This window comes from Eptesicus fuscus, chromosome 17, assembly GCF_027574615.1.
Source record: "Eptesicus fuscus isolate TK198812 chromosome 17, DD_ASM_mEF_20220401, whole genome shotgun sequence".
Lineage (NCBI taxonomy): Eukaryota > Metazoa > Chordata > Mammalia > Chiroptera > Vespertilionidae > Eptesicus > Eptesicus fuscus.
This window is the reverse complement of record NC_072489.1, coordinates 52,793,735-53,313,829: the sequence shown is the minus strand read 5'-3', so window position 1 is coordinate 53,313,829 and position 520,095 is coordinate 52,793,735. Positions and strand designations below refer to the sequence as shown.

Here is a 520,095-nt window from a genome sequence, read left to right as displayed (position 1 = left end):
GTAAATTACGAATGGCCGAGGCATGGTCCCCGCAGAAGGGCCGATCTGCACTGACCTTGAGGCGTTTGGAGAGAGGAGGCGAATCGAGGTGCAACAGGAGGACACCTGCGTGGGTGACGATCACACAGTCCGAGGATGTCCCTTACCGATCCGGATAGGAACCGTGTCCTAACCAAAGAGCCAGAGGTCCTTCAATTAGATGGCAGTGTCTCTGGGGGAAGCAAGCCTGAACTAATACCTGGGTAACAGAGAAAATAATGTCTTTTTAGAGATTCTAAAGGAGTAAAACAGCTGGGAGTTGGGTTGGACACCCTAAGAAGCTAAGTTCTTCTCTTCTTCCTCAGACGGGCTTCTCATGTATAGATCGGACACGTCCTGAGTTCGACACGGCTTTTATTCTCACGTGACCATTTGTTGGAAGCCTGTTGTCTGGAATTCTTCAGGAGGGCCGTGCCTCCAGGACCCGTTCTCACTGCAGAGGCCTTAAATCTGTGGGTTTCGCCACCGCCTCCGACCCCGGGGTGTATTTAGTGGGACATTTCATTTCATTTCACAAGGATAGTGCGTGAAGGTATTGGCTGCCTCAGTTCCCTTTCATATTGATTGATGCCCCCTACCCTACCCTTACCCTTGTCACGTATTGCCTGAATATGTAGCACGGTCCCTTCCCATCCATTCTTCATCCTCGTCCCTCTAAATGTAGTCGGACCCAACTGCTTCTTGTTCCAGCAGAGGCCTTGTTTCCAGGTAGACCCTGGCCTTTTGAAGGTGGAGACGCCTTTCTTAGGGGCCAGGAGATCTGAAGATGATGCTAACCCCCGAGTAGGAATTTTGTCCATTCAACACGCCCCTGAGCTCCCTCTTAGCGCAGTCTCACCTGCCGCGTCCTCTGCAGGCCTCCCTTTGTTGCCCGCTGCTCTCTGATGAGCTCCCCTTGCCTCCCCGAGACGGCTGGGGTGTTCAGCAGGATGCGCCACCTGCACTTCTGATGGCTCTGAGACCCAGCCCGGAGGAGTGGGGCCGGCCCACAGACGCTGCTTTAATCAGCTGCCTGCGGAGAACCGCAGCCTGCTCGCACTCATCGAGGCCTCAGCCCCCTGAGGCCTCCAGCTCATTTGACCAGCGCAGCTGCGACTTCGCCGTGTGCCTCTGGCAGGTGCCCACATCCGCCTCTTGTCCCACTGCCACGGGGAGTTTATTCTTGCTCCAGGGCAGCCGCCAAGCTTGGCACTGGCCTCCATCGAAGGTTTGCTCTCATGTTCTCCTCTTCGTCCCAGGCTGGGCTTTCTTACCAGTCCCCGTGGTTTGTTCTGTGGAAAGTGCCAAGAGACTGGCCAGAGACCATCCGCCCCTTCCTTTGTTTTCGCTGAGCCTCAGCGGGCTGGGAGCGTGGCCAGGTGGGGCTGTCAGTGAACTGTCCCAGCCGTCAGGTCCCAGCCACGGCGCAGGGGACAACGGGAGACGCCAGCCTGCTGTAGCCAAGGAAAGCAAACCCTCGGCAGTGCCCACTCACCATTGCAGAACCTTGAACGAGCAGTGACCCCTGGTGCCCGTCAAACGTGACGTCGTAAGGTTCAAGTAGGATGAAGAATTGGAACAACCGATGGATGCCCTGCGTATGGCAACCCCGGGGCTGTTACCCGTAGGTAAAGGGCTGTCCTCCTGTCACTGCGCTGGGCAGGGTGTCTGTCGCAGGGACAGCTGCAGGCCAGTGCTGCAGGCCTGCTCGGCACAGTGGCACGTGAGCTCCCTCTGTCCCAGACGCTGCGGAGCGGCGGGATGCAGCATCTTCTTCGGCGTGCAAAGCGTGCTTGATCTGGAGTTTGTTTTGTTTTATTTCGTAGCTTTAGCTAAAATGTGGGGTTGGGGGGAGGGGGAGAATGGAAATGATAGCACCAAATCCCAGAAACGCCCTGCCTTAGTTGGCCAAGGCCTACGGCAATCAGATATTTCTGCTGCGCTCTTTTGGATTTAGAAATAGCTGATCGTCCTCCGAGGGTTGAAGAAACCGCTTCGGAAACTTGAAATCCAGGGCCTTATCGTTCTCCTAATTATCTATCTTTTCTTTTCTCCTCTCCTTGTCCCCCGAGGGAGGAGGGGAAACACTTTTCATCACAGAGTTGGCTTTAAAGAGTTTTCTCATCTCCTGCGCCTTATCCCTTGATATTGAAATTATTTTCTCCTGTTTAATCCGAGCCCTGCTGAGAAGCTGGGTGAGATTCGGGATGCGGACCTTTTCCCCGTGCAGTCTTTGGGCTGGCGCTGGATTTGTACTCTCCACCGGAGGGTACGTCTCGGCTCCTGTTCTTTCTGTTTCCTGCAAGTGTAACGATGGAGGTGGAATACCAAAAGGATTCTGGGTTCTAGGGTCGTTTTAGGATTCTGTCCTGGGAGAGGGGTTCCTCCGAGCCGGGGGGAGGGGGAGAAGGGGCCCAGATGAGCGGCTTTCCTTCCGCTCTCCACTTGATAGTGTGCTGCCTGCGTCTTTGCCTTTGAGGCACATACATGTATCCCACGGGCCGGTGTATCTGCTTTCCCGAGGAAGGAGCCCGAGGTCCCCCTGGGGTCCCTCCCACGCGGCCTCCTCCCACAGCTGTGTGCAACGCGCTTCCTCGCCCACACCCACGGGGACCCTCCACGTGTCAGAAGTACGAGTTTTGCCCTTGGACTTGGGAAGTGGTTTTGTGATGTTTGACTTTCCTGTTCGCATTTGCTCAAGCACTACTGACTGTACACGTACGTCGTCCCTCAGCCAGCCCCCCACCCTCGAGTATCCTAATAAACGTTTTCTTTTTTTTTTAGAAAAACAAAAATGGTTGTTGATGTATCTTTTTTGGGGGGGGTATTGTAATTCATTGGGAAATGAGCTTGAAACCTACAAACATATAGAGATCCCCAGTGTCAGGAGAGCGGGTCTGCCCAACAGAGGAGTTACATGATCAAGGACTGGGTGTGGCTGACACAGGTGCTTTTAGAGAATCTCTGCTGCAGGTGTGTGTGGGGGGGGTGTGGGGGGTTGGTCCTGTGCACTGCAGGCTACTTAGCAGCACCCCTGGTCTCTGCCCACTAGATCCAGTAGCACCGCCCCAACCCCCACTAGATCCAGTAGCACCGCCCCAACCCCCACTAGATCCAGTAGCACCGCCCAACCCCCACCAGATCCAGTAGCACTGCCCCAACCCCCACTAGATCCAGTAGCACCGCCCAACCCCCACTAGATCCAGTAGCACCGCCCAACCCCCACTAGATCCAGTAGCACCGCCCAACCCCCACAAGCCTGTCAAACTCGTTTAAGGCATGCAGCCCACCGGCCTCGAGTTTGATACGCTTGCTAGGACATTGACAAACCCCCTGGGAGGGGGAGGCATCAAATCCGCTGGTTGAGAGCCACTGATTTAGACACAACCGAATAGCCCACATGCCGTGTTCTAATGAGAAGACAGGCAGGTGCGTCTCCCAGTCCCGTGTGGACGGCATTGCGTGTATGGACTCTCAGATAGTATTCCAATGAGAGGACAAGACGTCGGGTGGTCGTTAGTTGCCCTCATTTCCAACATAGAGCTCAGCGCCTGGCAGAGAACAAGCACCTGACACCGCATGGGCTGGATTCATTCGCTAGAACATCATGGTTGTGGGGCTCAAAGCACGACTCCCCCACCTCCCTGGGGAGGTGAGCATCTCGGACCCCTTATCACCATCCGGCAAAACACTGACGCCCAGACGCAGGGAGTAATGGCACCTGCACCTCGCGTCCCCTCGCTACCCGAGGCCTCGCCCTTGCAGGTCCTGCGGGACCCGCTTCGTTTTAGTGATTTCTCATCCGACGGGGGCCCCCTCCTCCCTGGCTCCCGGGCCCTGCTTTCCAACGACCAAGTGTAGAATGGTTTCCGCCGACGCCACAGTGTAGAGAAAACCTTCGTGAGCACTGGATCTGGGCCTGGGGTGTTAGACACATACATAGCAAAGCCCCAGACCCCGCATCTCACCAGTCAGGGGTTCTCAGGCAGCCTGCGCAGAGATCCCCAACTTGGCTCACAGAGAAACCGACCCCAGGTGGCAGCACCCCGGAGCGGCCGGCCCCGGGGAAAGGACGGGACACTGACATCTCCCCGGAACCACCAGTCACGCCTCAGAGGCAGCAGCGCTCTGGGGACCCGTTTCCTCCCACGGCCCCTCCGTATCCTAACCATCTGACTGCAACCAAGTCCCCGGCACGCAGGTGATAGAGATGTTAGGAGCGGGAGCAAGAAGCGACTAATAAAACCCTGAGAGAAATGCCTAGAAAGTGAATAAAAACTCTGACAGAAACAAGATGCAAGACTGCCTGTGCTTGGTGATCTAAATAAAGCATAAACGACAACAGTGATGGGGAAGATATGGGCAGGAGGATCCATAAAAGTTACGTAAACGGGCAGTGCTGGCTGCCCTGATGGGTTTTATCCTCAGGAAGGTCTCTCCCATCCTGGCTGGTAGACAATAAACCGTGTCTCAATAACACGGTGAATACTTAGCTTGAGAAGACTTTGAGTGCCTGTATAAATAGGTCCCATCTTTTTTTAGAACACTGTTTGACAATGTGTGTTATACTTTAAAATCCGCATCCCCTTTGAGCCAACAACTCCACTGCAGGATTTCTCCTGCGTTCCTACACAGCGTGCCAAGATCCATGCCAAAGGCTTTTCATTGCAGAATAGCCCGTGATAAATCGCGAAATACCTGAAACTGCATGTCCATCGGCAGTGAACTGTTTGAAGAACTCGTGGTGCATGGAGACGAGGGGATATCAAAGGTCCTATAAAAAAAAAAAAAGTAGACTTATGGTCACTGAAATTGAAAGTGGTATGTGGTAAAGTAAAAAGAAGATACAGGACAATGAAGTATATGGTCCTGGTTGTGTACATTTAAAAGTATAGAGGGGAGAGAGAAAAAGAGGGGGGGGGGAAGATGACAGATGATTATATATAGATGATGATATAGAAGGGTGATAGATGGTAGAAGGTAGACAGATGATAGAGAGATGATGATATAATAGATACATGATAGAGGGATAATGGGTGGATTGATAAATTGATTATGGATGGATGGATAGATGATAGAAGGTAGACTGATGATGATATAATAGATAGTTGATAGAGGGAGGATGGATGGATTGATAGATAAATTGATGATGATGGATGGATGGGATAGATAGAAAGGTAGATAGATGATAGTGGGATATTCCCTAGATAAGCAGTTTTTATTACATTTGTATATTCTTTTTCCCCATTGATTTTTAAGGAATAAAATGTAAAGGAAGGCGAGCTGTGCACAACTGCTGGCACCTCAGGTCTGGCCCTGCTCTTTGGAGGAGCAGGCAGAGGGGCCTGGCCCGGAGCACGCCAAGTGCCATTCCCTCTGCATGCCCAGGGCCCCACGGACCTCCGTGGAGAGAAATGGCCACGATGTAGGGAAGAGGCACCTTACGGAGGCACCTGTGTATGCTGTGTGCCTAGGAGGGTTTTTAAGTAACTTCTCCCTCTGTGGTTGGTGACACACGGGGCCCACCCAGGCCAAGGGGAGCGCTTCCGGTGGCAGGAATGTCAGGATTAGCCCTGTGGACAGCACCCTCAGAGGAATCGTGATAATAACAGCCACTGAGTATTGGGAGCTCCCTACGCGCTCCCAGCACCAGGACGGATGGGCTCCATGCCCATGACCTCATTCAGTCCTCACAACAACCCCAAGATGGAAACGATCTAATTTTGCAATGAAGAGACGGAGGCTCAGAGAGGGCAAGTGACGCAAAGCCACACAGCGAAGGAAGGCAAAATGAGAGTTGAATTCAGTGTCCTGATACCAGTTCCTATAGGAGCTGTTCTCTGCCCTCCAGCCTTGGGGGAGGCGGGGAGACCCGGGCTTCTGAGCAGAAAAGCTCACAGGTCCACCCCACATCCTCACATGCCCACTTCATTCCCCTCCGCCCACACTGGGGGCCCTGTCATGTCCGCAGCCCAAGCTAACGGACTGCGGCACACGCTTGCTTTCAAAAGAGAATGACCTCCCTTGCCTTAAGGAAAAGGACAGATTTAAAGAGAAACATGACAAGCCATCTGAGTGCCAGGACTGCCCCCCTGAGAGTCACCCTTCCCTTCCTGTCACACATCCCCGACATGAAACCAGTGAAAGGAGCTGCAACATACACAGTGAACACCAAGGAACGCCGGCCTGTGTTTCTGAGTGACAGAGCCTCCTAGACCCCCACGCATTCATCTGGGTGGGAGAGGGTGAGGTCTTCCAATGCCCGCCACGTCCCTCCCAACCACACGCTAAATTCTTTTGGACAGACTTCAGCCCTGATGACGCGTCTGCCCGTTTCCCCAGCCAAGTGGACGTCAGAGACCGGCACTGATCAAAAAGAGCCATTTCTGCGTCTACTCACATCCCGTCACGTAATTGTCATTGGATAGCAGTTCATTAACAGCCCGTTCCCTTAATTTGTTGTGAAGACTTAAAAGGCTTTCAAATCGAGTCAAACTGAAAACTGGTTTGCTTGGCTTTTACGATGATTGAAATGATGTGCATTGTAAAAAAACCTTATGTTCAACACTCGGCCTTATTAATTTCACTTGACTTCATGACTTAAGGTCAAATACGTTCATCAAAGCCGCCCTCATTAGCCGTTTCCTTTTCTGTTAAGCGATTATGATCACTTGCCATTAATGAGTCGTGAAGTTTTAATAATTTTTTGCTGGTGTGAAATTGCAAAACAGTAATTATGACACATACTATATGGATGGCTCGTTCCACAATGTAAATTTGGCCTAATGTTGGGAAAAATACAAATGAACATTAAGTAATTAATTCGTTGCCTCCATGGAACCAAAATAAGCCTTCACAGAGCAGGCAAATGGATAAAAAATGAAGAGCCTTTCGTTGTTATTACTGAACTGATAAATAGTGGGACACTGGCATTCAGAAAGACCCGGTCCTCCCAAAATAACATCTTGACTAGAGCTGAAGGAGTAAGAACTTGGCTATAATTTTTGGGGTTGAAGTTAATATTTCTGGCATGGGCTGATTGTATGATGTCAGCATGGGGAAGGAGGAGGCTGTTGAGATTAAATGTTGATGCAGAGAGATTGATGGGAATGGGACCAAAGATTTACTGCCTCTCAGCCTGGAGAGGGTTCCTGCGAGGGCAGAGCCAAAGGCAAGGATTCAACACCCACTCCGGGCTCTCTGCAGGGAACCCCTAGAATATTACGTTGAATTGTAGATTCCTGGGCTCTGCCCCCAGGAATGTTTATTCAGTAGGTCTGAAATGGGGTCTAGGCCTCTGGATACACTCAGGATTATTCTGAAATAGGTGGTCTCCAGCCCACATTTTGAGAAATAACGATTTGGAAGCCCTAAGTCACAATTCTGTGAAGCTATGTAGGAGTCAGAATTCTCACTGAGCAAATACTTATGTGTCAGGCCCTATATCAGGCACTGGATTGTAAATTTTCTAGATTGCTTACAATTGAAGAAGGAACGTATGGTGTGTACATAAACAAGTAGATTGTCATCTAAGACTTCCTGCAAACTTATGTCTGCACAGAGCTGAGTATTTTATAGGCACAATCAGATGTGGACTCACTAAAATCCCATTTTACAGATGAGAAAACTGAGAGACAAAGAGATTAAGTGACTTGCTCAAGGCCACACTGCCAGAAGTGGGCTCTATTGGGCAGGCACTAGGCAGTGACTGGACACATTGAGGCACGGGAAGAACACAGCCAGAGGGTAACGAAGATTCCTCTGGTGACGGGGCATGCAGCAGGTGCTGGGGCAGAGCCAGGTGAGCCCCTTAGGAGACAGTGTAACTGTCCCAGGCAGTGGCTTTCATAGAGCCCTGGAGGCTTTGGTGTGAGTCCCAAGGTCAATGCTGAGGTGGGAGGTTATGCGGGATTCTTCACCCTGGGCCCTCCCACTCCCCATTCTCATTACATATCAACTATTGGAGAATGCTGTCGTGTAACACAATGTTTGAAAACCCCTGCCTGGGGCAAGCAAGGAAAGAGGCAGTAGATGCAAGTGTAAGTTCAGAGACGCTTCCGGAAAGGGACCAGGCAGAAGTGGGGGCGGGGGGCGGGGGGTGAGGTTGCATCCGGATGGCAGGCCCAGGTGTTTAACCTGCCCGCCAAGAGTGCTGGTGAGAAAACCCACCCAGAAGCCAGGAGACAAGTTGGGAGGTAGGACACTTGATATTCACTGTGGAATCACCCGTGGCCAGTGATTCTTCCAGAAGGCAATTCGCCAACCAGTTCCTGAGTGAGGCTGAGAAGCACCCCAGTGGCAGTCCCGGGGGTCCCTACTGTTGCCCTGCCCACGTGGTAGAAAAGGCTCAGGGAGTTCAGCACCACCATCAGCATCTCCGCGACCCGCAGGCAGCAGCCAGCACATGCCAGGCCCTGGCGGAGCCTGCAGGTATCAGCTCCTCTACTCGGCACAGCCCACAGGGAAGACATTGTGACTACTCCCTCCACTTCACAGGCGAGGCTAATATGTGCATCTCCCTCCTCAGTGAGCGTGTTGGGGAGTGAGATTCCTCCCTACCTGTGCCCACAGAATGCGATCTGGACCATGGGAAGCTAGAGCAGCATTAGTTACACAACGTAAACTGGACAGATGGGGCCTGCCAGTTACGCTAATTAACAGCCCAGCTGGGCCATTCAGGAACTTCTCAAAGCTCACCCCAGGCTGGGGTCACCCCTGCTGCAAGGAGAGACAGGCTGTCTAAACACAAGAATAGATGAAGAGTATCCAGAGATCAGAAGTCCAGGAAAGGGATACAAAATCAGGCCGGAAATGGGCAAAGCATTTCCTGTTACCCATCCAATACCTCCTGACACTGATCTCTTGCCTAACAAAGCCTCCCTTCCCCTTAACCAGCGCACACATCAACTGACGCCATGCGTCTTCCACGGATTTCCTGTCGAGCTCTTCACTAGCAAGTCTCGGACCTAACAACCAGGCCACAGGGACCCTGCCCCTCAGACGCAAATGAATGGGCAACTACTGGCCACATCTGGAAATATTTGAAGATCAAAATGTATGCATCAGAATAAAATAAGAAACCATGGGCCAATATTGACATAACTAAATGAATAGATTGAAAGTTTGATGAGGAATAGCGTGTTACATAGTCTCAAAAATGCTCCCCATGAAATATTTATTCATTACAAAGGGTGGGAAATTAGCTTGACATAAACCACCTTCATCTAAGAGTGAAAGTTACCATCAGAAATGGAATGAATCAACACAATGCCACCTGATGGGAAGAATAGGAGGAACTCCCTGTCACTTCTGTGAAGTACCTGCCTAAGTTGCATAGCTCAAATCTAATCATGAGGGAACAGCAGACAAACCCAAATGGAGACACGTTCTACAAAACGTCTGACTTGTAATTTTCAGAAGTGTCATGTTCACACGAGTTTAGGAACCTCTAAGGAAAAAGACACTGAAAGACAGGATAGCAAAATGCAACATGTGATCCTGAACTGGATCAGATGGTAGGTGACACGCCCACAATAACTTTCTGATTTTGATGGTTGTGTTGTGGAAATATGGCCAGATGTTTGAATGTGTAGGAAATATATATTTTTAAAAAGTATCAGGAGTAATGAGGTATCACATGAACAACTTACTCTCAAGGATGTTAGGATAAAAAGTTATTTATAGGGTGCTTATCAAAATTTGGGTAGGTTTGAGACTGTTGCACAAAACGTTTGAAAATCGCTGGTGTAGCAGAATGAATGGGCTGCATATCAAGGTCTTGAATATATAAAAGGAGGTGACCATCTCCATTCAGTGGTGACCAACAATGAGCTTGTAGACAGAGCCAAGATTTTCCTTAGAACACACCCAAAAAGATCTTCTGTTACAAGTATGGGCCAATGCCTAAAAGTCGAATCATATAGCATACCTGTAATAATTTTATCTCAGGACACTTTTACAACAGGAAAACTAAACACCTACCTCATCCATAAACACACACCATTGAAAGACCCACGGGGTGCAGTGCCAATGGTCCCACCCACAGGAGCCAGTTGCCAAAGTCAATGCCAAGGGGAGTGAGCAAGGGTTGCTGCTGAGGTGGTTCATTAGCTCCACAGCGATAATCAGTTTTGATTCCGGCAATAATTAAACAGCAAGGCCAGTTGTTCATGAGATTAATTAGATGAGATCATCCGGATGGATTAATCCAGGTAAGTCCCGAGGACAGGGAGCAGTGCGGAGTAAACACCACTGCTGTCATCGGCCTGCTCATTATGTTCATTATGGTTGTTGTGCCTGGCTATTCCCAGTCAGTAACAGCAAACTATTTCCCTGGCTTATTTTTCTAGTTTTTATTGCAGGTGGGCTCATTCACAAGTGGCATTCAATCACCAAGGAATGAGTTAAAAAGGTGAAGATGCCAGAAATGGTTTCTTGATGCTGGAAGTTCTTAACCATTTGTGCTGAGACAGTGCCTTGCTCAGCAGACTCCCAGTGCATGGTCGGGGCGAGCCCCAGGGACCCAGGACTACATTAAGTTCACACATGTAATTGCCTCCAGCCAGAGAGGGTCAACGGCAACGGAAAGGTCTGTGAAGACAGCCATGGAACAGTGTTCCTGGTGTAAGCTCTCCATCTGCAAGTCCTATAAAACCCCAACCCAAGAAACTCCAGCTCGCTGTGTATGGTGGATGAAACAGGTATAGTTTGAAGTGGCATACCCAATAAACTAATTGATGTGTAACTAGAAAAAGCAAAATAAAAAGCAACTCAATATTCGTTGCCGGGTAAGAGAACAAACGAGGTACCTCAACCAACTTTCCCATTAAAAAATAGCTTAAAAAGCTGGGCAAAAATCGTAATCACCTTCTGAAGGGCATTGACAACCTGGCAAGGAAATAAGGCGCATGAAGGCAGAAAATAAAGTGGAGGGATGAGCCCAAGAGGCAAGCAGAAAACGGAACAGTTTTCTCGCTGGGGGCACGTGCAGAGCCAGGGATAGTGAGCTGAGGTCTTCCCAGCCTCACAGGGCACCAACGACCAAGTACAGGGTCCCTCTGGCAGGAAGGGGGGTTGAATAAGAGACCCTGACTAATAAAACTAGGATCCCGTGAGCTGGACTTTTAGTGTAAAGGTGAGTTATGAACAACTCCACTCCCCTCTAACCACCAATGAACTACGGGAAGCGTTACCTCTCTTGAACCTTGGAACAGAGGGGGAAAGAGGCCTGAGAACCGACATCCACAAGCTGGCCCTCACGCAGGTTTGCAGGAGAAATGTTGGGGCCTGGAGGAGTCTGAAAATTCTCAGCAATGGAAGTGGCCCTAGATTAGCAGGGATCCAGCAGACACCAAATCACATCATCCCTGGAGAGACCGAAATTCCCCACAGAGAGAATTTCAAAGAAAACGAGCAACTTTTTTGCTGAGCACACAAGGAAATGAGGGACCATAAGTAAGAACCGGCAAAAACCAAAAACCGGTAACAATGCCTTCGGATCCTGAAATTATCAGAGACAAAAAAAAAAAAAGAAAAAAGATGATTATGTTTATAGAAATAAAAGACCAGTTTGAATATAAGCAGAGATATGGAAAATATAAAAAAATAAACAAGAAGATAAAACTAAAAAGAGAAGTAGTGAAGAAATTATCCAAATTATCCAGAAATAAACAAGGCTTGGAATGCATGAACGAGGCATTATGCAAACAGGGAGAGTGGTTAGAAAGGTGTACTATATGTCTAAGTCAGGGTCATTCCCAGCCAGGGGCAGTTTTGCCCTCAGGGGACATTTTTGGCCGTCACAACTGGCAAAAGGAGGGAATATATGCTCCCGGCCTGTATATATTCCCTGGGCAGAGGCCAGGGATGCTGCTAAAAATTTTACAGTGTTTTGCAGAGCCTTGCCCAGTAAAGAACTGTGGTGATAGTGCTGAGACTGCAAAATCCGGGTCCAAATTAAGCTCGTGAATTAGAATATAGAGGAAATGGGGCAAAATATTTGAAGAAATAAAATAAATCGATTTCTATGAATCATATATAATATATATATACATATATATATATAAAACTTTAATACACTAAAAAGAAAAAATAAATATTTTAAAAGCCAGAGTGCAGAGTAGACTGAAGAGCTTATACACAATAGAAATGTATTTCTCACAGCTCTGGGGGTGGATATGAGATCAGCGTGGCGGCATGGTCAGGTAAGGATCCTATTCTGGGTTTCAGACTTCCAGTTGTACCCTGGAAGGGGAAAGCAAGCTCTCTGGGGTCAGTTATAAGCACCCCCCACAGCCCCCACCTCCTAGGACCATCCCATTGGACATTAGGTGAACTGAGTTGTGGGGAGAGGAGCACAAACATGCAGACCACAGCACATATGAAGAAGTTTTTTAAAGAGACAAGCCAGAGAGAAGAAACAGACCACCTTCAAAAACTGATAGCTAATTCCTCAGCAGCAAAAATGGAAACTAGAAGACAAGAAAATGCTATCTTCAATGTGCCAAGGGGAAAATTACTGTCAACCTAGAATTTTATCCTTAGTGAATATGTCTTTCAAGAACAAAAGGAAAGTCACTTTCACTGGATGGTGAACATTTGTGTTGTTTCTATTTTCTAGTGATTATGTACAATGCTGCTATGAATACTCGTGTACAAGTTTTTATGTGAGTGTATATTTTCATTTCTCTTGGGCTTATACCTAGCAGTGGAATTGTTGAATCCTACAGTAAGTCTGTACTTAACATTTCAGGAATGTTCAGGCTTCTTTCCAAGGTGCCTGCTACATTCCGCCGGCAATGGATGAGGATTCCAATTTCTCCACATCTTGGACAACACTTACTATTGCCTGTCCTCTTTATTGGAGCCATCCTAGTGGGTTTGAAGTATCTCATTGTGGTTTTGATTTGCATTTCCATGATGGCTACCTGAGGAGCATTTTTAAAAGTACTGATTTCCTATCTGTACCCTGACTAATTAAATCAGACTATCTGGTTATGGTGCTCAAGAAATCAGTATTTTTTTGCCGAAACCAGTTTGGCTCAGTGGATAGAGCATCAGCCTGCAGACTGAAAGGTCCCAGGTTCGATTCTGGTCAAGGGCATGTACCTTGGTTGCAGGCACATCCCCAGTAGGGGGTGTGCAGGAGGCAGCTGATTGATGTTTCTCTATCATCGATGTTTCTAACTCTCTATCCCTCTCTCTTCCTCTCTGTAAAAAATCAATAAAATATATTTTTTTAAAAGAAATCAGTATTTTTTTAAAACTCCCTAGGTACTTCCCATGTGGTTCACATTTGAAAATTCGATGGGTCTTGTATTACTTAGCATTCTCCAGAGTAACATAACCAATAGAAGATATATACAGATAGAGAGATACAGAGATAGCTATATAGCTAGCTAGCTAGCTTAGAGATATAGACATAGATATAGAAATAACCATATAGCTATCTATCTATCTATCTATCTATCTATCTATCTGTCTTAATTCTAAAGAATTGGCTCACACCATCGTCGATGCCTAGTAAATCCAACATCTGCAGAGTAAGGCCAGCAAACTGGAGGCTCAGGGAAGAGTTGCAGATCCAAAGCCTGCTGGCAGAATTCCTTTTTTGGGGACCCATCTGTATGAAGGCCTTCAGCTGATTGGATGAGACCCACAAACATTATGGAAGGCAACCTGCTTTCCTCAAAGTCCACCGATATAAACGTTCATCTCCTCCACTCAGCATCACAGACACATTTAGAATAATACCTGACCAAATACCTGAGTACCAAGGCCTCGCCAAGTTGTCTCAAAAACTTAACCACCATAGGTCTCCCTTTGTTATTTAGCAACACTGACCAACCACCGGCTAGGAACTGCCCCGGGCACTGGGAATACAGAAACGAAAACACAGCCCCTGCCCTAAGGAAGGTCCCAGTGTAAAATGGGGACACGAACAATGCCTGTCTCGTAGGGAGATCATGAAGGACAAATAGGAAAAGTGCATGTATGGCCACCAGCGTCATGCCTGGTACCAGTGGGCGCCCAGAGCAGCCTCTATCTATACATTAAGACCCAAAGAACAGCAGTACCTACCATGTAGCATTTTTCTACATGAGAAGAGTCTTATTTCCAGAGCAATTTCATACATACAGCCACTGCCACCGCTGTCCCCTGGTGCAGCGTAAGAAACTAAGAAACCCTCGCCCCGGAGAGATTTACTGCCACCAAAATATATTGCCCCGCCGGCCAGGAAAGCCGCAGTGCCTGCTGTGCCCATTGGTGGCCCGCTGCCCGCAGCCACACACCCCAATCTAGGCAGGATTATTAAAGCATAAATCCCCATCTCTTGTCTCCCTCTCATTGGGCCGAAGCCTCGCCATGTTCATTAGCAGGAAATGTGAGGTTATATAATCTAATTTTTATAACTCTCCACGGAGAGTGCGGGTCATACATTAGGCTGAGATTTCAACCTTTAAAGAGAAAGGGAATGTCATTTTTATTAAAAAGGACCACAAAGCATAATGAGAATTATTACTCCAAATAGGCAAAATAACCCAGAATCCACAGAAAGGAATGTTTATAATTCTCCCTAATACTCGGGTCTCTGAAGCAGGAGCGCACATTAAGCTGCTCCAGGGCACTTGCCAGGCTGCCCAAATGGCTCCTGGGCTGGGGCACAGACTGGGGAGGCCCCCCAGGCCCCATCTGCACTCCCTGTCTGGGCGCATGGGGCTCTGAACGGAAGTGGACAGACTTTGTGGCTGCTCTGGCTCCCCTGACCCTGGAAGACATGGGTGGGCATCAACGAACACTCAGCATGAGGAGCCTGAATAAGTCATGAGAGGTGGACAGGCCACGGTGACCGCTCCAGATATGCGAGTCCAGATTCTAGCCGGTCCCTCCTGCCCCCAGCTCCCCTCTCAGGCCCCTGTGAGCTGCGGAGCGGGTGGCAGTGACCCCAGGATGAAAGTTTGTTAGGGTCAGAAGTGACCCATTAGCCAAGGATGCTGAGGCACCAGCACAAGTCACCAGCATTTGGTCTGTCCACCCAGAGGTCTAAGGGACCCCAGAGTAGTTTTGATGGCACATTAACTGTGCACAGAAGTGGCAAGTCCACCAGCGGTCAGGGTGTTCTTGACCTACACAGTTTCAAGAGATTCAAGAAAACACTTAACAAAAGCCTTTACCTGGGAAGGGAATACAGATGGCCGGTTTCCCTGGCAATCCCTGCCTCCTGGGCCTGCGTGTCGGGTGCAGGTCCCACCTCGTTAGGCTGTAAGCAATCCCACCTGGGCTGCTTCCCTGTCCCCTGCGGGCTTGGAGTGGGGACTCATGAGCCCAAGTCTGGCTATCCCTCCATCGGGCCATTGCCCTAGCCTCCCCTCAGTTTCCTGCCCACCCATCTTTGAAGGTGTCCTACTCTTTCCCGGGATGCCCCCTCCCCACCTGCTTCCTCCTCTCACTTCCCTGCAGTGCTGCCTGCGGGGCGAGGCTTTGGTGTGCCCACGGCTTTGCCTCCGTGGCCAGATGATGCACTGTGGAGGGCAACCACTCAGCACCCAGAACGGTGCCCAGTGCCATTGAGCGGGTCAGCCACCCTTTGAAGGTTGATTCTATCAGTTGCCCAAATGGGAAGTGAGGAAACAAGCCCAGCTCTTTAAAATTCATGTCCCCACGTGACCAATTATGCTGGCGACAGTAACAACCTGTCTCCGCCACAGCTCAGGGAGACGTTCAAGGCCTGAAGAGGAGGAAAAGGGACAGAAGTATGAGGGCATCAGGCCCATCCCAGAGCCCACCCCCAGCCCCTGGCTCTCATAACACAGGGTCGCTCGGGAGGAAGTCCTGCCTCAGCTAATCTGAGTCTTTCTTGCTGCAGTTGAAGACAATTTCCTGGGCAGCGTGATGCGCTTTTCATCAAGGACACATGGGTGGCAATTATCTTCGAGAGTGGCTATTACGGGCAGGCTTAGCCGATGACAGCCTTTTAAGTTTTCAGAAGTGTGTGTCTTTATTCCGTGCCATATGGACTTCCTGCCCTGTTGTTCTGCATATTTAAAACCGTGTCTCCTCGCTTATCTATTTGAAATACATTTAATCCATTGGAATGGCCAGGACATCAAGTAAAACCAGACATTCAGCTCTGATCAATACCCCACCAAGGAAGTGCTTAAGCAAAGACGACTTGCGTATCAACCTCACAGCAGATCTGACCAGGGCAGGGCTCTCTCTGGAACCTTCCAGACCCTCCCTCCTCTAACTCCCTCAAGTCCCAAACTCCAGAGATGACGGATGAATCACAGAAGCAGGTGTTTCTTCTAACCAGGCTATTCTAACTTGGAAGGTATATTTCCTGAAGACATGATGTACCATTTTACCAATGTTCATAGTCAGGCGGTCCTACCTTTGAAAGTGTGTTTCCTTAAAACATGATGGGCGATTTTAAATAATATACTCTCATAGGCAATTTTAAAAAGTCGCCCACAGAGAACGAGGTAGCTGGGATTTTGGTAGCTACTTTCCCACACAAAGAACAGGCCCTGATCCCGGCCTCTGTAGAAATAAATATTAATGGAGAGTCTGGTGGTAAGCAAAACCTCATGTTTATCTTCGCAAAATACTACTATCCACAGTGAAACCAAGCGTTAGAAGAGTTCGGTGCTTTACCACAGGTCTGGACGGAGGACTAGAACTTGAATGAGGAGTGTCCCCCGGACCCCTCATTGAGTAGAGGCGACGTGCGTCCTGTCTGGGTGGTCTGCTTTGGAATGACGTTAACTTTCCATAACACGTGCTTATGGGAACTCCCTCCCTTCCTATCATCCTCCAGGTCTCATTAGTGCTCAGTGTGAATCACATACTCGAGTTTTCAAACATCCTTTGGAGGCAGGACAGACAGGCAACTCTCCGCTGGTCTGTAACAAATCTCTGTTTGAAAGTCCCAACAAGGACGGTGTTGACATTTCAAACAAGTTTTGGGGGGTTCACCAAGGCAGCCTCCTAGTTTCTAGATGTCACCCTCGCTAGGCTCCCAGGGCAAGGTGCTGCCCCACAAGTACCAGAGGCCCTGCAGGGAAGACGGCATCATTGGCCCCCGAGTCAGGAAAGGTCTACCGAAGGTCACGGGAAAAGCACAGGAGTTGTTCTGGTGATGAGGCGGGGGTGGGCAGTGCCTTTTGGACTCAGTTCTGGGACTTGTTGGTCACAGACTGTTTCCTGAATGAAGAGCTGGGAACACATTTAATGGCAGCTACGGGAAGGAGGGCCCATTTAGTTCCCTAATGGCTTCATGGAACAAAATGCCCAAGGACCAGTGGCTGAAAGAAAGCCAATCCTGGGCAGGAAACCGCTGAGACCCTCCAAGGGGACGGGAGCAAGGACGGAAAGTGGTTATTTTCCTAATGGAGCAAGAAAGTATTTTTCATCCCGTTACGCTGGTTTGAACAAAAATCCTAATTGTTTTTCAGAAATCAGAGGATTCACTGGTCTCTTGGGAGTCACCATTGCCAAGTCTCAGTGCTGAACAAATGGCGTTGGTACTTGTCCGTTCAATAGATATGTGTTTAATTTTAGTGACAACTTATAAAAAAAATATGTATATTGTCTAGATTTTTCTTCAAATTTTTCAAGACGTGTCCTCTCTTTTGGGTGAGCAGCCAATCAAAAGATATTGAATCAAAAATGTACTTCAAACCCCCTTGATAAACTAAGTGCATATCATTTCTGTCAAGCTTCTAATAGCCAAGTCTATCTGTTAATGCAAATAGAAACCATATTAAAATCAAAATCATTTTATACTAAAATATTCCATTATCCCTCTCAGCCTCCACCCCTTTCACTCTGTTGTCTTTATTATCAGCAGCACAAGAAGATCTAAGATGAGACAGCAAGAAATCCTGGCTCCAGAGAGTCAGTTGCACTCCCAAGCACAAGAATTGATCATCTTCTCTTCCTATTCACGCTGTTCAAAGTCATATTGCTCTTTCTAATTTTAACAGCAAAACTCAGCTTGGAAAGAATGAGTTTGTGCCTATTTTCACAATATGTTAACCATTCCAACAGCGAGGAGTCAACAGCTACAACATACATCATCATCATCATCAAGACTGCATTAAGGGGAGAGAATTATGAATGGAAATATATATTATTTGTGTCTAATGGCAGCTCCGGATGATGAGAATAGGACCTCGCTCATGAAAACACATGTTTGGTAATTGAGATCTCATTTTGAAGATTAATTGTTCGGCGACAGCTGCCTGAGACACACTCTCTCATCACTGACAGAAAATGTCTCTTCTGCATCTATCCTTCGGAGTCCTTGGCTCTGGGCTGTCAGGAGAGCGAAACCAAAGGGACTGGGGGCCACAGTTTTGCAGGGGCCTTTGGTCATGGTTCCGCCTCACATGGAACATTCCTTCCTTAGGAACTCACTGTCCCACCAGAACCTCAGGGCTGTGTCCCCGCAACGGGTACTGTGTATTCCAAGGGTGGTGGACAAGACCACATGTCAGATTCCATTTTAATTTCTAGGAGTTACTTTCTTGTGTTACTATAAGTACAATTAGCACATCCAAATGTAATTTTAGAGGTAGGATTACTTAGAGTGAGGCAAAGTAATAACAGTCAGCATATTTAGATCCATGTGAAGAATTAGCAATAAGTAAATCATAGAACAGGTATTACTTACACATGGAAGCAGACATGAAGGGGGTTTGAAAAGGACTGAGGTTTGGAAACCACAGCTATGAAACACTGTCTCCCTCTAAACAGACAAAACACAGGTCTTGACTCCTTTCCAGGGAGAGAGAGGGGGCTGGGAGGGCAGGAGGGTGTTCATATTCCACGTGTCCTACTCAAATTGAATTCAGATTCACCGATGGTCTCTTCTGGGCTTAAAAACACACAAGTTACCGTTCCAAGGGTTGTCAACATGTGGGCCTCAAAATTACAATCCAGAGTTTGATTTTGGCACAGAATGGGGAAAAGCAGAAGCTAGAGAATGCGTGTGTCTTTGAATTCTATGCCTGTAAAGTCTCCTAAGTCCAGAGTCTCTCGACCATGAAAATACTGGGACCTGCAGCAGCGACAACATCTGATCTGTATAGAGGCAGGTGCTGTCCTCAGTCCTTGACCTGAATTAACTCATTCCAGATTGTTATTCCCATTTTAAAGATGCAAAAACCGAGACATGTAGAATGAACCACTTGTATCTGGAAGAACTAGGATTTGAACCCAGGTCCAGTTCTCTTAACTCTTACAAATCTTAAACCGCCTCAAACTCAATGTCCTCCAAGTGCTCTGAAATGGGGAAATTCACCAGGAGGCCCAAGACCCAGCAGCCTGAGTCAGAAACATGGAGGCTGTTGAGCATCCTTTCTTCAAGCAATTGTCTGTCCCTCTCCTGAAGGCTCTGGCCCAGGCTGGTTAGCCATTTTCAAGAAAAGAGTGAAGGTGCTGTCAATAAAAAGGGTGATGCATCCAAGACACTAATAGGTCATTGTGTTCTTTGTTTTTATTTAAATTTCTGGTAAGTAAAAAATTTAATGTCAGTGGCAGCATGATAAAAAAGACTGACCACCATGTCTCCACTTGATCAGGAAAACGAAACACCTTCAGTCTTTTGTGAGTTGGTTTTTGTTTTTTGTTTTTTCAACTTGATCTTCTCCCCCCAGGCTCCATCATTTCACGATCAGATATACCTTTTGAGAAAACATGATTGAAGAGAGTCTACACATCATTTCTCAGCTTTCCTTGGCTTTTCCCTAAGAGAGCACCTGTTAGGATGCACAGAGGTGATTTTTCAAATCTACTGTCAAATTGGCTATGAAAACGACTCTTCTTTTCAAGGTCAAATTAGTCTTGGAAGAATATTGGGACCACTGAAGGAAAATTATGGGTAGGCAACCTACTGATAGGCAATAGAAAAATAACTCCAATGTCTCCTAGAGTTATGAGAATTAATCAAATGCTAAACTTGGATAATGAGAAAAATCGGAGCTGTGTGAAGAGAAACACCCACTATTGGAGATGGGCGGAAGGGCGGGCTCCGAGTTAGTTCTGCTTTGGCACTGAGGCTGGTTAGTGCCAAGTTTCTGATATGCACTTGGGGAAGCTGCTAAGCCAAAGGCCTGTGTGTGTTTTCAGGCTATAATAAACCCCGTTTAGTTAGGTTGCAGGGAACACACTGTGCTTACCATAGGAACAAGACAGAAAGCCGTTACAATGAAACACTGCAAGCTCTCTTCTCTTTCCCCTGGTTTGAACAAAGGCATGAAAGGAACACTTAAAAAAAAAGTTAAGCTGTCTGTGTAGTCAAAACAGCCTAGGAGAGAACTCCTCAGAACCAGTCAGCTCAAAATTCATCTCACTCTTGGCATGGGCATTCACTCCCGTTTTCTTCCTTCTCTTTCATTCTCTCTGTGTCAGATAGGGACCAATCAAGGACAAACCCAGAACCACACCCTCATCAGACCCCATGCTGAACACTCAAAATCTAGCAGTGAACAAAAGAGGCAAACTCTGTTAAACCAAGGGGTTTACAGTCTCATGAAAGATGACAAACAGACCAAAGAAGCAAATACTATGTTCAGTGGTTAGTGAGCAAGAAGAACAAAGCAGAATGGGAGTGGTGCTATTTCATGCAAAGTGCTCAGGGAAGGCTCCTCTGATGAGGGACACTGAGCAGAGATCTGAAGGAAGCAAGGGAGGAAGTCCTGCCGATTATCGAGAGCAGAGGATTCAGACAGTGGGAACAGTGAGGACCAGACTCCTGAGCAGGTGTGTTCTTAGAGGAACGTCAGGGAAGGATGCGGAGGTCAGGGGAGGTGGGGCAGTGGGATTCCAATGACCCAGTCACACGCTCAGCACCCATGCTGAGCTGTGAGGCTGGGGAGAAACACAGAGAAGCAATCCCCGCCTACAAGGACATACGATCCCATTGGTGACTCAGGATACAGAAACCTGGCAGAATTACTTGAGGTGAAGAAAGAATAAGTACAACACAAGCTATCAAGGGAAATGCATAGGAGTCAGGAGAGATCCCTGTGGCCTGGGAGCATCTGAGAAGAAGCATCATAGGAAGAAGGGGAAATACTCCTTGACCTTGAAGAGTGGCAGGATGCAGGTAGAGAAAAGGGGGGAAGGTTTATTAAGCACACAGCACCGTGCCTGGCATACAGGAGACACCCAGTGAATGTGGGTTGCACACAATGAATGCAGTAATCAACAAAGAGGAAAGCAGTGGGAGATAAAACAGGAAAGCGAATCGGGTCATACTTTAAAGAGAGCCGAGTGCCCCCTATGGCATTCCGTAGAGAAATGGGGCATCTCTGTGCACTTCAACCTTAAGAATAATTATTAACATACAGTGCAAACTGCAATTTTATTTTTCACACGTTGTATAGGTTGCTAGAGCTAAAAAGGTATCTTGCACATGAGTTTACATTTTTTCTTTCAGAGGCTTTGGTAAGACGGGTCATAAAAGCTTGTGATCAAGTTGCACTTTCCACAAAGAGCTAGGAGGCCAGGCAGAACCCAGATCCTGTGAAGGAGAAACTCAGAAATCCATACATAACTGCTACAGTCACCCCAGATCCTTGCTAATGTCAGGGATGCATGCCAGTGTAGCGTTCAAGTGCTGATGGACTCAATTCTTGGGAAATGTCTGCGGTATTTGAACATGATCCCTTATTGCACCCAAGCACTTGAAGGAGACTAGTAAATTACATCACACTGGTTGGCGGGGAACTCTCTTTTCCTTGTGGACAAAGTCTCAGGGTGGGTGAGCTGTTCCATTTTCCCAACCAGAACCAGGGCAGCACATGAACTTCAGAAATGGGCTATCCACAGTCAACTGTCGAGAGAACTGGTTTTGATGTAAAATTGCAATTTGGACTGAAGACCAATATTTTGCATGCCATCCTATCTAATAAAAGAGTAATATGCAAATTGACTGTCACCCCAACACACAAGATGGCTGCCCCCATGTGGTCAAAGATGGCTGCCCCCATGTGTACACAAGATGGTTGCCACAAGATGGCCAGCAGAGGAGGGCAGTTGTGGGCGATCAGGCCAGCAGCGGGGGCAGTTGGGAGGGACCAGACCTGCAAGGGAGGGCAGTTGAGGGAGACCGGGCCTGCAGGGAAGGGCAGTTGGGAGGAACCCAGGCCTGCAGGGGAGGGCAGTTAGGGGCAATCAAGAAGGCAGTCCTGGATTGTGAGAAGGATCCCAGATTGGAGAGGGTGCAGGCTGGGCTGAGGGACACACACCACCACCCCCCCACCCCCCACCCCCCACCACCCCCACTCCCACCCCATGCATGAATTTTGTGCACCGGGCCTCTAGTATTAAATAAAACATCACATAAAGCTCAGAAGCAGGAGGAGAGGGAAGGGGGACGCAGTTTGAAAAAACTGAGCAGAGTCACAGATGCCAGACCAACCCGAAACAGAAGCTAACTTCCCAAGACACTGCATTATGGGCCGATTGCTTCTAAAACGGAACGCATAAACCCGGGGAATTGCACCATCAGAGAGCTCAGAAGTGTTTTAGGAAAAAGTGATTTGTTTATTTGATCAACAGAATTTTCTAATGGCAGCATCTGCGTTGCAGGAGGCAATTCACAATCAACATTGCTTGGCACTGGTGCTGAATTTATTTAAAAAAAATTTTTTTAAATCAGCTACTCCTTTGTCAACTTCTGAGAAAACAAGGCCAAGATTCAGAATGTCAAGCTCGTGAGGTGGGGGTGATGATGGCACCCTAAGGAGAGAAAGGCAGAGAGTACGGAACACTAGCTCTCGCCTGTGCCTTTCCTTCCCTCTCTACCCCTTGGCCCCTCCTGCCCTGCTCACCACACCCACGGCTTTGGAAACAAGGGAGATGAGACTCAGACCTTATTTCTACAGCCTTTTCACCTAAGATATGGGCACCGCGTTCACCTGTTCTGCCCCTGCCCCACCAATGGTGGTATGCCACCTAGAAGTCAAGTTCTTAACAGCTTATAGAAAGCTCGCCTGCCTGCCTGGAAAACATTAAACAACTCCTATTTCTTTAAAAAGCACACAAAGGCCAATAAGGAGTGCCCCCTCTACCTCCTTAGACAATGACTCACACCCCAAACCCAGGAGAGACAAGTTTGATGAATTTTCAGGAGATTCTGGTGGTTCCATCCATGGGGGTGGGAATGAGTGTGTGTCCTGCCCTCTGGCGAGGACATGACCTTCTCAGGTCCAGGGAGGGGAGGAAAGCTGAGCCCATCTTCCTGGTGGCTGCCTGATTAAAACTTTTTCATCTCCCACCGTTCCCTTTCTTCCTCGTTGTCCGGTGACCTTTTTTACTGGATGGTGAAGAAAGAGGCTCGTTGCCTTAAACTTATGATCTATTGCCTCGATTCAGGATTCTATTTACTCAAAAACATATCTATTGCCCAGAACCTCTGGCAATAGGTTGGAAAGAACAGATGGGAAAAATATGACTCTTATCAGCTGAAATGCTGGGTTTAAAAAATAGCCCAAAGCATTATCTAGCAGAGAATATCAGACATCATACGCAATGTGTTGTATCTCCAGGGAAAAGGTCACGAGCGTGAGAAGGCAGCCAGGTACGGGGCTGCAGTGTTTTCCAAGGACGCTGGTAAGACCCAAATACTGAGGGCACCAAACTGAAGGCAAAGATCTTCCCAGAATATGGGTAAACCCTGATTTCCCAATTCTTCTCTCCTTGAGACAGTCATCCATTTACATATTTGCTTTGATGAATTATAATAATGGCTCCGAAGGGTATAAGAGTGCTTGCAACATGTATTTACAGAAGACTCGTTTATTCATCAGATAACCTCCAGGGGAAAGGGCTGACTGGTGGTGTGTAAATCCACATGTGAGCAGCATCTTTCTCGTCCCTCTTTAATGAAAAATAAACACGCGTTCCCACTGCGGACATGTGGACTCAGCGGTCCCAGGTCGGGAGATGCAACCTGAAAAGTCCAGCCCGTCCTGAGACTGTCTGCTGGGGAGCGGAACACTGGAGGCGTGTCCTTCTCCAGTCGCTTCTGCTGAACTTCTAGTGACACCTCCACCCCCCACCCCAAGAGGCAAGCAATGGTCAGGATCATCATAACATCGGGGTCTGAGGGAATTGGGATCTTCAGGGGCGGTTGGTGAGGAAATGAAACCAAAATCAAAACTCCTGGAGGTTGTCCAGTCTCTTTAACATCCGCCCTGACAAGCACGTCTCCAGCTCTGAGATGCTGTGAAAACAGGGCTTCCTGGTAGCTATCGCTGCCTTTTGGGGGGATTATAGAGTTAGAGAAAAACTTACTGAGGTTTTCATTTTTCCCTGAATCAAGATTTGGCAAAGAACCAGGGAAGGACTTTTTCCAACACTCTTCCAATCCTAGAAGACTATATTTACCATTTTTTAAAAAAACTTGCTGGCCAACTGGCCAAATGCACATGCTACCATAGGCTAGGGCTGCCTTTCGGAAAAATGATAGACGGTGACAGAGCATCTGTTGTTCCCCCAGCTCCCCCCGCCCCCTCCTGAGAATATGAGTCCCTGAGACTAAAAGGACAATGTACTTACTGTCACTGAACCGCACATTTCAAAATGGTTAAAACAGTCCATTTTATATGTATTTTATCACAATTAGAAGAGGAAAAATAATATTGTTATAGGATGCTCCCTATAATGTTGTGTGTAATAGGAAAAGACGAGCAACAGCCTAAGTGGCTGTGAATGTGGGGCTGGTACGAATAGCACATTTAAGAAGATGCAGCCATTAAACATAACTAGATGGCTCTCTGTGCATTGACAGATAATGATCTCCAAACCTTATCTGTAAAATAAAGAATAAAGTGAAACAGTGGATGCTCCCAACTGTGTAGATACAAAGGAGGGCGGATGACAGGCACGCACTCAGATACGCAGAGTTGCATCTGGACACAGCACTTCTGGAAGGAAACAGAAGGAACTGGATCCGCCAGTTACCTCTGGGAAGGGTAACTTTGAGTCACTGAATTTCTACCGTGAGCACGCACAGCCTTTTCATTTAAAAAAAAAGTTAATTAAGACAAACAAGTTGACACCTACACGCTAGATGTCATCCTTTCTCAGCTTCCACTTCACACTTAGCTCCTCCCTCTAGTCCAAGCACTTCAAACTCCGATGGGCCGCATGCCTTGTTTAAATAAACGAGGCGTGTGGGCCATGAGTTTGACATGCTTGCTCTAGTCATTTCCCCAGCTGGCCCCTCACCGGCTTCCTCCTGGCAGCCCAGTGGAGAGCAGAGAGGTTCCCAAAAAAGCCTCCGCTCAGAGCTGCCGCCTCCCCTAGTGACAGGTTTTCTCTTCTTCCTCTTACTGATAAGGCTCCTGAAGTGGTGGTGATGGCTGCTGTCTCCAATTTCTCGACTGTCAATCATGGCTCCGTCTTCTGCAGTCTGGATCCTGCGCTCTTGCTCCCCTGCGGTGCCTGTCTCTCCCAGGCCCTGGACGCTGCTGCTGCCTTCTCCCAAACTCAAAGATTTTACTCAGGGCTCCTGTTCCTCACTGACTTCTTGGCAACATTCAGTCACGACACGCCTCCCTGTTTCGGAAATTCTATCGTGTTCTCTCACTGGGCCAATTCTACCTTCTTCTCTCATTGAGTCTGTCAGCTGTTTGGGTTTTGAGCAGCATTATCACCATACCCTCAGCATCAGCAGGATACGGCTGTGTATACAGCAGGTGCTCAGGAAAGATGTGCTGAAGGAACCATGCCCTGTCCCCTCTCCTGCTGTTGCACTTGCTCCCTTTCTTCTGCAGAACAGCCCTACCTGTAGATGCCCCTCAATGCTCAGGCTCTGCCTTCCTTCCCTTCTCAATGTCAACACAGCCACGCACCTTTCCCCACGCAGTCACTGATGTGTGGGCCCCATATGTTGTTCCCTCTCCTACTCCAACTCCGGTGCTTCATAGAAGCCATGGCTTGGATGGCTTCTCGTCAATTCGGAGGAAGAGCCTATCTGAACTTACCGGCCCCTCCAAGCCAGCAACCTCTCCATTTTCCAGGAATTTTTGATTGTTAATTCTCACTTAGGCCTCTGTCTAGACTAAACGTTACCGTGTAGTTGGAAGCTGTGAGGATTAGGCAATTGTGGCGTATTGTGTGCAAAGAGGTAAAGTGTAGTATATGACAGTGGTCGGCAAACTCATTCGTCAACAGAGCGGCAAACCGCGGCTCGCGAGCCTCATGTGGCCCGCGAGCCGCCGTTTGCCGACCACTGGTCTAGTCAATAAGCCTGACCTGCTCTGCCTGGAAATGCTGCTGCCTCTTCCTCACCCACCTCACCCTCCTCCTGCTCCCCTGGTTCCAGGCTCAGCCCCTCAGACCTCTGCCCTTCCCAGACCGCCGACGGCCTCCCTGTCTCCCCTCTCTTGCCCCACCAGTACCCCCTTCACAGGTCCATCAGATTATTTTAAAAACTCTTTTCAACCACAACTGAAAATCAAGCAACTAACTTTAAAATGGTTACTTTTATGTTATGTGAATTTCACTTCAATTAAAAAATGTCAATGACTAAACTGGTTGTAACGTCTTACAGGTTCCCTCATTCATTAATGAGGAAAATACAATCTTTCACATGTATTCATAAAAATGTAAGCTATTTCACCCCAGGTAATCTGCTTAGACATCATCAAGGTTCTCCAAGGCCCTCATGAAAAAGCCCATGTTCTTCAGCGTGGCATTCAACAACCTGAGATTGTCCACCAGAACTTTCTGTAGTGAAATGTTCTATAACTTACTGTCCAACACGGTAGCCACTAGACACACATGACTGCTGAGCTCTTGTAATGTGACCACAGCAACCAATGAATGGAAATTTTAATTTACTAACTTTTAGACTGAAGTTTAAATAGCCACATAGGACTACTGACTACCATAATGGACACCATCCTAGACAATCTGATGGACCCTGGCCTTTCCTCCTATTTCTCCTCCTTGTCTTCAGCACAAGCCCTCTTTTCCAGCCAAACTGACCTCTTTAGAATGGGTTACGTCACGGAAGATCTTCATTCTCTCCTTGTCCCTTTCCTCTGATCACCCTTCCCGCCCCCTCTACCTATCAAAGCCTACCCATCCCTCCAGGTCCAATCCTTGTCCCCCTCTCTCCCAGAAATGTTACTGAAAGTCCACTCAACTGTGCTTTCCCCTTGCTCGTTCCCAGAAGCCTTCCCCTGCCACGCTCACTCTGGCGCTCAATGCAACTGGTTCTTAAAGAACGGGCGTCCTCTGGTTTTGTCTAGACTCCCACCCTAGATTGTGAATGCTGGATCAAGAACACGTTGTACCATTCCCGTGCCCCCTCCTGCAGCTCCCCCAATGCCTTAGCCATCACCAGAGTTTGGTTTCAGTCTAGCTGCACACTGAGCAGATGACAACAATGAGCCCACATGCTCACTCTTCCATTCACACTGACCGCTGCGAAGTGCATATGAACATGAAACATTAAGAGAAGACCCCCCCCCCCGAGCTTCCATATCCAGGAGAAAAATGTCAAACAGTGTCACACGTGGTCGTCGTATTTTTGTCCAATGAGAGATCTCCTTTTCAGTTTCACTCCCTAACGTTAACATGGCTTACTGATTGAGGCATTGAGCAGCATGTACGGGAAAATGCAACCTGAAAGGACTCAGGTCAAACTGGGCAAGAAGCCACGAGAGTGAGCAGCGTGCTTGGGGTAATGAGAAAAGTAGGTGCAGCTTTGGGGTGGGGATCTTTTGGAGGAAAACACGGTCTCTAGGGCAATGGAGTTGGTAAGTATGTGCCTAAAGTTGGGTGAGTGCAAAAGCAGAGAAGGAGAGAAAGATGCTTAGCACGACGTAGTGAAAGCCGAGGGCCAGGTAGAAAAACAAGAAGACTCAGAGAGACTCTGAGAGCGAGGACCATGCTTGGAAAGCCATTATCAGTCTTTATCATGAAATCTCTCCCCCTTTAGCCATTTTTTATCAAAAGATTTACTAATTCTTCAGAGAGAAAGAACTAGAAATGAATCAGAACCTCACTAAGTACCAATAATAATAAGAGTAGCAAGATGGAGAAAGAAGACGAGGAGGAAGAGGAGAAACATGAAGAATATCAGTTGGAGTGAATATTGTAGCTGCTGATGAATTGCACATAGTTTTCCCTCCGCACTGCGGTCTCAGTTGCTCTCAGCGCATTAGCTGGCTGTCTCTGTGCAGTCCCCAGTGAAAGAGCACTTGGATGTGCTGTTACAGATAAGTATCTGAACTGAGCGAACCCTGCCTGGCTTTGTAGTCGAAATTATAGTGCCCAGAGCAGATAAAAGCATGGAAGCAGTCAATTCCCCTACAGAACTGTCTTAACAAAGCTCGTCTCTCGGGGGATAAGCGTAACTCAAAGGCTTGGAAGCGAGTGTCCCGGAGTGCATCAGATCAGTCCTACAGTCAGAGATGTGGGGAAAGGGCACAACCGTCCCCACCTTGTACAACTGCTCTGGAGATTAGAGAACACACGAGTAACTGCTTGGCGCAGAGTAAAAGCTTCATCAACGGTGGAGATAATAACAGTGAAGATTACAGGGACTTGGCAAAGGAGTGACAAGGGTCTTGGTGGCCCTTAATCATTTGTTTATACTCATTCCATGTGGAAGTAATGCTTTGAATACATTGAATTAGATAAAATATATTATTAGAAATCATTCCACCGATTTCTTCACATTTTTGATGTCGCTACTGAACCATGTATCATTTCACGTGTGGCTCACCTTACTTCTCAACTGGACAGCTCTGACGTGGGCCTTCCCCTGACTCTGCACTCATCCATGCCAGGAGGGGATTGAAGATCCGGCTCAGGTGTCACAGCCCACAGCCCTCCCCTGGGATCGCCCAGGAACGCACTGCCCGGATGACAGGTCCCAGGCGAGGGACATAATCAGAGGCGCCTCCAAGGCAGCCTCCGGGGCACAGGGCCTGGCTGACGGCAGCACCCAGGACCGGAGAGGAGCTGGGGCAGGGCAGCCTCCGGTTCAAACCCAGAGAATCCACATGCTGCTTGTATGAACTTTGCCTCCAAAGGAGTTCTGGGAAATTAACAGGGGAAATAAAAACTCAATTTGCAAAAAAATAATAAAAAGTGGCAAATGAAACTAAATTGGGAAAAAAAAACACTAAACACCCAAAACTTCTCGGGGCTGTGGAACACCACAAGAGAATTCTCGAAAGCATATTATTTTCGTTTCAGGGGTGCACGGACAGATTGATTTGGTGATACGGGGCCCCGAAGGCTATTTTCTCGGCTCCGGCAGAAGTTAACCACCTCGGAATGGCGCGGTCTTTAGCTCTGCAGCTGACAGGCAGCGCGCGGGGAAAAGCAAGATAAATGAATGAACAGACCGGATCGGAGCCCCTGGCGGTCCGCACGGCTCCATCCCCGGGGCCCCGGTTAGCACCTCGGCCAGTGTAGGAACCGCACATCGTTCCCAGCGAGGACAGCAGCCAGAGCTCAGTGACGTGGAACCTGCTCTCCGCAGCCCCACAATCGGCAGGAAGGTTGTAATTGGATTTGTAGCCAGGCCGACAAGAGGGGGGCCTTCTTTTTCATCTTCTCCTATGAGGTATTTCCAGCTCCCAGGCCCCACCCCCCCAAGCACACACCCTCAGTTCTCACTCGCCTTGGCTCGGGCGGAAAGCAAAGCACAATCGTTTATGGGCGATCCTCACCACGAGGCCCGGCGCACGGCACACCCATGAACATTGGTCCTGGCAGGGAAAAGGGAAAGCTCATTTCTTTGGTGACACTCGTACAACCCCTCTGGGTTTGGGTGTTTGAGACAAGCCACAAGCTCCGTCTTCACAGGCTGCTTCGGCCCTGTCTTTGCTTGAAATAAAGGGGTCCTTGCAAACATGTCTAGAAATCGCTCCGATTCCAGGAGGCCCTCTGGTTCTCTCCCCTGCCCCTGCCCAGCCTCCCTGGGTAAATTACTAATTTCCCAGAAGATCCCAAACCCCAGGGATAGAAATTGTCCTTCCAGCCTGTCCTGACATGTGCACAGCCCTGTGGAAAGAGCACGGGGTGTGTTTGAACCTCACAAACACTCTGATAGCGGAGCAGGTGTTATGATGACCTTTGTAGCACCTCTGAACTCTGACTCCAGTGCTCTGGTCTCTGCTCCAGCACAGACAAGGCCTTTTTTGAACTGGATTTGGGGCATCAGATGTGACAAAGGATGTCTGTGTACATTTTCATGTGAAGCTTTGCAAACATGAAATCACATTGAATTACACACAGAATAAGCTTCATTGAAAAGAGTAAGAATGACCAAAAGTCAGGGCTGTCCTCTACTATCCAGACTATGTGACGGTGCAGTGTGCCACAGAGCACCAAACCACCACCTGCCCAGCCAGCAGCACCACGGAGGGGTCAGGTGATCTCATATTTGGTGGGTGAAGTTGTTAAAAGGTGGCCCTCCCATCCCAGGTCAAGGTAACCGTTTCCAGAGGCTCAGAGGAACTCAGATCCTTGGGAAGGGGACTTCAGAAGGCCATCCGAGCAGCCACCCCTTTGGACCAGATCCCTAGCCTTCCCTGCTCTATCCCCTTCTCCCCTTCCTTCTCAAGGTGCAGGTTAAAGAGAAGGTACAGGGTGCTCAGGGTGGTCAGTCCTCCCTCTGACAAGGTCAACAGCTTGAGAGATGCTTGAATAGAAAATTTTGACTAGTCCTGAGCAGAGTTCTGTCCAGTCCAGTGATGGCGAACCTATGACACGCGTGTCAGCACTGACACGCGTAGCCATTTCTGATGACACGCAGCCACTGAGGCGGCCGCATGCCAAGGATGAAACATTTGTGAAATAATGTTTTTTCCTCAAAGTGACACACTACCCAAGTTATGCTCAGTTTTTTGGCAAAGTTTGACACACCAAGCTCAAAAGGTTGCCCATCACTGGTCCAGTCACTACCTCAGTGGCCTCAAGAGCTCAGCAAAAGGTACAAGCTTGACCCTGATGGTAACCGGGTTCCTGGGAGCTTCCTGCTTGGAGTCCAATCACTTTTGCAGACAATGTTGTGTTTTGAGCAAGGGCAGACCTCGAGTGACTGGAGGATGACTTGAGTTGCCTGGAATGTCACCCCATGTCCTGGGGGGGGCATTGGAGGGGGGCACAGCAGCTGTTCAGTGACATTGTAGAACCCTACAAATGGATTTCCTAAAATACCTCATTTGTTTCGCCACCCTAAAGCTCAAAATATCCCATGGTCTACCACAAAAATTCTTCAGAATATCTGAATTCCTTTTTCAAACAGCTTCATGTAAAATCCCAATACATGATGGGATTGGGCCCTGAAGCCCTGGTCTTGTGCTATGTCCCTCCAAATTTTTCCTCCTTTTAGTTTTTGAGGCTAAACTCCTATTAGGGGCGCTAGGTGAACAAGAGATGCCATGGCACCCTCCATCATCTTGTCCAAAAGCAGCCCTCCCTCTACATTAGTGTCCAGGGCTGCTGTTGGCAAGGACCACAAACTAAGTGGCTTAACCCTTTGCACTCACTTGCTTTTTTCTCGATTCCTTTATTCTAATGCTAACCGTGTCGAGTCACACTCGACATCCGAGTGCAAAAGGTTAAACCACAGGCATTTATTCTCTCAGTTCTGAGGCTGGAGGTCACAGACCCTGATGTCACAGGGTCACGCTCCCTCTGAACAGCTAGAGAGGGATCTGGTCCAGGCCTCTCTCCCAGCTTCTGGTAGTTCCTTGGCTATTGTGGTGACATCATTTTCACATGGCATTTTCCCTGTGTGCATGTGTCTATCTCTGTGTCCATAACTTCCTTTCTTATAAGGACACCAGTCATACTGGATTAGAGCCCACCCCCATGACCTCATTTTAACTCGATCACCTCTATAAAGATGCTAGGTCAGTGATGGCGAACCTATGACACGCGTGTCAGCATTGACACGCGTAGCCATTTCTGATGACACGCGGCCGCATGCCGAGGATGAAACATTTGCCGCTCCTGAGGATGAAACATTTGCGAAATAATGTTTTTTCCTCAAAGTGACACACTACCCGAGTTATGCTCAGTTTTTTGGTGAAGTTTGACACACCAAGCTCAAAAGGTTGCCCATCACTGTGCTAGGTCCAAAATAGGTCACATTCTGAATTACAGTAGCTTAGGAATCCAACATCCTTTTTTTGTTGTCAGTCCCACCCTTTCCATAGATTTTTTTAGAGAGAGTGGAAGGGAGAGAGGAGGGAGGGAGAAAGAGAAACATCGATGTGAGAGAGACACATTGATTGGTTGCCTTCCACAAGCACCCCAACCTGTCCGGGGACTGAACCTGCAACCCAAGTACGTGCCCTTGACCGGATTCAGACTTGAGACCCTTCCTTGCATGGGCTGATGCTCTAACCACTGAGCATTTGGGCCAGGGCTCCAACATCCTTTTTAAGAGACATAATTCAACCCAGAGTATGTACTCAGAAGTCACTTTGCTTCTGTCCCCCAACCTCTGCGACAATGCCCCTCCCACCAAACTCTGCCAACACCCCTTTTACTCCCACAACTTTGGTTTGCATCTCAAGTGTCTCTCTTTCAGAAGAGGGTCTTCACACTTCCACAATAAAAGACCTAGGTCAGTGGTCGGCAAACTGCGGCTCGCGAGCCACTGCGGCTCTTTGGCCCCTTGAGTGTGGCTCTTCCACAAAATACCACGTGCAGGCGCACACGTACAGTGCGATTGAAACTTCGTGGCCCATGCGCAGAAGTCGGTTTTCGGCTCTCAAAAGAAATTTCAGTCGTTGTACTGTTGATATTTGGCTCTGTTGACTAATGAGTTTGCCGACCACTGGCCTAGGTGGGTGTTTTTCCCAAAACTAAGAATCTAGTTCCCCAAAGGAGTTTTGACATCCCCACTTCTCACAAGACAAGTTCGGTTTTGAAAAGGCAGGCTGGGTTTCTTGGTCGCTTTTTAGCTTTCGCCCCAATGAGATTTCAACAACGTGAGGGTCTCCCTTTCTGCTGAGGTACTCTGCGACACTGATATAAACTGATTTCCCAAGTCCAAGTGATAAACCTTCGTGACTACAATGAAGTCAGTCCATGAGAATAAAGAGGCGGTTTGACGAACATAAAGCTTTGAAATCTGGGTTTATGGAAGAAAGGGCACTCTCCCATCAGCCTCCACGTGCAATTTATTTCTGTATTTGGTTTAAGTTGCATCAAGTGGAGAAAAATCTCGATTCATATCAGGAAAGCTGATACCATTTACAGCTTAATAGCACATGTTGCAATCTCAGAACAGGGTTCAATTAAACAGCTGTGGCCAGAGTTTTATTCAGAGGATTGATGGGCCAGCACAAGCTAACCTCCTGGAGGTCCACAATGTGTTAAAATTTAGCGTAAACCCAATTTGCATGTGCCGATGTAATTGTGTTACTGTTTAAACTATGTAATTTGGAGAATTAAATTTAAATTATTTAAAGAGCTGCTGGAGCGCCCCTGTAGTGCCCTGGGGTTCTCTGGAAGAATATAATTAGAAAAATCTCCAATTTCAGCCCGGTCCAAGTTCACCTGCATTGCACCCTCCCCTTTAACCTCACCCGCCTTGCTCCCCCAATGGGCCCTGGCAGCTTCAGGTGGGCTGACTGCTGGGGGCGCCTGGGTAAGCCTTGTTCAGGTGTTTTGTTTATGCTGCTCTCCTGTCTGGAATCGCAACTCTCCCCTGACTTCTGAGTCCTGCCAATTCCTCAGGTTCAAGACCCTCCACTCACCGTCGCTTGCTGGGTGTGAGGCACATGTGCTGGAAACGGCCCTGTCCAGCGTGGCTATAAGGACAGCGAGCGGACCACAGGCCCAGCTGTGCCCAGAGGCGGGAGCAGGGGGCACAGGTGGGAGCAGGCATCCCCGTGCAGCGAGGTTGCAGCTGCAAGGACGGAGGCACAACACCTGCAGGATCGAGGAGGAGCAAGGACCTAATTCAGAGCTCCCCAGTACCCCGATTTCTGTTGTCCTCAAACTTCCGGTGGCTGCCAGTGTTTCTCTTCACTGTTCATAAACTTGTTCACAGATTTTAGCTCTGTTTTCTCCACCCTCATCCCCCAATTTCTTTAGGGGCGGAGCCTCAAACACCTCCGCATGCCTCTCAGTGCCAAGCATAAGGATAGGCTCCTAAGGGTTTAGAAAGTGCACGTGTTGCTGATTAACACGATGAACAAGAAGATACCATATGTGTGGGTGGAGCCAGAGGAGGGGGCTGTTGTAGGCAGGAAAGTGTGGGGGAGGGGAGCCCCCAAACCTCACAGTATTTCCCAGGTCACACTGGCCCTCGCAGCTTGGCATCCTCTAGGGACAGATCTGGCTGTGCTTTTAGCGCTGGCTCCAGTGACAACAGTGTGGCCTGTTCTGACAGCATTCCTTCTCTCACGGTCCCTTGAATGCAAAAGTGAGGTTTTGCACCCTCACAACAGATGGGGCCGGCCAGCCTAGATTCGGCTGTGTGCTGGTCGATGCTTAACAAAAACCCTGATCGAGAGCACTTGCCAATTCCTGTGGTGTAAAAACTCCCACCGTGGTTAACTTCAAGCTACCCACATGACTTCACTGAACAGGGCGTGGGGAAGAGATGGTCACCATCGGCCAGTGCGAGCACAGCCCTGCCCACCCAGAGTCAGCGTTTCTTGCAAGGGCTCGCATTCAAGGAAGGCTTTTCCACTTAAACAGGACGTCCGGTCTTTGGTTAATTTCAACCGCAGTCGAAATAGAATACAGAAGAGCTTATTCACAGTGCACAACAGAGACAGCCTAATGCCTCCCTTCCTTCTGACTGTCTGTAACGGGCTTACGGATGAGACAGATCAAAGGCGCGAACAAGATGCTATGTTTTGCAAGACTCGCTGAAGGTCCTGGCCCCTGAGTGTCCCATTACATTTGAATTCCAGAAGCAAAGGCCCTTTTAAGATCCTAAACCATGCAGACCAGACTGTGGAGCATGGAGCTTGTGAAAAATGCACATCTTAGTCCCATCCCACCTCCACCCTCAGATTCCAACCCAAAAGAGTGCCAGTGAGGCCCATGAATGAGCACTCAAGTTTAAGAACCAGTTCTCTCCAGAAAGACTTTGGGAGAGCGGCCAGATCATTCATGCAACAACCGGTACAGGCCAGTGCTGGGCAAACAGTGACAAACAGATCAGACGGAGAATTTAAGATTTAACGGGGAAAAGCTGTATTAAACCCAGCTGGTTTCCCCTTTCCCACTCACCACCCCACATCCCGACTCTACCCCTCACCCCACCTACTCTTACTGCAAGGATCCTTCCTCCCCAGGGGGCAGCTTGATCTGCCGTATCAAGGGCCCTTGGAGGGCTGAATGTGGCTCACGTGGCTCATGGGCGCCGAGTCCTAGTCGAGGGGGGACTGCATAGGGTGTGCTGTGGGGACTGGAGAGGCAAGGAACCTCGGGCTCCAGATTCCCCGCCATTTGCAGAGTCACCCGCCTTGGAAAGGGCTAGGCCTCTGTCAACATGCCCGTCCATTAGGGAAGAGACTTCTCAGAAAGCCCCTGCCCAACCACGGTCCCTTGGCGTCCTACCTGCCACGAGGTCAGCGCAGCTGCTGCGTTGGCCTCAGCGTGCTCCCTTTGCAGGATCACGAGCCCCCACTCCCTGGGAGTCGCTCACTGGGCTGAAAGGAACTCAAATGCACTGGGATCGCCCGGCTGCCCTCTCGAGCCTAATGCGCGAAAGCTGCGTGTCCGTGGCAGTTGTGGCTTTGACTGATGAGCCAGTGCCAGGAGCGCCGATTAAAAGTGCGATGGTTATTCCAACTTCTCTTTGCACCCCCGGCCTCCCTCAGCATGGGTTTTGAAGCGCAGACAGCAGACATTGTTCTGTGCCCACATGCCCTCCTCAGAAACCCTGTCCTGCAGCGAGAGGGGAAGTCCAGAGAGCGGCGGGCCCTGCATTGAGAGCCCAGCTGTCGGAGGCCTCCTCGGACAGGCACCACGGGGCAAGCGCTCCTAATTTGTCTCTGTCTTCCCCGCCGCACGCTCCCAAACTCCTGAATGGGACTCTTTGCTCGCCTCCTGTAATCAATCTCTCGCTGGCCGCGAGGAAACCCCAGCTGGCAACAATGCAGCGTGTGTATCTGCAGGCAGCAGACACCACACCTATTGGAAGTGCGTGCACCAAGTTCATTTTCCCACCGGGGACGCCCTGGGCTTTCTGAGAGGGGACAGCTGGGCGAGCCAACGAGGGCGCCTGGGCCCGGCAGCTGGGCCCCCGGGGTCAGTGCCCGGGGCCGGGGACTGCACGCCCAATGCCCCTCCAGGGAGCATCAGCCTCCTTGGCATGTGTCTGTGGCTGGGGGTGGGGGGTGGGGGAGGGTGGGGAGGGGAGGGCAGCTTTCACTCAGTCAGGTGACCAGGAGCCCCTACTGCTGTGTATTGGCAGCCAAGTCCCTGATTCTCAGGCCCGCAGGGGGCCCAAGGGTTTGCGTTCCTAACAGCTTCCCAGGTGATGCCCGTGATGCTGGCCCGGGACTCCACTGTGGAAGCAGCTGGAAGGCAGCACGCCTTCCCTGCGCACTGTGGGCCTCACACCTGCTCCCCCTTCGCCTCGAACCCGCCTCCACTCCCACGTGCCCTCTGACCCAGCCCTGGCTAACATTCCACCAGCTTGCCTGAGTCTCCATCTAGACCAGCTGCCTGCTCCAGGTGCTCCTAGAGCCCCCCACGTCTCCCTGTCACATGATGCAGCGATGCCTTTACTGTCACCTCGTCTTCCCGCTGGACCGGCAGATCCCGGGACAGGCCCTGTCTGGCTCGCTCCCGGCACGGAGCGCACAGTCACTGCACAAATGACGTCTAATTCCTCAACGTTCCAGCGGTCACAGCAGCTTCCCCTGAGCTTCCCATCATTCTCTGAACTGAATGATGATGATGTGGGCGTTTAAGATGCCTGCACATGAGACCAGTCTCCTGAGACCATCCCTTCCTCCTTCCGCGTTAGACTTGGGCAAAAGGTACATGGAATCGGGGACGGGGTTTAGGGCAGTAACCTCCGCTCTTTGCATCTTGTCCCCCGAATGCACACATCCCGAGGCCAGGCTGCGTGGCGAGCTCTCAGCGGAGGCGCCTCTGTCATTTCTCACCTTCAGGGCAGCCCTGCTCCCAGCCGGTGCAGCTGCCAGGCCTCAAGATGAACGGCCTAGGTTCCGCCTTGATGGATAACTGCCCCCAACAAACCGGCGCCTGATCTACAGCGATCTCCTCTAGGAAACGTAACCACCGGTGACAGATGACGAAAGTGAGCCGCCCCTCGCTGCCACAGACACCAGCTCTGAAGGCGCTTCGTGTGGCGGATGGGAAGTCAGCCACCACCGAGATACAGAGGGGACAGACGCCCGGTCCAAGCAGTGAGGTAAGAACACTGTGCGTTTGGGAGATGTGGCAGGCCTCAGGGATTGCTTTCAGTCACTTTTCCAATTACCAGTGAGAGACACGGGATAGGTGCTAGTATTCCCATTTCCCCAGGGGTAAACTGAGGCTGGAAGGGGACCCTGGGGCAGAGCCAGGGCCATGGCCTGTCGTCTGATATCCCATCGGTGCCCGTTATACCCACTAAGGGGGCAGTGGGGTGGGGAGAACACGGTCATTTCTTTTCCTACAAAGCAGTCAAGGAAAGGCTGGCTGCACACACGCTTTATTCTTGGGGGTGATTCCTGGGAGAGAAACATCATGGCAAAGCTCTTGGTTGGAGCTGGGAATTAAAAAGAAAGGTTTTTTTTGTCATCATCACAGGTCCCCTGCCTGCCACCCAGCAAGCCCAAGGTGGCAGGCGGGTGCTCTCTGCCACATGCCTTTGACGTGGCAAACACCTCGCACCGAGGCTCTATTCCTCATGGAAGGGGCCCCGCCGACGTGGCGCATGCCTTCTCCAAGTGCAATGCCGCGTGCGTGCTTCACCGGACAAAGCTGGGGTCCATGTAGCAGCCTCGGGCCGATTCAGCCGAAAAGCAATTCATTAGCTGCCACAGCACTGATTACACTTGAAGGGCCATGGGCCCCGACCACAGGGTAAAGCCTGCTGGACGTCCCATTCCCGACCCCCCCTTCATCTCCCCCCCCCCCCCCCCCCCCCCCCCCCCCCCCCCGCATTGGCTGAGGCACCGCTAAGCGTCCACAGCTCCCCTAATGACCAAGGCTGCCCGCTGTTTGTTTAGGAGCATTTGCAACATAAAAGCACTCGAAAATGCAGTCAGTGGGCCCACAAGCCAGGTCCCCTGGCGGCCATTTGCTGGACACACACTCTGGATTTTTCTACCACGTCAAGGGGCACGAGGAGGAAAGCAGAGCTGAAAGGTCAAAGAGGCCAGAGTTATTAAAGCAAGGGCTGGGGAGGCTCCAAGTTTGAACAGTAGCCTCCAATCAGATGGGGGGGGGGGGGGGAGTCATGAATTTTTCATCAAGAAAACAGCTCAGCATGGAAGAGGAAACAATTACTCATAAAGCCCACATGTTTTAAATGCCTGACCTCTCGTCCCATTGGAGAGAGATTCCAAATGGCTAATGGCTCCAGGGTGATTAACTTGGGCTAGATTAATTCTGTGTTATAAATAGATCAAATCCACACAGTTGAGAGGTTACAAAATTATTTGTTCCTGCAGGCCGGAGGGACTCGGTGGTGGAGTCTCAACCCAGGAACCAAGAGGTCACTGGGACCATTCCACGTCCAGGCACATGTCCAGGTTTGGGGCTCCCCGGTAGGAGGCGTACAGGAGACAGCCGATCAATGTTTCTATGTCTCTCTATCCCTCTCCCTTCCTTTCTCTAAAAAAATCAATAAAAACATATTCTTTAAAAACCCACAACATTGTCCGTTCCCACCAGTGTATTTTCTTTTCTTTTTTTTTATTTTTATATATTTTATTGATTTTTTACAGAGAGGAAGGGAGAGGGATAGAGAGTTAGAAACATCGATGAGAGAGAAACATCGATCAGCTGCCTCCTGCACACCCCCTACCGGGGATGTGCCCGCAACCAAGGTACATGCCCTTGACCGGAATCGAACCTGGGACCCTTGAGTCCGCAGGCCAACGCTCTATCCACTGAGCCAAACCGGTTTCGGCCCCACCAGTGTATTTTCATAAGCAGCAGAAATATCACAATGAGGCTAAGGAAGAAGACAACGCCCTGTATTTGATTCCACAACTGTCTCCCGAGCACCAATCACGTGTTGTGAGGAAGTGCTTCCCCTGGGAAGAAACAAGCTCTCAGGGTTTACAGTTTCGGGGAGAAGACCCTGACCGAGCCTCTGGGAGGTGAGGGGTCCTGACGGTCATCATTTGCACCAGTTGGTCTCCACCCAGGGACATACGTAAAAACACACAGCCACCCCTGGCAGCCCATCAAATCTGAGGTCCGGACCAGGCATGTGCGATGTGAAATGTTCCCCAGGCGATTCCACCTGACAGCGATCTGGTCTCCTTCTTCCACTGTGCGATGTGCAAATGGAGACCCAGATGGCAGAAGGGGCATAACCAAGGTAAAGTACGGTAGCACCACCGCTGGGACGCAGGTTTCATAGCTTCCAACTCGCCCGCCAACACTCTTTCTCCTCCGCCTTCTGACCACTCACCAGCACAAGGCAGACCATGACGCCCACAGGGCTGGGCCCTGGCCTGGTGATAGACAGACGGGGATCAAGTTCCCAACTGGGAAAGCTTCCTGGCAGAGGTGGGATCTGAGCTGGGCCTTGACCCCTGGGTAATAACAAGGCTGTTCTTACTAAGTACACCTGCCCTTCCAGGCCCAGGCCCTCCCACCTCCCTGCCAGCACCTCTGCTGATGGCTGCCCTTCCCTTCCTGCTCTGATGAGAAAGGCTTATCTTTTCATATAAAAACGGCTGGAAATCAAGAAGAAAAAGCACCACCACTCAACTGGAAAGTGGACAAAACACATGGCCACCCGTTCACACAAAGAGAAATAACAGCGAGCTGTACGCCAATAACGAGATGCTCAGCCTCATACATGAAAGACACGGCTCCTCTGTGCACTTCATCTTCCCTGCATTTGTGTCGCAGCAACAGGGACTGGGCCCTGCCAAGGTGACCCCAGGACAGAATTGGGGGCCATAGACACCTCTGATGGCCTGCTGTCCCCACGGCTGTTGCTCATGGCATTGGAGTCCTTACACACGGAGCCTGGGAGAGCCTCACGCACAGGGTTGTATCCTCTTTCTTCTTCCATTCACCCGCAATGTTCTAAACCACTTTGGAAACGCTAGGACTGTTAACCAGAGAGAGAGGACACAAGCCCCCCCCAGGATCGGGGCTGCCAAAGCCAGAGCCATGGTGCAGGTGCTGGGCTCCTGAGGGCAGAAAGAATCTGGGGACAGAGTCAGCTTAAAAAAAAAAAAAGTCAAGAAAAAGTCCGAGTCAAGTAAAAACTGCATTTGTTAGGAGAGTTCCTGGGGAAAGAAAAGAGTCTTCACAGGAATAAACATGATTTTTTATTAAAACTCAAAACTTGCCAAGTGTGCGGAGCTCGCCATCTGATCAGCGTCCCCGGGGAATTTGAAAATCTGGGGGAAAGAATGCACCGAGGAAAAAGTGCCGCGTCAGGGAAACTGGCAGAGAGGCAGCCCAGGCCCCGGAGGCCGGTCATTACCGATGCAGGAGACGGAAGGTGTCAGGGATCAGAATGTCATCTGGAAGCTCCGGGGGAAAAACCCGGGCAGAGAGATGGTGAGGGGCTCCTTTACTGAACATGCCCCCACCCTCCTGCCTCCCCTGGGAGCTCAGCTGTGCCATGGCTGCTTCCCCAGGGGGCAGGGCCAGGGGAGGGTGGGCAGCACAGAGGCCCACAATAAAGCCCTACCCGTGTCTAGGAGCTCGCTGTCCCCAAGGGCCCTCTCAGCTGGGACCAGACTCTATCGCTGCTCCTCACTTAGTAATCCTCAGTGAGCCCGTTTTCTTGTCTGTTAAAAGGCTTCATGGGAATTGTTTGCTGGGCAGATGGAAAGAGAAAATGTGCAGGTCCCTGGCCCAACACCTGCATATTCCCAGAATTCAGTGTCTATCCATCCATTCATCCATCCACCCATCCAGCTACCAACCCATCCATCAATCTATCCACACATCCATCCATCCATCCATGCATGCATGCATCCACCCATCCATCCATCAATCTATCCATGCATCCATCCATGCATGCATGCATCCATCTATCAATCTATCCCTGCATCCATTCATTGTCCATAACTTAACCAGCTTTATGTTCCTCACAGAACCCTGGTATGTGTCTTACGTATAGAGTTGCCAAATAAAAATTTTAACAAACCTGGTACACATCTCTCCCTTCCAAAAGACAACCAGAAGACTTAGGCAATAGGTATAGTTGCTTCAAGCATTGCAATTCTGCCCAATTCTTCTCCAGCTGCAACCTGTCTGTGTGCCTGGGACAGCTGTCAGTGGGTGTCATAGGAACATTAAATGTTATTTGACGAGTGCAGCCTGAGCTTCGGCGTCCAAGCCCTGTGAGTTGCCCTGACGTAGGCAATGTGATTTGCTACCTCACCCGGAAGTCTAGAGCCCAAATCCTCAGCCCATACCACAGGCCACCTATAAAGTCCTGAAAGTGCTCAGGTCTCAGGGTTGGGGTGGGGTCCCCCCTCTCTCCCTGTAGTACCTACTTAACTCATTCTTAACAATTACACCCAGTAGCTGGGTTTCCAACAAAGAGAGGGTGAAATGGGTCACGTCATAAATGGATCAGAACTCTTTTGAGGAGCATCTCCAAATCTCAGTTTGCAAAATACCAAATACTTAATTTGGGGGGAAAGAGAGGGATACTGATTAGGCTCCAATTGTTTTTAAGAAAATTAATCTTACACATAGTGACCAAAAACAGCCACCCTTATACATGGCGACGCAGACATTGAAAATTGTATTGTGCTGCTTGCTTTTATTGACATAGTGTAGGCCCCTCCAAGGCTCCGGGGTCCCCCTGAAGCCCTAATCCCTGTCCCCCAACAGCCTTCCTGAGACTTGGACCCCCTTCCCCATGGTGACCAGGCCTGAGCCCCACCACACCCAGCTCTAGGGCATCAGCTCTTTTGGCTTCTACAGGTCCACGTGCTGAGAGTTGACTTCCAGAAGGGCCTTTTGAAAGCCCTTGAGCTCAGATGCACTCAAGCGCGCTTCCGACTCAGGGTCTAGAAATCCTCTCCCAGGGAGCACTTCAAAACGGGCACGATTTGGGCGAGTGTGACGTCCACTCTCACAGGCCTCCCTCCTCACTGGCAGCCGCCGAAAGCAGATTCTGCTGCCTCCGAGAGGCCTCCTGTGGGCTTTCTTTCAGGCTCCAAGTTCTCCCATGGCCGCCGAGATCCTCCGAAAGAACTGGAAGGCATCGCCCTGAAGCCCCACCCCCCACCCCTCCGAGTTTGCCAAACCCTGGGAGAGCAGGGAGGCTGTTCAGAGGGGGCAGGGAAGCCAGCAACCAGGAGACAAGGGCCAGGGTCGGTTTGGTGGAAATGGAAAAAGGTGTGACCACTCTGGGCAAGTGTTTGCCAGATGCATATTAAGTTAAACATACACTGACCACATGACTCAGGAACCCCACTCCTAGGTAGTTAGCCCCCCAAATAATAACGTCTGTGTACACAAAAACTTGATCACAAGTGATGATAGCAGCTGTAATCCGCCACATTCACCCCAAACAACCCCAATACTCTCAATAGGGAACGATACAAGCTGTGGTCCACCCACACCATGGAGTGCTGTGCAGCCACACCCAGGAAGGGACTCGATGCCCAACATCATGAATGACTCCCAGAGGCACTTGCTCAATGGAAGAGACAGACTCAGAACGCTACATACTGTTATGACCCCTCTTCTAGGCGGTTCTGGAAAAGGCAAAACTAGAAGGACAGAAAACAGGTCCGTGTTTGCTAAGAAAGAGGTGGGAAGGGCATCAGTGAATTTTTGGGGGTGATGCAACTGTTCTTTACCTTAATGGTGGTGGTGGATGCAGGATTGTATGTTTTTGTCAACACTCAGAGAATGTACAAAGGAATGAACTTTAGCAAGTAGGTTATGTCAGAAAAATGGAAAAGTTATGGGAAGGTACCCCTACTATAAAGAAAAACGAAGCAGGGTAAGGGGAGAGTGCACGATGGGGGTGCACTTTAGACGGTGATAAGAAGGCGTGGGAAGTGACATCTGAGCAGAGATCTAATGTGGGAAATGGGGTGTGCCAATCTCCAGGGGGGGGCTTTTCAGGCCAAGGGACACAGGGCAGAGGCCTAGGGCGATGCTGCCCAGGGTTTCAGGAGCAGTTGGCTGGAGAGTGAGAGGGGGCAGCAGCCTTAAATCCCAGGAAGCACTTTAGAGTCGATACTCAGCCATCATCAGAATAAGGGAGATGCTGGGAAGGGCACAGAGAAGCAGGCTGCCTAGAGGGCCTGTTACTCAGAGGTGCTTGAGGGTCGGGAGGGATAATTAGCTGCTCCTTTGCAAGGGGTCCCAGGGAGGAGCCAGAATCCTGGGAGGACCCGGGCGAGGGACAGTTATTCAGAAGCAGACTTGGACAAATGGTCCATTTGCAGGATAACCTCTAGGGCGCCTCTTCCCATAGCTGCATGGGGTGTGCTGTGAGCTCATTAGTCAATGCTCATGTCACTGGTCTTTAATAATTGAGTATTTCCCCATCTTTTGTGCATATTATATATGTGTTTAAATCCACCGAATGCCATACTTCACTGCCCTGCGACAGCCCGTTCTATTAAGTCTGTTCTCAGCAGAAACCATGAGCAATCCTACAACTTGCCGTCCATCAACCCCACTGAGTTCCAACAGGTGACACAGGCGCAGTGGGTGAGGGCAGCTCCAAGGACAGTTTCTTTACCCACCCCCCAGCACCAGGGACCGTGCCACCCCGAATCCAGGGGAAGGGAGAGAGCGAGCCCACGCAGCGCTGTACATAGAAGCAACACCTGTTTGCAGTTTTGCTAAAGCTGGGATAAGGGGGTTTCTTTCATGGAGGATAAAAGACTAAAAATCAATGATGGGGTTGTCTGAAGGCTCCCGTTTCATCTTCTCTCAAGAAAGAAAAACACACACAGGAATCAGTTATTCCCATCTTTCTCTGTCAGATTTAGTTCAAAGATGTCACTTGCGTTGGCAGTCAAGTGGTCTAGGCTATTTATTTGAAGGAAACTTGAAAATCCATTTGCTTATTGACCGAGTTAAGCAGGTGTAGGTAACCCTGTTTACTCGGAAGAAAAAGAGGTCTTGTATTATGTGAAAGAAACTTCACACGAGCTAACGAGAGTTCTGATAACATAAAAAGAAAGTTAGTTGTTCGGGTGGAATAACAAAAGTGCGGTCTTAATGCCTTAGTAATTTCAGAAAGACAAACAGAAAATTATGTGAAAACGATGGTCAACAGACAGGGGGAATCTTTCTCATAAAACTCAGAAGTGGAGAGAAATGTGCCCTAGTGCCTGGAACTGGGGTGGAGATGCGGAAGCACGAGAGAGATCATTCCGAATTTTTCATGTTGGACGCCCGCAGACACGAATTCCCCGGAGGAAACTGAAGAGGAATTGGAGACTCAGCCACAAAGACGGAGAGTGAACTGTTGGTCTGTGTGGAGGAGGAAGTGGCTGGAGGGAATCCTGGGAGTCTTAGGGAAGGATCAGTGTTTTAGACAACCCTGGGTTTTCTGTTGTTGCTTAAAAAAACTTTCGGAAAACGAGCTACACGTGGACAAAGTTGCAAGTCAGTTCCTTTGAGATGGAACAAAGAATCTTATAAACAAACCTTTGTAGCTTTTAATGGCAGTCACCCTCTCTTGGAAGAAAACCATTTCAAAAGCTCCTCTCTAATCTTGCTTTCTCTTCTACCGCTGGCCACCCAGAGTGTTCTGGGGGGACTCCCTGTTGGGCCTCAGATGGTGGCCAGTCGATGTGGCCACCATGTCAGGGAGTGGGACGTGCACAGGGATTACAACCCAGAGGGCCATCAGGACAAGCCTGAAGTGACAAGCCACTGCTGGGCTACTGACCAAGCAAGACCCCAGATCCTCATGAGAAGCCTTCAAATACATCCGGACCCCGACCACTCTTCACCATTCAGACTGCTTCCATCCTGGTCCCAGCAGCACTCGTATCTCCCAGATTGTCCCCTAAGCCTTCTCACTGGTTTCTTTGTGTCCACCCTTGTCATCTTTGAGCCTGTTCCTTACACAGCAAACCAGAGTGGCTCCCTTAAAATATAAGTCAGAACCAAAGCTGACGGTGAACCCCTTATCACTTCAAAATGTGTACATAGGTTCCCCAGAGGACATGGATGACAATGCTCAGAGCTGCACTATTCAGAAGGGCCTGAGAGAGCCCACTAGCTCCAGCATGGATACGCACATTAGGGTCCATGCACACAATGATAGCAAGGAGAATGAACCATCTGCAGCCATTTGCACAGCACAGATGAAGCTCACACCTATAGTGTTGAACAGAAGCCAGACACGGGAGAGGATATACCTCGTCACACACTCAGATGGAGCGCAGAGACAGGCCAGCGACGTCTGTAGAGGTAGAAGGCAAGAAAGACATTACCCTTGGGTGAAGTCAAAGCAGCAACAGGAAGAAGGCACAGGACAGCTCTGGAGATGCCGCAATGTGGTTCTCCACCTAGTTCTGGTTTCAGACATCACCTTGAGAACTCCATCAAGCTGTACCCTTCGGATGTCTGTATGTGTACATATTTCAATAGAGCGTAAAACCTTTGCCGACCAACATTTTCACATACTTCTCTGCGGCTGCTCGTATGCAATGGGCGTGGAATATTTGGTGCAAATTTTGAGCACTGTGGACGTGTGTATGTGAAACAATTACTTTTTAAATTTGAGTGGTTTGGGTTTGTAAAGGAAAATGGATACTAATAGTACAATGTATTTTCACTGTATATATTTGGTGTACATGTGTGCGCATGCCCTCCTCATCCACCCCGTGGTCTTAGTCTAAAGAGGAACGAAGGCTGCACCTCTCTCCTCTATAGATTCCCCCCGTCTCCCGTGTACGCATCCGGCAGGGCCCCTCTCCCTGGCGGAGGATGGCCGAGGGCAGGAACCTATGGGCTAAAGATTCCGTTGAGCCTATGGAGGTCTAGGCCTTGGGCCACAGAACTGAATGTGACTGTATTCTATTTATTTTTGTATTTCACTTGGTCCTTCTTTCTCTGGAGACCAGGAGCCAAGGTCTGCTTTTCCTAAAGATCTGTTTTATTCGGGGAGGTGCGCCAAGATGGTGCAAACAAAGGAATTTCAATGCCCAAGTTCAAAACACAAAACTAAAACAGTAACCACCCAGTCACGTCCCCTACCAGCCTTCTCCACTGTGAGTTTGTGCCACAAGGCCCAGCGATGAGCCCAGGGGGCGGGCCCTTTCCAAACAAAGGAGCAGGACGGGGATGAGACTGGAGAAGATGGCTCCCACCAGCGGTGGGATGAGTGACGCGAGGGCCCAGCGTCATTAGCACCATTAAGCCGTGCATGGCGTTTAGGAGCAGACTTCAGGGCTGCGAGCTCATTTCTGAGAAAAAGCTGTGCTTGCAAGATTGTGACAGCTCCTTCCCCCTCCTTCCCAGCAGCGAAAACAATGATTCTTCACATTAGTCGGCCTCACTACAGACCCTCATCCATCTCCATCCAAATGGCCTGAGATGAACACTGTCCAAAGAGCGCCTCTAAAAGCCTCCCTCAGCACAAACGTGCCAACGCCAGGAGCGGCTCCTTCTTCCTGCCCGAGGTCAAGGCCCCGTGTCTGCAGAATTACAGCCTCCCCCCGCCCCCAGGCCTGAGCTGTGGCCTCTGCCCACTCGCCTGCTGGCCCTGCTTTGCATGAGACCTTCCTGTCCCCTCTCAGCCTTTTCCAGATCCAGTTCATACCCCTTCACGGCGGCTAATGACCACCCTTTATTCGTTTCGGGGGCACGTTTGGTCTCCTCAGAGCTTCTGCTTTTGACCTTTCTCGGTCTTCAGCGTCTTGTCAAATGGTTTTGGTGGAGAAAAGTGCAATTTGCCGGGCTCGCTATAGAATAAAATCTGGGAAGCATGTATGAAGTTGGTTTTCTAATTGTGCTTCTTCTTTTTCCCTACCTTATGAGCTGCTGAATTCAAGTCAAGCACACGTGTGTGTGTGTGTGTGTGTGTGTGTGTGTGTGTGTGTATGATCTCAGGCTCCCCTTCCCTTCATCCTCATGCTCTTTCTGCTGCTGGGGGCAAGAGGATGATGGTGATGGAGGACCTGCAACTATGATGGGCAGGTGGTCGTGTCTCTAGGCTTCCTAGGGTCTAATGTATTATCATAACCCAAACAGGATCTCATTTTGACGATATTTGAATATCTTGTAAAAATTTAATCTAAAATTGCATCTGTAAGCTAGATTAAAATAATGAAAAGGTAACATTGTTCATTTAAACCAATAATGACAGGGATGGTAAGATAGATGTATTAGCTTCCTGTGGCTGCTGTAAGAAATTACCCTAAAACGAGTGGCCTAAAATAACAGAACTGTTTTGGGTTTGTTTGGGTTTTTTTACAGCTTGGGAGGCCAAAAGTTCAAAATAAGTCTTACTGGGTGAAATCAAGTCTCTGGCAGGACTGGTTCCTTCTTCCGGTTTCTGGTGGCAAATGGCATTGCTTAGCTTGTAGCCCCACCCCTCAATCTTTGCTTCTGTTGTCACGTTGCCATCTCTCGTTCTGAAGCCAAACCTCCCTCTGCTTTATCCCCATAAGGACATTTATGATTACCTTTAAGCCCCATATCTGCAAAGTCTCTTTTGCTACATATGTCCAAGTGTCTGGGATTAGGACATGGGTATCTTGGGGGTGGGGTGGTGGTCATTATGTAGCCTGCCACAATGGGGAACACTTTCAGCCTAGATCCTGCTCAGGAAGTGGTCCTTCCTGCCCAAGGGGGTGGATAGCACATGTGCCTTTGCCTCAGCGCTCAGGGAGAATCTGGACATGATCCGAGGGCCAGCAGACGAGGGAGAGAGCGGCAGGGCCATTCCGTGAACCTGAACCATTCTCTGGGGAAGCATATAACAGGACCAGCCAGCATTTTTCTTTCTTTCTTTCTTTTTTTTTTTTTTGCAGAGCATTTTGGAGGAAAAGCAATAGTCACCAAAACAAGTGATAATCCCAATATAGGTACAAAAGAACAAGAAGATTTTGGTAGACACCGATGGTTGCCTACCCCAAAGCCATGCCCTACTGTCTTGCTAGCATAATCCTGATTTTTCCCAAATTGCAACACGCCCTGCCCCAGGGGAAGAATCCTTAAAGCTGCAGTGTCTCAATTTCATGTCCACCTGAACACCAGGGAGCCCTTGTTAAATGCAGGTTTAGGTTCCGTAGGTCTGGGCTGCAATTCTAACACAGAACCAGGTGATGTGGATGCTCTCTTCCTTGGTTCACACCTAAGCCAATCACGGTAATCACTTGCCCCGTACCAGCACTTGGTCCAGGGTAAGCCTGTGACTCAGTCCTAGCCAATAGGAGCTAAGAGAAGATGTGATGAAGGGCGGGGTTGGCTTCTGAAGATTTTCCTTCCTGATGAAAGACAAGAGAATTCTAAACGAGAGCACAACATGGCCACCTTCTCTCCCTCCCTGCTTTGCACAATGTCATGGGAGGAGGTGAGGCCCTGGCTGGGGCAGCATCTTGTGACCAAGATGGACACAGTGAGGAGAAAGCCCCCCCACGGAGGATGGGGAGGAGGGAAACACCTTTGAGCCTCAAAACCCCAGGACTCTCACTGCCAGGTTTTCTTGTTAAGTGAAATATAAATTCCATGTGGTTTAATCCACCGTGAGGCTGTCTATTATTTATAGCTCAATACCCTGGAGTTCTAGGAGAGAATTTTAATGCTTCTCATAGCAACTTGTAATGTGATTTGACTTGATGCAAACCTAGAGCACCCGGGCTAATGTCATGCTTTGTTCTTCCAGAGCTCAGAATCCGGGGAAGAGCTGGGGAAGTGACAGAGCAAGACAGAATCCAACAGAGATCTGTTTGTCTGACATAAAACAGACAGGATCCTCGGGAAGACCCAACAAAATAGGAACAAGGCACAGAGAATGGGAGTCCAGACACACCCTTCAGAAGGTGACTAAGGACCCACCAGTTCTCCATAGTGGGGGGCACCTTTAAAAGACTATCTGAACCCCACTCACGGCACCTTATTGTTGTTACTATATGGTAACAGAGCCTATAGTTCTCATTCCTGAGCTTGTAACAGAGTCTCAAGGATCCTTTCATCATCTTCATTAAGTCACAAACTCAGAATGCCCTTCCAGTATGATACCTGAGTTGGTGAAATCCTACCTGAAATAATTAGGATTCTGATACTGGCATTGAACTGCTAAACCATTTAAGTCTCATTTCCTCTCTTACCTAACAGATTGGAAAGCCCTCCTAGTAGATGTTTCGCGCATGTCCTTTTCGGCATGCTTATTTCAGCCTGGGCACACACACCTCCTGCCCACTTTCCAGATCACACGGATGCTCCCTCCGCTCCCTGCATCACCTCAGTCAGCCACAGGATTAATTAATCCTGACTGGAACTTAAGCTACTTGAAAGAAAATCCCAGGCAAATAGACACAAATACCTATTTTTCTTGCTGAATTGTTTGTTTGAATTCCTTCATTGATCTCAGACTTAATTAGGCAATATCTTAGAAGTACACAAGCAGCTGCGATTTTATTTCAAAGCATATCTGAAAGACTGAGATTTCAAAGTCCCGAGTGGCTTCAGGAACATGATGAATCTTCTGGAGGCAAAAGGGGAGAAAGAAGGAAGGAAGGAAGGAAGGAAGGAAGGAAGGAAGGAAGGAAGGAAAAGGAAGGAAGGAAGGGAGGGAGGGAGGGAGGAAAGGGAGGGAGGAAAGGGAAGGAGGGAGGGAGGAAAGGGAGGGAGGGAGGGAGGGAGGGGAGGGAGGGGAGGGAGGAAAGGGAGGAAAGGGAGGAAAGGGAGGAAAGGGAGGAAAGGGAGGAAGGGAGGAAGGGAGGAAGGGAGGAAGGGAGGAAGGGAGGAAGGAAGGAAGAAGGGAGGGAGGGAGGAAGAGAAAATAAATTCCTTTAGTTAGTTGCTATAGAATTCAAAATACATCAGACATTGAAAGAGACAGCCTTGGGACAGTTGGTCATGCGGATTCTAGATGCTATACCGACTATCCTTTTAAGAACTAAATCTTTTTTAAAAAATATATTTTTATTGATTTCAGAGAGGGAGAGGGAGAGCAAGATAGAAGCATTAATGAGAGAGAATCATTGACCAGCTGCCTCATGCACGCCCCCTACTGGGGGTCGAGCCTGAAACGCAGGTATGTGCCCTGACTGGGAATCTAACCATGACCTCCTGATTCATAGGTCTCAAAGGAGCCACACCAGCCAGACAATAACTAAATCTTTAGGAAGGCACCACCTTTTTTGGGATATGATGAAAGTGTGCCCGCAGCACTGATTAGCTACATACCTTTTAATCTAGAAGGTTTCTCATTTGTCTGACAACTCCCCTCCTATTTCTGAGTCAGCACCCTTACCGAGAGGGGCTTGCATCTCAGAGCTGTCATTCCTATCAAACACAATGCCCTCAGGGTTCATGCTCATCATTAAAGGGGGAAAAAAACTTGTTAGAGTATTAGCCAGGCCCAGAGCTGCGCCGTTAAATTAATGTTAGAGATGTATCTAGGTCAGACATCGGCATATAAACACACTAGCTGGTTACCTAGTGTTCGCATGCCTCTAAGTGGTTAGGAGATGGAGAATTACCATTTATTTTGGCCCCAGATGGAAAATAATGACTTCTCTTCAACATAATCATGAAATCATTGTGCTGTTTCTCCTGAAAGTTGGCTGTCTCAAAAATATATCCAGTCATCTTTTTTAGGAGACTAAGGGACACTAATATTCCTGTCTGTTAACCAGCAGCTCTGTATATAGAGTCTTTTGATGCCCCCAAATTTATGAATTACATCTCATTTTTATCTTCTGAGTCAAAGAATGTATTTCCTAAATTCCCTCTCCAGGCAATGAAGGTTGTTGGACACACAGCTGAAACGGTGAAGTCACAATACACTCTCTTGTGGGTAGAAATGAAGCTTCACTAAAAAAAGAAGAATTTAGTATTTTGGTGATGGTGAATGAAGACTATTTGATGTATGATTCAAAGGATCCCTGTTAGAAAAGATAAAGAAGATGCGCGAGGAGGCTGCAAACCCATTTCTGTCAGGACTCTATCGTGCCAGGCCAAAGCAGAGAGTCTAAAATCACAGAAGGGAAACTTTCACCTTGCCAATGCCACCTTGTCAATGACGATTTGTGTGCCATTTTAAGAGCACGTATTTCTTGGGAAGCTGGACTAACCGGATGGGTTCCAGAACACACTTCTCAGAGCTGATTTCATAAGATTCTAAGGCACCACAACCCAGGGACACACGACCGCATTGCCAACCAGTCAGAGTTCAGAGCCGGTCTTTCCTGAGATGGCCCTTCACTAGACAGATGAGGAATCTGAGGAAGACAAGTCAGCTAGTCCCGTGAACACACTTTAACTGAAAAGTGCTGTGTCTCCATTCCTGTTGTTGTGGGATCTGTGTAAAGAAAGGACTCCAAGCATAGACAGCATTTTTGACAGCAACATCAGAGTTCTCTGAAGTAAGTTGAATGCCTCTCATAGCAACTTGTAATGAGATTTGACCCGATGCAAACCTACAGCACCTGTGACAACCCGTGCTCTCTTCTCTGTGAGTTTAGAATCGCTAAGCAATGGTGCAGGACGGAATCCAGCAGAGAGGGGGTCGCTCAGTCAGGGTGCAGGGAGAGCAGAGGAGGGTGGTGTGCTGGACTTGATCCAAATTAAGTAGTGACCTGGGACAGTGAGTCACTGCAAGGGCCCTGGCCACTGATGACTTCTGCACCGAGCTTTCACGATCATCCCAACTCCAGTCTCAGGATTTGTAAATCCCAACTCCAGTCTCAGGATTTATAAATCCCAACTCTAGTCTCAGGATTTGTAAATCCCCGACAAGATGATCACATCAAGATGTAACTCATAATTGCAAAGCCACTTTTGATTAGATCACCAGCACTTTTATGACCCAACCATAGGACATGACTAGGTCTGAAGCCAGCCCCTGGCCTCCCACAATGATTGTGTGATTGACGAGGCTGACTCCTGGGCACCGTGGGTCAAGGGCATCTGAAGGTCTGAGACTGCCTGGAGCTGGGCAGAGGTGGAGCTCCTTTTCTCTACCTGGGAGAACCATGCTCATTCCAGAAGATGAGACTGCTCATCGGAAAAGGGAAAATGTCCCTTCTATTAAAAATATTTCCGGCATTAGAAAGTATGGTAAGGGAATGATGGAGTTTCTGACATCATTTTTTCCTGCCGTTGTCTGAAGGTTGTGTGTTAATCTCCGGCAGGTTTGGGGGGAGGAAGAGGAGTTGCATGCTGTGGTTGAGTCTTTCCCAAAACTGCCTCGTGGGCTTAGGCAGGTGAAAGCTCTAAGCCCTAGTTTTCTTACCTGTAAACCAGGGCTTCCAATATGCCCCTCCTATTGGTCGTAGGAAGATTAAATCACACGCATACTGCCTAGAGCACAGGTGCCATGAACTATCTGGACGTTCAGAAGACACATTTCAAAACAGGATCATCTTTAAGCACTTGACTCCTTGGCTACCAATTAATTTTAAGGACAAATGTAAACGCAACTGAACAACCATGCATACGTATTCAGGAGAACCGAATCCCCTCCCCCATCCCTAAACTGCCTTATGATATTGGAATCAGAAAAAAACCCCAATTGACAGAATGGAAGCAGGAATACTTGAACTCATCACACTACGCGCAATAATCACGCAGCTGAGAGGCACACTGGGCCAATTCATGGCCCACTAATGCAGTTATGCCGCCCGTCAGGGGAAGTTGAGGGCCAAGGTCAGCCTGTGCAGTGCGTGGGCACTTGCCCCAGGTGGAGGCTGGAGGGCTTCCCTCTGAGGTTCTGTTTAGGCGATTTTGGTGCCACTATGAAGAACAGCTCTAAGGAAAAAGAACTGGGCTCTAACGTAGACTTCCCCACGCTTGTTTGTTGAATTAACTGGCGTCTTACTGGAAACACAGATGTCAGACAGAGCGCCCAGATCATGCTTATTCTGAGCAGGGCTAGGAAACTTCATCCTGGTCTAGTGTTGTGTTTTTTTTTTAATCCTCACCCAAGGGTATTTTTTCGATTGATCTTTAGAGAGAGAGAGTGGGAGGGAGGAGGGGAGAGAGAGGAGGAGAGGGGAGAGAGAGAGAGAGAGGGGGAGAGAGAGATGTGAGAGAGAGAGAGACAGAGAGAGAGAGAGAGAGAGATGTAAGAGAGACACATCGACTGGTTGCCTCCCACACAAACCCTCCTGGGGCCAGGGACGGAACCTGCAACTGAGGTAGGTGCCCTTGACCCGGAATCGAATCCACAACCCTTCTACCCATGGACGGACGCTTTAACTGCTGAGCAAATGGCCAGGGCATGTTCCAGTCTTTCACAAGCCAGTTTGGCTTCGGCCGTTGCCCATTAGCCCGGGTATGCTACATCGTCATTTCCATTCAAACATTTGTTTTCAAATGTCCCTCATTCCTGCAAAGCCCGCTAGGCCGCAGTGGTCGGCAAACTCATTAGTCAACAGAGCCAAATATCAACAGGACAACGATTGAAATGTCTTTTGAGAGCCAAATTTTTTAAACTTAAACTTCTTCTAACGCCACTTCTTCAAAACAGACTGGCCCAGGCCGTGGTATTTTGTGGAAGAGCCACACTCAAGGGGCCAAAGAGCCGCAGTTTGCCGACCACGGCGCTAGGGGATCTCGATGAATAAAAACACAGGCACAGGTGTCATCCCCCTGCCCAAGTCCACCCCTCAGTGCCCGCCCAACTGGGCCAGCGACTCACCCAAAGGCCGCTGCGGGACACCCAGGCTCGCCTACTGTCGGGCCGAGTGGACCTGCGATCAATCAACACACTGGAACACACGCAGGACGCGGAGCCATTGCCCAGCGCTGCGTTCGAGCCGTGGCTCGCCTCGTTCTGACTGATTTATTCCTCACCGAAGTTCTGGAAGCCGGGCCGCCAGCCCCGCCCAGCATCCTCTGAGCACGTGCTGGCAATGAAAGCCTCACGCCCCATCCCGGATTCGCCCAATCAGGCGCCCCAGGAGGAGCCCGGGAGCTGGGTTAACAAGCTCTCCAGGTGGCTGTGATCGGCTCGCAAGTTCCAGAGCCCCTGGATGAAAAACAAAGCGTGTTTCCCGCTCCCAGTGAACCCATACATAGTTACCTCCCAGGCGCCGAGATGTTTCTGTCTTCAGCGAGAGGGAGGAAGAAACCTCAGCCCACCTCACTGGCACATGACGGACGCTCCTGCAAAGCAGTCTTGGCGTGAAGTCGTCAGAACGAGAGGATCGGAACCTGATCATTGGGAAAGAAAGGCAGCGTTGTCATTTAACGACTGTGTGTATTAATCTCCATGAGGCGTAGTCAAGCTGGTTAAGTCTTCGTCTTCTTCTTTTTTTTTTTTTTTTACACAAGTTAGGGCCTAATCGCACTGTAACGCTCTTCAAGGTACCCCTGCTGTATAGCCTGTGTTTCCATGTACATAATGCAATGTGACTTAGCAGCTCAAATTATGAACAGCCAGCCTCTCAGGACACTCACCCAAGGGGTGAACAGAATGTTTTACACCTCATGCTCCTTTATAACAAACCCTCCATTCTTCGTTTGCTACATATATGTAAATATACTCTTACACACACACGTTCTATCTTTACGAGTGTCTATGTAAATAAGGGTATTAGATGTCCGCATAAATACATGAGAGAGAGAGAGAGAGAGAGAGAGAGAGAGAGAGAGAGAGAGAGAGAGAGATGGAGGTTGTATCTAAGTAGGCTTTCAGTGGAGTTCATTATACAGTCACACAAATATAGAAAGGAAAATCATCTTGTATGATACAATGTACTCTAATAATCCTCACATTGGTTTATAAAACCCCACAGAACATTCTTAAATGAGCAGGACTTGGAAGTGCATGACGGATGCGTCCCTCAGAGCATTTAAATCTCTTCCACTTGATTAAAAATTCCTGGTTCCTCTTCACTGAATTGTTTGGAGTTTTTGAGCAGCCTCTGCCCTGATTAAAACAAATTAGCATCAAAGATCCCCTGTTGAATGAGAAATCATTAATTGAGAAACATGCAATGCTCCTTAATTACCTTTCGAACAGCGAGAGAACAAACAAGCCGAGGTTCCAGAGGGGCCGCCTGCTCTGCACTGTGGACTCACGGCGTGGAGCTGCTGGAACGGAACTCGGGCTGCAAACACTATGAGGGACTATCCGTGCAAGCTTCAGTAAACACACCATACATGGTTTATCTAAGAGAAAAAGCGCTCCACGATAGATAGCATGTCTATCTCCCCAGCATGATAACAGGGAGAGAGAGGGGTTTTCGTTTATGATTTTGTTGAGAGCTTTAGAAATGTCTTACCTATGCCAATATTGATCAAGCTGTTCCTTTTAACACCAATGTTAATGTTTTGTGTAAAATACTTCACTTGGGTAATAACCTGATAAAATTTCACATGCCTAGGTACAGCTGAGTAACGTTATCATTTAACAGTGGGACAGAAACCACCAGTGTTACACTTCACAAATTCAGCCACAAATGGAAATTCAGATCATGATACAGCACCTTAGTCACTCTTTCTTTATATACCGAGACAATCGTTAGGAGAGCTTCTGCAGGTCAGTGAGATAGGATGCATCCCTCTGCCTGTGAAATCTAGAGAACACCGAAGACGGGAATATCTTTAGGAAACCAAATTGTTAGAGGTGTCATGACAATCCCGAGAATATTACCGAAGGCGGATACGCAGCGCTACGTGGACAGCCTTCTGATCGCACCAGTGGTAGCAGCTGGTACTTCTCAGGAGCATCCTGAAAGGAAGGGAGCAGTGCTCTCATTTTCTTCTGCACAAGGTAAATAAAACATGGCGAGGCTCAGTCTCTCATTGGAGGACAGAATCTGGGTTTATTCTAGTTTTCCCAGGTCTCCACTTTAACCACTAGACCATGTGTTCTTTTCTCTAAAAATTGATTTTAGAGAGATAAAGGGAGAGAGAGCAAGGAGAGAAACATTGATTTGTTGTTCCACTTACTTATGCATTTGTTGGTTCATTCTTGGCTGTGCCCTGATTGGTGTATCATGATGATGCTCTAACCCAGTGGTCAGCAAACTGCGGCTCACTAGCCACATGCGGCTCGTGAGCCACGGTTTGCCGCTCTGTTGACTAATGAGTTTGCCGACGACTGCCTTAGGGAAAAACACTTAAAAAACATTTTAATAATCTACTAATATCTTAACTCTGAAGTCAAAACTTCTTGGTAAGGGTAATGCCTTACAGCAGTGGTCGGTAAACTCATTAGTCAACAGAGCGGCAAACCGTGGCTTGCGAGCCGCATGTGGCTCGAGAGCCGCAGTTTGCTGACCACTGCTCTAACCAACTGAGCTACCTGGCCAGGGCTAGGTCATGTGTTCTTTTAAATAATTTCAGAATTGATTCAACTACCTCTCTGTCCTTGAATAGTTTTGGTTCACTGTCTAGTTTATAGACTGGTTCATATAACACAAAACCCCAAACGTCCCAAATGCTACCATTTCGGACTGATATTAATGTGGTTGAGACCTTATTTTGGAAAACTGTATTTAATTTTTAGTGACATGAGTAACTTGTTTTAAGTAGAATAAACTCTATACCAACAGTCATAGTAGACTTCAAACTTAAAAAAATAAATCCTCACCTGAAGATATATTTATTGATTTTAGAGAAAGGAAGGAAGAGATGGAGAGTGAGAGAGAAACATTGATCAGTTGCCTCAACTAGGGATTGAACCTGCAACCTACTGTACTTTCTGGCGTATAAGACGACTGGGCGTATAAGATTTTCCTGGGTTAAAAAGTCCTTTATATGCCGGGAAATACGGTATATTGGACTATATTGATGGGATTAGATGTAATGGATTAGATATATTGGACTACTGTATTTTCCGGCATATAAGACAACTTTTTAACCCAGGAAAATCTTATACGCCCAGTCGTCTTATACGCCGGAAAATACGGTAGGTATGCCCTAACCAGGAATTGAATCTGAAACCTTTTTGGTATATGGGATGATGCTCCAACCAACAGAACCACCCAGCCAGGCTAGACTTTAAACTTTTGTAGACATTATTAATCGTTACACTTACCTTATATTCCACTACGACGGTAAACCTGACATTGCCATAATCTTTGCAAATATTGTAAATAATCCCTTACAGACTACATTGTGAGGGCAATTATCAAGATTACATGAAGAATATCTACACAGAGTAATCTGCACCAAAGAAAGGAGAACGGCTATCATTAATGCAGTATGGAAGGATATAAGCATGGTTATAATATTTTGAAACACAATAAGTTGTTGTTGTTTTTTCTCCCAGAGGCATCTGCTTTCTTTGGATATTGACCTTAGGACAAAGTAATTCTTAATTCATGAGTGCACAAAACCTAAGTGGTTCATACGTACTATCAGAAGAAGAATTACTGATAAAAAGTCTGCCACATAACCATCTTCTGGATATTGTGTAGAAGGAATGTCGTGTCACTAACGCACTGTGTGTTTTGTATAACAGCACAAACAAGACACCCTTCTATGTCCTTACAACTTCTCGCTTGTGAAGCTCAGCACAGACCCTGCCTCCTGAGATGCAGAAGGACGCTCCGTGGTAGTTTCCCTTCCAGAAGGCCGACTCCCTTATTGGCCAACACCGACTGCGTGTTTGCATTGGGGTCCACTTGGAGCCGTCACTTCAGAATCAGCCAGGAGCGGACGTTGGGTACTCAGCCTTTTTCCTCTTCCAACTAGTTCATCCCACATAGATGTCCACGAGACCATATTCCTTTCTCCTCACAGGGTAACGAGCTTCCAATAAGTTCTGCCTCTCAGCAGGGCATCGTCTTGGTAAGTAGCATGCTCTGTTTGCCATTATCTATTTGTGCTGCAGGGTGATTCATTTTGGGTGGAAATCAAATTGTTTTCAGCGGAGCTAGTGTTTTTATTGGTGACCTTCCAGCCGGCCTGCCTGCTAAGTGCCATCGTATTTCAGTCACGCTGACCTGCAGGAAAAGATCCCTGCTGCCAACGTGCATGGTCACCAGGGAACGGGGATGTGCAAGACCTGTTTTATGTTATGTATTTATTTTCAAAGCGCTGGAGCAGGGATGAGAGCGCTGGCCTGCTGCAGGGATGAAATGAGCTGACCAGTCTGTGAAGGGCCAGGGGAGACGCATGATGATGGGAAGGAACATCCAACACAGTCTGTTCGTATTTGCTGCAAAATTACCATGGGAAGCTGAGGAAGATAACATCTGAAATACGTAACAGACACTGTAAAGATCCTGAAAAGCACATGTCATCGGGGTCTATTGCAACTGAATTCTTTGGGAACTTGGACACATGCATGCACTTTCGTGTTACCAACACCATTTCAAGGGGAAATTGGGGCTTGTGATTCCTTGAATTTAACCTTGAACCTTTTCAAAGTAAAAGGAGAAAACATTCAACTCTGATATGTTTCCCATTTCAACAAGAGAAACTCGTCACAACACGTAGGTGAGACAGGTGATCATTTTCACCCCCGGTTACTTAAAAATGATTTCGACAACTGGCCCAAGGCATTAGAAAACATTGGCATTTGAGTTCACATTGAGACTCCGGTGTGTCCCCAGATAGGACTTATTTGAAGGTAACTTGTACTTCACTTGAAAGCACAAAATGTAAGGTATCTTTTGGTAAAGGGGCTATAGAAGCACATAGAACTGTTACAAGAATTTGCTCACTAATGCTGTTTTCCTAGGTGGATTGCTGGCCCAGTAGCTCTTACCTGGCCGTGAACACAGCTGGTTTAAAGCTAATGATTAAATAGCTATCTTGCCTGTGTGAAAATTTCACCTGTGCCAAGTATAAACGTTGTCAAACCTTCGGATGGTGAGTAGAATACAGCGTCTCTGCAGTGGTCTGAGCGCTTGGTTTCTTGTTCGGTTCGGACTGCTCCACAACCAGTCCTTGCACGGGGCAGGGTTATTTCAACAAAGGATGGGACCCCTGGTAGCAGACTTGGTCAGAATTGGGGATGGGGTGCAATGTATACTAGTAAAAGCTCAACCAAAATGACAAAGTACTCTCATACTTGGAATGCAAAATAATAATAGTCGCTGTGTGCATGAGTAGGGCAGGAGAAAGTAAAGCTCAACAAAACCTTGGCTGCTCTGGCCTATGCCAGGTACTAAGTAGGAACCCCATGAGACTTTGGAGAGGGAGTTGTATGTTCATCAGAAAAAGCTGTGGGTCAGAGCTGAAAGCATGCCTGCCCCTCACTTCGGCCACTCCCAAGCGACTTCTATGAAGAAACCTCTGCAGGGCAGAGAAAAATCAGTTTTGAGCTAAAATCTTCAAATCTCCGAATAGCCACTAATTCACCATCAAAATGCTGAAGGGGTCCAGTCTGGAAGGCTCAGTGGTTGAGCACTGACCCATGAACCAGGAGGTCACAGTTCGATTCCCGGTCAGGGCACATGCCTAGGTTGTGAACTTGATCCCCAGTCGGGGGCGTGCAGGAGGCAGCCGATCAATGATTCTCATCATTGATGTTTCTCTCTTTCTCTCTCCCTTCATCTCTCTTAAATAAAAATATATATTAAATTTAAAAAAGCTGAAAGGAATGTGTATATTGCTCAGGTGGTCAGAGAAACTGCTGCTTTTGTTGTTGTTTGTTTTTCATTTTTAAATGTATTTTTTATTGTTGATGGTTTTACAGATACCTTGTAAGTGAAAGGGGCTCTGAGATTCAACTCTAAGCTCTCTCTCCTTCGGGCACATGCTCACCTGGGCCCCTCCCAAAGCATCTTTTTCTTTTCTGAAGCTTCTGGAAGATGCCAGCTACGTTGGGAGTGTCTCAGGGCTGAGTGAGCCTCTTGGTGCCCCCTCTTCCCTGGCCTGACCTCTGGGAGGTGAGATGGAGGGCGCCTGGGAGGAGATGCCCGTTCCATCCTCTAGTCTAAGCACGGGCAGGGCCAGCCTCAGGTTTGGGCCTCGGGTTAGGAGGCAGAGAGCCGCCTGAGGCCCGAGGCCAATCAGGGTCCCATGCACTCGGGCCTTCCAGGCAGAGAGAAGCGCTGGGTTCCCCGGGGCCGCTCCTTCTCAATGACTCCAGAGAAGACCGGGCAGAGCAGTGGCTCTGACAGGAGGCTGCGACGCAGGTGGCAGCATGGGTCTCATTCCAAAGCATGCAAAGAACAAGCAGACTGTTCTAGAACATTCCTCAGCTCTGCCACAGCTGCACCAGTCCCAGAAAGGGGACTTTTATGCAAACACAAAACACAGGGTTGGAGCAGAGACCTGCAGCAGTAGCTGGTGTCTGCCCCTCAGGCTTTGAGAATTTCTTCCATCCCAGGACCATCCAAGTGATGGGCACCCTGTGCCAAGAGTCACGTAGGAAAAGCCAACGGAAATCAGGTGAAGAGGGAAAGAGAGACAATAATAACACAAATTGTACAACCAAGTCTTAGAAGGTGGGCCGAGGAGGGAGGGCTTTACCAGGTGTTGAGTGCTTTTTCCTGTATGATCTTGGAAAGGTGAAAACAAAACAAAACAAAACTGCACTTGGCAGTGGGGGTTGGGAGATCCAGTTTTTATTCCAGTAATTAAGCTCCTGATCAATAGCACACGGTATCATAAAATTCGCTTTTGAAAGCAGGTTTGAACTTTACACAGTCTGTTATAACACTGGCATGCACTCCTGTATACATGTACACTGATATGGTTCTAATTCTTAATTTAAAAAATTTGAGAAAACTGAAATGTGAAACGTACACTCTAATGAAGACACTGCTGTAACACCAACCAGATGGCTTCTATTCCTTGGAAAGATATTTAAAGCCTTTTGAAAGAGAGTGATAACTTCATTACTCAGAGAAATTCTTCTAACTGTTAAGAAGAGCAGCCTTTTGGCCCAGGGCAGCGTTTCCCGAGTTTGACTAATCGTCAGGATCCCCGAGGTGATTATTAAGCATATTAATCTCCAGGGTCCAAGCCAGTCCTCCGGGATCTTAATCGCTAGAGAAAACGTAAGCATCTGCACCCACCCAGGCAGTTCTTATGATCGAATTCCACTCTAGTAAAATGGAAGTTCATTTTTTAAAAAAATGTATGTGGGTAGAAGTGATTCATTTGACCAGTTTTAATTTTTAAAACCTTACATATAACATACTTTTCAAATCACATAGTCAATAAAAATAAAAAGATGTACCATGTATGACAACCCAATGTAAGGATTGATCTGGTTTTGCCTAATTTGAAAGTGAAAGTGCCAACTGATGTTCCTGTCTGTCATCAGGGGTAATTTTAAAAATACTTTATTAAAACAGTATATATTTAGAAAGAGTCAAATCCTCTATTGACCCAAATATCAAAGTAGTCGTTGAGAAATCTCTGTACCTTAGAAATACTATAAGAACGTACTCAAGATTTTCATGACGTCTTCATTTGCCAAAACCTACCTGGCTTTTCTCTCTGGAGAAAAGTCGGATTAAAAATAAATAAAGAGATGGATTTATAAAACAATGGGTAGAACAAGAGTGGCCTGGTGGCCCCAAGATTGTCCAGGGCAGCTGCACTGCATCGCTGTGGGAGCTTTGTGTCTACTTTCTCCCAGGCTCATCCCTCCCTTCACTGGTGAAGAGTCTCACTCATCTAGGGGAAATGATGAACAACAGAGACTGATGAACAAGAACAGACCCAGAGATAAGGAAGCATAGATCAGACTGTCGAACCTCAGAGGGAAGGTAGGGGAGGGTGGGGATAAGGGGGAGAGATCAACCAAAGGACTTGTGTGCATGCCTATGAGCCTAACCAGTGGTCATGGACAACAGGGGGGTGGGGGCATGTGTGGGGAGGGGTTTGGGATGGGAATGGGGCGGATGAGGACAAATATGTGATACCTTAATCAATAAAGAAATTAAAAAAAAAAGAGTCTGACGCTTCAAAGGGTAAACCTTGCCCAGCACCACCCAGCTCAAAGCGGGTCCAACATCCGTTCCCAGGCCCATCCCCCAGCCTGCACTCTAAGTGACCTGCAGTGACAACAGCCATAGTCACAGTCTTACTGGAACCAAAGAAAATGCGATGTTGGGGAGTACAGTAAGTATCGATTACTCATCGGAATACATCCTGTTTCAAGTTTTCCTAGTGAACATGGTACAATAGTATATGGCATACATTTTCCTTCTATGTGTATCCCTAGAATAAATTTTAATTTATAAGCAATTACAAAAATCCCAATCCTCTTAATATGTATTCAATCAATCTGCAAACATGTGCGATCTTTCAATAAGAATTCTCTATTATGTCCAAATAGTGTCTCCTGGTTAATTTTTAAAACTCCATTACCCTTAATCCAAGATTTTCATTCCCGGAAGAGCAATACATCCTAAAATCTAAAGGTTTTTTTCAAAGTCATTCTAAATGGATATATACAGAATTCCTTTAAAATACATTTTTAAGAGAACCAGTCCTTTACTTGCTAACTTCTTGACGTTTCTGCATACTTGTGGTTTGCTTAAAAATAAAAAAGGCAGCATACAAAAGTATAATTGTTGCAATGTGGGGGGGAAGAGGGGGAAAATAAAAGTACACATTCACAGTGATTATCCCTAAGGTGTTTTCAATCCACGGCACCTGAGGGTGAAGCATTTTATTGTCAGTAAAAAGCTTTGATAAGTTGAGAAGATATTGCATAATTAGTCAGGAAGTTAGCAATATTTGGCCCAGAAAGGTATAGTATAACTTTAACATTGCATTGTGTCCCATAATTCTCTAAAGTTCATATTTCCATATTTTAGGAACCTGCTGGGATTCGAGCTGAATGAAGCTTGACAATTCTTTCACAGTAACACTATTTGCTTAGGCTCTCAAAAGATATAGCTGATAGAGATTTCGCATACAACTGTTTTTGTTACATAAGCTTTCTCTCATGACAACTGTTAGAAAATTACACAAATTGGGCAATCATTTTATTTCTAAATGATTTATATTTTTGTAATCAGCAGTTTTGTCAATTTATTTTTCCAGGAGAAAAAATGAATACTTAAAGGGTCCAAAAAGAAGCTAATAAAAGTGTTTGATTGTTTTTAAGAGACATTTACAAACTTTGCTCACTTTTTTTGAGAGAGAAAATATCCCAGGGAGATAAAAACCAGCTCCACTCCCTCCCCTCAAAAGAAAAACCCCACAGGGCATAGATAAAATTTCTCTAAGAATCAGTCTTATTCTTAACTCATGGAAAACAGCAAAATATCATGCCAACGTAAGGAATATATACCATAACTCAGAAATGCCTAATTATTAAAACAATGACATAGTCATGGTTAGATGTAACCTAGCAATCTTATATACGATGCAACTACATAGTGTATGATCATTCCTGATATATATTACATTCGATCCTCACCAAATTAAGCTGACTATGTATAAATGGCATTATGAAATCAACATTTTCTATCACACTAGTGTCCTGTTCCGCTACTGCACAACCATAGCATGCAAGCAACTAGGCATGAGCTGTAAACAGTGAAGTATCATTACCTTCCAGAAACCCAAAGAATATGGAAAGTACATATGTGGTTCTAAACATCAGTGATATTTAAATGACTTTCAGATTGAACAAAACCATAGCATATAAAGCAGTTTTGGATATCTCTCAGTGTTCTCTACAAATACGTTGTAGTCACCCTGACGTTAGGAACTACAATTCCCAACAAGATCTGTAATGCCACTGACCCCTTGTGAACTGTGGTCAAAGCTGGGTCACACAGGAGCCTACGTTCCAATGTGAAAGCTGTTTTACATTATCTTTCCTTTCTGCCATAATTCAGGGGTTTGGGCCACTAAGAAGAGGCTGAATGGGGGCAATACTGAACTTCCTTATCACACGGGAGACTTTCGCTCAGGACACCAATGTGTCCGTGTTGGAAATGAGAAATCTGTAGATGCGCGCCAGCTAAATGCTTGTCCCGGCTTGTGTTCTCGGTGAGATGGTTGGCAGGAAGGAACCTGGGTCAGATTATAACCTGGGAGGTGTCGCTCTAAAATGCTTTCCATCACATTTGGAAGGGTAGATAAAATCTAGCAGCTAGCAGACGAAGGTCAAAGGAAGATGATCTATTCTTTTAAAAATGCAGATGGATCATGTGGGTTTGATCCCATGGTGCCCGGGCTATTAAGAAGTTACCATGTGAGGGCAGAAGCTGGCACACTGCAAAATCACGATTTCAGCTCTCTTCGGGTTCGTGGTGTTGGAGGCTGTGCTGGGAGGGAGGGGAAAACTGATTGCTGGCCAGGCTTCTCCATGCTCTATCGGTTCTCATAATGAGTTAGGCAGTTGGCATGGACCACAGGAAGGTCCTCTTCGCTCAGAATCCTAATAAACCTCCTGTGAAGTTGCACCTACCATCCATCCAAATGGACTCATTTGAGTCTGCATTTCAGTTAGGTGGGAAATAGTCACATTCTCAATCTGACTTTGGGCATGAAACCATTGTGTGAAATATTTAAATGCATTGCCTACATCCTACTAAATCAAAATCTCGCATTTACATGTACAGTGAGATAAAAACAGCATTTAAAGCTGTTGCAATTTGTTCATTTCCCGTTCATATACAAGCGATTTAAGTTTGCTTATGAGGCAAAAACTGTACAATTCTCATCATTCAGGCATTATAAAATGTCTTTCTTTAATGTCTTGGGATATAAACAGTTTGGTTTATACGAATTACATATTTTTCATCTGCATTAAGAAACAATATACATAGTTTTTTTTCCAGAGAAATTTAAAGTTATCTAGGATAAGCCTAAGAGAGTCATAAAAAATGACTTTTTCATCCATGACCTTCAATACTGTTACTTCTAGAAAACTCGTGAACATTCTTTGGCCACTTGGGTCATTGCCCACTTGGAGGGAACTGTACTTGGGTCCTGGGACCATGAAGAGTTTTGTCTCCAGACAACTTGAGGCCATAGGGGAGCCATTTACAAGGTGAAACAGCACAGCGGATCCGGGAGGACTCCCCGTTTCTCAGACGCAAGTTCCTTGGCGCGTTGAGAGGTGGTGTTTCCGATTCCGCACGCCCGACGTCTTGTCTTTACTCTCCGAAGGCTTCTGTTGTGAAATATCTACTAGAGCACTGGCGATTGCGAGGCCTGGAAGACAAGGAAAAGGCCTTTAAATGTTTGCTTAGATCTTTCTAGAAAGGCGACAGTGGTGGCGTAGCACGTTATTTTTATTGTTTTACATTCAGGCATTGGAAGTTATCAAGCAGTTTACCCTCTATTTACAAAGTTCCTTCACTTGGTCAAGGAACTTAAACACATGGAGAAGGACAAGGATTAACACCGAGATAACTGGCTCTGACGTCAGACCATCAAATTCAGTACGTGACACGATACCACAGTGAGTAGTGGGTGAGACCCACAACTTAGTTTCTACGCCTGCACACAGGTCTGCTTTGGATGTACAAGGAATTTCCAGTGTTACTAGGGTTTCTTTTGTGTGTGGAACAGAGGTCATTGCCTTACAAATTCTTTTTAAAATTTTAGAGCAGTTGTAGGTTTACATAAAAATTGAACCAATATTGATACAGGATTGTTATCTAAAGTCCATAGTTTGTTTACTTAAGGGTCCATGCTTTGCGTTGAACAGCTCTATGGGTTTTGACAAATGCATAATATCATGTGCTCACCACTATAGTATCAGAGGGAAGAGTTTCCCTGCCCTGATAATCCCCTATACTTTACTAATACATTCCTCCCCTTGTCCTATGCCTATGTCTCTACAGTTTTGCCTTTTCTAGAATGTCATGTAATTGAAACAGTAAAATATAAGCCTTTACAGATTGCCTTATTCCACTTAGAAATATGCCTTTAAGTTCCATCATATCTTTTTTTGGCTCAATGGCTCATTTCTTTTTATCCCTGAGTAACATTCCATTGTATAGATGGACCACGGTTTGTTTATCCATTGAAGGGCATGATGGCTGCTTCCAATTTTGGGCAATTATGAATAAAGCTACCATAAACATCCACATGCAAGTTTTTGTGTGAAACAAAGTTTTCAATTCACAAATCCCTAGGCGCGAGATCCTCAAGGCACATGGTCAGCCTATGTTTCAGTTTTAAGAGAAACTGCCAAACTGTCTTTCAAAGTGGCTGTGCCATTTTGCATTCCTACCAGCAATGAATGTTGCTCCACATCTCTGTCAGCATTTGCTGTTGTCAGTGTTTTGGACTTTAGCCATCCTAACAGGTATGTAGCTGTAGTTCATGGCTGTTTTAGTCTGTAATTCCCCAGTAACATTATGTTGCAAACTTTTCATATGCTTTTTTGTTATAAATATGTATCTCTTCTTTGGTGAGGTATCAGATTTTTTGCCCATTTTTAATGAGGCCGTTTGCTTTCTTATTGTTGTTTTAAGAGATTTCTTTTATATTTTGGGTATCAGTCCTTTACCAGATATGTGTTTTGTGGCTTATTTTTCATTATTTAAAACTGGTTTTAAGAAGAAGAAAGAAAGCCAAAGATGTGTTATGCACAGGTGGATATGGAAGAAAGATGACCCATAGAAATTTAGCTGATAAATATTTTAAATATAAGAAAAGGACCTTGAGTATTATCAGCAGAATTTCAGCACCAAAGTGATCTCTAGCTCTCATGGGCAATAAAACAATAATGTTGAGTTAAACTGTGTTGTCCATTGATTGACAGGAATGTTTGGTAAGATGTTCAAGGACAGGAAAGAATTTCCTAAATTTGTAAAAGCAATGGCTCAAACAGATAGCCTGGTTTATCATGGGGCTCCCTCTAATTCTTGAGTAAAGCATAATGTACCAAATCACCATACTAAACCAAGAGACAAGACTGCCTTCTGCAAGGTCTTGGAGACTTGATTCTGGATCGAGCTGAACCAATCCCTGATCCCTCACAGACATATTTTCAATGCGCTGCTATTAGAAGGCTTCGCTTTTGGATCTTAGCCTATGTAACGTGTCATTAAACCATTTTATTCCTCTGGGGCAATGTATTCTAAGCTGGTTTATAGGGGAACCAGCAAGGTCAGGTGAAATATATGTGGATTTATATGATTACCCAAGTACATGTATTTTTTTTTTTTTAAGGAAAAAGGAGCCTCAAGTGCGTTTGAAAACAGAAGAGAAGGTATTTATGGAGAAGGAGAAATTGATGGTGTTAGATGGAAGGGGTCAAAAAATTACAGCTATCCCAGCTAAGCTAATAATCTCACATATTTACCTCTAAGAGATGCTGTTAAATAACATACTCTTTCAGGATAGTAAATATTTCTTCGAAATTATTTAGAGATAATACAAGATCAGAGTCAAATTTTAAATAAAAAATCTCTTGTTTGACCTTTGGAAAGCACATATGAACTTCTTGAATGTCCCCCACAGATGTTTTAACCCCTTACTCAGCAACAGGAAATACTGATTTTGTTATTTCTTTAAGGGAGGGAGCCGAGCTGAAGCACATTATTGAAGGGAAAGCCACAGACGATGGCTGTGCTAACCCAAAGTTCAGTTCAGGCAGACCTCCAGTTCCCTCAGATCTCCCATCATAGTTCTGTCATAATTTACAACCTCCTATCATTCCACTCCTGGCACCATCTTATCCAGAGACAGCCAAATATGACAAATAATATGGATATATCTCCTTTAATGTGGACAGAGACCACTTACACTAATTTCAATGATCACAGCATCCAAATATGAGATCATGTTGTTCATTAAACTATCGCATGACCTAGTCCGAAGGAGCTCTGAAAACAAATACTTTCCCATTTCCATGTGGCTGCTGAGGCCGTCCCCCTTACGGGAGGTACAGTGCCAACTGAGAAGTAAACAGCTGGAGGTGCCAAAACAGGAGATTTTATACTAATCTGAAACTGTCACTGTATCTTTGTATTATGGAGTATATGAAGTCGAAAGCCTAATTAAAGCAGCGTCTCTCACACCATATCCTGGGTTTACTAATGATTCGTAAGCTTGGAAACATATTCGGTTGAAAATAAATCATTTCAGTTCTTAATTTACAAATAAAATTGCAAATCGTGCTTACTTTTAATTTGACAGCTTTTTGTCCTTTCCTCTGAAAATGGAAAATCAACTGCATTTTTAGATCCTGTGTGAATGGCCATAGGAATGTAGGAAGCCTCGCATTCCTCCCCAGTGATACTCGAGTGTCTACCAACCGACTCACAGAGGATACTCAGAGGGCTACCTGCCCAGGTCTAATCTTCTTGATGGGCCGAGTGAGGTTTTCATTCAGATTTGAGCTTGTGCCCGTCACTGCCCCACACAGCTTGTGGCACACCGTGAGTGATTCTGCTTTATAAATCCCGGGAGATTATTCATAAGTAACACAATAATCACAATAAGCTGTGTGTGGGTGCGCCTAAGTGTCAAACTGTTGGGTGCAAGATTTGTATTACTATGCTTGCATTTCTTCATATTTTAGTACTTGGGGAACTTTAAACAACCACCACCACCACCCACAAATTGCTAGGTCCTCTTCCTCCTACGAGAGGGCCTAGACACAAGAGTAAACAAGAGAGATAAGGCCCCTGGACACCTAATGATCTAGGGTGTGGAAGACTCTTCAAAAAAGAAAGAAAAATTAAAGCAATTTCTACCCTTTCCTTTCCCTTCAGCATACTTTATTGTAGGGCATCTGAGTTTCTTAATTGTTAAAAAGAAAAACCAAGTCAGTGGCTCTTTCAAAACGATAATAATACCTGGCATTCCCCCAATGTGATATTTATATGATGGTGAGAGGCTGAATAGACACACAGGTGATGAGGTGATGGCCAGAACCCTGGTCCAAGCTGCAGCAACCCGCCTTGGAAACCAACCCCCTATCTACAAACCTGCCACGGAAGACTTGTAGCAAGTCAGTCTGCTATCTTACCTAATAATAGACAAACATGTAAACTGACCGTACCTCTGCTATGCCCACAGCCAATCAGAGTGAGTATGCAAATTAGAAGGCCAAAGATGGTAGCTGCCCAGCTGCTCAAGGCGCGGAGTGGCCAGGTGGGGCAGGACGCCTGCTATGAGAGGGAGGACGGAGGCGAAGGGATCTACAGGAGCGGAGTGCCACAGCAAAGACAAGATTGCAGACTCTGGAGTCTGCAGTGAAGACGAAGACGACAGACTCTGGCCGGAGTGAAGGCCTGGGTCCTGGGTGCCGGAGGAAAACCGGTGCTGGAAGCCAAGGGAAGGAAGGCCTATTGCACGAATCTCTTCGTGCAACGGGTCTCTAGTCTCCAATAATTGCGAAGTCAAATGATTAGCCCTGTAGCCATGGGCCCCAAATACCCGGGACTTGATTAATAACTGACAGCTTTGTGAGTTTTGTCCCTGCTTCTACCTTAGGACCAATCAGAGAAGAGAAAATATGCTCCCCTAACAACCACACAGGATGCCCTGCTTCTCATTAGCCTGCCTCCTGCTTCCCCAGGCCAGCAGCCTGGGCACACTTGGGCCTTACCCTTCTCCCCTTCTCAAGAGTTCCCACACACTCGCCTCTCTTTAAGTCTCTGCCAAAACACAAGCAAGCCATGGCTGACTCCCTGGTTATACATAGCAAGTTCGGAATAGCCAGCCTTTGCTAGTTATTTGGTTTGCTTTCACACTGATGATGAAGAGATAAACATAGCTTGAGATTAAAAAAAATATGCGTCCATAAAATAAAAGCAACTTAATAATAAGTTCTCTGTACTGCTGTCCGAGGCAAAAGCTTTCTCTTGGTTTACATTTCCGGTGAGCAGTTATCTGGTGATGACCCCACAGTCCCCACACCATAGGAGGAAGTCCCTCCTCCCCCCTGGAAGGATGCTGCATGCCTAGTGGCTCATGCTGGCGCCGTTAGAGTCCCATTAAAACCAGGCCACTCCAGAGGATCCTTTTTTCAAAACGTCACACAAATCATCTGGTGAAATCCACTTATTGTGTTCTCTAGGCCTAGCACAGTTCCTTGTTATCGAAGCAATACAATTAAGTGGGGGAACAATTCATTATTTCAGACTGGTGGGCTAAAGGAATTTCATTTACCATGTCAAGATGATGCACAGAAGCTGCGGGCTAGCAGAATCTATATCAAAATATCCCCGCAGACGCAATAAAAATGTTGGGGGGTTAAATATGTATTGTAAGTTTTACCTTTTTGCACCTGTCGTTCTTGAACATCAGACACTACGGCATTTAGGTTATTTAAATCTGAATTATAAACCTCATAAGGAAGCAAGTACCCTCTTCTGTGTCCTGTTCCTTTTCCCATGGCCCCCTGGCCACTGGCACTTGCTCATGTGGAACCCCACGGTGGGCTGCTCGGGGTTACCCAGGGCAGGGCCGCTGGGAAGGAGGAGGGCTCCTCCGGGGACATGTGGGTTTCCTTTGGACCGTGGGCACAATTTAGTCATCACTGGTTTGGATGCTAAGAGCTACCATAGATAATTTTGTAAATAAGTAGAAGTTGCACCCAAATCAGGTTTTTACCCAGAACCTTAGAAAAAAGAACAACACACCACAATATTTTTTCCTAAAATTTCAGAACTTTGTTTCTCAATAACCACGTGTAGACATGCCCAAAAGAAAATGCAATGAAAATGTCTAACAGCTAAATATTTGGATGGCAAATATACATTTTTAAACCACTAAATTTGCAATGAAAATTTAGAAAAACTCTAGTTTTTTCCTAATGGAAGTAGAATGATCTTAGTAGACTCTGGCAGTAACAATCTAATCATAAAATTACCGATGTGTGTGTTTTCTTACAATTATACAGAACAATTAATAAGCACAGCCATAAAACACGGCACATCCAATGAAACTGCCTGAAAGAACACTATCACTGTATATACAAACACAGCGCTTCCATTTTACATTTGCACGAAGCCTCAGAAAAGTCATTCATTTTGGCATGCTCTCCCCCCGCCCCTCTGTCTGTGGAAGAGCAGGCACCACTATATATTTTAATTTTCCAGGAAAACAGCTTCATTAGGCGTGAAAGGTTAATTGCAGGTTTAAGTGGAGCTCAGGGAACGGTGCGGGGTGTGCGGTGAATTGCACAGTCTGCTTCAGGAAGACTTGAATGAGTGTTGTAGGCGGTTTCCCCCACTGAAATGCTTTACGACCTCATTTACTATCTGTCTTCTTTTACGGCTTGTATTTGTAGTTCTTCTAAACCTTTAATGGCTACAGTTTTATTTCACTGTAATCAGATTTAAATGGAAATCCCATGCTGAGACGTTTAAATGTTTTCCCTCTGATTGTATACAGCTACATACTAGTACTACCAATCAGGGTCTCGGCGATCCTTCCCCGGATGAAGAAAGTGACTTTGGGAAACTTTGATGTTCCACAGACTCTATCTATTGTGCTGACTTAATTGAACATTCAGTGTGGCCACCCTTGCCAATATGCAACTGGGGCCGGATGCATAATTAGAAAATATGCATTTCCATTTTAATTTATCTGCTGGAAGGCCAGCACAACTGAAGTCATTATTAGGCAAAACTCCAAAGGTTACATTGTTGAACAAAAATTGAAATACTTTAAGTGCTGAAGACACAGGAATGACAAATGGACTAGTCACATTTGTCTGAGACTAAAGAAATATTTCTCTTCACCTACTAAAAACCAATGACAACTACACATGCCGATGTTTAAATACAAATGATAATTGTATTCTGGTTATAAATTTGTGTTTGGCCTTTAACACATATTATTTTAAAATTTCACTTAAAGACACACTGTACCTGTACTCGAAAATGTAGTCCTACTCCAGCAGCACAGATGCCACTTTCTATAACACTGCCAAGTCCTCCCTAAATTTCACATGAACTGTTTCCTCATTGGTTAGAATGTGCTGAAGAAATAAGGACCACTACTGTCTCAAGTCATTGTTTAATGCAAATCTTCATGGCTTTCAACAGGTAAAGCTTCTTTTAGATCTTATCAATTCTACTGTTAATCAAGTACTAGGAAGTTTTATTTTGAAAAATTTGTGATTTTTTTTTGGAGCCACAAACATTACAGGAATCAACATTGTAGCTACCTTTCATAATTGTTAAATAAATTTCCGAATTATATTTCCTTTTTCTAAGCCAACTGGGAATATATTTTCTAGTATTTTCTTTCTTTAATTAAAAAATCTGATATATGATAATCCCTTAATTTATGCCTTAATAATCCTTAATTTAACTGAAGCACTTACTGCTCATTGAAGACAATGAACTATAGCAATTTTGCAATAAAAGGAATGATTTATTTTTATTACTTAGGGACATTGTACTTTAGCATTTCTAGTAGTAAAATGTCATTGGTTGCTTTAAATTAGATGAGATTATATGTGAAAGTATTTTGTAAAATGTATTTATAATATATTATACAAGGTTAATCATTCTATTATAAAACAATCAGTTACTACTACTAATAATATGAAATCACAATAAAATCACAAATGTCCAGAAAACTCCAAAGTCCTAAGGATAAAAATTTTTTTGTGGAGCAAATCACTTCATTCAACTATTATTTCTCAAGTGCTTATTATATACATGCTGGGCACTGCTCTGATCCTTCAGGATTTAGCAGTGAGTAAGACAGAGAAGACATAAAAGATTCTGCTCTTCATGGAGCTTATGTTAGAGTGGATCAAGCTCATGTTCCTTTGACAAAGTTATTGTGATGATTAAATGGAAAGGGCTTAGAAATGTGCCTCCACATAAGAGCTCAAAAATGTCCATCATCTGACACAAAACTATATAGAGAGCACCTTGAAGATGCCACTAAAAAAACTACTAGAACTTATAAATGAAACAATAGAGTAGCAGGATACAAAATTAACATTCAGAAATTGGTTGCATTTTTATGTACCAATGATGAACTATCAGAAAGAGAAATTAAGAAAACAATCCCATTTATAATTGTGTCAAAAAATACCTTCTTACACAATGTAAAAGAATAAACTCAAAATGGATTAAAGACTTAAATGGAAGACTCAAAACTCAAAGACTTAAATGGAAAACTCAAAAATTCTAGAAAAATTTATAGGCATTAAACTCTCTGGCATTTCTTTAGTAATATTTTTGTCTAATATATCTCCTTGGGCAAGAGAAACAAACAAAAAAAATAAGCAAATTTATTCAATATCCTTTAGTAGCATTCATTCAGTCAGTCATTCATTCAAAACTTAGTATGACTACTAATTGTGTGAAATGCCAAATAAAGGACAAAATTTGACAGAAACATGGAGTCACTGACAGCATCAATTTAGACCAACATTGTCAGTGAGGTGTTACGTCCTCAATCCAGAATTATTTTAATGCCTTGGGTAATAAAATTGAGAACTTGCTCCTGAAGATATAAATGACTTGTGAGTGTTGCCTATTCATTAAAAAAATCTGAAAATACTTGGAATTGATTATGGAGAAATAGAAGAATGACAACATTAAACAAAGCATTGTTTATATTGGTATTGCTTGTGTTATTGGTAATACTACTACTAATAAACTTGTACACATTTTTAGAGTTAAAAATGCTTTCACATTCATATCTAGGTTGTTCCTTAAGACTGTTCTGTTGGAAGTGGGTCAGAAAGTTATTTTTATACCTGCTTTGCAGATGGCCTAAAGGAGGCACCGAGTGATTAAATGACTAGTTCAGTCTCACAGACCTGGCGGTAGTGGTAGGATCCGAACTTAGGACTCCAGATCCCTTGACTTGCACTCTATTCACTTTAGAGCCATTAGAAGGAAACTGCTGCTTTAGTACAAATGCCTAGCACATGATTTTGAGTCAAAGAAAAAGAAAAACAAAAACTGGCAGGGGTGTGAAATCAGTTATGGTCAAAGCTATTAATTAATGCTGACGGTAATCCTATCTAATAAAAGAGTAATATGCAAATTAACCACCACTCCACTACACCCACAAACCACACCCACCAGCCAATCAGGAGCGATTATGCAAATTAACCCAACCAAGATGGCTGCAGCCACTGAGCGAGCAGGAGGGAGGCTTGGGTTTCCCAGGCAATGGAGGAAGCCAAGCTTTCCGCCTGCCCTTGCTGGCCTAGGCCTCCACTCAAGGCTACAAAGTTTCAATTACAGAAGATAAATAAATTCCAACAGAAATGGCGGCAGCCACGGAGCTGGAAAGAGTGGGAGGCTAGGGTTTCCCAGGCAACGGAGGAAGCCAAGCTTTCCACCTGCCCTTGCCGGCCTAGGCCTCCACTCAAGGCTACAAAGTTTCAATTATAGAAGATAAATAAATTACAACAGAAATGGTGGCAGCCACAGAGCTGGAAAGAGCAAGAGGCTAGGGTTGCCCCCAGCAATGGAGGAAGCCAAGCTTTCCACACACCCAGGCCTCCACTCAAGGCTACAAAGTTTCAATTATAGAAGATACATAAACACCAACAGAAATGGCTGCTGCCATGGAGCAATCAGAAGGCTACAAAGTTTCAATTGTAGAAGATAAATAAACCCCAGATACCAGGGCATCCGCTTGGGTCGCCAGGGGGCATGGCCAGCCTGCAAACCACCACAGGCCCCTCGCCCAGGTCGCTCCACGCCCCAAGGGAACCCCCACCCTGATCCGGGACATCCTTCAGGTCAAACCAGCCGGCCCCCACCCGTGCACCAGGCCTCTATCCTATCTAATAAAAGAGTAATATGCAGATTGACCATCACTCCAACACACAAGATTGCTGCCGTCATGTGGTCAAAGATCCTGCCCTCATGTGGATACAAGATGGCCACCACAAGATGGCCAGGAGGGGAGGGAAGGGCAGTTTGGGGGGACCCAGGCCTGCAGTGGAGAGCAGTTGGGGGGGAACCAGGCTTGCAGGGGAGGGCAGTTAGGGGTGACCAGGCCTGCAGGGGAGGGCAGTTATGGGAAAACAGGCTGGCAGGGGAGCAGTTAGGCATCAATCAGGCTGGCAGGGGAGTGGTTAGGGGGTGATCAGGCTGGCAGGCAGAAGCGGTTAGGGGCAATCAGGAAGGCAGGCAGGCAAGCAGTTGGGAGCCAGCAGTCCTGGATTATGGGATTGGGCCTAAACGGGCAGTCGGACATCCCTCGAGGGGTCCCAGATTGGAGAGGGTGCAGGCTGGGCTGAGGGTCACCTCCCCCCACCCCCTGCATGAATTTCGTGCACCGGGCCTCTAGTAAAGTTATAATTCTATAAAAAACAACTATTGTGTTAACATTCAGTGAATGCTTTCTGAATGCCAGGCACTGCCCTAAGTACTCTGATGCATGTTTTATCCATGTATGCCATAGAAGGAAGTGGGTGACAACACAGGTTATATCCATAAACATGTATAGAGGGCACACTGCAGGCTGAGTGGTTAACATTGGTTGCTCTCAGAGAGTCATTACTAAATAGCATTACACCAGGGCAAGAAGGCAAGAGCTCCTAGGTTTGCTAACATTAGCACAGAGACAAAGTCTATGAAGTAGGCACAAGGCATGAAAGAAAGACAGTCTGGCTGGTGTGGCTCAGTGGTTGAGCGTCGACCTATGAACCAGGAGGTCATGGTTTGATTCCTGGTCAGGGCACATGCCTAGGTTGTGGGCTTGATCCTCAGTGCGGGGGCGTGAAAGAAGCAGCCAATCAATGATATTCTCTCTCATCATTGATGTTTCTCTCTCTCTCTCTCTCTCTCGCTCTCCCTCTCTGAAACCAATAAAAAAATACATACACAGAGATCTCAGAGGTGAGATCTCTGAGATGGGTGTGCAGGTCAAAACTTCCTGATGGAGATGATCTCTGAGCTGATGCTGAAAGATGAGAATAAACTCGTCAGATGAAGAACTCTGGCATGAGGGATGTGGTGTCATGAGGGGAGGGGTCAAATCCTGGGCGGAGATCCAGCAGTATCTGCCACTGGAGTGGACCAGGCCACCCTGGTAGAAAGAATAGAGTAAGAAGGAGAGAAGATCAAGGAGAGGACTGATAATGGAGGAGGGGAGCCCGTGAGGAGACATGAACATCCAGAGATGTATGAGAAAGCCAGGACGGGGATTCTCCACAGACTTTATAAGAAGACCAGTCAGTGGCTACTTACAACCCGTGCATCCTATTTTTGTTTGCAACAAATAGTCCCCAAATTCCATGACAACTGTAAGCCAGTCAAGTGTGTGGTTTCCAAGCTTTTCTTGATCTGAAATCCAGAACATCCCTTGAGAGAATTCTCTTGGAAGGAAGTAGGAGTAGGTGGCTGCTAAGTTCACTTCTGGCTACAAAGGTATGACTTCAGCAAGGTGGCAGCGAGGACCACACTGAATGTTAGAAGACAAGCTATCAACTAACAAAATGAATTTTAGTATTGTCCAAGGTGTTGTTTCTGCTCCCCTACGTTCATAGCCACTCAATATTTTAAATAATTTTAACATTAAAGAATTTGAAAATACACAGCTTATCTCTGCAAAGTCAAATTATTACTTTTACAAACTCCAATAGCAATATAAATTTATGCCTTTTATATAAAAGTCTCAGATCACAGGAAAAGTTAGATAAAATTATGCAAATCCTCACTTGTAGCCATTTAGAGAAAATGGAAGACAAAAATGCTACCCAGAATCATGACTTTTCCATTAATGTTATTATAAATTGCTTAGACCTTCCCAAAAGTTATTACAGATAACTTAATGGCCAAAGGCATTTTAACAAAAGCAGATGTGTCTGCAGCCAAACTGATCCCTGATAAATTTCCTTTGCTGAAGGTAAAGGCTGTATATTTGGACAGTGTATTTCTCAGAACAGACTTCAAACCATTCCTCTGACGTTTGCTAAGTGATCCCGGGCTCCAGATAGTACACATTCTCCCCAGTAATTCATAACGGGGACTTTCAAGAAGGATTGTGTTTAAATGACCTCCTTTAATCTAACAGGATAGTACAAAAGCAGCTTTCATTCTCTGAAGCAATTTTGAGAATCTGACTGAGCATGTCCCATAAATGCTAACCTTTCTGAGTGCAAAAAGTATCATTTTACCCCACTTTGCCTTTGGGAACAATCACATGGCCTCTGAGCTACTGTAAATTGAGAAGTGTCACAGAGTCAGCACTAGAAGGAACCTTTACACTCTGCGGGCGGGTGAACCATGGAGGGAGCTGACTTGAGAGATCTGGAACTTTCTGATGTTACACCCAGCGGGATAAACACGGCCCTGAATTCACTCCACATTGTCTCCAGTCACAGAGAGAATTCTCACAGGTTGGTTCCACACCCCCTGACTACAGTTCCTAAGTGATGTGCCCAGTGTGCTTTTACAGGAACAGGTTCCTCATCGGGTGGCAATGAAGAGGGTTAAGAGATGGATGGAAGGAGATGGAAATTCCTATTAGCACGTGTCATTACAGAAGGCCTACCAGAGAGAATCAGAATGTCATTTGGGGGAGAGGGACGACTTTGCCCACTTTATTAGGCATACTCACTTTGGATGTTATCTACCTACTTTCAGTAAGTGCCTTAGCTGGCAGAAAGATGAAAAAAACTTGCTTTCAGGTCAATAAAGGAAATCTCTTCTGATCAATGGTAGATTAGAGCAGGATCTTCTGAACCATGTGGACTCAGCTGCATTCTCTAAAGGGTTTTCAAATTAGTCTACTCTGAGGTCTGGGCAAGGGGCCAGCTCACCACCCAGATGCCGCAGACTTTCAGCCCAATGGTCAATGAGTTCCCATAACTAGAGAATTTATTTATTTAGAAAATAAACGACATTTTAGAGGCATTATATTGAACAAAGTAGAGAAGTATATATAGCAGGAGTATGGTATTGTCAAGGTTTTTAAAAAGTATATATATTTCATCAAATTTGGTTTCATATCCTTCTACTTCAAATCCTTAATTATTAAAGTTGGAGAAATGAAGATTATAATTTTTATTTGCAAAGGTATTTGGGACTTTCCCTAAACAATGTCAAAGAGGATCTTGAAAGGCAAATTGATAAATGGCTGATTTATCATGGACAAGGTATGTTGAGTCTCCCCTCCTTTTTTTGGCAAAAGAATACCTTTTTACAAGTGTTTTTGACAAATTGGGATCATGATAATCAGAACAAAAGCAAATTCTCTATGAATAATTGCAGATTTTAAGTAATTATATTGCATCCCATTTCATTTTCTGGAGTTGCAAACAGCCAACCAGTTGTTTTATTTCTTTGGTCAAGTATGAATTAAGCGAAGAGAATGGACAAGTAAGTAAAAACACTGATCTGCAGCTAATGAGCCACAAGGCCAAAGGACTACCCACTTTTTGCTAAAGAACTAGAATAATTGCAATAATGGAAGGTCAGCGTACAAAGAAACAGATCCTAACACTCATGACTAGCTAGCTCCTGTCTAGTAGCAATCACTCTTTGTTGCACAGTCCCAGCACCCTTTGCAGATTACAAACCATGTTCTCTAAAATACATTGCATGAGCTGCCTGCGATATATGGCTGTCTTGGTCCAGAACAACTTGCATGGCCTGAACTGGCCCAGGTGAAGCAAGAGCTAAGCCACTTAGATATAAGATTGAATTTTACTTCAAATAAAACCATCAATGAAATTGTAGCTTGCTGACTTGCTTGAACTGTGCAGATCAGCCTCCAGTTACGGTGCCTTCATGGTGTGACTAGATCGTGTCCTGTAGTTTATGGTCCAACATAAGAGGTGTCATACTCAGACTCTATTCAGATGTGTAATCAAACATGGCAGAAGCAACTTAGGGGCAAACCTCTAATAAATCTCTAGAATTACTGTGGGGTGAAATAAAATGTTTAGTAATTTTAACAAATCTGGGGAAAGGCCAATTTCGAAGAGGAAAACAAGGCATCTGATGCCACATGAAGATAATTTTAAAACATGAAGAATGGCATTAAAGCCTGAATTGGACATAGCTACTCAACCACAGTCACATCCCCTGAGTCCAAGTACAGGAGGAAATATTTCCTAAACTCCCCCAAATGGCCAATATTATAACATGTAAGAATCTATACCATATTCTAGGAAAGGATTTCAGTGGCCCCCAAACTTCAAAAGGTGCTTCCTTCACAGGTTAATATTTAAGCTTTCTCAAACATCTATGTTGGTTTGATATTTGAAAAGAAAGGTGAACTGAAGAGAGAAAATATGTATTTTTTTATACACAAAAGCAATCTGTTCAACTTTCCGTCTTTAACATCTTGACATGTGTTTTGTTCTCCTATTTCTCAAAATTAGCTTTACTATAAAAGTTCATATTAATTATCCCATAATGTAGGCTAATCACTGCTGACATTTTGAAAGAAGACATTAAGGAAGCCAAGATAAAAACGAAAATGTGGGTGAAAAATGTTACATATGTTCCTCATTACAGCCTGCAGTGCTTGCTTCTCCGTGAGCTCATTTTCTCTTAAAGCAAAACCCAACAGTGTTGGCTATTGGAGGCAAGACCAACTATCTGGCCCTCTGACTTACTCAAGCACGGATCCTTCAACTTGGCACTTCTCTAGTTCTTAGATGGTGAGCCAACACGATGTTGGATGTATTTCAGTTTTAATTTCATTGTTTTATTAATTCTTATGACTTTCAGTATGACATCAAAAAGATGGAATTAGTATAAAAGATTTACACGTTAGCTTTCTCGTTCTCAATTTAAATGATTAGTCTTAGAATTAAGTGAGCAGTAAATCTAATCTGGCACCACCTTTTACGTTTCATGAACAATGCAAGCATTAATATTAAAAAATCACGTATTTTAATTGTACAAAAATTCCTAAAACCCAGTATGAAATACATGTAGTCAAATTTAGCTTCTATAAATGTTTTCCTTTTAAAAATATGAGCAAAATTAGCCCCTATAGTTTGTTTCTTTAGTCAATATAAAAAGTCAATAAATTCAATAAAAAAATAAAGTTTACCACATAAAAAGTCAAACTTTCTCCTTGATGAACTGAGTGAAAAACCAAACAGAGCCCTGGCTGGTTTTCTCCGTGGTTAGAGCATCGGCCTGCAGACTGAAGGGCCATGGGTTCGATTCCTGTCCAAGGACAGGTAGCTTGGTTGCAGGCTCAATCCCCTGCCCTGCTCCCGCTGTCTCTCCCTCTCCCTTCTACTCTGTCTAAAAATCAATAGAAAAAAATATCCTTGGGTGAGGACTAACAACAACAACAAAAAAAGAAAACCAAGCAGAAATGCAATTAAAATGCAAAAAGCAAGAGAAAATACTGATTTTGATTCTCTCATGTTCTCCAGGATAAGTATTCTATAAAATGGGGCTTACAGACAGTTATGGCAAAGAACACGATTCAGTGAGTTTGCCAAGCCTTTGTTTCTTACAATCCCATTGAAGTGAACTGAGGTCATCTTAAAAATATAAGAGAATCAAGCTCCTTGGACACATTTCTAATATCTTATTAATAAAAGATACTTTCCACACACATAAATATGTACCTATATTCATGGGGTAGTAGACTAAGTCCTAAGGACCAATAAGCTGTATAATATTCTATTGAATTTATACTGGTGCTCTTTGTATAATCAGTATGAACATGAGCAAAATACTTCCTTATTTAAATAAAAACTGTTTTACTTCCAGTTGCAATGAAAATATTCAAACAAAGCAAGAGACAGTGATTATCAAAACCTAAACCTGGGGCCCATGGTTTGAGATCATTATAATCAATAGACAATTTTCTTCTCAGGGATACAGAGGACCAGATACTTATGGAGGAACTTTTCCTAGTTTCACACAAGGCAATTAATACAGGCTTCACTCTAGAACATTACATTTTAATGACTTTCTCTGTTCAAGTTACATGAATTTTATGTAAGGCAAAGCTTCTGAAGTCTGGGGTTTTCTTTCTGCCCGTGTTATTAACATTTGTATTTGAATATAGTTCCTTTCATTAACATTAAATCAGTTAGCTCTCATTTATAAAAAAGGACTGCGAAGTTTTACCACAATAGTTTGCAAAGCTTTAATTGGCATTCATGAAAAAAAAACCACAATAAATTAATTTGCTACTTGGAAAGAATTTGACAAATGCATTAATCATGAAGAAACTACATTCAGTTTCCTTTACCCGTCCTCACAAAGCTAGATGTAAGATAAGAGACTGTGTTAACATTCTGGAAGCAGAATGAGATGTGATGATAATAATGGGGATATTCTTAGAACCCGAGAATTTGAGCTGCAAGGAATCTCAGAAAGTCCCTGGTTTAACAAATGGGGACAGAGCCATTCCCCCTCCCAAACTGTCCGCGGAGCAGGGCAGTGAGGAGGGATTTAATTTTTCATTTTCTCCTTTCGAAACCACCGCAAAAGTTAGAATTAATCCAGGATTGACTAATTGGCATTTAAATGACTTCGGTTCCTCCCAAACCAAGCCACCTCTCATCCCTGAGGTCTTGAGAGTACAGTTTGAGCCCAGAGATGCTGCTGAATTATAACATGAAACATTTATTGCAGAATTTTGATGTTTTAAAAGAAAATGGCATGAACACAGCACTAAAACTGTTCCCAACACCTACACTGTGCACTGATTCTTCTGACAAGTCAATGAAATACTGTCAGATACATTTACAGGCTGGGATCACTGTGAAAAGGTTTGGATGGAAGAACATTCAACAGCAAGGCACTGTATTGTAAATATTTCTCCAATTTGGCTATTTGTCTTTTTACTTTGTTTTGTTTTTTTTCTCAGCATTTTTTCTTTTAGAGGCAGTTCAAGTCACAGATCAGCTGTATGATTCCTATGCCACATGACTTTGTTGCTTCCTTTTTATGTAAATGTTGGTATTACTAAGAAAATACATTAGCAATTACCAAAAGCAATAGTAATCACAGTATTCTCTGCAAATGGTCACACTTTAGTAGTCACTTTTGAGTGAAATGTTATTCTAATTTTTGACCCACTACGTACATATTACAGTATATACACATTCCTGTGTATGTAGCATATGTCATATGTATGTAGTGAATATGATACACATATGTTCATTACTGGGTTACATAAAGGTGTTGAAATAATAATATAAATCATGGGGCCACTTCATTAGAGCCATGTCAGCATTATTTGAAACATTTCAATCCTTAACTAAAGGCTTTGACAAGAAAACACTGTGAGAGCATACAGAACGATCTTAACAAAAAATCCAAGAGCTTTTCGTGATTCACACCTGCTGAATCACAAAAATAATCCGTACCCCGCCTTTACTGCAGGGTAAAGAAGTGCTCATATCTTAACGTGAAGACAATAACCCATGTGCCCACTTACTACACATGGATTGTATTTTCCTTGTGCTGAAATTCTAAATTATTTTTAATACACTTGACCTTTGTTTCTGTAGAAATGAACTTAACTTCTTCTCTTAACCCCTGACTCTTTTCTCTCTGTTATTCTTTATGTGAAAGGTTGCCTTATTTCTTATTTACTTATTAAATTTTTAAAAATCTGCTCTTATAGTACCACATATGCTAGCATGAAAAAGGGAAATTTTTACTAGCGATAATCTTTACTGACTATTGAGAAAGAATGTTATGCTGGATATATATATATTGCATTATCTATATATATGGGCTATTTATTTTATTTAAGTATACATAATTTTTATGGTTTATTTATCTTCAGGAAATTTTACAAAAATTGTATTTTCACTAAGTGATCAGAGACAACTCTTCATTGTGTGGTTTTTAAAATTAAAACATACAAATCCTAGTTGACAAATTGTAGTGTCCCTCTAAAAGATAAGGCATAAAATAAAAATAATTTCTCCAGCTCCGGCAATGCCAAATGGCCTTTGAATAGCCACAGGACTTTTTCACTTCAAGTAAATTAGAGCTGACATATGTGGTGAGCAGGCGGGGCTGGGCAATGAGGCCGGCGGCAGCCTCCATCAGCTGAGCAGAGCCTTGGACCTGCTACTGCAGGTGAGTCAAAACCAGTGAGTGCTAAAGAAGCATTTTCACCCATAGGTTTGAAACGTAGGCATTTTTGGTTAACCCTGAATGATCCACAATATTAATTTAATCTTTTTATTTGACAATATCTGAAAATGTAGAGTTATAAAAATGTTATTATATGTACAATCATTCCATTTCAAAATGATGGGACTCACCGGTATTTCACACTGACAAGGCACTCTAGAAAGCCAGCTACTGTATGAAGGGATGGTGAGCCCCGTTATGTTTCCCCGGGTACTGATAAGAGGTCTGGGTACATGGCACCACCTGAGCTATCCCCTTGAGTCAAACCTGAGACAGCTACAGTTGGAAGGTCAATGATGGATGTCATCATCAAACTGCAATCCAGTAAAAATCTGGAGACGCAGAGGTCGGAAGTATAGGAGAATGTAAGAACCATAATATCAAAAGATGTTGTAACGCTAACCTCCTTTTTAAAAGTTGACATATACAATATCCTTTTTATATTTTAATACATATTAGGTCATATATGAACTTTTGAGACAAAAATTACAGCAATCTACACCCACTCCTTTTAGACTACATGTAATTACGTTTTATCTTCTTTTTGTCATTCATTCTTCCTCTGCCTCTTTTTAAACCACCCCTCTAGTTCCTGGCTTCCTCCACTTCAAGAAGCAGGCTGCATGATGGCTGGTATCTGACGTTCTTGATGAAATAATTGCATTATCTAACCGATCTTCCAGTCTTCAGGGATGTCTTTTGTGAAACCAAAAAAAAATGTCTACTGAAATTTGCCTAATGCTATCTTATTCTCTGAGCAACTTTGACGGTCATATCATTATTGAGGCAATCTCACATGGTTTCAATAGCCACTGCTATCACTGTGCTATTCTTCACCTCAATTTGGTTCATAGATCATTTATATTTAAATATCTCCTATATATACACCAGTTGTAGAAAGAAGTACTGATATTTTGATCATTCTTAACACCTTCATTTTTTTCTCGTAAAATGTTTCTTTTTGTCATTTTAGTGCCAATATCTATAAAACATTGGATTTGTATGACTTCATTTGATGTATACGGACTAGAAAAGCTCCCTGTTTTATTAATGTTCCCATCTCGGGTCATGAAGGTGTTTCTGCTTTAAAAGCACAATGGCAATAAATCCAGATGTTGGTGAAACAATGCAAGGTCACTTTAAGGGATGGCTTAAATCCATTTCATGGACTTCGGGGCAGCTCTGCCCCTCCAAAGAGTTCTCCTTGGGGGTTCCTACCAAATGAGTCTCATGCCAGATGAAGCGGGCTGAGATCTTGTGCCCCTCTTCCACTGCGGGCCTCTGTAATGCAGGGAAACAATCAGGGTACACCCCGCAGGTCATGGTCGGGTGTCTCAGAATTATAGTCTCAATATTACTCTCGCCCATGATCCAGCTTTCGCCCTTTCTTTGGAGGTGCGGTGATAACTTTGGCTTTGGCTGGCCCGAGTGCCATGATGGCTGAGGAGAGGTCAGAGCACAGCTCCGCCCGCGTGCTAGAGTCAGCAGGAGCTTCCGTCCACTTGTGAGCACAGAAGACAGCGTGCACCAGAACACACCAACCCTCACCACGTACAGCCACGCCCCTGTGTTCTCGTGGAGAGGAGGGAGCGAGGGTGGCGCCTAGGAGACTGTGGGAGAAGTGTAGATCCCACATTCATCGCTTTACTGTAGCTCTGGTCTAACCTTTTGGAGAGCAGGGGTGAGAGTACACTCTGCATCAGAAATGTAACTGAAAATGTTATTTCCCATTGGATAGACTGGAGGTCCCTCAGCTTGCCGCAATGTGCTCCTTTCCAGCTCATCACAGACGGAAGCTACGTCTCTTTACTGTTATGCTAAGTGATACCTTATTTATCACTGGGTTTCCTCTTGTTATTTTTAAGCATGACTGTTGTTAGGTTTCAGAATCAAACTGGCTTCCTACCTAGCACACCTGGGAAGAATAACTACGCACTGCTCATTACTGGATGCATCAAAATTTGCCCTACTACTTCCTACTACTTACCGTAACGTGTGTCATTATCACACACCCACAGTGGGCAGGCACTATGCGGGACGCTTCAATATATTAGCTCTAACCCTTCCAAAAACCTGCAAGGTGTTTGTTATTAGCTTATCTTCCAGATGACAACATGTAATCCTAAAAGAGGTAATAAGATACGAACTGACAGTAATTATGGTAGAAGCAGGATTTGAATCCAGCTCTGTCTGTCACTCCACTCGACCACACTGCCTCTCAACACACATGCGATGACCAATCGAGAGTAAAGGTTTTCAACTCTACAAGACTTACTGCGCCCCTCTGAAATATTTTGTTGTGTTGCTTATTAACTGAAAAAAATTCACAAAACATAGAAAATACACAAATAATTTTCACTAGAGCAATATGGCGTTCTAACTGTAAAATGCAGGATACAGAAAGGGGAAGTAACTTTAACCTAATGTGTATTTCAATACGTAATGCTCGCATATGGCTGTATCACAAGGAGTCAGGCACTTTCACCTACTTGTACAATCACCAAGCATCAAGGATCCCTGTGTCCTGCCTAGTGACTGCCTTTCTGATGGCCCCAATCGTCACGCAAACCCAGAACGTCCTGCAAATTTATGAAAAATCTTAGGGGGAAGTGTTGGCCCCACTGAGAACCACTGTTGTAAAGTGCTCTCTTGGCTAAGATGTGAAGAATTGCAAAGGTGAAGCAAAGCTTAGTGTGCCTTTTCAAAGCCTATCCAAAAGTGAGGAATTCTCACCGAATTCTTTGTGTGGCTTTTTTACTTCAGCACGGCACCATACTCGGGTAGGTCACTGTATTAGGTATCCATACTATGACAAATTATACCCAATCTCAGATGCCAACAATAAAAAATAACAAGCATTTTTAGTCTCACAGTTTCTTTAAGTCAAAACTTGGAAGCCACTTAGCTGAGCGGTTCTGGCTCGGGGTCTTTCATGAGATGGCAACTAAGATGCTGGCCATGGCGACAGTCACCTGCTGGCCTGACCAGGCCTGAGGATCCGCATTGGAGCTCATTCAGTGGCTATTGGCAAGAGGGCTCCGTTCCTCACCACGTGGGCCTCTCCGGAGCGAGTGTCCTCGTCCCGGCATCTGGCTTTGCTCGGATCAGAGCAAGTGATCGGAGGGGGAGCGTGAGAAGCTGAAGTCTTTGGTAACCTGGCATCGACAGGCGCACACGGAGGCTCCTGCCTTATTCTCTTTATTAGAAGCGAGCCAGAGTCCAGCCCACTTTGACTGGGAGGAGAATTAGGCCCCACTTTTGGAGGGAGGAGTATCGGAGAACTTGTGGACATTTTAAAACGACCACAGTCATCAAAGTCGGGAACAAGCTCTCCCTATGTGGAACATGAAAGAGGTAGAGAATGCATAGGGTTCCTAGGAATCTAATATAACATGGGCGGGGAGTGGTGGAAATAGTGTGAGAAAAAGGGCTGTCCGTGGGTCTAGGTTTGAAAGTTAGGAAGGATGAGATTCGAGATGAGAAGGGAATACTGGGGAAAACAAAGAGGTGAGCAGACTCTTAAGGCGACTATAAGGTTCATTTTTTATATTCTCTTTCTCTCTCTCTACACACACACACACAGAGTGGGACAAAAGTAGGTTTACAGTTGTGAGTACATGAAACAGAGTTTATTTATAGTTATTTTATTATTTTCCATATGAACTGTAAACCTACTTTGCCCCACCCTGTGTGTATATATCTATATCTATCTATATCTATATCTATATCTATATCTATATCTATATCTATATTTGTATCTATCATCCACAGCACAGAACTCTAATACTTCTGTCATCATTTGATCTGAAGAAAAACATAAAATTTACTGTGATTCCTAAGTGTTTGAACTTTTGGATGACAGACTTAGCAGGAAATCATTAGACATGTGGAAAGCTTCCAATGTGCCTTCGGTACCGATCACTGCAGAAGCGGGAGCTGAGATCCTAACGCGCAGAGCTGTGCAAGAAAACATTCTCCATCCGCCGCACTTCCTCTGGGCTGAGTGAACCCATCATTTCTTATTAAGTACGTTCTGTGTAGCATTTCAGCCAGCTTTCCAATTTAGCTAACCTTCAGGTTCTCTGGTTTACTATTTACTCGTGCTCCCAAGTAGAATTGGAATACCTCATTTGCATGAACACAATCTGTTGATCCCTTATCGTTTGAAGAGCTGCAGCAAAAACTCAGGGCGATGCTGAATGCCAGCTGGAGAGGTGGGCCTCCTGGGAGTGGTTCCTCTTCCCACAGGTCATCGCTGTGAAATTTTACTGGTGGTTAAGGGCCAATCCTTTCAGCCATTTACAGTAAAGTTCTTATGTTTGCTAATTATCTGGAAATATCTGATCCACTCATAATGTGAAAGAATTCACAGATTTCCACTTGATCACAGGTATAAGACCATATTTCCCAAGGCCCATATTTCCTTTGTCTATCCAAATTCTCTTCATTTTTCCCTCAAGTCCCCGCCTAAGACCTGATTTCTCCAGCAAGCTCTTCTTTTTTTAATCCTCACCTGAGGATATTCTTTCCATCAATTTCCAGACAGAGTGGAAGGGAGGGCGGAGGGGGAGAGACAGAGAAAAACATCGATGTGAGAGAGACATATCGGTGTGCAGACCAACGCTCCAACCGCTGATCAAAATTGGCCAGAAGATTAAAGAGGATCTTCAAAACTCCTAACCCCCACTATACTTCTGTAGAAAAACTCATTGGTTAATTTAAAAGTCTAATTATTTCCTAAAATTGACTGAAACAAAGGCTTAAAAATTATTTAAACTTTTTCTGAGAGTTTCTTAACCCTATATTCACATGGAAGGTAGCTAACATTATTTGTTGATCTAATAACCACTTGGAGGGCATGGAGAAAACGCTAGAAAGGAGGTTGCTGTGAACGAAGACACTTATCACTCCAATCTCAGAATATTTATTTTAGAGCAGGCAAAAAAAATTTTTTTAAGGATTTTAAAAATGATAATATTTTTTACTTCTGGGACCTATTACTATTAACAATGATAAGAAATAGGATTTCATATAAGAAATCAATTAACCAAAGAATATTTGTTTGTAATAATTAGAATAGTGATTCTTGTTTCCTGCATTTATTTTGTTGCTACTTGTTTACACAGAAAATATCAGGTGCATAAGCACTGAGCTGACCTGAACTATTAATAATCAAGCCCTGAAGACAATTTCCATGCAAGCTTTATTATGAACAAAGTATGGACATCATACATATTTGGTGAGCTGTTTCACAGGTCTTTGTTCCTTATGAAATGGCATTTGAGAAAGATAAATGAGTTTTTCCTTTGAAATATTAATCACATAAGGACTTTTTACTCCATGAAAAGTCTATAATATCTGTATATATCAAAGCCTAAGCGACCGGCCGGCCGGTAGCTATGACACACACTGACCACCAGGGAGCAGATGCTCAACGCAGGAGCAGAAACCACAGTCATGGAAACATGGAACAGACTGATGAATCTCAGAGAGAAGCGGGGAGGGGAGAGGGTGGGAAGGGATTAATCAAAGATCTTATATGCATACTAGAGGCCTGGTGCATGGATTTGTGCACTGGTGGGGTCCCTTGGACTGGCCTGTGCCCTCTTGCAATCCGGGACTCCTCGGGGGATGTCAGAGTGCCGGTTTCAGCCCTATCCCCACAGGCCAGGCCGAGGGACCCCACCGGTGCACAAATCCGTGCACTGGGCCTCTAGTATTTCAATAACCCTCTGAACACAAAACAAATCAGAAACCAGAAAACCACTGCATAATGAGCAGGTTTTTCGCATACTTCCTCATATCTAGTCTGCACAATTGCTCTAGAAGGTAGACAGTATAGCCTCACCTTACAGGGGAAGAAACTTGGCCTTCCAGAGACAGCCCCAGTCTCCAATTTAGCTTCTGACCTTGAAGGCAGAATCCAAACTCATCTCAAAGCTCCTATGATATTCCCTTTACCATGCAGCAAGAAGACAGCTTTTTCTGTGTCTCCATGAATGGGGTGGACTGTGAGACCTGCAGGGCTGTGAACGGCAGCCTTCTTCCTTTGTTTTGCAAAAGTGAAAATTCTGAGCTTGATCTGTGTGCTACACCTACAGACAACCACTGACGGAGACCGATCCTGAGACTGGTCCTCCAAAGCATTACAAATACCAGACAAAAGCATCCTCCTGGCCACTGCAGCATGCACTGGGTGCATCTCCAAGTGCGGCAGAAATAACTTGCTCTGGGTCACAGAAAGGGCTCCCAGCAAAAAGAAGACCCTGAGCTCCCGGGGCCACAATGTGTCCAGCATCGAGGAGTCCCTCAGACCTGGGGCAGCTCGGGAGCTGCAGGGTCTGGCAGGCCACACCATCTGGATCGCCCGCCCCCAACCCTCACAGTTGTTTTCAGAGAAGACTTTTGTGAATTTTAATGCACGTGGAATTACAGAATGGAAATCAGTAGAAAATAGATTTGCTTTACAGATTTTACCAGGCAGCCAAATGCTGTAACGCCTGGCCCATAAGGTGAGGCAGAGCCGGAATCACAGTGCCGCGCTCACTGTCTGTGCGAATGCAGTGGCTTTAAATGTCATACTTACAACCTTTGCACTATGTTGGTACATGACCGATGGACAGAAACTATTTCAAACAAAAGGTCTCTGAGGGCCGTGGCTGGATCGACCTTACTGGCCGTGTGGACCACCGGTCAGAGCCCCACCGGCATTCTCAGAATTCACAATGATATCTGGGGTTGGTAATTACGATTAGGTGATAGTTAAATCTGAAACAATTCAGCAGTAAAATGGAGATGGAACTGTGAGGTCATTGCCTTCCGGCAGTCACAAACCAATTACTGGTGCGTGAGTATGACACCGAGATTTTAGGGAAGGAGACTGCCCTTTAAAACGGTCCACTCCAAAGGGAAAGCCTTCCGGACCAGCCAGCAAAAAGGAGCTGACTCAGTAATGTGCCTGCAAACACTTGAAAACCGTACCTTCAGTGATGCTCTGCTTTGAACAGATAATGGGCACAACCCTTCCCTCCCCGAGTCTGTAACTCCCACGGAAATCAATGAGAACTGCATATTCAAAAGGACAGGAGAACAAAGTTGCAGGTTGAATTAATGGGATAAAGGACTGCAGATCTCTCGAAGCTTGTGCAATTAAATTGTGGCCTCACACAACCCTCCAGGGTCACCAGCAATTTGCTGGCCTAGGAAAGCCAGCTGACTTCGTTTTCTGAGGTGTCACAGTTTATAGAATGCATTTTCTTAGACGTCCTCACGTGATCCTTCTCAGCTCAAAATCCGCCTCCTCACTCTAATCTCTTTAGAGCCTGATACCTTGGACTCTGGGGTTTCATTCACATGCCCTTCTCACCAGCTAACATCGTCAATCGATCAATTGGGAAAAAATCTCCATTTAAAAGTGATGCAGAGTAAGCATCTAGGACTATCTTCTTTTGCTATAAAAATCTTTGTCTGTGAGTCATTTACATACATGTTAATTACCTGCTGTCTTTCCCAACTAGAAGGAGAACTTCAGCCGGCAAGAACTTGGTCTTGTTTATCGTTATATCCTTAGCACTTGACCTGGTTGTAATTGTTTTTAGTCACCAAAACACTCCCAAGCATATTTGATTAGATATTCACAAAGCCACAAGAACAATATTTGTCCTTAAACACTGCAAACATATAAAACGCAATATTCGCATTTAAACAGTTCTCCACGGAAGGGAAAGGAGGTATTTAGTAACCGCCTACGAATGCTAGTTTCTCTATGAATATATTTTCTCAATGAATTCTCGCAATAGTGGGGGGCGATGTGGTATTTTCATATTTATGTTACAAATATGGAAATAGAGGCTTTGGGAAATTAACTTTCCCATGCACACAGAGCTAGGAAGGGGCAGGGCTGAGGTTTGAATCCTCTTCTGACTCCAGCGCCCATGCTTTCATCTCCCTTTATCTCACGGAGTCGTAATATTCAAAATAAGGAGAGGAAACACATTTATAAAACGGAAAGGGGTCCCCACCAGTCAGCTGTGAGAAAGGGTGCTGATTCCATGGGCATCAATGAAGAGAATCACCTAGTAGGTGTACAGGTGAGCTGAAGAGTGTACAAGAAGAGCGATTATATTCTTCCAAGATTTTAGGTGAATTCTGACATTTGATAACTTGATATTGCCCCAGGTCATTAGATATTCTTTGCATTATTATAACACATAATTGATAATCTATGTACATTTTTATTCATCTAAATTTCCAGTTTCCTACTACTATAAATAATGTTGGATTGACCATCTCTGCTTCTCATTACTTGACAAAATTCTTGACTCTTTCCGTCAAGTACTAGATTTCTAATCATGAAATAATTAAGTGCAAGAATTTGAACTCTTTTGAAACGCTTGATACCCAGTCACAATTTATTTCATAGGGACTTACTTTGCACCTCTACCAGCAGTATTTAAAACATGCTTGTTTCATCATATACACATATATGTTTTATTTTGACAGGTGAGGATCGTTGTTTTAATATCTATTTTGTTGACTACTAGTTAGACTATAGGCTGAATATTTTTTAATGGTCATTAGCCTGTTTATCAATTGCTTCTTTGTGCATCTTGTCCCTTTTTGTATTGCTCTAAGATTTTCCTTATTTGTATTAGCTCCCTTATAATAAAAAAAATCTGTTTTATCGTATTTGCTGAAAATATTCCCCTAGATTCCTCCCCCTCACCCCCCACCCTTGCTTTAGCTGCCACTTGATGTCTTCGTTATGGATAGAGACCTCTAAGACTGGAGGGCCCCTGTCTTCTGTAGTTCTTCCAACCCAGTTCTTCCTGACACCCAATGGATGGGAAGCTATTGAAGTCAGAGGCCTGAGATTAAATCATTTAATAGTCTCATGTTAGCACATGGTGTGGTGGTAAGAAAAACAGGACATGCAGGAAGCACACCATACGGAGCTCTATTAAGGTATGCAGACATAGGAAATGAATCACAACGCAGGACTTCCCAGGCTCCAAACTTTCCAACTGAGCATGGCACAAGTTCCTGAAATAATAGGCAGCTCAAGTGAGGAGGAAGCGAGGGGACACAGGTGGTGCATGGGAGGAGCAAGGCAGCAGCACCGGAGGGGAGAAACCACAGCTGATCCATCTGCATCTCCCCGGTGTGTTACTAGTGCCCAGCACATACCATCTGTCTGCTGAGGGTGTGCTGGAGAAACGGTTGATGGAGAACCACACACTTCTCTCCTGCCTGCCACCCATTGGCTCTGTTACTTTAGACAAGTCAAGTGCCCTTGTTGGACCTCAATCTCGCCATCTATAAAATGGGTATTGCACAGGGTTGCAATCCAGTGAGAAAATGAATATAAAAACAACTTGGAAAGTATAAAGCAAAACGGAAACATAACTCCTGCATTTTCAAGGAGGTTTTGATGTAGATATTTAGTATCTTGAAGGAAAAATTCAGTGGCAAGCAGAAGCAGCAGCCATGATTTTTCTCAGGTGATTAGTCTGGTTTCTTTTCATTCTCCCACCCCCATCCACCCCCCTGCCCCATGATATGCATTTAAATGTCCCTAAAAAGCAGGCCCTGTAGTCATTTAACGTGACTTCTGTGTTGGCCGCCAGCATCGCCTGCTGAACAAAATGTTTTGATGAAAAGACTGCAGGAAGGTTCCGTTATACATACACACACACAGGGGTTGGCAATCACTGTGTTCTTTTCCATAGGAACAACTGTAAACCTACTTTTGCCCACCTCTGCACAGTCTGCATAATACATTAAAGGGGCAGGTGTACAATATTAATGGATGACCTTTCCTTGCTGTGTGTGTTAGGCCCTGCTGGTCATTAGGAAGCGCTTCACAGAAGTGATGCTGAGTGCTGACAATGGGCAGGAACTGCCTGGAGTGCAAGTGGGGAGGCTGAGAGGGCGGCCAGTTACTGGAACAGCACGTACGAAGGTCTCGAGATGAGAAAGGGCATGGCAAGGGTCTTAGACAGCTTCTCTGAGAGGCACAGATGGGTGTTGGGGAAAAAACAACCTGTCAAAAGCCCGTTCACCCAGAACAATCAACTTGAGCACCCTTAACACAGCTCTTAAAAAGTAAAAGAGGTCCGTGTAAAGGGCATAAGGGCAAAGACTGAAGCTGAGAATGTAGTACGTACAACCTCTTTCCTCTGTTCTCACAGCCCTGACCCCCCGACAGAATATTCGCCTGGTGTAGGCATTCCTCCCCCAGAGGAAAGTGATTTGGGGAGGAAGCCAATGGTCCATCCTGAGTTGTCCTGGGGGGGGGGGGGGGGGTTGCTTTTCACCACGTGATTGGTGCTGAGGCATCAGGTGAATAAGAAGAGGTGCCCTTTAGGAATACCAAGCCTTGCCCAGAGCTGAGACTTCTAGTCTCCATCCCACTCTCTCCCCCCAAATCAAGTCGCAACATCCCAAGTAGAAGCTTACTCTTAATGCCCACTGAGTGAAGTAGGAAATCAGTTATTCTTGGCTCTCCCATCTACTTTATTTAGGACAAGATATGGTTCAATAATTCTTCTGAACAGGAACCACCGACTAGTACAAGTTATCTCTGATTAGCTGTACCTTCTAATCTGAAACATACCCTTTATCTGAATTTAAACACATCCACTATATTTCTTCTCTTTTTCCAACGCAAGATAACCATCATAATATTTTAGAAAGTCTCTAATAATAGTTGACACCAGCTCCCCCATTTTCCTATTTATTGAAACACACACACACTGAGAGAGAAATCTAGGTCATCTCCTCTCTTTGGCGTGTTTGGGTCCTGGGGAGCAGATGAGTTCACTGGAGGGTCCTGTGCAGTGGAAGCGATGGCGGATGAAGCTGGAAAGCGAGGGAGGGTTCCGATTTCAAGAGCCACTCTGACGAGGAGTTTGCCCTTTACCTTGTAGCCTTCGACTTAGGCAGCCTTGATGGCTGGCTGGTTTAGAAATCAGATGTGTTTTAATAAAAGACAAAAACGAAACACTGGTTCCTGAGGGCAGTATGCAGTAGAAAAGCTACTGCTCTTCACATTTTATATATAGAACCCGAGGCACAAAGAGAGGAAGGGGATGCTGGGGGGGTCATCGCTAAGTGGCACCCGACTCTGGCAGTTTTATGGCACTGTTGCCTTTGACATCTTTTCATTTTTTCTCTCTCGCTTTTTTTGGGGGGCATTTATTATCTTCCAATTACAGTTTACTTTCGATATTATTTTGTACTGATTTCATGGGTACAGCATAGTGGTCAGACAATCATGTACTTTACAAAGTGTTCCCCCTGATATTTCCAGCACCCACCTGCATGGTACATAGTTATTACAGTATCATTTACTATATTCCCTATGCTGTTCTTTACATCCCTGTGACTATTTTATAACTATGAATATGTACTTCTTAATCCCTTTACCCTTTTCACCCAAATTGGAGAAGGAGGAATAATCCCAAGAGTTGTATGATAATATTTAGGAAAAATACTATTGCTTTGTAAACACTGGTTACTTATGAAGCTCATCAGTAAGACAGGGCATGGTTCTTCTTTGTCTCCTTCATGCGGCTGCCCGGGGGCAGAGAAGTGGGCATCTCGCTGGTAGTTGGTCAGCATGGAAATGAAGTGTGTGACAAGGCCACTTGAAGACCTGCGCAGACCCCTCTATGTGTCATACCAAACACTGTAAAATGTAGCCACATGAAATATACACTGAGTGGCCAGATTATTATGATCTCTGAACGCATAATAATCTGGCCATTCAGTGTATATCCTATGTAATAAAAGGCTAATATGCAAATTGTCCCCTAGACCAGGAGTTTGACCAGCAGGCAGGCCGGCCAACCACCCATGTCCCTTTCCCCTGGCCAGGCTGGCCGGACCCCACCCATGCACGAAATCATGCACCAGGCCTCTAATATATATATACACACACACACACACACACACACACACACACACACACTGAGTGGCCAGATTATTATGCGTTCAGAGATCATAATAATCTGGCCACTCAGTGTAACTGTCATTATAAAATATGTAAAAATATTTAAAATAATTTTTATTTTAAATATTTTTACTATAAGTATGATATAATATTTGGTTGGTTATAATTATCCTGCACAGTTAGAAATTCTAATAAAATGAGCCAATTAAACCTATGAGTGTTTGCAAGTGTATTGAAATATTTGATCAATACTAAATCTAACGACTGAAGTTGGCATGATACTACATTTTGTAGCTATTTCTTAAGTTTTAATTTTTTAGAATAAAATTTTTGAATCAGTCCTTAAACATTTCCATGGGCCCCGGACCCTGTGCTCACAGTGCTGCGGATGAAATGGTTCTGTATGTATCAATACCACATCTACACTGACTGAGCTCAACTCTGTGGATGCTTCTTTCTAATGTATGCATTCCAAGCGGGAAGAGTTAAGGTTGCTATGGAAACCACAACACAAAGCCTAGCACTGAATTACTATGAATTCAATCAGCTTTCTACTGCAACTCCCTTTTTGTGATTCAACCACATTTTCTTTCTTGTTCTATTTATTTTTTTAAACATTTTATTCGATCATCATTTTCATTAGTGGGAGGCGGCACAGTGCAAGGACCAAGAGAACGGACCTCCAGGTCAGGCAGCCGTGGGCTCTGTGCTGGCTCTCGTGCTGACTTAGTGTGTGACTGACCAGGTCACTGCCTCTCTCGATGGCCCAGCTCCTACTTCTGTGAAATGGGAGTCTTGACAGTAGCTACCTCAGAGGATTACGAGGATGGAGTGGGTTAATATTTACAAAGAACGTACTTATAACAGAGACTGGTACCTATGTTTTATGTATGTGTTTCCTGAATTTTTTTAAAAAAAGTTATTTATTCAGAACTTCCTGAGCTCAGCTATATGGCCCCCATAGTGAAGATGAAGACTAAGACACAACTCTGGTCCCAAAGGCACGGAAATTCTAGCGGGAGGCACGTGCTGGAAAGGAGGTATAAACAAAGTAATCAAAACTTAGGAAAAGTACTGAATTATAATAATGAAAACTGCTTTACCCAGTTATAATGGAAATTAATTAAACTATCTTAACATACTGAAAATGGAATTAATCAAAACATTTATTAAGTGCCTCTCTGGTTGCCTGCCGGTCCATGGGGACTGCTCTGTGGAAGGCATTTAAGAACGAGGGAAACAGGAGAGAGCCTACGTGGTGGGTGCAGGGGCGTTTCAGATTTGCAGCAATCTTTCGTTTGTACAATCATCCCCTTTTACCTGAGACTGACCTGAGTCTCATATACGTTAAGTGAGAAAATAACCTGAGTCCAGATAAAATCTCCGGCTCTAGGCCAATGTGACCAGTGCGGAACCAGTGGTTTTCTAACTTTATTAGCAGGAACCTAGCTTTGAAAAATCATAGGTTGTCAAATGCAACATTTCATTAGTTGTTTACACCTGTTTTATTACAGGTGAAACAGTAAACATTTACTTGTCAGAAAGTCGACCGATGAAAATAATGTGGCTATTGTGAAGAACATGAACATGTGAGATCAGAGGTGAGTGAGAGCCCCAGTGCCCGAGGATGGCCCCAGAGCCTGTTTAGTTCTGTTTTTCTTTCTGTGACCTAGTGTTTAGGAAATCCTGCCTCATATGATTGTCAGTTATAACAGACTAGAGGCCTGTTGCATGAAGATTTGTGTAAGAATAGGCCTTCCTTGCCCTGGCTTCATTCTCGGCCGCCCGGGAGCCTGCAAGTCCTCGCTCCTGGCGGAGCGCCGCTCCTGTAGCTCCCTCCACCACCCGCCCCCCCCCTCATAGCAGGTGTCCAGCCCCGCCCGGCCACTTCATGCCTGCATATGAAAATTAACCCACCATCTTTGTTGGGTTAATTTGCATACTCACTTCTGATTGGCTGGTGGGCATTGTGGAGGTACAGTCAATTTGCATTTCTCTTTTATTAGTGTAGATTTTTATCAGGTCACCTTGTAAAGAAGGTGATATGGAAGATTGAATGACATGAATAGGAATTAAATGCCCTTTTCTTATTATTATTTATCAAGCCCCTGCTGTGTGCGGGCGCGGGATGCCTGGGATTCTGCAGTGCCCATGATGGACGTGGTCCTTAGCCTCAAGATAAGTGCTTTCAAAGGAGAACATTTACTGGAGTGAACCCTTACACAGGTGCACTTCCCACCACAGGTATACATGCTTCGGGTCTAATGAACCTCTCCTGGAGAGAGTCTCCCAGTTGGTTTATACTCATAGGTCATGGGTTCCAGGCGTTAGGCATAGACTGTGGCATCCCCGTCACTCACTCCCCACTGAATCTCCGCTATGGTTTTGGTAACCTTGGGTACCGGGATAATGACTTTAGGGGCTGGGGACTAGTGTCTCTTCTAGCTTGGGTAAGTGTGAGGCCAGGGTTGTAATTACCTTGAGGCTCCTATAGCTGTTTGGACTTGTTCAAAATTAGCCTGCAATTTATGAAGCACTGAAGGAACTAAATCCATCCCAATGATGGACAGACCCGGATAGAGCTGCTCCAGAAACCCTAACTTCCCAGGTACTAAGAGCCCACTAGTTGGTGCTGAGCAACCAACATAAGTAACTGGAGAGCATGAACTTTGAACTTGAAAAAACAGTTGAATTTTAGGGCAAGAGAACCTGACTGTACACTTAGTTTCCTTTGGGCTTTAATTTCTAAAGTGATTAAATATCTGGACTTCGATCTCTCTCCAGGAATTGGAAAATGGCAGGGGTTTATATTCAAGCACAGGGCATGTTCCTGTTGGCAGTCTATTATCAAAGTACCTCAACGGCGTTTGATCTCCACAACCTGTTATGCGCACTAGCAGGGATGTGCTGTATATAATTTGGAATGGGGAACAGGAAATGGAATTCCAGCCCTGGCTGCAGCAATTGGCTTGGAGCCAATTTAGTTGATGTATGATTTTCATCAATTTCAGTGCTTTGGGTGAGGGGGGGGGAGGTGATCTACAATGCCCATCAGTGATCTCTTGATGGTGCCCAAAGGAGCAGCAGTGGGCACTGGGAGAACTGCCAGCAGGAACGGAACTATCCTGTCTGCTGACGTCTTCCTCTGAGGGCAACAGCCACACTGCCAGTGGGAAGACAGACAGCTGGGTATGGCGCCCCAGGTTTACTCTGGGGCTCTACTGGCTTATTGGGGCGGTCTCCCTAACAAACCTGGCACTGTGGAAAGACACATATGAGAGTGACTCCTTTTGGGGATGAACCTTGCTCACAACATCTACCCCATCATCCCTCCTCCTGGCCTTTCACTGGTGCCAGCCGTGCATCCCGGACCGAGGCTCTGCTCACTTATTCAGCTTCCCGCGGGCATCCTTCCCGAGCAGATCCCCCAGTAAAACCCTTGCCCTCTGACCTCGCCTGGGCATCAGCCTCTCAGAGGTCTTGAACTAACACCCTGAGAAGTGTCAGAGGCAGTAACAGCATTTCCAACCTGTAAAGTTAAAATTCAATGCTTACGGGACCTCCTTATTGCCATTTCCACTTCCCCAAGACCAGATTCCTTTGGATACTTTATTTTTTTTTAAACCTCACTCGAGAGAATGGAAGGGAGGGAGAGAGACAGAGAAACATCGATGTGAGAGGGACACACTGACTGGATGCCTTCCACATGTGCCAGGACTGGGGCCAGGGGTCAAACCTGAAACTGAGCCATGCGCCCTTGACCAGGAATCTAACCGGAGACCCTTCAGTCTGTGGACCGAGGCTATAACCACCGAGCCAAACCGGCTAGGGCTCCTTTGGATACTTGGCGCAAACCATTTCACAAAACCAAGTATGGAAGGAAACACACACAGCCGGGTTTTGCTAGAAGGAGAAAATAAGGATGATTCTTTAGGAATTCTGACCAGAGCACATCAAGTTTGAACTGGGTCCTAGGACAAAAGAGAGGATATGGAAGGGAGAAATAGAGGACAGGGATACAGTCACATTTTGAGCTAAAAAAGGAACTCTGGCTAAAGGAGCTGAATCTCTCTTGGCTGCAAAGAAAGTTGCAGGCAGTGCTGTGAAGCAGGGAATTTGTCATCGTTGAGAAAGGAAGCAATTAAAGTAGGAACCACCTCAGAAACGTTTTCTAGGTCAGTATGAATAGTAACAACATCCCAGAGATCGCACGAGGCAGCCCTGGGAGGGAGAGACGGGAGGCGGAAAACGATGCAGGCCTGCGCCCGCTTTCTGGGGTCAGTGGAAGTCCAGGCCCGGGAAACGGACCTCAGCCTGAGAGAGAGCCAGGAGAGGCTGTCACTCACAAGACTGCCCGGATCTCTGAAGCACGTTTTCAAAGGCTGAGATCGAATTTGCACTTAACATCCAGGGGGTGCAAAACGAATGTGTCAATATTTTTAAAGAAAAGATGACAATGGAGAGCTAGTCACACTTTAATTTAACTGCCAAGCAATTCACCCAAAAAATGAAATGATGCAAGAGGAGCTTCCCCAATGTGGGCCGGGCGACGTTAGTCTAAAATGTAAACCCTTCCTCAGGCACACAGGAGGACTCTAAGTAACAAAATAAAGCGAGGAACGGAGTGGATCCAGAGACACGGGGGCATGGAACAGAGTGCGGAATCTCGGAGGGAAGGTGGAGGGTGGGTGGATGGGAGGGAATCAACCAAAGACCTTGTATGCATAGATGCATAACCCATGGACACAGACAGTAGGGTGGTGAGGGCCTGGGGAGGGTCAATGGGGGGGGGGGGGTAGAGGGGGGCATATGTAATACTTTCAACAATAAAGAATTATTAAATAAATAAATAAATAAATGAATAAATAAATACATGAAAGTAAGAGTCACAGGAGGGCTGAGAGGAGCTGAGCTCCAGATGCTGCGCTGAGAAGTCAGAGCCGACTGTGATGGATTTCAGACAGGATGTGTCAAAAGATGAGCGTGACCCGGACAGCCCGTCTCCCTGGAAAACCACGCTTCTCCGCGCAGAGTTCTCCAGGTACCTGATTTCCGCTGGCACCTCTGCCTCCAAGGCAGGCCTCACGGGGCTCCACGTCAGCGCACACCTGTCAAATCCCCGCTGCCTCTCAGGCCCGCACCCCCCTCCTGTTCGCCGTGTCATTTGTGTTAAGATAACAAATTCTCGGCCGGTGGATTTGCGAAGGGAGCAACTGCCTCAACATTGTTCGCCGGTTTTCTTTAATAGACAAACAGGCCGGAAGCGCAGAGGGAAAAGGCATCTGTGACCTGCGCTGCGAGCGGGCTTTCTGTGCAGGTTCTCGGAGCAAACCACGGGCACGCTCCCTCCAGCTGCTGTTCCTCTTCGCTTTCTAACAGGATGGCCCCCCTCACCCCCGTGCCAGCGTTTCCCTCCCATTAATATTAATGGAAGTCACTCTGGTGTATCCAGGGGAGAGTAGACCCTTTGTCTTTTTAATTAGTTCTATAAAACAATAAACCAGTGCACTGTGCGAGTTCTATCTAGAAATACATTTTGGCCATCCACACTATGCTGCTTTAAAAAAAAGATTTTATTAAAGAAAAAAGAAGAAGATAATGTGCAGCTTCCTGGTTGGACACTAGCTAGGCACCAAATACATAAAAAAGCACATCAAGATTAGAGGGATAATAGGTGATTTTGTTCTTTGGGAAGATGATGGGACTACGTGTCTGCAGAGCACGGGGCAGAATATAAAGTACAAAGTGCCTGTTAAGGCGAAGCAATTGCAACCGCAATTTAATGGGGGACAAGAAAGCAATTAACAGTGTGTAAAGGCACTGATGCGCAGGATAGACCTCGAGATTAGAATCTTATTAAAACAAAGGCTGGTACAACTTGATTATAATGAGTTAAGTTGAAAGATCTCCAAAACAATCTCAGCGTGCAGACGTGGAAAAGAAAACATAATTTGCCCTATTATTATACTCGGGGCCCCATTAGCTGCTGGCAGTGTTGGGTTCTTTCACAGATCAATACCTCTGAGGACTGGCCAGGATGCAATTCTGCAGGTCTGGGTTGAGGGGTTGAGAGGCATTCTAACACAACCATCTAGTAAAAAATGAGAGTTTAGCCCGGCCAGTGTGGCTCAATGGTTGAGCATCTACCTATGAGCCAGGAGGTCATGGTTCGATTCCTAGTCAGGACACATGCCCGGGTTGCAAACTCGATCTTCAGTGTGGGGAGTGCAGGAGGCAGCTGATCAATGATTTTCTCTCATCATTGTTGTTTCTATCTCTCTCTCCCTCTCTGAAACCAATAAAAATATATAAAGAAATGATAGTTCAAAGCATGATGATTTTTAACACTGATCTTAGAACAGGCAAGCTTTTTTTTTTTTTTTTAATTCTTTTGCTCTCTGGCCTTTTCATAATAATATCCTAAGACGGTGTTGCAGGTCAGAGTAAAGATATGAGGTTTGAGATGAACCGAGCTATAATCTTCTGACACTTCCCTGGCTGATTCAATATTTTAAGATAAATATCATACAAGGAACAGTGAGAGATGAGGCAAAGGGCACCAGATTAGATAATAAAGAAAGACCAGCCTAAAACTCTGCAATCAATTAACAATTACCATTTGGGTTTGTCAACCCCTCCAAGGTGGTAGAAAAGTTCTTCTTGAGTAGGTTCTTAATAACAAGTGAAATAATTTTTCACTCAAATAGGTACCATCTTTTTAATTAAAATAGACTTGAATGAGGCTCAATTTTTCCATCAATTTTAAAGACTAATTTTATATTTTACAAGCCATTTAATAAACTCCATATTTATATTTTATAAACCGAAATGTATTTGCTTCTAGAATTAGTGGGATTATTTCATGTGTCTATGTTAGGTAAACTGTTGTGTTAAATAAAGAAAAAGAGATAGGGTTTGTTTTTTTCCCCATAAGAACTTTAGATAGTAGGACCAAAATATCAATTAATTAACTCTTATGAGGATTTTAATACATTTATGAATTTACAGTCACACTGTTAGGGTAGAGCAGTCACAATCATGCCATTATTTTATACTGGCAAACTTCCCAATCCTTGCCAATCTGGTGGGTTTAGCTCCTTATAGCTCTAATTTGCATTTCATTGATTGCTAGTGAAATTGAGCTTTATTCATATGTTTATTGACCATTAATATTTCATCTGTGAAGTGACTGATACATCTTTTGCCCCTTTTACATTGTATTGTTGTTATTTTTGTTATTTACTAGTAGTTATCCTTTATATGTTCTGGATGATCATCCTTTACTTAATATAGCTGAGGTAGTACAAAGCGGTTAAAAGAACAGACTTTGGCGCCAGTCTGCTGGGGTTCAAATCCCAGCTCTGCCACTTACTGTGTGGACTTGAGCAAGTTTCCTAACCTCCCTGAGCCTCAGGGCTACCTATTAAAACGGTGATGACCACACTGCGTGGTCTCACAGGGCGGCTGTGAAAATGAAGTACATAAACATATATAAAGTACTGAGGACAGTATCTAACACACAGTAAGCACTCAAAAATTGCTAAATATTATTACTTGCCAGTCGCAGGTTTGAAAAATATCTCCTGTTAAAAAAGAAGGAAGTCTCTTGATGAACACAAGTTCTCCGATGTTGTTCAATTAATCAATTTTTTTCATGGTTTGAGCTTTATGTTAAGGAAATTCTTCCCTTCTGCAAAGACATTATAATCTTTTGTAGACGTGTTCTAAATGTTTAATATTACCTTTATATTAAAATTTTAAACCATGTGGTATTCATTTTGAGTTATTATGTGAGGTAGGGGTCCAATTTCTTTCTTTTTTTATTTTTATAGGCAACCAATTTTCTAACACCATTTATCGGAAACTCCATTCGTTTCCAGCTAGTCTACCTGCCAACTTAGCTATGAATCAGGTTTCTGGAGCGGTGTTGACTCTCAACGCTGTTTTTTATTGCTTTATATACCTGTACTGTGCCAATGCCACTTCGTCAAGCTTTAGAATAAATCTTGAAATCCTGATAAGCAAATTCCTGCCCTTTGACTTTCTTCTGAAGTGCCTTGGCTCTAGAATCAAGTTTTGATGGGAAGATAGATATTTATTATTTTGAGGAGAAATTCTCCCAATGGAATTATTTTATAATGCTCAATGCGGCTCTTGAACTTCTTTCCACCATCAAGCAAGAAAAAATATTAATTCTTTTCTTTATATAAAGATGATTTGTTGTAGAAAATAAAAAATACAGGAGAAATACAAAAGTAAAAATTGTCCTAATTTCTATATCTCAAGACAATCACCATCAACAATTTTTGTATAGCTTTCAGACCTTTTTAAAATAGATATGCTTATCAGAAGGTATATTAATAAATTTTATATAAAGAGGTTAATTTATACATTCATGTTTTAGTGCTTGCTTTCTTTTCACTCAGTAACACATTGTAGAAGTCGCTTCATGTCAAGGAGAACTGTCATAATTTTCACTAGTGTTTGTCCTCGTCAGCTTTGCTGCAATGACAACCCAACAGTTTAGTGCCTTATAACTACAAATATTTATTTCTTGTGGACATGACATGTCTGGGGTTGGGGGTCATCTGCTAGGCTCTGTGTCACATGTTGTCTCAGTCCAGGATTCGGGCAGCCCCTACTTAGGGCAGAGGCAGAAGGGAAGGTGGGGTGGATGGACATGGTGTGGTCACCCCTGCTCACATTGGTTTGGCCAAAGTGAGACACATGGCTGAGCCCGACATTAGCAGGGGTAGGGCAGCCCACTGCGTCCGCAGGAGGCGCTCTCGGCGCTCAGCAGAGGGTGGGGTATATACTCCTCTTCCAGGGAAGGGAAAGCACATGTAGGGGTAATTAACAGTCTACCACAATGACGGCCGTACATACTCCGTTGCATAAACCAGATGGAGCGAATTGGTGTTCTGAAGTCAAATTTCACATGTCTATATAATACACATGGTGTTTTCTTTTAAAATTAGGTTTCAAATCCGACGTCCAGCTTCTCTTCCAGAAAAATTGGAAACTCTGGCAGCCTGGCTCAGCATTACCTCATGGCAACAAATAGTTGCAGCTGAGAGTGGCTGTCCCCTTGGGAAAGAAAATGCTCTCCAGTTCTCTATAGTCCCCATCACTCCCTATTGTCTCACACCTGACCCACTCCCCTTATTCACGATGGTCATGACAGTCCTAGGCATTTAAGTTTTTATATCTGCCCAGACCTCCTACTGATTAACATTTAGGATATTTCTAACTTTTCATTATTATATAAAAGTAGGAGCCCAGTGCGCGACTCGAAATCGAGTGGCGCTGCCCACCCTCGAGTTGCCCATCCAGCCCTGCCTCACTCCCCGGGCCCCACAGCAACCACGGCCGCTGCCAGTCCGGCCCTGCCTCCCTCTCCGGCCCTTGAAGCAGCCACAGCTGCTGCTGACCAGGCCCTCCCCCAGCGCAGGCGTGTGGAGGCCCCGGCTGCTCCGCCCCCGACGCTGCGCGCACAACCTCCTCCTGTCCAGTTGACCCATTACGGTGTCCCAGTTAATTAGCATATTTCTCTATTACATATATATATATGTATATATATATGTATATGTATATATATATATATACACATATATATAAATAATATACATAGATGCTGAAATAAACAGCCTTAAATCTACCTTTGAATATTTGTTCAAATATCGTTAATTCCAAAGAGACTGATACAGCACATTGCACATTTTGACGAATACTGTCACACCATCTCTCCAACAATGCATGAGCAGGTCCCCTTCTTCAAACAATGGCGACACTGGATATTATAAAGTTGTTTCTCTTCTGCTTATATAATTGGTCATAAATGATCATTTATTACAGTCACAAGTTGCATTTTTTTAATCATTAGCAAAGTTGAATATATTTCCACATTCTTATCCGCCATTCCTGTTTCTTTCTTTGTAGGTATGTCAGCTGCTTGTTCACTTCCTTTGTCTAGCTTCCAATTGGCACATTTAATTTTATAAATTAATTAATCGGGACTCAATATGTTAGAAATATTGAAGCTGTGATAAATGTCCTAAAGTTTGGCAGTGTTTTAGTCTTTCACTGTGACTTTGGTTCTGAAATGTATGTGTCAGTATTGCAATCACAGCCATTAGAATTTTTCTTTGTGGGTCTTCCCAATTAAACTTTTGTAAAAAATACTTACTAATATTTTAATATTTTTACATCAGTCTCCATATAGTATGTTATTTTATCCATCTGAAACTTATTTTAATGTAAGGAATAATATTCAAATTTCTATTTATTTGAACAGTACTAGCCCACTGCCTCAATATTATTAAAAAATCATTCTTCCTTTACTTATTTGATATTCTTTATTATTGTACTAAATTACAATATATATGTGCCTATTTGTGTATTATTTCATTCATTTGTGTGTTTAGTCTATGCCCCACATTGTTATAATTTCTATAGCTTTATGTTTTAATATCTAAAATTATTCTTTTTTCCATTATTCTTTTCATTATTATTTTTTCACACTTTACTAGATATTTTTATACCTTTATTATTTTAAATAAACTGTATAACCATTTTGTCAAGGTTATCTTTTCACTGTGCTTTCTTTGTTAGGTTTTGTGTTATATTTATACTTGCTCTAGAAAAAATTGACTTATTTCACTATGCTTTGAAATAGTTTAATTAGCACTGGAATTCCTTATTTCTTGCAAGTTTAAGACAATTTGCCTAAAAAACCATGTAGATCAAGCATGTCAAACTTGTGGCCGAGGCATGTGGCCCGCCAGCTTCGAGTTTGACATGCTTGATGTAGATCCTAGCTTTTGAAATAGCTTTCTAAAGTTATTTTCTGATTATTGGTTAATTTAAACTTTCCAACTTGTGGGTCATGATTTTGTTATTTCAAAGTACATAAAGGCAGAACAATAATCGCAAAGTACATATTCTACATTAGGAAGACAACACACCACTGGATTCATTCACAATGGGCAATTTGGCCTTAACTGGGGAATCTGCTGGGAAAGCATTAGTGGAATGGATTAGGGAAATACGGTTTGATGATGAAGATGATGACAGTGACAGTCACAATAACATAGAGAAATCTGGCTGGGCTCCTACATGCTTCACATTTTCCCTTTTTGGTTTATGGCATCTCATCCCCATAGCTGATCGGAAGGCCATCCTTTCTGCCTTCAACTCTTGCTCTTTCCTCTGGTCACATCTCCGCTCCCTATTTGATCCACCTGGCAACTTCCTTGCATCCTTCTAGACCCAAGTCAAGCACCAGCTTCCCTGGGAGGGCCGCTATGGTGTCTCTGCTGCACATCACCCTTGGATACAATCAGGTGTTCTCTCTGCTTTTTGCCCATGGCCCTTTGTGGGCATCTCAATCAGGAGTTCTTTCCAGACCTTGTACTTACTTGTCTAAATGGCTGCCTCCTTTGTAGGACATTAACATCTTGGAGCACAAGGTCTGGGTATTATTCACCTTATTTGCCTGGTATTTAGTAGTGTTTGGGATATAGCAGATGCTCACTAAGTGTTTACTGAATGCACACAACAGGGGTGGTGGCTTTCTTGAAGGTGGGGTGGCAGAGGCAGACAGATCTTTCACTGGGCATTTCTCAGAAGAAGGAATCATAGGCAACAGTGGGCAGGAAGTGATCATAAGCTCTTGGTGGAGCATCCCAGAGCTGGAAATGATGAGAACAGCAGGATGAGCATGAACCCTGTGCAAATCTTAAACTTTAAATGATCATTTATTACAGCCACAAGTTGCAGAAGTGAGACACATGGCTAAGCCCGACATTAGCAGGGGGTAGGGCAGTCCTCTCTCAGCGCACAGCAGAGGATGGGATATATACTCAAAGCAGGGTGGTGGCTTTCTTGAAGGAACCACGACAGTGTCCTTCAGGAACTTAGTGCTCCTGGGAAAAAATGTGAAATAACAAGAAGTAGCCATTTTCAAAAGCTGGTGTGAGAAAAAAAAATTCATTTGTGCGAAAGTTACAAAGGTAAAAATGCTCCTTTCATTTGTTGTGTGTTGTTGTTTTTTTTTTCAAAATGATTTTTGGAGGAACCAAGAGAACATTAACAAAATAACAGCAATTTAAAATAAGAAGAGCTTTTGATGAAATTGTTTTAATTACAGAGCCATTTTGGTGTGCTTCAGTTTTGATCATTATTCTGGATCTCACACACACTGCAATTTGAGTTTTACTTAAGACAAGTAAACTAGAGTTACCACACACAGCTTGTGAGGGAAACCACAGTTACAGCCGAGCGGTTAGCAGCCATCTAATTGACTTGGAGGTACAGTAATTAACTACTGGGGGATACACAGAAAGCTCCTTTTGTAGATTCCAAGTGTTTCTACACAAGCCCCTCATGTTATTTCAGTCTGCCAGAAGCAAAACCATTATGGCTGCCTTTGTCTAAGCAGAAGGAGGAAGATATTCATGGATTTTAAAAGAAACGCTGCTGCCACTCTCACTGTCCAGGAATGCTGTGTGGTGGCATCACAGACACCACATGATTTTGCTGTTAACCTAAGCAAACAGGATAAAAATTTATTTTATAAAAACTTACTATTTTGTGTAACTAATCCTCGAGGGTATTTTTTTCATTAATGTTTAGAGAGATTGGGAGGGAGGGAGTGGGGAGAGGGAGAGAGAGAGAAATCAATGTGAGAGTGACACATTGATTGGTTGCCATGCACAAGTCCAGACCGGGCCGGGGATCAAACCTGCAACCCAGGTACATGCCCTTGACCGGGAATCCAACCCATGACCCTTCGATGCATGGGCCGAAGCTCCAACCATTGAGTCACACTGGCCAGGTCTAAGAACATATTCTTGATCATTATAACAATGCAAGAAGTATCTGGTTAGGTAGCTACTTCGTAAACCATTTTTCCTTGGGATTTTTTGGAGATTGCCAGAACATTTCTATTATGACTCCAGTATCTTGCAGAGGCCTGGTGAATGCCTGTAATTTTTGAGAAGGAATGAAATTCCCTTGGGCGCCACAACCTTACACACATTGCACCTGTTTGTAGCCAATTTTAAAGCTCTCAGATTTCTGTGGAGGTGAGACTAACATATTGCTTACTGGATAAGTAGTGACAAGGCCAGCAAGTTCCTGAACAAAGCTCAATGTGACTTCCCAAAGAACAGCAAAATTAAGGAAAAACCACACAATGCCCAAGTTCTGTTCCTGTCGTTCATTTCATGGCCTATAAAGCAGAGAAATCTAACCATCATCTCGGCTCCATTCCTCCGACCAGTTGATGGACAGTGGGCCGTCAACAATGCCCTCCGGTGCGTCTTCCATCAAAGGTCATGCTAACTAGCACCATTGGTTCTGCATCTGTTATGTTCCAGGCGCTGGGCTTTATATGTAGCACAGGAGTCGGCTCAGGGCTTTCTTGCCCCGGATGCCTTGTTGAAATGCCTCTATATTCCTCTTGCTTCTTTTCTCATCCTGTGGAGTAGAAAGTCCTTCCCAAATTGTTGTTTATTCTTCGAGATGGTGTTACAGGGTCTTTTGAATTTCCTTAAAGTCTGGCTTCCTTGAGAAGTTTTCCTGTGTCATGTTGACCCAGACATAAGACAAATATCCTTATTCCATTCTCACTATAATATACTGGAGGCCCGATGCACAAAATTCATGCAAGAGTAGGCCTTCCTTCCCCCGGCTGCGGCACCGGCTTCCCTCTGGCACCTGGGACCCGGGCTTCCCTCGCAGCCCTGGCTTCGTCGGGGTGGACGTCCGATCTAATTAGCATATTATCCTTTTATTATTATAGATATCCGTACTGCGCATTTGTGAGCCCAGTGGACATTAGAAAAGTTATTTTTGGAGGGGGTTCCTGGGGAAGGAGCCACATTTCATACCAGGCCAGGTGTCTGTCCCATTTGCTGGCCTCCCACTGCCCCCGGGCATCCCTGCTGCCCGCCCCTGCCACCTGAATCTCCCCTGGGAGCAGCCAGATCTGAGCTCTCAATGCCCGGCAACTGATCAGTGCCCAGCCTGCTCCCAAAGGGCTTACGCTCGTCCATCCACATGCTCGGCAGAACATGAAGTCCTGCAGTTGGGCAGGACTCGACCTTCTCAGAAGGAAGCTGAGATACAGAGAAGAAAAAATTCTGCTCCATAATCTGCATTTAGCTTTGTCAACCTACCAATCTTTTGAATTACGTGTCATTACTTTGATTTTATAGAAGGAGTTACATACATTGTTCAAAGCCAGAGCTTTGCTCCTGCTCTGCACCATACTCGTCAATAAAGTCCTTCCCAGCTCCAGACGGTCATCTTCTCTGAACTTCTCCCTCACCACGTCGCCTGGCTGTTGAATGAGCCTCATAATCACGGTCTCCATGTCCTACACCCCTCTCCCTCCATCTCATGCGTATTCAGCTCTGCTCTCACTCACGTAATGAAGCCCTAACCTGCACAGTTGGCAGTGGCTTCTGAGAGGACAAATCCATGGACTGTTCACATTCTTTCTTCTCCTGTTCTTGGGGACTTGGACACAATTGAGTGTACTCTCCTTGAAGCTCCTTCCTCCCTAGGCTTTCATGACACACATGTCCAAATACAAGTCAACAGAATTGTCATCTTTTTTTTTTTTAAATTGATTTCAGATTGGAAGGGAGAGGGAGAGAGAGACAGAAATATCACTGATGAGAGAGAATCATTGATCAGCTGCCTCCTGCATGCCCCCTACTGGGGATCAAGCCTGCAACCTGGGCACGTGAACTGAACCTGGGATCCTTCAGTCCACAGGCCGCTGCTCTATCCACTGAGCCAAACTGGCTAGGGCAATTCAACAGCATTTAAAAAAAGTAACTTGTCTTAACAGCTTCTAAAACATCTATTTTAACAGAAACCATTTCTGAGCTAACTTTTTACCAGTTTATGAAATATTTAATTAGATCACTTACCTGTAATACAGTACAAATATAATTAGGGTTACCATTACAAACACAGGGGCATAAACAGGATGTGAAACAACGCGATCCCGTTTTCCCCAGTCGTCTGAATTCCCTCTCTCTAACTACTCTGTGATCCTGAAAGATTCCCTCAGCGTCCTAACTCCTCGGGTAATACTCTGTGCTACGACTTATTCAGGTGGGCGGCTTGAGGGGCTCCAGGTCCTCCGTATCTCCACCTGCTTCCTCCCCAAATAAACACAAAGTGGAGTTTAAATGATATCCTTGCTATTCCTGCTTTCAAAGAACTCATCGTCTGACAAGATATATATAATCAGCATGAAACATTGCTAACCTCAAATCCACTATTCTTATTATGAAGGCAACCAGAAAAGCGGTATCACTTTGCGTGATTCTGTGCCACACAGAAGTTTGTAAGATTTACTGTACATGTTGAAAGTACTGGTGGCTGAACAGGGCAAAAAATGTCTTACCAGTTATAGAAATTAAATCACAAGGAGAAATTACGTAATTGTTAGACTACGCTTTTGGAAACTGTGAATCCCCCCTTACTGGGTAAGTGGTCCCTTCCACAAAATTTGACCGTATTCTTTCGACAGTGAATAATAACTGGCTGCGTTTGTACTGTCTGGCCCGTTTCTGAAACAAAAGCCATCAAATTTTGCTTTTTAAAAACTACCATTGCAATGTCTTGAAATTTCAGAAAAATCCTTCTGAGAGACTAAACCAGGTACATACAGCAGAAGAAAAAAAACAAAACAAAAAAAAAACCATTTGACAGCGTTTCAGTAGACTCAGTAGACTTTTCCCTCTTCACATGCATGAGTCTTACTGCATGAGATTTTACTGTCATCCACAAAAGGATGGAGTTCCTGTTTTTTCTTACCTTGAATCTATCATTCAATAAATGTGTACCACACATCTGAACTACTGAGCTGAATTCATAATGCCCTATTTAAGCGATAGAATATTTAGAATATATAAATTATCATCAATGCAGCAAACACTGTAAGTTTTATTAAGGAAAAAAATATTTTACTAGCTTACCTGATCAAGTCAAATAAATCTCAGCCAGATAACCTAATTGTCAAAATAAAAGAAAACTAAAGCTATCGTTTTTTTGGTGATGATTGGAAGTTTCTGCCCAGTTTGAGGGGAAAATCTGGAACTAGGTGATCTTATAGGGTTTGGAGAAGATGCGTTTAGAAACAGAAGAAATTGAGGACTCAAAGTCTAATGAATGGGTCCAAGGATAGAGGAGATCCATGATAACTCGCCTTGACACTCAGTCATAGGCTCCAAACCTGGCATAATTCTAATCTGATACACTGTCCACATGACGTTTTTGCATGAAAAGAACTCATTTATTTGCAAACTCTATATTTCAAAATAGAAAAAGACACAACCAACAGGCCCAGTCCCAAGTCTGTCCTTGGATGAAGATCACGGGCGTGGGGAATTTATAGATAATGGGCCATCCCACTTCCCCTGGACTCCCAGAACACTGCCTCTTACTCTCTGCATCTTGACCGCAATTCCTCCTTCCCTAAATGGCCTCACTCCCAATGTTCTTTTTTGGCCACCCATGTGTTTCAAATGGTAGTGTATGCTGCTTCACATATTATAAGCTTTCACTTGCCATTAAGAGCATATTTTAAACATAAGATGAACATATAATGTTTTGTTTTTTTATTCTTACCTAGAGAAGATAAAATATATTTTTCAAAAATTTCCATTAATGCTGCGGGCTGGAGGTGTCGCCGCATGCTCACACACCCTGATTTGCATCTTTAGAGACAAATAAGAGTTCCTTTGGCTTTCATGAGTCCCCAGTCTGCATCAGCAGTAAAAGGTAACATTTGAGAGAAACCAGCCTGACCGCCTCCAGCTGGATGGCCATCACTCTAATCTCCAAACCGAACATTCTTCTCATCAGAAACCTCCCTCAACACTCATTTGGCACAGAGGCAAACAGGCCATTGAGCAACCCTGTAAAGCTAAGGTGTCAGCGACTAAAAGGTACCATTAATCAGGTAAAATATGTCTGCAAATGAGTCGGCATCATTATGGGGCAGTATTTCTTAGCACCTAAAGTTTACTGGCTCCTTCTCCGAACCTGACAGTGTCCTTCAGGAACTATCAAACATATCATAACCCACACGATTAAAGGAGATAGAAAGTGTACCTTTCTCTAAATAATCTTTTCCTACAGCAGGTAAACTTAGTGCTCCTGGGAAAAAATGTGAAATAACAAGAAGTAGCCATTTTCAAAAGCTGATGTGAGAAAAAAAAAAAAAATCTTATGTTGCAGGCGCTCTGAGCCACATACAGGGCCGTTCTACAGCACCGTCACTGCACATTTTTACCAAGAGATGATGCAAATGGGCAATGGATGAGAGTGGTAGGGAAAGATTCATTCCACCAAGCGCTCCATCAGATGTCTTTGTGTTCAATAAATAACTTTAAGAATGAACAGCATTCGAGTGATGAAGAATGGGATCCTTCAGCTTCCCAGTCTGTGCTCATTAGGTTCCACATTCAAACACCATCCAGGCCACCGCCCCACTCCGTGTGCTTTCCTGGCCAACCTCCCCCTCCCCACCAGCGAGGCGGGCGCAGAGACAGCCCGCAAAGGGCTCCTGGGGCCTCTCCGGCTTTCCTGTGATGAGCATCTTCACAACCTCGTGTTTGGACTGTACACACAGCTAAGTGTAAAACCAAAGGCGAGTCTGATTTATGCGAACATAGATGAGTGTATATACCAAAGACAGAGGACAAGGGACTTTGTGGCTATTGTCTCAGCTGGACTCCCTACCCACCTCGCCAATAGTAACCAAAACAGCATTAACCAATAGTGAGAGTACCACCTGGGCTTTCGAGTGTGTAACGTTAATGAAGGACTGAGGCCTGGATGCTTTGGAATTTGCCTACAGTCTTGGCAGGATTCCACTAGTAATCCCTCAGAGTCTGTTCTCCAAGTTAGGTCATGGGGATTACAATGGGTAGATTAATTACACTACTTAAATGTGCTCATTCTCAGGGTTGATACGTATTCAGATGTTTCATAAACTCTGAAGTGGGACATGGTGGTTTTAGAGTCAGACAGACCTGAGCCCACCCTCTGAGGCTGTGTGAATTCTGTGGTCTACACCACACCTGATCTCTGAGGTGAGAATCACTGTTCCACGGAATTGTTGAAAGAATTCCCGTGTGGCAGTATGCTTTAAACACATTTGCACACTATCCAGTGCATAGACATTTTCCTGAAATTTCTCATTAACATTCCAGCATAGGAAGCTACAACATCACAACAACAACAACAACAAAAGGCTTTTTTTTGAGGGAGGAGAGGGGCTCAGAATGTTGGCCAGGTCAGTAACACTGCCCAAATGTGTGTCACCAACAGGAATGGGTTATGGGAGAAATGCCGTCGGCTGGTTCTATTCTGTACCTGCCTTTCTGTTTGTTTTGTCTCCTCTCTGTTTTTTATCTTCTGAAGCCTTCGCTTATTCATTCAGCAACTTGTATTTGTTAGCAAACACGTGACAGGTCAAACACCTCCGTATTCTGTAAAGATGACTCAGACCTACATCTGGTCCTCTTTCAGGAGTTTGTGGCTCGGTAACGATGACTAGTTTTCACTCAGATCTGGTTCCGTGCACCTTCCTGGGCAGACGGGGAGACTATACTCCACTGGCCCATTCATTTGGGAAGGGACTGATTACTAGTTACATAGAAGTGCCATGACATTGCTGGGCTAGGACATTACTACATTGTGAGGCGCCTCCATGCCCTGTGGCACCCCTGTAAGCTTCATGCTAAGCGTGATAAGAGAAGGCAGCTGAAATCCTGATTCACTGAATAAAGGAAGGATGGATGAAGTCCCTGCTTCAGTCAGCCCATTGGACTAGGTGTGAGAGAAATTCAGTTTTTTAAAAATGTATTTTTTTATTGATTTCAGAGAGGAAGGGAGAGGGAGAGAGAAACATCAATGATGAGAGAGAATCATTGATCAGCTGCCTCCTGCACACTCCACTCTGGGGATCGAGCCCGCAACCCGGGCATGTGCCCTGACCGGGAATCGAACCATGATCTCCTGGTTCATAGGTCAACGCTCAGCCAGTGAACAATGCCAGCTGGGAGAGAAATTCAACTTTTGTTTACCTTTTCCACAACTAGTCATTTCTTCCACCAATTAATACACAGAGAGAAAAACAGCATAGTAATTACTATACAAGATACTGAGTATATATGAAAATCTGAAGAGGATTTCAGTTGTGAAGTCCACATGTAGGAGATGTCATTATGGGTCAATCTTGAAAGATAGTTATTATTTAGCTATGTGACAATGCGGGAGGAAGGAATTCCATATGGTAGAACTACTCATAAACAGAGAGAAAGAGAGAGAGAGAGAGAGAGAGAGAGAGAGAGAGAGAGAGAGAGAGAGAGAGAAGAACCTATAGGACATTGCCTATTATCTTCCAGGCCGAGCGAGGTTACAAAGTGGGGGAAAACATGCATAGTCCCTGTCCTAATGGAGCTTGCCATCTCATGGAGAAGTCAGACATTAATCAAAGAATCACACACACACAAAAATGAATGTTGAGTTACAACTGTGACAAACACGCAGGAGAATTAAGTGATATAATATGAGATCATAGAACAAGAGAAATCCATCTAATTAGGGAGGCCAAAGGAGGATCTCTGAGGAAGAAATGACTGACCTGAGATCTGAGAACAGGCGTTAACTGGACAAGTTGCAGTGGCAGTGAGAGAACAAGGTGAGAGAGGACTAGGACCTTAGAGAACGAGGCAAGGACAAATCTGGAGAGGCAGGAGGGACAGACCTCATATGAGTGCATTACAGATGCTCATCTTTATCATGAGAGCAATGGGAAGTCATTGGGATGTTTTCAGCAAGACGGTGATAAGATCCAATGTGTGTGTCCAAAGGATTACTCTTTTCCACAATTTACTACAGAAAATAAACTGGATTGGGTAAAGGTTGAAGCAGGTGAACCAACTGAGAAGATATTGCAAAATGTCCAGGTAATAGATAATAGTAGCTTATACAAGATGGCGGTAGGGGAGAGGGAAATGGGGAGAATAGAAGGGATGTGAGAGATGGTGAACTTGGTGATAAATTAGACATGAGGGTGAAGATAGAGGAAGGTTTCTGATTTGCATGACAGAGAAAATGGCATGCCATTGGGAGGAGAAAACTAGCTATGGAAAAAAAAACCTCTAAGTTCCTTTTTTTTTTTTAAATCCTCACCTTAGGACATTTTCCCAGTGATTTTTAGAGAGTGGAAGAGAGAGGGTAAGACAGAGAAATATCGATGTGAGAGAAACACATCGATTGGTTGCCTCCTGCACGAGCCCTGACCAGGGCCTGGGTAGGGGAGGAGCCTGCAACTAAGGTGCATGCCCTTGACCTTAACCAGAATTGAACCCGGGACCCTTCGGTCCGCAGGCCGATGCTCTATCCACTGAGCCAAACTGGCTAGGGCCTAAGTTCTGTTTTGAAATGCCTTTGAGACAGCCAAGAGGAAATAGCAGGGAAGCAGTTCTACCTCTGGTCTGGTTCTTAGAAAGGCACGTCTCTAACGGGATAAGCCCACAAATCATCTGGACAGCATGTCAAAATGCAGGTTCTGAGTCAGTAGGTCTGAGGGTGGAGTCTGTGATTCTGCATTTTTAACATGTTCGCAGGTGGTGCCAATACTGCTGATCAACAGACCACACTTCAAGTAGCAGGGGTTTGGAGGACAAGTCTGGTTGCAGCTAGAATGTATGAGAAACTATAACTATGGATCTACCGTTGGGCTTGGGTAGTGATGCTTAGAGAAAGCACAGTGATAAGAGAGGAGGGTCTAGAGCAGAGCTCTAAGAAACATTGAGTTTTAATGGCTGAACAGAGGTATGTAAGCCGGCAAAGAAAGCAGAAAAGGGACAGAGAGAAAGGAGGGAAGCCAGGAGAATATTACACAAGCGAAGTCAAGGCAGGAGCCTATTTGAAGAAAGAGGGAGAAGGACCATTTTGCTGTGTGATGGCGCCAGAAGGTAGGACTGGGTGGGCTGATGAATGAGTAGATGGGGCGGAGATGAAGTCACTGCACAGAGAAAATTCTTCAGAGAAGCTTGATGTGAAATAGATAAGAGATGAAGCAGTAGTGGGAGGTGCATGGGGGAAGGGTGTCTAGATTTGTTGTTTTCAATGGTAGATCCTTAAGCAAATGCTCTGTTCTTTGAGTTTCAGCTTAATCATCACTTTCCTGTGGGTCCTTCCCTGACTTCCCAGCAGACTGAGGCACTCCTTTCCTTCTGCCGCCACCGCACACTGTGTACTGCTCATCACACGATAATCATACTCCAGAGCAGTGGTTCTCAAAGTACGGTCCGAGGAACCTACGGGTCCTTGAGGCGCTTTTAAGGGGGTCACGAGGTCAAAACCATTTTCATAATGCTAGGACATTATTTACCAAAATAATACTAAGAAATTGTACTTTGTTGTGTAGCTATTTGTACCGATGGTGAAAATGACATGTTGAGTAAAACTGCTGGAGTTGAAGCCCGAATCAAGACTGTGGTACCAGCCTGTGTTAGCGGTCAGGTGTTCCTCATCTGCTACATAATCACGGTGAAAAGTAATACTAATTTCACTTAAGAATGTGCTACTCATCGAATCTGGACCGTGGTGCACACGTCATTTTAATATTCTGTGCCAGGAAAAGGAAAGCATGCGCACAGCACTGGTGCTGTGGACTGAGCCACGGTGGTGTCTCAAGAAAGGGGCTTCTGTGCTCTCCGGCTGAGCATGTTTTGGGGGGACGTCATTTTTATCTTACACGAATGACTGACAAATTTTGGTTATTCCGCTGCGGATATATGGAAGACATCTCCTGAAAAATGAAGAAATGCCTGTCACTTTAAGGAAAACAATTGGCAGTGTGTGTGGCCAATGGTAAAATAGAAGCTTTACAGTGAAAAAGAAGCTTTATGGCCTTTGAAGAATTTATCTCCTTTCTAACACAGTAAATATCTATAAATATAATCCATGAGACAAAAGCTCTTTGTGGGCCTCCCTCCTTTTGAAAAGGGAAAACAGTCTTTGGTGACCAGCTGTCTTCCTTCCAGTGGGTGGGCTCCTCTAGGGCAGACACCGAATCCTCCCGTCTTGGAGGCTCCAGTGGCAGGCGTGACGGCTGTCCGTGGTACGCACTCAGTACGTATTTCCCAAACTTTAAAATGAATGGGCCTCTGTGGCAAATCTTACAAACGAAGGAGAAACTAAAGGGAGAAAACATAACTTGGAGGATCTGTATTCACATTTGACAAAAAACATCAAAAGCCTTAGAATGTTTTCAACATTCATCAGTAATTTCATGTCTAGGAAATTTCCCTAAGGAAGTAATCTATTCTGAGGATATGCATGACGATGGAGCTGGGAGAGCAGTGCAACCCAAAGTGGGACAATGTATGGCTCCACCCTCAAAGGAAACTTCTTACAGACCACCCTCCCCAGGTCAACTTACGCTATTTTTAACGTTACTTAAATGTGTGAAAATATGAAATTACATAGTAACTCTTGATGGTGATAGTTCCTGCACAACTATACAACCTAAATAAATGTAAAACAAATCTACAAATTAAATACAATATTTACAAACAAATAAAATTCAAATCAGCAGCATTAATTTAGGGTGACTGCTTATCTTCATTTGAAGCTGGATTACTGCTTGCTATGTCACTATGGTATGAACTTCTTGAGTGTTTTTTTGAGTCTGACATATCTATGCTACTACCATGTGATGACTCCATTCTGCCACCACTTGTCTCTATTTGAACTTCCATTTGTCTTGCACACGATGAAGTCTCTTGCTTCCACTTGGTGGAGCTAAGTCTACCATCACTGTCCTATTAAGTTGACCTCTGCCCTTTGTCATCAGTCCACAATAACAAAGATGACCCGCAATGGCTCCAGTACACTGTGAATATGGATGCAAACTCAGACACTGAAATTGCTACAAGGTACTCATTTAGAACGGATGATCTAGAATATGCTTTCATGAAGACACAGCATTTAAAAATTCTCTTAGTCGGACCTCACACAGTGAAGACTAAAATAATAATTATTAATGGTGAAAAACTGTAAGTAATTTAAATATCCATTAAAATAGTTAAATAATTTAGAGACTATCAATCTTGCGGAGTACTATGAAGTCAGGGGAAATATGATGAGAAATAATACTTCATCAGACTGTTCACAATACACTGCTTAAATACGAGGTTGCAATGTTTTATGTATCTAGCGAGAGATTCATCTGGAAGAATCTGGAAACATAGACAACAAAAAGTTGGCACTGTTATGGTATTATAAGTGATTTCTATTTTCTTCTGGGGGTTTTTCAATATTTTGCAAACATTTTACAATGAATATATATTTGCATTATGATAAAATGAAAACATTGTTTTAAAAAGAATTCTTAAACAAAGCATCTGACACAAAACTACTAGGCTTAATGGCTTAGGGACAGGTCATGTTTAGTAAGACAACTTCTAAGTACTTGTTATCTGATAAAGACCCAGAAAAAAAGGTGAGACCTGCCAGCGCCGCTCCTCCTGAGTGCTGAGATGACCCACAGTGGACATGTTTCTGACAGTGTCATCATCTTCCCACCTCCAAGGAGCTAACAGAATTACTTTGAATTCTCGTCATGCTCCACAATCTCCCTCAGAACAATGGAACTTACAATGAGACATGATTCTTCGGCTCTGTTTACTTTATTTTTTTGGATAAGGCACAACTTTTGCATAAGCGCTCTCTACTTATACAGTCACTGTTCGTCACTTAATTATATAGTTAAGCCATGGATTACAATAGCAAATGCACAAAGATGTAATTATAGGATAAGTACCTGGTAATTTCTATTCTCTGAAGTGAAGACTGAATGTTAATTAGCTTTAAGCATATTACAGTAGGTGCAATTATCAGGTAATCTTTGGGAATGTGTGCTTTTTGGATCAGCAGTTATTAAGTAAATCCCATGTAGTTATGAGGAATGTCATAAACAGCTGCAGACCTTTGTGCCTGGGTAAGGGCAAGAATTAGAGAAGTTAATTCCACTGTCACCTCATTGGTATTACAATATTCCCACTGCTCCCTTGTAATCGGTCCCATGCTCAATTATTCACTGTCCTCAGCTCCCTGGGAAAGCTGGAGACGCTGTCCATGGGATGCGTATCTAAGTACGAATGCCTGGTCCATCTAACGGAACCCCTCTTACACAGGGTTTGCATTTAAATGGGAAATCATAATAAAGGGTCCAGGTGGCAACAGTTTTTGCTCCACAAGCTGCAGCATCGACTCAGGAATTCAAAGGCAGAAGCCCAACAGATTAACGGTCCCCATAATATTATCTCTGCAACATGCAATTTGTTCTCAACGATAATTAGATATTTAGAGAGCGACATAATTAGGAAGAAGCGGCTTAATGCTTTCTGTTGCTGTTGTTTGCTGAGAATCTCCTGACAGCCGGCTCCTCTCTGGGAGTGACAGGATTCAGATCCTGGAATCTGCAGGAGCCGGCTACGCTGAGAAATGGCTCCCACACTCTGCCTGGTGGAATGAAATCATCCCAAATCCAAACCTCTCTGTGGCTGATTGGTGTACCCTTTCTCCCACCCTTGAGAACACACCAGAATTCTGTGTATACATGCTTCCTAAGCATGGATTAACTAAACCAGGCGTCCTCAAACTATGGCCCGCGGGCCACATGCGGGTGTTTTTGCCGTTTTGTTTTTTTTACTTCAAAATAAGATATGTGCAGTGTGCATAGGGATTTGTTCATAGTTTTTTTTAAAACTATAGTCCAGCCCTCCAACGGTCTGAGGGACAGTGAACTGGCCCCCTGTTTAAAAAGTTTGAGGACCCCTGAACTAAACATATATGGGGCCAGATGTAAAGAGAAACGAGGTAAAAACCCATTTCAAATCCTTTTTGGAATGGTGATGGCTAAATGGCCAAGTCAAGGTAAGATCCACACGGAGATTGCTATTTCCTTTTGTCTGTTTGTGACGGCCCTTCCCTTTCCCCAAAGCTCCAGTATTGCTGCTATTGGAGCTCATATCTACATGCATAGTTTTCCCTGAAATTGTATTGACCGTCAACCACCAGGCCGGATCCTATGAGCAGAGGGGACACGAAGTTACTGAGAAATGTAATTTCCTGTCCACCTAAATGCCACACCATGGGCTGAGGATGGAAGACACAGACACACTGACGTGGGCCACTTCCAGCAGGTCAGAGAGCCTTCCCATTACAACTGTTCTCTTCCTTAGAGTATTTTTATGCTGAAAACCCCACATTCTTATCCTTTCTCATTCCCACCACTGGAACCTTCCAATCCTTCAATCAAACAATGGGGAGTAAGGAGGTAAGTTTTTCTACAAGTATAGGCCTTGGTGCTGCAGAGCCACGAAGCTACGTGCAGGACTCCTGTCCACAGTGTCGGGCGCACTGGTATTAATGGAGCAGAACGAACACAGCACACGCATTGTGCAGCGGAGAGCAGAGCCTCTTGAAACTTAGGGCCAGAAAAAATGCGGGGCAGGACCTTCTTAGTCTCCGTATAAATGAAGCACATCTCCTGTCCCTCCTGCGCAAAAGAAAGCTGCCTGCAGAGTATTTGCCCCGCCCCAGATTAATCTACCGGGCTGGAGACAGATGGATCTGATCGTCTGATACTCTGCAAGTCTGGGTCCCTTCGGCAGATTCCAAGCATTTGGCTAAGGTGTGTGTGTGTGTGTGTGTGTGTGTGTGTGTGTGTGTGTGTGTGTGTTTAGGTTGCTTATAAGTTATTTGTATCTATTTCATTCTTATAATTATAGTTTCTCACAGTTATCTGTTTTCTGGGAGATGCATCTTCCTAGTGGCATCCTCTCCTGCCCAAACCATAGTGATGAAGAAATTGTGTCTCCATGGCAGAGAGTCCACTGGGGAACATTAGGTGGGTGGAATGAAGTTGCGTGTTGTTGGGGAGTGGTCAGTGTGCTGAGGCTGGCCCGCAGGCTCTGAAACAGGGTTAGCCAGGCCGGTGTCCCGCAGAGCAGAGGCCCATGGTCTCCTGCCATCACTCTGCACAGGAGGGTGGTTTTCACACGAGCTCCACAGAGCCCTGAGGGGGTTTGCCTGGAGGGCAGTGGGAAGGCCAGGGCAGGTTCCTGGCCCTGTCCCGTTCTCCCAGAGCTGCTCCACTTGTATCTGTTGGGATTCCTCCAAAAGTTTCATTTGCAGAAAAGGCACTGAGGGACCACTGGACTACTCTCTGCCCGGGGCTAGCGTCCCAAAGGATGGAGTGTGTGTTTATTTCACCAGTGCTGGGGAAACACAGCCTAGCACAGCGCTTAGGATTTTGCTCGTACTCAGGAAATATTTTTGAATAAGTGTATAAAATAGGGAGGTATACTTGTTATGGGAAAAATATTGCCAAATCCTTAGAGGGATTAAACCAACATAACATTTCTAGAGCTATGTCATGGGCTGAAATATTTCTAGTTCATTGTATTGATTTTATTTACTGTTTATATTTACTAGGATTGAAATATTCTCAAGCACTGTTTTCAATCCCAAAGTCCAAAAATCAATTCATAGGGGAAATATCTGAATACCAGCATACCTTACCAACTAGCTGCCACTATCCTATTCTTGACCCAACTGTTTATTCAGATAGAAACTATATCTGGATTGGGATTGCACTCCCATATTCCGGAGAAAGAGCTGGCAAAAGAGCTAAAGGGGGATTTCAGGAATTCCCGGCAGACAGCATTGTTTAAGCAAATCATAGTCTTCCCACTACGATTTCCCGAATGGTCTCCTAGGGTCTGACCAATCCCAGGGACAGCTAATAGTAAGTCCACTCAGGCAGTTTCATTTCTAGCCACAGGTATTACAGATCTTTACTGCAGGCTACATTCTGAGAAGGAGCAAGCTCTCCATTCACATTAATAGCAAATAAAATGACTCCCATTCGGCCTAAAGTGAAGAACAATGCAAGCAGCATTCTAGCTTCAGTCAGATGCAGCCCTTCTCAATTTTGTTCTCAGGCTTCTAAGAAAGACGGAAGAGCATTCTGTGGGAATAGCAGCTCAAAGCAGCCCTATTCCAATATACAAGTTACTCGTTTTAGTTTGTAATTGCTTAGAAAGCACAAAAGTTGTATGGTTCTTGGCTTGGAGCCATAAGGCAGAAAATTTACTGTACTGAGCTTCTAATTGTCTGCGAGGCTTTTTAAAGGGAAAATCATTCTGGATAAATTGCTTAGCTGAAATGTTAGAAATGTTTTAAAAAGGAAAAAAAAAAGTTTTCTTTCCCAAACTGTCAGAAGAGTTCTTTAATTAAAACATGGTAGGCTTAGAACTAAGAGAATATTCAGAGTAAGAGATTAGAATTCAGTTTACGAACCACTTACAAACACAAATTACCCCCAGATGCTTTCAAATTATTATTTAATATATACTGTCTTGGCAATTAATTAATTATGCTGATCACTGTCAAATCTCTGTAAATATACAGCAATCATTCATTCATCTCACCTTAACTGAGCATGCACTGAATTCTGTGTGTGAGTAAATTTACATACTAATTCCTTCCTCCTCCCCCAATCTGGTGATTTCACTTCCCAGTGAAACACAATTAAAAATGGAGAAAAAGCTGGAAAGTAAAAGTTGATTGTAAAGTGCATGCATTTTACCAGGCATGTAGATATTTTCATGTTGTTACCCCACTAAATATAAATCAAACAGAAGAGTGAGGACAGAGTATACATTGACAAGCACTGAATTAAGCATGGTATGGACCTTAACTTGTTTGAGCCTTAACTATTCCTAAGAGACAGGTAGCACTATCCCTCTTTTACAAAATGAAAAACAAGCCGAGAAAGGTTGAGTGTCTTCCCGGATAACACACTGAGGAAGTGGCAGCAAATCTGACATTAAACCACACTGCCCTTTCCGTTCTGTCCTGGGTGGAGGAATATGAGGACCTCACAGGTAGTGGCTCATCAGCTTATACTTACACTTGTCTCATTTTCACTGTGTATCCAAGATTCATAGTATTTGGTTTCCTAATTTGTCTTTCAATGTTCCTATGACTGAAGGCCGCCTTAAGCCAAGGCCCAAGTCTTTAATGGCTGCTTTTATCCAAGCCCTGGATTCAGGGATCGAGCTCTCTGTAAGTAAACTCAAGTTTCTTGAAGACTGGATCTCAACCCACGCTGCCACAGACCTGCAATGCCAACAGCTAGCCCCCCGGCCCCTGCAAATCATGGCCTCGCTTCTGCCCTGACATCTCCTTTCAGTCTCTGGCTAATCCTGGCTGTTCTTCCAAGTTTCCCCGTAACATCTTTTACTCAGCAAGACCACCTTTGACCTTCAAATCTAAATGAGAAACCCTCATACCTTTCTGTATTTTCCTTCACTATAGTTACCACAATTTGTAATTAGGCACATACCAGTGTGATTACTTGTTTGATGCCTGTCTGCTACACACCTAGTCAGTGTTCACACCTAGTACTAAAGTGTTCACAGCACACAAATGAAACTATCCATGCAAAGCCCTCAGCCCATAATAGGTGCTCAATACACGTTCACAGTGTTATTTCAGAAATGCATTAACTCTACTTAGATCCTTGTATCTTTATCCTCCTCCCATGTTCCACTTTTTCTTAGGGACTGATACCTTGGTTTAGAGGGATTTCTTTTTGAGTCACTTTCCAAACTGTTCTTATAAAATACTGGTCCTGAACTTATTCCTCCATCTGTCTCTTAGAATAACCTAACCCCAAAGTGCTATTGGACGGGGTAGACCCTCTCCCTCTCCAAACTGGGTAATGACAGTAAATTTCAAATGTATGGATGTTTTACTTATATAGATTACCTAATTTTTAATGATATCTTGCTTATGAAGATCTTTAGGGTAATTTCAACAGCTCACTAAATTTATTCAACTGGTAAAGAGCTCTTAAATCTACTTACATTAAGAACTTTGCTATTAACATAAAAATCTTTTCAGTGAGTTCACTGGTAGAGACATACAATGCTGAAATGCACAAAAGATAAATGATTTATTAGTCAATTTAATTCAATTTTGTCAGCAAGTCCTATCAATTCCTACTTTGTAATAACTTTTGAATTCATCAGATACAGTCTGTTTCTGCCATTCTCTGGACCCTCACCTGCTTGGATTACTGTAATTTGTTTTCATGACCGGCCTTCCACATCGGGTCTTAATCTTTTATAAGGGAGCTTACGTACTGCAGCACAGTTCATGTCCTTATAACCCTGCATTTGAAGTTGGTCAGTCCTGCTCAACAATTCATAAAGGTTTCCCAATCCCCACCAGACCAAAACCAAATGCATCTTGGGAGTGAGGGCTCCCTACCATCTCGCATCTGCCTTAGCAACTGCCCACTTTCAAATCCCTCCAATTCCCGACTCCTCTTTCCTCATGAATCCCTCTACTTGCATTGATCTTCTTCTGCAATATTGTTGGCCCAAGTTTTGCTTGTCACTTGAAAATCCTCAAGTTCTACTGACTCCATGTAAATTTTAGTGTATTAGTCTGATAGGGCTTCCATAACAAAATATCACAGACTGAGTGGCTTAAACAACAGAACACAGTTCTAGAGACTGGAAGTCCAAGATCAAGGTGTTGGCAGGTTTGGCTTCTCCTGAGGCTTCTCCCCCTGGCTCTCAGATGGCTGCCTCCTCTCTGTGTCCACACATGGTCTATTTTTCTGTGAGCACAACCCTATGGTGTCTCTTCCTCCTCTTATAAGGACATCATTCCTATAGATTTAGGGTAGTTTGTCGACCACTGATTTAGGGTAACATTAATTACCTCTTTAAAGGCCCTATCTCCAAATGCTATCACATTGGGGTTCAGGGCTGCAACATCTGAATTTGAGGGAACACAATTCAGACAATAACATTTAATGCTATTTTTCATCTCTCATTTTTTATCTTTTATAGAAATAAAAGTATCATACATTTATTTATTGTCTGCCTGAGGAGGTTATAGTCTCCTTCAGAAAGTATCTAAATTTTCTTTTCTATTCCTGAAGTTTGTGCATAATTAATATTCATTTCTTTTATTCAATGGTACCCAGTACTTGAGAAATGGACTCTCAAGAAGCACCAGTAGAGATAAACAACATCGTCACTTCCCGATTTAGTAACGGAGGGCAACCTAAAACAAGGCAGGGACCTGGTGCTACCTGCTTCGATTAGTACTGGTCAGTGAGAGAATGGACACTTCAATGGAGAGGTAAGGCAATCAGAGGGGTAATCTGCAAGCTCGAAGAAGTCAGCCCAGCAAGTACAAGGCACCTGTGGCCTTGAACTCTGGATTCTAAGGAAGCCATAGGGTAAAGTCAAGATGTGGAGGGAATGTCACTGACAGGTAGAAAAGGGACAGATCCTCTCCAGCAGGCCGTCAGAGATATGGCAACCGCATCTTCCCTAACTGAGAAGCCCCAGCGCTGTGTAGGAGAGATAGGAGACAAGAAGATGAAGGAGAGGAGAGTGGTCGTACTAGTCCTGGGCATTGCTGTCTCATTCTGGTTCTTTCAGACCTACTGTCCCCAGCAATTCCCACTCCATCCAAGGAAGCTTGCTTTTAGCCATTCCAGAAGTTATTTGTATCTGTGTTAACAACCTCAACTGATCAATCAATGGAATTACTAGAAACCTTCTTAAGGAATTCTCAATGTCATTTTTCCTACCTGAACACTAACATGAATGAAGTTATTAAGCAAAATGCTGTGACATAGTCCATAAGTATTCTGAAATTAGTTGTCTTTGAATGAATGAAAGAAAAGTTGCCAGTATATTTCCCTCTGCCATTTTTATTGGAAGTCAAATATTTACCAAATTCTATCCACAGAGTAGAATCCACACAAAAGCTTGGGAGCAACAAAGCATTTCACCTTCTGGCCCGAAGGACCCTCACTCCTCCCTTTTCCCAACTAAAAATTACCTTATGGCATAGAATTTCAGACCTGAGCAAGTTAGGGAAGAATTTTATGGGTCGACTAGAGTGGTCAAGAGAGAAAGGCCACAGCTCTTAAAAGTCATAAAGTATCTGACCTCTTGTACTGAACAAGAGCTTTTCCAGTGCAACTCAAATTCACCTCCTGGATGAGTTTCGGAGTATGAAATCCTCCCAGGAGACTCTGCTGCCTCATATTTGCTACTCGGGGGTCTATGCCCTGGTTCTTGGTCATCTCTGTCTTGGCAATGGCTTCTCTCATGGTGGCATCACTAGTGACCCACAGACCAGCTTCTCTGTCCAGGGACAGACAAGCTGTAGAAGTTCACAGACAAGGAAACGGGAAGACAGACAAAGGGCTATCTTTCTGAAACCAGCCATATCCAGCACGTAGGTCTCCACGGATTATGCTCCGCTGCTGCCCAGCTATTGCCTGCCCTCTCAGAGCACTCGTCTTACAATGAGGGGAGAACACTGTGAGATGGGATGGGAAGGATCTCCTTACATGGCCAATAAATAGCGTGGACAGCGAGATTTTAAAGAAGAGCAGCTATGCTGTAATCCTCAAACATTTCCCAGAAAATGTAGGCTTCCCAGAATTCTGGCCTGTTTTACATAAACAAATCAAGGCAATGTTTTACTCACGGAGCCTTCATTATTTCTCTGGCAAATGCTAGAAAAATTGGCAAACCGACGCAGCTGCCTGATTTACGGCTGCTCTTTCTCTGGAGCCCCCGAAGTCAGTACATAACAGTTTCCCCAGGAAACTGCACATATTCACTTGATTTCAATTAGTTTTCTCCACACAGGCCACTGCCTCTTCAGCCAGCTCAGAAAACATGACTTGTAGTGTTTAAGCTGCTTGACTTAGGAGATAAGCACTGAACTCCTACCTGGTTATTCCCCAGGAAGATTGGATCCTTTGTGTCTTATCAGTTTACCTGCTGGTATTTACTTAACACTACTTGTGATGAGCTCTCACTTTTTTTTTGGTCTATTTGACTTGATAAAGTTTATCTTTATCTTCTGATTAACACAATTCTACCTTTGTGACCTGGAGTCAAACATTTTTTATTTTTTTTAATGGGCCAGTCTAATACAACCCTGGGAACTGAACAGTACCCACTCTTGGATAAGACTTTTAAGCTGGCACAGTCCCTATTAGGCTTTTGAACTTTTAACAAGAGAAAGCACTGACAATCTTTCTGTCAACATTTTCCTGCACCGCAAATTGCTCATGCATTAGAAATTCTCTAGAAATGACATAAAAAGGCTATGAAGCAAATGTATTCTTGTAGTGCAGGTCTGCAAGGCAGCGTAATTTCAGAACACACCACATACGCTGAAAAGATGGCAGATGCAAGAATTGGATTTAACCTAGATGATAACCCAATTTTCTCCCTAGTGCTGTAACTCAATAACTCTTTAATGGCCTCTTAGATAAACAGATGGATGTCATCAGAAGGCACGGGATGATAAATCTGATTGGTGTCTGAATAATTTGCACTGCTTTATCCCCAAAACAAGCAGCAGGAGAAAAATGGGAGAACCCACCCTTAAGCCCCAGCATGGGAGTTTAAATTATTTGATTAGAGACAGTTGTATTTTCCCAGTGGCATAATACTGAAAACAACCAGAATGGCCAAGTCCAGGAAGTGCAATCTATCTTTTTAATTAGGGCTCTTCTTTTGAAGATTTATACTGCGTAGTTTGGCTGTGCTTATTCTCATTTAGTTGACTCAGTTTATTTTCATACAGATTTCCAAATACTCAATTAAAGCTCTTTGGAAGATCATGACTTTCAATTATCCATGATGGCCCAGAGTTTATAGACCCTCAAGTCCATGCTGGCTTTCTGCTGGTGAAGCAGTTCCTGATTCTTTGACTAGTTCCTTTACTTGAATGCTTTTTCATTTAGCTCACTAGCTCACTGGGAGCATTCAGTAGAATTAGATTTCAAATGGTTCAATGTTGGAAGTCCAATGAGGACATGAAGAATCTGACTAAGCTTTTCCAGGGTTGCAACTGTCAAATTCTACACCCACCCTGATAATCTCACGCTGATGAATCTGGAAGAAAAGGTATGGCTGAAAACAATAACAACCAAACATTCTGAAAGGAAATATGCCTTTGGTTGTCATTGCCACTGTGACATATGGACTGTGAGATTACCCGAAAGTTCTGTGGTTTTTCAGTATTAACTTAGGAAATCCTTTGCCTTAGACAGGACAGAGGGCTAGATTTTAAAAAATGTCTGTTGATAAAGTATATTTTTTCTTTCATATTAGAGGGAAGATAATCAGATGGGATGGTAATGCTGATGGGTTTTGTCTCTAGTATAAGATACTGCTTTTAAATATTTCTGAGAGATGTAAAAGTTTACTAAGCATAAAAAAAAACTTTCAGAACCAGAATATTCTGGAGAATCTAGTTGGATAAGGTTTCCAATTATACACAGAGTCCAAACACTTGCTTTAAAGTATTTTTATTGCTTGACAGTAGTTCATCTATTGTAGTTAATTCTTACTTGAAATAATAAATGTAGGAGATTCTTATGTAGCACTTACTATGGGCCTGAGAACTAACCAATAAGGTCCTAGCACTTTACATGCATTAACCCATTTACTCGTCACAACAGTTCTAAAGGGAAAAAGCTATTATTGTCCTCAATTTATAGGTGAGAAATCTAAAGCACAGGTATATTGAGTAAGTGGTCCGAGAGCACACAGCTATTAAGTGGCCGAGCTGGGGATTAAGATCAGGCAGCCTGGCTCCAGAGCCTATGCTCTTAGCCATTTCCATGTTTTACTGCCTTTCATAAAGGCTTGATTGATGTACATACTCAGGATATTATCAGCAATCAAGTAGAGACGGATTGGTTAAGGCCCCACTTTACATGGGGATAATAATCTCTGCTTCGAAACCTGGTTACTCAGTCATGCATGTTGGGGGGCTCAGGGTGCAGTCCATCAGGAACAATCCAAGGGAAGGGGACCCCCAAAGCTTCTAGGATGCAGGTGGGGGTAACTAATACAGTGCACACTATCAAATGCACAAGGCGTATTCGGTGAGCTTTCGTTCCAGCTTCTTCCTATGCTAACGGGTGGCCTTGTGTTAGCTTCAGGTTCCGTCCACCACACGCTTCCTCGCTTCGTCCTCCTGAGGCTTCTGGTCTGCTGACTGTGGGGCCTGTCACTAGTGAACTGCCATGAACCCCTCGATTGTGGGATCTCACTGTTTCCCTCTGTCCCGTGGCATTTTCACTAGGGAGGGGATGTGCCTGTAATTTATTACAGCGGTTTTGATGACATTCAAAATGCCTCAGTTGGCTAAATATAAATTGGTAAAATTTTCCTGAAAAGCAACTTAACAATATGTATTGGGAAAAAAAAAGTTCATAACTACCAGTTTCAGGAGGAGTATTATATCCTAAGGAAGTAGTCAGAGATGTGGGAAGAAATTTTACATAAGAATCTTCCTCACAGCATTATTTACAACACACACACGCACACACGAAGAAGAAGCCTTGAAACAACATAAATAACCAAGAAGAGGAGCCCAATTAAGAAGTTTATGATACACCCATAAAATGCAATATTATGCAGTCATTAAAATTATGTTTCTGGAGAATTTTTAATGACACAGAAATACTCATTACATAACATTCAGTTAAAAAGCAGAATACAGAACTTCCTGAAAAATGATGTCCTCTAAGTAAAAAGAAAGAATCTAAATGTGTCCAAGTCCTGAGAGGACCCCTGCCTTTTGCTGGTTATCTCTGAGTTGCAAGGTTTTGGTTTCTCTTTTCCAAACTTTCTAAAATGAGAAGGCCATCCAATAGAACATAATCAGAAAACCATCCAATGAAACGTACATTCCCATGCGCCCCGGGAGGAAGAGCTGGCAGATGCGGGGTGGGGGGGTGGGGTGTGGTGGTGGTGGTGGTGGGAGGCGGGTGAAGTGGGCAGAAGAGAAAGACCTCAATCCCCCACCCCTTCCGCCACCCCCTTAGGCTCAGCATCTGTGTGTGTGGGGGGGAGTATTCACAGGTGCACGCACATGTACAAGCACCTGGTGACCAACCTCACGGAGCTCTTTCCCACCAAATACTGGGGATTCCTGGCTACTGCAAATATAAACAGAGTCAAATCATCTCAATGCATATTTCTAAGCAAGTGGAGGGATTGAGCAAAAAAAAAAAAGAGAGAAAACTCAGCAATCACCACACTGATTGCTGAGGGGAGCGGGTGAAAGAAGGTGGAGGAGGGTGTAGAGGGGATACATGGTGACGGATGGAGACTTGACTTGGGGTGGTGAACACACAATACAGTGAACAGATGATGTGCTGTAGAACTGTGCACCTGAAACCTGTATAATTTCCTTAACCAGTGTCACCCCAATAAATGTAATGAAAAGGAAAAAAGAAATGAAGAAAGAAGTCAATCACAGAGTAGCCACATTTTAAATACCAAGGGAATTAAGATCTGGTGAGACTCTGTGAGCTCTCACTCTGTGGATATATTTAAACATATGAGCTACACAAGAAGGGGGACTGGGCAAGATGGACTCTAACCGTCTGATCCTGTTATGCTAGTGACACTGAGATTGGAAGAGAGGAAAGGGGAGTTCAGGGAGTGAGAGCCTACCAGGAACCCCGAGCAGCGCTGCAGCTTCCGGTAAGCAGGCTTTGACCTTGTGTCTACCACCCCTTTGCTCCTGAAGATGGTGCAAATGAACGGAAGCTGCCGTTGACTCTATGGCATTAGAGAGCGGCTAAGGCTGAAGCAGTGAGCTGCTTGCAATTCCTAGTTGTGTTATCAAGATGGTATTAAAGGCAACAGTGACAACAGGGAATTCTGTTGTTCTGAGACAATGTAACAGTGGAGTTTCCTTTCATAAAACAGCTAACATTTGCAACTAGAATTTTGGTAATCCTTACATTACCAGTTTAACCCTAACGCCATTTATAAAAGACAAATATGTGTTTGTTTTTTTATTTTTATAAGTTTTTTTTTTTTTTTTAACTGTGTGGTAATTGAGGGATTTCGGAAAGGTAGTTAAATTAATCTCTGTGGTCAGAATTCAGAGTTACTATGGGAAAGGTTTGGATTTATTTTTTCATTAGCATTTTATGGATTGGACCAATTAGTCCGAGCAAGCCTGAAATTCCCAGAACTTTCTAAAGCTGGCATCCTAAGCTGCTGGGGACACACATGACGTGAATTTACCAATTACAGACCCAGGCGGATGTGGGTCGGCAGCAGCGAGGCCTTGGATTTGGATCTGAAGTGTTTTGGGACAAAATATAAAATAAGGTTTGATCTCTGAATCGTTCTTTCAAATCCCTCTTTCTTTTTTCCCCCCAAATCATAAAATAGAGCAAATTAAATGTAAGCTTCACATATTTCATGTAAGTGCTTTTTTCGCCTCCTAAGTTTTCTGTGCTATACTTAATACTTCTGCCAGGGAAACTTTAAAGTAGACGGATTACAGGCATACACTGTAGAGTCAGAAAAAAACTGGATTGAAATCCTGATTCTTTGCTATTAGCTCTATAAACTATTGGCAAGTTTTTGAACCTCAATTTTCTTAACTTGTAAAATACAAATAGTAGTATCTAACTTAGAGGATTATTATAAGATTAAATGAGAAAATATATTAAAGCAATTAATATAGCAACTCACTCATAGCAAATACCCAATAAGTGGTAGGTTTTTTTGGTTTGTTTGGGTGTGTGTGTGTGTGTGTGTTCGCTCATTTTAGACATGTTGAATATATTTTGTAAGTTGAGAAAAATCCATAATAGAAATGACATTTGCATCATGGCTCCCCCACAATAATTGTTCAGTAGATGTTCATTTCAACATAATTTAAGGATATTTTTAAGCTTCTTAGTCTCATCATGATCTCGAAATGCTTAAAATTTTTCAAAATTACCACCACAAATATGGCAATACTTTGTAAGTGCAAACCATTCAGTAAATGTATGTTGCATTTTAAGTTCAACACTTTCTGCTTTACCCATCAAAAGATAGAAGGCAGAATTGGGGAAAAAACCCACAAAACACTTAAAACTTAATATTTTAAGAAAAAGGTGTTCTAATGAGCAAAATAAAGAAAAATATGTAGTTCAAGAGTCAAGGGAAAGATTCAAGAGTCTCCCGCGGGGCATCCGTAAGATTTACTCCTTTTCAACGTCCCTATAAGGTGGGCGAGCGGCCTGGCAGAGGGGGCCGCCGAGACTCGGGCAATAAGGCAGCTCAGCACACGGACCACGAGACTTACTTCTAACACCAGCTCTACAACTTGCTGGCTCTCAAATCCTTGCTAGTAAAACATTTTTGGCAAGTAAAATGACCTTCTTGAAGCTTGGATTTTTTAAAGCTGTGAGACAGCGACAATTTCCCTCATGGGTCGTAGTAAGAAAATTAAGTGGTTTAATACACATATATTAGCGCCTGGAATAGCGGCTGTCCCGGCAGGTGCTTAGGAAATTATGGCTCTCCCTAACGCTGGTATTTGGTTATGCTACGTTACAAATTGAAGTCTTAATTATATGGTAACATAGCACATAATAATGGCTAGAGAGATCTTTACCCAATAAGGAGCTTATTTGGGGATGGCCTGACTTAAATATTAAACTATGTGGAGCATAGAAGATTTGCTTTGGGAATTCTGAGGAAGAGCTTCAAAGACTGCGACAGCCATCTATATTTATATATATAAAAGCCTAAGCGACCATTATGACCGAATGGCCGGAATGACTGATTGCTGTGACGTGCCCTGACCACAGCAATGCGGGAGCTGCCCCCTGGTGGTCAGTGCGCTCCCACCGCAGGAACGCCATTCAGCCAGAAGCCTCCTCCCTCCACAGCAGTGCTACCGAGCAGCAGAGGCAGGCCCAGAGGGGCCGGGATGAGCGGCGGCAGAGCTGCGCCTGGCCCTGGCTGGGTCTCCTCCCCGGCCACCTGCCGCTCTGGCACTGCTACATCCCTTGGGGGGATGTCTGACTGCCGGTTTTGGCCTGATCCCCTTTATCGGGCCTCTAGTTTCCTATGAAAAAAAGAGAGCCTGAACCTATAGGTGAACTTTTGGAATATGGCCCATTTGCAGAAGAAGCCTGAGAAATACTTTTCCTAAACTTTTCACTTTGAAATAAATTTAGACTTGCAGAAAAGTTACAAAGGAGTACAGAGTTCTCACTGCCCTTTGTCCAGCTTCCCCCAATGATAGCACTTCACATCGTCATGGTGTCACCGTCAAAAAAAAGGACTGAGCATTGATAGAACACTGCTGAGAAATCTACAGGCATTACTTGAATTTCAGCAGTTTTCCTGCTACTGTTTTCTTTCTGGTCCAGGATTTATGTGGGGATGTCACTGCATGTAGATGTCCCTAGTCTCCAATCGGTGTGAATTCCTCCAATCGGTCTTTCTCGTCTTTCATGATCTTGACACTTTGGAAGAGTTCCGGTCCGTTTGTTTTGTAGACGGCCCTCAGTTTGGATTTGCCTGAGCTCTTGTTATTGGTCACATTGGTGTTATGCATTTTGCAGGAACAGCCTAGAAGTGACGTTTTGGTCTTTGTAGTGCAACATATCAGGGGGTATATGATTTCTATATGTCTTAATACTGGTGATATGAACTTTGATCATTTGGGTAAGGTCACATCTGCCACACTTTCCTACTGTAAAATTACGTTTCCCTTTGTAGCTAATAAATGTCTGTGGGAAGATGCTTTGAGGCTATGAAATTGTGCTGTTTTACAGTATACCGTCTTCCATGACTTTTAGATTCCATCAACGGTTCTTGCCTGATAATTACAAATGTGCTGTTTGTCTCATGGTGATGTTCCTCTTTCTGTTATTCTTGTTTGTTCATTAACTAGAATTACACTGTGAGGGAGAGCTGCCCCTTCTCTCCCATTTATTTATTTCTTCAATTATATATCTACTAGAGGCCTGATGCACGAAATTCGTGCAAGGGGTTCAGCCCTCGCAGCCCCTCGTAGCCCCAGCTGGTCCTTGCAGCCCTGGCTTCATCCGGACGATCGTTCTGCTGCTCGGTCTAATTAGCATATTAGCTCTTTATTATATAGGATGTTAGTATTGCACATTCATGTTTTCTTCAACTTATAATCCAATAATATACTTATTTCATTGTTCAGGGTGTCCCAGCTTTGGCAACTGGGTGCTCCTTCAGCTGGGCTCCTGTGTCTTTTCAACATGTTGTAATTTTTTGAACCATAAGATGTCCCAGACTCAACTTGCATTTCCCCTTCCTACCTTTGGTGTCAACCACTTCTCCAAAAAGCCTGGTTCCTTCTACTGGAGAAAGGTGTTAGGAACCAAGTGATGGGCGCTGAGTGTGCTCATTGCTGTGGAGGTGTTACTGCTTCCAGCTCCTCTCAGTGGAAACAGCTAAGGAACACATATCCATATACGAACCCACATACACACCTGTGTTTCTATATGCATCTCCCTGTATGTGATTGAGTTCATACTAATCCCTCTAATTGCAATCCAATGTCACAGAATTCATTCCACCCTTCTCACTTTCCTCAACTGTATCCTTTTATTTCTCTGACAGCCAGAAACCAAGATTTCATGATCTACAATGTATTTGCTTCTTTGTTCAATCCCGGCATAGACATAGTGTCAGAACTGCTAACCCATACCCTTGTTTCCTGAAGAAACAAATGTACCAACTATACAGTACAATGTTTGCATATGGTCCTTTTTGCTGTTAGCTTTAGTCAAAATATTATATTCCAAAGTAACTTAGGTTGCTGTTTTCTTCCTGTATCCCCACAGTGTAGCCATGTTGTTATTTGTAATACATTTAGCTTCATTTTTTATGGTTTCTATAACACTTTGGGTTCCCTACATCCTGATTTTATGTATTTACTTATCGGGTACGTGAAACACTATAATGTTTCTAAGAGTCAGAGGTATACAAAAAGGTAGACTCAGTGTCTCTCCTTCCTCACCCTACCAGTCCCTCTATTATTCCTCTTTTATACTGAATTATACTGAATTTCTATTCCACTTCCTGTACGTAACGAATATCATTAGTTTTTGCTTTATCTTCTGGTAACCTTTTACAAAATTGAGTAGATTTCAGTATGCTTTCCTTATTTCTTACATGAAGGACAGCACATTCTGGGTCAGCGGTTTTTAAGAATTATTAAAACTTGCAATACCCGACTATTTAGTCAGGGGCACTGACCTCTTTTCCTTACATTGAAAAATTTAAAAAATGACAGCCTACACAACAATAGCTGTCCGGTGTGAATGAATCAAAATTATACCTATTTTTTTTTGTCAGATAGGCAAATATATATATGTTTTGGTATGCTGCAGAATTTTAGTACTTAGTTTATGTGAGCCATGAGATGAAAAAGGTTGAAAATTGCTGCTCTAGATACTCCTTTGCACTTGACGTTTATCACTTAATATATCCTGGAAATAATTTCAGAACAGTTCACAGAGACGCTCATTCTATTTTTTCTTTTTATTTTTTACACATGTACTCTACTCCACTGTGGGTGCCATAAATTATTTTACTACTTCTCTATATATGGTCATTTACACTGTTTCCAATATGATGTGATTACAAACAATGCTGAAATGAATAACCAATGCCTACAGATTTTCATATTGCTGGAGGCAGCTTTTAGAATATATTCCTAGAAGTGGGAGTGCTAGGTCACAAGACTGCAAGTGCAGTTTTCTCAGATAATGCCGAGTTCCCCTCCAAGAGGGCTGAACCAGTTTGCATTCTCACCAGCAACGTGCTGTCCTCCTTTTAATTTTCACCAGCATAATAGGTGAAGAAATGGTATGTTTCACCAACATAATAGGTGAAGAAATGGTAGGTGAGAAGTGATATCTCAGTAATGTTTTAATTTGCATTTCTTAGACATACTTTTAATGCAGATGGAAAATGAAAATTGAGGGGAAGTTCATATGGGCAGCGAGGAGCTTCACAAAGAACTAAAATGGAACTTAGGAGGATCCTGACAAGACAGTAAGTCAGCGAAGAAGCTGGGAAAGGATGCTGCTGCTGACGGGTTGGGGAGAGTGAAAAGCATTAATACAAAGACTAGAAAGTGACCCATCGGACATATAAAGGGAACCAGAATGTAATCTGTAATGCACTGAGCTTAAAGGATTGACTTGTTTTTACATGCAAGAAAAAAGGCTAATAACAAATGATGCTAAAAATAGAAAGACTCGAGGTGTTTGAAAAATCTCAGCCTTAAAGAACAGCGGTGATCTGAAAACCTGCAACAAAGGACACAGAAGCCAGATAACGAAGCAAGAACCAGAGGAGGCTGTGAATGGGGTGGTCCAAACAGCAGAAGCAGCGTCTTGTCACTCACACCCAGGCCACCCAGACACGTGCAGGGACTCTGATCTGGCTTAAAGCACCGAGAATACAGAAAAACCTCTGAAGCATTCATTTTTAAGAATAGGAAAAAGGATGGTCTTAGAAAGAATCAGACAATGATCTTATGAATGACCAAACAATCAAAGAGAGATTTTTATATATGAAAAACAAAACAAAAACCCCAAAGAAATCTTTTAAACATAGAAAAAAAGCACATACTGCAAAATGACTAACGTGACCTAGGTCTCTAGGGTGGGGCTGAAACAACAGCCTTTGTTACTAGTGAGAGATTCATTGTTTTAACCACAGTATGGTTTTTTATTCTATTTCCTAAGCCACATTTTAGGCCAGACATCAAGAAGGCTTTTTACTATTTACTTATTTTAAAATATATTTTTATTGATTTCTAGAGAGAGAGGAGGGTGAGAGGTAGAAACATAGATGAGAGAGAGAAAGTCATCGATTGGCTGCCTCCTGCATGGCTCCCACTGGGGATCAAGCTCAAAACCCAGGCATGTGCCCTGACCGAGAATCAAACTAGTGACCTCTTGGTTCCTGGGTCAACGCTCAACCGCTGAGTCATCCCAGCCAGGCAGGCGATCTACTATTTAAACCTGAGAACCATCTATAATTAATCTATAGTCAGGTACACATAACAAATAACTGGACAAAATGGGGTCAAAATGATTAATTTACAGCCAGCTTAAGAATTGGACTCTGGGAAGTTAGCGCCAATAAAGACAGGTGACCAAGAGAAGGCAAATAGATTGAGTTTCTATTATATTCTAGGCACCACTTCTCCTGGGAGATATAACGACAAATAAGGGGACCGTTCCTAATGTGAGCCTGTCCGTGGAGAACAGAGAGGGCACTAAATATTTTATAATAGTAAATAAAAAACCCAAGCAGTGGACTGAGGATGGGTAGAGATGGGGACAAGTGTCAGAGAGGAAGTGACCCTTGAATTAGCAAGTCTATTGGTGAAAAGAAGGAGGTATGGGTGCTGGGTGTGGGAGGGAGGACGGTCCAAGCAGAGGAACTAGCCCCTGCAAAGGGACAGAGGTGTGGGGTATTCATAACAAGGGGTCTTTTCAAAGGCACTTAGGAACCTAGCGGAGTGAGGCATTTAATATCTCCTCAAAGTCACCATCTTTGCAGATGACAGGCATGGGGCATGAGAAGGGGTTTAGAAGGATAGGATGAAACTCCAAAAATGACCTGAAGACACCAGAGAAACAAATGTCTTCCCTTTTTTGTGCAAGAAAAAAAATGGGCAGAATGGCAGAGAAGGTCAGGAAGGGACAGAGAAATCCTATTGAAGGGTGAATGGGAAAGCAGGCAGCAGAGCGGGGCAGTCAGTTCTAACAGAGAGGCCAAGCACCGAGAAAGCAACCCGGGAGGGCCCCTCGGTTCTCGGTCCCAGCACTGGCTGCCACGTGAGCTCCGAGAACTCAGGCTCCTCACTGTCAGACAAAGGGCAGAACTACCCCAGAGTCCCTTTCCACCCGGGTTCTGGAGCCAGCGATACTCGGGAAGGTTGAAGAGCAGCATCAGAGTCACACGGTGACCCAAGCTGGTAGATCCAGGCTCTCCCCAAGGACGGAAGGGCTGGGAGCACTGGACTGAACTTGAACTACAGGCTGGGAGGTGATTTCAAAACCGCCTTCTCGCCCAGCAGGTGTGGCTCAGTGGTTGAGCGTCAACCTATGAACCAGGAGGTCCCGGCTCGATTCCTGGTCAGGGCACATGCCTGGTTGTGGGCTCGATCCCCAGTGGGGGGCGTGCAGGAGGCAGCCAATCCATGATTCTCTCTCATCACTGATGTTTCTCCCTCTCTCCCTCTTCATTCCTCTCTCTGAAATCAATAAAAGTATATATTTTAAAAACAAACAAACAAAAACCGCCGTCTGCCACCGGACAGGTTACCCCAAGGAGCACAGTCAGGCTCCTATTGTTCTCTGTTTCTGGAGAGATGAGAAGAAGAAGAAAGAAAATGGGATCCAATTGCAGTGAAGACTGTTCAACAGCAGAAGGAATTAGTCCCGGAAGTTATGGGCCTGCCTTTTGGGAAAGTCTCTGGACGGGGCACCAGCTGTGGCTGCCAGCAGCTGGCTGAGCCAGATGTCATTTTGTGCCCTTCCTACCTGCGTGTTTCTGCAGTTGCACAATGGAATGCACACACAGAGTGAAACGGAATGATCCCATTTATACACTTTATGTATCTATTAATATGGACAGCGGTTTCCTTTCCACTCCGCTAGGGAAGTTTTGAATACAAATGGGCCTCGGCCTCTTCCCATTACAGCTCTGCATTCAGAGCTAATTGCCACACAGGACACTCAAGGAGTCATTTGTCATTGGGATGGGGAGCAAGGGGGCGGTGGGCGGCACAGTCTGCTATTGATTTCATGATCCCGGCCTGGCTCGGGGAATAAAGGGGCCTGAACGTATGGACACTGCGGCCAGACTTCTAGGTTCCGCTCAGATTATGTCAGACAGCAGGTTCCCGGGGCAAGAACCCATTTATGCCTCCCAGGCTCCTGACCGATGATCCCAGGGACCAGGCAGCACCCCCAAACCACCTCCTTGGAGTCCTGAGGACCAATCTAGTCTCCTGGCTCTTAAGGAAGCGGATGAGCTGCCCTTACGTTGTGACGGGGCTTTATTCTGTGTGTCAACTCTGAACTCGCTGCCCATTGGCTAGGCAGGTTGGCCCCACTGACTCGAGTCATGTTTATTTGCAAAGAAAAAGGCGGACGAAAGGGGGTGGGTAAATTACTCACTTTCAGAGGGCGGTTAAATCTTTCCCTAAAAGCCCTTAAGGAAAGGCCATTCTGGCTTTAGGAGTTACCATGGTTATATCCGCTGTTGCCTTGATTTGTAAGTGAGAATTACAACACTACCCCTGGGCTTGGTCCTCACCGGGCCTTTCAACATGATCTCAGCATCTGTGGAATCTAAGGAGCCAAACGAATTGACCACAAAATAAGACCGGAAGCACGGAGGCACGGGACAGACTGGCATACCTCTGTGTGTGTGTGTGTGTGTGTGTGTGTGTGTGTGTATGTGTGTGTGTGTGTGTGTCACATGCATAGCCTATAACATGGGCAGCAGGGTGGTAAATACCTGGGGAGGTGGGTAGGGACTGGGAGGAGGGAAATAGAGCGGGGAAGGAGGGGTAATGGGAGACATCTGTAATATGTCAACAATAAAAAATAAATAAAATAAAATAATGTAAAAAAAAAAAAGAATGAAGTCATATTCAAACTCAAAAATACCTTTTAGGTACTTTACAGTAAATGGAGGGTCTGAGATTAAGTCAGCTAATCAGTAAAACGGAGAATTTTTATTCAAACTTGAATCCACGCCCTCTGGATTTGCCCAAGGACCACTGCCCTGTGAAGTGGTCCCAAGAAAAATGTTGATGTGAGAAGAAGGAAGTCCTGGGGCCCTTGACCTGCATTTCCTTAACATTTCCGTCTATTTGCTGGGAAGAGGAAATATTTTCTCAAGTTTCCTTCCTTTTTTGGATCTAGGGGTTTAGCTCCTTCTGCCTGTGATTTCTGGGCCCCAGTGGCAGAGTGTGCAGCCCTGCCTTCTGGTAAAAAGAGGATCGTTACTATTGTCTTTCTCTGACTAGCTTTTGCAACGGGGCAGCATAAACTCGTTGCATAACAGGTCCAGGCCTTGGTTCTGGTCCCTGATCAGGTAGGAGCGCATGCGCCTCGGACAAGTCTCTCCCATCCCTGGCTCCCTAGGTTTCTCTTTTGCAAACATGCGGGATAGAACTAGATGATTCCGAAGGCCGCTTCTAAAGCATCAAAACGTCTCAAGTTCTCTGACATCCTGGATTACCCGTCCATCCTTGTTAAATGCAGGAGGTAGGCTTCTGCTAAATTCCTCTAAACCCATCTAAAGCAGGCCTGTTTAATTCACGACCAATTAAAAGGAAAATGTCTTCCTAATTGGCAATGTTATACACAGACCTTGGAGGCAGCTATGGTAAGAATTCCTGAGGCGGGGGGTGGGGGGTGGGGGGGGGGGGCGGGGGTGGAGGGATTTAGCCTGTGCATTTTAGCCAGACCTACACAATCCTTAGTTTGCTGCTTCAAAGGCAGCTTGCTTATTCCAAACAAATCTTGCTTTTCCCCTTTGGCTTTGTAAGTTGATTTGTGGAGGTGCTTACTTTTTCCTATTTTTCTCTTTGGCCACAGTAATTATTTACCAGTCATTTCTAGAAATACCTGAAAGGGTGGCAGGTGGGAGAAGGAAAAGAAAAGAAAAATGTGTTGGCCGTGCTCCCGTGCGCGTGGCCTCATTTCTCACGCCCGCAAGTTCTGTTTATGTGAGGGTCTCTGGCTGCTCGGCCTGGAAAGGATGCGAGTGCAGTTTGGAGTGTTTCACTCACTCTGCGGCATGTTAATTAGTCGTGTGGTTCACTATTCTTCAAGTTTCTTACCCATTTTTGTCTTTGTTTTCTTTACAGGGCAGTCAATGCCCCTCAATGAACAATGGCACCGAGACAAAATTTTAAATCTCAAATGGGAGGATACTGGCCATGTCACTTTACAGTGACCCTGGTCCGTAAAAGGAAAAGCTTGTGTTGTCCCAAGAAGCTCAGGGCTAGTGGTCTTTAACCATAATAATAATAAAAAAATCCTCCCTCCTCCCACACCCTCCCCCCCCCCCCAAAAAAAAAAAAGAGAGGAAGAGTTGGAAAGAGCCCTATGGTATGAGATTTTTCCGGTTTTAAATTCTGGTGCCATTGCTTATTTACTGTGTGGCTGTGTGTGGAAGTTATAAGTAACTCCATGGGTTCATTTTCCTCATTCGGGAAAGAGAAGTGAGAAGTGAGAGAGGGGTAAAGAGCACAGACTACATTCACAATGAATGGCACAAATTGATGGTAACAAAAACAGCAATTGGCACTTTTTTTTGCCAGATGTATTTTGTGAGTTTATCTGTCCTGAGCATAACTAATACGTGGACATTTGTGTCATCTTTCTTTGATGTTCTGATTTTCCATGAACCTTAAATCTGAGTTTCAATAGATATTTTTCACCAAAGGCACAGTACTGGGCTTGATTGTAGTCCCTAAGATATGTAGCTTGAATCCTACCTGAATGATCAAAACATAATGTCCAATTTATATGGAAGAAACGGGAAGGGCTTCCTGGAAGAGGACGTGGCATTTGAATGGGGCTTTGCAAACAGGCAGCTGAGAGGGAGAGGGTGGTTCACGTACAAGGAACCAGTGAGTACGCAGACCACACATGTATGCTCATGGAATCACAGGAAAAAAACATATGTGTGGAACTACAGGCTTAACAGCAATCATAAAGAGGACTAAATTCTATCCAGCCATCTTCCTTATTTTACAGAAAAGGAAAGTGAGGACCTGGGAGGTTAAAATAACTGCCCAAGGGCTCCAACAAGCTTGCCAGTGGAGCTGTGCAGGGAGGCAGGGATCACCAAGGACCCTGTGGGTGCTAAGCCTGCAGGAAGGGGGAGGAGAGGTCAGGGAGGACCTCACGCCCCAGAGGAGATGTCTGGTTTTACTTCAACAGGCAATGCAGAGTCAGCAGAGGCTTAGGAGGAAGGGAGAGAGAGCATTGTGCTTGTCTGTGGCAGAAGCCCAGGTCAGAGGCAACCCGTGCCTGAACAAAGGAAGGGAGGGAGCAAGGATATCAAAAGGATGAGCCATCTGCTGCGGGGGTGAGACCTCTGAGCTTGGTGATTCCTTGGGTGGAAAAGGGGAGACAGAGAAGAAGGAAAGCCAACGCCAAGGTTTCAAGCTTGAGCCACTCGGGAATGGACTTTTCACTATGAAAACAGGGAAGGCAGGGAGGAGAGCTGGTCTGGGGGGCAGGCATGGTAAGAGGGGAGAGGGGGAAGGAAGAGTGACTTCCCTCCTAAAGAAGAGCAGACCCGTTCCATATGATTTCACTTTTATAAGGAATCTAAAGAGAAATATAAATGAACGAAACAGAAACAGCTGCATGGATACAGGTCTGTGCTCTGCATGATGGTGGCTAGAGGCGAAGGGGTTGGGCGACCTGGTGAAAACCATAAAGGGACTGAGCAGTCCAGTGCGGTAGTCACACAACAGTCATGGGATGGAGAGCACAGCACAGGGAATATAGTCAATAATATGATAATAACCATGTATGGGGCCAGGTGGGTACTGGAAATAGCAGGGGGAACACTTAGTAAAGAATATGATGGTTTAACCACTCTGTTGCACACTTGAAATGAACACAAAATAATATTGACTGTACACGGTAATTGAAACAAACAAACAAACAAACAAACAAACAAAAAAAAACACAAAGAGTAACAAATCCCGATTGAGATGCTATTGCTCCACAGGTGAGAGGTGCTGGCGGGAGCACGGAGTCGGGTGTTACCTGCTGAGAAGTCCCCTGAGGGAGCATGACGTAGGACAGGGCAGGCTCCTAAAGGGAGAAGGTGGAGCAGGAGGAGGCACTGGCCAAGGACCACGCCTCGGGGCCGCCTCCTGTAGGGAAGGCAGATGAACAGACCAGGGACAGAGGCGAGGTGCTCGGTATCCATTATCTCCAAGTATATTTATCCATTACCTCTATGTACCTGAGGTAGATTAAGGCATGGGGCAGCAGAAGAGGGGAAGTTTCCAGAAGGTGAGGAGGCAAGATGGGGACTATTCCCAGTCAAACACCACAGATGTGATGGGAAAGGAGAACAGGGGGAAAGGGCCTTTTAATGACTGTGTGTCCCTTTGTTGTTACGTAGAAAGCTACTCTGCTTAGCCATTGTACTTCAGCTTCCTGTCACCTCCCTCATGGCAAGGTCTACTCTGCCCAGAGCACTTAAACAATCTGTAATGATGGGTTTATTTGCATGATTACTTGCGGCATGTTTATCTCCACAAAGGCTGTAACTGGACCAGGGAAGGAACTCGGTTTTGTTCCTTCCTGTAGACCCAGTGCCTGGCCGTGTAGCAGACACTCCTAAATACTTCTTCAATGAATAAAGGTAGCAAATGAAGATTCATAGCAGCTGTGTTTTGGAGAGAGGGTAAAATAGTTTCCTACTGTTGATTTTAGGGCCCTTTTAATCAGGCACATATATTTTGGGGACACAGAGTCATACTGAACAATAAGCTCAGACAGTAGTTCTTATCTCTGCGGTTCCCTGGGCTCTCCGGCTAACTTAGCACTTTATTTTGCCAGGAAGTGCCCCCTTTTCCTTGCTTCTTTGTGAAGACACTTACGGGTTTGAGGGTAAAAGGTAACCAACCGCCCTGCCAGATCTTAATAATGAAGTTCTGATAGCATTTAGTGGGTTCATTTCTGATTCTAGCCACTTCTGACAGGAGAGTGCGAAGAGCAGATCAACAGGTGTGTGTCCACAGGTGCGGAGAGGCGGTGGCAGAGTGTGGAAGGAAACCAACCCAGACTCTCCCATGGCTTCTGAAAAACGTGCATTAGCTCTACCATGTGGCTGCAGAGGAAAGAGGACTGACTGCTGAGAGCCTGCGGACCAGAGCCTGTTCCCAGCCCGGCTCCGACTCACCAGGACCTCCTGCCTCTCACAGGCCCTGTAAGCTTCCTTCTTCTCACTCCACAAATGGGGGCGCTATGAACTATATACATCTTTTAAACATGCTGAGAAGACTGGGAACAAGTCTTCATTCATAAAATGATGAAGTTTTTTTTAAAATTTAAGGAGTGGTGCTAATTATGTTTCATCACTAACAAGCAGTGTAGGGGAATATCGTTTCTTAGCTGGGCCTCAGCGGCTGGAAAGATAAGTTAAGGTACCTCTTAGCAACAAGTGATTTGCTCTTCTTACCCCAACCTGGTGTGGCTTGGCATGAAATGTACAATAAGGTTGGCGTGAAATGCATCCTGGGAATCTAACCCAATGGCATCATTTTACACGTGAGAAAACAGGACCCAGAGACTAATGGGCTGGCCCAGGGTCACACCATTGGTGGGTGCCAGAGCTGGATCCAGGTATCAAGTCTGCAGCTCACACACCAGCATAAGTCATTTCTCTATAACAGCATGCCCTCCACTGCTGTTAACACACACTGCGCCACAGTCTCATTAGCGGATGTGAAGTTGGCACGTACATTATTTGCATTTCCCAAAACTTCTGGGGTTTAATCGCCAGGAAAGATAAATCTATCCCTCTTGCCTCCTTAAACCCAAATGCTTAGCAGAATCCTTCAAGTCCTTCCTCTTTGATTCTGCATAGAGAGGTTTTTCAGGAATAAGGGCCATCTGGAGTAGCCCTGTATCTTTATCCAGAGAAGCACAGTGATGAGGGAGAGTCTCATGGGCTGAGCACCGGGTGGCCCTGGGTTCGAATTCTGGTTCGTTCACTCACTAGCTGTATTGGCCCCAAACAAGTCACTTAATCTCACGTGAGTTTCAGTTCTATTTTTTAATCTGTAAAACTGGGATAATAATACTTACTTTGCAGAGTCATTTAGAAGGTTAAACCAATGCATGTATATAAAGTGCCTCTCTGTGTACATGTATATAAAGCATATAATACATGTATATAAAGCTGATGTATATGAAGCAAATAAGGTATATAAAGTATATAATGAATGTATATAAAGCTCAGAATTTCTAGTTCTCTTTCTCCAAACTACTTTTCATTTAATTAAACCAAAGTTCTCTTTTTGTCATCATTACCCATGACACTATGGGTAGACTATAATTTTGAACATTATACAACATTTCTAGATTTTTCAAAAAAAAAAAAAAAAATCTGGTCATCCAGCCCAAACTTCTCAGCCTAGAGAACAAAATTGTCAAAACCTCAGGCTTCCTAGCAGCCTTCTTCCTTGGCACTGTTTGAGTCAATCACGCATGAGGCAAAATTCCATTTTTAGCTGAAGCACATCACTCCTGATCGGCAGTGGACACGCGGGCCACTGAAAAAAAGTTAATCTGCATCCTACTAGTGAGAACCCATCAACCATGAAATCCATAATCCTTCATCACAAACTGACAGCCATCATTACCCTTTTCAACGGATGCTTTTAAAGAGGCCTGTTTAGTTTGTCCACTTTTCATCTCAATGTGATTCTAAAACTCGAGGGGACCTTGCTGTTTAAGGTGAGTGGGGACGTGCTGGGTTGTTTAGTGTCACGCGACAGAGTGACTTGATGTGCCCTGTTCTCATGGGGATGTCAGTTTTTCAGCCACGTGGAGGTCAGAAGAGAAAGTGACCGCACAGTGTACACATGTCAACATCAGAAATCCCACATTAACCCGAGAGAGCCGCGGGGTTGGCAGTGGTTGCTTACAGAAAGCCCAGGAATGATGGGGTGAGGAGCAGGGAACCTGAGCAGCCCAGCACCAGGAATGCCGAATATCAACAGTACAACGACTGAAATTTCTTTTGAGAGCCAAATTTTTTAAACTGAAACTTCTTCTAATGCTACATTTTCAAAATAGACTTGCCCAGGCCGTGGTATTTTGTGGAAGAGCCACACTCAAGGGGCCAAAGAGCCGCATGTGGCTTGTGAGCCGCAGTTTGCCGACCACAGCCCTAGAGGGAGAACTGCTCACAAACACCTACATGCATAACACTGAAGACAACCAACAGAGATTAGTGCCTGGGGTGATCTGAAGGGCGAATCTGCAGTTTCTCTTTTGACCTCTGCGAAGACGAGAGCCATGGAAGGGACCTCACACATGTTAGACAGACACCACAGGGCTGTGTCGGATGATTACTCAGCAATACTTACTGCTGGTGGAAGAGAATGAAGTCCAAAGACAATGCCATCTTTTAAATTTTTAAAAATGTCCTCGCTGCTACGGAACAGAGATGAGCAAAATCGCCACTGGAATGTTTTGGACTCACTAATCTGCTAGTGGGGAGACTGAGTTTCTGGGAGACCAGCTGCTCACATAGGCTTCCGCATCCTCCATACCCACAGACTCCTCCTTCTCTTGAGTGATTTCGTTCACGGGGATGAGGAGTGTGCATTATGAACAGCAGCACTCGACATGTAGGAAGCTGCATTTCGAAAGAGAGCCTGATGACAAATGTTGAGATTGTGCAAAGTACTGCAGGAGGACCTTTAATCTAATAATTAATGCTGATTAATTACTGAATAGATATGCTAACATTTGGAGATGGAAATGGCCCAGGAGCCAGGAGAAGACTCCTGGTGCTCTGTCCTTCACGGTGGGGGTGGGGTGAGGTGGGGGTCCGCAGTCTATTCGTAAAGCGCCCCCAAACCTCCTCCCCCTGCACCAGCACTGGAGGAGGCTCTTCAGAACACAGGGCTCCTAGGAGAGCGATGTGGGAAACTGACTGAATGCTAGTCCATTTGCTCACTGTTGTTCACTGAGGCTCAGAGATGGGCCTGGGTGCTACAGGTCCCGTCCCCAGGTCTCCTCTCATCACCATCAAAAGCATTCCGGAGCTGCTTTCTATGTACAGGGCCCTCTGATCAGCACAGGCTCACAGATGGTAAGTTTTAATTGGCTGTGCTCACACCAAATATCTGAATGAAGAGGGGAAAAATAAGTCAGTTTGTAAACTGGTGTCAGAATTTGCCTTGTTTAGGGAAAACTTAGATGTGAACAATAGAAAATGTCTCTTTTAGATACTGTCTTTTTTACCCAATAAAGTTAAGATTTTTAATTTTTTTTACTGTTTCCCACACCTTACTATAAAACATTTCAAACATAAACCAAGGGGAAAGAATTCCCACCACCTAGATTCTACCATTAACATTTACTTTACTTGTTTTGTGCCATCTGTCCATCTACCCATCCTACTATCCATCCATCAATATATGTTCTTGGTGTATTCCTAAGTAGACTCCAGATAGCAGTTAATAATATATTTTGAAAAAGTAAAATCAAAGAATCTTCCTACTCCTATAAGGATAGCTAGAAAATAAGTTCATTAGTTTTTTTAAAACAATAAACAAGCTCATTCTGAATTGTGCACATAGATATTCAACACAGTTCCATCTGCAGGCACTGTGAAAAGCATGGTACGTTAGCTCAAGGTTTTATCTGCTTGTATCCACCCTGTGGGCATTTTCAGCACTCTTCCGAATGTTTGGCTTTGTGAAGACATGGCTGTGGATTATAGAGAAACAAGCTTTCTGCTATAAACCATACGGAAAAATTAACCCATTGTTAACAGGAAGCATTTTTTGTTGTTCAACTTCATAATCTAGTATTTCTCAATTATTCCTCAAGTGTAGAAATATGAAGATGTCTATGCTTCGATTCCTTATTTATAAAGTGAGTTTTATAACACAGCCTTGTCATGAGGATTAAATGTGAGAAACAGGAAACCACTTTGCAAAGCCCTATCTAAGGCTTATGCACACTAAGCCAGCATTATCACCAGCAATCATGATGCATCCGTACTAAAACACAGCTGAGGTAATGGGCCACAGTGCCACTCGGCTCTTTCAGATCCGTCACAAAGATTTCAAAGGGTAAAGGGACAGAGTATTGGCAGATGCCTTCGCTCTGCCCATCGGTACGTCATCTTGTCAAGGACCTAGAAGAACATTGGTGTCTATCACATTGACTTGTTTTCATTAGTGAAGTGTTTGCTCTGGAAACCGGCCCAGCCTTAAAACAATACTTCCATTAGCTGGGCACAGTTCCTATAATTATCCATCTTCTCTGACCAGGGCCCAACTATCCTACTTATGCATCCCTTTCACGTTGGTGGCTCTAAAAGGAGAGGAGGCATTCACTCAGTGTCTGAGAAGGTGCAGCTACAAATGAACTTTGGGTAGAAATTCCTGCATCGTAAATGACAAGTGTACCCTAAATGACGAGTGTAAAAGTAATGGAAAAGATCTATCCCCGTATGGGAAAAATTCTGTTACAAGAGTATCTTACGTTTATCAGGTAAAAAGTAGCTTCTGTTTTTGTGTCTGGTTGGACACAAATCAAGAAGGTGAGGAGCAAGGTCAAGAAAAGATAAAATACGCTAGCGAGGGAATCGAGAGAAGATAAAATACATGGGGAGGCGGGTTCATCATCAATTCCTGTTATTGAAAACCTGCCAGAGCTCGGGCGCTTTATTTTACGCTTAAGGAGGAACTGAACAGAAAGATGGATTGGAAATTACCCTTGCCCTCAAAAAGCATCCATGTCAAGAAGAGGTTTGTAGAGAAGACAATTGGGAGAAAGAAAAATTAGGAATTGTAAGCAAATGGAATAGGATATGTGATAAGAGAGAAATAAGCATGGTTTGTTATTTACTTAAAGTTATCCTTAACACTGAACATGTCTGCAGTATGGACATCACCACAGCAATGGGAAGGCCTCTAAAAGGTTACATGTGGTAGGTTACCCCACAATTCAAGGTACACTTTTCATGTGGAAAAAGGAGAATCAGAGGAAATGGTTGTCTATGCCTGGGGTTCCCTGGCCCAGGAACCCCACCTGACTGGTGCTGACACAAGAACATACTTTTTTTTTTTTTTTTTTAATCCTCACCTGAGGACCTGCTAGAGAGAGGAATGGGGAGAGAGGAATATTGTGAGAGAGAAACATCACTGATAGGATCAGTTGCCCCAACTGGGGATCAAACCTGCAATCAAACCTGCAATCAAAACGGCAACCTTTCGGTGCACAGACGATGCTCACCAGCTGAGCCACTGGGCTGGGCAAGAACGAACCTCAATAATACCGATATGGCTGCATCAAGCAATCATCCTCGGATGCTGCTAAAACATTCCAACATGCATGCAGGTTCGCTAATTTGGTTCCGTATTTATAAAACAAACTTCTAGTTATAATTTAGCATCTTTTAAGATGCACATCCCAGGAAAAAAGAAACTGACCCCAAGGGTCAAGAACTTGTTTGCCCTGCTAGTGAAATTTCTCACTGTAATTACAACAACCAAAAAATTTTGGAGGGAGGGGGTGAGCACACATATGTGTGTATATTATATATAAACAGACGCACATTCAACATATATTTCTAAGAGAAACAATAAAAAATCTGAACTTACAGCAATGCAGATATCTAGATATTTGGGTAGAAGTTTGCAGCCAAATAAAATTTTACCATACTCTAAATTAGAACCATGTAAAAGTGTTTATGGCGCTGTTTGGTAGTTTTGTTTATTGTTTCTGTTCAGTCAATGTGTTTTTGCTTAACTGCTGACGGCTCATCATTCATCTTACCTGACTGCCCAGGGGGAGGGGCACCTGATGATCCTCGCGGCAGACAGAGAAACACAGTCAGGACAGCAGCTCTGTTCCCAGCACACGGCTCAATGGCTATGGGCTTCGGGGCCCCCTGAAAAAGAAAACTCATTTTCAATTCGCGGAAATGACACGATACCGCTATTTTACTTTTCTCCTGTCTGTGCTTCTGTCAGCTAAACTGCACATTCCCGGTGCTTGGGGACACACCACGTAAAAGTTTTAAATAGTTTAATTAAATATTTTATTGTAGTAATATTTTTTGTAGTGGTGGCCATTAACATTTAAAAGACATTTTTCTTGGGGACTTACATATTGGTACATATTTTTGCAAAGTATTCTTTGCTTTCTTCTATTTTTGGCCTTATTTTCTTTAATACTTTTTTTTTTTTTAAGTTTTAGGTTCAATTTAGCAGAATTGAGAGGAGGTGCAGAGATTTTCTCAATACCTACCGCCCCCATGCATTCACAGACTCCCAGACATCAACATCCCCACCAGAGGGATACTGTTCCAAGTGAAGAGCCTGCACTGATACCTCCCAACCACCCGGGTGCGTGGTTTCCATTAGGGTTCACTCTCGGTGGTTTGGACAGATGTATATGACACCTATCCACCATCACAGCACCATGCAGAGGAGTGTGACTGCCCTAAACATCCTCTGTGCTCCCCCTGTGCAGCCCACCCCCTCGCTCCGCCCTGGGAACTACTGATCTTTTCACTGTCTCCAGAGTTTTGATATCTTTTTAGTTTAGAAATGGTGGTTTTGGCTATTACCCTAAAAAAACTGCAGGTGTGAGATGGGTGACATATCAAAGCAACATCTATGCCACATTAAGTAGAAGAAAACATACCACTGCTTTAATTATTACAACAAATGCTTAGTTTTTTTCACTGACGGCATCTGAACTTTTCAGAGGACTTACGGACAGGTGTAGTCATTCGGCGAGAATGTTTTAGAATACTACCATTTCCAGAAAGTTGAATGAGGCATTAAAATAAAATATGTCCCCTTTCATGTAAAACTTAAGACTGAAATTTCTGGTGACAATGGTTTTATGTGGTTATAAAGAATTTCTCCTTCACAGCCACAGAAATCTCATGTTTGAAAATTATCCCCACGCACATCCATTTTGGGAGTTTTCAATAGAAAGGTGAAAGTGGCCATTGTGCTAGAAGGAAAGGGCATAACAATCTTCACAGAAAGTGCTGGAAGCCATGCTGCAATACCTGTATCACGTTACATGATTTATGGTTCTACACTTTAAAGCTTACATTTATTTTAACAGATTTACTTTTGAAAATGTTAAGTCAAAATCAGCATAAGTACATAGACATTCTCCCATGATGTAAATATTTAGAGAATAGGCTTGTCCTAGTCCAAGGCTAGAAGAAAAAATACTACGACTTGTTTGAGCCATATTTCAAGTCTACTGAAATTTATTCTAATTTAATAAATGCAAAGTATATTTGAAGGTCAATTGGTTAAAATATACTAAGAGAAAATAAAATAAATTCAGGCTTCAATGATGGTGATATATTAGCAATACTAAAGTCCTTTTTAATATCCCTAAGGAATAACCTATCATTTCTACCATTAGGCAAGGTTTTCTTTGCTCTTTTGTTTGTAAGCTCTTAATACGATAGCTGGCAGTATCCAAAATATCCAGTCATGTTAAAATAGTGGATTATGAAAATTAGGCAGCTTTTCGGATTACAGTGAAATAAAACAAAAAAGCCAAAGCAAAGTTGAGAGTGGTTTTTGGTTTAGGGGATTTAGCCAAACAAGAAACCATTTGAGAGCACATGGGTGGATACTGTTGTCAGGCGACTTCTGCTGTTCCTAAGGTTTGAAACATTAAATGCTAATGCCCAAAACACTAACTGAAGGGGAAAAGTGGTAAAAACACAACAAAAACCCTGTAAATTTCAGGTGGAAAATGACTTAATTACTTAACACTTCAAACTTCTGAGACGCAGTGACAGATAAAGACTGCGGTGAAATACCTTGACTGTGCAAAAGAAATTATGCTTGCATAGAAGTCACTTCTGTAAAAATCTTCCTAAAAGAATGCTCTCCCCCTCTTAATTCTATGGCTATTGTGCAGAAAACTTCAGAAATGTCTTTTATATTGATAAGCCATACAAAAGGAGATTATCATTCTATTTAAAAATCAAATTGGCTTACAACCTTGTCTATTTTTGGCTATAAAATTTTTATAAAAGGATAATAGCAAAATATGAATTATTCATTATATTGAAAATATTAGTGACTAGCACAGCTCTTTGACACTTCTGGCAGGAATTCACATAATTAAGAGAATTATTTCCAAAGACTCTGGGACAAAGCCCACTTTCAATAAAGATTTTTAAATAAAAACGAAAAAAAACAACAACTTTATGCCATTTGAATTTTGCAACATAAAATAGCAAAACCCCATGAATGATACTGCTGATACCTTGAGGTTTGTCAGTTGTTCCATGATAAATACATAAGCATGAATCAAAATCATTCCACAATGACATAACGTGTTTACTGAAGTGTGCAATTTATCATGCCTTTTCCATGGCTGCCTTTGAAAGAGATAAGGCCTGGGTTTGCCCACAGCACTTAGCAACTGTGATTTCCTTTTAGGCATCTTCTTATTTGTTGTACCGAAAGAAGCTGGAGTGCGGCCGTGCCAGGAAACATCACTGACAGTTATGTAATTAGCAGTCATTGTTTATAAAGCGGGCAGCACTTTTACAAAAGACCTGTTTTGTTCACTCTTAGTGTTTTTAAAATGATTGCACTCATATTTCCAAGTTGTTGTGTTGGGTGGGTAACAATTCTATGTTAACCCCTTTCCAATTTTCAGCTAGTAGAGACAAGCAAGTTACCAGAGAAGCTTCTGGAATCCTGAGGATTTGCAATTCTTGAAATTCACAATGTTCTCTAAGTGAAGCCGCCATTTGATCTGTCCTGGGCAACTGCTGTTCTGAGAAGCACGGGATGTTTGGAAGAGACCAGTGGGCAAAGCTGGCTGCTGGCTTTTTCTTCCCCACTGGCTCTCTCAAAAAGGGAGTGAGTGAGTGAGAGGCTCACTTTGAGCAATCACACTGATGTTCACCACTGGAAACGCTAAGTGCAGCAGCTGAGCACCTAACAATGATCTGACGTCCTTGGAGCAGCAGGGTTTAGTCCAACGCTGTAGGACTCGAAGATAAAAAGTTGTTACTTCCTTTCTCAAAGAACTTCTAGTAGTTCCAAAGCAGGGCTTGCAAACTCAAATTCCTTCCAGGCCCAGGTGAGCAGCTCAACAACAGCTAGCGTTTAGTAAGTGCTTGCGTTATGCCTTGTGCTATGCTGTGTGCTTAGGTGGGTTGAATCCTACCCATTATGCAGGGACTACTGTCATTCTACAAATGATGCAATTCGAGCACAAAGATTTACATAACTGAGGTTGCAGACCTACTAGGTGACCAACCCAGAATTTGGAACAGTGAAGTCTATCTTCTGAGCTTGTGTGCTTAATTACTATGTAACTGTCTACAGTGCGAAAGAAAACTATCCTGGATGATTATCTTAACTCACAGATAAGACAATCAAAGCTGACAGGGACTACAGTGAACCAGAAAGTTTTCTTTAAAGACATCAAATCTCTCTCTCATGGGCTGAGGGCTGCCACTTTGTCATCTCTGTAAAATGGAGTCCAAAATGACATTTCAGGGCTGCCAGGCTCCTGTGTCTACGCACTCATCAAACCTCATCTTTTATTCTGCACAAGCTCCATGTTTTAGTCAATGTAAGTGCTCACTGTTTAACAACTGTGCCCAGGCTTCCAGAAGGTGCCTTCTTCACTCATCATATCCCTACTGTGTAAGAGGTCCTCCCTGTAGGTCTTTCACTTTTGTAAAGTTATACACCCCCAGAGCCAACTCATCCAAACAGCCTTCCCTGGTCTGAGGGATTTAGTCACTCCCTCTAAAGTTCTTTCACTGTACATTTATGGACCACTTCATGTTCTATCCTGAATGACCCATGGGTAAAGGCCCTGTCTTCCCACGGGGACATACTGAGGGCAGGTCCAGTTTCTCATTCACCTCTATCGACCCTGTGCTCACTTTCCGCCTTTGAGGTGCCCAAGCATGTTGCATGTGCTGCCTTTTGTGAACCTATGTCTCCCCATCGTTTACTGTAGGTGTTGATGTCCATGTTATAGGTCACTGTTAGATTCCTGCTCCTCCAAGGACGGTATGGTGTTGGAGTCTTCTTTGCTTTTCCTATGGCATCTACTAGAGTGCACTTTGCAGCTGGTAAATGAATATGTGAATAAAAGAATAAGTTTATTTGTCACATGGTGAGATAGCTGGTAGGCATGATTCAATTTTATCCAAACTATGCACTGTAGGGAGCGGCTCTAGAGTTAAGCCTCGGACTGACCTGTGGCAGAGCCACAAACAAGTCCCAGCTTAGAGGACAGAGCCCTTTTAGCATAATTAAGCTTGACCTCATGGCCGCCCCCTAGATCCTTCCTAGGCAGCTAATTGGCTGTGGGAGGTGCAGCAAGTGCTGCCAAAACAAGTGAAACTCACAAGAACATTGTAACTATGTTGACCACTACCTTGTTTTTCTCTGACTATAAAATAAAGCCTCAGCTTGCTGGCTGGATCCTTCTCTGTGGCCTCATCCAGGCACAGGAGATCCACCTAGCCCCAGCTATATTCTCTTTGTCTGTCTTTTCTTTAATCCTTCACCGCCCCTCCGCAGGCGCACTGAACCCTTAGCTGTGCTGGCATGGCACAATGCACATTAAAGGGATAATAAAATACTGAAAACATTAGCTAACACATTATTAGCTAAAAAACTGGCTAACATCTATTGAGTAGTTACTAGGTTCCAAGTACTGTGCTAAGTATTTTACATGCATTATTGTGTCATTTTCTGTTTTATACAGATGAAGAAACTGAAATTAAGAGATGTCAGACAATATCATCAGGGTAATACAGGTACTAAGGTGCAGATCCAGGACTGGATCTTAGATCTGTATGATTCTAACATCCTGGTTCTTAACCACTAAGCAATACCACCAAAAAGCATAGCTTAAGAAGACAAGGATTCTCTCTTTCTCTCAGCTTGGCAAGTAATAGTAGGAACCAACTTAAGATATCAATTATGAAAATTATATACAAATATCTGCCCATTTCTGACCAGGATTCAGAACACTTGAGTTCTAGGGCCAGTTCTGCTCCCATTTGGTTGTATGATCTTGAGTGTGTTACTAAGTCAATTTCCCCAACTGGAAAATGAACAAGTAGGTTGGATGATTTTTAAGTCCCTTGAACATTCTGTGACTATGATTTATGGACAACTTTCAGAATGTGTGAGATACTAATATCTAATACTTTGCTTAAGTAGTGAAACTTGCAATCCTTAGTCATTTTTTTCCTGTCCAGGTACTTTAAATGACACATCTAATTTTTAAAGCACATTAATATACCATATGATGAATACATCACATAAGACTAAACGGCCACCATCGCATGCCAAAAAGGCAATTAGAAAATTGAATCAAGGAATTAAGGATTAATGTGGATATGTTATACCTGTCAGCAGTAATAAGTATTTTGACAAGAACAGAATAAAGTCTGACAGTATGCACAAATACTAATCTGATATATGAGTGAAATATTAAAAATGCAAACAACTGCACATTAATCACTCTAACATTTCCCTACTAAAACATTTCAATGCTATTCTTATCAAAACCTATCTATAAATAAGAATGAGCCTTTTTCAACAGCTTGCACCACTTGGTATTTGCAGTTTAATGAATGTTTATATTGATATGAAATTTAGTTTTTAGTCACATTAGCAAAATGGAATTAATTTACTGAGCATTGAATTAAGTCAGCCCGATGGGTTGGCTCACAGCTAATCAAGTGTGCTGATTCCTTAGGGTTGGTTTCACCCAAGATTCCAGATCTCAAAAACAGATTCTGATTTTGGTTTAGACTTTGGAAAAAAATTAAAATCATATTCTTTCCTTATTTACCGTGTGCTTTTCATGAAACGATAAAGGGAAAAATACATGAGCTGGCTTTACTTGCAATGGAGAAGAATTCATATCAACAAAAGAAATTAAGCTGATGGACACTCTCAAGACCAGGGTTAAATGCATTAGAAGCAAATTCAAAGAGAATAAAGTATTGCATGTGGGAACAGGAAAAGGAATGAAACATGATATTCACAGGATCAGTGTGCTGCTTCTGAGGTTCCCATTGTAAATGTAATGTCATAGCGTAACAGATCTTTCTTCTTTGTTGATGCCTCAGATTCAATCTCTGTTCAAAATCTCTCACTACACACACGCATGTGCGTACGCACACGCACACACACACACACTCGTATACACACCAATTTAAGGTTTGTATCTATAGTATAATGTCTAGCTGAAGTGGATGTTGCTATAATTTTAATTATGTGGCACTGACTCAGGGAGGCTGGATTGTGATAGCTGGAGTTTTACTACCTATTTTTTTCACAGGTATTTAGGTCCTGGAAAATGATATTGTCTTTTTGAGATATATAATCATGTTTTGCCCTGAGTTGGCCAATAAATCTGAATGTTAATAGGAGGTGACTTTGAACAGATTATCTTTAAAAGTTGTTTCCTAATAGCATTTTTCAAAAAATTGAAAGAGATGATCTATAAAATAATTGCCATAACTAGATTTTTAACAACCTATACGTTTCTCAATAGCAGAGTGCAAAAAGCAACAGAACCACTATACATTAATTTGAAAATTCGGGGGGGGGGGGGTTAGAGAGCAACCAAAGGATTTGAAAACACTGCTAAGTGTGAGAGAAAAATATGCCTGCCAAGTCAGCGGACTTTCCACACTGTGTAAGCCCAGTCCTCTGCTCTTTATTCAGGCCGTCCCTTCTGCCTGGACTACCTGCCAACACCCCCGTTTCTGCAAGATCAGGCTGAACACTCACTCACTGCCTGCAAGAAGCCCTCCGGGTCATCCTGGGCCACTCCAGGGCCTCCTCTCTCTGCTCCACCTCAATCATCAGGAGCAGCTCCTTTTTCCTCCCATGACTTCCGGGAGGAAGTGCAATGTACTAGTTAAGAGAACAACCTCGAGCAACCACTGCCTGGTTCAAGGTTTGCTTTCTCATCCATCCGAGTGTGACCCTGGGCAGATCACCTAACCTATCTGTGTCTCAGGTTTCTCATCTGCAAAACACAACTAACCATACCTTCCACGTATGTGGTGTTGTTATGAGGATTAAAGGAGTTAATAGAAATATATGCTGTTTCTGAGATTCCAAAGGTAGTCCAATTGTAAACTTAATTTTCATATCATATCAAATATCTGTAAAAGAGTATATATTTATATGTATGAAGTGCGACATACAATACTTGTTGTCAGTTATCATCAATATGCCACTTTGTCCAATTCCCTTGGCTTTAGAGCTTGTTTATCCATCTGAAGAATATATTCAACTCAAAAGCAAGCTATTTGAGGGCAGGGACTAATTTTTAAAATCTCTGTTAATGGTTTGAAATGCATTAAGAAATTCAGCTTCCAGGAAAGAATGTTTTGAAGGCTTACGGGGTGGGGGAAATCTGCTCTGAATGCTAAACTCCACATGTGCCCCATCACCCCTCCCGCTGAGTATCTGCCCATTTCCCCTTTCCTGTTCCTTGCTTTGTCAGGGGTCTGACTTGACTTTGAGTACTATGTACCACACAGAGTAAGCTTTCCCCGCACCTAACTCATGGGTACATGGGTATTTGTTTTTCTTTTCCAACTTGTACACAAGATAAATCTCTAAATGTTGAGGCAAAAAGGTTTAAATGGAAGCTCAATGTATAGCAGAGAGATATACACAAGCAGAAAAGGTAGAAAATCAAGATCTTGAGATTTATTCCCGAGGTTGGTCCATTCCAAAATACATTATTATATGTCATTAATGCAAAATGTGACCTTACAAGGCAGCTGATAGATCAATCCCATTTGAAAGGTAAATGAGCCAGGCCTTCTGCTGGCGAAGGGGGCAGAGTGCTCCCAGGGCACAGTGCCTGCCCTGGTGCAGCTTCCTTCAGGGAAGTCTGACTGCAACGTGAGGAAGTCACAGTTCAATGTGCTCAGTGATGCGCAGCGCCATGGGGCTGGGAGTGGAGGGGGCAGGGGAGGTCCCAACAGCTCTCCTGGGGAAGGGCTTTACTCTGCAGAGGATGCCTGGGAGTTCACCAGGACAATGGGGAAGGTTGGAGATTTCTGGCCGAAGGGAAAGCATGAAGGAAGAGCGGTGAAGGCACATGGCTATTGGGAAACTGGCTGGAAGTTCGTTGTGGACAGAGCCTAGGAAGTGCTCAGGAGGCAGGGATGAGAAGAGGCCACAGTGGCAGCCTGGGGCCCTCCAGGAAACCCAGGTCCCTCATCAGCTCCTTTGCACTCTTCCTGGCCATTGCTGGGACTGTCACTACCTGTGAGAAAGGCATGCTCAGTTGCTCAGATGCTCAGGCAGAACCTGACGAGTGCAGAGCACAGGGGGCCCTGAGCAACCATCATCAAGATGGTGCAAATCACCCCACAGGCACACCAGCCAACCTTTCTCTATCAGGAACTCGGTGCTCTTTCATTATTAAACTGTTGGTCAAAGCTGTTACACCGAGCGAACATTAAATTAACACATTTATTTCTGAAACTTCAATCATAAAACTAAATCAAGGAGCACTGTAAAAAGTGACCGTCAGCAGAAAGAATAAAAGTGCAGATATGGCAATATTCTTAATGAGGAATCAAATGTTAAGAGAGCCAGCACAGTAAATGGCTTTCTACTAAGATTATTATACCAATCACAGCCTGTTATAAGTCACAAAAGCATGGACAAACGCTGAATGAAAGAGCTGATTTGACTTGTGACAAACACATGTATGAAATTATGTACGATGCAGTGAAATCTGCCTGGATCTCTTAGAGATTGAGTCACTCTGGACAACAGAGCTTTCCCAGAAAGCAGAACATTAACCCTATGAAGGACTAAGATGTTGCAATTTTAGGATATTTTAAGATTAATGTGAATTCTCTTAAATATCAATTTCTCTGCTTCTTAACCAGACTATAACATATTAAACATAATTTAACATCGCCTTAATGTCCCACTATCACCATTGTGAATATCAGTTTTCACGGTATGCTGAAGACACATGGAGTTGTAAATGTATGTTTGAATATTACAGCTGTAGTGCTAGGGATTTCTTTTCTTTCTTCCTTTCTTGTTTTCTCTGAAGTCACCAACGCCTGCTTGCTTTCAGCATGTTTATCTTTTTATATAAAAACAACTTAAAGATTTGCACCCACCAGTAGACAATACAATGGCATTTCTGTAAAACCCAAAGGTTGAAGTCACCTTCCTCTCAAGGGCTTTTCTCATCCTCCCCGATATCTTCTTCCCTGTTGCTATCTCTGTTGTGTGACCCATCAGCATCACCCAAAGGACTGCCTGATTTCTCCATCACCAAATCCATGGACACAGACATCTTTTTTATTTATTTACTAGAGGCCCAGTGCACTAATATGTGCATGGGTGGAGTCTGGCCAGCCCTCCCCAATCTGGGCCAATCAGGCTGGGCTGGCCAGGGAGAGGGGCTTCGAGCAGTTGGCTGCCCTGCCCCTAATTGGGGTGGGGGAGCCCAATCAGGGGCCAGGCCGGCTGGGGGCAGGGCCGCAGGAGGTTGGCCGGCTGGCCCTGCCCCCTGGTTGAGCTAGGGGTTGAACTCCCAGTCCAACTCCTGGTTGAGGGAACAATTTGCATATTAGCCTTTTATTATATACAATTTTAAAAAATTTATTTTAGAGAGAGGAGAAAGAGAGAGTGAGAAAGAAAGAAAGAGAGAAAGAGAGAGAGAAGCATAGATGTGAGAGAGAAACATCAATTGATGGGCCACCTCCTACATGCACCTGGACAGGGATCAAACCCTCAACCTAACAAGGAATCAAACCAGCAACCTCTCAGTGCAAAGGATGATGTCCAATCCCACACCTTGCAGGGCCCGCAGACATCTTCTTGACCATTCATAACAGTCTTCCTATGTCCCTTTAAGTTTGTAAGCACAGTAACCTTTCCAATGCTAAGAATTTTTGACAATCATGTTTGAGAGTATTCTTATTATAAAATCCAGAAATATTTCATCATGCCCAAGTGACTTCACTGAATGTGAAGCAGACTTGGGTTCAAATCTGATGGGGTGTTGGGCAAATTATTTAGCTTTTCCATGTCTCACCTTCTTCGTATGGGAAATAGAGTTTATAACACCAACCTGGCAAGTTTACCTGAGGATCATAAAGAATAATATATGGATAAGGCATTGAACATAGTACCTGGCAAGAAGTAGGTATCAAAACTAATTGTATATCAGCTACTTTATCTGGTTCCACTTTATCTTTCTCTTCCCCTTAGTTTGGTGATTAGTGGCAGGGCAGTAAGAGAGGTTTAATGTCCTGATCTTTTCCTATCTTTCATTCCCTGGGACTTGGTTCCAATGTATGGGGCCAGTATTCCAGTGTCTGTGCATGCAAGTTGGAACCAAGGTCAAGTCTGTAGAGAAGATGAAGTTGATGGATACAAGTGGTGGAAGGTGCAGGGTGAAAATCCATTAGAAAAGATAAATATTCTACTGAAAACCTTCTGCTTCTACAGCGAAAAGAAAACTATCTTATGGATGGACATGCTTAGAAAAGGTTCCTAAGTGTGCTGTTTTGTTTCTCTGTGTAACTGGGAAGACTCTTTTTCCAGTACCCCATTCGCCATTACTGACTAGATTAAAATTTCCTTAATTTTATAATCAAGAGAATTAAGGGGGGGTGGGGGGAATAAGAGGAAAGAGGACAGTAGGCAGAGGATGCTTTTAGCAGGACAACGGGACCTCATGCAGCCATCCCACCGTCTCTCCCAGACTCCTGGGATCCAGAGAGCAGACTTGCTGCCCCACCCATGTCCTGAGACATGGGGGCTCCCTGAGACCAAACTAATCATAGACCCCAATTTCCTTTGGCCCTTTCCGCAAATGATTTGGTTGTGTTAACTCAACCACCTCCTCAGAGCTTGGTTTAGGAAGTGAAGTTTGCCCGCCGGCGTGGCTCAGTGGTTGAGCATCGGCCTATGAACCAGGAGATCACTGTTCGATTCCAGGTCAGAGTGCATGCCTGGGTTTCAGGCTCGATCCCCAGTAGGGTGTGAGCAGGAGGCAGCCAATCAATGATTCTCTCTCATCACTGATGTTTCTATCTCTCTATCCCTCTCATTTCTTCTCTGAAATCAATAAAAATATATTTTAAAAAAGAAAGGGAAGTATGTAAAAGTAAAATACTCCTCCAAACCGGGTTCTTCCCCAAACCTCCTTTTGCAGTCTGACTAAAAGCTAACGGCCAGAGTCTGTGTACTGGTCCTGCCCCTGGTTTTCCTCAGGCTGCTTTCCGACTCCCTCTGCCTCTACTAATCATGGAATCATTGGGGCCTTGGAGGAGCCTGGGGTCAATGGGTATGGCCTGCTGCACACATCTGGCTCCGTCAATGGGTGTGGCCTGCTGCACACATCTGGCTCACTGTGTTGTCTCTAAAAAAGGGCAGTAGAGCCCTAGCTGATTTGGCTCAATGGATAGAGCGTCGTCCTGTGGACTAAAGGGTCCCAGGTTTGATTCCGGCCAATGGCAAGTGCCCAGGTTGTGGGCTGGATCCCCAGTGTGGGGCATGCAGGAGGCAGCCGATCAGTGATTCTCTCTCATCAATGATGTTTCTGTGTGCATCTCTCTCTCCCTCTCCCTTCCTCTCTGAAATCAATAAAAATATATTTAAAAAAATAAAAAGGGCGGTAGGATAATTAAAGGAGACACAGCATAACTCCAAGTGCCAACAAGGGAACAAATCTGGTTGTTTCCTCACTTGGTCTCTGGTGGGTTGAACAGTAGCCCCTGAAAGTTCATGCCCTCCCACAATACAACTGTGTTTGGAAACAGGGCATGTGCAGATGTAACTGGTTGAGACCACGTCAAACCTGATGAGGGTGACCCTTGTGTCCTATAGAGGTGACATGTAGGAGAAAGCTCCACATGGAGACAGACGCAGAGACTGCAGCAATTCAACCACAAGCCAAGTAATGCCAAGGTCTGTTGACAGCCGCCGGAGCTGGGAGAAAATCGTGGAACAAACTCCCCCCACCCCCCACAGGCCCTCCTGCAGGAGCCAGCCCCGGCAGCACCTGCAGTGCAGACTTCTGGCCTCCAGGATGGCGAGAAGATAAATCTCTGTTGTTTTAAGCCACCAAGTTTGTGGTAATTTGTTACGGCGGCCCTAGGAAACAAATCGAGTCTCCCCCATCACAATGTGACCCTGAGAGAATGGCCGGAGAGGATGGATCGGCTGCCATCTTCCTCTGTTCTTCTGGAAATGATCGGGAAGCATAATACAGAACCTGTGACTAATACCAACCCCTCAGGGCATTTACCCTATTTTGGGGTCATTCAAACTACTTCCCTTTGAAAAATAAGCCACATATCACATAGCGTGGCAAATGTCAATGGGAAAATTCACTTAGTTATGGGAGTTTCGTGATCGCCATAAAATTGATGACACTCATAAAACGGGGACTAGTCATCATAACAGCGCCTTAGAATACAGACGAAGTGTATGTTGTAGTCAGGTTTCCTAGGAAACAGGTTCTGAGACTCCAAGCTCTGTGTGCAGGCTCAGGGGAAGCAGCCTCGGGAAGAACGTCTGTGGGGTGGGCAGAGAGAGAGGGTAATCTGTGCTGCAGCTACGCAGAGGCCTCTGCCTGAGAGGGTGGTCCTTCAGAGCTGTGTCAAAGTGAGGCCAAAGGCCACGCCTGGGAACGTCCCAGCGCACGGAGGCTGTCCCCAGAGAGGTGGCATCGCACTGGGGGAGGCAGCTTCCCTCCGCAGAGGGAATTCCTGCACAGGGACTCAGCTGTGAGCTGTGAACATGAGAGGCTCAGTCCTGAAGGGGGATCTGGATAGCATATCCCAGCGCCACCTCAATATTTGTAATTCTAACAGAAAGAAGTCCTTGTTAGCCAAGAAAGCGACTTTGGCCAGATGCACACACACTGTTCTGGTTCCGATAAGGTCATCAGATATTTACACCTGTTTCCCATTGTATACAGCTGCCGCGGTCGCCATCACTAATCTTTCCATAAGATGCTGGCTCTTCTGGACCACGACTTCCCTCTTTCATTTTCCTACCCTGGCTGGCAACTCGGATGGTGACTTTACTCCTCAAAACAGGGCAAAAGGTATGGCCTCAGTGCTCACTTCATGGCCTGGTCCACAGTCTGAAGAAGTGAGTAAGCACTGCTTACCCTTCACACTTACGTTGCAAATGAGTCAAAGCATCTTGTTTTCCGTGAAGTCAGGAGGTTTCCTGAGAAAGAAAGCCTCCCTTGGGCAGAGGGAGCAGCTGGACTAAAAAGCAGTTACGGACACTGTGCTAAGTATCATTATAAGCTCCAAGCATTCGCACACATTTTGAACCCAGAACATGATAAAGTCACATTCTGTTGTAAAATCAACTGCTACAAGCGAACTAAACCCTTTGGAGTGGTATGTTTCTTTCGATGTCAAGTCTTGAAGATTAAGAAGAGGCAAGAATATACATAGCAGGGTAGAATTCATAGCCTTGAGGATGGAGACCTGATAGAAGGTACTAGAATGAGGGATAAATGAACAAAACTGTAGTAATACAATGTCCACTGGAGAGAAAACGAGGGTGATGCTTTGCCACTACCAGTGATGGCGAACCTATGACATGCGTGTCTGCACTGACACGCGTAGCCATTTCTGGTGACACGCGGCCGCATGCCGAGGATGAAACATTTGCTGCTCCTGAGGATGAAACATTTGCGACTAGAGTCTTGGAGTTAGTTTTTTCCTCCAAGTGACACACTACCCGAGTTATGCTCAGTTTTTTGGCGAAGTTTGACACACCAAGCTCAAAAGGTTGCCCATCACTGCTACACATTCCTACTCACACCAGCTCCATGTCTGCTGGCAATCTCATTCTGCTCAAAGCTAGTCAGGCTGATCATATTACCTAACTTAACAGTTGACAGTTTCATTTCTCAGGCTAAGAAATACAGAAGCAGGTATTCTGGTCTGGTTCTCACCTGCAGAGAACGGAACAGGAATGTGCGAAGAACTTTCAAGTGCATGACCATGCTCTTTCCGAATGTATAATGCCGGGCAAAGTAACTCATTCATCCTGCAGACACTTCCTAAGCAAGTGCTTGGAGTAATGCTGTTTCAGTCACGAGGCATAAAGCAGTGATCAAGGCAGATAGGACCTTTCCCTTCATAGAGGGAAAAGGATGATTAAAAACCAATTAAATAGGCAACATAACATCCAGGAAGAATGTGACAAGCAGTAGACTAGAGCAGGTTAAGAGGACCCGGGCGATGAGGAGTGCTGTCTTTGTGTTGGGCGCGGGGGGATTTAAGCATGGCCTGAGTGCAGGGGGAACCACATTTCCTGGCCCAAGTTTCTTCATCAGAAAAAGGACATAATCACAGTGACTCACAGGGTTTTGCAGTGAGTAAACTGGGTAACTTATGTAAAGTACTTGGTATGTTACATGGCACAGGGCGAGTGTTCAGAAAATGGCAGCCATATTATTATTTAGCCTTTCTCTCTTTCTTAATTAAACAAACCTTTAGCTTGCCTGCTTATTAGAATTGAACACCATAAATTCTTAGTTTGCTATGTCAATTTCCTTTTTTTTCTTCTTTCTTACATGTCCTGAAGAATAAAAAAAACATACACCACCTCACTAAAATGAAATACTGTGTCATGAAAATACTTGTGATGGTCATTTTCCATTTAGAAGGGAATTACCTTGCTACTTAACTGCATCTCCCACCCATAGATCTTTGTACGTTGAAACTATAATTCATGTTATTGTCAGAGCTGGGGCAGGGGCAGCCAAGGGTCGGTCGTCAGGTGAGAGGCAGAGATGAAACATCATGAAGGGGTGGACAGGAAGCAAACAAGGACAGCGCCAGTAAAGGGAGGTAGAGGATGGATGAAGTCAGCTGGAGGCTTAAAGGTGAAATAATAATAAACATGTTTCGAGTAGCTATGTTTCCCTAGCCTGAGCAGGGTTAAGTGGGAGAGTCAAGACTTGAACCCAGGCCTTTCCCCCTCTCCATACCAGCATCAGAGCTTACAAGATGCCCCACGAGACAGCCAGACACATGGCCATTCAAAGTCCAAGGCTCCGAATGCAGAGATTCTATGAGATTCGAAGGAATGAGACCAGAAGGAAAAGCATGTCCAGTCAGGAGGACATGTAGAGAGAACCTCCAAACAGCTTTCCTGTCCCTCTCTCAGCACTGCCCTCTGATGCCTGTGAGAGGAGCCAATGGTCCCGCCTGGGCTGGTGGGAGCAGGAGGTGACAGGCAGCTCCTTACCAAGACCAGGCTCGCAGGGCAGAAGCCATCAGCACCAACTGATTGGGAAAAGCCTCTATCCTTACCTGTCTACTCTGGCTCCCAAAGAGCTCTCTACCCAGACTGGTTTCATTTTCAAAAGGAGTGTGCCCCCTTTCCACAGAACCTATACTTCTTAAAAACAGAACTATAAACCAATTTCTCCAATTCCAGCAACCACAAGCCTTTGGATTTTCAGTGACTTGAACTTCTGCTCCTTTACCCCATAGAAGGGGAGTGAGAACCTATCACTGTCTGTAAATAAGTGCGTATTTTCCGAGGTCACCTCGGAGGACTATGTGAGTAACACGGCATTCCTATTTGTCGGGGAATGTGATCGTGATTGCTTTTCTCGCTGTTGGCTGGCCGGTGGTTAGCGCCCTTGTTGACTGCAGGTAGTGCAGTACCTTAAAGTGCTTCCTCCCTCCGTGATGACAACCTCAATGGACTTTCTTTTTAGCACCTCCCAGTTGACAACATTCTTTAAAATATCACTTTTTAAAAAAAATCTCACGTGACCCTTACAGGTACCCTGTGGGGGAGACAGAAGGAGTGTTTACTTTCCAAGACATTGCAATTGACAACCTTGGGCTCTGAGAGCTGAGTCTTGAGGCCACACCGTTGCTGTGTTTTGTTGGCAGGTGCTAAGTGCAAACGCAAGCACCATCTCCCGCTCCTCCTCACACAGACACGCACCTTGCCAACTGGCTCGCTCTCCCGTGCCCACTCCCCCCTCACCCCAGAGTCCTTCTATTGGGGGGATTTTCTGATGAAATCACATGGTCTCAGGGCTTTATCATGCCCATCCATTTGTACGCATCTGTGAGATCCTTCGTCCTGTTTACTCAAGAACAGTGACAAACCTGTTGACGAAAACTCTAGAGCTCAAGCTCTCGCTCCTCTAACAATTGTGCACACATCTGATGTAAGATTGAGAAGTTGAAGGGAGATGTGGAAAAGGAAAGAGGAGGAGAGAACCACAAAAAACAGCACCCTTTGTCTTTCACACTCTCCTGCCCCCGCCCCCCCCCCCCAGGTACAAACAGTTAATAATGCCACTTAGGGAAACATCCCAGAGGTTACTGAACCACAGCAAGAAAAACGGGGGGGGGGGGGGGGGGGGGGCGGGAGGGGAATCAGCAAACCTCAACAACAAACCAACCTGGGTGCGTTTCTTCGTGAACAAGGGGGAGGTTGGAGATTTTGCCCAGAAAAATGGCTTTTCTTGATATTTTTCATAAAATACGCATGTGGGAAGCTCAGGAAGGAATGTGGGAGGAGAAAAGGGAGTAGCAGACAGCAGTGCCTGTGGCTAAACGTTAGCTCCCAGTCCTGGGATAAGAAGGCAAATCCTGAACGGAGTCTCAGTTTTCCATCTGTGCAGTTTCATACAAATGAGAGAAAAGTCACTCAGGCCCTAGGACCGATGGGCAGAAATTAGCTCACATCTGGAGGGCTGTCAAGAAGCCGTCTTAGCACGACCAGCCAAAGGCATCTAGTGTTCCATGAAAAATGGCCAGGAAGCTTTGGCCGAGGTTCCCCAGGGGGAAAAGTTCAATTGTGGAAGCCTCTTCATAGGTTTCCACCAGCCCTCGGTTCCACCTGAAACCATCGGTCTAAAATGGTCCCACTTCTGTGCCTTTTATTTGGAAAGCAATTGAGTTTCAGATACTGTGGTATTTTTCTGACAGAGGGTCTGCATCTATCTCACTTGAATGTTAGGAACGTGTGAACACAAACCCAATTTGAACGACCGTCATCACAATTCATCCCACTCAAGCAGATGGTCAGACTAAACCTCCAAAGCTGATTGCTGCAAAGTCTTGGTAACAAGACAGCCATTCAATAAATGTTTATTGAGCATAGCCAAAGTGCAAGATACTGTGGCCAGGCCAGATTTCTTATTACTCAGATGCTGCTTTTTATAATGAAGAGGTTGGTCTTGCTGAATTCTTAATGAAGGGATGCTTCAACTCAACCGCTTCCAATAACCCAACAAATGAACAAGAATTGATTCTGGTTTTGACTCTATCTCTATATATTCTTAGGTCATTTGGCCAGATGAGTGAGGTTTTGCTAACAACCTTTTGTTTGTTCACTTGTATATCCACATAACAAATTTTACCCAGAACCTCCAATGCCCCAGGCACTGCCCACGTGCAGCGATGGCTGCAGGCTTCAGCGGTCGTAGGGTAGGAGAATTTGGTAGTAACAAAGGATTATCCTGTTGCAGGTCTACTGATTAGTGACAGCAACGAATACTTACTGCGTTGGCTCTAGAACAGGGTCAGTCTTCCTAGGAAGTGTTGGCTCTAGAACAGGGTCAGTCCCTCCATGAAGGGTTTCACACAGTATAGACCAAGGTGAGTTCCTATCATGTAACTAAAGTTATGGAGCATTTGTCATGTAAAGTCTGGGAAAAGTGGGGCTAAAGTGGCATCACTGTGTGTTGGTAAAAGCCCAAGGAATTATTTCCGGGTGATTTATGTGACAAGAGGCTGAACCGGGAAGAGTACATCTTCGAGGGCCATCTAGTGTTGACTTTTCTCCTGCTTGAGAGCTTAGGGAGTCCCCTAACTGGAAAGGAAAAAACAAAAACAATAAACCTCTCCCTGAAGTGGATTCCTGTGGCATAAGCTATAGGGTCTCCAGAAAGGTTATCCCTTTTTGGCTTAATAGACTCAGCCAGCCCAGGAGGGGAGGACGTGATATATACCAGGGCACCGTGCTGCTCAGCTTCTTGCAAACAGCAGTACTTCACATTTTTTTTGAAAAAAAAGAAAAGTTAAAAAGGAAGCTTACTGAACTCCCCTGAAGAAAACACTGTAAAAGTGGAAATCAACATAAACTTGCCATATAACACAGCAGAAGCCTTCCTAAAATTCCTCCCCATCCACATATGTGTCTCAGCAGCAACAATCTCTCTTTATGTTCTTCCTGACTAGAGCCCCACCCAGACTGGGGCTGCTCCCCTTCCATTCTGCCCCACCTGTCCTCCTCTGGACACCTCTGATGACCTCAACTTTGGCTGACATCCCTCCCACCCCAGACTAGGGATATATGTAGGGCTAGAGACCCACCTGCTGAAGTGATAGAGACCCATCTGGCTGTTGGGCTAGAGACCCACCTGCTGAAGTGATAGAGACCCATCTGGCTGTAGGGCTAGAGACCCACCTGGCTATAGGGATAGAGACCCACCTGGCTGTAGGGCTAGAGACTCACCTGATATAGAGATAGAGACCCATCTGGCTGTAGGGCTAGAGACCCACCTGGCTGTAGGGATAGAGACCCACCTGGCTGTAGGGCTAGAGGCTCACCTGATAGAGAGATAGAGACCTACCTGGTTGTAGGGTTAGAGATCCACCTGCTGAAGTGATAGAGATCCATCTGGCTGTAGGGCTAGAGACCTACCTGATGTAGAGCTAGAGACCTACCTGACTATAGGGCTAGAGATCCACCTGGCTATAGGGATAGAGACCCACCTGGCTATAGGGCTAGAGACCCACCTGGCTGTAGGGGTAGACACCCGCCTGGCTGTAGGTCTGCTCTTTCTGGGCATTTTCCCCTCAGATGCTCTGTGGCACGTCACTCCTACATTCCACACAGCTTACAAATCACCCTCTACTGCTCCTGGTCCTCATGATAGTTATGGAGGAAGATTCTACAGACAGGAAGACTGATGAAAAGGGGATGCAAAAGAATGCCCATCTGCAGAGGGTAGAACTCTTCATCTTTAATCCGAGGACCTCTCTCCAACAGATCCGTCCACACATTAGGAATGTGGAGAGGGCTGGTAGTGTAACATTACATTTTAAAACCAGGACTTCAGTAACCCTCTTTGCACTGTATTGGAAAACTCCTAGATGTGCCTACACAGGCTGGTGAGTATAGACAACCTTCAGTACTCGGCTAGACTGTGGTGAAACCTGCCAGCCATTTAACAGATGGCTGTGAAGGTCAGACAAGCAAATAGCTCCCCCCACTGCCCGCCAGTAGACCGGTGAAAGAGTAATAAAACGTAGGGAGGTAAATATAAGGCCTTGTCCAGAGGATACAGGAATCATGCTATGAGTCAGAGTGAGCAGCAAACACTGGAACGGTGGTTACCTGGCTATTCAAACCCTTCACTGCCACTGAAGTGTCCTTTAGAGTAAAATGATAGACAAGCCATGAAGGAGCTCTGCTTTATTTCCCTGATTTCCACCTTCCCGGGTGCCTCTCTACACAGCCTTCTAGCTGCCCCGTCTGCATCCCGAGCCTCTGGCCAGGCTTGCTGTTGCTTGAAGCATCCGCTCCATTCACACGGGTGGGGCCTTTGCCAAGGTCTCTGCCCTCCACGCCTGGGGCTGCTGCAGTTCTCTGGCTCTACTTCTCCGGGCGCCGGGCAGCCCCATGGGAACATTCCTTCGCTGTGATGTCACTGTGACCACTGCGTCAGGCCAGCCCGAGTCTCATGTCTGACCACCTGTGTGCTCACTGAATCCAGGGCAGCTCCCTGGTGTCAGCATCTGACAACTGTCTTGGCTCTTCTGTCACCTCTTACCCAAGCCAACATGTGGCACTGGGAAGCCATTCTGTCGACAAATGAGCTCGCAGCCTTCCCTGACTTCCCATCTCTCCCAGCAGCGGTCTGGTCCAGCTGTTAGCTAGGATGTTGTCAGAGTTCGTGGGTCCAGACGAAAAGTGAAATCCACACCATGTTGTGCAATGTGTTCATGATGCCTTCATTCCTTTGGATGATCGTCAACATGAACGTCTACCAATACCCTCCTCTGACCTCGGAGGGCTTCAGATGGATGCCATGGGATGTAGGAAACAGAGTTGGAGACAGCGCAAGGCCTGCCAATTCTTGGCTAAATTGCACCGTGTGTGCTTAGCTACCACATTAATTGTAGGCACTAATCAAGCATACCTAAAAATTGAAAATCCCAGAGCACAGGCCAACATCATGGGTTTCCCATGCTGGAACAGTCTGCGGGTGTGGCCTATACCATTGGTAGCCTGAGCTGCAATGCTTTGGCCTGTGCGCCATGGGCTTAGTTGTGTTCAGTTGTTTTCAAAAAGCAGTGAGTTGGAGGCATGCTGTCAGGTTCCCAAACGCCGGGGTCCCTCCGAGGTGAGCACGCTGTTTTGTGGAGCTCTGACCTCAGGCATGTTAATGTTCGATCACAGAGCACAGGACTGAGGCAGCTGTGATGCTCAGCCCCACGCAGGTCCACAAGTTAATCTCTTTGGTAAAGGGTAGCTCCTTGCTGCCTGATACTCGAATAGAGGATGGCAGTGCCCAGCAACTCAAGAGAAATTCAGGAAGAAACAGGTTTGAAAAAAAATATATAGGATAGTCTATTGGTAGATCCATTTCTGAAAAGGCAGTGGGGATGAAATCCTGGCCAGCATTACCACCTCGTGTCCACATACACTATGTGCTATTTACAGCGCTCCTTCATTCAGCAAACTGGTGGAGCGCCATTTATGTGGACACTGGGCGCTGAGCTCACCCATGGAGGAGTCACAGTGAGAAAGTATCCATGGAAAGAGTCGTGATGCGACGAAGTACGGGCTATGTGAGCTCACAAAGCATGACTGACTGTTCAAGGACTAATGGAGAGAGACAGAAATACGAGAAAAAACAGTACCTTAAAGGTATAAAGGAAAGGGCTTGAATGTGGTAGAATGTTGTGAAAACGATGACAAAGGGGTGAATTCAGGAGCTTCACTTGGACACATTTTGTTAGTTCTGAGGGAGACAGAAGAGTCAAGAAAACCTCTGCATTTACTCAGCACGTATTTTGAATGCCCACCCTTACCAAGAACTCGAGACACAGACCTGGTCAGCAAAGTTCTGTCTTCCTGGAAAACAGGAGTGACTGTATTCTAGGGAGCCAGTGACGCCCGTAACTACAGAGAAGAGTAGAGGCGGAGGGGGAAGCAAAGTTTAAAGAAGAGACATGAAAGCCAATGAGTTCCATTTGGAACATGCTGAGTTTGAGGTGCCAAGGGGACCGGTGGAGATTTCTAGCAAACTGCTGGCTCATGGGTTTACAGATCAAGAGAACGGACATCACAGGCACATGGAAGGTGGTGGAAGTCTGATGGGAATGAGATTGCCGACAGAGCAAAAAGAGGGCCTCAGAAGGAAGCCCGAGGAAGAGTAACGGCTGACATAACGGAGGAGCATCCAGCAGAAGAGGGTGTGACCGGGAGGGCTGAGAAGGTAGATAAAATCTGGACTCAATGAAGGCATGGAGCTGAAGGGACGAATTTTGTTTTCTGTAATTCCTGTTTTCTTTGAACTCTTCACTGAATAATAAGCACTACATGGGCAATGACCATGGCCATCCTGCTCGCCTTGTCTTCCCAATAACTCACATGGCACCTGGCACCTGGGTGGCACTTTATGTTTTTGAGTGACTTAATAGAGGAGTGACCAGCAGAATGACATGCCACAGACAAGTGAAATAAGACAAGGACTGGGTTTGGCCATCTGGAGATTTCTGGTAGTGTGCGGAAAGAACAATGACAGCGGCTGATTGAAAGAAACATAATATCCAGGCTTTAACACTGGAAGTATAAAAAACTCTCACGAAGAACATGGCAAGAGTTTCTAGACAGTAACCCATTTTTTTAAACAACAATTTCTTTAAAATGGAGTTGCAATATATTAATTACTTGTTGATTGCCAGACAGATGTGAAAATATACAGGATAAAACAGTTATAATAAAAGCATAAAAACAAAACAAAAGAATAAAACACTAGGGCATCCATCCATCAACATCCAACACCGTATCATTTTAAAATCCTGAGGCAAATAAGCTTCAATTGTTTTTCTTAACCTGAAACTAGTTTAGAAACGAGCAGTCCAGCCTTGCGCACAGTGTGTCTTCATGGACCAAGTGGACGCCTAGTTACCTCCAGCTTCAGCAGCTCACATCTGGCTCTTATCCACAGAAACAAAAACTAATGAGTAAAGGATTGGCTGATTATTAAAAAAATGAATCAAGTGAATCTTGGACTTTAGTGTGGACTTAAGAAAAATTGTTTCTAAACAAGCACTTAGAAGCCCTTGGAAAGCAATAAAATGAAAGGCAATTTGCACAGACTAATGGAGCAGCGAAAGGAGGAGGGAGTGGGGAAGGTGGACTGTGTGATGGAGGAAAAGTTTGGTTTGGAAATTTTGTTGTAAAACAGTCTCACCCCATGATAAATCACTGGCTAACGACAGCTAGAATTTTCTGTTGGAGCCATAACTTCACGTTTGTGTGACTGAACATTAAAATAGAAAAATATACAACATAAAATCAAAGCCATATACTGAAGTGTTGTATTTTGGGAAGAAGCCTATTTTACAGGGCTAAATATCTCTCAATTAAAAAGCAAAACAAAACAAAAACACTATTTATGGGTAATTTAGCTCAGACATTTAGTGCTAAGTGCTAATTCAGCTCATGAAACATCTTGACAGTTTTTCTTTTTCTTTTCTTTTCCTTCTTGTATAAGAGGTAGTTTTATTTTCCTAGTTAAACAGAACAATTAAAAGAGGCAAAACTAAGATTAATAAGGTTTACCTCAACATAATCACTCAGACATTTATCAATGCATACAAATGTGGGTCACTGTTCATTCAAATCCTTCGATCATATATGTACATATCTATTTTTATTAGATTGAAATAACACTAAGGTCAAAGTTCTGTCTCATTCACTTTTGCCTGAGCCCTATATTTTATATTTAGTGCCCAATAAATATTGATTTAATAAACTGGATACAATTTAAAAAATGTTGACCTTTCAGGTGCTTGAACCCCTAGACAATTTAGTCTCATGAAATCCACACTAGGACTCTAAATCATGCTTATTATTATCTCTTAAATAATCTCATGATATTTTCCCAATTGAACAATTAATAGTCTAGGATTATCATATTTACTCCCCAACTGAAGGAGCATAAAAACCTTATGTTCTTGGTTATTTAAATTAGACCAGGGGCGGAGCTTAAAGAAGATGTCCTTGGAGACCCTCTGTGTTCCCAGGGCTCTAGCCCAGAATTTGCACAAGCAGAGATGAGACTGGGAGCACGGGGATTCTGCAGGGGCAGGAGGATGACACACAGTACCTGAAAACGGACTGTAAACTATTTACTTCCAATCTGGCCTGGGATTAGTATTAGAGAATCAATTTCCTCACACATTAACCAATAGTGCCATAGGAAAAGGAAAAGTTAGGTAAATAAAAGAAAAAGAGAGTAGATTTCAGGTGCTCTCATCACATACACACAGTTATCATTGTGTGTATGTGATGAGAGCACCTGAAATCTACTCTCTTAGCCAATTCCCAGTATTCAATACAGTGCTATTAACTATAGGCATCATGCCACACGTTACCTCTTTAGACTTACTCATCCTACATAACTGCCAACTTTGTAGCCTTGACCATCACTCCCCATTTTCTCTACCTCCCACTCATAGTAACCACCATTCTACTCTCTGCTTCTATGATGTGACTTTTTTAGATTCCAAATAAAAACCCTTAGAATGTGTACCTCTAGTAGATGCTCACGGAACATTTGTTGAATGAATGAATGACTTCTAATGATTTGATTCTTAAGCCACTGTGATGTTCAACTGGCTTACCCATTGTTTAGCCTCACTCATCTGAGGCAACAGCCCAAAGAACGTAGTGACACGATGTAGCCAAGGCTCCCTTGCAGAAGAAGAGGCGGAGGGGGAAGCAAAGTTTATGACCACAGGCAAGTAGAGCTAGAGGTGAAGTGATCAACATTTGTGTTCACTGAATTTTAGTGGCACGAATGTTTCTTATTTTCTACAGTCACATTGAAGAGGGACTTCTTTTTGCTTAAAATGATCTTGGGTTAGCCTCAAGACTGTAATTCACCGAACATGTCTCTGGAGAGTGTTTCCAGAGAACATAATTAGTCCCCTACTGTATGCTCATGTGAAGTAGAACATACTAAAGGTTCATGGTGTCAGCTTGGGACATACTATTTATTCTCCTCTTACCATGCACTTTGGGATTGAAACATGATGTTTAAAATTATTTTTAAAAAATATTTTTATTGATTATAGAGAGGAAGGGAGAGGGGGAGAGATAGAAACATCAGTGATGAGAGAGAATCTTCGATCAGCTGCCTCCTTTACACCCCCACTGGGGATCGAGCCTGAAACCCGGGCATGTGCCCCTAACCGGAACAGAACCTGGGACCCCTCAGTCCACAGTCCGACGCTCTAACCACTAAGCCAAACCAGCCAGGGCTAAAAAAATTTTTTTAATTGATTTTTTAGAGGGAGAGAGGAAGAGAAACACCGATGTGAGAGCAGAACATGGATCGGCAGAACATCTCCCCGCAGGGGATCGAGCCTGCAGCCCAGGCATGTGCTCTGACCTGGAATAGAACCAGCAACCTTTCAATGCACGAGACAACCAACTGAGCCACACAGGCCAGAGCAGAAATATGGTTTTCTTAGAAATTGTTAAGGCAGGTATTCACTGATAAGATAAAATGTACATCTACTTAGAGTTCTACCACTTTCTCACTTTCTAGCCTTTCTGACATAGATGTAGGTCCAGAGGCCTCTCCCACGCTGCCACCTTCTCTCGGCACGCATGTCAACTGATGGTGACCCATTTGTGTTGTGTTAATCCTGCCTGATGAGGAGACAAAAAGTAAAAGAAAAAAATCTCTACTCTGAAGTCATCCTCCACTTAAAGAACATCTACGACTGTTAACCTAAAAAATAACTCCTAAGTCCAGAATATTCTAACACACACACACACACACACACACACACACACACACACACACACACACACACCAATGAATGTTTTGGATCCGGGGTGGTGTAATTCAATAAGCAGCCTCACTTTTCAGTATTCAAAATAAAATTCAAGTACATAAGCAGAGTCATTTTATTGCTCTCAAATAACAAACCTGTATTTTTCTACTATGCTGGTTCTCACAATATAGGGGGCGTTCGGCCCCCAGTCTCAGCTGTGAGCCGTTATGCTCTTCACTTTGCAGGGCGAACAGCGTCAGCCTGGAGGAAGGGCGGTAAAGGACTATGGATTTCCCACGACCCTGGGGAAACCGAGGGGCTCATTTTTCGGTGCCTGCTTATTTGTTTGCTGGTTTGTTCAGTGGCTCCCACCTAGTCACACCGCAGTTACGTAGGCAGGCAATTCAGAAAATGTTCTCTACAGATTTTCTTCCAACCCAATTATGTGAGCTGCAATTAATATGTGTACCATCATTTCCCATTTGAAAAGTTTTCCCCCCACATCGTTATGGAATTGACAGAGCACATTAATTCTGGGAGGTAGATACTGCCATCTTGCTTTTAATGGATGGAGAAACTGAGGCTTGATAACTCGCCTCAGGTTGTGCATCTGGTAGACGTAAGAGCTGGGGCGCACACCCAGGTCTCATGACTAATTCATGTGAGCTTTCTGACCAAGCTGGACAGAAGGCAGCACTGTGAGGATGAGCGCTGAGACTCTCTGGCCACACCAGAGCGCGGCCTCCCCTTCCTCCCGTCTTACTCTCTTGGCTCAAACCCTTCCTGAGACCTGCGGGTTAAGGCTCTGCCGTAACTTCAAGGGCATGTTAAAGACACTGTACAGCCCTAGCCGGTTTGGCTCAGTGGATAGAGCATCGGCCTGTGGACTGAAGGGTCCCGGGTTCAACTCCGGTCAAGGGCACATGCTTGGGTTGCCGGCTTGATCCCCAGTGGGGGGTGGGGGTGTGTGTGTGTGTGTGTGTATGCAGGAGGCAGCTGATCAATGATTGATCTCTCATCATTGATGTTTCTATCTCTCTCTCTCTCTCTCCCTTCCTCTCAGAAATCAATAAAAATATATTTTAAAAAAAGAACACTGTACACATCACACTGACGGAAGAAAACAATGTCTGCCTAGTCCATTAGCCAATCGCTCTTAACAGCTGGGTCTTAATTTGGCTGGTAGCTCAGTATCACATGTGTCTGTACATCTGGAATGCTTCCTGCAAATTAAAAACTTATTTTAAAAATTAAACTCTATATTTTGAATTTAATAAGATCCATTAGATAAATTAAAATAATTAAAATGAACACAGACTCTCCAGACAACGACAAGTTCTGAAAAATCTCTTTGGAAATAATTTCGTGGTAAGATATATATTTGGGGGAGGTCCGTTACCATTGCTGACCAAACCAACATCATGATATTTCCCACAATATGGCTGATACTATGATGATTCAAGTGTACTCCCTAAATTAAGGTATAACAATATTTAGAATGCTGAATTAGATCATTCATTCAGTTACTTGATCTTACATTTATGTGATGTTCAGAGAATGAACCAGATTTTTACCTATATAGTAAGGTTTTGTTTAATAGAATATAATTTTCTCTTCCTTCTATAAAACAAAATATAACTGTAGCTTCCTACCAAGGTAATAAAAATGAGATTCTCTATTAAGAGTCAAATGAAAAAAATAAAAAACTCGCATAAGATTCTCCTTTTCAGATTGCACTTGGTTGTCAAAGAATATTATTTTGTAGGTACAAAATGTTCTAAAAATGTCTGATTAAAGTTAATTAAGGAAGTAAGAAAAATATACTTGAAAATGTCTGCTACAATTATGTTTTCTATAAATAGATAAACCACATTTCTCGTCAATACCTATTACCGTAATTTGTCTTGTAAGGGTTTTTTAAAAACAACATACTGTTCTTTAGACATCTATCTATTATTTAGTAGCATTTTACAATTGTTCTATCTTGACGTATTAATGCTGATGAAGTTTGTTGTGGAAATTTTAAAAATCAATTTTAGAAAAGGTTATTTAAATGCTCTGTGATAATCTAATACAAAAAGAATGCTGTTTCACAGGAGTACCAAGTGCAACCAGCAGCTATCCTATTGCAAGAGCATACATCAGATTTTGGTAGTCCGCCAGTAATATAATTCCAGCCACTGTGAGTGAAAAACATCAGCACTGGCTTTTTAACAAGTCCACTTCAGTTTTTAAAAGTATACACATACTTTTCGGTTTGTTAAAAACAAAAATCATCTGAAAGAGAGCCTTCCTTTGGGCCTCGTTCTCTGAAACACAATGAAACAAAATGCCTAACTACACTGTAATTAAACAAACCACCTGTGAGGAAAGGACATGCTCGCAGGGAGGTAAGGGAACTCTCTCATTAGTTTAATTGAGATGATCTCAAGCAGCATGGGCCAAAGAACTCAGAGAGGCCCTCAGAGCTTGCGGGAGTGTGACAGCCTGGCAGATGCTCATGGTGATCTTGCTGGGGGGTTCTCCTTTTTAAGAGAAAAACCTCCTCAGTCACCCTCGAACACCCTCCTCCTATAGAGAGCTTAGATTAAAAACTCAGTGCTAATGGGTCAAACTCTCGAGTATGTGAAATAAAGTTAGGAAGAGGCACTTACCCCAGACTTGAAATATAAGAAAAACTTATCAGAGGAATACAATCTTTACTGCAATTGGAAAGATGAGTAAGAATTACTTGAGGTTGAGAAACAGGGGAAGGCTGGGCCGGGTGAACCAGGCAAAGAGAATTGCACGTGGAAGTATCTGGAGATTGGAAATGCAGCCCACTTGAAAGAATTGGAATAAGCTTATAACGGCCACATATAAAGAGAAAAGAAATGTTGTGAAATATATGTGAGCTACAGAAGTAGGACAAGACACTAACAAGGACCTTGTAAACAAATAATAAGATCACAGATTTCAGCTCAATCATATTGATAATTATATTAGATACCAGAGGCCTGGTGCATGAAAATTCATGCACTCAGGGGGGTCCCTCAGCCCAGCCTGCTCCCTCTCGCAGTCCGGGATCCCTTCTCTCTGCCAGCTTAGGCCCACCCAGAGCGGATATCGGGCCTAAGCTGGCAGTTAGACATCCCTCTGGCAGCCCAGGAGCCCTTGGGGGATGTCTGAAGCTGCAGTAGGACATCCTTAATGCTGCCGAGGAGGAGGGAGAGGCTCCCTCCACTGCCACTCGCAGCCATCAGCCCGGCTTGTGGCTGAGTGGAGCTCCCCTGTGGAAGCGCATTGACCACCAGGTGGCAGGTCCTGCATTGAACGTCTGCCCCCTGGTGGTCAGTGTGCATCATAGTGACTGGTCATTCCTGATCATTCTGCCTTTAGGGTCAATTTGCCTATTACCCTTTTATTATATAGGATTATAGTACACTATGTACAAACACCAAATCAGCACTAGAACCATATATACTTCGAGATGCTACCCAATGTGGGAATGTCTTCTACAGAATCCCTGAGGTCCTATATCTAGATATCGGTCTGCCAGTATCTATATTTAATAGAGGCTCCTTTCTCCCTATGAGAAAGAGCATAAGGTTAAGAACTGGGAGAGTTCCAGGTTCCAGCCTTCACTCTAACTGCGGGGCTGGGTTGATATTGGAGAATTGTGTAATGTCCATCATACTGTAAAAAACCCTAGATTCACAATGAAGTAAAATGGTGTGATTTCCAGCTCTTTCCTAACTCCAAGAGATGCTGGGAACTCAATTTGTTTATGTTGCTACGTCTGTTAGAAAATCTTATGAATTTATTACTTTAGGAATAATAAAATATATTCTAAATATCAGAAATTATATTCTATGATAAGTGTTCTAAATATACGAAATAAAAGGTACAATTCTTGGGAGAAACCAAGATGGCAGCATAAGGTAAACATCTATACTGCTGCCTTGCACAACAATTTTAAGACTGCAACTGGAAGACAGAGCGGACATCGTCCAGAACCACTGGAAAGCTGGCTGAGTGGAAATTCTACAACTAGAAGGAAAGAGAAAAGGACACTGAGACCCAGGAGTTGTGGAGGTGCGGAGACCCGTGCATGCGGAAAGGGCGGGCGGCTGAATACTCGGTTGACTTACTCGCGGCGTGCGGAGAGGGCAGGCAGCAAACACACGGCTAGCTTTCTCATTCGGGAGGAAAACAAAACCTCCTGATTGCACTGAAATCCAGCTCCGGGTGAGACTTTCGGTACCAAACTCATTAGGGGAGAAACTGGACAGTCTGGCAGCAGGCAAAACTCGAGAGCAGCCTTCTCTCAGAGGTGCGTGCAGCCATTGCCGCGGGGCACTGAGACACAGGGCCCTCTTAGGGCGGGGCTGACGGGAAACCAAGGCTGTCTGCTCCACCCTGAGACTCCGCCCCATCCAAGCTGAGCACAGAAGCCCTCCCAGCGGAGACACTGCTAATCCTCAGAGCCAATTGGCCTGGAGGTCAACTCCACCCAGTGATACCAACAACAATCAAGGCTTAACTACAAGACTGCACACACAGCCCACAAAGGGGTGCACAAAGAGTGTCTACCACAGGTAACTGGGGAGGCTGAGCTACTGGGCCCTGCTAGGACACCTAGCACACAAAGCAACTCCATCAACTCAGGGAAGCAGCTAAAATGCGGAGACAAAGAGGCAGGCCACAATTGAAGGAAATGGAGGAAAGCAAAAGACTGGATATAGAGTTCAAAACCACGGTTATAAGTTTTTCAAGGATTTCCAAGAAAAGGCCGATAAATTTAACGAGACCCTCAAGGATATGAAAAAAGATCAACTAGAAATTAAGCATACACTGACTGAAATAAAAAATACTATACAGAGACCTAAAAGCAGACTAGAGGATCGCAAGAATCAAGTCAAAGATTTGGAATACCAAGAAGCAAAAAACACTCCTTTGGAAAAGAAAAAAGAAAAAAAAAATCCAAAAAGTTGAAGATAGTGAAAGAAGCCTCTGGGACAACTTCAAGCATACCAGAATTATGGGAGTCCCAGAAGAAGAGAGAAAGCAAGATACTGAAAACCTATTTGAAGAAATAGTGACAGAAAACTTCCTCCACCTGGTGAAAGAAATAGACTTACAAGTCCAGGAAACACACAGAACCCCAAACAAAAGGAACCCAAGGAGGACCACACCAAGACACATCATAATTAAAATTCCAAGAGCAAAAGACAAAGAGAGAATATTAAAAGCAGCAAGAGAAAAACAGTTAGTTACCTACAAGGAAGCACCCATATGATTGTCAGCTGATTTCTCAACAGAAACTATGCAGGCCAGATGGGAATGGCAAGAAATATTCAAAGTGATGAATAGCAAGAAACTACAACCAAGATTACTCTACCCAGCAAAGCTATCATTCAGAATTGAAGGTCAGATAAAGAGCTTCACAGATAAGAAAAAGCTAAAGGAGTTCATCACCGCCAAACCAGAATTATATGAAATGCTGAAAGGTATTCTTTAATTACCTAAAAAAGAAGAGGAAGAAGAAGAAAAAGATAAAGATAAAAGTTATGAACAACAAATACGTATCTATCAACAAGTGAACCTAAAAACCAAGGGAATAAAAAATCTGATGAACAGTATTAACTGGTGAATATAGTAGAATCAGGGGCATAGAAAGGGAGTGGACTGACAATTCTCAGGAGAAAAGGGGAGTGGGGGGAGCGGGAAGAGACTGAACAAAAAGCGTACACCCATGGATGAGGACAGTGCGGGGGTGGGGTGTAAGGGCAGAGAGAGGGGTAGAAACCTGCTGGAGGGGACCTATGGGGGAAAAAAAGAGGAATAATAATTGTAATAATCTGAACAATAAAGATTTATTAAATAAATAAATAAAAATAAAAGGTACAATTCTCAAATTGGATTAAAAAAAAAACAAACAAGACCTAATTATAGCTGTCCACAAGAAACTCATTTTAAATATAAACACACAGTTAGGTTAAAGTAAAATAATAAAAAATATATTCTGTGCCCTGGCTGGGTGGCAAAGTTGGTTGGAGCATTGTCCCATGCACCAAAAGGTTGCGGGTTCAATACCCCATCAGGGCATATACCTGGGAGGTTGTGTGTTCAATCCCGGTTTGGCTGCATAATGGAGGCAACTGACTGATTGTTCTCTCTCTCTCTCTCTCTCTCTCTCTGTCTCTCTCTCTCTCCCCCTTCCTCCCTCACTCCCTCCCTCCCTCCCTCCCTGTCTAAAAAAAACCAAGCAAACATATCTTCAGGTGAGGATTAAGAAGAAAGATATTCCATGCAAACAATAATTAGAAGAAAGATGAAGTGGCTACATTTATAGTGGAGAGAGTAGATCTCAGACCAAAAATATATATATATTACCAGAAAAAGGGAATGATTAATGTGTGACACCATAAAGGTTCACCTCATCAAAATGACATGACAATTCTAAATGGGTAATGCTTAGTAACAGAGCTTCAAAATACACAAAGCAAAACCTGATAGAGATAAGACCACAACTATAATTGAATATTTTAATACTTCTCTTCAGTAGGAATATAGGACTAAGGACAGACCAGTAAGAATGAAGAACTGAGGATGGAGAAGACTTCAATGATATTATCAATAAAAATGAACTACTTGACAATTCTAGACCTCCACACTAGAGCAGATATACACTCTATTCAAGTGTATATGGACCACCAACCAAGATAGGTCATATTCATATTCAGAGCCATAAAAGATACCACAAAAAATTTTTAAAAATAAAAATCACACAAAATTATTCTCTGACAACAACAGAATTAAACAACAACAGAATTAAATCAAAGAAAGCACATGAATATGTTGGAAAAAATCCCCAAATACTTGAAACTTAAACAACATACTCTAAAATAACTCAAGGGTCAAAAGGGAATTCACCAGAAAATTTAGAAAATGTTCTAAATTGAATGAAAATGAAAATGCAACATAACAAAATCTGTGCAATGTAGCTCAAGGAGTATTTGAAGGAAAATTTATACCTTCAAATACCTTTAGGAAGAAATCAGAAAGGTTTCAAATCAATGATCCAAGCTTTCCGCTTAAAACATTAGAAAAGAGGTATTAAATTAAGCTGAAACAGATAAATAGAAATGTTAGACAAATATCAATGACATGCAAAACAGAAAATAAATCCATAAAACCAAAAGCTGTTTCCTGGTAAACAAAAATTTTGATAAATTTGCAGCAAGGCTAACCAAGAAAAAGAGATGTAACATTATGAATGAAAGAGAAGATATCACTGTAAATTCTACAGGCATTTAAAAAAAATAGGGAACATTAAAAAGATAATAAGGGGATTACCAATAAATTTGACAACTTAGATACAATGAAAAATTCCTAAACCCCCAAAACTACCAAAATTTACTCAAGAAGAATTATGTAACCTGAACATCCTTTTATCTATGTAAGACTTAGTAAAAAACTATCCACCCCTGCCACCACCCTCCTTTCCCCCCGCCGCCACTCAAACAACCCAGGGACCAAACCAATTAATTGGTAATTTCTAGCAAACATTTGAGAATGATAAAAAAACAATTATGTACATATTCTTCCAGAAACTTTCAGGAGGGGACATGTCCCCACCCACTTTATAGCCAGCATTACTCTGATGCCCAAATTGCACAAAGACATGACAAAAAATAAGAATTATAGATCAGCCTACCAAATTAATATAGAGACAAAAACAGAACAAAACACTTTTTAAAAATAGCAATTTGAATTCAGCCATATATGAAAAAGATAATGTCATGACTGAGGTTAATCCCCAATTGTCAATGTCAGTTTAACATTGGAAAATCAACCAACTTAATTTACCATAACCACAAACTAAAAAGTTAAACCATGAGATTATCCAATGCAGAAAAATATTGTCAAAGGTCAGCATCCCACCTGACAAAAATTCTTAGCAAACTAAGAATAGAAGGAAAGTTCTTAAATCTGATAAAGAACATTTTGGAAAAACCTATATTTAACATCATACTTAATGACAAAAGACTGAATATATTCCTCCTAAGATCTAAATAAAGCAAAGATACTGGCTTTCAACATTTCAGTTCTATGGTGTATTCAAAGTCCTAGCCAATGCAATAAGGTAAGGAAAAGAAGTTATACAGATGAGGAAAAAATAAGTAAACTTCTTTATTTGCAGATGACTTGACTTTCTACATAAAAAATCCTAAGGACTTTGCAAAAAATGTATTAAACTCAATAAGTTGAGTTTAGCAAGATCACAAGATAAAAGGTCAATATACAAAATTAATCTTATTTTTAGTATACAATGGCTACATACAATTGGAAATTGAAATGAAAAAAGCACCATTTACAATAGCATTAAAAATGAAATAAGTACAAATTTAACAAAATATTTCAATACAAAGCATTGCTGAGAGGTTAAAATAAGCCTAAATAAATGAAGACATAGTATCATGTTTATAAGTTAGAAGACACAAACTGTTAACATGTGAACTTTCCCCACAGATAATTCAATTAAAAAAGTTGATTCTAAAATTCACATGGAAATGCAAAAGACCTAAAATAGCCAAAACAAATTTGAAAAAGTACAAATTATGGGATTCACACTACCTTCTTGAAGATTTACTATAAAGCCATAATAATCAAGAATTTATGGGACTGGCATAAGGATAGATATATCTATATCCATATATATAAAAGCCTAAGTGATTGAACGACCGAAAGACCGTTTGACAGGCCGCTATGATGAGCACTGACCACCAGGGGTCAGACACTCAATGCAGGAGCTGCCCCCAAAGCGGGAGCGCTGCTCAGCTGACTGACAGGCACAAGATGCTGGGCTCACAGCTGGTGAACACCACTGTGGCGGCGCGAGCCTCTCCCCCCTTCACGGCCGTGGCAGCAGGCCCAGTGGGGCCGGGATGAGTAGAAGCCGTGTGGCGCCTGGCCCCAGCTCCTCCCTGTCTGCCTGCCACTTTGCGCCCTACTACATCCCTCAGGGGATGTTCGACTGCCGGTTTCGGCCCGATCCCCGCAGGCCCTGAAATTGGCTATCTAACATCCCCCAGGGGTCCCCGATTGCGAGAGGGTGTAGGTCAGGTTGAGGGACCCAACTGGTGCACAAATCCATGCACCGGGCCTCTAGTGTATCAATAAAGCAGAATAGAGTGAATCAATAAACTATATATAGTCAATTGATCTGAAACAAAGCAGCCCATATAATTCAATGGGGGCAAAGAATGTGCTGGGACAATTAGGTTACCTATATGAACAAAAAGAACTTGACCCTTACTTCACACAATATTAAGCAAAAACCAAAATAATACCCAACAAAACAAAATCTCAATAGAGCCTGAAATGTAAGAGCTAAAGCATAATACTTCTAGAAAGTAAAAAGCATGATTCATAAAAGAAAAAAACCCCAATAAATTGAACATCATCAAAATGAAAAACGTCTGTTCTTCAAAAGATACTCATAAGGAAAGGAAAAGGCAAGTACAGACTGAGAGGCAATATTTGCCAAACACATCCTATTTAATAAAAGGCTAATATGCAAATTGTCCCCTTGGAAGTTTGACCAACCAGGAGTTTGACCACTTGCTATGACGTGCCCTGACCACTAGGAGGTGGTAAGGAATAAAGGAAGGCCCCAGCCAGCAGCTGGGGGAAGAAAGGCCTAGACTGGCCCTGATCACCAGGCCTAGGGACCCTACCCATGCACAAATTTCATGCACCAGGCCTCTGGTATATAATAAAGAACTATATCCAAAGTATGTTTTTAAAAATCTTATAATCCTGCAACTTAATAGCAAGACAAACAACCCAACTGAAATTGGTTAAAAAAATAGAACTCTACCAACACAGTTATACAAAAGGCCAAAAAGCAAATGGAAAAATGCTCGACATCGCAGTCATAAGAAAATGCAAAATCAAACCACAACAAGATACCAAATAGAATGGCTACAATTAAGTGTTGAAATGTAGACCAACTGAACTTCCATAGATTGCCGGTGGGAATGTACAGCAGTTGTCTCTTTGGAAATGGTTTGGTAGTGTCTCATTAAGTTAAACACATGCAGTCTATGGTCCAGTACCACCCCAGGTGTTTATTTAGTTAAGAGAAATGAAAAAGTGTCCACAAAAAAGAGCTACCCATAAAGTTCATAACAGCTTTTCCCCCAGTAGCTTCAAACTGAAAACAAAGTCCATAACCTGATGAATAAATTACAGAATGCTTATACTAAGGGATCCTATTTATTCACAATAAAAAGAAAACTTTTCTTCCTAGCTCTGGTTTAAATGTGCTACAATGGAAAACAAATCATTTTGAAAACATTGCTAATGTAATTTTTACCATGATACCAACAAGTTAGCAACATTTTCCAGCTAATGTCTTTCTCAAGTGTAGTCCATTTAAACTAGTGCTTGGAAGGAAAAACCAAGCTGATGAACACACTGGCATATAAATTGTAGTCATTTTTATTAACATCTGCTTCAGTCTCTCATTATTATTACTTAATAAAAAGTAATTGCTTAATAATTCATACAGCAATGATAAACAATACAACACTAGATGATAAAAGGTACTATTCCTTCAACCTTCCCCACCCAGGAAAAAACAACAACACTCAAAACTAGGGTGCCTATAATGTAAGATAACCCTTTAATTAACTTGGGAAATTAAAAGCAACTTTTATAAGGCAATCCTGGTAACAAGACATGCTCAGACAAGCACATAAGCACACAATAACAAAGAACAAGAAGCTATTTCAGGTTGTCACTGAATAGGCATTTATATGCAGTGCAAACGAAGCCCAAACTAAAATTTGTTAATGCTATTAACTAGATAAACAATACAGTCAAAGCAGTATAGCCCTTAATTCTACATTTTAGTATGTCTTTATTCAAATTGCAATACATATTGATTGTGCAATGAGCATACTCGTAACTGTGAAAAGGCAACCAGCCACACTCTGAGAAGCCTGCCGCCCTTACCTGAGTGGCTGAGTTGCAGATCTAAATGCTAGTAATTAAAGGGCCCAGCTGCTGTGTTTCTTTGTATATCCTGGTCAATTGGCAATAGTCTTCAAAATATTTTTTTCAAGATTTTCTGGAATCTCAGCAAAAGGAATCTTTTTACTAAAAAAAAAAAATTACCAGACACTTGGAATTCAGTGTCCATGACATGGACTTAAAAGTATGTATGCACATAATAAACAAATCTATACTAATAAAAGGGTAATATGCTAATTAGACCGATGTTTTCCAGACAAAGCCATGGTGGCAGGGCCAAGGCAAAGGCGGTTAGGAGCAATAAGGCCGGCAGGGGAGAGCAGTTAGGGGGATCAGGCCAGCAGGTAGGTGAGCAGTTAGGAGTCAGCGGTCCCAGATTGTGAGAGGGATCCCAGATTGGAAAGAGTGCAGACCAGGCAGAGGGACTCCCCTCCCGTGCACAAATTTTGTGCACCGGGCCTCTAGTATACATATATATGTATGCACAACTTCGTGTGCCCCTTGGATTCCCAGATGAAACTCTTAAAAAGTAGGCAAATTCATGCTGACTCAGAAAAACAAAACAAAATTGGGAGTATTTAAAAAACTTAATTTTTTTTCTGAAGATTTGGCTCCAGTGCTTATAGAAGAGACAGCTAAATTAAAGATGTTTTAAAAATTTTTAATATTAAAGGAAAAAACCCCAAATGCTAAGAATAGTCAATTGTAGCACTTACTATGTACCAGATACTATACATATGAACTCATTTAATCCTCAGAGCAACCTGATATGACAGATGTTATTATGATCCCCATTTTAGACATAAAGAGAGAAATACGGAATTAAATTGTCCAAATTCCCACGGCTCGGAAGTGGCAGAATCAGAATTCAAACTCAGACAACCTATTTCTAGAATATACTTTCTTAACTATTAAGTGATACTGCGTAGCAAAATGTTTTATCGTAATCATTTAATGAAGTAATGCCTTTTATATTAACGGTGGTCACTTTTGGGGATGGCATAGCTTCTTGGTCAAATTTGCCTGAAGAATTAGGAAACTTCATAGAATTTTTAAAAACCTGTGCAGCTTTAATTTATTCTGATGAATTTTAGTGACTTGCAACTGTAGCGTGTATTTATTCTCGCTGGCCACCCCCACCTCTCTCATTTTATTAATTTCCTACAGGAAATTGCGAGTTAATAGAAAAAGCAGCCTGGAACTGCCTCACATCCCATAGTTATTAATTAAAGCGAAGTCTGGTTCAGTAACTGTGGATACTAAAAATATAGAGTCAAACAAAGCTGACTGCCTCTTGAAATGAAATTTCAACTTCAGTAGTCTGTCTAAAAAATTTATGCATTAAAACCCACATCTCCCCTTAAAGAAATTCTCCACAAAATGTTTAGTGAACAAAGACACTCAGTATTGTCTGACCGTTTCTCCGCAAGACTTCAGAAGGGAAAGGAATCCGAGAAACACTGGAATCAATTACTCAAGTTTAAATACGTGTGTTTTTTTTAAAGGCAGTTAGTCACATCATTCTACTATATTGCCATCTACAGGCTATTACCCACAATCAATAAAGCAAGAAACTGTACAAATGATCTTATTAATTTTATATAATAGTTAGTAAACTTTAAAAGACCGTACTATAAAACTTTTAAATGTCTCAAGTGGTTTTAGATCACACTGGATAACTTATCATGTGATGTGGCATAACGTGATAGGTAAGTGGATCTCATGCTGAGAAAATGCACATAGTTTCTGAATGTGAACATCCGTTCCGCTGCAGAGTTTTCTTGTATGATAGGAGGTTATTATTGGGATGGCTTTTAGAGTCTGGGTCTGTACAAGTCCCTAACTGACTAACATGCTAGCTTTGTCTTGAAGCCACAGGCAGACTGCGCACCCCATCCCCCGCCGCCCGCCTCCCCACCCTGCAACTGCTGGAGGAACCAGGACCCTGTCTAGTTCAATTGCTTTTTAGTTCTGTCATGTTACTTAGAACTGAATTCCCTGAAAATCTCCCAACCCACCTCCCGAAAGGCAGAGGCAGGTGGGCGATGCTGCCTTGGAGTGAAATACATGGAAAAAAGGGTGAGTAGTGAATGTCTGACTTAGCACAGCTAAAACGTGAGTTGTAGGTAGTTCTGGATGATCTAACCATTGTTGTATGTATTTATAAAATTTATAGAATCGTAAATTGAGGGAGAGAGAGGGACCTGTTGAAGCAACTCTTAAGGTGTAAAGCAGGTGTCCTCAAACTACGGCCCGCGGGCCACATGCGGGTGTTTTTGCCGTTTTGCTTTTTTACTTCAAAATAAGATATGTGCAGTGTGCATAGGAATTTGTTCATAGTTTTTTTTAAACTATAGTCCGGCCCTCCAACGGTCTGAGGGACAGTGAACTGGCCCCCTGTTTAAAAGTTTGAGGACCCCTGGTAAAGAGAGGAAAGAGGCACGGCCCTGTTCAAAAACCGCAGCATCTTGAAACCAACACAGTTCGCTCTCACAGGAGAGTGAAGAACCAAGAACAACGTAGGAGGTGGTTTCTGGGATTGGCAATTCCTAGATATGGAACAGGATGGATCAATAGGATTGTCGGTTAGGCTGACTGCATTGCTGGGCTGAGCATCCTTTTCTCCCATTTCCATGGAGATGGAGAATGGCTGGGTGTGGAGCCTGTACCCCCTGGAAAAGTCCCTCCTAGATGTTCACAGATTTCCCTCGAGGTGTACTCTACTGACCTCCATCTCTCCCACCAACAAAGCACGTATGACACATACACAGAACTTGAACACTTTTAAAAAAGATTTAACCTATACTTTACTAGATTGACCTATAAATAAACCTACAGTTACCCTAACCTTCTTTAAAATAAACTGAGATACGTTCCCAAGATGTTGTAGAAAATAAATCCTTTGCATAGCGACTATTTTCAAGTTGACTCCCCTGTAATTTCAATGTTTCCCACTTGGAGGATGTGTGGGAGGGAGGAAACCTACCTCTACTATGTAATATCACAACCCACTCAAAGAGCTTGGGGCTTTCATTTCAAGATTTCTGTGCTTTTGTTGTTTGTCTGTAGGTCCCAGGGAGACAGACATTAGTCACAGGGACATCAAACAATTGAGTGTGAGGGCAGAGCACCTTGGGAGGAGCAGACAAACCGATTCAGCCCTGGACACCTTTCAGCCGCTCTGTGTCTTGGACAAGCTGTTTAACCTCTCTGACTTCAATTTTTGCTCCTGCCTCAAGTAAGGGTGGCAGTGGTTCCTGTAAGAATTTAAAAAGATAATGATGTGACATGCCATGCTGGTCACTTCAGGCTCCCACAGCAGAATACCATAGCTGGAGGGGCGACAGGGGGGAGGGGGTTTGACTACAGACAGACATTGCTCCCAGTCCTGGAGGTTGGGATCCCGGTGCCAGCGGGTCAGCCTCTGGATGGGGGCCCTCTTTCACGTTTGCAGAAGGTGGGGTTCTCCCTGCATCTTCACGTGGTGGAGAGAAGTCATTGGTCTCATGTCTCTTCTTTTAGGGACACTAATCCCACTCACTCCACCCTTAAGACCTAATTACCTCCCAAAGGTCCTTCCTTCAAATATCATCACATTGGGGATTAGGGCTATGGCATATGAACTGAGGGGGAGGGACCCAGCCATTCACACACACTCCCCACAGTCCCTGGCACACGGTAAAAATGGATTAAGTGTCAGCCACAGGAACTGCCACATTCACTTAAAATGCGCATCAATTATTAATGATCAAAAATGTATTTCATAGTTCGTAACATTGCATTATAATTATACTTCTTGTCAAGGCCACGGCCCTAAGTGCCAAGGAGATGTCCCTAACTGGAGAAAAATGCAAGATGTCAAACTGGAATCAGTGGGTGTGTACAGACTGAGGCACACCCGTCCTGCCCTCACCCCATCCTGATCTCGCTCTGGGGAGGGTCTATTCAGATGTTAGCAATATGGTTACCATTTCCATAAAAGGAGAAAAATTACCTGGAGAATGGTCCATACAGAGAATCTCATGAGGATTAATCTGTAGTAAAGATTGTGCTTAATCGGAAAGGTACAGAAAAAGCTCATTCATTTATAATGGAAAATTACATGACAGTAAAAAATTATGCCCAGTAAAGCCCCTGCCATCTTTCTCGTGGAAAGTGTACACCAGGGGAAACTAAAAATAGAGTGAGAGTCTATTTGTTCTCATGAACAGTTTTATCTGCAAGGTCCCATAATATCATAAATGTCGTCTCTGTGAAAATGTCATCTGTGCTCATGTTTCAGCAATGGGTTAATTCTTTCCTTAATAACTATGGGTAGAGTCACGTGCTCGCAATATATTACATCCTTCAGGAAAAAGATGATGCACCATTTAAAAATATTAACATATAAATTTCATTGTAAGAGGATTAGGTCCAAAGTAATCCTGCCAAATTAATTTAGGTAAGTATACTAGGTAAATAAATCAGCATCCTTTTACTTTTAGAAAGCACTCTAAGCAATTTCAAGTCATTAAAAATACTTTTAGCTGCCACGTTTTGCCTTTTAGTGCAGTCTTAATGGTTACATGACAGCATTTCTGCTCCTCGCTGGATGGCTTTTAGGCCCTGAGAGCAGCATTTTAGAAAACTACAAGGAAAACTAAAATCAGGAGTCATTTTTGAACAAGTCTTCTAAATCTGTTCAATCAGAAATGACATCAATGTTGTCAGCTCTTATAAATTCTAATTCCATACATTCTTCTTTTTTTTTTTTTTTTTTGCCAAACCTTCAGTGAGAGGTGAACCCTGCCTAAAAGGGTAGAAAGAACAGGCAATGCATTCCAAAGGAGTAAGGAGTCCCTTGGTAGCCTTTGGGAAAAGTTTTACCTAGTTGCTGATTTATGGACTAGTCTTCTAGGCTTATGACTTAATTTCTCTTAAGTCTACAAATGTCTCACACAGATGAATGTCAGTACGTTTCATATCTATTTAGATTAAAAGCCAAGTCCCAAAAGGCAAGAGACAGTCAATTATTTTCATTTTATACGGTTACTATGAAATATTGCTGTTTTTAAAATGTACTTGCGGAGAATAAGAATTGTTCACCAACATATTCTAAAGTGACTTTCAGGTGTCTGAATACCAGTGAGAAAATAATTTAATCTCAAAATGTAACTTCAAATGATTTCTATTTATAATGATTTGGGTTTTTTTTCCCCACTGTTTTCTCTGACAGACATGATTAATTCTTTTTTCAATTCCTGTGCTAACTATTATAAGCTTTTGGCAGTTAGAACACCTTTTTTTTCCACAGAAATTTATGATGCTTCCAGAGTCTACAGGATAAAAATAAGAGGTTGCTCTTTCCTGGGAAAAATTAGACCTCTAGTTTAACTTCATAATCCTGAGAAAAAATAGTGAATATGACTCCCTTAAAATATCAACAAACGAGGCTTTGAAAGCCTGCTGTTGCTTTCCATCACGAGGGAGACACTTTTAATAGTCACTCAGAGGAGGGAGGGCAAAGACGGGATATTTAAGGCTTTTTTTAGAGGGAGTTCAAGGTGGAGGTTCTGGCTTAAGACAGATCTTTCATTAGATGAGGGCTTGGTTGGGAATGGCTGAGGATTAACTTATAACAATTTAGGAGTGGTGGACAGGCAAGGTGAGGATTTCCAAGTGCATTTTGGAGGCTCCGAAGCCATCTATTGAAAGTTGAGTAGTTTAATAGTCCTTTAATGGATTTGCAAAACGTCCCAGAATGAAATAAGAAAGTTATTTGCAATTTTGAGCTTCCTGGGTAAGAGTTTTTTGAAATAGTAAAGATCATGTTGAAGAAAACAGTAGAGCAGTAGAATCACGGTAAGGAAGAAAACTGTAAAGTCATGTTAATGTAGACACTAGAGCAGTCGTTCCCAACCTTTTTTTGGCCAGGCCCCACCTAAGCATCTCTAAAATCCTGATGCCCCCTCTGCCTGTGACATATAATTCTTATTCAAAAAGTGAACTCCTATTAACGTGGAGGAAGTTTAAAAGGCCATTAACTCGGTCTAAACAAGCTTCCAAAGAACATGGCCTCCATGAAAGGGAAAAATAAAAGAACAAAAGGACAGTTGAAGTCCTGAGGAAGAAATCACTAAGAAATTGTTTAAAAAAATAGTAATATGAAGTGTTATGAAAAAATAGCAAATAAAGTTTCAAAACATATAATAGAGAGCTGAAATGCATAAATATATCACAATATATACTTTTATACTGTACATGAGGCCCCTAGAACCATAATAAATGCAAAAAATTCACTGTTAATAACTCATTCTCGAATTACTCCCCTTAAAAATCAAATTAACCCCCTGTGGGGCGTGTACCCCACGTTGGGAACCACTGCACTAGACTGTGTTAGTGTAGACCATTTTGGTTCTTACCCAATAGCATCCACAAATTAAATAATTGAGAGTTTAAAAAGTGAATGATAGCTAACCACATAATTTGCATTTCAGAGAGTAATATTCCAACACCCTTAAACAAATAAAGGACAGAATGGCTTATTAAACACAATTAGAAACATAATAACCCACTAAAACTTCAGAACCTTCTGCACCAAAATTGTATTTCTCTATTCCTTTTACTGATATTCACTCTCCTCCTTATTTGTTTCCTCTGTGGGGAAGTGCCCTAGGCTACCTTAAGGTTTTCCGAGTGGTTGTAGAGATTGTACATCCTAGACTCTAGGACCTAGAGTACTTACAATTCCTCAAGTTTGAAGCGGGCAATCATTTCAAATCAGACAAGACAGAGTGGGAACAAGCTACCATCGCCAGAGGTCGGAGCTACACCCTAATGGAAAATACCTGGCATTAAAGCAGGAGAAAGGGCTGGCCTTTCCCAGAGATAAGGACCAGACCTGGACTACATGGATGGGCAAGTTCAGGTGCAAACAGTCTGCCATCTCCATCAAGAGCTGCAGAATGAGGAGGGGAGCCTGCCTCTTAGGTGAGCCAAAGGCCTTTCATGTGCATTTTTAAAAGGAATAAAAAGTCACTGTCTTAGCCCACTCAGCTGCCATGACAGAAAGACCACAGATTAGGTGGCTTACACACCATGCAGTTGTTTCTCACAGTCCTAAAGGCTGGGACAGCTGAGATCAGGGTGCCTACAGGGTAAGACAGGCTCTTTCCCTGGCTTGCAGGAGGCCGCCTTCTTGCTGGGTCCTGACACGGGTGGGTGGGGGGAGAGGCTCCCTGACCTCTGGTCTCTTCGTGAACAGCATTAATCCCATCAATGAGAACTCAGGCTTACATTTGATTCTTACTCAAGTCTGCCACTTACTTAGATCTAAAATCTTGGGCCAGGGACTTTTCTGTTCTTAGCATCAGATTCTTTACCAACAGCATAGAAATATCAGTATCTACTACCTTACAGGGCACTCTAAGGATTAGGGATAAAGCATGTAATCTGCCTGATAGTATCTGGTATATAGTAAGATCTTAGAAAATGATATAATAGAACCTTGCCATAATACAATCAATGGTGTCGACTCAAGACTGAATGTCCCTCCACCACCCCTAGTTCATATGTTAAATCTCAATGCCCATTGTGTTAGGAGGTGGGGCCTTTGAGAGGTGATTAGTTCATGAGGGTGAAGCCCTCCTAAATGGGATTAGTGCCTTTGTGAAAGAAATCCAGAGAGCTCTCCAGTCCCCTAGAAGAGACCATAGAAGACAGGGAAAAGTGTTATAGCTTAGTAAGAATGAATGAATGAACAAATTTCCCAGGAATGATGCAAAGAAATACAAGTTTGTTCCTGGGATAACAAGAACTAAAAGGCAACAAGGCCTGATATTTCAGAATAAAGCCTCATTTTTTTTGTTTCTGTTATGTAATACTTTATTCCAAACATAATTTATCTTCATTGTATTATGATTCTTGCATTAACTATAATTTTTAGCATATATAGAGCTAATCCACTTATCTGTATTATGCAAATGCAGGAGGTAAGACCTCATTCTGATCACCTACAATTTTTGTTCCTAATAAAAATAAAAGCTGTGTATCTAACATTGCTGTTATTAATTTGAACTGATTTATTTTTAAATCATAAAGTTATCAGCAAATTGTATAGAGGAGGCTCAGCCCCTGTGAAAAAACACAAATCCATTTTGTTTTGCTCTTCCAGAAATACCCTCTTTGGAGGACAACTGGCAAAACTATTAAAGATTTACCTTCCTCTCTGCCATAAGGCTCAGAAGACTTTACCCAGATCATTGATAACAGAGAATGCCTGGAATTACATAAGTTCTGGGCTTCCAACTTGGATAAGGTTAATTAAACAAGCATTTATTGAGTTCCTTTCCTACCTCTATGTGTCAGATACTTTGTTAAGAGCTGAGAATTAAAAGATATAAAAAAACGTGGCTCCTTCTCCCACATGTCAAGTTAAAATATAGAAGCATGGAACAGACTGATGAATTTCAGAGGGAAGGCAGGGGATGAGGGTAGGAGGGGAGTGATTAACTGGGGAACTTATATGCATATATGCATAACCCATGGACACAAACAATAAAGTGGTGAAGGCCTGGGAGGGGCAGGTTTGGGGTGAAGGAGGTCAATGGGGAAAAAAACCCCACAAACAAACAAAGGGGACATCTGTAATACTTTAAAAAGTACACACACACACACACACACACACACACACACACACACACACACACTATAGGCCCGGTGCATGAAATTCGTGCATTGGGGGGTGGGGGTGTCCCTCAGCTCAGCCTGCACCCTCTCCAATCTGGAACCCCTCGAGGGATGTCCGACTGGGATCGGGCCTAAACAGGCAGTCGGACATCCCTCTCACAATCCAGGACTGCTGGCTCCCAACTGCTCGCCTGCCTGCCTTCCTGATTACCCCTAACTGCTTCTGCCTGCCAGCCTGATCACCCCCTAACCACCCCTCTGCCAGCCTGATTGATGCCTAACTGCTCCCCTGCCAGCCTGTTTGCCCCTAACTGCCCTCCCCTGCAGGCCTGGTCCCCCGCAACTGCTCTCCCCTGCAGGCCTGGGCCCCCCCCCCAACTGCCCTTCCCTGCAGGCCCAGTCGCCCCCAACTTCCCTCCTCTGCCAGCCAGCCTGGTCACCCCTAACTGCCCTCCCCCACAGGCTTGATCGCACCCAACTGCCCTCCCCTGCAGGCCATCTTGTGGTGGCCATCTTGTGTCCATATGGGGGCAGGATCTTTGACCACATGGGTGCAGCCATCTTGTGTGTTGGAGTGATGGTCAATTTGCATATTGCTCTTTTATTAGATAGGATGATAGAGGCCTGGTGCACAGGTGGGGGCAAGCTGGTTTGCCCTGAAGGGTGTCCCGGATCAGGGTGGGGGTTCCCTTGGGGTGTGGGGTGGCCTGGGCGAGGGGCCTATGGTAGTTTGCAGGCCGGCCACGCCCCCTGGCGACCCAAGCGGAGGCCCTGGTATCTGGGGTTTATTTATCTTCTATAATTGAAACTTTGTAGCCTTGAGTAGAGCCAAGCCTCCTGCTCGCTCGGTGGCCGCAGCCATTTTTGTTGGGATTTATGTATATTCTATAATTGAAACTTTGTAGCCTTAAGTGGAGGCCTGGGCCGGCCAGGGTGTGTGGAAAGCTTGGCTTCCTCCATTGCTGGGGGCAACCCTAGCCTCCTGCTCTTTCCAGCTCTGTGGCTGCTGCCATTTCTGTTTGGGTTTATGTATCTTCTATCATTGAAACTTTGTAGCCTTGAGTGGAGGCCTAGGCCGGCAAGGGCAGGCGGAAAGCTTGGCTTCCTCCATTGCCGGGGAAACCCAAGCCTCCTACTCGCTCCATGGCCACAGCCATCTTGGTTGCGTTAATTTGCATACTCGCTCCTGATTGGCTGATGGGTGTGACTTGTGGGTGTAGCAGAGTGATGGTTAATTTGCATATTATTCTTTTATTAGATAGGATATATATATATATAAAATTATCTTATCTCCTCTCCCTTGCTATTATGTGGGGCAGAGCAAGGGGAGGTGTCCAAACCAGGGGAGAAGGGAAGCACAGTGTGCCAGGACAGGGTATGAGAAGTCCCAGTGGAAGGAGGGGTCCTCTGTACCCAGAGTGCTGGTATGGCATCAGCACTCAGTGGGGTGAAGAGCATCCACATGTAAGCATGGCCTGGGACAGAACATCCACATGTGAGCATGGCCTGGGACAGAGCTGTCTCAAACAGAGTGACAAGGTCACAGTCACAGAGAGGCAGCCTAACCTGGGGAGTCACAGCCCCAGCAGCGGGGGAGGACACTGCCAAGTGCGGTGGCTCAGAGCCTCCTTGGAATGAGAAGCATATCCTGAGGGTGGGATGAGAAGAGGGGCAACTCCATGGAGGGACTGGAAGTTGGAGCCTGGAGCACAGCACAGAGAGAGGGAGTCCAGATGGAGGTGTGGTCTGGATTTCGTGTGAGAGTCTTAGCAGGTGAGGGGCATCCCGGTGGGGTTGCTGGAGACTGAGAGAGGGAAAAGGGTTTCTGCACTGGGGGGATGACAGCTAAGAGAGGAGACCGATGCATAAAAGTAAATATAGTAGAAATAACGGAAACCAGGTTTACCATCTGATTAAGGAAAGGAGTTATTAATATGGAAAGAGAAACGAATCCTGCAATACTGAATTGGAATTACAGCTATTGGTATGAATCTCATGGTTTCCAATAGAGTATTATCAATAGAAAAATTAACTTACATGTAAATGTGTATATACATACAAATATCTTCTAGTTCTTTCTACAGAGAGGCCTGGGAGCAGCACCACCTCAATAGCAAGAGCACACCTTGACTTCTACTTACCATTCTCCACCCAAAGGACTTCTGGGAGCAACGACCGAGCTGAGAAAGAACACGAGGAGACTAGAACATCTTATTGTGCTAGAAAGCAAGGAAGTACTCAAAGAATGTGGAGACATCACAAGGACACAGAAGTCACCTTAAAGAGGTTCTCAATGCCCATATTTTAGGCAGTTTGAGTTTCAAAATATTAATAGCAATGGGTTATTATTCACTGAATAAAATAGGAAACTGTTATATAAATAAGTCAGTAATAAACTGAAAGTTTGATGGTGAGTGTGAAGTTTTTGTAGTTTCAAAGTACCTTCTATGAGATACTTATTAATTATAAAAAGAAAATGAAGTAAACTTTATATTGGAGACACCCTGCAGGTACCATCTTAACCAGATGACTGAAAGTGACCATCATCAGTAAGGGGACAAATTGAAATTGTGCACATCCTGGTACGAGGTAGTATCGGATCACGTCTGTAACATTGCTGCTAAAGATTCCAATGCTGAATGTGACCATGAGGAAAGTGGGAAAATCCCAACTGAGGGACATTCTAAAGTCCATTCTAAAATAATTCCTCAAAAGTGTCAAGTTGGTAAAAGTCGTGGGAAAGACAGGAATGGCTGCAGCCTGAGGAGGACTAAATGCAATGCATGGTTCTACTCTGGACTCTTTGGCTATCATTTTGCTATAAATGATTGAGACAACTGGTGAAACTTAAATGAGGTCTAAGGATTAGATGGCAGTAATAGACTGATGTTAATTTCTCTATTTTGATGGCTCTATTGTAGTTAAGCAGGAGACTATTCTTATTTGCAGGAACTATGCACTGATGTACTAGTATGTATTGGGAGACAAGGGTTTCTCGTGGAAATGGTACTCTAAAACAGTACTAGAAAAAAATTTTGACCTGTACGCTTTCTGTAAGTTATATTATTATTTTTTAAAGGGTCATGTGTTGCTAGGGCTGAGCTTTCTTGCACATTCCGAATAGACCAGACACTGTTCCCAAATCCAAGTGGTCACCTTCTTCACAACTGCCTCATTAACTGATTGATAATAGTCTAGCTAGTCAACATCGCTCAAAGCCAACATTATAATCAATTTCATTATGGCTTTTTATCTTCCATCAATAAAGCATTTTTTTCCCCAAATAGCTTTATTGAAATACAATTCACATACCATAAAATCCACCCATTTAAAATGTATGTGCATAGTTCAGAGGTTTTTAGTATATTCAAAGTTGTGAAAACATCATTACAATCTGATTTTAGGACACTTCTATCACTTCCCCCCAAAATACCATACCCTTTAGCAGTCATTCTTCATTTCCATCCTTACTAATTTTATTTTTAAAACTTACTTCATTTTCTACAGATATAGGGAGTGCTGGCACATAGTAGGTTGTCAATAAATTATGAAAAAATGAATTGCCAACTGATTGATAGAACAGCTGTTTATGACTGGCATCTTTTTGCTTGCTTCCCACCTGCTACTTTCTATATTTTCATAAAAAAATAGTGACTTGCAAGCACTCTGTTCTAAAATAAAGACGTTTTCAGCTTATTGAAAATTAGTTTATAAAATCCATGGTAGTTGTATTATCTTTATTGTGGTCTCACAGAATGTGGATGATGAGCTGCTATTGTGTCAATATGTTTTGGAAAGGGCTGAGGTCACTTTAACATAGATAATAACAATCAGCATTGTTGAACTCACCACCTTTGCCACATTAGCAACCTACCATTAACTTTTATGATGGTAGACTAAATAAAATTCTTCAAATGCAGGACAACTATTACATGATTGAGCTGGCGACAAACACAAAAGAAGATACTTCCTCCATCGTAACCTTATGACAAAAAAGTACTAGGAGCACAGGTTATGCATAACCATACAATTACTTTTTTATAATCTATATTTTATTTTCATTGAAGGCTGTCAACAAGATCTTTTTCACAGGCAATTCAATGCAGAACTCTCAAAAATGGTCAAGTTATTATTTTGTGGGCATGGTGGAAAAAACATTTCAGCCTCCAATTTAAAGTAGCTTCTCAAAATTTTACTACTTATATGGATATAATCAGTTATATGACGGTATTCTTCCAAACACTACTTATTTTTAAATGTTTGGCAGGAATGAATCTCAAAGAAATGGACTAATTAGCCACAGAAAATAGGTACGATTTTTAGAAAGAATAATTTTGGTATAAATACATTTCTGAAACTGAAAATTGATTCTTCAATTATAGTATTTGAAGTGTGGTGCTTTTTGTGTGTGTTTTAGCCTATTTAAACTTCGGTTTATTAAACAGAGGCTATTATAATCGCAGCCATCACTTCAAATCCTGTTATTTGAGGAAATAAATGCAAAAATATTGAAGTTAATAAGAAGGAAAAGTAAATAAAAATTACATTTTTTTCATATAGAACTTTCCTTTTTTATTTTATTTTTTCCATTCCCAACAGAGTGCCTCGACTATGTATGAATATGCTGTTAAACCACAGCTTTTGTTTCTGGTAAAATGCTGCCAATGTGCAGAGAAGGAAGAACACTGATAAAAGCTACTACAAGGGGAGTTAGTTTAGATATATACTATTACACTAACTGCTTGGAGAGGTAAAGTTGCAATACTCTCAATAGAAAATTTAGGTGCTTCATCTAATCGATGTTGGCAGTGTAGTGATTGCTGAATCTAAGAATTCATTTCAAAGGCCAGTGACACAGTGATTGCAGCTATTGTAGGACTCAAATTATGGTTGAATGATACATCTAATTCTACCAACATAAAAAGAAAATGAGCGCTGTTCTCTGGACAGCATACTGTACAAAAGAAAGGCGGACACTGTTCCACTGAAAACTCTGCAGAAGAGAATAATAGTAACTTCAACCACATGAGGACGAAGGACACTTGCAAACAGGCAGAGGTCCCAATGATGATGAAGTCTCATTTGCATAACCTCTGATTACACATTTTGATTGTGTGTGAAATGATTGGGAATTATCAAAACAAAATGGGATCATCTGTGAAGCAGTGTGCTTGCCGGACTCTGGAATATATTGAAATGAAAATTGTGGCTTGTCCATGTGTAACCCTGAGCAAAGCAAAATCACTTTCAAGATTGGACCGGAGAATAAAGAGAATTTGGCTGTCAAGACCAGCCTGAGCTTTCCAGCTACTACAATCGGTAACAACTATCAGAAACTCTATAACCACTTAAGTTTGTTTCAGGAATGAAAAGAAGAAAATTAAGAAATTACCTGCCATTTTCCCCAATAAGTTCTTTGGATTTTGAGGGGTGAATTATTTTCACTAAAATTAGATCGCCTTGCCTGGCCATTATGGTTCAGTGGTTGAGCGTTGACCCATGAACCAGGAGGTCAAAGTTTGATTCCTGGTCAAGGCACAAGCCCAGGTTGTGGGCTCGATCCCCAGTAGGAGGTGTGCAGGAGGCAGCCTATAGATTATTCTCTCTCATCATTGATGTTTCCATCTCTCTCTCCCTCTCCCTACCTCTCTCTGAAATAAAAATATATTTAAACATTAGGCTATCTTGGTCAGTTGATTTTGACCTAAGTAAAAAATGAAGATTGTCCTCTTAAGGAGATTGGGAAAGAATCTGAACATCTAGGTAGGGTAACTATCAGAGGTTGAAATAAATGCAAAACTAGGGGATAAAATTGGGTGGATGGGGGAGTTTGGGGATGAAACAGATATAGTTGAGATAGCTGGTGAAAGAAGAGGCAAGTTGGTTAAGCTAAGAATGGATTTCAGAAATTCACCAGTACAAAAAAAATGCCAGGTATCTTGGTCTCTTATTTTAACTACCAGAGGCCAGTGCACGAAATTCGTACAGGGGGGGAGGGGGGGGGGGCGAGGGGGTGTCCCTCAGTCCGGCCTGCACCCTCTCGCAATCTGGGACCTTTCGGGGCATGTCTGACTGCCGGTTTAGGCCCAATCCCATGAATCGCAATCCAGGACAGCTGGCCCCTAACTGCTTGCCTGCCTGCCTGATTGCCCCTAACCACTTGCCTGCCTGCCTGATTACCCCTAACTGCTCCCTGGGGGGGGGGGCCAGCTGGGGTGAGGGGCCATGGTCGTTCTGGTCTCTGGTCGTTCTGGTCATTCCACCGTTTTGGTCGCTGGGCTTTTATTATATAGGATAATAAGTAAATTATGTATTATTATTATTAGTGTATGCATACATAGTTGTTAAAACATAAAGAAATGTAATTAAAACAAAGAAATGTAAGGCAATGATTAGCAAAAAGTCAAGATAGTGGTTACCTCTGATAAGAACACATGGGGAGTTTCTCATTCCTTAATCTGGTTAGTGCTAATACAGGTGTTTGTTTATCCAGGTGTTTGCTTTAAACTGTACATACATGTTTTATGCACTCTCCTGGATGAATGATTTCTTTCACAAATAAAATGAGATGCACATGTAAGATGATGACAGGTACTATAAAGAAAAGTAATGCAGGAAGGGTGTATGCGGACACGGGTAGAGGAAATACTATGTTAAATGGGCAGACTTGGCATAGACTCACTGCAAAGGTGAGTTTTGAGCAAATACTCGAAGCAGGCGAAGGAGTGAGCTACGCGGAACTCTGGGAAGAAAAGATTTCCAGGAAGAGGAAACTGGAAGTAAATGACCCTGAAGCAGGACAATGTCCTAAATTAGTTTTCTTAAAGTGATGGTGGCTACTAGTAGTCACCTGACACCGAGTCGGAGCTTCACTGCTGGTTTCCACTTCTTTGGGCTGCTTGTTGCAAGTCAAATAAATTGCACTTGGTTGGGAGGTGGTGGCCTAAGAGGGACCATGTCCAGCTGAAAACCCCCTAACATTTACTTCTTTAAGTACTAATGGCCTTTCTACATGAAGTATGAAATATACGTGAGGTGAGAACCTGAGAGTAAAGAAAATAGGTGCCTTTCATTTTTTTCTACTTTAAACTTACTAAAATAAATTAGTAGAAGATAAGAGAAAGAGAATATAGCTAAAAAAGTAAATGAAATACTACCTTTAGCATGGAATTTCTAAAAACAGATCCAGGCTAGGTCTCTCTAACACCAACATATTCCGTTAAAATAAAATACAAAATAGTCAAGTTACAAGTTTTTACACCTAAATGAGGTTGAGTATTTCATTTTCCCTCCCTCTTTTCCACCCTCATCCAGTTTGAATAATGCACCTCTGGTTGAATATGTTTAATTGAGCTACTATTTTGCCACTGTTTAAGAACAGTTAGCTGAAATACAATGGTGGAAGGAGTGCCTGCAGAGGCCTGGAAATCAGGAGGAAAAATTCAGCACACGGGCCTTTTAAATCTGGAAGGTTGCCGACTGTATAGGGTCAGACCCTTCCTGTGGCAGCTTTGGGAAATGGAAATGGGACTGGTGGGTAGAAGTTACAAAGAGAAAGTCAATTCAAAGTAAGGATGCTCCTTCACATGATAAGAGGATTTTTTGGGGAAGCTAACAAGGCTGCTTTGAGAGTCACTGAATTCACTGTTAGGTAGAGACTGGGTAGTTGCCATCTTAAACCACACCTTCTGTGTCTTAAAATCCATTTGGAAAGTACACAAGTGTACACACTTACAGGAGAAATGTTTTGGAAGAAATGAAAGGAAAGCAACTCTTTCATGGAATGAAAATGCCTTTTCCCTCTGGGTAGCAGGACTGTTTACACCACCTTGTCTGCTTCTTCTTTATCTGTTGGGTAATGAATGCCCTTAATCCTCCCCCTGTATTATCCTCCCCTCATTGCTAATTAAAAAAATAACCCCTTAGTTGTGTATTTATTTTGGACACAGTCTCCTGGATTTTCATCTTCAGCTGTGCTTCATTTGCATTTGTTTTGACTTTTACTTCCAGGTAAATGTTTTCCATAGCCTGGACATTTCCCCCTGCTGCCAAGGCAGGAGGTCCTGACTCATGTAAATGAGTGGGACTGGCAAAAGAAATGATGGAAAAACACAGGGGAGGGCAAAGAGATTTAAAAATAGGGGGCAATGACAAAGATATTTTTCTTCCAGCTAAATCATTCACTCTCCTGGCATACTTGTTCTATTTTATGGAAACTTTGACCTTAGCCTCCTTAGCATTTCCAGGCAACTTGAACCCTTTCAGCGGTAATACCTGCTGTGGGCGGAGCTCCCAGGCTATTATCACCAGCACAGCAAGCACCTTGTAATTTGTGCCGCTCACACTGCTCTGAAATGTGACAGGAGAGGGACTGATTCAGGTCTTTTCATTTCTCTTGACAGACTTAATATTTTCAGGTATTTAGAAGAACAATCTTCTCAACACTTTTATTTTCTTGTTACCCGAGAGCTAAATTGTTTGACTCGCTGTCAGATAAAACCAGTTTTCCTATTTCTCCCCCTGCACATTTACATGGAGTCACTAGTTTAAGAGTAGGGAACAAAGGACACAGTCAGAAGCCTCATCGGGGCATACAATCTGCAGGGATCTCAACAATGAAGCCAGCTCACCTGCTAAAGGTGAATCCTCGGAAACAGGAGACTGAGGGCCGGTTACCCCAAGAGCTGGTCAGGTACAGTTGAGAAGCAACCGAAGACAAAGGGATGTTCTCCCAGGACCCCTTAGTTTACAACATGTGAAAAGGGGGTGCAAGGGGGTGCTGGCAGCACACAGCATCAACAATTGCTACTGCAGAAAGAATTTCACAATGTATTAGTTCCAGAAATGGAAGACCTTTGGAAGATGCCAGTGGTCCTGACTTGGATATACGTTCAAGTCCAAGTTTTTTGGCAGGTTAATTGTTGGCAACAGGGAGACTGCCCCAAGTGCAGCCCTCGGCCAGAGGCAGAAAGGCTGTTCTGACAGCCCCCTCAGTGCAGGTAGGTCTAGTTCGTGGTTTGTTTTACTGCCTCTCATTATGAGGCGGCCAGATGCATTAAGTCTCCTATCACTTTCCAGAGACTGGTTTTCTGCCCAGCAGACACTGCTACCATTTTTGTGGGTACAATTTTCACTTCTGTAATTAGTCGTGGGCATTACTAATTGCATTTGTAATTACCTGCTTGAGGATGCCAATAATCTCCGTGCCCCCACACAAGCATATGCCATTGGCTAATTAGACCTTCAAGTAGGCAACTAGAAATATAATTAGCCATTGGAGAGAACAATTAGTTGTGCCATCAATTTTGCACCCATAAAGGAAGCTTTGGTTTAATTTGTAATTTGTAATGTGAAATAAAAACTGAACTTGAGGCTTTAGAAAGACCTATGACTGTCTCCATAGAAGGAAATATGAACTATACCAGTCCGGTGGGGAGAGAAGATGTCACTGAATTAGTCTCCCAGTTTAAGAAACAATTCTGAATGGAAGTTCAGGGTTAGTTTTGATAACCAGGTCAATGGGGAGAGCTGTCACTGAAAACTCAGATCAAGTGCTGACATAGAACTGAAAAACAATTATTATAAACTAGTGACCCAGTGCACGGATTTGTGCACATTGAAAGAAAATTAATTAAAAGGTGGCCAGCGGGGCAGGACTGGGCTCAAGGAGCTGGACACGCCCTGAAGCCAACCTTCCGCAGCCCTTCCCCAGTGTCTGTGGAGTGAGCGGGTCCCTCAGGCAGGTCAGGTCCCTGGGCCTGGCCTGCGGGGATCAGCTGAAACTGGTTCTCCAACATCCCCTGAACGGTCCCGGAGTGGGAGAGGGCACTCTGCAAAGTTGCTGTTGTACAGGGGGTGGAGTGCAAATGCAAGTGTGCAGTAAACCAGATTTGGGGCAACAGTGCCCCAGCAACAACTTAACCCATGGCCAAAGGTGGAATCACACAGCCCGTGAGGAATCGTGCTCTCTCCTCTCTGGTTTCGGGGTGTGTCACCTGAGAACCGCCACTGCCAAGTCACTGCAGCTTGGCAGCTCCTGTGTTGAGCGTCTGCCCCCTGGTTGTCAGTGAACGTCATAGCGACTGGTCAGACGGTAGGAGGGACACTTAGCATATTAGCTTTTTATATATATAGATATTCAATAACTTATGTGTTTGGTAGGTGTATCTCATATCATCCATAGGAAAATGTTATATGCTTGTATTAGTTTCCTAGAGCTGCTGTAACAAACTGACTGCTTAAAACAACAGAATAATCTTCTCTTATGGTTTTCAAGGGCGGAACTTCCAAATCAGTTTCACTGGCTCCAAATCAAGGTGTTGGCAGGGCTGCATTCCCTCTGGAGACTTGAGGGGAGAATGTGCCATTTCTCAGCTTGCATCTGCATTACTCCAATCTCCCTCTCTGTGGCCACATTGATTTTCCTCTTCAGTTGTTAAGTCTCCCTCCTGCTCTCTCTCTTCTAAAGACACTGGTGATTGCATTTAGGCATCACCCAGATAACCCAGATAATCTCCCATCTCTAGATCCTTAACTTAGTCACATGTGCAAAGGCCCCTTTTCCACATAAGGAAACATTCCCAGGTTCAGGGATTAGAACGGGAATTAATTTTTATCTTTTGGCAGGTGGGAGCGTGTTAGCCCATAACAATAGCTAAATAAAATAGGGGTTTTGAGCATGTGTCATCAAGAACCTTAAGGAACATCACTCCAACTTTAACTAGTATGAGGTGGAATTTCTAAATATAATATCCCTGGTACATGGATTGCTATGAGATAAGACAAATAAAATCTAACAAGTGTATTGGTGAGAGAAGAGGCTTTCCTAAAACAACAACAAGAAAGTACTGCTCCATAGGTTTCAAATGATAAAATGGATATATATTTTCTAGGAGCCCAGCAGTAAAACATAATATTCTTGGAAGTAGCTGCATCGTGTGAAAATAAGTAAAGCTCTGAGCATCCGTGCTTAGGAGCCTGTGTGGGTAAAGCTCAGCTACACATTGATGCTGCAAATCTCTACTCTCAAGAGCTTAGAAAGTACAATGAATTTACAGTCTTAGATATCTTTTTTTTCTTAAAGAATGACCTTCAATTACAAACAAGGTACGAGACTATTGAATATACAGATGCTTTCAAAATTACTAGCAGTTTACACATTGACTTTACCATCGATTGATATGTTAAAGCAACACATCCCAGGCGGGGTAACCATGGTAGAGTATGTATTAAATATCAATTGAGAGAATCAGTTAAAGAACCCTTGATATTTTCAACTGGAGCAAGTAATTAACTATGAACAAAAACAAAGATTGTTACTGAAACACAGTCAGTAGCAGGTGGACATGTTTCATCCAATGAACTAAAAACAATGCTTTCCTGTTCGTGACCTCACCTTGGCCATTTTCCCACCTCCAGATAAACTTAATGTTCCTCTTTCTCAAAATATTGCCATCAGTCTGTCAGTTTAAAGATTTAACGTTTAAGAAACACAGTTTGAAAAGATAGGGGATTGGAATGCAGACAGTAGGTGAAATGAATAAATTGTCACTAATTCTGTTAGTACTGTCAACCAAAAGAGAGGATGAAGGGGAATCAGGGATCTAAAAGAAACTGTTCTGGGTTGAATAGTGTCCCTCCAAAATTCATGTCCATCTAGAACCTCAGAACGTGACCTTATTTGGGAAGAGGGTTTTGCAAATATAATCAGGTAAGAGAAGGTTCTCCTGAATTAGGGTGGACCCTAAATCCAATGACTGGTGTCCTTCTAAGGAGATAAGGAGACACACAGGGAAGAAGTTCATGTGATGACAAAGGCCGAGATGGAAAGGATGCAGCTACAAATCAAGAAATGCTGAGGACTGCCAGAGCCATCGGAAGCCAGGAGAGGGGCAAGGAAGGATTCTTCCCTAGAGCCTTCAGAGGGAGCCTGGCCCTGGGACACTTGGATTGCGGACTTCTGGCCTCCAGAACAGGAAGAAAATACATTTACCAGTATTTTGGATTAAGCCACCCAGTCTCTGGTCATTTGTTATGGCAGCCCTGGGAAACCAACACAAGTTCTGGTCCTGGGAAGCCGTGCTGCTATGACATACATATGAACATCTGCAAGTGAATTTGGTGTTGTGTAATGAGCGGAGCTGCAAGAATTTGATGTACATGATAGAAAAAAAAAACAGATTTTCTTGAAAAGACTGAAGGTAGATAGATGGACATTAAAGGTGATGGTAGTAAGAGCTCAGAAAGAAGTGTGGGGAGCAATGGAGAGAAGTCCCATTGTCTTAGAGAATACCTTATATTGTCGTAACAGAACACTGTGAAATACGAACGTTAAAGTGTTTCTGGTGAGGTCTCCCATGAAAAGGAGGAACATGTGCTTGGCAACCGGATAAAAGGCCAGCCTGGTTATCAGGTGGCAGAAAACTGAGGTGAACTGAGTTCTACCGTTGGGCAAAAGGTAGAACGTGTAACTGATAAACTTGGATAATGAACAAGTGGAGGTTTCCAAGCAAAGAATGGAAGGTATGGTCTGGTTTCTCCTTGCTGCTTATCAGACAATGTGAGAGGAAAGAGATTACTTGAGGCACAAACTGTAATAAACAAAAAGAAATCAGCACTTGATAATCTGGAAAATTCGCAGCCTACCTGAATGCTGCAAAAGATGAGAAAGCATGTTCTGGAGAGAACAACAAGATTGCAAATAAACCGTATTTTACTGAGGAAATCAGGGGAGTGACTTACGAATTCAACCAATCTTGGCAGAAGCTAGCAACAGAGCTCAGGTTCATCTGTGGAGACCCTCTGGTGTGATGGCATGAACTCCCCTGCATTGCAAGGGAGACCCACAAGATTTTTGAGAATTTTATATCAAAGGAAACACTGCCTGCGGAAACAAAGGGACAGAGATGGGATACAATAAAGAAAGAATGACTCTGAGGGCTCAGCCACAGGTGTTGAGGCCCGAGAGGATGACCACAGGTACAGAAGACAGAGCTTTGAGCCAAAGAGGACTATTCTGAGGCCTTTAAATCTAATAGAAGTTGCTCTGATGGGTTTCACACTTGTTTAGACCAGTAAGCCATTTGTTCCTTCCATTTTCTCCCTTTTGAAATGGGAATGTCTACCCTATGTCTGTCCCTCCACTGTATTTTGGAATTAGATAACTTGTTTTCTAATTTCACAGGTCCACAGATAGGGACAAAATTTTCCCAATTCCAAATTGTCTTAACTTCCTAACTTTTTTAAGGAAGTGATGTTCTAATGTAGTCAATCTAAACTATTTTCTGATCTTTAAATTTATTTAAGTATAAAAAATTAAGTTGTAGTGATAGAGTTCAGGGGGGAGGAGTAAAAATCAATTCAAAATCTCTCTTATTGAATTATTTTTCAAAATCTCTATGGTATTTAGCTTTCAAGCATCAATGATCTCAACTGTAATATTGCTGGGACCTGAAAAGGAGGCAATTCAAGGTGGAGATTTCTGGCAGGTGCCTCTAACTGTACATGTTCTGAGAATTGTTTGGCTTCAGATCCCTATGCTTTAGAGACCAGATACGTGGGTGATATTGTAGATACTCAGTTATACATATCATAGTCGTGAAAGCTAGATGCATTCCGCTGGCCTTAGTTGCCACCTCTAAGCAAATGAGACCCCAATCGAGATCTCTACCTTAACTCTTCAGCAGAGCTACACCCACTCTCGCATTTCTAAGGTGGGTTATTATCACTGGATCATCCCACCAGTAACTCTTAGTTACCATGTACAAAACTGAACTCATTCTTACATCTGCTCTTCGACCTTCCTAATTTCTATTTCTAGTCAAAGCCCTCTCCAACTCACAGGTGTTAAGCTTAAACCTAAGAGACTTTCCACTCCCATGCAGTGGCAGCAAAGGTGGGGGCAAGTAGGAGCAATCTTCCAGTTGTGCGTGCAAGCAAATCTGTAGAGATTTTAAGAGCAATGATAACGCTGACTAAAAACTGGTCGGCTTTTTCTTACCAGCATTTATTGGCAATTCTAAACAATGTCAATATCCCACTGCATTCACTTGGGTACACTCTGCTGTCCCCATGCTCTTGACATTAAATTAGCTGCAAGGTCATGTCCTTTTATCCACTTCTCCATGCCCCTGGTCCAGACTTTTATTGCCTCCTGATCATTTTGCACCTGGCTTTTCTTTCTCCAATCCATCCTACACAGGCTACCAGATTAAAAACCAATAACAAAAAGTTCTGTACAGTACATGCCCTTCCCCAGCTCATAATCCTTTAATGGCTTCTATTGCCAGCACAATCAAGTTCAGAACACTTAGCTTGGTATTCAAGGCCGTGGTGGTGTGGCTCAATCTCCCGCTCAGACACCTTTCTCTCCATAGAGTCTCCAGAAAGTCACATGCTCTGTTTCGTGAATATGCTTTAATTCTGTGCCTTGGTTCATTCTTATTCTTTTCCTTACTCGTTCACTGCATCACTACACATTCTACTCATTCCTCTTCAAAGACCAACTCAGAGCTACTTTCTGCATGAATATTTCCCTTATATGTCAAGTGCAAGAAAACCCTCTTCTCTGAATTCACCTAGCATTTTCCCTGGTCTTTTCCATGGCATTTGCTATTTTACACTTTGTATACATAGTACAGATTTTTTTCTTAGCTCTTTCAGCCTGGCATACATTTAGCATTTAATAGATAGCTCTAGTTATTGTCACTTGTAACCCCCATCAAATTAGGGCCACACTTCATTCATATGAGCCTGCAGTACCTATCTTAATTCTTTATATCAACTAGACAGTAAGTAAATGCCTCTTGAAATGAAGGAAGGGTAATATTCATCTTGTGATTATTATTAAATATTCTGTTCTCATTGTTCCCTCCTGTTTATGATTCCCCAGGGAAGGCCCATCCTGAACATGACTATTCAATTGTGGTTTTGTCTTTCATCAAAACGACATGTTCTCAAAAAGTTATTTTTGTGTCCCAAAGGGCTTCAATAGGCATAGAATCCCCAAAACTTTCACTTCAAGGCCATAATGAGCTTTTTGTCTCTCTTCTGAACTCTCAGCACATATTATCTATATTATTCATTTGGTTCTTCATCATATACTTCTTTGTTACATGCCATATTTTTATCTCATGCTTTGTTCTTTTTTCCCAAGGGCTGGATATTTCTTCCTAACCACACTGAGAGTCTTTTGGGGATAAAGGCCTTGTATTAAGTTCCATTTTCTCCACCCCCAGCATCTAACATAGAGCTACTTTTTGTTTAATAAACTGTTTTGTTGAAAACAGTATGCTGGTAAGGATTTTATACTAGATATTGCCTCCTTTTTTGTTAATAAATTAGAGCTAAATTTAAATTAAATAAAAAGTAAACTTAAAATACATCAAATGCCATGAAATTCATGTACATTAATTTCCCTTAATGCTATAGAATTATTGATGATTTAGAGATTATTTGCTACACAAGAACTTTACATTTCTTGACATAATAATTTAAGTCATAATTCCTATATTGAAATTAATATTTTACATTTAGAAGGATTTTTAAAGAAAATTAAGATGTATAAATAATTTTATTTTACTACTTACTAGTAGACATTCAACTAGTAACAACTACAAATAATTTTTAAATGTTTACTAGGTATCAGATACTTCACATACATTAAGTTCTTACATCTACACTACACAGTACCTATTATTACACTACTTTTACAGATGATAAGTGAGCTCTTAGTGATTACATGAACTTGGCCATGGTCATACAGGCACTATGTGGACGAACAGGGATTCAGTCTGGTCTGTCTGACTGCTGTGTTGGAGTCTGTAGGTTGAGTGCCTTCCCAACGAGAAAATGGATTGTTCCCCTTTTCTACTGATAAATGTCTTCCCCAACAAAATTTCATAACTAAAATCTTTAAGCATGAAAAATGTTGGAATAGTTGTATTATAACGACCATATAGAGACTTTGACAGTGGTTAGACACTCAAGAGACACAATAGGAATGCTCTTGGAACTGAAGAATTCAGGATCCTCCTGAGATCAGCTCAGCTGAAACTTCAGAGGGGACCAGGCCCCAGAATCTTCATTTTCACAAGCATCTCCCTGGGGAGCATGATTTCAGTGGCCTTTGAATGCCAGCCTAAAGAGTATGAACTTGACTAGTAGGGTCAGGTGGACCCTCTGTGAGGACTGGATTAAGAGAATGATTGAATGCCATGATAAAAATGGCATTTCATATTTTTAGGAAGTAGTAATTGGAAGACGAGGGCAGTTAGGGTACTATTTAGAGAAGCTCTAACTAGAACAACACAACAGTATCCTAATTACCTTAACCTTCCATTGGTACACTCCAATAAGTATGCGTGCGGCACTATTCTTGATGTGGGGCAAGACCTGTTTTAAATACTTAGTGCAGATGCACAAGTGTATAATCACCGACCATTCAAGAGCCGAAGGTGTGACATTCATTCTGCCTTTGTAAGAAGAGACATTGTCCTGTTTCCCAATCTAAAGAGAAACTGAGGAAATGTCTTAACAAAAGATGAATGCCAAGGATGTACATACTTTTGTCTTCTCAAATCCTCTGTTCTTTCATATCTTGGTTCCTTACCTCTCAGGCATTCTTATGTTGCTAACTACTGCTGCAGAGGTAGCAGTCAATCCCAGAATTCCCTGATGCAATTAAACCTGTAATTTGGGCAGGACTTGAGGGTGTGGGTGTGGGGTGTGGGGCGTGGCTTATCTCTGAGGATCTCTTCCATGATTACTCACTCACATGGCTGGTGAGGTGGTCTATTCAGCTATCAGCTCAACATGGCCTGTCAGCTGGGGCCTCAGTTCCTGTCCACATGGTTCTCTCCATACATTTGGGTATATGAGCTTCCTTACAGTATGGCAGCCTGTTTCAAAAGCAAATATTCCAAGGAACAGGATGTTGTAGCCTCCAGCCTCTTCAAGCCTGTAGCCTAAAACTGGAAAGCTTTACTGCCACTACATTCTATTGGTCACAGAGCCTACCCAAATTCAAGAGGAGGAAACCTAGATCCCACCTCTTAACACAGGTATGTCTAAGAAATTGAAGCTAACTTTAATTTACCAAAAAGATACAATCACTGAGCAACTGTACATTATTATGAAAGCTTCTTTAACCTTAACCAGTTCTTAATCTCCCAGAGAGGTCAAATGGCACTTGTACAATAATACTCAATGTCTAGCTACAGATACTCCAAATCAGAATGAACACATGCCTCAGATAATTGGAGGCAAAGGTCCACTTTGGAGTAAGGCCTTAGAGACTGACTTAGTGAATTTACTTTCTAGGTAATATACTATTTAGACTTGAATTATTTCATTTATTTTAAATATGTGTTATCCTGTCTTTGTTGTTAAGGAGGTAACTGACTAGATCACAGGCTAAGTGGCCATGCCATCAAGAAAGCATAAAACTTACAATGCTGCTTTAATCACCTCCAGCAGACTGGAGTTCCTTCAATACAAGCGTATTTGACTTTTCCATAGACTCACTTTCTCTCTCCTTCTAAATACTCTGCCGTAAGCAAATTATTGCACTGGTTTCTCCAGATTTCTTATATGTTTTGAAGTTCATATACTACATTTGTCTTTTTAAGTTCAAACATTATAACTCTTTGTATTTTGTCACAGAGCGTTAGTTTTATGTTTATTATGTTACTAGAGACCTGGTGCATTCTTGCACCAGTGGGGTCCCTCGGCCTGTTCTGTGGGATCGGGTCAAAACCGGCTATCCGACATCCCCTGAGGGGTCTCAGATTGCGAGAGGGCGCAGGCCAGGCCTAGGGACCCCACCGGTGCATGATCGGGCCAGGGAGGGAAGAGGGAGGCTAGCCAGTAGGGGAGGGACAGCAGGAGGGCTCCAGGGCTGTCAGACCCATCTTGCTCAGTCCTGATAGGCCGGACTCCAGCAGCAAGCTAACCTACTGGTTGGGTATCTGCTCCCTGGTGGTCAGTGCACGTCATAGCGAGTGGTTGAGCAACCTTAGCATATCATTAGCATATTACACTTTGATTGGTTGAACGGACGGCTGGACAACCGGGCACTTAGCATATTAGGCTTCTATTATATAGAATACTAGATTATAAATGAAAGCCTATAAAATCTTAAAAGGTTCAGTTCAGAAGAATAATCCAACACTATAAAATGACACTTAGTAGGTAAACACTTTCTGATAGAAGAAAAAAATATTATTAATATTGTTTCCTAAAGACAAAGTAATTTATTAATAAAAGGCTGTATATAATGCTTTGAAAATAAAATAGCTATTTTATTTAGTTGTTTTCTTTTTTAAAAATATAATAAAACTATTTTTAAAAATAAGACCAAGGATTACAAAAATGATTGAACATTTTTTAATGAAACTATTCAAATTGACTTGCAAGCAAGTTGACAAGCCATGGTTGTATGTTTGAGAAGAAAATACTTGGAGGTAAATATTTTAGAAGTATGTACTTAAAATTGCACTAGATATAATTTAGTTATTCAATATACACATATATTACTTTAAAAAGAGTTTTTAATGGTCAACTCTCATCAAAAGTAGGATTTTCTAAAGTGTAGCATTAAAAATTAATGGCTGATTATTCAAAACTTCAATGCTATTCATTTCTCATCTAATGTCTTGTGATGATTAGTCAACATCATAAAAATGCCATTATTTCGTTTTAACTTTTCTTGATGATGAATTGGGGCTGGGAGAAAGAAAAGTCAGCCTTACATGGAGAGAATGGCCTCATTTACTCCAAACACAACTGAGTAAGAGATCAGAAAGTCAGAAGAGTTCCATTGGTACTTGATTTTGAAAAATAAAAGAAGAAAATGTGGGGCCTCTGTCAGTGGTGAGATGGATGTGATAGTAATTATAGTGATGTGTCAACAAAAGATAAAGAGTGAGAATTTAATAGTGGAATCAAAAAGCCTGTGTTGGACTGTACTATGCTAGAAGGAAAAGAATATTCACTTACATAGCAGTTTACTCAAATCTGAATGGGAACATTCTACCCAGAAGTGCTTTATACTGTCTGTGACCAAGACTCCTGTAGGCTTCATTTCCCTATTACCTGGAATCTTAGAGAATCTCGCCTTAAACTATCCCTAGCTTTATTAACATCTAGGTCTAGGTTTGGCATAGACGGGTGGCATCCTCAAACCTGGGGCTGGGAAAACGGCTGGTTATTCTAGGATGAGTGCTGTTTGGGAGGGTATAGGGAACAACCCTTGGTCATTTGCACCTTGACTTAGGAATGGTAAGTGGAGACTAATCTTTTGAACCTCAGGTTTAAGGGTAAGGGCAAGGGGTCCAAAACTGAAATGATAAGGTGGGAGCTCATGAATCCTAAACATCCCCACAGAAGTCAAGCAATAAACGAAATGCAGGCAGATAAGACAGATTTAAAAAAGGATAAATGTAGACAGGGAAAAAATGTTATATTTGGTGATTTCTAAAGCCCAACTTAACCTAAACATAATTTGGTTTCAATTTCTTGGTATTAATGTTGATACTTCACAAGTCAAAACATTTAAATATCTTCAATGAAATATTCTCATTACCCAAACTTAAGAGTTCACCATTTCTACTAATATACCGAATGTGATAAGGGTTGACTATTCCTGGGCATGTGGCCTGTGCAGTTGCCAGGGCCCCACACTGGGTTAAATGCTCTGCTGAAATTCTCGAAGTTCTCCATCTAAAAACTTTCAATGTTTTTTGAAAAATTTAAAATTTTTAAAGGGGCTCTATATTTTTATTTGCACCATAGATTATTATAGTGGGTCCTGAATAAAATCCACCAGGACTGAGTTATATGTCAAAAGTGAGAGAGAATAAACCAAATATTAAGCAAAAATGGGGTGTTGGCTAGATTAAGACACATAGTAATCTTTTTAAAATATCCCACCCTTGTGATGCCCAACCTCCCCAAGCAATTAGCTTGTGTTCTCCTTGTTTTAAGCCTGGATGGGACGTACCAGGTACAGGAAGATTTTAACTCCTTTGGACAGGGATTTTAAAGGCAACCAACGAACAAACCCAATGAAGAGATTTAAAAGGAACGCATTCCTAATGGTGAACATGCAGGGGAAATGTTTCTTTTTATACAAAATATGCACCTGATTGACTTTGAAGGCCAGAGCTGAAAACTATTACGTAGAGCTGGTTACCCTGCGCTTGCTCCCAACCTTGTCTTCACTTCCCAGAGCAAAAGAGAGCCCCACTTTTCCTGCCTCCCCACAAGAGTGTTCCTTACTGACTCTTTCCTAATGATTTTCGTTAGCCCTTTGAATAAAGGGTGGCAGGAAAACGTTGCCTCCCTATAAAATACCAATTGAAATTGCCTGGTGGCTGTGGTTGGTTTTTGCCTCAGTCACTAGCCACAATTTCTAGGACAATTTCCCTTTATGCACTTTAGCCCACCCTCAAATCTCCCCTTTCATGGCATAATGAACCTCAATGCAGCTGAATCATGCAAGTCTGATTTCCTCTGCAGAAATGTCAGTCAAAGCAAGCAAAATGTACTTTCTGGCCTTGAGTGCTCTAAGCTGATATGAATCACACGTTTAGTTTTTGCCAAATGAAAAGCAATTTCACTTGCAAAAAAATATCTATGGGGATATGAGCTTTTAGCTCATAGGGAAATATACCAAAATTTCCCGGGACAAGGAGATTTTGTGTGTGTGTGTGTGTGTGTGTGTGTATCAGCTTTTATAAAACCAGAAAAAAAGAGGAGGCAGAATTTACTCCATTTGCTTTCAATTAAAATCTTCATTTCCCAGCTTCATCTAAGAGGTGTTAACAGTTAGACTAATAAATTGCATCTTCAAATGGACCATGTCAATGAGTTACATACTTAATAAGGTTCAAATTTTTATAAGGGAGCAATTCAGAGATTTGTGTAATTAGTTTCCAAAATATTGAACAATCTGATATTTTCCTCTACTTCTTACATATAAGCACCAGGCTTAAGTATAAAACTGGCTTTCTGAATATGGTTTTCAATAATTTAGGAAAGTCTATTCTTGGCAAAGAATTTTATAGAAAATTGTTAACCTCCTCTTTCACCTCGGAATCCAATTCCACAAACTGCAAACTCTGTTTGTGTGGGTGTGGGGCTTCCTCTCTAGCCACAGAACACCTATAATGACCAGGAGAGCCTTCGTTTATGGGGACTGTCCATCCTGGTGTCTACAGTGCAACTGAAGAAGACACTGTGCAGTATGTTCAGAGGACACTAGCCTTCAGCCAATCCAACTCCTCTAAGCATGGCTATCTACTACAGTGGCGGCCCCATTAAGCTGTCTGACACATCTCATCGTATCTTTCCTCCAAGATTATTCTTGTTAGGAACAGTTTTTGTAGTGTAGAAAAGAATCACAGAAATGTAGGCATTTCAGATAAGATTTCAGGTTAGGTGATTACAATAAAATTGAGATCCCAATCAAGTCATCGGGCTCCAACACGGATTCACTGCTCTTTTATGTGTTTCACTATTTGGAAGAGACCAAAAACTACAACTGATTTCTCTCCTGAAAGTACTCTCAAGGAAGGAAAGCACAGTAAAGAATAAAGCTGGTATATTAGATTCAAAATCTGCTCAAAACATAATAAAAAGGGCATTTTCTAAAAATGCTGAGAGATGATGTGATTTAAAAAGATTAAGAGATGGACTGCAAGCAAGCCCTGGTTGCATCAATAACCTTGGGAAAGTTATTTAATTCTGGTTATTCTTCTATTTCTTTGTTGTAAAATGGGAATGGTGTTTCTTATCAAAATTCCAGGGTAACGTATTTCATAAAAAAAACAGTAGATCTTTTCTGTTACTAAGTGTGATTAAATTTCTCTAAGATATATGGCTTCCGAAAGAGTTAATATCATTTTTTATTAGATTGAAGTTTTGTATTTTTTAGGTAAAATATTTAAAATATAATATACACTTTTTTATTGTTGAAACTATTACAGATGTCTCCCATTATCCTCTCCTTTGCCCACCTCCACCCAGCCTCCTACCCCCACCAGCCTTCACTTATACTATTGTTTGTCCATGAGTAATGCATACATGTTCTTTGACTAATCTAATCTCTTACATTTTTTAAAGGTAGGGCGCACATTTTAAAAATACCTGACTGTAAATCAAGAATATTTTTCTGAACTCATTTACATTATGTTTTTCATATTTCACACCTACTGAACATGTTGGTGTATTAAGAAAATCATCCATAAATTCTTTTAAAGACCAAAATAAACACTATTAATTACTAGGCATTTTCAGTGGTTTTATTCAGGTTTTATTCCAACTCACTAATTAATGTCACCAGAAAGATCTCAAAGTATTTTTTCTCAAAGTTTTGAAGCTAATCATTTAAAATTGGAATATATTTTCCCTGTACTGCAGCTTACTTTTATATCAGAGTTTGTTTTATTGATTTCAAATATGTAATTTTCTCAGCTTCAATTATTGCATGTGTGAGTAATAGACATTTAATTTATAATTCGTTGGAAGATCTATGCCTCTTGCTTTTGCCATGCTCTGACTAGAAGAGAACTGGTATTTATTTTGAATAAGTTCAATCAGTTAACTTTTTCACTGATCTGTTAAAACTATTTTCCTTTCTTTTTTAAAAACAGCTTAGAAAATATTAAGTATAAAAAACTCGATAATTCTATATCCTTGATTAAAACTTCTTTTGAGTTTTACTACTATCCTCAAGTTACCTTTAATTTTCATTACTTAATATGCCATTTTTACTTGCAGCATCATTTTGAAATTGCATGTACAATACAGAATTTATGAAGTTTGGGTTTAAAATAGTAATTTCGTATACATCGATTTGTTCATGAGATGGCATACATTTTTTGGACTTCCTTACAAAGACTTTCCTTTGAATTTTCCAGTTAAAAAAAAGAGTAATAACAAACCCTTCAAGACAAAAAGAATATAAAATTAAGGAAACAGTATTAAGTACCAGACTTTGTAAGGGATCTATTCAAATGAGGGGCCTTTAGGTTTAAGCCTTTTTAGCTTCAAGTCAACGGTCTTCTGGAGAGCAGGGGTCGGACTTTTCCATATATTCAAAGGCTTGTGTGCAAAGAAATTCAAAACCCTATACGACACTATATTTCGTAATAAGAATCAGAGTAATACAGTTACTACTTACGGAGCTTTAAAAACAAGTACGAGGTACTGGAAAAAACCCTTATATACATGATCTCATTAGATCCTCAGGCCCACCTATGAAGCTGCTGTTATTTATTTTTATTTTATTAACTAAATTCCGAGAAGTTATCAGCCAGTTATCAGTTGATAGATTTGGAATGTAAAACCAAGTATGAATAACTCCAAAGTCAGTGATACTCAACACTGATCTAATCAAACAGCTCCCTTCCCCATCCCCCTACCCAGTTAAAAATCCTACTTGAAAGAAAAATCCTGCCTGAAGTCCACTATGAAACAGAAAAATAAAGCCTCTTGAGAAAGACTGCAGTTAGGGTTACTCACCTCCCTACATGATCTTTTCAAAATAGCATGTTCCATTACTACAGTGTACGAAGCAACAACCTTGTGCCCTGTCCCACGTTGTGTATTTAATTCTTTCAACAAGCTGATGAGGCGAGTGTCAATATACCCATGCAACAGGCAGATGCAAAATCAAACATACATCTGTCTGACCCCATAAATCTGTAAGAAGGGTAATTCACTTTTTTTTTTTCAAATACTTTAACTCTGAGCACTCACTGTTGTTGACATCTATAAAAATTTCAGCTGCAGGTGTGTTGGGAATGGGTACTCGCTGGCAATGCTGTTTCTTCTGGTTTGACTAATTTATGGGAAAAGCTTGCATGACTAACAGGCATTCCAAATAAACTTACACAGTTTGTAGTTCTAGTGCAAGAGGGGATGAACTCCATATATTATTTTTACAACTTTGAAACTGAAAAACCAGGATAAATGTCCCTGGTTGAAAAAAGGGTTTCCTTCACTCAATTGCTCTGGAATCCCACCCCACCCCCGTTTTATGGTTGACAATGTGCCACTCTGGCTAATTCCTTTGTTATTGTTTTCTTCTAATTGGAAACAAGTCAGTATCTAATATTTATTTTTTCATGTCTACAATTATTACTTTGAAAAATATACCATTTGAATTTTTCCTTAGTAAGAAAACATGAAAATGACTCATTAAAAAATAGAAATTAATAAACGTAATTGATATAACAACTATTTTCTGTTAAAAACAAAGTACGTTGTTTTCTTACTAATTCTTACAATACAATAAATAGTTTCAGTCTAAATTTAATAAAATAATGTTATTCTCTTAATAATAAAATCAAATAAAACAATATAAACTGTGTAATCAAAGTTTGCTAAATTTGCAAATAAAAATCTTCCATTGTGACTGTTGAATGGATACAGAGTTTCTGTTTTGTGAGAAGAGTTCTGGCGATGGATGGTGGTGATACTGCACAACAATGAGAATGTACTTAATGTCACTGAAATGTGTACTTTAACAAAATGGTCAAGGTGTTAAATTTTATGTTATGTGTATTTTACCACAATAAATTTTTTAAAAAATTCCCTTAAAGTGCAGTTAGAAGGAAGAAACAGCCACCTGACAATGTTAGGCTGCACAAATTTACAATGTTCATGACAAGAAAAGGCTGCAATGTGCCTCTTCTCTTATAACCAAGGGAACAGTCAATAGATGGATGGTTAAAACATGGGACACTCATTTACTTGTTCTTTGAAATAAAAAGAATGTAATTAGAGTTAAAAGACAGAAAAATTGCACAGGGATTTGATAGTACCTTGATGTTTGGTCTTCTTAATTCCAAAAGAACTGTAGATAAGCAAATCTACCAAGTCACAAAAGAAAATCTTCAAGCAAGAAGGAAAAGGATGTCCCTGCATCTCCAGAAGAGAAAGAGGATGTGTTCTATTAATACTAATAAAAGTGGCCACTACTTATCAGTTATTTAGCTATGATGGATGATTTATGTGCATTAGCTCTACTTCTCAAACTTTTAGAAACATAGGCCTTATTATTCTCATTTTACATATGGACATACCTGAGGCTAAAAGAGAATATACAAAATCATGGAGCCAGGAACTGGAAGAGGTAAGATGCAAATCATATGTTTTGCAAAAAATAAATGAGAAACATTTTCAAACTAGCATTCTTACCACCAAGGTATTTATAAATCTTTAGTTAGAAAGAGAAAAATGAAATATTAATATATCCATGAGAATGTTCAACTACTCAGTTTATGACTAAGCTCCTCCAAGACTTAAGAGTCTCCAAGGGTGGCCTTGGGATTATGAATCAAGATAAGAAACAAAACCCTCATAAAGTGAAATTCAAGATAATACAGTATGTGAAACTGGCCAAGAAGAATTAGAGTTGAGTGATAAGGAGATCAGAGAGAGAGAAAAAAAAAAGGAGAAAAGGGGGACATGCAGTAATGGGAATAATATAGGCCTTGACAGATGTTGAGAGGTGAAAGAGATGAAGCCTGGCCAATGTGTCTCAGTGGTTGAGCATCTACCTATGAAGCAGGAACTCATGGTTGGATTCCTGGTCAGAGCACATGCCTGGGTTGTAGGCTCAATCCCAAGTAGGAGATGTGCAGGAGACAGCTGATCAATGGTTCTCTCTCACCATGGATGTTTCTATCTCTCTCTTCCTCTCCTTCCTCTCTGAAATCAATAAAAAAAGAAAGAAAAAAATGAAGAAAATTCTAGGGAAAAGAATAACATGGACAAAAACAGAGATGCAGGAATGAGCCTGAACCAAAGAAAGAAAAAGTAGTTAAGAGACTGAATTGGTGAAAATAATAAGGAGTGCCAGTAAGAAACTATTTGGATTTGATGTGGCAGCCAACAGGGGATACCCATAAACTATAATCAAAGGGGGGTGGAAACTGAAAAAAGTGGTATTCTTTCAAAATAAGTCTGGTCATGCAGGATCAATAGGACAGGGAACACAAGAAGGTAGATGACTACACATTTCCTACTTTGGGACTAGACTCATAATGGCACTGACAAAAATGGAACTGTTGGGAAGGAAAGCCAGCTGGGTGCTTATTTGGTGTGCATTGAATGAATGAATGAATGAATGAATGAACAATGACTATATCTGGGACTTACTATCATGACTGAAGACTACAGATACAAAATGCCTATGTTCAATAAATAAATGAGTGAGAACAGTTTTATGGGATTACTGAAGCACTAAAAAGAAATAAACTCTAGAGACACTATGAGTCATAAGATAAAGCAGTGGGTCATAAAACCTTCATAATAATTATCCTAAGCCCTTGCAATTGTGAAAGGCTTAACAATCTAAAAAATTAATTCTTGTAATAACTCAGTGATGTAGAGAGTGCAAGTGTTATTATCCACAATTTTCATATGAGTAGATTGCAGCTCACAGCTTATGTAACTTCCCGAAGGTAACACAACTAGTAATTAGGAAAACGGGCACTCAAATCCAACTCTTTTGACTCCAAATTTTGTTGATTAATTAAGGCCAATTTATATAATTCTAGAGAAGATTCAGGATATAAAAGCATAACAGTCTGAAGATTAGAGAAGATTTGTAACATTTAAATATTTTAACAAACACAAAAACGGGCCAATAGCACTTTTTTTCTAGATGATTCTAGATTTCATATATTCACTCTATTTGTTTCCCTCTACAAGGAAAAAAACCAAACGTTCCCTTCATCGCTACAGTGTGCAATGCCAGGGATTCATTATACCAAAGTTTTATTAAAATGTGACTCTTCATTTGCAAATTAAAACTATAAGATACCAGTTTTCACCATCAGATTTCAAAAAGCAAAGTGTTTACGAAAGTATTGGCCAAGCTGCAGGAAACAGTCATTGTCGTAATTGTTGGAGAGAGACTAAGACAGTGTAACATCCACAGCAGTCCTTCCTAACAGGGAACATTTGTGACGCCTAGAGACACTTTCTGTTGTCACAACAGGGGGATGTTAGAATCTAGTAGTGAGAGGCCAGGATGCTGCTAAACAGCATACAATGCACAGCCTGTCACAAAAAAGAACCATCAGGCCCAAAATGTCAATAGTGCCAAGGCTGAGATATCCTGCTCTGTAAAGATAAATATTTATCAAAAGGACAAACACATATTCCTATTGAACTAGTAATGCTTCTTTTACTATTTTTTCTAGATAATTACGCACGTGCAAAATTCTTTCATTTGACAAATATTCGTTGAATATTTATTCTAGGAGCTCGGATTCCAGCAAGGAACAAACCAAAGGAAAATCTGTGCCTTTTTGAGTTACCAAGCTAGTCAGCGTGGGAGTGGGGACTGCCAATGAAATGCAAGGAAAATACATAGGATATCAGATGATGGTAAGTACTTTTGTAGGGGGGAGGTTAATAAGGAGAGATGAACAAGAATACTCACTGCAATGCTCTTTGAAACAGCTAATGATTTGAAAAAGTCTACCTGTGCATCAGTGGGGTTTAGTTAAATGAATTACAGACCATGGAACACTAGGCAGCCATTAATAAGGTAGGCCCATAAGTGCAAATGCCTAATTATCTAACAAGGTGGAGAACACTGCTTCTAGAAAGAAGAGACCACTAATAATAGACTTGTATGTAACATTTTGTAAAGAAATGCAAAAATCCTGAAAATGGTGTTACCTCTTAGGAAGACAAATAGGTGGTGAAGGGGTCAAGGTGGAAAAACAATTAATTTTCATTTTCACTATATCCTCTTTTGGATCTTTTGAATTTTGAACATGAATAACAGGCATTTAAAATCTACTAAAACAATTCAATCTTTTTTTCTAAAGGTCTCTTCATGCTATTGAAGGTTTTAAAAAAATAAACATACTTATGTATATGTGCCTCTATATGTATAGATGTGTGTGTGTGTGTGTGTGTGTGTGTGTATCTCCTATATAATAAAAGGCTAATATGCAAATTGTCCCCTCGGGAGTTCGACCTCCTGGGAGTTCGACCTCCTGGGAGTTTGACCACTCACTATGACATGCACTGACCACAAGGGGGTGGCGTGGAATGAAGGAAGGCCCTGGCTGGCAGCTGGCAGCCGGGGGAAGGCCCCGATTATCCCTGATCCCTGGCCAGCCCTAGGGACCCTACCTGTGCACGAATTTCGTGCACCCGGCCTCTAGTACATATATACACACACACACACACATATATATGTGTATGTATGTGTGTGTATAGTATATACATATATATATATATATATATATATATATGGTGTGTTATATGCATATATATATGTATATATGCATATAACACACCATACACATGCACGCATTTTCTCAACTTATTAAAGATAAACATGAAACATAATGGTTATGCTGAGAAGCAAATGAATCAGTCTGTAGTGAGTTTCTTTCTGGGCCAACAGTTCTTTTGAGTCCCAATTTCAATGTCGAACAGTTCCTTATGTGTACATGTCGGCAATGATATTTCAGTTCTGGGTGGTGGACAAATGGTAGTGATGCAGGTCCGACTGTCTCTGGTTTGGTCCTGGGCATCCTTCAGCGGCATATAAGCCTAACCAGTGGTCATGGACAACAGGGGGGTGGGCGCATACGTGGGGAGGCGTTTGGGATGGGAATAGGGGGATGAGGACAATTATGTGATACCATAATCAATAAAGAAATTTTAAAAAAAGAAAAAAAAGATAAACATGAAACAAAGGTTTACCTAGAAATCACCCTTATTCTGGATAAACAATGGAGGTGGCGTTGGGAAAGAGTCCCTGCAATCTTCCCTGCCTAGGATTCTAAGTTCAGGATCGCAGGAATTTTTTGTCTGATTTTGCAATGCTCAGTCTCTAAAACTAGAATAGTGCCTGACACATGGTTGGAAATCAAATAGTTGCTGAACTGAAGAATAAGTGAATGAATAAGAAGTCTCTGTTTACTCCTATTTCTTTTCTGCCCAAACTGACAGCCTCCTAACACCTTTCTCTACCTGCTGTCTGTTTCTCCCGACGTATTCCCCATAAGACCACCAGAGGGATTTACCCAGAATACAACCTGGGGCAAACGGGTATATGTAATACTTCAACAATAAAGGTTAAAAAAAACACACCAGAATACAAATGGATTGTGCTTTAAAATTTCTCCAGTTCCTCACTACCCCCAGGACTAAGACTCGGTGCCCCCCACGATGACCTGTCCTTGCCATTGTTCTTGAACTCCGGGTTGTAACCAGGGCAACCATCCCTTCTTGCCTCTCTTTCTGGACTGCCCTCTCTTCTCCAGAGGAACTCTTACCCTTTCCTCAAATTCCTGCTCAAGTGTTGCTCTCTCATTGAAACAATGACTTCACTTCTCCATTCATCATGAGTTCCTCCTTTCTCTCTGTCCCCAGAGAAGAAGTACCTCTCCTTATTATTATGTCACACAGTCAAGTGTCTGTGTCTCTCCTTCCATAGACTACATGTGCCTCGGGGGCGAGAGAGTTTATTCTTTCAAATGCAGCCTTAGCATAATGCCAGGCTAGTCAGTCAATATTCTGGAAAGATAAATAGTTTCAGTAATTCACAGATGAATTTTAACCTTTCATACAAACTGCATACAGTTATAGGACTAAAATATATACACACAAAAATCCCTCATTGTTGAGAATGAGTACATTATATTTATTGTATTATAATTTTTATGATAACCTATACAAAGTATTTAAACCTGCACAATGTTCCTGAAATTTTATCTAATATTATATAAATGCCATAAAAAGTAAAGAGCATATTTTAATATATCTTTATATTTTAACTATTAGTGTTTCTACAGAGCTGATTTTTACTTAGGTTAAGAAGGAGTATTTCATTAATTATACAAAAGTGGGTAAAGACATTTAAACACAATTTAAAAACCATAAGCTTTCATTTTCTAAGATACTGAAGACATTCATAAGGTGTTAGAGAATGATTACTTTAATGATTAACTTTTCACATTTTTCTCTGTAGTTGGAATCTGTCAATATAAATTATTGATAGTTACTTTCTAAAGTATGGAGAATTTTTTATTATACTTTTATATAGTATTTTTGAGAGACTTAGCTTTAGATAAAATATTAAAGCACCCTTCCTCCCCAACTCATGGGACAATGAAGGTAAGTTTCAGTCTCCTAAGTTTATCCTTAAAAGAAGAATTTATAGCCCTGGCTAGTGTGGCTCAGCTGGTTGGGCGTTGTCCCCTGAACCAAAAGGTTGTAGGTTTGCCCCTGGTAGAGGGGCATGCAGGAGGCAACCGATTAATGTTCTGCTCTCACAACTCTTCCTCCCTCTCTCTTCCCCTCTCTCTAAAAAAATCAATAAAAATATTTTTAAAAAGAATTTGTAAGTCCTGATTTTTTTTTTCAGATGGATGAGTTTTATACCCCTGCAATGTTTCTTCTCACATGTGACTATCCCATCAACAAACGCTTCATCTTGAACTTTTCATTATTACCTGGGAAGTACTAGTTTTTCCACATTCAATTAATCCATCTTCTCTGCATGTTTTCAACCATCATGGATGCGATCATACAAATCTTGGCAAGTCAGATGAAAGATTAGGGAGGCTTCTGAATGAACACCCTGTAGCCAGCCAGGAGGAATACATCTCCCAGGCTTAATGACATGTCTAAGCGTTTGCAAAATTTTCAACAATAAAGATAAATTTTTTTAAAAGTTTGCAAAACAGGAAGAAAAAAGGAAATTGAGAGGGGTATTATTCCTTTCTCCAAGGGGCAAAGGTCCTTCCTGCCGGCTGGGCATTCCGAATGCTTCTCATCTCCTCCACAGTTCAGGGCAGGCACCTGAGCGCAGGTGCTCACAGAGAGTTTAATGAATAAATGAACGCATGCTGCCAAAGGCCAGGTCCTTCCATACAGGACGTCAACACTGCGATGACGGTGGTGTTGGATCCTTCAAAGATAACTTTTTGATGGAAGAGGGAGGAAAGTGCCCATCGGGGCAAGCTCCCCGAAACCTCCATCTTCCCGGGGAAGAGAACAGCAGAGGGAGAGGAAATGCTCTTCATGGAGGCCCTGCTTTGTTCCAGGTATTATGTCGGTGTCAGGTATTTTACCTATTTTAGCTCATTTAATTCTGACAAAAACCCTTACGTAGTCATTACTGTGCCTGCGTTTGTTTAAGGAAACCAAGTTCAAAGAACCCAACTGACCTGCCCAAGAGAAATAGAATGTAAGAGAATGTAGGAGGAAAAGCTCGAATTGATACCAAGCCTGTTCTCTCCAAAGCTTATTCTAATATATTGACACTCTTTAAGTACGTAATTAAATATTCTAATATATTGACACTCTTTAAGTACGTAATTAAATATTCTAATATATTGACACTCTTTAAGTACGTAATTAAATAAATCCACCACCAACAAAACTTTGTTTTTATTTCGTCATCCCTTTCATTGTAAGTCACCTCAATACTTTGTTGAAAATTGGAGAGAAATAATAATAGTGAAAAATCCTAACGCTTTGAATAAGGACATTGCTCTTCGATCTTATTTGCCCGAATATTTAACCGGGGGAAAGTATATATGGTTTTGGTCTCATCAACGTATTTACGGATCGCCAGGTACTGAGCCCTTTTTATGAAACCGGGCCACACACTACTAATGAATGTGTGTTTGAGCTTCTGTTGTCCGCGTCTGTGTCCTCCCCAGCTCTCCAATTGTTTTACTAGATGAGACAGGGCACCTACAGGCTGGCAAACTGAGAGGGTGTGATTGCTGATGCCTTTAATATGTGCTCTAATATTATTTGAGGCCAATTTTAAGCAATTCGGGTAATGTTCTAATAGAAACAAGTTTTCCTAATGGACACAGCTTTTTGCTATCATTTTCAGCTTTCTTTTGATTATGGGAATTGATTTTTTTAAAAGGCTCCAAAGGCACCGTCTTTGAAACTCCACCTGAAATAGGTCAGCGGCTCACTCCCGAGGTGCGAGGTGCAGCGTGAAAGGCCGACTCTATTTTCTCAGGACTTCCCTCCTCGGGGGACCTCCCACGGATCATTTCTCTTAGTAAAAAAGAATCCATTGACCGAGCCTATCCGAAAGCTAACAGACTGAGCTTTCCGTGGGGAAGCAACGGCAAATTGAGTACAGCTATTGACCGGCCTTCTGTAGTTAAAAATACAACAAACTGTATAGCGTGTCTGATTGATTCTTGAATTACTAGCCATTTTCATGCTCCACTGGCAACACTTCCTACTTGATAACCTTTTGGACAGGACAAAAATTGCAGCCACTATCGCCTCTCTTTGTTACCTGTTATCCACTATATACAGATACATATACATATCCTGGTACACACACACACTATACATATACATAAGTATATTCCCTCTATCAGAGCTAACAAGAAACTGTGATGTTATATATATTAAAATACATGTTTTGTTTCTCCCCAAAAAAATGTTTAAAATTCAGTGGCTTAATTACAGTGATAAGCCAACATTTATGTTTATCTTTCTTTCTATCAAGGATAATAATAGGGATTGATATGCCCTAATAAACAATATAATTAAACTATAAATTATTTTATTCAATATTAAAAATCTTCTACATGTATTATTTAGGAGTGCTTAAATATAGTTATGAATTATTTTAACTTAAAGGTCAGTATCAATGAAATTATAAAATAATAAACATATTTTATTCATATATTGGTGTTTTTTTAATAAGTAAAATGTCATGTAATTATAGAAAAAAATATCTATGGGATAGTATTGCATGCACTAGAGCAAAAAAATTAACTTCTTCACTCCTAAAATTTAATTGGTATTTGTAAAATTAAAAACAAAACAAAACTGCCCTAGCTGGTTTGGCTCAGTGGATAGAGCGTTGGCCTGTGAACCAAAGGGTCCCTGTTTTGATTCTGGTCAAGGACACATGCCAGGGGTTGCAGCCTCAATTCCCAGTAGGGGGCGAGCAAGAGGCAGCCAATCAATGATTCTCTCTCATCATTGATGTTTCTAACTCTCCCTTTCTTCCTCTCTAAAATCAATAAAAATATATTTTTAAAAAATTGGAAAAAACACACAAATATATTTAGTAAAAATGTAGCCTTTTCTTTTGTAAGGACAGTACCGTAATGAGCAGTGTTTTTGTGGAAGCTTAATTGAGAAAATTACATGTAATGAAGTCTATAGAAATAATTATATATAAATGTTTCCCTTTCTTGTGACTAAAATTCACATTATTATTTCTGTAAATTTTCATCAGAACAATTTCATATGTTGAAATATTTAGTGACTATATTATAAAATACCTTAACAATCATCATGTTTGCCTTTTAGTATAAAACAGAATAGATTAATCAGAACCTAACTAATTAAAACTTGGCTATGCTGACGTTTAAAGCAGTGGCTCCCCCTCACTGGTTCTCCTTTGCTCACACAAATGGCCCCTGGTCACCCCCAAGCAGACATCTGACAACGTTCGGAGACATTTCTGGTTGTCACAGCTGGAGCAGGGGTGCCTCTGGTGTCTAGAGGGTAGAGGCCAGAGATGCTGCTGGACATTCTCAAATTCACAGAACAGTCCCCTTCCCCAAAACAACAACAACAAATCATCAGCCCATGATGTCAACAGTGTCAAGCTGAGAAAACCTGGTTCAGAGATGGAGGGAAATCGAAACAGAAGTGCATTTTAAAATGCCAATTTCCTCATGACAGGGCGTATTGTCTAACTGCCCAGAACATGGCATCTGCATAAGCAGTGCAGCATAAGGAGGGTTAATGTTCAAAATGGCGTGTCTGCGCTCATTTTATGCCTCTCTGAGATGGGGGCAGTGTCAATGCCTATCTCGTTGGGCTTCTGTGAAAGCTGAATAGAGCATTCTAAACTGTAATACAAATAATTTGTTATTGATATTATCACAATAACACAAGAACATAAAAATAATTGATTCTGTTACAAGTGTTCTACTTCATTAAGTAGGAAAATGAACTAATTTATTTTTAACATACTTGTACTTATGCTATGCCTATAAGAATTAAAATATAAAAGGGCTTATAATTACATTAACCTGAAAATTTTTACTATTGATAATAATGTCAATGATAACATCAACAACTACCATCTAGTGTGAGGGCAGGTGTCATTTCCCCTGTTTTGCAGGGGTAGGGAACCTTTGTTCTGCCAAGAGCCATTTGGGTATTTATAACATTCAAGGGCCATACAAAATTATCAACTTAAAAATTAGCCTGCTGTATTTGGTCAAACATTTAAGTAACTCACCCCTAAGGCCTTGGCAGGGCCAGACCGAGTAGTTTCGAGGGCCTCATAAGGCCCACAGGCCGGATGTTCCCACCCTGGGACAATCTAGATGAGGAAATGGAACTACAGGTAAACTGACTCACCTAGGACAGAATAAGGTTCAGTGAAAGGCGGGGGTCCCCATGTTTATCCTTCGCCTTGGACCAAATTCATACAGATCTGGGCATCTCATTTTACTAGAGTATTAGACATTTTCTGTTTCTATGGAATTTCATTGAAAAGGATGACCACCATATAGTTTGTTGAAAAGGTAGCTCTGTTCCCAGTAAAGACCCCCGATCTGTAGGCCAAGCACCAGTGGCACTGGGGTTTATCTAGCACAGAGTTTTGGGGAGGAGTCTAGGAGTTCTTCCATCAAGCATAATCTGTAGATTAAATAAATAATACAGCTTGCTCATATATGTTTTATTGTTTTTGAAGTGGTTGGGTATTATATTATCCACGTTTATTCTCTAGTGTCTAGCAGTGTTCCTTTCACATTGAAGGTAATCAATAAATCATTACTTAAAATGTGTAAATAAAAAAGTTGGACAGTAAATCACTGCTAGAATACTTTAAGTTCAGATAGCAATGTTGAGTTTGCCATTTAAAGGTAGCAAACCTTGTCTGATCACCAAGAACTCTGGGTGCTAGATATAGGAGGTATTTCTTACCTCTACTTTATAAATATGGAAACTGAGGCTCAGAAATGCGTAGGTTATTACTCGAAGTCACATAAGTAAATAGAATTGGAACTGGAATTATGTGTTCTGACTTCAAATTTAATGTTCTTGACATTAGAGGTAAAATGACTACACGCCTGGCCTTGATTTTATTCCTCATTTTTCTTTCAATTCTAAAATAACATTCATCCAAGAGATGTACAAAGTCTAACCCTGATTAATAATGACATGAACCAATTATTCTCCACCAAAAGGAATGAATAAGAGCTGAAATAACATTTTCAAAAGACCAATTTTTAAACATTATTCTGAAAGTGATAATATAAATTTCATGTCAGAAAGTGATATTAGATAATTAAAAAAACACAAAGTGAGATATTTGTTCAACATTTTTAGTGCCTACATGCCTTTTGTTATTTTTATACTTTACTTATATTTTTGCCAAAAAATTGTGACACCTATTTGAAATACACACACACACACACACACACACACACATACACACACACGTGTGTATATATATATATATATATATATATATATATATATATGCCTATATGTTCATATACTACCAAAAGGCTATACACAAAAGAAGCCCAGGAGTTGGCAATGATGTTTGTATGTACAATTAAGAGCACACAAAAATGAACAAGAAATTGGAATTCTTCGTTCACTGTTTCTAGTGAGAAAGGAGGAAAGGAAATAAAATAGATATGACAAAAAAACAAATATTAAATTATTGTAACAATATGGTTGAAATCCACTGTTCTCACATTTTAAAAGTATTAGCAAAGTTGCTCCCCTAATAAGGCAATGTGTTTTAATTTGTTTGACAATATATTAACTGATTGATTAATTTAAGAACATCAATTTCAAAAATTGAGCTCTGTGGTTCATCTTGAAAGATTCACTATAATATTTATAGTTTAAATAAGCTTCATTCTGATTATATTTAAACTCACTGATGCTAATAAATTGCCTTACAATTTTATTGTTACACTATAGATCTATCACTTAAGTATGTTTTATGTAAACTAATATACATTTGTATTTAATAAATGAACATTCTGAATCTAGATGGCATGCTCATTTCCAGAATTAAGGTTCCTAAGGGAGAAAACAAAATGTATGCCTGTGGAAGCTAAACACAATGCTGTATAATCGATTGGTTCACTTAAAGGCATCGGCCATGCTCCCTCTGATGACAGATTAAGTAAATATGAGAGTAGACAGCACCCGCATTATGGGTATTATACCGCGTATTGTAGGGAGGATTATGAAAATTGGTCATGCTCTAGAGCAAGCCATGTGGATGAAAATGCTTTATGAGAAATGTATTTACAAAGAGATGGAGGGAAATGTTTATATTAATTCCATAAGTGGTGAATAAATAGTGACATATAGAGTAAATGAAAACCAAAATAGTATTTAGGATTTTCCAGGAGCAGAAAAGAGTCCTGACCTTTAAGAATAGCCCAGATTTTCAGGTAGGTTTATTCTTTATGCAAAGAAAAATTTCTATTGGGCTCATAAAATGGGGGGGAAAAAAAGTGAACAAGAAGAAACTATAAACCCTAACAACGCACAACAGAGAGGCAAAAATGATGCCGCTTATGCTAAAACACCGATCAAACGAATTATAGGTCAGATGAGCAGCGGGACCTCTAAGTTCTCCTTAATTGTATAAAACAGCCTTGAAGCTGCAGGGAGGTTAGACTGCGCTTCAACAGGGCGGACTGGCCCAACGGTAGGTTTCTGGGTTAAACCACACCAGGCGATCAATGAACACGACATTGTACGTGATTCACAGGCTGGACTTACACAGCTAGTGGGGACAGCCCCTGTCGGAGTGGCTTCGTGCAGAGGGGCTACAAAGAACAGAGAGCTGTCAATGGCAGCCTGTTCTCCTCTGATACTACTACTCCCACCGGTGACAGTCTCCAGTTCCGTCTCTTCCTCCCACCGTAAAGTAAAAACAAGGGCACGTCTAACACAACACAGGGCATGATGCTGGACGTGGGTGATATTCATTACACATGCCTTGGTTAACATCAGCCCCTTAATAAGCAGTTGGTGATCTTTCAGGTCGTTTGAATCTATTCAGAATTGGTACCACTGAGTTACTGATCTAGTTTTCTTGCCTGCAAGAGGGGATTAACACCTTGATTCCCCCCATTCCTTTTTTTAAACAAAGATGTGATAAAAATAAATAAGAAATACTGCTATCAGAGACAACGTGGGTGGACCTTGAGAATATTATGCTAAGTGAAATAAGTCAGTCAGAAAAGCTAAGAACCATATGATTTCACTCATATGTGGGACATAAAACTGAAACTCATAGACAACAATATGGTGGTTACCAGAGGGGAGGGGAGTAGGGGGTGGTAAAGGGGAAAGGGTCCAAATATATGGTGACGGAAGATGATGTGACTTTGGTGGGTGAGCACACAGTGCAATATACAGATCATGTGTCAGAGATGCACACTACGAACCTATATAATCTTATTAACTGTTGTCACCCAATAAATTTAATTTTAAAAAAAGAAAATGCTTACAATTGGGAAGAATGAAGCACTACAGAGATTGGAAAGAATGAAGCACTACAACTATTGGAAAGAATGAAGCACTACAGAGATTGAGGGTGTTCTAGCTACAGCTGTAAGATCATCATCCTGGCACCAACCTGGGAGAATGAACAGAAATGAATTTGAACCCAAAGCTGCTATCCATAGAGGGTGATATGACAATAGGAAAAGGCTGCAGGCTGTGTTTTGTTTCCTCTCTATCCATAATAACTATGTTCCTATCAAAGTGAATACCAACTCCTACTGCTCATTATGGCTGTCATGTTTTTCACAGTCTCATCTGCCTTATAATTGGAATTCTTATTTTAACAGCATTATCTTAATGTTATTGCTAGCTGTGGAATGTCTTGTGATGAGTGCAACATTAGAGTTAATTTGGCCCTACATCTTTGGTAATGGATCCTGTCTAGAATATAATTAACTATAGATACTCATACTTGGACAGAAATATGTCAAGGTTACTTCCCCAATTTTTGTAGCTTGTCATAGGTGGCCCCTACCATGTTTGCTTATCATTTCTCATATCTGACTAACCCCATTTTGCTCATGGTCTTTTCCATTAGAGTGGCAAAAATCAGAATTCCTAATGATGTCGAGTTTCTTTTTCTTTCTCTCTTTTTATTGTTAATTAAAGCTGGTTATGCCTTTCAGTTGAGCTTCCCAGTGAGAAAAATTAGTATTCTAATAAGAATTAAGAAAGTACTCCTAGGATTATAGTCAATGTGTAATTTAAAAATATAATAGAGTAAATAAAAAATAGATCAAATGACCTATATTGTTAATTTAAGTAGCACCTTCCATTAAGCAAAGCCTGCGGTTCTTATAATTTAAGGTCTCAGCAAGGCTACTAAAGCAACGATATACATAATATGCTAATAAAGTAAAACAATATCATTTAATGAGTTTTTATTCCCACTCAGGTGTGATGATTTCCTATTGCTTATTGAATAAATGCCTGGAAGAATGTACCTAGCAAATACTTTACAATTTACACAGAAATAGAATAAACCAAAAGAATAATAAAACCTTAGTGATAAATACAAGAAATTAATTTTTAAAATTTAAACATTTCAAAAGTTATTTTCAATACTAAAGTGATAAACCAAGAACTCTGAGATTCAATTAAAATTTAATCTTTGATGCCTGGGACTTGCTTCAAAATAATCACTAGGGGGGCGGGCGAGGAAAGGAGGGCAGCGATGAAACAAGATTAGCTGTGAGTCACCAATTGTTAAGGCTGAGAGAGATGATTCATTTCTCTTGTATGCTTATAATGGCCTATTAGAAACGTTAACAACTAATCTTAGATTTTAATATTTTATTTCTTATTTAATGGAGTCATTTAACTAAAAAGGGCCTCCTAAGCAGCTGGAAAAACACAACTATTTTATGAAGGTATTTTTCCAAAGCTGCATTTCCGGATTCTTGTTTTATAGGCACATATTAGATAGCCCCCATGCTCCCTGCCTTTTATTTTACAATATTCCTCAGTTAATGTCTATGCACATGTGTCTATGAACAAACCAACAATTGAAGATAAGCATACCTATAAATGGGTAGACAAGTTCCACCTACATAGAAATGTAGGCCTCCTCAAAACCAAATCCAACAATGATTTCCACGAAACACGTATGAGAATGACAAAGCAAAATACAAAAATATCAACAATACCTCATATATCATTTCTTTCCATGATGAAATATGGAAAGATGATACTGGGTCATTTTTGCTTTTGTTTCTTAAGATGTGTTGGAAATGGTAAAGGTCTTAAATAACAGTTTCTTCTCCATGAAAAAATTTACCTAAACTTTACCTATGTGATATTTGGTTTATCATATTTTTACATGTCATTAATGGTTCAACCAGAGCCTTTCGTCATGAACCAAAAATTAAGAGGCTTACAATAAATATCAACAAAATATAAGGTTTAAATATGAACAAGCATCCTCTGGTATAAAAGTGTAGAACTATTACTCTTGATTAAAAGAAAAGTGTATATTAAGACTTGAAGTAAATTTTCAGATTAAATATCCTAAATTTTAACCTAGCTGCTATTTTATTTTATTAGCAAAATAAGAGAACATATGAAAATGTTTAACTAGAGTATACCATTATTGGGTTTCTAAGATTCTACGTTTAAAATATCTCACACAATACTTCCAATATCTGGGATTTCACTTTATAAGATTTCTATTTGATTTAATGGTATTTTATAGAATTCTTACAGTCAGCCATTTCATTGAAGATATGAACCTGATCATATTATCTACTAAGGAACCTGATCATATTATCTACTAAGGAGTGTAATAGAAAGTAGAAAATACAAGTTAAATTACTAACCCATTTTACATGAAATGTAAGCAAATAAATAGAAACATCAACTTAGTGTAATAACAACTGTCACAGGGAACTATAGCCTAATAAAATATTTAAACAAAAATCATTAAATAACTATTATATGCTGCCACCACACAAGGATGCTCCAAGATAATCTAGAGATTAGGAAAAGGAGCCAAAAATATAACTACTTTTGTTGCTGTTAATACTGATTAACTAGTATTAAGATATTCATATTAGTTTGATGTTAACATAGTAAGCATTAATATTTTAACATACATACTAGGAATGTGTGGTAAGTACTTGACAGTACTCAATACCCTACTACGTTTCACAGTCTGTATGTTCTGCTGAGCAGTTGTGTTTTCATGGGTCCAATATACTTGTTTTATCTGAGGGTAGATGAAGGATGGGGGTGGGGTTGGAAATTCAGTCTTTTACTCAGAGTTGGAACACTGTCCCCAAGAAATGCTAAACTGTACTTACTACTTTCCAATAAATGATATTATAGCCTACTTTACATAGCCACTTCTTACTTGTAAGACTGCTGTATAAAAAATAGTTCATGCTACCATTGCTTAACTGTGATATCACTGTGTCCTTAAGTAGTGCATTGCTCTGCTGAATGACAGCCAATAGGAATACAGGTGATCAGGGTTGTAAGCCTTTTATAAATGTTTCTCTTTATCATATCAGACACTGAGAGATGAAACTGGGTTTATCCTCTTGCTGTTATTGTTCATTTTCATCTTTATATTCTTTATATTAGACATAAGAAGCTCAAAATAGTCCAGTGGGATAAAAACAAATAAATTTATGCTCAGGAAAACGATAATAAAACTACAGAACACCAAAGACAAAGAGATTTTAAGAGTTATTGGGAAGAAAAGCTGGATAAACTACGAGGAAATGACCATTACACTGTTAGAAGATTTCTCAGCGTGAGCACAAAATCCAAAAGCCAGAAGAATTTTCATATAAGCAAAATGGTTGAGTATGGCTCTCTCAATGCAACATAAGTATATGCTTAATAAAGTGCAATTCAAAACATTTCTTAGATTGTAGGCAACAAGGAGCTGCTCCAAGCCCTGAGTGAGACTGAAGAGGGGAGTGGTGAAAAAAACAACCACAGAATGTACTAGCAAAATCACATGGAAAATATGCTCTCCATTTTCTAAAATTATGTACATGCAAAAGGAAAATGTTACTGGAAGGAAACAATTTCTGGCAGTGCCTACTTATGGGTGGTAGAATTATGGAATACCTTAATTTTATTTATTTCTGTATTTTTTTCTATAGTGATGATTTATTACTCATATAATCAAAATATTAATGGTGTATGTAAATAAAATAATTAGAACACCAACTACATTACAAGACAGCTATAACACTCCGAAAAACAAGCAGCCCCGGGAAAGTGAACAAGCTGCTCAGACCAGCTGCTGGAGCTGCTGTCCAGGAAGGACGCGCCAGGGCGGCCCGGCTGTGGCCAGCTGAGGAGCAGGGCTCACACCGCTCCCAGCGTGAAGGCAGCAATGCTCCGCCTGCGAGGGGCTCACTGGGTCTGGCTTGGACTCAAGCAATGCACCTGCAAGTGCCAAGGGTATCCAGTGGGAATTCCAGAGGGAGAAAGAATAAAGAAATAGTAACCAGAAGTTAGCCAGAATTATACAAGGCAAAGGTCTGCAGGCTTCAAAAACTGCACCGAGTGCCAAATAGGAGAATTTATACATATCAGAGAGAAATTTACGAACATTGAAAAACAAGAGAAAATTCTGAAAGGTGCCAAAAAAAGTACAAAGAATCAAAGTGACATCAGACTTGAGACAATGGTGTGATATACTTAAAGTTTCGAGGAAGAGATATTTGATACTAAAATTTTATAAACTGTTATTTACATGTGAGGACAAAATAAATATATTGGTAGGCATTTAAGGTTTCAAAGAATATGCCACATAAAATTTCTCTTTGAAAAAATCTCATGAAGGATTTACTCTAGTGAAAAATAAAATAAATCCATGTGCAAAAAACTAGATATAGAAAGTTAAGGATAGCAAAGAGAGTTTGTTGTTATTTAAACATGTCATAATAAAAATAGGGACACTTATAATATAGGTATCAATTATTCCAAGTACTTAATAAGGGGTGGGAGGAATGGTGAAAACTGAGAGCATGCTAAAGTATAAATTTTGCTTGAGATGGACTAGGCAGGAATGTTTATTAATGAGCTTTAGACACTGATAGGGAAAAATAAGCAACATTATGAATCTTGAGAAAGAATAGCAAAGAGAAACACAGAAACAATATGAAATGCTCAGTTTAGTAGAAGAAAATCAATTTACCCAAAAGAAAATAGAAAAAGAACAAAAAAGAAGCAAGGCTACTAACAACAACAACCCTACCACCCTCTACCCCCCTCTAACCCCCCGACCCGACACACAAAATGGAGTTGCTAAAATAAGCAGAGGTGGAATAATAATTATTGTCAATGTAAACAGATTACGAATTAAAAGACAGACTCGCAGAGTGCCTAGGGGATTAAAAGCTAAAAGTTTTTTCTACAAAAAATAGGTGTGAGAAAAAAGGAAAAGAAGATGAAAACAAAGGAATATAATAAGGACTAACAGGGAAATATGAACTAAAAGAAAGAAGAGGTAGAACACTTAAAACTCTACAAAATAAAATTTAAGATTAAAACCATCACAATGAAAACAAAGGAAATAAATTTATAAAAAAACCTAGAGAGAATAATTAGGAGCACATATACACCTAAAATGCATCCCTGAACACTATTAAGCAGCAATTGACAGGTATATGTATGTTAACCACATTTGTTCCTTAAATTTGTGCTTTCTAGTTCTTTGATTAGTCCTAGTCCTCCTTGGCCTGTGTGTGTCTTATTTACATTCATCATTGTTCTCCTTACTTGAGCTTTAGCACTGTTTGAGAATGTTGTAAACAGTTGAGGTTGAAAAAAGAAGTTGCATTCAAACAGTCCAAGTTTTGTTAAAAGATTTTTACTAAAGTTACTTGAAGACGGGGTCAAAATGAAATGAAAGTACTTACTATAACTTTCATTTAACCATTCTGCCTCTCTTCTCATTTCTCCCTTAGTAATGGGAGACATACACACAACCTTCCTAATGTTCCAAGCTTCCTTGTAATCTGTGAGCTACAGAAGTTAAAAATCAAGAACACAAAAGCTAAAAAAATCCACAGGCAACTGTCCTCTAAATACTGACCTTTGTATAGTGCCCATGAATCAATTATATTTATTCCTAAATATTTGAAGGAGTCTATTTTTATATTCCTTGCTTTTCTTGTAGAAAGCAAAATATCAAAATAGCAACATGAAATTAGTCACATGAGGGCATTTTTATAAAAGGGAATAAAATATTTCCACTCTACATTGTGTCTTAATCTTCCTACTTAATCAGCTTACTATATATAAAATATAAATACAAAAGTAATAAACATACAAGCAAATCACTCGGCCTCTAAATGCTTTGATTAGTCACTAATAACAATCTGTGGAGTTTTCCTCTTTGGGGATTATTATTTTCAAAAACCATTTCATGCCTTACTTCAGGATCTTAATACCACATTTACTTGCACATAATGATTTCTCCTTCACCATACTCTATTTCTGCATTTGCAATAAAATATACTAATACTGTCATTACCACAAGTAAAAATATGCACTGTATTCTACAATTCTCAACATTCAAAAGTGAAACTATTTAATTAAAATGCAACCATCTCCACCTACCTTTTATAGTCAACTTTGTTAACATAGAAGTGAATCATTAATTAAGGGGCCCTGGGTATTCCAAGGACTAATATAGTCGCTTTGTTTCTTCCATCATTATATATATATATATATATATATATATATATATATATATATATCTATATATATCTTAATATATTATATATATTATCTTAAATTCCTTTGGCTCCTATCTGTTGGGAAAAGGCTGTCAGGTGACCTAGGCTAATAGATTCTCCAGTGGCTTCTGTTACGGCTCATGTCATACTATTAAAACCATGTGCCTTGAAAATGGCATAATATATGTAGCGGAATCCTGTCAACTCTAGATAATCAGACTCCGTTTGGCTTCAGGAGCTGATGCAGATTAGAGAAGAGATATAAATATGCAAATCACAGCGGCCCCCTTTCAGCACCACTGTTCCTACCTCTAATGGCCCTCGCAGAAAGTCTGCTTGCTCGGCTCCTACTTCCAGTGCTACGTCCACAGAAGCAAAGGGACGGCTGGCCATCTGCTGTCGTTCTCGAAGCAGTTGCTGGAGAGAGTTAAAAATGATTTGTTTTAAAATAGGTTTATACACATTAACTTCAACAATACCTTGTTCTATTTTTAACAAATGGCAGTCAAAATTTAAAAGTCAGCTAATGCACATATTCACATCTACATCACTCTACATGAAAACTGTTTTTTCTCCGTGGCCTGGATTATATGCCATAGAGGCTTTCAGTGAATGGCCTGCAATGAACTTCTCCCTGACCTCCATCCAGCAGCCCTAATGAAATGTGCTCAAAAGCATTTTGAAAACTTCCAGTAAGAGGTGTTACTTAAGTGAGAAGTGCTATTATGATAATGGCTATGCCAAGTTTCTCCCGTTCTAACTCATGCTTTTGTCTTAGCTGAAAGCAAATAACAGTAAAAATGTTTAAGGAAAGTTAATGAAAAGTTGTCAGAATGCGTTAATAGAGATGAAAGGAACATATGCCTTCCAAGACTAAGCCTGGTAAGTCAGCAAGGTCCCCTGTCCATTGCTAAGGAACAAGCAGTTGTTACTGGCAACATTTACAACATTATTCAAAGCCTCTATGTTCATGGTTTGAAATGAGGAATGAGTATTGTCTCGCAAAAAATTTGTGCCAGGCTTCACCCCCAGATATTTGTTTCTTTCCCCATTTCCCTATCCTGGGCTTTGGCCAAGCTAACACCAATGAACTAGCAAGTCCCAACCAATATTCAAGCAAATTTATATTTCTGCCTGTCCTTGTAATTATAATATTCATTAAGTCATGATAAGAAAAAATTGATGACTGGCACTAGATATTGCAAATTGTGCCCTTCTTATTCTATACAGCTAATACAACTATTATTAAATATTAGAAGTGGATGAGCAATGCAATTAAATACACTTTCAAATGAGAAGAAAAGTGTATCACTGAAGAAAGGCAAAAACCTTCAACACAATGAAGGGCTTCATCATTCACCGCGATTTTTTAAAATTCACTGGCATTAACTTAAAGTGCTAACTGGCCTCTGAATGTGCATGTACAGAGTACTGAAATGCATCATTCATAAGATTCCCTTTTAGATGATGAAGGGATGCAAGGCAACGCCTGATGGCAGTTCATTATTTAAGATTTTGTTCTAACACTTGTGGCACAGCAGTGACGCTGGTCATGAAATGTGCAGGTAAAGTAGAACTTAAGGCCTTGCTTTGTTATTATTAAAAAGAAACCATCCATATGCCAGTATGGGATAAAAATAATACAACTATTATGAAGTAATAGTTTTTCTTTAAAAAAAAAAAAGGTAACGAGCTCTAACCGGTTTGGCTCAGTGAACAGAGCATCGGCCTGCAGACTAAAGGGTCCCAGGTTTGATTCCGGTCAAGGGCATGTACCTTGGTTGCGGGCACATCCCCAGTGGGGAGTGTGCAGGAGGCAGCTGATCGATGTTTCTCTCTCATCGATGTATCTAGCTCTCTATCCCTCTCCCTTCCTCTCTGTAAAAAAATCATTAAAATATATATTTTTAAAAAAGTAATGAAGGAAGATGTACTAAAACATTTAAAGTAAACATAAATGTGATCTTAACCACCAAATTATTAGCTTTCCTATAAACTCAAAATTATATTATTTAAAATACAGCTGCTAGCAAGTAGAGTCTTATTTGTGCCTTTCTCAATGGGAGAGGCCAACTGATCTGAATGTCTATGCAGAATGCAAATGTAATGTTATTTCACACTAGAGGCCTAGTGCACGAAATTTGTGCACAGGTACAGTCCCTAGCAGCTGCCTGCCCAGGCCTCCCTTCCCTGGGTTGTCTGCTGCCTCTGCCCCCTGATGGAACTCCTGGTTGAACTCCCGGTAGAGGGGACAATTTGCATATTAGGCTTTTATTATATAGGATGCCAAGGGATACCAACTATAGACAACACCATGCGCTCTGTCTCTGGTAAAAACACAAATGCATGCGCACACACACACGCGCGCGCGCACACACACGCACACACACACACACACACTATATACAAAGTAACTTTCCTATAGTAATATGCAAATAGCTTTGAGAAAATTGTAAATTATAATTTAGGTTTGAAAACAATTTTCTAACATTTGTATTTAAAAGTTTATTAATACTAGTTGTCCTGAGTTAACAAATGGTAGCTCATACAGTTACATGATTGTTAACAAAATGAACAGTTTCTGTTTCCTCATCTTACCTTTCTCCTACACTTAAAAGGTCTACAAAATGCAATTAATGAATAGTCAATACCACAAACTGTAATATAAATCTATAAATATTCCAAATTCACTATCTTTGACAAAAAATAGTTTCTGGAATATAATATATTATTGTGACCCTAACATTCATAATAAAGAAAAATCAGTGACAGTCATATTTATTGTTCATCTTTTTATTTATTAGAATACAAAAGTATTTTTTTAAATTCCCGTTTGTCTTCTGAGCTTTGCTTTTCCATTATTTTATATGAACTGAATGCCTAGTACAGTACTCTTTATAAAGCAAGAAAAAAGACAATATTCTTGCCCAGTACCTAACCCTATAGTTTGTAAACAACACACGTTAAGATTAAAAAAAAAAAAAAAAAAAAAAAACTAGGGCAGAAGGTGATATACAGTGAAGGATACAAATAAGGAATTAACCGGGTAAGTTTACTCCAAGGTACTCAGCAGAGGGCTAGTTTTTCTGACTTTGAGAAATTAATGCAAATGTTCTGACTGGGGAACTTTGAGCTGATGGACTAAAATTATATAATGGGACAATATTATCCGCTACAAATTTCTGGCCCTTAGTATCCTCAACTATTGTCCCCCCTTTTGCCGGTTAATATCTGTATACATTACTTCCCAATTTTTGCCCCTTTTATGTCAAAACAAAGAAAAGGTAAACAGCAGGCTTACAACTTAAATTTTGTCCAAATTTAATATACATACTGACAGGTGATATAGCTACACTTGATTCAGAAAGACCTGTGTTTGAATACCAGTTTGTATACTTGTTAGCTGTTTCAGCTTAACCGAATTATTGAGACCTCTCGAAGCCTCAATTATTCCCATCTGTGAAGTGGGGACATTAACATTGCCTATACCTACTCCTATACCTCAGAGGGTTGTTTTGAGTCCCAGTTTCTCCACCCACTACCTATTGGGCCATAACCAAATGAGCTTTTAGGTCTTTCTCCTGCTTATTTCCTCTGGATGAAAAGGAAATAATAATATAAGGTTGGGACTAACGAGATAATGCAGTCGGGCTGCTCACACAGAGGCTGGCGCACTGTGCGCACTCTGTGACTATTCATTGGTACAATTATGATGTCAAATTTCAAGCACTAATTTGGTCTTTCACGATGGCACACTAATTACCACAGGCCCGTTTCCTCCAGCACTAGTGACACATTTAGCTCTACTGGTCTCCCTTTTAACAAATGTTGCAAATTCATGTGACAGTTGGAAAATGTCATGATAGTGGTAAAATAAATTTAGATTTGGAACTGCTTTCAGCCAATTGCAACTAAGAATGATAAAAACTCAACCTAAACATTAGAAGAATATAGAGTACTTTTTAAAGAACTTTAAAAAATAATTTATTTTGTGATTATGGTTTTTATATAAAATGAAGCCTAACATTTTCAACATCCATATAAGAAGCCATATAACAGATGATCTGTTTTATAACTAATCTGCTACTGCCAATTATTCAACAGACAAATAAAGCCAGAAGAACAAATTGATCGTAATACAATAGATAATAATCATGCTGCCATAAACTCTGTTGGGAAGAAAAATTAAAAATTAAAGAGATGTCCTTAGTATCATGTTTGTTGTCCATAACTGTTTTACTATTCAAACCTCTTACAAATCCTGAAATTAAAAATAAAATAAAAATCTATGCTTCAATATGGCAACCAAGAATATTAATTCTATCAAGTGTATATATATATAATTCTCCCACTCAATATTACTACTTCAATTATTGCAGCATTCTCCAATTTTCACACTAGCCAAATTTTCAACCACCCTAAAGCCATACAAACAACTCTCTAATAGATTTTAGGATAATAATCCATAAATCACACACACACAACAAAATAGTAATTAACTCTGTCCCCAATTGCTTCATATCTCCTTCTTCCTATGTTTAGGTTCTAGTCATCCTTCTCCCACTTCCAAAAGTCCTGCACCCCACCCCAAGCTTGAAGTGATTATGGTTCTTGCGAATTACTTATTAGACTAGTGTGATACTCTCTCTTTATATCTTCATGCTTCTCAGAAGTCTTTAATGCACATATCTGTTTATTTGGTTTTTATTCCCTACAGCACATAGTTGGCAGTCAACAGTATCTGATAAATGAACAATGAATGAGTGGATTAAAGTATAAAACTCTGTATCATGTGAATGTAAGTGAAGACAAGTTATGAAAAAACTAATTTTGATTATGAATTAGCCTTTAAAATTATGATATGTCCTTTATTATTTTAGAATTTATATCTTATCCTCCAAAGTAAGTGGATATTGATTTTTTTAAGAATGGGACAATTTTGTGGACCTACATCTCAAATCAACGTCAAGTTTCATATTGCTCCTCATCTACCTATTGCAATACTGAGATTATAAAAAATACCAGCATAAAGTCATCATAATACATTCTTTTTAAAAAATATTTTTATTGATTTCAGAGAGGAAGGGAGAGATAGAGAGATAAAAACATCAATAATGACAGAGAATCATTGATTGGCTGCCTCCTGCACGCCTTCTACTGGGGATTGAGCCCACAACCTGGGCATGTGCCCTTGACCAGAATCGAACCTGGACCCTTCAGTCCACAGGCTGATACTCTATCCATTGAACCAAACCAGCCAGGACTACATTCGTATTTTTAATAAAAATTATATTCCCAATTTTTTGGAAAGGTATAAAAAGAGCAATCAAAATGATTTATTGTTACTCTTGAGTTTACATTATAAAATGAACAAAGTGTTTGAATTAGAAATTAAGCAGCATTTAATAAAAAAGAGTATTTCTCTTACTAAAACAAATACATTTAGAGTAATATAAATAATCAATTTTGTTCTTTTGGAGGAAGTAAAGAGAAGTTGCAATATATTTAGTGTCATATAATTGAGAAAGTGTGAAATTCTATCATTTTCTATAACTAGATCTGCAAGGCACAGTCCTCAAATTCTTACTTCGAATATTGGACATCTTTGGCTTCTAGACTTCTAGTCTGAATTGGTTTTTATAGACAATGATGCTAGTACTTTATGGGAGTGGCTTGTCATAGCATTTTGCTTAGGTTACTTCAATTACTCTTTTCCAGGCTACGTTTCATAAGGCTCCAGATGCCATACAGTGAGTGTGCTGACAGATCTGGGCAAAGTGAATTGAAAACAATCTGGCAAGGATTCGCTGTTCTAGATGCCAGGAAGGACATTTGCGATTCATGGGAAGAGGTCAAACTAGCAACTTTAATAGGAGTTTGGAAGAACTGTCATGGATGACGTTGAGGGGCTCAAGACTTCAGTGGAGGAAGTAACTGCAGATGTGGTAGAAACAGCAAGAGAAAGAGAGTTAGAATTGGAGCCTGAACACGTGACTGAATTGCTCCAATCTCACACTGGAACCTTAACAGATGAAAAGTTATTATAGATAAGTAAGAAAGTTTCTTGAGATGGAATATACTCCTGGTGAAGATACTGGGAACATTGTTGAAATGACAACAAAGAATTTAGAATACTGCATAACCTTATCAAAGCAGTGGCATGTTTTAAGAGGACTGACTCCAATTTTTAAAAATGTTTTACTGTGGGTTAATACTATCAAACAGCATCTCATGCTACAAAAGCATTGTTCAATATGGTAAACATAATTGTTGTCTTACTTTAAGAAATTGCCACAGCCACCCCAACCTTCAGCAATCACCACCCTGATCAGCCATCAACATCAATGCAAGACTCTCTAACAGCAAAAGACAATGACTCACTGAAGGCTCAAATGATGGTTAGAACTTTTAGGAAGAAAAATTGTGTTTTTTTAGACAATGCTATTATACACTTAACAGTCTACAGCAACTTTTATAAACACTGAAAAACCAAAAAAATTGTGTTACTCATTTTATTGCGATGAACTGGAACCAAAACCCACAATATCTTTGATGTATGCCTGTATTTATGTAGCCTGGATTTGAAAGCCTTATTATCTATTCCTTTATGGGCAAACCTGAAGGTACGTAAAGATATTGCAGAATTTTTGGAAGGTTACTTCAGGCAATTTTGAAATTAAAATTTGGATTTGGAATCCTTTCTTTGTTGACATAGATGGCATCATTGATTTAGTCTTTGCCAAAGATGATCTCACTTCCGGATGGAAGAAATCATACAGAATGGCTTCATCTAGAAGAGTAAAAAACGCAGCGATTGCTTGATACAAGACCATCCTTTCTGGTGAGCAATAGGAAATACAACAGACCACTGTAGGGTAGCATTTCATTTTGATTTTTTTGCACTTACTGAAATTGAAATGAAAAGTCAAAAAATTAAATGCTTATTGCCAATTTTAAAGATTAGTCGGAGCCCTTAAAAATCATAATTAATAGTACATAGATGTCATATTTATCCAACATATTCTTACATAAACAAATAAATAAAAATATTACAGAAAAATGGCTATAGGAGACATGAAATTGATGGAGGACAGGGAGGCAGTGCTTTGATCACAGACCTCTGAGGAAATTGACCTGATTCCTTGGATACTCAGTCAGTAGAGGCATGCGTCCCCCAACTCAGAAATTTAACATAGAGAAGTGTATTTCTTGCTCATAGAAAATCTTCTCTAGGTCCAGGCAACTCCCGTCTGGCAACTCAGCAATATAGACTGCCTCGCTCTTGAGGTTCTGCCATCGCAACCCAAGAACTGCTTGAAAGTGAATGAAGAAAAGACAATCCTGTATGAACTCCTCAATGCCTCAGACCAGAAGCGACATATTTCACTTCTCAGAAATAGTCACATGGCCCACCGAACTACACAAAGGCCAGAAACAACAGGGAACAGTGGAATGCTGGGTAAATGAAACAAAGGAAGCCAGAAAAGAATATTTCAGGCAGAGGGGTCAGCAAATGCAAAGTTCCTGAGGCAAGTCTGAGCTTCAAGTTTTCAAGAAACAGAGAAAAGTCTGAGTCTTATTAAGCAAGGTGGCAAGGCGCAGAATTGTCAAAGGATACTTTGGTTTCATCAAGGTTAAGAGAAATTGGCCAGCCGCTGTGGCTCAGCATTTGAGAGTCGACCCAGGAACCAAGAGGTCACCTGTTCCATTCCCTGTTGGGGCACATGCAGGAAGCAGCTGATCAATGATGTTTCTCTCTTAGATGTTTCTATCTCTCTATCCCACTCCCTTTCTCTCACTCTAAAAATCAATATATTTTTAAAAGACTAAGATAAATAGAAGTAACATATATGAATCATCAAGCCCCAAAAGGATCCAAATGAGTGCAATTCATTTTTTAAAAAAAAAACATAATTTCTCTTTGTATTGCTCAGAGAGTCCATTCCTATACTGTGAGAAGTAGCTTGGAACAAAAAGGCTAAAGAAATAGGCATTACTATCCAAATACAGTTATTTTAAGACATAACCCAGAAAACAGCAACAGCAGTTAAGCTCAATACAATGAACCTACCTCTCCCAATAAGTATCAAAAGGTCAATATTGTATGTAACCTTCTTTAATACAAAAGGCCAGGTGGTTGTAATTTATCTGAGCAAATCAAAATGAGCAAAAAGATGACTACTGAAAAGGTCATTTAAAAGCTACATCCCCAGGATGGATGCTTAATATATATTACTCCTCAAAGAGCAAAATGGAAAGCTCGATAATTTCAAATTTTGAAGCTTGCACTTAAAAAAATTTTTTTTCTCCATATGGAATACAATACCCTCACTGTCCTATTGTGGTGTCTATTACTTTCCCAAGATAGAGGTCTAAGTTGTAAGAGAAACTCTCAGGAAGAGCAAATTAATGTATTTGACATCCAAGAGGTACACAATATGATCAAGTCAACCTTGATGAGTGGAAATGTAAAAGCAGCTGATTACAACAGAAATGACACATCGACTCCAACTGTGCATCAGAAATTTATGACTGGAGGTTCCTGTTACAATAAAACTCAGATCAATTCCTCGGTAGTTTCTCCTTCACTCCTTAAGAAGTAATTCACTAAGGGGAGATATTTTTTTCTTCCCTGATTCTGGGAATCCATACAAAGTTCAAGATTCAATTCTGAACCCCAGCATGCTGGCTTTTAGGTTAAATTCTAAATGCAACCTAATCCGTTTAGCCTTTTCATTTAGTGTATAAGGAGTTCGTGCTGAACGTTTACGTAGTTTGTGACAGTAATTTGAAAGTTCTTCAAGAGGTACTTAAGTCTTCCTGGAGACATAAATAACTCAAAAACCCGCATTTTCATCTTAATCAATATTTTTAAAATATCTCTTTCCTTTAAGGGAAATGTGATTATTTTGCTATTAGCTAATGGAGTCATTTTCAGTTCTCTGTTGAGAAACTCAAAAATGGTTCTTTTGTAAAATGTTTCTTTGTGAAACAAGACATCTGCTAATTATATTTTTTTAAGTCTGTATTTGGAAAGTACTTATGACATCCATTGACTAATCAGTGTAATAGATTAATATGCAGTTATTTTTTCAATCTTTTGTGAAAGAAGATATACATATTTTTAAAAACGAATTTCAATCCTTTTTAACATTTTAAATCTGAAGGACAGTTTAAAAGTAGCATAGATTACTCATGACTGATATAAACTGGCTTTCCCATATGCTTGTAACGGTGTGTTATAACACAAAAATCAGAATGTAAGAAAATCAATGGTCATAACAGACTCATTGGAATAACTCATTCTCGAAGCTGGAAGGAACCCTAGAGGTTACTTAGTTCAATTTTCCCATTAAAGGAGGGTCAAAAGTGCTATTCCTTTTCTGACAGTAGGCCATCTAGCACCCTCGGATATATACCAAAAGAACTACTTTTTAGCAAGGCAGTATTTCCTCCCAAAGACTTATAACACTGTTCAAAACTTCAATATACTGAATGAAAACTTATATTCTTGGGCTCTTTTTGGACCATTAAAGTTAAATGGAATCCTTATAATCTCATTTACTAAAATTTCTTTAAATACGTATTATATATTTGAAACTTTTCTCATGTCTTCAAATTAAACAATTCGAGTATCTTTTAAGTTTCATTCATTATTTATGTAAATGTTCTGAGAACAAGACCAGACACTGACATTTAAGAGATAAGAAATAACAGTCCTGTCCTCTAGGTCCTAGGAGTTGACTCATAGTCTCACAAGTAGAACAAAACTGTTTCTCATGTGACATGGCTTTCAGCATTATTTCAATGCCCTCTCTTAAAATGTAAAATGAACACAATATTCTACATGAGATCTGACTAATATAGAAGTTGGTAGAATTATTTCTAAATTAACATGCATTTAAAAAATATTTTTTTTTGTTTCATTTTTAGAACCACTCAATCAACAATTCCAGGTCTTTTTCACATGAACTTTGATCAAAAACAAGTGTTCTCTACTTAACACTTCTTCGGGTAAATTTTTTAAATTTAAATTAAGAATGTCACATTACATTTGTTTAATTGTTCATGTTTTCTTATTGTTGTTACTGGGGGTTTTTTTTGTTATTGTTTTTAATCTATTTTTCCTTAATGTAGAATTCTCTTTGATCCTTTGAACTTCCAACTAACAGTTTTCTGGCCCCACCTTGCCATTTGTGTTGAGCCCCTATACCCGTGGTCAGCAAACTGCGGCTCGCAAGCCACATGCGGCTCTTTGGCCCCTTGAGTGTGGCTCTTCCACAAAATACCATGGCCTGGGCGAGTCTATTTTGAAGAAGTGGTGTTAGAAGAAGTTTAAGTTTAAAAAATTTGGCTCTCAAAAGAAATTTCAATCGTTGTACTGTTGATATTTGGCTCTGTTGATTAATGAGTTTGCCGACCACTGCCCTATACCATTCCCTTGACCAGGTCAACACTACTTGATGGCAAAGAAAAGAATCAAGATGGTGAGTTGCCTTACTTGCTAGTAATCCAAGGCTAAACATAAAACCCACGAAGAGAATGACTTTTGCTTTTTATATTCCAGAGCTTCCTCCACATAGTGATGTGAACAAATAGAACAGATAAGGTATATGGATTTAGAAACATTCGGTTTATTTTCACAGGCTCTATCCATAGATCCTCTCTGAGAGAAAATAGATCTAGGAAGTTCCCTAGTTTGCTGACTAAAAACACTTTCTCTTAGTGTCAAACTCTGTGAAATCATCCTGTGTCCACTGTAAAAATTCATCCACCACATGCCCTTCCTAGACCTTCCCCTGAAGTAGTATTTTAGATCATACGTTGCTGAATCCTAATTTAAGTACTTTGTATACATATGTTCAAGGAATGGGTCACATACTTAGGACAATGAGAGAGAGAGAGAGAGAGAGAGAGAGAGAGAGAGAGAGAGAGAGAGCGAGCTATCCCTGCGTATGTCAGTCTTAGCCGGTTCTTCCCAAACGAAGAATAAACAGTGTTCTTAACTCATTCAATCTCAAAGTCCAAAAATGTTCCCAAGAACTCAATTACTTCTTCCTATGTATCTTGTCTGCTTCACTTATCAACTGGTAAAGATTTTCCTGAATTTATACCATAAGCCAAATTGCTGATCTACTCCCCAAAATGTATAACCATTCCCATGGTTGACCACAGGAGGTGGAATGACATTCTATTTATGAATTGGGGTGTGTTCCACTCAGGTCTGCATCTTTCCTCTTAGGAGCTAAAATGCCTACAGGTAATGTGAATTCTACTCTGATCCTTCATCTCATAACTTTTTTAAAAAAATATATATATTTTTATTGACATCAGAGAGGAAGGGAGAGGGAGAAAGAGATAGAAACATCAATGATGAGAGAGAATCATTGATTGGCTGCCTCCTGCACACCCCCTACTGGGGATCAAGCCCACAACCCGGGCATGTGCCCTTGACAAGAATTGAACCATGACTTCCTGGTTCATAGGGCGACATTCAACCACTGAGCAACACCGGCCGGGCCATCTCATAACTTCTTATCTGGTAAGGTTCCTGCAGAGGAAATCATGCCCTAGTTGAGCATTATCCTGGCAAGTAATAAAATCTGCCTAGTTTTGAAGTTCATAATTATCAAGCTCATTAGGTCTGTAGACTCAAAGCCATTTAATTGTGGAGTTCACATTTGTTTAGAATCCAAGCAGAGAAGAGAGTGCTAATGATTACCTCCCCACTCAGAAACCACCAACAGTATCTATACTATGACCCCGGTCCATTTTTCTATCTACTTAAAAAAAACACACAAAAAAACACCAATCCCAGCTATTATTAAATAACTAGAGGCCTGGTGCATGAAATTTGTGCATGGGGGGGGGGGCGTCCCTCAGCCCAGCCTGCACCCTCTCCAATCTGGTATCCCTCTCACAATCCTGGACTGCTGACTCCTAATCACTCACCTGTCTGCCTGCCTGGTTGCCCCTAACTGCCCCCCCTGCCAGCCTGATTGCCCCTCACTGCCCCCCACTGCTGGCCAGGTCGCCCCAACTGCCCCCCGCTGCCGGCCAGGTCGCCCCCAACTGCTTCCTCACTGCTGGCCTGGTCGCTCCTAACTGCCGCCCCCCACTGGCCTGGTCACCCCTTACTGCCCCCCCCTGCTGGCCTGGTCACCCCCAACTGCCCCCCCTCTGCCGGCCTGGTCACCCCACACAGCCTGCTTGTTCAGTCATGTGGTTGTCCCTCACTAACCCCCCTGCTGGCCTGGTTGTAGGCAGCTATCTTGTGAGGGTGCAAGGGTCAATTTGCATATTACCTCTTTATTATATAGGATTGGCTGAAATCAAGCTATATCGTATCTGCAAGATAGCCTTGCTGTATCAGCCAAGTTATCCTAACAAAAAAGGAGTGTTCAGTTTTGAAGTCTTAACTCACTTGCAGCTTTAGACTTGCTAACATGCCTGCTTTTACTTAGTAAATGAATAAATGAGTGGATGTTTAATGAGGATACCTCACTTTATTTTAGCATCTGCTGCCAACTGATCAAACATAGCTTTTCTGTAAACATCTGGAAATCTGTTTGCTAAAATCTTGGGTATGTACTTACCTCCTCTATTCCTTTTCCTTACTTTTGTGTACACTAAAATGACATAATCAATTTTCCCACTCTCAGGATTTCTACATCCCCCAACATGGTTGGTAGTTTTGTGTTGTTTTTTTCTCACTATTCTCTCTACCTTGTGAAAGTTGAAGCTGTCAGCAAAGCAAGTCAAGAAGTGATCATATCTTCAGCTTTCAGCGGAATGTGGCATCTAGCAGATATACACACTGATTCTAGTCCCCTACATTTACTCTGCCTTGATTTCATGCCAATTTTGTAATCTGTCTTGGGACAAAGACAATTCATCACAGGTCATACAATGATGACGGTACACACTTGCAGCCCATATGTTTTGGGATCAAATAAAGTACAGTACTCATTACAACAAATACCAAATACCATCTCTAAAATGTAAATAATCTGATTCGCGTTTTTATTGATTAGATCCTTATACTGATACTATCTTGCACCAGTTCTCTATCTCAGGACTATTACATAACCAAAAAGAGTAACTAACTGGTATTGAACTACACATTTCAAAGCTTCTAAATTTCACCCATGTCTCTGTATGCTTCCAATGCTATTTTATCTTTTTTCTCTTAGCACAGGGTGAGTGACTGCCTTTGGTGAAAAGTGTAGTATATTACACTCAAGCACCTCCAGAATAATAGGGCAGAGAGCTTGTCTTCCAGATGGATATTCTACTTGGAATTGAGATTTAAAATATGGAATGTTAACTTACAACAGAAGATTTTAATGACATATAAGTCAGAAATGCAAAAATGTGTGATCAGTTGTCAAGTGAGTGGCATAAACAAATGTTTTCAGAAAAAGACAATCTGACCATGGGCTAGACTGGTAGTAAAGGCCTAAAGAAGTCCGTAAGATAGAGCTGACCCTTAAAGGATGTGTAGGACTCCAATGAACCATAATATGTTCATCAAATAATAATTTGGGTCAGAATAACTCTTTTATTTTGCAATTATGCTTTATGAGAATAAATGGAGCCCTTCTCCTTCAATATACACATCCCTGTATAGTATTCCTTCATATTTGTCAAACTCTATACTCATTGTTTTACTTTATTGCCTCCTTTTTGCCTGTACTCTCTCAAACTATCTCATCTGCCTTCTTATTCCTTTTTAGGTACAGTAACCACAGGAAATACGTTTTTACTCTTCAAACACACGGGAATAAGTCTGTGATATCGGAATTTGAAAAACAACTACACTTGCATCAACTATTTCTTTGACATAAGCTTTGCTCACTTACACTGCAACATAGAGTATTTGGACATGCAAAGTATCCAAATGTGTGACACATCAACAAATACCAAACCAATTCTACTGCTGTATTGTTAAATAAGAAAACACCTTATATCCATGGACAATTTGAAGGCCAAATGGGTCAAAACTTTTTTAAAAATTAGACTATTGTCAAAGGAATGAATTTTTATAAGTACTATTAAAATGGGCCTGAAAATTTAATTGGTCTCTGCTACTATTCAACCAGCTCATCTCTCCATCAATAATAAAAGTAACGGATGGAGCATAAATTATTACTCAATCCACTGAATGTGACAGTTTTCAAAAACACATGCACGGTTCCCTTCTGAGAACTCTAAGCAAACAATTGTAAGTTATTTTCCTAAATCATTAACTACTTGCTTCAAAAAATGAGGTGATTAACTAAGCAAATGTTACTCGAATTTAAATGTTGTATTGAACTCAAAAAAGAGAGAGACCAAATACCATATTTTAATTCAAGTTAGAAGTTACTGTAAACTCATCAGTCTAAGTAACATATACCACAGACATTAGCAAATACACAAAGCCAGTAAGAGTTTAAATGCTACCCTTTAGCAATTCTCTTGCTAACATTTCAGCTTGAACTTATAATAACATTTATGATAATTTACCATAGACTGCTGACTTCAAACATTTAATTGGAAATGATGCAAACGTACCTTCAGAGAATAATATCAGCTCTGGCAAGATTTTCTTTAGTGCAAACAAAGAGGAACACCAAGTAAAATGTCATTGGAAATAATGCCCTCTTACTATAAAAACAACAACCCTCTTAACCCTTTCAAATAAATAGCATAAAAAAAAGAGCAAGAAATTATAAATGTTCAAATGTATATTACTATCTATTGATATACTTTTTATTCAAACAATTCCTTCAGGAATGTCATGCTTGAAAGTGACTGTGTCCTTATAAGGACCTTGTGAAGCCCGACTCCAATTTTCTCAGGGAACAGTAAGTCACAAAGCACACATAGAGCAGCTGAAGGTCACAAAACAACTCTAAGAGATCTACTTTTATTCTCATTGTCTTTCTTATTGTAGCATTGACAGCTCTGAGCTATTCAAAATAAGAAGCGAGGTTAGAGAAGCCCAGGCTAATAGGTAAAGAGTGTTATCATCCTATAATTCCATCCTGTAAGTCCTTCCATCTTTAGAAATTATATATCCTCCCAAATGTCTATTTCCCTTTGCCATTACTGGTACAGGAGGAGGAATAATTATGGTCTTTATATCCATTTTATTATATATGTAATTTAAATAACTTGAAAGATTAATAAGAGAGATGAATCAAAGAACTTATATGCATTTATGCATAGCCCATGGAGACAGACAATAAATAGACAGGGGAAGGCCTGGGATGGAGTGGAGCCGGGCAAAGCGTGGAAAATGGGGGACATCTGTAATAATCACAACAGTAAAATTAAATTAAAAAAAAGAAAATACCAAGGAATATTTTAAATTAACTCACAAAATTAAATAAATGTCAAACTTCAGTAACATATTAATAAGAGGCAATTGGTTTGGCCTTCTTGGAAAGTTATTTGCTAACAGATATCAAGAACATGAAAAGTGCAAATATCACTCAGCTGCGGTGGCTCAGTGGTTGAGCATCGGCCTATGAGCCAGGAGGTCAGAGTTCGATTCCTAGTCAGGGCACATGCCTGAATTGCAGGCTCGATCTCTAGTGTGGGGCAAGCAGGAGGCAGCCAATCAATGATTCTCTCTCATCATTGATGTTTCTATCTCTCTCTCCCTCTTCCTTCCTCTCTGAAATCAACTAAAAAAATAAAAGTGCACATATCGGCCAGAGGTCATGATTCGATTCTCAGTCAGGGCATAATGCTTGGGTTGCGGGCACAATCCCCAGTGTGGGGTGTGCAGGAGGCAGCCAATCAATGATTCTCTCTTATCATTGATGCCCCTCTCTTACTCTCTCTCTCTTTTGCTCTCTCTCTCTCCCCCTTCCTCTCTGAAATAAATAAATAAATAAATAAATAAATAAATAAATAAATTTGTAAAGTACACATATCCTCTGACTTAGTAATTCCACTTTATGACTCTATATTAATGAAATAATCAGACATACAAGCAAAATTTATAAAGTCCTGCCAAATTATATACACTGAGTGGCCAGATTATTATGATCTCTGAACTCATAATAATAAGGTCACTCAGTGTGTGTGTGTGTGTGTGTGTGTGTGTGTATGTGTGTGTGTATATATATATATATATATATATATATATATACACACATATATATATATATTAGAGGCCCGGTGCATGAATTCATGCATGGGTGGAGTCCAGCCAGCCTGGCCAGGGGGAGGGGACATGGGCAGTTGGCCGGCCTGCCTGCTGGTCGAGGGGACAATTTGCATATTAGCCTTTTATTATATAGGATATACACTGAGTGGCCAGATTATTATGCATTCAGAGATCATAATAATCTGGCCACTGAGTGTAGTTCACAATAGTGAAAAATTGCAGACAATTGGTTAAACAAACTGCAATATCAAAAAGGTAAAATATTATATGACCATTAAAATTATGTTTTCAAAGGATTTTTAATGACATTAGAAAACGTCAAGAACATAACTTTACATGAAAAATCAAAATTATATACACATATATATTATGTATAAAATTACATATGTGATAAAAATAAAATTTGGAATGATGTTTACTTTGGGTTGGGGGATAAAGAGAGACAGAATGGGAGGGCCAATAAAATTAATAATTTGCTTTAAGTGCAAAAGAAAAAAGATCACTGTAAAAATGATCCCAATTATATACCTATATTTGCATTATCTATATCTATATCTAGACCTATATCATTATACCTGAGAGGAAATAAAAGAAAGTTTTATCTTTAGAACATTAATTTTAACTCTTTTAAATTTATATTTTCCCCAACTTTTCTATAAGAGTTTCTATAACAAAGGAAGAAGGGGAATATTAGTTACTAGAGGGCCAGTGCACAAATTTGTGCCCAGGTGGGGTCTGGCCGGCCTGCTCCCATTGGGCGATAGGGCCAGGCTAGGCAGGGGGAGGGGCCACGGGTGGTTGGCCAGCCAGCCCTACGCCCTGGTCAAACTCCCCTTCGAACTCCCAGTCAAGAGGACAATTTGCATATTAGCCTTTTATTATATAGGATTATTTTGATGCCTCTGAATTGGTTGAACTGTCACTATAAGAGTGTATGATTTAGAAAACAAAAACTATAGAGGAATAAAGTAATAACTTCTGTTATTTTAGAAAGCTGGCTTATTTGTGCCTATTACTTATATTTATATTATATGATACTACAGGATTAAAGTGGCAAGGTTGAGTACTTGCCTGAGATAAAAGTATGGATGAAGCAAGTTCTAGGAGAAATTCTGTATAAATAATTATAATTAAGATAATAGTCAATTAAACAATTAAGAAATAATAGTTGTCATTTTTTAATCTTAATTCTAATTATTTATATATAAACTCTTAATAAAATTTAAGAAACTTAGAAGCAGTTTCTCTAAAAGCAAGTGAATATCGCATTGGAAGAATCTTTTGTTAAATGGAAATATGCTTAATTGTTGTGGTTAGAACTAAAGTAGTTATCTGTTTCAGTGGCCATTAAGGTAGCTCAGAGGACAACTTAAAAATATGACTGTGTGTGGTCACTTCCATCAGAAATGATCTAGGATGATAACAGTCCAAAAGACCAAGGATCTAAAACTGCATGGCACTGTAACTGACTTCAAATTGGCATACTGAACTATTTAGGCTGCAAAGTTAGTTTAGATCAGGATTAAGAATACAGTGACTAATTTTGCCATCTGGTGGTCAGTGTGATACAAATCAGATGTCTTCACTTAATGTTTCTATGTCAGAACTTTGAAGTAGGTCTAAAAATGTGAGGACAATTTTGGTGCTAAATAAATTCATGTATAAAATTAGAGACACGCAGAGAAGGTGTATTTTGTGATTTGGTCAGATAACATCTGTGATGGGCTGAATAATGTGCCTCCCTTCCACCATCCAGGTCTAATCCCTAGAACCTATGAAAGTTGTTGTTGTTGTTGTTATTATTATTATTATTGTTATTATTATTATTAACTAGAGGCCGGTGCACGAAATTCACGCAAGAGTAGGCCCTCGCAGTCCCAGCTTTGGCCTTTCAGTCGATTTGCATATTACACTTTTATTATTATAGGTATGGCAAAAGGGATTTTGTAGACCATGACTAAATTAAGAATTTTGAGATGGGGAGATTATCCTGGATTATCCAGATAAACCCTAATGTAGTCACAGTATCTGTAATAAGAAGGAGGCAGAGGAAGATGTGGCTGCAGAAGAAGGCAAAGGCGGTGTGACTACTATAGCAAGATGTGACACTCCAGGCTTTGAAGATGGAGGAAGGGGCCAGAAGCCAAGGAATGCAAGGAATGGAAAAGGCAAGAACAATGGACTCTCTCCTGGAATCTCTGGGGGGAAGGGGTGCGCCCTGACACCTTGCTTTCAGTCCTGTAAAACTGACTTTGGACTTGGGACCTCCAGAACTATAAGGGAAGGACTGTGTGTGTTGTAAGCTAGTTGTGCAATTTGTCACGGCAGCCATAGAACACTGATACAATAGCTAAATGGGAGGACCTGAGGCTGGAGTGATACAAGTGCTATAAAAATCGGTGGGAAATGAACTCTCTCCCTCCACTGACTGATCCTAAATCTGACCATGCATGTCAATAAACAATGCACTATTACTCAAAATGCTCAAGCCTGAAAAAAGTTTCCAAAATTATTCAGAAAGAAAGCAGAGATGATGCGCACACGCGCAGGCATGCACACACACACACATGCACATGCACATGCACATGCACACCCACACCCACACCCTAACCAAACAAAAAACCTTCTTTTCTGTCTAATCCCTGTGGTCTAAGTAACTCAGAGGAGTATAATAGTGAATGTATTTTACTCTACAAGTTTTGGGAGGTTCATCCTGAAAGCATGGCAGAAATATTAAAGTACATGCATATTTCACTAACCAATATGATGTGATATCTTTTACAATTTTAAAGCAAGGAGCTAACCGATGACCAATTGTCTTAAATGAAGCTTAAGACAAAATTCAGCAAGTTCAACAAAATGAAAAGGTATCACTGGCCTGAGAAGTAACATGCAGCATATTTCTTCCCTTGATCTAACTGTCCATCCCTGTCAGAAATATGGTGCTGCCTCAATTACTCTAGCCGTACAGCTTGATATCCTGAAAGGCAAGTAATTTAACCTTATTTGCCTTTGGTAAGAGTGTCTTGGATATTCTGGATACTTTGCTTTTCTATGCAAATCTTGAAATAATTTTTATAGTCTATACAAAACCTGCTGCAATGGTAATTTCATTAAACCTATATATCAATCTGAGTGGGATGTGTAACTTTACTACACTGCATCTTCCTATCCTAAAGATATTTCTCTCCATTCAGCTGGATCTTCATTAATGCTTCTCAATTAAACTTTATAAAACTTTATACTTTTATAACTTTATAATTGTTACATAAAATTTTGTACATCTGTAAAAACTGTTCCTTAAACAAGCTATATTTGTTGCTATTATAAATATTTTTAATATTATATTTACTATTTGTTGCTTGAGTATATAAATGTGACATTTTCTTTTGTGTAGTGTATTGGTTACGTGCTATTAATACTTCTATAAATTTTCCCATGGATTCAGTTAGATTTTCTATAGAATCACATAACCTGTACACAATGGAAGATTTGTTTATTTGCTTGTGGTCTGTATATTTTTTAATTCTTTACTTGAATTACTGCACTCACTAGAAGCACTTTTATTTCAAATAAAAGTGGGAATAGAGGCATCCTCGCCTGTTTATGATTTTAAGAGGCCTGCTTTGCATATTTCAGCATGGAGTTTCATGTTTGCTGTGTGTTGGACTTCTGTAGATACCTTTTATCTGTTAAAGGAAACTTCTTTGTATTCCCAGTTTGCTAAGATTATTTTTTTAAATCATAAATGTGTACAATTTTCTGTATCTACTGACATAATCATATGATTTTCCTCTATAAACACGATAAACACAAAAATCCAGAGGTTGCACAGTTGACCAATAGTGAGAGGGGATAACCACCGGGGAGGAGGTTAAAGAGCCCACACTGCACAAAGGTACAGATGCTCAAGAAAGAGCTCAGAACAGCAGCGGACATACCTGCTCCTGATTTTTATCTCTGCCCTTTAACAGCCCGTGCGGCTCAATCAAACTGCTTCTTATTCCTCTTGATATTGACCTTCCCTGGTATTAGCAACACTTTTACCTGATATACTTCACTCACGCACCCGTTTTCGAACATAGCTAGGAAACAGGTTTCCATTTAAGAATTTATTTTCTTCCATAATCATTTTAATTTTATTGGCCCTTTAATTTTCTTGGGTCTGAATCTGTCTTGTACTCCTGATAACCCAGGAGTGTAATAGGAAGGCCTTGGCTCTCTTCTGATAATCATTCCTCACAAAGAGGAACCTAAACTCTCAGTAGGTTTCAGCTGACAAGTGCCTACGAGATGTACTTCGCGGAGATGGCCTTCTCTAAAAGACTTTGCTTGTTGCCCACGTGATCTAGTGCCATTATCACTCCTCGTTTACAAAAACAAAAACAAAAATACTAACAAGCAAACAACAACCAAAAAGAAAGCAGACACTGCCCAGGAGAGACTGCGGCTTAGATTCGCAGTTCTATTCACATTGGGCAGCTGTGGAATGTTTGTGTTTTCGGCAAAAATTTTATTCTTGTAAGCTGTCACTTTCTGAGTGTTTCTGAGTCTGTGCGTAACAGGAGAACGCTGCTGCCTAATCTCCTGCTGAAAGGGAGCTCCTCTGTCTCAAGTCACTCTGTGCGCCAGCTGCCAGGTGCAATGATGAGCAGCCTCAGTGTAGCCCCTGGCACTTCCGCCAAACAGTAAAAGGAGTGAGAATATTACCTGGAAAACGTCTTAACTTTTTTTTCCTTGTTCCTCCGTGTTAGCTAGCGTACCCAGCTCATGGGAGCAGAAAGCACAGTCCTGTGGATGTGTGCTGCGGAAGGTCTTTCTGACATAACCGAACGGAAGAGCACTGGGCAGCATAGGGCTGGCAGTGGCCATTTCTGGGGAGCTGCTCTTTTTTGCCTTCTACTAGTAACATTGCTTCTGGACACCAGGAATGACGATGGCATCCTTCAGGTTCCGCTGACCTCGATCAGCATGCCATATGCCAGCGGCTCCTCCCGCTGAGAGGTCTGCACAGCTCCGCTCTTGTCAGCTCTGGCCTCTATCCTACTTCAAGGGCATTCAGATGCACCCAAACTCGCGATTCACGGTGACAGAAGTCCAGTATCTTATTTGAATTTTTTAATTTATTGTTCCCCCCTTTTAGAGTAGCTTGTCTTCATCACATTTAAATAACTGAAATAATAGTAACTTGGTAATCTCTACATTTCTTCCCTCCCTTCTTCCCTCCCTCCCTCCCTCCCTCCCTCCCTCCCGCCTTCCCTTCCATCTTTTATAATATTTACTCTGGTAGTATATTTAAGCTAGGTCCATTTCTCTGTTTTTGCATCCACATATACAACAACTATGGAAATATCCATAAAAAGTTAATTCCTGATCCTCTGTCACTGCAATGAATTGCTCAATATCAATGTAACAACAGCATACATCAAAATACTCTGTCTGGAATTTTAAGCTCTACTCAGTGGGTTTCAAAAGGAAAAGTGGGACAATTTCGAGTTCATCAATTACATCACATTAAATTAGCTTCTTTCATTGACTTGGCTCGACAGCCTTCATCTATTTTAATTTACAGCAAAAAGGACGGCCAAGTACAGGATAGCAGCAATGACACAGTCAAACACAGGCTTTGTCTTCTTAGTCATGGTATTCAAGTGAAGACCTCTAACTCAAAGGAAATTTCAAGAGAGCATAAAATATAATATACCCCATCATAGATACATTCATAAAACATGATTATAATATACTTCTATACCTAGAGCACTAATATTTTTTCATTAATTAAAAACATATGCTATGCTTGTGTTGTAAAGTACAAATCCCCATTGCATGAGAGAATACAACTAGTTCTTTAATATTCACCATTCTATCCCTTTGAGGACACGTACTTCTCATGTAACAGGAACAATCTTTTACAAGCATTAGTGGGCATCAGTCTACTCACAACACCGAACAAGAAGACGGAAACAGTTGTAGTTTCCTTAACTGGGATCAAGGCACCTGTAAACAGGAGCCACGGCAGGCTGTGCTGGTTGGTCACAGGGCTCGTGGCTCTGATGCTGAATAATAAAGGCAGTGAGGTGGGGAGGCCGTTATCATGTCACCTGGCAACTTCCACAAACACAGAAATCAAGTTCCTTTATGCTCTAGTTCCATGGTCGGCAAACTGCAGCTCGCGAGCCACATGCGGCTCTTTGGCCCCTTGAGTGTGGCTCTTCCACAAAATTCCACAGCCTGGGCGAGTCTATTTGAAGAAGTAGCATTAGAAGAAGTTTAAGTTTAAAAAATTTGGCTCTCAAAAGAAATTTCAATTGTTGTACTGTTGATATTTGGCTCTGTTGACTAATGAGTTTGCCGACCACTGTTCTAGTCCAACAGATTTGCTAAATCTCAGCCAACATTTGAAATACTGAGGCATTTATAGATATTGGGATATTGGTAAATAACCTAAATTTAAGTCCAGTTTAACTTATTCCCATAATAAATAAGATATTAAGAAAGAAATAGGTGTAAAATATTTTGAAATAGGAAGTTACCTTTCCACTATTTAAATAGTCACAAAGGTATTGCTATATATCATAAAAGCAATGGTTGACGATATACTCTTACTTGAATAAAAACCTTCCCTTTTTACTCTATTACATAGAAAAAATCCAAATAACTTGAAATGTATCAAATTTCAATGGCTTTGCTATGAATATGACAACTTGGAAGCAATAATGCATATATATGAAGAGGTACACTGCATCTAAATGAGGTCAGAAAAACACAAAATCTCTGCTTTACTCACAGATTATATCTATGGGTTAACTGATAATGGCCTGAGCATTAGGCATACACTGAATAATGAGTCAAAATGTTCTTTTCTAAAATATCAACCTTTTCTACAACTATTATTTGATTTTATAACTGCTTTCTAGGTTAAAAAAACACTATTCTGTGAACTTCTTCTGGGGCTATTTTTAAAAAGTGCTTTAACAATCTAATATCTGTTGTCAAGTAAAGCCTTCCAGGGCCCATTGGCTCATAAACATGACCTTCACCTGTAACATCTCTAGTGTGACACGTGACTAGGGTTCACGGTTCCCGGCTGCAACCTGCACACTGTCAGCGCCATATGGCAATTTATTGGAAAAGTTCCTACACTGCCTTGCGTACTGACAATCATTCCTGAACTCCTGCTTCCAGAGTCTAGTAATGGAAGAACGGTTCTGGTTGCAATGGATCCTTAGAGCACTAAGGTCCCATCGGACACCTGTCAGCTTCACACATTGTTAACCAGAGTTCAGCTACCTGTTAATAGCCAAAACTTCGCTCTACTGTCATTGAGGGGAATGGTGTTTTCTTTCTTTTTTTTAAAAAAAATATTTTTATTGATTTCAGAGAGGAATGGAGAGGGACAGAGAGACAGAAACATCAATGAGGGGAGAGAATCATTGATCGGCTGCCCCATGCACGCCCCACACTGGGGATTGAGCCCACAGCCCAGGCACATGCCCTGACCTGGAAATGAACGGAGATCTCCTGGTTCATAGGTCGCTGCTCAATCACTGAGCCACGCCGGCTGGGCAATAGAATCTTAATTGTTCAGGAATTAGGAATTTCAATTATATTATTTTATTCCATTCTAGGGGAGAGTCTCAAGAGTGTTACAAATCAAAGATGCTTCATTGGTGAAGTTCAGTATTTTATATTCATCACCCAGTAAGGTGCTTGGATAACTTTACATTCCAACTGCAGTAGTCAGGATTTCTATCAATTCTGTGAAATGTCCACTAAAAACTGGGAGGAGATAATTTGGATATCAAGCCTATGAGTGTAGAACTTGAATTAGAAGACTCACTTGAAAGTGACCTTAAAATGAATCACATATTTGGTCTGTGCTGGGTTGGTCAGTTGGCTTGAATATTATTCATTTCACAAATGCTCATTTAGCATCTGCTAATGCATCGTGCAAGCATCATACTAGGTACTAGGGATAAAAGATAAGAGTTTCTGCCAGTCCGACCTTATATATCGAAATATAATTTTTTATCACCGCAAAAACTGCAGATTAATGCAGTTGGCTCCCGCCAAACCCTACCCCCCCACCCCCGCCCCATTCTTTTGTGAGGACAAAGGGCAAAGCTTTCATATTTAGAAAATGTGACTGAGTTTTTGAAATGGACATGTCTCAAGAAAGGGTCAGACTAGAATCCTAAAGCCTGTGAGGGAGCAATGTCTTTCGCTGTAAAGGAACCGCGTGCTGTGCTATATATTCTCCTTGTCTTCAATATTCAAACATGCGGTCGCAGGTTTCATTTCCATGGCATGGCATGGCATTAATAATTCAAAATCAACACAATAGCACTTCCTCCCGAGAAAACAGAACAAATGCTATGCAAATTAAAGTTATGCAAAAAAGTTATCTAATTATTGTTTTTTCTCCTTGTGATGCCTTACAAGATTAGCAGAAAGAGTGAATTATAAGCACTGCTTTAATTTTCCCAAACTTCTAAAATAAACTATATAGAGTAACTCAATAAGAAAAAGGTGAAAAATTACACCTCATAATTGGCAATCATTTATTTTTATTTGCAATAAAACTATGTAGGCCTTCATCATTGTGTAATTGGTATGTAAAAAAAAAAGTACTGCTTTAAGAAACGCTAAACAATAAAGAAGAAAAATGTTGATAATGAAATAAAGTGCAAAATATAATATAGGCACACATTGGTTTGGGGGGCTTAAAGCATCAAAAGCCTAGTTTAATATATATATATTTTTTAAATAGGCTTTAAAAAATCACCAAATTATATATGGATGGTGTTCAATGACAATCTTAAACGTGTTGCTGAAAGCAGGGATATTTTGTAAAATGCTTTCACATTCAATAACAATCTCATATGTCTACAAAGACTATCTCTGGGTTAAAGGTATTATGTCATATGCAAATATAAGCTTTCCTTCCTTTAGAAGTGACTATGGCATAAGACAATTATCTAAATGTATATAGTGCCCAGCATATGGGTTCATGGACCAGTGATGATGAAAGTAATTTTGGCTATTTAAGGAATGCTTATTATGTTCCAGAATTTTACCAAGAATCTTGATGTATTAGCTATTTTTATTTTGATAATAACTCATGAGGTAATTCCTATTGGTGTTCGCATTGTACAGATGAGAAAATGATGCAGAGAGAGGTTTCAGTGGTGGGCAAACTCATTAGTCAACAGAGCCAAATGTCAACAGTACAATGATTGAAATTTCTTTTGAGAGCCAAATTTTTTAAACTTAAACTTCTTGTAATGCCACTTCTTCAAAATAGACTCGCCCAGGCCATGGTATTTTGTGGAAGAGCCACACTCAAGGGGCCAAAGAGCCGCATGTGGCTCGCGAGCCGCAGTTTGCCGACTGTGGCTCTAGGTCACATAATGGTGTCAAAGTTGATACTTAAAAGAAATGTGGGTCACTAACAGAGGAGTTACATCTTTATATTGCTCTGAAAGGATAATTTTAAAAACCCAAAATATCACTATTTCAGTGTAACTCCAGAGGGGATATCTTAATCACAACACAATTAGAAAGAACTTAATATTTCACTGGAATTAATTTAGCTTTATGAATAGCTTTATTATCCTTATTTTTCTAGTTGTGGAGTGAAAAGGTAGCCACAGACCAGTATCCATCCACAGATGGATGAGTGGGGATCACTGATGTACTCCAAGTAGTTAGTTCTGCCTACTGACAGCTACCCACTGAAAATTACTGCAAAAGAAGTATTATTGTGGGATATGCTGTATTTTGCAAGCAGCTATAAGGCAAATAAAATTACGAGGGAAAATGAGGAAGACTAACATTTGTTAAGTACCATTAGAGACTCGCCACTTGTACACATGGCACCTTAACCACTCTGCCATGAACACACTGTCATTCTAGCTTCTGCAGATGAGGAAACTGAGATTCAAGGAGGTTAGGTAATTAACTCAAGGTCATTGATATAGCACATAGTATAATTCTTCTGAGAAGTTTTAATCAGAAGCTCATGTTTAAGTTAAATTATACTTAATTATGAACAACACTCAACTCTATTTGGATGAAGACCTATTGATATTATCTATATATATAAAAGCTTAAGCGACCATTACGACCGAATGACCAGTTGACCAGTTGCTGTGACAAGCACTGACCACCAGGGGGCAGAAGCTCAATGCAGGAGCTGCCCCCTGGTTGTCAGTGCACTCCCATAGGGGGAGCGCCACTCAGCCAGAAGCCGGCTAACGGTTGGCAAGTGCAGCTGTGGGGTGGGAGCCTCTTACAACTCTGTGGCAGTGGCAGGCACAGCAGGCAGGGATGAGTTCGAGCAGCGTGGCACTTGGCACACTGCTACATCCCTCAGGGGATGTCTGACTGTCGATTTAGGCCCAATCCTAAATCGGCAGTTGGACATCCACCGAGGGGTCCCTGATTGTGAGAGGGTGCAGGCCAGGCCGAGGGACCCCGCTGGTGCAGGATTGGGGCCGGGAAGGGATGTGGGAGGTTGGCCAGCCGGGGAGGGACCACGGGAGGGTTCCAGGGTGTGTCCAGCCTGTCAGTCCCAATCAGCTTGACCCCAGCAGCAAGCTAACCTACCAGTCTGAGCGTCTGTCCCCTGGTGGTCAGTGCATGTCATAGCAACTGGTTGACTGGTTGACTGTCTGCCCCCAGGTGGTCAGTGCATGTCATAGTGAGCAGTTGAGCAGCCTTAGCATATCATTAGCATACTAGAAGCCTGATGCACGAAGATTCGTGCTAGAATGGGCTTTCCTTTCCCTGGCTGCCGGCACCGCCTTTCCACTCTGGTCCAGCCCCTTTCTGCTCAGGCCCCAGAGCCGCCTCTTTCCGCTCTGGGAGCCGCCTCTTTCCACTCCGGCCCCACCTTCCCATGCTGCCCAGAGGCCCTGAGAGACCGGGGGTGGGGCAGAACACCTGCGTCCTGCCCCCTTCACTTGGCACCTGTGTATGCAAATTAACCACCATCTTTGTTGGGTTAACTTGCATATCACTCCTGATTGGCTGGTGGTGTAGCGGAGGTACAGTCAATTTACATGTTTGTCTATTATTAGGTAAGATTACGCTTTGACTGGTTGAACAGATGACCAGACACTTAGCATATTAGGCTTTTATTATATAGGATCCTTGCCCAAAAGAATTAAACAAATACCTTAGAGATATAAAATTGTTTGGAGAAAAATCAAAAACAAAAGTTGTAAATTTTTTAAAATGTTTACTTGCAATACATTACACAAACACACACACACACACACACACACACACACACGACACAAAATCCTCACAGTGGGTGACTAGAAGAACAAAAAACATTCCCTGCTGTATTTTATCTTGCAACATATTCTAAAAATGCAATTACTTCAGAGGGCCCAAGATAAATTATTTTCTTGGAAACATCTTATTAGTATGTAAATATTATATAAAATATATGAAGGAAACAATATACTGCCAAGTAGTAGAAAGTTTAAATAAATAAAAACAATATTTTTTTACAGAAATTACCAGGTTTCTAAAAAAAGTTTCCTTTCAATTAAGCTACTATGTAATAATTAATATAGATATATAATATCTAAATAGGAAAACAATTATCATGAACAGTACACTAATATTATTCCTAGAAGAGCTTATAACACATTATTAGACAAAACTGTATGTATCAAATATCTAGATAAATATCTCAAAATCTAAGAGAACCAAGACACATAATGGTCAATGAGAATTTTCTTAGGTAGGACTTATATGCTACATCTGTATTTAGATGCTTATCAATTATAAAATTTATAGTAAATATTTTCAGAATATTGATGTTTATGCAAATATTAACCGAGGAATTTGGTTGCTAGGTTCTACAATTCCCTATGATCTATCTGGATTACAATTATTTGCACTTTTGGTGTTTTTGGAGGTAAATGTGGGTTGACTTTTCCAATGATATAGCTTATTCACTACATAATCTTAGTCAAATACTTTCATTGGTAAATGATCTAGTTGGTGGGCTTGTTGTGAGGTTAATTGAGTAAATAAATCACAACATTTTTAATGTACTAGGATGCAAAAACATGCTATCCCTATACCTATTTTTCTCCATACACCTTGCTTCCTTGTATAATTCTTTTTGATACAGAAAGCACATGCATACTCATTACGTCAGACTATCGTCACAAAAACCCTGCAGGTGCAGAGGTTACAAAGTATAATTTCCATACAGATAATGAAATTGAGTCTCAGAAAGGTTACGCAATAATCAATTCAATACTAGAAAAAGCTTCTTTTGTCATAATTAGTAATTACATAAGCAACAGTGTCTTTCTTTGGCTTTGTCTTCTGGCTCAGAGTCAAATGATAGAAAAGATGTTTTAACATGGAATAATGCATGTTGATAAAGTACATTTAAAATGTTGTTCAATTATTTACAAACACTAAGTAATATGCACCTAATAATAACCCTATGAGAAAATGACTATGATTGTCCCTTCATCTTTTTTTTTTTTTTTTTAACAGAAAAAGATACTGTGTCTCCTGAGAGGATAAATAACTTACAAAAGGTTACACAGCCAGCAATAGGCAGAGTCGGGATTCAAATTCCAGTAATTTCATTCCAGATTCTGTGCTTTTAATCTCATTTCTAATAGTGCCCCTGTTGTGAAAGTTAAAGAAAAATGTAGGTCCTATTCCATAGATATTTTAAGAAACAGTGTGACTTAGAAGTCTAAAGTCGCTGGGAGTTATCAGATGCCAACTATTTTGTTCTGTCAGTGGGGGATTTCCACTGGTGGAGGCATAAAAACAGAAAGGTAGGGAATGAGAAGCTCCTCTCACATAATAATAATCTTCACCATGATATCTATTACTATAGATTGAGCACTTCCTGTAGCATAGGCGTATTTCTACATCGTTTACAAGTAGTCACTCATCTAATTCTCACTATAATAATATATAAAGTATGTTTAACAGATTAAGAAACAGAGACACAGAATCATAAAGTAACTGGCCAAAAGTTACACACTGATTACTAGTAAGTTGTGGAGCTAGAACATAAGTCCTGTGTTTAGTTTATGCATCCAGCTATCAAGGAGAACACAGAGAAAACCCAAGAGACTTTCATTTTCCCAGCTGGAATAAGAACCAGTGTTAGAGTCTTAGACAGCCTAAAAATACTATTACAACAACCAAAGGCTGTACACAAAGTTCACGCCTTATTTGATCATGAATCCTTCACTCTTACATGTTACATTTCAGGACTGATTTATGCCAAGCCTCCCTGAGGCCAGAAATACCTACATGTCTTTTACATGCCACCTTTTTCCTTAAATAACACAAAATAGTTAGGAGAGCTGTGGTCCTCAACAGAGGTGGTGGGTAAGAAGGTGTATTAAAATCACATGAAAATATTATTTAAAGAATGCATGCACTCACTCTATGGGGATGGGTGAGAGTGGGGTAGGAGGGAAGAGTAGGAAAAAGATCTATGCAATCTGTCAAGCTCCCCTTAGCTGCCTATGACATGGCAACCGCTGAGGTGGAGTTGACCAACACAAACTCTCAACATGGCTCAATTCAGAGACCCAACACAACAGCAGCCTCTCTCTTACGGAGAGCGACGGCATGCAGCGGTAATTAAGAAGGTGACATCTGCAGTCAGACTGCTTGGGTTGAAGACCAACCCTACTTGCTGGGTGACCTTGGGGCAGCTGCTGAACCTTACCACCATCAGTTTCCTACCTCGCAGGATTATTATCAGAAACAACTGAGACAATACATATAACAGTCCTTAGCATGGCACTTCAATGAATAACACTTTTATTATAGGTTCTTAATCTGTCCAATATGTAAGTTATGTAAGATGAACTATAACCATTCATTTACTTTTTGTTTCTACTTTCTTTAACTGGAATTAACATAGATATAGAAGGAAAAAAATGTAAACCCAGAAATGAGTTCAGTATCCTACCTAATAATAGACAAATATGCAAATTGACTGTTCCTCGCTATGCCCACGATTGGCCAGGAGGCGGGGGGGGGGGGGGCGGGACTCAAGGTGGCCGGGGTGGCCGATTGGGCCGGCGGGACGCTGAGCTCACGTCGCCAGCGGCGGCGCGAGCTCAGCGTCTGCGCCATGGCTGTGCTGCAGCACAGAAGGGGCCTCTGGGGCAGCGAGCTCATGTCCCGCTGCGGACCATCAAAAGCGGGGGAGCTTGGTGCCTGTCCGCTCTGGCACCAGGCCTTTCGGAAGCCTCCAGCGCGGCGGAGGCTTCTGAAAGGCCTGGTGCACCAGCGGACAGGCACCCAGCTCCCCCGTGATCGAAAGCGAAAGCGTGTAGGGGACCCTACACATGCATGATTTAATCATGCACTGGGCCTCTAGTTTACACATATTGAACATGGAGGTTCCATGTGGGGACATCCATTTAGCCAAGTGCTGTGCATTATCTGATATCCCACTCCGCTAATCTGCATTTGTCTTTTTCCCTGATTCTCCACTGCTATCCTTTATCTCAATTCTCTCCCCTTCTCCATATGCTCCTCGCCTCTTGACTTAAGTTTGCCTTTTTTTCACCTTTCTTTTTTTAAGATTATTTTTTAGTTTTAGGTTCACAGAAAATCTGAGAGGCCGTAGCTGAGATTTCCCATGCTCTCTAAGTCCCCAAGCGTGCAGAGCCTCCCCATTCTCTCCCATCAGAGTGGCACATTTATTCCAATTGAGGAAGCCGCTCTGACACTTCCTAGCACCTTTCCATTTGACACTGGCACTTTAAAAAAATGTTTTTATTGATTTTTTCTAGAGAAAGGAAGGGAGAGCCATAGAGAGAGAGAAACATGGATGAGAGAGGAACATCAGGGATTGGCTGCTTCCTGGATGCCCTTTACTGGAGATCAAGCCCGCAAACTGGGCATGTGCCCTGACCAGGAAAGGATCTGCCAACGATTGGTTTCTGGGTCCACGTTCTACTGCTGAGCCACAGCGGCCAGGCCACACCGGCACATTTTAATATAGGATGGACACTCAGAGCTGTGTTCTCATTCTTGTGCGTACTAACTATAGGGAAGTGTAAGTATACACAGAGAGAGAAAGACAGATCTCCATTTCTCACCCCAGGTCACAGATAGCTAACCTGCCATTCTTTCCTTACCTGCACAGTCAAACTGCAGAAGTAGGATTATTTAAGTGAGTACATAATTTTACTGAAACGTGCATAAACTGTTGAGCCACACTGTTATTTAAATATATATATATATATATATTATTTATATATATATATATACACTTCTTCAGAAATCTTTTTTATGATCTTCTTGAATAGGTCAACCTGTGTTCTATCTTTCACAAAATGTATAATATTTTTATAACGATTTATTGTTCCAGCCATGATTACGTGGAAAACTTGCTTTCTCTCCTGTTTGTAACAATGATACATCACACCGACCTTTCCTGCTTGTCACTGCGGGTGGTTTGACATGCTAGAGTAAATTCCATCTAAGTTAAAAATTATCCTTCGGAAACTATAATTAAATGCACTGTTAAATTTTTGTTATTAGTTAATAATCACTGAAATTACTTTTCCTACAAGAATTTTTTTCCTTCCAAAAATATGGTTTGCTAAACTTTGCCCTGAATTATTTTGGAACAACTACTCCGGTTTTAGAATTTCTGCTTGCTTGCATCGCCAAGGGGGGCAGGCTCTGGAGACAGCCTGGGATCCCTGGATCCTGACTCACTGCTCATTGGCTTACCAGCTTTTTACCTTAGGCAAGTTACTGAACTCTTATGTGCCAGATTTCCCTCCTCCGTAGGAGGGGGATAATAACCTGTCTCAATAGGTTGTTACGAGAATTAAATTGACTAACATACGTAAAGCACTTAAAAGACTGACTGGCACAGAGCGAGCACTTGACAAATGCGAGCTATGACAGAGTGATTGACAGGTAGCCAGGTGTATAACCACAGTAGGTATCGGAGTAGAAGTCCTTTTTGCATTTTCCCACTCTTATTTGCTGTAATAAAAAGAGCTCTGGTGAATAAAATGAGCAGTGAGCCTGGGACATTAGTATGTCTAGAGCAGTGGTCGGCAAACTCATTAGTCTACAGAGCTAAACATCAACAGTACAACGATTGAAATTTCTTTTGAGAGCCAAATTTTTTAAACTTAAACTATATAGGTAGGCACATTGTTATTAACTTAATTAGGGTACTCCTAAGCTGGCCTTTGCTAAAAACTCAAGGGGCCAAAGAGCCGCAGGTGGCTCGCGAGCCGCAGTTTGCCGACCACTGGTCTAGAGGAACATCTGTTAAAAGGACCTGCATTATTAGCATTTCCAGGGGAACAAGAACTGAAGGCAAGACAGAAGCTCCTAAAGAGCCGTTTGGCTTAAGCAAATAAATAATATGGCCCCGAACAGAAAAATCACATTTTCAATCACAAACCAACGAACAGTGCGTTGTCTTTGGTTCACACCAAATGTTAATGTATTTTAACTGCCATGCTTTATTGGATTTCTGAAGTCAGCATAGATCATGTGAAACAGGAGACACTGTGATCATCATTGGAAAACAAAGTCCTTCACAAACACTGACCCTGGTTATATTCATTCAGTTTACTTTCACCTTAGCTAGTACTTGGTTGCATATAGTTCTTGATCTTAACCTGACTTAAAAATCACTGGTGCATATGAAGGGTCTCTCTGCCATCACATCACCTCTATCTCTGTTTCCTAGAAAATGCTGCGGCCACTGATCCTCCCAGGTAAATGTACTGCAGTCCAGCAACCTTTGCATAGCCGCTATTATTGTAATTGCTTCTGCTTCTAAAACTCCCAAGATGCTCATGGGGCCAACAGTGTCCTGGCTCCCACTAGTCACTCAGTAAGAAGATAAATGTCATATACATGTCTACTTGAATCTTGGCATACATTTTTCCAGGAGTTGTTAGATTCTGCTGAGCCATTTACACTATAATTTTTTAATTTAATATAAATTATTGAAAGATGTTCTTATATAATAAATCCCCTTATAAATATTATCTGAGAAAAATTCATTACAAAAATTTAAAACTAAGTTATAAATAAACACTTGGCAGTATGTGTATACTTCTATCATCCATCAAAATATAAATTCTATAAGAGCTGGAAATTTCTCTATTGTTCATTGCTATATTTCTAGGGACCTAGCTCAAATCTTAGTATACAAAAGACCACAAAAACTGTGTTAGAGTGAATGAATAAATCATTGCACCTATTACATATAATGTTCTATATTTGTAGTAGGTCTTAAATGATTTGAGGGAAAGTTTTAATCTCATAATCCTCTTTAATGCTTAGAAGAGTTGTGTTTTCTTTATTTTTTTAAATCTTTATTGTTGAAAGTATTACATATGCTCCTTTCCCACCCCCTGACCCCTCTAGGGGGCCCCTACAGGCTTTGCCACAGGCCTTCACCACACTATTATCTGTGTTCAAGTCCTGTGGTTGGTCTCTTCCCACTCACCCATCTCAGATGTGACCTCATAATGATAAATATGCATGAGAAAGAAACAAAAATTAGTGCTTAGGTCACTGTAGGAGAAATTAAAGTCACAGGCATCTGAAATAGATGTGAATGTGCAGGTGAAAATAGGGAATAAAGCATCTGACAATAGTTCAAAAGGAGTTCATTCCACAAACCTGTAAACCTCCATCACAAAAAGTTTTCAATCTCTAGAACCAAAAGTTGAGGTCTAAGTTGGACAGGAAAAGAAAGGCGTGAGATATACGATGTTTCCTAATGTGGGTTATGCATCCCTTAATTTTAAGTGTCTCAGTTTTTAAGAGCCTGGTGCTGAGTGCTTAATTTAATTAGCTTTACACAAGTTAGGAAGGAAATTGGAAATCTCACCATTGTTAAATTTTCATTAGTGAATTAAACCTATCCTGAGCTCATTGAGAATAGTATTGTCATTATTGGCTCATTTGTCTTTTTCTCTAAAAGACCTAAACCCCTTTATTGCAGAAATTTTATTTAATTCTGTTTTTCTAGACATTACCCAATGATTGGTACATAATCAGATATTCAGAGTACTAGTTGAATGATATAAACAATGCAATATACAAATATTCTTATATAGACATATAACCTAACAATACAACTCATTAAGTTATATGGTTCTTTTCCTCAAGGAAACTATGATTGATAAGGTAATGTCATACCAATAAAATATTATATGGTAAGTACCAGAAGAGAAAGATGTGTAATTTTCATAAAGGTTTAGGGGAGATGGATCATTTATTATATTTAGGATGATAATAAAACACTTCTTGGAAGAGGTGGCATTATATTCAAATCCTAAGAAATAGATAGATTGGGATAGGGAGATGAGAGGCCCAGAAGGTCTTCAAATTTTTCAATGGGATTTTAGAGTTTTGATTTTATTCAAAATGTTAAAGATATTTTAACTTTGGTTTCATAGCTTTATAAGGATAGGAATTTATTATGTCTACTTTAATATATACATACATACATATATATATATATATATATATATATATATATATATGCATATATATGTAAGAGAATAAGAAATAAATCTAAATAAACCTTAAGGTTGGTGAGTTCTTTTCTTTATTTCCTTCCAAGGTGGGTGTTATGTCGCTCAGGTTTGAAACTACTGTCTCAAATAAGTATTCTAAGCTCTGACCCGCGGGTGCCATCGCAAACACCTGCTAGGCTTCTCCTCCACAAGGCCCCCTAACACTTCAATAGCCACGTGCTTCCCTCAGCACTAGTAAACAAGGGACACAAATCTCCGGATAACCTCTGAGGTTCTTCTCAAAATCAGTAAAATAAAATGCTAACTGGACTGGAAATGAGAATAAAGTGCGAAGTGGCAGAATCTGTCAATAAACTAAGTTGCTGAAACAAATAAGGCCGCTGAAACAAAGATGACCACTTCATTTAATATGAACACAACACTTCAACAAGTGTGACTATTCACAAATGGGTTTTTCTTTTTCATTCTTCCTTTCTTGTTTCTCAAATGAGTAGGAACTTTGGGTCAAAAAAAATTTAATAAATACAAAAAAAAAAAGCCAATGTAACTAATTCAGTAAGTTGGGGACATTAACAATAAATGACTACAATAACTTTTTTTTTTTTTTAGTAATCAGTGTCTTACATGAAATGAATGTTTTCTAAAATAGAAAAAAATCATTGCTTTGAAAATCTAAGAAGCTTAAATTCTTAACTTCTCAATGTTCAGCTTAAATTTGCTTAAATTAATACTATTGCTTGGAATTATTTTTATCCTTTTAATCATGTTCTTTGTACCAGTCCAAATATGCTCTACTTTTTATAGACTATTCTCTAAAACGCTGTAATTTGAGATTCAAAACAGGAAATGACAAATCTAGAATCAGAGATGCTTCTAAAAGTAATTCCTAAAATCGGTTTATTCTTTCCAAAGGAACATGACAAGTTGGAAAGGAAATGGGCTTTTGGAGTCAACCTCAAGTACAATCCCAGCTCTGCAGATTTCCAGCTGTGAAACCTGGGCACATTGCTCCTTACCCAATGTACACACACACACACACACACACACACACACACACACTGCAGTATTATTCAACTGTAAAAAACACACACAGTGAAACAAAACAGGAAATCCTACCGCTTGTGACAACACAGATGTACCTTGAAGGCATTCTCCTAAGTGGAATTACTCAGATAAAGACAAATACTATATGGTCTCACTTATATGTGGAATCCCCCTGCCCTCCCCCAAAAAAACCACTAAACACAGACCAAGAGATGAGATTTGTGGTCTACCAGAGGTGGGCATGGGGGAAGGGTAATTGAAGGAAGATGGTCAAACTCCCAGTTGTAAAATAAATAATTACTAGGGCTGTAAGGTTCTACATGATGACACTGATTAACATTGCTGTATCATACATAGGAAAGTTGTTAAGAGAGGAGTTCTCTAAGAGTTCTCATCATGAGGAGAATTTTTTTCTTTTGTTTTTATTGCATCTATATGAGCTGGTGAATGTTATAAACCTAGTGTGGTAATCATTTCACAAGATACGTAAATTAAATCATTATGTTGTATATCTTAAACTTATACAGTGACTATGTCAATATTTCTCAATAAAACTGAAAAAAAGAAACAAAGGACATTCTTTTATAGTCAAAACAAGGTCTTACCCTATAATCAAGGTGAGAAACAGAAAAGAATTAACCATCACATGCTTAAAGAATATCATATGAGCACCCACAAAATGGAATAATTTTAACGAGACTACTCGCTTAGTAGTTAAGACAATAATTTGTTTTTCCTAGGTAGGGTGGGTTTAGAGTCTCTGGTAATAGAGACAGTACTCAGGCAAATTATTATTACATTTCCAATACCTAATATATTGTGAAGCATTCCAGGACAATTTCATATAAAAACATAAAAATATAGCTGAAAATATCAAATAATGGCTAATCCACTGCATTCTTTTTCACTGTAGAAAAACTGAAATAACAACAATGATCAGAATGAACTATGCTCCATGATTAGAGCGAATGTCTTTTCATTTTCTTTCAATTGCAATAATGATAGCAGACACAGCAAATTTACTATATGATATTCACAATTTTAAGCACTTTATACACATGAGGCCTTAATCTTCATAACAACCCTATGAGGCTTTACTCTCCATAGATCGATATTATTCCCATTTTTAAAGATGAAGAAACTGAGATGGTGAGAGGGTAAGTAACATGCACCAAGTTAAAAGTAGGTAAGGGGCAGAGCTAAAATTAAGAACCCAGACTGTCTGGTTTCAGAGTCTGAGTTCTTAACCATGTTAGTATAATCCCTCTCAAATTATTCTTTTTTTTCCATATATCACACATGAAAACTTTCAGGAGTATAACACATCTCTAAATCAAAAAAAGGGAAATGACAAGTTATGAAATCTGAGAACTGTTAAAAACACCTCAAGTAATAACACTTCCTGTTCTCAGTTTTTAAAGTCAGCTGAGAATACAGTTGAAAAACATAAAAATGTATGTATGAAGTTCAGAACATAATTATATATGGGAATTAAATACCTAAAAATTTACCAAAGCTTTAGAAGAAAGGGCATTTAATCAAAACTATCCTACTAGAATATCAATTTTACATGCTGTGTAAAATATTTGTGTGCTCCAGTGAATATGTAGATGATTTACTGCTGGTAGAATGTCTCTGGCCTATTTTTATGAAGTACTGCTTTGGGAGAAAACTTTTGCACTTGTATTATGTCAATTAAAGTCACTGTAGTTCACCAAGAAGAGATGTTCAGTGGTTGAGCCTTGACCTATAAACCAGGAGGTCAGGGTTCCATTCTGGGTCTGAGCACATGCCCAGGTTGAGGGCTTGATCCCCAGTGGGGGGCATGTAGGAGGCAACCAGTCAAAGATTCTGTCTCATCACCGATGTTTCTCTCTCTCTCTCCCTCTCCCTTCCTCTCTGAAATCAATAAAAATGTATTTAAAGAAGAAAAGAAAATGATGGGACTATGTCAGACACACAATGAACCTGAACACAGACTGTCAGTTACAAAAGTGACACATGTTGCAAAGTAAGCATTTACCTTATGATAAGTCATAAGGTAAGTCATAAGGTAAATTTTTACAGCTATAAAAAAATAAGATAGTGGTGTGACTTCAATAAAAGCAATCTAGTATTTTCTAACCTAAATACACTCCAATTGAAGTGTTTTCATCCCCACTTATAAACATCATATAGTCTATAAGCAGTTATTATATTCTACCAGCAATAAGAATAAACTAAAATTCAGACTTTCAATGACACAACAAATATTTTTAAATAGGTTAGCACAAATGTTCCTTAAGTCTTGTAGTAGTGTTTCATTTTAATTATGTTTGCTAAAGACTATTTTTCTGTAGATGGCCAATCTAGATAAGGGTTGTCCACTAGAACTTTCTGTGATGAAGGAAATAGTCTATATTTGTGCTATTCAACACAATAGGTACTAAAAACATGTGGCTATTGAGCACTTTACATGAGCTAGTATGATTAAGGAACAGGATTTTTTACTGCATTTAATTTAAATTAATTAAAAATTAAATAGCCATATGTGACTAGAGGCTACTATATTAGATGGCTCAAATCTACTCATCTCTTTAGGAGGAAAACATGGGCACGGCTATATAGCAGTGAGGCTGGTTTCTTATGTGTTTTGCCAATACTCTTTGAAGGTAGCTCCAAATAATACGTTTCTATTATATATTAACTGCAGAATTATAGACGTGTAGAATTGTAGAAATACAGATTTCCGAAGACACCCACCCAACTCGCAATAAATGGGAATTAAGAAAGCCATGAATAATACAATACACACTAAAAACAAAAAGCAACAATAAACTAGTCAAGTATGGTACAAAATGAACTGAATATAAACAAACTTTATTAACTAATCATATCATCCAATATATCGATGCCTGGTCAGGGCACATGCCTTGGTTGTGGGCTTGATCCCCACTGGGACGGCGGGCATGCAGGAGGCAGGCGATCAATGATTCTCTCTCATCATTAATGTTTCTATATCTCTCTCCCTCTCCCTTCCTCTCTGAAATAAATTTAAAAAATACATTAAAAAATATTGCTGATTTCACATTGGCAATGTACCTGGAGGTAAAATTACTGCTATATACGTTTCTCAAAACGTAGCTAACATCCATATAGACTAGCCAAACAGTGCCATAGAATTTGACTCAGTAGTCCCAATTAAAGACTTAAAGTGAGAAATGAAAATATTTAATTAGAAATCTTGGTTACATGTACTAAAATTTATTTTAGTCATTTAAAATTATGAATACATACATTTTATACATTTAAAGTTTTAAAAATTATATTAAGAACTCATCTTTTAGTTCAAAGGTAACAACGTTAAGAGTGTTTTGTATATTACTTCCACAAATATTGATGCATATGAAGGCAAAGGTGTGTCTGTGTATTCTTAAAGGCCCAAAGGATACTGGCTGAGAGTAATAAGATGGAGTTTCAATCTTGGTCAATTATTAACTGGCTGGCTGCTCTTGGGTAAGTCACTTGTTTTCTTTGTGCCTCAGTTTCCCTAGGAAAATGAGTTTTTTTACCAGGAGATCTTTAAGTATTTTCACAGTTTTAAAAACGTCTGACTGTAATATATTTCTAATAGAAATAATGCCTCAATCCCTCTCCCAAACCCCTGCCCCCACCGCAATCAGCAGTCTTTAGCTTCTTGATTACTCTGATTTTAATGCTGGCCCCCACAGCAAACATACTGCTTCTAAAGCTGCATTCTCTGGATTAATGAGAAACCAGGAGATGTTTTCCCATCTGGTCTCTGGATTCAGTAGCCAAATGACCAAGTACACATAACATTGCTTGGATAATGTTTCCAAGCTGAAGCAATTTAGCTATGGTGTTAAAATTAAATAAACAAGAACTCAGAATTTAAAGCCCTGTAACATATATTTTTAAATACAGAAACACTTTTTAAAAGTGCAGTAGTTTGACATAGAGCAAGGTGACCTTGATCCTGCAGACTTCACCAATAGATACAATTATAGTGAGGGTCAAACAGTAAAAGAAAATACCTACACATCGTTTGGATTCTGGTTCTAGTGGAAGGGAAAAAAAATCTGATTATTTTCTACATCTAAAAATAAACCTTAAAACATGAAGAGAACAAAATATTACATCAATTTATTTGTATGATAATTGTCATATATTGAGAAGTAATTATAAACCTTGGAGATGAAAATAGACTAACCTGAAAAATGCACAACTATTTTATGTCTGATTTTTTTTTTTTTTACTGCAAAACATGAAATTGTTTCAAAGCCGAATGCTTAATTTATACACGGTGACAGGACATAAAAATTAATAAGCAAAATAATGAGTCACTATCTTGAACAAAAACATTTTTTGCATAGATGCATTACTCATAGTAAATTAGAAATAGAAATTATCAAAAACCTATATATTATCCTCATAAACTATAATCATTCACATCTAATAGCTCAGTAGGAAAAATGACATGTGGGGTTTAAAACAGCATGATGAGCACTGCCGTACGTTGCCATGCCTTGCCATGGCAAAGCTGCTCCTGCCACCAGAACACAAGTTCAGGATGTCTGTGCCATGGAAAGCACAGCCCGTGTGGACTGTGAGGCTTACTACAGATTCGCTCAGGGAGTCAGCAAGTGCTTAGCAATTACCCACAGAAGCTGTTAAGGACTTAAGTCATCCCTTCGGTGGGGGAGCATTGGTAAAGGTACAGGAAGGTAAGCTCAATGAGAATGGAAACCAGGGAGGGAAGGATGCTATGGTAAGAAGGCTGCCTTTACATGGGAGTATTGTATAGTGGAGCAGATACTCCAGAATCAAACTCAGGTACGGTGGGAGTTATGGGGAAATGGGATGAACCACACAGAGAGATCTGCCAGTTAGCCAAGGTGGGTGCAAGGATTCCAAATAAGCTGGCTTGACTACATGAGAATAATATATGGGTTACTGTGCTAAAGGTACCTTCAGAGTGAGACAATGCATGGTCCTATCCGGTTTTGAAGGGATCTTAATCTGAAGGAGGTGGATTTCAGCAAATCTATTTTGTGTATCCAAATCAATTCAAATATTTTACATTCATTAATGCTTAGTTTTCATCTCCTCACAAAAGCTTTCCTAATGATATGCCATTGAACGCTTCTTTTAAAATTCCTATAGGATTTACTATCGCTAATGAACATAGTTTTTTATACCATACCATGCATATATATAAAAGCCTAGCAACCGAATGGTGGAACAATCAGAACGACCGGTCAACCTGCTATGATGCACACTGACCACCAGGGGGCAGGCGCTCAACGCAGGAGCTGCCCCCTGGTGGTCAGTGTACTCCCATAGCAGGCCAATCCCCGCAGGCCACGCCTCCCACCAGTGCACAAATCCATGCACTGGGCGTCTAGTTATATGATAATATAATGAACACTGAACTGAGTGGCTTGGGACCAAGAGATAATCTCCCCTCCCACAGGTTAGGCTGGCACCATCCCCAATGGAAGGTACCCTGGTCAGGGCATCAGGCAGCAGGCTAGGGGGAGGCATACCCTTGTAAGCCTCCCTTCAGGATATCTGGTGGGGTGCCACCAAGCTAGAATGTGAGCAGCTAACTAACTGGCCGAGGACCTGCACCCCCGCCCCCCCCCAATAAAGGTCGGCCTGGATTTGCATTCCCAAAACCTGCTGGCACCACCAGCCAAGCACAGAGCCTAAGGGGAGGAACTGCACATCAGAACTGGGACATCTGGGGCACCCTCTTGGAGGTCTCCATCGGGGCCTCTGCCAGTGAGCTGCACAGGTAGGGGAGACAACTCTTCCCTCCCACAGCTGGCACACCCTAAGTGGAGAGGGCAGCCTTGATCTATTCCTCCAAACCCCACCGGCACCTTCCTGCAGGTACAGTCTCACAGGGAAAAGGGGTCACAACACAGAACTCTGAAGGGGACCAAGCAGGTGTGCAGCTAGGAGAGAAACTACCTCCCCTCTTGAGGGCTAAGGATCCATGCCACCCCAATCGAAGGGCAGATTGGATTTGCATTCCCAGATTCTGCTGGACCCACCCTGCTAATGTCATATCCACTGGGGGAGGGGGTGCAGCAGTGAACCTGACTTACTCGGAGCACCCCATCGGGGCCTCCGGCAGTGCACTGCAGAAACAGAAGGAGGTGAGCAGCTCTCCCTCTCCCTTCCCAAGGGCAAGAACCACCCCAAGAGGAGGGGGCAGGCTTGTTGTCGTCACCTAGCTCCACAGGCACATCCATCCCTGCTGGTGCAGGCTCATGGGACAGAAGGGGCACAACTCAGAACTGGGTCACCTGATAGGGCACCAATGAGGTAGAAGGTGAGTAGCTAGCTCCCCTCTCAAGGTCTGAGGGCCTGTGTCACCCTAATCAGGATTGGGTTTGTACTCCTATTTCCAACTGGCTCCATCCTGCTAAGCTCATTTCTGTGGGGTGAAAGTCAATCCCACCCACAAACTGGACAACAAACATCAGTTCCCAATTACAACAGGAGGGTCACATAACCCACAGAAGGGACATTCCTGGAGCACCCATCTCAGGAGATGACGGAGGCTTTACCACTGTGTTCCACGGGGCACTTACGACGTAAGGCCACCCCACAAAGACTGGAAGGAGTCATAGCAGTCCATCTAACTCATAGACACAAACACAGAGAGACAGCTAAAATGGGAAAACAAAGGAACAATCCCCACATAAAAGTAAAATCTCCAGAAAAAGAACTAAATGAAATGGAAGCAAGCAATTATCAGAGTTCAAAATAATGGTTACAAGGCTGCTCAGATAACAATGGAACAGAACAGAGACCCCAGAACTCAAGCCACACCATTATGGTCAATTAATACTTGACAAAGGAGGCAAGAGCTTACATAGGAGTACAGACACCTCTTCAATAAATGGTGCTGGGAAAATTGGACAGACATATGCAAAAAAATGAAACTAGACCACTAACTTACACCAGACACAAGAATAAACTCAAAATGGACAGAAGACTTAAATGTAAGTTGCAAAACCATATAAATTCTAGAAGAAAACAGGCAGTAAAATCACCAACATCTCACATAGTAGAATTTTTGCCAATACATCTCCTATGGCCAGAGAAACAAACAAACAAAAAATAAACAAATGGGACTGCATCAGACTAAAAAAGCTTCTGTACAGCAAAAGAAACCATCCTCAAAAGGGAACCCTTGAGTATGGGAGAACATACTTGCCAATGAGACATCTAATAAGGGGTTATTTCCAAAATATACGAAGAACTCATACAACTCAACAAGAGGAGGACAAACAATTCAATTTAAAAGTATGCAAAGTGAATAGACACTTCTCCAAAGAGGACATACACCTGGCCATCTCCACCAATGACGGATCCCCTTTGCGGAAGTAAGGTTGGCCCGGCACACTCTGACCAGCACAGACATGGCTGTGAAAATGGTGAATTTGCAGGGTTCCTTTGAAGGTTTTCAACAAGTTCATTGCGTTAAGTGTTTAAGTTGCCCAAACATTACAGAGTTATATGAGGCCATTACCACCGAGGACAAAGTGTATTTGCTCATGGAACACGCAAGTAGAGGACACTTATTAGATTTCTTACAGCCCATGACCGAGGAGGAAGCGGAGCCAGGGTTCCTCCGGGTGCTCTCAGTGGGACAGTATTGTCACCAGCGGAGCATCGTACATAGGGACCTGAAGCCAGAGAACATACTGCTAGACGGCAACATGACCATCAAAGTAGCAGACTTAGCCTCAGTACAGAAATTGAGCACCTTCCATGACGGCCCCAGAGATCATGAAGCTCCTATCCTATTACGCCCCAAATACTGACATATGGAGCCTAGGGGTAATTCTCTACAAGATGGTGATGAAGAAATTTCCATTTGTGGGGAAGATATTTGGGCAAATGAAGAGAAAGATATTGAGTGTGCCACCCTTTATGTCTCTAGAATGCCAACAACTTTAAAAAAAAACACCCACACACAACAAAAAACTAATGACTGCCAACCCCAGCCAAAGACCAAGCCTGAAGATATGAAAAACCTATGGGTCAACATGAGCCAGGAGGAGGAACTGAGGCCATACAGTGAGCTGCCCTGGGGTGACTTGGACTCCCAGGTAACAGAAGTAATTAAGAACCTTAGCTTCAAACAGGACGAGGTTGAGCAATCGGTAAGGCAAAACGGCATGGGGCTGTACATAACGCTAGATACCACAAAAACCAAGAAGAAGGGCCACACATCAGGGCAAGACCCTGCCCCTCCTCTGACACCAACTGCGGTGCTTTCTCAAGCCCAGAAGTTCTGCCATCATGGCCTAATTCCATAGACCCTGCCAGGCACCCTGCCAGCCTGGGAGTCAGGGATGCCCACTCCCCCAACCAGCCCACTCCCCAGCCACTATGGAGTCGAGCACGCTCACTCCCCCAGACAGCCCGGAGTCAAGCATGGCCACTCCCCCAACCAGCCATCGTCAAGCATGCCCACTAACCCTTCAGCATGGAGTCAAATATTCCCACTCCCCCTGCCAGCCTAGAGTCAAGCATGCCCACTCCCCCTGCTAGTCTGCGAGCATGAGCATTCCCCCAGCTCGTCTAGACTCAAGGACCACCACCTTCCCTACCAGCCTGGAGTCAAGGACTGCCATCCCAGCCCAACCCTCCAGCATCGCCCTCAGGGCTCCCACAAGACCCGCAGCAGCAGCAGCACCAGCAGCAGGGGTGGAGCCCCGGAGGGACCCACCCCTGAAAAGAGCCTCCAAGCTGGGCAGCCTTATGGTGAGACCTCAGACTCTTCCTCTAGCCACAGTCAAGCGTGCTCCTCCCCGTCAGCCTGCAAGCGAGGATGAACACTGGGTGGTCAGGAGGGTCTTCCGGTTCTTCCTAAAATGCGTATGTTGTAGGTCATGCATGAACAAGAAGTGTATCAAAAGGACGAAAGTGAATCCAATATAATTTTTTAAACAGTGGACGGTCAACGCAGGGCCATAGTCAAAGATGCTGGGAAGGTCAAGCAGCACTGCCTGAATTTTAAAAGCTGAACTTGAAGATGCTGATCTCCAGGGAGGCCGGCCACGTGGTACGGAAGATGAGCGAGAGGCTGGACGCAAACAGCTGCGGTGAGAGCAATGCCAGAAACGCATGTGCGAGGTGAGAGGACTCGTGGAGAGCAGAGTTAGGATCACTAACTCCAACTTATCATCTGAACACATAGAAGTCTAGGCCAACGACCGAGTCCTGGGCTGCCAGCAAAAGGGAGGCAACCCATCCATATATATATAAGTAACTGATAACGATGACCAAGATCTTCATGGATGTTGCCCAATATTGTGATTTGGTCTTCGAGGGCTCATCTCAGAGACCACAGCTCATCTAACAAGTGCGGATGAAGGGAGACAGCTCCACAAGAAGGTAAAAGGGAAACTAAGAGCAGGGACACTTGCTCTTCGCACTCCTGAGAGTGAGCCGTGCTCACAGCTCATGTGTCTGTCTGGCTTGATGACCGTTGATTATTCCTGGGCTTTGCTGCTCGAGCTAGTTCATGGGTCTTCCCTGCAAGACGTGGGCCCCTGGACACCGAGGTGTCTGTGACTCCGACTGACCAGTAACCACTGCTCTGTGAACAGCCCGGGCAGGACATTTGAGACCTTGGATTTTCGGTTCGTTAACCCCCGATACTTGTGTGTGTGTGTTCTGATGTGTTTGTAATTTGGATTAAACCTGCAAGTAAGAAGAGTGAAGTCAGCAGCACAGTCACCTCTGTTGGCTCACTATTGTTACTTGGCGTCAGGAACCTAGAGGGCCAAGTGACCACCTAGGGTCCCGGCCTCAATCAGGCACCCCTGATACTATCTGAGGATCAGGACATGGAGTGACTTACAGGAGACTATACTCACGGCCAGAGTGCTGGTGACAGTTGGCGTAGTTGGCAGTTGAAACTCTAAATTCTAAATCAAGTTAACCTAATATTTTTTTAAAAGAACTTAAAAGCCTGACAGTTGATGTAGTCATCACTGGCTTATGACAGGTCTGAAATCTAAATTTAAATGTTAAAAGTAAAAATTTTAGCCTAATTTCAAGAGAAAAAGAAAATCAAGTTAACCTAATATTTAAAAAAAAAAATTAAAAACCTAACATGAAGGAACAAAAATGAGCCTGTCAGTTAATGAGCAATTGGCTGGCAAAACAAATATATAATTTGGCAGAGATGAAGGAGAAAAGACTGATGATGGTATTGCTCTTTAAGGTGGGAACTTGAACTAGGTATAGGTAAAGGCTTATATAAGGTTGCAACCGAAATTGCTTGAAAATAAACTAAGAAAGTTCACTTTGAAAAGAAGGACCAAGACTGTATTATCTATCAGCAGGGGACCTCTAGTTTGAGATGGAGGTGCAAGTTCATAAGAAACTGCCGGTATAAACGTGATGATATACAGACAGACTTCCCCATACCTAGAAATGTAGAACCCCTGGTGAGTAGGGCAAATACACAGGGAAAAAACCCTATTACAGGTGGATGCAGATAGACATAAAGGGAAAAACTTGGTCAGGAGAATTATTGAGAGGTAAGTCAGCTGACAGAGTAATAGATGAGGAATAGATGAAGATATAATGCAAAAAAAAGCACATCCGGAGGATCCAGGGGACTGTGATAATCCATTTGATGATGGATATTTTGCAAGACTAGTGGTGACTAAGAAAACTATTGATAATAATCATGGAAATGGCCCACCAGTATCATCCATAGAAGGCAGAGAATATACAAGACAAACAAGGAGAGTAGATTTTTGACAGGTACATTTGTCAGACATTGATTGGCTTGCTAGTATTAGGGACAAAGGAGCAAATACAAGTCTGCCGACAAGAAAAGAAATCATTTGACCATCAAGTTGATAATCCTATCTTTGGAATGACCAGGTAGTTGAAACTTATCTTCTCCTATCATTTAAAGAATAACTACATTTGATGTTTTAAAACTCTCTTATAAGGGACAGCATCAACATTCATAAGTCAGATGGTATTTCAAAATATTTCAAGTGTTTTATCAAAAATCCTCAAAATGTACTTTTAAGAATATGTGATATTCAATACACCTTAGAGAGAAAGGATGACAATACCCACAGCATGTGAATGATCAAAGAGTTTACATTATACTTCCACCAAAATAATGTCCCACGACCAATGATGAGATGAAATTTTATTTTATTTGAGTCATCAAAGCAAAGCTCCATGGACTATATCATGATTTATTATTATAGAATCTAGGTTACTTCTGATCATTTATTAAGTTTGAAATTTTGGTATGACAGAACCGTGTGGTTGGTATACAGTCTAATCTAATGTAAGCAGACTTGAGTCTGTTGGAATCAATAAAAAAGAACAGGTGAGCTATAGGGCCAAGAAATCAGAAGCTATCTGCACATAACCACTTTACTTTTACTACTGGGGCACATATATTGAGGAGATCTTTGTCACATATCTACTGATATCACTGTAGAAACAAGATAGGTTCTTTAGTTTGTATTTTATTAAACTTAACCATATTGATTACCTCATGTCTCACATTTCTCATTTTTTTCATTTAGTGCATATGAGAAGAACACTAAAATTATACACTTAATGCTAATTCAAAACTTTCAAAGCTGTTACTTTATGCCCAAGATGGATAATTTATACATTTTTATATAGATAAAATATAGTATATGTTTGAGTTTTTGAGGGTGAAATAGAATGGAAATATTGGCTAGGGATCTTGGAAAAGATCTGAGGTAATGAACTCTTTTGTTCCTTTTTTCCCTCCAACTAAAATACAGAGGACCCTGGTATTGCCTACCTAATGTTTTATGTGCTGAGGTTACGGAGAGATGTACAGCTTCTGTCTTTTCAGGGCTCAGGCTGGTAGGACGAGCAGCATGAAGTGATAATTAGGATGCTGCTCCTCTTTATTTTCTCATGAATCTAAATCTATATTCTCCTTTTCCTGACTCTTTAATGCATCATTTCCTGTGTTCATTACCATTTTAACTTCAAGACACCTCCATTAACGTACACACATGCATACATACTACATATATCTTTACAGATGTCAACTTGTATTTGTTTCTTTCTCTGAGATCTTCTCGGTCCGTACCTTGTCTTCTAAAAGCATTCTTAAATTATCCTCTTCCTGGCATGTGATACAATGATAGTCTTCTGATTTGCCTCCCTGGCTGCCCTATCTTAACCTCTCCTTCACTTCAATGATCACCTTATGTTGAGAACTTCTACAACCATATTGCCGATCCTCATCTCTCCCACAAAATGTGCTCTTTCCATAACAAGGTTGTAATATAAATGAGGGGGGGGGTTGAGGAAGAGAGAGGAAGAAAGAGAGAGAGGGAAAGGAGGAGGAAAAGGGAAAACTGAGTCTAAATTTAGAATAAAATGAGTAATATCACCTTAAAGGTATAGCATTAAAAGGATGAAATTTGTTTGTATTTATTTGCTAAGAGATGCCATAAAGGGAAATAATTATGTCATTACATAAGTTTGGTAACTTTTTTTTAGTTAAAAGAAATTATATGTGTTGTTAACCCAGAGAATTCAGGAAGCATGTATTGTCAGCAAGATGCTGGGGCATAGACAGAGATGAAAAAGAAAAGCAAGTGTTTAAAGCAGAAGTTTTTTTTGTTTTTTTTTTTTAGTAGTGCAATTTTTATTGTGGCTTTTATAAGAATACATAGTATTTGACTGAAACAGGAAATTTTAGGTAAAACAGTTAGCATTTTATTTTTATTGTGACAGTTTTAGTTTATTTTTTTATTAAGGTATTACATATGTGTCCTTACCCTCCATTACTCTCCTGGTTCATGCCCTCATCCCCCTGGTGTCTGTGTCCATTGGTTAGGCTTATATGCATGCATACAAGTCCTTTGGCTGATCTCTTCCCCTTACCCCCACCCTCCCCTACCTTCCCTCTGAGGTTTGAGCATCTGATCTATGCTTCTCTGTCTCTGGATCTGTTTTTGTTCATCAGTTTATGTTGTTCATTATAATCCACAAATGAGTGAGATCATGTGATATTTATCTTTTCTGACTGACTTATTTTGCTTTGCATAATGCTCTCCAGCTCCATCCATGCTGTTGCAAATGGTATTGAGTTTCTTCCTTTTTACAGCATTGTGTAGATGTACCACAGTTTTTCAATCCACTCATCTGCTGATGGGCACTTAGGCTGTTTCCAAATCTTAGCTATTGTAAATTCTGCTGCTATGATCATAGAGGTGCATATATCCTTTCTGATTGGTGTTTCTAGTTCCTTGGGATATATTCCCAGAAGAGGGATCACTGAGTCAAATGGGAATTCCATTTTTAGTTTTGTTTCTTTAAAAATATATTTTATTGATTTTTACAGAGAGGAAGGGAGAGGGATAGAGAGTTAGAAACATTGATGAGAGAGAAACATCCATTAGCTGCCTCCTGCACACCCCCTACCGGGGATGTGCCCGCAACCAGGGTACATGCCCTTGACCGGAATCGAACCTGGGACCCTTCAGTTCGCAGGTCGACGCTCTATCCACTGAGCCAAATCAGTCAGGGCCATATTTAGTTTTTTGATGGAACTCCATACTGTTCTCCACAGTGGCTGCACCAGTCTGCATTCCCACCAGCAGTGCACGAGGGTTCCCTTTTCTCCGCATCCTCACCAGCACTTGTCATTTGTTGATTTGTTGATGATAGCCATTCTACAGGTGTGTGATGGTACCTCATTGTCGTTTTGATTTGCATCTCTCAGATGATTAGTGACTCTGAGCATGTTTTCATATGTCTCTTGGCTTTCCTTATGTCCTCTTTCGAAAAATATCTATTTAGGTCCATTGCCCATTTTTTGATTGGGTTATCTTCCTTTTGTTGAGTTGTATGAGTTCCCTGTAAATGCTGGAGATTAAACCCTCTTAATTGGTAGAAGTGCCACCCCATAGAGGTGTTTATGGAAATGTGCTGGGTGTGTGCCATTGTGAGAACTGTTACATTGAATGGGAGATATGACTGGGCTGGCATATAATGGGCAGAAGCTGGAGATTCTGAAGGTCCTTCAATGCACAAGACATTTCCCTACCACCAACTGTCCTGATTCCTGCATGACATCCCAATGTCTTACCAAGCATCCATTTATAATAACTAAGCCCAACACCTAACTACATTATTATATAAACACTAAGTACACATTTTGGACAGTTGTTATTAACAATGAAATTTCCTGAATGCAAGTACCATGTATTTTAGGAGAAGACTGTTCTTGGCTTTGATCCTAACTTTACCATGAGTCACAAACCAATTCAGAAAATCACACCACTATATTGTAATGCTGCTCTTATGGATGAGTCACAGATCCAACAGCCTCTGTGGCTGCGTATTTGTGGTAATTCTATGAATAGATGAAAGTATCTGACTACTTCATTATGTTTTATTGCATAGACATATACAATCATTTATTAAAAAATATATAGTGATTTTTTATAAATTACTTCCCTTTCATGTTTCTTTCTTTTTTAAATAGGACAACCCAATTTTATTTTTTTTATTTTTAAATATTTTTATTGATTTCAGAGAGGAAGGGAGAGGGAGAGGGAGATAGAAACATCCATGATGAGAGAATCACTGATCAACTGCCTCCTTCATGTCCCCACCGGGGATCTAGCCCACAACCCGGGCATGTGCCCTGACTGGGAACTGAACCTTGATCTCCTGGTTCATACGATGATGCTCAACCGCTGCGCCACACCAGCTGGGCTTATGATTCTTTCACATTAGGGCATTTACCATTTTCTACAATCATGTATTCATGTAAGTTATATTGGTAATAAGTTTCATCTCATGCTAATAAAGGGGCCGCTATAAAATATTTGTTATAATGGCATGGAGTAGAGAATCACTGGCTTAAATTCTTGGAAGAACGAGGGTGGTATGAGCCAACGCTGTTGGAAGTCAACAAATACAGCAGACGGTCTGGCTAATATCAAACAGCAGAGGTGCTATTCCCAGTCCCCGTGGTCATGTGACCGACTCATGCTAATACACCGTAATGAGAAAGCCCATGTGCAGACAGAGAATATTTAGCACCAGCAGTACATATGGCCAGGCTCATTTCCCCACTTAGCGGAGGAGCTGGGGAGGGATTTGGGGAGGGATTTGGGGAGGGGTTTGGGGAGGGATTTGGGGAGGGATTTGGGGAGGAATTTGGGGAGGAATCTGGGGAGGGATTTTTGCAGTAGAAAAGGGATAAAATGACCAGGTGAAGGACTTCAGTTATAAATGAGAGAAAAGGTTTAATTGAGCCAAGCAGCTCAAAGTGTTCTTGCTCCTCTACTGACCTGCGCCCTGGCAGGGAAACAAACGAAGTTTTCGTTGATTCATATTGTCTCATCATGTTCAGTTTTAAACGTGAATTTGTGGAAGGAAGTCCTTGGTGTGGATTACAGGCCGTGTGCAGCTGTGTGCTGCCTTAATCGCTCTCCCTCATGTTGCTGCCACCTAAATAGTTTAGGCTCGCCCGAAGGTGTAAGATTAAGTCAGAACAAGAACCAAATGAAAGAAAGTGTTTACAAATTTTGTAAAAGATGAGATCGTCATCTTGGATTCTACTTTATCCCCTAAAATTTTATTCTTTAGAGCCCCTCAAATACTTTTCATGCTAATATTTAAAGAAACAAAACATAATTTTAATAATTTATTAATTATTGAGAACTATAAAAGGGAACTTTTGGCAACATATGACGGTCGCCAAAAAAATGTTAAAAGTATATTCATGATCCATTCTTCTTCAAACTGTAAAGACACTTGCAACAACGTGAGTGGCTGTCAATAAAATAAAATAATGGCCCTGAAAATACATTTCTATACATTTTATTCATAAAGTAGAGACTAAACTATGCTAAAATTTCCATGTATTGTCTAAAGCTATTACCCTTTGGCCTAACCCATTTGGCTCAGTGGATAGAGAGCATCGGCCTGCGGACTGAAAGGTCCCAGTTTCGATGCCGGTCAAGGGCATGTACCTTGGTTGTAGGCACATCCCCAGTAGGAGGTGTGCAGGAGGCAGCTGATTGATGTTTCTCTCTCATCGATGTTTCTAACTCTCTATCTCTCTCCCTTCCTCTCTGTAAAAAAATCAATAAAATATATTTTTTAAAAAATAAAAAATAAAGCTATTACCTTTTGTTCTGGTTATTCACTGTAGCTTAACAAACTAACACTTAGTTCACAATTTTGTGACTGGGAAATTTTGGAACAACCTGGACAGGTGGTTCATCTCTGACCCATCTCTTGTCACCTGTGGGAACTGGGACTAGACATTCCATTTCCAAGATGGCTTTTCAGTTACATTATCTGCTATCTTGCTTCTTGGTAGTTCTTTCTCTCCCTTCATCTCTCTCTCTCTTTCTCTCTCTCCCTTCCTCTCCCCACCACCTCGTTCTATCTCATGCCTTGAGCTCCTCACAGCTTGATGATCTCAGGGAAGACAGACTTTCCTACATGATAGCTGGCTTACCCTGAGCAAATATTCTAAGAGCAAGCATTCTAAGAGACAAAAAGGGGAAGCTGCCAATATCTTAAGGCCTGGGCCTGGGACTTCGCAGTGTCACGTCCACAGTGTAGGTTTAGAAAAATGATCACAGAGCCCACCCTGAGTTGAGGGGACATAATGTCACCTTTCTTGTTGAGTAATGCCGAAGAATTTGTGGTCATCTTAAATTCATCTCATCTCGTTTGAAGCATTAATAAAAATTATTCTGTTTCCAGCCAGTAATTCTCATACTCAGCCGAACATGAACACCAAGTACATGTAAGGCCCCATGCCAGGAGCTACATAGAACACAGTCTCTTACTTCAAGAAATTAAAATTTCACTTAAAAGATGAAAAGTGCAACTATAAATATTTAAACAATAGTTTTCCAAGTAATATTTTAAACTAGCCAAGGAGAAAATGAGAATGACAGGAGTGAGAAGCAGACTTATTAGAAAGCCACAGATTTTTATTCTGCCTACAAAAGCAATGCCATCTCTTCCATGTGCAAATCACAAAAATATTCACTATTTTGACAAAATGTCGATAATGAAGAAAATGTTTTAGACTATAAATTGCATTCAGTTCTGAGGATAAAGACATTTCCAGGGAGCCATACACTGGGCTATTTCATTGTCCCACAAGAGACACCAGAGATATTCATATTTAACATTAGTATTCAAGATACATTATTTAAACCCAGAAATGATGCTTATAAAAAGATGTGAACGTAGGCACATTTAAGATTGCATTTGTAGGTGGGCTTTATACATGATTTTGTTTGATAAACACTAATGAAACAAACATTTATTGAGTGCTTGCTATGTACCAGGGCACTGTGCTGTATTATTTTGGAGACAGGAAGATTAAAAAAGACATCATCTTTGCAAACACTGATTTGAGAGAGTTAAGGGGAGGGATGAGTCGACAGGCAAGTCTGTAACGGTGTGACACGTCACATACCGGGGTAGTGCAGACTGCCGGGGAAGCACACACAATCCTTAGCTCAGACTGAGGGCTGACATGCCCGGAAGATCGTCCAGGGGCCAATGCAACCTCACAGCTGAAGGTCCATTAGACAGCGGTGGCCAACCTGTGGTCCGCAAGGTCCAAAAGGTTGGCGACCACTGCATTATAAGGAAACTGTTGCTATTGTTTTAAGAGAATGGAGTGCTGGAGGGATTAGTAAACATTTAAACAGAGAGCTGCAAACAGATCTGGAAAAAAAGAAATCCTGGTGTGTTCAGGACAAAGCCAGTATGACTCTGGGAGAAGGTGGGGAGAATCGGGCAGGAAAAACATATTGAGCAGTAGGTCTGGGGGAGGTAACTATGATCACATCACTTAGTACCTTTGATTTGATGCTAATAAGTGTGAATCTCATACCGAACGCCACGAGGAGACACAAATGGCCAAAATAAATGAATGTAATCATTTCAGATGAATACTTACACGTGCATAACCTCACATATAAAAGCGTATTTGTAAACAGCCAGTATAACATTTTTGAAAAGGCATATATCGGAGCTAAAAAACAAAAGCACATGAAAGCTTTTCAATTCAGCGTCATAAATCTGAAGCGTTTTATTTATGAGCCAAATGTGTTTTTCAGTTGCTTGCATTTATTAGATTACCTATTGATTTAGTGTTTACAGTTTTAGTGTTATAATTATTTTACACAGTGATGAGCATAAACTGTTATGTAAATATGACTAAACAATAGCTTCTGCTCTAATTTTAAATTAGAAACTATATAATACAATATTTAAAGTGGTAGGCAAAGACTTTCTATTTTGCTAAATTGAAGGGAACTCTACATGTACTATATGCTTCTAATAAATACTTCATCTGTAATAAGTGACCAATGATTTAGAAAATAAGATAAATTCAGAAAAAGTCTATCTTTATCAAAATAAAATTTAGATAAACAAATAGAAAATATTTCTAATCTATTGGTTTTTAGGCTTTGTCAGTTATAATACAACATTACAAACAAATATTTAATCTATATGTGCTGTAAGTCTCTTAAAAATAAAATGTATAAAGGATAGTATACTTCCATTCTGAACCTTTAGAATATATGAGACCCTGAGTATCCTGCCTCTTTAAGGTTTTACCCTTTAAGAAAATCAGTGATATTTTATTATCAATTAACAGGTGTGGCTATATACATGTTTCCATTATTCTGGTTCACCTAAATATTTCTTCCATTCTGCAAGCCATCTGTCCGTGTTCACTGGCACTGGCCATGTGCATTTCACAAACCGATGGGGAAAGTACGTGTTTTATGTATTAGAGACAAATGTGCATTAGGACCTATTGCTGGTCAGTGCAGGACTTCTCTAGGCATCTGCCTGTTAGCTCACATCACATTCCGTGATCTTTTCTAGCAATTGAGAATGATGAACGATTTTACCGTCTCAAATACATAATAAAAATACAAAATATACATGCTCTAAATGTCCTTAGACTATATCAGTTACATGTTAAACAAATAATGATTTCTGGCAGGTTCGTTTGTATAGAGAAATGCTATCTTTAAAACTATAAAAATATTCAAAATGATATAAAAGGCTAAAACTGCAAATTATTTACTAACAATTATTAGGATTCTACTTTGTAGCACAGATTTATTAAAATCTACAACAAATTTGTTAACAAGATGGTCCCTGGGTGTCTAGAAAAAAAATAAATTCTTATAAACTATTTTATAAATCCTTTAAACAAGAAAACTGTAGTTTTCTTCATGATCACAAAGTAGATAACTGAAGAGTCCATACTAAACATCTATTTCCTGCTAGTATCATTTGGTTGGCCAATTATAACTTCCATGTGCAGTACTTATATACTGTTACCATGTAGAAGGGGGATAAATTCAGCACTAACCAACCATTGGTAAATGACAAGAGAACTAGAAAAGTCAACTTCAAAATAAAGCATATTGGCCAAAGGTACCATTTCATCCTCTCAATAAACGCCAACAGAAGCACATTTAATAATTCCTAGCAAGATGCTTATGTAAAGGCCCCCTATCTAATTTTTCATCATCTATGACTTTCATGAATGTGCTGGCCATCTTTCCAAACACACTTTTTCTTTTCGTTCATGCTGACTTTGGGGACACTGGTCTTCCCCTTATAAGCCAGGTGGTAGCCAATGGCTGAAGTAAGGACTCGGGTTCAGTGTTTTTCCATGGCAAGCCAAGACCACAGTCCAGCTGACCTCCCTCAGCCTGAACTAAGTACACTTACTGAGGCGCATGTGGAGATTCTTAGCATGTGTTCCACAAGGTTAGACTCAAAAGGCTCAGGGGTACACCTCAGGAGACTTGCTTCACTGATTGGTTCCAAGAGCCTGCTTACTGCAGAGAGAAACTATCCAGGTGGGAATAACCAACCAACCAAAAGGCAGAAAGGGGACCAGTTAATAAGGAAACACCCAAACATCACTCCAGTTGTCTATGAAGCAGCACTCGGTGCTTTTAAAATGGCTGACTTAAGTATGCCACTTCCTTTTAATTGGCAAAACAAAGAAAAATGACAGAAAAATAAAAAAGAAGACACAACAACAGTCCAATTCCTTTATAGTCTACTTTCCTCTTTAGTTTCTTAAAAAATCGTTTTAAATCCATAGTCCATGTTTTTATTCAAGCAAATATCTGTGCATGTGCATGTATATACACTCTATTGGGAGTTCCTTAATTGTTTTGCTCTGACCATTTCATTAAGTATCAAATAATGTCACCGATTTGATACCTCTTTAATCGTTAATAATAAATATATTAAGTATGTTATATTCAAACAGTACCTTGATTTAAAGAAAACAGTCTTCTGAACAATAAAACTGTATTTATATATAAATCATGAGAAGCAATGACAAGAAAACACAGCCTCCATGACATGAACAAATAGCATATAGACTGAACTACCAAGACATTCGGACAATAATGGCCAATTGCATCTGCTCTGCATACTCTAAGGTTTTAAAGTCTTTGAACATGTTGGGAAGAAGGTCATTGAACTGATTTATTCTGCATGTGCACAGCTTAAGTACTACAATAATGAAATCACGTTCACTTGGAAGAAAATGGTCCAGTGTTAAGTTGCCAATGGCCATGTTAATAAGGATCCCTATGTAATTTGGCTGATAGAAGCTTCCAGCTCAAATGCTATTAATTTATTTAGTAATTCTAAAACTCACAGTGAAGGAAGGAGAAGAGATACTTTCTAAAGAAACATAGATAATTCAGGAGGTCTATTGTTGTTCTTCATAACAATGGAGCTTTAAGTTCTATTCTCTAATTTACTGTCACTTTATCACTTTTATCTTCCACTTCAAGTCTGTTTCTTTTATTGGACTATCTATTCAGCTGATAATTCATTTAGGCTTTTGAAGTTCTGTGCCATAAAAATTCCATTTAAATGCTTCCTAAATGGTGGTTAATCTGCACAAATTTTAAATCTGACCTTAATGGAACAGCTTATTCCTGAAGTTATTAGGATATTGGAAAACAGATCATGTCCTTAAAAGTATACTTATTGCAAAGTTTATTTTTTATCATTCACAAAATGAATTTTGCACAGAGAGATAGTTGCAAAGTGCCTCCTTTTACAATAAAATGCAGAGTCATTTTCCCATTTGAATTCTGCTCCACATTCAGAATCGCACTCGGGTGTCAGAGGAGGTGTCAAAGAGCTTTGTTAACAAACTTATTTCCCAGATGTGGATGGAACTGGGACAGAAGGCTCAAATGCTCTAACATACCTAACAATTCAATTACAGTTATCTTATGGTGCCATCACATATTTTTCTTCAACAATCAAACAACCTCAGCTGGAAACCTCTAGCAATAACATAAATAAAGGACCATCTGGCTGGAATAATTAAGGAAGGCTGGAAATAAAACATTAATTAGCACAGTATTTCAAACGACCTTCAGAGGCCTTATTATAAAATTATATCCAAGCAGGTAATCATTTATTTCATGTTGCGGTTAAATTTAACTAGGCATGAATAAATACAAATACAAAATCTTTGCTCTTTTGGCGAGGACAATGGACTTGAAATGATAATGACATTATATTTCATTTAAATGAAGGCCACAAATAAGTGAAACAAAAATAACGCTATACACATTTAAAATTTGCATAACTCAGATATCAGAGAATTTTAACATTGAAAGGACCTTTGCAGATCTAACACCCCCTCAATTTATAAATGAGGAGGTACAGGCTTGGAGAGGTTAAATAATTTCCCAAGGTCACACGAGGAGAGAGTGGTAGATGCTAGAGGCAAACACAGCCCTGGTTCGCATGCTAGAAAGACTCTTTGCACTATGAGAACTTACACAAAATAAATGTCCTATACAAAGTGTGTTGGTTGCTGTTTTGCGGCTTCACTAAATTAAAACAAAATTTCACCAAACTTGCTAATGTACCAAATTGCAAGGCCACATAATGAGAAAAGACCTAGAGTGATAAACTACCTTAGAAGAGGCTGTGCCAGAGATGACCGGCTATCACTAATGGATGAAGCTACTCTTGTAGGGCAGTTTATTACTATTTCATGCTAATGCAGCAGATGAGGCTGTGTATCAATTCAAGGCCAATGTTTTAAAGAAGCAGGTGTGCCTTCTCCATCATACATTCACCATTCTGCTCTGCAGATCAGGGAACAGGAAGCCACAGATGGAAGGAAAAGGGACCTGGACTCACTAGATGGAGAGAAATACTTTACTGGCAGGAGTGTCTACATGAAACTGGTCCATGAGAGAGATACAAATTCCTTTGGTTACTAAAATTTGCATCACTACATTATTTTTTAAAATATATTTTTATTGATTTCAGAGAGGAAGGAAGATGGAGAGAGAGACAGAAACATCAATGATGAGACAGAATCATCAATCGGCTGCCTCCTTTACACCCCACGCTGGGGATCCAGCCGGTAACCCGAGTATGTATCCTGACTGGGAATCGAACGGTGACCTCCTGGTTCATATGTTGATGCTCAACCACTGAGCCATGCCGTCTGGGCACATTACCACATTATTTAACTAATAAAGGATCCCAAACAGGCCTGAGAGACACAAATGTTCATGCTACAGCAGCCATTATTTAAAAAATACCCATGTACAGTTTTGGTCTGTGTGGCGTATGTGGTGCTTCTGGGGCCGCCACTGGTCCCAGCGAGCAGAGCCGCGGAGGTGGAAGGGATCCCCCACCCCTGGGCCATCCCTCTCTGCGGGACAAGGACATGGGGCTATCTCACTAGTGGTGTCTCCGGGCTGCCTCCAGGTCTCTGTGTGAGGAGGATAGTCTTCGACCCCACAGGACAAAGAAGCTTCTAGAATGGTCTCCCTGTTGTGACTGGATCCTTTTTGCTGATCACCTGTCCATACCAAATACTTTATAAAATTATTTATTAAAGCAGAAAGTATAGAAATGTCCATAAATCATAAGTATGCCACTCAAGTGATTTTCCAAACCAAGTCTGAACATACCTGGGTAACCAGGATCCAGAATAAGAAACCCTATAGTGGCAGCACCCTAGAAGCCCCTTTATTCCTCTTCCAGGAAAAAGGCCCCTTAAACAGACACCACTAACCTGACATAACATATGAATTAGTTTTGTCTTCTTTAAGTTTAAATAAACTGAATCATAGAGTATTTATGTTTCTAGGTTTGTTTCCCCCTGAGTGGTCATTACACTTATAAAATTCACATATATTGTTATATGGAATTGTAGCGGATCACTCATTTTCCATCGTGTGTGCGCCACTGTTGGAATAAACCATTACCAACTTAAAAAATTCTAACTATTGATGGGTACCTGATGACCTGAGTACCAGGTTTTACTAACTGTTATGAGCATTCTTTCATGCATTTTCACCAAACTGATGTTTGCCAACTGATATACTGGATATATATCTCAGAGTGGAATTTATCAGTCATGAGGTATGCATATGCTCAGCTTTAATAGATACTGCCAGACAGTTATCCAAAGGAGTTATAGCAATATACACTCTTGTAGCACTGATTAAGGGTTTCAGTAGTTACACTTCCTTCACAATTGGTACTGTCTACCTTTTTCATTTCAGCCATTTGGTTAATGTGCAGTGTCATCTCATGGTTTTATTTTGCATTCCCTAATGACTAATGAAACTGAAAAATTTTACATATGCTTATGGGTATCTGGATATCCTCTTTTGTTAAGTATTTATTCAAATTTTTCTTTTTTAACCCATTTTCTACTGGGCAAACTATCTTATTTTATGGATTTTTAAAAGGTTGTTTACATATTCTGAATATGAGTCATTTGCCAGATTTATGCATTGAAAATATATAGTCTCATTCTGTACCTTATTTTTTTTTTTACTATCTTAATCAGGTATTTTGATGAAGAAAGGTTATTAATCTTAATAATTTTAATACAGTCCAATCCATTACTTTTTTTTTATATAGTTAACTAGAGGCCTGATGCTTCAGCCCTCACAGCCCCGGCTTCGTCCAGAAGGTCGTCCAGAAGGACATCCGGTCTAATTAGCATATTACACTTTTATTATTATAGATGATATTTATGTCCCACGTAAGACATAGTTGTCTAAAACATCATGAAAAGATGTTTTAATAAATAATAATTATATTTTTCAAATTTGGATGTATAATCTCTCTAGAATTGATCAATTGCATCTACATTTTAAACCTGTGAGCATAACGATTTCTTGTATACAGTAAAATAATCAAGTAGTTTTATAATCTTTTAGATCAAGCACTTCTCTAAATTTTATTAGAGAGTAAAAATTGATGATGATTATCTATAATACAATTCTGTTCAAATCCTTTGGTTTATGTGGGCTATAACTACATTAGGCTTAATGGACTACTAAATTATACAGATTTTTGACATCTTATTTGCTTACTGTCTGGTGGTCAATTAAACTCATTGTTCCAGTATGAATTTTATCATCCATAAAATATTTTTTCCAGATTCTGAGACTATCAAAATCCAAATATATGCATCACTATTCTTTGAAAAATCCTGGAAATAGGTCAGTGTTTAATATGGTTGATTGAATTCAAGTCCCATTATGGACACTAATAAATTGCTACTGTGTAGCATAAAATGGAAAATCTGTTTCACTGTAGTGACTTAGAAATGGTAAAGATAATTTGGCAAAGAAAATAAAAGTGCATAATAACCAGGTTATATGTGTATATCAAATGTTGAATATATTTAATGTGTTTTATGGGATAAATTTAGTTTGGCTGATTTTCTCATAGATAGCAATTTTAATTTTCAGATCTTAATTATCATTAATATTTCGTTATCAAGATATTACATATCATTCTAACCCCACCCTCTTTTTCAGTATTATGGTAATGATGATAGATTTGAGGATTTGAGGATAGATTTATTTAAAAAAAGACAATAAAGGTAAAATTTTTTATGTTACCCACAGCTAATATCAAATATAGATCTTCTCTCATTACTCATGTCCTAAGGCATCAGTAGTGTCAAAGTACTACAGGATCTCTATGTTTGATTATTTCTAGAATATAAAGGACTTGTTGCCAAAGTGTTAATAAGAAGAAAACATAATCGCTCCTATTTGCAATATCTACAACTTGAAAATGCATATGTCACACACCTAAATAGGATGGCTTGGGGGTCAACACTAATATACTATTATTCCTTCTATTTACCTCAGAAACAATTAGAAACAAGTGCAAGTAATCGTTTATTAGTAATACTTACTGAGCTTATTTTTTAATCAGAACCCATGACTATATTCTCTGCTACCAAACCATTTCAACTCATGCCTTTGAAATGACTCTAAAGTCCTATAGAAGAAGAGAATTAAGCTTGCTTCCTAACAATGTAAATCTATAGACCAAAATCATACAAATAGAAAAAACAATGTCCCAGATGAGTCCCAAAACAACCAAATCTACAAGCTTATTTAGTGATAATAATAGTCATTAGCATAGGCAAAACTAGCACTCACACATCTTCTGTTTTTCATGATAAAAGTGGTTTCCCATTAAAGATATGTGCATTTTTGCAATGAGTAATGGACAAGAAGATTTTCTCTTGAAATGTTAGCTTTACGGCCTAGGATTTATATTTATAATATTAACTTGGTGTTTTAAACCTTGGTTTTACATTATTTATATATTGTGCCTTATCAAAAAATTATGTTTATATAGTCTCAATATTCTCTACCTATTAGGATTTTCTAGTATAATAAATAACAAATAAATAATGGAGCTTATTCCATCACCAGATAAATATTCCCTTCATAGTATTGGTTTTTTTTTTTATCATTCTCAAGGTATACCAAAATTATCACAACATGTAAAAGTAGATAGCTTGATAAGATAAATAAAATCAGCAACATATTTAAGTGAATGAGAGTTGCTCTCCTATGCCAAAAAGATTCTTTAAAAGCTCTCAAATGCTTTCTGATCTCTATTTTTATTTTTAGTATAGCAGGTAAGAAGTTCATATATAAAGGCAACTTGCTTACTCACTGAAGATCCTAGAAAAATCATCAGGCATTAATATTCTTTGCTTTCTTTATCCCATTCATAAAAATATGGTGGTACTTTCCCTGGATTTTAGACAAATACCAGATTGCATAATTAAGGCACATATTTCTCAGAATCCTATGCAACTAGTATTTAAATTCTGAACAGGGGAATATGAACAGAGTGATCACTGAAACTTCTGATACCTATTCTTTAAAAATGAATTTGAGACCACTCAACCATCCTGACAAACATGTTTATTATTGGAGGAATTAAGCAGTCCAAATGTCCATCAATGGATAAACAAACTGTGGTATGCACATTCAATGAAGTACTGACATGGGATATAGCTGGAATGAATCTTGAAAACATTGTACTAAGTGAAAGAAGCCAGACACAAAAGTTGTAGTTACATTTATATAAAATATTCATAATAGGTAAATCCATAGAGACAACTTAAGTGGGTAGCTGCCAGGAATCTGGTGGTTGGGGAGGGGCCAATGGGGAGCAATTACTTAATTGGTGCACAGTTTTATTTCTTTGGTGATGAAAAGTTTTGTAGCTAGCTAGAGGCGGTGGATACAAATCCTGGAGAAAGCTCTAAAAGACACTGAATTGGCTGAAACCGGTTTGGCTCAGTGGATAGAGCATCGGTCTGTGGACTGAAGGGTCCCAGGTTCGATTCCGGTCAAGGGCATATACATTGGTTGCGGGCACATCCCCGGTAGGGGATGTACAGGAGGCAGCTGGTCGATGTTTCTCTCTCATCGATGTTTCTAGCTCTCTATCCCTCTCCCTTCCTCTCTGTAAAAAATCAATAAAATATATTTAAAAAAATAAATAAATAAATAAACAAACAAATAAATAAATAAAAGACACTGAATTGTTTACTTAAAAATTGTTAATTATAATGAATTTCACTTCATTAAAAATTTTAATCACCTAATTTATCTGCCTAATCAGCCAAGTATAAAGTATGAAAGTTATATGAAGGTAAAAAACATGTTAAACATCAGGATATGAAACATATATGTGCCAAGGATTTTCAAGAATGGCTAATCGTGAGAATTCTATACCATATTTGTTGATGATTTCTATATGAGGAAATGACTCTTATATAGGTGCTAGATGATATATTCCCTCTTATTCATATATGTAAGCCCAAAATAATGTCATAAATTACGCTAGGGAAATGTTTTTATAGCTATGAATCAGTAACAAAATATTTTCCTCTGTGACAATTTACTTATTTTTGTTTCAGTTTGGACTTAATTTATTTTGTCCACTCTTAGAAATTGATTTGTAAGTTCACTGCTAGTATCAAATATGAATAACTTAAAGAAATTTGAGAACAACTTAAAATAATTTGCTGCCTAAGGGAGTAAGTGTATTGAATATTGTCAGAGGACTGCTTAGAAAATCTATGGCCTTATCTCATTATTGTAACAGAACCAAATATGCCAAACACAAACAAGAACATACTGAAACATTATAAACCTAATTCACAGACAGATGCTTAAGCAGTATAGAGACCAAAAATAAATTATTTGAGTTAAATTACTGTTAACTCTAAGTACAATAATTACCAGAACAGCTGATGTTTCAAATGAACCTATGGTGCTTTGGCTACTGAGAAACTTATAAAGGGTAACATTTCTAATCCTTTTTATTCCCCCTGAAACAACAAACACTGGGAAAAATTCAACCCACATTTTATAGGTTATATAAGTCATCATGTTTATGTTTTCCTTAAATATACTCAATATGTTCTTAACAAAAGTAGTGTAGTGTGTGTGTGTGTGTGTGTGTGTGTGTGTGTGTGTGTGTAACTATTGAATTATATAAATCCAACCTAATTAAGAAGGGTCAGTGCTGTTCGGTATCTTGTTTCAGGTCCATCACTAGTATCAACTGGAATGGAGAAATACCATGTGGTAGGAATTATGAATAAGATATTTGCTCAGCAAGGCAGGCTGGGACAAATTCTGGAGGTGAGAGGGAAGGTGTGGGGATCGGTTAAATAAGGACCATAGGGCAAGTTGGGGCTGCTTGAGGGGCTTTGATCTAGGGACACTGAAGTCTCTTTTGCAAGAGGTTGTTCTTTGAGGTAGGAAATATAAGCATACAGGGTCATCTCCATCTCCCTCAGCATCCACAGCCTCAATTCTTCTGGATTAAATTGCTCTCAGAAGCAGGAATGGAGTTCTGGCAAGTCAGGGACATAGCAACTAACTTCTGAGCCCCAATTCTGTTATCACAAAGTGGGAAATACTACAAATGGTAGAGCAAATAATGATTGTTAGAATATCAACCCAACAGGCAAAACTGTCATCAAATAATACATGTATACAGGGTGATATTAGTTCTAGATACTTTGCATAAGTGATTGTTTCAAGGAGATCCCAACTTTAATATTAGATTGTGCTGCATTCCTTTGATATTGTCACATTTTTGTGAGGCTGAATTTTCAGCAGTTGCTCTGATAAAGGCAAGACCACAGAAATCAAGATGGAACAGGGAGTCTGCATAGCATGATCTGAATCCAAGGTTGAAAAGCTGTGAAGTGTCCCGCAGACAGATATATCCCAAGTGATAGGGGTTAGTTAAGAATGAAATACTTTTCTCTTGTATTTTTTGAACAGGTAGTTAAGTCATAAGGTTAAAAATACTTGTTAAGCTATTGGTGAGTGTCTTCATACTTTTTAAGCTATTTAATAAATAAAACTGTTAGGTACTTCTTTGGGGCGAGGAGCAACTGCAGAACAGTAACTGAGACAGCAAGGATGCAGGTGCAGACAAAGTTTTGGAACCATTTGTTTGGAAAATATAGCTCTCATGAAAGTCTCCAAAAACTAAAATTGTCAATTTAGTTTCTTGACGCTTTTAAGAAATTTTCAAAAGTTTTACCTAGTACTTGAAAATCCTAAGGAGAGTTTGCTCTCATTAACACATCCTATAGAAATCCCTATATCACTGGCACGGACATCCCTCTCACAATCCTGGACTGCTGGCTCCTAATCACTCACCTGCCTGCCTGCCTGGTGGCTCCTAACTGCCCCCCCCCCTCCCGCCAGCCTGATAGCCCCTCACTGCCTCTGCGTGCCAGCCTGATCGCCCCTAACTGCCCCCACTGCTGACCTGGTTGCCCCTAACTGCCCCCTCCCTGCCGGCCTGGTCGCTCCCAACTGCTCCTCTGCCAGCCTGGTTACCCCTAACTGCCCCCCCTGCCGGCCTGGTCGCCCCTAACTGCCCTCTGCTGATGGCCAGGTCGCCCCCAATTGCCCCCTCCCTGCTGCCTGGTTGCTCCTAACTGCCCCCCTGCCAGCCTGGTCACCCCCAACTTCCTACCTCTGCCAACCTGCTCATCCCTAACTGCCCCTCCCTGCCAACCTGGTCGCTCCCAACTGCCCCCCCCACCAGCCTGGTCACCCCTTACTGCCCTCCCCTGCTGGCCTAATCATCCCCAATTGCCCCCCACCAGCCTGGTTGCCCCCAACTGCACCACCCCCACTGGCCTGGTCGCCCCTAACTGCCCCCCTACCAGCCTGGTCGCGTCCCCTCCCTCACTGCCCTCTTCTGCCGACCTGGTTGCCCCTCATGGCTCCCCCTGCCAGCCTGGTCACCCCACTCAGCCTGCTTGTTCAGTCGTTTGGTCATCCCTCACTAATCCCCTTGCCAGCCTGGTCATAGGCAGCCATCTTGTTAGGGCTTGAGGGTTAATTTACATACCACCTCTTTATTATATAGGACTAGTGTCCTGGTGCATTGTTTCATGCACATTGAAAGGAAATTAATTATAAGAAATATTTTAATATCGCTATTCGCATCTTGCTAATGAAAAGAAAATAGGATTCTACTGAGTCTCCTATCTACCTACTCCAGGACTTCTGTGAGGATCAAATGAGATGAGGCACAGGAAAACGCTTCACAAACATTTGTTAAACTGTAAAATATTTGCGCCTGACTATAAAGCAAGTCGGATTCCTGGGCTAAAGAAACTCTAAGGAGGCTAGTCGCTAGGGAGAGAAAACTGGACGTTGCTCCGTGACGTCATTACCTGGCGCCCACAGAGACCATTTCCAGGTTGGGTTGGGCTCTGGGCTGCATTTTGTGCCATGGGGTCTTGGCAATGTTGGCTGCGATTTGGTGGGGTGTTGCTCTGGGGTGGTGGCTGGGCCTGTTTCCCACTTGAGGGAAGCTGAGTGTTGGTTTGTTGGTGCCAGGTCCATAGTGCTGTTTATTTTTAAATGGCCAGTGTGCATCATGGCAGCTCCTATGTCTGCCCCCTGGTGGTCACTGCACATCATAGCTACTGGTTGGACAGACACTTAGCCTTTTATATATAAAGATGTGTATTGGAATATAAATACTTGAAAAACAGTAGCCTGAAATCCTTCATGAGTATACCTAAATTGATTAAGACATAAGCTAAACTTATTAAATTATATAATCCTAAAAGACTATTCCATAGCCCTTCTATCAATATGTACTTTCTATTATGTCCTCCTGTTTTTTCTTTAAATGCTTTATTCTTATAAAAGCCACCAAATGATTTGTGAAATAGAACATAACCTGATACAAGTAAAATTAAAATTCCTCTCCAAAGTACACATATTTCACAAGCCCAAAAATGCAACCTATAATTAAGAATTGTACAAAGTAAAACTTTTCCAATGTTCTTATTTTTCTTCTTTATGTTACTTATATTAATCTGCTTTCTTAACAACTCAATCTCATGGACAATTAAACAACACCCACAGAGGAATACAAATGTCCAATCTAATCAGTTCCACCTTATTAAGCTATTCTTTCACTTTTTCATTTTATCAGGATGTACATAGTAAAATAGTCCTTTGAAAATATACTGCGCTATTTGTAGAGAATTTATGTTTTAAAACTCTACATTTATGTACTATATCATCTCTACATCTGATATTTTAAAACAAATTTAAATGAGTATATTTATTTTCTCTTCATGGTAATCTTCTTCATTAATTCAAAATATTACAATGAAAATAGTCTTCATTCTGTGAATGCTGCTTAAGTATATAATCAAAATTGATACTTTCCAAAAAATAGAACTAACCTTGGATTCCATAATTTTGACATGCATTTCTGTTTAGCACTAATTGCTAATTAAATAACTTAAATCCTCAGCAGGAGTGCCCACATATCAGTAAACTCACATCACCCAACCAATTAAATTTAAAAATAATCCCTGGTAAAGTAAACCACACAAAAGCTAGAAGTAGTTTTTTTCAAGGTTATCTACTTAAATGGTAAACTACTTGAGGAATTCATTATTTGCCTCAAAATTTACAAAGTGCCTAATAAACTTAATAGACTAAGATGGAAAATACTGATTAATAAACAAATTGTTGAAAAATACAGGTGAAGCTCCTTATTTTGACCTTGAGTAAAAAGTCATTGGAAATATCATCACCACATTAGTACATTTAGCAGAGCAAGAAGACAACGTCCCTCAGCCTTTCTCACGCATCACTGAGCTGTAATAAATGCTGACAGTTAGAGAGCACATCTCTAAACATTATGACACCATCATAGTGACAGCTACAGAAGAAAGCCGAGTACAAGCCCTGTTTCATTTACTACCACATGCATGGCCTGAAAATATCAAGTAAGTTGATTTAAAGCACTTGGGTAAACATCTTTAATTCTGGCACTTTAGGGAGAACAAAAAGGTGGGTGCATTTGTTTAATCTTTGACCACCAGCAATTTATCTTCAGGTCTTATGTATAATACTGCCATAGACACATTTTAAATATTGTCATAGAAAATGTTATCTTCCATTTCAAAAAATTTTTATTTTTATTTTTATTTTGACACTCTTCAGGTATCCCCATTTTGGTTCCCTTGGAACAGACTGACAGAGGTCAGAGGGAAAGAGGGAAGGGAGACTGGATGAAAGAAAGTGAAGGGATTAGTCAAAGAACATATATGCATAACACAGAGACACAGACAACAGTGTGGTGATGGCCAGAGGGAAGGGGGGAAGGGCAGGGCTGGGTAGAGACATCTATTTTAAAAATAGTGCTCAATAACCTTGCTCCATTACAAAGAAATTCATGACAAGGGTCTTTTGCAATAGCAATAATATTTGCATAATAATTGCAAGCACAGAAACGAAAATGCTTGAAATGCTACAGCCACATTCAAAGAGTTTTATGTTTCATAAATTAAATTTTCCCAAAATGAACTTCAAAAGTCAGTATTTATTCCTGAAATGTGTTACTTAAACATTCATTTTCATTGGGCTAAAATATCCTCTTGTTGTACCTTGAAAATAAAAAGCAAGTAGGAGCATTTCTTAATGAATTTTTTGATTGACTATATGGAGGAGGAAAGGACATATTTCCAGGGGAGCGCTGAATTAAGCCTGCAGTTCTCATTAACAGTTTTGGCAGCTGTGCGTTTAATTCTATGAGTACCATGCTGAAAATGTACATTCCTCGAATCAAATATGCAAAGCCAAATCTGCATAACTGCTCTCTGAACTTTTGCCTCTCAATTAAAGGGTCTGTGTGAAAAATATTTCTGAAAAACCACAGCATCATACATTTACAGAATGACAATCCAAGCCACCACTAATCCATTTCAATTTCTCTCAGAGCAGGCATGTCAGGAAATAGATCTTGGACTTTAACACATGGGTATAATATGATCAACTCAGATAAAATATCCTCATTGTTCTTCTTTTTCTCCCTCCCTTTTTGTTCAAGCCATTATGTCTATATATTGCTTGCGAACATAGTAAAAACATGACACTCACATTTTTATTTGGAAAAATTACATTATATAGCAACTCATTCTGTAGAAATTAAGATAAAAATAATTTAGAAATAGCATAGTATAAAAGAATATCAATTCGAGTCATTGATATTTTGCCTGTGGATTTCTGTATATGCATATTGAAAGACATGACTATTTTTTTAAAACATATTTTTATTGATTTCAGAGAGTGAGGGAGAGAGAAAGATAAAAACATCAATGATGAGACAGAATCATTGGTTGGCTGCCTCATGCACATCCCACACCGGGGATAGAGCCCACAAGCTGGGCATATGCCCTGACTGGGAATCAAACCGGGACCTCCTGGTTCATAGGTCTACACCCAACCACTGAGCCATGCTGGCCAGGCAAGACGTGACTATTTAATTATTCACTGCTCTAACATAAAAGGTGCTTGAAATACAAAGATGAGAATAACTGTATTTAGTCTATGTAAAGGTGTATCATTAAAATATTCTCTTTCTCTTTCTCACATATATTCAGGGGTGGGGAACCTTTTTCTGCCAGTGGTCATTTGGATATTTTTGACATCATTCATGGGCCATACAACATTATCAACTTAATAATAAGCCTGCTATATTTGGTCAAACATTTAATTAACTCACCCCTAATGCCTTGGCAGGGCCAGACCAAATGACTTCATGGGCCTTATATATAGACCGCAGGAGGGACATTCACCACCTTAATGACACTACAGGGCAATCAATTATTAGTAGTTACATGTGTACATTCCTCAAGAGGTAAACCTAATCCATCACCAAGACCTAGCACATTATTTGTCAGTGTTACTAATAGCACTTATTATCAGTTACTAATAGCACTTATTATAATTCAGATCTGTTTTCCAGTTAGAAGATTACAAAAAAAATTAATGCATAACTTAAAAGACAGTGTTATTTATCCTTAGAATTGTGTTGTGGTATTTAAGATCGGTGACTGATATATTAATGAAATTTTTAGCCCATTCATGTAGCTTCACAATAAACATACTGACATTTTGATTTCAAATTCTAATTATCAATCCTAGTGCTTCACTATAATTAATTCTAACCTTTCAAATTGAGAGCAAATTGTAACACTTCCAGTAAGGAATAAATCAATTCATAAAATGCTGAGTTGTAAGTATAAAAACCTGAACGGTCACATTGATATTTTCATGTTTAAAATGAATCAAATGTTATTGTGACAGCTAAATCTTAAGGGGAAAAAAAACACACAAATACTTTTCCTACTCAATAAAATGAGTGGTAAAGTAATACATAAGTGCTCAAGGAAATGAAGAAAACCCCTATTTTTTTTTTTTGTATAAAAATTGAGCTCTTAACTACTTCCTTCATAATTTTCTTAACATATTAACCAATAATAACATAAATCTAAAAATGAATAAAGTACTACATGAAAGGCATTATGGCAACTTTTAATAGATAAAATGTAATATTATAAATCTCATGGAGGTCTATACTCAGACCAAGTAGAAATACATTTCCTTTATACTCGTATTTTCCATTTGGAAATGGATGATACAGATTATATCAGTGTCTCATATTTGACCTCTTTTAAAGATAAAAAATAGAAAAGGTGGGGGGGGGGAGGAAGAGAAAAATATTTTCAAACACCCAGAGTAACCATAGATAATTTTAATTAAAATGTCATAATATTCATTATTTTGGAGAGGACTGGGACTGGGAGGGGGCTGAGTGGTCCTTCTGTGGTTTCTTGTTTCTTTCTATAAATATATAAAACTAGAGGCCCAGTGCACGAAATTCGTGCACTCAAAGGCAGGGGTCCCTCAGCCAGGACTGCACCCTCTTGCAGTCTGGGAGCCCTCAAGGGATGTCCGACTGACGGCTTACGCCCGCTCCCTATGGGAAGCAGGCCTAAGCCATCAGTCAGACATCCTTAGTGCTGCCCCGGAAGCGGAAGAGGCTCCCACCACCACTGCTGCGCTAGCCAGCCATGAGCCCGGCTTCTGGCTGAGCGGTGCTCCCCCTGTGGGAGCACACTGACCACCAGGGGACAGCTCCTGCATTGAGTATCTTCCCCCTGGTGGTCAATGAGTGTCATAGCAACTGGTCATTCTGCTGTTCGGGCTATTTGCATATTAGCCTTTTATTATATAGGATTATATAGGATAATGTATTATGGGCAAGGCCTCTAATTCAATTTTTTTTTAGGTAGTTAAAAGGAGGGGCAGAATTTTCACTTAAGCCTGAAGCTAAAATTGCCCTTAGCTCAAAAATCTGCATACCACTGAGACACATCTTGGTGAGGCTCATTCTGAACCCCCACACTGTTCTATTATGAGTATAAGTATTGGGAACCATTTTATCTCTTTGGTATAAGGAACATTTTGTTATGTTACAATGACTAACTTTACCTCCGGAGTTGTGTTTTGGCTTCAAGCCTGTATCCAGTATTCATGCAGCAACTTCAGCTCTTCTGTTCAATATTTATCTGGCATATCTTTTATTTTCTCTAGATCTTTCTAGATTTTTATGTATTAGATAGGAATAGCCCATGGACACAGTCAATAGTCTGGCGAAAGTCTGGAAGGGGCGGGTGCAGGGTAGAGGAGATCAATGGGGAAAAAAAAACTAAAACAAAGGGACATCTATAATACCTTCAACAATAAAGATACATTTTAAATAAAGGAAAATATCTTAGTTGAAAAGAGTTTTATGTGAAATAATATAAGTAATTGCTCTACACTGTACTTTATATTCTCAACTCCTCTCACAGAGGTATTAATTGACCCTATGTTCACTGACTGCAGGACTGACTTCCGCCACGCCGACCCAGCACTGACTGCCATGGGGGCTGAGATCAGACTCTGTTTTCTCTCCAGACCTCTCGCAGCCATGGCGACCCAGCACAGCACTGACTGCAGGACTGACTTCCAGTATTCAGTTGAGCCTTCGTTTGGGACGTTATGGACCCCGGCTCTTTATATAGAGAGATGGTGATTACACAGGAATCTTCATTCTTTGAAAACATATCAAGGTATATACTTCTGACTTATTTGATGTTCTGTATACAGATTCTGTCTCAATAGAAATGTGGCTGCCTAATTTTAAAAGGATTTTAAAAAATCAGAGAAAGAATAGCTAAGCTTCCATGACGAGAGACTTAAAAGGGAAGATGACTCAAGAAGGCTGACAAACTTTGGAGCCTAGAGGATATGGTGACCTCACTGAGGACCTAGAGAATTCCATGGAGATAGGATTACTGGAGAATTTCTTCGTTATCTTTTAATTCCTGGTAGGGAAATGCAAATTAAGAACCATCATATTCACACTACCTAAGATTCCTCATCTAACTCAAAGTTTCAGATTCATTAAGCAATTACTGAAGCAAAGGTGAAATTTTCTGAGTAAAAATGAGAAGGCCCTAAAATTGCGAAAATTTAGCTTAAACTGTTCAATAACATATCAATGATTTAATATGTAATATTTAAGGGAAAATATTTATTTGTAATATATAATTCAAATATAATCTGTACATTGTATAAATGGTATGTGTACATATAGTATTTTATTTACAATATATAATTCATATGTGATATTGTATACACCCATATATAAAATATATACATAATATTTATAATCTTGAGACAATCGTTTCAAGTGCTTCTTCCTCTTACAGGAAGGTTTATAAATCACTCAGTCATATGAAAGTATAATTTTATTCTTTCTGAACCAATAAACACAAATACCCATGGTGTTACAGCTGATATAAATAGATAAAAAACAAAGATATCTGGAATCTTACTGATCTAATGATATGATTTAGGGCTTACTTCCTAAAACATATTGTGTAATTAAAATAGACTGTTTACACAGGAAGTCCCAAAAAATGTATACACACACTTTGAATAACTATTAAGGCAGTGTTTATTAACATATATTTCATTTTCAAAATTGAACTATCAGCTGTCAAAGTATGCATACACTTTTTTTGGGACACCCTATATATTTAATCACATATTGCCTGGGGAAAAGGTAAGATAATGAAATCTTCACTATAAAACATGGTAATATAATTATGAGCAAAATCTTTATTTTACAGAACAAAATTACTCATTTAACAACAATCTCAGAATGATTACAAGGAAGTGCCAATACCAACTTTGTTCCAACATAAATTTTAGATATAATTGTTAAAACTCTATCATTAAAATAGAGATATGTTGGAAATGTTCATAATATGTTGCTGGAAAAAATACACCTAGTAGTATTTTTTCTGTTCAAACCAAAGTCACTTGATTTTCTGAGAAGCTCTCTGGAATTCAAATGAAATTCAGATCAATTATGTGTCCCTAAACCAAACTCTTTGCTCAATAAAGTTTATGGACTGGTACATATTCAAATATTTGTAATAGTCTAAAATGGCAAATGAGCTAATGTTTCTTAATGGGTCTCAGACAAGCTACATTACAAAAAAATCATACTGTGTTTGATTCAGAAACTAAATTAATTTCAAGAATATTGATTTTCTAGAGTCCCAATAATCCCGTCATTTTTGGTGTTTTGCTGTCAATATATCAGCCTACGTGTAAAATAAATATTTAATTCCATGATAGAAAAGGAATTATTTTTCTTGTAAGACTATCAAATAAACCACACAGAACACACTGAAAGAGCTATTCTGAAAAAGCTATTTAGCTGCTAATCACTTCATTCATTTTCTTTAAAAACTGTTAGTTGCTCATTGTTACAAGGGGGAAAGAATAATGTTTTCTTCCTACCACAGATAGAATTATTGGTCACAAATACGCCTCTTACCATTCCTCCCCTCAAGCGTCTTGGGAGTGTTCTCCCCAATCTATTGATTTGGGCTTGATCATGTTACCGGCTTTGGTCATTGAAGTGTGTGGAAACATGATATATGCCATGTCCTGACAGATGGCTTGACATCTCTGTTATCATTGGCCCCTGTCCTATGATCCTCTGAGGATCCTCTGAGGAGGGGGTGGTTCCTGCATTCAAGGTTTTAGGATGAAAATAATGTAGAACAGACTCACAGTCCACCTGCTGCCTGAAGCAGGGCCCCGGCCAACTGCCCCAGCCATAATATAACAGCTTTGTTAGCTGCTACAACTGGGGACAAGAAAAACTGGTACCTGGAAGTTGGGTGCTGCTACACTAAACTAAAATATACAGCATGGGTCTCAAGTCTATGAGGTAAATAAAGGGCGGTGTTATGGAAGACTGGAAAAAAGGCAACCCTTGTTACTCAATGCCAGATCAGTTGGTAAATCTATGAACGTTTAATGTATAATAAACTGTTTAATGTACAATCAACATGTGGTTGTGGACAATCAGTTCCCAAAGGACTACAGTACTAATGTGAACTAGTTATTATTGCTAAAAACGAGAACCTGATATAATAAAGAAGTGAGCTAAAAAAAAAAAATGCCTTGTTTTGAGGAAGGGATAAAAGAGAAAATAGCTCAGAAACTCAGTGACTTGGCATGCCTTCGGTTAAAGTCTGTTTGAACTAGGTTGGGCCCAGCAAATCCAATCATGGGAACAAAATGTCCTAAGAAGACAGATCAAAGATATGGTATCAAAGAAGCCTGAGAAGCAAAACAATAAGTACCTGTAGTTAGATAGGGAGGGGGAGGTAGAGAGATTGCAGACACGCATTTTCCTATAAAGACTTGCGAGTAGGCACATGCGGCTAACTGTAATCAAATAAATAGGCAGTAGCAACAATGCAAACAACTACATTTACAAGGTCCTTGTGCCATCAAAAGTGCCACCATCCTGAATGAAAAGAGACTATGACCGCTGAAGAAAGAAGAAGACTGTATGTAATGCTATTCAGCAGTAAACAGGAAAGAAATACTGAAACGTGCTACAACATGGATGCATGTTGAAAATACCAGGTGAAGTGGAAGACATCAGTCACAAAGGACCATATATGGTATGACTTCATATATATGAAATGTCCAGGATAGGTAATAATCCATAGCAACAAAAAAAACAGGTGATTGCCGAGGCCTGGGTGGGAGAAAATGCAGAGTGACTTCTACTGGGTGTGGGGTTTTGATTTGGGGATAAAAATGCCCTGAAATTGTGTTGATGGTTGCACAATTTTGTCAACATATATAAAACACTGAACTGTGTCCTTCAAATGGGTGAATTATATTGTTATGAGTTATATTTAAAGAAAGTACTTATTTAAAAAAGGACTGTCTTTGGACCCTGAACCTTCCAGGCAGGAGACAGGCTGAGAAAATATCTCAATGTCACAAGACAATGCTCTGGGAATATTTTCTCGTTTCAGCATAATCAAGGCGAAAACCAATCATACTGGCAATCTTGCTTAAAGGATGATTAAATAGCAAAGAAATCTTCAATTTAAAGATGGAGACCTCCAAGAAGAGGTATGAATCATCATCCAGAGATAACTGTCCTCATTCTACAACCAAGGCCCTCTTCCCCAGATTCATCATTTCTCCTGTGGTGCGAACCCCACTACATGTGCAGAACCCATCTGCTTCTCACTGTGGCACCCTGTGGGCATATGAGGCACAGGGAAGTGGCACAGGCTCCTATGTGAACAAATAGTCTTGTCTCTGAATGAGATTTCTCAGGATTCTGCTGATATATGTATATGTGCATGTGTGCTATAGAAATACATATGCATGTGTGAGTATGCATATCTGTGCAAGTATAGAAATAATCTATCAAACTCGTCTTAATTTCAGATTCAACATTCAGATTCAAAAGAAGGAAGATTCTGCAATGCCCTCTTCAGATGCATGAAAATGAAAACAGAAGGATTTCCCACAGAAGCCAGAGACAACGGCCATGAGGGGAGGACGAAGGGGAGGCTCGGAAACCTAAGCAAAGATCTCCTACTCACAGGGAAGGAGATGGTAAAACATTTCACCAACAGGCGTTCAGAAGTGCTATGTTCAGGGACTGCTGAATACCTTCCATTCTTCCATGTCAAATGGAAGCGTTTAGCATGGTTATCCTGCCCCATTCCCCCACTGAATGTTGAGGGTGAAACAAGAGGCTGCTAGATAACTGACATTTTTACTTCAAGTTATTAAACAATGAGATGAGGCCTTTTGAGTTTATTCCTGCAGGAGGGAGCTGCGCAGTGAGTGTATTTTATGCACAAAAGCAAGGCAAGTCCGTGTGTGTGAGAAAATGGACCGGAGTAAATTGTAATATTTTTCACTATTATTCCTCGTCTCCCTCCCCCACTTGGTAGGGGTATATGTTTATATTCACTTATTGTACAAGCAATGGATTTATAACAGACATAATGGAAAACACAAGCAGAAAAATATTAATTACCTACCAAAGGAAACAATCATTAGGCAACTAAAGGTTAATACACACCAAGAAAGCAAAGTGCTCAGCAAAGCACTTGAGACCATGACAAAAATAGGGTGATGCTAAAGATACGAGCCTGTCCAACATGAACAAAAGTACAATTCATGTGCCAGAATAAGCCTACTAATCTTGTTAGGATATGCATCCATGTAAAAGTAGTCTTGGCATCTCTGTCTGAGAGTTAGGTCAGTCTAATTATTTTTGTCTATGGCAGTAAATTTCTGTAGTCATTTGACAATCAGACTTTTTACAATTCAGATTTAACCTTAAGGCTGGTAAAGTCAATAATTTCAATTTAGCTAGAACTACAATGAATTCCTTTATTTTGCTATAGTATATTCTGTACCGTGAATTTTGCAATAGCAAACTGGCATATTAGAGCTTTTCTTTACAAAGAACCAACACAAAGCTGTGTCGGCTATAATGTAGTTTCACACAGAAAATGATGAACAGCAGCGAAGGCTGTCTGGCCTATGGCCAAAGGGAGTTGTCTGACAAGACTATTACTGAGCATGGCCCCCTGACCTTCCCACTGGAGGGTTAACCGCCTCATCTCTCATCAATACCACCCTGACATTTGATTCAAAACACTTTGAAAAAGATTAAGTGTACATAAATTGAATTCAAAACAATGTCATGCAAAATTAAAATCAACATTAATGACATTTGTTAATATTTGTCATAACTTATTGCCAAAATCTACAGATATGTATAGATAAACTGGGCCCAGAAAATATCCTAAACATTCAATAAAGACAAAGAAACTTCATTTCTGTGTGTGTGTGTGTGTGTGTGTGTGTGTGTGTGTGTGTGTGTGTGTGTGTTTAAATATATTTCTATTGATTTCAGAGAGGAAGAAGGGAGAGGGAGCGAAAGATAGAAACATCCATGATGAGAATCACTGATTGGCTGACTCTTGCACAATGCTGGGGATAGAGCCTGCAACCAGGACATTTGCCCTGGCATGGACCCTTACCAGGAATCGAACCTTGACCTCCTGGTTCATGGGTCGATGCTCAACCACTGAGCACCACTGGCCGGGCTGCATGTGTGTGTTTTTTAAAGCATTTTGAGTAGCCTTTATACAAGGAGAATTGAAGACCAGCTGTGTGAGTTCTGGAGCTCTTACCCAATTACTGTCAAAGAGCCAGATATTGAATACAGTCCCTATGACAATTCAATGTGCTTTCTTTATTAAGCAAATGAGAATCCAATGACAAAACAAGGATACAATGATAAAAGACTGTGAATAAATATGATAATCCCCATACTGATATAGGTTGTCCTTTTGAAAGATAAGGACTTTTTGCCCAAGATCATTGCTGAAAGAGTAATTGATTTTAAATAGATCACTTAAATAGTTCTCCAGCTTATGTAACTAATTACCACTGCACACAATTATTTGATATTAATGGCAAAATTTAGCTTATGCTTTATAGATCATAAGCATGCTAATAACCTTTAAATATATCTTAAGACATTATGTTAAAGCCATGGACTAATTTTATTCTACATTTTTTTATTTTCCCAGTACTAACCATCACAACTCATAGAGTCAAGCACCCTTCCTTATATTTATCTTGCTTGCCATTTCTCACAATGACTGTTCAGTTTCCTATGGGCTGGAATGGCCCACAACTTCTCTAACACTCAACATCCATGGTCTAATCGTCTGAAAAGGCTCTCCATGGCAAGTGCTACAAATGTAAGGAAATCTCTTGCAGTTGTTCAAGTCTACCTGAATTCTATAACTAGGATGTCTGCAAAAATATAGTCCTAGCAAGTACACGTCATTAACATGCAGAAATGAAAAAGGTTCCTCACACTTGAAAAACACTAGCAGGGTTGGAAAATGGCTATGTGATCAACAGTGAAAAGAGAGTAAAACGCATTGTAAAACAAGTTGAAGAACACTCCAGATGTCAACAGCATTAAACCTGCAGACATTCAGATAATAATAAATGCAACAATGTACACAGAGCTTGCTTCTCAACTTAATCCTAGTTAGGGCCAAATTCTGACACTATTCTTAGCTTCACTGCAAATGAACATGAGCATTCTTTAATGCAATTCATTCTGTATAAAGGTTTTACTACACACATAATTGCTCAGATCTCAGTTCCAGCTTAGTAAACAAAATTATTTGAAAGGAGATGGCCCATTAACAATATACATTTTCTAAAAATCAACATTAAGTGGGAAAAGATAAATATGTGTTATATGCTCTACCTAAATCACTGATGTTTTAAAATAGTATAATTTATAAATTCTTAAGATTAAGCGTATTATAACAATGAGTTTAACAGGTCTACAAAAAAACCCAGCAATGTTTATTACAATACTATTTTCAAGTGTTACCTATGGGTTACAGGATTTATTCTCTTTAAAACTGAGTCAGACCTAATGTACTATATATTGTTTTGAAGTATTATCTCAAAAAGATTCCAGAAATTAGAAAATTATTCACATATGCTTACTAAGCAATTAAAAATAGCACCCTGGCCCTGGCCAGGTAGCACAGTTGGTTAGAACGTCATTCTGATATGCCAAGGTTGCAGGTTTGATCACCGGTCAGTGCACATACAAGAATCGAATCAACCAGTGAGTGCATAAATAAGGGAAACAACAAATCGATGCGCCTCTCTCTCTCTCTCTCTCAAAAAAAAAAAAAAAAATCAATCAATAAAACTTAAAATCGTGCTTCCATACAACCCAGCACAATTCCATTTCTGGGTATTTATCTGAAGAAAACAAAAACACTAATTTGAAAAAATATATGCACCCTCTATGTTTATTGTAGCATTATTTACTAGTACAATAGCTTAGATATAGAACCTAAGTGTACACCGAAGGATAAATGGGATAAAGAAGATGTGAGAGAGATATATCTTCATATATATGTATATGTACACATATGTTTAATATGTATGCATGTATACACACACATATATATGGGAAAACTATTTGGCCATAAAAAAGAAGAAAATCTTGCCATTTGCAACAACATGGATGGACCTAGAGGGTATTGTGCTAAGTGAAATAAGTCAGACAGAAAAAGACAAATACCATATGAGTTCACTTACATGTAGAATCTAAAAACAAAACAAACAAACAAAAATACCACAAAATAAATGAACAAACAAAACAGAAACAAACTCATAGATACAGAACACAAAGTGGTAGTTGCCAGATGGGAGGGAGTGGGGAAATGGGCAAAAAAGTTGAAAGCAATTGAGAAGGACAAATTGCCAGTTATAACAATAGTCATAGGGATGTAAAGCACAGCATAGGGAATCCTATCTAATAAAAGAGTAACACACAAGATGGCTGCCCCCATGTGGACACAAGATGGCCGCCACAAGATGGCTAGTAGGGGAGGGCAGTTGGGAGGGACCAGGCCTGCAAGGGAGGACAGTTGGGGGCGATCAAGCCTGCAGGGGAGGGCAGTTAGGGGTGACCAGGCCAGCAGAGAGGGAAGTTGGAGGCGACCAGGCCTGCAGGGAAGGGCAGTTGGGGGGGACGCAGGCCTGCAGGGAAGAGCAGTTGGGGGGGACCAGGCCTGCAGGGGAGGAGTTGGGCATCAATTAGGCTGGCAGGGGAGTGGTTAGGGGGTGATCAGGCTGGCAGGCAGAAGAAGTTAGGGGCAATCAGGAAGGCAGGTAGGCAAGCAGTTGGGAGCCAGCAGTCCTACCAGGATTGGGCCTAAATGGGCAGTTGGACATCCCTCGAGGGGTCCCAGATTGGAGAGGGTGCAGGCTGGGCTGAGGGACACACCCCCCGTGCACCAATTTCATGCACCAGGCCTCTAGTATAGTCAATAATACTGTAATTAATATGTATGGTGTCAGATGGCTACTAGACTTATCAGGGTGATCAACTCAGAAGTTATATAAATGTTTAATCACTCTGTTGTGTACCTGACACTAACATAGTTTTGAATGTCAACTAAATTGAAAAATAAATTTTAAATAAATCAACAAGCAATCAGAAAAATAGACTAAGATCATGAAAAATTTGCAGAGAGAAAAATATAGCCCGTAAACATAGGAAAATACTTGATCTTACTTAAGAAGTGCAATTTAGAACTAACTCCGACATACCATTTCTCATTATCAACTGGCAAAAACAAAGTTTAACAACATACTCTGCATGCAGTTGGTTGGAAAATAAATGGCAAAACTGCTTTCTGGTTAAAGCTATAAATATTACAAATGTGATTACGATTAAACCAAGAATCCCATCTGGAATTTATATTGTAGTTATACATGGATTAAATTTAAAATAGCCTATATTTCAGTTTTCAAAAACTAAAAAAAAAAAAAAGCAACTGTTTATTCACAGGGGCTAAATATACTAGGGTCCAATCATGCTATAAAATAGCATGTACCTGTCACAAAGAAAAGGTCTGCAATGCAAAGATATCGAGATTATGTTGTGACAAAAGTGATGTGTATCAGAAGATACATATTTCTTCACCCTAAAATGTGAATTTTTTCACCTTTTAGTATTTCTGACATTCAGATGCACTTTATAATCACTGTCATGTCACACTTTAATTGCCAGCAATTATTTTTTTCTTGGTGATAAATAAAAATGCTGTGCATTACACTGCATAATATTGCAGGTTTGAGAAATATGAAAATATATGATTCTTGTGTAAGAAATGAGGCAAATGAAATTATATATTTGTATTTGTTGATATTTGCATTAAAAAAAACCTTGGAATGACACATAAGAAACAACAGAACCAGGGGGTGAGGGGTGGGCATGATTATGGTTACATGTGAAAATACTCAATTTATAAATTTTTATTTTATTCTAACTTTTGAACTATGTAAATATATTATTTATATAAAAATTAAATATATTTAAAATAAAAACGTACAATGCAAAACTGATTTTTAAAAATCATTCTAAAGAGTCTGCATTTGGCCCAGCCGGCATGGTTCAGTGGTTGAGCGTCGACCTATGAACCAGGAGGTCACAGGTTCAATTCCTGGTCAGGGCATATGCCTAGGTTGAGAGTTCCATCCCCGGTGTGGGGCATGTAGGAGGCAGCTGATCAATGATTCTCTCTCATCACTGATATTTCTATCTCTCTCCCTTCCTCTCTAAAATAAATAAAATTATTATTTTTTAAAAAGAATAGCCCATATTAAAAAAATTCTGCATTTGCTTTTTACTCATCACATCATATTCTTGCAAACGTAAAATCTGTGTTTGGCTAAACATTGAGAATTTGCTTTTATACAGTGTGTCCCTAAAAAAAGTATACACACTTTAACAGCTGATAGCTCAATTTTAAAAATGAAATGTATTTTAATAAACACTGCTTTTATCATTATTCAAAATGTGTGTATACATTTCGGGGGGGGACATCCTATATTTAGGATCTAAATTCTGGCCAAGAAACTTAGGGTAAGATCCAATCCCTCTAGGCATGATCAATGTGTCTTTATGGTCAATACTAATTGAAAATATTGCCACTGATGTGATGATGCTGGAATTTTAAATCTGTACTAAAACAAAATACTAGAACATGACTTTAGTAATTATATATCCTATCTTCAATGGCTATGCTTTATTTTGTTTAATGCTTCTATATTTAAATTTTTAAAGTAACTTTCAATATTAATGTTTTGGCGAAAAGAAGATGAAGCAAATAGAATGTGTTCCCTTTCTTGTGAACTTCAATATTAAGAAAGGACTCACACTATCCTTCTTCCTCGAGCGGGGTAATACATATCACCAAGATGTAACAGCCTGCACAGTGTGCCGGCCACTCACTGTGTAGACAGTAACCTCCACCAGGCGTGAGTCTATGCGCCCACACTCATAAAAAGTTATTCCACTGTTATTGCTAACAGCCAGCTTTCAGCACCAAAGTCACCTTCATTTGCAATCCAACAAACATTTATCTGAAGAAATGTAAAAAGTAATTCTAAACACAATAATGAGGCATGTTAAGTAGAGTAACCACCAGATAAAGGATGACAGCATATGCAACTGCCACCGAATATTTCACTCATCACGTGGCAAGACTATAAAGGTTTTATAAAGGTTAAACAAAGAAGAAATCACAGACATTGTGATTGTTACTTATCATGCATTATTCTCCTTGCAAGCACTTTCTGGAGAATTTATTTGGTTTTCGCCATCCTAATTAAACTCACCGTCATTAAACTATCTTCTAGTTGTTCACTAATGAGCAGGTAATTTGCTAATTAAAAGATGTGAAGAATGAATGTCTTAACAAAATAAGGAAAAAATATGTTCCAGCATTAATCTAAAACTATACCTTAACAGAATTTGAATCAGCATATGATTACACTTTTGAATTAAAAATTGACTAACACTGGCAACAGTGATGTCAAAGTGAAATGAATCTTGATTCTTGATCTTTTAATAAGTTGTTGGCAATTCACCTAATACATACTTTTATTTAATACTAGAGACCCAGTGCAAGAAATTCGTGCATGGGTAGGTTCCTAGTTGCTGTCAGCTGCCGGGTGGGCCTTTTTTCATTCTGTGCTGCCCGCTGCCCGCTGGTGGTCAGCGCACGTCATAGTGAGCGATCAAACTCCCGGTAGGTCGAACTCCCAAGGGGACACTTTGCATATTAGGCATATATATATATATATATATATATATATATATATATATAATATTTTTTTGATAAAATAGGTCCCTCAAAATTATATGGGAAAAGTTTAATTAAGAGAATCCTAATTTTTAATTAATCTGTGAAACAAAATGAGATGTTTATATATGGAAGAAATTATCCCAATACATTTCAAAGAATTATTAAAAAACAGTAGTCCACTTTACCACAGATATTAAAGAAAAAAAGGGATAGCAGTCTAAAACAACATTAACTCTATTTGTAAAATGTTAAGATTATTAAACTATGATTCAAGATATTATAATCAACTAACCACATGTTTCCAGCCACCACAAGTTTCTACACTCGATCTTTTAAAACCCATGAACTTTTCAATGCTCAGACTGATGGACCTCAGAGGGAAGGAGGGCGGGGGGGCGGGCAGAGAGCAACCAAAGAACTTATATGCATAATCCATCGACACAGATAATAGTGTGGCAAAGGCCTGGGGTGGAGCAGGAACCAGCTGGAGGGTGGCAATGGGGGGAAAAAGAGGGAACATCTGTAATACCCTCAACAATAAAGACTTAAAAACAGTGAAGTGTAACGTAGTTTTCTTTACTTAATATTGGGTAGTTGCTAAACAATGTGTGTTAAGCAAACAAGACATTCCTGACAAATAAAATGTGCATGAACTTGCTGACAGGTATACCGTTTACCAAAACTAGATTTCAGCTGCCAGTCATTGAAGCATGGTTCACCAACTAATGTGCAATTAATGGGTTGCAAATGTGTAGATGCCTTCATTATCTTTTTTTTTTTTACATTTAAAAAATGTATTTTTATAGATTTCAGAGAGGAAGGGAAAGGGAGAGAGAGATAGAAACATCAATGTTAAGAGAGAATTATCGATCGGTTGCCTCCGGCACGCCCCACACAGGATGGAGACGGCAACTCGGGCATGTGCCCTGACCAGGAATTGAACCATGACCTCCTGGTTCATAGGTGGACATCAACCACTGAGCCACACCAGCCAGGCAATGTCCTCATTTCCTAGGCAGCTTCCAGGACACAGTGTCAGAGGCCCTGCCCAGGAGGCCTGCATTCATAATCAGCCTTACCCACTTATTTTAATGTGCCTTACAAACTTATCTTTTTAATGTGTACCTTGACATGAAATAGCATAGGTAGCATAACACGGTGATAATAGCATTATTGCTAAGTACAGTATATATTTTAAAATGCACTACTCTAAGTACTTTGGCAGTTCCACTTGTTTCAACTGATTGATAAGATAACCTACAGTAGTCCATAGGGGTTATAATTTAGCTCCTTACACTCCATTCAGATTCCTCAAAGATTCACAGTAGTCTCAATAGTATCACTTAGTAACACAATTGTCCTAAAATAATAGTGCATTTTAATTAGATTTTGCATTTCAAAGCATTTTCTATGCAGAAAACAATTTTATGCAACTTATATCAATACCCTAAGATAAAAGAATAGCCAAAGGTTATATGTAAATTACTAATTATCTAAAGGAAGCAAAACTGATTCACTGCTTAATTCATGTTAACTCATCTATTAGGCAAATAACTATTCTGAAAGTAATAAATTGTTCACATCTATTTGAGATTTTTTATATTCAGCAATATAATATAAAACCATCTTCTAAGAATAATGAATTTTTATCATTTTGATTAGAAAACTATAGGCCTTCAATATAATTGCTTAAACAATTATGCATGGTTTTTTGAAAGTCAAGATAATGTTTCAATTAGAAACCCTACTAGAGTCCACAAGGGCAGTACTTCAGGATGTATTAAGAGAAATAAAGGCAATATTTTTAGTGAGGCACCTTTACAGAAATACACTAAGTAGAATCTTGCTAATCTATATTTTATTGAAACTAATATTATTCGGCATTTTTAAGAAAAATAGACTTTGATACTAGTAGCAAAATTTGATAGAAAACAATAATTTAAAAAATAAAGACAGTCAATATTAGCATAACCAATGGCCACAGACACGGCAGTGGGAGCTTGCCCGGAGTGGAAATGGCTGGGGGGTGGTGTCCATCGGGGAAAGGAGACATATGTAAAACTTTAGACAATAAAAAAATTACATTGATTACATATTTAAATGACAATTGGGATATATTCAATTAATTAAAATATATTCTTAAAATAAAATAAAGACAGTCAAAAGGAAAATTTCCAATATAAATGATGACTTCTGGATTTTTAATTATAATCTTATCTATTTTATTTGAAAATACTGACCCTGTGTAGATTTTAAGTTTGGATGCTACTGTACTTTAAATTATTAGCAGTTGGAGAGACTGTGCTTCAAATCATTACAAGTCAGCATGAGAGGGGGTGGTGGGGTGGAGGGGTAATGGGGCGATAAGGACACATATGTAATACCTTAATCAATAAAGAAATTTTTTAAAAAATCATTAAAAGTCAGTTTCCTAATCAAGGAATTAGGACAAAGGCAGGAATTGCTTATGGCTCTAAATGTACTATGTGGAAGATTAGTGTCTGAGTACCGTAAGTCTGTAACAGACTTGAACACAATGCTCTGGTACAAATTTATAATTGCATGATATAATGACTATACAATTATAGAGTCTTTCTACACCAACATAAAAATTAGTTACTTATACATAATACTTTTTACATTTAAATGAAGGGAAAAGTAGCAGAAGCCAAATTTTATTATTACTTTCCATTTATTCATCGGCGTACAGCATAGTCTAAAGCAGTTTGCCAATATTGGAATTTAGCTCTCTGAGATTATAATGTAGGTTGGTGTGCCTTAACTTTTTTACTGGACTCCTTAGTAATTTTCCCTATGTGATTATTATAAACTTGAGTAAGAGCCATGAGTTTTTAAGAGGCACTACACTGGAGCTGGTTTTCTCAGAATTACATAGCTAGAACAGTATCCTGGAATTCTTACAAAAATCTCTTTGAAAGAATATTCTTAGTGCATGATTCCACTGTAGAAATAAATAGTAAAGAGAAAAAATATTTAACAAATGGCCAAAATGTGATATATCATGAAACTATTAGCTTATATATTTGATACCTCATTAATAGACATAGAATATTATTTTTAAGATGTAGTAACAATTTATAATTACAAGGATTTATTAGAATTTAAAAGTTAAAATACTAAAATCTTCCAACAGGAAGTATAGTGTGCTACAGCTAAAGTAAGTAATGTGGAAAAGAATGTGTGTTCACATTTACTTGTATATGGGTAAAATAACTTCAAAAGAATATCACAAAAAACTGATAACATTGACTGGCTCTGGGGAGGAGAGAGCTGAATAACTAGGAAAAGGGGTGCAAATTTTCAACTTTGAAACACAGATATATCACCTATTAAAATAGACATGAAAACAAAATGCAAACAAGTAAAAGGAACAGAAATCATGCTTGACTTGATAGCAGTCTGCCCATGTGTACTTCTACAGGAGAGAAGAATGACTTCTAAAAATCTCTTCCAATACAAGAATAAAGGTTTGTGATATCAAATTACCAATGAGATGGGAAATGTGTGTAGAAAAAAAAAGGGAGGGGAAAAAATTATGTCTGTCCTTTGGTGTCCAAGGAACAAGAACAAACTAATCACACAAAGTGAGTTTAAGTGGGCTTTTGGAATCCTATATAATAAAAGCTTAATAAGCTAAGTGCCTGGTCGTCCCGTCATCCGTTCAACCAATCAAAGTGTAATATGCTACTGATATGCTAAGGCCGCTCAACTGCTTGCCGTGACGTGCACTGACCACCAGGGGGCAGACAGTCGACTGGTCGAGCAGTCGCTATGACGTGCACTAACCACGAGGGGGCAGACAGTCGACCATTCGACATGATGTGCACTGACCACCCGGGGGCAGATGATCTGACCAGAAGGTTAGTTTGCTGCTGGGGTCCGGCCGATTGGGACTAAGCAAGACGGGCCAGACGTGCCCTGGAGCCCTCCCGCGGGGTCCCTTTCCAGCTGGCCAACCTCCTGAGTCCCTCCCCAGCTCTGATCATGCACCAGTGGGGTCCCTCGGCCTGGCCTGCGCCCTCTCTCAATCTGGGACCCCTCGGGGGATGTTGGAGAGCCAGTTTCAGCCCAATCCTGCAGGCCAGGCCAAGGGCAAGAATTCGTGCACTGGGCCTCTAGTAAAGAATAAAGCTCTGATTGCCAGACCTTGTTCAAACTATTGGCACTAATATAACAGTGGATTTCAGATTGAAAATAATTAATATACCAAAATAGCTAACATTTGCAATATTAGATTCATGATCTAATGGCATGCATGTTCAATATATTCAATATATTCTAATAATCTAAATGTCATGATTAAAATATATGAATCATTTTAGTGAATTATAATAAATCAAATTAGATCATAATTATGCGGATACCAAAGTAATTTAAAAATAAATAAATACAATACACTATACAGCAAGAATACCAGATAATTTCTAGATAACGACAGTACATGTCAACTGTCAATTTGACATTACTTTCAGTACAGCTGTGATTCTTGGGGATGAGAAAAAAAGGTAGAATTCCTTCTCTTCAGGGAACATCAAAATCAACGTGTCAGCTTTTCCAAATTATACTATTTTGAAATGTTCTCTTTGGTTGAGAATCCTTGTTATAGTGAACAACTACTAGTGATGGAGGGTGCACAATATCTGGATGGTTCAATTTATTACATATTTAATGCTCCTTATAATATAGTTTAATTATTGAGAAAACCAATTCTTCGGGATATTACTGAGAGAGCATGTTTATTCTAAAATTAAAATACAAGGTAAATGACTAAGATAACTACATACTGTTGGATGACGAACCTAATCTTTGGACAATTAATAAAAATTAAAGTCATAGTAGAAGCATTTTGCTGGGAGCAGATTGTTCTTTCAAATTAGAACCCACATAATATATTTTAAAAGTTCACACTACTGCTTGTAATACTTTAAACAATAAAATTAAATTAAATAAAGAAATAAAAAAGAAAGAAATTTTAGCTCATAAAATTATATATACTGTTAGGACTATTGGGCAATGTGATCAAATTAAGATTACTGACATACTGCTTAATTCTGTATTAGTATTAAATGTCTATACATATTCCCAAGTGTTAACAGTATGTGGTTAGGAAAAAAAAGCACTGTGTAGGGGGCCCGTGGTGGTAGGAGGTTGGATGCTCAAACACAGAAGTAAAACATATGGCACATTCTTTAAATGGGGGCAATTCTGTAATTTAAACAACATTTTACAAAATATGAATGAATATGGAATGTTGATAACTTTATTACCTATACACTCAACTTTCAATGGGTCAAACCCTATATGTTACTACAATTCAGAAAAATTAGATTTCTGTCATTTCACAAAAGATAAAAGACGCTGCTTTGCCGAAGATATTATTTTAACAAAAGTAATTCAAAGTAAGATAACATAAAAATTCTTTCTAAACATAAATGATGAGAGAGAATCATTGATCACCTGCCTCCTGCACACCCCATACTGAGGATCGAGCCTGCAACCCAGGCAGGTGCCCTTGGCAGGAATCAAACCCAGGACCCTTCAGTCCGCAGGCCAATGCTCTATCCACTGAGCCAAACCAGCTAGGGCCACTTCATCTGTTATTATCACTTATTATTGATGATATTAGTTAATACTGATGACTACTGGTAATAATTACTGGTGAATAATAACATGCATTATTACTGGTCATAACCATCCTAATAGGTGTAAAGTGGTATTTCAATGTTTTTCTATTTCCCTGATGCTTAATGTTGCTGGGCATCTTTGTATGTGTGTAATGGCCATTTATACATCTTATATTGTGAAGTGACTATTCATAATCCTTTGTCTCTTTTTAATAATAATTTTTTATTATTGAGTTGTAAAATTTCTTTATATATTTAGATACATGTGCCTTTACAGATAAATCATTTGCAAATTACTTATGCCCATTCTTTGGGTTTTCTTTTTACTTTCTTGTTGTTCTTTGATGTACAAAAGTTTTTAATTTTGATGAATTTGTTGATTTTTTTCTTTTGTTGCTTAAGCTTTTTGTGTCATCTTAGAAGACCTTGCAAGGTCAGGAAAATTTATTCCTGCCTTTTCTTCTAAGGGTCTTATAGTTAATCTCTTACATGCAGGTATATTGATCCTTATTGACTTAATTTTTATGGATAGTGTAAGATCTGGGTCCCACTTCATTCTTTTGCATGTGGCTATCCAGTTGCCCAGCATCATTTATTGAAAGAGTAATCTTTCCCCTATGTAATTGTCTTTGTACCCTTGAAGAAATCAATTGACTGTAAATGTAAGGGTTTAATCTCTAGGCTCTCAATCCTAGTCTATTGATCTATATGTCCATCTTTATGCCAGTGGCAAACCAAATTGATTAAGCTTTGTAGCAGGCTGAATTCTGGAAGAGAATCTTCTGACTTTGTTCTCCTTTTTCAAGATTGTTTTGGTTATTAAGAGTCCTTTAACTTTGACAAATAAATTTTTATTCTCTACTCATCAATTTCTACAATGGAGCCAGTTGGTGTTTGTATAGGGATCAAATGAAGCTAGAGGTCAGTTTGGGAAGTGCTGTCATCGTGGTGAAGGAAGAGAGCCTCGGACCTCAGCAGCTTTTACCTGGAGTAGAAGCTCTGAGATACAAAACTGGGCTGGGTTGGGATGGAGGATGTGAAATGCTGGATTGAGAGGAAACAGGCAGAGGGCAGGTCATAGCTCCAATACTACAGACTTTTCTTTAAACTGAGATTTAGTAGAATTTCTTGAATAATTTTTTGTTGGTTATATACACTTAGAACAGTTCCCATAGATTTAAAATAGGTATTTGTTTTAAAAATACTTTTCACCAATTATGGCTTTTTTTCCTGTTATGGTTGCACGGAGCTTCTCCTGCTGCCAATCTGGAAGTCCGCACCTCCATTCTCTCTCGTTTTTCAATGTTATGTTTTCTCTTTACATTTTATTTTTGCTGGCGAGGAAGTGTAGAAAAGGGAGCCCTTGTGCACTGTTGGTGGGAATGCAGATTGGTGTCCACAATTATCCATCCACAGTCTATTTTCAACACAGCATCACAATTATCAATTTAAAATCAGATCCTTACTCAAATCACTTAATTTGTGGTTTTCCATCTTTCTAAGAGTAGAAGCCAAAGCAGAGTTTCAATGCCAATGGTGCATATTAGAATCAATGTGGGCTGTGAATATGAACACATCAGCTGAGGCTCAATTCTGATGAACAGGTGTGGTGTGGGTGAACAGTGACGGGGAACTCAGGGATATAGAAATATGTATTTTTGAGATCCACAGGTGATTCTAAGGACCGACTAGATTGAGAATTACTGTGTCAGAGTCAATATAGAGAAGGAGAAGACTCACAGACATAGGAGTTGCTCTTACTAATAAATTAACCAATATAACTAAAATGTTAACCATTCTTTATATTAGATATCGATAATAAAAACAGCTACATTTGTTAAAGTATGGCAAGTAAAAGGCAGCAGGGAGAAAGCTTTGCATGCATTAACTTATTTAGTGCTAAAAACCTTATCAAATAGGCCCTACCACATTTTATTGATTATAAGACACATTTTGTTTTCACATTTTAATATCTCTGAAACCCAATGTGTCTCACAATCGATGAAATTGTACAACCACTATTGGCCAGATGGCAGCTATGATGGAGTTGTCATTGCCGGCACACACACAAACTTGATTACTGTAGTCAATGATAACATGTGAAGCACACAAAACATTGTTACCTGAGTCAAAAAGTGATTTATGAAATGTTGGACTATGAATGTGAACAAGTTTTATTAATATCTTAACTAATTTATTTTGCTTCAACTTTCCTTTCAGAGTATATATGTGAATGATATAATAAAATCTGTATCTAAGAAACTCTCTAAAAGTCCTTTCAATAAGTATAAAAGAAATATTCTTAGTGATAGAGAGTACAGTGCCATAATTTAATTGGCATGGTTTGTTCTTTCTGTTACATCGAATAATGATCGACTGTGTCACAATATTAGATAAAATACAGCATATTCCCCCTGCCACAAAGAGATTCATGTGCTATACTACAAGTGCTCAATTATTGAATCAAACCTGTTGAAACTCAGGCTATTTTTTATGATCTTCATATGATTCAGAGAGCTTGAATTTTGTGATTTAACAGACTTAATTTAAAATCACAACTCTTCCATTTACTAATTATAAGCTTTGAGGCACTGCAGTCAAATCTCAAATTTCTTACACATAGCTAAAAGGGAAAAAAAAAAAAATATAATAAAAATATATATATATATATATATATACATATATGTATGTGTGTGTGTGTGTATGTATACATACATATATATATATATATATATATATATATATATATATATATATATATCTGTGAGAATTAAATGCTATTTTAGTAAAATGCCCAACTGCAAAATGTTAGATCTTTTCCTAAAATTTAGTTATTTGTTTGTTACAATTATGAAATAATACAATCATCCTTCTTTACCAAATACCATTCCCAGAAACCAGAGATAATCCTGGTGATTCTCTTAAAATTGCCATGTATATAATGCATGTGTGTGTAACGTATGAGTAAATGTGTGTATGTGTGTGTGTGTGTGTGTGTGTGATTTAGACAACTGGAAACATATAAATCCATGTCAATTATTACCCACTAAGAAACATATCTTTAAGATCTATAAATTCTTTCTTTTTGTTGTTGTTAATCCTCACTTGAGGATATTTTTTCCATTGCTCTTCAGAATGGAGATTGAGGGAAGGGGGGATAGAGAGAGAGAAACACCAACTGGTTGCCTCCCACGTGGGCCCTGACTAGGGGTGGGGAGAGAAACGTCAACCGAGGTACCAGAAATCAAACCCAAGACCCTGCAGTGTGCAGGCCAATGCCTTAACCACTGAGCGACACCGGCCAGGCAAGATAGTGTGACCTTTTGAGGGCCATGATTTTTGTTTAATTTGTTCACTGCTGTGTTCATCTAAAAATGTGCTTGAAACAATAGAAGTTGTTCAATAAATATTTGTTGAATGTAAGATCAAATGTTTCATTTACACATACTACCTCATTCTTGTTTTCAGTTACATAATATCCCATTATAACAGACTTATTTCAAGAACCATTCTGAATGCCATAAATTGTTTGGACATGCAAAAAGCCCTATGTAAATATCTTTGCATGAATATATTTTGAAAAAGAAGGTAGGCAAATGCATTTAGGATATAGTCCTAGAAATCAAATTGAGTCAAAGAGTTTTTCTTTTAATTTGATAGATAATACTCACAGTAAACACCTTTTCTTTTTGCTTACCCAGTATAAGTCTCCCTTGTTTTAAAAACAAATCAAAATTTTACTTTGGAGAATTAGTCCTTCCTCCCCCTCTCATCCATGTGGGTTTTGTGGGGTTGAACCACTTCTCAGCACCAGGGTATTTGTGTTGAAAATAGGATTGTCAAATTGGGCAAATACATAGGATGCCCACATAAATTTGAATTACAGATTTAAAAAAATACTTTAGCATAAAATGATACACATATACTGATACATTTGTGTGTGTTTCACATGTGAAATGTTATGGTTAACCAGATTAAAATTTACTGAGAGGAAATTCCTCACATTTATTAATCTAGATAAAAAACTGGGTATAAATTAAAGATAAGGACATATAATAAATTAAAAATTATGATTTTAGGCAAATTTTTACATTGCATATATAGTAAAATCAACTCTACAAATTTTCTTTTTTTAGAAATTAATTCTATGTACAGTTATGCAACAATTCACATTTATTTTCATTACTAATACACTTTTCAGAAAACTTTTTAATATACTATCTCTCTCCCTATGCCACCACAATAAGATAAATTGAGGTGTTCCCTTGAGAACTGTATAAATGTTTGTGTATCTTATTGACAAAACCTTAAAGCTATAAAGTCCCTAAAACTGGAGTGCATGTCTTTTCTTTATATCCACAGCACTGATCAATCTTTCTGGAATATTGAAGAGATTAATATACCTTTCTTTAATTGAGCAAAATGGAAACATTACATCTACAATAAGATAGCTGGGAACAAGTTTACAAGCAAGAATCAGTTAACTTTCAAATCTTATGCTCTTATACATACTTGACTTCTCAGCTCAGATAATTTTTAAGTAGATTTATGCTAATTTTTAAAACGGTGATAATATAAATAGGCATGCTTAACATCTGTAATCTTTAGTCTTACAGAATAAAATGAAAAAATTAAAACAATGGTAATCATTATATTTTGCAATACAGTAAGAGAAAATTATAAGAAAAAATAAGTTAACAGTGAGGCCATTAACTACCAAAGACAGACATTTATATGAGCATATCCTATATAATAAAAGGCTAATATGCAAATCGACCAAATGGCAGGACAACCGGTCGCTACGACACGCACTGACCACCAGGGGCAGACGTTCAATGCAGGAGCTGCCCCCTGGTGTTCAGTGCACTCCCACAGGGGGAGCACCACTCAGCAAGAAGCCCTGAGCCAGGCTCACAGCTGGCCAGCACAGCGGCAGTGGCGGGAGCCTCTCCCGCCTCCACGGCAGCGCTAAGGATGTCTGACTGCAGGCTTAGGCCCGCTCCCCGGGGAGAGCGGGCCTAAGCCGTCAGTTGGACATTCCCCGAGGGCTCCTGGACTGCGAGGACAAATTTCATGCACCGGGCCTCTAGTTATTTAATAATGGTTTAAAAACTTGCTTTTTGTTAAACAAAAGAACATATTTTGAGGAAAGCTTTATCTAGATATTAAAATGCTAAACATTACAGAAAATGATATTCTTAAATCCAGAGATATTGTAAAAGAAGTTTCACACAGTACCTAATTAATTTTAGTTTCTCCACCTAAAATAATATTTCTCATTACTCCCCTCACTCTCCTAAGCTGGGTGTCTAAGAGATAGAGTAACTCACTTTGTAAAACATTGCATTACATTAATAATAGTTAGATGATAACCCAATTATCACAAATATAGCACTGCAGATATTTTATTAGCTCAGGCATTTCCTTCGTAAAGTATAACTTATTATGACTTCTCTGATTTTGTGCCCATAAAAAAATATAGAAGGAAATCATATATTTGCCTTTAGAAAATCCTACCTATAGTTTGTAAGATTTAATTTATTAATTTTAACTCAAATTTCAGGTTCATAATGCTAAATCAAAATATAGGTTTTATGCTGTGTGATTATAAAATGTGCAGGAGAGTTGTAATACATCTTAAAAATAAATTTCCATTTAAAATGAATATTTTAAAGCATGACAATATTTTAAGTGAACCCTTTTAACATACACTTTCTCCTAACAAATGTATTTGTAATGTAATAACTATTTACCTAAAATTGAATGTGGCAATAAAAATGAATGTTTTCAAGCTATAAAAATTCATCCTTCTACTGTATTGAAATATTTCCAATAGTCAATATTCATTTATTTGTCGATTAATTAGCACTGTCCCTTACACCTCCCAAATTTCATATTCTTTATAGAGTTATCCTAGAAATGAGTTTGGGACTCTTATATGAAATGGTAATATTAAAATTGAAGTCCTTTGTAGTTTCATTTTTGTGTCTTGAAGAGACACTAAATACTCAGGGGTGCTATTCAAAAGGCACATAACATTAAAAATAGCTTCCGATATTAAAATTATACCACAGAAAAGGCATTTGTGTGTTTCTGAGAAGCCAAAACTTCAATTTTTTAAAAAAGCAATATGCCTGGTTGAATTAACACAATATATTTTAAAATGTCCAGAGATTATTTTCATTTTAAAATAGTCCTTATATTTAGAAATGCAAATAGCACAATTCCTGTTATAAAATTACAGAAATACTAAGAAGAAAAATACTTTAAATAATTTTCATTTACTATTACAGGTAAGTTATCCTTCTAACTAATCACAGGGGCCTCTGCGGTTTACAATAATTGGTGTGCTAAGGCTGTGGAGAAAGTTAACATATCCACATTAAAAAAAACACACAACAACACTGGGATATTTTCCTTTGGGGAATATTATAGTTAATCTAAATAAAGACAAGATCAGATAAAAACACATTTTCACTTCCATCCACATCAAGTCTATAACTAGGATTATCATATAAACTACATCTAATGTAGTTAAAAATAAAATTCTTTTGTTCTCTAAAACCAAAATGACAATCTTTTAATAATATAAAAATTATTACCTAATACTAGATCTCTGCTAGGCATCTAAATAATGACATTTTTACTTTGATTATCAATATACAAATGGTTTTCTAGACATTAGAATTTTGTACTTCAAAGATTTAACAAAATTAAATTTGAGGAAACTCCTCATAATATTTTTTAAACATATTTTTATTGATTTCAGAGAAGAAGGGAGAGAGAGAGGGAGATAGAAACATCAATGATGAGAGAGAATCATTGATGGGTTGCCTCCTGGGGATTGAGCCCGCAACCCAGGCATGTGCCCTTGACTGGAATCGAACTTGGGACCTTTCAGTCTGCAGGCTGACGCTCTGTCCATTGAGCCAAACCAGCTGGGGCCTCATAATATTTTTTAACATATTATACTATTAGTGGCCTGGTGCACGAAATTCGTGAACATTAAAAGGGGATTAATTAGAGGAAATAATTTAATATTGCTATTTGCCCTTCCTCTATAATAGAAGTGTCAGAGATGAAAGAAAATTAGTAAAATGTATATGAAAACCTTCCTCCTGTTAGAGTCTGGGGCGCACCACAGGACCCAGAGTCAAGTCCCTGCCCACCCACATGCACCTCAAAATCAGTGAGACCCAGACCTGGCCAACCCCTGCCCCCATTGGGCTAGATCCAGACCTGGCCAGTCCCACCCTTGTCAAGCCCGGCCGGGCAGGGGACGTAACCTCAGGTCCCCTGGCCCGGTGCTGGGGTGGGGGGCGCGGCCTGAGGTCCCCTGTCAAGACCCACTGGGCAGGGGGTGCGGTCTGAGGCCCCACAGCCTGGTGCCGGGTTGGGGGGTGCAGCCTGAAGTCCCCTGTCAAGCCCCACCTGGTGGGGGGGCGTGGCCTGAGGTCCCCTAGCCCAGCACCAGGACAGGAAGTGCACCTTGAGGTCCCCTGTCAAGCCCCGCCGGGCGGGGGGCATGGACTCAGGTCCCCTGGCCTGGCGCCAGGGTGGGAGGCGTGGCCTGAGGTCCCCCAGCCTGACACCAGGGCAGGGGGTGAGGCCTGAGGTCCCCTGTCAAGCACTACCAGGTGGGGGATGCGGCCTGAGGTCCCATCAAGCCCCACAGGGACTGGGGAGGGCGTAGCCTCAGGTCCCTGCTGATTGCTCGTTAAGGCTCCTTATGGGAACTTGGCCTCAGCTGTGGGTGCAGCCATCTTTGTGATGGAGTGATGGTCAATTAGCATATTCCCTCTTTATAAGATAACATGGGATGACCTCTCAACAAGACAGTTTTTCACAATTTTGTATTTCAGTAGAGGTAGCAAATTAAATGCAAACATTGCCATATTCTTTAACAAAAACCAGATGAGTTTTGGAAAGAAGGGCATTGAACTGACGGAGTATCAAGAGGACATGGAGATATTTAGAAGCACAGATTAAATGGGCCCAGTGGTCCCTAGTCTAGTTCTCTCTTCCTATTTCATCCTTGTTCTCTCCATATGCAATATGTATTTGGAGAGATTTGGACTTTTAATCAAAAGATAAATTCATATTTTTATTTTTTACTTAAAGTAATATCAGCTTCCCAGAGCTTCTGATAACATACAATAAATATCATCACTACATTGAGTTTGTATAATATTAACCAAAAGCAATTAGTCATTTTGAGAAGTTTGAGTTTAATAGGAAAATAAATTTTTCATATTAGTCTTCTCAAATATTTAATACCATTTCTAAACGTTAGTTATCACGTACAAACATTCCTAGAGTTCCAAGAGCCTCCAACTGGGAATTAGTTATACAGTGCAATCCTTTCTCTTTGGCGAAAACAAAGTTCAATTAGACAACGTACCCACATAGAAGCTACTTAATGTCAGAGTTGTATACTGATCTTTTCACAACCCCACAATTATTACAGATGCATTTGATAAACTTTAGAAATCAGATATTCAAATGTTGCTACTCATAATGAAGTGGAAACCCAGGATCCCTAATTGATCCTGAATTCTTTTCTAATGATTAGAGACATAAATATCACTTACCTTATTCCTTCGAGAAGACCTTCATTAACACTTTCTGCCTACCAACTGTTTTTCCATTCATGAATCTATAATTTCACCTTAATAGATGGTCTAATATGTTTATTCCTACTGGTTATCTCCACACAGAATTATACTTCTTGCTAAATATTTATATGTTTATATTTAATAAGCTCCTTTTCAATTAGATTACTTTTATCAGAGGGTCATAACTGGCCAATACTCATTGATACTGCACCAGCCACATATAGAAATCAGAGAGGCAGAGAGGGTTAGATGAATAATTAATTTGTGGTGCAAAGGTGTCAAGTTTGTAGGCACTGATCTTTGATGGATGTTTGAAAATAAAAGAATAATTAAGTAAAACTCACTAATTCTATAACTTACAAAACTCTGGATTGCTTTTAAATAGATGAAAATATAATCTTTCAGCATGTGGAAAAAACAAGTAAATATAGGGCCCCTTTATATTATTACACAAAATTATACATGCAAAAATATACTAGGAAATGCAATAAAGAGAATACTAATAATAGAAAACTAATATTAATACTAATGTAGTATAACAATACTGTTAAAACAGAAACCTTTTTATTATATGAAGTACAGAACAACAAATCTATTACATACTTACTTTCCTCAGATTGTTACATTTCTTTTTTCCTTTTAATTAGCCAATAAGAAACTGTATTTATCAAATTTATTTATAGCATTAGTTGTTCTGAAAGAGTAATAGGATTAAATTAAATATAATCAATTCTTACACAGAAATGGATCAAACTGAGGGGCACTTCAAACATACTTGCACTATCAGATAATCATGAAATGGAAAAGGTTTGATTTCCAAAAACAAAATCTGGGAGATAAAAAACAAAACTAAATAACTGCCATTCAAATTTTTCTTTGAAACTGCAACAGACATTTATTAAAATCAATTATGGTTTTACAGTATACCTAATTACCCAAGTAAAAGAGAGTGCCGATCATTTTATCAACAGAATATTTGTATGCACTATACATGCTAACACGACTTAAAAAAAAAAACCACGTTTTACAACTAACTACTGCTTCTACACATACTGCCTTAAAATGACTGGTAAAGTTGGTTCTGAAGCTTTAAAAATAAAAGACTGACTTGTTCAATCTTAATAAATAAAACTGATGTGAAAACCTACATTTTAAAGAAGCATGTTAATTAAGCAATAGAGACCCATATGTTTGCTTGAATCTTTAAAGAAAAGATTAAATACTATTACTGATACCTCTCTCCGCCGAGAAGCCCAGCACGTCTGCTTGATCTTCCAGACCACAGCAGCCACCAATAATAATGACAAAAAACAACTGGAAAACAAAACACAAATAATTGCTGCTTAAAATCGTTAAGATATGTAATAAAAGAATATGCGGAGGATTTAAATATATACAGACTGGGTCAAAAGCTGGGTTATAACTATGAGTATGCAAAACACAGAGTTTATTCTTGTATTATTTATTAATCATTGTATTATCTTCCATACAAACAACTGTAGACCTACTTTTGCCCTACCCTGTATATACAGAAGTAATCACTTTGCCTTGGTAAATAATTCAAGCAAAAAAGGATAAATTAGGGTTGAAAACGTTCTCAAGTAAAATCAAAGTATACAGGTAGAAAAATTATTTACATTCCTTACTATATACGTTGTAGTCTACCTTAAAGATTCTGTCAGAAAAAAAAAGTAAATTTATAATTCTATTGGTCTTATAAAGCAACAGAAATCTATTTAGAATTGTTGAGTTATATCATCAGTTTTATAATAGTTACTAGCAACTATTTTAGATATGAAAATATTTCAGTGGTTCTCAACTGAAGATGATTTTAGCCCTTTGTCCACCTCCAGGGGACATGTAGCTGTGGCAATGTCTGGAGACATTGCTGATTATCACAACTGGGAGGGGTGCAACTCGTATCTAGTGAGTAGAGCCAGGGATGCTTCTAAACATCCCGCAATGCACAGGACTGCCCCAAGATAAAGAATTATCTAGTCCAAAATGTCAGTAGTGCTGAAGTTTAAAATAAGAAATTATTCAGTTGAACATGTATGCATGTGGTCTATACATATTAGGTAAAATATTCAAGAACCTATTCTGATACAGAATAATTGTATTTTGAGACTGACAAATCTATCTATATATATAAAAGGCTAAGTGACCGACCATACATCTGTCCAACCTTCTGACCGACCGGCCGGTACATATGACACACACTGGCAATTTAAAAATAAAGGTTGACTCGTGCATGCACAATATATATTAAAATATTTTGTATTTTAATTTTATAATGCTATATTATATATACTATTTTGACATGTAATTTTATGCAGTAATGTAATTACCGCACGAATCTTTCTTCTAATTAATTTCCTTTCAATATGCACGAATTCGTGCACCGGGCCACTAGTCTCTCAGTAAAAGATTTAGGTGAGTCCAATTAACCAATCAATGTTTATTTTCTCTTCCTTTGCTCTGTGGTCAGAGATTAAGCTGTACAAAAATACAGAAGCGAGAAGACCTGAGTCACTACAAATTGACTAGTCACTATAAAAATCCTGGTCTTTGTCCTTAATTACTAATCCTAGTAGTCATCAATTGATTTACTCATAAGCAGTGAAATTTTTGACACTTTCCACACTTTTCATGACTTTAATACATTTTTTCCTCCTTGTCTCACTTAAAGAAACTTTAGAATATCCTTCAATGATGATGACGGTGACAATTCTGGCACCTGTCCATGAGTGCTGAAAACTTTTCAGGTACTGTGCTAGATACCTTATATTGATCATTGCCTTTAGTTTTATAAGAACGCTGCAGATAGCATATATTATTCGTTTTTTAGAAAAGAAGAATCCAATGCTCAGAGTTCAAAGTAAATGGCTTATAGTCGCACAGAGAGCAAGTCGTAGTATCAAAATTCAAATGCAGCCTTACACTCTTTCCTCCCCATCTGTTGGGAGCTGTGAGCTTACCCACCATCTCACAACAGTTCTATTTCCATACACATTCTCTAATCCTTGCTTCAGTATCAAAAGAAGTAGATTCAAAAAAAAAAAAAAAAAAAAGCCTGTGACCCTAACCTTTCCAACCTCTGAGGTACCTTTTTATGCTTTATATCATTATCTCTTCTCCTAATATTTACAACTTGTTTTCATCCTAATTTAAATTTTCCACAGTGCTCAAGTCCCCTACCTCCAAAAATAAAAATACCCCTGCTTTACTGACCCTGTAGCTTCCTCTATTTTACCCAGTATGTGGTCAATACACCCACCTCCATGTCAAATGCCTCATAATTTAGTTTGATTTAACTCTTTAGAATCTGACATCTGGCTTGTGAGCTAATAAAAATGTTAAGATTAAGAATGATTAATGTTTATGTAACACTGAACACTTTATAGGACACTTTCCTCACCATCACTTTCAAATAATTAAATACGCTGGTCTTTTCTCAATCAACTGACTTTCACTTCTCAACTGACAAATCCCAACCAATCATTCTTTGAAACTCTGTCTGAATACTGTATTTCCCTGGTTCCCCTCTATCCTTCCTGACACATTACAGAATCAATGAAGGCAGGTTGCATTCCAGATGCCCTCTGCTAAAAATTACGGACATTCCTGAAAACTCAGTTCACAGCAACCATGCTATTATCTTCTCTTGCTCTCAAAGAGAGAGCTCAGTTATTTTCAACTATGAAAGCCTTCAACTGTGACCTCACTTGCAATGATCTTCAAATCTGTATCACTAGACAGAGCTGCCAAAACACGAGCATCTAAGAGATTATTTAGTCCAAACTCCTTCCCAGAAAAGAAATTCTCAGCAGAATTCTGAGAGTGACCCAGCTCCTAATTAAATGCTCGTGGCTGAGAAGCTGCCTTACAAGTCAATGCATTCTATTTTTAGCTTTCACTATTTCATAGTTCAAGCTATGGAAATATCCTCCTATTTAATTGTCTTTCTCAATCAGTGCTGCTTCTGTTTTCTGGGTTACACTGAGTCAGTCAGTTCCTTCTTCTATACTCGAAGAAGCCTGCCTGATCGTCTCTACTCCAGAAATTCTCAACCAGGAGCGTTTGTCCTCTAAGGGGCATTTGGCAGTGTCTGGAGACATTTTTGGTTGTTACCACTCGGTGGGTGTCCGGTGGGATGTAGGATACACAGGCCAGCTCCCCACCACCAAGACTTTTCCAGATCAACATGCTAACAATGCCGAGTAACCCTGTTCTAGTCTGAATTATTACCACAGCGCCTGCACTTCCCTGTAACTGGTATAATGTAGTCCAAGGGTCTATTCATCTGGAAATCAGCCCTACCATTGTCACCATAAGAATTTTAACAGCATAGATATAAATCTCACCTCCAACCTACCATGTTCAAACTGAACTCCTGAAAAATATTCATACAAATAAAAGCAACTAACATCTATGGACCAAGCACTAGGGTGTGTTACATGCATATTTCTTTAGTTGCCATAATTACACATGATAGGCCCTGGATACTGTTATGTACTCATTTAAAAGATGAGAAAGCTAACTCATGGAGAATTTAAGTAAAATGCCTAAATTAAAAAGTATTTGGTTACAAGTTCTCCCCTTTCTTCCAACTTCGTTCTCACCATTACTTTTCAGCTAAAATGTAAAAAAGTGCATTCAATCTTATCATCCCTCATACTCAATCAGACACCAAATTTTGTCGACTGATCCTTGAAGAACATCAGTAGTAGATAACAGTATGTATACTAAAAGTCACTTGTATTAATTAAGTACTAATTAAATAGCAAAAAATGTCTTTGACAATCTGAAATTCACAATATTTTTCAGTCAAAATAGTTACATGATAGAGATTCGACTTAAGATGAAGACTTGCTGAGTTTCTCTATCAAGTCTTCCTGATCTAAATTTCATGACTCAATGAAGACTTCCACTTTCACACTGGTGCAGAAATCCAGTATATAAATGTGCAGTTTTCATAATTTCAACCTCTTCCGAGGAGCGGATATATACTTTAGAGGTTTGCTGCTAACCCTCTCTATGCTAATTGATATTAGATTAGAGCTCATGATGATATAAATAAATTGGTTGGTAAAATCAATAAATAGCTTAAGAAAATATTCTAATAATCTCCTAAAATTATTTAAAACTCAATGAAATATATCTCAGTTTCTGGCAAGTAGTAGTTGTCGTTAAACTTTTTCTAAATGAATGGAATTGGTTCTTTAATTGATTTGAATATCTTATCATTTTTCTGACACTGAAGGTCTTATTTGGCATTATTAGCCTTATATCAAGATAATACTTTATAACTGTTCTTGATTTGTAATAAGTTACATTGCAAGTAAAAATTACAGTTCTTTTTAAATACTGACATTTAAAACGAGAACAGTCTATTAAGAACACTTGCTTCATAAAAAACAAACAAGCAAAATCGCTTGACAAGTTAATCCAGCATTGCTGAAAAGTTACACTCATCCTTTGGCGACTAACAGAAAACCCCAGTCTCCGCTGACAATCGGGAAGAAATTCTGAACACCAGACTTCCCATCAGTCTGAATTCCTCAATGGGGCGGTGCCCACACCCACTCTGTCCCTCCCACCGCCTCCTTTCTGACCACTGGACTTTACATGAGTAAAAAACTTGTATTACACAAAAGGACTGATATTTATGGGTTTATCTGTTCCAGTTAGCTTTTCCCTAATATATTTCTTAAGTCAAAATTCTTAGGGGCAATGTCAAGTGTTAGCATCCTACGATCTGGTATTGTGGCAAGTTTATCCAAGAAAAATGTTTCATCACTTTCTTTCAGATCTTTTCCTATTACTAGTATATTACACAGTGGTTTATAGCTCCTTGGTGGAGAAGTGGGGCAGGGGAGTAATTGAACTTTCTTTTTAAAAAGTGCTGTGTAATAGTATCAGAAGATCTGAAAGGTGTGTCATTCTTTGGTAAAACCCCCCAATGGAAATTAAATAGGAAAAAAAGAAAAGAAAGGAAACATTAAAAAGCAAGCATGTACACTACAGGGATAGAAAAGGAGAGCATGGGAACTTAGGAAGACATATTTCAATAATTTGATTTTAACCTTCATAAAATGGTCATTATGGAAGGAATTCTTAAAATAAAATAAAAACACGGAGCTCATTAGGTATTCTCATTCAGGGAAAATTAAAGAGAATTCAATAAAATAGCATAGTGTGAGAGAGGTTATATTGTAAAGCAGGCCTTGAGAGACAAAGAAATACCCTCTGGTGGTAATCTAGTTGGCCAAATGCAAAAAGCGATAATATTGTCACTATTTTACAGCAATGTGAGGTTAATTGAGCATAAAAATTAAGTCTTAAATAATATTTTAAAAGACAATTGTGGCATATTAATCTTTTATTTCAACTAAAAATATTACAAACTAGGGAATTGTGTTGAAATGCAGAAACATATTATTTTAAAAAGCAATTTATTTCCTAATAACTGCTACTCTGGAAAATATATTTCAAAGGTTTTAAAAATATCTTCCTAAACATTTGAAGGATTTTTTTTAAGTAAGTAAAATGTTAAAAAAAAAATAAATCACTAACTTAGAATGCAAAAAAACAAAACAAAACAAAAAAACTTGCATAGTGCAAAAATAAATTTACTTCTTTCAGTTATCAGACTGACAAAGATGAAAAACTAGCAAAGCCTCCTGGGTGGAACTGGGAAAACAATACGCTCACAACATATAGTGGTACAAACTTTCTGAGGGTTAGTGAGCAAGAATCAGCCAGACCTTAGCATGCTCTATCAGTTGAGATGATTTCAAATGCAACTAACAGAAAACTTAATGCAAAATGCTACAAACAATACTGGGACTAAATGGACTTTAAACTCCTTGCTATGACTGAACTGCACTGACCCAATTTGGATGTTGAAATCCTAACACCCAATGTGACTATATTTGGAGTCAGGAATTTAGGAGATCATTAAGGTTAAATGAAATCATAAGAGCGGAGCCCTGATCCACAGGAACAATGTTCCTATAAGAAGCCAGAGTCACCCGAGAGCCATAGAGCTCGCTCTCTCCCCCTCTCCGCGCACACACTTAGGAAAGGCCATGTGAACGCACAGTGACAAAGTGGCTGGCCACCTGCAAGCCTGAGAGAGAGCTGACATCGGAAACCAAGCAGGCAGGCGCCGATCTGACTTAGACTGACCTACCAGCCTCCAGCACTGAGAGGCAATACATTTCTATTGTGTAATCCACCAGTCTTTGGTATTTTTTTACAGCAACACGAGCAGACCAAGACTGATTTTGGTACCAAGAAGTGGGGGCCACTGTGACAATTACCTAAAAATGGGGAGGAAGCTTTAGAACTAGGTAATGGGTAAAGGTCGGAGGAATTTTGAGGTGCATGTTAGAAAAAGCCTAGATTGCTATGAAGAGACTGGGGAGGGAAACATGGATTTTAAAAGGTGATTCTGGTGAGAGGTCTCTTAAAATGTATCAGTGGCCTTATTAAAAACAAACAAACAAAAAAACTAAAGTTCAACATATTCTGGCCATGTTTTCTCTTAACAATGAGAAAACTGTAATACTAATTTACACTTCACTTCTGAAACAGGTTTAAATGATGAAAGAAACGTCAAATATATTTTATCTCACACAATGATTTAGAGTATTTTTTCCACTTTGTCCATGGTGACAACATAATAAATGAGACTTCTAAGACATGGCACACATTAATACTAGCTTGCTTTTATTTAATAGAAGAACTTTTAAATTTAACTATACACACAAACTGAAAAGCTTCCAATAAAACCTTAAATAATTTACATATATACTCAGCATTGTGAAATTTTACAGAGCTGAACTTCTCAGTATATTCCCTTCCACACTATTCTGCATCAGAAGCAGTTTTACTTTGTTGCACTAAATAATGTCCATTTGATTATAACTTCTAATACTTTTCAAAAATGTATTATAATTATAGCCTCGAAATCCATTTATGTTCAGAAGTACAAAGTCATCAAACATTATCTATATTTAAGATGTTTCCTCAAATTTCACTTTTAAGAGACATAAAAAGCATAAATAAATGGTACACACATGTTAGTGATATATATATGTGTGTGTATGCATTCAATTCTGTAAATTATAATTTCTCAAGGGACGTAGATAAACATGACTGTTTTCAGAGCAAAGTGACCACCATGGCAAAGGTGTTGACAACAGAAATGGACTAATAAGCAAGGAATGTGTAAACCTGAGAAAAGAATGTAGAAAACGGAAGGGCTGTAAATGGAGAGGAGAGATTCGACTTTCTATGTAATGGGCCCATATGGATGCATTAGAAGAGATATTACAGGGACACGGATTTCATCTCAATTATGAAGAACAATTAGCTATCTGGAGATAGGAAATGCTACCTCGGGAGATGGTGCGTGTGCTGTCATTAAAGCCACTCAGGCATAAGCTAGATCAGAGCTGGGCACGCGGTGTCCCAGGCAGTGCCCTGCCCACCAGCTGTTTTTGTAATAAAGGTTTGCTGGAGCACGGCCACCCGTTTGTTTCCACATTGGCTGTGGCTGTCTAGCATCAGAGCTGTGTCCCTGCAACAGAGACCTCGCAGCCCTCAGATGCTGAAATGTTTACTATCTGGCCCTTCACAGCAAGTGCTTGCTGACCTGTGTGGGGAGCGCATTAGAAATTCAAGCACTGTCTGGGTGTCTGGGTGAGATAAACAATAATGGCTACTGTGGTGTTTAGGAAAGTGCTTGGCATAGCATCTGTGTTGGGTTGGGAAGATTCTTATTGCTGTACTAGCCAGTACTACCAACTTGGTGAGTGAAGGTCAAAATTCATACTGCACTCTGTTGCCTGTAAAGTTGTGTGCTGTGATGAGGGACTGTGTCTGTCAGACAAGGAGACACATTTGTCTAGTTTGTACAACGGCACCTGATGGACCCACATAGTTGTGTATATCATCATCATGTTAACAAAAATAGCATTCCTCCCAGCCCAGACGATCCAAGATCCCATAACACGGAAACTCAACTGCTTCTCCTAACCCAGTGCTTCTTCATTTGACTCCCATGGAAAAGAGTTTCCATGTTTTGAGAAATCTTCAAACTCTAACCTCTTTTTTAGAAAGATACATTGTAAATTAGCGTATTAAAAACTCTGAGAAGCAATGTAAGCTAACAATAAACTAAAAGGGTCCTACTTAACCTTTGTATACATTTTCCAAAGTTGTTTAATTATGAAATTCCTTTCTATGAACCTACTAGAGGCCCAGTGCACGAATTTGTGCACCAGTGGGGTCCCTTGGATGGGGTGGAAACTGGCTCTCCAACATCCCCTGAGGGGTCCTGGATTGAGAGAGGGTGCAAGCCAGGCTGAGGGACCCCACCAGGGCACGAGGCCAGGGAAGGATATGGGAGGTTGGCTAGCCGGGGAGGGATCGCAGGAGGGCTCCAGGGCATATCTGGCCTGTCTCACTCAGTCCCAATCGGCTAAACCCCAACAGCAAGCTAACCTACCAGTCGGAGCATCTGCCCCCTAGTGTCAGTGCATGATATAGGGAGCGGTTGAGCGGCCTTAGCATATCATTAGCACATTATGCTTTTGATTGGTTGAACGACCGGCCAGTCGACAGGAAACTTAGCATATTAGGCTTTTATTATATAGGATTGTTGCTATCTCAAATAACTCATGTCCTAGGGAATGTTGCTCTATTCAGTTATATTTAGTACTTACAGATTATAAACTCTTTGAGAACAAAATACATTCTTGTTCCTATCCCCTACAAATTTAACACATTGTAAAAACACATGTGATAATTTCCTAAGAAGTCATTGAATTGATTTAGTGCTAGGAGATGTACCTAATCAATATGGTGAATGTACTGTTCTTATGTGACAGGGGAACCCGAAGGTATCCTCATTCCACTGAACCCACTTTCTATTAAATAGTCCAAAAGTAAAACAATCTCGCAAAAGTGTATTTCAAGGATGTTTCCTCTGCTCTGTGACATATATTTAAGCATATAAAACTATTCAAGGTATAATATATGATATTTTACAATTAAAGATTTGATAAATTACCTAACAGACATATATCAAAATATAGATTTAACAAATCAAAGTCAATTAAAACAAATTACCTGAAGAAGGTGACAAAGAACTGCACAAGATCCATGATTGTATTGTGTTGTGAAAATGCAATCTGAAAGATCAAAATAAAAGTAAGTTTGAATTTTACTGAATAAATATGGTAAAGTTTCATGGCATTTGTAAATAAAATACTTTTAAATGATTAAGACCATTGATCACCATATTATAAATCATTCATGCTGGAATCAAAATCAGTAACAACACCCTAAATCTGTAGTTTGGAAAGTTTCTCACCCTAAAATGTTAAAATTAGATTTTAATGTAGAAAGATTCCTATTGGCTAATGAAATGGCCCTTTACAGATAATCAACATGTACCCATTTTGGTCCTATGGTCATTCCCACGAAAAATACAACAAGATTTTTCAAGTCACATTTAAAGTGAATTTTAAAACTTTAGTCTACATAAATGTACCTTAGGCATTCCCTTTTCTGTAATGATTTTATTCATGTTATCCAATAATTATTCAAAAGTTAATCAAATCAAGAGACCAATTAATGGTAATATTTAATAATATCCTCATTTTCCCTGTTTTTTAAACAGCTCCCAAATAATTGATAAAGTAAGTACTAAAATACTGTGCTAGCTGAAACTACAGCAACAGTGATGATAATATATTTTGTCCATTTGAGCTTGAATGCAAATTCACGTTGAATACATGCTCAAAATCTAAAACCTGAAATTAAGAAAAGCTACGTTTTCCATTAAATAATAACAATCAACATTTTGAATTTGTGATTAAAATAAAAAGTTTGCATTACATACATTTGGATAGAGAAGTACATTAATAACTTGATATTAACCACAAAATAACAGAATTCTTATTTGTTTTGATTATGAAGGACAAGTGCTGAGTTTGTGCAAATGCCCGATTGCCATAAATTCTGATATATATTTGAGATAAATGAAAATATAAAGCTATGTGCTAAAATTATCAAACTAAAATTATATAAACGAAAAGGGCTCTACTTAACCTTAGTATACATTTTCCAAAGTTGTTTAATTATGAAATCCCATTTTATGAACCTACTAAAGGCCCAAAAAAGTAAAAAAGAGGTTTTCAAACAACTATTTAGATTATAGTCTTGCAAAATTCCAACATAATAGAAGTTAGTCAACTAGTAATATCTCAAAGACAATTGGATGATGTTTCAGACAAGCAATTCAAGATCTCATTAGGTTCTTATTTATTAACTAGAGGCCCGGAGCACGAAATTCGTGCACGGGTAGGGTCTCTAGGCCTGGCTGGCGATCAGGGCCGATCTGTGGGGCGACCAGCGGGGCAATTGGGGGGCCCCACTGGCACCCGCCTTGGCTGGTCTGGGGCCTGCGGGCAGCTCCTGCATTGAGTGTCTGCCCTCTGGTGGTCAGTACACATCATAGTGACCAATCATTCGACTAGTCATTCCACTGTTCAGTTGATTTGCATATTAGGCTTCTATTACATAGGATTTTTTTAAAGAATTTAAAGCAAACTGGAGATTAAATTACCCATTATTTAACTATGATAATATATTCCAATAAGCATAAGCGTCCTACAGATAATAACATACTGCTAATTGATATAATAATATGTATCATTCCTAATAAAGTAATATTTTTAAAATGGAGTTAAATAGAAAATGGTAATATTTAAAAGATAGAATAAAACCTATTTCTGGATAAAAATATAAAGAATAAACATACTAGCCAATTCTGTATAAATATTACAATGATTATAAATCCTTGAGTATTGTCTACAAAAATTTAGTGGGTTCAATTATTTTTAGAGCAAATAAATGCCTTACTAAGGGAACTTACAACTTTCCTCCTGGTTCAATGCAAAAACTTAACCGGTCTCCTTGACTTCAATTTCATAACATCTGGTCACGCTTCACCCAGCTAACAATAAGTTCTCTTTAAAACGGCAAGAATTTTCTGTGATTCCCCTCTTCACAGTCCTTCATTCCCCTGTGTAAATTTCCTCGATATTTTCCATCACTTTTAGCTTGGACTGCAACTTCCAAAATATGGCCCCTGCTTCTTTCTCTACCCAGGGCATTGACACAGCAGTCTGATTAGATAACAGTATTAGTAGTTTCCAATATTTGCCATCCTGTATCAACCTCTGTTCCTTGCTGGGCAGGAACTGTTCCAATGATTCACTGCCTTGCAGTTCCACCTTAGATCCTATCTCTTTGGTGGCCTCGACTGTACTACTGTTGTCCCTACCACATACTTCTACAGCAGGACCGCTAGAACAAAACACAACAAAAACCCAACGCAATGACTGCTGCCCCGGCACTTAGTATCCTCATTCATATTTCTAATTTATTTTGCCATCAGAATTATTACATAAAGTAGGTAATGTCATTAAATCCATTTTATAGATGAGGAAATAAAGGTTTACAGGTTACGCCAGCAATACGCAGTAGAGCTAAAATGGAAATCAATGCATTACAAACTCTAATTCTTATGTTCTACACTCTCCTAAGACCTGTGTACTGAGTATCACAGTGTACTGTGTTAATTAGCTTACCTTTCTTTTCTCTCCATCTGACTTCAAGATATTTGAAGTCAGGCATTACAATGTTCAGCTATACCTCCCTAGCTACTAGCAAAGAACCTAGAATTTTGACTTAACGTTTAGTAAATAAATTGCAGTAACTTCTGGAGATATAGATCTCAAAGTTCTAAATAGAAAGTCTTAAAACAGTTTCATTTTATCTAAAGGTCAAGCTGTACAAGAAAATAAGAATTACTTTTATATCAAGATTATGTCAGTTAAAATACGTAAAACTTTATATCTACTTGTATAATACTTGAAGTTAAAAGATATTATTTTTTCAAAATCATTTTGGTTGAGGCTAAAGGATATTGTTTTTTCAAAACATTTTTCAAAAAATTTTATAGCTCTAGCTGGTTTGGCTCAGTGGATAAGAGCATCGGCCTGAGGACTGAAGGGACCCAGATTCGATTCCAGTCAAGGGCATATGCCTGGGTTGTGGGCTCGATCCCCAGTAGGAGGCATGTAGGAGGCAGCCGATCAATGATTCTCTCTCATCATTGATGTTTCTCTCTCTCCCTCTCCCTTTCTCTCTAAAATCAATAAAAATATATTTAAAAAAAACACATTTGTAAATGCTAAAAAAAAAGATCCATTAAAATGACAGCATAAAGAGTTGCATGTAATGCTACCTGTTCTTCATTATAGTATTAGCATATTTATGAGGTTTCCTGAAGAGCCTCAAGTTTTAATTCATGAATCAAGACTATATAACAATAAGAGTAAAGGCTTTGATAGAAATCTATACTCAATTTATGCTTGTAAAACCATCTTTTAGAATCCTATGATTTGCAATACAGGTTGTAAGTATAAAGAGTTACAGTTTTGGTTTAAGAGGATGTTTGGAAAAATGGGAGAAATTATGGTTAACGTGAAAGTCAGGTTTACAAACGATGAGCTTAAGAAAATATATACATGCTGATCAGTCTCCAATCTATTTTCTACCTATATTCACATATACACAAAACTTAAAATTATGACTATTTATTACTTTATCTTGATTCACTATGAATAATTTATACATACTTTAATTTTATTTTGGTTTCAATGGGTTTTGCTTTAAGAATTTTAATGTCTCTATTGATTTATATTGTTTACTACATTCTTGCAGTTTAACCTCCTAGGAAATGACTCAAATAAAATAAGTCATGCATCCATATTTAAAATTGGCTCTTTAGAGATTATGACATTATGTGAAGGTACAGCTTTGTTCTGTTAATTCTTTAAATGAATATTAAATGTTTTTAAAGTTGAGAGGATTGCTTAATCTATAGTGTAATTTTCATGGATACCATTTTAGTTTTGGATTTCAAGCAAATACATCATATGGGAAATCTGAGATGAATGCAATTTAAATAAGAGATTTTTCTCTCTTGAAATGTTGCCATTTCTTAGATGTGGTGACATAAATACTCAAATATTTCATATTTGGAAAGATCATAACATTTGAAATACACTCATGATTATAGGCTAATAATATCTTCATTGAGGTATAATATAAACACAATTAAATTCCATTTTAATGCATAGTTTATTGAATTTTGGCAATATTTACAAAGCAACTTAATTACAACCACATGGAAGATGTCCTTTGCCTCTGCAATGGAGCCCCTCCTTAGACCCTAAAACTTCTATCTACTTTCTATCACGATAGTATTTATTTTTTATACAATTTCATATAAAGGAATCATAGGGTATGTAATATTTAATGTTTGATTTCTTTCACTTAGCATAGTATTTTATTTTGTTTCTTTAAATATATTTTTATTGATTTCAAAGAGGAAGGGAGAAGGAGAGAGACAGAAACATCCATGATGAGAGAGAATCATGGATTGGCTGCCTCCTGAATGCCCCCTACTGGGGATTGAGCCCACAACCCAGGCAGGTGCCCTGACCTGGAATCAAACCTTGACCTCCTGGTTCAAGGGTCTACACTCAACCACTGAGCCACACAGGCTTGGCCATTCAGCATAGTATTTTAAAGATTTGTCCATTTCACTACTTTGTATAAATATTTCATTTATCTTTATTGAGTAGTTTTACAAAGTATGTATAGAGCATAATTTGCTTATTCATGCTCCAATTGATAAATTTATTAATTGTTTCCAGTTTGGGGGTTTCAAGAGTAATAGAGTTATAAATGTTTGTGTTTAAGACCTTTTCTGCAGTCTATTTTCATTTATCTTGTGTAAAAAAAAAAAAAACACTAGGAGTGGAGCTGCCGGTCATATGGTAAATGTGGGATAAATTTTATAAAATAAGCAATATTGTTTTCAAAGTCACTGTACCATTTTACATTGTCACTAATGATGTATGTGAATTCCAGTTACTCCAAATTCTCACCAGTACGTGGCATTTTCATTCTTTTTATTATTAGCAGGAACTGTTTACATGCAGTAGACATGTAGTGGTATCTCATATGGTTTTATATATATGACACATAAGTGAAAGCATGCAATATTTATTGCTACGTTATTTTTAAAAAACTCCAAATTTCCAACAATATGCAATGGAGTTGCAGAACCTGGTTAAAATTATTTTAGTATTAAAAATGATAATGAATATTATATAGAAATAAAAGTGTTTGCTCTATGTTATATAAAAATCATTAGAAGTTTATACAATCAAAGTTTATAATGATGTCAAATATCTATGCGGTTATATGAATATTGAACAAGACTTCATTAATTTTTGTTAAAGAATTCAATTGGATTTAGGAGGGAAATTCATGACTTAAAAACTTGCTGCTGTGAGAACTTTACTACTTAGATTCATTTTACAAATGGAAAGACTGAATAGATGCGTTATAAGTCATATTCTTAGAAACCCATATTTTACACATAAGCCATCTTATCTAATTCTCACAATGTTATTGCTTATAATAAATGACATTAGTAGCAATATTTAAAACAATGAGTCAACAAACCTTTCTGTAAATGACCTGTAAATATTTTCAGCTTTGTCAGCAATATGGTCTCTGTTTTTATTACTCATCTCTGACATTATAGTGTAAACTTGATGATATACCTTCCTTTGCTTAATCTCTAGAACATTTGTTACCTATCATAACCAATCTTATATTTGAACTGCAATGCTAATAACTTGAAAAACAGAAAGACTGCATAGAGCTTAAATACTTGGCATTTTACAGTAGTGCTGTGCATTAACACTTATACATCACTATTTAAATTAAATTAAATTAGTTTGAATCTAAATTACTGTTTCTGAGTAACTGGGATTTGGTAACTCACTATTAGGTCAATCTGCAAGCTGATCATAAGTTAGGTGTGATTTTTTTTTAAATCAGAATAATGCTAGGAATCATTCTTCAATTTGCAATTTTGATTTCTGCATTAGACAGGTGATATCCCCATGCTAATAAGCTAATACAGAACAAAGTAGAAAAAGAACAGAATCCTAATGCTGCTGATGTCTGCAAATTTTCATCACAACTGTGTTTGCAATTTGAACGTATATGATGAGCCATTTGAGCACAAAATAAGGTGGTTAGCTACTAGATAAGTAGGTATTGAAGTAAGAGGAAGTTTTATCTTATGCATACTGTTTGAAAAGTAAGAGTTACAATACAAAATGTGCTGGTAAAGATATCCCTGTGTAATTTCCCCCCAAAATTACACCAAATTGTTGTAAGTTTGAGTATTTTATCATATATATGTTAAAGCATACTTTTTTCTTTTCTTTTAAGCTTCAATTATTTTGTAATCTTTATTGTTGAGAGTATTACAGCTGTCCACTCCTTTTTCCCCCATTCCACCCTTTGACCTGGTTCCTGCCCCACTCCAGGCCTTTTTTATCATGAAAACTAGGTTGGCATAAGTTTGAGAAGTAGTATTAGATATTGCTAATCAATTTTACCAATTACTTAACTACTACAGTAGTTACACTAATCAGAAAATATAAATATAAGGCAAATATTAGACGATACTTCAGAAACATTAATCTCTGATGAAAAGTCTTCGTAACTTTGAAAACCCATCTTCTTGTCTAGAATTCCCGCTCAGGCATCATGTCCCTGCTGAACTCCTGTTCATCCTTCAAAATCTTGCTTCAATAGAACTTTCTCCAAGAAGCTTTCCTACTTCACTATCACCTCAGTAGCAGTCACAGGGCTGGATATATCACCTAGCATCTCCAATTCTTAAATACCATTCACTGGCATATCCGCCAAAGGGAAAGGCTCAGACAACAGTTTATGAAGGAAACAAAACCAAGGTATATCCCTGAAACTCTGTATAAAGACTCTACAGAAGAAACACTAAATTAGGATGCAATAAAACTGACTAAAGTAGAATGGGGTCAACATGTGAAACAGAAACTAGAGACAGAGAAAGAACAATTACACCAACAATTCAGTAATTATTTGTGGAACTCGGTATAGGGACTGTAAAGGGATGACATTTTAGGTAATATGAGGAGATGCTGAGATCTTGAAGTTGCAAAAGACATTTTCTCTCTCTCTCTGATTTCTAAGCCTGGAATGTCCCTTGTTTTACTTTAAAGCTCATTTAAAGGTGGATTTCTTTATCTACAGAGGAAAAACTGCTGACAGTACATTTTGCGAGCTACGTGAGGATGAAGGCTACTTTGTATACTGTTTTATCCTCTAGAAAAATGACCTGTGTATGACTGAAGCTTTACGTCTGCTTGAAAGTGTAGCCAAAAATTTATATAAATGTTCCATTTCTGACATTTCTGCAAGAAGCACTAGTTTAGATTAGCATTTGACTGATGAAATACAGAAGATACCATTACTATAATTTTTCATTTTGCTCATTATTTGTACAAATTTACAAAGACCTATTATTATGCTAGAATGTTTCATCTCAATAGTCACATTAGACTGAAATTGGATCAAGACAAATGAAATACTTTTCTACTTTCTCATATATCAGCAAAAACTTCTCCTTATTCATGGGTATTTTTTAAATTGATCTCTTCAGTCTCAAGTATACAGAGAAACACTACAACCCAAGGTGCTCAAGAGAACAGTGATGGAAAAATTTCAGCATGAAAATACTACTGATACTAACTGAAGTAAAATCTGTGTGGAATGTTTTGCTTACAAAAAGGATATGATACAAAGATTTTTTACATAAACAACAAATAACTAAATATTTAAATATTCACACATTTTATGCTACAGCATATTTTAAAAAAAATTAAATTACAAGTTGAAAGGCCATACACATAACGGTCTCTCCCTGTGCAGCGACTCTACTGAAGCAAACATTAAAATAAATTAAGTAAAAATGGTCATAAAATTTAAATGTTAATTTTTATCACAAACCATGTTCTCACTTGTTGGAAACTCACTGAAAACTCTGGGGGGAGGAACAGTGGTATTTATTCTTGAACAGAGTATTCGTGGTATCTCAATGGTGTGATGGAAATTTTTCAATAGGAATTAAGTGTTTTTACTTTTTTATTTCAGCCACTTTTTAAGATAACTGCTTCCACATGGTGTAGTTCCTAAATATTTATGAACAGCTTCATCTATGGATTTTAAGATTTCACATAAGTTGCAGCTCGTTGGAATCTGCAATAGAATGTCATTATGAAATCTAAAATATATAGAAATATGTCTGCAACCTAACTACCATTTATCTGAAAAGTACCTGGAAGCATAAATCTAAGCTACTAAATGAAACAATTTGGAAGTAAACATAAAACCACATTTGCAGTAACTGTCCCTTTAATTGGTGAACTAGCTTGTGGCTACCATTTTTGTCCCATTTACTATTTGGACTCAACATTATGTAAGAATTCCATCTCCTCACAAAATGGAGTAACAGTGAATGGATTTATCTTCATATTTAAACAATTAGTAAATAAGACAAAATATCTGAAACACTTGTTTTCAGACCATGGAAATCAAGCAGTGCAGGACAATCACCCCTGAGTGGAAACAAATGAGGTGAGCCTTTAAATGCCACAGATCATTGTGGTGTTTGTTTGTTTGTTTTTTAATATATTTTTTATTGATTTCAGAGAGGAAGGGAGAGAGACAGAAACATCAATGATGAGAGAGAATCATCGATTGGCTGCCTCCTGCATACCCCCTACTGGGGATTGAGCTGGCAACCCAGGCATGTGCCCTGACCAGGAATAGAACCATGACCTCCTGGTTCAAAGGTCAACGCTCAACCTCTGAACCACGCCGGCAGGGCGATCATTGTGATTTTGAGGTTGCATCAAAAAAACAGTAAGCCCAGGTGCATTTCAGGAACTTCCCAATTTGAAGAGATGAAGCTGAGAAAGTGGTGGGCTGGGGCAGTAAAGTTTAGGGATGGTCTACTGGAGAAGAGAGACTCCCCAGAGTGCTCCAGAGCTTTGCTAAGGGTCCCTTGAGCCTTCAGGTGAAGACTACTTACTGGTGAAGGAACTGTCCGAGGCTGGGGGAACAATAATCTGAAAGGAGCAGAGAGAAAAATTCTCAAAACGCACATGAAGCTGGGAGCAGTTTATGATCCTACCAGTCTGAGTGCAAAACCTTGTAATTCAAGTGTCATAGAGTAGAGCACCAAGAAGGCAGTGCCTAGGAGTGAGGTGATCACCCCTGGACTACATGCTGCTTTGTTCCTAATAACAAAGCATAGAAATAAGCCTTGAAAAGTTCAAAATTTTTGCAAATAAATTAACTCCATTCCATAACCAAGCTAAAACATCAATATTAGTGAATATCTAGCACCCAAAATGGTTAAATTCAGAATGTCGGGATCTAATCAAAATATGAGCCATAAGGAGGAGCAAAATAAAATAAAAAGAAACGCAAAACTACACAAATGACAGAATTTATAGACAAGGACATTAATAGTAGGGTAACTGTAATCTATGTTTAAGAAGGCAGAAAAAAGATGGAGCATATTAAGTAGAAACATGGAAGATATTTTCAAAAAAACTAGTCAAAATTCTAGAAATAAAAAATATAATGTTTGAGTTGAAAAATACACTGTTTAATAATATCAGATTAAACACTATAAAAGAAAAGCTTAATGAACTTGAAGATATATAAAAAGTATGCAAAATGAAACCCAGAAAAAAATCATGGATTAAAAAATAAGAATAGAGCATTAGTAAGCAAAGGAATAATTTCAAGCAGTCTAATATACATACAGTTGAAATTTCTAAAAAAGAAGAGAGGAATGGGATAAAATTTTGAGACATAATAGCCCCAAGTTTTCCAAATATGTTTGAAATTATAATTTTGTGAATTTATGAAGTTCAATAAAACCCACACCAAAGAAAAAAACATGAAGAAAACCAAACCTACACACATCATAATCATATTGGCCAAAACCAATAATGAAGAGAACAAAAGTTTTTAATGCAGAAAGAGGAAAAAGACCCATTACATTAAAAAGCTACAATTTAGAATTATTTAATCCCCATGAAAGTAGAATAAAGACATTTTCAGAAATATAGGCTGACATAAGTCATTGCCAGCAGATCTGCCCTAACTTGTTAAAAGATGTCCATTAGGCAGTAGAAAAAATGATACTTGATAGAAATCTAGATTTACTAAAAGAGTAACTATGTAGGTAAAATAGAAGATGACTTCTTATGTGTCATATCTTTAAGTAAAATTGACTATATCAAAAATAGTAAGTGTAGTATGGATTTTATATTTATAATATATGAAGCAGTAAAATTTACTTAATAATGGCACAAAGACCAGAAGGAAAAAAATGAAAGTATACTGTTTTAAGGTTAATGTTCAAGAAATGAGTGACAAATATTACTTGAAGGCAGACAATGAGAAATTTAAGATGTCTATGATAAACCATAAAATAACCACTAAAATAATTTAAGAAAATTTATAGAAAAATAATATCGATTCTACCATAATTCTTTCAGAAAATGAGAGGAAGGACTACTGCCCAATTCATTCGGTAAGGCCAGCAGTACCATAACACCAACTCAAACGAGGTTACAACAGAAAAATACAGACTAACATTCCTCAGTAACCTGGGTATAAAAGTCCTTAACAAAAATATAACAAATCCAATCCAATAATACATCAAAGCAATCATACAAAATGATGAAGTAGAACGTACACCTGAATAGCAAGATTGGCTAAACATTAAAAATCAACCAATGTAATTCAATTATATTATAAATAAATCTCAACTGAAATAATTTTACTATTTTATGATTAATAATTGAAAGTGTATTATAGTCCTATAAACAAACACACACACTCATATACCTTAGTAAAACATATTCCTCATGACTAACAATCATTTTAATAAAAAAGTAGAAATAGAGCTCTACCTTTCTTGACCATCATATTTATTTTCCACACTCTATTTTTCTGAGAGAGTGGAATATTTCAATTTCATTACACAAATTTTAGTTTGGCATCCAGAACATATTGTTAGTATGTTCTCAAAAGAAACTCCAATTTAGAAAGTTAATTTCTAATCATTAAATATTCATAAGCATTCTAAAATAACTATGTAATGTTCTTAAAAATAAAATACAATTAGATAACCAAGAAGTAAAGGGCATGAAAGAATTAAAAACATTAACAATTACATCTGTTTTATTTACTATTTAATACGCCCTATAGATGAGGCCTTTTGTTGCCTTTAATCATAATATAAGGATAAAGATTTTTCCAGGAAGCATGATTTTTAAAAATTACTCAGTCGTCTCACAAAACACAAATTAATATAAATAAAACATGCAAACATTTGTAGTCACAGATCATAAGTTGTCATTTATTAATATAAAAGAAGGAATAATCTGTAAATTTGTAACAGATTTTGAAATAGACCTAGTGCAGGACTTGGCATATATGAGCTATTCAATAAACTAATTTCAGTTAAATCAAATCAAACAGTCATAAAATAATGAATGAACAAATCCCAACATTACAAAGTATAAACTTACTGTCCTCTCATAAAAGCATAAATTAAGAACTCAAACCATGAACATTTCAAGATGAAGCATCCTAAATATTTCCTAGCAACAAATCTAAAGCTGTTAGCAGCCTATTGCTGACCACAGTAAAAATGATCCATACGACACATAAATAGCAGAGATAAAGGTATCAACAACAAGAGTCAGTGGGTCTGAAAGAACTGTTCAAGTTCTGCTAATGCTTAATTTTCAGTGAAGATTTAAATTATGTTCAGTGTATAATAAAGCAAAAATGAGGTTACTAAACACAGCAAATAATTTCAAGTGGGATTGTAAGAAAAGAATGTTTATTTAAACCTCAAATTATACAATTAATCAGAAAACCTGAAGAATCGCATTATTTCAAGTTCAATGCTTTTTTAGAATACAATTTCATTAAAAATTAGTACATTCTTTGATTGAGTCAATATTATTTTATGGACTTTTTATAGAGATATTAATCACAAACATTTGTGTAGCCTTTTTCTTATATTGTTGAAAACATAGAAATCCATCTATATCATCACTTGGAAAGAAACCACATTCTTTTTCTAATGAAAATACTCAATAGTCACTAGACTGAATACTATTTTAACACTTACCTGTATTTTAATAGGCCAGGAAAAGTTGCTGACGTACACATAGAATGTAATGTTAGGATTGCTTCTAAAGTTAAATTTTTCATAGGAAAAACTATCTCTGTATTCCTTTACATTAGTCTTGGAAACTATAGGGGTCTCCTCCCCAGATATTGTTCCAGCTAAAATGTAAATAACAATAACAAATTTAAATAATTCATATTAGGAAACAGAGATCTTTATAAACAAAAATATATGTTGTACTTCTTTTTATAACTGTACTTATAAGAACATATTTATCAAAATAAACTCATGCTTACAATTTAGAGTGACAAAAGAAAAAAATAATATTTGCCATAAATATAATAAAACAGATTTAGTAAAAAGTTATTTTTAAAAATTACACCACTGACTAGGTGCTATTCACTAGGCACTTGTCTCAAGTATACAGCTACTGAAAGGTAAGTCCCTCTTTGAAACTCAGGTACATATGGTTCCAGACACTGAGTTCTTTCTACTTAATACTCCACAGGCAATTTCAAAATAAATCAGGCCATATTTCGCAAGTCTCAATTAAATTAAAAAAGGAGGGAAAATCAATTTATTTGTTTTACCACAAACTGAAACATCACTAATTTGAGTAAACTGGAAGAAGGCTATAATTTAAAATATGAGCTAAATGCTCAATCAGTTAAACAAATATTTGGTATTCAACAAATATTTACTAAAATTAATCAAATGAAATAAAGCATTTTTTTTAAATCCTCACCTGAGGATATGTTTTTCATTGATTCTAGAGAGATACAGAGGAGGGGAGAGGGGGAGGGAGAGAGAAAGAAACATGGATGTGAGAGAGATACACGAGAAACATCGATTGGTTGCCTCCCATAAGCACCCTGTCAGGGATGGACCCACAATCTGGGTATGAGGCCTGACCAGGAATCAGACTCATGACCCTTCAGTGCACAGGATGACACTCTAACTAACTGAACCACACAGGCCACGGATAAAATAAAGCATTTCCAACAATCTTATCAAGCCCTCGACTTAACTAAAAGTAAAAATAATTACAATTAGTATGCTGAACACCTGAATATTTCTGACTTTTCATTATTCCAAATTGTCTTGGATGCTTTTAAAAATGTGGAATTTTCACACCTGGCAGGTGTGGCTCGGTTGGTTGGGCATCCTCCCATGCACGGAAAGGTTGCCGGTTCCAGGGCAGGGCACATGCCCAGGTTTTGGGCTCGATCACTGGTGGGGCAGTTACAGGAGACAGCCAATTAATGTTTTGCTCTCACATTGATGTTTCTCTCTCTCCCTTTCCCTTCCACTTTCTAAACAAAAAAAAAAATTAATTAATAAATCTTTTTAAAAATATAGATTTTCTTGAGCTCCATCTTCCAACTTGATAAATAAAAATTTCTGACATTTGGTTCTGGGAATCTGAAAGTGACGTAATTTATTGCACAATAAAATCAGTGCTCTAATACTGAAAAAATTAAATATATTTTGAGCTAGTTTACTATACAGAAGTAAAGTTCAAATTAACAGTACAAGTTGTAAATTATTAATTAATGAAACTCATGGTGTCAAGATTTTACTATACGTTTGCACTAATGTAACAAAATGTCTGTATGTTTGCCTGAATTTCTCATTTGTTACATGTGTATTACAGATTCTGGAATGCCAAAGATCTAATCACTCTTGAATTCTGTTTCCATGACCTTACATATTAAAATAGCATAATGACTTAATTTTCAGAAATCAAATACGCAGTATTTTCTTTTAAAAAAAGTTTCCAGTACTTTTATGCAACAGTATATCTTTGATATAGAAAATAAAATGCAACAGAATTTCCTAAGATATATATTTAAAAGTTAGCATTCTTTTTCATAATCCAACATCTAGATTTGTACTTAGTTATATTTCTTAAAAGTCAGCAATATAATTTATAAAGCTTGTGATGGAAGACATATTAAGTGTAGGTTTTGTTTTTAACCCTCGCTCAGCACCAAGGCTGACAAGGATTGGGGGATAGTTTTCTAAATTTGAAAGTAATAGGTAAGTTGTTCATTTGTCAGCATTCACAGAAGAATGTCAGTGTTTTATATCAACATAATGTTAATAATTAAATTTACAGTTTCAATAGTGAATCAAATAATTGAAATCTCAGTCTCTTTAGTTATTAAAAAAAGTAATATGCCTTAATAAAATCATAGCAATTCATGACAGTGCCATTTTAAAAAAATTAAGTCATGTACAATATTTGCTCCCTATCTAATTTTAATTGAATAAGGAAGAATGTTAGCAAATAATTAAGATTTATTATTAATGCTACTTATTATTTTTACTTGAAACAGCACAGTGATTGGGCATATAATATTATTTTAATTTCAATAATTTAAATTAATAGTAAAAGGTCATGTTAGAACACCCTCCACAAGGAAACAGATGTGAAAGTTACATGGCAACAAAATTCTCTTACCTGTTGAACCAACTGACCAAGTAATGTTGAGATTAAAGTTGTTTGAAGCATTAATCGAAATATCCAAGTTTTTGTTAGACTACCAAAAAAGAAAATATTAAGGTTAAAAAAATCAAATTATAGTAGCTAGATATGTTCAATGTTTAATTATGTCCATGCTATAGTTTTCAAATTCTATAATTATTACAATATTCAACTGAGTTAGTGTAGATACCAATTACAACTCTTTAGGTGATAGAGTCAAAGGAGATTGAAGGTTCCCATTTTTCTTCTCTACTAAAATCAGGCCTTCGGTATGTAAACCAGAGGCTGCTGTCATTCAATATTTGTACTTTAATTTTCTTTGCTTCTCTGTAGTTAATATTTAAATGATATAGGATTAGACTAGCCCAAAACTTCTACAGCAATATAATATTACTTTGTTGAAAGGTTTCTTGATAGGTGTATAATTCTGTTATTATACACACTAACTAGTTAAAAATATTTCAACTACGTAAATGAAAACTTTCAGGTAAAAATGATGAACCAAACTGAGCAAAAAAGAGATCACATCATTTTAAACATCTGTACAGAAGAACACTGAAGAATTTGTCAGTCACCCCGTTTTCTTCCTGTCATTCACTAGTGGAGTATAGACCCTTTCCATTTAATTTCGAGTAAACAAATGCCTAAAAGATTTCTTTAAATGTTATTTATCTTACTCCAAGAGATGAGGCACAGAAAGTACATATGATTATAACTATTTAGTTCTGCATAAATGCAGAGGATGATAGTGGTACTGCATAAGTTTAGCTTCAGATACTGTGTGTTGTGCTATGTTTTAAATATACAAAGACCTATACAAAAAGCTGTACTGCTGCCTTAACTGGTTTGGTTCAGTTGATAGAACATCAGCCTGTGGACTGAAGGGTCCTGGGTTTGATTCGGGTCAAGGGCACTTGCCCGGACTGCCAGCTCAATCCCCAGTTTGGGGTGTGCAGAAGGCAGATGATCAATGATTCTCTCTCATCACTGATATTTTTATCTCTCCCTCTCCCTTCCTCTCTGAAATCAATAAAAAAATATATTTTTTTTAAAAAAGCTGCAATGTTACATGAGACCTGGCTACTAGAAAATATATAACTTCCCTTCTTAGTATGACTACTTTTTTCTAAATTGGATAAAACAGGTAAGCCAATAGAAAATACATCTCCAATTTTCTGAGCGACTCCTAGAGAAACAAGTGTGTAAGCAATTTAAGCTGCCCATATGTGATATAACAGCTATAAGGGGAAACTGGCTGAAATCTGCAGCCCTTTCTTGATGGATAAGAGTAGAAAGGAGGAGCAGTAAAAGGCAAAAGCTGCTGGATGATGTGTAACAGTCATCCCATTTAAAAGATACACTAAGATCCAATTTTATTTACCTCAAAATAATATTTACTCTTAATGAGTGTCATAAGGTAGAGGGGTAGCTGGGCCTCTACGAAGAACTATTATTAATGCTCCATAACTATTAGAAGACATTCTCTTCATAGTTTCCACGAAGAAAATATAGATTCAAAAAGAATGGTCATCTCCAAAGAGCATGCAAAAGTAAATGTAATGAGGTTAAATGGCTGCCATACAGATTTTCCAGGGGAGTGCGCATGAATGCTGTAGAAATAGCATCTGAGAACTCAAATAAATCTAAGAAAAATAAAGCCTGGAGTTTAAATAGATATAGTATTTCAGAAGGATACTGCATTATCCACCAGTCATACTAAAAAAAAATGGCTATGAATGTAAGAAGGAAGTTAACTCATTAAGTTCTATTGATAAGTGATTAAGATACCTTCCACAATATGTACAACAAAACTGTCCAACTCCTTGAAACCTTGCTACTTCTTTGATAATATGAGTGAAAACTCATATTATCAAAGTTGACTGTTTCAAAATAATGCCACTATTATGACAATAGTAATAAATGCAAAATGCAAAATGCTTTATGTCAGAATGCAGATAGGGCTGATCAACACATTATGTTGTTCAGCTGTGATAAGGAACATCCATTCCAACATAGCGTTACATTAACGAAAACCCATAAATGAAAAGAAGAAAAATCTCTGGTACCAATTTTATAGATTTATGTCACTATAATTAACTGACCAGTCCTGAAAACCAAGTACTGCTTCTATTCATTAAATTATGTTCATGAGGCAATGAAATGAATTAATGAACAGTAACATTATCAAATCAGATGATCTTGGGTTGAAATCTTAGCTCTTTAACATATGTATAGATTTATTTAGGAAAAGCTACTTTGTCCTTCCTGAAAATCAGTTTTCTTATCTCCAAAATGGAGATAGGACGACCTCCCTGAAAAGTTTCTTATAAACATCAAGTAAGAGAAATTCTCAAAAAAAAGCCTAGTTTCAGGCCATAAAGCTGATAATGGTAGTATTGTTGATATTATTAGGGCTGATGACATAAATGTCTACTTTTCTTCTTTCTTCATTTTCATCTTCACCAAGGGACTCAGAAAGAGGGCATACTTGCCAACATCTGAGAAGTAGTTGGTTTTTTATTATAATGAAGTATTTCAAATATAGTTACTTTTTTGTAGTTGTTAATCCTCACCTGAGGATATTTTTTTCATTTATTTTTAGAGAGCATGGAAGGGAGAAGGAGAAAGAAAGAAAAAGTGTTGGTTATATGTGGATAAGACAGGCAAGATCATGTTATATAGGAAACCACTCCAGAAATTGTTGACATGAAAGCACTGATTAGAAGTGATGCATAGTTTCCTCAAAAAACTAGAAACAGAATTCCCATTTGACCCAGTGATCCCACTCCTAGGAATATATCCAAGAAACTAGAAACACCAATCAGAAAGGATAGATGCTCCCCCTATGTTCACAGCAGCACAATTTACAATAGCTAAGATTTGGAAACAGCCTAAGTGCCCATCAGCAGATGAGTGGATTAGAAAACTGTGGTACATCTACACAGCAAAATACTACGCTGCTGTAAAGAAAGAAGGAATTCTTACCATTTGCAACAGCATGGATGGAACTGGAGAGCATTATGCTAAGCGAAATAAGCCAATCAGAGAAAGATAAATATCACATGATCTCACTCATGTGTGGAATATAATGAACAACATAAACTGATGAACCAAAACAGAAGCAGAGCCATAGAAGCATCAAATAGGCTGTCTAACCTATGAGGGAAGGCAGGGGAGGAAGGGGGAGAGATCAACCAAAGGACTTGTATGCATGCATGTGAGCATAACCAATGGACACAGGCAGTAGGGGGCTGAGGGCATGCACTGGGGGGTGGGGCGGCTGGGGAGAGGTAAATGAGGGGAAAAGGCGACTTATGTAATACTTTAAACAATAAAAGTATTTAAAAAAAAGAAGTGATGCATAGTGGGTTAAAAATAAACCTACTATCTAAAATGTACAAAATGCATAAATAATTAAGGTATAAATTTTTATTGTTAATTTTTGAAGGATAAATTGGAAGCCCTGATCATTCACATTAATTTCAGAAATTGTTCCAAGTTGGATAACTCTTTAACTCTAGATGATAATTATAAAGTATATATCACTAGAGGCCTGATGCACGAAGATTCGTGCAAGAATGGGGCTTCCTTCCTCTGGCTGCCGGCAGCGCCTTCGCTCTGGCTGGAGCCGCCTTTTCACCTTCCCACGCTACCAGAGGCTCTGAATGGCTGGGGTGGTTCAGAACACCTGTGTCATCGCCATGGCGACAACGCAAGCATCCCACCCCGCCCCCAGCCGCTCAGTGCCTATGTATGCAAATTAACTCATCTTTGTTGGGTTAATTTGCATACTCACTCTTGATTGGCTGGTTGGCGTTGCGAAGGTACGATCAATTAGCATGTTACTCTTTTATTAGGTAGATAATGTTATAAGCATGCTGGGTGGCACCTCTCATGAAAGTTTAGCATCCTTTCAAATAACATGTACCTGGGCTATTGGATTCAAGTGGACAAGATAGTAGAAAGTAAAACTGAAAGCTGGGCCATTTGGAAGCACTCAAGAATTGCTGGAAATTGCAGAAGGAGAGCATGTTAAGAGAGAAGTGAACTAGGATGACAGCTAATCTGAACCTCTGTGTATGACAATATGCATAATACTGAAAAGGATTATTATTCATGCTACATTTTGAGCTAGATGCCCAACTTACATTAAAATTTTTCTAATATATTTTTATTGATCTCAGAGAGGAAGGGAGAGACAGAAACATCCGCGATGAGAGAGAATCATTAATCAGCTGCCTCCTGCATGCCCTCCCCAATCCCCGCCACTGGGGGTCAAGCCTGCAATCCAGGCATGTGCCCCAAACGAGAATCAAACCAGGACCTCCTGGTTCATAGGTCGATGCTCAACTACTGAGCCACACCAGGTGGGCTACATTAAATTTTTTATATTCCCAAAGATCTCTACAACTTTGGAATTACTATTAAATATTCAAGAAATCAATGGTAAAGAATGAAATTCTCATACATGCTGAAACATGGATCAACTTTGGAAACATTATGCTAAGTGAAATAAGTCAGACACAAAAAGACAAATATTGTATGATTACACATATACCTAGAATACACAAATTCATAGAGACAGAAAGTTAAATAAAGGTTACCAAAGGCTGGAGGGAGGAAGGAATGTTGAGTTATTGCTTACTGGATAAAGAGATTATGTTTGAAATGATGAAAAATGTTGGTGATGGATAGCGGTGATGTCTGCACAACACTATAAATGAACTTAATGCCACCACGTTTTATACTTAAAAATGGTTGGGATGATAAATTTTACTTTATACATATATTACCACAACAGAAAAGAAGTCCATGGTGATTATAACAATATAAAAACTTTCTTATCAGACTGATAAATATAGTATGTGGCATATTATTAATATCTTTAAAACAAAACAGTGAAGACAGGATTACATTTGGAAAAATCATCTTCAAAAATCCTTATTTAAAAGTCAAAACTGTAAATATATTTCCAAGAATATAGGCATTCCTTAAAATCTAAAGAATAAAGAGTTATATAAAATGAACTGTTGTACTTTTTTGGAAGGACAGATCCTATTTCACTAGAAAAGAAAAATTTAAGAAATTATATTATTTGCTGATAAATCCTATAAGCTATCTTAAAGGAAAGAAACTAGCAAATGACAGGAAGTATTTTGAGGTTCCACCAATTTAAAAAATTTTTTTTGAAAAACTATTAGAACACAAGATATGGATTTAATAAGATGGATAAATATATAATAAGAATACACATGAGACAGAGGGCAACATCGGCAAGATGGCAGAATAAGAAGTCCAGGCCCTCATCCCCACAAAAACACCAATTTAACAATGACATATGGACCAAAATACCTTTACCAGAGGACCAAAACCCAGTTAAGAAGTTGCAATAACAAAGATGAATACAAACCAAGAATTGTCCCATTATAATGGGTAAGAGGAGCAATTTCACTTTATCCACGTAAGTCCCTCCCCGAGGCCAGCATCACCTCAGCCTATAAATTCCCCAACAGGGGAAAAAAGAGAATGCACCATACATCCAACATCCTTGGCCTTTCATGGCACGACCCAAAGGACCTGTTTCTATTTCACTTCACCCAGAGCTTTGAGAGAACAAACATAGTGTGGGTGGCTTAGTGCAGCCGACATTACTCAGCAAGACTGGGAGAAGGTGCACAACCCTGAGACTTCTCCCCAAGAGGGAGGGAGAGGAAGGAAGCATGCATCCAACATCCTAGATTTTCTGTGGATTGCCCAAAGGGAAAAGGGTGGGCAGCTCACTATGGCCAATGGGACTCTGTGAGACTGAGAGAAGGCACATGACCTAGAAACTTCTCCCCGAGGAAGAAGGAGAGGAATGCAATATGCCACCAATATCCTTGCCCTGACTAGTTTGGCTCAGTGGATAGAGCATCGGCCTGCAGACTCAAGGGTCCCAGGTTCGATTCCAGTCAATGGCATGTACCTTGGTTGCGGGCACATCCCCAGTAGGGGGTGTGCAGGAGGCAGCTGATCGATGTTTCTCTCTCATCAATGTTTCTAACTCTCTATCCCTCTCCCTTCCTCTCTGTAAAAAAATCAATAAAATAGATTTTTTTTTAAATACACAACATCCTGGCCATTCAGGGCACAACCATAGGGAAAGGGGGAGTAGTTTACTAAGGTCAGTGTGGCTCTGCAAGACTAAGAAAAGGGTCACAACCCTGAGATTTCCCCCATCACTGATGCAGTAAGTTGGTTAAAGAAGCTAGCATCCCATTATGCTAAGTGAGATAAGTCAGACAGAGTAAGACAAATACTGTGTGATCTTAATTTATATGTGGAATCTTTAAAAAGCCACAATCTTACATAATAAAAGCCTAATATGCTAAGTGTCCAGTTGACCAGTTGGCCATTCAACCAATCAAAGCATAATATGCTAATAATATGCTAAGGCCACTCAACCACTCACTATGACATGCACTGACCACCAGGGGGCAGATGCTCCAACCGGTAGGTAGCTTGCTGCTGGAGTCCGGCAGATCAGAACTGAGCAAGATGGGCCTATCATGCCCAGGAACCCTCCCGCGGTCCCTCCCTGGCTGGCCAACCTCCCACATCCCTCTCCGGCCCCAATCGTACACGGGTGGGGTCCCTCGGCCTGGTCTGCGCCCTTTCTCAATCCAGGACCCCTTGGGCATTGTCGGAGAGCTGATTTCGGCCCAATCCCACAGGCCAGGCCAAGGAACCACACTGGTACACGAATTCGTGCACCAGGCCTCTAGTCGAAAATAACAGAGTAGAATGGTGGTTTCTAGGTGCTACGAGGTGGGGGAATTGGAGGGATGTTTAAGGGTATAAACTTCCAACCAGTAGACAAATAAATCCTAGAGATCTAGTGCACAGCACAGTGATCATGGACAACAATATTGTATTATAAACTCCCAAACTGCTGAGAGGCTAGCTCTTAATTATTTCCACCATAAAGAAGAAATGATAATTATGTGACACCACAGAGGTGTTAGCTATATGCAATGGTAATAATCATACTGCAATATATAAATGTATAAAATCAACATGTTGTCCAATTTAAGCTTATACAATGTAATATGACAATTATATTTCAATGAAAATGATTAAGAAAAAAAAGCCAGCATTCCTATATCTCAGATAACCCAGTAGATTTAGAAGAGAAAAAAAAGACATTGAAAACCTACTACTATGTAAGTGTATAAAACTAAAAAATATATATTTGATATAGCAAGTTTTGAATATAAAGGTTCTATTTTCAAATAAGATTACTCCCAGTTTGAGAGCAAAATTATAAACACAAACACTACCATAAGTCTCCCAAAATTATAGAATATATAATTTAAATTGTAGAACTCTTTGATATCTGAAATATCTACCTCACAAAGTACTCTGAATCACAAGGAAACCTAAGTTTTTATTTTTTTGTTAATCCTCACCTGAGGATATTTTTCCATTGATTTTTAGGGAGAATGGAAGAGAGAGGTAAAGACAGAAAGAAACATCCATGTGAGAGAAACACATGGATTGGTTGCCTCCTGCGCGAGCCCCGATCAGGGCCCGGGCCTGGAAGGAGCCTGCTAACAGGGTATGTGCCCTTGACTGGAATCAATCCCAGGACCCTTTGGTCTGCAGGTCGATGCTCTATCCACTGAGCCAAACCAACGAGGGCCTAAGTTTTATTAAAAGAAACATTTAACAGGATTAATCTTTCTACAAAATCCCCAAAGTGTGATTATTCTAAGCAGTAAGATTTCAATCAAAGAAGACAAAAAACTTGTATCCCTTCCTATACACATAATCTATATATATAAAAGCCTAAGTGACCGTTTGACTATTCGACCGGTAGCTATGACGCACACTGACCACCAAGGGGCAGTCACTCTGACCAATAGGTTAGCTTGCTGCTGGGGTCTGGCCAATTGGGACTGGGCATGACTGGTCAGACATGCCCTGGATCTCTCCTATGGTCCCTCCCCACCCGATTGGGCACCGGTGGGGTCCCAGATTGCGAGAGGGTGCAGACTAGGCCGAGGGATCCCACCAGTGCACGAATCTGTGCACCGGGCCTCTAGTTGTTTTCTAAAAGCTAAGCTGTCTTCTCACCTGTTCTGGGTTTGCTATGAAGTTGATGGCAGTGTGGTGGCGGTCATCCTCCTGCAATAAGCTGAAGGTAAACTGATAGTCGATCAGAAGACTATCTGTGGGGAAAAGAAGACAATCCTGATGTGGAATTTTAAAAACTGCTTGATAAATAAGGTGAAAGCATATTACATATCAGTACTGAAAATGAATATCATTAATTGTTAGTGGCCTATGTAAGATTAGCAAATTCTAAATCATTGTCATTAAGCAACAAGAAGCAAACTATAGATATGGAACAAATCCTAATTCTATAAAAATCCCATTTATTATTTCTGTTGTCATCATAAATATTCTCCAAAACTGTAGGCATTTTAAAAACTACATAAAAGTAAGAATATTAAAAACATTTTGGTGCATGTTATTCCAGTTAAAATTTTGTAAATATAATTATAGACAAACATTTTGATATCTTTAATTCAAAATTCTTTGAAAACATGAATTTTAATAGCTAACTAATAGTTCATCATATGCTGTAATGAGTTTACTTATTCTTTTATTATTGTGTTAATTTTAGCCATTATAAAATCACTCTCTGGTAGACATTATTCTACACAAATGGCTCTCATTAGCAACTAATAAAAAAGAATACATGGGTACACAATTTTACTTCAGTCCATGGATAATGCTGAAACCAAAGTCAAACAGTCGAATGTTATATGTCATGTGTAGTTTCACATGTTACACAGGATGAAGCATTACTCATAGTGTAACTCTGACCTTTGTAAAAAATATTTCAAATTATTTCAAATAGAGATGACTTCTGTTTTTGGATACATACCTTTCAGGTTGTGCCCAATTAAAATAAAATGTAGAGATAAAGTCAAGGGCCAGTGTTGTTCTAGGCCAGTGATGGCGAACCTATGACACGCGTGTCAGCACTGACACACATAGCCATTTCTGATGACACGCGGCCGCTGAGGCGGCCGCATGCCGAGGATGAAACATTTGCTGCTCCTGAGGATGAAACATTTGCGAAATAATGTTTTTTCCTCAAAGTGACACACTATCCAAGTTATGCTCAGTTTTTTGGCGAAGTTTGACACACCAAGCTCAAAAGGTTGGCCATCACTGTTCTAGGCACTGGAGATGCAATAATAAAAGACAAAAATTTCTGTCCTCATGCAACTTATATTCTATTGGATGGACATCAAAAAGTAATTAAATAATTTAAATATGTAACAGATAATGATAAATGGTTTTGGATGACAACAAATCAGTGAAAAGGACAGAAATCGTTGTCAGGGTAGAAATATGCTTGCAATTTGGAGAAGGAACATTTGAAAATCCAAGATCGTAAGAGAATAAACCGAGGAGTGTAGCAGAGAAACTGCAATCCAGGCAGAGGAAACAAGTGCGGAAACCTCAAAGAAAGTTCAAGCCTTAACGAGGATTCTTTTCAAGAGGCTGTGGCAAGAGTATAGGCAAGAGGTTATAGAGGCGAGGATGGTAGCAATGGAGGTCATGAGAAGAGGTCAGACGCAAGGAATGTATGTGGAAAGTACAACAAACAGATTAGCTGAATAAATACATGGATGGAGCATTTGAAAGATAAAAAGATAAAGATTTTTTTACCCAAGACCAAGCATAACAGCAGCATTTGCTGAGATGGGTAAGGAACCTGGGTTTTATTTGTTGGGAACTGGGGAATAATTAGGAGCATAGTTCTTCGTTATTGAAAATGTAAGTGACGTGTTGAATAGAGTTCAAGAGCATGTTTACTGGATAACAAGTTGGAGATTATCGGCATTTTGGATGGGATTTAAGGCTCTGGAGCTGAGAAATCATCAGGTGTAGAGAAGAGGTGCGAGGGATGAGTCCTGAGACATCCACTGCGAACTAATGAAACCCTCAGAAGGAGCCCCGGAGGAGACTGAGGGCAGACTATGAGAAAGGAAGGAAGCCAGTGTCTAGTGGCATGGGGGCGAGCCAATGCAATGCTGCAAAAAGAGAGTAGTGATCAGCAGTCAACGGCAGTTGACAGGGGCTCAGAAGAAGGGCTGCAATACTGACGAGCGATATCTACTCAGAATGAAGGAAAAACACCACTAAGAAACACTGAACACCTTGAAACTAATTTCAAGAATATGCCCGCATAATTATCTTTACGTTTTCTAGCCTGAAAGTGAACATTGAGAAGTCAGGAGTGGCCTCCCGTCAGAAGGTCAGGTCTGGGTGACGTGGGCACCTGAGCATCCCGGGGCACAGCTGCAGTGGCCAGGCCTCTGGACACTCCTCTGCCTTTGGGGGCTCTACCCCTCGGGCACAAGTATGTTCCACCACATTCGTGGGGAGGCTTCACACTTATTTCTCTATTCCTATTTGGTGACGTTGGAAGTACAAGAAGAGCACAATATATATTATGTACGGTAATGAGCAATCCTAATGTCAGCGGGGCTAAACAAAATAAGCCTAGCCAAGAACAAAATCAGTGGGAGTATTACTCAATTCAAGTGACTAATAAGAATACCATTCGGTGAATGTGAATTATTAATTGAGGAAAGTTCTGGCTTCTACACAAAATGCCTCCTTTTAAAGCTGCTTGGAAATAAAGTCTTCCAGAAGCCAAGTGTGCAATTTTTCACTTAAACAGGAGATGATCTATTTCTCCCCTCAATTGAAATATCCTGCTCATATATTTTTAAGGGTATTACAAATGAATAATTAATTACCTGGCACTTAAAACATGTACCTTATTGCTTGCATTTACTCTGTACTTCTGAGCTAAATAGGGTACAGAACATAAAACATTAAAATTTAAAATATGTCAAGTTTATACAAATATACATATTTTCAGAATAAGTTTTTGTACTGCTTTAATGAGCCACTTTATTATTACAGTATAAAAAGGAAATCTGAGTATAAATCAACTCAAATAATTTGTTGTATTATTGATAAACACAGAGAAATGAACAAGTAGCAGAAGGAGTAAGTGTGATCAAGAGAGGTGCACCAAAAAATTAAGAAAATAAAATTAAGAATTTGTTTTTAAATTGGAAGAAATAGCATGTTTTTATACTGATTAACATAAATAAGACTTGAGGCCTGACTGGGAAGCTCAGTTGGTTAAGAGTATCATCCCGTGCAATGAAAAAATATCTCTCGTTTATCAAAAATCCAATAAATAATATGCTTATAAATAATGTATTTTAGTTCAAGACATAAAAATTAAGTAAATCAGTAATAATGAAAGGGTGTAAGTGACATAAATGGATATTTTGTTTTTATACAAATATGAACTAGGATAAGATATGATGAGTAATAGAGGTGATCTCTGTATATAAAGTAGTAATTAAATTCCTTACTCTTAAAAAGGTAGTGTGCTATCGTCACAAAATTGAATCCTAAACGCTAATAGAAGAAATTTTAAAAACAACAACAACAGTAATCTTTCAAAGGGTGAAATAAGCCTAAATATGTTTGATTACTTGGAAATGTACTAAAGCACAATTATTAGGAGTTGGAAATGACATGTAGTTAAAGAATCAGTGCATTAGCGCCACAGAGTAGATGATTGCAGAAAGTGACTTTCTGTACTTGATTCTTATCATTGAAAACATATCATCTATGTAACATTTTCACAGTCCAGTCTTTCACTTTGTGTTTAAGGTTTTCTTGGTTACAAGTAATATTATAGTTAAGAGGGAGGTGGAGGGAGGTGAAGGAGGGTACAGGGGGGATAAATGGTGATGGATGAAGACTTGACTTGGGGTGGTGAACACACAGAACAGTGTACAGATGATGTGTTGCAGAATTGTGCACCTGAAACCTGTATAATTTTAACCAGTGTCACCCCAATAAATTCAATAAAAAGGAAATTAGTAAGGTCTGCCTCCCCAGCTACTGAAGTTCCTAGATTCAGGTTTCACACAGTGCTCAGGTATCAACTAAGCAAAAGCCAGGTCTTTAAATACAGTGTAGTGAAAACAGGAAAAAGCATTTAAGGATAAAAGAAGCTACATTACTTTCAGACTACTACTTTCTATATTTGCTGAATAAACTGCATAATTCAATGTTTACAAGGGTCAATTTAATTAGATATTATTGCTAGAAACTTTTTTTTTCTATGTGAGGCATGACAAATTTCTAATACATTCAGTTTTTTATTTTAAACTCTCATTTAAAAACTACTAAGGCTGTCTACAGGACACAACTGCTGGCACATTACTGTCAATTAAGTTAACACCATATTGTATTCAATTGCTCTATGTCACAGGGTAGACCTGCATTGTAAATTTCACTCTGATCTTTTAGATCAGGAAAGTTTTCATTAACACTATTACAAGAACTACTGACCTTTTCTTTTTTTTTTTCAACACCACTTTTTTTCAAATGTCATTAAGCTCTAAAGGTCTCATAAGAAATGACAAGACTGCCATCTAGCGCTTTGTGACTATTCCTTTAACATTTTTTAAAAAACTGAGAATCTAGACCAAATGTAGGCAAACAGCAATAGTTTTTTTAAATTACTAGATAAAACCTAAAATTGATGAACTACAAATCAAAATCAGTGGAAATAGAAAAAGACTAAAAAATTACAGTCAAAGTCATTTCATTAGAAAAAATAATGTAAAAAGATAGTTTACATTAATTTATACTGAAAATAATCCTAAGTTAAATATAAACAAGTAATATTTAGTGGTATTTTAAATAATATGCCAGGACTATGTTTGCTTTACCCCAGAATGAAAAGATGTTTATCATTAGAAAATCCATTAATGCAACTTCACATTTAATAAGGTAAAGGCAAAGGGCATATGATTAAATCTTGAAGCACACTTCCCTGGCCACTGTGGCTCAGTTGGTAGGAGCACCAATTGATTCCCAGTCTGGGCACATACCTAGGCAGCAGGTTCGATCCCTGGTCAGGCATGAAAAGGAAGGAAACCAATCGATATTCTTTCTCACATTGATGCTTCTCTCTCTCTCTCTCTCTCTCTCTCTCTCTCTCTCTCTCTCTCTCTCTCTCTCTCTTTTCACTTCCACTCTCTCTAAAATGAAAAAGCATATCTTCAGGTGAAGATTAAAAATAAACAAGTAAATATGGAAGCACACTAATATAAATAAGAATTTCTTAACTAGATACAGGGAATATGCCATAAGTTATATCAAAGTCTCTACTTGATCACAATATCTACTACCATCATTTTGACTCAATACTGAAATAGAGATCCCAACCATTCCAATAAGAAAATAAAAAATTGACAAGGGAGGGAAAAAAACTGTCCTTATTTGCATGCAATATAATTAACAACATTTAAAAATAAAACAAATCTATAAAATTAGAATTAAGAGTTGATGAATATCAGATCAATGTACTAAAATAAATTTTATTTTCATGTCAAGCATTAATAGAAAATGTAATTTTAAAAAATACTGTTTTAAACAACAAAGTATTATAAAATTATTATTTTGCAGTAATCTAACAAAACGTGTGAAGCATCGACACATGAAATAGACCTCAAAATTATTAGTCATAAAAGAAATGCAAATTAAAACTGCAAGATACTACTAAATATACTCTAGAATTACTATCATCAGAAAGACAGTATGAAGTGTTGGTGAGGATGTAGAAAGACTGAAACATTTATAAATTGCATATGGAAATGTAAAATGGTAGAGCCTTTTGGTGAAATCATTTGGTGGCTCTTAAAAAGTTAAACATAAGTTTATCATATAATCTGGAAATTCCACTCCTAAGAATCCACTCAAGGAAATGAAAATATATGTCTACCAAAGACCATCTAAATGTTTATATTACCATTTTCATAATAGCCAAAGCCTGGCACTAATCCCAATATTCTATACCTGGTGATTAACAAATTGAAAACAGTGGTATACCTACATAAAGTTGTACAATTTGCTATATTAACCAAGTACAACAGAAACACCTTATAATCATCTTAACTGATGTGTAGAAAAACCACATGATATAAACAAACACCAATTCCTGATAAAAATGTTCAGCAAAGCAAAAATAGAAGGGAATTTTCTCAACCTGAGAAAGGTATCTAGGAAACACATCATACTTAATGATGAAAGACCGAAGGCTTTCTCTCTAGGATCAGGAATAAGGCAAGAATATTTACATGCTCACCACATCTTTTCACAGGTTACCACAGTAGTAGCCAATGCAAAAAGGCAAGAAAGAAAAAACAAGTATCCAGAAAGGAAAGAAAGAATTCAAATTCCATTATTTGCAGAATACATGATTGTCTATGTAGAAAATATGACAGAATCTACAAAAGTGACACCAGGATTAATAAATGAATTTAGCAAAGCTGAAAGATACTAAATCAACATTGAAATCAATTGGTGAATATCCAGAAACAATCGGAAATGAAATATTCAAAAAATATTTACAACAGCATCAAAAATATATTTTTAGTATAAATATGACAAAAACTTTTAAAAATCTGCATAGTGAAATATTACTGAGAATAAATTTTAAAATAATTAAGGGGAAAAAGAGATGTACTATGTTCATAGATCAGAAGACTCACTATAGTTAAGATTATCAATTCTCTCCAAACGGATCTATAAACTAAACACAATCCTAATCCAAATCTTAGAATGTATTTTTGTGAAAAATGACAAGCAGATTCTTAAATTCGTATGTAAACACAAAGAAAATGGATTAGCCAACATAAATATAAAAAGAAAGAACAAAATTGGTGAATAGATATTACATGATTTCAAGATTTTGGGAAAGCTAGAGTAATAATGGCATACAAATAAACAAATTATTTAATGGAACAGAATATAAAGTTCATAAATAGTCTTATATAGTCTTAAACACATATATTGACAAATGACTTTTAACAAAGGGGAAAAGGTGCAAAAGCAAGTCAGTGGCTAAAATACAGCACATAAATAAGTTGTACTAGAGCTTTTTTTTTTGCACTAGAGCATTTGATGTCCTTACTGGAGGGAAATTTTGATTCATTCCTTCAAATATACACAAATACTAACTCAAATTGGAGTATATACTTAAATGGAAAACCTAAAATATAAAATTTTTAGAAGAAAATATAAGGAAAAATCTTTATGACTTTAGGTTATGCTAAGATTTCTCAAAAAAAAAAAAACAAAATTAAAAACAGAACATCTAAATTAAAAAGTGTCATTCATAAAAACACTCTTAATAGAGCAAAAAGCAAGCCTCAAACCAAGAAAATATTTGCAAATCATATACCAGACAAAGAACTTGCATCTACAATATATAAAGTACCTTGAAAACTCAATAAAAGAAAACAGCCAATCCAATTTTTTAAAGTGGGAAACGCACTTAAACACACTTTACCAAATAAAATATACACATGGCAAAATATCACATGAAAAAATGCTTACATCATTAGTCACTAGGGAAATGCAAATGATGTGAGAATTAGATACCTTTTAGGATACCTAAAATGAAAATGACTAACCATTCCAAGTATCAAAATGTTTGGAAGAAGTAAAATTCATATACCACTGGTGGAAATGTAAAGTGGTATAACCATTTGGGAAATCGTTTGGATGTTTCTTAAAAAGTGAAATACACATCCACCATATGTTCATAACCCAATGGAAGTGTCTTTGAATACAAAATCAGTATAATTTTTAATAATGATCAAAATTTTCCCTTCTAACAATCTATCAAAATTGTAGTTGTTCAAAATTTGATCAAAACGAAAAGATTAAGTTAAAATCCAACTGAGTTTACTCAAGTTCTGTATTTTATCCCATGTTCAGAATAAGATCTATTGCTATTTTACTCTTCAGAGTGGAAAAAAATGCACCAAATAAAATTAAGAAAATAAAGCGAAAAGACTGCTTTTCTTTGCAATATATATGTTTTAACAAATTTGAGAAAAACAAAAATGGTAACCTAATACTGACAACATGAATATTGTTATCTGAAAAATCACCTGAAACTAATAATACAAACCGATTCATTAAAAAATGAAAAAATACAAATACTCACAATAGCATGTTCCTCTAAGTGGATTACCAACATAGCGGTTTTCAGAGTCGCATCTGTAGGAATAAAAAACTCATTGACTATTAAACACCAAAATTCAAAAGCCTCCTGTTTTTTAAACAAAAAAGTAATTAAACTCTACATTAAAACATCTTTAAAAACTATAGAATTAATTGAAGTTTTCAAATCACATCCTTCAGAAAATAGTGAATATAAAAAGCGTCTGCACGAGTATGAGTGAGAGAAGAAATAAATGGAGAAAACAAGAAAACACGAGAGGAATAAAGGGGATGCTGAAAGGCAGATGGGATAAGTATTATGAGTATGGGGATATGTAGTCTTCATTAATAATACGAGGAGGAATTGAAAGTCTCGATAAAGATATAGAGACATTTTAGGTAGAGGAAGGAAATTGTGGGAATTTATAAATCCACATCATTTCTTACTTCTGGTACTCTCTAAAATTGCAAAACAGAGATAGAACTTCATTTTGCATAATGCTACTTCCTGGAATACCCTCCAAAATAAATTACTATAAAATGTATACAACGGGGTTACTGAATAAAGTGAGTCAATATTTAGTTACATGTAAAAGTTTAATAGATGAGAAAGAACTTCTGAAAATGCCTTCATTTTTAGTAGAGCTAATTAGAATAGAGAAATACTTCAAATACATACATACATTTTAATTAGTGAACAGCCAAAGAGTTGATAATAATAATCTAAATAATCAGTTTACATGCTTAATGTATTTTTCAGCCATGCTATTTTTTGTAGCTCTAGAAAAAAATAAAAATAAGTTGAAAAGTAAATCTTTTTCTACACTAACTACAAAATTAAAGTAGAAATAAAATAGCCCTACATACCACTAACGTTATTCTCTGTGAAACAAAGAATAAAGTTAGGAAGTTAGCTGTTCTGTAACTTCTCCAAATGCTACTATTAAAATGTGGAAGATATAGTGGTTTCCTAGTTTAGAAAATAATACTCATTATTGCTGGATTAAGCACTTCAGAATCTATACTGTCCCTTTATTATTACTGGTCTTTCCTTTAGGCTTGCCTCCTTACATTTCATCACTTAGCACCAAGAATATACACAGACTAAAGGACTAATTTATAACACCATTATAATTCTTTTTTATGTAGCAAAAATAAACCTGACTTGTTGCAAATAGGTATCCCAATACTACTTTTAGAATAGGAAAATATTCAACATAATATTTTTGTTATGCATGATATTTCCCTGCCTATCTTACTTGCCTAAATAGATGTCTTTCTAAGTCCCTTAGCAATTTAAAATGACTCATTTTATAAAATTTTACTGACCAATGTCACCCCAATAAATTCAGTAAATTAATTAATGAATGAAAATAAAATGAGTAGCTTTGACAAATGATAAGGAACTTAAGAACTTTACAATTGATGTATGTATTGACTTTAAGAGCTCTGGTTACAAACCTAGTTTTCAATATGGAAATTATAGTTTTCCATATTCATTTTTGTTAATAATATTTAGTGTGGCCATAGTTGGTTTGACTGAGTGGTTAGAGCATCCTCCTGTGGACCAAAGGGTCCCAGGTTCGATTCTGGTCAAGGGCATGTACCTCGAATGCAGAGTTCCTCCCCGGCCCAGGCCCTGGTCAGGGCTCATGCAGGAGAAAATCAATCAATGTGTTTCACTCATATGGATGTTTCTCTCTGTCTCTTTCTCTCTCTTCTACTCTCTCTCAAAATCAATGGAAAAATATCCTCGGGTGAGGATCAATATAATAATAAGAATAATTCGTTTATTCAAATAATATAATATTATATTGGACTGGATTATCATAATATGCTTACCTTCAACATAATAAAATTTGTACAGATGATGTATTGTATAATTATGCACCTGAAACCTGTATAATTTTGTTAATCAGTGTCACCCCAAGAAATTTCATAAAAAAGGAAAAAAACAACAGAAAAAGAAAAAATAGAAGTGCATCAAACTGAAAGGTTTTCGCACAGCAAAGGAAACCATCAACAAAATAAGAAGAGAACCTACTGAATGGGAGAAGATGTCCGCCAATGACACATCCAATAAGGTGTAAATATCCAAATTTTATAAAGAACTCATACAACTCAACACCAAAAGCACAAAAAATCCAATTCAAAAATAGGCATAGAATCTGAATGGACATTTCTCCAAAGAGGACATAAAGATGGCCAACAGACATATGAAAAGATGCTTACCATCACTAATTACCAGGTAAATGCAAATTAAAACCACATTGAGATGTCACTTGACACCTGTCAGAATGGCTAACACCAATAAATCAACAAACAGACATTGGCAGGATGTAGAGAAAAGGCAACCCTGGTGCACTGTTGGTTGGACTGCAAACTGGTGCAAGCACTATAATAAACAGTGTGGAGATTCCTCAGAAAATTGACTCTATACTTTCAACTTGGCCAGTGTGAGGCGGAGGAGGGAAAACTGGAATCAAACTTTAAAACCCTTTTAGTATGTTTGCTCATTGAATAATACAGATAAAGCAATTCTGAACGAATTTTTAAGTGTATTCTATAGTAAAATTGAGCAAATGAGGAATGTGTTTATGTCATTGGGAGTCAGTGATTTACTGAGAAAGAACACACAATTACTGAAATGAAAAAGACGCAACAAAACCTTGTGGAGATGAATTGGAATTGGAAGTATGCACTTATGTGTATTTATTTGTGTACGTAAATAAATTATTATTCTCTAACTCTAATGAACAGGCCAGTAAGTAAGTGCACCTTGCAGCAATGAGCATGTAGCACAAAGGTACTGATCTCTATTATGAGTGATTCTCCATTACAAGGTACCAGAGCTCTATCAAAACAAAACAAAAAAAAAGGGCTAGGGGAGAGCTGATGATTCTGGGTTTGAATCAGGACAGATATAATGTGTTCACTAAGTGATGGGAGCATGTCACAAAAACATAAGAGCCAGCTTGAAGTAGTTCCATGGCCAAATCTGGGACAGTTTGAGTGCCAAATAATTAAGTATAGCAGTGAATTACAAACCATTAGGGAAAATGAGAATGCATGCGTTCATAGCAATAATGAATAAATGGTGGAGAAGGGAGAGCTCTTGCTTACAGCACAACTCTGAGCACTGATTCATAAATGCAGAGAAAGTACGGAAGTTGGTAATCATCATAGTAAAGTCTGAGAGCAGGTAAGAATAATCCATTTTCCTTTTCATAACAAATGTCATGTCCAATCAGATTAATCTGTCTCAAGTTTAACTCACTCAGAAAGGACAAGAAGAAAGAGGGAACGAAAGAATTCAGGTCTACTTGTCATCTCTAATCAATATCCAAGACCTCATTTACTAGTAAAGTAAATGCATTCTAATAGCAGAGTCAGCGCCCATAGAAACGTATCTTCATTACAAGGGATGAAATAAATGAAATCCCAAATAAATGTGTAAATTTGTAAATGCATGTATAAATGTATCACTTATACCCAATGCTGTGCTTTGCAGACAAATGATCTTCCCATCTCATTTTCCACAGGCAGAAAAAAATTGATAAAACCATTTAAGCTAATCTATTATAAGTATAATCAGCTGATATATTGAAATGTTTAGCACAGTCATTATAGATTTTCATGTAACCCAAAAAATAAAGTGATCTGAAATCAAGATTGTCATAATCTTCAATTTCACTGTAGACTTCTTAAATAAATGCAAGTTAAAATATCAGAATGGAGGACCTCACAAACAACTATTTTCAACAAAAAGAGAAAACAGTATTATAAACAAAGGAAATTCTAAAATCTTTTGTAAGGCAATTTTGCATATTTAAATGTAAAATTATCAGAATAAACAATGTTTTAAACTGTGTTTCATCCTATAATAAACCACTGTTTAGTAACACAAAAGTAAAATTTCTTTCTAGTGTGTTTTTCAGAAAAGTCTTATTTTGCATTGTTGAAATTATTTGGCCCATTCGAGAAAAATATTCTCTTTCAAAGCCTGGAGAGTCCCTTTATAGTTTGAAAACACTTAATGTGTTACATAAATATTTTGTACACATATAGACAATTCAGTGAATAAAGTAACAGCAAGTGGACATATTTGTACTAATTATCTAATTCTAAGTAACAGATTTATTGACTTTTATCAGCACATCTATTATCTCACAGTTTTCATGGGTCAGAAGTCTGGGATAGTTGTGTTCAGAGACTCACTGGGATACAATGCAGCTTTTTGGCTGGAGCGGGGTTCTCTGTGCAGCAGCCATCAAGGTGTCAGCTGGGGCTGGGTTCTCATCAGAGGCTTAACCGGGGATGTACCTACTTCTAAGCTCCCTCAGGTTGATGGCAGAATTTTTTCCTTGCAGCTATAGAACTGAGAGCCTTTGTTTCTTATTATTGGCTGGAGGATGCCTTAAGCTCCACTTCTTTAAGACAGAAAGGGAAAGTTTTTAGAGCAAGTCTCCTTAGCAAGACACAGACTTAAAGTATATTCATGAAAGTGACATACTATCACCTTTATCATATAAGGTAACATAACCATAGACTTGCTATTCCATCACCTTTGCCAATTTTCTGTTTTAGAAGCAAGCCACAAGTTCTGCCCATACTCAAGTAAAGGATACGACAGCATGAGAAGCAGAAGGCAGAGATCAGTGGTAGTCACCTTAGGGTCTGTTCACCATATTTGTATTGTGTGTAAAATGTTTATTATAAAATATATCAAAGTCTTTATTTGAGATATGAACATTACTAATCTAACTCACATTATAAATAATTTGAGGAATTAAATTACTTCATCAAATTCAAGTTCAGATCATATTAAAAATGTGAAGGGAAAAGTGTAGATATAAATAAATTAATTTTCACTATAAGTTACATTACTATTTCTGATATGTAAGCTAAGTAATGTTTTTAAAATTCAGAATCCTTCTATATAACGATTAGATACAAACATTAAAAGCCTTCTGAAGTCTTCTGCGTGGTTTAATTAAAAAGACAACTTCAAAGTATTTCTGTGTCTAAGCAAAGAGATAATCATTCTCTATTCTCACTAAGCAAACTAAGCAAAAAGCTTAGTTTAGGAAACAAATTTAGGCTGAAATATTTAGTAGGGAGTTTGAAAGGGTAAATATTGTCACCTAAAATAATGATTATCATTTATATGAATGATCACATTACATTATAAATACCACTTTAAATTATATAATTCATGTTTCTAAGTGTTAAAATAAGGCATTACATTTTGTTCCTACTGATTTAAGTATATATATATATATATATATATATATATATATATGAACATGTATTTTATCATGGGACATAATTTTTCTACTCAGAAACTGAAAAAGGAGGGAATACATCTAATTGCACAATTTTGAAATATCATGACAGATTATTTAAAGCAGCTGAGAATCAAACAGATTTGTGTTTTTATCAGAAATTATGAAATTTATACACAAGATAAAACAACTGCTTTTGCTTTGTTTTTCTTCTAAAGAAACCCATAAAAATAAGATGATATAATATTAACAAAAATATATTAGAGTACACCAGTATCAATAGCAATACCATATATCCAAGGCAACTTATCATAAAAACCAATAAAAATTCAGACATGAAGGTACGACAAATCCTCAAATAGTTTAGGAGGTACAGGTTCTAAAATTAATAAGGCTGTATAGATTTCAGAATCCAGTAACAGTAAGTTTAAGAAAACTAAAAAGAGTAGATTTTTATTTTTTAATATGTAAAAGCATTGGAGAGCAAAAAAGTGAAAAAATTACCAAGCCAGGATGCAGAGAATGGGATCCCAGGTTACTGGCAGATCCCTGTATCCCTGATTATGGATGAAAATAGTATTTGGCAGGAAAAAGGACTAGCATCTAGGCCAGTGATGGGCAACCTTTTGAGCTTGGTGTGTCAAACTTCGCCAAAAAACTGAGCATAACTCGGGTAGTGTGTCACTTTGAGGAAAAAACATTATTTCGCAAATGTTTCATCCTCAGGAGCAGCAAATGTTTCATCCTTGTGTCATCAGAAATGGCTATGCGTGTCAGTGCTGACACGCGTGTCATAGGTTCACCATCACTGATCTAGGCCCACAAAGGTTGGTGAGCTAAGCAACAAAGACTAATCTTAGGAGTAAGGACACGAGAAGTCCTTCAAGAGACAGAGCTCTAACCTGAACCATCCTTATTTTACTACTGCCCTCAGGCACACAGCAGAATCCAATTCCCGTTGGAAAATATTCCATTCAAGGTCTCAAACTATCTGCAAATCAATTTTGCAAATATAGCAATCCAGTACAAAAAAATAAAAAAATAACCAGGGCTGGGAACTGATAATAAAGCAAGAACAGGAGCCAGCAGAAACAAAGGCTCATGTAAATAAAGCCATGGGAATTAGATATTATCTGGGGAAAAACATGGGCTCTGAAATAACTTTTTTATATGGAAGAAGATAATGAACAAGATTAAAAACATGACTAAAAAACTAGAACTATAAAAGACAATTAGAAACTATAATAAACTTAAGACTTTGGTTTAAAAAACTAAACACTATAAAAGCAATAAAATGAAATTGCAATAACCAAAATTATTGCTTTTGTAGAGGGCACACGTTTGGTCTTCCTAAAATGAAAAAGGCAATGGTATCATCCTCTGCCTTCCTGCACAACCAAAAACAAGTAACAAAGGCTATAAGTAACAAAAATAGATCAAAATAGGTAAAAATCTCAGATATTGCTGACAAAAAGTAAAGTAAGGAGGAAAAAAATAGCACCTCAAAAGTAAACAATATTCATAGAAAATACTACTTCACTCATTGTATATTTATACTAGAGTTCATATTTTCATTAAATTTGTTTTTAGTTACCATTTTTGAGTTAACACTGTGTTTCAGGCCAGGGCTAGAGTAAGAACTTCCATTATCCTGGGAAAATGAATAATTGGTGCCCCTTTAAATGAATATCTGTATCCCATATCGCCCCACCCACAAAACACACTCTTATACCACAAAACACACTCAAAACACATTCTTAAAAAGTTCTTCAATTTTTCCAGGAGCAGCTGGTGGATGTCACTGGGAAAATTAAAACTTCTAAAAATGGTGTGAACGCCACTATTTCTGTAGCTGTCAGGAGCTTCACCCTCTGTTGAGAGCACACTTGAACCCTGATTTATTAGCCACCTCAGCTGAACTCTTAAGATTCCAGATATTTTATTCCGGATAAGCTAGTCCTCATGTCCCGTCTCTCTCTGAAATCTTGTTTCTCTTTAGATTTTAAGCCATTTGGTTACCTTGTCATCTCAATTCATCCAATGCTCTCAAGAAAATTCATAAATTTGTCGTTTGCCAAGCTTTTATTTCTTTCATTGTAAGGGCAGAATTGAAGCTCTTTCCAGCTCGCTACATCCTTGAGCAAAACTGGAAATTCTATAACCATGTTCATTCTCAATTTTGCTTCATTGTTTACTATATTCTCTACCCAGAACAACTGAACTCCTCCCTCAAGTTCCAGCTCATATGTCCTCTACTCAAACTTCCCTTATCCCCAGAAGATGAACTATTCCCTCCCTTTTTAGTACTTCTTCAATTCTTTTTTCATTCCATTTCATTAAATAAACTTATTGAACACTGGGATTATGCTATTCATGCAATGGTCCCCAAAGAATTTCACTGCAATAAAGGATACAGGCAAATACACAGATGATGCAAGGGACAGATTAACAAAATAGGAAGAGAACCAATTTCAGTTTGGAAAAATACACAAGAATATGTGATGTCCAACTACATATTTAAAGCTGAGCAGAAATTATCTTGAGAAGAGAGAAGGGCTGATAAGCATTTCAAATCACTAAAGTACGAAATTAGTATATTTTGGCTTGTGTCCCCACTGCTAGCTTGAAAAATACTTTAAGCAAAAACCCTGTGTTATTAATCTTCATTAATAGTGCCAAGCACTCATTTAATCATTGTTTGCTGAGATGAATAACTAGCTTTGCTTTCTAACAAGAGCATTTTGTAAGCACACTATAGGAAATAACTGCTTTAGGAATAATGGCCCTATCTTTCATTGTCCCACACTCAAAAGCTAAATAAATAAAACAAAAAATTAATGAAATTGTATCTACAAAATACTCTTTAAAAATTAGTAGTCCAATTTTCCCTCTGCTTATAAAAACTCATACAGTACATAAGAACTAGGGTAAATGTAATTCCATCATTCAGAACTAAATGATTTACTCTTCAGTATTTCATACATATACCAAACCCTGTAACTCCGTTATATCTAAACTTATAAACCCATAAGTTCAATGAATTAAAATGCTGCTCTCTCATCTGGAGAAAAAATAATGTTATTAAAGTGCTACATCGCATCAGAGATAATAATTATTGTGGATGGCTATATCATTGATGCAGAAGTGCAGGACAAATTCAAAATGTCAGTGCTCATCTTCATGCTGGGATCTCAGAAATAAAACAGAACACTTGTTGCTTATGATCAGGACCTGTCACATAATTCATGGCGGAGGGGGCTGAGAGGAAAGCAGAGAGTAGTGTAAAATGAAAACGCAGGACTCTTGTTAAAAATTTATTAAGAATTTCGATATGGCCTGGCCAGCATGGCTCAGTGGTTGAGTGTCAACCTATGAACCAGGAGGTCACAGTTTAGATTCCCGGTCTGGAACATGCACTGGTTGCAGGCTCGATCCCCAATAGGGGGTGTGCAGGAGGCAGCCGATCCATGATTCTCTCATCATGGATGTTTCTCTCTCTCTCTCTCTCTCTCTCTCTCTCTCTCTCTCTCTCTCTCTCCCCCTCTCTCTCTCTCTCTCTCTCTCTCTCTCTCTCTCTCTCTCTCTCTCTCTCTCTCTCTCCCCCCCCCCCTTGCCTCTTTGAAATTAATAAAAATATATTTAAAACAAGAAGAATTTCAATATGGCATCAGCAGAGCATTAAAGCAAGCATGACGGCCGTGGGAGCATGAAGCCCTGTGCAAAGGCAGAGGCCACCTGCCCCTGCCGTGGGCTCTGCTTGTAGCAGGAGCTGTGAGGCACCTGAGGCTCCCTTCTTTCATCGAGCACAGGACTGATTTCATCCCACTGGTAAGGAGACCAAAATCGCCTTCCTTAACAAGAACTTCCCTATAATCTTATGCTCTGGCCTCATTTTTGAGTTTAGAAACTATGGAGAAGAAATAAAATTGGTTCTGCTCATCTTCTCTGAACTTGAAAACCTATGATACCACAGTAACTAGCCAAAGACATAATCATCTAACTTGAAATGTTTAGGATAATTCTACAGCTAAAAATATATTTCTTCTCGATAAAAACAAAATAATCATTTTCTTTGGTTAATAGACTTCCTTGGGTATGATTTTTTTATACATTCCTAGTTTTGGAAAATCTTTTATTAATGTTTTATAACTATATTATAGTTGGCATTTGTGGTTTCTGTCAAATATAGTGCACTTATCTATAATCTATAATATAAACATAAATATTTGCATATATATACTTCAAAATTATAAAAACACTTTTAACATATGATGTATATTAAGAATAAAAAGGAAAAACATGAAACAATTGCTTCTTAAAGTTATCTGGGGGAGGGGAATAAATCTTGAGAAAACAAATTATAAAAACACAATAACCATTCATAAAACTACTGAGAGTACAGTAACAACAAAAGTTTCTGTCTACTGACATAGAGGGGAAAAGATGAGTATAAGAAACCACTTGAAAGGCTTAAAGTATTATAAATATCAGGATTAATAATGAAAGATGCAAAGGAAAGGTATAAAAACATTGGATTTGAGTTACTTAATGAGATACAAAGGAAAATTATAAAGATGGCAATGCCGATTTTACATATAACTTGAGTTTTCCAGAAAAAAATAAGAATGTTTCTTCTTTTTAGAGAGATAAAAATACAAACATAGTCTATGGACTCTGTTTTAAATCCTCCACAAAACTGTCATTTTCAAAGGCTTAACTTTTTATTAGAATTGATAGAACCCAGGTAAACATAGCTTACAATAATACTGGTCACTTAACTAGCACAACACTAAACTTAAAAAGGGAAAAACCTACAAAAATTAGTTCTTCAGCACAAATTCAACCCACAAAAGTTCCAAAAAATCATCTTTACTCACAGTTGGCACTGATCACCTTTTATCCCTTTGGTTGTGCAGAAACATTTTCCTGTGTGCATGTGGCAGATATTTGCATGGCCGCTGCATGTACAAGCTGCAAAGTCAAAACCAAAATGATACTGAATATTCTCCATCACAAACGTGCATCACATTTCCGGGAAGGTTTCATTACCTTACTTTCATGCCATGGATTTTCCCTTGCCATCCAAAAACGAGGGGTTACTATATAAGCTATTTTTTAAGTAAAGGGAAGTAAATTCACTTATTTAAAATGCTTGTGAAACTCTTTTAAGTCCTTGGGGTATATGTGGATCTCAGTATTTTTCTCATTCTTCTTTGTGCTTCTTTCCACTTCTACTTGGGATATCTACTCGGCAAAACGGGTCTCAAACAGCACAAGAGCGTTGGAGTCAAGCAGACTGGCTTCAAAAGGTGCATCTGTAATCCCTAGATATGTGCCCTGGGAAATGTATTTTTAACCTCTCTAGGCTTAGTTTCTCCATCTGCAAAAGGAACTAAGGACACGAGCCCCAAGGATTCATGTGAGCATTAAATGAGGGAATGTATTTTAAAATACCTAACACATATCAAGCACTTAATAAAATGCATTATTTCCACTATTCTTTCTGCAACAATAAAAATAGTTATAGGTTGTATAAAAAAGCATGTCTATTTACTTGCCCCCAATATCATCCTTTTACACTTCTGAGATCATTCCCCATTTTAGCTTTCCATAACTAACTGAAACATAACATAGTATAAGAGTTCAACACAGTGGATTCAGTTCATATGAACTTATTTCATTTCCTTACTTTGAATTTCTTGTTAAAGAGCAGAGTTCCAGTCATTTAGGACACAGACCTCACACTTTAGTGTGCCCAATATCCAAAGAATTGGAAGGTGCTAGTTACCACATGTCCCCTCCTCCTTTTCTTCATGAGAGCAGCATTCAAATACTGTCCCCCACGTTCTCTTACTGACACCAATGCTATCAAGTATCTGATCTAGGCTCCAACTCATCCTCCCGTCCAGAGACATAGTCTATCTTTAGTGACCACGTCACTAGCCCTTTTAAAATCCTTTAACGAGAAATACCGTGCTCCTGGGCAGTTGAGCCATCCTATTGACAAAAATGAAATAATGTGGTCTGATCCTGATTCACATACAAATATAAAATTCATTGGCTTTGATTAAAGTGTAAAGTATTCTAGAACACTAAGTTTCTTGCTAATTGTTTCAGATTATTTGCTTTAAAAAATCGACAATTAATATAAATACACATACCCCTGCACACAGAAAAATAAATTCATATTAAGTAGATTTTTAAGAACCTGTTTTCTTTTTCTAGAAGAAATTTCTACATAAAAGTGAGTTCTTCTTTATAATGAATATTTAAATAAATAATTTTCCTTTAGAATTGTAGAATTAACTATGGAAACACAAGTGTGAGAATGACAGAAATGAATGACAAGGTATAGAAATGCAAGGAAGAAAAAAAAAACGATCATCAAGCAATAGCAAGCCATGGACATGGAGAGATACTGATACATGCATGCAACTTCATAAGCAGTGAATGAAGGTTCCATGATATCTCTTCATGTTAACTTGCAGAGTTTCATATTAATACTGCCCTGTAACTGGAGAGCATTATGCTAAGCGAAATAAGCCAGTCAGAGAAAGATAAATATCACATGATCTCACTAATTTATGGAATATAATGAACAACATAAACTGATAAACAAAAATAGATCCAGAGACAGAGAAGCATGGATCAGACTGTCAAACCTCAGAGGGAAGGTAGGGGAGGATGAGGGTAAGGGGGAGAGATCAACCAAAGGACTTATATGCATGCATATAAGCCTAACCAATGGACACAGACAACAGGGGGGTGAAGGCCTGGGGCGGGGGGGGGGGGGGGAGTGGGGTGGGGGGCAATGGGGCGATAAGGACACATATGTAATACCTTAATCAATAAAGAAAAAAAATACTGCCCTGTATTCAGAACTTCACTAAAAACATCATGTACATTAATATTTTAAAACTTGGATGAACCTTTTATTTATCCTTTAAGGCAGTACTGGAAATAGTTAATACAGAGTTTTTTAAAAGAATTATCATCGTATAGGAGCTTTAATAATTCCTAAGACAAAAAAAAATTGTATTAAAAGACCTCTTAATGTGAGTTCATTTTGAGAGAACTCCCTTGTGGTGCTGTACTTCAGGCTAAAATGGCACAAATGTATTTTAAATTCAATTGTTTAAAATTTATGCTTCATGACAGTGTTGAAATTGTTCTGTTGTTGTCAGCATGTGAGGTTATCTTTTTATGCTGAATAAGCACCTATGAAATCGTCATGCAGTGGCCTTTTGTTTGGTGAATTTTATATGACAATTTTATAGCCAAGACACACACAAGAGGGCCATTACGTGGTCACACGATATTTCTGTTCCCCTATAATATAAAGTTGCAATATCAACTTATTACCAAAACTAAACAAACAGGGGAAAAAATGATATAAGGGTTATTCAACACTGTTAAAAGTTGAAGTCAAAGTTGACTTTAAGTCGGGATGGAAAGTAGAAGTCTGTGCCAATCACAAAGAGGCAGGGGGATTTGAGGAAGGGAGCGGGTGTCAGCAAGGTGCTAACCTCCGCCATGGCAAAGTTTCCCAGCCCCCAAAGGTTTAAGGACTGTGTCTCTAGCAGTTCTTCTAAAAGGCGTCTAGTAGGAAAAGTCACAATCTGCATCTTCGAATGGCCAAAAGCAAAGGTCATCCTGAAATACCTGACCCAGTGTCAATGTCAAAGTTCACATAGGCTCGTTCTTCTTGTACTCGTCATTCCTTCTGTGAGAACCCAAAGGATGAAAGAACTTGAAAAGATGAAGCAAGGAAAACCTAGGGCGACTGAGCATCTGAGAGGAGTACTTCACCAAGGAAAACAAAGGATTTCAAAAACAAGTATAGAGGGAGGACAACCTAGCTAAAAATATCAGAGCGAGAGATTCAAATCAAAATGACAATGAGGTACCATCTCACACCTGTCAGAATGGCTATCATCAACAAATCCACAAACGACACGTGCTGGCGAGGATGTGGAGAAAAAGGAACCCTCGTGCACTGCTGGTGGGAATGCAGATGGGTGCAGCCACTGTGGAGAACAGTATGGAGTTTCCTCAAAAAATTAAAAATGGAACTCCCATTTGACCCAGTGATCCCACTTCTAGGAATATATCACAAGAAATCAGAAACACCAATCAGAAAGGATAGATGCACCCCTATGTTCAGAGTGGCACAATTCACCATAGGTAAGATTTGGAAACAGCCTAAGTGCCCATCAGCAGATGAGTGAATTAAAAAACTGTGGTACATCTACACAATGGAATACTATGCTGCTATAAAAAAGAAAGAATTCTTACCATTCGCAACAGCATGGATGGCCATGGAGAGCATTATGCTAAGCGAAATAAGCCAGTCGGAGAAAGATAAATACATATGATCTCACTCATTTGTGGAATATAATGATCAACACACACTGATGAACAAAAACAGATCCAGAGACAGAGAAGCATCAGTCAGATGCTCAAAACCTCAGAGGGAAGGCAGGAGAGGATAGGAGGGGAGGATAAGAGATCAACCAAAGGACTTGTATGCATGCACATAAGCAAAACCAATGGACACAGACAGTAGGGGGATGAGGGCATATGCTGGGGGGAGGGAGTGACGGGGGAGAGATCAATGGGGGGGAAAAGGAGATATATGTAATACTTTAAACAATAAAAAATTTGAATTTAAAAAAAATATCAGAGCAGCTAGGCAATGGAGTTTCTTTTTAATCAAGCAGTTCTGCATGATTTAAAAAGGTTTTATTGGTTTCTTAATATGATTAAATTTATATAAAAATGCTATTCTGAGCAGAATCTTTGTGGAAAGGATAACTTCATGGTTATGCCATATTCTAAATATCTGTGTGTAATTATGTAATTGTTCATTTAATGGCCTCTCTCTGGGATATATAAAACCTCAGGTTGGCTTTTCTCTGACACACAGGATGATAATGTGTGCAGAGAAAATGCAAACTTTTAATTTTGTTCTGTCAAAATAACTAATAAAACCAAGATTTCCACGTCAAGTGATTTTCATTTATCTACATCTCTAGATTATTCAGGTCACTGCTCCCAGTTTGAGAGAATTAAACTTCTTACTTTTATATTAGAAAATGCTCAAATTCATTTGCTTATAAATTTTCTGCTTCTATGAACAATCTGCAATATGTGAGAAGAGTTTAATAAGAAAAAAATGCCCCATCCTAGTAGAGAGAAAGAAAAGTTAGTCTTCCTTTATACTACCCTCTAGCCTCAGAGAACACCTGTGTCATAGCCTAGCGTGTTTATTCAGGCATTAAACATGTCTGTAACAGTCTGCTATGGACAGATATTCTTAATATGCTATAGTCTGGGCAGTTTTATTGACTGGAAGGATGAGCCCATCATTCCCCATGTTTCTTAACCCCGAGTGCAATTAGAGTCACTTGCGAAGCCTTTAAAAAGAACCAATGCCCAAGAATCACCCTACAACCCCAACCCAGATACTGACTTCATTCTTTTAGGGAATGGCCCAGACATCCGTATTTGTTACAAGATGACCAGGTAGTTTCAATATGAAGGTAGTGTTAAAAATTGTATCTACACCAAGATAAAGCCCAAATCTCTCCTTAAAGATTCTTCATTATTTCATAGCCAGCAAATGAGACCCTTCTGTGGAAATTATATAGGCAATCTCCATTTAGAAAAAGTAGATAAATAATCTAAGGGACAAAGATCAATCTAGAGATTAAAAGGATTACCAAAAATCACAACATAACAGGAAAATTTTTAAGGAAAGACCAAAACTTCTTTTAAATGTAGGAGGAAAGCAGCAGCAGGATAGAGAGGAAAACAGAGAAATGTAGGTCTGAGTGAGTAAAAACGTGAAGATAACAGCGTCCTTAAATGTTCTCCTAACGTGCTTCAATTCCTATTACAAGTGCCTAAACTATGAATGATCTCATTTGATCTTTACAACAACCCAATGAAGTATTATCATCTTCCTTCACATAGGAGGACAAGGAGGTACTGAGGAGTTATGGTAATGAGCCGTCATATATTTAAACAGGGGTAGAGCTGGGATTTCATTCCAGGATTGATTCTCTACACATTATGTCATACTATCACCATGTCCAAAAACACCCACCAACCTTACCTGATATAAGGCATAGACAAACCCTTAATTATTTTATTGCTAAAGTCAAAGTGGTAAGTTACTATTAAAAAACAAACTGTCAGCAGTGATTACTTTTGAATAGGGAGGTATATAGGTCATTTTTAACTTATCTGTATTTGATAAATTTCGTATAATGAACAGAATTCATTTTGAAATAACAAAAATAAAATTTTTAAAGTATATCACAGAATTTTTATATATTACATTCCAAGATATTGACACGATGGAAAATTTTCCTTTTTTAAAAATATTTTTTCCACAACAGGCATGTTTCTCAATTTTCTTTTCTCTAGTAAACACACACACACACACACACACACGCACACTGAAGTAAATAAAAACGAATTACCTGTACACTGTCCTCCATTGGTAGGATCTCCATAATAACCTGGCATGCAGTCTTGACACTGCTTTCCTGTGGTCAGATTTTTACACTGCTCGCACACATTATTATTGATGCAAGTGCTATGTCCATTACACTGGCAAGCTGAAGAAAAGAGTAAAATATATATATATAACAATACCAAGTATTATATCAAGACAAAGAATTTATTTTAAAAATCTGAATGTTAGCAAAGTCCAACGGACATTTCCCAAGTTGTTTTAATGTATAACATATGTGGCTCAAAATATCAATGCAGAACAATTATACAATAAATTCTATTTAGAAATGTTGCCTTATACTCTGTAAAATGTGCGAGTTAGAGATAAATTGAAACATAAAAGTTATAGCTAAGCAGGAAATACTTTTAAACATATTCCCAAAAGATTCATGTGAATATTGTCTATGAAGTTACATAAACAAAAGTCTGAATAATACAGCTTTGATTAAAAGTGTTAAGATTCACCTTAATTATACTTACACATAACAAAGAATCGATTAATATAGAAAACTGTGTGGTAATAGGTTCTTACTTCAAGTACATATATATGGAAGATTAGCAAAAATAGTACTTTTAAATTAATTTGCATACATTTTTAGCTTCTTTGGGCAAGAAAAGGTTCAAGGCCTAATTGAAAATTTATGTGAATGTGATTTGAAGAAATTAAGAAAACAATTTCATTTACAATAGCATCGGGAAGAATGAAATACTTAGAAATATTTAGCTGAAGACATGTGAGACTTGTATGTTGAAAACTACAAAACAGAATCAGATTTAAAGCATAAGTTTTTTTTGTTTTCATAATATGAGAGATTTATTATGTTTTCATATTAATATTTACTAGAAACCTTTAGTGACTATTTGGAGGGTAATACTGACTTAATTTGGTAACTGTCTAAACATCCTCCTCATTGTCACCTTCATAATCATTTTCATCATGATTACAACTGAGACAGCATTTAACTGAGCTCCTCTCACTTTTAGGCAGGAAAGCCAATGTTCAGGCGATTCCGACTGTTTGACGAAGGCGTGTATTCTGATTAGTCAGTTTACATATTGCATCAGTTTTGAAATATTATAAATATCATCTCACTGTCATATAGCATACTAGGTGATATACATGAATTATACCTTTAATCCTCACAACAATTCTATGTAGAAGGTACTATTTCTAGGATCATTTCTAAGATAAGGAAGCCTGGGCAGTTAAGCAACTACTCCAATCACACAGCTAATCAATGGCAGAAAGAAATACATAATCAGATGTATGAATCAAAAGACCAGACATTAAACACTATACTTCTTCTATGTGGAAAATTTGGAAATGAAAGGGAAATCCCCAGAGTCTAGCATAATGTCATCAACATCAGTTAACATCAGAGTGAAGAAATACACCCACATAAAGAGTGAAAACCAAATACCTATATCTTACAAAATTTTTCAGAGGCATAACTCTTATGATTCCCACTGAAACTTGACAGCAAAAACAAAAATCTGGGTAAGGTAACAACTACACAAATAAAACTAGAAAGTAGGGACCTGTGATCCCTCTGGAAATTGAAAGAGGACGCCTCGTATAATGTACTCACTGTCCCTTTCCAAAAGGGAGACATTCTGAAGGCAGATCTGGGCCATGCGCCAATCAAGAAGCATCATTACTTGCATGCCTCCATACAGCTGCTGGAAGTGAGCTACAAGGATGTCTAATGTTTATGTAGTGAATATACCACATAGAGAGCTGGTATGTTTTAGACCTAACTGCAAGCTAAATTTCCAGAAAAAAAGAACAGTCATTGCCATAGCTTGTAATTAATACAGTAGCAAAGGCAAAGGAGACAGCCCATCAGAGAAAGCAGGACCCAGGAGACAATCCCTGACAATCCAAAGTAAGAAATTAAGAAAACAATTTCATTTACAATAGCATTGGGAAGAATGAAATACTTAGAAATATTTAGCTGAAGACATGTGAGACTTGTATGTTGAAAACAACAAAACATTGTTGAAATATATTAATGTAAAGGTATTCTGTATACATAGATTAGAAAATTTAAGAGTATTAAGATACCAATTCATTCCAATTGATCTATAAATTTAAAGCAATATTTATCAAATTCCAACAGCCTTTTTTTATAGGAAGAGACAAGCAGAACCTAAAATTCATATTAAATTACAAAGGACCCAAACTAGTCAAAACAATTTTGAAAAATAAGAACAAAACTAAAAGATTGACATGTCTCCATTTTGAAACATACTCCTAAGATACAGTAATCAAACCAGTATGATACTGGCATATGCACAGACATACAGATCACTGAAACAGAATTAGGTCAAGAAATAACCCCATGTATCTATGGTCAATTGATTTTCAACAAGGGTACCAAGACCATTAAATGGGGAACATTAATAGTATTTTCAGTAAATGGTACTAGAGTAACTTGATATCCACACCATTTATAACAATAAACTAAATATGGGTCAAAGACCTAAAGTAAGAGTTAAAATTATAAAAAAAAAAAAAAAAATTTACAAGAAAATATAGATGTAAATCTTCATTACTTTGGATTAGGTAGCAGTTTCTTAGATATGACACCAAAAGCATAAGCAACCTACAGAAAAGAAAATATAGATATATTGGACATCAAAATCCTATATAATAAAAGGCTAATATGCAAATTGACCGAATGGTGGAACAACCAGTCACTATGACGTACACTGACCACCAGGGGGCAGATGCTCAACGCAGGAGCTGCCCCCTGGTGGTCAGTACGCTCCCACAGGGGGAGCACCACTCAGCCAGAAGCTGGGCTCACGACTGGCAAGTGCAGTGGCAGTCTCTCTCACCTCCACAGCAGTGTTAAGGACCCCTCAGGGGATGTCCGCCTGCCAGCTTAGGCCCACTCCCCGAGGTCCTGGACTATGAGAGGATTCAGGCTGGGCTGAGGGACCCATCTTCCCTCTCCCCCGCCCACCCAGTGCACAAATGTCGTGCACAGGGCCTCTAGTAAATAAGTAAAAACTTTGTGCCTCAAAGGACACCATTAAGAAATTGAAGAGACAACTCATTCAGGAGAAAATATTTAAGATCATATCTAGAATATATAAATAACAATATTCTTCAATTTTAAAAAATGTTTGCTTCAACATAGGGTTCTAATAGACATTTCCCAAAGAAGATCTATGAGTAACTAATAAGTACATGAAAAAAGCATTGTTAATCATAAGGGAATGGAAATTCAAAAGCACAGTAAGTTACCACTTCACACCTGCTAGGAGGGTAATAATCAAAATGATGGACATTAACCAGTGTTGGTGAGGAGAGAATAACTAGAACACTCATACCCTTCTGCTGGTGAAGTAAAATGGTGCAGTAGCCTGGAAAACCTCCTGGCAATTCCCAAAGTGTTAAATGTAGATTATCATATGACCTAAATTTCCACTCCTAGGTAGATACCAAAAAATAAATAAAACATGTCCACTTAAAACTTATTAAAAATGCTCATAGTGGCATCATTCACAACAGCAAGAAAAGTGGAAATAAGCCAAGGATCTATCAACTGATGAACATACAGACATGTGTAATGTAACTGAATATTATTCAACCATAAACATAAGTAAAGGACTGATATATGCTATAATATTGATAAATCTTAAAAATAGATGTTAAATGAAAGAAGCCAGACACCAAAGAAAATACAAGATTTCATTTAGATGAAATGTCCAAAACAGACAAATACACAAAGAAAAAAAGCTAATCACTGGTTCTTAGGGGGAAAGTAGTGGCTGTTAAAGGGGATGGGTTTTGTTTGGCAGATATTAAAATGTTCTGGAACTATATGATGATGATAGTTGCACATCTACTGATTATATTAAAAACTGCTGAATTCTATACTTCAAAATGGTGGATTTTATGATATACTAGTGCTCCGGTGCATGGATTCGTGCACATTGAAAGAAAATTAATTAGAAGTTGACCAGCGGGCTGGAACTGGGCGAGATGGGCCAGACAAGCCCTGGAGCCAACCTCCCATGGTCCCTCCCCGGGCGGCCACACCTAGGAGAGCACCCTGGCTTGAAGAGCATCTGCGGAGTGAGTGGGGTCTCTCCGGCAGGTGGGGTCCCTCAGCCTGGCCTGCGGGGATTGGGCCAAAACCAGCTCTCCAACATCCACCAAGGGGTCCCAGATTGGAAGAGGGCGGTTCCCATGTGATGCACCCCGGAATCGGGCTCCCTCCTGTCTGGTCCCGGGTGCATCACCCAAGAACCACTGCTGCCAAGTCACCGCAGCTTGGCAGCTCCTGCATTGAGTGTCTGCCCCCTGATGGTCATTGTGCATCATAGCTAACGGTTGGACGGTCGGACAGTCGCTTAGCCTTTTATATATAGATAGATGAGTTATGTCAATGAACAAACAAGCAAAATAGAACTAATTATATGAGCTGAAAATAATTTGCACAAAATAGAATTAGATGAACTGAAAATAATTTGCACAAAATTTTACCATCTCTTTATGTACAACATTCATAATGTTATGTTATCCTACCTCTCATCAAAAAGAGTGTGATTTTCCCCACCCTTTGAACATGGTCTGGCATCAAGATTTTCTCAGAACAATAGAAGTAAGTGATGAGGTAGAAATTCTGGCTTAGATCTCAAGAAGTAGACATATTCTGTTCTCTGCCTGGAATTCTAGTCTAAGAACCCCATGCGGAGAGGCCGCGCCTATACTGTTGGAGGATGAAAGGTCACGCACATCGCAGAACAGGAATTTGCAGCTGAGAACCCTAGTTCAACCAGTCAGCCTCACCACCAGACATGTGCATGAAGCATCTGGGACCATCCAAAACCAGTCAAACTGCCAGATAACTGTAGCCACGCAAGAAAAAACAGGAGAAAGAACAACCTAGCAGATCAGCAAAAATAGATGGTATAGAATCGTGAATAAAACTGCTTTAACACAGTGCGTTTGGGTGCTATGTATTTTAATAGTAATAAAGAACTAAAACAAATTTAAGAGGAAACTGGAAACATTTAAAGAAAGATTTAGTGAGTTGAAATATAGATCAAAGGAGCTTCCAGGAAATAAAATATACGGTATCAGTAAAAAAGACTAGGGGCATAGTGAAAAAGCCTAACATTAGTGATCTCCTAGAAATGAAGAACCAAGTGACACAATGGGACAAATGCAGTATCTAACAAGTGAATGGCAGAAAAGTTACAAAAATAATGAAAAACATGAAGCCACAGAGCAAATAAGCCATACAATTCACAATCTCAATAAAAAGTAAAACTGACACATAGGTACATTATATTAAAATTACTGGCATCCAAAAACTAAGAAAGAAAAAAAACTCCTTAAAAACGTCAACAGGAGGAAAAAGACATATTGATGTTAAAAGATAAACAAAAAGCTGATAAATTCTTAAGAGAAATGGAGGAAGCTGGAAGAAAAGGAAATTACATCATCAAAGCACTGAAAAATATATACCTGTCAACTTGAGATGCTATTTCCAGTAAAAAATATCCTTCAAATATGAAGACATATATACACAATAAAAACATTTTTCATATCTATGAAAGCTATTATAATTTGATGCCACAATTGAAAAACACAGTATTTAAGTTAAAGTTCATCAAGCTAAAGAAATATTATAGCAAAAGGAAATTTAGATCTCTATTAAAAAAACGAAAATCACAGGAAATGATCAATATATGAGTTAGTAAAAAGATTTGTATCATCCTATATAATAAAAGAGGTAATATGCAAATTAACCCTCACGCCCTCACAAGGTGGCTGCCTATGACCAGGCTGCAGGGGGATTAGTGAGGGACAACCAAATGACTGAACAGCAGGCTGCGTGGGGCAACCAGGCCGGCAGCGGGGGGTGGGAGTGGGGGTGGGAGAGTGTTAGGAGCAACCAGGCCAGCAGAGGGGAGCAGTTAGGGAGACCAGGCCGGAAGGGGGGCGGGGCAGTTGGGGGCAACCTGGCCAGAAGCGGGGAGGTGGAGGGGGGCAGTGAGGGGTGATCAGGCTGGCAAGGGGGGTGGGGGCCAGTTAGGGGCAACCAGGCCAGTGGTGGTGGTGGTGGTGGTGCAGTTGGGGGCGACCAGGCAGGCAGGCGGGCGAGTGATTAGGAGCCAGTGGTCCCAGATTGTGAGAGGGATGTCTGACTGTCGGTTTAGGCCTGATCCCTGGTACATCCCCCAAGGGGTCCCGGATTAAAGAAGGTGCAGGCTGGGCTGAGGGACCCCCACCCTTGCCCTCCGTGCACAAATTTCGTGCACCAGGCTTCTAGTTTCTTTATAAGAAAACTGTTTAACCTTTTGCACTCGGATGTCGAGTATGACTCAACACAGTTAGCATTAGAATAAAGGAATCGAGAAAAAAAAGCGAGTGCAAAGGGTTAAAGCAAAAATAATAATGTATTGCATGGTTAATATGTAGAAGTAAAATATATGGCAATAATTACACAAAGGACAGGAAAAAAGCAAATGGAATTACACTATTGTAATATTCTTACCTTATACATGAAGTAGTATAATACTGATTCAAGGTAGACTGTGATAAGATAAAGGTGACTATTACAATCACTACAGCAGTCACTAAAAAAAACACAAAAGAGGTATAGCTAAAAATCCAATGAAAGTGTTAAAAAATGGACTTAAAAAACACTCAATTCATCTAAAAAAAAGGCAAAAGAACAAACAACAGAGAGAAAAATAAAGAAAAAAATGTTAAATCAATACCTTAATGGTATGAATTAAACTCAATAATACCAATATTATATTAAATTTTATTTGACTAACACTCTGATAAAGGACAGAGACTGTCAAACTAGATTTTTTAAAAACAAAACAAAAATAATCAAGACCTATTGACTGTTTACAAGAGGTTAATTGTAAAAATAACAACAACACACTGATAAGAAGAGTTCTACCTTCGGCCCATGAAGGATTAATCACTCAAGTAATTGACCTCTAATGGTAAACAAGAAAACTAAAGAAAACGTATGAAGCAACTACTTGCGAACATCACAGGCAGCTCAGGAACGGCATGCCTGAGAAAAGGGAAACAAAATATGCGTGTCCCGCTTGCCACCTGGAAGCAGATTAGAGCGTGCAGCTCGGGGAGGGAACCCAAGCAAAGGCCAGAGGTCTCATTTAGTTGAGGAAACACAGACCAAAGTTCAGAGAGGCCGTGGTGGCTAGAATTTGTGGAACAAAATACCACAGGCGAGAGATGGACACAGCAATCTGCAGAGGGGACTGAATCTGACTGAATAACTGAACGTAATGTGAAACTCCATGAAGCTGGAGAGAGAACTACCAGAAAACAACTCCTATAGGACGAGGAAGAGTTTGCATGCCCACTAGTCAGAGTAGGGAGAAATCATAATGCAAAGAGCATTGTGCAGAGACCACAAAGAGGCTCTGTCTTCATGGAAAAGAATTCACACTGGACTTAGGGCTGCTATGCACAAGTCCTAACAAACCTTAAAAACAATTTTGGAAGTGATCATACAGATCGCATGTAATATAACTGCATGCCAGAAAAAAGTTCAACACACTAAAAGAAATAAAACAAAATTTAATAATAAACTGCAAAAATCACAATGTCCAGGATACCAAACAAAATAACGGAGCTGGAAATTTTGACTCATATTCAGTAAATAAACACACACACACACACACACACACACACACACACACACACACATCAATAGAAACAGACAAAGAAATAGCACAGGGATGGAATGAGCAGAGGATTTTTAAAACAATTATTAAGAGAGTTATCCATATACTCAAGAATACAGAGAAAGAGAGAAATGGAAAATATAAAATGACTAAAATACAATTTCTAAAGATGAAAACTAAAATATAAAAAATAAATTCAATGGGGAAAGAATAGTCTTTTCAACAAATGGTGCTGAGAGACCTAGATACTCTGACAAAAGAATTAAGTTCCTTTCTCACAACACATGTAAGAAGTAACTTGACCCTAGCTAGCATGGTTCAATTAGTTGGGAGCGCCATTCCATACACCAAAAGATGGTGATGGTTCAATTCCCGGTCAGGGCACACACCCAGGCTGCAGGTTCAAACCCATTTGGGTGAGTGGGAGAGGCAACCAACCAATGTTTCTCTCTTTTTCTCTCTTCTCTCTCTTCTCTCTCTCTCTCTCTCTCTTCTCTCTCTCTTCTCTCTCTCTCTCTCTCTCTCTCTCTCTCTCTCTCTCTCTCTCTCTCTCCTTCTTTCCCTTCCCCCACCCTCACTCAATAAAATAAAATAAAAACATGGTAGAGTCTTTTTTTTTTAAATAACTCAAAACTGGTCAGAGACCTAAATGCAAGAGCTAAAGCTATTAAACTCTTAAAAGAAAACAGGCATAAATCTTTGGAATCTTATATTATGCACTAGAGGCCTGGTGGATGAAAATTTGTGCACTGAAAGGGGGGGGGGGCGGTCCCCTCAGCCTGGCCTGAGCCCTCTCACAGTCCGGGAGTTGTCAGGGGATGTCCTACTGACGGCTTAGGCTCCCTCCCTCTTGGGGAGGTGACCGGATGGCCAATCAGGGGACAGCACTGCCCCCATCACCGTGCAGCTGTCACCGGGCCTCCCTCTGCAGGAGGCGACCAGACAGGCCAATCAGGGGACGGTGCCGGCCCCCCCATCAGCCCTCCGCCACCACTGGTCACCACCACCCCCATTGCCGTTCCCTTCACTCCCTCTGCCCACTTGGTCGGTCCGTGTTCAGTCTATTTGCATATTATGCTTTTATCATATAGGATGGTTTCAAAGGAGTATCACCAACAGCACAAGAAACAATAAAAAAATAGATAGGATATCATCAAAATCAAAAACTTTTGTGATTCAAAGTACACTATCAAAAAAGTGAAAACCGCCCTAGACGGTGTGGCTCAGTGGATAGAGGTGGCCTGTGGACTGAAGGGGCCCGGGTTCGATTCCAGTTCGATGCCTGGGTTGCGGGCTCAATCCCCAGTGGGGGTGTGCAGGAGGCAGCCGATCAATGAGTCTCTCTCATCACTGATGTTTCTATTTCTCTCTCCCTCTCCATTCCTTTCTGAAATGAATTTTTAAAAAATTTTTAAGTGAAAAGACAGGATATGGAGAAAAGGGAACTATTGATGGGAATGCAGATTGGTACAGCCACTATGGAGAGCAGAATGGAGTTACCTTCAAAAGTTAAAAATGGAACTGCCTTATGACCCAGCAACTCCACTTCTAGGAATTTATCTGAAGAAACCCAAAACACTCATTCAAAAGAATTAATGCAACGTTATTTACAACAGCCAAGAATTGGAAGCTGCACAAGTGCCCATCAGTAGATGAGTGAATAAAAAAAAAAGCTGTGGTAAATTTATAAAACAAAATTCCATTCTGCCATAAAAAAGAAGGAAATCTTAGCCTTCGCAACAGCATGGACAGACCTGGAGAGCATTATGCTAAGTGAAATAAGCCAGTGAGAAAAGACAAGTACCACATGATTTCACTCAAATGTGGAATCTTATGAACAAAATGAACAACCAAGCAAAACAGAGACAGCCTCCTAGATAGAGAACACGCCGATAACTGTGTTGGGTGGGGAGTGAGCAGGTATTGAGCAAGAGAAAAAAACTCAGGGCCATGGACAGCAGTGTGGGGAATGCCAGCGGGAGAGGAGTGAGAAGAGATGGAGAAGGGTGTTGGGGGAATAAATAGTGACGCACAGAGATTCCATTTGGGTGGTGGACACACAATACAGTGTACAGATGATCTGTTCTAGAACTGCGCACCTGAAACCTGTAGGATTGTTAACCAGTGTCATCCCAATAAATTCAATACAAAGGAAAAACAAAAAACAAAAAAGGGAAGATAACCTACAGAATGGGAGGAAATATTTGCAAAACAATTTTTGATACAGGACTTGTATTCAGAATATATAAAGAACTCCTATAGTTCCACAATAAAAGGACAAAAGACCCAATTTAACAATGGGCAAAGAATCTGATAGACATTTCTCCAAAGACATACAAATGGCCAAAAATACATTTAAAAATGTTCAGCATCACTAGCAACAAGAAATTGCACATCAAAACCACAATGAGATAACACTTCACACCCACCAGGATAACACTTCACACCCGCCAGGATGACTATAATCAAAATATGTGAGTAACCAGTGTTTGGCAAAGATATGGAGTAACTGGAACCCCTGTTCACTGCTGTTAGGAATATAAAACAATGCAGCTACTTTGAAATAGTCTGACAGTTCCTCAAAAGGTTAAACATGGCTTGCATTTGACTCAGATATTCCATTCCCAACGTAATGAAAATATGTCTATACACAGAAGCATTACTCAAAAAGCCAAAGACTGGAAACCCCCTAATGTCCATGAAGGGACGAACGGATAAACAAAATGTGGTAGACTCTTATCATGGAATATTATTTGGTAAAAAATGAAGTACTGAGACATGCTACAACATGAATAAAACTTGAAAATATTATTCATAGGGAAAGAAGCCAGTCCCAAAAGACAGCAATTGTATAATTCAATTTATATAAACTATCCAGAATAGGCAAATCTATAGAGATACAAAGATTAGTGCTTGCCTAGGGCTCACAAGAATAAGAGGGGATTTAACATGCAGTGACTGTTAGTATCAGGTTTCTACTGGGGAATGGCAAAAATGTTGTTATTGTTTTAAATCTTTATTGTTGAAAGTATTACATAGGTTCTCCTTTCTCCCCCATTTAATCTTTTCCAGCCGGCTCCCTTTCCCTCTCCCCTCCCAGGCCCTCACCACTCCATTGTCTGTATCCAAGGATTATGCATATATGCATACAAGTTCACTGGTTGATCACTTCCCACCCACCCTCCCCTGCCTTCCCTCTTTTTAAATTGATTGTAGTAATAGTTGCATAATTCTGTGTAGTATATAATAAAAACCACTGAGTTGTAGACTTTAAATGGGTAAATCGTATGATGCAATAGTCTTATGTGTCAATGAAGCTAGGTTACAGTACTCAGTTATTTAATCAAACATAATGGTTTCCTCTTGAGTGTGGCAGGGGCCTGTGCATGTGATGGATGGTCACTCTGATGAGTAGGCATGTTACATGGCCAGCTGAGTTTTTAAAAGGGAGATCATCCTGGATGGACCCAATCAGCTGAACCCTTACAAGGAACTGGACTCCACCTGAAGAAAGAGACTGAAAGTGTCAGAGATCCATCTGAGTTTCTGAGACTCTACACTGCGAGTTGGAGATGAAGGGGGGCCGTGTGTGAGAGAATGTACGCATTCCTTAGAAGCTGAGTGGTCACTGGCTGACAGCCAATTGGAAAACAGGCACCTCAGTCCTACAACTACAAGGAACTGAATTCCACCAACACTATGAATGAGCTTGCAAGCAGATTCTTCTCTAGATCTTCCAAACAAAAGCTCGGCCTGACCGACACCTTGGTTTCAGCCCTTGAGACCCGGAGCAGAGAAGCCAGCCAGGCCAGGGCCCAACTTCGGAATACAGAACTGTGAGCTATAAACGAGTATTGTTTAAGCCTCTAAGTTTGTGGTAACTTTTTATGCTGGAATAGAAAATTAATAGACACCCCCTCGCCCCCCCCCCAAAAAAAAAGGGGGTAAGAAAAAAACAAACAAAAGGTATAGTACCAGCCACACAAATCCAAGGAGGAAGTGATAACCTATAATGTCTCTGGAGATTAAAAGAGGATTCTTGATCATCCACCACTAAATCTTCACCCATTTTAAAGTCTGTTAATTGGTGAAAATGTTTAGAAATGTTATGTCTTTTTGATTAATTTACCCATTTATCTTTATAAAGTGACACTTTTTTTTTGCTCTGGAAACTATTTGTTTGATATTCGTATAGCCAATTCACCTCTCTCTTGATTTATGTTCTCACAGTGTATCTCTTTCCATTCTTTTACTTTTAAAATATATGTCTTTATATTTTAAATGGGTTTCTTATAGGCAGCCTATAGTTGGGTCTTGCTTTTTTAGCTGATATGAAAACATCAGCCCTTTTATTGAGGGGATTAGGTCATTTACATTTAGCATAACTATTGAAATGACTGAGCTTAAAACTATTGTTTTGCTATTAGTTAACTATTTGTCCCATCTGTTCTGTCTTGCATTTTTTCTCTTGTTCTGCCTTCTCTTGCATGAAATATTATTTCATTTTATCTAATTTCTTGGCTTATTAGCTGTGGATTGCTGTGTTATTTCAGGAGTGTCTAAGAGTGTGTGGATATATGTTAAAACCACCACAGTCATTAGTAACGATCTTATCCAGTCCTTGTGTCAGGTTGATCCCTCTTCTAGATCACTCTTTCCCGAATGTCCCTAGTATTCACTCCCTCCTCTACTTGAGGTATTTATCACAAGTCCCTTCTCAGGAAGATCTTCTCTCACCACACAGTTTAAATGGCTAGCCATATTCCCCCTTCCTGGCCTTATTTATTTAATAGCACGTATCACCATCTAACGTCATATGTGTATGTGTAATTTCAATGAGAATACAAGCTCCATGAATACAGACTCCATGAATGATATTAAACTTATTTGTTATTTGTTGTATCTCTAGCATCTAAGATATTCTTTAGCACATAGTAGGCACTCAACAAAAATATGGACTAACAAACAAACACAAACAAATCCTAAAATCTAGTAATTATTGACCTTCAAACTTGAGTGGTAGTGAATACCAAAGGCAACTTTCAAAATGAGGCCAGGTGACTCCATCATAGGTATTACCGAGAAAATTCCTACTCTTACCATGAAGTTTGACTAGATCCTAGGAGTTACCTTTGAATTCTAAGATATAATACTAGGATAAAAAAAACAACAACAAAAAAGGCATAAGCCAATATTATTTCCTCATAAAAACTGAGATGAAACCTAATCTAATAATTATTTGCAATGTATCTTATTAGCCTATTTAATAATTCCAAACAGAACACCATCAATACAACACAGGTGGATATAGGGAAGAATATTTTTTATCTCTGAATTTTAGCCTCATCTTGTTATTCTTTTTTCCTAAATCTTTATTACAAGAAAGAAAAAAATATTCTTGAAATTGTTTGAAAAAACACTTTGATTGAAAAACTGAACTGTCTGAAAAACTGCAATTGTTATCATCACACGTTTCTTACCTGGACACTGGATAAAGGACCACTCATAGTTCTTTTCTTTGGGACAAAGACTGGAGTCAAGAACCATCTCACTGCTGTGCGTTCCCACGAGCTTCATGGGTCCTCGGGAAGAGCCTTCAATGCAGTGTCCTCTTCCTGTGTTACTAGGGTCATTGCACCAGCCACACCCAGGCTGTTCCAGGCAATGCCCACAGGTTCTCAATCCAGAACAATTCTGAGCTGTGTGACAGGAACATTAACAAACATGTTACATGACTTTATACTCAAGTAGAACTGTAAGCTAATGAAGAAATAAATATGATCTGAGAAAAAAGACTGTAAAAGGTCATCTATAGAATACACATTTTGGTAATAATGCCTTAAGAAAGCAACTACTTAAAGCAAAGAAAACATTCATCATGAACAATGAGGAGATGGATGGACGGACTTGAGGGTTAGAAATGAGTGGTGACTAGGACATGGAGAAAAATGAAGTCAGAACTTCAAGTCTCCTGAGCTTTGCCAGGATTAGGCCCTTCGGGGAGCTTATGAGGGGCCTACAGCCCACACTTCTTTTGTCTGTGATGTACAGCCACGTTCGCTACTGTGCCTAGTGAAGGCCTTCGAGGAAAATGTGCAATCTGCCTGGGAATGGCCAGTGCTGTGATGCCTGTCCGTCCCTGTGATGGCTGAGCCACATTAGGACTGTCTCGTATGGACGAAGCTCTTTCCAGGGGTCCAAGATGCTAGTATTTGGCTCTCCTGTGATAAGTAAAATTCAGTCTCCACCCATAGAGCCATCTGGATGGGAACATGGAACTTGGGTACTCTGCCTCCATCAGGCAACCAGCAGACAGGCTGTCTCTGACTTTCAGGGCAGAATATCACTCTGCGACTCATCACTGAATCTCAGCCTCTTTTGTTTAACTGATGTGTAACCTATGACCCTCAACAAAGCCTATCAATACTGGGATGTTTTTTCTAAGAATGAACCTATCATAGTCTGACATCGCATTTATAATAGTTCCCATGTAATGTTTTAAATTTTTAATTCATAATCAGAGTATCCTATATTGGGCTGAGGTGCTCTTTGAGTACTGGTATTTTGCTAGAACAGGGACACTTTGTCTTGGGAATTGTATATCCACAGAAGATGGTGACACAGGGACAAGGCACCAAGAAAAATTTCTCCTAGTAGATTTCTGGCAGATTCAGTTTCACTGTTATGGTAATAATAACTTAATTGCCACTCAGTATTTTAATATTACTGGGTACACTTTGTACCCAGTAAGATTTCTGTAAACAATGGCAAAACTGAACATCAAGAATTCAATATAGAGGACCATGAAGGAATAACAGAATATTAGATTTAAAAATTCATCAATTACAATATGATTTGTTGTTATGAATTTCTTGCATGCTAAGCATTTCAGAGATTGGAAGTAAGAAGGTGGAAAATGAGTACCATCTCCTATATTTATTTAATAATAAATTATAAAAGAAAGAATATTTTTTGAGTCATTAAACACAAGTGACTAATGTTAACCCTGTAGGAAATTCATTCTTTAGCCTTTAATGCTGACTCGAAAACTGACAGACTCTATTGGTTTTTCTTTTTCTTATAGAAAACAATAATAGAAAAGCTTCCTAAATTATGGATAGTACAGAGACTATGTATGATCTACAAGTAATCAGAGCAATCATTTTTATTTTATTTATTTATGACTTTTTGAAAGACTAAGTTGTAAATATTTAATATGTTTTTTGAAATATATAAGAATTTGAAAAATTAATCTGCAAGAATTTATGTCATCAAATGATTACTGACAATTTCTGGTTTCCAGTCCAGCAAGTAATGAGGTTAGAAGTCACCATTCCTTCCTAACAAAAAGTAAAAAGTAACACAAACTGAAAAATCAACAATTCTTCTTATATCCATCAGAGACGTGAGGTCATAGGGCAAACCACTATCCCCTAAATTTGAGAGGCAGACAGGTGGATGGAGAACATCACAATTTACCAAAGTAACCTCTGCAGGACTCAGTACCAGAGTCAGAAAACCTGACCTGTGATTGATGAACTGCTGGAAGCTGACTCTGGACAACTCTGCGAGTTTACCGCCCCAGGGCACCCAGTCATCAGAGGAACCCCACACTGTTATGAGCTTTATCTCCAGAAGCTCTATCAGGTCCTCAAAGTAAATAACAAAGAAAAAGCCCCTTATGCTCCCAGCAGGAGGAGAGGAAAGGGAACCACTTTAAAATATGCCAGAGCAGTCTGTACTTCTTAACAAAGCCTGGAGGAAGTATTTAATAGAGCCCAAACACCTGGGGTTCTATGAGAACCTACCTGACTTGATTAAAGGAAGATACCCAACTCTAACGTGAGCGGAGAAAGAGAAATACACAACCTCAAGCTCCCTCCAGCCATGCTCTCCCACCTAAGAGAAGGGGGAAGCTAAGAAGCACTAGTGAAATTCACAGTATGGGCCACAGGCTCATGAAAAGACGGAGACCTAATCATAGAACCATAAAATACTTCTCCTCGCCCATTCCTCACCACTACATTACTGAAGGCCAATTTATACTCGTTTTTTTTACTCACATATAATATCTGGCTATCAAGAAAAATTACAAGGTATATCAAAAGGCAAGAGAGAGATAGAGAGAGAGAGAGTTTGAACAAGCATCAGACCATCAGACCAGACATGACAGGAATGTTGGAATTACCAGAACAAGAATTTAAAACAACTATGATTAATAGGCTATGAGCTCTCGTGGATAAAGTAGACAGCATGTAAGAACAGCTGGGTGACATAAGCAAAACTACATGTAAGAAAATCTAGATGACCTTGGGTTTGATGATGTTTTAGTTATGACACCAAAGGCATGATTCATGAAAGAATTGATTTAAACAAAAGATTACCTTCCCTAACTGCCAAGAATAACAAGTCTAAATTGAGCATGTACATAAACCTGTAAAATATTGAAAGAAATATATATTTGTGAGATGTATACTATATTCTCATGTTTCTTATTATTCCATTTTCAGCATATCAATTTAATTACATTTTTATTTGAACTTTTATATATTAAGAACTAAATCTTCTATTATTGCTTTCAATAACCCAATGGCATTTCATTTTCACAAATAGAATATCCAACTACTTAAAGTATATTAATTATTCATAATTCCAGTTATTAGCAAAGTTTTCTTAAAAACCATTAGGCAAAATTTGTCTTAAAATATATTTCTTTTCTTTAATTTGTGAATTTTTAGCATTCCTATCACAATATTATAACTGGAAAATACTGAAGAATACTGCAAAATCTTATTTGCTTCTCATTTGCAAAGAGACGTTTCCTTCAAGTTCCAGTTACTAGAAAACCTCAAATGAGATAAGTACAATGTCCCACTTCCCCACAAGAATACACAGGGCATATGATTTTAAATGCTATGGAGCAAAACCTAAGCCAAAAAAATTGAAAGTAAAAGTAATTAAAAAATATTGAGATATCTAGAAATTCCAACAACTATTTACTCTTGTTGGATATATTAAATAGAAGAAAAAATAATTTTAGACATTAAAGAACATTTTTAACAGGTGAAGAAACTACTCTTCAGATGGAAAAACAATGACAATCAATTTTAAAATCCATATCAACTCCTGGAAAACTGGATTTAAATGAAATGCAAAATTTTGAATGCCAGCCATAAAGAAAACAATTTAAAAGCTCTCAAAGTAAAGAAAAAAAGTTCCACAGGAAATGAAAATTAAGAATCTCATCCACATCGAATGCTAGAAGTTCTCAGGAAAGAATTATTCAGAACTCCAAGTTCCAGTCTTTCCATCGTTCAAGTGAACATGGAAAATATACTTTAGACATGCAAAACTCAAAAAGCTTCCAGCCACAAGTATATTTAGAAAGAATTATTGAACTGTTCTCCAAAAGATGCACAGATAACAGGGAATGAAATACAAGAAAGATTTGTGAGCAGAGAAGACAATTTAGATCTAATTCTAAATAATTTTTAGAAACTTCTTAAGAGCATGAGAGCTTGGGTACCTTTTTCCCTACCTTTTAGCCTTTTTAATTATAAAATATAACATGCATAAAACACATACAAGAAGTACATAAATCGCCCTAGCCGTCTTGGCTCAGTGGATAGAGCATCAGCCTGTGGACTGAAGGGTCCCAGGTTCGATTCCAGCCAAGGGCACAAGCCTGGGTTGCGGGCCTGATCCCCAGTAGTGTGTGTGCAGGAGGCAGCCGATCAATGATTCTCTCTCATCATTGATGTTTCTCTCTCTCTCTCTCTCCTTCTCCCTTCCTCTCTGAAATCAATAAAGAAATATATATATTTTTAAAAAGAAGTACATAAATCATAATACAACATAATGTACTACAGTAATAAATTATACATATATATATATATATATATATATATATATATATATATATATATAAAAAGCCAGCGACCAGAATGCCAGAACAACCAGAATGACTGGTCGCTATGACGCCCACTGCGGCCAACCAGCAGGCCCAATTGTGGGAGGAGCCGGCCTGCCAACCACCTGCGGCCCCTCCCCCCTCCGACCAGGCCCCGATCGGCCCCCATCATGGTGGGCCGGCAGGACCCCACCCATGCATGAATTCGTGCACTGGGCCTCTAGTTGTAAATAAATGCTTTGTACCTGCACCCAGCCTAGAAGTGCAACACTGCCTCCTTCGTTCCCTTTTCCTAACCAGCACCCCCAATCTTTTCCCAGCAGTACCCACTGACATTCAGAAGAATAACTTTTTGCCTTACTCTATAGCAGGGGTCCTCAAACTACGGCCCGTGGCCCGCCAAGGACATTTATCCGGCCCGCCGGGTGTTTTTGCCGCCGCTGCCTGTCCTGCTTAGCAGCCAACTTAGCAGTGTGCATAGGAATTTGTTCATAGTTTTTTTTTTTTTAAAACTATAGTCCAGCCCTCCAACGGTCTGAGGGACAGAGAACTGGCCCCCTGTTTAAAAAGTTTGAGGACCCCTGCTCTATAGTTTTACCACCTAAATCAGTGGTCGGCAAACTGTGGCTCTGTTGACTAATGAGTTTGCCAACCACTGACCTAAATAATCATTCCTAAACAATATAATGCAGCTTTCACTACTTCTGAACTTTATATAAATGGAGTCATACAGTATGTAACCTTTTGTTTGGCTTCTTTCACTGAATATTAATGTTTATGGACAAACACGGCTATGGAGGCAAGAGGGGCTGGGCACTGTCTCAACTCCCCACCAGCCTCCAGCACTGGTACTCAACCCTCCGCACCAGCGAGCTCCTAGTTATAAGGTACTTTCTGTGCTAGTGAGACCATGTTATGCCTGCAGCTACCCCATTTCCACACACCTAATCGTGTACATCACCATTCCTTACCAAAGTTCAAAGAAAGACTAGAAACAGAAAGCTCAACCTACAACATATCCAGCCATGCGCATTCCAGAAGCACCTCTCACTTGATGCCAAGAGCCTGAAGCAACAAATGTACACAAGAGCCACAGCCTGGGAGAGCGAGCCTCCAAGGTCAGTCTCCATGCCACAGCGGTGCCCAATAAGAAACAAATACGGGCTTGGCTGGATCCCTGGGTAAAATCCATCCTCCCTGGAAGGATGGAAGGTCTGAAAAACCAGTGAGTCTCCACCCGCACTGTCTTAAGCAGACAACCACCTCTGAATGAGGTTACTCATCTGAGCAACAAGGGCTGACCACTGGGTGACCATGTGGTCTGAGGTCCACTGGGCGCCAGGGCAGGCCTCAAAACAGGAGATTCACCACCAACAGGGGCCTCAGAATTATGAAGCTGCTCTTCCAGGAAGTGGCTCTTCCTCTTGGAGGAAAACCAAGAGAGCTCGCAAGAATGGAAGGAAGAATAAATGGGTAGACAATGCATGGTGCTGCGGGGACAGTGACACTTATCACAGCCACGCTGCCAGTGGCTGCTCCTATGGAAGGAAGGCCAGGCAGCCAAGGGGCTCTAAGCAAGTCCAGCAGGTACTTCAGAACAGGCCTTGTGATGGCCCGCACTTCCAGGAAACCGGCGCGTGGCCGCCTCCAGGAGGGAGCCGCTGCTCGCAGGAAGCTAGCCCAGACAAGTAGCTTCTAAATTCTCCCACACTGACTCAAATTCCTACAAGGCCACCAGTGCCATCAGTCGTACTATGCAATCCCCTTGGCAGTGACTTCCTGATGCAATTGGTCTTCGCAAGAAAAGCCACTCTCATAACCATGTTGTACCAGTAACCAGAAGCATCCTCATCCTACGGTCCTTAGGAAACACGACACCAACCAGGGCCCGGATCTTCTCCTGCCGGCCCAGAACCACTCTGCTGACACCACTCCCCTCGTGATGCCAATCCAAACTGTAAGCCCGCCTTCGTAGCAGCTGTGCCGCCACGGATACGATATTCTTGCCCAAAAGGCTTCACTTGAATCTAATAATTAAAAAAGGCTAATTTGAATCTAATCATGAAGAAACAAGTGGACAAATCCAAATTGTGAAACTTAGAATACAACTGGTACAGATTCTTTAAAAAATACCATAGGCATGTAAGACAGAGAACTCATGGGAACTGGCCTGGGTCGAAGGACACTGAAGAAACACAGCAAAGCCATCTGTGACCTTGGGAATGCTATGCTGTTTGCAACATGCACTCAGAGTCAGGGAAGGACAAATGCGACAAAGGTTAACAGGTAGGGGAGATACCTACTGGAACTCAAAATGATGCTCTAATATAAACCAGGAGCTTACAGCACTAATAGGTTTTAAAACGAGCTGTAACACCATTTTTCCTCATTTTTTAAAACTTCCTCAAATGTTTAGTTCCATCGTAGAATAGTGACGGAAGTCGCTGTCGAAGGAACAGTCCCTGCACATCGGCACTTACGAGAGCAGGTCGCAGTCTGCCACTCCAGGCACTGGCCGTACGGGAAGGAGATGATGTAGGCGTTGGAGTCCACGCAGCGCTTGGTGCTGCTGCACCACATGCACTCCATGCCGTTGCTGGTGCAGTTGGAACACGAGGTGCGCAGGGAGCACGGCTGCTTGCACGTCCGGGCACTCTGATTCGGACTCACTGAAACCAATCCACACACAATTCCTGTGTTTGTAAGTGTTTTCTGGCACAAGGGAAGGGGTTTGCTGTTCAGGGACTACTTCCATTAAGCCAGGTGTGGAATAAAAATTTAAGCAAAGATGGCATGGTAAGGTTAAAAATGAAATACATCATACAAAACAGACAGGATGTATTATAGACATGGACACTTGAAACCTACTTAATTTTATTAACCAATGTCACCCCAATAAATTCAGTAATTTTTTAAAAAGGAAGATATGTCAATACTTCTTCAATTTATTTTAAAATTTATAATTTCTAGGAATGTTTAATCCTTTACAAAGTACATAAAGATGTATAACTTTAAAAACTATAAATATAAATCTAATACATGACCTAACTGTTTTATCTATTAGCTAAATACTATGTACCTTATCAAAGCTAATGTCCTGTCAGTGAGTATGTTGCTTATATAAACAATAAAAATAAAATAATGTACTGTAAAATCTTTACCTAAAATATAGTATTTATCACACCCATTAGAATGACTACTATTTTTTTAAATGTTGACAAGAATGTGGACAACTCAGAACCCTTGTACATTGCTGCTGGGAATGTAAAATGTTACAGCATCGATGGCAAACAGCATGACAATCCCTCAAAAATTAAACATAGAATTGCCATATGATGTAGCAATTCCACTTCTGGCTAAAGATGGGAAAGCAGCAACTGAGACAGGTATTTGTACACCTATATTCATAGCATCATCATTCACAATAGCCAATGAGAAGCAACTCAAGTATCCATCAGTGGATGAACAGATAAGTAAAATGTGGTGTACACATATAATGGGCAATTATTCAGGGTTGAAAAGATATGAAATTCTGACACATGCTACAACATGGATGAGCTTTAACAAATTTATGCTAGGGGCAATAAGCATCAGAAAAGAACATAAACCTTATGATTCCACATATGAGGTGCCTAGAGTAGTCAAACTCATAGAAAGTAAAAGGTGGTTGTCAGGGACAGGGGACAGCGGTTTACAGACTTACTGATTAATGGGTATAGAGTTTCAGTTTGGGAAGGGAAGGTCTGGAGTTAAATGGTATTGACAGATGCACAACAGGGGAATCTACTTAATGACCCTGAACTCTACATTGAAAATGGTTTAAAAAGTCAATTATATCTCAATGAAACTGAAAAAAAAAAAATGTGGTTAAACTTATAAATTTTGTTATAAATTACTGCAACAAAAAATACAATCTTTAAAAAGAGAAAATAATTTAATATTCTTTTCTTACTTCACTTAACAAAATCCATTCCACAATATGTAACAAAAATGTCTCTTTTTACTTTTCAACTGAAATATTAGATATGCAAGATTAAAGTGTTTCTAAATTAGTTGTTAATCTTAAAGACAAATCTTTCTTCCAAAGGTTATTATTATAAAAGTAAAAGATATTATTAACACATTAAGAATAGATTCTTAGTATACTATAATCAACTATAACCATATGTTCATAATCTCACGATTTCAACCAAAAAAGTAAAGACTCTCTTAGACAATAAAATGTATTCTTTTCACAAGTTAATGCTAAGGTCACGGCAATAAGTGAGGAATGTGGATAAATTTCAAAATCTACATGGGAATCAGCATCATGAGAAGATGGCCAAGGTTACTACAGGCCCACAAACCATCACACTCTGGAAGGGATGGTGGAAAGAGAGTTGGGACCATGTTTTAAAGAAATACAAGTCTACTGGACTACTTACCAACAGGTTTTTCACAGACAAGGCCATCTGCCATAGATGTACAAGGGTTAGCTTTTAAGCCCGCCACTGCAGCCCTCTCTAGGTATGCACAGAACCCAGAATCGTTGGGCTCACCAGGAAGCCACTGCAGTGTTGTGTTTGTAAAGGGAGACATGTCTTCCCAGCCCCAGTAGGATATGTTGATCTTGCGCAAGCCAACCCAAGGTGATACTTTCTGTAAACAATAGCAAGAAGGGCATTAAAAAGTTAGATGTAAAAATACTATCCTATTCCTTAGAAAATAGTATATTGTCATTAAAAACTACATTTGAAAATATGTAGACCAGCCTTACCCTTGTAAAGCTATATTTTTGTATATAGATGGTTGTTGAAATCATGTCTCTGTGAGGGGATGAGCACTGAAAACTCCCATCCTATTAACTTCTTAACATCATTCTTAAACACTTCTACTTTAATTAGACGACAGTATATTTTCTAAGTTACAAAGCTAATAATATTATGTTACAATGTTATGTTTCAAAACTCTGTATCATCCTTTTTTTAAAAATTATGGACTGTGTCTCCATTTAATTATTTAACAAAATATAAGTAAGAGATATATATCTAGTATGCATTTTAAATACATTGCTTATAAAGATGGTCATAGGCCTGGAAATTGTCAAGTGTATAAATACACTTTAAAATAAAATTTAATGAACTTCACATAGTTAAAACTCAACAAATATTTCTTAAATAAAATTAAAATATGTTTATTCACTATGACAGTAGAGTACTGTACACATAGTAGGTAGTCAATAAATTTTGCTAAACAAAGTTCATTAGAACAGAGATAGTTCTTTTCCACCAGCCAATTTCTGAGACACTGAGAATACTTAATAAATAATGTTTCTAATTATAAATATACACATGCTGCTATGCCTGTGATCCTCATATATTTCATACATTAATCTAAAAGATACTTTTATAACAAAAAAGCTATAACATTTTTACAGTTCTTGATAATAACATCAGGAGTCAATCCAACATAGATATTTCAGATTAATGATTGTGCTTCCCTTTACAGCTACTCTGCCTATATTTCTGAACTACCCATAGTAGAGACAAGTCATTTAAAATGAAGTATTACTCCCTAACTCATCATGATAAGAATCTTCAAGGAAGAGAAGAACAGAAAAATGAAGCAGTTGATAAAACATTTGAAGTAACTATTACCCAGTAAATGAACTGCAGAGGCAGTTGAAAATGAAAGATAAATTACTATATTGAGAAAATTTACAACAGCACACCATAAATCACGGCAACATTTCATTAGCCATTTCCGATAAGTAAATGATCATCTGACCCAGGATATCTCTTTAAAGTGCATGAATTTGTTGATCTTTATTCGCTAAGGTAGGGTTATCTCCAGTTTATACAACTGCAATGACTCAGGATGTAATTCATTTTCTATAAAGATATGCTTAATGGAATGTCACCTTGCAGAAGTTCCCACCTTTAAATTTTTGCTAAAGCTTGGCTTTCTAACGAAACAGAACATTCTTCATTTGCAGGGAATGCTAGTCCACAAACTATGAATCTAAGTACATCACACCTCCAAAATAATAGCCCAATCTTTATGACTTTCAATAATAAGCAAGAAAATATAACAATTAAAACAAGTATCCCTGAAATATGCCACTTCTAAAATAGCACACTTCGAGGTTATAATGTCAGAGATAAAAATAATATTTTATAAACAAGGAAAAAGGCAAGAGTGTTAATGCCAAATACTAGTATTTGCTATAATTCAAAGAATGTGTATTTGCCAATAATAAGGTCTATATAGATAATACATATTCAGTAGGACTACTTTCCAAAGGGTCTCTGAATTTTATGATTTAAGATATGAAGCTCTGGTTTCTCAAGCATATTAACAGATCTTATGCTGGATGACCCATATGACTAAAAATGAAACTTTATAAATATACCTTGTTACATTTTTCTGAACAGACTGACAGCTGTCGGGACAGGGGTGGGGGGTGGGGGGGGGGGAGACTGGATGAAAAAAGGTGAAGAGATTAGCCAAAGAACATATATGCATAACCCATGGACACAGACAACAGTGAGGTGATGGCTAGAGGAGAAGGAGGTGGGCAATGGGTGGAGATAAACAAAAGGGAATGGGGAACATCTGTAATAGTGTCGACAATAAAAATAAAGTTAAAAAAATAAAATATAATGAAAAGCTTTCCAGAGACATGTTTTAAGGAAAACAAACTAAAGAACAATATTTACACTGTACCATTTGAGTAAAAGAATACTCATAAAAACAAAACTATAATTTTGTTTCCACTTATGCGTATAAATACTTGGGAAACATGACTGAAGGATGCAGTCTGAGAAGGTGCAGACTGAGAAGAGGTGGACTGCAAAGAGATTATTTCATAGTATGAGAGAGTATTCCTTGATAAGTTAAAGCATTTTAAAATGGTACCTTTGAAAAATAAAAATTAAAAATATGTCAGAAGAAAAATCAATCAATCAATCAAAACATCTCTCCTACGTGGCATACACCCTTCCTCTCCTATACATCTTATCCTTCAGCCATAAGACTGGTATTTCTCAAACAAAGTGGATTTAGTCAATTATTTTAAAGTAAAATAAGTCAGACAAAGAAGGACAAATACCATCTGATCTCACTTATATGTGGAATCTTAAAAAAACAACAAGCTCATAGATACAGAGAACAAAGAGACTGGTGGTTGCCAGAGGCAGGGGCTGAGGGTGGGGGGGAAAATGGGTGAAGGGGTCAAAAGGTGCAAACAGTTAGTTATAAAACAAATCATGGAGTTATAATATACAGCATGGTGACTATAGTTAATAATACTGTACTGCATATTTGAAAGCTTTCGAGGGAGTATATCTTAAAACTCATTATAAGAAAAAAATTTTTGTAACTAGGTATAGTGATAGATATTAACTAGATTTGTTGAGGTGATCATTTTCACAATATACACTAATAATGAATCATCATGTTGTACATCTGAAACTAATATGTTATATGTCAATTAGACCTCAGTTTTTAAAATGCCCTCAAAGCATTTCAAGTAAATACATGAACTATAAGGTTATTTCAAAACAGATTTGATAAATTATTTCCAAATTTTTTATTAATGTTCTTAGGAATTGAGTATACGTTAATAACCCAAGAAGAGAAAATAGAGTCAATTCTTCTTGGAAATCCTATCTAATAAAAGAGTAATATGCAAATTAACCATCACTCTGCTACACCCACAAGCTACGCCCATCAGCCAATCAGGAGTGAGTATACAAATTAATCCCAACCAAGATGGCTGCAGCCACGGAGCGAGCAGGAGGCTTGGGTTTCCCAGGCAGTGGAGGAAGCCAAGCTTTCCGCACACCCTGGCGGGCCCAGGCCTCCACTCAAGGCTACAAAGTTTCAATTATAGAAGATAAATAAGTCTCAGATACCAGGGCCTCTGCTTGGGTCGCCGGGGGGTGTGGCCGGCCTGCAAACCACCACAGGCCCCTTGCCCAGGCCACCCCACGCCCCAAGGGAATCCCCACCCTGATCTGGGACACCCTTCAGGGCAAACCAGCTGGCCCCCACCCATGCACCAGGCTTCTATCCTGTCTAATAAAGAGTAATATGCAAATTGACCATCACTCCAACACACAAGATGGCTGCCCCCATGTGGTCAAAGATCCTGCCCCCATGTGGACACAAGATGGCCACCACAAGATGGCCAGCAGGGGAGGACAGTTGGGAGGGACCAGGCCTGCAATGGAGGGCAGTTGTGGGCGATCAGGCCAGCAGGGGAGGGCAGTTGGGAGGGACCAGGCCTGCAAGGGAGGGCAGTTGGGGGAGATCAGGCCTGCAGGGGAGGGCAGTTAGGGGTGACCAGGCTGGCAGAGGAGGGAAGTTGGAGGTGACCGGGCCTGTAGGGAAGAACAGTTGGGGGAGGAGGTCCCCAGGCCTGCAGGGAGAGCAGTTGGGGGGGACCAGGCTTGCAGGGGAGGGCAGTTAGGGGCAAACAGGCTGGCAGGGGAGCAGTTAGGCATCAATCAGGCTGGCAGGGGAGTGGTTAGGGGGTGATCAGGCTGACAGGCAGAAGCGGTTAGGGTCAATCAAGAAGGCAGGCAGGCGAGCAGTTGGGAGCCAGCAGTCCTGGATTGTGAGATCGGGCCTACACGGGCAGTCGGACATCCCTCGAGGGGTCCCAGATTGGAGAGGGTGCAGGCTGGGCTGAGGGACAACACACACACACCCCACCCCGTGCATGAATTTCGTGCACCGGGCCTCTAGTTTCTTATAAAATTATTTTTTGATACCATATTCCATCTTGTATGGAAATATTTTCCATAAATTCTCTTGAAAATTGAAACTGTTTTCACTATCTTCCACATATTTTAAATATTGATTTTAGTCCTATTAACCATTAGTGTATTATTTCAAGCAAGTCTATATGTAGAAAAATAGCATAATTCAAAAACTTAACTCACAGTGCGCACACACACATACACATGCACAAAATATGCATATATACAAATGTAGCCAATGTGTTGGTCTAGTGTTTTTATTAAGAGGGGTTTTTCAAGTTATGAAATAATACTTCAAAATAAATTATTATATTATATGCCCTGTTTTTCAGTATATTCAGTCATATGAGTTCTTCATAAGATAATGCATTGGTTTATTGTACAGAATATGAGATGAGTAATATAGAAAACCTTACTACTAAATACACATACCGAATGAGTCCTCTACCAGTTCACTTTTGAAATCAGTTCCACGTTTACTTCCAAGATTTAGTAAAAGTAATGCCTTAAATTACAATCGATTTATTTGATATTTATTTTACACAGCTATTCATTGCCAATAATTATAGTATTATCAGCATATTTCCATAATAAAAATAAGTATAGCTGTTACCTGCTGCATATATTTTTGTATCTCATCCAGAACAAATTCTACTTCTTTTGAAGACGTTAATGAAGCAAGGTTTCCGCTAAGATTATAGCAATAAAGTTTTGCATTATCGTAGCTTTCTCTGCTGGTATTGATTCTGAGACAAGCATCCCCAATATGATTCCATCCTTCTCCACAAAGATGAGCTAGAAAAAAATTACATCTTAATTTTAGATTACCAAAAAGCATGTGCATTTTTTCATTTATTTCAAAATTCTAAACAGAATTTTCTGTATTTAAATAACCTTAACAATAAAATATTTAAATATGTGAATATATTGAACAAAATCTGTCTAATAGATTAGTACATAATGGGAACAGAAGATCCTAATTTTTTCTTCAATTTTAAACAAAAGATAAGGTATGGCTCTATAACATCTGTTAAAATAGGTTGACTATTTGCTAATTTTTCTCTGTAAGTCTAGTGTATTGGCATATGGTATCTAACAAGCAAAATGACTACTATGTTACTATATTTATATCCTAATGTCCAATTTATGAAATACAAGATCACTCAAATAAAAAAATAAATAGCATATAACAAAGCAATTTGAAAGTTATTCCTATAACTGTAGCTAATTGTCTTCCCAATCTAATTTCCATAGTCCAGGTATATTACTGTGACTTGGTTCTTAAATTCTTTAATTATAATTATGGGGAGAAAATGCTCATTTCATTATATTTCTATAAGATGCTATAATCTGCTTTTTAATATTTCTTTTTACACAGCTATTCGGGTCTTTCTAAAGTTTAAACACAGTATTCAGTAATAGTGGTTTATCCTTAGAATTCAAACTAAACTTAAAACAGTACACCAATTTTCTAAATCACAGATTCATGCCCTGGCTGGTTTGGCTCAGTGGATAGAGCGTCAGCCTGTGGACCGAAGGGTCCTGGCTTCGATTCCAGTCAGGGACATGTACCTCGGTTGCAGGTTCCTCCCCGGCCTGGGCCCTAGTCACGGCTCATGCAGGAGGCAACCAATCGATGTATTTCTCTCACATCGATATTTCTGTCTTTCCTTCTCTCTTCCATTTTCTCTAAAAATCAATGGAAAAATATCCTGGGGTGAGGACTAAAAAATAAACAAATAAAAATAAAACACAGCTTCATAAATACAAAGGTATGCACTAGTGTGCACTAATTAACATGGTATTTCCTTAACACCCTGATCTATAAAGTCTGACTACATTTTAGTTTCCATATCACATTAAGTAGCTCTGTGCCTCCAGCCCTTTCGGCCTTGGATGCATTAGTGCAGCCATTAGAGATTTTTCTAAAGCTGCTGTTCTCAAACATTTTGGTTCAGTAACTCTGGAGGACTCCACTGATATTGTCTTTCCTCATTTTGTATGTATTGGTTTTGACCATATGAAAAATTAAAGCTAATCATTTCAAGATATAATTGTTTTATTTAAAATTATAATTTAAAATTCAGACTGGCAGTTGGACAGAGGGTAGTGGGTTTGGGTAACTAGGTGAAAGGGTGAAGGGCTCAAGAAGTACAAATTGGTAGTCAACAGAATAGTCCCAGAGATGTAAAGACAGCACAGGAACAGTCATAGTTATGTAATAGTTACATACGGGGCCAGGCGGGTACCTGAAATATCAGGGGGAGGGCTCCGTGCAGTACATGACTGCCTAGCCACTATGCTGTCTGTACACATGAAACTAACAGAATAACACTGACAGTAAACTGTAATTGAAAATGTTTTTAAAAAACAAACAAAATAAAATTCATTACAAATACATCCAGCTTCTAGGGTGTTTTGCCCCTTATAACATATTCAGGCCTAAAGGAGGTATATTATCAAATTCTCTCCCTGAGAAAGAGAGGCTGAGAGTTCAAATTAGGGCCCTGGCATCAAAAAATTAAGATGTACTGATAAATAGAGGGATGAGTAGACAGAGCGATCAGGGATTAAGCAGAGCTTTTTAAAACATTCATTGCAGAATCTAGGGTGAGGGTACTGGGTGTCCTCTCTAATATTCCTTCCATTTTTCTATATAGTTGAAATTTTCCCTATAAAATGTTCAGGAGAAATATTACACCTTTAAATAAATAATATATTTAATTTTTTAATTATAGTCTTCAAAACAATATAGGGAAAAGTGTAGCATCGTTTTACATTTCTGCAAATCTCTTTAATGGTGGTTTAATATAACTGTTTTCTCACATCTGCTTCTACATTCAATCTATTGAAATCATATATTGCATAGCTTTGGAAAACTCCATACTAAATGCATGCATGAGAATTTAAAATGCAAATAATATCTTAATATCATTTTGACCTCATGGACATGCTAAAAGGGTCCATGAACAGAATACTCTGTTCTTTAATAACTTCTGTTCTAGTAATTTGGGTACCATGAATAAAACATAGTGCCTGGAACATAGTAACCCCTCAATAAACTGTAATTATCACTTAGTAACTGTGTAAAACACCTTTTGTTTCATTTTCAGGCTACATATACAGCAATCTTCCTGTGTTCTAGAATCTGCAGTCCCAAATAACATTACGGAAACAGTTTAAAAGTTAAATTATGGCTTTTTTACTGAATCAAGGAAGGGTTTAGATATTTTTTGCCAGTCCCCACCCCCTTTTATTCTTGAGGCCAAAAATACCTGATTGACAAACTACACAAGTGAAAACAAAGCATGGGCCTTTGAGGCTCAACTAAGGCTTTTGTAGTATTGAGCATCAACTCAGCTTTAGAGTTAAAGGGATAGCAGTTTATTTGGTCAATGAGTTTAGTGAGATAAATTCAAATTGCCACGTTCACATGAGATCAATTTAAAAAATGCAATTCACAAATTTTCATGAAAGAGTGCAACTGCTATAGCCTGGGCCCTCCATTTAGGATTCACTTCCTGGAGATGAGTGGGGGGAAAGCACACTGTATATATACCCACTTGATTGCTCAGTAAATATGAACACAGAACAAGGAAGTTAGTGTATAATCGAATACTTCATTGTATTTATTGTACTGTATTTACTATTCTTCAAAATATTAGCCTGGTCAAGTGGAGCCCTTACACCAAACCAAAGCCTTTTCCTGGGCAGTGAGTATGTAGGGACTACAGAATAGAACTTTGCTATTGTTTTTGAAAATCTCCAGATAACCAAATCCCTTTCTCATTGAAGCGATCTTCCTTTAAGTACACACATTCCTTTCAGTCAAATAGGATTTTGGCCCAGGATTTACTCGGTCTTCTTAAAGAAACTTTTAAAGTATTTTTATTGATCTGTATGTCGATTTTAGAGTTTAACACTTAGAAATCAATATTACTTTCAAGTTTAGTGTCATCTCACTACTGCTTCTCAAATCCTGCCCAGTGCATTCCTACTCTCTAATTTTCTCAAAGTGAACACACATAAATATATCACTATTTAAAAACACTACAGGGCAGTATGTAAACAACATTTAAAATTTGAATAAACAAACATTCCAACATCTCAATGGTACTTTTAAAGCAATCTAATTTTTACTTAATTACATGAACTTGTAAGAAAGACATGCATCCTGGGATGGAATTTTCCAATACGTTTTAAAATTGAATAGGTTCAGAAAATTTTTATAAAAAAAATAAATAAAAAGCATGGATTGGGAAAGGCAAAATATTGAACCAATAAGAAAACACAGTTAATAGTTACTTCTGCCTTTATAGACATGCAACTCTGAGCAAGTCACTGAACCAGTGTGCGTGTCGCAGTTCATCTGTATAACAAGAACATGAAACTGGTTAAATACCTATATTAATTTTTAATTTTCTGATCTTCTCTTGTATATTTAAAAAGAATCATAGTTGGGGGTCTATTAAGAAGAGTGTTAACTGTAAAAAAATAAGTTGAAATTGATTTTTAAAATAAGCTTTGCTGCCATTTGTACAACTTAAAATCACATACTTATTATAAATGTTACAATTTATAATAAAAAAGCAGTTAGTAAAAATATAGTTCCCAGAATTTTTTTTAAAATGGCAAAAAACAAATCAAATATGTCAAAATATCATTTGTTCAAATTTGCCAATCAATAGCAGTGCTTATTATTTTCTATGCTAAGATATAAATTTTCAAAACTGGAAGAGAATTCTGATCAAGTCAATGGTATAAAAATAATACAAGAAATATTAAACATCTTAAAAGAATTGGAAGCAAATGTACAAATATTCTTGTAGAAACAATGCTATTACTACTCCAATATTATTGCTTATGTGCTACTGATTTAATTTTAGAAAATGGAATGTTCTTACTCGAAGCTCTTTACTATAATGTTACTCATCTGTGGACTGTAAACTCATTTACCAAACTGGAAATTTCACCTGGTAAAGCCTGGCATTCCTGTTGTCTCTGATCCCACTGGCAATTCAAGTTTAGTGAACAGCTTTTACAGCTGGTAAGTTTGTTACAAATCTGCTCATTTCTCACATGGCACTTGGTGTAGTTTTTCACAGACTAGAAAGTTAAAAGATAAAACGTTATTTTTCACCTTTGTACAGCAATGATTCTTAAACCTCAGTGTGTATAAATTACCTGATGAACTTTAAAGTACAAATTTCTGACTCCTGACTCCTGTTCTACTTCATCAGAATCTCTATTTATTTAATTATTTATTTAAACCACAGTTCTTGGAATTGGAAGAGTGCTTATTGGAAAAAAAAAATGTGGCAAATTACATAATTTGAAACAGAAACCATCTAATGAAAACATTTTCTGTTGAATTTGATAACAGGCTTCCAATTCAATAAATAAGGTCAATACACAAAGTCATTTCTCTTAATGATCACATGAAAGAATTCTAAGTCATAATAAAACTATCATGCAAATCCCTGGGAAAGAAGTAGAAATGATAAGTAGTAAAACTTGAGAGATGCTTTATTAGAATTCAGTACAATTTTAAAAGATAAATTATTATCTCAACAACAACCTAATTTTACTTCCACAGGCCTAAACACTGGTTTTGGTTCACTGATGTTTCTCCTGTATTAGTCACATTGCCTTTATCCAGGCGGCAAACAACCTGCAAAAGTCACGTTGTGATCAATCCTACTATAGAATGTGATCGTATTTCAACTAATTCCAGCACTAAAAGGTTAAAGGTTAAAGAAGAAAACAAACCAGGCAACATGAGAACTTCAGTGGTAGCTCCCTACATACACCAAGATTCAGGACGTTCACATACTACCAACATCTATGATAACACCGACCTGGTGAAAATCAGACACTACATTTTTAGTTTAACTCTTCCTGTAACTCTTCTTTGAGAAAAACTCAGAAAGCACTTACTGCTACCTCCTGGTCCCATTTCTACTTTTGTTTTCCTCTGTGGGTACAAATGCGTGCCTCAGGCTTTCTCATAAAGGAAGCTAAATATTTCTTTTCAGCCGTGAAGTTAACAGTTAAAATTTAATTATAACTATCCCACATATAAAAACAATAAAAGCAATTTCCAACCTCTTACATACTTTAAATATCAACCCACCAAATATTTATTTATAAGCGACTATACTTTCCTACATAAAACACATGGCAGTCATCTCCATTCCAAAGATGTTAATTCCTTCAGAGCAAATTACATATACTATAAGGTAACATAAAAAGTACATAGAAACTCGTTTTTATCTTTATTCATCCTAAAAATAGAACAAAAGATACAATTTTTAAAATCTCAAATGACTTTGTGACTTTTACTCAACCATCATATTTTCATTAGAAACATATTAACTGTCTTGTCATTTACTCTAATTCATACCTTTTTTGTTTTCATAAATATACAGATCTTAGTGTTGGTTTATATGATCATTATAGTTCCAAACATTTGCCCCCTAATTGAAGCAAAATAAATTTACCTGAATATTCTGACAAATAGAATTTCCTATAAAAATGACAAGAGAATAGCTAAAGAACATTTTAGAATAAGAGAAAGAATAACAGATTAAGGCTGCCCTTAGAATATCAATGGTATAATTAGAGTCACCATCCAAGTAACTATACTGCTCTTCATTAACAACAATATAGTCATTTCTTGGCACTGAACCAGTACAATAGATAAAACTACATTTCAGTTACACACAGCACCAATTTAATCAATTATGGAAGGAGGTTGCCTGTTATTCTGAAACATGGCTGACATTTTTTGGATCTAATGCAGATGTACATACATTATAAACCAGACTATGAGGACTAACCACTACTATATTGATCTTCACTCTAACATAATGTAAATTCAAAGTGAAAATATGTGAGATGTAAGCAGGCTATCTGAACTATTAGAGCATAATATATGCAACTTGCAGTAAATATGATTAAATAATGAAGTAGAATTTCAATATACATCATTTACACTAAAATCTCATAGACCTTTCTGTACTCATTAGCATTTGGTTTAACTTTATCACCAGACGTTGTGATAAAACTGTCTAAAAGACATATCACATCAAAGTCTAAATTACAAGTGAGGACCATCTGCTCACTTACACTACCTCACCCATTGCTTTCCTTGTTAACGCATTATTATCAAAAATAAAACATAAAGAAAAAAAACACTTTATAAAATGAATATTCTTGACAGCAATTTATATAACAAAATTTTTAGATATGCGCATTTTCACTTAGTGTTCATGTCTAAATACAAATTAACTCAGGTTTATTCAACAAAGCTATAAATAAAATCTGCTCGCAATTTTTATCTAATAACATTCTCCAATTTAGTCCCTTATGCTTGACTTGTATTTCCACATGAGTCACTGAAATAAATCATTAGGTGAATATTAATCCAAGTATAAAAAAAAGTAATTCAAATTTTCAGAGTCATGTCATATTAACATTAAACAAATAAAATTGAAGTATGTATTGTTATTTTAAAAACTTACATCATGGAATGTATGCAGGGTGGGACAAAAGTCAGTGTAAAGTTGTTTGTATAGAAAATAATACAATAATTAATAAATAATACAAGAATAAACTCCATGTTTCACATACCCACAACTGTAAACCAACTTTTGCCCCATCCTGTATGAAAGCAAAAGGATTCAACCCGAAGAGTCAATAACTGAAAATTTTCCTCCATTTTAAGTTTTGAATAATATTGTAGAATAGAATCATAAAACTTAATGTTTTAAAATCTGATTGGTACTGGAGAAAAATTATAGATGATACAGAAGTTTTTATTTAGTTTTCAAACTCTCTTTTCTTTATCTTTTACCACTACCTGCTTTCTATAAAAACAAGTTGATACTTTTGTTGATTAATAAAAATTCAGAAAAAAATAATATATATTTTATTGAAAATCTGTATGCACATTATTTAGTGATTTAAGCTACAGCCCAATTTGGGAAACTTTAATCCTATTAAATACACTTTTTAATTCTTTTACATTTTCTTTCAATTTGCTGATATCTAAAAAATGGGGTATTTTTTACTACCCACTTAAAAGGTAAATTTTTGCTGCACTTAATCAATTTTCATCTGCCATAAATATTACTTTTTGATTTTTTTCCATAGTCTACCTACAGTAGGATTTCCCAATCCCATCACTATTGACATTTTGAGCCAGAAAACTATTTTGCAGAAGGTCTGTTCATGCATTGTAGGGCATTTAGCAGCATCCCTGGTTTCTGCCTAACAGATGCCAGTAGCAGCCTCAGTGAACTCGTAACAACCCAACCTGTCTACACACACTGCCAATGGCCCTTGGAGTACAAACTGCCTCTGGCTGAGAACCACTGATCTCAAAACAGATGAAAGGCAAACAGCCACTGTCAATACCCCAGGTTAAACTTCCACACAAAGTGCATCAACAAAACACTATCCCTTACCACTGTTAATGCGTATCTGCAAGAACCTTCTGGAAATTATTTCAGATAATTACTTGCTTATATAATCCTATTTCCATCACAAAAGACAGCGTTTGTACTTAATAGTCCTTTTTTAATCAGCTTTGTAAGAATTTTCCCAGTCTCATCCATGAGAAGAAGCAAGTGATTGAATTTAAAATGGACTCTACACTGACAACGCCGAGCAACAAACTACAGAGTGAACTGACAGCATCCTGAGAGCGATTCCCTATGTGTTTCCAAGTGCCTCAATGAGTAAAGTGATTGTTTTACAGTGCGAATAGACGGAAGCGAATGATTTTAAAGCAGCACCGTTACCGACGTCACCCGTAAGTACTGACCACACTGCAGTTGCTGTGGGCTGAAATGCACTTCTTGTCATCACACCACTGACACCCGTTGGTATTGGCAGTGCAGCTGGCGCAGTCTGCGTATCTGTAACACCTGTCCTCAGGAGCAGCTACAACACAAGCGGGAGACAGAAACACATCAGGATGAAAAAAAGAAAATGTCACACGTCTCGATTCACACATTTTTAACATCTGTTCAAGAACCATTAAGACATTTTTAAACCGTAAATATGACCATCAATATAAAAAAAAGTTCAATATGAAGTCAACTTTGTAGTTAATTAATTGTTACAGGGTTTATATACCTCCTGCCCTCATCTTAATTACTGAATCTACCAGGATCCTACAGCCATTTAAAATGTATACATTATGGAGGAGGGAGAAAAGACTCACGGGTAATTTAGTGAGCAAAATATATTATTATGGATAAAAAAGAAAACACTACAACAAATACTGTTTATCATTCTTCATAAAGATATTTGGAGACATCTGAGTTAAAGATTAGCAAAATTTGAAAATACATTTGTTAATAGTAGCATTGCAAATGTACAAAACTCACCCATTTAAAGAAAACTGAACAATTTTTATCCTGGTCATTTATAAATATTTACTAGTAATTTTTCATAAGTTAGATTTATTTATTCAAAATTTTATACAAAATGTTAAACTGGAACATTTATCATCAAAACTAAAGAAAAAAATTTAACTTCATAATCTGGCATGGCAATAATTCAGGAAGAAAAAACAATAGCAAATGCATAATAAATTACTTCATTTTATTTCTTTGAAGCACACAGTATTTCCTAGAAAGGATTATTTGAAATCATTTTTTACTTACATAGGAAAATAATTCATATATAAGATCATATTATATATAAAATATTGAAATGTAATATTATATGCAGAATTTTCAAAAGAAAACTAAAGATAGCTAATAAAGATATTAAATTATTAATTGCTGTCTAGTTCAAACATTAGATTCATAATCAGAGGATTATCCATTTTTTATATCTGAAAGCTTCTAAGGTACTTCTTACACTTCTGCTTCTAGGCAAGTGGAGAAGTTCGTGCCAGAGACTGGGGAAAGGAAAGGAAAAAAACAACATTTACCTGTTTTAGGAGGGCACTTTGCTCTAAGAATATTATTCGTATTCCCAGATTCCCAAGATTCACAATAACTTTTATTCCAAATACATTTTATCCCTGGACCAGCATTTTTACAAAGTTCTTCATTTCTAAAAGCCTTGCAATTTGGAGGCTTGTATACAAGGATATCATTAAGGAGTACACTGGAAAATCCTCCAAATATATACATGGACCTAATAAAAACAAAACAAGAATCTTAAAGAAGCAATGTTAACAAAATTCACTGTTTAATGTACTAGTTTTATAAATAAATTTATATATACATTGAACATTATTTTATCAAGATAGGAGACTATTTTTTTTAAATAGATAACCACAATCCTATATAATAAAAGCCTAATATGCAAAGCGACCACAGGGTGAAACGACTGGCAGAATGACCGGTCGCTATGACGCCAGGGGGCAGACGCTCCCTGGTCAGGGACAGCTCCTGTGTTGAACGTCTCCCCCACCTCCCAGAGGGAGGCAGTGGCAATGGGGGACAGGGCCGACCAGTGGGTGGCGCCAGGCCACCAGTAAAGGCGGGTGCCAGCAGTGGCCCCCTGATCGCCCCGCCTGCCGGTTGCCCCGCAGATGGCCCTGATCGCTGGCCAGACCTAGAGACCCTACCCTATAAACTGGGAATACCTCTTAGATTTAAAAATTAAAACCTGGCAAGGCTACTCTAACACTGAAAACAACAGGATGATGCAGCAATGACATGCATGGACTCTGGCTTGCACATTTTGTGGTCAGCCCTGATTCTGACACTTATAACTGTGTGACAAAGCCAATTACTTAACTTCTCTCTGCTTCAGTTTTTCCACCCATAGATGGGAAAAATGGTACTACTGCCTCAGAATGATCATGTTATATACTACTTTTATAATCAGGGCAAAAAAATGTAGCTGCCCATACAACAGCAAGATGCCTTTCACCTGTATGAAAAGTATGGTCCCTGGTGCATGCAGCGTCCCAGATTGCGAGGGGGATGTCCAACTGATGGTTTAGGCCCGACATCCCCCGTGGGGCCCCAGATTACGAAAGGATGTAGGCTGGGCTGAGGGACACACACACATACACACACACACACACACACACACACACACACACACACCCCGAGCACAAATTTCATGCACTGGGCCTCTAGTATATAGATAATAAAGTACTTTAGAATTGCCATCTAAAATTATAATTTTTAAATACATAAAATTTAGAAATTAGATAAGGAGATCTTATTTTAGTGTTTTACAATCCCCTTATAAAGTCCCAAAAAAAAAAGCAAGAGTAGGAAGCCAAGTGGGTTAAGAGCATCATCCTGAAAGAACAGGGTTATTGGATCAACCCTCCGTCAGGGCACGTACAAGAGTCAAACAACAAATGTATAAATTGGTGAAGCAACAAAAATTGATCTCTCTCTCTCTCTCTCTTTCTCTCCCTTCTTTGCTCCCTCCCTAAAATCAATAATCAAGAAAACTTTTCACAATTTCAATTTAGAAGGAAAATCCCAAACAACTACTGAATTAGTAAGTACCAATGCCAAGGAAGTTCTGCAGTCCCTCACAACAGTATTTTCATTTCATTTCTTTTGTATTCTTTTAAAATGCTTCAAAAAGACCTTTTACTATTTAAGAGACGTAAAATAGAAATCAACGAAACAATTTTTCAACAGAAAAGCCTAGAGGTCATAGGTTTACACTCTGAATTTCATTACTATTTTGAAAGCCAACTGATATCAGTTGCACAGTTTCATTGTACAGCAGTTAACTTCTACCTGCTTTTAGTATCACATTGGGGAATTTTTACATAATTTGAGTAAAATGGTAATAAAATGAACTTATAAGCATGTCATTATGAATTATATATTTAAGCTAATGAATGAGCTAGCATATTTTTACTGTCACTTGTGTCCATATTACCAAATTTTTGCTACAGAAATAGAAAAATCATACTAACTTTAGTAGGAAGGTAGCTTAATGATCATCCAGTCTAAATTCCCAGTGGATTTAAGAATATTAAAGTCCAGAGAGGTTAAGAAACATGTCAAAAATCATGCATTAAGTAATGACAGAACTAAAATGAATTCTTTTCAAGATCATTGCTCTCTTCTATAGAAATATGGGACTAGCCTTTCTATCAATTCAGTTTGATCTTTTTGAAGGAAGTCACTCATTATCTGATCCCTGGAAAAGGGAAAAAAGGAAAGATGACTCTTTTCTAAGTATCTGAAGTTTTATCTCAGCACCTTTCCTTTGACAGCTCCCCTACTCCTTAAATATATTTAAACAAAAGGGAATGGAGAATATGGTTAATGATCCAAAAGGTACTCCACGGTACAGTAGGGAATACATAAAATCCAAAGCCATTAAGTACAAATGATTTTTTTTAAAGAATAACAGAATATGGGATAGTATAACTGATAAATGTATTTCTTTTACCCATTAATGACAACTGCAGAGTGTCCAAATCTGTTGACATCTCTATGAAGATTTGGTTTCGGTAATATTTTCCATTCATCACAAGCTAGAATAAAAGAGATAAAGAAACAAACAAAAGGAAAATGAAATAAAAAACAAATTAAGACAAATACAACAATCACTGGCCAAATTAATGATATAACACCTAAAGTTAAGAAGCCTCTCATTCACTTTTCATGACCTATAATTTAGCAGTTATTAAACTAGCATTATTCCTTAAATAAAAATGACTTCCGCCTACAATTCCCAAAAATAAATTAATATATAATAAATAAAATGAAAGGTAAGAAATTGGGTATATATTTTATATTGGAAAACAATTTTAATGACATATTTTTACCAAATAAACCAAGGGTCATATAATAAAATAATACATGAATGTCAATACTGGACAAAACTAATAGAAAGTTAAATCACTAAATCAAACTTTACATTCATGCATACAAACTTAAATAGAATATATAATATTCAGTGAAAGAATATCTAAAAACAGAATCATCAAAATGAAATATTTAGTATGGAACCACAAAAGACCCCCAATTGACAAAGCAATCTTGCAAACGTAGAAGAAAGCTGAAAGTATCACGCTCCCTGATTTCACATTATTTTTCAAAGCTACAGTATTCGAAATGGCATCGCACTGGCACAAAACAGGCACACGTCAATGAAGCAGAACCCTAAAATAAACCCACGCCAATCCAGCGTCTCCTTCCCCTTCCCGGGACCTACTCAGCACCCTAAACACCCAACTCTGTCCCGGGGTTTGCTTTCCAGAGAACCCGAAAGGTGACAGGGCGCTTCACAGCCACAGTGTAACCTAACCCATTCTGACTGACTCAATACAATCAATGCACATTTTCCTTTACATAAAGTTTCCTAAAATAGCTGGCAACTGGTTTTCACTCAGAAAATTGTCTGGGAAGAATAGAAGTTAACTTTTACGCTTATGAAAAGCTAGTGGAGGGAAGCAGTTTTTGCATCTACAGACAGAGTATTTCATGCTTGCTGGTATTTGCCCTCCTGCCAGAAATTGTCGACACAATGGGGAGGGAAAAGATAGAGCAGTTGTTTCGAACAGACTTCCACTTGTCCCTTGCAGCCTTTTCAATAACTACGAAACACAATGATGGGCGAGATCAATTCTGCTGCTGAGTTTTCACATTCTTGATCAGGAGTCTCTATAAAACTTAGGTTGTTTTTCCTGTAAGATGTGGAAGTTATCAAACGCCTTAAAGCTTGATATTAAATTAATGTAAGTTGTTTACATGCAGTCTGTTCCCATCCTTACGTTCGAAAGTCTCTGACATTATTAATCTGTCTGACTACAACCTGTAACTGTGTTTTTTTCCAAGGCGAAAACATGCTTCCAGAGCACTCAGGTCATTGTCACTTCATAAAGAGTTCAAGGCTGGACAGATTAAAGCAAAATCCACACAGTTATTGACATCATGGAAACTGACAGAAATACCATTCCACAACCACGGAAAAGCCACAGAGGAATAAAGAACAAAGTGTAATATACACTCTGGAATACAGATTATTTTTAAAACATGTGCTACTGGGTGCTAATATTAATTTACACACTGTACACTCAATTCTTATAAAATCAAAAAATTAGAATTACTACTTTCGCAAACTCAAATTTCAGAAACCAGAATGCTGTGCTGTCAGACGACTGACCTATGAGGGTCCACATCATTACATTAGGAACTGGCACTGGAATTTAGATATTGGCTTATTTTATCAATATGCATAAACACTACAAGTGGGAAATGCACATTCATTGGCAAACTTTTCTACAAAGACTCATAGTTTTTCATGAAAATATACTTCTGTAATGCTTTAAGGACACATTTTAATACAAGCTTGTAAGTCAGTCTTAGTTGCATACTTGAAATACGCTAAGAGGAACACAAAGTTGGGTGTACAAGACTCAAAAGTAGATGGATGTAGAGAAAAACTATTAACCACTTTAATACCTGTGCAATGAAAACCAAATTTCTGGATGTTGCCTAAAAATTTTTCCACCAGCCCTTTAATGATGGTGATTCACTGGGTTTTTCCCCAGTAGTAAAGCCTTGCCGAATATTCTAAACTCTAATTATCGCATTCTCAGAGTTTCTCTCTGAGTTTTGTCTCCCGGCACTCATTCAATAAATAGTTATTTATTTTTTACTCTCTGCTAGGCAAAGTGGGCATCACTGTTTGACTTCCAATATTAATTGAAATTATTTTACAGGGTTTTAACATACAATGCTATTTCCTGTTGACTTTAATAAACAAGTCTTAATGTAATCAATTATATTGAATCATGCTTAAATTCCTAGAATAAATCCTACTTTGTCATCATTTATTATACTTTTAAAACATTGTCTCAAAATTCACTTAGATTTTAAAGTGTTTCAGTTCATGAAACTCTCTCACTTGTAAATTGTTAAAATCTCCCATCAAATCACCTAAGTGACACTCAGGAGTTGTTAAAAACAAACTTCCCAATTCCTTTTGACCCACTGACCCTAGCAAAGTAACTTTTATGACAATATTTATTCTCCACAGCCAACTGGTTTCAAACTATAAATATGTCTAATGACCAACTCAGCGGGTATGTTTTTCCCATTGCACCTTTAGCCTCATTATGTATCAGAAGGTTATCTTTACCAGGAAGATCATTGAAATCTTCAACCAAGTGCAATAATAATACCACTAACAATAACAAACATTTTAAAGTTTTCAGATTTAAAATCTGACTTCAAAATAGATTCAAAAACTAGAAGAGTAAGTAGTACATCATGGTGTGTGTTATAATCCATCCAGTCTTGTTCACCAGCCGTGGCCCTTCGCAGCTGTGCTGTGGTCGCTCTTTAAAATGTAGCTGCCCAGAGAGAATCAAATCACATAGCTTTTCCCCCCTACAACCTTCAAAGGAGATGCCAAGATACAGGCATGTTTGAAAACCACCATGTGCTTCTCCATCTAGCATGTAGAATATAATGAGAACTATGAGGGCAAGGTTATATCCTCAAAGATTAACACCATTCACTATTTAAAATTTACCGTGGCAGTAAGGTTGAAATAGTACATTTTATAGCAATGAAAAATTAGTATGAGCACAAATATTCCTATTTGTTTAAACATGATGTAACACAAGGCAATCAACTTAAATGTTCAGGTATGTTCCAGTTAAATATGGCAGAGAAGTCCTAGGGAACTGTACCAAAATTAAAGTCCTAGGGCTCTGTACCAAAATTAAAGTCCTAGGGAACTGCACCAAAATTAAAGTCCTAGGGAACTGCACCAAAATTAAAGTCCTAGGAAACTGCACCAAAATTAAAGTCCTAGGGAACTGCACCAAAATTAAAGTCCTAGGGAACTGCACCAAAATTAAAGTCCTAGGGAACTGCACCAAATTTAAAGTCCTAGGGAACTGCACCAAAATTAAAGTCCTAGGGCTCTGTACCAAAATTAAAGTCCTAGGGAACTGCACCAAAATTAAAGTCCTAGGAAACTGCACCAAAATTAAAGTCCTAGGAAACTGCACCAAAATTAAAGTCCTAGGGAACTGCACCAAAATTAAAGTCCTAGGGAACTGCACCAAAATTAAAGTCCTAGGGAACTGCACCAAAATTAAAGTCCTAGGGAACTGCACCAAAATTAAAGTCCTAGGGCTCTGTACCAAAATTAAAGTCCTAGGGAACTGCACCAAAATTAAAGTCCTAGGGAACTGCACCAAAATTAAAGTCCTCAGGCATTGTACCACAGAGAAAAATTAGCAAGATGGCCTTTTCTTTCTTTTCAAAAGAGATTTATTTTATTGGTTCATTATATAATGACTGTATTTTATTTCCACAAAATATACTGCATAAGGAAAACAAATTATTTTAGAAGGCACTTCCTTAAATCTGAAAAACTTTTCTCAGGAAAATATCCCAACATTCGATGCTACAAAACTAAGAAGAATAAATACAGATTTTAGGGGGGGGGGGGGGATTTATTGGGAACTCATCAGACATAATCAAATGAGATCAAATAAAAATATTTATCCTATGTTGAATTGTATGTTGTGTTATGTTTTCATTGTTAGTGTAAGCACAGGGCAAAAAAATCCTATGTTAAATTATAATGTTATTTAAAATATGTTATTCTTCCTTTAATCTGAACATCTGCTTGAAAAATGAAACTGGTATTTGATTCTATCTTTCCACATTATTAAGAAACATCATTAAACATAAAAATGTGCCTGATAATCTGTTACCAAAATTAAGAACATACTTTGGACCCAACCAAACAGCACAGTATATTCAAGTGAAAAGACTAGCACAAGTTTTAGTAGTTACAAAAGCTAGATCCGCTGCTTACTACCCACATATCTTTGGGCAATTGCCTTTCACTCTCTTCAGCTTAATATTCTGGAAATAAGTTTAACACCTCATTACAAGGTTATTAGAGAGGTTACAGATATTAGTATATAAAGCCCTTAGCCCTTAGCATAGTGCCTAGCTCTCAGAAGACACTTAGTAAAGAGTGATTAGAATAAAGATAATCTAATCTCTCTCTCCCTCTCTGAAACTAATACTTCAATGTTTTCCCACCTCAGCAAGCCTTTTTCATACATAAAGCCTAGAATATGATAACCACGAACAATATGAAAGAAATTAAAATAAATTCCCAATATGTGAGCTACAAAAAGAGCTCAATAATATTTTCATTAAAGCACAGAAAGTGAGTGGAAGCTCCTAGAATCTTCTGCAAAAATTAAAAGTTCAAAATCTCACTTGACAGATTTTTAACAATAACAAAAAAGTCTACACTTTTCCTATGGTTGTTTGTTTGTTTGTTTTTCTTATAAGAGAAGCAAACAAAACTTTCATGTACCCCCAGAGAACTAAGCTCACACTCTCATCACCACAGTAAAGCAGTATGTCCACAGTCCCGGCCGCAGTGCAAGCTCGCAAGCGGCCTCCTTCGGAACGTCATCTGCTCTGTTTTTCTGGATCCCAGGCTGATTTGTAAGCCTTCTAAAAGCCGAGACAACCCCGTTTCCATCACGAATCGTCACTTCAAATTATTATTTCAAAAAAGTAAATATTTAATTATTTAGGATCTAAAAATCCTGAAGACGCATTCTTTATAAAGATTACTCACAGACGACACCCATAGCTTAGAGTTAAAATGCATACTTAACTTTATTACTATGCATTACTTTCTTCCAAACAAACTTGTAATAGTTTAAAATCAAAGTGTTTATTAAGTGTCTTAATTTCCTTTATATGCTCCCACTTAACATAATTTTCCAAAGTAGATTATGTGTCTTTTTGGTGTTTAAAAGCAAAAGTATACTTCTTACATCTACTGAATGTGTTATTCTTTATTTCTTTTATTTTTACTTATCAAAATGATTCTTAACAGCTTAAAATTGGTATATTACTTTACACCATCAATGAAAGGTGCTCTAAAGTATTACTAACTATATTTTAAATATCAGCTAGGTTTTATCTAAAATATGATATACAAAGAAGATATGTTTTCACTACAATAGTCTATTGCATAGCTTAATTTAGTCTTTCAAAAAATATATTCATTTAATATTCAGAAATTGGTAGGACTAGAGATAACATAATTGAAATTAAATCAATTGTATTAATGCACTGTATTTCTGGTTCTCTGCAAAAGATTATTCCATTACTTCCATTCCTAGTTCTGTTTCCATTTTGTCCCAAAATCATATTTCTTTAGCTCCACTATCTCTATATTCCTTTCTCTAATTCTATCAGCTTTCTATATCAAGTACATATATCTTGTGAATTTAAATGCATCTTTACTTATCCCCACTATATCTAAAATGCTTGCATTACTACTATTTATAACTTAATTTGATAGTGCTCTATATCTACACTTTATCAAAACTAATGGTAACAGTCAAACAAAATAGACTGATATAGTGCTCATGTAGTAATATGATATAGAAAAGCCTTTAACAAAGACATTCAAACCCAGACTTCTCAATTCCCCTGTCTCCACCACTGATTCACCCCCATCCAACTATTCTCCTGGCCTTATACTCCTACTATGCTGGATTTAGAGAGAATTCCACTCATGATCTGTCACTGAATTTATCTCTCTAAAATGACATATACACATGCTATCAAGTAATGTATTTGAGAATCTCTACATGAAAAATTTCTGATATTTCCTACTTTGTACAATCCTAACAGATACATACCTATGTCATATGCCAGGAAATCGGCAGAAAAACATTTTGCACCGTTACTCAAGGAAGTGTCATTATGGGTATTTCCTCCAAAAATAAGCATAGCTCCATTGATAAGAACAGCTGAATGAAGGTATCTGGCAAACCCACTTTCTTTCAAAATAGTCCTACAGGATAAAATTTAAAAATGTATTACAAAAGATAAAAAGACCTCCCTAATTATATATATTACATAAAGAATCTAATTTGCATATAGAATTTTCCTTGGAAGTGTGAAATAACATGCTCAATTTTTAATATATATGTCCTCTAAACTTCAAGTATTTTAAAAAATATAAACGGCCTCTAAATTTCATATTTTTAGAAAGATATTTCCAGATTCACAGTACCTTAAGATGCTTTCACAAAGCACAATATTAAAAAATAATTGCTAATGATTTTATAATAATTTATATTTTTAATTTTGTTTTCATTTATAAAAGTAGGAAGCAAGTATTCTTAAAACTAGAGGACCAATATCATCAGTTTTAAATACCAAATAAGAAGTTAAATATAATAACTTTAAGCTATATTAAAACTACATAACTCATATGGATCCCATAATACACCTTTAACTTTTTAAGTATAATATAACATACAGAAAAGTAGGTTTATCATAAGTCTAAAGTTCAATGAGTTCTCACAGGATGAACATAATTAAGTAACCAGCACTCAGATTTAAATATATATATATATATATATATATATATATATATATATATAAAACCACTATTCTGATGTAGCAAAGATTTGCATTGCTTTGTACTTTACAAAATGGAATCATATATTTTGTATTCATCTGTATGTTCTGTTGCTCAAGATTGTTTTTGAGCTACATTCATATGTTGTGTATAACTGAAAATCACAATGGTTTTTGAGAAACATTAAAAATAATATAAATATTATTTTATTTAATTAAAGTACAACTGAGAGAAAATGCTACCAATATATTTTCACTATCATATTTCACCTGAATGAACTGATATATAATAAAGGTGCATAAGGATATGAATCAATGCTTTATAAATGCCCTAAATAAATCCCTGGTACAAAGAATCAGAACGTAAACAGTACATATAATATAGTTAGCAAGGTATATACAGTATCTCAAAAACCATGGGTTATAATACCAATTAACGGTTAAAGAATATGGAGCAGTCTTCCAGAATGGCAATATAAGGAGTTCAACAAACATTCTCCCCAAGGAAAGAACTATAATTCATCAAAAAATAAAAAAACAACCATTAAGGGTCCAAAACTTTTTTACTAAGAGCAACCGTAAATATTTACTCAAGAATATCTACTAAATTTTAATAAGAACAACAGACCATTATTTCTAACCCATTACCTGCTCCCATCCTCCCCCACCCCTGCCCCCCGCACCCCTCAGCACAGACCCAGTTCAGCAACACAGTTCACCCCAAGCAGCATGTACGGCCAAGACCAGAGAACCCCTCCACCCTCAGCTCCTAGTCCAGGCCCCGGGGTCTCACCAGGAGAGGAGAGGGGCAATGCTTCTCATGTCCCCAGCTCTGGGTGGCATTCTACTCAAGGAGAAAGCAGGAGAGGTCTGAGTGCTCACCCTCTAACTCAACGGGTAGAAGCTAAACAGCAGGACCAGCAGGCTAAGAACGCCAGGGCCAGGCAGTCTTCACCCTCCTCACCTACTGGACAGAGGCTCCTTGCCAAAGAGGCAAGCTGAGAAGGGCAAAGGCTACCACCCCGACCCGGGCCCGCACAAAGAGCAGTGGTGTCACACCAAGAGGAACGGTTACTAATCCCACCTACAATTCCAAAAACTGGCACAGCTCTTCCAAGAGAACTGCCTGTATGTGGAACAGAGGGTGGGAAAGTTAAGGGAACTTTGAAAAACAAGGGAGGTTTTCCTGGGTAGCAATTAAAGAGATAGCTGGTAGCTCCATGAGAACAATAGCTCAAAGACCAGGTAAAAGTTTACCTGAAGGAGGTGGAGGGTGGGGGGAGGAAGATTAGGACAGCTAATAAGAGCCCAACAGGGACTGAAATTGAAATCAAATGGACTGTGGAGCAATTTATGCACCAAAGCATTGTTGAAACTAAGAGAGCAATCAGTCAGGAATTAGTGGAGGCTGTCTGGTTGATGTGACACAGAGACAGAGAGCTTAACAGAGAAGTCAGGGGGAACGTCAAGGAGCCCCGCTCAAGTTACCGCCATCCCAGGGAGCCTGTGTGCATCCCCCCAGGTGGCCTCCTCCCAGGAGCAACATCACAGGATGATGCATTTGGAGGAGGAAAGAGACTTTGCTGAAAGAGTCCAGCCAGGTCACTAAACAAATAAAATTACAACAGCCCCAGGGAGTGGGGGAGTCACAGAATCAGGATCTAGAGTTGCGACACTATATTATCTAAAATGTCTAGTTCTCAGGGTAATCTATTACATGCAGCAAAGAAGGAAAGTGTGACCCAGGTGGAGGAAGAAAAAGAGAGAACAGAATGCCTTTGAGAGGGCCCAGATGTTGGATGAGCAAAAAAAGACTTCAAGACAGCTATTATAAATATCAGAATTATGTTACAAATACATTCACAAGCTTAAAGGCAATGTCTGCCGACAGGACACTAAAGGAAGTTCTTCAGTCTTCAATCGGTTATTTCAATGCAGAGTGCTGGCAAAGGCAATTATGTAATTAGAAAACAAAATAGGGTGCACATTTCTGTTGCTAGTAAATTTGAAAAGCAACTGTGATAAACCAGTACACATATATAACTGGTCTGTTGAGCTTGTAACATATAGAAATGTAATATACCAGGAGTGGGCAAAGGTAAGCTTAGAGCTGTGATGTTCTTCTGAGTGAATACAGCTATCGTAATCATCATAACCTGCATGTCTTTTTCCATACAGACAACTGTAAACCTACTTTTGCCCACCCTGTTTTTGACAATTAGAGCACAAAGGGAGGGATGGAAGCAAAGCTCCGTTAAAGTAAGGAAATGATGCCAAATAGTAACTCAAATCAACAAAAACAAATGATAAAATAAGCCCGCAAAAATATTCAATAACTTGTACATGAAACAAGACTAAATAAGAACATGTATACTACAATTATTCATAATATCAAAAATCGGCACAGCCCAAATATCACCCACAGAGGAATGGAGAATTTTTAAAGGTGCTATGTTCCCCCAGTAAGGGTATCTCACACAGGACAATTCTGCCAGCAACCCTATCATCCTTCCCTAACCCACTCACCCTTCCTCCCTCCTAAATGACCATTCTGTACTTTGTCTTCTCCCGTCCAGCCTCAGTCTTCCAATAAATATCACCCATTCTCGCTCTCAACTGATAATCCCACTTGCTATTTCACCAAGAATTTTTAAAAAAAAATCAAAACTTCCACAAACTCTCACCCATCTACCCACTTATCTCCAACTGCATTCGTATAGCCCACCTGCCACAAACTCTCACCCATCTACCCACTTATCTCCAACTGCATTCGTATAGCCCACCTGCCACAAACTCTCACCCATCTACCCACTTATCTCCAACTGCATTCATATAGCCCACCTGCCACAAACTCTCACCCATCTACCCACTTATCTCCAACTGCATTCGTATAGCCCACCTGCCACAAACTCTCACCCATCTACCCACTTATCTCCAACTGCATTCGTATAGCCCACCTGCCACAAACTCTCACCCATCTACCCACTTATCTCCAACTGCATTCGTATAGCCCACCTGCCACAAACTCTCACCCATCTACCCACTTATCTCCAACTGCATTCGTATAGCCCACCTGCCACAAACTCTCACCCATCTACCCACTTATCTCCAACTGCATTTGTATAGCCCACCTGCCACAAACTCTCACCCATCTACCCACTTATCTCCAACTGCATTCGTATAGCCCACCTGCCACAAACTCTCACCCATCTACCCACTTATCTCCAACTGCATTTGTATAGCCCACCTGCCACAAACTCTCACCCATCTACCCACTTATCTCCAACTGCATTCGTATAGCCCACCTGCCCTCCTAATCCTGTGACTAAGCTATCTAGGCTCCTAGCGGCCTGCCTGTGTCCACTAGATCCCACTGCTGCTTGTTTTCTCAGGTACATCCTGCTAGCAAGTTCTTCCCTTACTTGCATCAGTGTTTTTAACATCGTCTTGATCTTTCCTAACAGCCAACAAACAATTATTTCTCCAATATTAAAAAAACACCTCTCTTGCCCTCACCTACCTGACCCTCTTTACCTTATTTCTCTCCTTCCCTTCTAACTAAGCTCCTCAGAAAAACTGTCAATACTTTTCTCCAATTCCTCTTCTCCCATCCTGACTAGACTCACGAGGATCAGAATGTCACTCTACCACTCCACGGGAACTTCTCCTATCGAGGTCAGCACCAGTTTGCCAGGTTCTGCCAGCCTTTCTTAATCCTCACCTCACTGCCTATCAGCAGCTCCTGACAAGCTTTCTCTCTCTCTCCTCTGAAACCCACTCCTGGCTTTAGGACACCACGCTTTCTCGGTTTCAGGCTAACTCATGAACTGCTTATGCTCAGTCTCTTTTTCTGATTGTTCATCCTCATCTCTCCGAGCAGAAACGTAGTATCCAGATGCCCAAACTCCTATATCCAGCCATCTAGTTGCATATCCACTAGGATGTGTAATATGTAGCTCAAATTAAATAAACCTAAACCCCAGCTTCTAAGTCTTCCTTCACACCAAACCAACTCCTGCAACCAAATTCATCATGTCCATTCATGCCGACTCCATGCTTTCAGGTCTTCCAAGGCCTGATTCCACTCTTGCTCCTCTCCCTCTTCCACTCTATTTCCAACCCCTAAGTCTATGCAGTCTGTTGGCTCTGCCTTGAAAATATATTGAGAATCCAACCAATTCTCAACACCTGCACATTGCCTCCCTGGTCCCAGACACTATCATCTGTTTCTTCAATTACAATTGTCTCCTAAAATGATCCTCTTGCTTCTGCTCTTGTATCATAATGACATCACGGCAGCCAAAGTGACCCTATAAAGACCCAAGTCAGAGCATTTCGCATCTCTACTCAAAACCTTCCACTGGCTTCCCATATCAGAGTAAAAGCCACTATCTCTATAATGACCCCTATGACTCTGGATGACAGGGTTCCCCATTCCCACTCTACGGTCATTTTCTCCCACGTCACCCAACCCACTCTAAGACCCTTTAACCCAGCAATACTGGCCCCAGGCTATTCCAAAGGATAAGCATAGTCCCATCTCAATCAAGGCTTTTCCGTAGCTTCCTCTCTGCCCAGAACCCCTGGCCCTCAGATGTCGGCATGGCTCATCCTCTCACCTCCTTCATGTCTTTACCCAAATGTGTTCTCAGTGATGTCTTCTCATACCCCCCTATTTAAATGGAAAAACCTAAAACCCCCATCCTCTTTCCATGCTTTCTTCTTTCTCCACAGTATTTATTATCATTTAAGATACATTTTACTAATTTCCATTTTGTCTGCCTCTCCTTATTAAAATATATTTCCAAAACATAAAGTTGATGTTTAAACAGCTCCCTAAGAAAAGCATGCAATGTTAAACAATACATGCGAAACTCCGAAACTGACAAGCTAATGATGTGTTTGCAAATACATACAGAAGGGTAAAGAACCTATAAAGAAAAGCAATGGAACAATTAATACAATAGGAATATGGTTACCTCTTTGGGGGATAATGAAGGGAGAGCCAACATGGAGGCACATGAGGGCTTCCTGGGTATTGTAATGTCCTCTTTCTTGGCTCGGGTAGGTAGGGTGTTTACTTCATTATTGTTCTGAAACTATACATGTATGCTTTCATATAGCCTGTTGTCCATATGCAATATTTCCAAGTTTATAAAAGACCACTATGAAAAAAATAAGTACTACATGGCTCAAATTACCTTAAAAGGTAAAGCTACAGAAATAAATATTTCTTTAAGTGATCAATATGTGATTTTAACTAGGCATTCCAAATCTCACAACATGTCTTGCTGGTTATAAAGACAACAATCATTTTCACCTATATAAATATTTTATGCTCATTTTAATAAATTTCCCCTGCTATGCTATGCCTTTATTGTGTGCATTCCTATTATTTCCCACATATACATGTAGGATAAAATTTTAAGTTATCTGTCTCCTTTACTGAGGAAGTCTTAGGATTATTTCTAATACAGTGTTTGATACAGAGTTAATGATTTTTGTTAAAAAGATTTCAGACACTCATTATGCAGAGAAATAAGCAAGGATGAACATTATGAATAGTATGTTCATCAATATTTACTAAAATTTAAGTTAACTAATAAAATTTATAAAATTTTTCTGTTTTACTTTCCAAACCTGACAGCTATGTTTTTAGAGAAATCACAAAAACTCACAATAAAGCAATAAAATAGCTGTGAAAAAATTAAATGTAAAAAAATAATAATAACCTCTCATTGCATCAAATTTAAAGAGCTAAAAAAATCATTTTTAACAATATTTCATTGGTGCGGGATTTTAGGCTAATGGCTTTTTTTTTAGCTACCTAACGACACCATGTCTTCTAGATTTCACTTTTTTCAAGTGCTGCTCCTTTATAGGAAACATGCCTTTAATTCCCTTTGGCTGCTTTCAAATATTCCTCTTCCTATTTGGGATATCGTCAGTTTTACTGTGACATTTCTAAGCATAAGCTTCTTTGTACTTATCCTACTTGGTGCTCATAGAACTTCTTCCATTTGTAACTTGATGTCTTGTCACTTTTGAAAATTATCAATATTAAGACTTTAAACAGTGTTGCATATTATTTTCTCACTCTTCTTCTAGACTCCAGTTACATGCATGTTAGACCATTTCTACATATCCCTTATAATGGTTTCCCTCCTTAATTTTCTGTTTTTGTCTTTCTGTATTTCAGTATGGGTTTTCCTTGACCTATCTTCCATTTCATTAATTCTCTCCTAGGCTATGTCTAACTTGCTGTTAAACCCATCCAAAGAATTCTTAATTCATTTAATGTATTTTTCATTTGTATAATTTCCATTTGATTCTTTTAGTAAAGGTTTCCAGTTGTCTACCTTATATTTTAGTTCCTTGAAAATAAGTTCTAATCATTTTAAAGTTTCAGAAAACACTGTTGTCCTTCAGGTATGTTTATAATAGCTATTTTTTCCAATTTTTGTTTTTTTCCTAAGCCTTTTTTAAATTTTAAACCAGATATTGCACATGATATACTGAAGAAATAATTTGAGGCTCTGTGTATTAAAATCTTCCCAAGCGAGAATTGACTTTTGCTCTGCCAACTGGTTAGGCTATGCACAGATCACCATAATCCAATGAAAGACTGTGATGATTCAAGGTGAGCTTATCCTACTAGCAGGTTTAGAACTTCAGGGACCAGACTAAATCTTTAGGCATGTAGCCAGACCCCTCTTCCTTAGCACATCTGAAAATCCAATTTTGGTCTTCACATTGATTGATAAAAGCCCTGATCAGTTTCTCAGATAGTTTTCTGGATTTGTAATTGTCTCAAGGACAAAAGTTGGACAAAATGCCAATCTTTCCTCCCTGAACATTCTACCTCTCCTAGATATTGATCCACAAATTCTCAGTTCCTTAATAGTTAACTGATGCCTTCAAATTATGTAATTCCTAATATTTTTTCAGTGGAAAAAATAGTTCAAATAACCCATAAAATATAATTCCTCCAAACACACATTTTCTATTATTTCAACAAAGTGGTATATTTACCAAACTATACCTACTAAACAATAAACCTACTTTTGATGTGGCAAAAATGTAAAATTAGTATGTATAATGGACACATAATAGTAACATTTTAAAGTTACATAATATTTGACAAATGAAACTGATACACACTATAATCCACATATAATAGCAAACCTGAAAAATAAGCAAACAAAAAGCAGAAAAACTTTAAGAATGCTACAAATAGAAAAATAACATTTTAATTCTCACTGATAATTTTATAAATTTTTTTTAAATGCAGAACCCAAGAAAACAGTAAAGCATCATATGTATCTATAACATATTTGTAATGAGGTGCTCAAAATAATTTACAAATTATTTTATTAAATTCTCCTAAGGGACAAGTATACAGTGTTACTTGTGCATATGCTAAAATTGCCAAGACTGATCACTATATTCCTCTATGCAACATTTCACTATGGGAAATTTTCAAGTAGATAATCATGTAAGATCTGATCAAATTTCATTATATAGTAAACAACTAACTCATTTTGATTTCATTCAAATAATACTCGTACTTCTCTTATCCATTCACTTTAATAAGTTCTTTCTCTGAGCAGTACTGTGTCCATTATTATTAATGTGAACTATGTAGCCTCTATCTTGCAAAAGCAGTTATCTTTTCCTTTTTGCTATGACACAGTATCTGTCATATATGCAAAAATATATTAAGCAGGTTGATGGTGCCTTATTTACTACACAATTCCTCTTTTTATCACAGCAAGAAGTCAATAAGAAATGTTAGCAATATTAAAATAGGAAATAAAATGCAAATATGTAGATTACCTAAAACAAAAAGGTATTTTATTAATGTTAATAGTTATAAAAAATAAAAGAATAATACTTCATTTTATTAGAGTAAAAATAATGAAAATTAACAAGGTCACCTAAAGAAGTCTTAATTTTTTTTAAATTCCATCTTTCTTTCTTCAAATAAAGTTAAAAAATAAAATATATGTTTGAAACTGAAGGGGGTATAACAAATCACAATTTGGTAAAAAACTGTATTTCATTTCACATAAAGGAATGTGTGCTAAAAGTTTAAAAGAATGTGTAGCATCTTAAAGAAATCACTTTCCATGTTAATCAATCAATAATAATCTTTCAAATACAAAGAGAGCATTATGGTTATGAATAGGAAATTTACTAAACAGGAAACACAAGTGGTAAATGAACACATAAAAAGATGCTTACTCACAGCAGCAATCGGGATTTATGTATTTAAATATCAGTATCATTCACACACATTACTCTGGCAAAAAGGAAATATCCACACCTTTATCAAGTGTTAGTGAGAATAAGGAGAAACAGGGACACTCATACATTGCTGGTGGAAACATATATTACCACAGTCACCTGAGGAGCAATTAGGCAACAGGCAGTAAATTTGAGGATATGAATATCCTCAGATTCACCATTTCATTGTTAAGTACATACCCTAGAGAAACTCTTGCATTTGTGCCTGAGCAGACCAGTATAAGACGTACACTACAGCGTTTTTATAACAACAAACAAAGGAAAATCTAGCTAAATGTCACAAGCTTTGTATTTCACAGGAAATGAGATAATAAAACTGAAGACATGGTTTTAAAATTTACAAGTGACAATAAAGTATGAGTGCAAAGTAGAACAAATCGCAAGATAGATACTAACAATCCTAAAAGTTTGGTAAGCAAAACTTCCTGTCTGAATTAAATGTAACATCAGCACCGATAAGCACACAAGTAACTGCAATGCTTACAGGATCAGAACCCACTTTAAAGTCGATCCTTTACAGTAACGATGGCTGCATAGAAAATCTACTATTTTGTGGCTTTGCTGCATAACTGAATATCACTAGTTGCAATAGAAGATGGTGTCTCCCTGAAAATATTTAATAAACACCACTATTATACAAATATAAACTATAACAGTGACACATTTTCCCAACATACTTCTGGCCTCGTCTACTCACCAAGTCTTAGTGTTCACTTCATACTTATAAAGATCATCCACCAATCCATACTTGTTGCCTGGTAATGCTTTATAGCCTCCATGAACATAAATGGACTTTGTTATTTCATCATACACACTGGTATGACCATATCCACCTTGAACAATAGCGCCTTTAGTTTCTGAAACAAGCCAAGTGTTTGATGCTGTAAGAGAAAGAAGGTAAATCATAAATTTCTAGTATTTAAAAATATAACTAATATGTCATCAAACGACCTAGTTAATTATAATGCCATCTTTTTATAAGTAAGGTATACTTAATATTCATTTAATCAAGAAGCAATTATTAAATCTGAGCTGGTTACTATGTTAGGTGCTAGGGGTTCAAGATGAATAAGACTGGCCTTTCTGTAGATCAAACTCTGAAACACTGAAAATGCCAAATTTGTGTGTGCAAGAGGAAAAAGAAAACTCACATACATTTCTGTACTTGTAAGTAACTCTGAAAAAAAAAAGCTGTAATAAATAGTTTATGAGCACCTACTACGTAAAGGCTCTGAGTTACTCACTGATATTAGAAATATAAAAAAGGATGTGATCTCTACCCTTAACAAATTCTGTGTTGTCTTTTATCACTTCAAACAGGCATTAAGTACTAAAAGAAGAAATCCCTGGAACATCAGAAAAGGTCAATAAATACAGCAGAAATATGAGCACACACTACCCTTGCCCTCTGTGAGATTTCTAAATCATAACTGATGAAGAAAACAAAAACCAAAGCATCATCTGATACTCAAGCCAATGGCATTAAAAAGTGGGGAAGGTGAGGGGATCTAAATGAAAGTAAGGCTGCCATACTTCCCTTGAAGGTTTAAAATGTTGATACTAGGCGATTATGATTAGTTACATTGTGTATTTTTATATCCAGAGCAACCTCTAAGAAAACTATACAAAGAAATACACTCAAGAATAGTATAAGTATGCCAAGATGAAATTCTAAGTTGATCAAGAAGAAAGAAAACAGAAACAGAGGCACATAGACATAGACACACACACACACAGTGGAAATAAAACAAATAATAAAACAGCAGACTTAGGTACAGACTTAGTATATGTAAATTGTGTCAAAATTCAAAGTTTACTTAAAAATATATATTCACCTTACTAGGAACGGATAGTTCATCATGAAATAACAGTATTTCACTCAACTATTTCTGAAACATTAAAAAAAGTTAAAAGTGTAATAGCTATGAACACAGGTCTAACACCGAAGAGTGTCCTCTTAAATACCAGCGCAGTACTTCTCAAGGTCTGGTCACTAGCAGTTCAGCCAAGGAACCCATGGTGACATGGTAGTTTCAGATGAAAAACTAAGGAAATGGTTTTGTTCGGATACAGGTGATAAACTTGAAATGTAAAATTAATTATAATCCACATTCTCATTACATTTTTATTTTACATTTAGAAATGTATACTTGCTACATACAAGAAATCATTTTGGCTCTGTAAACATTCAAGATTCACTTGCAACATTTTTTGGTCAATTCCTAGAATGATGGCAAAGAACTTGTACTTAATACATGATCATTCACCCAACAAAAGGAAGAGCTAACTAAATGCTTAGATGCCAGAATCAAGACCCAAAGCAATGATGGGCTGAAACTATTCTAACAATAAAGGTCAAGTCCTCATTGATGTTACAACAGTAAGTAGACAAGCACAGGGCAGAGTGACCTCACTTCACAGCAAGCACTTACATTAAAAGCAGTAACTAAAGTCCAAGGAAGAAGCTCTGTTGCCTTTAGACTAGCTACAAGTCCACAGAATATTATTAGTATAAAATATAAACTTAGGTTGCATTAAAAATATTAATAAAATATCAACTTTAGAACAAGGGCAAGTAATGATGTCACATGAGGTACCACACCACGCTCTATGAAGTTCTGTGAAGTTTGAATGGGTCATTACAAAGTACAGTCTGTCCACAGAGGGTGGGAAAGATGACAATGTGTATTTTATATAATCCTTTGACTAGCTGCATGATCAATGGCCAGTTGTGCGAGACATCTGTCCTCAGTTCATCTGTAAAATGGGGTTAAAAGAGCATATATTTTGCATGTTCACTTTGAAGAGTTAGTATGTATAAAGTGTTTATAATACCACCTAGGATGGAGTAAGGCTTCAGTAAATGTTAGCTGTTGCTATTATTATTATTTATTGGAAAATATCCTTTATATCACTAGTGTCTGTGCTACTATAAGATATTAATATTGTTAATAACATATTAATAAAACCTTATAATGTGAAAACTAGAAGAACTAGGGAAGCTCATCTAAAGAATAAAAAATAAATGAAAAATAACATATTTCAAAATATTTGCAGGGCCAGTATGTGGAAGAATGACTAAATTTCATTTGTGGGGTTCTACATGGTCATGAAAAAATAACTGCATATTCCTTCTTAATATAAATTCTTACATTTCAATACATAAGACAACAGAATGGCTGCCTGTTAGGGACTGACATCTCTACCACTGTAGGAAAGTAAAGCAGAGACCAAAAGACCAGAATTTTCTGCATCCTAAATGCACATTTACTAAAACTTTTTAATCTAACTCATGCACACTTTCAAATATATACACTGAGTGGCCAGATTATTATAATCTCTGAACACATAATAATAATCTGGCCACTCAGTGTATATCCTATATAATAAAAGGCTAATATGCAAATTGTCCCCTTGACCAGGAGTTCAACCAGCAGGCAGGCCGGCCAATCGCCCATGTCTCCTCCCCCTGGCCAGGCTGGCCGGACCCCACCCATGCATGAATTCATGCACCAGGCCTCTAATATATATATGTGTGTTTGTGTGTATACACACACACACACTGAGTGGCCAGATTATTATGCATTCAGATATCATAATAATCAGGCTACTCAGTGTATATTTATGTAGCTTATAAACAGTTTTAAAAGCACATTATTTAATAACTAGAGGCCCAGTGCACAAAATTCATGAATGGAGGGAGGGGTCTCCCAGCCCTGCCTGCACCCTCTCCAATCTGGATTCCTCTTGCAATCGGAACCACTGGCTCCTAACTGCTCACCTGCCTGCCTGCCTGATGTCCCTAACTGCTCCCTGGCTGGCCTAGTGGCCTGAACTGCTCTCCCCTCCTGGCCTAATCCCCCCTAACTGCTCATCTGCTCTCCCCTCCTGGCCTGATCCCCCCTAACTGCCTATCTGCTCTCCCTTCCTTTCCATGCCCTTCGGACCCCCGGCACAGGCATGCTGACAGCTCTCCACCGCGGCCCCACCCCTGTCCTGATTGGTCATTATGTGACAGCATCCCAGCCAATTTGCATATTTCTCTATTATTAGTATAGGTTTTATTTATCAAAACTAAAGTCTTTTGTGATATTTTCTGAGACACTGAGAAAATTTTTAAAAATGCATACAATCTTAGTGGCAGCCTTTGTCACAAAGACATAGCAATTTATTGAAACATTTTACTTACTGCATTGAAATTGTTTTACTTTACCTAATAAGTCCTGTAAAGTTCTTCACAAGTGAAAATGAAGTGCAACAACAAATGCCAGGCCTACTTTAAGCACAGTGAAAGTCCATGCTTTATGATTCCGATGACAGAATTATTTTTAAAGGGGAGATTTCTTCTATTAAAAATGCCTAATTCTCACCACCTAATACGCCTGTTCTGTAGATCAACACTTTCAAACACCAATTTGCTGAAAAGCAAAATTCCATCCGCAGCTGAAATTCACCAGAGAATTTTGAAAAATATGTAATGTTAAGAACTGAAGAGAGTCACATAGAAGAAAAAATTCACTTCCTAGAAAAATCATATCTAATGGTTTTCAAATCGAAAGAAAAAGAGTTAACATAAAATGACATTAATGATGGCTTCCCAACTACTCCTCCCAAAATCTGAAAGCATGAAAATACTAAAGCAAAACATTAATATTATACTAACCTTGAGACTCACATTGAAGTTCTTAGAAAGTTTATGAGGTATCGCTAACTTAAAGTGAAGTAAATTTCCCTCAGGACTAACCCAGAAGAGCTTTATGGTCTAAGTTAGTAAAACCATCCAATAATTCTCCTCTGAGATTTATAGATTCCCTAAAAGCCATAATTCAAAGAATAGCAGAAAGGACAAAGTGATGTTTCTTTTACCACCAGAACAAGTTCACAGGAATTCTTACAATTTCAGTTCCAATATATGTCCTATACAACCAAATATAAAAAACATATATAGACTTCCTCTAATCTATGTTTAGCACTTTATTTGAAAATAATTTCAGCCCAGCCAGTGTGGCTCAGCGAGTCACACTGACATTTCTTAAGGATAAAATTCTCCCCCTTTTAAAATAAAAGATTCCTCATTTGAAGTTTGTATGATACTGCTTGATGATTAGATTTAGGTATGTATTCCCACTCAGAATACTATAAGCCAGGGGTTGGCAACCTATGTCCAAGGGCCAAATAATGGCCTGCTGCTCATTTCTGCAAATAAAGATTTATTGGCACAAAGGCAAATTCATTCACATACATATTATCTGTGGCTTGCTTTCAAATTTCAATGGCAGAATTGAGTAGAAGAAACAGAGACAAAATGACAGCACTATTTGTGTCTGTTGGTCTGTCTATTATCAGGTGCTAGCTCATGGATTATATTTTTCACCAGATCATAATTTATTACTTGCTTAAATTATTTTGATGCTGAAATCTCCCCAGACTTCATCAATGGGACTCCTCCAAGCTGACACAGGACTGTATCTTTGACAGGACCCATTACTTTCCTGAGCAATTCCTTCATTTGGTAGAACAAGACGTACCAGGCTCATCTTTGCTCTCCCTGCCACAGCCTTACAATCAGCCATAACTACTTACGGGAATGTTATTAGAAACCGGATCTGGGAAAATCAGTGATCAGTGTGATCACTACCAGGGTGTCTTAGCTTCCAGGCCATTTCGGAAGAATCTACATCTGTCTGTCTGTCTATCTATCTGAACATAAGCTCACACTGATGCCTCCAATTCCATCCCATTCAGAGAGGATTCTTCTATATCTCCTATCTTCCACACGGAGAAATTTAATTCCTAATATCAACTCATTTTTTCAATCTAACGACACACCTAAAATAATTTCAGAAGTGCTTTACCAAAACCTTCCAAAAACAACCCTAAAAGATTTATTTGCACTTTTTCCCCACATCCACACCTAGACAGAGGCCATTCTGTCAAACATTATGTTCAAAAGCCACTTGGATTTGTTCATCTCTCTCCCTATCAGAATGGTTGTGTTATTCATTTGAAACATGGTTGAGTGAAATAAATCCACCTAATAATTACAGATGGAATATTCTATATTTTGTAAATAAGGAGATGTTCTCTTTGTTCATTTGAAGACTTCTTAGAAAGAATGGGACATCTATAAAAATAAAGGTGTAATATGCTAATTAGACCAGACAGCCGAATGATCTTGCGGATGTCATTCTAGACATCCTTCCAGACAAAGGTGCAGTGGGCAGGGGCGAGGCAGAGGCGGTTAGGGGCCATCAAACAGGCAGGCGAGCAGTTAGGGGCGATCAGGCAGGCAGAGTGGTTAGGGGTGATCAGGCAGGCAGGCGAGTGGTTAGGGGCGATCAGGCAGGCAGGCAGGCAGGCAAGAGGTTAGGAGCCAGTGGTCCCGGATTGCGAGAGGGATGTCCGACTGCCAGTTTAGGCCCGATCCAGCAGGGATTCCTCAGATATCCCCCAAGAGGTCCCAGATTGCAAGAGGGTGCAGGCCGGGCTGAGGGATACCCACTTCCCCACGCACGAATTTCACACACCAGCCCTCTAGTATAAAACAACAGTCTTCACAGATAGTTATGCCTGCTCAAAAACAAATAAACGAAAAAACAGAAAAACTAAAATTGGATCCAACAGAACCTTACTGAATACCAAGAGTTAAATGGCTTCCTTTCTTCTCCTTCCATTTTTAATTGCATTCTTTCTACTTGGACAAAACACATAACATTTGCATACTAACTGTCTACTGACAACTCCACCCTTGTTTTAGTCTTAGCTCTAAAATTTAATGTTCTCCATCAGTCTTTTACCTGAAGTGTTCCCATTCATCGCTTCCTGAGATGAAGCTTATTCCCCAGGAGATGGGTTGGCAAAGTACAGCCCAGGGACCAAATCCAGCCCAACTGTTCTGTAAATCCTGTTTTACGGAAACACAGCCACGCTCCTTCATTTACGTACCTTGACACGGCTGCCTGTGTACAGCTTCAGTGGCAGACCTGAGTAGTGACAACAGATACCGGGTAGCTCATAGAGCCTAAATTACTTACTATCTAGACTTTTACCAAAAAAGAAGTCTGCACATTTCTACTTGAGCAGATTTCTGAGGTGAGGCCACATAGAGACAGAATTATCTGGGTCTGGCATCTCAAACTGGTTTTTCTCTATAGCCTTGACACTTGAAGGACAGTTTGGCAAGATATAAAACCCTTACTTAGTCTATCCTTGCTTTCCTTCATTTTCCTGAAAAAGTTGTTCCATGTTTGCCTAGATTTATGTTGCTTTTGAGAAATCTGATACTAACCTAATCTCTTGCCCTTATAAAATATTTCATCTTTCCGCTGGAAGAGCCTGAATATTTTTTCTTTATCTTTTAAAATATAGTATTTTTATCAAGATGTTTCAAAATTGCTTCTGTGGGTGATTTTTGACAGGTATCCAACCCAACAGTTCATGCACAGGAGAACAGATAAGTGAATTGTGGTAGAGTTATACAATAAAATACAGAAATGCGAAGGAGTTAACTGTGGTAAGTCATAACAACATGGGTGAACGCTGGTTAAAAAAAAAAAGAAAGAAAGAAAACCTCAGAAAACTGCATAAAACATTATTTCCTTCTTAAAAATTCAAAAACAAGTGAATAAAACAGTATGTCATATAAGCATACATGGATATGCGGTAAAGCTATTTTTTAAAACAAATATATAATAAGATATTCTGGATTTCAGAATAGTGGAGGCAGAAAACCTTTTGAAAAATAAAAAATTAATAAGCATGATTAGAAAGAGAAAATTAAAGGGATACAGCAAATGGCTATGCTTTTTTAAAATAAATATCCTCTCATCAAGTATACTTTGGGGGTGGTTTTATTAGTCGGACATGATTATTCCTATATTGATTTAAACATAATTATAAAGAGAAAAATTACAAGCAATATCCAACAAATGGTTATGTTTTCTAATAAATAGAAAGTAATATATAGGCAAACAAGAATGCTATGTATTTTAAAAAATACCAATAGCTAATGTTTCTGGAAAATGTTGAGTAAGTTTTTCAATCTTGAACATCAGAGAAAATAAAATGCTACAGATGACCACAGAGTATGAAAATGTTTAAAGACCAAGTATCACAGAAGCAGAAAAGGAACGCTGCTGACAGCCCTATTCCTTCCTCCTCAAATACTTACCAGGCATTTAGTACACGGCACTTCACTAGAAAGTACACAAACAAAGAGATACACAGCAGGATTCATGCCTTAAACTTCTCAGAGAAAGAATAACTATAAAAAGCAGTATGCGTTTCATAGTCACTTATAAACAAAGAATCTAGAGAAAAATTAAACCACTTCCAGAAAATAAAAAAGGCAGTAAACACAACTGTAGAATAACAAGAGTCTTTTCATGATTATATAATTATAGAGTCTACCTCCACTTGGTTACTTAAAACAAAAGTTTATGGCGCCTTTACTGCAGGCTGATCTCTACATTATGAGTTTTCCTGATTTTTCCAATAATTCTGTGCATGAAGCTAGTTGATTACTGTCACTTCTGAGCACCTGATAGCCATGCATCGCTCTTGGAAGTTATACGTTAGGGTGCCCTCATGAAAAATTTCCCTGTCATACCTACTTGTGTGTGTTCCACGTAAGCTATTTCCTTAAGCACTCTGCTGTTATCTACCTACACACATTTCCATTCACAGCTGAGCCTTGAACAACACAGGCTTATGGGTGCCAACCCTTCAAGTAGGTGAAAATCCGAGTGTAACCCTTAACTACCCAAAAACTGAACTACACCTGATGTCCCTCAGCACCCATCGAGGATTGGTTCCAGGACCCCCCACGGAGATGAAAACCCATGAAAGCTCAAGTCCCTGATGTAAATGGTGTAGATCGAGCAAACAGTCAGCTCTCTGCATCCACAGACCATGGATGGGAAACAGTATAGGTATCTACGAAAAAACAATCTGCATATAAGTGGACCCATGCAGTCCAAACCCATCTTGTTCAGAGGTCAACTGTAAATCAAGCACACTGAATGAAACCTATCTTCAGCTAAAGAACGGATTGATTTTGGGAACACAGCCCACAGGATTCATCAACTAACTACAAGCATTATAATTAAAGAAGGAAATTGCAAAGATTACGTGTTGATCGAAAGCCTGGGTAAGTTCCATCACCACTCTGGTAGTTGTCTCTATTAATGGACCCTTTTTTTGAACTTATCTTTATTTTGAAAGTATTACAGATGTCCCTTTTTTCCCTCCATTAACCCCCTCCATCCCCTCTCCCCCAGGCCTACAGCACTATTGTCTGTGGGCCTGGGTTATGCATGCAAAGGCTGCCTTCTCTTGTCTGCACTACTTCTTAACTATCCTAATGGTGTTACCTGGCCTTTCCCAAATAAAATTCTTTCACCTGAATCCTTGTTTCATGGTCTGCTTGTGTGAAAACCCTTTAGAAAGATCCTGTACCTCCTGCCAGTTGCTAACTTCTTTGCTCCCCTTGACAAGCAAGTTTCCTTGAAAGAGCTGCCGAATTCCCTCTTCAATCCAACTGGGCTTTTACCCAACCACTACACACAGACTGTTCTTGTGCAGATCACCAATGACCTGCACAGTCCCACATCCAAGGTCAATCCTCAGTGATCATCTTCCTTCACCCACCGGCGCAGCAGCATTGAACAGAGATGACGACTCTTCTGTTTAAAGTCTTTCTTCATTTGGCATCCAGTTCACCGCACCCTTTCTTGCTCCTTTTCTTCTTCTCCCCTACCGCTTACCATTGGAACACCCTGGGGCTCAGTCGCCCTTTCTTTTTATCTGCACCCATTTCCTTAGTGATCTGATCCAGCCGCATGGCTTTAAATGCTATCTATCTCTATCCCCAAAACTCCCACATCTACATCTCCAGCCCAGACCTCTCTCTAGAAGAACTCCAGACCCACACATCTACTTGACATTTTCACTGTAATGTCTAATGGATATCACACATATAAATGTCCAAACTGAAATCCTGACCTTGAATCATCCTTCGCCTCAAACCTGCTTCAGGATCTTCAACATGTCAGTCGATGGCAACTACATCTTTCTAGTTGCTCAGGCCAGAAACCCTGGAATCATCCTTGACTCCTCTTTTATCTCAGACTCTACATCCAAACCCTCAGCAAATACTATTCACTTTACTCTAAAAACATCCAAAACAAATGGCCTGATTCTCCTCACTCCAATACTACCACCCCGGTCTAAGCCCATCATCACTGCTCAGGCTAACAGCAATCTGACTGCCTCTGCGCTTCTGTTCTTTCCTCCGCAGACGTTATTTTCAACCCAGCCAGAATGATTCACTTAAAAATTATGTTGTTGCTCTGCCCAAAAGCTTGCAACCTGTCTCCATTTCCTCAGAGTAAGAAACAAAGGCTGTGCAAAAACCCTATGATTTTGCTCCTTATTACTTCTCTGACCTCATCTGTTAATTTTTATTCTCTCCTCCAGACTCCTCGCTGTGCCCTGAACATGCTCTGAATGTTCTTGCCTTTACACTAGCTGTTCCTACTTCTAGGGAACACTCCCCTTCCCCTCAGATTATCTACGTAGCAAACTTCTCCACTTCCTGCAATTCTTTGATCAAAATTCATCTTCTCATTGAGGCTTATCCTCCTGGCCTTCCCAGCCACCTCGGTATTCTCAATCCCCTCTGCTTTGCTCTATTTTTATAAAAATTTACTATCTTCTAACACATCATACAGCATGCACAGCTGTATTATATTTACTACTTATTGGCTGTATCACCCTACTAGAAATAAGTTCCGCAAAGACAAGGAATAAGACCTGATGCATTACTCGCTGATGTCATTATTGCATATGTCTGGAACCAAGTGGAACCAGAAGGGTGATCCTATAGCTACAATATATGGAGGTACTCCTGAGCTCAAAGGATCCTCTAAAACTCAAACCAGCAATGATAATACGCATAAACTTTCAACTCAACAGCTAAAAATATTCTCTAGTGTCTTAAATTTTGTTATGTTAATGGATAAGACTCAAACTAAGATAACTGAAGCTAACTAGATGGTTCCTTAGTTTTAAGTCATATTATTACAAAAATCTCAAAGAAGATTCAGGATAGTAAGCACTGAACCAGAAATACTTCACAATTATTTTCACTATTATTCAAAATTTAGTACGTGGTCATTTTGGAATATGTTAACTGGGAAATTTTTGTCTCTTAAAAATCTCTACATAATGGTGAGATCAATGTCCTTAGAGTATAATTCAGGATAAATTTTTATCTAGTAAAATGCCCTGTTTTCATGAACTGATCTATTATAATTTCAGCTTTCTTTCCCGTTACCTTCACCACAGTGCTGGAAAAGAGAGTCCCTTCTTTAATTAAACAAAACATTCTCAGTTTTCTAGAAGCTTTAAACATGTAAGGATTCTCAAAGCAAATCCGACCTACATTTGGGTAGTTGAAGCCATTAAAATCAGTCAGGAAAAAACCAGCTTAAACTTACATGGCAGTATAGTAATCCCACTATAAACAGGGGGGGAATGTTTTAAACTGTCTCTGTAGAGATAAGTCTTTACTTATAACTAAGATGATAAATTATCCTATTATTTATGTTCAAAGCAGCCCTACTTAATATAGTATTATTCCCTGAAGTAGCACTTGTCTGTGGTATATACAACTTAATTATTCTGGCAGCTTTAAACTATAGTTCCCCATCGTTCTATTTACTTTTCTATGCAAGTACTCTTCAAACTGAAATTAATTACGGATTATTTTGACACCACATACTTTCAACAATAAGCAGTGAATTCAAACTGCATTAAGAGTAAATAACATAATAAGTTCATTTTATTATTAAAATATAATTTTACAGAAAAATTGATGACTTTTACTTTGTACTTAAATAAATCACAGAATTTAAATTCCACCCTTAATTCACCTATTATTCTTATAAAACTCATAAATAAATCATGTACTCTCCCCATTTCCATCTTAGACTACATTCATGAGTGTGCCTGACAATGCCATTAATAAGACAAAAATCAAACCAAAAATACCCTGTTGATAAATTTATTTTAAAATAGTATTTTGGTTATAGAATAAACCAAAAGAAACTCTACAGAAGTAGTTGAAAATTTACCAAAACTACAATTGATGTTCTGTAATCAAATTACTCCAAATGAAAACAAAAACCTAGCCCTAGCCGGTTTGGCTCAGTGGATATGGAGTGTCGGCCTGGGGACTGAAGGGTCCCGGGTTCAATTCTGATCAAGGGCACATGCCTGGGTTGCAGGATCGACCTCCAGTAGGGGGCGTGCAAGAGGCAACAGACCAATGATTCTCTCATCATTCATGTTTTTATTTTCCCTTCCTCTCTGAAATCAATAAAAATATATTTTTTTAAAAATAAAAGGAAAACAAAACCTACCAGCCAGTGAATTTATCAATATTTACCATTCATAGAAAATTAGAATTCATCTGCTGTGCCTTCCTAGGCATCCCTGGAAAGCATAACTGCCACCATGTCTCATGGCTGAATGAGACTATGCTGCAAAAAAGGTTAGTATAGAAAGTGGAAAATATATTCCGAGGGCCAGAAACCGTATTCAGTGGAAAGGCAGGGTAAGGAAGGTATGTACCATTCAGGCAGCCTAGGGATTTGGTTTCAATGGCCAGTACTGAAGGTAAGCCCGTGTGGGTACTGGATCAGAGAACTTCTATACAAAGTCAGGATCCCTGAAGGATTATATCCTCAATGAAAAAGTGAGTTATTTTTTAATCTGCTCTGCAGAAGCAGACAGAAAATGTGTATTTCCACTTGGCTGTATGTAAAGAAAAAAATTTCATTTTTCCTGGGAACTTTTGGTCATAGATCTTGGGGCAGGAATTCACTGTAAATCCAAGATCCAAAGAAAACCACATGCCAAAATGTTAAATTAATCTGGACCAGGATTGCTAGGCCCCAATAGCACACACACTCTCTCTAGAGCAGGACTAGAAAAACTAAGACACGAGGGCAAAATCGGGAACAAAGCCATGCCCATCTGTTGATGGACTGTCAGTGTTGGCTTTCTTGCTACCACAGCGGAGTTGATTAGTTGTGACAAAGACCGCATGGGCCACAAAGTCTAAAATATTTACTATCTTGCCCTCTATAGAATAGACTGTTGATCCCTAGTATAAAATACTGATAATGTCAAATGTGTTTGAAACAAAATAGGATGGATTAAGGCAGTAGAAACAGTGTCCTGTATATTGGGGCTTGATCAAAGAGTAAAAATATTGGTTGACTTTAAACTTAGTTAAATATTTGCTTTAACACTTCAAAAGTCAAAACCTGTGGTTCAAATACAAGCATGGTGATAGCTAAATTCTGAATTTTCCCATTCATTCCTGGGAAGACGATAAAACAAGGAAAACATGAATGAAAAAGAAAATTAAATTTCCAGATAAACTAAGAATTAAAAAACCCACAAACTCTAAATCAAGCGCAAAAAGCAAGTAAAACCAAGAGCCAGAAGGAGGAAGCCCCAAGAATGCAGAAGGAAGACGAGAAACAAGGAGTCCGGAAGGAGCCTAACAGTGGCAGATCGCAAAATTACTCATTTCCTCAAAAAAATGGGCCTCCTTTGGACATGAGAAGACATATAATTTTTTAAAAGACAACAAAGTGACTATTAAAAATATAAAACATGTACAGAAAATGTACAAAAAACAGATGGGATCACAAAGCAAAATCTAACTTTTTGTTGTACACAAGAGATGTATTTAAAACAAAGTGATTCTGAAAGGTTAACAATAGATGGGCAAAAGCATATCAAGAAAAGAATGACAGCCCCACCCCAAATAACCAAGAGCCATAATATTAATATCAGACAAGATAGAAATCCGGTCACAAAACATTAAATAAACAAAGCTGTTTATAACATTAATGCAAAAATTAAAGTCATGAATATCCATAAAAGCAACTTTCATAAAGAATAAATTCCAGAATATATAAGGAGAAATAGGCAAAAATACACTAACATATGTAGACTTTAATTTTCATAGCATGATAGATCCAATACAAAAAAAATAGAACTAAGAAGCAAATGAATAAAGTAGAATATATATATATATATATATATATATATATATCTCAGATACCATACCTTAAAATTATAACATTTGCCTTCTTTTCAAGTGTCTATACATTATTTATGATATTAAGCCACAAAGAAAATTTCAATAAGTTACAAAATATGGAAATAATACCTACAACACTCCATGAACATCATAAAATTAAAATAAAATCAAACAAAACCTTTCTATATACTAGTAGACCATTTATAACTACACTTTTTTTTTTAATTTATCTTCATTGTTGAAAGTATTACAGATGTCTCTTGTAACTTAACTCTTGCTGAAACAACTCTTGGGCTCATGTGAAAAATTAGAATGACAGCCACACTAGCTTCCGTGCTCTCAGGAGTTTGTTACAACAATAATGCATGTAAGCAGGTTTATTCGATGCACCATTACTTTTTAACCATTGCACTCCAAAATGTTCCCTTCAGTAGGAATTCTCTTTAGACTGCTTCTGTTTTCTCAGTAAAACAGTGAGTAAGTTCATCAGCTGAGAGTTATGATGAAGGACATGTTGGAAGTTTGAAGAGAGAGAAAAATGTATGAAAGAGTCATTATGAAGAGTTGGAAGAGAGACTGGTGATTATGAACGTGAAGCCTGGTAAGTGTAGAGGGAAGTATGGACAGAGAGAGGGAGAGAGAGTGAACACCTGAAAGGAGGCTAGTGAACTACATGCTGTGGACGGTTGAAGAATTCCCAGTGTGGGGACTAGCAGGAGTAAGCTGGAGGCACTCGAGTAAGATATCTGGAATGGGAATTGTCGAATTCAGTGCAGGTAGGACAATGTGCAAGACTGATTCAAGTCGGATGGAAAACAAGATCTTTGGGAGAGAGATCAAAAAATTGAGAAGCCAAGTATTGGAAGTATTATTTCAGTGGATACTGAAATCATAGAAATATTTGGTTAATGTATATGGGATGGAGTGACAGTGAGCCAGACGCTATTTCCTTCAAGGAATAAAACAGTGACCTAAGGAGCAACAGAAGACAAGAAGGCGAAGAAACAGGTGGTATAGTCTAATGACATAGGATTCAAAGCTGAGTGATTCAAAGGAGGAAGGCGTGGGAATAGAGTGTAAATGACAATAGGAAGGAGGATGCATATCCCACTTTCAGCCCAGCTGTACTGGCGACATGGAGGAGAAACAGATCACCCTGTACAGTTACACAAAAAAAGCAATACCTTGAGTTCAAAATACTGGTCAAGGCCAGATATGGAGTATGTTCTTGAATCTAAGTAGTGACTATAGGGTGCATATATTTGTAGACAAACTTTTTTTAAACTTACAACTGTTTGAAAATTTCATAAAGAATTTAAATAAGCCGAGACCGGTTTGGCTCAGTGGATAGAGCATCTGCCTGCGGACTGAAGGGTCCCAGGTTCGATTCCGGTTAAGGGCATGTACCTTGGTTGCAGGCACATCCCCAGTGGGGGGTGTGCAGGAGGCAGCTGATCAATGTTTCTCTCTCATCGATGTTTCTAACTCCCTATCCCTCTCCCTTCCTCTCTGTAAAAAAATCAATAAAATATATTTTTTAAAAAATTTAAATAAAATAAAGTGCCAGAAAACGAAGAAGAGTATTTAAGAATATCGTGCAGTCACATGCAGATTGCCCCCGACACCTTCATGCACCAGATAATAATCTTTCATAGAAGCCGACAGACTCTCAAGAGCTTCCTCTAAAAGACTAATACCTACAGAGACACACTGCAGTAAGCCTAGGAACAGAACCCTTAAAAATAAAAAATCCTGCCCAGCCAGCATGACTCAATGGTTGAGCATCGACCTATGAACCAGGAGGTCACGGTTCAATTCCCGATCAGGGCACATGCCCAGGTTACAGGCTCAATCCCCAGTGTGGGGCATGCAAGAGGCAGCTAGCTGATCAATGAATCTGTCTCACTGCTGATGTTCCTATCTCTCTCTCCTTCTCCCTTCTTCTCTGAAGTCAATAAAAATATATATTTTTTTAAATCATGAAATGCATAGCAAAGACACTGGGTTAGTTTTAGCTCCTAGCCTCCGAGTAAAAACCAAAGATGTAGCACCACCTATTGGAATTTCACATATTTAAAAATATTCTCAGTTCTTAGAAAATGTAACTTCTGTAACATTTCCCCACATTTGCCTAAGAAGATAAACTTTATTAAAGGACAAAATCTAACACAAAACCAAAGGAATTATATTAACAAGTATCAATTCTTGGCTTATAATTCTTATTTCAAATAACTAACCATTTTGACTAAGTTCAAATGAAGATTTTAAAGATAAAAATGTGCACAATCAAGAAAGAGTTTATAAATACGCATGCAAAGTAACTCACAGATATGGTATTCCTGTACGCTGCTTGTATAACCATATATTGCAGAATATCCAAATATTATGATCATGACAACATCTCTACTATCCAGCTCCATGATATGTGCCGAGTGCCCCTCCACCGCGTACTGCTGCCCGTGCCCAAGAACAGTGGGAGTTTTTGTGCTCCAGGACTGACTGTGAATGTTAAAAATCCATAACTCATCTGTGACATTGCCTTCACTGGTTTCAATTCTGCCTCCATACATAAAGATGTTTTCCTGTAAATTAAAAAACAAGTATTAATAAACAAACCCGTTATTTCTTAGCAATATACATATATTAAATTAGAATGAAGGCTAAATTTAAACACAGTTTTAGCAATCACTCACAACATGCATAAGGCATAGTTCTTATTTGTTAAAAAGTCAAATGGGAACACATGACTAATGAAAAATAATGCTTTTACTCACAAGAAAGGGGGGGAAATCCATGTTTTCAAAAAGATATTTAAAACAATTATATTATATAGTCAATTAACCTTTTTTTCCCCAGAGAGGAAGGGAGAGGGAGAGAGAGAGAGAAATATCAATGATGAGAGAGAATCATTGATCAGTTACCTCCTCTACGACCCACTCTGGGGATCGAGCCCACAACCCAGGCATGTTCCCTGACCTGGAATTAAACCCTGACCTCCTGGTTCATGGGTCAATGCTCAACCTCTGAGCCATACCAACCAGGCAATTAACCATATTTTTAATTTTCCTAGTTGCTGAGTCGCTAGCTGTCACACTGGAATGTTGCCATCGATATACACGACTCTGTGCTGTTCTGGATCATTCACTGCTTTCATCAAGCACAGTTCAGAGAAAGGTACACCACATCTGTGTATTGCATGGAGTACATTTTTATTACCATTTCCCATGGCCATGGGCAGATGCTTTATAGCACTTATAAATTATACAAAGAACTTTAATCACATAGGACTAAAATGAATGATGCATAAATAATACAAATCATTACTATTTCAACAACCGAGGAATAGAAAGGAATTTCTTCAACCTAATAAAGATCATCTAAGAAAAACACACAGCTAATATTATCCTGGATGATGAAAGAGGAGACACTTTCCCACTAAGGTCAGGAACAAGACAAAGACGCCCACTTTTCCCACTTATATTCCACACTGTACTCGAGGTGTTAGCCTGAGCAAATTGGCAAAAAAAAAAAAAAAACTGAATTAAGACACGCAGATTGAAAAAGAAGTAAAATGTTGTTATTCATAGAAGATATGAACTTATATATAGACAATACTAAGAAATCCTCCCCCCCCAAAAAAACAATTAGAGCTAATAAATGAGTTCAACCACATTGCAGAATACAAGATCAATGTGCAAAAATCAATTATATTTTTATACACTTGCAGTGAACAATCTAGAAATAAAAGTAAGTAAAACAATTCCATTTACAAAAGCATCAAAAAATAAAATACTTGGGAATAAATATAACAAAAGAAATTCCAAACTTACTCTGGAAGCAACAAAACCTTGTTGAAAGCAATCTTTTAATCCTCTCTAATAAAATGGCAATATGCAAATTAACCATCACTCCGCTACATAAGCCATGCCCACCAACCAAGCCACACCCACCAGCCAATCAGGGCGAGTATGCAAATTAACCCAAACCAAGATGGCTACAGCCACAGAGAGCAAGGTTTCCCAGGTAACAGAGCAAGCCAAGCTTTCCGATAGCCGTTGCAGGCCTAAGCCTCCACTCAAGCTACAAAGTTTCAATTATAGAAGGTAAACAAATTCAAACAGAAATGGGGGCAAAACGGAGCTTGAGAGAGCAAGCCAGGGTTGCCGGCGACAACAGGGGAAGCAAAGCTTTCCGCACACCCTGGCTGGGCTCACCTGCTTAAGGCTACAAAGTTTCAATTGTAGAAGGTGAATTAACTGCCACAGAAATGGCTGCCGCCCCGGAGGGAGCAGCAGGCTTGGCTCCGCTCCAGGCTACAAAGTTTCAATTGTAGAAGGAAAATAAATTCCAGATACCAGGGCCTCCGCTTGGGTTGCCAGGGGGCGTGGCCGGCCTGCAAACCACCACAGGCCCCTCGCTCAGACCACCCCACACCCCAAAGGAACCCCACCCTGATCCAGGACACCATTCAGGGCAAACCAGCTGGCCCCCACCCATGCACCAGGCCTCTATCCTATCTAATAAAAGAGTAATATGCAGATTGACCATCACTCCAACACACAATATGTCTGCCCCCATGTGGTCAAAGATCCTGCCCCCATGTGGACACAAGATGGCCACCACAAGATGACTAGCAGGAGAGGCCAGTTGGGAGGTACCCGGCCTGCAAGGGAGGGCAGTTGTGAGGGACCAGGCCTGCAAGGGAGGGCAGTTGAGAGGGACCAGGCTTGCAAGGGAGAGCAGTTGGAGGTGATCAACCCTGCAGGAGAGGGCAGTTAGGGGTGACCAGGCCAGCAGAGGAGGGAAGTTGGGGGCAAACAGGCTAGCAGGGGAGCAGTTAAGCATCAACCAGACTGGCAGGGGAGTGGTTAGGGGGTGATCAGGCTGGCAGGCAGAAGCGGTTAGGGGCAATCAGGAAGGCAGGCAGGCAAGCAGTTGGGAGCCAGCAGTCCTGGATTGTGAGAGGGATGTCTGACTGCCCACCAGGATCGGGCCTAAACGAGCAGTCAGACATCCCTCGAGGGGTCCCAGATTGGAGAGGGTACAGGCTGGGCTGAGGGACAACCCCCCTCCGTGCACAAATTTCGTGCACCGGGCTTCTAGTTTCTAAATAAATGAAAAGGCATCCCATGTTCATGGGTCAAAAGACTTATTGTTAAGAAGGGAATACTCTCCAAACTGTATTCAATGCTCTCCATTCTGATTCAATGCAATTTTTATCAGAATTCCAGGTGACTTCTTTGTAGAAATTGACAAGTTGATTCCAAAATTCACATGAAATTACAAGGCACCCAGAATACCCAAACCATAGTGAAAAAATTAAATAAAATTGGAGGTCTCACACTTCTCTATGTAAAAACTTACTACAAAGCAAAAGTAATCAAGACGGTGTGCTACGGGCATAAAGACAGACATACAAATCAATGGAACTGAGAGTCCAGAGATACCAAACATATATGGCCAACTGATATTTGACAAGAGTGCCAAGCCAGTCCATGGAGAAATAGTCTCTTCAACAAATGTGCTAAGAGAACTCTGAATAGTGACATGCAAAAGAATGAACCTGAACCCTTACTGCACACCATATACAAAATTTAACTCAAAATTAATCAAAGACCTAAATGTAAGAGCCAAACTATAAAACTCTTAAAAGAAAACATGGAGTAAATTTTCACGATCTTAGATTTTTAGGTATGACACCATAATCACCAACAACAAAAGGGGAAAAAGATAAATTGGATTTCATCAAAATTAAAAAAAAAAAAAAAAAACTTTTGTGCTTCAAACGACACCATCAAGACAGTGAAAGCTCACAGAATGGGAGAAAATATTTGCAAATCATAAGGGACTTGTATCTAGAATACATAAAGAACTCTTTACATCTCAATAATAAAAAGACAAATAACCCAATTTAATAATGGGCAAAGGACTTGAATAGACATTTCTCCAAAGAAAATACAGACAGACAGTAAGCATAAGAAATGATGCTCAACATCATTCATCAACAGGGAATGCAATTAAAACACAATGAGATATCACTTCTCACTCAATAGGATGGCTATAATAAAAAAGACAGATACTAATGAGAACTGGTGAGGATCCGTAGAAATTAGAACTTCCATACCTGGCTGGAGGGAATGTAAAATGGTATAGCCAGTTTGGAAAACCATGGCAGTTTATCCAAAAACTAAATATAGAGTTACCATTGGATCCACAATCCCAATACTAAATATATACTCAAGAGAAATGAAAGCATGTGTCCTCACAAAAACGTATACATAAATGTTCATAGCAGCATCCTACCTTATAATAGAGAAACATGCAAATTGACCGCACCTCCGCTATGCCCATGATTGGGCCTGCGAGAGGCTGGGGGCGGGACTCCGGGTGACCTATCCGGCCGTTGAGAAGACCAAGATGGCGGCGCCCAATCCTCTTAGTTCCGGGGTTCCCGGTCGGCGATCGCAACCCGGGGGGCATGTCCGGGCTGAGCCTGGCGCTCAGCATGGGTCCCGGGCTGCGATCGCAACCCGGGGGGGCGTGTCCGGGCCGAGCCTGGCGCTCCCGGGGGTCCTGGGCGGCGATTGCCACCCGGGGGGCATGTCCGGGCGGAGCCTGGCGCTCAGCATGGGTCCCATGCTGCGATCGCAACCCGGGGGGGCGTGTCCGGGCCGAGCCAGGCGCTCCCGGGGGTCCTGGGCGGCGATCGCCACCCGGGGGGGCATGTCCGGGCCGAGCCTGGCGCTCCCGGGGGTCCCGGGCGGCGATCGCCACCCGAGGGGGGGTGCCGGGGCCGAGCCTGGCTCTCCCGGGGGTCCTGGGCGGCGATCGCCACCCGGGGGGGCGTGTCCGGGCCGAGCCTGGCGCTCACGGGGGTCCCAGCGGAGATGGCCACCCTGGGGGGGGGGGGCGTGGCAGGACTCGCCCAGCCCCTCCCAGGGTCCCTGGGAACATTGCGGGCATGTGGTTGCTGAGACCCAGACCAAGCCTCTGGCCACAGATTCATAGCTTTGCCGAGACCTAGGGCAGGGATCTGCCTTATCTGCAGAGAGACAGAGGTTCTGCAGTGGCCCCAAGATGTGGGTGGGCCCAGCCAGGGATCAAGGGGCATGGAAGGACTCCTGGCAGAGGGGCAAGGACCCTCACCCCTGAGACGGGGGTTGAGGGGTGGTGCCGCCTCAGTGGAGGGGTGCTGCACTGCAGGGTACTGGACTGACTGACGTGATTCAGAGAAGCTCCCAGTGCTAACGGGCCTCGCTCAGGCGGCCTTCACACTTCAGAGGCAGTGACTACTGCTCCTGCCTTCACCCAAAAGCAAGCTCGCTACACCCTGCCCCATAGCAGAGCATGCCTAGGCAGTGAGTGGGAAGCCTTCCACCTGCTTTGGAGAAGGGGGGGCAGTAAAGAATGGGGGGAGAGGAAAGAATGTGGAGCATCCGCAATGAAGAGGTGCTTGAGAAAGAGGCTCGGAAGCCTGACTGGAAGGTTTGTTCTGTTTGCTGGGCCGCTGCCCCTTAGGAAGCGCAAAGAGCATGGCTCTGAGGGCTTCCTGTGTGCTGAGTCAAGTTCCACAGCCAACTGGAATTGGCCTCAGTTTCCTGGCCTGTAAAATGGATGAAGCGTGTCCCAGTGCCTTCACTGAGCTTTGATGGGCAATTGAGATACTATATAAAGAAAATGAGGGAAGAAGTGAGAAAGAAAAGGAAGGATAAAAAACACAAAAGAAAGATTGAAAGGAACCTGTAAACCCATTGTCACTTAAGTAGGGAATATAGTCAGTAGTGTTGTAATGATGGTATGATGCCAGGTGCGTACTAGAAATATCGGGGAACACTTTGTAAAGTATATGATTGTCTAACCACTATTCTGTAACTAATATAAAACCTGAAACCAATACAAAATAATGTTGAATGTAAAGAAATGAAAATTGGAGTGAAATTTTTATAAATTTCAAAGTTTAAATAAAAGCTGTAAAGTAAGGAAGGGGAGAATAAAAAGTGTTTTTCATTTTGCCACTTCATTAAAAAGACAGTTGTCTTTATGTGGTGCTTTTATACTTTTCTAAGTCATTATCTCATTTTAATTTCCGGGCAACTTAAAGACAAGATAAGTATTCCCTCCACTATTCAAAGAAAGGAAATCTTGGTGTCTGGTCCTAATGATTCAATCGTCAAGCCCTTATTGTACAGCAGGGTTAGTAAAATTTTCTGTGCAGGGTCATATCTATACTAATAAAAGCCTTGGGGGTGATCAGGCCAGCAGGGGAGGGTATTTGGGGGCAATCAGGCCCACAGAGGAGCAGTTAGGGGTCAATCAGGCCAGCAAGGAAGCAGTTAGGGGGCAATCAGGCAGGTAGGTGAGCGGTTAGGAGCCAGCAGTCCCGGATTGTGAGAAGGATGTCTAACTGCAGGATTAGGCCCGATTCCACAGGAATCGGGCCTAATCCTGCAGTTGGACATCCCCCGAGGGGTCCCATATTAGAGAGGGTGCAAGCTGGGCTGAGGGACACCCTCCCCAGTGCACGAATTTCGTGCACCGGGCCTCTAGTTGTTCCATAAGAGCTAAAAGGTGAAAATAACCTACATGTCCATATATTGATGAAATGATAAACAAAATGTAGTATATGTCCATACAATAGACAATACTAAGAAATCCTCCCCCCAAAAAAAATTTCTTTGTAGAAATTGACAAGTTGATTCCAAAATTTAGAGATAAAAATGAAGTACTGACACATGCTACAATATGCAAGTCATAAGCCACATAGTACACAATCTCATTTATATTAACTGTCCAGAGTAGACAAATCAACACAGATAGGAAGTAGATTCATGATTGCTTAAGGCTGGAAGGATGAGGAGGTTTGGGGTGATAGGTAAAGGACACAGGGTTTCTTTGTGAAGTGATAAGAATGTTCTAAACTTGATTGCACAAGTCTGCAATTTGGCACAAATCTGCAAGAGATGTTTGCACTGAAAACATCTGAATACACTGAAAACCATTCAATTACACCCATTCAGAATCAGTGAATTATATGGTATGTCAATTATATCTCAATAAAACTGTTCCAAAAACTAACAAGTGTAGACAAGGACATTGAGGAACTGAAACCCTAGTGCGGTGCTGGTGGGAATGTAAAATGGTGCAGCAGCTGCAGAAAACAATATGGAAATTACTCAAAAAATAAAAATAAAATTATCATATAATCCAGCAATTTCTATCCCAAAAATTGAAAGCAGGGACAGGAGCCAGATATTTGTACACCTATATTCATAGCAGCATTATTCACGATAGCCAAAAAGGTAAAAGCAAGCCAGTTGTTTATCGACAGGTAAATAAACAAAATGTGGTATGTACATACAAGGGATTATTACTCGGGCTTTAAAAAGAATGAAATTCTGACACATGCTACAATATGGATAAACCTTGGGAACATTATCTTAAGTCAGTGGTCAGCAAACTCATTAGTCAACAGAGCCAAATATCAACAGTACAACGATTGAAATTTCTTTTGAGAGCCAAATTTTTTAAACTTAAACTTCTTCTAACGCCACTTCTTCAAAATAGACTAGCCCAGGCTGTGGTATTTTGTGGAAGAGCCACACTCAAGGGGCCAAAGAGCCGCATGTGGCTCGCGAGCCGCAGTTTGCCGACCTCAGTCCTAGGTGAAATAAGCCAGTCATTAAAGAACAAATGCTATATAAGTCCACGTATGTGAAGTCCCCAGAGCAGTCCAATTCACAGACAGCAAGTGGAATGATGGTCATCAGGGTCTGGAGGAGGAGGGGAATTGTTGTTTAATGGGTATAAGGTTTCAGCTTTAAGACAAAAAAAAAAAAGTCTGGAGATAATAGTGGTGATGGTTGCACAACAATTTGAATGTACCTATTTAATGCCACTGAACTCTCATGAAAAATGGTTAGAAAGGTAAATTTGAATTTTACCCAATGAAAGAGAAAAGTGACTGACCTGATGGCTAGGAATCAAGCCAAGGACAAAAACTCAATCTTTGTTTCTTCTCTTGTTCAATGGCGAATCATACTAAAAAAATCTTTTTTTTTTTTTTTTACTAAAATAGTGCTTGAGTCTGTGACATCTCAAGTTATTGTGATCCCTATGATCTATTGTTCTCATTAGGTGTTTGAAATAAATCTGAGATTTAGTATTTTTCCCACCAAGGTGAACTCAAAAATATTTTTTTTTAATTTAAAAAGCAAGATCCTGCCCTAACTGGTTTAGCTGAGTGGATAGAGCGTCAGCCTGTGTACTGAAAGGTCCCAGGTTCGATTCCGGTCAAGGGCATGTACCTTGGTTGCAGGCACATCCCCAGTAGGAGGTGTGCAGGAAGCAGCTGATCGATGTTTCTAACTCTCTATCCCTCTCCCTTCCTCTCTGTAAAAAATCAATAAAATATATTTTTAAAAATAAAAAAATGAAAATAAAAAGCAAGATCCTTACCTGATACAAAGCAAGAGAGTGTCCATACCTCTGGAGCGGTCCCCTGGACAGAGTTCCCACATTCCATATACTGTTTTCTAAATTATAACTAGAACCAAGAAAAGAAATAACTTCATAATCTAAGATTCCTGTTTGGTTTTTTTAATCTGCATATGTTTTCTTCATCTGTATTCAAGTTTTCATTAAATTCAAAACAATTAGAACTAACAAGCTCATAATTTCATGTACCATATTCAATATTTTTCATAAAGACATTCAAATTATATCTACTTTAAATTAGGACTCAATCACCTAAATGTATAGTATACATTAACTTGACTATTACTAGAATGAATTGGTTCAATTGCTTTAATAATTTCAGCCAATTGCTTAACCTAAACAATAGTGAGCTGGTCTGCATTTTTAAATTAAAAAACAAAAATAAGAAAACAGACTGGCAGCTCTCAGAAGGGAGAGGGATTGGTGAGGTGGGTGAAATAGGTGAAGGGATTAAACCAAAAAAAACGTCATGGAACAGACAACCAACTAATGGTGAGTACCAGAGGGAAGGGGGGTGGAGGCAGGTAAAGAGGGAGATTATAAATGGTGACGGAAGGAGACCAGACTTTGGATGATGAGCACACAATGCCATGTGCAGATGTGTTGTAGGTTTGTACACTTGAAACCTATATAATTTTATTGACCAATGTAACCCCAATAAATTCAATAAAATAATAACAATAATAATAAATGTCATAGAAGCAAAAAAAAAAAAAAAAAACACAGCTTTTTCCTTTGGAAATAGATGAAAATTCTCTCCATTTTTAAAACAGCCATTTGCTTTATGTATTCAATTTTATTCTTTTACATGCATCTAGCTCAGCATTATATAAGTTAACCAAGGGTACCTATTGCCTACACACAAACGTATCTTGTTTACTGATCATTTACTGATCATAAACGTATCTTGCTTACTGATCAAACGTATCTTGTTTACTGAGATTGTGTGACATGAATCTAGTAAGATAGAAGCTTCTGTAAAAAGAAGGTACTACTGGATTACTAGATAAAAATGAAAATTAATCTTTATTCTTCTGCTCTAAAAATATACATATGAAAATAGAAGTCCCAAGCTGTGACTCTCCAATGCTTATCTAAGCGAATTCCAATTCAGTCGTCACATCATACTCTACCCTCACATCACTTCGATTTGCCAAAACATACAGAGGGAAGCACCCAGCCAAGACCTGACGAGGGCCTTGTTTAAGAAGCTCACTATCAATTATCATCTCTTCTCTCTCCCTCCAACTTATCAGGGAAAACAAACAAGCTCTTCACACACTTTTAAAAAGGGAAGGTCACCAACAACTGTTTTCAGCATGATGGTTAACTCCTTTCCTACGCTGGCATTAGAAGATGCGTGTGAATGAGACAAATGAGGGGATAGAATCAATCCGAACATAACTTTCACAGACTCCCTCAGCTACATCTACCTACTACCAGCATCTGCACCCAACACACTGCTTTCCACCACGTTACCGCAAAGGGCCAGATAGTGAATATCTTGGGCTTTGTGGACCACATTGGTCTTTTGTATTCTTCTTTGTTCTTTCTTACAGCTCATTAAAAATGCAAAAACCATTTTACTTTATTTTCACAGGCTTTTCATTTTCATTAATCATAGTTAATTTCCTTTTAGGTTCCACATTTAAAACTCATTTCTTCAGGTTCCTTTCCTATCTTAGCAATTCATTTTAATCCCACCAACTCTCTTTCAATTCTTTCTACTATATTTTATCCATTTTATATTATGTTATAGAATTCTAATAGTCTACTTAAATATGTACCTAAAACTTTTTCCCTCCCTACAGAAACTATTTATTTTATACTTTAATTCGAGTCATATTCAATCATAGTTTTAAAGCAATCTCCTCTTATAAGCAGAATTTTAAAATACCCAATATTAATAGAACTAATAATGTTAGTGGGTAGGGCTACCAAATACAACTCAAGATGCCCAATTAAATCTGCATTTTATATAAACAACAAATAATTTTTTAGTATAGGTAGAACTCATACAATATTTGGGACAAAGTCAAAAAAGAATATCGCAAGGGTCTACTTATACTGTAAAATTATTCATTGTTTATCTGAAATTCAAGTTTTACTGGGTATCCGGTGTATTTCTCTGCTGCATCCGGCAACCTAATGGGTACACACCACTATGGTATATTGTCCAGGGTCAGTTCTGATTGGTTGATGCCCAAGTTGCACCAGTTGTTACATATTATGAGTATCACTCCTGAAAACAACATTGATAACCAAATTATTCTTCTTTTTGCTCTTTTGTTCTGTTATTGAATGTTCATAAAGTACAATCACCAGCTGAAAAGAAATCAGGTAAGCTGCCATCCATGTGGTCCCAGCATCATCCAATCATGCAAAGGATAATCTCCATGGAGACATCAGCAAATGAATGATCTGTCTTACAATACTGGCACTCTCTCCCAACAAAAGCTTGTAAAATCATTTCAAAGTTAAAAAGTTCAGGGAAATTAATTTACAGGTCAGAATGAAAGTATTTTTATATAAGCAATTACACTTCATTCTGAAAGCAATATTATGTGGCAGGATTCATAATGTCTGATACAGGCCTGGCCTCACCTTTCTTTAATTAATATTTTCTTCCTCAGAATTTATTAAAAGCACTCTAGAGAGGTAATGAAATATCTATACAAAACAAACCTATATGTATAATGACAAATATTTAATGATGAATATACTGAATTCAGAGATCCTCAAATCAAGTTCCATGTAACAAGTAGGTACTATCACAAAAATATTCATAAATTTTGACAGCAATAAAATAGGCATTTAGGATAGTCCTATTACCAAAAAAAATCAGCTTAAACAATAGATTATGAAAATCTGGAAAACATACTTACTTCAGGACCATTTGATAGGAACTGTAGTTAAAACTATATCCACCAATCACCCACATGAACTTCCCGTGTAAGACTGCTTTATGGGAAGCCCGACCTACGGAAGGACTGAAGGGTTTGACATTTGGCAGAATCCAGTAAGACTCGGTGGAAGGAACATTCAAAGAACAATCAGGACCTATTTAAAAAAATCGAACAACACAATGCGTTAAACAAAGAACTTAGATTATAAAACCGGGATATACGGATGAAGAGAATTAGTAATTCAATGCTCATCATATTAATAAATGTACATAATAAATAATCTAAACTATAACTTATGGGGAAAATTCTAACATGAAATGTAATGCCTACAGGGAGTCAAATCATACTCAATCAGACTTACATACGTTCAAATAAATGTCACAAAATCTGAAAGAATCACTGAAATAATCCTAGTTCTATCACTTACTACACATGTGACTGAGCAAGTCTGCTTATCTCTCCCATCATCAAATCTTCATTGATAAAACAGAAATAACAATCTATCCCTTAAGGGTGATTATAAATATTTAGTTTTTTTAAAGACAGTGGAGATGAAAGCATTTACAAAGTATAAACTACTAAACTAATATAAAGATAAAAATTACATTTTTTTTCTTAGCATTAAGAATAACCAAAATTGTTATCAGTAGGGAGGGCTTATTATCCTCAAACAGGAAAAATATTATGTATAACAAACTTATTTTAGTTAGGCCAGGATAACTTAAATACTGTAACTAAGTACACCTAGATCTCTTTGATAATGACACAATCCTTTAACTCAGATATTTAAAAATTTATTATTTTTGAATGAAAAGTCTCTGACCCATCCTATGGCAATAGAAGAAATTAAAGGAACACACTTATTAAAAAACAAAACAAAAAAACCTTTTTAACTACAATTCTGAATCACTTAGAACTCATTTAACTTGGGGTGGCAAACAATAGCCCATGAGCAAACTCCTGTGTTATTCTAGATAAAATTTAATTAGAACACAGTATGCTCATTCATTGAAGAACTGTCTATGGCTGCTTTTGCACTACACCAGCAGAGTTGAGTAGCTGCAACAGAGATCATACAATCCACACAGCCAAAAATATTTACTATATGGCCCTTTACAGAAACATTTGCCAACCTCTACTTTAACTGAAGAGAAATGAGAGCAGATGGACATTATATATAACTAATATATCTATTGGTACAAGTTTTGTTTTCTTTTTTTCCTTTTCATTGGATTTATTGGGGTGACACTGGTTAACAAAATTATATAGGTTTCAGTGGGGGTAAGGGGGAGAGATCAACCAAAGGACTTGTATGCATGCATATAAGCCTAACCAATGGACACAGACAACAGGGGGGTGGGGGCATGAATTGGAGGTGGGGGGTAATGGCGGAATAAGGACACATATGTAATACCTTAATCAATAAAGAAATTTTAAAAAATTATATAGGTTTCAACCCACAATTCTACAACGTATCATCTGTACACTGTATTGTGTGTTCGCCACACCAAGTCAAGTCTCCATCCATCATCATCTATGCCCTCTATATCCTCCTCCACCTCCCTCCCCCAGCCACCCCCTGCAGTCACCACACTGTTGTATTTTATTTTCTTAAAAAGGAAATATGTATTTATTTTAAATCATGTAAGTCAGGAATAGTAAGCAAATAAGGTAAAATATTAATAACAGATGAACTGGTTAAAGGACATTTGAATATTCTTTGCTATTGTTATTCTTGAAATTTTTCTATAAATTTGAAATTCTTTCTAAATAGAAAGTTAAAAACTGTTACCATCTGAAAGCACAGAGTCAGATGCAGTCAAATACTGCCAGGATACTTCTTGACAGAGTTTGATAAGGATTACCGGCATGTAAAATTCTCAGGAGAGTTAGGGGTATATTGAAATCAGTAATATCTTTATGAAATCTTCACTACAGCAAAATATTTCAGAGCAAGGCTGTGGAGAGCTGAGTACTGGCCCCCAAAGATAGCTGGGTCCTAATCTCTGAAACCTGGGGATGTTACCTTATCTGGCAAAGGGGCTTTGCAGATGTGATTAAATTAAGGATCTGGAGCTCGGCAGTTTCTGCTGGATTATCTGAGTAAACACTGGTGTCCCACAAAGAGAGGGAGATGTGACCACAGAAGAAGAAAAAGCCACGGCCGCTGATGCAGGACACTGTGCGGCACGTTGTGAAGAGGGAGGAAGGGGAAAGGAGGCCTGGAGAGTGGTGGGGCTGCGGCTCTAGCAGCTGGGAGAGCCCAGGGTGCAGGTTCTTTCCAAGTCTCGGGGAGGGGCGGGGGGGGGGAGGGGGAGGAGGCGGGGTGGCCCTGACAACACCCTGACTGTGGCCCAGTGAAACCAATTTCAGAACTATAACCTCCAAATGGTAAGTTGTATAAGTTATTGGAAACTAATACGTAATAACTAATTTATTTAAACTAAACTAAATATTATTTAATACACAAAACAGAATTATAGAATTTTTTTAAATCTTAGTCTGTAATCTAAAATGACTCATTTTTCTACACAAAAGAAAATAGCAGTCAATATTCTTCTTATATCTTTGTTGCTACCACATTTATGTAACTTCCAGAGATTATTAGAAGAAATAGTCTACAGATTGTCTTTTACTCTCATAAGCTTATAAATAGCATGGAAGTTTTATGAACAGAACTTAAAAGTTTAAAGGAAGATTGAATGTCTTAATTTGTAGCTTTCTGCATTCGATGACAAATGATTTGAAATGTACATTTACAAACTGAATATTAATTTAAAACACAAATGAATATAAAGAACACTTTATAAACACAAAGCCTTCGCCATTCATTAAAAATAGAACATTGAAATCTACATTTAAAGCCATCTGAGACTCCCTTTCATTTATTCAGAGAGGAAGCGAGAGGGAGAGAGAGAGAGAAACATCAATGATGGCAGAGAATCATTGACTGGCTGCCTCCTGCACGCCCCCTACTGGAGATTCAGCCTGCAAGCTGGGCAATATGCCCTGACGGGGAATCCAACTGTGACGCCAGGTTCATAGGTAGATGCTCAACCACTGAGCAACACAGGCCGGACCCAGGACTCCCTTTTTATAAACATGTCATGGGAAGCCTTCTGAGGCAACCTCTCCGCATGACCCCTGCACCTCTGCCATCCATCAGCATGGGAGTCTCCCCACGGCAGGCAGACCTCGGCTGTCCCGAAAAGGATGTCACAAAATGATTCACATCACAGTGGGTTTTCATAAAGATTTAATATGCCACCTTTTCCACGGGTTATGTGTAGTTTAATAATCCAAACAGCATAAATGAATTTCTAATGCTGTAACTTCAGGCGTTAGTGACAGGCTGCAGAGAGACAGATCTTGTGGGGAAAGAATGTAGAATTATGCACGGATCACTCTGAACTGTGTATCTCCAGACCCACAATCTCTCTTAAATTCCAAACGTGAAGTCAAACTACCTTCATGACATTTCCACTTGGGTGTCTAATGATCATCTCAAACTTAACACGTCCAAAACTAAAATCTTGACGTTTCTCTCCCAAATCTGCTCCTTCACCAGTATTTATCATCTCGGTAAATGGCACTTCCTTCGCCCAGTTGCTCAGGGCAAAGACTGTGATTCTATTCTTGAGTTCTCTCTTCCTCCCACACCCCAAACCCAATCCAGCAATAAATCCTGGACTGACGCCGTGAGGGATGCAGGGATACAGCCTTTCTGACTGTTCAAACATGGAAAGGCTTCAGTGAAGTGGGTGCTGCCTTCCCTTCCCTGCTGCCCTGCCCCTCCGGAGATGGCACAGACCACAGACCTCCCCACAACGGACAACTAGTAGCCAGCACGGCTCATCCAGGACCCTGCTCCAGGCCCAAGGTCAGCACCCATTCTGACTGTCTGAGTATCCCTACCTCACAATTGTAAATATCTTTACATCCTATCACCTCTACCAGACGCCAGCCACTGATCTCTTCCTTTACAACTAACCCTACCCCAAGCCACCAGCCACTCTGACCTGGACCATTACAACAGTCTCCACACGGGTCTCTTTATTTCCATTCTTGCTCCACAAGGCAACCGGAATAACTAGAATTATTAATGCACTCCTATCATTTCCCTATTCGAAATCTTTCCATAATTTCCCATCAGATTTAAAATTAAAAAACCTTAATATAGCCTTCAACCCCTACATGACTGGCCTCGGTGTATACTACTGAATGAATGAATATAACCTTAGAGCTATAAAAGATTAGGAGCATGAGCAGGAAGCAAACCTAGATTTCCTACTTATTAGCTGTAAAACTCTGGATGAGTGAACTTCTCCAAGCTTAAGTGTAATCATGGAGATCACTCCTAGAAGAACACAGGATTCTGTGATGATAAAATGAGATTGTACTTAATACCTAATACTATAACAAAAGCTTCATAATAGTAACTTAATTGTTATTATTGAGTAAATCCCTTCATTTTATACACAATTATATTAAGTATAATTAAGTCTACATGCAAAAATAGGTTAATAAAGACTAGTCTTATCAGATATTATAAATATACATGTCCCCAAAAAAAGTGAAATTTCAAGCAAAAAAAAAAAAAATCAATCCTATAATCACAAGTAAATCCAAATGGCAAATAATTGCCAAAGATAAAACCTAGAATAAAGAAAGTACTACAAAGTTTGAAAGGTTTTTCCAAAGCAATCCCAGAACTACTGAATTACATTCTTTCTTCCTCCCCCAAATTATAATTACAAACTCTAATTGTTTTACAGTAGAAAAAGTTTCTCTAAAGGAATCTATCGCTGATTTTATAATGGAAATGGAAATCAGTACAAAAATTGTCTTTATTTTACACAAATTAAACTTAGAAAATAACTTGGTTTCCATAAAGAAGGATAAAAATGTAATGACTTCAAGTGAGTGAAACAGTAATTCCCCTTAGGTGCCCCACATTTATGAAGAGATGAATATACTGATGTCTAATATTACTAGAAAAACTGTAAGTACAAAGATGCAGAATGGAAAACCTAGCAGTAAAATTTTATCTCCTCCAACAATGAGATAAATATTTACTGATTAATATTTTAGTAGCAGGCTTTGATTTCTGAAAGCAAGAAAGAGTCTGAGTGGAGTTTCCTTACATCATTTAAAGCAGGGAAAGAAACCAAAACGTGATCCAGTCAAAACAGGGATGTTCAGAGAGAAAAATCTTACTCCTGAATTTTAGACTTCTTTTTGACAGTTTTGGCTCATACCTTCAAATTCATATTTAATCTATGCCATCATGAAAAAATATATATTTCTTTTCTATTAAGGCACATATGTAAAAGGCCTAATTTTATTTACCTTCTTTTTGCAGTTCTCAATTAAAAATGTACATTAATACTGCTAACTTTGAACTATATCAAATGCAGATTGTTAAGCTGTATTTCTGTAAATAACTCTACACTTTAGATACACTTCTGTTACTTTAAATAACTCTAACAACAGAAAAAAATATATACATATATACACCCTCTAACTGTGTCCCTAGGGTTAGGATATCAGTTAGATTTCTTTGGTTTTAAGCCACAGAAACTAATTTTGGCTAGAAATTATGGGACTTCATTGAAAAAAATATAAAGAAATTCAGAGAATTTTAAAAAGAAGCTGAAAAATCAAGCTTAGAATAGACAGGTATCTGGATATCTCATCCCATCAAGACTACTCTCAACAAGTGAAAGGCAATTTCCTAAACAGAAATTGGATCACTAACAGAAGGGAGAAATATGCTGAGAAAGGAGATTTTAAGAGAAGTATATGTAACTTGCCTATAACATTCCAGAAATAGTCTTATGATTTAATATTTGTACTGAATCTGAAGTGCTCCAATAACAGGCAAAACAGGATAACATCAATGCAAGAGTCCTATCATCTAACATCATTGGAGAAATTTTATTTTGTTTCAGGCTTCATTCTAAACATTCTTTAGGCCATAAACCCAATCTCCAAAGGTCAGGAATCAATTTTAGTGTGTTTTAAATGTCCACATCTGCTTTGACAATATTTTAATTTTAAAGAACAATGAATTGTGTGAGTGGTAAACATTAGATTTGGTATGTCCCAAGAGTGCTTGGTTCTTACAGTTTAGATCAATTATCCTATATAATATAAGGCTAATATGCAAATCGACCGAACGGCACAACAACCGGTCACTATGACACCACTGGCCACCAGGGGGCAGATGTTCAACGCAGGAGCAGCAGAACAACCGGTCACTATGACACCACTGGCCACAGGGGGAGCGCCACTCAGCCAGAAGCCGGGCTCACAGGCTGGCGAGCACAGCGGTGGTGGGAGGAGTCTCTCCCGCCTCTACGGCAGCACTAACGATGTCTGACTGACAGCTTAGGCCCACTCCCCGAGGGCTCCCAGACTGTGAGAGGGCGCAAGCCGGGCTGAGGGACAGCCTCCTCCTCTTGCCCCTCCCTCCCCGAGTGCATGAATTTCATGCACCGGGCCTCTAGTATTATTATAGGATGAAAAGAAACTGCCCTTCTATCAGCAAAGTTCAGTGGTTTCCAACTTATTTTTCAATTGTGGAAGGCTTAAAACAAAGCTCGGCAGACTGCTTCTGACTAGTTGAAAATGACAGAGTTAGCTAGGATTGAGAGCAGGATTTGCTTATCCTGCTTATCTAAGTCAGAAGCAACAAAACAAGTGGCTGTAAGTATTCAGGAATTAGGTAAACTTCTAAAAGTAAGGAACCTAGATGTGAACTGGGTTGGGACCCAGAGTTCTTATATGTTATCCAAAAGTAACTAACTATGTCCTAATATGTTATATGACTAACCCAGAAAATATTTCTTTAGGATTAAAAATATTCATGAGTTTGAGTTTCTACTTTTCTAAAACAAACAAAATTACCACGTTTTTACAACTTGAATAATGCCATGGAGCTGAAGTGTGTTCTGGTAGCCAATACTGCCACCCAATGGCAAGTGTTAAAATTTAAAACCAAAGGATTATAACAAACACAAGACAAAGGACCCAAGAACCAGATGCTCAAATCCTATCATTTCTCTCAATATTTAAAGTTATGTTTTCTATGTCAAGCAAATGACATAATGTATTGCAGTACTAGTCCTCTAAAACATCTATCTTGAACAGCACTAGCAATCTAACACATCTCTAATTTATTCATTCAATCAAAAAAGGAAAAAATTGATTATATGTCAGGGACTACAGAAAGTGCTGAGGACACAAAGGTGATCAAAACATAATCATTCTTAACTCATGGAGTTCATATGCCAGTAGGAAAGATAATCAAAGGATCGCACAAACCTAAATGTGACAGATGCTATAAATTAATTAGGGGCCCATGAAAGCATATACCAGGGGGACCTAACCTGGTCTTAGAATGTTAATGGGGTGAGGCTATTCCAGGAGGAAGTTCAGAAATGAGAATGGCATTGAAATAGTAAGGGATGGAGAACATGCAGGAAACTGAAATAAGTCCAAATAAAGCGTGACTTTAAATGAAGAATCAGAGGTACCACACAAAACTATCAAATCACGTGACATAATTTAAAGGCTGGAAACACCAATCCTTATACGAGAACTGTGTCAGAGCTGGCTGGGTTAAAAAGGAGTAGTGGAAACATAAAGAATATTCTACAGACAGTAAAAAGGACTGAACGATAGCACTGAGCAGGACATCTAGAACGTGAAAGGAATGGGGCATCTTCAAATGGTTAGTGACTACCTTGTATAGAGAAGATGGTAACCTGTTTTGCACCTGTATAGAATCAGGGAAAGTTTTGTTGTAATGGACAAGAGAAAACCACTGAGCCCATTACTTGTCAATTATGATGATGATCTATACTTTAAATATTTTATGTAAATGTATTTGTTCAGAAGATTCCAATAATTTGCCCGGGAAAACCTCTCATTATGTGAATTTGGTTTCAGAAACAGGATCCCTTCCCACTACACAAATCAAAAAAGTTAAATTCTCTATTTCTGTTTCTCGAGGCAGCCATGGCACAGGTAAGACAACCTAGGTTTAGCCCAGCAGATGCAACAGGCAGGATTTCCAATCTTCCATGTGACACAAACATGTGGGGACACCTTAGAACTGCTTCTCCCCACACCTGCCCCTCTCCAACCACCGTTTCTCTAGCCTCCCATCCTCCTGGTGAGCCACTCAATACCCTGCGTATGAGTGAGGGTGCAGACTCAGAGAATCAAAAATAAGGTGCTGAGCCCGGCCGGCATGGCTCAGTGGCTGAGCATCAACCTATGAACCAGGAGGTCAAGGTTTGATTCCCAGTCAGGGCACATGCCCGGGTTACAGGCTTGATCCCCAGTGTGGGCGTGCAGGAGGCAGCTGATCAATGACTCTCATCATTGATGTTTCTCTCTCTCTCCCTCTCCTGTCCTCCCTGAAATCAATACAAATATTTTTAAAAATAAGTTGCTTATATAAGCTAAAAGTTAATTTCTCTCTCATGAAACATTCTAGAGGCAAGTGAACAAGGGCTCCTGGTTAGTTACTGCCATTGACCGGCCAGCGGGGAAGGTCTCCATGGTCTGAAATTCCCACACAGCACTTCCACGCAAGTCCTCCTCACCTAAACTGTGAAGAACAGCCACACTAGCTGCAAGGAAGGCTGGGAAATGTGGTTTGTAGCTCGGAGGCCATGTGCTGAGCCAAACACACTGGGTGAGGGCTATTGTTAGAAAGCAGGGAAGGATGAATGCTGGGAGCTAGTCACGTTTCTGCTCAAATAAGACAGAACTGTTTCTGCTGCTTTTAGTCAAAACGTCAGTGATTCAGATCCTTTTAAGGTCTGCAAAAGAGAGAAACCTGCAGCCACTGTGATGTGGAGTTGACTGGGAAGTGCAGGGGGGACCCCATACCTTGGAGTCTGCTTTGAAAGTCAATGTTCTACTGTATTGTGCACATATGAACATAAAGGCTTCTCAAAGTTGCCTTTTTCCCTCCTTTGACTTATTAAGATGTTTACAATCTTTATTATGAAAACTGTCACAGAAGCAGATGAGTCCACACAGGTCCCCGTCCTTTAAGTAATCTCTTTAATATGCATATATCATTGCCAGGTCTACATGTGACAAAAGTAAACATCAGACAATGAACTTGTGTGCTTTTCTCTGGTACTTTCGTTTCAGGGTTTTGTGAGTGCTTTCTACAGGAAAAGGGGGACAATTGACTCTATTAGTGCTTCTATCCTTAATATATACTTCTGTGTGGTCTGGGAAAATGCTTCAAATGGTAAAAAAGTGACAGCAGACAGTTAAGAAAGAGTTAGATGAGAAAGTTCAGGGGGAAGTAGAGTGTTGGCTGAGCAGCAGCCTGAGGAGGGGGTTCATATAAAACCAATCTGAGAAAACGAGATGTGAAGACCAGTGGGACAGGCACACAGAAATGTTAGGAAGGGAATTCAGACTTGACAGCAAGCGAGGCTTTTCCTCTGTGTTCTCGTAAAAAATTCTCAATTTCCAGGACGCAATACTTGGTTTTGTACATTAGCATAGAACCAAACAGAACAACTAAAGTTAACCAACGTAAAAGGTTAAAATATAATGGCAGTAGCAACAATCTGTTATTTTTTAACCCAAAGAATCCGGTTTCAAATAACACATTACAAAAAACTGCCAGACTCTGAATCTCAGAAGCTTGCCTCCTTAGCTCTCATTTTCAAATATCTCTAGTTCTGTGATCACTCCCCAGATGTCCTGGGAACAAATCTCCTTTTTCCCTCAGTGATTCCTCCACAGTCTACATCTCTGAAACAAAAACCTCATTTTCCCACTAATGACTTTGGTCATAATCCCAACTTCCTTAAACACAGACTCAGGGGCCGGGTCTGAAGCTCAAAGGACCAGTCTGCACACAGCCTGTCTCGAAAGAAGCACAATCTCCCTTTCATCAAGCATCCCCGCTCCCCACCCCAAACACCCACCTCAGCTCAGAGACCAAGTCTGTCATTGGTAAGGATCAGTAACAGCTGATTGTGTTTGATTTCTACAACATTTGACAATTATAAACAATACGTGTCTCTCTATAAAAACATTCCTATTATCACTCTGTTTTTGCGTCCCCACTTCCATTTGCTTATAGACATACAGAATCGGAAATGTTTATGACTTGAGGCATTACTGAGGAGAATAATAAAATGCGAAAGGCCAATACACCAAAGCCAGGAAAACAAAAGATAATATTCTGAACCAGATCCATAGGACAAAACCAAAAAAAAATAAAGCATTTCAAAGAAGGATTAATAAAATTAAAGAACAACAAAGGACAGACATGTCCACTGAGAACAGTACTAAGTGTCCCCTTGTGCTCCCCAGACTGCTGAAATAAAATGAAGACTAACAGCAGTTTGAAAAGCACCACGTGTGTAAGCTATACCTGTACTTCTCAAGTCTTAATTTAAATATATTCTTGGTACGCCATTCTCTCCGCAGAAAAGAACATTATTTTAGTTTCAAGACTGAAATGAAAAGGAAAAGATAACCTCCAGGCACTTTATAGGAGAAGAAAGGTCACAAATTATTAAAATAGCCACTTAATAAAAGACACGGCCCTATAATTAAAGAACATTAAGAAATTTGTATCCGTCATAATCATACTAGGCAATCAAATTCAATTCAATAAGTAATCACTGGTATTTTGTGTGGTTGGAGTAGCTGATTGTTTTTAATGAGATAACATGGGTTTAAGATGGGCGTAATTTATACAGAGCCTAATAATTCCTTGAAGTACTCAGCATACTCAGTAACACGTTTTTAAAATGTATCTCAAGAATGACGAATACAACTATGAGAACCACATTCCCTTTAGTTTTTCCTTAGATAGGTCTGATAGCAGCTACTGCTTATTACTACGACCAAATTATAATAACAGGTGAACATGTCACTTCCTAATATGTATTTCCTGAGTCAAAGTTCCCTCTATCAACAGGATTAGTATGTTTGCACAAAGCAACCTCTCAATATGAAAAAAAATAGCACATTGTAAGCCACAGATTGATAAGTATATGGATAACAGGCCTATCTCTTCACTTAATTCCATAATGACAAAATTTATGATTTTACACTCAAATACTTAAACTAAAACTCTTCAATGTAATCCAAAAGTAATCTTTAATAATAGATACTTATAAAAATTATTTAGAAATGCTTCCTCAGAAATCTTTTGCAATAAGCAGCTGAAATACTCTGTTTTATTTTATTTAAATTCTTTATTGTTTAAAGTATTACATGTCTCCTTTTACTCTTATCATCTACTTTTTAAATATGCTGAGTTTTTAAAATAGCCACAGGAGGGCAGTATTTCCTAAGAAATAAGTTTAATATAGACATCTATTTTTTGCGATCCACTGCTAAACATCACAAATCAAATTTGAATGCAGCATATGTTAAATTCAGTCAACAAAAAAATTACAGAATATCCTAATGATCACACGCCTACAATTTAAAAAGAGCTCATATATAACGTCCCTCGGATCTCAAAACAGCATAGAGACAACATCTATACCAATACTATTTTGAAGAAGCAAACTATTGAGTTGATTGTTAATTGAACATTCAAAGAGCAAAACAAAGAAATAAGATTGGGGTGTTGCAAACTATAGCAAAACCGACGAGTGTAGATTCGCGTTAGTCTCTTAGACATAGGAATCCGTTTCCAAATCCATGCCACCATACAAGCTTACCTTGCCAACTATCATTGCAGACACACAATTTTTCCCCTGTGAGGTCACAGTAGCCGTGGTCAGGGCTGCCGCAATTGGCTTTACAGTAGGGAATGTCGCAGGCCTCGCCCTTCCAGTATTTATCACATTCACAGTAAACTTGACTTGGAACGGAGACACTCGTTGTACACTTCCCATGGCCAGAGCAATTGTTGGGACAGGAGTTGATTCTGTAAAACGTAATTCATATATGTTCAAATTCAGGAAAACTGAAAAAGGAGTCCGGTTGATATTTTGTAAGCTTTGCAATTGTATGTCCTCTAATATATTCAACACAATTTCACAATGTGATGTCAACTTTTCATTCTGTACCCTTTTACCCCTAATGCAATTCAGTTACATTTATTTGCAACTGGCCTTAGCTCATCCAGTGAGTTTACATGGCCACTGAGATGTCAAACTTCCAAGGGCTACACAAGCAACATGTGCAGACACACATGTAGTTCCACACACAATGCTCTATAAAGGCGTAAGTAGGCAGATGTCTTGAATATATATTTTACAGAAAAAAATTAAATTCATGAATACCTGAAGCTACATGAGAAACCAAGATATAACTTAGGTGTATAATATTTAAATAGCATACTACCATCTATACGCTGTTATACAGAAATGAAATGTTTGTCAAACATTATTTTAAAGCACTTTAACTGATTAACAGAGTCTATTGAATATTTATTCTTCCTTGCATACATACTTGAGACAAATCAACTCTATAATAAATTGCTGATTCAAGATATTTAGAATTTTATTCCTGGTGAAAAATTCTCTACACTTATAAATATCATTCTCTACACTTGTAAAGAGAAGGGGAGAAAATGTACAGAGTTCATTTGTGCTGTTCCAGTAATGCATCAGAAAGTGTCTCTGGCTACTTCCCTTCACCCTTGGACTCCAAGATTTTTTTAAAAATGGAAATAGTGTCACACACTTAGTAGATGCTCAATAAATGTTATTTTCTTTTCGAGAAGACAGTGATGTAGTCGCTAACCTTATCTCTGAAAGCCTCAATTCCTCCCTGTGTAAAATGGGGGAAATTCCCACTGGTCAGAATTGTTGGGACGAGAAATACAGAACATAGAGTACACAGAGCATCCAGTCTGGTCTGGATTCAGGGACTATGAACACAGCCCCCACACCTGGAGCCCAGGAGGGCAGAGGAGCTCCTGCTACGAGGAACGTTACCTTAGTTAGTATTTGTTCACTTAATCGTTTACCAGCGATTTTAAATTCCATCATTAATTTTCAACCAAACTTAACATGCTACCAATGTCCCGAGACTTAGGACTGATCCTGATGTGAGCTCAGACAGGATTTTGAGGCATGTTATTAACATGTGATGTCACTTATGATGTTGAAATGTCACACACTAGCCCGCTCCTCGTATATATCTACAAAATCAAACAGTACACTCTTTGAAGTCAAATTATAAAATTCCTTACAATATGAAATTTCAGAAAAATTACTTACGAATAGAAAATGTTGAAACCAGTGAGATTGTATGCAGCATCACTAAAAAAATGTAACAGTGCGTAGCCGGACGTTGTAACGACTTCAGGCACGCTTTCATTTCCCCGGATCTCAGGGACTATCAAACCACTGTGAGAGAGGAAAGTTAAACGTTGTGTGTATTAGTATACATCAGACGGTTAATCACATAAAACGCACTCAACAATATCTTTGTCAGGGTCACTCAGACTCTCTATGAGAATGGGCAAACTAGAATAAAGCTAAAATGGGTTCTCACCCCATCGGCTGTACCGCAGCCAGCACGCTCACACCCACTCTCAGGCCACCACACTCCGATTTTCTTCTCCCCATGTGGACTGTAATGCCCCATCTCTCCCTCTGTCCTGCTACCCATCCTGTCCTAACACTCTAACATGGTCTTTTAGTTAAGTCCATATAAAACCTGCACTTCAAGTGACCTTGGTACTCTAAGTGACCTGTGGCTTTACTTTTCCCTCCTGGTGAAAAATTCTGGTGAAAATGTTGTGCAGCCATCTCCACTATCCATCTCCAGAACTTTGTCATCACCCCAAACATAAACTCTGTACTCCTTAAACAATAACTCCCGTTCCCCCCCTTACCCCCAGTCTTTTGTAACGTTACCCCTTGTGTTGTTTTTTAGATCAGCGGTCGCCAACCGGTGGTCTGCGGACCACTGGTGGTCCGTGAGGTCTGAAAAGTTGGCAACCGCTGCTTTTGATAATGATCCCTGCCTTGATTTCTCCCACTTTCTGTAATCTTCCTTACACCCCCTCCTTAAATTCAAGTGCACAAAAGAAACTGACAACTGTCATACTCTTGGTAGCATTTATTTCCATCTGTTGAGTTCTTGCTTCTATGTGTGTCCCCTGTTTAATTCAAATAAGGTTTTATAAAAATCCTAAAAAAAAAAAATGCTGCTGAAGCTAGAAGGAACACCACACACGAGCTAAGGGACTGCAATGACATCCTCGTTAAAGCTGTCCGCTTCCAATGTACTAGTCCAGGTATGTTAGGTCATCTAAGAATATATACTTTTATATTTCTTCAAAATGTTGCATGCTCATACCAATTATGTTAATACAGAACTACTGCAAATATACTGTTACTCAATGAAGGCCATGTGCACACAAAAGAAAACCAACTTGTGGGGGATATAAATGTGCAAAAGTAAGAAATAAAGTTGATAGCTGGTACTTCTTTTTTAAGCCAATTGTTCCTGGAGAAAATCCCGGGTCTGCACTCACTTACACACACCCCTCCCTCTAAGTCTGTGGAAACACGCATCTAGAGAAAAGAAGCTGCTACCAACTGACTACACCTCTCCGAGGGGCCAGCTCCTTCACGTGGCTGTTGAGCTAGCATTTGGGCACCACCAGGAACTGATTACCTCAAATCGGGCAGAACAAAATAAAATATTATAGTCAAACAATTTATTTGGCAAATGCAGTCTCAAAAGCAAACAAAGAGTAATCCACTCTTGATGTTTTAATAATAATTATTACATCTACTAGCTTATGTTTGAGAAGGAACAAAAGATTTTAAAGGGAGACTGTCCATGGAATTCAAATGCTGTAACACCAGTCGTAGTTGCACATATATATTTTTCGTTGTCACAGTGAGATATCAAAATGAGCACACTGCTAAAAATAATACTCCCAAGCCTTTATAATAAAAATAGTTAATCTCTCTGAAACAGATAGAAAGAACAGATTTATTTGCCTGGTTGTTTGTTTGTGTTTTAAAAGCATTAAATAAACGAGGGCTTCCACCTCTTGCACAGCACAAGCAATTGGGACCAGCCAGCCCGCCACTGACGTCAGCTAGGAAAATGCCACGTTACAGAAAAACGAACAAATCTGCCTGCATGCACTGGGGAACTAAGAGAGGGTGAGCCCAGGCACTGGGGCCATTTCTCCTCGGAGGCATTGCTGATTTCAAAGTTGGAAGTAAGGGCTGAAGGGCTAAGGAACTAGGTTGAGATACAGGGCTGGGAAAACAAAAAGTGGAAGCCAGGGCCCTCTCTTTGGCCAGAGACCCCCAAAGAAGAGAAATAAAAGTGAACCAATAACGCTGAGACCGGTTTGGCTCAGTGGATAGAGCGTTGGTCTGCGGACTGAAAGGTCCCAGGTTCGATTCCGGTCAAGGGCATGTACATTGGTTGCGGGCACATCCCTGGTGGGGGGTGTGCAGGAGGCAGCTGGTCGATGTTTCTCTCTCACCGAAGTTTCTAGCTCTCTATCCCTCTCCCTTCCTCTCTATAAAAAAATCAATAAAAAATATATTTTTTTTAAAAGTGAACCAATAAAAGACAGGGCCTCCAGGGGACCACCGTGCAGCTTGGATGTGAATTGGGATTCAGCTGACTGTGGATTGCTAGCATCCTCAGGCACCCTCTCTAGGACTATAGCATCTTTCAGGTCTCAAATTATTGCTACATATGACTTTATAAACATGATGCCCAGCACATCACTGTCCAGCACACAATTTTTAAAAAAGCTGCCCGGCTGACATGGCTCAGTGGTTGAGTGTTGAACTATGAACCAGGAAGTCATGGCTCGATTTCTGGTCAAGGCACATGCCCGGGTTGCAGACTCGTGTTGTGGGGCATGCAGGTGGCAGCCAATCAATGATTCTCTCTCAACACTGATGTTTCTATCTCTCTCTCCCTCTCCCTTTCTGAAATAATAAAAATATTTTTAAAGACTTCAATCCAATCCATTCTCTAAAATCTAAAAAGTCTTGCCTACAAAGTCCAATGTCTTTAGTGTGATATACCAGTACAAGAAAGCAATACTGTAGTGATTAAGGGATTACAAAACCTGACCTCGTATTCTGACTCCATCACTTATACACGAGGCAACTTTGGGTCACTCACAGAATCTCTCTATGCCTCAATCCTTTGTATATAAAATAGCAGTAACAATACATAGTATCAGGTCATTGTGAGGATTCAATGAGTTCATGTATATGAAGCACTCTTGCACACTGCCTGTCACATAATGAGCATTCAGTACATATTACTGACTACTGTTGGTGGGTAATCTGGCTCCTACCTATCCTTCAAATTACCTATAATCAAGTTATTCAAAACCACTTACTACTATCTATTATCCCAAATTATAATGTACTTTACTGTGTCTATGCCTTTGTGCATATGTTTTTCTCTATCAAAATGACATCCTACCTGGTCCTCATTCTTTGCCTATCATTCTACTCATGATGAAATTCACCATGAAGAATTAGCTACTTCTTCTGAAATCATAGGGTGCTCTTATCAAAATCTGATCGTAACATTTAATGTGCTGTGTGCTCTATTTACATATTGCCACCAGTGGCTAACTATTGTGTAGTGATATATCCCCCAAATCCTTGGGATTGCCCAAGGGATAGGCGTGTCTCTGTTACTCTCCATGGGCCCTGATAGTTTACGGTAATGAGATGACTTGGGCTGGAAGCTGGACACACCAGAAAGACCAACCATGTAATTTAAAGGGTCCAGGCTTTGAGCCACAAGAAATCAATCTGACTTCCAGAGAGAGGGTGAGAGCTAGAGTGAGCTGGGCCTTGTGGCCAATGGTTCAATCCATCAGGCCTGTATAACGAAAACCCAATAAAAACTGACACCTGTAGCTGAGGTGAGCCTCCTGAATGGAGATACACATGAGTGAGCTGGGAGGGTGACACTTCCTGAGGACACAGATGGTTTGTTTGTGATCCTCCCAGACTCTCCCTATGGGTCGCCTCACTTGGCTGGTTATGATTTTTATCCTTCATGATAAAACTATAATGATATGTACAGTGCTTTCCTGAGTTCTGTGAGTCATCCCAGCGAATTATTGAACCTACAGGGAGTGGGCACCCCTAAATTTGTAGCCAGCTGATCAGAAGTATAAGTGACCTGGAGAACTCCTGAACTTGCAGCTGGTATCTGAGCAAAGGGCAGTTTTATGGAGGGCTGTGCACTCAACCAATGAAGTTTGGCCTAAATCCTGGTGGGTGGTGTCTAAGTCATTGCAATCCTCTTTATCTTATTTCTCACATCCTCCAGGCTTATGACAGCCTCTGGAACTGAGTGGGTTATCAAATATTTGTCACATAGGAAATACTTATGCAACTGGAATAATTTGGACAATTAGATTCTGAATTCTTAGCAACATACAATTTAGATTTTAAGTCACTAAACTATCAAGTCCTAATCCTGACACTACTATCTATTATATGTAAAACTTAATTTCTCCGAGTCTCAATTTTCTCAACTGTGAAATGGGGATAACAGTAACTCTTCCACAAGGTCCTTGTGAGGATTACATGACATTTAATTTTTTTAAATTGATTTTAGAGAAAGGAAGGGAGAGAGAAACATGGATGTGAGAGAAACATCGATCAGTTGTCTCCCACACGTGCCCCCTTCCCCACCCTGGGGATCGAACCTGAAACCTGGATCCTACCTAAGTGCCCTGACAGGAATCAAACCAGCCCCCTTTTGATGTAATGGACGAAGATCCAGCCCAGGCACACCGGCCAGGGCGGATTACATGACATTAAAACTGCCCACTACAGTGCTTTTCAATAAGCAGGATGTTTTCATCTCCCTCCGGACACCTAACAGGAACACTCGCTAATGAGAAGTCACTGGTTCCATCTTCAAGGTCATATACTAAATCCCATCTGCTAATTATCTTACAAAAGTTCCCTTCAGTGTCAAGAAAGGGTAGGTAAGAGTGTTAACGGACCGCTGTTAATTAATGCAAAGTCATTACAACTACTGGAAAAACAAATGAAAAGGCACACATCTAAATGGTCAGTCAATAGTGTCATAAAATAGAGTAATGGCAGCAGAATGACATCTAAATTGCTAAAAAATAAATGTATGAACCCAGGACCTCATCTAATTGTCACAATGAATTATCTTACGATGTGATTATTCGGGAGGCACTCCTCCATTTTCTATCTCCTACCCTTAGATGAAGGGCTAGTCATGGCTACTCTTGATATAATTTTCAAACATTTCAGAGATTAAGTTCTACAAGTATTCTGAGCAATAATGATATCACACAACTGTGTCTAAGCTCCCAAGGAGTCACTCTGAAATAGTCATTTGGAAATACAAGTCTTTACATGTTTGTCCAAAAAAATTATAGTTCACATTCCTGATAAACCGAATATTGGCAACAAAAGAAAATGAAAATTTTTCTAGGGAATAAACTTTTATCTATGTTTAAATTTGTAACCATGACTGAACATATACTATATACTATGTAAATAACAAAAGTAAAGAATAATGAGTAACTCTAGTCAACAATCGCATTCATTAACTTATACACAAAATCTATGCTACATGGGCATAATTTTTTCTATGCCTAATAATATTTCATCCTATTTGCAAAACATTTTATAATTTGTACACTCAAACATAAAGATTTTGAAAATGATGTGGTTTTAAAATTAAGCCTGACTACCTGACTACTAATAAAGTATTTTGAAGCAACCAAAATTCCCAAATCTGAGAACTGATGGACACACCTTCTTTATTAAACCACTAGAGGCCCAGTGCACGAAATTCATGCATGGGGGATGGGGGTCCCTCAGCCCAGCCTGCACCCTCTCCAATCTGGGACCACTCGAGGGATGTCCAACTGCCCATTTAGGCCCGATCCCAACGGGCAGTCGGACATCCCTCTCACAATCCAGGACTGCTGGCTCCCAACTGCTTGCTTGCCTGCCTTCCTGATTATCCCTAACCACTTCTGCCTGCCAGCCTGATCACCCCCTAACCACTCCCCTGCCAGCCTGATTGATGCCTAACTGCTCCCCTGCCAGCCTGATTGCCCCTAACTGCCCTCCCCTGCAGGCCTGGTCACCCCTAACTGCCCTCCCCTACAGGCCTGGTCACCCCTAACTGCCCTCCCCTGCAGGCCTGGTCCCTCCAACTGCCCTCCCCTGCAGGCCTAGTCCCCCCCCAACTGCTCTCCCCTGCAGGCCAAGTTGCCCCCAACTTCCTTCCTCTGCCAACCTGGTCACCCCTAACTGCCCTCCCTTGCAGGCTTGGTCCCTCCCAACTGCCCTCCCTTGTTGGCTTGATCGCCCACAACTGCCCTCCCTTGCAGGCCTGGTCCCTCTCAATTGCCCTCCCCTGCTGGACATCTTGTGGTGGCCATCTTGTGTCCACATGGGGGCAGCCATCTGGTGTGTTGGAGTGATGGTCAATTTGCATATTACTCTTGTATTAGACAGGATTACATAAAGCATAATTTAACCTTTTTATAAAAATTACAAATTGTATCATTTTGCCAAAATAAAAAGCCAACAATATATATGTATATATATATAACCCATCTATTTATTTGTCAGCTAGAACTCGTGTTAATTTATTCAAATAGTTCTGAAAACATCATCAAATCACTTTAAAAGAATACACTATATACAGCAAAAAACAAAAGACATTCATTCAGAAATCTACATTTCTGATATAAAACTCATTTATCTCTGCTATATCAATACCAACATTATTATATATACACCTAAGTTGATGGTCAATATCTCTGCAAATTTATTTTGAACTACAGATCAGTATATCTTTAAAATTAATGAATTATGTAGTTACTTTCCTAAGCTGTAAGTTCATCAATTAAGCATAAGTACTCACCTAAGTACAGCTATTAAAGGTGCATATATAGAATCTCCATCATAAACATACATGTGATCCCAGCTACATTCTGTAGCAAAATGATTAAATCTTAATCTTAACACTGCATTTGGACTAAAAGGAAATAAAATATTTTAAAATTAATGTATAATATGCAAAGCACAGTCCATTTACAGATAATTTTGCTATAAATCCTTAAGTCACTTATTACAGATAATTTTGCTATAAATCCTTAATTTTGCTATAAATCCTTGAGTCAGTGTAAAAGACTGATAAGCAGTCATATTTAAATTATAAAAAAGACAATGCAACTTCAAAATCCACCACCAGGCCATGTGTATGTATCATCATTTTCTAAAGATTTAGTCCACAGGAAATGTTCAATCTCTTGATTAAGGTGGAGGTTAAATAGATTGCATACATTACTGAAACCTATTGAACTGTACACTTAATATACGTGCATTTTGTTTTATGCACATTGTTCTTGAATAAAGTTGAATTTTAAAATTCAACACTCAAGAAGCAACTATGTGATTTCTACACAAACCTTAACCAGAGACCCTAATAAGGTCTTCAACTTTTAACTGAAAGGTCTCAATATGAAATATTATTAACAAGGAAACAAAATGAGACCATAGGTGCACAGGTAATTAATAACTTTCAGGTTCTGAAAAACTCTTTAAGTATACTCCAAACGGCCAGTTTTCCAAAGGTACTCTTTAAAAATCATAATATTGTTCAAACAATTCATATTGATTCATTTATGATCCATTCACAGTGTTTAAATAGATAAATTCAGTCTAAAGCCCTAACTACTGAAAAATACCTCTAAAAGGAAAATTTTCTTTTCTATAAAATGTTCTCTTTTTAACACTCTCAGAACTAAAATGCTCATTAATATAAATCAATGGTATAATTTGACACGGAATATTTTTACTTTCTATGGAATCTTCAAATTCTGTAACAAGATGTTTAAAAGAAGTCAAAAAATGCCTACTTGCTTTAAAATGACACACTAACAAACATCAAAAATAAAACATATGTAAAAATTAGCCTGGCAGATGTGGCTCAACAGTTGAACATCGACCTATGAACCAAGAGGTCACGGTTTGATTCCCGGTGAGGGTACATGCCCGGGTTGGGGACTCAACCCCCAGTGGGGGACGTGCCAGAGGCAGCCAATTGGTGATTCTCTCATCATTGATGTTTCTATCTCTCTCTCCCTCTACTTTCCTCTCTGAAATCAATAAAATACATATTTAAAAAATAAAATACATGTAAAAATTAAACTATGATCACAAGTGATAGGTATTGTAACTTATATTAAATGTGATAAAAGTTGTAAAGCCCATAAAAATGTCGTGATACTGGTACTGTTTATTTAATAATAAGCAGTAATCTTAACACTGCATTTGGACTAAAAGGCAATAAAATATTTTAAAATTAATGTATAATATGCAAAGCACAGTCCATTTACAGATAATTTTGCTATAAATCCTTATTAAATAACTTCTATTATTATAAAGTTGTTATACTTTACTGCTTTAACACTGATGTGACATCTTCTTTATCGTTTTAGAATAAAATCAGTATACCCAAACTGTATACTTACTAGCCTTCAATTAGCCATGTACATTTAGTTTTATACTTATAGTTAATTGGACCATCTGTTAAATATCCAGAAGGTTCTGTTAACCTAGAAAACAAAATCATGAAAATAATTACCTTAAAGTAACTTTAAGACATATAGTAGCACAAGAAAATTTAAAAGACATTAAGTTACAAGAATGGGATATAGCATTTTTGTCAAAAAAGAAGTTATTTACAACTTAGAAAATTTTTCAAATTGCCGTATATTTCTCTAGATCTCAAAATAAATTTATTTTGGCTTTCTTTAAACCTTAATGTATTAAGACCGTTTCATTTTACATGTTGGAAAAATGTACTGCAAGACTGAACATTGCATTGATGGGTTGAATGTTGACACAGAAGAGATTAAGTTAAATTTCCTCTGCATGAAAATTAGATGGAGGCAAAAGAAGGAAAATCAAATACACTGAAAAATACAGATCTTTGGAATACAGCAATAGTATATGTGCATGCTACCTTCAGAGCTATACTGTTAGCTGTGTTTGTTTTTCACGCACCAGGATTGCTAAAGTAGCCATCACCAGACTTACTGATTTTGACTACCTGTTTTTATTATCACTTTCTCTTGTCTATATGATTTTTCAGAATTTAAAAATATTTAAAACAGGATCCCAATTCTACTTCATTTTGTTCTCCTTAGTTCAGCCCAATTATTTTACCAAGACCATATTTTAAATAATTACAATAGCTTCCCATTTAGCCTTTATATATTTATATATGCATATAAACACAACACACATACACATATTGGGGCTTATCACATATTCACATATGCATACACACGTACACATACATATATACAACACAGATATAAGGGTCATTATCTAGTTTTAGATAAAATTAAAATTTCCTTATATTATAGAGTCTTAAAAACATTAGGGGGAAAAAGAATTATCTACCCAAATTAGGGCTGACTGAAGGGTCAATCAATATGAATGTTATTTGTAAATAATTTGAGGGCTGACTGAAGGGTCAATCAATATGAATGTTATTTGTAAATCTTTCATAATCTCACCCAGCTTACTTTGGGCAAGAAGGCAGCTAGTTCATGCTTAGAAAAGTTTCTGAAGAGCAACAGACAAATTGAAATGTTCTCAAACTAATAATAAATAGAGCATTTTCTACATGTCAGATACTACTATAAGCGCATAGTATATGACTTCATTTTAAAATCCCCCAAACCTGCCCTAACTGGTTTGGCTCAGTGGATAGAGTGTTGTCTTGTGGACTGAAGGGTCCTGGGTTCAATTCCAGTCAAAGGCACATGCCCAGGTTGCGGGCTGGGTCCCCAGTAGGGGGCACCCAGGAGGCAGCCGATCAATGATTCTCTCTCATCATTTATGTTTCTTTTCTCTCTCTCTCTCCCTCTCCCATCCTCGCTGAAATCAATAAAAATATATTAAAAAATAAAATAAAATCCCCCAAACCCTAAGAGATAGTGAGTAGTTATTAATCCCATATTAAAGATGAGAAATCAAAAGCACAGTTAAATAACAGGTTAAATCATTTGTCCTGATTTTTCACTTCCAATAATGTCAGATGAGGTAATTCGGACAAACCCACCACTGAGGACAATTTAAAAAGCTAAGAACAATTTTAAAATCTTAAAAGCATGCTGTAAGTAACAAAATGGTAAGATCTGCCAAGCCAAGATGAAGAAGTTGCAAATTCCAGGCATTCAAAGCTACTTTAGCGGGGAGAAATCTGTCTCTTTAGAAGACACGGCCAAAGGCTGAGTGCTTCTGGCAGCCTCAACAAGGGGTGACAGAAAACCCCAAGACCTGCAATTGGCTTAAGGTGGTATTAGAACTGCCAGAATGCTCAGGCTCCTAATGTTTGAAATTCAGCAACAGACTTTTAAGCCACAAGGACAATTAGACAATATTTTTAATTGAATACCAAAACCACACACATCAAAATTTATAAGATGAAGCTAAATCAGTGTTTAGAGAGAAATTTATAGTTCTAAATGTATGCATTAGAAAATTGATAATCAATTACAACTCAAAAAAACTAGAAAAAGAGCAATAAATTAAACAACAAGAAAGTATAAGGGAATAATAAAAGCAGAAATCTCTGAAATAGAAAACAGTCTTATAATAATGAAAATTTATATAATTAAAAGTTGGCTTTATAAAGACTAGTAAATTAATAACCCCCTATCAAAACTACTCAAGGAAAAAATATTAACATTATCAAAAAGGAAATGAGTAACATTACTACTGATGCTACAGAAAGAATAATATATTAAGAACTTCATACCAATAAATTTGACATTTTAGATGGAATGCAAAAATTATTTTTAAAGTATAACTTGACAAAACCAAAACAAGAAAAAAATAAAAATTATAAATATCCCTCATACAAAAATCCTAAACTGAATATTATCAAATTTTATCTGGTATAAATATTAAAAATACATATAAAAAGAAGAGCATGTAACAGTATTCCTGGAAGAGGTATGTGTGAAGACTTGGAGGTTCATGAAATAGCATGATATCTTTGGGGAACTGCAAGTGATTCAGAGGATCAATGAGTAATGTCTAAAGACAAGACTATACACAGTAATCGATATGACATTGTATGAAAATCATCCTATGCCTATCACGAAAGTCCTTCAGAGCAAGAAAGCAGCTTGACAGAAGGCACTACACAAAACACTGAAAGGCAAATATGAACTACCCCTGCTGGCTGAGTCAAAACGTTAGAGCAGTGGTCGGCAAGCTCATTAGTCAACAGAGGCTCACGAGCCACGGTTTGCCGACCACTGCATTAGAGTAATGCAAACATTAGATACACCAATAGCCTGGGAGAAAAATGTGGGGAGTGAGATTCTTTAAAGAATTAGGGCATTCAGAAGCTACTCAGTGCATGAGCCTGGGAATTTGGGCAGACCCTGTGCTCAGAAAAGACATGAGAAGACGCTACACTTTCGCCTCTGGCTAATTTTTACACTCAGAACCAGAAGGAAGTGAGGCGAAGGCAGAGTCATAAGCACCCTGGCTAAGCACTGAACGAGTGCCACAACAGTCAATCTACAAAGCCTGGGAGACCTCCTTATTTTTTCTTGGCTCAAGCACTCAAGGAAATTTATTAAAATACTACCTGACCACAAGCTAAAGGAACAGAGACTTTAGAGACCACACACAACAAAGAATACCGTCATTACAAAACTCGTTTAGAAAAGTACAAGTACACAATGAATAAGTACACAATGATGACACACATAAACAATAAAAAGGAACCCTCAGGAGGGGGAAGAATCTGATTTCTAGTGTCATCATCCTATCTAATAAAAGAGTAATGTGCAAATTGACCATCACTCCAACACACAAGATGGCTGCCCCCACGTGGTCAAAGATGGCTGCCCCCATGTGGACACAAGATGGCCACCACAAGATGGCCAGCAGAGGAGGGCAGTTGGGAGGGGGGGGAACCAGGCCTGCAGGGGATGGCAGTTGGGGGCTACCAGGCCTGCAGTGGAGGACAGATGAGGGGGACCAGGTCTGCAGGGGAGGGCAGTTGGGGGGAACCAGGCCAGCAGGGGAGGGTGGTTGGGGGTACCAGGCCTGCAGGGGAGAGCAGTTAGGGGTGACCAGGTCAGCAGGGGAGAGCAGTTAGGGGTGACCAGGCTGGCAGAGGAGGGCAATTGGGGGCGAGTCCCAGATTGGAGAGGATGCAGGATGGGCTGAGGAACACACACACACACACACACACACACACACACACACACACACAACCCCCGTGCACAAATTTCGTGCACCTGGCCTCTAGTCCTATATAATAAAGAGCTAATATACTAATTAGACCAAAGAGCAGATCGTCTGACCATCTGGACAACCTTCCAGGCAGAAACAGGCTGCTAGGGCAGGCCAAGGCTGCGAGGGGCTGTGAGGGCCGGCTTGGGATGCAAGGGGCTCCGAGGGCCAAGCCCCTTGCAAGAAGCTCGTGCATCGGGCCTCTAGTATTATAATAATCAAATGTCCAGTCTCCAACAACAAAACATTACAAAGCATGCAAAGAAACAAGAAAGTATGCTCCATTCAGAGAAGCTAACAGAAACTGTCCCTGAGGAAACACAGACACTGGATGTGCTTGACTAATTCAACTGTTTTCAATAGGCTACAGAGCTAAAGGAAACCAGCAAAATGACATCTCAACAAATAAAGAATATCAATAAAGATTTAGAAATGTTCTTATCACAACCTCAAAGTCAATATTACTTCCAGTCTCTCAAAAAGCAAGGTAACACACAGGAGACTCTTGTATAAAAGTTTCCTCTGTATGTAAGCCTAAGCATAGATCCCTAAGGAGACTCCATTAAGAAATCCTTCTCCTGCCTGGCCGGCATGGCTCAGTGGTTGAGCATCGACCTAGGAACCAGGAGGTAGTAGTTCCATTCCTGGTTAGGCACATGCCACGGCTGCAGGCTTGATCCCCAGTAGGAGGTTGTGCAGAAGGCAGCCAATCAATGATTCTCTCTCATCGCTAATGTTTCTCTATCTCTCCCTCTCCCTTTCTTTCTGAAATCAACAAAATATTTTTTTAAAGAAAGAAATCCTCCCTAAGTTTCTAACTTACAGTGGCAACAAACCTTAAAAGCAAAATAGTGCTTATTTAAATTACAAAAAGTTCCAAATTCTGGCTGAACCTAAAGATACAAATTATCAGTCATAAATTAAGATTGTGTGTAATAGTTTAGAGTCTCAGGAAATTAATATTTTTAAATGTCTAATTTGTTCCATAACCCTACATGGCTACTTCTATTTCAGCTTCTGTGATGCAAGAATATCACTATGACATATTCAAAAAGCACCGTAATACACAATTATGAAATATATAGCTCTTTTTATCTGGAAATTTAAGAACAGGCAGCCCTGCTTTGCAAATACCACCTATAATATAATCCATTTTCCTCGTAGGGAATACACCTCCCAACTGTATAGGAATAAATTGCCTCTTCTCTCTACACCCAAAGTACCCTCTATTTCTCTATCACCGTACCTTCTCAAACTGACCCAGTCCTGTTCGATGCTTCTCAACTCCTTACTCTAAGTTTAAAACATATCTTCCCGATGTGGTACATATATACAATGGAATACTATTCAGTCCTAAGAAAGGATGAAATAGCACCATTTGCAACAACATGGATGGACCTTGAGAAAGTTATGCTAAGTGAAATAAGTCAAATAGAAAAAGCTAAGAACCATATGATTTCACGCATATCTATAATAATAGAAGCGTAATATGCAAATCAGCCGAACGACCGTCTGGATGACCTTCCAGACGACCTTCCGGATGAAGCAGGGGCTGCGAGGACCGAGGCAGCAGCTGGGGCGGTTGCGAGGGCCAATGCTGCAAAAGCCTACCCTTGCAAGAATTTCCTGCATCAGGCCTCTAGTGTGGGATATAAAACTGAAACTTATAAACACAAACAGCAGTGGCTGCCAAAGGGAAGGCGGGTGGGGGGGGGGGGGTTCCTAATATAAGGTGACAGGAGAAGATTTGAAGGGCAATATATAGATCTTGTAACATAGAAACCCACACATGAAACCAATATGTTCATACTGACCAATGTGACCCCAATCAACTTAATAAATACAATTTTAAAATAAATAAAATGTATCTTCCCTCCTCCAAAGAAACATATATACACTAGAAGCTACCTCTATAATTCATTCCCTCCTATAAGAGGTGATGTGAAGAAAGTGTTAAGCTTCCCCACCTAGACTACACAACAGCATGAGCATATGAAACTACCCACTCTGTCCCATTCTCTCCAACTTCGGAGCAACAAGTATACAGACTAAAAATAAAACACTCTACTCACCACAGCCCCCCAATTCCTTCTCAACCTTCACACCCCCCCCCCCAATCCCTAACCTAAAGCCTCTACCAAGAGCCTACCTTTGCCTCCACTTACCACAAAGAAGTTTCCCCTCGGCCCTTGCCTCTCCTGGAAACATGGGGGCGGGGGGAGGGGGGAGCGAGGGGAGAGGGCTGATACAAACCAAGAGGAAAAGAATGGGAAATTCTTTCTCACTACCCGGAGACAGGAGTAAGAGGGGAAAGCCCCTGCCACTTCCACAATAAGAACAATTCTCCCTTCGTGGTGTCCTGACCTCTTCTTCAACATCCGCACCCTTCACCTCCATGCCACCTGAACCAAGCACTCCCACGGCAGGCACATTTTGGGCATCTTCACAATCTGGAACGGCTCTTCTCAAACTCAGAAGTCTTCCACTCCAACATGACACACACCTGGTTTTCAACCTCTCCTTACCTTCTTACTCCTAATGCCCTCACATCCCAACGGTGCAGAGGTCTCCAGAAATGAGGTAGCATAGAGTTCAGCTGCCTAAAATGTAAAATAGGCCTCCTACATAACAACTATTTCTAATGTTGCTTCTACAATGCATTATAAGTTTCAAACCACTAACTTACTCTTTTTTTTTAATCTTGTAGCACTCCTGTCCTCAATTGGGAACCATCCTGGCATGTGATTCTAGATCAGGACTGCATAAACGACTGGCCTACTGCCTCTTGGTGTAAATGAAGACTTACTGGAACACGCATTTGTTTACATGTGCCTAAGATTGCTAACATGCTATAAGAACAGAGCTGAGTAGTAGCAACAGAGACCATCTGGCCTGCAAAGCCTAAAATACCTACTATCTGGCCCTTCACAGGAAAAGTTTGCCAGTCCCTGTCTAGATGCCTGCCACATGCCCATATGCCTTGCCAATGTCTCATCTAGCTGTAACTGCCCAGTCTAGGATCCCTGCTCAAACAAGCATGCGGGGCTGTTTGCATCATAGGAGTGGCCGCTGCCATATGCAGGAAACCAGCGCAACATTAAGCAGAGCTAAATTAGATCAGTGGAAGTGCTGTTCTCTATCCTGACTATGAATACAAAATTTGATTAAGACATTATAAAAAATAAGAAAACTCAATAGTTTTATTATTACAAAGGCTCTGAAGCAGTAAATCCTGTGTACCAATGACTATGGTTTTTGTGCTGGCATAACCACTCAACGAGGAATAGTCAGGTCCGCTCAGGGCTGCCGTTGTACACCAGCCTCACATTGAGGTCTGTTTTAAAAGTGTTCTTTTTTTTTTAATATATTTTATTGATTTCAGAGAGGAAGGGAGAGGGAGAGGGAGAGAGAAACATCAATGATGAGAGAACATCACTGACGTGGCTGCCTCCTGCACACCCCAAACTGGGGATCCAGCCCACAACCCGGGCATGTGCCCTGATAGGGAATCGAACCGTGACCTCCTGGTCCATAAGCCGATGCTCAACCACTGAGCCACTCTGGCTGGACTAAAACCGTGCTCTTAATTAAAATATTATTTAACAGTTTATTGATTTCTTTTTAAACAAAATGTATAAAGAGGATCTCTGGATTATATCATTGGTATTAACTTTTCCCTGTCTGCACACTGAGCTGGCATTTGTTCATTTCCTTCACAGTATATTCTACATCCCCTCTCCCAATTCTGTATTCTCTGTCCAGCTGGTCCCATTTTTTTAATTGTACATACACAGTGACCATTATTTAGTTTGCATTCCTGTAATACAGTGATTCTTACCATGTTGGGATATGAGATCACTTTTTGAGAATCTCTTAAAAACTATACCTTCCTGCCTACAAAAATTCACATAAATAATAATTCATATACAAATCTGAGGGTTCACCAACTACTCACAACCCATCCAGGAACCTGACATTAAAAATAACTGTTAGCCCGGCCGGCGTGGCTCAGTGGTTGAGCGTCGACCCATGAACTAGGAGGTCACAGTTCAATCCCCATTCAAGGCGCACGCCTGGGTTGCAGGCTTGATCCCCAGTGGGGGGCATGCAGGAGGCAGCCGATCAACGAGTCTCTCATCACTAATGTTTCTCTCTCTCTTCCCTCTCCTTTCCTCTCTAAAATCAATAATAAAAAATATATTTTTAAAAAGTTATATTATACATTCAAATAATATGCTTGGGGACAAGTACAATATTGCTACATCACAGAGAACTGTTTGATAAGCGAGGACTTTCCTTTCGGTATCTTTGTGTGCTGTAAAATGCACCCATTCCTATTAACCTTGTGAAGGACATGTAAGAACTCTAGAATATTGTTTTTCGCTGAAGAACAAAAAAGGCACGACTGAGAAACTGAAAGTAAAGACAAAACTTTGGAAGAGCTGCAAGCCTCTCAGCTGACCTTGGTCACTTCGTGGGCATGTTAGTCAGCCTCCCTAAGCCTCAGTTTCCTTGTGTGTAAGACAGTTATAGCAATAGTACTTATGTCATAAGATTGTTTTAAAAATGAAGTTCAGTAAAGCAGCAAAACAAATCCATCTAGAGTTCATGGCACAATGGCAAAGAGAGATCTCAAACCCCTCTCAGTTTGGTACCAAAGCTCATTCTCTTAAGTAACCCCGATGCTATCTGGAAATGCATACGATTATGAGAGCAGCATTAAGAAGAAACCTCGCATTGAAGAGTAAAAGATGGCTGCTACGGAAAAGGGCGAGACAGACGTGATTTGACAACTCACTGTCACTTAGCAGCCATCAGACCCCGCATAAATAACTGCGTCAGGCTTTTCCTTCTCTCTTCCCACTGTGAGATGGGAACAGCAGTATCTTCCTCGTAAGATTTTCATCAGCAGTAAGAAAAGGCAATATATGTAAAAGCTTTAGTTCACCACATTATACTACTTTGCCTCTCAACTCAAAATTTAAGTTTTGATATACTAGTTTCAGTGTCATTAATATTATTCTTACATGAAATAGAATAAATTCTAATTTCTAGAAAAAAAATTTCATTATCAGTGTAATTATATTGTCAAAAAAATACCAACGGCCCTGAACGGTGCCGCTCAGTTGGTGGGGCATCCTCCTGTACACCGAAAGTTGCTGGTTTGATTCCCGGTCAGAGCACATGCCTGGACTGAGGGCTCAATCCTGGGTAGGAGGCATGCAGGAAGCATGCAGATCCATGTTGCGCTCTTACATGGATGTTTCTCTGTCTCTCCCTCTCCCTTCCTTACTCTCTAAAAGAAAAAAAAAGAAAAAGAAAAAAATGTTTAGCCCTAGCCAGTTTGGCTCAGTGGATAGAGCATCAGCCTGCAGACTGAGGGGTCCTGGCTTCAATTCCTGTCAAGGGCACATGCCAGGTTGCAGGATAATTCTCTCTCTCACCATAGATGTTTCTCTCTCTCTCTCCCTCTCCCTTCCTCTCTGAAATCAATAAAAATATACTTTAAAAAATATATATATATATTTTTAAATACAAAGGAAGCTTGGGATTAAACTTAACACACCAAAACATGGACAATGCTCTTAAATTTTCTATTTTTATGAGACAGGGGGAATCTACTTGAAATTTTCTAACTTACACAGCGCTTTTATTTTCTAAATGCTTATGTTTTACCTGAAAAATAATCGGTATCTCCCGTTCCCTGCTGTAGAAGAAGGTGAAGGTGAAGTCCCTTCAACCATTCCTGCTTGCACTAAGGGAGTATCAGCAAAAAGGAAGCACCCCTGGCCCGCATCACTGTGGGTGCAGCCGCTGCAGACTGGGGTGGGCCATTTCGGCCCTGCACTAAGCAAATGACAGCATCCTCAGCTCCCTTTATCCTCCTAACTGGAAATGGAGGAAACATCTCAAATTAATTCCCTAAGCTTTTCAACTTAAGAAACTAGATTAAGAAAAGCACATCAAAACCAAAGGAAGTAGCAATCAATGAAACTGAAAACTTCAACAACAAAAAATAGCAGGAATCAATGAAGCCAAACACATATTCTTTGAAAAAAATCAATAACATTAATAAATGCCCAGCCAGACTAAGCAAGAAAGAAGAAACATAAACTATCAATATCAGAAATGAAAGAAGAAATATCACTAAAGACCCCACAGACTTTGTAAGAATAATAAGGAAATATTATGGGCAATCTTATGCCCATAAGTTTGAAAACTTTTTAGATGAAAAGAACAAATTCTCTGTAAGACACAATCTACCAAACTCACTCAAAAAAAAAAAAAGATAAAATGAATATCCATACACCAATTACATAGTTGCAAGCCTTCCCACAAAGAAAATGCCATATGCTATAAATATTAAATAAACTGAACTTGTAGTTATATATATATTTTTTAAAAATTGAATTTATATTAAATAAATTGAATTTGAAGTTAAAGAAAATTCTTGAGGGCTTCACTGGTGAATTCTACCAAACACATAATGAAGAGATGATGCCAATTCTATATAAACTCTTCCAGAAAACTGAACAGGAAAGAACCAGCTCATTCTACGAGGCCAGCATTACCCTGACTCTAAAACTGAACAAAGATATTTCCTTCATGAACATATATTTCTAATATCTGGGATTCATCTCAGGAATTAAGGTTGGTATAACATTCAAAAATTTTAATTATAATACATCATAATAACATGCTTTAAAAAGAAAAAAAAGATAAAATATTAACAGATGCAAAAAGTTTAACAAATTCAATATCCATCCTATATAATAAAAGGCTAATATGCAAATTGACCGAATGGCAGAACAACCGGTCACTATGACGTGCACTGACCACCAAGGGGCAGATGCTCAATGCAGGAGCTGGCCCCTGGTGGTCAGTGCACTTCCACAGGGCGAGCGCCACTCAGCCAGAAGCCTGAGCCGAGCTCACGGCTGGCGAGTGCAGCGGCAGCAGCGGGAGCCTCTCCCGCCTCCTCGGCAGCACTAAGGATCCCTCGGGGGATGTCCGGCTGACAGCTTAGGCCGGCTCCCGCAGGGAGACTGTGAGAGGGCGCAGGCCAGGCTGAGGGCGCAGGCTGGTCTGAGGAACACACTCCCCCCCGCAAGTGCACGAATGTGGTGCACCAGGCCTCTAGTCTCTAATAAAACTCCCAGCAAATTAGGAAGAGAAGGGAAATTCCTCAATGTGGCAAAAGGATTTATAAAAATGTTACAGATAACTGACTTTTTATGGTCAGAGATTAAATATTTTCCCCTTATATCAGAAATAAGACACAGTTGACCACTCTCACCAGTGGTATACATCATTGTAACGGATGTTCCAGCCAGTGAAATAAGGCAAGAAAAATGAAAGGCACCCAAATTACAAAGAAAAGATTAAGGGTCTCTTAATTTGCAGACAACATAATTATCTATCTCCAAATCATAAGGTATCTACAAAAATCTACTACAATGAGTTCAACAAGATTGAAGGATGCAATATTAATATACAAAAATCAGTTGTATTTCCATGTAACAGCAACAAACAGACACTGAAACTAAAAAAAAAAAAATGCATATCATTTACAACAGCATCAAAAAATATGAAATGCTTAGGGGAAAATCTGACAAAGTTGTAAGACCTGTTCACTGAATATTTTAAAATATTGCTGAAATTAAAGAAGACCTAAAACTTGGATATACCATGTTCATGTGCCAGAAAACTCAATATTGATAAGGTGTCAACTATCCCTCAAACTGATCTATGGATTCAACACAATCCCAAATGAAATCCCAGCAATGTTTTTCTAGAAATTAACAAGCTGATTTTGAAATTCATATGAGAATGCAAAGGAATTAAGTAGCCAAAATAACTGAAATAGAATTCAAGACTTATAAAACTACAATAACCAAGATATTGTCTTTTTTTTTTTTTTAATCCTCATCCGAGGATACTTTTGCATTGATTTTTAGAGAAAGTGGAAGAGAGCGGGAAAGACAGAGAGAAATATCGATGTGAGAGAAACACCTCAATTGATTGCCTCCTGCGTGTGCCCCGTCCAGGGCACGGGCTGGGGAGAAGCCTGCAACCAAGGTACGTGCCCCTGACCGGAATCAAACCCAGGTCCAACGCTCTCTCCACTGAGCTAAACCAACGAGGGCAAGATATGACTGTCCTGACATACAAACAAAGAGATAAATGGGACAGAGTCCAGAAATAGACACACAAATATACTAGTATGAAGAACTGATTTCAACAAAGGTACAAAGCCACTTTAGCAGAGAAAGATAGTCTTTTCAACAAACGGTCCTGAAACAATTTAATACCTATTTGCAGAAACAATGAATTGAGATCCATACCTCTCTCTCACCATATGCAGAAATTGACTCAACATGGACTCTAAATATAAAATCTAAAACTATAAGACTTCTAGAAAAAGAAAATATTTGCTTCAGGCAAAGTTTTCTTAGCTCTAACACAATCCATAAAAGAAAAAAAATGATAACCTGGAATTCGACAAATTCAAAACTTCTTTTCTTTGAAAACACTGTTAAGAGAATGAAAAGACAAGCCCCAGACTGGGAGAAAGTATTTCCCAACGACATATCTGATAAGAAAGTATCCAGAATAGATAAAGAACTCGTAAAAAGAAAAAATGTGAGAAATGTGCAAAAGATTTAAACGGATACCTCAGCAAAGATCTACAGATGGCAGGTGAGCACATGACAAGATGCTCAACATGAGTCACTAGGGAAGTGAAATTAAAACCACAAGGCGACACCACGACATCCCTATTCGAGCCACAGAAATTTAAAAGACTGACTATACCTAGTGCTGGAGAGGATGCGAATTAACTAGAACATTCATGCACTGCTGACGGAAATGTAAATGAAACAATTTACCTTTGGAAATAGTTTGTCCGTTAGTTAAGAAGTTAAACATGTATCCACCATAGGATCCAGCCATTCCACTGAGGTATTTTCCCAAAAGAAATGAAAGCTTATGTCCATACAAAGACTTCTGCTATGAGCAGCTTTCCACAGAACAGCCCCAAACTGGAAACATCCATCACCAGGTGAATAATAAACAAACTGTGGTGTATCCACACATTGGAATACTACTCAAGAATTAAAAGGAATAAATTATGGTACACCTTTAATGAGTCTCAAAATAAATATGCTGTGTGAAAGAAGCCAGACAAAAGGGAATACATAATGCATGATTCCACTTGTATAAAATCCTAGAAAATGCCAACAAATCTAGTATAGTGACAGAAAGCGGCTTAGTAGTTGCCTGGGGATGGTGAGAAACAGCAGGAAAGGGAGGATTTGGGGTGTAATGGGCATTTTTATAATCTTGATAGTGGTGACAGTTTCAGAGGCACATGTCAAAACTTTTTAAATTATACAGTTTACTGCATGTCAATTATACCTCAAATAGCTCTTATAAATAATTTAAAGGAAAAAATTACAATTGCAATTAAATAATACATTTGAACGTACTAAAGAGGAACAATAGTGCTATAAAGGTACATAACATGGGGTAACATAGCTTGAGGAGTCAGAAAAGCCTCCTAGAGATACTAGTATATAAGCTAAGATTTGCAGGATGGTTAGTAATCAGCCACAAAAAAAGACCAGATAGGAAAGAGGGTTCAAAAAGAATGGGCCCCTTACAAGGGACCTTAGAAGACCACTGCAGAGAAAAAAGGAAAGCTGAGTCTCATCTGTTACAGGAGCCAAACCATGCAGCACATGGTCTTGAAAACCATGCTGCAAGTAGCTTACTTTATCAACTGAGGGTCTTAGAAACACTCAATCGAAATTATTTAAAAATTTCTACTACGTGGCCCAGGCTGGTGTGGCTCAGTTGGTTGGGCATCATCCCATGCACAGGGCACATGCCCAGGTTCCAAGCTGTTTTGCTCACACATCAAAGTTTCTCTCTCTCTCTCTCTCTCTCTCTCTCTCTCTCTCTCTCTCTCTCTCTCTCTCCTCTCCCTCTCCCTCTCCATTGCTCTCTCTCTAAAACTCAATTTTAAAAATTCTACTATATGCTTTTTAATAATCAAAAAATGCATGAATATAAATTACATATTATAATTTAGAAATAAAGAAGACCTAGGAACAGGAAATATTCTATTTAACTTTATAGTTACTGATAGTTTCCATACCATTAATAAAAAGGATTCCAAGGTACATGTGTGTATATAAGTACATGTGTGTATATAAATGTTAAGAAAAACATTTATACTTTTAACCCTACTTCTTTTTGCTTATAATAGCAACCTCATTCCTAATATTATATCTTTGTTTTGTTGTCTCTAGAAATACTTTCATTATAAATGTGTGAAATTCAGTATCCATATTTGACTAACCTATGATTTAAAAAGTATCTATATACAGTGAACATGCAATAAGATTTAAGAGATGATTTTAAGAAAATGTTCACTAAATGTTTTAATAATGAAGTTACACTTGCAAATTATTCACAATGAGATATTTTTCCAAACTCAGAGCACTAATTTAGGTCAGTGGTAGGCAAACTCATTAGTCAACAGAGCCAAATATCAACAGTACAACGATTGAAATTTCTTTTGAGAGCCAAATTTTTTAAACTTAAACTTCTTCTAACGCCACTTCTTCAAAATAGACTCGCCCAGGCCGTGGTATTTTGTGGAAGAGCCACACTCAAGTGGCCAAAGAGCCACATGTGGCTCGAGAGCTGTGGTTTGCTGACCACTGATTTAGGTTATTTTGTTTGCCTAAGAGAAATCAGAAGTCATAGGTTCCTGAGTCACATTAGCAAGAAAATGTGTAGGTTGGAACACAGAATATAAATTTATATAAATATAAACCTCAACTACTCTACAAAAATAATTCTAAACAACCAGCTTCTAAAAGAGAATGCTGTTTATTCCAATGGATTTATAGCAAAATGTTTTCTAGCCTGATATACTAAGCTACTCAAGTAAATACAATTTGAATTAGCATATATCGTATCCTTGATTACTGTATTTCAAATTGCCATCATCCTTTCTGGTTCTCAGTCCTAAATCTTCCAGGTTTGCTGAAGCTGCAGATCAATGTTCATTTTGTTTTACCTATGTGAGGAATGGCTTATAATTCTGAGTGTTTCATTCTTTTCAAGTGGAAACAGACAGAAGACTGGAATCAATGCTAAGGGAACTGCAAGTACCACTTTTGATATCACATTTGCTTCTGCATTTCTCCCCCAACCATCAGTCTTCCATTCTAAAGAAGCATTTGAAGAACACTTCTTCCTTAGTCAAATCCCTACAGTAGGGGGGAAAAAGCGAAGTTACCATGGAACCAGCCAATTAATTTTGACACCTGCTTACCAAGACTGATCACTTCTGATGTCTGTTTGTTTGGGTTGCTATCCTCCAGTTTAGTAAAAGACTTTCAGGATAATTAATGAAGTGAGAGTTTCCAGTTAAAGTCTTTCCCACTGTGTCATTACTTCAAGCCACCATCCTCAAATAAACCTTTCTTAGCTTCACATGTCCTTTACCAGGAAGGATTCTTTTCTTCTAACTTGAGTCTTCCCTTTAATATTAAATACCACATTTTCTTTACCCCTAAGTGTCCGAGTTATATTTACTCTAATTAATAGCTTGTATTCCACAGAGAAATGAAATGTATTCTACTTATCAATAGAACAGTTTCCAAGGAAATGAAGAACATTCAATGCTTCGTTCAGGGTTTATGGTGGCCTGCATCTATACTGAAAAAGCTATCCCTGTTTTACTCACTAATGGACTGTGCTTATGGACACCATCTCTGTTATTCAAGCTCGCTTTAACTTGATCTGCGATCTTCCCTACTGTGACAGCATCTGCTGGTGGGACAACATCTGCTGGTGAGGCTACAGGCTGCTGATCTAGCTGATTCATGAGTCCAATACTATAAACTGTAGATAGGCGCTTCCCAGGACAGTAGCAATTTTATCCTTAGACAGATGGAGCGAATCCGCCCACACAAAGGCCAATATCCCTGAATTACATAGGAATCAGGCAATCTTCCTATTTACGTACAAAAAGATGTAAAAAAAAAATGGATATGTCTTTTTTCATTGCTGGCTCCCAGTTCGTATGTTCAAAATCTCTCCTGTTAGATAAAGAGACTGGCTACTATAGTCAGAACAAAAGTTTAAGAACACTTAAGTAAAAAGGGCTAACTAATAAGCACACTTCAGTATACCTTTCCTCATCTTGAAACTCTTTCTTAAACTTTAAATTATCCTCTCTCCCAAGTTTAAAAAAAAAAAGTGTATTTTTTATTTTATTTTTTAATGTATTTTTATTGATTTCAGAGAGGAAGGGAGAAGGAGAGAGAGATACAAGCATCAGTGATGAAAGAGAATCATTGATCAGCTGCCTCCTGCACGCCCCACACTGGGGATCAAGCCCACAACCTGAGCATGTGCCCTGACTGGTAATTGAACACTCAACCACTGAGCCACATTGGTCAGACAAAGAAGTGTATTTTTTGAAAGTATCTGTAATAATAAAAGAGTAATATGCAAATGACCGAACGGCTTAACAGCAAGACGACCATGCTATGACACGCACTGGCATCGGGCCAGCCAAGGCAGGTGCGATGCGATCGGGGGGCGGGGGGGAGGGTGCTGCCATCACCCCAAAGAGGGAGGCCCAGGCCACCAACTGGTGGGCTGCGGTGGGTGGGCAGGGCCTCCCTCTGTGGGGCTATCAATCGAGGGGCTCCCAGACTGCGAGAGGGCGCAGGCGGGGCTGAACCCCGCCCCCCCCCCCACGCACAAATTTCATGCACCGGGCCTCTAGTAGTACTATACTAATTTGTGAAACTGGGAAACATTTCAACCTATTGCTACACATGAATTTCATGAAATTTCATTTTGAGATTTCACTTCCAAAAGCCTGTCATAAATTAAACAGTAGGATCTACCTAAAATTAAAAAGCACTATTTTAAAAAAATACATTTTTACATTGAGTATTAGGGGCATTGTTTTAATCAGCAACAGTGAAAAAATAAATAAGAAAAATATACTGGGTTTAGAACTCCCAGGAAACTTTCCTATAATTAACAAGGTGAACCATATTCTTACCTTTGTCTTACAGCCTAAGAGACATTTCACTTAGATTGTGCTATCATCCTAACAATAAATATTAGTAATCTACATAAAGTAATTTCAGAGCCATAAATCAGGCAGAAAACTTCATGTTAAATTATCTAGAAGGCTAAGAAGACGACTTAGTCAATGACTTAACTGCAATGACTTAACAGCAACCCTAATGGCCTTAACTATCTTATTTTCTGCTCCCCCACATTCACCCATTTCTTTTCATATCAGGCAGGAATGCAATAAATATCATCCAACAGGGAGAAAGCATCTTTACTGTTTTAATGCAAATTCCTAGGGCCTTGAGTTTCAGAAAAATCAAAGCCACCTGACCAGTGACAGTGGTTGAGCATCGAACTATGAACCAGGAGGTCACAGTTCGATTCCCAGTCAGGGCATATGCCCACATTGTGGGCTCAATCCCAATTAGGGGGCGTGCAGGAGGCAGCCAATCAACGATTCTCTCTCATCACTGATGTTTCTCTCTCTCTCTCTCCCCCTCTCCCTTCCTTTCTGAAATCAATAAAAATATCTGGGGAAAAAGAAAGAAAAACCAAATGCTCCCATACAACAGCTGACAGGGAAATAACCAGTTAGGAAACCCCGTTATCATCACCTCATTAAAAAGCCCGGGCATTTCATTCTTCTAGCTAACCAAAACATCACTCTCTCGTTTCTCAATTTTAAGAGTGTCCTAGCAAATTCAACATAGTGTATTGGCTCACAGTAAACATTCTAGAGTTAAGTTGGCCGGTTTGCAATCGCGAATCGGCCCTCCTCCTGTGTCATCTTGGGCAAATTACACTCACTGCCTTGATTCCTCTCTGCAAGTCCATTCTATTTCTAGTAACTCACTGAGTTGCTGGTGAGGAACAAATAAGATCATCCACGCTAGGCGCTTAGAACCGGTGTTTGGCATATAGTGAGCCCATCCTAAACTCTCCTTAGAGCCACTATTATTATTACTAAATAAAATATTCGCCGTGGTTACCTCCAGAGAGAGCACTGCGATGGGAGGGAGGGGCAGGTCCTGGGAGGCCCTAACTTTTAACCTTCCCACTTCTGCACGGTGGGCATGTTCCACGATGCTCAAGGACTTCATGAGTTACTTGCATAATTTCTGATTTTAAAAAAATAAATAAAAATGTGTGTGTCCTAACAAAATGGTGTTTGGCACTGTCACTGAGTGTGGAAACGTGGATAAGCGGGGGGCCCAGAAGTCGCTGCGGACATCTGGACCATCGGGAAAGCTTGGCGTCCAGCGCGGGTCAGTGCTCCGCGCGGGGCCAGGAGGGGGCGGCGGGTCCGCTCCCGGCCCGGGGGACCCCCCAGGCCGCAGCCGAGGGGGACGGGGAGGGACGGGGGGGGGGGCGGGGGGCAGGGCGGAGGCTCGGAGTCCCGCGAGGCACTTACTTGAACCTGCCCTGGCAGTGCTGGCACTGGTCCCCCACCCAGCCGGGGTCGCAGAGGCAGGTGGCGTTGACACAGCGGCCGGAGAAGCAGGAGCCGGTCCTCTCGCACGGCTTGGACTGGGACACCTGCGCGTAGAGCGCCAGGTAGAGGAAGCCATAGCACAGCAGCCAGCTGCTCCCGGCCAGCAGCCTGGAGGAGGCGCCCCCGCCGCCGCCGCCCGCCGCCCGAGCCCGAGCCCTCCAGGGCCCCGCGGGCGCCGGCTGCGGGGGGCCGGCGCGGGCCGGGGGTCCCGGCTCCATGGTCCTCGGCGCCCCTGCCCGGCGGGGTGGGGGGCTGCGCTCGCGGCCGCGGACAGGGATGCTCCGGAGGGCGATCCGCCCGGAGGAAACCTGGCCCCCTCCGGTGGCTCTTCACCGGCGCCGGCCCCAGTCCCGCTCCCCCGGCCGGAGGGACAGATCCCCGCCGCGGTCGCCTCCGCTCGGCGCCTTCCAGTCGTGCTCGGGCATCGCCTCTCCGGCTCCTGACCTTGTCCTCAGCGGGCCGAGCCCTCCGCCGCGGCGCCCCGAGCCGGGCCGGAGGCGGGGAGCCGGCGGTGCAGGCTGCGCGGGGCGCTCCCGGAGGGGACCTGCAGGAGGGGACCTGCGGGGGGGAGGGGACCCCGCGCGCGGCCCCGCCTCGCCCGTGGCTCGCGCCAACTGCCTCCGCTCCGAGCCCCGTGCGCCAGGCAGGGCGGGGCCCCTGGAGCCCCGAGGTGGGCGCGTCCAAAGCAGCGAGGGGGGTTCGGGAAGCGGGGAGTCAGCCTCGCACCTCCCGGCGGGCGGCCGATGGCCCCCCGGCAGCCATATCCTCTCTCGTGTCCCTAGACAGCCACGAGCGCTGCAACGGGAGCCCGCAGGGCGCGGGACGGCCGCCCCCCGGCCTGTCGCCTGCCCACGCTCACCCCCACAGGCCCGGCGCCGTGGTCTCGCCCCGCCTTCACGAGGATCCGGGACTCCCCCGTGCGCGCCCCCACCCGCCCGACCCGGGAGCCGGAGGGTGAGTGGCCCCCCAGGTGTGAGCCGCGCGCCCGCGGTGCCCTGGCCCGCCGCGCGCCGGGGAGCCCGGCCCCCGTCGCCCCTCGCGCCCCCTGAGCCCCCCACACACGAAGGATCAGCTCGGGACCAGCTTGCAGCTTCAGCAGAAAAGGAGCCCTACGCGTCCGCCGTCTGCAGCTGCAAAAGTGCAGCGCCTTTTCCCTGGCGCTTCCCCTTCCTCCACCCCATCCTCCGGCCGGTTTCTTTTTCACTTCTTCGCTTTTGTATTTGTTTGTGTTTTCTTAAAAAAAAAACTCCAGCCGCACACAAAGAGCTGAGCGTGTGCAGCACGTTGTGGGGTCCGCAAGGGCTGGGAGGGGCTGGGATTGGGGACTGGAGGACCGCGGAGCCAGGTCCGCGGAGGGACCTCCCCAAAGGGGAGCAATGTCCTCCACCGAAATAATGACACCCCCCGCCCCCATCCAAGATCCGCGCGGTTCAGCGCCCCCTCCCCCCGCCTTGCCAACGTCGCCTCGGAATCCCAGGTATCGCCTTTTCTGCTCCTCAGTGTTTCCTCCTCCATCTGGGACAGTGTTTTGCCTTGAAAAATATTGCAACATCGTGGCTTTTTTTTTTTTTTTTTTTCGGTTTTTTTTTTTTTTTAAGAAGAGTAGAAAGGATGCCCAAAATGAGCCGTTTTCCTTCCAAAGCGGCAATCTTCCCTCCTTCAGATGACTTTCCAAGATTTGATGGCTTATGCTGACATGTTTGCTTTGTACTTTTGTGCCTTCTCTGCACAGGCTATTGGAACCCTTGAGAAAGAGCCCCACTACAGACGGCAGCGTTTCAGCAAGGTTACTGGATCCCCTCCAAAGGAGAGCAGGCGGGACGAAGAGGAATTTGGAATCCGCCAAAGGCATTTCTGACAGCAAATGGAGAAAAGTTTTAGTTGTAACCACACAGTCATAATATTATTGTTAAGATTCAGCGCGTGTTTATTTGGGGCATAATGTGCCCGCGTCATCACTTTTAATCTCTATTATCCCCCACTTTGCAGATGAAATCCGCCATTAACCCCATTTCACAGATGAGCGTAGAGACTCGGCAAGGTTGAAAGATTTATCAATGGCAAATGCGGAGTAAGCAGCGAACCAAGCTTTCAACACAAGTGCTCTGACTTCCCGTGCTTTTTCCCAGCATTTACCGGGCTGTTTCTATCAGCAGATGCTTTGAATAAATTCAAGTGTTGGCTTGGTTTGAAAATACTTCAGCAGTGACTTGAAGAAAACAAAGGTCCATAAAGAGGTGGCTCCTTGGAAAGTAGAAAAAAGAAAAACCATGATTTTTATTTATAGAACAACAACAACAAAAATCACAGTTCTCCCATAAAACCAATATTTGAAATATCATCCTCAGACCTTAAAACTTAGGACAGCCCCTTTTTCCTTCCACATATTTTCTACATCAAGATGATCCTTTGAGATGACTCGGGATAGGGGGAGAAGGGAAGAGAACATTCTGCCCGGCTGGTGTGGTTCAGTGGTTGAGCATCGACATATGAACCAGGAGGTCCCCCTTCGATGCCCGTCAGCGCTCATGCCAGGATTGCTGCTCAATCCACTCAATCCCCCACGTGGGGTGTGCAGGAAGCAGCCGATCAATGATTCTCTCATCACTGATGTTTCTGTCTCTCCCTCTCCCTCTCTGAAATCAATAAAAATACACTTTTTTAAAAATAAGGAAAAAAAAATAAAAACAGGATGTTCTCTTGGATCACACCTTTTAATTTCCATGACTTACCTAGAACCCTTTCTGGTATTAGCCAGACAGATACCATCTCTGCTGCCTTCTGCATTCTTCCCCCGTGCCAGCCAAAGTTTAAAGGCGGTCACGTCTTTCTCACATCTACTGTAGAGTTGCTTTCAGGCATGTGGAAAGTATCCAAGCCCTTACAAACATCGCTGAGTGTGAAGGCAATTCAAATGGCACAGTGCAGCCCCTTTAACAAGAGAGATCACTGCTCAGCCACGTACTGACTGCAGCCTGTATTCCAGCTAAGGATCTGCCCATTCAAACCTACCTCTGAATCTTGTCACCACTATAAGCAGCTCAGTTCTTCGTGTTACATTGAAGAACATGCAGCCCCACAGGCCTCCTCTCAGCATATTTAGAATCAAGTTGACCGTATTAAATTTATACAAAATTATTCTCATTGGGATCTCACAGGGTTCCCACTTGACCTGTGTCCTACTTCTCTTTGAAATTCTTTTAGTCAACATTTACTGAGGAACTATTACAAATGTAAGCAAGAGAAAACAAAGATGAATACAACTTGAGTCATACCCCTGGATAGGCTTATCTTTTCTGAGGCTCACTAGATTGCAAGTTCCTTCTACATGGGAGTGTCACATGTTTTACAGAGGTAGACACAGAAAACTTAAATGATTTACAGCGGTCGCACAAAAACTCAGTGATAAAGCTCGCCTAGAATCTTGACTGATGTTCCCCTATCTTCTATGATCAAGAAATTTTAAAACTCCAACATTATATTGTCTCTTTTTTTTTTCTAAAGAAGTAGAGTCAGCATCCTAGCAGTGCTAGATGACACTACAATAATTCATAGTATTGGTAATAGCACTCATAAATCCAGCAGAAATGTGAAAATTTACTCCAAAGACGGTGAGGGGGTGGGGGGGAGTCAGTTTTCCAAAAGTAGAATGAAACTGTTAAGATCAAAATTACCTGTTCAAATGTCTCCAAGGGGAATGGTAAGAAAAGTATATTTGTTTTCTCCACAGCTAGCCTTATGTCAGGACCTGTAGCTATTTTGGGGAGTGTGTTTTATTTCCATTCTACCACTTAACAATGGTACTACAATATGATGGTAAAAATCTCACACTTCACAAGTTATTTGAAGGAAATTCAAGTGATTTTTTTTTTTTAAGAAGAGAAATGGTAGGTCCACTGATCTCTTGATTGCTACTGAAAAAGTAAAAGATTCTATTGGGATCAATAAACCAAAGCATCCCTCCTCAGTTGCTTAAATGAAAAATGATCTCTACTCTGGTTATTTGTTCACCGTGTGACTTACATGAGGCTTCTGAAAGCAGCCAAGATATTGCAAGCTTGCAGTTAAAGGAAGTATTTTGAGAGCATGAATAGTCTGTGAGATGACACAGTAAAGAAAAAGTCATCTTTAGATGCTCATTAAGAAATTATCGATGGTATTAAAAATGTTTATATGGTGATATCTGAAACACCACCCTCCCTCCCACTCCAAATCTGATGCTGCCTTTTCTTTCCTTCTGATTCATTCTTTCGTTCTACCGATTTATCCTGCTGTCGCACTTGCAAACACACATACACTCTGGTCCTGCCAATTTTTCTACTTAACACATTTCAAACATATTGTTATAAGTAAATCCAAGGAAATAAATCCAAAGAGTCCAAATTCACTATGCTGGGCTAATATATTTTTTAAGTGGGAAATAAAATGAGCATCCTTAAACTTTTCATCCTAAATATTCAAACTTGTTACAAAAAATAAATAAATAAATAAATAAACACACAAACAGTTGGTCGCTAGTAGTCAATTACAGAAATTGGACTTTTGTGACAATTAATTCAATAAAAATATGAGCTAGGGACTTCCTGCTAAACATAGTGGATTAAGTATGTGCATGGACCTGTTCTAAACTCTACTAAAATGACAGGAAATAATTTTTTTTTAATTTTTCACAGCATGAACTCACAATGACAAAGAAAATGAGGAAAGCACCAACTAGTAGGTGAGACGGGTCAATGCCTTTGGAAGAGTCGAGTCAATGTGTTGGAAGGAGGAAAGTAAACGGAGACATGGTAACTAACATATGCATGCTTGCACAAATGAGTAACAATAACCAGCCTGTTTCTCCTGAACAGTCCAGGAAACCTCAGGACTCAGAGGCAAGAGATTCCATGGAGAGTAGAGGTGGGACTCTAACATGAACACAAGGAGAATGGTTGAGAGCAATATAAGGACCCACAGCCCCCTTTTTACCCCAAGTAGCTAAAGATTGCTCCAGACCCTACCCTGTTGGTTTAATCTGTTGAGAAATGGAATCAGAGAGTCTCCAGACTTAGAGCACCGGGCATAATAGAAGAAAGGAATGAGGTACACAGCTGAAAATGAAGAGATTAAGAGAAAAATCTATATATTGAATGGTAAGATTTCCCTGCCCCTTTTTCCTATTTATTCCCAGAATACCTACAGCCAACTAAGAAAAACCCAGGCAGAAAACTGAAAGACACTTACCTGCAAAATTAAATAGTCCAAGAGAAAAGACTCTTATTTAGAGTCTCCAACCAAATGCATGACCGCAGGATCAGCCTGCCAGTCAATAAGCCTCACCCAATCATTTTTTATGACTCCCTCTTAAATACAAATAGTAAATGTTCATTAGACATAAAAGATAAAAACAAATACAGAGAAAAGGGATTAGAGAAAATAAGTCAAGTGATGAAGAGTTTGCAACTGTGAAACAAGAACTAGATACTCTTTTTATTAAAAAAAAAAAAAAAGCTCTACCCCCTCCCCCCCAAAAGGAGGGTCAACAAAATTAAAATTCAATGAAAATTTTGGAAAATAAAGTCTAGGAAATCTAGAAATTAGAATGAAAAAACAAAAAGTTTCTCCTCTTATCAAGGAGGGAAAATTTAAGATAATAAGATTCATTAATGATTGTGCATAATAGACACTATTTTAAATTAAGCATTTATAAAATGTATACATTTGTTAATGTGATAGTACATTAATGCACAACTTCTTTGTAGGAGCAGACAATATTGGTTTGTATAAATTTCTTCAACATCAGAGAATTTCCCAGAACTGAACTGGCCTCCAGATGAAGGACCCACTGCAGCCTAAAACACTGAATTAAAAAAAAAAAAAAAAAAGCTCAAGAATAGAGGAATGAAAAGGGACAAATGCAATAGATTGGAAATAAGAATAATATTAAAATTATCAATAGCAAATCTAGATGCTAAAAGTACGTAGAGATATAAGGGAAATTATTTTCAACATAGAATTCTATACCCAGCCAAGCTATCACTCAAGTATGAAAATAAAGACACACTGACATTTTGTGTGATATTTTCAGTCACACAACATTCATAAAAATTTATTTCCTCTTTAAGGAAACGCCTGGAAGATGGAATAAAGGGAGAAAAGATGTAAGAGAATTGTGAAGAGATATCCTAGGACAACAGACAACTGTGCCCTAAGCCGACAGAGCAACCAGTCCTACCTGAAAGTCCAACCAGTTCCTCAGAGGACTGGGGAGAGAATTATCTAGGAAACAGTGAACATGAGTACTTGGAACTGTTTGAGCTTTTGGAAAAAATATTACTAGTATTTGGAAGGAAAATAGAATAAGCACATGGAAATCTAAGTAAATGAACAAAATGAAGCAATTGTTGACTACAAAAAAGACAAAAGAAACCTGTACAAGATGGATTAGCAGTAATATTTACACATCATGATAATATAAACACTATTGACTTAACCAAAAATTTATAATATGTCTCTATTAAAAAAATTGGAGAGGGCCCTGGCTGGTTTGGCTCAGTGGATAAAGCGTCATACTGTGGACTGAAG

At 40.0% G+C, this 520,095-nt stretch overlaps 1 protein-coding gene and 1 long non-coding RNA gene across 3 annotated transcripts; one reads left to right on the top strand and one right to left on the bottom strand.

Annotated features, from left to right (window-relative positions):
- Positions 1 to 64,903: 64,903 nt before the first annotated feature.
- Positions 64,904 to 514,076, bottom strand: ATRNL1 (attractin like 1). The gene is made up of 29 exons (XM_054728743.1): positions 513,448 to 514,076; positions 495,128 to 495,211; positions 493,516 to 493,629; positions 486,849 to 486,977; positions 485,340 to 485,548; positions 473,593 to 473,767; positions 470,669 to 470,756; positions 462,540 to 462,795; positions 446,792 to 446,975; positions 437,061 to 437,215; positions 430,802 to 430,886; positions 428,349 to 428,557; positions 427,230 to 427,348; positions 423,376 to 423,508; positions 419,016 to 419,197; positions 414,083 to 414,296; positions 412,139 to 412,327; positions 405,229 to 405,447; positions 392,023 to 392,160; positions 386,413 to 386,506; positions 376,255 to 376,307; positions 368,253 to 368,347; positions 360,114 to 360,192; positions 357,650 to 357,807; positions 345,571 to 345,632; positions 336,666 to 336,744; positions 238,838 to 238,945; positions 149,738 to 149,852; positions 64,904 to 65,394 (listed from the first exon to the last, which is right to left on the bottom strand). The coding sequence occupies exons 1-29, from the start codon at positions 513,744 to 513,746 to the stop codon at positions 65,270 to 65,272; spliced, it is 4,149 nt and encodes a 1,382-aa protein (XP_054584718.1). The 5' UTR covers positions 513,747 to 514,076; the 3' UTR covers positions 64,904 to 65,269.
- On the top strand, positions 305,990 to 314,245 carry LOC114232519 (uncharacterized). Of its 2 annotated transcripts, none has more exons than XR_008558701.1 (3): positions 305,990 to 306,002; positions 310,021 to 310,175; positions 313,888 to 314,245. It is a non-coding gene; the product is annotated as an uncharacterized LOC114232519 (long non-coding RNA). The 2 variants fall into 2 exon arrangements; XR_003618591.2 differs by lacking the exon at positions 305,990 to 306,002 and adding an exon at positions 313,464 to 313,563 and having other exon boundaries at positions 309,957 to 310,175.
- Positions 514,077 to 520,095: the final 6,019 nt, after the last annotated feature.

Bases quoted from the DNA above. Each gene is read 5' to 3' on its own strand.
- ATRNL1 (XM_054728743.1), bottom strand. From the start codon at position 513,746: ATGGAGCCGGGACCCCCGGCCCGCGCCGGCCCCCCGCAGCCGGCGCCC. The intron at 493,630-495,127 runs GTAAGTATACAG...ATTTCCTTTTAG, and splicing joins ACATGGCTAATTGAAGGCTA to TCCAAATGCAGTGTTAAGAT. The intron at 336,745-345,570 runs GTAATTTGTTTT...TTTGTTTTCCAG, and splicing joins TTCTTTGTCACCTTCTTCAG to TTGTTTTTTGTCATTATTAT.